Source organism: Miniopterus schreibersii, assembly GCF_964146895.1.
Source record: "Miniopterus schreibersii genome assembly, chromosome: 17".
NCBI lineage: Eukaryota > Metazoa > Chordata > Mammalia > Chiroptera > Miniopteridae > Miniopterus > Miniopterus schreibersii.
Window position 1 is genome coordinate 36,984,776 of NC_138117.1, and position 552,956 is coordinate 37,537,731.

At 45.7% G+C, this 552,956-nt stretch overlaps 2 protein-coding genes across 10 annotated transcripts; both read right to left on the bottom strand.

The window, feature by feature from the left end:
* Window positions 1–403: 403 nt before the first annotated feature.
* On the bottom strand, window positions 404–124,797 carry CYRIB (CYFIP related Rac1 interactor B). Of its 8 annotated transcripts, none has more exons than XM_081116391.1 (14): window positions 124,640–124,797; window positions 123,737–123,891; window positions 87,061–87,113; window positions 45,257–45,294; window positions 30,910–30,992; window positions 24,201–24,322; window positions 19,164–19,269; window positions 13,997–14,133; window positions 12,936–13,013; window positions 9,965–10,081; window positions 8,519–8,598; window positions 7,203–7,329; window positions 5,634–5,704; window positions 404–1,137 (listed from the first exon to the last, which is right to left on the bottom strand). In XM_081116391.1, the coding sequence occupies exons 5-14, from the start codon at window positions 30,980–30,982 to the stop codon at window positions 1,074–1,076; spliced, it is 975 nt and encodes a 324-aa protein (XP_080972517.1). In that variant the 5' UTR covers window positions 30,983–30,992; window positions 45,257–45,294; window positions 87,061–87,113; window positions 123,737–123,891; window positions 124,640–124,797; the 3' UTR covers window positions 404–1,073. The 8 variants fall into 8 exon arrangements, with proteins under 8 accessions (XP_080972517.1, XP_080972516.1, XP_080972515.1 ...); XM_081116390.1 differs by lacking the exon at window positions 124,640–124,797 and adding an exon at window positions 124,437–124,544; XM_081116389.1 differs by lacking the exon at window positions 124,640–124,797 and having other exon boundaries at window positions 123,737–124,031.
* Window positions 124,798–142,567: 17,770 nt separating this feature from the next.
* Window positions 142,568–423,916, bottom strand: ASAP1 (ArfGAP with SH3 domain, ankyrin repeat and PH domain 1). Of its 2 annotated transcripts, XM_081117414.1 has the most exons (30): window positions 423,760–423,916; window positions 386,783–386,865; window positions 359,793–359,919; window positions 260,700–260,772; window positions 239,852–239,997; window positions 219,921–219,995; window positions 219,278–219,327; window positions 213,808–213,937; window positions 212,487–212,572; window positions 208,634–208,709; window positions 207,420–207,506; window positions 201,420–201,520; window positions 198,911–198,980; window positions 190,503–190,590; window positions 188,316–188,364; window positions 183,360–183,523; window positions 181,488–181,621; window positions 179,599–179,690; window positions 177,360–177,546; window positions 177,055–177,140; window positions 175,911–176,026; window positions 175,691–175,758; window positions 174,656–174,763; window positions 172,293–172,521; window positions 161,995–162,165; window positions 154,741–154,810; window positions 152,873–152,931; window positions 148,504–149,003; window positions 146,456–146,578; window positions 142,568–145,218 (listed from the first exon to the last, which is right to left on the bottom strand). In XM_081117414.1, the coding sequence occupies exons 2-30, from the start codon at window positions 386,836–386,838 to the stop codon at window positions 145,144–145,146; spliced, it is 3,396 nt and encodes a 1,131-aa protein (XP_080973540.1). In that variant the 5' UTR covers window positions 386,839–386,865; window positions 423,760–423,916; the 3' UTR covers window positions 142,568–145,143. The 2 variants fall into 2 exon arrangements, with proteins under 2 accessions (XP_080973540.1, XP_080973541.1); XM_081117415.1 differs by lacking the exon at window positions 161,995–162,165.
* Window positions 423,917–552,956: the final 129,040 nt, after the last annotated feature.

A 552,956-nucleotide genomic window follows, 5' to 3' on the forward strand; every position in this document is an offset into this window, starting at 1 on the left:
TAAAATGACAAACATGTTCGTTTTGTCCCACTCATGAGACCAGGGCCTTCAGCTTTTCCTGGGAAGGCCCCTCACCTGCTCTCCTCCCTCACTCTGTGTCCTGCTGCTACCCCCTCGCTCCTGGGAAATGCAAATCAAGCAAGAGTGGAGCTTTCCTGATACTACATCCACACAAAGTAAGGCAAGGATGAAAGTCAACCATTGGTCTTACTGCACTTAGCAAGGTTTTGAAAGCAATGAAAACTGGGTACACACAGACAATAGAAAACAAAAATACTATTAAAAAGACACAGCTCTCTCCTAAAAGAGGGGAAATTATGTAATGTGTATATTCATTTCATAAAAATATACATGGGGAGAGCTTTAGAAGCCCCAAACCAAACCTCAGTAAACCAAGCCACACTTAGAAAAATGAAAGCTGATTTTTATTTCATCATCACAGCCATTCTTTAAACATGAACATGCATACGTAATACTCTACGCACACATCACAGTTTTAACGTTAGTTAATAAAGGTTAAACACACAACATACATCCTTACAAAAAAGTCAAAATGCAAACTTAAAACTTTAAACAAAAGTCTTACTAATTTAAAAAAAGTGTGTGTTGGGTACCATCTGTACAACACAGTTAATTTAAACATTTTCATTTGGCTGCACATGAAAAAAGCGGCAGTAGAAAATAAAGTCATTGAGGGTTTTTAAATAGCAGAATAGGCAGTTTTGCCATGCAGGAGAAGCAATATTAAATATTAGTTTTCAAAAAAAATCCACATTTAAAAATATTTAGTTCAAGTCACAGAATTTCTCTCAGTAGAGACCCAATGCAATGCATAATTAGCTGCCTTAGATGGCCCGCTAGAAAGGACAGCGTCCCTTCAGAGGATAACTTGACTGATTTTGGCACAGAAAAGAAGTCTTAAGAACAAGAACATGATTAAAAAAGAGGGCAGAGGGACAGAGGGAGGAAATAAAAGCGAGAGTAAATGAGAGTAATTGCAATCACTAAAACTGTGCATCCGGGGCCACTGCAGAACCGTCTCCCATTGACAGCAGGTGCTCGTCCCAGAGGGGTCATTGCAGCATGGATTTAATTTGCTTGGAGGTAGTCTCATCGTTCAAATGTTTTGTTGTGTACCTAAAAGTGAAAAAACACCAATTTTAGGGAATTAAAAACACACCACATCATCTGCATCAGGTTCTAGAATGACAACCTGAGCAACTGGCCAGGGGCAATCTCCTCTCACAAAACCAGGCTTCCCATCCCAGCGCTAGCCCTGTTCGGGTTCTGCGGGCTTACCCTCCCACCCCCTCACAGAACAGCCAGGAGCTGCTTAACTTAGTCAGAACTACCTGGTTGAAACATCTGGTTAGATTCTAGAGTAAACAACTGGCTGTAACTTCTCGCTCAGAGGGAAATTGTTACTGTTTTAGCTTAGGTGTCAGCAAACTGTAGCCTTTGAACCAAACTGGACCTACTACCTATTTTAGTATGGCCTGTGCGCTGAGCATATTCTTACATTTTTAAATGTGGGGGGGGGGGCCCGTGGATCAAAAGAAGAGTAATACTTCATGTTAACATGGAAATCATATGAAACTGAAGTTTTAGTTTTACTGGAATGCAGATATACTGATTGACTTCAGTGTGGTCTATGGTTACCTTCTTGCTATGGCAGAGCTGAGTAGCTGTGACGGACACTCTGTGGCCCACAAAACCTGAATACGTGATGTGCTTACTCTCTGGCCAGTTACAAAAAGCTCGCTGGTCCCCGTTCTATTTATTCTGTCTTAGGACAGTTCTGTCACATCCCCAATGTTTCAGTTCTCTAGGTGCCTTATGTCCAGGCAGGTGTGTTTTAAATATGTAAATACAAATTAAGAACCTAAAGAAGAATCACTAAGAATGCGTTCTGTTTTATGAAAAGATTCACCACAGGATTCCTTTAATAGCAGAAATCCAATGAGCAAGCCTACTATGTGTCAGGCAGTTCCAGGAGCTTACAAGCTAGCAGAGGAAGATGACAGTAAACTAACACCCAGGAGGGTAACCCAGGAGCAAAGGAGGGAAGCGCTGGACAGGGACTGGGAGACCCGGAATGGCCAGGTCACACGATGCTGCAGACCACAGTGAGGAGTGCGGAGATTATTCTGAGGGCAATGAAAGCCAGGGTGGGATACTAAGCAGGGGAGCAATGTGAGATCTCACTCATGTCCTGAAAGGATCACTCTGGCTGCAGGAGGGCTGCAGGGAGTAGGAGGAGCAGAGGGACCAACCGGGTGCTGTTACGGGGGCCAGGAGACCAACGCTCAGACCAGAGGAGGAGCAATGGAAACAGGTGCTCAGTGCTTGAATGTGGGGTATATTTCAGAGCTTTTTCAGACAGAACCTAATGCTGCATCAGTTCATTTGGCTTACGAAAATTTCACATAGATAGCTCCTTTAAGGACTATATCATTTTACGCAGAAACACACACACAGTCTCTCTGGGTTAAAGAAATTTAAACTCCATTCTCATTAGGTTCATTTCTAATCAATCTAAAAACTGAAAAACTATCTGAACTCAAGTAAATGCTTAGGTAAGAAGACAAACATATGCTTATTAGGTAATGCTTAACCTGATAAACGCTCCATAATTTAACTCAGAAGTCACCTCCAAATTGTTCCCTATTACAGAACAAGCACCAGAGTGCCTGGCACAGAACAGGTGCTCAGTTAGCATGTGTGCGTTAGGAAGGGAAGAAGGGAAGCGGCCAGGCTGAGCGAAGAATCCATAAAGAGATAGTTACATTAAGTGATGGGTGATGCGGCAAAGACTTAAGCTTTCTGTTTTATTTCCCAAAGGCATATAAAGTATACTTAGCCACACATCCTACTGATGCCCAAAATAAGAATTTTCCCTTCCTTTACACAACTACATAGTGGGAAGAGCCAAGTAACAGGCACAACACAATTTTTACTGCACAAAGTTGACAATGTCACTACCAGCACTGTGCTGTGATGTGCCGAGAGCTGTGCGTGTTTTCCTCTAGGCCCAGACACCAGCTCTCACTCTGTGAGGAATGCGACCTTGGGCCCCAGTGGTGCCCAGAGCCTCCCCGGGCAGAGCTAACCCAGGAGTGTCACATCACCAAACTCTTTCATCAGGAAAAGGCCAGTAACATCTGGCACGTGAAAATGAGATGTGAGTGTGTGTGGCATTACTTCATTTTGTGCGCAGCTCCTTTCCCACGCACCTACGACTGTTCTACTGAAAAAGGCAACTGTCATTCACCTACCCTTTCAATTCATGATGAAGGCAATCATCTAGCTCTGAACCCTAACGCCCAGTCCTAGCTTTCCCTTGTACGATCAAAGGAAAGTGGTTCCATCTCTCCACCTGTAAAATGCGGGCATGACCTGTTGCTCCCTCTTAATCACACACTGTAAGTTGAAGGAACTATATAGTCCCTACGGGGAAGCATTCAAAATAAGCAGCGTGTCTACATGTACAATTATACCTCCTTTTAAAAATTTTAGTGATTTACAATTGGCTCTAAGAAAAAACTGAGAAAAAGGAATGCACATGTCTAGAAAATGAGCTATTTCCTAAAAAAGAAAATATTTTCGCAAAAATGTGTTCTGTTGTGCAGAGGTGTGAGAGACAATGAACACGTGCATAGTGCTTTTGGGATGACAGAGTGCATTCTTGATACTGGAGCATATCGAGGGCCAGGCCGATGGTGTTTGAGCAATTTCTCAAAGTACCAGCATGACTTACGTCAGCTAAGCTGTTTGTTTATAAAACAAGGTGCCCGAGCCCCACCCAGGCCTGATGAAGAGGCTCTCTCTGGAGGTGGTGATCCAGGAATCTGCACTTTTCCCTACCCCTCCAGGGGGTTCCAAAGCACAGGAAAATTCCATCACATAGCAAACCTAATGCTCGGTGATACAGCATCAAGCTTATTTCAAGAGTGCTGTTCTGAATTTGAAAACAGACTCCGACATTTGTTAGCTATATAATCCTCTAGTCTCTCAAGAGCTTAAGGTGCCTCTTTGTACAATGGAGACACCCAACACCCCAGAACCACCACCTGCCTCACGGAGCTGTGGAAAAGATGAAATAAAGTCATGTATGTGAAACTGCACTGTGACACTATAAAACCGTTACTCACTGTAACCACTACGACATGGCAACCAGTATACTGACTGACCTTATAGAACTTCGCATGTGAAAAAATCAGAACCAAAAAGAAAAAATAAAACTATGCTCACTGAGTAAAAAGAGGTCAAGAGTTCTCTCTGCAACAAATCCTGTTTTCCAATCTCCATTCTGCAAGTGAGGAGAAAGTAGGTGGCTCCTGCCTCAGCGGTTCTCCTCTTGCTTTCTCTCAGACTCACGCGGCATCTTTCACCCCCAGCCACTGCCCCTCTTTGCCCTGACTCTAAAGTCAAAGAGACTGAACCAGCTTTAAACTCTGAAAAGGAAAAGTAAACTCTGGATTTTAAATTAATATTCGAAGCACAGTCCCTTCCAGGTAAAGGACTACTACTAAAACCTCTGAGACCTCACCTACCTCTTACTGTTTAAAAAAGATGTCTGTCACCTGCTGGCTCTGGAGAGTCTCACTGATCAGACAGAAAAGAGCTCAGTCTGAGAAAAACTGGCTGACAGGGACAGAGGGAGTCTTCGGAAAGGGATCGAGTAGGAAAGATTCACAATACTGCAAATATTGGTAAAACCAATGAAAAACCTCCAGAGTAAAAAAATTTCCAAAAACTTAAGGTTTTTGATAGGCTTATGGTTAAAACAGTTTGACATTTTAAGGACGTTTTCTTTTTATATTCTGTTCCTTCATTGTTCTGACATTCATTTAGAACAGACCTCCATCACTCAGGCAGTCGCTGCACTTTCCATAGTCGTAATAAAATTATTTGATGGTTACACTCAGCGGAAATGACACAACCTAGATTTTGCTTTATGATGAACCCAGTGTGACTAAATATTCTCCACAACCTGTGGGGACACAATACTGACCTGGAAGCCAGCAAACTACAACGGCCTGCAGTGAGAAGCTCGGTAACTGTGACCTCAGAAAGTCACTGTGTAAGTACTGTTATGTTCATATAATTTTTATGTTTAAACACACAAAAAATCAAGTAATGAGACATCATCTATAATGGCAGGGAACATATATTTCCAATTAAATCCCTTTAAGACAGAGATCAGACAGAGATTAGATTGGTCAAGTCATTGTACTGGGCCAAAATGTCATTCTTAGGAGCTTCAGTAAATAAATCAGGTAAGTCTAAGCTGAGAAAAAGTAACTATTTTATGGAGAATGATCATAGACAACTGTAAAGAAAAAACTCTGCATTGTAAATAAGCAACCTCTGCCTCAAGAGGGGCAGAAGGTAAAAACCAAACTCTTTAGCAAAGAAACAGAGCTACCATTCTCATTACCTACCTACACACACACACACACACACACACACACAGCGCGCAATACGGGCCTGAAGCAAAACTACCAATAGCTAAACGAGATCTCTACATTTCTAACTTGAACATTTACATTCACATCCTTGGTGCTATTCCACTCTGAAGCACGTTCTTACGTGCACTCTTCCGATCCGTATGTACACGTCCATATACACACCTGAGAGCATTGAGAAGGCCTTCTACACTATTAGGAGGTTGGTCCTTAAGAACTTTGATACAGCCTTTCATCTAAGGAGAAAAGAAAACAGAAAAGGTGAATCATGTTTTTCCATCTAACATTCCCTTTCAAAATAGTAATACTTAGTATACTAGCACAACTACAGAACTCATGAGAAATCACACACTAGAAATGTAATTATTCTTAAAACAGAAAAAGAAAAATCTACCCAAGTCTTATTATTTTCAGTTTCTCACTCAAACAAAACTTTTTAAGAACCTAATCAGTCAAACTGAAGCGCCACCCACACTAATGAGAAAGCTCAGGGTCAGCTAAGGGTGTTGAGTAGCCTTTTAAAGAATGAAACAGAGACACTGGCAGGGGAAAGGGGAGCTCTCCAGTTAGACGAACACCACGACAAGGTAATAAAGTATGTCTTGAGTAAGGACAGAATCTCGGAGAACTGAAATGACTCCCAGAGGGGAGGTTACTGAGGCCTTGAAAGCCAGGAGGGCGCATTTGGAACTGACAGGGATAGCAGCAGGGATTTGTTACAGGCTATTAAAAAAGGGAACAAGTCAATGAAGATGACACGCAAGGAAGGTGCGTCGGATTACTGTGAAACAGCACAGCACATAGCAATCCACAGGCTCTGGAAGCCATGGAGGTGTGGGCTCAAAATTCAGCTCCACCATTCACTAGCAATTATATCACTTCATTCCCCTAAATTTTAGTTTCTCTATTAGTACAGGGGAGGTAACACTTGCAGCTTAGGAGTATTTTTGGAGTTAAATGAAAGAACAAGTGTGAAATTCCTGGGAAACAGTAATCATTCAATAAATGAACTCCTTTCTCTTTCCATATATGGACACTAATGAAGGCAATCAGTAATCTAGATAGGAAATGCTGAGAGCCCGCACGAGCTGTGAAAGCGAAACAGGAAGACAGTTCTCACCAAACACTGGTTATAATTCTGATGAACCAGATGTGAGGGAGAAAAATTACAGAACAGAAAAACCCAGGCTAGACCCACAAACTATTATGACTGGGAGGAGGGAAAATATGCAGCCTTCACCTTTATTCCCTGGGCAAAAGTAGGTCTACAGTTGGCCATACAGAAAATAATATAATTAACTAATAATTAATACAAGAATAAACTCTGGGTTTCAAGTACTCACAACTGTAAACCTATTTTTGCCCCACCCTGCATATCTGGAAATAATCTTTTGTTTGAAATGGCCTTTGGTTAAAAGGAATGAAAGAACACAATAAAATTTTTTTCTTATGCTTATTTATTTATATTGCCCAGTATGCAGAAAGACTCCTTTTGAGTGTGAGCCTTCCCTACAAGGATGTACTCTGAGACAACACAGTCACCCTTCAGTCATTCTACCCTACCAGTATACAGGCTGCCAGAAACACTACAAGGGGAGAGGAGACCAAGACCCACCACATCACAGATTACAGCCCTGGGCTCAGCGACAGTGTAGCCCGCCAGCTCTTTACATGAGAGCCTATGACTTTCAATGATGGAAATTGTTGGGAATTACATAAAACAATGTAACTTACATCAATTTTTGAGGTTTTGGCAAATGCTCCCACTGGATGTACATGGTCATAGAGTATGATGACACCCACCATTACCCTCAAGCAGAACGACACTGTCTCTTCATTTGTAAACCTGCTTCTGTATTCCCTGGAGGGGAGAAAAGACAAGGATGGATGAGGCACATCACAAATTGATGAACTGATTCAACTCTCTAAGTTGATGCTGGAAGATGCTCCTGTCAACCTCTAAGAGGGATGCTAACTTTAAGTCACCCCTCTTCCATGCAATGGGACTCCCAGGCAGGAGGTGTGTGGAGCAGTTAGCACTTACATACTATGGTCTCTATATGCACCTCAGTATATTCCCCATTCTGCTAGCAGAGGAGATCACACAATTTTACAGAAATCCAAAGTAGCCCCAAAGGAGAAGTTTGGGAATAAGTGCTTTGTAAAGGCTGCTATCACCAATATGATGAAGAGTCACTAGCTCTTAACAGAGCAAGTGTGTCTGGGGCTGACTTGATCTAAACATTACTGTATTACTGGATTTTCATTCTCTAAATTTTGATGTTAGGTTCTCATCTGTCTATGTAAAAGGCATCATGGCCCAGCAGAAAGAGTCCAGGCCCAGGATGAAGACATCCAGGTTCATGTGTGGGGTCAGTCACCATGCACAGGTCCCTTCGCTCTCCAGGGCCTTGCTCTCCTAACTGAGGAGGAGGAACAGCTCCTCTTGCTTCATAAGGTTTTCCAGAAATACAGTATATAATGGTAGTGCTTTGGAAAATCAAAAACTCCCCAAAACAAGTTATCTAGTAAAACCATATATTATTTGGGAATCCAGGACCCATCCTTTCAGCCTATGACAGGAAAGTCCAGCCAGACGCCATGTGGCAAACATCCTAAATGCCTAAGAGAGGAGAACCCCAGAGGAGAACTCAGGCGAGTGGTGAAAAAGTGAAGACTGAGAACTCATACTGAAAGGAAAGGATAAGCAGAATAAGGCAAAGTTCTTTATTGAAAAGGGAGAGAGAATGTTTATGAAAAGCAAAACCGAAAGAACTTTCAAACTCTTCCCCTACCCCCACCCAAAAAAGCACAAAAACCCCCATTAGGAAGAGTCTGAATTAGTCTGCCTGGTCTGAGGGACCTGAAAACCAGCTGGACTGGACCCTTACCCAGAAGTTACCTGAAGCTGCCACATTATTTTCATTTTGTTCACGTTAACATTGGTTACCTGGGATGTACTTAAATTTCCACCTTACAAATATGACATACTCATATCTAGACAACTATGTCAACAGGACTAAAAGTGAGAAAGACCAACCGCTACTCACGGTGTTTCCAGCATGACTCGGCACACACTGGCCATGGTGCTTAGACAGTCTGTGGTATTTTCTATCGGTAAATTTTTATTCTGTAGAGGTGTACAGAGAACGAAAAAGTAAAAGTGACAAACAGTTCATACGTAGATATAATTTAAAACTTAGCATAACATGAAAAATTGGCAACTTTAATATCTGGTTCCTGCTCTTAGTTTTGTTAAAAAAGTACTAGATTCTAGGTAATGCTCTAAGCTCTGGGGATACAGCTACAAGCAGGAAACCAAGGCCTGCTCTCCTGACAGGCACTTACATTCGGGCTGGGTACAAACTCTTCAGCACGCAGGCAGGGGCTTGGGGTCAGGAGGTATGTGGATTTCATCCCAAAGGTACTGGGAAGTCAATGGAGGCATTTTAAGCAGAGGAGGAAGGGATATGGCTTATGTTTTAAGAAGATTACTTGACTTGCTCTTTGGAGAAAGAACTGTAGTGGGCAAGAGTGGAATAAGAAGAGTCAGAACATGAACGCAGTAATCCAGGTGAGAAGGTGCTGGGCTCGTGTGGAGAGGTAGCAAGTGTGTATAGTCAGCATATATTTTGAAGAGAGAGCCAATAAGACTCTCTGATAAAGTGGGCATAGGGGGCAAGATAAAGAAAGGAATTTAGGGTGAGTTCTCCCTCCAGGGAGCACACCCGTGCCACTCTCATCCCCCACAGGCACGTATCTTCTAAACTCCAAGGGATCTCATGAGACTTGCAACCAGGGGAGCAATGGGCAGCAGCAGCTCGTCCTGGGCTAACCCCCTGAACCTGTTTCCAGGCCCCCTTTTCTCTCTGACTTCCCAGTGAGCCAGAGCAGACCAGCCAGGCTCTCCTGCTGCTTCTTCTATGCCCTTCCTTGTTTCACTGCCCTAAGTATATTTTTGCTGCGGTCAATAAATTCTTGCTTTTCTAAAAAAAAAAAAAAAAAAAAAAAAGGAAAGGAATTTAGGATAATAAACCATAAATTATTTGCTTTTACAGACCTTGGAGATAATGCAGGTTTGGTTCCAGACCACCGCAATAAAGCGAGTCATAACCTTTTGGCTGGTAGAAGGTCTTGCCTTCGTGTTGTAAAAAAATGCAACATTTGTGAAGTAAAGTGAAGCATAATAACCCGAGGTCTGCCTATACATGGTACTATTAACTGAGATAGGAGAGACTGGGGAAAGGGCAGGGTTGGGGGGGAAATCGAGATTTTAGTTTGGTCACAATACCTTTGAGGTGCTGACTATACACCCAGAGGGAGGCTGAAAACTGATGAGTACATGTGCACAGGTGGGCCTCAGGGAAGGGGATGGCACTTGGTGTACACACCAGCTTAGGGATAGCATTTAATGCCACGGGACTTACTGCGATCATCATGTCCGCAGACAGGCAGGGAGTAACAACACAGAGAAAAACTTCCCAGGCAATGCTCACCTCTGATACAAATTTTGTTGTGGCATCACTTAAGGTTTTCAGCATCGGGGTTGCCTCGGCATAAAACAAAGACATTCGATTTGCCAATTCATTATTTACTTCATTTTCTCCTTCTGCCTGTGTGGAAAGAAAAAGCACCTGACCATCAGCTCATGGATTATTACATAGGATCTCACTGATTCCAGGATAAGGTACTCAAGAGTGCCTGCCTCATTAATGCCTGCTAAATTAGTCAAATAAATATTCTTAAACTATATTTTAGACCTTCAAGTATCGTTTAAAAATAGAAAAATAAAAACAGGAGATATGTGTTATACTGTCAACAATAATAAATAACCTTAAAAAAAAGACTAAAAATGGTATCATTTTTTAAAAAGATAACCTCTAAAAATACAGGGTGGGGCAAACGTAGGTTTACAGTTGTTCGTTTGGAAAAATGCTACTTAACAAATAATAATACAAGAATAAACCCTGTTTCTCATACAACTATAAACCTACGTTCGCCCCACCGTGCATTTTAAATGATATTAAGCAATGAAATGAAACACTGATGGGCTGCCTTCTGTGTACAGGGGATTATACTAACTGCTATGAAGACAGGAAGACGACCATGACACCGCACCCTGCCCCTGCTGGGAACACACTGGCCTCCACAATAGCATGCTAAGGGGTGAGAGAGACCAGGTTAGACTGGAAGAAACTAAAACGGACCCACAGAAGAGTTAGGCTTTGGCAGATGATGATGGGCAGGTCCACCCAGTGGGGTGGAGGGAAAGCAAGCATGTTTCCTAGTGACTTGGAAGAGTGTAATTCCATGTAATTCAATGTATTCAATGCAATAAGAAGCAGCAACTAGTGAAGACAAGGTTGGACAGGAAGGGGAGGCAGACTGTAAAGGGCCTTACATGCTGCCTTAAGGTCTTCTGTCTGATGGTGAACCACATAAAGTGTTAGAAAAAGGGAGTGACAATGACAGCAATGTTCTAAAGAAAGTCAGCTGATGGCAGTGGGCAGAGTGCTCCAAAGAGAAAAAGGCAGCAGGTCAGAAAATGGTTCTACTGCTACAGAATGATTGCCAAAAAGAGAGTGAGAATGAGGCTTCAACTGGATAGAAGTATTAGCAGATGAACCAGGAAGAGATCTGAGAGATTTCACGCAGCAGAGACCAGACTTACTCATCATCACTGACAGTGAAGACAGTGAAAGGTGTCTTCAAGGTCTTTGGCACTGAGTGATGGCAGGGTGGCTCTAATAGAGAACTGAATGTTCTGCTTTTGTTTTATTTTACACAGTGGGTATGAAAAAGGCAGGTGATAAGGTCAGGTTCACAGCAGGACATGGATTATGCAAAACCTAACTGACACAAAGATCAGCTGCTTCTTGGAAGAGAAATCTTTCCTCCAACCCAGGGCCTGTCTTAGGAGCAACTGCATCACAAAACAGTCATTCAGTGGGAAAAAAAAGGTGAAAAAAAGAATGGTTTTTGGTTTTTTTAAAAATATGTCTTGCCTGGCCGGGTGTGGCTCACCAGTTGAGCGTCGACCTAGGATCCAGGCGATCGGGGTTCGATTCCCGGTCAGGGCACATGCCTGGGTTGCTCGATCAATAACTTTCTCATCATTGATGTTTCTATCTCTCTCTCTCCTTCTCCTTTCCTCTCTCTGAAATCAATAAAGTATATTAAAAAATATATATGTGTGTGTGTGTGTGTGTGTGTATGTGTGTGTCTTTATTGATTTCAGGGAGAGGGAGAGGGAAAGAGAGAGAGAGAGAAACATCAATGATGAGAGTCATTGATTGGCTGCCTCCTGTACACCCCCTACTGGGATTGAGCCCCCAACCCAGGCATGTGCCCTGACCGGGAATCGAACCAGGATCTCCTGAATCTTAGGTCAATGCTCAACTGCTGCGCCATGCCAGCCGGGCTCCTTTGGTATGTTTTTAACCTCTTATGCCATTCAGCACTCTTTATATACCTATATAATATTTCTTTATTAAACTATCCACTAGAGGCTAGGGCTGATCCTAGAAATTTCTCTATTTTCCACACAATGTAGGCCCTCAAAATGCCTCAAGAAAAGGATAATTTTTCTTCCTATTTAAGGTTTTACTTATGGTTTTGATTCCTTGGCGACAGAAAGTGTATTAAACAGCTTAACATCTCGCTGACTGGCTATTTTGAGCCAGAAATCGCCCATGTGGCCAGCTACTTATCTGTCATGACCAGTCATGAGCAGGTGTTTAAAATGACTTGAATTAACGTAAGTGCAGACACGAGTTATCTTGTGACTCGTCAGCAACACTGACACGGAAACACACGTATACTCGTGACAGGTCAGCAAGGTGTAAAATGAGACGTCAAGAGACTCACAAGTCTGAAGAAACCCGAGGAGATGCTATGCTAGCCAGGAGCAGGCACAGAAGAAACCAGAAGAGATGCTATGCCAGCCAGGAACAGGCACAGAAGAAACCAGAAGAGACGCTGTGCCAGCCAGGAACAGGCACAGAAGCCATTCTCTCAGCCAGCCAGGCGCAAAAGTGCCCAGAGTCCACAACCCTGCCCTCCCCCCTGCCAGCATTCGTACTTCTACTCCAGACCAATTCCTCTCCAGGAGTCCTCCATTCTAAGAATATATGAGCACAAAATACTCAAAGCCACTAATTCACAAATTATTATGCCATTAAAATGAGAATACATAGAAAAATCTGGTAAGTATCAAGGTCACATAGACAAAGAAGAACTTTACTTGAAGTAGTCATAGAAATTTATGGGAAAAACTGGGAGAGAAAAGGTCAACACTGTATGGTTTGCTACACTTTGCTCTTTCTTCCCACCCCTGTGGTTGTCCATAGTTACTAAATTAATTATTAGCTTTGACTTTATCAGAATGAATGAGCAAATGAACAAATAAAAGAGCAAACTGAGAGATGAGTTATTATCACCACCCCCTAATTCAAAGTGTTCATTTACCGGGACGTTATTAATCCTCATACGACTCAGGGTTCTTCTGTAATAGCTGAAATCATTCTGTATGGCAGGATTTGTCATCTAAAGAAGACAGTAATGAAAGAAAATGTAGTATGTACTAAATGATGCTGTAAAAATTAAGTGAAAATCTAATAAATACAGTTTTAACTAGTAAAGTAACATTCCCAATTTGTAATGACACTTTAATAACTAAGACCGGTATCACCAAGATCGCTTTTTTTGTAAATTATATTAACACTGTACTCAGTCCCCACGGCACACATAAAACTGTAGAGACTGTTCTTTAGTCATGGTCAATAGGTTTCCCCTTTTTTTTCCCCAATAATTTCACATAATATACTAAACAATTATTTGCCAAAAAATAGTAATGTCAAACACACAAAAACAAGGAAAACTCTGCAGGCAATTGTTTTGGAATTACAACAGAAGTAAGCATACACTGTCAACAGGACCATCTTCAGACAGACTAAAATTTTATACGTAAATCATGTGTGCTAATGTAGCAATAAAAGAGAACAGTTTTCTATGATTCAATCATAAAATGTTGGCCATAGGACCCCAGCTCTTCCATTTTCTAGACATGGACCTGAAAAGTCAAAGGACCTGCCTTACAACTGGCTACTGTGACGGGCCTGAAGTGGAACTCAGGTCTTCTGATGGGAGATCTAGTGCCTGTTTCTACACTCACTCCTAGCAATAGGTAGTAGGTAAATTGGAGTGGGGTGGAAATATTGTAACATTTTTATATAAAAGAAAGTTGAGATAAACTGTAGGTGAGCAGAAAAGGGGGGAAAAAATATCAGAAAAGGTCAACATTGTTCCAGAGATATCTTTTAAATGAAGTTAAATGAAGACTGAATATTGGGTAATTTGCTATGCATATATCAAAACACCTGCCATAATTTTTAAATCTAGTTTTCCATTTTTGCTAAGGACCATCAGACATCATTAAAACACATTTTAGCAAGGTCTCCAGGCCATCCTTCCTCCTGTTCATTGAGGACTCATGACTTTCATACAGTCAAGGCCAGCAGGAATCCTACCTTGAGTTCATCAAATCGGAGTGTGAAATGAAGAATTTCTGCAAACTGTTTAGCAAGAGCCTGCTCTCGCTCTAGATGCTGGGTGGGAGAGTATGGGGTACTTGTCAAGGCTCCCAGAAGACCTCTTAATGCTGCTTCTGAAGAAAAAAGATCAAAATGTTGTTTATTATCTTCTGATATTTATTAATTAGAAAGTGAACCATTTATAAATGTTATGATTTCAATTCCCATGAAAGTAAGTTCTCTTTAAGATCCAGATTATCTAAATACAATCACTCAAATTGAACACTGTTTAATACAATAAAAACCTTAAAGGGACTAATTAAATTCTATAAACTCAAATTCAAAATAATGCAAAATGTAATCTGAGTTAAACACCAGGACCAAAGGGCACATGTTATACTATATTTACCATTCTTCAGTGTTGATGTTTATGAAATGGTCATTGTTACCTACAGCTAAGTAACTTCTGCAATGGCCCTGTGTCCACACGGTCAAATCTGTCCATGGCTATGAATGAAGGACCAACTTCTCATACCTTTAATATGTTGCTTACTTTTAAGTAGAAACTGCTTTCTTTCAGCTACTAAGAGAAACAAAGTCTTTGGTTTAATAATTACCTGAGTTTCTTAAGAATCTGGCACCTCAGGATGAAAAGATAAATATTCTAACTACATAAGTAAAATGGTCTCTTTAAAGTAAGTGCTACTTTTGGAAGGCCAAGCTAATAAATGCTATGTTTAAGAATGAAAATAGTGTTATTTCATTCAAAAAATGTCATAGAAATCAAACTCATTCAGTTACAGATCACAGAATCAGAAAATGATGCTAGATTCTATTCAGAGAAAACAGCTTACAGAGTCAGATGGTGATCTGACATTAATGAATGTGTCAGATTAATAAAGAAATATTTCTTAATGATAATAAGTTTATGTCAGATCATTAATCCTTAAAAAATACCAGCTCTACTATAATTCATGAAGACTTAATTATGAACCAATATCCATATTGTAAGTTTAACCTAGTCTCTCACTTAACTTTCAGCATCAATTATAACCTGGGTATCACAGGTGGATAAACTGAGTTTCAAAGAGGTTAGGCCCCAAAGGTGTAGCTAGTAAATGCCAGGTATTACTGACTCTAACAACCCTATTCTTTCCACCACAATAAGTTGTCTCTCAAATACAGCAGCATTCTACTTAGCCTTCTACAACCTTATAAAATATTAATCTACAGAAAAAGTCCTCCCTGAGTAAAGGCGACATCTGGGCTGAGACTGGAGTGCCCACTAAGCATGAGGAAGACTGTGTGAAGAGACAGGGCAGAGAGCCAGAGCATGACATAGTACACAAACTGCACTGACAATACAGGTGGACAAAGTGCATGGAGGAGAGTAACCAAGGCTAAAACAGTATGTGTATAATGTGTGTGCCACATGAAGCATCCTGGCCTTGCTGTCCTGACATCCCTGGATAAACTACTTAAGAAGGGGTGTAAGAGCATCAGATTAGCATTTAAATTCTCCACCTCATCCGCAGTATGGAGAATGGAGTGGAGGCCTATGAATGGATCGTAGAGCTGCAACATGGACGTGAAAATCAATTAAGAGGAATAACATTTTTTGGCTATTTTGAAAAATGGTTTATTTTTCCCAAGATTCATTCAATGTATCAACATTAATATAAGTGGAAAGCAAAGTTTAAGAGAGATGAGAATAGGAAAAAACACTTAAGAAAACACACATACCAATATGGTTAAAAAACTGGACTGTTATCAAAAAATTTTGCATTTCCTAGATTTTATCCAATCTCAGGGTTAATGTCATCATTCAAAGCACTCTACCACTTTGGGGGATAGGAGACCTCGCCCCCTAGCGGTAGACTCAGGTCACATGGCTGAGTTGGGATGGCCAATGAATTGAGAACTTCTGTCCATGAATGGCTGAAGGGATACTCAAGATAAGGCTGCTTATCTGCCTTTAAAGCAGCTAGATCAGCCTCTTGTCTTGGGTTCCTCTGCTGATACAAGAGTCTTGCTGGCCTAAACACTCAGTATCAAGAGAGGAATCAAAGACAGAGGATCCTAGAATGTGGCCCAGGTCTCTAGATGAGTTGGAAAGAGAGGTCAAAGAGAAATGATGTAGGGACTGTCTGATGAGGGTGCTGGACACCACCACATAGTTATGATTCTTAGGAAAGGCAGATGACAAGGAAGAAATTAATGAGCGACTAAGCCCTAAATTCTGGAAGAAATTAGCTAACAGACTAGTGCAGAAGCCAGTTATATAAGAAGACTGCAAGAAAGAGACTAACTAGGAGAAATAACAAAGATTAGTCTACAAGGCGCAGCATGAAGGGAAACAACTGGATGAGTAGGAAGGGGAGGCCCCTGCAGAAAGATCCCCTTGAGAGACCAGAGCCATTTATTCTCACCAACTGCCATCCATCTACTATCAAAGACCAGGTGTTGAATCCTCAGGAGAGAACCCAAAGAATGTGATCTTTGGGGGATTTAAGACAGCCAAGAGACATGACCACAATTATTGTGGACACTTTGGGACCTTTTGATGGATTTTGGTAAATTTAGCCCAGTGAAAAGGAGTCAACGCAATGGAAAAACTCATTATGACCCCTGGAGGTGGTCCCTATAATAGCCCCTGGAAAGGCAGGGAGAAAGACTGAGGAGAGACAAGGCTGTTTCTCTACTGTCTGGTCACATAACCTCCCTCAGGATGTCTAGACTAGGAAGGCCTCAGACCAACAAAGCAAAAACAGGGTGTGTCCCAGGCCAGCAAGGTTAAGCTCTATCGGCAAAGCTCAGTATCCTCCAAATTAGTTAGCGATCCCTTCCCTGTCTCTCCATAAATATGCAAGCCACAAGGGATCAGGGTCCCTTTTCTGGAATACACCTCATGGTGTATCTGCAGTACTCAGGCCAAGCCACCCTCTCCCCGAGGCTGCAGGATTCTGAAGGACCACAGTCCTTTGATGGTAGCGTGGTGCTCCATGTGCTGTCTGCAGTATTGATCCTCACCTCTGGCGCAACAGTGAGGCAGGAAGAGAAGAGACCAGGGAGGTTTAGTGGACATAAAGCAGAGGACTCAAAGATGGAGGGCCAGACAGGACACTAAAGCTCAGAGAATTTAAGCGATGTAGCCAAAACCACACAGTTTCTCCTAAATACCCAACACATATTTGATATAGCAGATGAGTGTATTCATTAATGCATCACTCACTCACTCGACAAACACTGAGTTCCTATCACATGCAAGCAAGGATATGCATCCTCTAAGCAAGAAAACTGGAAACATTACTAGCCAGGTTATTGGACAAGAGATGAGGGGAAAACCATGAGATCTTAAATGTATACTCTGCCCATAAGAGACCCCCAGAGTACAATGATGACAGTTCGAGGCTTCCCCACGAAAGCTTGGAAACTGACAGCTCTTTGCTACTGTTATTCCCTGTATTACTACGTGCCTCTACTGAAATGGAACACAGCACCCACAGTGGAACACATACCAGGAACCTGATTTAATTCCAGTAGTTAAAATACAAGAAAACACGTAAGCCTGGCTGATTTGGCCTATTTTACAATTATTCTTTTTTTCACTAGCAAATGCTGAGACCAGAATGAGCTTTAGTAGGACCAGAGGACCATCTAAAGCAAGTCAACTATAAATGCAACCAGAAACTGGCAGCACAAAAAAACCCTCTAAATATGAAGGAGTCATGATAGCCCCAAGCCCAGTGGTCTGGGGCTACCAAGCTACAGACTATATAATGCTTGCCTGAAAGGCAAACAGTGTGAAAGAGCTGACTACCATGCTTGGGAAAATAAATTACAATTCTTATTTCTAGTAAGAAAAGGATAATTTATAGAATACTTCTATCTCAACTATCATTTGGTCTTTACATTTAATAGCGTATACTGCATCTAAGGAAAAAAGAGCAATTCTCTCACATTTTTAAAAAACATAGGCTTAAAAAAAAAAGAACTTCAACTTTAAAGCAAAAGTTGCAAACACAAATGGCCAACTAGCTAACATAAAAGAATATGAAAAGCAAGATATAAAAACTAGGAAGCGGTAAGAACTGACTGCAAACTAGGAGGCACATGTCCTAAGTACTGAACAGAGATGGTTTGTCACTCAGCTCCTGCCAACTGACATGCAGATCAGCTGATCAACTGGTGCCTAAGCTACTGATCTTACCAAACAACTAGAGACTTAAAAACAACAAAACACAAATAATTAACAATTTTTAAACCTGGCAACTAATGAGGAATTTTTAAGAACTATAGGACAAACAAATCACACTTCAGGTCTAAAGCTTGTGAGCCCCCAGTTTGACGCCTACCTAATAGTATGGTTTCTTACCAAACTGCATGTATTCACTTAAAGTACATTAACATGTTCATGAGATTCAAAACTCAAAACTATATAAAACGTGTGTCAAGAGCTTCAACTTAAATGTTTCAAATTTTGACACTTCTATACAGCTCCTCCCCTATGTCCACAATTTCACACAGAAAAGTCCTTCCCATGTACATCTTTCAAGTTACATAAGCAGCTCAATGCCTACATCTTATCTCTGCTTCCTTCTCCAAGAAAGGGAATTCCAACTTTGTTTACTCATTGTAGTGAAGGCACAATTCTGATCTCACAATATTTTTTCCCATGCAAGGGAAAAAGCAAATGGTTTTCAACACTTTCTGCTTTAATAACTCCATAGATATTTGGGTACACCATTAGCTTCCTAGTTCTCAATTTGTACAGTTTTAGACCCATGAACTGATCACAATCAGCAATGATGTTAAGAACACCAAAATCTAAATAATCCAGAGCTATAGATTAGTTCCTGCATGTGGGAAAGGGTTTGCTGTACAGCTGGAGAGAACTTCTACCAAGTGGTTTCTCATTCACGCCAGGACCCTTTAGACTGCAATCAAATCAGATATTTCCCTGTGGAAGTTATAATTTGTTGAGGACAATGGTCTAAATAAATACCTAGGTTTACGCTGTAATTCTACAGTCTCACAAGCTTGCTCCACGTATGTAACATATTAATTTAGCAAGGTGAACATAAAATACTCTAAATTACTTCTGGTATTGTTCATAAGTATATTTTTCACTAGCGAAGTCATAATTACAAAACTTTCAACTTACCTAACCTCTGAGAAAATTCATAAAATTTCTTTAATTTGCCTACTAGTGGGACAACAGCACCCCATGCCTTCTCTTGTAACTTCTCATCTGCTGGATGCTGGATGGCCTTCAAAATCCAAAGAAAAAAATAATTAGAGTTCTAAAAATCACAACAGTATTACTTTTACATTAAAATACAGGTTTCAGCAAATGTCAGAAACACTGGTATAATCTACAAAATACAGAATAATGAACCCAGGAATGCTCAGAGTGGGCCTTCTCAAAGCCATGGATACTTTCAACCTACTGTAATACATCTTTAGTTACTCTTGCAATGGATATGGATATAATGCATGACATGAGATATGCTTGTTATATATATTATGCCACGGTACCTTTCAGAGCCACAAAAAGCAACCATTTTACATTGTTTTGCATGTCACAGACAGGCTTTCTTACCAGTTCCCTGTCAAAGAATTATTTTAGTCGAATAGAAAGAAACCAAAAAGTTAGGCTATAGCTGAAATAAGATGCCAACTGTGGAACAGGGTATGAAACTTTCAATAATTTTACTTCCAGGGTCCAAACTAGCTTTAAGAGACCTACCAAACACTTAAGAGCCCAAATCAACCTGAAAGATGGGATTCATAAACTGTCATACTTATTTCCTATAACTAAAATATTATTCTGGAATCCAAGTTTTCTCAGGGTTTCCTCAAGGTAATCTGATAGGGGAGAAAATCACCCACAATCTGGAAAACCTAATATAATGTGGATGTGCCTCTTTCTATGCCGGTCTTTCCAACCACTAGGCAATCTTTTGTGCATATACAGGGCTCTTCCCAAAGAAATGTATTTTCTTACTTTCATCTTCCTTTTGCTTATAGATGCTTTTCTTAATCCTTTAAGGAACTTGTGTCTTTTTCAACAACCTGGTTTGCTTTCTCTGGCATATTCAAAGAAACTAAACACACCATCTGAAAGCTGAAACTTATAACAAAGGCTGGCTGCGGGGGCTGCTCATAAACATTATCAGGAGATACTGACATGTTATATTTTCCCAAGGCGCTAGCACTCTACCTCCATCTACACAAAACCAAAAAATAAGAATGCAAACGAAAAATGAAACCAGATAAATTTAGAAGGTCCTCTGAATAAATTAGCTACAAACTAAATAAATGGGCTATATATTGTTTAAGGAATTTGCTTTATAAGTTTGCCTACTATATTCAAATTTTCTTGATTTTTATATAAAATTTTTAAATGATGCATAAACACAATAGGAGGCTAAAGTAAATCCCATTTATGTGAATGGGATTTCACATAAATCTTAAAAACATTTTAAAAACACTTTAATGTTAAAAAAATCTGACATTACAACAGGTAACAATCTTTATTTCACATCATAGTAATATGAATATTTTAAGGGAACTGTGACATTATCCTGCTGTATATGAAAGTCCTCTTAGCCTCCAGCCCAGTTCAGCAATGTTTCATAGCAAGTAGTAAAAATTTACTTTATTATTCAGGAAATGAGCAGATAAAAATTGTAAATTTGTTATCTTCTGTTGAGAAGCCTATCCAACTTTTCTTTCAAGGATCTCAAATGCTCCAGCAAACGTCACCCATTGTCATAACTGAGTACAGTTAACTGTTTTCTTCCCTTGCCTGGATTTAGAACCGAAGACAATGGCTGCTCTTTTATGACATTTCATGGTTCTCCTTATAATTCTGATTCCTTCTCCTCTCACATCAGTTTTATTGCTGTCACATAGTATTTTTGGTACTGTACCAATCATAGCCCAACATGCAAAAGGGTGCTTAGTCAATGTCAATGTGAGGGCATCAAGGAGCAGGTATCTCAACTCTCATTTTCAAAAATATTGAAACTGTTAACAGATACATCAATACATTAGTGGAAAGTTCTTATTTCCATCTCTAGTGGTTTATCCTAGAGAATACGCTTTGTTTATTTAATAGATTCTATCTAAAATCAAATTTTACTCTATTTGGAGTTCTAATAAAATGCTATTTATACAAAAACATATGTAATTCCATATCAACACGGTAATAACGGTAAACTCTTAGTGTGTTCTGTTTGTCGGATACTAGGCTGTGCTGTTTCCATGAATTACCTAATTTTATCCTCAAAACAACTCCATGAACTGATCCCACAGCTTTGTTACCATGAACACAGTGGCCATAAAAGTTGTCACATTTATCTTCCTCCTGAATTAGTCTTTTGGATCATGTTTTCTAAAGTGTAAGATTCTGGTGCAAGAGTACAAATAATTTTATAGATCTATTTTACACACTGCCAAATGACCTCCAAAAAGACAACCATTTTACAGTACCACTTGCATTAAGACTACCTGTTGTTTTCATAAACTAACCAATACTGAGCTTTTATCAATTCATAATATTTAATAAAACTTGACAGTGATGTGCACTTATTAGTGACGCTGAACATTTTCTCTAGTGTCCGTGCTTCTTTCCAGGTGAAAGCTGCTACATCTATGAAGACTTCCTACTGATCTGTGACAGTTATGGTGGTTGTATCTGTTCCTTGTATATTTGGTATACAGTCAGCTTTTATTTGTACCTCCCTTTGTTAGTTTAAATTGCTTTCTTACTATTTGGAAATCTTTTCTGCTTATATAGTTAAACCCAAACATCAACGTATATTTCTCAGTGAAAATTTCTTCAACTACTTAAACAGTTACACATTTATCCCCCATCTACAGGCCACCTGAATGCATTTTTTAAAGAGTTTTCTAGCTTACATATTTTATATGTATTTTATCTACCTATTTCTCTGCCCTTAATTCCTTTATCCAACAGTTTAATCATGGTGCCCTTATAAGTCTCAAAGCCTGAACAGATGAATCTCTTATCATTGATTTTTATCCCCCCTGATATTTTAGTGTTCTTCAGTATTATTCTTCAATATAAACTCTTTTTTAAAACTGAACATTTATTTACTTTCCCTCATGCCCAACCATGGAACACTGAGAGTGAACGCCTCAGGAAAGCACAGCACTATTGAGTGACTAGGGTATCCTATGGGAACTTCAATCCTGGGTCATAGCGCAGAGAGCTCTCGGCTTAACAGCCCCACAAGCCCTCTCTGAAATGACCTACATATAAACTTTTCTATTATTTTACTCTCTTCTAGAAGGCTACAACTGAATCTTAATGTGCATTCAATTATGTCAACATAAAGACTTTGGGGAAAGCACAGAAGCAGAGAAACCCTTCTACTGGGGAAGTTTTTTAAAAATCCTAAGAATTCTCCCTTAAAAAAAAAAAAAATCACAAAGATAATGGCATTTTTTCTTTATTGTTTATGAAGACAACTGTAACTAGTTGATAAGAAGTCAATTATAAAACAAACTTTAAAGAAGTCTAATAATATAACACTGATGAACAATTTAAAATACATTACAGCACTAATAATCAACAGGGAGAGACCATTAAACAGTTTTAGAACTATTTGTGAATTGGTGTGACCTGCAGGGAAAGAGTAACTTATCAATTAGTAAATTAGCTTCCTGCTTAACCATTTCAATCTAGAGACCTTGAATTTCACAGAAATGGTTACATTCCTTCATTGACTGAAATCTTAAGGTTTTATTGAAGCTAATGATAGTGGAGAGATTAGTCTAAACTCTTGTATTTATTTCTTCAACAGCTACTAATTGCTTACGAAGCACTGTGCTGGGCACTGACAACCCAAGAATAAGAAACCAGGTTTACCCTCCTCAAGCTGGAGGTACAGTGATGGACAGAAAAACATTAAAAAAAATCAATGTTTTTTTAAAAAAGTGATGGTTACCATAAAAGGAACATGTGCAAAGTGCTAGGGCAAAGAAGGAAGAGGAGGCAGAGGACACCGGGTCTAAAGGAAGGACAGGAACTGGACAGGAGAAGGAAAGGCGCGTGCTCCAGACAAAGCAAAGGCAAGGGGGTGCATGTGTGTGAGACATCCAGGAACAAGCCGTGAGGGCACGAGGTAAAGAGTGGAGTTTGCACTATCTATGATTTCCCTCAGTCAATGATGTCACCAGCTGCTAATCTAAATTAGAAACCATGCAATCCTTTAACTCTCTCCCCTACTTTATATTAAACACCCAGCCAGTCACCAACACCTGTGGCCCCTGAGCCCAAAACATTTCTTGCAATGTCACCTTCTGGTGCCTGCACTTAATTCTGCCTTCACTGGTACTCCAAACGCCACTGGAGGAAGCCCGCTGGATGTGAAGTGTAAACCCAACAGACTGATCCCTGATAGCCTGTGCACTATTAGCTACAAAGGGTTGGGGGGAAATGAAGAAACAAAATGCAGGCCATGCCTTCAAGAAACGTGGCAATGAGAAAAAGAGGCTAAGAGATTTCTTTGGGTAGTACAGGAGAGCCGGGTATGTGTTTATGCTGAGGAGAAAGTCGGCAAAAGAGAAAACACAGATATAATAAAGAGAAGAAAGAACTAAAGTCCCAGAGGAGCATGGAGAGAAATGGTAGAGAACACAGTCTTGGTAAGAAGTAGAGAGACTAAGCTTCTTTGGAAAAACAGAAGAAGTGGAAAAAGAGATGAATGGAAAGAAACCTGGATAAGGTCAGAGGTTTGGAGAAGAAAGTTGAGGGAGACCACGCTGAACATTAGCTCTGTGGGGTAAAGTCATCAGACAGAGCTGGGAAGTCCAGACCACAAGGATGTTTCGGCATTTCCCTGAGAAACTCAAGAGAAGCAGGAAAAATAGACTGACAGAACAAAAAGCCAAAGAAAGTCACGTTCTCTCCTCCCCTCCACAGAAGTACCAATAGTCCCCATGGATATAGTAAATTTCAGGTGTGAGAGCAACCAATGAAATAAAATTGTCTTTAATATACATAAATTACGTTTTGCAGAGCACTGTTTTCCTTCTATTTTGCAGCTACCTTTGAAATAATACACATGATCTTCCTTTAAATATACTACTTAATATGCAACAAAGAATTCTAGAGTATGGAAAACAGCAGAGGTTAAAAGAGGGACACAGGAGCTCCCAGTTGCTTTACCTCTCGGATTTCATGGCCGGCTCCTCTATATGACTGCAAGTCCTCCAAGATGCCTTCTGCATCCTTCAGTACTACATTCACCTGATTATAAATCTCCTTCTCAGACTCTGTGGGCTGGGCATCTAAATGGCAGGGAAGCACAAGAAAAGTCACAGTCACATGAATTTTTAGTACACATGTAACTCTAAGCAATCCAAATGTCTAAAGATGACTGACACTTCATTAGTGTTAACTTTGCACTTCTTGAAAAAGATTGATAATTTTTCCACAGTTCTACACTTGACTAACTAGCCTCAAGTTTATAAATATCACAAAGAAGCAAGGGAACACCAAACATTACTATTTAGTTTAGTTACAAATCATGACTTGGTATACTGAGTGAACTTGAGAACTATAATTCAAAATTTAAATTGTGGTAGCATGAAGAACGCATTTCTCATTCTGTTCATCACTATCAGTAATGACTGTAAGTTCACGAGTACCGATCTGCTTTATGCAACAGGGGTGAAATGCCTGAAGTACCCTGCTAATCTATGTTTAAGACTGAAACGACTTTACTCTCCTGTAAAGTTCATTTTATTGACTGAATTGTGGTAAGAAGCTGTTTTAAAAGAATACTTTTTAGATGCTGCCCTTTTCTAGGGACCACTTTGAATTCTGCACCAATGTTCTTCTCTGCTGATGAACACACCGCCAGTCAGGATTCCTGCACAGAGGAGCTCAAATTATGAAACTGCTCCAGAACTATTGGGCCACTGAAAACTAGACACTTTAGCTACAATATTATCCCTAACATTTTTAAATGCCAAAGCAAGAACTGCATTCAAACATCCTTGAGGTTAAGTGAGAAAGAAACGAGGAAAAAGTATAGTTACAGAAAGCATGCTGAGGGACACAAACATATGGGTATTCCCACCACCTGCAGTATTAGCCACAGAACACATGTGAATGTGACTAAATCTAGACTTCTCTCTGCTAGACTCCAGGTAACAGAAATTCTGTTTTTAATATCATGGTCATCTGTTTTTCTAAGGATAAAGCTTTTTTATTTAATACATTTCTTGGGGGGGGGGAGGGCACTCTGAAGAAACAGTTTTTCTTGAATCTTTCCAACTAGGCCACGGGACTACACATAAGGCATAAAGCACTTAAAATGATAAGCACTCTAATTACCATAATGTTTTAGAGAGGAACTGTGTTGGCAGAGTTTCTCCCTGCTAACTAATGTTTTCCCTAATGAGGGTAGGGGAGTGGACCAAATTTGTAATAGGAGTTAAGAACATTTCTGATCTCTTTGTTTACCAATCACATAAAACTAGTAAAACTAGTGCTTAAGAGTTTTCTGTAGACACCCCACCTTCCACAAATAAACAATAATCTATTTATTCCTTTCCTTAGAAAATTTAAGGAAACTTAGTTCACAGATGAACCTAGGACTCCGGGTGCCTAAATATTCTAACTTTATTTTGCACTTGGAGCAAGTCATAATTCAGTTCCATCTATTAAACCTGCCAACTGGTCAAAAACTTACCACATATTTTTTTAAATCAACAATTACAGTACCAAATTTTAATTTCAACATACTTAAGACAGCACTACAGAAACAGTAACAAAGTAACATTTACATGCAAAGCCAACTTAAGAATCTGCGTTATCATATCTGTTCCCTTATTTTTCAAATTTCTTTTCATAAATCATGCATTTTTTTGGAATGAAAATAGTATGACAAAATAATTACAGAAGAGAAGCCAATTAAAACGGCTATGTCCCAAGTTATACAAGTATGAATTACTAAGAGCAAATACTGATATTGTAGCTAAATGACATTTTAAAAGTCAGAGTTCGTCATTTAGCAGTAATATCCTTTCACATTTAGTCAGACCACATTCTCCAAAAATAGTTAGACACACACTTTTAAAAAGGACACCTCATAATTTTTATACTTACACCAGGTGCAGTAGAGAAAATACTCTTTACATGCAAAAACAGCAGTTTTATACTTGTTCATGTGGATTATGAAACTATAGACATAAACATCAATAGTAGACACATAGTTTAAGTTCATGAAGAGAGAATTCATGACAAAGGACAATATAGATCAAAAGGTATTCATAAAGTTTGCAAATACTAACTATGTATTTTTGGTGTGGTGACTAGTTGTTAAAAGAAAAATGTGACACTGAGACTTACAGACAAAGAAACATTATCAAGTAGATTTAAATAGACCTTGGGAGTGTTTAATAATTATAAAGATTTAGTAAATACCAAGAAGCTTAAAAACAAAGGAGAAGCTTTGTGTCGCCCCCCCGCCCAAGGGTGGGAAAGCACCCAGCACCACACTAACTGAACATTGTTAGACTGTCACAGGAGAGTTACATTGATAATTTTGAAAGCTGCTGAAGACTGCTGTGGAAATGAAGACAAACAGAAAAGAGCAGACAGGTAAGCACTACTTTACTGAGAGCAAGTCATGCAAAAGGGTGAGATACTAGGAAGAAGAAGAGACTACATAAAAGAAAGCTTTTTTTTCAAAAATGGTATCATATAATGCACCCAAGACTTGTCACTTTGATTTTTCCAAGCAAAGGATAAAAAATTGTATTAGTTGAAGAAAAAACCTGCTGCTTAGCCATCTAACAAAAGGATATTCATTTGATTGCAAAAGAATGTATGTTACTGAGAGGAGGCACAGCGCTAACTCATCAAGCTTATTTAAAAGCCATTCCAGGGAAATTACTACAGCATGTTTCAGTTGCTCCTATTGTTTGAAGGTGAAATGAAGTATTTTAATAATTTCACACCACTTTCCTATAAAAGAGTCACTGAAAATAATTGTTAAAATTGAAGTTGTTATGGTACAAAAGGAGGCAAAGATCAGCTACAAAAGAAAAAAAGAAAAAGCAAATCACATAAAAATCATAATTGTGATAAGGGGTCTATCTGCTTTAATTTTTATTCATTCACTCATTCACTCAATAAATATTTATACTCTATCTCCATAACTTTCATCAAGGCAGGGGCCTCAGTGTTCAGGAAAACCACTGAATGGTGTGCAAACTCAGTACCTAGCAGATTTTCTATGATAAATGTCTGCTGTGTGAATGAGAAGGTGTAGAGACGGTAGATATAAACAGGCCTCCAGCACGAGTTAAAGGACACCATTCTGCATTTTCAACTTTGAACAAATAAAATCCTACGTCATTTTAGAAAAAATACACAGGAAAATACCACCAGAATAAAAATATTTCAACGTACAGGGCAAAAGCAATAGAAAATATACAAGAGGCAAAATGGAAAATAAAGTTAGACTAAAAAAGTAGGTATCAGTATTTTTAAAAGATGGGGGGAGACAGATAACACAACATACACAAGAATTAGAGGAAATGTATGACTAAATGGAAGGACACTAAAACAAAGAATCAGAGAAAGTAAGATTGTATTTCTCATTTACAAATATCCACCTATATTTATTCTCCTACTTTGGTCTAACTGAAAATAAGTAAATCAAGTTTAACAAACATGAAACTTCTATCATTTACAAAGCACTATGCTAAGGTTGGGAAGGGACATAAAAATAAATAAAAGTCCCTCTTCTAAAAACCACAATTTAGTGAATATACACAGAAACGGGCGAAAGTAGATTTACAGTTGTAATACAAATAAAGTATAATAATTAGTAAGAGTACAAGAATAAACTGTTCCGTGCACTCACAACTGTAAACCTACGCTTGCCCACTCTGTATACTAGTTATTCAGGCGAATGATTTGTCATTTGAATGAGCAATAACTTAACAGTATCATTATAAAATAAATTCCAAGAACTAGAAGAGGGTATACAGGCCCCAATTCAGTGTTTTTAATATATGTTATCATTAGCTTAAGTGCTGCCAAATTTTATGAGGCTAATCTGAGTTTATATGCTAACTGAACCATTACTTTAAAAATAAAACCTTATCATATAGGTGTAACTTGTTTTAAGAAAGAGACCCTCTTTCTAGCACCTCAACAGATAGCAGTATGTTTCAATGAACAGATTGTCATCTCATGCCTTAAGGCCTTTGCACATATTCCTTCCACAATGTCCTTCACTAAATTTGTCTGAAACATTCTAATACACCCTCCACAACCCAACTCAAATGTGACCATCAGAAGGTCTACCATGACGCCCAATCTGCGCCCTGCCAGGTAAAGTTAATCCCTTCCTGATCTGCAGCTGGAATGTAAATTACGTAAAAAATATTATTGTCTTTTTAACGACCCCACTAAACTGAGACCTCCCCAAAGGGGGAGTGGTATCTCAGTCACCTCTGCACCCCCAGTGCCTGCCGTGGGCACGCAGAAGGCAGGCTCTGACATACATCCAGCTGAAGTGGAAACCAGCACGTGGGGGCATGAGGTGAAGTGAAAGGAGGAATAACTTACCATAAAGACAGAGCCTCTATTTTGTAAACTACAGGACTCCACTAAATCCTGTCTCAAATGTACTAGAACTAAATATTTTATTTAATAAAAGAAGTGGCTTTATTCTCTGTAATCGTAAGGAGCTGGCACATCAAATATGTTGACGACTTTGAGTCTGGTATAAACAGTTTAAAAGAAGACCCACCTGATGGGCTAAGATCACTCTAATGGCCAAATCATAAGGTAAACTTTTACACAAAAAAGTTTTGTTTTTACCAAAAATGTTTTTAACAAACAAAAACAAACACAAATGAATGAGAGATAAAACTGATTAAGTTAGAATCAAAAGAAAATATATTTAAAAATCTAAATAAGAAATAACAGGCAAACTCTGGCCTAGTATACAGAATGTTTCACTAAATTTCATTTATTGTATGCCAGTAAGTGTCAAGCCAAAAATTCTACATTGACTGATATAGGCAACAAATATTCTTTAATTTATAGCTGCCTTTAAGAAGTTAACACTTTATATGTAGTTCTTCATTCCTGGGAATTGTTTTTGTTAGCAATTCTGACCTTTTCCTGTCACTACATTAGCGATTTAAATTTTAAGGATAATCACCCAAACCTATCCCAGATGAGAAAACCAAGACCAAATAATATTTTAAACACTGCAGTAAACTCATGCTCCTCACTGGACCACAACATAAAGCTGGATTTATAAAAAGATCAAGTGCCAAGTCTTGAACAAGATCTTGACTGTATCAGAGCCAAGATTCTGCAAATGTAAGGAATTTGAGACAGAGTAAAAAAGAGACAGAATAGCAGGAAAATACAAGACCAAGTCTGAAACAGATGCAAATAAACTAAAATACAGCTTTAATGTAAGTTGCCTCATCTGAAAGAATAATCTTCAAGTCAGCAATCTGCTCAACATCCCCAAGCTGATTAAAATTCATGCTAAACATGCACTTAAAACAGTCTTGTTAAATTGTTGAGAAGGGTCAAGAAAACCAATATTTCCTTAACTACATGTTCCCCTAAAAACCCAACATTTGTATGGTCCTGATATTGACATTACTACTCTTTGCTAGCCTGCATACACTACCCAAACTATTAACAGAACACTGACAGGAATATAATAAAAGTAGAAAAAATATCAGAGACCACAAATTATTCCATAAAATGGAGACAAGCCATAAATTGTGTTCATAGGAACTGTCCTGGTTTAAAGAAAAAAAATATAAAAATTATTCATAAAGTAGAATGAGTTGCATAATATCACATAAACTAAACTGAGGTAGATAAAAAATGCAATGACTCTGGGTATTTATTTTAAGGGATTTGTTTATTTTGTTTTTAAAACCAGAAAAGGTCTTAAATTTTATGTATTTAAAAATCTGTTCAAATGTTTTAACCTTAGGGGATAATGTAAGAGATCACATGATTTACAATCTAAAGGTGCTCTCTTCACCCTTTCCTAACAATTTCCTAATGATCAGTTAAAATTAAAATACCAACTTAATATCATTGTTCTCGATTTGACAACCAGACAAGCTAAACCTATACAGACAGACAGCCAAAAAAGCAAAAGCTTTCCACATGCATGGGGTCAAGGACACTTACCTGCCACCCTTAGACCATATTACAACAGGTCATGCAACATAAAACAAGCAGAGGGCAGATCACTCAAAGGTCTGTGAACCCATTATTTTCTTTTCATTTAGAGTTAGAAAAAAATTAACTCCTGAAGTAAATACATTTAATGAGTTTCTTAACTTTTCAAATTAATTATGTGCAAAGATTAAATAACTAAGGTTCACACTTACCTTTTAATATTATGCCCAAATTACTGAGCTTTGAACGGCCTTCGAGAACAGATTTGTTTTAAAATACTTCAATAGGTACATAGAGTTAATATTTAATTTTTCTCAAATGCAGTAATTTCCCCTAAATATTGCTTCTATTAAGAAATCTTGAACTAGCATTTTTCCTTTCCACCAAAATTTTTTCATAGAAATGTTTTCATTAGAGAATCTCATGTTTTCATTAGAGATCTCAAATTGTAAAATAATATCCAACTACAAGATATGAATCTTATAAAAATTCAAATACAAGCATTTTACCACAATTTTTCTATAAAATATGATTTCCAGTTCTAGAAGGCACCAGAAATTTTACTCAAACAATTCATAGCTCAGTCATGCAAAGCAGTTAAAAAGATGGCAAAGTGGAAACATTCATTTAGTGCAAGACAAACGCAGTCTACTGCAGGCAAAGAGAAATAGATATAAAATCATCTTCTCACTTTCAAAATCAAGGAAAAAATTTGGCCCCTGCTCAAGGTCTGTGCATGTCAAAACTTTAAGAAGATTCCCCATGTTAAGGTACCTGTCAAGACAAGAATGAGAAAAGAGAGAATATCCCTTTATAAAAGAACATCTGAAATGGATTTTTTTGTTTAAAAGCAACAGGGAAAATGTTCATTAGGCCATGAATTCATCCTTCAGGTTACCCAGACTGTGCTCTGGCAGACAGCAAACCAGGTTCTCAACGTGTTGATGTGTAGGACCTAGAGGTGAAATGGGGTTTTCCTGTACACAATGGCACAACTGTTGCTCTAATTCTCAAAATTCTCCCAAGACAAGTTTCATTAATGGCCTTATAATGAAAAATTCTTTAAGTATTCCAATAGTGCTAGTATTCTGAAAAAGAAATTTCTGATCAAGAATTATTCACATGTAATCTTGTTTAAAAATTGCACTTGAACAACAATTTCAAAGCCAAATATCAGAGTTTTGGCTCACCTTTGCATTTCATCTTAAAATAATAGAATAGTAAACTTACTTCCTGTATGCCATGAAATAAAGTGGATATTTCTAACCAAATTTGGATTAGTAATTTGTGGAGGTTATTTAAGTACTGATTCTGGACATGCAGCACACTCCTGATTTTTCATAAAGCCATTGCAGGATTGTAAGCGCAGTCACCACGGCATACTATTAGAATGTTCATCATAAGGCTACTTGCTTCATGGACTAATGAAAAGACAGCACTGGCTACAGACTCAACATGATTTTAGCAAATGAAAAACTAAAGAATTATACATATGATGGTGATGTTTGCCTACGAATTAAGAAAAAAATCATGCAAGCTCTGATTCCCCATATTTTATTAACATATATTCTGGCTGGCCTTCACTGCGGTGTGAGTATAATTAATCTTTCATCTTTACCATTATGCACCAGCTGTGAAGGGCTAAGGAGACTTACTTTCAAAGTCCAAGAAAAAATGTGCTGCATTGTGGTCTATGTCCCTGGTTAGCACCTTAATGAGATTACCCATGCCAGCAAACCTAAAAATAAAAATGGCAACATCATTTAGTTCCAGTAAAAAAGTTTAAGCAGAGGCCTGGGACTCGGCAAAGGCTGGCTTGCTCGTAATTACCAACAGGTGCAGGTCTATGTGCTCCTGGGCATTGAAAATGTGGAACAAAAGCACAGTTGCCTCTGAGTTTATAGCTCTTGACCCTCTTTTCCACATATCAAAAAAGTTACATAAAACAAGAATGGAAAAAGATTAGATTGTTACATACAACTTGCAATATTTACATTTGATTAGTCTATGCTAGTGTTACTCCTTTAAAACATTTGAGGCATATATTCGCAGTTTAAATTAACGTCAAAATAGATTTCTCAAGTAAGTAAAACTGAGGCCATATTTTTAAACAACAGGGATATTTTTCTTCTGTAGATCAAAACCTATTGGGAATACAAGGAAGACAGTATTCAAACCACATTTAACCATTAAAGACTGAAGGGAGTTATCAATTAATGACCCATTTACAATTTTTACCACACATAAACCAATATTTCTTACATCTTCTATACTCCAAAGATTAGTCAAGCATTTTATTATTTAACTCAGACTGATTATTCAACAGTATTAACTATATACAATCATACAAAGTATGTAACTTAAACTTTAACACAGCAAACCAACAGGAAGGGAGCCAGCAATTATAACTTTGTACGTTCACAGAGGAAAAACAGTAAAAATAAGGTATGGTATAAATCTTGCCCATGAATTTGCCATGACTCTGTGAAGATGGACATGGAGGGCAAGTGTCAACAACATCAGGAAGCCAGGTTTAAACCTGGAAGTTGCAGTAACTACAGGGAAGTCAGACTATGGTGTCACAGACACCCTCCCCTCCCCCATTCTCAATACTTTTTCTCCAAATATGGAGTTGCTGGCAAATACAAATGAAACATAAAAGTAACATTATTTATTATCAATGAAAGGATACATCTTATTACTCATCCCCACAAGAAGTTTGAAAAGAGTTAGCACTTCTAGGCACCTGTGCTGGTCCCCCCTCCCTCTACCTTCTCCCTGGACAATGGCCTAACTCTCTAACTTGAAACTCCACAAAGAGGAAATAAAAGTACATGTATGAGTTATTGGCTGGACTAACACACACATTTCTTAGTAATGTTAAAAGCAGTCCGATTTACTCACAAATATGGTAAATAATGAAGGGTCCCCTCTCTTTCGAAACAATATTCTCCCAGTGGGAGAGGTAGGATTTTTATATCAAAATCCCTATTACACAGAAGTTCAGTGTAAAGATTTTGTACAATGTTTTATACAAATGGAATTAGCTGAGCTGGGACCTAAGAGGGAACTATTTCATCTTAATTCTCTTATACACTATAAAAAGTTTAATAATATCAACCTTTTATAGTAAGAAAAATATAAACATTGTTCCAAAATAATCACATCGAAACAATTACTCAAACTGGTTACTAAACTTATTCAATAAATTTTAAGAACCATTTAGAAATAAGACTATTTCACAGCTTTAATTTTTTAAAGTTTTCAAATATGTACAGAATATCTGCTTCCAAACACATAAATTCTCTCACTAGCAAGAACTGAGACCAACTATACAAAGGGTTACCCTTGTGTATCAAAGTGTCCGCTATAAATGAAAAGAGAACAGGAGAAAGGCCTGTGCCGGTCTCCAAGGGAAAGAGGCAGCATACCATTCGGTGTCAGTTCAGTCTATGGAATCAAACCAGAATTTCAACTTAGCTTACTAGGTGCTTGACCTTGTGAAGGCTAGTTAATCTCTCTGGGACTCATCTTCTTCATCAATAAAATACACCAATAAAATCATCACAGTCACTATCTTAAAGGGTTAATGAGAGTCCAATGGGATTGAGCACTGATTTAGCACAGTATGTGGCACACAGAAAGCATTTAATAAATGTCGGCTGTCACCATCATTATAAGCCAAAAGTCACAAAATAACTTCTAAGAAACAATAATGGCTCTATTTCTTTGAATACAAACCAGTTTTCAGTTTATTGATCAACTTCAATGTTATGAATCAGAGTAAATCACAGAGTCCATTTTTAGCCCATTTTTGTCAAGAGCATTGCTGAAATGCTGTCCTAAAATTAGTCCTGTGAGACCATCAACAGGTATAGTAGGGAGGCAGAAGGGAGAGGTTACTTTCCTTACCTTTTCACTTGTAAGCACACAGGTGATATCAGGGAAATACTGAAACTAGCCAAGTTCATCTGCTCTACTTTCCTACTTCTGCAAGCATCTTTCACTATTTAGTCCTTTCAAGGTGTCCTAGCCTAAGGTGACCCCACACCCTCACCTGGCTTTATACTTGGTCCTGACCTATTCACTCTCCACAAGTACTCAGAGATTTAGCATTTCTTACCTTTTCAATCCAAAGGCACTCTTCGTTTGAAATGGCCCAGTGTATCTAGCACAGTTTCTCAACCTTAGCACTATTAAAACTGGGGGCTGTGTAAGTCTTGTTAAGGGGAGCCCGTCTCACACTGTAGGGCTGGTGGCAGCATCCTGGGCCTGCAGACACTAGAGGCCAGTAGTAAGTCATCACACAGGTTATGACAACTGAAAATGACTCCAGATATTGCCAAATGCCCCCTAGGGGCAAAGTCATCCCTGGTTGGGAACCACTGATAAAGCACAACAGCGGCCCATGCAGAAGTACCTCTGCCCACAGCACACAGGGAAGATGCTGTGCAGGCAACCCATATCGTGCGTGTCTCTGAACAAATGCTCATGGAACCCTCCAAAAGCCTGAAAGAAGTTCATTATGTTATCAGTTGTCCTATCCTTTTTTATAAGGATGAACAAAAAAATTAAAACCATATCCCTGTCTTGCATTGTTTAACTCTTCAGCCAAAAACAAAACAAAACCTTCCGTCCCCTCAGCGTGACTGATTTCAATGAATACAATATAGTGGCTAATAACCGTCAGTTCTGGTAGGTACCAGATTGCCTGGGTTCAAACCCTAGCTCTGCCACTTCCCAGCTGTGACTTTAGTCAAGATCCCTGACTTCTCCATGCCTCAGTTTTCTCATCCATAAAATGTACATAATAATACACATCCACTGTAGAGGGTTCATAAACTCATAAATGGGTTAATGGAGGACAGCATTTAGTCCCATGCCTGGTGACCTATTTGCTGCTATTGCAGGGCAGCTGTAGAGTCTGACTGACCAAAGGATCTGTTCCCAGTAGCAGAACCTTCGGAATGTGAGGCTCCAGAGGGCGTGGCAGCCTTATTTCCTGCCAAAGAGAAGCCAGCCTGTAACAAAAGGACTCCGACTCTCAGCGGAGAGTCACAGAAAGTGTCTTAAAGTCATTAGTTTCTTATTCCATTTGTTCCCAAGTTCCAGCTTCCATTTCTCTCAGTTTAGCTGCTACGTTTTCGTCTGGTTTTTAAGGCACCCTAGTTTCTTTCAACCAATTTCCCCTTTACCTATTTAGCTGGGCTGGGTTTTGGTCATCTGCATCTAAGAGAGTTCTGACTAATAAGACTTCTGAGTTTCAGATGAATAAATAAATCTGATACAAAGGATAACAATATATAAAAGATCTTTCAGATTATATACAACTTGGTCTAAGATACTACTGATTTATTCTAGAGGCACTATTTCAAAGTAAATGACAAATATAATAGAACAGTAACTGTAAGTCTTACAAACAGAATTTAGGAGGAAAAAGCTAAAGAATTTTCTTTCAGATTGCTTTTTATTGTAATCCTAGGATTCAAACAAAATATTACAAATATTTACTAAGTAAGCTAAGAAGAAATTTAATACACAGAAACCAAATATAGTTTACTTCAAGTGTTTGTGATATTCCTGGTGGACCTTTGTGGCAATGAGCTCCTGTGTTACATGTTTGTTTCAAAGTTGGCGACTTATCTGGAAAGGAACATGCTCTTCCTGGCCGGTAGTCTGTGGAATGTATTTCTGAGCTCACAAAAGGCACTTAATAACTACATTAAACCATTTTCCCACAAAACACTTGAAGTTTCCTTAATTAAAACAGAAGCCAAAAGAAACACATCTATACACTGCAGTTGATATACTATTTCTCTATTTCTTCTCTCTTTCTAGAAAATTCCTACAAGATGCTGTTACTTCACTTTTTTTTTTTTAATCTTCATCCGAGGATATATTTCTATTGATTTTTTTTTTTTTAGAGAGAGGAAAGGAGAGAAAGAGAAACATCAATGCGAGAGAGAAACATGGTTTGGGTGCCTCCAGGTACGTATGGGATGATGCTCCAACCAACTGAGCCGGCCAAGGCACTTCACTTACTTCTTTTTTTATCCTCACCTGAGAATATTTTTTCCATTGCTTTTCAGAGAGTGGAAGGGAGAGAGACACATGTGGGGGCTGCCTCCCACACATGCCCCCAACCTAGGCCTGGGATGGAGCCTACAACCGAGATACGTGCCCTTGGCCGGAATCAAACCCAGGACCCTTCAGTCCTCAGACTGATGCTCTAATCACTGAGCCAAACTGGCCAGGGCTCCATTTACTCTTTTAAGCTCAAGGGCTTTACAGTGCTATCTCCTCTGCCTGGAATGCTAGTCCCAAGGATATTCCCATGGCTGGCTTCTCTCCATCCTTCAGGCCTCATTTCAAATGCTCCTCTTCAGAGAGGCTTCTCTCTGCCAACCTTATCCATGGCAGTTGCACCCTGGCTCCATCGTCCTCTACCACATCCCCAAACTTATTGCTTCAGTATCCCTAACACAATCTGAATCACTGTATTTGTCTGGTGTCAGCTTTCTTCAGTCTAGTTTATGAACTTAATAAATATTTCCGAGTGGGGGATGAGAAGGAAGAAAAACTCATCGACGCACTGACCAGCTTCGCTATAAATTGGGGTTTCTTAAACCTGGCACTATTAACATTTGAACCACACAGCTCTTCTTTTGTGGGGCCTGTCCTGTGCACTGTAAGATGTTTAGCAGCATCCCAGACTTCTACCCACTAGACACCTGGTATCACCCCAGCACCAGCAGGACAACCAAAAACATTTCCAGATATTGCCAAATATCCTGTAGGGGGCAAAACTGCACCCCGCCTAAGAATCACTACTTTCAATGTACATCCTGTTTTGCTGAGCAATCCTGCTCCATCTCTCCAGTCAATCTCCTCACCCACTCTGCCAGGTGACCATTCCACAAGGCTTTTTAATTTCCTCAAACCTCAATCTATCTATCCTCTATCCTCATGTGCAAAAAATGATTTCACTACATATTTTAACAATAAAAGAAAAAGAAACATCTACTCCTGGCCTGGAATGCTCTGTCCACAAACCATTAAAAGACAAGCTTCTGAGCTTCATTCAGCTCACTGCTGACCAATCCATCTGTCTCTTCCCCTCTCTCCTCTCCATCACCTTGGCCTTCCCAAACTGATGGTTATCACAATCTAATGCATATTCATTCCTTTGACTGTCTTCCACTGTTCGGGGAACTATAAGAAGGCAGGGGGGTCTTTGTTTGGCATACTACTCATCCCAAGTCCTAGAACAATGCCTGGGATGTTGCAGGTAGTCACAAACGTTGAATGGCTGCATGTTAAAAATACACACAGAAACAGAACTTTATAAAGTTACAGGAATATCGTGAGTAGGGGAGAGGAAAAACCAAATATTGACAAGTGAAAACTATTGAGTTTAAAAAAAAACACACAAAAAAAACAGGACTTAGAATTTAGAAGAGTTCATTGTCTTCCCAACTGAATCAATGAAGACTGCCCTACTCCCTCCTTCCCTCCCTCCCCCTCTCTCCCTCCTCTCTGAGTAAAAGGCATAAACTTTATGCATCACTATTAAAACTTATTAAAATGTTAAATATTAGGGAAATCTGGCCTTCGGTTCTATGTTCAGATTCTATAATATGTGATATAATAAAATATATTTTACATGAGCAAAAATATAGTGAATCACTTCCATAATTCTCCTTCCAAAGAGAAACTACCAGACATACAAGAGATGCTGGAACTGCTTTGTCATATACTCAACCAAACAGCTATTACACATTAAAAATCTGCTTTAACATAAAAAAGTACTAATATTCTACTCTGAAGATAACTATGCCAACACAAAAAATATTACTAATAAACAATGGTTCTCGCAGAGAATGTAATTCACCTGCTGGAACCTGCTGAAGAAATCACCAAATTGAGCAATTACAGAAATATCATAAGGCACATGCCAGAAAGGTCCTTCTAATCAATCCACTACACTGCATCCTATGTACGTCTCCATCTGGCTGTTCATCTGCATCCTTTATAAAAATCCCTTAAAATAAATTGTTACCAGGAAGTGAAGTGAGCTCTGTGAGCCATTATAGCAGATTACTGAACCCAAGAAGGTATAACGGGAACCCCCAATTCACAGCTGGTTGATCTAAGCGCAGAAGGCCTGAAACTTGCGATTGGCATCTGGAGTGGAGGCAGTGTTGTAGGACTGAGCCCTGAGCCTGTGGGGTCAGCACTAACTCCAGGAAGTCAGTGTCAGAATCAAAGTGAATTGTAGGACAGTCCGCTGGTGTCTGGAGAGCTGGAGAACTGGCGGGGGAAGGGGTGGATATCCCACGCATTTTGTGTCAGAAGTGTGTTGGAACAATTCAGAACTGGTGTCAGAGTGTTGTGAGCACACATGCTCAGACCTCAGCATCCTCCTTCTGCTTGGGCTTCCAACACTTGTGTAAATCAATCTATATGTTAAATCCCCCATTTTAAAACACCCAGCAAGGTTTCTGCTTTCCTGGCTGAAATCTGACTGATACAGAGGAAGCTCTAGAGAATCTCTTAACTTTAACCTTACCAACACTATCTAATCTAGCATCATCAGGTACTGGTATAGCTATTAATAAAGTGGCCCTGTGATTCTCCTTCCTTGGCAAAATGTATAGGAAGAGCAATAGGAATCGGGTACTACGGATGCCCCGCTACAATACCATCACAGCAGGACTAAACCTCCCCATGAGCACATATCAAGATCAACGTATTGCATTAGTCCAGTAATTATATGGGGTAAAGTCATTTGCCTTAAAGAAATGTGACATAAATGAACTATGGAATGGAAATCGGGAGACTTGATTTCTAGTCCTGACTCTATCACAAAATATGTGACTTTACACAAGTCAGTTTGCTTGTTAGACTGAGCCTCTCACAGCTGCTGGCTGTGACTCTACATGTTATGCCGCGTCTTTCCTAATGCTGACATCTAGTGGATATACTTAGATTCAGTATTCTAAAATGAAAAGTATTATTTAAGCTATTTTAAATAAAAGACTTACTAGACTGCCTGGCAATATAATAAATTAGGAGGCCAATATTGCCACTTACAAGGAAGTGAACCATAATAAAATACTACTATATCAGATTGTCACATGTCTGACTTTGATTCAGAGACTACTACGAGTACTCTTCCATGCCTCTATTAAAAATTAAGCCAGCCCGGCTGGGCGTGGCTCAGCGGCTGAGCATCGACCTAGGATCCAGGAGGTCGGGGTTCGATTCCCGGTCAGGGCACATGCCCGGGTTGCGGGCTAGGCAGCCGATGAATGACTCTCTCATCACTGATGTTTCTATCTCTCTCTCTACCCCTCCTTTCCTCTCTCTGAAATCAATAAAGATGTGTGTTTTTTTAAAAAAAACAAAAACCACCAATGCAGATCACTGTCTCAATTGCAAATTTAGAAAAGAAAGCAAAGAAATGCTTCCTGCTATGTCTCCCAGCCGACAAAGACATGGGGTATGAGATGGAATATGAAAAAGCCAGCAAAACTCAAAATTACCCACTTCACAAGAATTTATTATGAAGGTTCCTCTTGAAAATGATCATTAGATTTAAAAAATCATCAAGCACTCTATTTTCGAATGACTTAAATTTTAGACTTCCATCAGTTTTTAGAAACTTCAGCCAATGATCAAATGATGCACAATTAATTCAACATGAATCTTGCCCTCAAGAATTACACAAAGTTTATATTAAGCTGAAATTCACCCACTTGTTAGTTTCTCCTCATTGGTACCAGTTCTCACTGGCCTCCGGAACCAAACCAAACAATCCCTGTGCCACCTGCCAACCCATTAAATATTTGAAATACCTTACTATATATTAAACTGAGGTCGAAAGAAAGTTATCTATCACACTATATACATATATTCACATATGCAAAAAATTACAAACAAGATATCTCCTGTCTAGTAATTATGAGGATTTAGCTTCTGAAAGAGAATAAAGTTTAGAAGGAGTTATTTAGGAAATACTCACCATAAGGACCTTCTTAAACAGAGAATAAAGGAACTAAGAGCAATAGAACCAGCTTTCCTTGAGTATGACTATAACTTCACCTTTGTATCCAAAGCACCTGGCAGAGGGCCATGGATGCTGTGAGCACTAAACGAAAATAAAAGTCAATGAATGATACCTTGCTGTGTGCCACACACTATGCTAAGTAGTGTATATACACTATTACCTCGTAAAATCCTCAACCACTTTATAAGGCTGGTCAGCATTACAATCATCATTTTACTTCTGAGCAGCATGAAGGTCAGAAGGATTAAGTAATCTGCTTGACAGTGAAGCTGGAATTCACTCAGGCAAATCTGGGTCCCAACAGTTCTCTTAACCATTTTGCCATATCGCATCCTAGTCATAAATGGAAGTACACAAAATTCATCGAAAAAGTTTAAAATTTTTCAATTGTTCCTAAAAGAAATTAATTCAATTTCTAAAGTACTAATAAAATTCTAAGAGAAAAAATTAAGAAAAATAAATATGATGACTAGGAAAAGATGACAGGTAGTACACTAAGAAATGTCCTTAAAGATTTCCCTACCGTTTGTCAGGTCTTCTTGTTTGAGCCTGGCACACTAAAGGAATTTATACAGTGAAATTACAGGAGGTCACTGCCAAATGTTTCCCTTGCTCCTGAAGTTGAGTTAGAATCATTCTCTTAAATATAACTCTTCCAGGATCATCAGACTCTAACAGATTACAAAAGCAAAATATAAATTTACTCTTCTTGGTAACCATAAATTTTAAGCTACGTACTTAAATAATTCTACATTTATAAATCAGTATCTCATATATTACTAAAAAGAGTCTAACAGAGGTCACTACATTTTTAAAAGATGTATCTTTACTGATTTCAGAGAGAGGAAGGGAGAGGGAGAGAGAGAAATCGAAGCATCAATGATGAGGGAGTCACCGATAGGCTGCCTCCTGCATGCCCCCTACCGGGGATTGAGCCCAAAACCCGGGCATGTGCCCCACCGAGAATCAAACCACAATCTCCTGGATCACAGGTCGATGCTCAACCACTGAGCCACATTGGCTGGGCCATTACATTTTGATCTTGCAAAAGAGGTGGTAATTAAAATGGAAGATATTTTCATTATATCATTTTTAAAAACACTATTTTACTTCAGTTGGACAGTAGAGACAGATTCTCTGAGTTAATTTAAGACGCATACTCCATGACTGTTTTCAAATGACAAGGCCTGATACCTTTCACTAAGTAGTATTGGAAAAGCTGACTTACCACCCCCTCCCCCAAAAAAAGCGGATTAACAAAAAATAGAGGGTATTCCATTGATTTTCTTATAGTGGAGCCTATTAATTTTATTTATTTATTTATTTATTTATTTATTTATTTATTTATTTATTATTATTATTATTTTTTAATCCTCTCCCGAGAATATTTTTTCCATTGCTTTTCAGAAAGAGTGAGGGGGGATAGTGTGAGAGAGACACATCGATTGGTTACCTTCCGCACATGCCCTGACTGGGGCAGGGACTGCGCCTACAACCAAGGTACGTGCCTTTGTTCAGAATCAAACCCAGGACCCTTCAGTCCGCAGGCCAATGCTCTAACCACCGGGCCAAATTGGCCAGGGCTATTTATTTTTTTTAATTTACCTTTATTGTTGAAAGAGCCTAATAATTTTAAATGGATTTTTCAAACCATTAAAGTAAGAAAAATACAGAACATATATATAACAAAGTTTTCTGAACTAAGTACGTTATCTAATAATTTTAGCTTTTAAAGTTCTGTGTAGCATATACAAGGACAGTATTTATTTAAAACAAAGTTCAATTCACTTAACTACTATGAATAGTTTTACCATATGTCTCAAGTTTCGAAGGAGGAAGTGAAGGGAATGAGAAAGGGTAAAAAATCTGAGCCCAGAATATAGGTCATAACATGACTTGAAATTATGTAGCTCAATTCTCTAACATTATAAAAGAAAGGGACTGAGGATTAGAGAAACTTGGTGACTTGGGCAAAAGCAGCAAATTAGTTTTGTTTGTTTTTTTAAGTAGGGCTTAATGTAATGAGCTTGGCAGTGCAGCTTTTGAAAACATCTTGAAAATATGGCAACAGGGTCCCCTGGACACAGACAATAGTGTGGTAAAGGGGGGGGAGGGAGCTGGGTAGAGGGAAGTTGGGGGGAAATAGAGGACATCAGTAATACTGTCAACAATAAAAAATAAATTTAAAAATATATATATAGCATGAGGGTCAGGTCACATTGATAGAACCAAAAACCCCAAAAGTCATATACCTACCATGTTCCCTTCAAAACAAATATTAGTGCTGTTTTGCTATCAATCAAATTTCAAAAGACCTGCCATTCCCTTTATTTGTAGTCAGCCACAAGATGGTGAACACACATTCAAATTTAGTGACCCCACTCTAGGCTCTTCCCAACTTAGGCTGGCACATGGTCATTGTAGAGTTCATAATGCTGAAGTAACTGAAAAACACTTGATGGTGTTTTACAAGTCTTGACCTTTCTTGTGTGTTTCTGTAGTCGGCAGTTAGACCTGAGCAGAGCAAGAACCATGGACCAGGTACAGAAGGTCATCAGAGTGGAAAGCCCCAGTTGCCTAGCAATAGGCAAAACTGGGAAAACAAGGACCTTGCCCCCAGGGTAACCTTTCTCCCCTAGCATATGGCTGGTCATGAGGTTCAGACCCCCTGACCTTTCATATCATAGCTGGTCATGAGGTCTGGCCCCTCCCCTGACCTTTCCTCCCTGGAATGTTGCTAGTCATTTGGGTTAGACCCCCTTACAAGGGGAACGAACAAGGGGGCCAGGGAATAGCCCTTAAGTATTAAGCCCCCAGGACAATGAGGTCCTGACCCACATAAAATACATCTAGGCCTCAGTTGTGTTTCAGCTCCAGGCCTAGAAAAGCAGTAAAACCAGAAAACTGGAAGCCATGGCTGACATCAGGACCAGCTGCATTGACTAATGACACTGTGCTATGGCACCAGCCAATCAGTGGAGGCCATGGTCCTGCAAAAACACACCAGGAAAACTGGTGAATATTCTAGGGACCTCCCCTAGAATCTCTACCCTTAAAAGCCCTTAGGACAGAGGACCCAACTGCTCTCCCTCTTTTCCTCCCCCTCCCTCTCTCCTTTTTCCTTTAGGTGCATAACCTTTACCTTTTTCTCTCCTAAGCTCCAACGGCCCTTCTTTGGCCTCTGTTATTGGTTTCCTGAGTCCATTTCTTCTACGGCTCACTTCCTCTACCTCTGTGAATTTCTAAATAAACCTTCTCTTATAGTTTGAGTCTTGGCTCTGAATTCTTTCTTGAGCATAACTCAAGCACCAAGGTTGCTGAACCAAGATCCAGTCTGACTCCACGGTCTAACGTTCTGGTACCAGTCTCACCAACATTTCCACAACATAAGCATCGGAGCACTTACCATCTGCATCCTCCTATGGCAAAGAATGACGACATTTCTCTGGTTAACTGTTGGCATCTTGAAAACTATTTTATTTTTTACATGTGTAGTTCATGTTCCTTAAACTAGAATGAGAGTTCTTCGGAGGCAGGCAAACTCCAAGGCTTAACACATCTTCTACACCATTTTCAACAGAATGTTGTTTCTGTGATTATTAACTAGCAAACAGAAGTTTCTTCAAAGCTATTTCAAGAACTTCTAGCCTACACCATTAGGATATTTCTTAAGGTATAGATGATGGGTAGTGCTACTTCTTTAAGATTAGTTATACAGAACATAAAATATTGCACTGGTCAAATACAACAGAGAAAGAAAGGTCTAGCTGATTTTCACTAACAGTTCTTAATCTGGGGTCCAGAGAGAATTCAGTGCCAGTGAATTTGGATGGGAAACTTCTTACTAACCTCTACAAGAAATTTAACAATTCCGTCAATCAAAATTATAGGCAACAAACCATAGAGGTGTTAGAAATACCTATCAAACTTGTCATCCATAGAAATCAGAGGTATTTTCAAATTACATTACAATTACTGTAAACATCACTATTTAAAATTACAGTAAATATTTTGCAAAATTGTCACCAAAGCTTATTCTCTAATGTCAGAAGCATATATATTAATCTATCAAAAGTTTGTATTTTTAAAATATTTGTTAACTATTTCAATATATCTGGTTCCCTTTTTAATCCTATATATTTTATTTCATACAATAATTGTTGAAATCATTATTCTGAGAAGGGACTCACAGGGTTCACTGGATGACCACAGAGGTCATGGCACCGAAAATGGTTCAGAACTCCCACACTGTGGCACACAGAGCAGGCGAGGTGGCTACAGTTCCAAAGGACATGATGACTGTCATAGTAGGTCTAATAAAATGCCAGGTGCGTTCTGAAAGGTAAATATCTCTACCCATGACTAAGGAAGAGCACCAAAAGAGATCTAAGCGGATCATTTTCTCTTGAATAACACAAAGAGCCTGTAGAAAAATTACATTTTCAAATACCCATTAACTTGTTATAATTAAAACAATTACAGGACTATAAATGTTTGAGTAATCAGGACCCATTAACAGTAACTATTTTGTTGTTGTTGTGCTGTTTACTTCTTAAACTTTTTAAAAAGGAACCAAAACAATAATTGGTAGAATTCCTATTAAGAAAATATGCAAAAGTGTCCTCCCCTTCGAGCTTCCAAATAAACAAATAAATATTTTTAAACTATCAGAATTATGGCTTAGACCTTTCTGGGTTAACTATACCGGTGATAGTTGAAATGACTTAAAAGGGAATTTACAAAACAAAGCACATACCTCTACTGTTAAAAGAAAGCTGTAAAAAAAAGTTCTAATTAAATTTACATTTCCCTAGTCTAAGCCAGAAACTAAATAATACAGGTTGTTATTTCCTAAAGACGTTTTTAGCAGCTCAAACACTTTCCTTACACTATGTTTAGCCAATGCACTTCTAACTTAAATCATGACATTCGTCTGCATTTGAGTATCATTCCCCCGAAGACTATTTACCTTCAGCCAGTGCTGTGATGCTGTCCTCGCCCCTCTACCTGTTTAAAGAAAGGAAAGGAAGAAAGTCTAAACATTATTATACTTTAAAACAGCTTTATTTTATTAAAACTACCATACCAATAAAGGTCATAAATGCGATCACATATTGCGTGTGTGTGTGTGTGTGTGTGTGTGTGTGTGTGTGTCTCTCTCTCTCTCTCTCTCTCCTTGGATTAACTCAGCAACCATTTCAGAGGACCTACTAAGAGTAAGGCATTACGTTACATCCTGGAAACAGTAACAGGCGACAAAACACCCAGGTTGTCACCCTCAAGACACTCAAAGACTAATAATAAGTGTATTAAGAAAAGTACACAGTTCTCATTATAGCTTATGAATCAGAAGATAACAAGGGGAGAAAATTAGTAATTCTAAATTTTTATTCTTGTAACAGAGGCCTAAAATTATCAAGAGAGGCATATTTCTATATTCTATCACCATTAAAATTCATTCAGTTTCAATACACTATTAAAAAACCACGTTTAGTCCTGGCTGGTGTGGCTCAGTTGGTTGGACGTCATCCCCTGCACCAAAAGGTTGCTGGTTTGACTCCAGTCAGGGTGCATGCCCAGGTTTTGGGCTGGATCCCAGTAGGGGAGCATGCAGGAGGCAGCTGATTGATGTTCTCTCACATAGGTGTTTCTCTCTCCCTTTCCTTCTCCCTTCCTCTCTCTCTAAAAATCAGTTAAAAAATCTTTATCTATTTACATATTTATATATATGTGTGTATTTATATATATATATCAGGTTTATTACAGGTGCTAAGATCTTTATATTCCATGACAATAACCTATTATTTTCCAGAGGCGCATGTGTCAAAACTCAAGTGAACCACACAGTCCTCTCTAGGACTGGTTTTACTATTTCGAAGCCTAAAACAATTTTAGGTAAAATTAAATCTTCAGAATTAGTTTTTTCTAATTTTGCAACTCAGAGCAACTATAGTCACTGTAATAAACCAGCTTAAGTTCACAGAGAGCGAGAAGAAACATTTGACCAATGTAACTAGTCACCCTTCTGTGAAAACTTCTTTCCCTAATTGTTTATTCTACAATCCTAGAGTCCTGGATTTAATACATATACAATTTCTGTGTATAAAAGTGCTTGGTAACATCTGGAGGGGATGGGCACTGCTTTTCCAAGATGGCAGTGATCTGACACTGGAACGCGCAGCTGTGTCTCTGACAGATTGAAAAACAAGAACCAAACACAACATGGCTCCAGGAACCACTGGATGGAAGTGAGACTGGCAGCCTTGGGCTCCACTGGATTAGAAATTCTGATTCTGGGGGAGGAGAGAAGGGCTTCTTGCCAGGAAACAGAGAAAGAATTCTGAAGCAACTATCACCTGGTCATTCTGGACTCCTTACTTTGGACCCACATGCTAAGAAAGGAGTTACTATAAGGTAGGTGCGGGGAGGAGGGGGCTGTTAACTGACCCTAACAACAGCGAGGACTTATGGCTGATGCTAACAATGGTGACAGGAGGGTATGTTAAGAACCCAGGGTGTTCAACTGGGGCTGTCACACCCAGTGGTAACTAAGTGGGAAGCTGCAGCAACTACAGGCCAACAGGGATAAAACAAGGACAGGCCGTGATTGATCCCTTGGGGGATGTCTGGGTCATTCTACCAGGAAAATGCCTCAAGCTGTTGAAGTGCTGGCTGAAGGTGAGGAAAATCTAGAATGAGTGGTGTAAGACTGAAATAAAAAAATTTATTCCACCACAGTAGACTGTCGCCAGCCACCACCCTGAAAAGCTTGGTAGTAGACAGGGCTAATGACAAGGGGGTTCCCATGAAGCCCATTTCCACTCCAGCTGAGGCACCTCCCCTTATCAGCACTACTGGGCTGCTTTCTGCTCACAGGCTCTGCTGTAAGAGATGCCCACAGGAACTCTCGGCCACTGTGAGACACAAATGAACCTGGAAGTGTGAAGGTGTCAGCACCAACACCCTGTGGTAACCCCTCTCCAATGGGCCAGTGGAGGATGGGATGTAGTAGGTAAGCAGCCTCTCTTCTCACCCAGAGGCATTTCTTTACGTCCTCCTAGGGCTTCTTTAGGATCAAGACCCACCAGCTCACAGAAGTGACTGGGTCAGTCAATAATGCACCCTTGGACTGGCTTTCCTTCCTTCCTGCATCAGTTCTCCAACTTCTGTTCCCATTAACAGGTCCCCAAATAAATTAACTGCCTAAAAAGTCCCTGTCTCAGGCTCTGTTTGGGGTGAAATCCGCTCAAGACACTTGTTTAGGACACGGCACTCATTCTCTTCTCATCCTGTCTCTGGGTGCTCCTTCCACATCTCTGCTGAACTCTTCTCTCAAACCCTCGCACGCTGTGTCCCAGGGTCAGTCCGGGTCCTCCACTCTGTGACCTCATTTCCTCTCATGGCTTTACCTATCTATATATCTCAAATGTATTTATTCCATCTAGACACTTCTCTCCAACACCACACTTGTACCACTACGTGCTCAATACCTCCACTAAGATCTTTAATAGAAACCTCACATTTAACATATTCAAAACTGAATTTCTAATCTTCCCCCTCAAACCTTATCTGTCTGCAGTCTTCCCATCTCAGCTGGTGGGCTGCTATCCTTCTAGTTGCTCAGGTAAAAACCCTGGATTCCTCTATTGCAACTACTTTTTCTCACACATCCCATATTCTACTCAAATTCTTGGTACCTCAAATATTCATGCCTACTATTCTACTCCTATTAACTCAAAGTTGAAGGTCAGCTGCATTAGCAGTACTAGACCTATTACTTCTCCATTCAAGAGCCTCTAGAATGGCTTAAAAAGTTAAATGCATATGCAGTTGGCACGAATCAGGTTAGAAGTGCCAACTAGGGCAAACAAACGTGCATGCTTAATCTAAAGGTGCCACTGCTACTAACATGCCATGCTGCTGGGTATACATGTCAAACAATTTTTAGATGTTATCAACTAACTAATTAAGTTTTATAAACACTCAAGAGACAAAATAAACCGCCAGAGGGCTGTATTTGCTAAACGAACCATCAGTTTGCAACGTCTGCTCTAGAACTTTGTATTGTCTACAATTTATGTATTATTCATCCGAATCTTTTACTTTTCTCTACCAGTTAGGAGATGAATTGGAGCTATTTATGTTCAAGACCTAACCACTCTGGTTTTCCTCAAAAGCTCCTCTTGGATCAATGTTACTACAAATGGAATGAATAAACAGTTTTTGCTTTTTCTGCCAAAGAAAAACTTCCTTCCCTAAGGCTGACTGCAGCCACCCAGAAATAAACAAAACAAGTGGCTTGGCTGGCCACCTTCATACTTTCATAAACCAGGGGAAAGACCAGTGCCGCCTGCATAAGACCAGAGAGGAAAAATTCTGTTTATCCTAATTCTTAATAAATCAAGAAATAATAAAACATTTATCACTGTTTTCACCCTTCTTAATCAAATGTAAGGTCATAAATAGTGATTATTAGATAATACATAAATTAGATAATCCAGGCATCTAAACCCCACAAGCCCAGAGGTTCTTCAAATAAGTGTTAAAATTTCTTTGTCTCCAGCAAAACATAAACCATAAGAGTTATGACTTCAGCCTGGCTGGGCGTGGCTCAGCGGTTGAGCGTCAACCTAGGATCCAGGCGATCGGGCTTCGATTCCCAGTCCCGGGTGTGCAGGAGGCAGCTGATCAATGACTCTCTCATCAATGATGTTTCTATCTCTCTATCCCTCTCCTTTCCTATCTCTGAAATCAATAAAGATATATTTAAAAAAAAAAAAAAAAAAGGATATTAAAAAAAAAAAAAAGAGTTATGACTTCAGAGGATCCTGTCGCCATGTGCACAGCTCAGCAGGGTTTCAAATGATGGCACGCAGATCCTACCGCTTAGCAACCCACTGCGCTCCTTCTTCATTCGCGTACATGATAAAATCTAATTCAAGTTCCTTGATATACACAAAACAATCTGAAAAGCCATCTTAGAAACAAAAAAAAAAGCACTTGAGCCCACTGACCACATTTCCAGATCAATGTTACAAAAGTGCATTATGTAATTCCAAAAAGTACAATATGAGTTTTAAGACCATATAAAGGTTACTCTATATCCATCTGAGAAAAAGAAACACTCAAGTCTATAAAAATTTTTTGAAAAACAGAACAACAAATGAGAAGGATCAGTCCTACTCATTAATAATTAAAATTGTGTGGAACTGGTGATATAGTCAGAGGAAGAGAACAGAGAAATCAGAATAGGTCCAACTGTATATAAATGTAAAAAACACCAAATATTTACTGGAAAGTCTATGATGTATATAATACCAAAACAGGAAATGCAAGGATGAAAAATATTGTGCTCTCTCCAAGCATCTAGCCTTATGGTCGCAATTAAAGTGTTCAAAGCAAAAACAAAGTATCATGAGAAACAGTTACCTATAGTGCTGTGCAATTAAGAGAAGAGGTTTCAGCTAGGGTAGAGCGTGGAAATCGGGTACTAAGGAAGAGTTCATGAAGCCCTAGCAGCTGAGGTGGGTTTTGAAAAATAAACAGGATTTGGAAAAGCAGGAAATCGAGGTAAGAGGCTCAAAGAGAATATTCCACATGAGGAATGAAAAAAGTAAACATCACAGGGCCGTAAAGAAAGAGAATGTTATTTAATGTAAATAAATGGTACTGAAATAATCCCATGGAAAACTGAGATGAAACCTTCTCAGCCTATACATACTAGATGGGTTAGAATTTAATTTCTCAAAACTAAATGGAAAAATATAGAACGCACTACCTTACTTTAGACGAATAATTTGAAGTACTATATGAAATTTAAAATGGAAAGACAGGGCCAATCATTAAAATTTTTAATAAAGAAAATCCACAATGTTTTAATAGTTCATGTAAAATAAATAAAATCACATCATGAGAGGAAAAGACTATCATTACAATTTGTAAGAGAAAGCAAAACAGAAAATATACATGAAAAAAGTTTACATTGATTTTGAATGAGAGAGACCAGGGTTGAATTTCCACTTACTAAGTTCTTTGAGTATCTGTTTTGTTATTTGTAAAATGGAGATTTCCACTTTTTTAAGTTATCTAAGCACCAGTTTCCTTTACTTGTAAAATAAAAATAATCTCAAAGATTATGTGAAGATTAATGGAAATGCCAGTTTGCTGAACATGGTCACTACTTTTCTCATATTTCTCTGTGTTGACACTCTGTCTGGGCCTGGACCAGACACTGCTGCGCACACACACCAATAGGCCAGGGAGGCACTCCTATGAGCTCTTCTGAGTCCGGGCACACCAAAGGTGAGGTGGATGTGGGTTTATATATCAGGCAACTGCTGCTCCAAGACATGGCAAGAAAGCCCTGAGATCTATACCCACCCGTGACCCCAGAAATGACATGTCCACATTGTGCCTGACCTATCCACAGAAGTGGCACCTTGTACAGAGAACAATATGAGCACCCTGCATAATCATTCTAGTTTTGACCAACACAGATCTTTGTTGAAATAACAGAATATTTTAGGATATGTAGCGGTCTTGATACCTAATACCAATTGCTTTCCAAAGACATGTTCCCATGTACACTGCCAGCAGAACCACACATGGCCACCCTCACAGCATCCTGGACATGAATGCATGGTTTACAAAGTGTGCATGTACATATGTGTGTACACACACACACTTCAGTGCCTTCTTTCACATTTTTCATTGAACTACTAATGACATTAAGCATTTTCTTTGAAACTGTAAAACTAGTCCTTTCTCATTTTTCTATTAAGGCCTTACTCATTTGTAAGAGGACGACAGTCATGTTTGAATTTCCTGGATCAGACACTCAATATATAAATATATATGATAAACCTAGACACAGTCTTTTAAAATATCTATCTCTCTGTCTACTTGGCTGCCATTTCGTAAGTACTTACTGTGTCATATTAAAAAACTCTTGGATATATTTCATGACATAGAATGCAATGGATAAAATGTTGAAGTGGATCCAAACTTGAATAGAAGTATGACAATTTGACCAAGGCATGACAACAATGCTCGCTATGAACTGTAAGCTACACAAGGAAGACGCAAGCAGACAATTGCTCACTTTTACTTACAGTAAACGGTAACAGATCTAACCTATGTAAAAAACGCATGTCAATAGATCTAACCAACATAAACAAAAGGAAAATGGTCTCTTTTTGAAGCAAAGAATGCAATGTCCACCTACACATGTCTTTCTACAATTGTGGCACTCCGCAGGGTACCTCTGAAAACACACTTGATAGTAACAGAATCACAGCCAAGCCCATGGTTAGAAAGGCCGAAGTCCCAAAGCTAAATTCACATCTTAATTTGCCATAGCCATTGTTTCTGTTGCTGGAAATATATAACACAAGCATGTGTTCAGTAGCAAAATGCTAAGGGCCAAAAATTAAGATACTGTTCTACAAAAGCATGTATTTAAGTGCAACATGTTCTCAAACTTCTGGGTCTGAACCACATACCGCAAATTTCAAAATGCAGATGGCTATATTTTGAGTCACCTATACTATTTTTTTAAAGCCTTATTCCATATATATCAACATATGCAAAAGAAAACTACGAACCACTGCCCTAGCAGGTTTGGCTCAGTGGTTAGAGTGTCAGCCTCTAGACTGAAGTGTTGCTGGTTTAATTCTGGTCAAGGGTATGTACCTCAGTTGCACCCTTGAGGCAACCAATCAACGTGTCTCTCTCACATCGATGTCTCCTCCCCCTCCCTCCCCTTAAAGCAATGGAAAAAATATCCTCAGGTGAGGATAAAAAAAAAGAAAACTAGAAACCACTAATAAAATCAAATGTACATATCCAACTCTTAAAATTCCTTAATCTTTAGTATATCATTAAAAATTGGAGAAATAATTTGCAAAATCTGGCTGATTTAAAGGTAATTTGTGTTGCTCACAAATAAAGCCAGTGCACTTAGTTCAGGCCACCCAGGCCAGCATTACAAACTGGACCCTCACCTGGCCTGTGAGTTTCAAAGAGAAGCTCTGTGCCTAGGCTGTTAAACACTGTTCTATTCCAGAGAGTTCTATAACCAAAACAAATATTTAACCATCTTCCTGAAAAAAATATGGATCCATATGTAACATAACTTGACAGAAAGAGCACTTTTTAACTTTGAGCAAGACTCTTAAGTCTCTCAAAGCTTCAATTTCTTCATCTGAGAAAGGAAGATAATACCTACTCATAAGATTGAGAGACTCAAGTAACGAATGAGGGGCACCTATTACATGCATTGTCTAGCTCTTCTCCCAGGTCTTAACTGTCACATTAGGCCAACAGCACCCCTCTGCATAGGTGCTGTTACTACCATATTCGTAGTTCTAAGGGCCCAAACAGTTTAAGCAGCACCAGGGTTGTTATGGAGTTTCTCTTCGTTAATTCAACAAATATTATTAAAATCTTCATTGTGTCTCCAGCAGTTCTTGTGATACAAAGGAATAAGACAATTTGTATCCTGAAAGAGGTTAATGACTTCCTGTGTAAATAATACTTGCATATATAAAAAGTAACAAGTCCATAACAATTCTGTCCACCCTAGATTACTGTTACAGGCTACATTACAATAGAAATTTAGAGAACACAATAGTGTGAGAAGAGAATAATCCAAGTGTGGGTTAAGTATCTTCTCCTGGGCCCCATAATACATCATTTTACTCATTAAAATGTTTGGCTCTTCCTAGGGCTGAATGTGGTTATCACAGCTATTCACTGTTACTGTATCCCCTACACTAAGCACAAAGTCTGACACACTGTGGTCTCCAGTGTGTATATGCTGAATAAGTAGATGATTAAATAAGCAAACATGGTAAAGATTTAAGGAGGCCGGAATAAATGTGATTTGTTTAGAGTTAAGACTGGTCATTTTGTTAAAAGGATGTGCTTTCGGAAATGAGCCATAAGGAGAGATCCACACACAGATAAGCAAATAACACTTTTCTAATTTTTATCAGTTATCTGCCATCACCCCAATAAAATCCTTTTCCATCTGAGTTACCCTGTCAGTTTCTGCAACTTGCAACTAAAGATCCTTGAATGAATTATAAAGAATATTCTGGACTCAAGTAAAAAGCCACCTATAACTTTCTTCCTAATTTAAACCCATTTCTACAAATAAACTAAACTTAACTATGTTACAAATGTAACTCTAAGGTGCAGAGTATAAGCAATCAAAGATACTATCATATTTAAGGCGATACAAGTCGGTTTTTGATATTCAAGAGGTGCCTATTCATTAAGAATAAATTTTGTGCCCGACCGGGCGTGGCTCAGCGGTTGAGAGTCGACCTGGGATCTGGGCGATTGGGGTTCGATTCCCAGTCAGGACACATGCCCGGGTTGCAGGCCGCAGCAGATCAATGACTCTCTCATCATTGATGTTTCTCTCTCTCTCTCTCCCTCTCCTTTCCCCTGAGATCAATAAAGATGTATTTTTTTTAAAAATTAAAAAATAAATTTTGCTTCAAAGTACAAAATTTGAACACTAAAAAAGTATAAGAGAACATCCATAAGGAAGAGATGACAAAACACCAACACTGTTTTAAAATGTATCAGTCAAATAACGAACTAAGAAAACTGTTCTTACAATGTGTTCTCTCTGCAAGGAGATGCCTTCCTCTGTTTTACATATTCCACATTGCTCCAAAACAGTAATGAAAAAATTATCCTGCCTTTTCTTTAGACCCCTAATTCACATGCTTCCTCACTAAAAACCAACACATAAGTAAAACTACTTTCATTCTTTCTTAAAATCTTTCACATTTCAAATCAAAAGTGGAATCTTGCCCTAGCCAGTTTGGTTCAGTGGTTAGAGAGTCAGCCGCAGACTGAAGGGTCCTGGGTTCTATTCCTGCCAAGGGCATGTACCTCAGTTGCAGGCTCCATCCCTGGCCCACTCGGCCACATAAAGGGAGCCAATCAACATCTCTCACATCGATGTTCCCTCCCTCCCTCTCTTTCTCTCTCCTTCCCTCCCTTGCACTGTCTGAAAAAGCAATGGAAAAAATATCCTCAGTGAGGATTAAAAAAAAAAACACACACAAAGTGGAAGCTTTAGCTATACTAAAACTAACATTTTCTACACCTTTGATAGTATCCTGTAGTCATACTGAATCTATTAATCCATTTGTAATTTTTAAGGAATACATTTAGAGGAAGCAAAACACATGTTAATGAGAGTAAGAACATACTGTATTTAAAACTATAGGAAACACTTGTTATAAGGAGGGAAGACAGTTATTAATATGTGTGACTACTGTGCATCACTATAGATCATAATTTTTTCACAAACACTACAAAATAGATGGTGTTACACTATTTACAAAAGTAAAAGAGGAAAGTCAACCTCAAGAATGACTTCACTTACCGTATCAGTGCTAATAAGGGGTTGATCTGACTCAAGCACAGCTCTGCCTGGTCCCGAGGTTGATGTTACTTTATTCTATGACAAAATGCTTCAATGGACACATTCTTCTTATAAATATTCATTTCCATTAATATTTTACTTATTAGAAAAACAACTGTAACCATTACCCTGAACAAGCAGAATCTGTGGCATATAACCATAAAGCAACTTTTTGTCCATCACTGTCCTTTAAAGTTATTCTATGGTGACAGCTAGTGTCCCTAAGTTAGGCAAGCCTATGACTTTGGTCATTTTCAAGTTATAAAAATAACCTGAGTTTAGAAATTGAGAGATACAGTTTAGTATAATCACCAAAATTTTTCATTCAAGGCTCCAGCCCCGCACCCTCACCCTGTCCAGGTCCAGGTCCAGGTCCAGCTCTGCCTGTGGCAGGCTAGCCCTAGCCCTAGCCCTAGGTAGTACAAGAAGACTGCTTCACCCGTCTCCCTTCCACCTTAGGTTTCACTAGAGGGCACAGGCGCTCTCTTGGCTGAGTGTTTAAAGCTGATCTGTCAGGGAATGCTTTCAGGGATTCCTTGGACTCTCACCACTCAGGCCCCAGGGATCTCTCACTGAAGCAATTCCCTTGATGCAGAAAGAAGCGTCTTTTCTGGGAACCAGTCATTTAGTCCTCTAGCGCCCTCCTCCCCACCCCCATACAACCCCGATCTTGTGGGCTTCCCCTTGCTAGTGGCTGTCATCTGATCTTTGGGAAACATGTATCCCTTGCCCCCAAGAACATCCCCATTGATGGGCAGTCCCCCCCACACAGTAATGTCGCTGTGCCATGCTGTGCTGTGCTGCCAGGACAGACAGCGTTTCTTGCACCCAGGCCTGAGCGAGAGGACATCCACTCAGTGCCCCCCAAGTTCTCCAAGTCATTACCATAAAGCCCCTGCACTTGTGGGAGAGGACTCAAGGATGGGGGGGGGGGGGGGGTAGGGAAAACTCCTAGCACACCAACAACTGGTTCAAAAACTTCCAATTTCCAACTTCCTGAATCTTTTTATACTAACAGATGGGGTAGGTGTTAGAAGTCACAAGATCCATTTTCTGCCTCTTTCTCTTATTTTCTTTTTTAATGTGCCTTTACTGACTTCAGAGAGAGGAAAGGAGAGAGAGAGATGGAAACATCAATGATGAGAGAGTCATTGACTGGCTGGCTCCCGCACGTCCCCCACTAGGGATCAAGCCCGCAACCCGGGCATGTGCCCTGACCAGGAATTGAACTGCGATCTCCTGGATCATAGGTCGATGCTCAACCGCTGAGCCATGCCGGCCGGGCTCTGCATTTTTATTTTATTTTTGCAAGACCTGCATGGTGGTCTTACAGCTCACTATAGAAATGTGCATCTACTGACTTAGGGCCAAACTCAGAATAAAAGAGTTCCATTTAACATCTTATTACACAATATACAATTTAACATTTTTCTAAATTTTCCATAAAAAGCAGGAAGAAAAATCCACATCCCACCACACTTAGCTACCATTAACATTTGGGTACTGCTGTCCTTTCTGTAAAGAGTTCATCTGTCATCTGAAAATATCTTATTTCAAGTTTTAATTTTTTCAAATCTTGTACAAAAACACCTCATTTATAAATTTCATTGGGCAATCCAGCTTCCCACACAATTTAAGCATGCCTTTTTGGGACACCAAAACCCACGAAACCAATGTGAGGATGGCTTTCTGAAACTTGACTCGTATAACCCCCAAATTCACAACCTTTATGGCTCCCCACTGCCACAAATTAAGCTCCAATCTTTTTAAATTAAGCATAATCTATACAACCTCCTACACCTACCTGTTGCATATCTAAATGTGATTTTAAACCATGTACTCATCATATAAAAATCATACTACAAGAAAAGTATGAATGTCAGGGGAGTTCCTGGGATGTGACCTGCTCGTAGATGAGAAGTATTTCAGAATCTGGTCCCAGTTCCACGATCGCCACTGAAAGTATCTCAGGAACAGGCTCCACCAGGGTTACAAAGTTGAACTCACAAAGTGTTCCTCCTCTATAAACATGGTAAAATCCAGCTCCTGTTGGAGATCAGTCCCATGTGACTGCAAGTGAAACTCTATCACCACACACATATACTTACTGGCCCCACACCATCACAACTGCCAAAAGTTAATCTAATACTCGAGAGCAGATTTATGGAAACTTTCAATGTTTAAAAGTGGATTTAGGGATTAATTTTGTTAAAGTTTCACACATAATCTGCCATCCATTCACAAAACACACATTTAAAAATTTGTTTTAAAGTCATCTTTCAGCAAAATGAGAACTAAATTCCATTTTACATGCTACCAATAAAAAAGTACTCATAGTTCTTACCCAAAGAATTTTGCTCTTCTCAGAAGTTTATGTCAGTAAAAACTCATAGGATTACAAAAGTGCCTGAAGAAAGAAAATAATCAGTTCTGTCTTAAAGCCGACAAAAAACGTATTCACTCAAAAAATACACAAGAACAAAAAGTGTGGGCAGACACTGACACGTCTTTATGGGTAACTGTGGAGGGTATGTGTGCACTCACACAACATGCACATGTATGCAGAGATGTTGGAGAAATGGCCACCAAAACAGTGACTACTTAGATGGTGATTTTTTGTTCTCTTCTTTTTTCTCTATTGCTTCAATTTTTTATAAATATGAGCATATATTTTTATGAGAAGAATGCTATTTGTGTAATTTAAAAATGGTATGAAAACTGTAGTGATCAAGACACGTGGGACTAGCAGAAGGATAGACATGTAGACAATGAAACAGAAGTGACAGTCTCGAAATAAACACAGAGATCTATGCTCAACTGATTATCAACAAAGCTACCAAGGCAATTCAGTGGGGGAAAGCTGTCTTTTCAACAAATAGTGCTGACACAACTGGACATCCACATACAAAAAGATGAACTTAGAAATTTACCTCATGCTGTATACAAAAGTTATTTAAAAACAGATCATAGCCCAGCCAGGCGTGGCTCAGTGGTTAAGCATCGACAGAGGATCGAGGAGATCGCAGTTCGATCCCCGGTCAGGGCACACATGCCCAGGTTGCAGGCTCGATCCCCAGTCAGGGGTGTGCAGGAGGAAGTCAATCAATGATCCTCTCTCATTGCTGATGTTTCTATTTCTCTCTCTCCCTTTCCCTTCCTCTCTCTGAAATCAATAAAGATATATTTTAAAAAATATATATATCATAGATGTAAATGTAAGAACTAAAACTACAAAACTTTTAGAACACATGGGAGTAAATCTCATGAGCTTGAGTTAGGCAAAGACTTCTTAAACACAGCACTAAAAGCATGATCCTTAAAAAAAAAAAAAAAAGATAAACTGGACTCCACACCAAAATTCAAAATTCTTGTACCTCAAAAGATACCATTAAGAAAATAAAAAGATCCCTGGCCAGTGTGGCCCAGTGGTGAAAGCATCAGCCCACACACTGAAGGGTCTTGGGTTTGACTGCCAGTCAAGGGCAAGTACCTGGGTTGCAGGTTTGATCCTGGACTGGTTGGGGCACGTGTGGGAGGCAACCAACCCATGTGTCTCCCTCACATCAATGTTTCTTTTTTTCTCTCTCCCCCTCTTCCTCCCTCCCTTCCACTCTCTCTAAAAATCAATGGAAAAAATAGCTTCACCCGAGAATTAACAAAAAAAATGCTTATAAAGAGAGAGCAAGTAGCCCAGTCGGACATGGCTCAGTGGTTGAGCATCGACCTAGGATCCAGGCAATCGGGCTTCGATTCCCGGTCAGGGCACATGCCTGAGTTGCCGGCTTGATCCCCAGTCAGGGGTGTGCAGGAGGCAGCCAATCAATGACTCAAACATCAAACATCATTGATGTTTCTATCTCTCTCTCCTTTCCTTCTCTGAAATCAATAAAGGTATATAAAAAAAAAAGGAAGAAAGAACAAGTAATGTCATCTAAAATGACACATATTTAATTAGCTAACAGGCTACTAAGAAGGGGTCAGTGACACGTACCAAAGACAGTGCCCTGACCAGCTGTCACCATGACACACACTATAATGGAACTTTGTCACACCCATTTCAAAAGGTTGCCATCCCCAGGCTACAGAGTTTGACTACTGCTTCAACACACTGTTCTATAAATAAAAAGGAAGATCTTTACTTTAATATACTCACATTTTTAATACAGTAAGTCCAAATTATCAAAGACTATTTCCAAACTGCTTCCGTCCTTGATTCTGAGGCATCCACCTACTTTACCCACTAGCAACTCAGAACCAGCACCACCAGAGCAAGATTATTTTACATTCCCAAGTCTGTACATTCATGTTCATGTTAACGCAAATAAATGGAAAAAAAGAAGCTGACTCCTCTGTACTTTTAAAAACAACTTGGTAACTATATTTATGTAACACCAGAACACATTAAATACTTAAGTCAAAACAAGTTCAAATGTAACAAATAATCTTCAGCAAGTAAAGTTAGCTTTCAAAATAATATTTTCAAATGCTTATTTACAGAAAATATCTGGAAGGGAGGAATTAGGTGGCACCAATTGATAAAATAAAGCCTTACTCCTTAAAACACACACACACACACACACACACACGAAAAACTGTAAGTTTAAACCTCCCCCCAACTAACTATGCCAGCCTCTTATTCCCCAGGTCTATACTGTCCCCAAGATCTAAAGGAAAAGAAGCTGCACTTAAAAATGCTGTATTTAATTAACATTGTTTTGTTTGTTAGAATGAGCCAGAATTTTAAGTAGACAACTTCAGATAGATTGATATAAGCAAAAGCAAAGTAATCTCATACCTTGCAAGCCAAGGTGGTTTTCTCATATTTCACTAATTTAATGCCCCTGAAATTCTTAAAAGACCACATACAATTTTTTTTCAAGACAAAAGATGTCTAAACATGTTAGTCATTACTTTTTGAGTAAATATTAGTTACCACTTGCCTTGAAGAAAATTAATCTCAAAATTCCACCAAGGTCACTGCATATAGGTTTGCCCCCCCAAAATAGATCAAGGAAATGAACACTGATAATGCATATCGCATTTTTACTATGTGCCAGGTACTTTTTTTGAGTCAGATTTACTGAGGTCTTACCTATGTTGGGATGCAGTTCTCCAGAGGTGTGTCTTTTCTGAATGTATTGCAAGCTGAGAGTACTGACTACCCTTTGCTCTGGGCGATATTTTCAAGGCTATCCATCCAAATGGCCTTGAAAGACACAGTGTCTCCCTCTGGAGCAAAGGACAGGCATGCTTCCTGTCTAGTATAATAGTCTAGTATCATATAAGGTATCCTTGAGCAAAGGACAGGCCCACTACTGCCCATTACAAAAGATTTGGGTTCCCTAAACTCAGGGATTCTCTCCAATAACATAGCCCTCCAGGTGTGCAAGCACAACCTAAATATCAGGAAGCTGGCACAAATGCTGATACTCTGGTGCTGCTGGTACTGAGACAGTAAATTGTCCTTTTGTCTCTTCCATGGGAGCTTTGTGTCTCCTACCAATATCCATTAAAATGTGGCAGGTAACTTATTAGCTTGCCAGCAGGGAAAGATCTCGACAGTCATGGTTCTGGACAGTTTTGGCAACAAGGACAGAACACTGACAGAGCCATGACTTTCCAGCAAAGAAGAGAAAGGCCCCCAAGGGCAGTGCCCTGGAACATGAGAAGACATAGGGGTCAGAGAGCTATCCTAACGTTGGGAGGGGAGAAGCTGGGAATAAGGATCCCCTGTGCCACCTGTTTGTAAACAAGGAGTTAAATCAATGTTTAGAAACTGAGGAGTGACAAGTGGGAATGAAACCAGCCACTCAAGTGAACCGGTTGTTCATTCTCCCCTTGGCTGGCAGGGGAAGGGATGTGTCATGACTTTGGGGAAACAAGCCTTATGTCTCCCTGAAAGGCAGCGTGGCCGTGACTGCTGAGCCAAGGAATCCCCAAAGCTAAAGTAGACTGTGTAAGTAATGATGACCTTGCCAATATAGAGCTTTATATAAACCAAAAGTATCAGAAGTTCTTTTGGCTGAACTACGGGAGTGACCAAAAGTGACTGACTACTGATACAGAGTTCCTCTCTCTGTGTGTGCCCTCTCTCCAGTCCTCCCAACTTGCACCTCCAAACTCTTCTGCTTTACAGAGAAAAATGGTAAGGGATGGGGTTGAGGTTTCCTTGACCCCCAAGAGGGACTGAAGGCCATACAGACCCCTCTGAGGCTGTCCAGGAAACCTTAGAGAGGGACTCAAAAGTCTCAGGGCTCTCTTGGATATGGGATCCCAGGTCATTACCACCCTACCTGGCCTCATGGAGGGCAGGGATATCCAGATTCGGCTAATAGGGTTTGGGCAGGATTTACAGTAGGAAAGGGAAATGAATATGACCCATGGGTGGGGCTCTTTGGGGCAATTCAACGTCCTCTTGTTGCCTCTACATCTTAGTGTGTAATAGGAACTGAAGTGTTTCATGGTTGTACTTCCACATCCTGTTAAGTTCACGGGATTCTCCCAATCAGCAAGGGCTGCTCAAAGGAAAGTGTTAGTACCCCTGGGGCCTCACAACCCTAATGACCATTTTGGGTTACAAGTCTCTGTGACTTGTGATTTTACTGATTGGAGCCCCTGACAAAGGGAGGAAGTCTCCTCCTGGCGGTGGCCCTGGAGTTCTGGAGCTTTGCCTCCCTGGCACAACTATTAGGCTACCCCTTTTGAAATGCAGCTACTAGCTTGCCAGCAGGCTCTTGGGGAGATGGAATGCCTGACTCATGGAAGCCTCATGGTCTTCAGAGTGATATTTTCACCTTGGGGTGGATGGGTCAACTCATACTCAATGACTAATAGTGGAGAGTCAACTAAAAATGCATATTTGAGAATACAACTGGCTTTCCCTTAGCCCAAAAGCATCTCAACTGCACGTGAAAAACTAGTAGCAAGACCTCTAGGGGAGACATATCCCCTACTCTACCACCAGAAGCAAAGTTACTAGCTCAACGGAGCCCACGTCCAGTAAGTCATCCAATCTTATACATTTAACATCATCCCTACATTGTCAACACTCGAGTACTGAACACTATCAATTCTATCCTGCATTTCAACAAAACCTCTTAACTTGCCTACCTGTATTCTATCTTCACCCTCAAACCATTCTCCAAAAGCTGCCAAAACAATCTTTTGAAAAGACAAACTTGAGTATTTCATTCTGTCCCCCCCTAAAAATCCTATAATGGTTTTCCCAGAGCCTTCTGTCGAAACTGACCTGAACGTGTTACCTGGCTCAAGCAGCCAGCCTTATGGGTGACTTACTGTCTGCCTCTTTCCCAGCACACATTACTAACACCCAGAGTCAGTATCCAGTTCTAAAATGTACATGACCTCTCTTATTTCTAGGCTTTTGCCTCTCCCTCTTCCTACACTCATGCCTACTCCCCCACCTTTGCCTGACTGACTACTGGTCCACTCTTCAGGTCTTAGTTTAGATGGCATTACACACACCATGGGCCTTTATCCTGACTCCTAAATTAGGTGTCTGTGGAACACACACACAGCACTGAATTCACATGGTTTATTTTTCTGGACCACTAACATTTTACTCACTGTTACATAACCCTGCTTATGTGCTCAATAACTATTTGGGTGATTAATGGCAATCACATACCAAGTATTGTGCCAGGTGTCAAAAAAAATAGGTGATCAAAAACAAAAAAATTAATGATCATTTGATTTACAAATGCATTACGTTAATAAATTATTTTCTGCATTTCCTATTACACTGCACTGAAATATAAAGATTTCACAAAAAATGTTGTGAAGCACATAACACAGACATTACTATTCCCATTTTATAGATAATCTGAGAATCTTCCCACTATCAAACAAGAGCAAATCAGTGTTTAAGTGCAATGTTTTTATCCATACGTACTACAATTTTGCAATGAGTAGAATCTCTCAATAAGAGTACGAGTCAACAAGCTACAAAAGTTCACTTCAAGACCTAGTAAATCTCAGGTTTCATTTAAATTTGTGCTTTTAATTCAGAGAAATGACATACATAATCCCCAAACAATAATATCTGGGAATAGGTCATAATTCTTCTCACAGCAAATGTTTTCTAAAATGATTTGACCTAAATTAGTATTCCGTGTAATTTGGATTATCTGAGAACATGCCAATTTAAGATTGGAAGAAATATTCTAGGCAGAGTGAGAGTGTCTGCATCAGTCTACATTTGATATACACCAGCCACAGTGTACCAATTAGAATACATTAAGGGGGGATGACCTGCATGGCAGAAAATGACTGTACAGGGTTCAAAGCTTCCCAGTGTCGCATACAGTAGGACCACTGGACATGACCTTTCCAAAATAAGTTAAAAAACTACAAAATGTATCTTTGCATTAGGCCTTTTATTTAAACAAAATCACAGAGTATCTTTGAACACAGCCATTCTCACCCATGATACCACCATCAGGATGCAGGATGTAGGATGCTGCATAAGAAATGTACATATTTAAAGAATCAAAATTCTAAGAATGCTTTCCTTGTTTAAAAGCTTTACAAATGTCACTCATTTGCATTCCAATATACTTGCATGAGTGGGAAAGGGGTGAAGCTATAGTTGTCGAGCAGGACATTTTAATCTTGTACATGCTCACGAGAGTCAGTCGAGAACAAGCGAACATTATCCACCCTGTGTACCAGCTGAAAAAGCTTTGAGATTTGCTGTTGTAAGTATGCCTTCTAAATATATAATATCAAACATAGGACCTCAAATTAGTACTTTGAAAGAGAATTTTAGTAAACACTACAAGTCATGAAGGTCTGGGTTTGCATGCCAGCGTTCCTCATCCTACTTGGGAGTGCACTTGGACAAGTTACCTGTCTCAGTCTCTTTCCTAACACTAATTAGGAATTAATAGGAATTAACCTACATCTTGCAGGGTTGTCATAAAACTAACTTAATGTATATAAATAACCTGGCATATAGGTGTTCACTATTACAGCATAATAATTAAGAGCCAAGACCCAGTTCTATCACACAGTAGCTGTGTCATTTTAGTTTAACCTATTTCCAAGTCTGAGATAGGAACACTATTACCTACCTAAAGAGGTAGGTGTAAAGATTAAACGTCTTAGAAAACTGCCTGGCAAGTAGTAAATGCTATGTGTTAGTTACTACTAACATCATCACCACCACTGAAATATTAAGTAACCATTGGCACATGATTGGATTATGCCTTCCATTTCTGCTATATGAAATATTCCTTGAAAAATAAACCTAATTTAGTGAATTGATCATAATATAGGATGAATACACACATCCAAGAATTTTCATGCTGACTTTTAGAAACTTTTAATGCACAAGAAATTATCTGAATTAACTACTGTCAATGAATGCTGACAAGATCCATGTACCAAATACCCATTCTAAGTAAACAAATCTATTTAATGAACTAAAGCATAACACAAAATGACGTCTATTGTACTTTCTCCTGAAAGGTCTCAAAGCAGTTTAATCAGATATAGCAGTCCACAAAATATACAAGCTACTTGAGAAAACTGCAGCCGAGAGCAATCAACATCTTTCTCCAAATCTTTTGCCACATAATTACAAAATGATGGTATAGTGGAAAACACTCTGACCTTGCCATTCATTCAATTATTCAAAGTATTTATTTTAAGTATCTACTGTGCAATAGGCAGGCACTGTACTAAACTCTGGTGTAGTAACAGAAATGGAGACCAAAAATAATAGTGGGCATAATATAACTAATATTATTAATGTTTACAAATATTATAATTTAGTTTTCCTTAAACAGTGAAAGAGCAAATTATAGGCTCCAGCAGTTGAGTGTATCAATACTTAATGAGTTAAGTAACATCATATAAGTGGCAGTCCAGTATTCTCCCCAAGGAGACTAAGAGTAAAATGGAATAAATATCCCTCTAGAGTCCTCAGTCAATTACTTACTAAGTAAAGGTAAATGACTATTTCAAATGAGCACAATAATCTTATGAGTAACACTACTTAACATATAATTTTTTAATCAATTTTGGGGGGAATTCAGAGAAATGAATTTTAAGTTTGATTATGTTCAATGTCACCAGTAATCTATCAGAAATAAACTGCCTTCACTCAAGTGTTAACTCAGTATCTGAAATTACATTTTTGCTGAGAATCTATTTACTCAACGTGCCTCCCTTTGACCAACCACTTTTTTAGAAGGAAAAAAATCTAGCCCCTATCCAATTATCAAATAATCTAGAGTTCATGCTCTATATCCTACATTTTACAAAAACAAGAGTTTCCTTTGAGGCAGCTACATAAGGAAGTTTTAAGGAATTTAAAAAATACACATTAGCTAGCAAATCTGGTCTAACAAAGCAATGCAATCTTGACTATGAGTTAAGAAACCTTACTGCTACAGTGGTCATCCAAAACCTAAACGGGACAAACAGCCAAGTGTCTTCTTAACCCCTAGCTCCCTAAAAGAAATATTGCTAGCACTTGTATCATACTGATAAAGTAGATGTACTTCAGGACCAAGAACCTTCCTTGGAGTTCGTTATTATGTACTAAGAATGTCAGATAAAAAACAACAACAGAGTGCTATCATCTCATTTTATGAATGTCCACCAGGCAGTTTTAGTTAACTGCAACACTTTACAAACAGGTTTTCAAATACACCCAAATTATCAAGTTGTGCTAGATGCAAAGTTTCTGTTTCTATTATTAAATGCAATTAAAGAATTAAAAGGATCAGTGTATTTTTCTTGCGGTACATTAGTCTAAAGTGATTTGCAGTAATTCCCCAAACACCCAAGTGATTGAAATTCCAAGTGAACTATAGACAACCCTCCTCTGCGATGTCAGTCTGCCAAGCTACAAGACTCTAAGAACACAAATTGGACTGCCATACATTTTCCACATAAAGATTAAGGAGTAAAAAGATAGCCAACTCGATACATTTACAGGAGTGGAAAAACACTGTAAACAAATTTCAAAAATCTGTCTCATCCAGAATGGCACTTTTTGGCACTGCAAGAATCCAGGCATTTCATCAGTATTCCGCACGCCAAGGGACACTCGGGAACTGTTGTTGACAGAGGAGAAAGTCTCTCCAACCAACAGTATTAACAGGTAATGTTGCGGGTCGGGCAGGGAACGGAGCGAGGGGGGCTGTGGAGGAGCAGCAGAGAGAGTAACAATCGACCGCCAAATTTTACATTCAGAGAAAATTAATCCATCGTAGATGCTCCTCCAGGAAAAAAAGGGGGGCGGGATATTCGGTATGGCCCAGAACCGCCGTAAGGGACACACACACACACACACACAAGCGCGCGCGCCGCAGTGGCCACTTCCACTACAGCTTGACAGCCATAGATTTGGGTAATTATAGTAGAAACTGTGTGCTTTGGAAACACACTAAGACCACACCCTGGGACTGAGGATCTGGACTTTCAACGCTGGGAACTCCGAGGTGGACGCTGCACGTAAGTGGGGAGGTCTCGCCGCACAGGTGGGAGGACGGGGTGGCCCACAGAGACGCCAACTTCCACGCGGGGACCGGCGGCCGGGTGCCGGGCGCGGCGCGGAGCCTGAGGAAGGGGGTGTGGACCCGGGGACGAGCTCGGAGAGGGAGGGCGCGAGGACGGAGCGGCGGCGCGCGGAGGAAGGGGCGGTGGGGGCTGCGGGCGGAGGCGAAGTGGACGCGGGTGGGGAGCGGGGCGGGCCGGGGACCCAGACCTCAGGGGCGGCGGGATCCGGGGGCGGGAGGGGCGGCGAGCACGCGCACGGAGCTGCGAGGGGAAGGAAGGGGCGGAATGGCAGACCCGAATGAATGAGCGCGGGGGGCGCCGGGGCGCGCGGGGGCGCCCAGGGAGGTGCAGCCGCAGCGCTGGGGGTGGGCGCCAGGGCGGGCCCACCACGCGGGGTGACGAGGGAGCCCGGCGGCGCCGCCACCGCCGCCGCGGGCGCCTCCGCACCCGCCTCTCCGCCAAAATGGGGTCGAGGCGCCGGCGAGCGAGGGGTGTGAGGGGAGCGGGGAAATGGTCAAGATGAACCACTCACCCTGCGCTCGAGCCTCCGGGCTCTCAGCCCCGCTCGTCCGCCCTCCTCCAGCCGCGGCGGCGACTCCTCAGCGGCGCTAGGGGGAGCCCCGGGCCCGGAGCGGGGCAGCGGCGGCGGCCGGACCGGGAGCCCCTCCGCACCTGCCCCAGTGGCGGAGCCGCGACGAGCCAGGCGGCGGCGGCGACGGCGGCTCTGAGCGGGGAGGGCAAGTGACCCGGATGTACAGGGTAACGGCGAGGAGGGGGAGGGGGGAATGCCAGGAAGTGAGGGCGCCGCGGACCTGTCCGGCCGTGCGCATGCGCCGCGAGCCCGCCCCGTAAGGTAAATCCGTCCCCGCCCCCTTCTCCCCCGCCCCCCCGAGGGGGCGGGGCGAGGCCGGAGACAGGTGGTCGGCGCGCGCGGGGAGGAGAGGAAGGGGGCGCGGCCGCCTCCTCTAAGCACCCGCCCTCCTTAAAGGAGCAGCACCTTCGCGCGGAGACGGCGTCCGGGTGGGTCTGGGTCTCGCAGCCTTTTCGTTTGACTGATGGAAAAGTGAGGTTCAGCGGCGACGGTGACCAGCCTCAGGCCACCGAGCTCGGAAACGGCAAGAACTGAAACTGGGGACTCGCAGCCCAGGACTCTCTGAGTTGAACCCAATGAAGCGTGCGCGCCCAACCCCCCCCCCGCACCCCCAAGTGTGGAATGGCTGGGTGGTGGGCACGCCGTCCCCCGCCGCCCGGTGCTGAGCCTCGCTCCCTCCCCCGGGCCGGGCAGAGGCGCTCGGCGGGCTCCCGGCGGAGAGCTGCACCGTTATCGCCGCGATGCTATCGCGGAGACGCCCTTGGGAGGTGTTACATGATCAGTCTGCGAACAGAAACAGGCGCCACTTGAGACTTGCGCCGTGCCACGCACAGCTCTTTCAGATAAATGAGACTTTGTTCTGGAGTCCTGCAAAAATGTCTGATAGAGAACTTGGATGTGGCAGCGGGCGCAGCCTCTTCATTCTCCCCTAATTCCCCTTTCACGCTCAGGACCGTAAATGCTCCCTCCTTACATGCAAAACCGGAACATCCCACTTAGCTAGCTCGTCCTAATGCTGTTACGAAACACTCAGATTTTTTCATTAACACTAAAGTGTAAATGATTACAATGTTACCTTTCCTGGGGGTATTTTCAGTTTGACTGCTGAGCTGATCATTACTATGGAGATAAATGGCTCTAAATGTTTTGGGGTCAAGAGCCCTATGAAAATCCCATAAAAGTATGGTCTTTTCTCCCCAGGAAAATGCACATATGCACACGAATTTGCATACGATTTCAGGGAATTTATGGATCCAGCAAGCCTGTCTATAAAACCCTGATTATGGACCCTTGTTTCAATCAAATAGGCTCCCAGGAACTATCTGGACCTTACCATATGTAGCCAAGAAATCACTCCTTGCACCATATACAAAAGGGCTGCTTTTACCTTATTTAGGCTTTAGTCTTTTGTCTTCCTCTTGAGATACATGGAGACCAAATGGTATTGGCCATATTTACACAGAAATGTGTTGAGAGTCATGGAGACATTAGGTGGCTTTTTCAAGGCACACACTCAAGAGTCCTAGGCCTCAGACATTTACCCTAATATTTTAGGATATCATATTTTAGGATGATTTGGGAGTTCTATACTATATTATAATCTTCATCAATTTCAATTAAACTGAGGGAGCTGATATTTATATTGCAAACACTGGTGCTGCAATATAACAGTCTTCACAATCTGAGGACTTTGGTCCATTTGTCTGACACACTGAAACTGTAAAATAACCCTGGTTTATACAGACCCACTGTCCTCAATTTGAACCAGAGGAAGAGTTCACACACCTGCCCAGTCCCATGATCTCTGAGTAACACCTCTAATCCAATCTCCCACCAAAAGAAATCTCTCTCGTAGTATCCTCAGCACATCAACATCCAGCTTAGCTCAGATGTCTATAATTATGGGGAGTTCATTACTGCAATTTTCAGCCTCCTCTAACTGTTAGGAACCTCTTCCATTACACTGAGAAGACACTGGATGCGCAACAACTTTCATTCATTGGTCCTAATCTTATCTCTGGGAGCAATATAAACATGACGCGGGTCTTTAGGGGAACTTACAGTCTAGCGAAGAAAACAGTCCATTGATGAGTAACAATGGTAAAGTAGGATGAGTCCTATGAGGAGTCCCTGTCAAAGGCACCTTTCCCCTTAGCCCTACATGCATTCCTGGCCTGTGCAAGAACCCATGAGGAAGTTCTAACACTACCTCATGTTAAATGTCCTGAAAGAGCAACAGAAAACAAGACCCCTACGAGAAATGCTGAATTTCTTCTCCCTCGGTCCTTTCTTCACCATTCTGCATGAATGTAATCACATTTCAGCTGAGGTCAAAGCTTTCAAAGTTATATGTTGAGAAAACAAGCAGAAGATGCAAAAAAGGATGTTTGTATAAGACCACTAGGCGCTCAGTGATTATTTAATCACTGTGGTTTGCGGGCATCCTTTGGAGTCCTCACAATGAGCCAGGCACTGTACTAAGCCCTTGGCTTGCATTTTCTTTTGCTCTTTACAACCACCCTATATGGTACTATTATCATGTCCATTTTATAATGAGGAAGCCAAGACTTGGTAGGAGACAGATCCAAAATTCAAACCCAACCTGTCAACTCCACAGTTAGTTTCTCCATTTACACTAACTGGACTCTGTTTTCTTTTGTAAATTTCAGAAGATCCTGATGCTTTCTTTAAATGCTGTTTTCTTTGAAATTTTTCTTACAAAAATCAACTTCAAAACATTATAAAGAATCAGTTGTTTCACTCAACCATTAAGTCATTCAGTCAACACACATTTGTGCTCCTCTGCTGTGTCCTAAGTACCATGCTGAGGGTCTAGGATGGAAGACAGTAAGACATGGTCCCTGCCCTGAAGGGGCTCAGAATTTGGTTCGAGGAAGAGCTGTAACCTCACAATTACAACACAGCATGACTCACTGTAATTTGGAGGGTAGAGGAACCAACTCTCCCTGGGACAGCTATGAAGACTTCAGAGAGGATGAGCTTCATCTTGAATAGATGAGAGAAGGGCTGAGAAGCAAAGGCACAAGGACAGAGGAAGGGGAGTTCATGGCATGCTGGGGGTAAGACCAGGGTAGTGAGATTGTAAAGGACCTCCTCTACACCAGCTAAGGATCTTGAACTTGTCTCCTGATGGCAACAAGTAGAAGCTTCTAAGCAAGGTGACATTATCAGATGGGTTTTATATCAAGATCACTCTGAGCACAGTGTCCAATTTGGACTATGGTGGGAGAGAGAATAGAGGCCCGGTGTTGTGGGGTCCAGGAGGGAGATACCAAGAGTCTGGTCTAGGGAACTGGCAGTGGAGAGGAAGAATGGGCACCAGAATTAAGATACTTACTGATGCAGAATCTACAGGAGTTTGTGATTTGTTGAATCTGGGGGAAGAAGCAGCAGGAGCTATGGGGCACAACCCCAAAGTTCCTGGCTTAGCAGACTAACTGGATGGTGACACCATCCAGTCCCAAGACCTTTACACAGCTTTCATCCCTTCTCTTCCAACCTTTATCCACGTGTATGCACATTGCTTCACTTGGAATCTTCAGATATGTGCAACTATTATTTCCCAATATTTTTTTCATGTTTCTACAGTCACATTTGTCATTTTAATGCCTACAGAATATTTCATCATGTTGAAATAACTCAGTTTCCATCAGTTGCTGAAGGTCCACACCCTACATGCCTGACTTACCCTGGACTTATTCAGCTCTAGGCATTTTGCAATGAATGAGTTGAGGGAGGAAAGAGAGCTTTTAGGTGAAGGGTGATGGAAAAGTGTAGCCTCAAGGGCCAGCAAATCAGCAACTCTTGGGCAACTCTATTGCATGTAGAAACTGCAGAGTCTTGGAAAAAAACCACCATGGGAATCCTGATGTCTTATTCTCTGTGGAAGCTAGTTGTCAAGTCCTAACCCCTCTAATCCATTTGTTCACTTATTCACTCTTCAGCAATGCATTCTTCTGAAGCAAAGGGCAACAGAAAATAGCTAAAACTACCTCAAAGCTCTGGATTTAGCCTGGCCAGGGTTTGAAACCTGTTCAACACACACAAGTTATCCAACCTCGCAGAGCCTCAAATTTCCCACAAATTCATTGTAAGGATTAACTTAGATAAGACTTGTAAAATACTTGGGACAGAACTAAGCATACATTAAGTCCAATCATCATTTTCAGTTTTGGTTCCTTCCCTATGCTCCCTTGACTCCCACTATTTCCTTGCGTTTCTGAGCAAACCCACTGGGCAACAATCCATGTGCTTGAGTTCAGATCCTGAATCTGCCAGAGTGAATCAGGGCCACTCCCTTGATCTCTCTCACCTTCGACTTCCCATCTGTGAAATGGGCATAAGAACCTACTTCACAGGAATGTTGCAAAGCTCTCATAAAACTGTGTAGGAAAATACTTTCAAAACCTCAAAGCACTATGCCATTATTGATCATATCACTGCTGTTATTTATAGACGTTGTTTTCTTGGTTTCTCCCCCTTGATGACCTCAACATAAATTCCCTGGATTGTAACTTCTAGGTCAAAGGATCTGAACATTGTTATGGTTCTTAACTTGTACTGCCCAATTGCCCTTAGAGAAAACTCTGAGTAGTTGCTGCCATTGTTAACTCAAATACACTATTTAATATGTTTAAGCACCTAGAATATAGTTTTGGTTGCCTCTGTACCCAGTATCAGTCCTCAATCTAACATTTAGGGACTTCTGTCAATTAATTCCCTCCTCCTCTTCACAGAATGAATGAATATTGAATCCATGACGAGAAAGTTAACTTCCCCAAAATTTTTGCCCGAGCTAAGAGTTCAACGTTAAGGGCTAAGACTCCATTGTCACATCTTACAGATGAGCATTCAGTGGGTGAGTTGAATGCGTGCAGAAGGGGACAGGAGAAGGAGGCCTTGGTGCCCGGAACTGAAAGATGGCATCAGAGCTGCTACTGAAAAAGAGCCAAAGTACACACAGAGTAAACAGTTCACACCTAACACACTTCCGTTGTTTAGCAAAACATTAACCAACCTCTCAGGAGCCATCAAGGGCCCTGATGGCCATATTTCCCCAGAGTTACAAGATCTACCTAGGAGCTTCCGTCACATTTCCACATTTCTCAGGGTGGGCAGCTCACACTTCCCCAGCCCTCTGAGTGGCCCGCAGGAAGGAAACATGCTCACGCAGCCTGGCACCTGCTGGCCCTTCCCGGTGCCTCCACTACGCTGTGGGGCCTCTGCACGAGGCTGTTTCTCCGCCTCCAGGCTCAAGGGTTGCCTCTTGAAAGGGAACCTTCCTCCCCAAGACCCTTCCTGACATCAGATCCCCCCACCTCCCTTGAGTCACACCCTAGTATGTCACTGCTTTTTGTTTTTTCCCTTCATAGCACTTATCACAACCTGTAATTATTTTTATTTTTTAGCTTAAAAATGTCTTCCCTAAAAAAGCCTCTCACTAAAACAGCAGCTTGAGAAGGCAGAGGCCAGGACTATCTTGTCCATTCCAACACCTATCATGGTGCCTGCTCAACTCCTAGGAGACCCTCAATAATTACATGGAATGATTTCGTAAAAAAGAGAGGTTCCTGGCCCCCCCATATCATTTTTCACCCAATTATATGAACAATACATATTGACTGTGGGGAAAAATTGAAGATACAGATAAACAAAAGAAAGTATAGACCCTCACAATCCAACTTCCCACGCCACATGGATCTCCTACCAAATGATTTTTGTATGTTTCTAACTATACAAAAGTAATGCATATATTTCTATAAAACTGGTTCATATGCTGAACTGTACTCTGCTGTGTTTCATCTCACCATCTACCTTAATCACCTTCCTTAATAAAGGTACTTCCGCGACCTCACTGTTCCAGGCTGTGTAACACTGCGCTGGGCTCCCAGCGTCAAGCCAGAGGGAGGTTTCTTCCACGTCAATAACAGTAAAGCGTTTTGATAAAGCACTTCCCCCTTGACAAGCTTCCCATTTTTTCCTCGGTGTTTGTATTGCTTTCAAGCTGTATTTTCTACAGAACTGTACTCCCCACCGCCCATTCACCACCTGGAGTTATTAGAGTCCCAAAAGAGAAGCAAAAAAAGAAAAGAGAGAGAGAGGAGCAAAATTGTTTGCAGCCGGAAAAGCTGAAGTATGTCGAAGGCAGGACGATGCCAAGGAGTTCATTTGGGAATCTGCGCTGATACAGGCGACCAAAATAAAGAGTGTGTTTTCTTGCCAAGATTTTAATGGTAAAAAAGAGAAAAAGAAAGACATTCTGCATGCTTTCACTTTTCCCTCCCAACCCTGCCCTGACGCAAAGTTTTTCCCAAGAGGTCCAGGGGTTTACCTATGTCTGAAGCAGTCTGCGGCCCAAAGCCCACTGCCTGAGAGAGGAGCTGGCTGCAGAAAAACCCAAGAGGGCACACTCAGGATGCGCTGCCCTTTCCACAAACGCTTTCAGCCCACCGTGTGGTTCAGTCCCATAAAGGGCTACCCACCCCCTTCACATTTTCAGCAGTGACAGTCACACCCCTCCTAGGAAGGGCCTCCCCACACGCCCCTGGTGAAGCAGGTGGAACAGCAGACCCCACTCCAACAGGACTGCTCAGTGGCCCAGGGCGCTGGCCGTCTGTGCCCACCTGCCCACCCCACTTCAGATCAAGGAGGGTGGGCATCAATCCGTCAGAACAAAAGACGCCTGTATGCCCTGGCCAGTGTGGATCAGTGGGTAGAGCGCTGGCCCAGGCACCAAAGGGTCCCAGGTTCAATTCCTGGTCAAGGGCACATATCTGGGTTGCAGGTTCATCCCCAGCCCAGTCAGGGCATGTGTGGGAGGCAACCAATCCATGTGTCTCTCTTACATCAATGTTTCTCTCTCTCTCTCTCTGTCTCTCTCTCTGTCTCCTCTCGCTCCCTTCCTCCTTTCCACTCTCGCTAAAAATCAATGGAAAAAATATCCTCAGGTGAGCATTAACAAAAAAAACAAAAAACAAAATGGACACCTGCATGCCAGACACAGGCCTCACCTGAAGGAGGGAGCTTTGACCCCTGCTGTGAGAGGTCTCAGGACCCCAGCTGCGTGGTTAGAGCACAGACCTAATTGTAATGATATGGTAATTTCTGTATTTCCTTAAGCACTATGAGTTCCATGGGGGCAGAGGCCATGCTGTTTTGTCACCATGTATCCCCAGGGCTAGCACAGAGCCTGGCACAGTTCCTGGCAAAAGGTCTGCACTCAACAGTTGCAGCTGGTCAAAGAGATGGCATTGGTCCAGCTTGAGTTAACCCCAGCCTAGGGCCTTATCCCTACTCTGAAGCCCCAACGTGGCCCCAGACCTGGAACCAGAGAATCAGATAAGCAGGCAAGAAGGTGAGATTTCAGTCCTCCCGGAAGTAGCCAAAATGCTTAGGTCACTGGCTATGTGACCCAATAGTTGAAATACAGAGCTTTACGCAGAACAGTGGGAATGTCAAACATGAGCTAAGCATATGGAAAGAGTTCTGAGTGTGGGGGCTATAGAAGAAAAGATACTGCGTAAGGTTTAAAAAAAAAAATCTTTCCAAGAGAACCAATATAGTCCAAGTTAAGAAGCTTAACTGGTTTAGCCAGCGTCCTCTCTAAAATCCTGGTGCTGAGGTCTCATGTTATAACACAGGTTTAATGAGAAAGATTTACTCAGCTTTATGCACAGAGGAAGGTAGAGGGGAGAATGCTACCTTGCTCAAGCTCTGGTCTTGTCTGAACCCACAGACCTGGAGAAAATGTCCATGGTGTCCATTTCAGCATTTATGTAGCATTTTTATTAAATAGGCCACTTGCATTAATGAGTTTCTGAATGGATCATCTCATTTTAAATGTGAAAGGAACCTCGGAATTCACCTTTAATCCAACATTTTACACTTAAGAAAGTGAAGGGCACAAGAGGGGCCAGAGGGGCTCGCAGGAGCACAATCCCCAGGCCTGGACTCTGGGTCCCAAGAGCAGGTCGCAGTGGTTCCTGTCTACACTGTCAGAAAACTACTGAGTTCATTTCCAAAGGTTAGTCTAGATCATCGAGGCATCAACAGAGTCTTGTAAAAAATCTCTTCTGGTATTCAGTATGCAATATTTAGTATCAAGTCTGGTGTGATCTTTCAGGGGAAAGGTCGATTACGGCATCCTGCTTATCTGGCCCTTCATTACACACAAATCTCTTCCAAAGCTGGAAAAAAAAGTTAGAAGACATGTGTGCCAAAGGAAGCAAGTGGGAATGCAAGTTTCATGGGCCTTCCCAATCATGGTTTCTTTCTTGGTAGCAATACTAAACTGGTTACAGAGTTCCTGTAAATACTATTTCCTGCTGTTGTGCCTTTGCCCATGCTGGTCTGTCTGCTCCTTGCCAACACTCTCATACCTTGGGCCAAACTCTAACCTACCCACCAACACTCCAGTCAGGAATCTCTATGGACACTGGATAAGCACTTCAACATAACTTAGTTCCAGTTTTTAACTTATGGTAACACACAGCCCTACTCGCACCTGTCGGTCCTTCCAGGATGTGTGCAAAAGACTGGCAATGATATGAGGTTTGTATAGCACCGCGTACCCAGTTGAGAAAAGCCCTACAGAAACACAAGGTACTGTTTTATTAATTGATTTACCCTGACTCCTTGAAACACATAGAGTGATTCTGATGGATGAATCAACCAACCCAAGATTAATAGCCTGGTTTTCTACACTCATTTCTCTTTCCAAGCCACAGGCCAAAATAAACTCACCCTCCATTTATAACTTTGCAAAATGTGCTTTTGCATATTGACTCCTGAATCTACTGTGGTTATTGAAAGGATGGCTGCATCCGTCAGAATGGGCCAGGTTACACTGTGGTAACAAACAACCCCGAAGTCTCAGCCCCAATGATGACCACAGTGGTCACTCTGGGGTCAGCAACATGAGTCCAGCAGCTCCATCTTTCTGGACTTTACCTGACAATCTGGATTAAGCAACTCTGTAGGTTAAAAGACATGGCCTCTCTTCTCCTTCTCCAACCACCTAGAGAGCTGTCTGTCAGGGCTGCAGTGCAGATGAGATATTAGGATGTTTGTGAAACACCCAGGATACTGCCTGGCATATAGGTAGCCATCAGTAACTGATAGTGATGGCTAGGACCAATGTCATTACCATTATCCCTACTCCTCTTCAAATAATGATGATGACGCCATTCTAATTCTCATAGATCAGTGGCTCCTGAACTTGTCTGCACACTGGAGTCACCTGGAGAGCTTAAAAACCACTAGCATTTGTGTCCTACCCCCTGAGTTGGTGCATTTATTCACCTAGTGTCTAGTCCTAGCTTTGGAATTTTAAAAGATCCCCTGGTGGTCCGGCCGGAGTGGCTCAGAGGTGGAGCATTGACCTATGATCGAGGAGATCGAGGTTCGATCCTCGTCAGGGCACATGCCAGGGTTTTGGGCTCAATCCCCAGTGGGGGGCGTGCAGGAGGCAGCCGATCAATGACTCTCTCATCATTGATGTTTCTATCTCTCTCCCTCTTCCTTCCTCTCTCTGAAATCAATAAAGATATATTTAAAAAAAAAAAAAAAAAAGATCCCCTGGTGATTCTAATGTGCAGCCAAGTTTGACGACCACTGCCATTGAGGCAGCATGATTCATATCTACACATATATATATTTGATGCCAACACACATACACACATGTATACACACAAGCTGGCTGCTCCCAGGTTCCATGAATCCTCCTCTTCTATGACAGTGGTGGTCACATCGGTCAGGGTGAGTTAGGTTATGCTGTGGTAACAAAGAACCCCTAAATTTCAGGCTTAATAACGCAGTGGTTGCCCTTTAGGGTCAACAAGATAAGCCCAGCAACCCAGCTTTTCTGGTGTTTACCTGACACTGAAGCCCATGCATTTTACCCTCAGGCCTTTCTCTTTTCCTCTTTACTTTAACTTTACACCTTTTCCAGGTGCATTTTAACAAGTTTGCCTGGCCAAGAATAAATAAGGACCCAAAAGTAATACTGGTGAGAGGGTCACTGAAGGCTATTAGTTATTAAGACCATCCTTTGTTCAACTCCCATCCCCAGGACCCAAAACTCAGTAGGCAACATAACAGAAATTGGGATAGGGAAACCCATTATCATCAGTAATAACCTCAACAAGAAAAAAGAAAAAAGAAAAAACCGACACAAGAACTCAAAAAAGCACAGAATCTAAGTTGAAAACCTTATGCGTCAACTTGTCATCAACCACTGTTTTGATTTCCCCATTTCTGTTCACCCTTCATTTCTCCCAGGATTAAATTGCATCTGCTGGGGTGGAAGTAAGTGAGGTCAGGAGAACTATGAACAAACGAGCGTTCTTTCCCCTGGGAGTGAAAGGTAAGGCTCGCGCCGTGGCTGCAGGGAGCAGCACGACCACAGATATTTTGCCACCAGCACAGAAAGGATTTTTGGCAAATCACCTCCTGCTCTGGTGAAGATTATGTCTCTGTAGAGCCTGGAGAAAACCAGAAAATCCTGCTTGTTTGCCCTTCTTTGGGCAGGTTAATCTAGGAACCATACTGGCTTTCCATAAACTCTTTACCTCCAAAAATGTACTCTGTATTTCAAACATGTGAGCTAACTTGAGCCCAAGGGAAAGCAGCTTTGTATAGTGTTACATAATAGTCACACTATTACATTAAGACTGAATGGCAGCCTCAGGCAGCAAAGTAGAAAGGAGGAATTTTTGTAAAATTATCTGAATGCCCATCTCTTCTGATGCATTGAGTTGACAATGGTTCTGCTTTTCTCAGAAGCTCATTCAATTATCTGTTGCTTATCTAGACCTGAGAGAGTTTTCCTCTCATCTAGAATTAAAGAAAAAAAAAAAAAAGCAGGCAGGATTTCTCTAATAAAAGCTTGAAATGAAAAGCTGTAACTACTCCCAAGGCCCCGCTTATTGTAGAGAAGTCATCGGGCGAACCTTCGTAGGGTCTCTGGTAACCATCTTTTTTCTCCATAAGCGTCATAAAAAGGAGAAGACAGAATGTGAGATCCACCGCCTCAAAACACCTCGCTCTCGGTCGAGGTGTGTGACTGCCGGCAAGCAGCTTCACCTCTCTGAACCTGTCTCCTAGTCTGTAAAATGGAAATCCTGGTCTGCTAGCGAGGGACCTTGTAAGAATGAGAAAGCCTATGTGAAGTGCCTAGCGTTCAACAAATGTAAACGCCCTCCTCTGATCACTGCCAAAATCTCAGGAAGCTCACGAGAACGTGAGCTTTTTAAGAGGAGGGACAATCCCTACTCATCTTTCTACATTCACAACCCCCCCCCCCCAGAGGCTCCATTCCCCTTCCACCGAGCAGCATCCTTCAGTCTCCAGTTCCAGGAGTGGCTCCTGAAGGGTCTAAACCAGTGTTACACCATTTCCTCTGCCACCATGATTGGTTGAGAGATAGGGGCATGTCCCAATATGGCCCAACCAGACAGAAGCTCAGAGAAAGTAGCTCTTTCCCCAGAGATGAACAAATAAGCACGTAATTTAAAGCTACCCCAGCCAGACCCCTACACTGGACAGCTCTCCTCCACACATCTATGAGCACGCGTACTCTATGTGGCGTCTCCTGGCATTGAACAGCAGCCATCTCCCTTCTATGAAGGCAGTCTACCTGAGAACAAAGCCAACAGACAGAGAAATACAGAGCCCAGAGAATCACAAAGAAAGGAAGCCGGGGCCCTGATCAAAGTGTGCCTGAAACCCACCCTACCTCTTCACTTCCTGCTTATGTGAACCACTCACCTGCTTCTATCAATTGCCCAAACTGAACTGGGTTTTCTGTCCCTTGCAACTCAAGTATCCTAACTGATAACACCCTCCTGTGTGGATGAACCACTGAGCAAAGGATTGTACAGAAACAACTGCTCTTGCAACAATTTAACTCAGACTTCAAGTTCCCTGGGAGCAGGAGCCCTCATCGGTCTTGGTCACCCCATCTCCCAGGGACTAAAAGAGTTTCTGGACACAGTCCCTCAATAATACTTTTTAAATAAGTGAATGGAATGAAACTAACCAACTCAACTGGAGTTTCAGAACCTTTTAAAGCCCCACTCCCCAGAAGTACCTGGATCAGAGGAGTATGAATTGGAAGCTCATAGGATCTGGAGCCATCAGATAGGTCTAAACTCAAATCCCAGCTTCAACTGAGATGCAGCTTCCTCCTGCAATGGAAGGATAACACCTACCTCGCTGGGCAAGGGAGCCACACAAGCGCTCCCAGGGTGGGCCGCGTTCGGGAAACGTGTTTCCCTCCTCTGTCTGGCCAACCCTGCTTTGCACCATGGATTTTGACCTGGGGTTCAGAAAACCAGGTCATCATACATACAGAGAGGTGGGCCATACCCTGGATCACCCTGCAGAGCTAGCCCTGGGACAGTGAAGACAGGGAACACATACCCTGAGCCTCCCATCCCTTGACACACCCCCATTCCTTTAGGAGAGGGGCTTTGGGCAGAGGGCACATTTAAGACTCAGCCGTCTAGCTCTCCGGCTATGGTGCTTTCTCTTTGCTTCACTGGCGGCTTCCTTGAAAGAGGTGTGGGACCTCTCTATGTGCAGCTGGCAGTGTCACAGATCTGCACAGCCCTAGAGGCTTTGGGCTTAACCGTTTATAAGTGATGCAGAGCTCAGCTAGACTGTCAACTCCGGGAGGGCAGGGACCATGCCTCATTCACTGGCCTACCCCCAGCACCTGGAAAGCACCCACTGAAATTTTTCCTGAGTACATGGGTGAAGATGAGTGAGTGAGTAAACAGGGTGATGAAATCAAGATTCTCCAAAAGGAACAGTAGTAAAACCCTGTTAGTACACAGACTGGTACCACGGCAGGTAAATCAAAGACCCAGAAATGAGAGAGAGTTTCTGAGGCTAATTAGATATGGACTGAATTCTGACCCTAGAAGTCTAGTGCCCCAGCCTGGGACCTCAGGCAATTTCTTAAAATCTCTGAACCACAGTTTCTTTCTCTGACAAACATAATCATCAAGATTAAAAAAGAATTTTTTAATGCAGTTATAATAGGGAGGAACTACTGAAAGAATATATACCGCCCGGCTGGTGTGGCTCAGCAGCTGAGCATCGACCTAGGATGCAGGAGGTCGTGGTTCAATGCCCAGGTTGCAGGCTCGATCCCCAGTTGGGGGCGTGCAGGAGGCAGCGGATCAGTGACAACTCTCTCATCACTGATGTTTCTATCTCTCTCTCCCTCTCCCTTCCTCTCTCCAAAATCAATAAAAATATATATATTTTTAAAACATATATATGCACACGTGTGTGTGTATGTATACCAAAATATTAAAATCAATTGGCCCTAGGCGGTAAGATTATGGAGGATTTTTTCTTTTTCTTTTTGTGCATTTTTGATTTTCTAGAATCAACATACACTGGTTGCCTAATAAAATGAAAATAAAAGTGGGGTGATATCAGTCCAAGTGTCTAGTCCAGCTCCTATGATATGATGTAGGGACGCAGCAAATGTTCCATCTCTGTGAATGCCCTTCCGACGCTTGGAAACAGCTCTTATGTGTCTCCTGTGTCTCTCATTTCTTGTTAAATATTTCAGCGAAGTTAAAGCCACCCTTATATGACTTGCTTTCAAGGCTCTCTTTTATCCCTCCTCTCTGCACAGGCTCCATCTGTTAAAATCCCACTCAGGGTATTGTATAACCAGCTCACAGAATCAGCAGCGAGCTCCTGTTTGCTCATTCATCTGTTAATTCATTCATCGAGTAATGCTGATTAAAAACCCACTATATTGGACATCTTGGCTTTTATCTATCCCCGCTCCCCAACACACACACACAATACACATGGTTTTCAGGTTTTGGGAACCACTCTTCCCTCATCCTCAATCTTTGTGCTCTTGGGGTGCAGACCCTTCCCCAGCTTCTTCAGGGGTGGGCATTTGATCCAGGATGGCCAATCAGAGCACTGCAATTGCCTGGCCATAGGGATGGGCCAGGGATGGGCATGTTCCCCAGAGCAGACCAATCAGAGACATTGGGACTCAATTCTGAGACTGGTTGAACTGTTGGAAAAGTGGCCTTTTTTTGTTCCTTCTGCTGGAACTGCTGACAGCAATCTGGCCACCACAATCCAAAAAGAAATGGTAGGCAGCGCTGAGAGATGAAGAGAAACTATGTGAACCTTAGCAACACCATTTGAGCCTTAAATTCCATCCCTGGGCTTTTCGATTACATAAACGAGCAAATCCCCTGCCTGCAGAAGCCAGCTTGAGTTGGGGTTCTGTCTCAAGGTCAAAAGAATCATGAGTAATGAAATCTGAAGTTCTGTGACATATGCCACATGCAGGCCATGCACAGATGACGCAAGATGATCCATGCCATCTTTCCTGGCACCCAGTCTGATGTGGAAATAGCTACGAACAACTAAAATTATTGAAAGCCACTAAGATAATTGCTTTAATTAAATTCTACACAGTGCACTAGGAGCACAGGGAGAGGGAGTCAGGAAAGGGCTCCCATAAGAAATAGCATTTAAACCAACTCTGTATGGGCATTCAGGCAAGGAAGGTAGAATTACTGTTTGGGGGAGTCGAGATAACACGGTTGATACACATTCATCTCACAGTAAACTAAAACCACTACATGCCACATTGCACTCGGGGCAATGATACTTGAAGTGCTTAAGGACACTCTCTAAATGAACGCACAAAACAGAGTCAAAGAGACAGCAAAGTGCCGTAGTCAAAGAGCCATCACGTTCAAGAATTTCATCCGAATGTGACAGATGATGTGACAGTCTCGAATCATGCTCAGGTCAGTTTTGGTGATTTTGATTCTATAAACTTCACTTTTCACTCCCGTTTTCCTGCCCATTTGGATTACGGTTGGTCAAATCATAACATCTTTTCAAGATGAATAACCTACTTACTGAATTTATTACCAAACGATAAAAAGGGAGAGAGAGCAGAGAAAGCCTCCAGTTCCATGAAACATTTCATGATGGGTTAGAAATGCGGCTCATTGCAGAAAACAACAATGACAACACCAGAAGCACCCCTGGGAACATCTATTTTGCTAAGAAAGGCCCTGAGGTTGGTCTTTTCAAGTGAACAGAGCCAGTGTGTCCCAGGCCTTTGATGGTGCCCACTCAACAGGGCGGTTGTGCAGGCATAATCAGGAGGACACCGCAGGACAAAGGCTCCTTGCCTTTGTTGCTTCTAAACACATCAGCGATTGATTTGGTCCAAAAACACAGCTCCAACTTTCCACAGCAAACAACAGCACAGTTGGAAAAATTAATCTGGACAGAACACCCCCATGTGGCCTCAAGAGAGGTGCCAGGATGGGTGGCAGAAGGAAGAAAGGCCTGACGTGCCTTCCCAATAACTTGAATTTCTAAAAGCAGCGGGGTTGTCCTGTTTCTAAAACACTTGTAAGACTGCTGTTGAATTCCACTTTCTCTACTTGCATGCCATGTGACTTTGCACAGACTCGACCTTCCTCTTCCTGAAAATGGGATGATCAGTTCTCATATATTGACTGGGCAGCTACAGGGGTTCAGGCAAAGCCGAGAGATGGAGAGAGCTACCGTGGATGGGCGTGTGTGGACGAGACCAGGCCATACCAGCAGTGCCTGGCACTTGGCACATGTTCAGTCAATGCTGGGGATTAGCAACATCATGGAGACCTGCCAGTCTCCTCTAAAAATAAATAGGGCTTTCATACTGAAAGCTCCCAAAGTAAAGTTTTTTGTTAACTAGTTTGTTTTTAACAGAAAAAAATACTATATGCTTATGTTTAAAAATTCAAAAGAATATAAAAGGATATACAGTAAGAGATCTTCTATCTTAGACCCACAATCATTTTTCCCTCAAGAGGTAAACAGTACCCCCACAACCACCTTCCTTCTTGGTATCCTTCCAGCCAGAGTCCATGCACAACCAAGCGCGTGTACTCTGTGTGTGTGTGTGCGTGTGTGTGTGTGTGCGCATTTATACCTCCATTTTTCCACACATAGGAGTATACCATATACACTTATATATATATATATATATTGCCTTTTTTTAACTTAAAAATGTAACCTGGAGATCATTCTTTTTTAGCATATATGATGTACTATTTTAAACAGTAGCTCAGTATGCTACTAAAAGAATATACCACGTTTCAGTCAATCAGTTCCCAACTGACATACATTTCAGCTGCTTCCAGGGTCTGGCTATTGCAAACAGCACTGCAATGAACATGCATCTGCACAGACATGTGTAACTATAGGGCAGATGGGATTTATAAGATAGAGTCCTTAACGTGGAATTGCAGAGTCAGAGGGTAAACGCATTCAAAATGTTGTAGATAGTCCCGAACTGCCCTTTGAAGATGTTGTAGTCATTTTCACTGTCACCCATAATGTAGCAAGCAGGCCAGTTTCTCCACCCACATTCACACACAAAATGTTTTTAAATACAAAGGAAGAAAGGAGGGCAGAGCTGTACTCTTGTCCCATTGTCTCTTCCTGCCCCAGTGATATCATACATGACATTACTACTTCCTGAAAATTCCACACTTGGGTGCACAATCCAGAGATTAGAGTTTAAAAGAGAATGACCATCAAAGCCACTGGAGTGCTAGAGCCGGCTTATTCTGGCTCACAAGAACTGACTGTGCTCCTTTCTTTCCAATTCTATGCTCAGCGACATCATGTTGGTAGCCTGATGTCATGGTGCAAATACTTCTACCATAGAAGTCAGCAAATGCTAAAATCAGCTCTTTTCTGTCCTTCAGAGAGAGCTTTGTCAAACATATCAGCACATCAATGCATACTACAGTGGAAACTGAGGCTCTGCCACTCGCCTTTGAAAATTTCCACCCTCACTATGGTCACAAATTCTTGTGACTTGGAACCTAGGACTAGAGAAGATCAGAAGGGACATCTAATCATTGTTTTCAAATACCGCTTCTCCCTCAGTCCCTCTGTTTAGATCTAAATAGTACCCTCTCATTCTCTCCTCTATGCCTCTTTTCCATTCTTTCATATTTGCATCTCTTTATCGTTTATTCTTGGTAATTTCTCAGAGGGTATTAATTTTAAACACAGACTCTAGGCTACACTAGACAGCTTGGAGTCAAATCCCAACTCTGTCACATACCAGTTGTGAGACCTTGGGCAAGTGGCTTAAACTACTACATTTTAGTTTCCTCATCTATACAATATAGATAATGATAATACCCTTCCTTTTAATTTTGTTCTGAGGGTTAAATGCAAGTACACGGAACAGTGTCTGGCACATACTAAGGACTTAACAAATGGAAACTGTTACTATTATCTTCCAGTTCACTAATTATCTCTTTAGCTATGTCCAATCTGTCAGTGAACCCTTTTGTTGGGTTTTAATTTCAATGACTGTTTTTCATAACAATGTGGCTGCTTTTCAAATCAACCTATTCTTTTTTATCTTTCTTTACATTTTTGTTATCATCTTCAGTCTTTAATCGTTTTAAATATACTATTTTATAGTCTTAGATGGTTCTATTATTTTAAACTCAAAGCAATTCATTTCCTGAATAGTTCACATTAATAACTGTGAACTCATCTGAGGAAGTAGTTCTGTGGGAGTCTTGTTAGGTGTGAGTTGTTGAAATATCCCTATGGAGTGATTTTGTGTTTGTGCTAGGGATTTCCATGGTACTAGGTCAGTTTTATGTTAATTTCTCAGCTGAGGGGTCTTATAGCTTATCAACAATAATATAGATTCCACAACCACATATGGTACAGCCCCAGGTTTTTAACTTCTTGCTGGTGATGTTTTTCCACTCAAGGCAAGCTTATTCTCTGTTTCTCCAGACAGTAGAGTTTTTCTAGTCCCTTTTCATGAAGAAGTATAATGTTTAAGGCTCTTGGGCACTCAATTCCACCTTGGGCCCAGTTTTCATTTCTAGACTCACTGTAGAATTAAAATCTCAACACCCCAGGTTCTATGGCTTATACATAACCATTTGGCTTAGATTTCTCTCTTCATTTTTGATACTCATAGACTTCCCTTTCTGGTGAGCTCCCCAGGATATAATTCATATATTTTGGTCAACTCTGTGTTCATATCAGGAGGACTTCCACAAATCAGCACAGTCCACCACATTGTGCCACACAGTCTAAATCACCAAATCTGTAACAATCACTTACCCACTTGAGTTCTTTCCACATTACAACTGAATCTTACTCAAGGGTTAGCCTCTAAAGTCAGCATGCAATATGAAAATTGAAAGGAGTCAAAATTCTCCTTGAAAATCCCATAATAAGGTCTTCCCATGGAGACTAATAAACCCATTTCCCATTTAAGCCCAACACAGCCCATTTTTCTTCAGCATTCGATTTGGTTTCTTAGGATGAGGACCAGAAGAAATTGCTGGCTTGGATTCCAGCACCGTGTTGTATGATAATTAAAATCTATAAATATGAGAAAGGCACTCGATGGCACAAGATGCTCACATTCTAAAAAGCCACAGGAACAAAGACCGACAGAAGGAACAGCAGGTCTCTGTCTCTCCTTCACGCTCACTCCAACAGAGACGCCAGTTGGGTGGAATGACAGGATCACCCACGCTACTGAAAGTGTTATTTTTATCTCCACTGTGGTTTGTTTTTGTTGAGCAAGTATATTTGGATCTGGATGAGTTAAAAGCAGGAATCTTTGATATGACAGAGATATGACTTTGACAAGTCTCAACAGTGATTGGCTCTGGGGGCAGGATGAACTCAAAGGGGCAGGAGGGAACTTGCTGGAGTGCTGGGATATTGTATCCCCTGCTCTGGGTGGTGGCCAGATGGGTCTGACATGTTAAAAATTCATCAAGCTGTATGATTAATATGATTTGTGCATGTTACAGTATGTAAGTTATACCTCAATTAAAATAAAAGTTGGCAGCATGCCTGAGAGACTGCTGCATAACAATCATTACCAATTGATTTCCATTCTACAGCTAAACCTCTCCAGAGGCTAGTCAGTCCAATGGAGGGTCTTGAGGAGACCAGGGAGCCTAGGAAAAGAAGAGGCAGAAAAGGGAAGTGCCCTGCTGTGGGTAGAGAGCACCCAGGCTCCTACAAATGTGATATGTTGCCTGGACGGCGTGGTTCAGCAATTGAGCTAGGATCCAGGAGATCGCAGTTCAATTCCCAGTCAGTGCACATGCCCAGGTTGTGGGCTCAATCCCCAGTAGGGGGTGTGCAGGAGGCAGCCGATCAATGACTCTCATCATTGATGTTTCTCTCTCTCTCTCTCTCTTCCTTCCTCTCTGAAATCAATAAAGACATATTAAAAAAAAAAGAGTATATATTTACAATAATAGTTAAGATCAATGGTTCTCCATCCAGACTGCTTGGATGTGAATCCTGACTCTATCCCTGCATTGGACTGTTTGTATTCCTGCAAAATTCATATGTTGAAACTTAACCCCCAGTGTGATGGGATTTGGAGGTGGGAACTTTGGGAGGTGATTAGGTCACAAAGATGGAGCCATTATGAATGGAATTTCTGCCCTTATAAAAGAGATCCCAGAGAGCTCCCTCAGCCCCTCTACCATGTGAGGTTATAACAAAAAGATGGCCATCTATGAAGAAGGAAGTGAGCCTTCACCAGACACCAAATCTGCCAGCAACTTGATACTTGGACTTGTCAGCCTCTAGAACTGTGAGAATTAAATTCCTGTTGTTTACAGGGCCCCTAGTCTGCAGTATTCTGTGACAGCAGCCTGAATGAACTAAGACAACCATTTGCCAGTGGAGTGAACTTGGGCAAGTTACTTCTCTTTAAACCACAACTTTCTAGGGCTGTTGTGAAGTTTAAACAAGATCATTCAGACAAAGCTTTTAGCACAGAGTCTGCTATTCAAAGACATTCAATAAATGTTAGCTATTATTATGACTGATGGTAGGAGGCTGGGAGTGTCCTCCAAGGGTACAGTTTTTACTTAAATTAATCATTTGACCTGATAACCTTGCAGAATCTTGATAAATATTCTTGGAGTGAATGAAAGAATGCCAGTGGATTCAGACTTTAACAGAGGCAGAAGGCTCTTGTTTCTGTTGTACTGAAATCTATGTCCTACCTAATATCACCACCCACTTTAATTTGTCTTCATAGCGGAGTGGTGCAGAGTGCCGGGGCCGAAGCCAGACGGCCATGCTCAAATAAGGCTCTGTTACTTACCAACGTGGTAACCTTGAACGAATTACTCAAACTCCAGGCTTCAGTTTCTTCTCCTGCAAAACAGAGATGCGGCAAAGATTAAGCAACAACAGACCTCAGCACACAATAAGCCCCCCAATAAATCCTAGCCACCATTATTTTTCCCCACACCAAAGACACGGCCTGGAAATGCCAACTCTGAATTTCAACACTTCAGACCACTAGAGTTCACAGAGCATGTTTCACATTTTTCTCATTTAATGTTCAGAACAGCCTTATGCATCATGAATAAAAAATGAAGATTCAGAGAAGTTCAGTAACTTGCTAAAGGTTGCATAGTAAGTGAAGAGCAAAGGCCCAAACCAAACTCCTCTGACTGAGGGACAGTTTGGCTGGACTGCACTGTCCCAGGAATGGGGGGGAGGGGGCCCAGAATTCTAAGCTAAAGGATGCTGGAACTCGGGGCTACAGCAGCACGTCTCGGTCCCATGCAACATGCTCCGCTCAACTTGACTTTGAACTGGTGTTAGTCATTCTACCCCTGAATCACTTCCTGTTTTAGGTTTCTACCCTGCGGAGGGAGGAAAACAAACATGTGCATTACACCACCCCTGTCACACTCAAGTCTTACAGGGAGATTTTGACAGACACTTATGAATCAAAGGGAGCTTTCATAAAAACCATAGTTCACATCCCATTCGAACACGTGCACCAGCTTGCAGCGCGAAGACAGCAAGGTCGGCCGCGTCTAGGGACCCCACTGCCGCACGGGAGAGAAACAAGGCCTTTGCTGGCCTTCGCTCTGATTCAATCTCCAGCCGCCTTTGTGTTTTCTCTCTGGTTTTCATCCGGTGCCGAAACTACAGGGAGCCACTTGACCTGCCTCATTTTATTCACGAAAGATCTGGGGCCACGTCTGTCTGACTGTCCTGGGAGAACACCGCGGGCCGATCGCTCCGACCACTTCTGCTGCTTTTGACAGCAACGCTTTGTTTTTGGGTTTTTTTGTTGTCCTTGCTGCCTGAGTGTGATTTTAAATTCCCTTTTAAATAATAATCACGGAACTGCTCAGTGGCCAGAGAAAGAGGGGATTTCATGTAACAACCATCCAAGCATACTCACTAGCTGTGCCCTCAAATGTATGCAACACACCCCACCCCCTGCAAGGGTGTGCGAGCACACATGTACACACACACACACAGAGGCCCAGAAACATGGTTATGGTTTTCCTGACTCCTCCTGCTGTATCTTCCAGTTACATAAAGGATTTTTTCTTTCTTTCTGATTCTTTGAGCACATTTATAAAATTGAAAATAGGGAGAAGCTCCTCTCTCAGGAAAAGTTTTAGGGCCTGGGGCAGACGTGCTAGAAATGAGAATGAGAGCACCAGCTCACGCTCACAAAACGCTTTTTGTTGTTTTAAGAACATGAAGAGCCCGGCCAGAGTGGCTCAGCTGGTGATCATCAGCCCGTGCCCTGAAATGTTGCCAGTTCGACTCCTGGTAGGGCACATACCTGGGTTGCGGGTTTGATCCCCAGTCAGGGAGCATATAGTAGGCAACTGATTGATGTCTCTCGTTCACATTGATGTTTCTTTCTCTCTCTCTTTCCCTCTCTCTCTCTCTCTCTCTCTTCCTCTCTCTAAGTATGTCCTCGGGTAAGGGTTAAAAAAAAACAAAGAACATGAAGAGCAAGCTGGGCACTGCATCACTTAGAGGTAACCCCAGGAGACAGAGTGTAGCTCCCCTAGAAGGAAAGTGGTCATCTCCAACCAAGGGTGACTTTTTTTTCACTTCCACAATATGGGCAGAAAAGCCCTGGACTATGGACCTAGAAACTCTTGCTGATTTTTGTCTCCTCTTTAGACTCCCACCATGGGTTCCATCCTCTCTGAGCTCCTGCAGCCTCTGCTGGCAAGTGAAGATACTCATTCATTCGTTCAAGAATCATCTACAGAGCACCTGTGATGCACCACGCATGTGGCCTTGGAGAGAAATCCAGGAGTTAAACCGTCCCAGCCACCCAGGAGCTCTCATGGATTAGCGGCAATTACAGGCAGACAAGCAATTACAGCAGAGAATGAAAAAGTGATACAATAGGGGTGAATACCAGTGTTAGATAGTCACAGAAAAGGGTATTTAGTTACTCAGCAGGGAATGGAAAGTGATGGGTGCAAGAGAGGCTTCCCCAGGGAGGTGATATCTAAGCTGAGAACTAAAATACAAGTTAGAAATTGCCCAGCAAAGGCAGGAGGGGATCCAAGTGAAATTTTAAAGGCCCACAGGCTAAACTGCTAGTTCACTTGGTCAAGCCCAAGATCTGGGAGGAGAGATGTAGGATACGGAGACCTGGTTATGTAGGGAGGTAGGCCAGCCAGGGTCATTTGCCTGGACTAGATGACCTCCCAAGGTCCCTCCCAGCCCCCAGGCGCTGATTCTGTAGCCTCCTGAGAGCCCAGGTCCTCCTCTTTCCCTGACAACCCTTTCACCAGCATGCCGAAGTCCCTGAGTGGACTCCAGGGCACAAGGGAAGTCCCAGCCATCCACGTGGGCCCTACTCCTCCCTCTTTCTTTTTCCCTCAGGAGTGACTGGGCAGTGACTCAACAAGGGAGCTGTCCCTACTTGTCATCTGTTTCTAAAAAAGATATCCAGGGCTCACATATACAATCAGTCTTTCATCGGGACTGTCCCCGTCCTCCCACCCAGTCCCTGACTGTCCCCCTTCTCTCACCCAGTCCCTGACAAAGGTGAAGAAATGCTGGAATTGTCTGTGCCCCTATCTCCTCCAGGACATTAAGCTACCTGAGGGCTGACACTGTGTTTTGGTCACCTTGGTGTCCCCAGCAACAAGATCTATGCCTGACACATAGTAGGTCCTCAAAAATGCATGCAGAACTGAAATGGTTTCTTCTCTCTGCAAATGAACGTCCACCCAGTGCTCCCCTCCTCGCCCCCACTCCAGAGAGCCGCTCTGTCTGAGGCCAGGACAGGAGACCCAGAGACATGCCAGTTCAACACTCCTCCCCAGTGCTCTCACGGTGACACCAGGGCTTCGTGTCACTAAAAACTGACAATCCCTTCATTATGCCAATGAGGAACCCCAAGTCCAAAAGAATGATATGACTTGCGCAAGATCTCTCAGCAAATGCAATATAATGTTCTTAAAAGGGCATATTCTTTAGTGGAAGGCTATCTAGTCACCCTTACCAGAAACACTGCATATTTTAGGGGAAAATGCTTAATGTTGGCAGGTCTAATGGCAGCTTTCCTTTATCTGACCACCAATCACACCATAACCTTCACGACTCCTGGGATTTCCTAGGCAGGACCAAAATTCCCACTGACACAAATCTATTTATGAAGATGACCAGGAATTTTTTTAGGAACTGGATATGTTCTTCACTATGGATCATTTTTTGGGTTAATTCTCTATTATGTGATCAAAGACTCTAACAATTTTTCAAAGAAAAGATGAGCACCCCAAATCATTTAAGTCCTTCATATTTTTTAATGTTTTGATATGAACCAACTTTACTATGACATCAAAGATGATTTTTAAAGAAGCCATTTCGACCTATTACCCCTCCACCCAAAGAATTCTGCATCGTTCCCTGTGCCCTATTAAAAATCCTTTATGCACAGATCTGTACCCTGTACGTATGTATTTCATTAAAAGGAACTACCTCTAGTGCAGATACTCCTTTTATCTGAAAAACAAACAAATAAACAAAACCACTTATAATGCAAGTCACTGACATGTTTCTGATAAATATCACAGCAAAACCCAGGCAACAAATTGAGTGCACCTGGAAATTCTGAGCCTGTGACATTCAGGGCAACATTTTCTAGCCTGCTTCGTTCTATAATTCTCCCAACACTTCCCACATCCCAGTTAACAGGAAACAGGCAAAGGAAAGCAGGTGTTTTACTTATTCCACCTGGCCCAGCAAACTCCCTCCTGAAGCCTGCAATAGTTGCTTATTGCCGAAGAGTTCAGGTGGACATTCTCCTGCAAGTGAAATAACATCTCACATAGTCAGAGTGCTTCCTGCTCTGGCTTAACCAGAGTTCACGGAGGAGGGAGGGAGAGTTTTAAAGATACTGCTGCTGGGTCCCGACCCTGCACAATTAAACAGCCTCTCTGAGGACGGAACCCCAGCACCAGAGTTTTCTGACGCTCCCCAGGTAATTGTAATAGCAAACGGGACTCAGGAGCACTGGGCTAGGATAACTCATTAGTCAAAGGAAGCCCATGGGAAATCTGATCTGGAAGAGAACTCATTGTAATTAAATAAAATAGCAGATGTAAAACTACCTAACAGTGCCTGCTACCCAGAAGACACTTAATAAGTGTTAATTAAACAAAAATATAACTCAAATAATTACTCCTCCTCAGTGAATTCACCTTGTAATTTTATTAGCTTCTTTATTATTTGCTGGTTTTTCTTAGCCATGATTCATTCTATCCCTGTTTATAAAATTATAAACTTACACCCATAATCCCATTCAATTACAAGAACTCTGCAGTACTTCCAACAATCCTTAATCATTTTTTAATAAAATTTTCTCCCAGAACAGTGGCTAATATATACTAAATACTCAATAACTGTTACCTATTTATAATAACTATTCCATAGTATCATGAGCTACTGCTTATAAACCTTAAAAGATGTTTTTTTATGAAGCTATAGTACCTGTAACTCTATGCCCAGGTGAAAAATTTGCCTTTACCCTTACGAATTCTCAGATATTTTAGGGGAAAGGAAGAGACTACATGGTAGGGTGCTTAACATAAATATTCAAAATAAATAATTCGAAGCTTTAACCAATCATCTCTTTAAACTAATAACAATGTTATTGTGTACTATTGTGTGTTTCTTTTTTCAATAGTGGAGAGAAATGGAGAGAAACTCATTAACAGATGAGCAAGGTAAAAATGGTATTTCTGAAATAACAGAGAAGTGATTATGAAACAAACACTTTCTCAGTGTAAAGATTTATGGCCTTTAAAGACATGCCAGTATTTACTTGAAAAAGTGCCATTGGTAGAGGTATAGACTATTATTTCTGGGTATCTGGTCTACCTGCCTGACTTTACAGGTGAGTGAATCTGAAGCGTGGAAGGAAGGGGTCAGAAGGTCAGATCACAGCAGAACCAGGACCAGCTACCAAGCTGCCCGACGCCGAACTACCCAGGGATGGTCATTTGGCTCCAATCTCCTCCACCTGGTGAACTACTTCCGAGGTGTGGGTTCTCAGTTCAGGTGGATGCCCTTCAGGGAGACTTTGGTCTAGATGGGGGTCCCTGCTGGGAACATCTTACCAGGTGCTCCTTTCTACCTGAATGACAGTCACTTATTCAACTAGCTTCTCCCCTGACCTCTGAGTAACTCTATGAAACTCTTTGTGACATGGACCTGAGCGCAATGTGACAACTACGTGGAAACTGTGCAGGGAACACAGTGACCAACTCATCCCACGTTACAAGACATTTCCCAGCTTTAGCAAAGCCAGTCCCCGGCAACCCAGGAAGGCTGGTCACTCTCACTGTGGACACTCAAGGGTCACAGTGTCCCCCCCTCTAATCATCCTCAGCCATAAGGCCTGGCCCAGGGACCCCATCAGGGCCATGTGGCCCCTCAGCACTGTCTGACAGAACATTCTGCAGCGATGAAGATGCTGCTCTGCAGCTGCACTGCCCAATATGTGGCTGCTGAGCACCTCAACTCTGGCTAGTGTGAATGAGTTTATTTTACTCAATTTTAATTAATTTAAACCTAAATAGCCCCAGGTGGCTAGTGGCCACTGTCTGGATAGCCCAGGTCTGCTTTTACATACATGGAACTAGGCTCCATCCCTGTGCACAGCAATGAACCCTGGAGTTGCACAGAGCCTGACCAAGTCATTTGCTAATGTGTCTCGCTGTTTCATCTGTAATCCTTACGAATTTATGATGAGACTGCTCAGAAATACTGGTCCCTAGTATAACTTCAAGAAATAGGATTTCTTTAGAAGCAGCAACTAAACCAAATCTGTGTATAAATGTTAGAAAAATCTGATTCTGAACCATAAAGAGTGTCCTAGTGGGCATCACTTCTGCCAGATCGCCAACCTCTGTCAGGTTTAAATTCTGATTCTAAACTACCCTGTCCTCCTGCTGGGCTGGCCACGCCTGGATTTCTGTGCCAGGTAGGCCTGGGACTGGCTGTCACTGAGTTCCATCAGAAAATGCCATGGGGCAGTAGGCACTGGGAAACTTGGAGGTAGTGTACCAGCTCACGTGAGCCCAGCCCTACAAAGTCCAGGAGCCTGGATCCAGGCCAGTCACAGGGCAGGGAGGAGGCAGCACCCATCGGAAGCCTGGGGCCCTGCTGCGCGAACCTGCTTTCCTCGCCAGCTAGCAGCACACAGGAGCGTGCACGGAGCTCTGGGGACCTCCTGGGAGCACTCGCTGCACAGTGTGGGGCCCTGCACATCTGCAAAGGGCACACCCCTTTTCCCTCTTGGGGGCTGGGATGCTTCTAGAGGGGGCAGCAGCTGCACAGCCCCTGCACAGATTCTCTCTAGAGCCTCTCCCAGCCCTAATGAATCCATCTCTGCGGCAGGAACTGGTGGTGGGTCCCAGGAGAAGCAAGCTGTGGCTCAGAATCGTCCTGGGAGCTTTTTAAAAACAGCTTTCCCTAGAACGAGGAATGGTGCTCGCAGAAAGCTCCCAGGTGACTGTGCTGCACAGCTGGGAACCCGGCATTTTTCCTAGGAAGGTCCGTGATTTCTGTGAGCAGCAGGGTTGGGGGGAGGGTGGACAGGGAGAAGCACTATGAGGGCTGGAGGAAGAAGTCCCCTTGTTAAAGGGTCCCTCCCTCTGGAGGCAGGGACTACAATCAGATGGCTGCAGGGCCCTGAAGCCACAGCCAGGACACCAGCTTCTCCTCTCCCTCCTGCCCCCAATGGCAGAGCACCCTGCAGTTCCCCAGAACCTCCCATCCAAGGCCTCCTGTACAGCACTGAGCACCCAAGGGCAGAAGCCCTAATCCACACGCATCTGGGTCCTGGCATCCCAGAGCTGGAGCCAGCACCAAGGAAGCCCACAATAAACGCTATTATTGTGGTGGTTGCCCTCATTTCACTGAAAAGGAAACCAGCTCCTAGAAGTGGTATGACTCAGCTATGGCCCCATGATGCTGCGGGCAGGCCTGGGGCAGGAACTCTGGACTCCTGGGCTCCTTTTCTTCCCCAAGCTGCTCATCGCTGCCCCCTCTTCCCCCCACACACCTTTTCCTCTCCCTCTTCCAACCAACATGCAGGCTCTGCTAGTCAGGATAAAATCTCATTTAATAGTCTAAGGGCCCTCGTTTATAGGACTCACCTATCCTCAAAACCGGTTTGTGGGGTCTTCTAAGAACACCTTGAACACTATACAGATGGGTGGTTTTGCACACTTGGGAGCCTGATGCACACAAGTTGCCACATAACAGCTGGGTGACCTTAGACACATTTCATAGCATGTCCAGGCTCAGTTTTCTTGGATGTAAAGTGGGGACGATCATATTTACCACAAAGATGGTGAGAATTACTGAGAAGGGCACTGTGGCCGGCCAGCAGGAAGTCCTAAGGGGTGGTAGTTATCACTCAGGTGGTAGACGCCATCCTCATCGCCTGCTCCATACCCCGATCACCCCGATTCTGGCCTGCAGAAACCTCCAAAGTGTGTACCCTCTTGCCTTACTCACTGCCTTCTGTACCCACAGGCCACCCTGGGCCAGCTGACCTACCCTGGAGGACCAGGTGCCTTGATGGGGCTGGAGGCCCCATGTCACCCCCACCCTTCCCAGGGTCCCCCAGGAATAACAAACAAGCAGCAGCTTTGCCTGTTCCCCACCCCAGACTTCCTTAATTAAAGCCAAACATCTGCACATTCTCCGAGGCCTATCAACCTGAACTGCTCAGGTGCAAAGACCGTGAGTGTGGGCAGAGGTGGCCTGGTCAAACCTCAGAGGAACCACCTTGGGCTTGTGCAGCGCCAGCTGCGAGCGTGGGGTGAGCAGGGGGGAGCCGGGGTTTCCAGAGCAGTCTCCCCTGCTTTTCTCAATCGAGGTCCACAAAAATCAATGGCGCGTTCAGGCAGTGACAGGCCCCTGAAGATCACCTGCGGGTGTGGGAGGCGGGGTGGGGGAGGGGTGGGAGTGCGAGCAGCCGACTCCAGCCCCACCCTGCCAGCAGGAAGTGACAGGGCTGCTCACCCCAGCGCCGCTGCACCACTTGGTAAAACACTGAAATACTCAAACAGGTTGGGAAATAGCTTCTGTGCAGAGCCCTCTCCTCAAGGGGCCCTCCTCCAGCGCTCCCAGACCTCCCCCAGCGTCCAGCAAGGAAAGGGTTAACATCAGGCACTGCGGAGGCTTCCAGAAAGTGCTCTGATGGGAGCCCAAAGTTAAACACTCTGACCACCACCCCTGGGCAGGAGGAAGGGGCATGAAAAATGCAAACAAAATTCTGAGGGATGCAGAAGAGAGACTAGGACTCAAATGTTTGCTGGAGGAGAGGGAGGGAGTGGAGGAGGCAGACTGATTCCCGTGGCAGTGGCTCCAAGGGCTCTCACTCCATCCAAGTTCAGGTCACCACTGTGACAGGAGCCTCTCTGACTAGGTCAAAGGAAAGTTGGTGCTTAGCTCTCACCCTAACCCTAACCCTAAAGGGGAAACAAAAATCTTAGCACTGAGCTCCCTGCAATGCACAGCCAACAGCTTCCATGCCCCTTCTAGGATGCCACCCAGTTTTCCTATGGGGCATCCTCAACCCTCCCTCCACATGCTCCAAGGGCCAGCACGTAACTCAGGGGAGGGCAATCAGCACAAAATCTTCCAGAACCAATAGTTGCTTCCAGAACAGGCATGTGACCCAAAGGGCCAATAAGAGTCCTCTCCAGGTTCCAGAACAGGTATGTGGCCCTAACTGACCAATAAGGGCCTTTTCTAGCATTTAGGCTAAAGCCCCAGGAAAAGAAGTACTTTTTGTGTGTCGTCCGTCCCCCCCCCCCCCCCCCCCCCGCAGGATGGTAACGAGAGGGTGTAGCCTGAACCCAAGCCGCTGGCAGCCTCCCGCCATCTCAAAGGGCGAGACCCCTGAGAAATGAGGGAGGAAAGCAGGGACCTGGATGAACCATATCTGACTGTTGAGTGACTTAACGCAATTAATTTTTTTAACCTAAACTAGCCTGAGTTTGGTTTCTGTCACTTGCGACCCGGAGCACTGACTGACACCACCCTCAGTGGGCCAACGAGAAGCTTCTGGTTGCTACACGCGTCCTGCCCCGACTGCCACTGCATCTGACTTGGTGGTTCTGATGGCACCTGAGAGGTTGCAGGCCCCAAGTTCACGCACAGACTCCAGTCCCTCCCCCTCCATCTCTGTGCTGCCACCTTTTCTAAAACACAAATCCTTCAATGACCCTGAGCTGCCTACAGATTACTGAGACGGGCCAGTAAGCCAGGACAAGTGGAATGGGGAAACTGAGGCAGATAGCAGAACAAACTGACAGAGCAATTATAGCAGATACAGGTTGCCTCCCTAGAAATAACACCTAGGCCTTAGTTGTATTTCAGCTCCAGACTCAGAAAAGCAGCAAAACCAGGTGGGCAACACCAGGACCAGCTGTGATGACTGACGACCCCCTCCCCTGACACTGACCGATCAGTGAAGACCATGACCCTGAAGGAGCACACCTAGAAAACAGGAATATTCTGTTGAAACCCTCCCCTGAGACCTCCCCTAAGATTCCCGCCTGCAAGAGAGAAATAAAAACCTCAAGACAAAGGACCCAGTGCGTGATCTCCCTCTGGGGAGCACACACCTCACACCCCGCCATTCCCTTTCCCCTCTTCTTCCCCACAGGCACATATCTCCTAAACTCTGAGGGACCCCATGAGACTTACAACCAGGGCAGCAATGGGTAGAGACAGCTCATTGCAGGCTAGTCCCCTGAACGTGACCCCAAGGCCTCCTTTTCTCTTGTAACTTCCCGGAGAGCTAGGGCAGCGCCCCCCCCCCCCCCCCCCCCCCCCCCCCCCCCCGCAATCCAGCAAGGAGAGTTAAGGTCAGGCACTGTGGCGGCTTCCCGTGGCTGCCACTGTGCTGGGGCCTTTCTGGTTTTACTATTCCCACCTTTAACAAATATTCCCTCATAGTCATCGGGACTCTGTCGTGAAATTTTCCCTGCAGGAAGTCAAGAACCACACTCTGCCTGCGGGCACTAGGCAGGCCCACCAAGAGCCAGGTGGCCTTTCTGGCAGCATGCTGATGAGAGGCCCTCTAACACCTCGCAAAGCCACTGTCACCTGGCTCAGACCTGCTTCTCCACAGGAGCCCTCTAGTTCAACCCCGCGGATGAGATGCTCCCAGCCGCAGGCACCTGCACAGCCCACCTGATGTGATGGCAGGTGGTTTTACAATCCCAGCTGACACCATAAACACGAGGACAAGGGGACCCCTCATGGCCTGTGACCCACATCCTGTCCACTGAGGTCAAAACTCCCACTCCTCTTGGGTGAAGTAACTGCTGAAAGAACCTCACAAACAAGCCCCTTCCCCACGATGATTATGAGGCCCTTCCAGAAGCTTCCTAACACCCATCTAAGGCATGAATTGGCTCAGAGTTAAGCCTTTGCTGTGTAAATTACAGCTTTTTTCTGTTTTAATTGAAAAATGGCCACCTGCACACACTTCACCCTCACCATCGGAGAAAGTCTACGGATATAACCTCTCAACACTGAACAGAAACTGACAGCACTTATGATTACAACGAGCAGAGAGTTCATTGCAGGATAGATTTTAGCGATCTTCAGGCCAATCTTCCCATTTCACAGAAGTTGGAAACTGAGGTTCCAAGAAGAGAAATGACACCCCAGGGTCACAGTCAGGAGGCAGGGGGCCCAGGACAAGCACAGGGTTCTCTGCTTTCTTCCCCCTGACATTTACAAATAAACTTACCTTGGTTTTAATGTAACGCATTAATTACACACTAATAAATCCACTGAGAAGTGTCAGCCACAGAATAGTTCTGTATGTACTTTCTGCATTTGTGCTGCATCTCACAGGGTGTCTTGAAAAGGGAGCCTCAGTGTTTCCTGGCAGAGTAAAGGGAGCCTTCCAGGCCTATGGCCTGGTGCGGTTTCTCACCCTCTCTACTGCCTGTAAACAAGGCCACGGCTGGTGACACAGGCAGTGGCAGCTGCTGGCTGTGCAATGAAAGGCAGGCAGTCCCCCTTCCTGATGCGGACCTAGGTGGCAGAGTGCTTTGTAAAAATACCTGTCCTCTCCTGGACCCAGCAAGCTGTCACGAGCACATTCATTCATGCTCAGTTTTGTGTTGTTTTGTTTATATCTCATTCATTTCTAAAGCAAGAGCATCTTGCAAGGGGACTGTGATTCCAGAAACAGCCTGGAGTCTGAATTTCTGACTGCAACTTTCACTCACAGTGTGGCCTTAGACAAGTTGCTTAGCCTCTCTGAGCCTCAGTTTCTTCATCCTCAAAAATGGCAGTAACACCATCTACTGATCAGGGTTTGGGTCCCTCGAGCCCACCTTTAGGGTTCGGCCACTCTGCTGACCCAGATCGTCGTCTCTGAGTCGCCGAGTCTTTCCCTTTCCCACCCATCAACGGCTCAACTGGCAGCCACGTTCCTCAGACACTGGGCTCAGCTCAGCCAATGCCCTCCCACTCACATCCTTGTGGGTGCAGGGCTATGTCCTAGGTGGCTGCCTGTCTGGCTGGGGATGGACAGGCCCTTGGTGAGACGCCCCCAGGCCTCGTCAGCTCCAGGTTCCTGCTCTACAACCTGGTCATCAGTAGTGGTCTGCAAACCCTACCCCATGGTCAAGGTTCTCCTCAAAGGCCTGATGACCTCTGACAGTTACCATGAATTACTCACTGTTTTTTTCATGGGATCAAATAGAACTTAAGTGAGTCACTAAAGTCTCGATGGCCCTGCCCCACATGTTGTGACAAACAGAATATGTAATGCTTGGGTTCCTTTACTGTAAGATCTCTGTCCAAAATTAAGCTTGTGTCCCACTGACTTGTCACTGAGGAAGAGGGAGTATCCTGCTGCCCACTGAGCCCGGGATGAATGCCCAGGCTTTCGAGCTGGATCCCATCCTGCCAATCACACCCCCCAGCAGGGTCAGAAGACCTCCCCCTGACCCGTCCAGGTAGACAGCTATCTACAGACTGACCCTTCTATGTCTGCTCCAGCCCCCACCCCACCCAATGGGGAGTCTAGACTTGCTCAGACAAGCAGGGAAGCAGAACTCACAAGCAGAAGCTGGAACCCAGGAGGCGGCGTGCCAGCCTGGTGGCAGGCCTGCTGGGGGAAAGGAGATGGGCATGGGGAGGAGCCCGAGTCTCGTCCAAGTGTCTCAGCGCTCCACACTTTCTGCCTCATTGTTTACATTCAAAGTACCAATATCGGGTCTCACCCAGTGCAAAACTCCAAATTTTGGCCAATGCCCAAAACAAACCTGGTAACAAGAGAATGTAGGATGGATTAAGGCTCACGTGTCTGGAATCCCAACAACTATTTATTTATTGAGTTGTGGGGCTTATGCGGTGGGCAGGGGGTAGTGGGCAGGAGAAGCTGGAACCGCTTAGTTCTTCAAGGCCCAGAAAAGAGAGCAGCTCTCCTCCTCACCTGCCTCAGCCAATTACAAGCAGCGGAAATGACACCTTGCAAATGCTCTCCAGGTACACACATGGGAACACACACATGTCCATGCATGTACTTGGCCCCTTTTGCTACCTGTCATCCTTGGAGAATTAAGAGCCAGGTAGAGGGAGCCGCCATAGATTGCTGGTGAGAATGAAAAATAGTGTGGCCACCGTGGAAAACAGTTTGGCAGTTTCTCAAAGTTAAACACAAAATTCCACACATCCCAGCAGCTTCCACTCCCCGGCATATACCCAGGAGAATGGAAATCTGAGTTCACACAAACACTGGCACATGGAGGCTCAGAGCAGCATTATTCATAAAAGCCCCAAACTGCAAACAACCTAAACGTGGCCCATCCATATAGTGGAATCCTCTCCCACAGTGAAGGAACAAAGTGCCGATGCCCTTGACAGTGTGGATGAACCTCCACGCGATGCTCAGTGAAGAAAGCCAGACACAAGGCACCACATGCCATATGATTCCACTTACATGAAATGCCCCAAAGGCAAGTTTACATACAAATTTATAGGGACAAAAAGGAGATTAGTGGTTACCTAGGGCTGAGGACAGAGATTATCTGTAACTGGAAACGGGGGATCTTACTGGTGATGAAAATATTCTAAAACTGTACTATGGTCATGGCTGTGCCACTTGATAAAGTGACTAAATCCACTTGAAATGGGTGGATTTTAAGGTACATAACATATACCTTGTGCCCTGACTGGGTAGCTCAGTTGGTTAGAACGTTGTCCCAATATGCCAGAGTTTTGGGTTCAATCCCAGGTCAGGGCACATACAAGAATCGACCAATGAATGCATAAATAAGTGAAACAACAAATCAATGTTTCCTTTTCTCTCTCCCCCCCTCTTTTTCTAAAATCAATCAATCAATAAAAATTAAAAAATAAAGAGATATATTGGTTTCCTCCTGCTGCTGTAACAAAGTACCACAAATGCAGCAACTTAAAACAACACAAATGTATTTCTGGAGATCAGAAATCCAGAATGGGTTTCAGGGGCTGAAAGTAAGATGTCAGCAGGACCACACTCCCTGCAGAGGCCCCTGGCAGAATCCCTTCTCCAGCTCCTGGCGGTGGGCCCTCCTCCACCTTCAAAGCCACAGTGTGGCATCTTCAGATCTCTGATTCTGGCCCTCTGTTTTCCATCAGCACACCCTCTTTCCTGACTGTCACCCTCCCATCCCCCTTCTACAAAGACCCTTGTGATTATAATGGGCCAACAAGGATAAACCAGGAACATCTTTCCATCTCAAGATCCTTAACTTAGTCACATCTGTAAGGTCCCTTCTGCCATGGAAGGTAATGTATTCACAGGTTCCAAGGGTTAGGACACGGACATCTTTGGAGGGCCCTTATTCTGTCTGCCAGATACCTCAATAAAGCTGGTACAAAACAAAACAAAAAATCACCAGGGAGGGTGTGGCCAGCATGCTTGGCTCATGTAGGTGACCTGTCTAGAACCCGCTGCTGGAGCAGCCCACAGGAGCCCTGTCCCAGGACCCCACACGCAGCACAAATGAACAGAAAGGGTCCTCATTTTGACTTCAAAACCCAGGAAGGGATACGGCAAGAGAGTGACAAATCCTGGCAAGAAGGCCTGAATAATTAGTCAAGTTCAAGATGAGGGGGGAGAGACTGGGGGAGAAATGCTCTCAGTTTTCACTATGTCCACTCCAAAGAAAAAGTTTCGGGCCTGCAGCGCTCTAAGTCTCTTGGTGTTCTAAAATTTCCATCTCATTGATTATTTTAAAAGAACCCAAATTAAGTTAGTCCCTGGAAGATCTCTGATTTTGGCAAGTAGCTAAATCAGTATGTGAAGACCACTCACTCAGCAGGCAGGTAATGGAGGAAAGCACCGAGGACTCCCTGGCTCCGGAAGCAGCCCTGCTGCCCTCCCACCCATCCCTCCTGTGCTAGTGCTGCAAGGCTGCCTCTCTGCCCAGCCCCCCCCCAGGGTTAGGGCCCTTCCCCCGCACATAAGAATGGGGTTTTCTTCTCCATCTGTTCCAGGAACCTGTGTTGTCCCCAGCTTAGCACAGTGTGGGCACAAAGTAGGCATTCAGTAAACACCTGCATAGACAGGTATGTGCATACCCTGTATGTGTATGTTTTATGTATATAAACAGGTTTTCATATATAGCATACAGTTGGTATTTGAGAAATGCTTGTTTTCATACACGTGTACATGTATAAAGCATGTTTTATGTACAGAACATAGGTGTTCAGTAAATGATTGTTCTTGCTCTCTCCTGCAGCCCAAAGCCTGAGCACAGTGCCTGCCTGGCACATAGTATACGCTCAATAAGTATTTCTTGAATGGATGAATGGCCAGCCTAGTTTCATTCAATGAGTGTTTACTGAGCAAGTATTTACCAAGTACCAGGCATGGTGCCAGGCTTTGGAGAACAGAGGTCAATAAACAGATAGATGTGGTCTCTGCCTTCAGGATGGAGGGGGGAGGGGAGCTAATAAACAGGAGTGCAAACCACATACACTACATGCTAATTGACAGGAGGGCTTTGAAGGGAAGGAACAGGGTGTCAAGAGGCAAAGGGGGATGTACAAGAGAAACTGAAACTGACAAAGGAGACATCCGCTTTGCAAAGACTCAGGGACATGAGATCAAGCTGAGGGAGCAGCACGTGCAAGGGTGGAAAGAGCCCAGGTCTCCAGGAAACAGAAAGAGGGGGTGGGCTGCAGAGGAAGGGCAGAGAGGCTCGGGAGCTCACAGGAAGGCAGGGGCTGAGTCCTCAGTACCTGGGCTTTTGTTTTGGTTTTTTTGGTTTTTTGTTTATTTGTTTGTTTTTAAATGACAGCAGGAGGCCATTGAGGGATTTAAGCTGCAGGATAGTCCACTCTGATTTGCATTTTCAAAAGATCTGCCGCATTATAAAGAATGAATTGGAGGGGCGCGAAAATGTCCCCCCACCACCTTGCCCAGTTGTCAGAGAGTGAGAAGCAACACTACTGGCTGTCCCTCAACAGCACTCAGAAAGATAAGACAGGACCCAGCCACAGTCACTCCATGAGGCATTTAATGAGCACCTAGTAGGTACCAGGCACTGTGACAGATACTGGAGACACTGAGGAGACAAAGACCCTGTCCTCCAGGAGCCTAAAATCTCTAAGGCCAGCCAGCTTCACACAGACTGGAGGACTCAGACCAATACTCCTGAAGGGGACAGAGTTTCAGAGCTCTGCGCCAACAGTGTCCGTGTTTCCTCTATTGTTTGATTATACCTTGCCACCTTCCAAAAGAGATTTGAGATAGCAAACAACAACAAAAAAGGATCAATGAAGATAATACAGAGGGGAAAATGTAACAGTGGAAAGAAAGCAAACAGACTGAAGCTAAGGGCTGCGTATAGCTGCTGTGATTAAGCATAAATTTGACTTTGAGCTTCCTGGCAGCCAGGGCAGAAAGGGACACAGAGTAAGGGGGAAAAAACAGCCTTTCCTCTATGGGAGCACAGCCTTTCCTGGCTGTCCCAACATTCTAAAAATAAAATGAGGCTGTTCTGGTGGGGAAGGCTGGGAAGGGCAAGGAAGAGTGACCTTGGGTGTAGGCAGCCTCTAGTTCAACTTGCTCATTACACAACTCAACACCTTCCCTTAAAAACGCATTCCTCCTCTAGTTCTGCTAGTTACCAAGCTAGGATGGGCGTTTCTTGGCCATCTTTCTAACTTCCTCCCGCCCCATCATCAACTTCACACACATTAAATTAGTCACAAGTTCTAAAAATTCCATCCCCAAAAGAGTTCTCAAATTTAGTCTCTCCTCCCAATGTCCAGCACCTAACAACTGGCAGCCCAGCCTCAGAAACAACGTCCTAATGGTGTCCCTGCCTCGAAGCTGGCTTGGTTCCACAATGTCACCAGACTGATAGATTATTCTAGAAATCGTAAATCTGGCTGCATCGCTCTTCTGCTTGCAATCCTCTCATGAGCAGGCTCATCCCACCGTGTCCACTGGATAGCAGCCATGGACTTGGATAGGCCTGACCACGTCTCCCTTATGGGTGGTCCCTGGCTGGCCTAAGACGGGAGGTTCCTTGGTCCTAATTCCTTTGTCACAGTGAGCAGTTCCAGGTAGGAACCCAAGCCTCAGCCAATCAGCACAAAGGCCACAGGGACAGGCTCTAGGGTGTGCACAAGACCTAAGGTGGTCCATGAGAATTAGGTGTGAAGGCTGGAACTGCTGAAGCCACATTACCACCATGAGGAAGGCGGCCTGAGGATGAGGCTCACATGGGAGGGCAGAGCTGAGAGAACAGCAGAGAAAAGATCCAGGGCCCAGACCAAACCCCACCTAAAGCCCCCGCACCCCAGTACATGTCAGGTACACATGTTCATTAATTCCCTTTCCTAGCTGAGCTGGCTTGAGCTGAGTTTATTGTTATCTGCAACAGAAGTACATCTATTCACCATACTCTCAACATAAAGTATAAACTCCTTAGCACATACAACAGGGATCGGTAAACTAGAGCTCTCAGGCTGAGGCAGGTTCCCCATCTGTTTTTCTGTCAATAAAGTTTTATTGGAACACAGCCATGCCCACTCATTTATGGACTGTCTGTGGCTGCTCAGCACTGCCATGGCAGAGAAGGGCCTGCCAAGCCTAAAAATGGACCATCTGGTTCTTTACAGAAGATGTTTCTTGACCCCTGTCATTACAGGTCATCCACATTTTGGCTTCTGCCTTCCCTTCTAGACCGACCACCCACCACTCTGCCTCCCCGCTCGCTGTACACCCGGCGCTTCCCTGGTTTGGTTGTCCTGGACTCTCATTTCGCCTGGCTAACTCCTCGCATCTGACCAACCTCAGCTCAGATGTCACCTCTTCTTGCAGGTCTCCCATCAGACTTAGGAGTCCCTGTGCGAACACAGCGCCCTTCCCTGACCCCGTTCTCTCCCCTCGCTGGGCAGAATGACGCACCTCTGGGTGGTAAGGCCCTGACCTGCCAGGATCATGGTTTCTTTATCTTGTGTCCGTGTGCTTAGCACTATGCCGATGCACAGCTGGCAGCCCAGTGTTTACTGGCTGGAACCGCAGCGGATGGGGTCTTCCAGGAATGCGATCCAGAGAGTGACACAGCACCCAAAGCAAGCTCACGGCTCGCCATGTGGCCAAGGTTCACATTAGGGACACGAGCCTCACTCCGGCCTCAGCAGTGCCTGTCAGTCAGTGTTACTAAGTACAGACAACAGAAGTCAGCAGTGACTATTTTATGGGGGGTGGGAATTTGATGAGAAAATGATGGGAAGCTCCCAGAATCAACAGACAGGCTGGAGAACCAGGCAGGAATAAAGGACCAAGGGAGGCTGAGCAGAAGGGAAATGTGGCCGAGGCCAGGCCACAGGACATCTGCTTAGGACACTCGCCATCTCCACATGGCTCTCAGCTCCAAGAACCTGCGACTGCCCCGGCATCGCTGTGGCACTCGGCCCAGAAGCCAACCACATGGCCACCCTGAGGCAATACTCTGGTGCCCGAGCAGCCGGAGTGGGAAGAAAGAATGTCTGGTCCACGGTAGTCTCCATATTGGGAGGCAGAGCTCTGCCTTATATGCTGGGGGTACCCTCAAACAGGAGGTGGGTAGGATGCTGAACACCCCAAAATATAGAAAAGTGCCCAGGAGATACATCAACTCACCAATCTGTGGAAGGGAGTCAGTGCAGATCCATGAGCCCTGTTTCACCAGGGCCTCACAGAGTGGACTCCAAGGCTCCGGGGTGATGGGCGTGAGGGAGGCCTCTGTGTCTGCACAGCCCGGGAGCCAGGCATGAATAAAGGAAGTGTTTCTCCATCTCTCACCACAGAGAGCAAGCGTCAAGCAGGACCTCAAGCCTCCGCTATTGCAAAACATCTAAAGTAGTAGCAAGAGGTCATTTCCAAACATTAGGCTTCAGCTACGATAGGGTAACTGAATCACCATCATCTGAAGTTCATTCATTCATTCATTCATTCTGCAAACTGTCTGACCCAGATATGCCAGGTCCTGTTCTGGGTACTGGGGCACAAAGATGAATCTGTCACCAATCTGACTTCTAGAAATTCAGTTGCCCAGAGGAGAGGAAAAAGAAAGTGAGTTTCCCACTGGGAAGGACAATTGTAGTGGAGGGTTCGAGGTTAGTAAAGAGAATGTGTGCTTCCGAACTTTTTACCATGTGCTGAGAAACACACACACACACACACACACACACACACAGTGAGCTCTCTACCTCCTTCCTTAGTCAGCCACAGTCCTAGGATGTGGTCCAGAAGACAAAGGCTGCATGTCCAAATCTGGGTTCTGTTAGGAAAGGCTGCTGGCTCCTGAGTTGGCTAAAAATGTCAAGCTTGGGCAGTCTGCTTCCCTGAGTGGTCTGCGGCTGGCACTGTCACCCAGCTGACTGTGCTCTAGGGCAGACCCCAGCTCTTGGCAACAGCTGGTCCTCAGGAAACCGAATGATAAAATTTGTCTCAGGTGCCCCCTGCTCTACGCTCCACAAACCATAATACCAACACCTGCCATTTGCACCACACTTTCCGGTTTCTAAAGCACTTTTAAGCACATTCGCTCATTCATTCACTGAACACCTGTCATGTGTGAGGCACTTTGCTTAAAGGTAGGAATCTAAAGAGTAATAAAAATCAGCCCCTACCTTTTTGGATGCCACTTCCTCTGAGAAACCCTCCTGATTTCTCCAGCTGGGTTTGATGTCCCCACCCCACTCTTGGGCCCACAGTACCTCAGGCTTCCCTGTATCACAGCACCTGGTATCATCACTGTCCATCTGTCAACCCAAACTCCCTGGCTGAGATGAAAAAGGGACTCATCTACCTCATATACCACTGTATCCCCAGGGCCTGGCAGAACAAATGTCTTAAGTACCAATGGGAGCATGGGAGAGGGGGATAGCATCCAGAACCAAAACCAAGGGAACAGGACAGGTAAGACTCTTAAGGTAAGAACCTAGCATTATCACTCCCCTCTCAGCATCTGTATTCTCAGAGAGCTTAGGTGGCTTGCCTAAGACATTCTTGCCAATAAAGCTAACTGGGCCTCTAATCCCACTCTCTTCATACCAATTTCTATCCCGACTTGAAACCCCAGCCAGCTTCTGGCTCTCCCTCTCCCCAGGGACCAGAGCTCCATGCCTTCCTGTGATCAGCTTACTGTTGGGGACCTAATGTAATGTTTCCTCCCCCTGGGGAATTTTTGTAAGATACGATGAAGATCAAAGCCTGTGATTAAAACAAAGATTGGGCTGCTTATAACGGAATGCCAGGCAGTCATTTATTCATTAAACAAATATTTCCTGAGCACCTATGGCATGCTCCGTTCTAAGGGCAGAGAAGCAGGAGTGAGCACGGCACAAACTACAGCCCTCTAAGGTCTGATCATGAAGCAGTGTTACAAAAAGGTGGTGTCTCCTGAGTGGATGGATGGATGGATGGATGGAGAGATGGATGAACAAACTGCAGAAAAAAAGTGGTGTCCCTTTGGTGGATGAATAAATGGGTGAATGGGTAGATGAGCAAACTGCAGAAAAGGTACTGTCCCTTTGGTGAATGGATGGATGGATGGATGGATGATGAATGAATGAACTGCAGGTCAAGTCAAGTGATCTACTGCAGGTGATGTCAAGATGTGACTTCAGCAGACTCAAGACACATGGCCTGTTGGAAGGAGGAGAGACCATACGATTCTTCACCCCCACGTCACTCTGGTAGCTATTGGGGAATACGGGCCTTCACTAACTCTCCTTTCAACATCCACAGTGCATGAGAAACAGACGAATGAGCACCCTTTTACAGCCATTGCTGGCTTCCTAATTAAAGTCAAAGATTTGTGTTTACTCAGCGTCTATAAACACAGACCCCAAAAAAGTGTTTAAGAGAAAGCAGATGAAATGTGGGTAAGGACCAGCTAATAAAATCAGGGGGAAATGCTGGGAGTTTTCAACCATGACCATGATTAAACAAACGTGCAGAGAACTAAGGCACGGGAATGTGTGCAGCCTGGGTTTCCAGGGCACAGTGTAAACCTTAAGTTCCTGCAGAATTAATTGGTCCCTGGTGAGAGAACCGTGCTAAGTTCCTCTGGACTATGCAACTCGTGTGGTTTCCCTCCCACTCCTGCCACTAAGTTGTCACATAGCTCCTCAAGCCTGAACTTAAAAGTCCCATGGACTCTCGGGTTGCTTGGGGACGGCCTTCAGAGGAAGAATGTGTTGCGCTCGGATGAAAAGGGGCCCCTAATCAAGGATCAGAAGCCGACACTTCTAGAATATTCTCTGTCACCTCATCTTGCAGGGCTTCAGTCTTCGCACCTGGCCACTGCACTAGATACTGGCCAAGGTCCCCTCTAATGACAGCTTCCCCCAAACCACCTTCTTCCTCAGTCCAGGCGGAAGCCTGGGTATAGAGAAGTACCTTTCTTTTGAAATATGGGTAGGAGTCTGGCCTGAATTTGAACATGAGTAGCAAAGACAGCGAGGAGCCCCAGTGAACCCCCAGGAGCCCCCTGGAAAAGAATGACTTCCCAGAGATCAAAGCAGGAAGTGAGGGGTGACGCCCCGGGCCAGCCTTAATGAAACCCTAATGAACAAGTTTCCACAATTAAAGACAACAATGGGAGGGTAAGCAGTGAGGCCCAGAAAACAGTCAATGTCTTTGATTAGGCGCTGATGAAATTCCCCTTCACTGCTTTAATCTGGCTCCCCTGGGGAGTTTCATTGGCTTTTCAACATTTTCAAAGAAAATGTTCCTGAATATACATTACTCCCCAGGCCAAGCAGAGAGACTGGCCTCCTGCCTCCTCCCCTCTCCCCTCCTTGGAGCAGGCAGCAGGTTCCCCGTTGTCAGACAATGGCATCAGCCTAGGCTCTTTTCTGTACAAGATGCTTTCTCACCAGCTTCTGCACTCTGCAGGTCCCACTCCTTTACCAGAGTCCCGGCTCACCAATAACTTTCTGAACCTCAGGCGGAAGCCAATCTCCTCAGGCTGGGGCCAATGTCACAACGCTGAGGGCCCCAGTAAACATCAAAGAGCTCTCTGGAAACTGGCTGCATTTTAATAACAGAGTGGAGTCCATCCTGCGTCAACTCCAAGCTGACCTGGATTCTGAGCCATTCTGAGTATGAATGATTTAGACCAAAACATACCCCCAAGGACTGCTCCAAAGCCGAACTGATATGCCCACTCACACCCTGTACTTCCTTGAATGCCAGGCAACCTATTTTTTGCATATGCTGTTCCCTTTTCTAAAATGCTGTTCCTAGCAATGGCCTTCAAATTCAGTTGAACGTGTCAGTCGCCTTCTTTATAAAGCCTTCCCTGGCCGCTCCAGGCAGAGTCCAGTTCAACATGTCCTGAGTGCATGAGCCTGGCCAAGCCCAGTGCTCGGCTAGATGTGCCGAGGAGAAATGTCTAGAGACCCTCCAGGTCAGTGTCTCCAAACAACCTCTTGTTCCCAACTCTATTTTATTTTGTTTTTTAAATATATCTTTATTGATTTCAGAGAGAGAAAAGGAGAGGGAGAGAGAGAGATAGAAACATCAATGATGAGAGAGTCATTGATCAAGCCCGCAACCGGGCATGTGCCCTGACCGGGAATCGAACCCCGATCGCCTGGATCCTAGGTCGATGCTCAACTGCTGAGCCACGCGAGGCTAGGCCGCAACTCTATTTTAAAAATCTTACTGTGCAAGACTTAAGATGTACAAAAGTATATAAAGAATAATAAAACCACTCTTACACTCACCACCCAGCTAAGGAATAAAATACAGCAAATACAAAGTCCCTGGGCACCCCATCCAACCCTGCCCTTCTCCCCAGTTCCCTGGAGGGCAAGCACTACCATGCATTTCTTCATATTTTTACTACATTGACTGTACCCCCATAACCAATGCACATCATTGTTTTGCAAATCTTAAAGTTTTCATAACCCAAACACTTGGCGTGTTAACAAATGACTTGTTTTTTGTCCATCTCTATAGTGCAGGACCCTCTGTAAGCAAATCTCTCTGTCGGGGCACCTAACCCACACCCTGGCACACAGCGCATGCTTAACGCACACTTGTAGAAAATTGAGGGGAGGGGAGAAGAAAACACGAAGGGCAGGGTTTTCACCCACTGGCCCCAGAAAGGGAGTGGGGAGAGGGGTGCAGAGGCTTCCCCCGTGGAGTCTGTGCTGCAGCCTGCTGAAGGCCTCCTGGTCCTTAGAGGATGAAGGTGCATGGAACCCGCGGAAGGCCCCGCCCGCCCAGAGCCGGCTGAAGGAAAGGGCACAGCTGACTCCGAGGATCAGAAGTGCAGTATGTCCCCAGCACACAGGAGGGGCTCCAGACGTGCCTCGTGAATGACTAACTATCTCTACACGTCAGAAAATGGAGCGGCCAGAACAAGAAAGTGCGGTTGGTCCAGAGGAGACCCAACCGGGGCCATCTAATAGAAAGTGACAAGAGTCCTCACTCATCGAGGGCCAATGTCCCCTTTCCTGCAGCTCCAGCCCCCACAGCAGAAGCTGAAGTCTGACTTTCAATTTGCTAAATAGGACTAAGATGCCCCAGGTGGCTTCCAGGATCTTTGGAGGGAACCCAGTGAGTGTCATACAAATAAGCAGGGTGGGTGAGTTAGAGAAAGGGGAGAGAGGACAGTTCCGTGGCCACCAGGAGAACAGGCTCATTCGGAGAGCACAGGATAAAGGAGAAATGAGGCCTCAGGAAATGCTCTTTTCATGAATTCGCCTATGTCTTTGGACTTTTGAATTCCAGAGAGCATCTGCCTGGAGAGCATCTGCCTACCAGGTGGAGGTTTAAAAGAGCCAGTGCTGAGAAAGTCAGTCCCAACTCTAGACCTGAGCAGCTGTGCAGCCTTGGGCAAATCACTCAGCCTCTCTGGGCTTCAATTTTCTGAAAGAATTACCCACTCCTTCCACACACTCTTAGAGCAAGCCCACTGTGAGCCTGACCTGTGGACCTAAAACAAAAAAAGGCCCCTGGGCTGGGGGACTTTTCCTGGGCTGAGGCCCCAGCATAAACACGAAGCACTCTATGGACATAAGGTGCTGTTAATAGACCTTTTTTTTCTATCATATAAGCCCCTTTGCAACCTTTTCTCTTCCTTTTTTTAAAGATTCAAGACATAGTGCTTGATCAACGCTAAGTAAAATGGAGAGCCAGGAAAGTAATTCAGTGCCGACAATACTCAGCTGGGCTCAAACATGCCAAAACGCTTTCTTCCAGCACCTCTATTCATAGAGGCTGTTCCTAGAGCTAGCTAGCGCTCAGTTGTCACTCCAGCAGGGGCATTGTCCAGGCTCTGGGAAAGGCTTGGGGAGGGGGGAAGGAGAGACGGAGGGAGGAGCAGGAAAGGAAGGGAGCACAGAAGACAGGGGCACACCTAGAAAAGATCCCCTCGCCACCCAGAGGGCAGCCAGGCTCTCTGGGAGAACACAAGTGACAGGCCCTCAGGGTATGGTCATTAAGAGACAGGCCTATTACCCAGGGCCTCACACACACCCAAGTTCATACTCCACACGCCAAAGGGAAGGAAGCTCAGAGGAGCAAGTGACTTGCTCAGAGCTAATGGCAGAGCTCATTACACAAAGCAGTGGGGAGAGGCCCGTGGGTTCCTGCAGCGGCTGGCAGCAGGTGACACCCACACCCGCAGGTAATTAAAACCCTGGAGTTGCCTTTTACCAGCCCTGCTTAACACCCCATGGGCCACCAGCAAGGATCTGCTGAGCTGAGCTAAATCTCCCTGCGAGGTGCTGATGCCTGGGATTAAATGCGATGACGTACGCCATAGGAGACCTCTCCCACCAGCAGCTTTTCATTTCGGTCTGGTCCTTCATTTTCTTCCTCTGGGCCTGGAAACTGCGAGGGCGATAACTTCGCATGTGCATGACTGTCCATGACTCAGCGGGGCCAGCCCAGGGCTCCGCTCAGCAAGTCGCTGGGGCTGGGTCCTTCCCCTCATCATCCAGAACCGCACGACTGTCTGATTTACATGTCGCTTCCTCTGGAGGGCGCTCAGGAGCACTCAGCACACACACTGGACAGGAGCACAGAGGCGGGGGCAATGGGGACAAAGGGGGATTTTCTGGACACTCAGTAAGCGCCAATTTGGGATGCTAAAATTGTGTTCCTCTTTCGTATCTAATCATAGAAACACATACATACACATAGACAAATTATGAATCTTGGCATCTGAAATAGCTTAAAATATGGCAATTTCAATTTTCCACCCAAAGAAGAAAATGAATTCACACCCTTATTCATCAAAGGTACATTTGGCACCTACTTACCCGGCACCTTTTGGGGTTTTGTGCCCTCCTTAAAATGTGGCTGAGGAGTTTTGAGTCAGAACCTCTCCAAAATGCAGGCAAAAGGGACAACGGAGAAACACAGGCCTGACAGAGAGCGACATTTTAAATACCACAGAGGCTCTCCAGAATCTGGTGCTCCCTTAATAGTTAGAGCTCAGCCACCCGCCAAGGTGCCCTGTCTGCTCCTTATGGGTTTCTCAGCATCACCTGCATCCATTTCTCTCTGTCCTGTGTCCCAGCACAGAGCGCAGGCAGAGGGCTTTAAAAACCGTGCCTCTCCTCCCTGGAGGTGAAGTGCACCCCTCTCTCTGGACATGCAAGAGCAGGGGGACCCAAGTGTTATGGACATAAGGTCACCTGTCTCCCACTGGGAACACACAGGACAGCAGCTCCCCACTGACCCAGAAGCTCACCTCTGCTCGGACACTCACCTAGACAACGTCACTCGAACAGAAAACGCTTTGCTGTGGTTACCAATCAGGAGCTGTCACTCATCCTGTCTTCCCTGAAAATAACGCCCATGTGACTTGAAGACAGTTGCTGGCATTGTGGTCTCTCAAGATGCCCTTCATCCCATCAGCTGCTAACCGGGAGGGAGTAGTTGATTCAAGTCCTGTGACCTCTCGACCCAGGTTACCTCATTTATCGAACAGTGACAATAATTTCTTTGTGGCCCAGCAGGGTCTGATCCCTGAGCCTATTATATTTAGGAATTGCTGCTATCTCTCCAGTGGCTTGTATCAGGCCTGATAGCATGTTAACCTCAGGAAAGCCCTGGCTGAAGTTTTAGTAAGTTTGGTCTATTTGGTTGCATACCATTTACAAAGTGATCTAAATATCGGTTGCTTTCTTTCCCTGGGAACAGTAGAGTTCTAGGTTTCTTAGAAGAGAAGGGAGATGAAAAGAGGGGATGGGAGTCAGAGTGACAGAACCACATTATAGAAAATGTGTCAAAGACAGAAAGGAACAGAGAGCCGTCCACGCTCGCATCTCCATATTACCACTCGACACCATTTTCGTATATTTCCTTCCAAGCTTTTTCTTATAAATGACCGCTGTTCTCAGTTCCCTCCCAGCCTCTGTGCCCTCACACTGAGTGCCTACAGTATAACCGATTCAAGAATTCAGTTAGTGTCAGACACTTCGGTTATCTCCTATTTCTTTTGTTATTGTGAAGATCTTGGTGCAACATTTTGTGCGAATGCTCTATTGTTTCCTTAGGGAAGCTTCCCAGAAATGGGTTCAAGTGGCCAACAGTTACACAGCGTCAGGGCTCTGGAACAAATCAGCACGGCTGCCCAGGAGCATCTTTGGAGGACTCCACTGGCCACCAGCGAGAAGATGCAGATGTCTTTGTGGGGTGACACCTCTCACAGGCATCACAGGGTGAGGACCACTGGGCTTTCTCTGGCGCGAGCTCTCGTGGAACATTCCAGACTCTGCACATCAGCATTTCCGAGTCTCCCTTACTGAGTGGCAGCATGGGAGAGTCAGCTCCATGCTGGACTCAAACATGCTCAACCTCCTGCCCCAAGAGCTATTTAATAGTTTCAGGAACAAAAGATCAGGTTTCCTTTCTTTCGGTTTTAAGTGTCCAAGGTCTTGAAACAAAGATGTTTATCTGGAGAGAAGCATTTTGCAACCACACTCAGGGTCAAGCTCAAGAGGGAGGGGGCTCCTGAGGAAAGGGGGGCAGGGACACTCCAAAGGTCAGACCTTGTTAATTCCTCATTTACTTCTGCGAGGGTCAAGTCAGAAGTATGCAAATGTCTTTCTACACTTCCCCTGCATTTCACCACCGAAACTTTGAGAAACTGCTCAGGAAAGAGACCCATCCACTGGAGGTGGGGCCCCAGGAAGGTGGGGGTCATCTCCAAAGGCTAGGTGCCCCCCCCCCCCCCCCGTGGACCCAGGAGTCCCATTCAGATCAACCCCAGGAAAGGGCATTCCACCAGGGGCTCAAGGACAGTCATAAAGGTCCTAAATAAATCTAGAAGCTGTTGTGACCAGAGAGACAGCTTTTATTTAAAAACAGTGAATCAGACCTCACTAGGCCGAGAGAGGCTGCGTCCTTCCTGTCCACTGGGTCTCCCAGCCTGGGCAGCTGGACCCCCCAAAATCCACTCCAAAGTAATCACACTGAAGCAGGGGAGACCCCAGGAATCACTACAACGCACAGGTCATATACGTCACCCTCCATTGGAACAGGACGACTGCACGCTCTGAAGATGTTGATGCATCACAACATACAACGCAATCGCACGGCCCGCTCACTGACTGTGGCTAGTTCAACTACACTCAGACACTTCTTTTTTAATTTTAAAAAAAAAAATTCTTGCCCAGCCAGGTGTGGCTCAGCAGTTGAGCATCGACCTAGGATCCAGCAGATGGAGGTTTGATTCCCGGTCAGGGCACATGCCTGGGTTGCGAGCTCCATCCCCAGTCAGGGGCGTGCAGGAGGCAGCCGATCAATGACTCTCCCTCATCACTGATGTTTCTCTCTCTCTCCCTCTCTCCCTTCCTCTCTGAAATCAATAAAGATATATATATTTTTTAAATCCTTAATGTAAAAGTGTGTTTGCCTATGTTATCTATGTGTATTTGTTTTACCTGGGGGATATCGTGATTTACTGGATAGCGTGCACTGCTTTTACGCGACGCTGTACCACATACACTAAGCCTGGGCATGCAAACACTCCGTCAGGGGCAGATGGGGACACTGTGCAAAGTTGTTTTCATGATACGCTTTTGTCTGCTGTGCTGACTTCTGGACTTCACAACTACAATGCATACGGTTTACCCTCCTTTGGTGCTTTTAGAGGGATGTGACCACCTATTACATACTAATAGAAAATCAGTCTGGGATCAGAATAGGAAACCAGGCCTCCCAGACTGGTGAGCGCCAGACAGGAACCCAGGGCTTTAGAACCCCCCTCCCAGGCCAGGCTGTCTGGTCAAAGAACTGGCCCTCCTCGTTGGTCCACGAGCTGGCCATGTGGCCCTAAGCAGTGCCTTCACCTCCCTGGCCTGGTCCCTCATTCTTTCAAGCAGCAGCCTAGATGGCCTTTCAAACTCCTGAGTGACTCCGGGCAACTCACATCACCTCTCTGGGCCTCCACTGGCTGTCTGAACAGGCTCCCTCTTTGGACGAGAATCAGCTTCCCAAGTGGGATTCCTAGAAGAGGTGACACTGTGTTGAGATACTGACCTCCTCAGCACTTGGGGCAGGTGGTCCCCGGGTCAGTAACCTCCAGGTGGGAGATGATTCCCCTTTTCCCACTCATCCTCCAACCCACGCCTTACAAATTCCCTTTCCTGTGTGGGCCATGGATGAAAAAGGCTGGGAAGGACGGGACTAGGTGATCCTCAGTGTCCTTTCTGTCTTAGACCCACCACCCAGAGTTAGAAAGAGATCGTACAGGGACAAAGCATGTCTGTCCTTGGCAGTCTCTCTAATTGGGTTCCTGCATCAGAATCACATGAGAGCACTCACTAGAGATGCGGGTTCTTGCCCCTTCCATCCAGAAAGCTTGAGCACACCCAAGCTGCGGCCAGGTGAGAGGAAAAGGGGGGAGAGGGAACACAGGCATAGAACATTCTGGCAAGCTCAGATACTGAAAATGGCAGGAACACTGCTAGCCGAGGTATCAATCCTGTATCTACTTTATTTTCTCAAGTCTACAATGACTCTTATCCAAACACTGGGATTTTCCTTTCAAATTCAATCCCCCCAAAGCATGAACTCACAGCACCCCTCTTTCCCCCATATCTTTCTCTTGTGAGGCTGCAGAGTAATACACAGGATGCCACATGTCCCAAAACCAAATGCATCGAGATATATTAATAGCATGAGTAAGTTTCACACTGAATTTACCAAAAGCCTCACCACTCAAATTAGCCCAAGTAATCTACTTACAAGAGTAATTTATAAAATCTGAACTTCCCTGGCTGACAAATTCACAAGACATGGCTGGCAATGCTGATCACTGAGAAGCCCACCCAGAAAACCACGACCCTCGCCCAGCAGCGGCCAGCTGTACCAGCAGCTGCTCTTTGGCAGACAATGTTCTTTGGCGATTTTTCTAGTTCGGTTTGAGGTTCATGAAGGAGGGGTAAGCACGGTCGGTGTGCTGAAGCTGGCGTGGTATGTTCGAACGCCAGCTCTGCTTTATATTGGCCTCCACATTCTCTCAGCTTCCTCACCTGTAAGGTGGTGATAATGTTACCTGCCTCACAGAGGTATCGTGAAGGTAAGAAATAAATATGCAGCCCTGGCTGGTGTGGCTCAGTTGGTTGGGTGTCATCCCAGGCACCAAAGGGTGCTGGTTTGATTCCAGGTCAGAGCACATGCCTGGGTTGCAGGCTCAATCCCTGGTAGGGGGCGTGCAAGAGGCAGCCAACTGAGGTTTGGCTCTCACATCAATGTTTCTCTCTCCTCCCTTCCTCTCTGTCTAAAAATCAATCAAAAATCTTAAAAAAAAAAAAAAGATATACAAAGTAAACATTGCCCATGCTCAATAAGGAAAAGTTGTTATATTTATAGGGTAGACCAACAAAATACCCCAAATCACAAAACCCCACAACATGATGTTTATGGGACTGTGTTACTAGGAAGGCTTTGGTCTGGGCTGAAAATGCTGTGCAAAGAATCGGAAATGCAGCCTCACTCCCAGTTCCTGCTTCCCCTTCATCAACCAGCTGCTCTGTCCTCTCTGGTGTCCAGGGACTGCCCCTGCCATCTCCAAACCTAGTCAGAGGGCGTTTCTAATTCCTGAGAGACAAAGGAAGGGCCTGGCTGGGCTGGGCTTAGGCTAACCCAAGGAAACAAATCCAAAGTCCTTCCTCCCCTACGCTGCTCAGGCCCTTAAGGACTTGTGTTGGGCAGCAGTGGGACTCAGTATGGCCTAGCACACAGTAGGTACTCAATTACTGCAACCGATGAGCAGGGTGGACCTGATTTCTCCACAATGAGCTAAACACTCAACAGCCACGAAGACATGTTCAGAAATGACTGTAAAATACCACTTTGCTCTCACTCACAGGCCTCTTTGATCTGTATGTGCCCTGCCAGTCTCTGCCTCCGGAGTTCAGAGCAGCACACAAAACTAGAGTTCAGGGGAACAGAGCAGACGTTTTAGGATGTTATTGCCCAAGTTTCACTTCCACATTGTCTCCTGAATTCTACTTCAACTCTGGTTTTGAGCAAAGCTGGGGACAGTGAACAGACTTGCCTTAGTCTACAGGCTCCTCTCCTGAGTCCCAGCCCCTGAGGCTGCGTGGATAAGGGACTGAAATTACTGAGGACCTATTAGATCCCAGGCCCTAAGGGAGGCACATTCACACATCTTCCGAGTTAAGAGCCACAACAAGCTACAAAACAGGCACCGGGATGCAATTTGCAAAAGGCTCCACAGTTAGGGAGTCAGGTGTGAACAGAGACAAGGTCCCCAAGGTCCATGGTTCTCCATCCCACCATTCCCTTTCAGAGGAGAACCCCAGAGTGGCCAGCCCCAGGGCTCAGTTTGGCAGAAAGCCACCAGTAGTATGAAAGTATCTTAAAGAAGTATCTGCCCTCCCCTCAAATACATACCCCATTTCTCTGCCAGAAGGATAGCCCTGGCCTGAAATTAGCACTGGACAATCGGTTCTCACCCACCTGTGACTATGTCTTGGGGGAGAGGGCATATTTTTGGAGAGTTTCTGCCAGGGGCTATGTTAGGTGATTCATGCACATTATCTCACTCAGTCCTCCAAACAATCCCGACAGGTGAGATTAGCTCAGCTTTACCCATGACAGTTCTGGCTCATCCAGGTGCCGTGATCTGCCCAAGGTCACACAGCTATGGAGTGGCAGGGCCAGGGTCCTGCAGCTCCTCAGTGCATCGGTATTTGCTGAATGAGCACTGGATTTAAATTCCAAAGAGCACCAAATGGCCAGACAGAGACTCTATGAAGACTCTCTGACGTAGATGAGTAAACAATGGAGCTTTCTTCCTCTCGCTGTCCAAACCTCCTCCCATCCTGAACTCGTCTGCATGACTGTACCTCACTGTCCTCCCCTCTTCTTATCTGAGGATGACGGTGGCGAGAGGAGGCCATTAGTCTAACATGGTGTGTCTCTTATTCTGTGTTGGGCCTTCTTTATCCCTGTGGATTTAAGGGCTGAGCCCCCTGCTAAAGGAAGGTCAGAGGCAGAGGTACCTTTTGAGCTGGGCAAGGGTGTCCAACCCCAGCACCCCCATGGCCTCGGAGCCCACACTAAGGATGGCCCCATGGCACTCACAGGCAGATACCATGGAGTCCTGTGAAAGGCCTGTCCTGGGAGCCTGAAGACCTGGGTTCCAGTCCTGACTCTGCCTCTTGGGCAAGATGCTTCCCCCTCTGGGTCGCAGTTCCCTCATCTGTTAAATTAAAAATACTTGATGGCTAAAACCTGAAACTGTGAGCATGAGGTTCCCACTCAGTCCTTCCAGACCACAATCACGTGTGAGGCCGGGTGGCTCATGTTGCTTCCCTTTCTCCCCTGCCGGTTCCATCCCCATCTCGGTCTTTCAGAGTATCCTGCAAGGCTTATTAAGTAGCTCTGGCACATAAAGGAGGCTCTCCTCTCTGCGCCCCTCCATGTTCTCACCTTAGCCTGTCTAGGCCTCCAACTTTTTATCATATGTGTTTGTGACACGTCTGTCTCCTCCACTGAGTGATCAGCCACCTCGGAACCTCGATGTCCTATTCAAATTTGCATCCTCAGGGTCAGTGGGGTCCCAAATGAATGAGGAGAGTGGGGAACTCCAAGTTCTCTCTGCTCAAAGTGTAGTCCACACACCGGAGCATGGAAAGAACGTAAACTCCACCACATGGAAAAGTGTTACAAATGCAGAATCTTGGCCCACCCCAGACCTCTCATTCAGAGTCGGCAAGGGAATCCCCAAGAGATCGGGAGGCACACTCCAGTTTGGGAACACTGCTCCAAAATCCCTCCCAGCTCTGAGGTGTCCCTACCCCACACCCCTTACTTTGAGCACCAAAAAGCCTCCCATATGCCCTGGCTGGGTGGCTTGGTTGGTTAGAGCGTCGTCCCATACACCAAAAAGTTGTGGGCTCAATTCCCAGTAGGGGCCCATACAGGAGGCAACCAATCAACCTTTCTCTTACACATGGGATGTTTCTCTCCCCCCCTTCCTGTCTCTCTAAAAAACAATAGAAACATGTCCCCAGGTGAGGATTTTTTAAAAATCCCACTTGTGGGCCATCCCACATCATTAACCAAAGGACATTCATCTTAGGAACCTTCTAGAAGCCTGCCAGTGATCTCACAAGCAGGATCTGAAATGTGTGGCCCCAGGGTGAGTCCTGGCATGTGTTACCCACTGGCCCTCTGAGTCTCAAGGAAGCCCAGGCAGCCTTCAAAAATGTCGGAAATGTCAGTTTGCAACCAACATCAGTTTCCAGCCTTGGTTCTGCGGATTTGGCTGCCCTCACCCGCCCACCCAGCAGCCCCCATACACAAGTGAGTATCCAGCTGCCGATCTCCGCCAGCAGAGACAAACGGGCTGGCGGCCCACCTGCCCCTCGTGGGCCTGCGTCCGGGCTCAGCACTGCTCCTCCCGCATCCTCTACATCCAGTCAACGGGGAAGGCAAAGGAACCCTTCCAAAACACGCTTTCGGCTTTTTAATAAACCCTGCAATTCCTCTAATGGTTTCAGATGATCTTAAATATTTATAAAAATCACTCTCAGCAACGCTTCATTAAACAAATGTCCTCACCGACTTCGATTATTTATATATTTATGAACACGTCGTCTCCTTCCCTTGGAGCAGATGGCAGCTAGTAAGTCTTTGAAAAGGGGGGAGATCAATGGGAAAGGAAACTCAGTGACTCCCCAGTTTACTCTCTTTGACGAGCTCTGGTTCAATGATCTTCCCATTCCTGGGAAGTGCCTGCCCCACAACAACCAGCCAATAGTGGGTTTGGGAAAGCATGGAGGCTGCACTTGAATCTGGAAAGGAGCTGCCAGACACAGGCTTGGCTCCCAGAGCAAACTGGAGCCCTGTAAGAGGAGGGACAGGACAATGGGACTGGGGTAGGGACAGGAAGAGCCCAGAGTTAGGTAAAAGAGTAACAGACATTTGCTGAGCACCTACTATGTGCCATGCACTGTGCTGGGCGGATCCCCACACAATCTCTGGGCTGATCTTGACAACACTCTTGCGAGTGGAGATCGTTGTCCCTCATCTGAAAGATGAAGAGGCCCCAAGAGAGTATCAGCCCAAGGTCACAGAGCAAGCCAGCAGCAGAACCAGGATGGGAACCCAGGCGGCCGGCCCCCACACTCATATGCCTGCTGCCTCTAGGAGAAAAGGGTAGAGGAAATATAATTGCCCTTAGCCTCATGGAGCCTTGGCTACAAAATTATCTTTCTTCCAACCTGCTGAGGCCAATCACCCCTTCCTCTTAAGACCATCAGACTAACTGCCAAAGTTCTTTCTTTTATAAAAAAAAAAAAAAATTATATTGATTGATTTAGAGAGAGAAAGGAAGGGGGGAGAGAGAGAAACATGGGTTTGTTGTCCCACCTATCTACGCATTCATTGGTTGATTCCTGTATGTGCCCCAACGGGGATGGAACCCGCAACCTTGGCATATTGGGACCGTACTCCAACCAATCGAGTTACCCGGCCAGGGCCAACTGCCAAAGTTCTACAGAAGCGACAGTCATTTTGTCCACATGAGAACCTGGGGGAGTCAGGCTCAGCTGAAAGGAGTCGCTATGAATGGTTATGAGAAGATAGGAAGTGAGTGTCATAGACACACAAAGAGTAGACGCTAAGAAAGAGCAGAAAGCTCCCGTTCACATTTAAAGAGGTGGTTTGGCCTCTGTGATGCTTGTGCTCTAGTTGAGGAAGCGTGGTGATTACTGCTGATGATAACAGTCACTGGTGATGATAACCATACATTGGGGCCTGTGCTAAGGGCTTCACGTGCTCTATCCCAATGAGCAAAACGACCCTATGATCCTTCGTCCCATTTTACAAGTGAAAACACTGAGGCTCCCAGGGTGGATCTTGTCCTCTTACCAGGAACCCGGTGAGACGGACGGGGTGGGGTGGGGGGTATTTTGCCTGTTTACAGGTGAGAGAAAAGGGGTTGTGAGAGGGTGGCGACCTATCTAAGGCTTCCTGGCTAATCTTAAAATCTGAAGTGTAACAATTTTAAATCTGACTTTTCACCAACACAATGCTGCCTCCACAACGCTCAGATGGTTTCGCTGAAGATGGCTGAGTCCCAGGCTGAGAAACCACAGGATGGTGGTCTCTTCAATCAAGGAGACAGTGGGAAACGCTGAAAGTGAAGCCACCACCTTCTGGCCCCAGCATCCCTCAGGGGTCCCTCCTGTCATGGGCCCTGGATCCTGAGGTAAGAGCTGGCAGAGACTGGGACTGCACAAGGGGGAATCTAGAGGCACTTGGGAGGAACTGCCAGAGAACAATGTCAAGGTCACCCACAGGCCAGTGCACTGACCTTGGGGTAGAGACAGAATGTACCTCCACAGGGGAAACCATCACTCTTTTGTTCATTCTGTCAAAAAACATGTACCGCGTGTCCCATATGTGCCAGACAGCCTGCCAGGTGCCAGGGAAACACAAAGGCCATTCAGATGGGAGCAAAGTCTATAGGAATCTGCCGCTTACTGGCTGAGGGTCCTGGGCCAAATCCTGCACTCTCTCTAAGTCTCACCAAATGAGAATCCGATCACTACTCTTGGGTAACTGTGGCCACTCCACATCTTAAAAATGCATCTGCACATGCTCAAACTGCAGCAGGCCCAGCAGAGCCAGGGGTGCCTGCTGCTGCCTCTTGCAATGAGTGGCACTCAGGCTCATCTCCTGCCCTTCATAGGTGTCAAAGACACAGCTGAGAACCCTAAAGGGGCACACAGAAACTTCTGGGAGTTGAGAAAGAACAAGAAAGGATGGCTGTCAGAGAAAGCAAAGTTACTTGAAAATCTTCCAAATTGAAGTGCAGAAAGGCATGCTGGCCCTTTCTCTGAAGGCCATTTCCAAGTGCCCCTGTGCATTAAGGCACCCTGGCCTCCTGCAGCTCACACACTCTGCCCCTCCCCATGCTGAAAAGTCTAGCAAGGATCTAGAAAATGCAAATTACAACTTGCCTCCCCAGGAAGAAAACCCAGGCCAGCTGACCACTTCTGCATGCCCCACGGAGGGAGAAAACCCACCTCACCCCAGCTTCCTCCCACATTTACAGGAACCCCAGGCCTGGGAAATCAGCCCAGCTGTCAGCCCTGGCTGCCTGCCTCGCCAGGCATCTGGCCGTGGCAATCAAACCGATGCTTCCCGGTCATTTCCACCGAATGCGATCTTCCAAGAATGAGAGAAGCTCGAAGTCAGAGTTTAAACTCCTTTTCACAAGGAGTCAATATTTTCACAAGATAATCCTCCTAGGGCAGGACAGGGAGGGGTGATTACACAGGTTCCAGGTGGCAAAACGTGGCTCTCTGGGGATTGTGGGATGGAGATGACAGAGCAAGGAAGCCAAAAACGTGGAACCACACCCACTCACCTCTCGAAATTCATATCCACTTATTCATTTCACAGATATCTGTGGAGAACCTCCCATGTGCCCCAGGCACCCCTTCTAGGCCGTGAAGAGAGAGAAATGAAAGGTGACTGACAATGACACTTTCCATCATGTGCCCCTCCAGGCCAGGACGTCCATGCTCACTTTCTCTAGGGCCAACTCACAGCAGCCCCTTTTACAGGCCGGTGCCTACGACTCAGAGAGGGCGAGTGACTTGCCCAAGGTCACACAGCTAGCCAGTGGCAGAGCCACGAATTAAACCACAGGTTCCAAGTCCACCAGACACTCCCGTGCCTCCTTCCCGCTTAATTCCTCCCCCACCAGCTCCGTTTCTTGCAACAGGGTGGGGATCAAAGGCTGCCCCCAGGGCTCTAGCAAGGGAAGTCCTAGGTTCCTCTTTCCTCCCACCCCCAACACGGGCTCACGGCTCGAGACCCAGAGGGGTGCGCACAGCCCCAGAAGGGCCGGCTCCAGGGGCAGCCGCGTTAACACCGAACTTCCATTAAAAAATACAGATCATGAAAAGATAAAGGGCAGGAGGAAGTGCCCCTTCAACCCGGCGGGTGCTCCCCGGGAGGAAGTCTGGAGGCCAGTGGAGATTTTGTTCACCCCTATGGTTCCTCAATTCTCTGACTGGCCTTCCAGTGAAGTTTGCTGGGGGGCTGACCTGCCCCGGGGTCACACCCTGCGCCCCCGCCGGGCGTGCGGGAGGAGTGGGGGGGGGGCAGGGGGCAGGGGGCGGCCACCGGAGCCTCCCCGCTCCCGGCGCTGGACCCGCGGCGCGCTCCCCGCAGCTGGCGGCCCCGGCGGCGGCCCCCGCGTGCGCCCCTCGCGTCCTCGCGCCGCAGCCCAGCCCGGGAGCATCTCCGGGGGCGCCCCGCGGGCCCGCACCCCAGCGGCGCCCCCTGTCCGACCGCAGCGGCGCCCGGCGCGGCCCGGCCCCCACCCCCCGCCCGGCCCCCACCGCACGCGCGCCCCGCACCCGGCACCCTCGCGGGTGCCAACGGGCTCCGAGGGCGCGGGCGGCGGCGGAGCCCGCGGGCCCCGGGCACGTACCTGCAGCCGGCGGGCGGGCGCGGGACGCGGGACGCGGGAGCCGGGCGCCGGAGCCGCCGTTTCCGGGTTGGCGGGTCTCACGTCACCGCCGCAGGTCTGCGAGCGGCCCCGCCGCGGCGGTGCAGGCGGCCGGGCGGGTGCCAGGCGAGAAATCTCTATAAAAGGAAGAGGCGCCCGAGGAGGAAGAGGAAGCGCCCTTCACCTTGGCGAGCCGGCCGGCGCTCGCACAAAGGAGGGCGCCGCCGACGCCTCCCCGCGCCCCCCTGCCGCCTCGGGCCCCGCGTCAGCGCGCGGCGCCCCGGGACCGCCCCGCGCCGGCCCCCACCCCGAAAGCCCGCGGGGGGCCCGGGGGGGCCGGCTCCGGTCGGCCCGTGCGCCCCCGAGCACGGGCGCGGGGCCCGGGGCCGGGTGACCTTGGGCGAGTCGCGGCGGCCGCGTGGGCCCCGGGGCCTCGGGCGTGGGCGGGAGACCCCCTGCGCCAGGCGCGGAGCGGCCCGAGGTCGGCGCGCGAGGGCCCGGCCGCACCGCGCCCCCGGCCGCACCGCGTCCCTCCCCGGCCGCACCGCGCCCCCGGCCGCACCGCGCCCCTCCCCGGCCGCGGGCCCGCGCCCCTCCCCGGCCGCGGGGAGGGCGGCGGTCAGCGCCCGGCCACCGCGGGGTCAGCGAGAAAACACGCATCCGGCGCCCTGCCGACACTCACTGAGGGCCTACTAAGTGCCGCCCGAGGCCCGGGCCCCCGCGGGCGCCTAACCCAGCCCCGCCCGGGCGGGAGGCGCGGGCACCTGCGGGGCTGAGCGCCCGCGCGGGAGGCGCCCGGAGCCGGCGGGGCTGTGCGCTCCCGGGGGCTCGCCAAGGACTTTCGGCACCGAAATGCCCAGACAATAAGCTCCTCGCCGTAATTACAGCTTCCGGTTTCGGGGACCCCGGCTTTCCCTCGTCCGTGCGGCAGGGAACGCACGCTTCTCCGCGGAGCGGGACCGGCCTGGAAACGGGCTCTGCCCTCTGCCTTCTCCCAGCTCTCCAGCGGCCTGTCGCTGCCTTGAAATCCAGCCACCTCCCTCAGGAATACAGACAACTTCTCCCAAATACCTTCCCGCGGACCTCCCGCGGGCACCCGAGGCCTCACGGGGGAAGCTCCCGTCCATCCACCCTCCCCATGCGCTGGTGGGCATGGGCCCGATGCCATCAAGCCTGGCTTACCTGGGTAACTCGCTCGGTTCTTTAACCAGGATGCCCGAAACCCTCTCTTGCCCAGGCCTGGGGCTAGGAGCTGGGGGCACCGAGGACTTCCCAGGGGCTCCTGGTCCCGAGGGGCACACGGATGCCAAGGGACTCTACCTGTAGGAAAGCAGCCCAGGGGAGGGTACCGTGAAGGGTGCCCACTGAAGTTGGGCAAAGGGGACTGAAGAGAGAGCAGGAGATGGAGGTGGGAAAATCCTTCCTCAGAGTTTTGAGAGGCATTTTGGCAAAGTGGGGAAAAAGAAGCACATGGAAGCATGCTCGAGCGTCAGGGCTCTCATCCGTGAGGGGGAAGCGGGTGCCCACCTTAGCCTGATGGAGCCAGGAGGCGTGAAACAGCCAGGTCTCGAACCATGAACATTAGGAGAAGCAGGAAAAGAGTTTGGAATCAGAGCTGAGCTGAGCTGAGTTTCTTTCTTGGCTGCTTAAAGTGGGCATCATTAATTCCAAACATTTTTGCAATACCTACCAGGTGCCAAACGCTGTGCCCATCTAACTGAATTCTCACAGCAGCCCTATGAAGCAGGTTCATCATCATGCTTGGGCTCGCACAGATACTGGAGCTGGGAGAGAGATGGGATTTGCTCAAGGTCATTCTAATTAGATAGTGGTGGGAGCTGGGCATGACCCCCAGATTGCCTGGCTCCAAAGCCCAGCACTTAGCCACTCTGAGCCTCAGTTTGGTCATCTGTGAAATGGGATTGACAATAACAATGTCATTAGGTTGTGGGAAGTTAAGTGAAATAGCACTTAGTGGGACCCAGGAGAGAGCTATCACCATTGTCGTCATCACAATAATTTTTAAAGGCATAGCGGTAAGGAACTTTCTGGCATGCTTGGGAACTGCAAGAGATTGGTGTGAATGTAACGGAGTGTCAGTGTGGGGTTCAGGAAGCAGGGAAGAGCAGGTGAAAGCATGGGCAGGGGCTGGAATATGCTCACCCTGCACCCCACTGAATTCAGAGATGTCCGAGATGAGGGGCCAACTCCTGTGTCTGTCTCACTGGATACAGTCGGGCTGAGAGGATCATCCGGGCCTCTGATCTTAGCCCATTCAATCAGGTCCTGATAGGTTGCACAAATTTAAGCGTAAGGGAGAGCTGGGGATAATGCCTGGGAAAATCTCTGGCAAGTCACCACTGCGGAGACCTGCTCTGTTTCCCTGACAATGGCAGGCAGAAGCCCAGTGTCTCTGTCCGTCGGGGCAGCTATAACAAAATACCACAGACTATGGGATTTAAACGTCAAACATTTATTAGTTACGGTTCTGGAGGCCTGGAAGTCCAAGATCGAGGCGTTGACAGACATGGTGTCTGGTGAGGACCTGCTCCCTGGTTCATCAATGGCCTTTTTCTCTGTGTCTTTGCGTGACAGAAGTGGGGAGGTAGCTCTCTGGGGTCTTTAGCATAAGGGCACCAATCTCCTTCACTAAGGCTCTGCCCTCACGCCTTCCCGAAGGCCCCACCCCCCAAGTCATCCCATGGGGGACTAGGTTTCAACATATGAATGTTGAGGGGACACCAACATTCAGTCCATAACACCCACATCCTGCAAAGAGCACTGATTTTGGCGTCAGGAAGGCCAGCCTACAATTTCCAGCTGTGCAACCCTGGGCAAGTCCTCGAACTTCTGACTCCTTTCATTTCCTCATCTGTAGAATGGGAACGATAATGCCATCTGCTTTGAGAGACTACATGAGGCAGTGAATTCGTGATGCTCTGTGAGTGCTGAAGCAGCGTGCACATTTTAGCTTCACTCTTGGAACCCCGTTCTCCCTAGCAGCGCAGTCCACACAGGCTTCGAGCCCAGGAGCTGGCGCCTCGCATCATCTACGCAGAAGCCCCTCAGAAACACGCATTTCCCTGTGGAGTGTCTGCTGTAGAAGGAAACAGAAGGTAGAAAGTCAGGAGACACAGGGACTCCATTTTTAGCCTGCTGGTGAATATTTTGCAATTGAGCGGATTCCATACCCCATGGGGATAAAAGCAAACTCAGTGACATTCCACTTACTGGCATGTCAGGGTCCCCAAACCTCCAGCCATTCCGAATCAACAGATCGAAGCGAGGAGACTCAAAGCCTGAGCCCCTGGGGGCTGCCCTCCTGGACCTGCAGGAGGCCACGTGGGGGAGGCTTGCAGGAGGCTCAGGAAGCCCCTTCCGGCTGGGGAGCGCCACCTGGAAGGTGAGAGAGGGACCAGCAGTCCCAAGGGGCACAGAGAGCCTGCGCTTCAAACCCCAGTGAGCGATGGCTTCTGGGGACTGGCTGATTGGGGCAGGGAGAGAGTGGGGAGTAACTGCTTAATGGATATGGGGTTTCCTTTTGGGGTGACAAAAATATTCTGTACTAGACCGAGGTGGTGGTGGTGGCTTAACACTGTGAATGTAGTAAACCCAGTGAATTGTTCACTTTAAAAGGTTAACCGTAGGTTATGAGACTTTCACCTGAATTTAAAAACAAGGAAGCTAGTGAGCTTTGGTATATTTTCAGTATTTCAGTAAATCCACACTAGGGCTGCACAAATGGACCAAATGGCAGGATCTTAGCAACCGGGTGCATAACTCCTGTGAGCAGCAGTTTTGATAAGTGGTCCTCTAACCATTGAAAGTTAAAGGAATTTTGATTGGATGCTGCAGTTTGGGAATTATTGTTAAAACTTAATTCATGTTTCTGATAAAAGAGCATGGCATAGTGGCAAAGCTCAGGGTGGAGTCGGAGAGGCCGGAGTTTGAATCCTGCCTGTAGTTCCCATCAGCAGCAGGACCCTGGCAGAGTATTTAGCCTCCCTGTACCTCGTGCTTCCTCATTACACAGAATGGGTGACAATGACATCTCCGCTGTCGGATTGCTGTGCCACCAAGTGAGACAGCACGGTGGAGTTTCGCTTGAAGAGGCTTAATCAATGGCTGTGGTAACTTGTTTTTGTTACCATATGGTGTACACAGCCTCTCAGAACATGGGTCCAGGGGGAAACGAACCCAAGGAGTTCTTGGGGGAATTGTAGAGACCACAGTGTAGACGCTAGTGCCTGGGACCAGCCCAAACCACAGAATGTTTATCTGCAGGACAGATTTCAGAGGTGCCTGGCGCCCGGTGCGTGGCAGGTGTCGTGATGAGAGGACTCATGGCGTGTCCATAGTACATCAGAAAGCGACAGTTCCCACTGAGACCAAGAGGGCAACATGGAGACACAGCGAACTTCCTGGGGTCACCTAGTGGAGGGCGACCAGCCCTTCACACTCGACTAGGGGCCTCATTCCCCCAGAAAGGCTGGGAAAGGTGATCTGTTTTAGAGACATTGCTGTGAAATGGTTACTTACAGGGGAATTGCTGTGGAAATGGGTCAACTTTCATTGTCCAGAAAAACTCAATTAGGTGGAGGGGGAATCTTGGACCCGAGACCTGTTCAGGGAGAGGTCAAGTGGCCCTCCATTACAAGGGGCAGAGATGCCCCCCTCTGATGACACTGGAATAAAACCACTCTCCAAATGTAATATGAGTCATCTCTCTAAGCATAAGGTGTCCTGCCTGGTCCACAAGCACAGGTGTGTGCACACTCACCCTCTAACAACTGCACACACCCACGTGCACACACTCCCAGGGAGAGGGTGTACTGAGTTATTTTTTCTAATTATGAAAGTAATACATGTTCCTTAGAGAAAACCAAAGAAGGCTGATGGGAGTGTGGATTCATCTGAAACGTGGTGCTGAAGGAGGGCTCTTCGGAGACCCTGGACCACCAGGGTCCTAGAGCACGTGAAGCCTGAAACATCGCTGGGGGCAACAATGACAAAACTGAAGCCGCCCCCCATCAGGCACATCATGAGAAGGCAGGGTTCTTTGGAAAAGACAATAATGCTGGGGGAAATCGAAGGCAGCAGGGAAAGAGGAAGACCAAGTAGGAGCTGGAGTGACTCTGTAAAAGAAACTGTAGGCAGGAGTCTGCAGGAGCTGAGCAGGCTGTGAGGACAGGACATCACTCATTCACAGGGTCGCCAGGAGTCGGAGCTGACTCGAGAGCACGTAACACACAGGTAGTCATTTATCTCTTTTTTCTTGAAGTTAGCTGGACCTGAAAAACATGGATGTACATGGTCATGCATGTGCACACACACACACACACACACACACACACAAAGTTTACTTGAGGGTTCCAGTTGGAAGCATTCTGGCTCTTTTAGACTCTGACTTGATTTGCTTTGGCAGTGAAAGGTTTGGGAAACAGGATCTGGCACTCACTCCCCAACATCTCTAAGCCTCAGTTTACTGACCTGTAAAAGGGGGACGACCACAGTTCAGCTCATGGGGCCTGGTGAGGACTCGGCGCACAAGGCATTTACCAGTGAAGTCACTATCACTATTTGGAGGTGACAGTGCACGTGTAAGAGTCATTCTCTGCCACCCTCATGCAAAAGGAAAAGCCCCCAGAGGGCTCTAAGAAAAGTGATCGGTAGTGAAAAGTTTGGGTTTTACATGCAAATGAAAACCAAGATGTGGCGAAAGGTACAGATAATCCTCAAAAGGTTAACCCCACATATGTTTGCACACTTTACCTTTGTCTTCGACACAAGATTTTTTCAGTATATATCATCGCTTTTCATTTCCATTCATGACTATAAGCTGCTCAAGCTACAAACTATTCCCTGAGCACCAGCTTTGTTTGGTTGATAGAAGTGGGGGCCTCTAAGAGCAAGTCATAAAAAGACCTTACAATTACCTGGGGCTTTCGCGTTTGCGGAGGGATTTTACACACATTCTCTTCAACCCTCAAGCCCTGGTCCCCCGAGGTGGGGCAGGTACAGTGACTGCCACCTGACAGACAAGGAAACGGCAGCCAGGGGTGGAAGGGTCTTACCCAGGGTCACCTATTAGCAGCAGAAGCTGAACTTGAACCCGGTCTTCAGATTCTAAGCCCGTGGTTAGCTCCCTCTGAGAACTGGCTCTAGAATTCAAGTTCACCCTTTCAAACCTGGTCACTGCGTCGCTGGGAAGTCACCTGAACGTGAGAGCGGGGGTCACCAACAGGAAGAGGTTTTGCCAGTAAAAACGGATCTGGGGCTTCTGTCCAAGACGGGGTAGCGGGCCGGCTTTATCCGCCAGCCGTAAACCACTGAAAGGAAATGGAGTGAACACCGTTTTGAGACGTTGGGAAGGAGAGGCAAGGACAGGGGTTCCTGAGGGGGTGGAAAGGGTCAGGGCCCCAGCCTCCGGGCCCCATTCGGGAATCCTTTCTCACCTTCAAAGCCCAGCCCCACGGCCACCAGACCCTTGTGTCCCTGCTGCCATAACCTCGGTTCTGCCTCGACTTCCTACAGCCACGTCTCGCGTGGCATTTATCACTGGCTGTCACGCTGGCGGCTGTCTGGGGACCCGATGGTCAGAGACCTCAGTGCAGAAAGGTGTCATCCGTCACCTCCCATCCCAGCTCAAGCCCCGTGGTCCTCATGGAATGGTGGCCTCAAATCATTTCTGGGGAGAAGCAAGCCCCATTCCTTTGCCTTTTATCCTTAAAAAGAAAAACATGCCTCACAAAGGAAGAGAGAAGTGGGTGCCTCTGACCGTCCTAGTCCCGCTGACATTTTTGTTTTACAGTTTAAGGAAAGTGAAACGTTGGAGCCGGTGGGTGGCTGGCTGGCGAGAGGAGCTGCCCTCCTGCGGCCCTGAGGGCGGGAAGGAGCGGACATGGTCACGGCCAGGACAGTCGGCTCCTGGACCCCGTTCCTGGCTCAGCAGAGGGGTGCGGGGGCCCATCAGGACGCCTTCCAACGGCGCACCGTGGGGACAGTCACACTGTTAACCTCGGGTCCCTCTCCTTTTGGTGAAAGAGAATCCTAAGCCTAAGACACAATTTTTTAATAGACAAAAGTTTGCTTTAAGCGCTGTTGAGGAAAAGAAGCCTCTACATTACCCTGGGATGACCAAGCGACCCTGGTCCCTGGCAGACCATCTCCTTTCTTATTCTCTCTGCCATCTGGTCTCCGATAGTGTTTATTTTACTCATGTTCTGTTTCCTCCCGCTGAATGTCAGCATAAGAAAACGGGGGTCCTGCCCCCAGCGCAGGCCTGGCGCCAGCAGGTGCTCGGCAGCGCCCCCGGGGACCGGACAGCAGGAGGCCTCCCTGAGCCGGGCCCCGCGTGTGGGCAGCGCCCACGGTGCCCCACGAGAATCCGTCCTTGCCCACCGACCCCGGGCTCAGACTGCCCGAGGAAGGGGTACGCGACAAAGGCGAGCAAAGTGACGGAGGAGGGTGGGCCTGGTGCGGAGGAGGCCGGCGAGCAGGCCGTCCTGACCGCAGCTTCCGTCCAGGAGAAGACCAGCTCGGTATCCACTTCTCCCGAGCTGTGAAAGCGTTTTGGCCTAATGACAGAAAACCGCCTCTCTGTCCAGGCAGCTCTTCGCTCCTGGCATGTCCTCTGCTCTTCTTGCCACGGGACTTGGGCACTTCATGGCTTCCTTCCAGGGCCAGCTCCAGTTCTAGCCTCCACGTACTCCGTCACAGCCGACATTTAGCCACGTTTGCATCAGATCCCTCCCTCCCTGCCTCCCTGCCTCCCTCCCTCCCTGCCTCCCTGCCTCCCTGCCTTCCTCCCTCCCTGCCTCTCTCCCTCCCTGCCTCCCTCCCTCCCTCCCTCCCTCCCTCCCTGCCTCCCTCCCTCCCTCCCTCCCTCCCTCCCTCCCTCCCTCCCTGCCTGCCTCCCTGCCTCCCTCCCTCCCTCCCTCCCTCCCTCCCTCCCTGCCTCCCTCCCTCCCTCCCTCCCTGCCTCCCTCCCTGCCTGCCTCCCTGCCTCCCTCCCTCCCTCCCTCCCTCCCTCCCTCCCTCCCTCCCTGCCTCCCTCCCTCCCTGCCTCCCTGCCTCCCTCCCTCCCTGCCTGCCTCCCTGCCTCCCTCCCTCCCTCCCTCCCTCCCTCCCTCCCTCCCTCCCTGCCTCCCTCCCTCCCTGCCTCCCTCCCTGCCTCCCTGCCTCCCTCCCTCCCTCCCTCCCTCCCTCCCTGCCTCCCTGCCTCCCTCCCTCCCTCCCTCCCTCCCTGCCTCCCTCCCTCCCTCCCTCCCTCCCTCCCTCCCTCCCTCCCTCCCTGCCTCCCTCCCTGCCTCCCTCCCTGCCTCCCTCCCTGCCTCCCTCCCTCCCTTCCCTCCTTCCTTCTTCCCTCCCTCCCTCCCTCTCTCTCCCCTCCTCTCCTCCCCCTTTCCTCCTGGAGGAAGAGGCAGGACAGGGAAGCCCTGTGTCACCTTCCATGCCCATCACCATCTCTCTCCTCCCAGCTAACCACTACCCTGAGTTTGCAGTTAATCCTCCCTGTGTACCCATAAACAAGATACAGAATTTGTAGCTTTAAAAAACTTCACGTACATGCTTTCGTTTGGTATGACTCCTTCTGCAACTTTCTTTTTTGCTCAGCGCCGCTTTCATGTTGCTGCATGTAGCCCAGGCCTGTCCATTTAGTGATTCACCGGAGTCACCACCAGCGCGTGAAACCCGCCGAGTCCTCCCGTCTCTCCAACTCTGCTCCCTGCGCCCCTCACTGGAGGGCCAGCTCCTGGGAGCGGGGTCACTTTAGGCATCAGAACAGGGCCCAGTGCAGAGCACACGTGCCAAGAAAAATGGGCTAATTCATTCCAAGAACTAATCAGCACTGTAGAGTATTCCACGGAATAAACTCAACACAGTTGTTTCGTTCATGCCTCTGGGGTAACATCTGCCTTAGTCCAATATTTCGATCTTTAAAAAGTGTTTCTGCAGGGATATGCTTCTCCATTTCTCCTGTGCACAGGTAGGAAGAATCTCTGTACCCATGGGTACAGGCCTGCGAAATGGGTAGATATGCGTAGCTTCCATGTATTAACTATCCCTACCCACTCTCCAAAGGGGTTATGCCAAGACTCGCCACCACCAGTTTACTATGTATTTTATATGTAATATGTCATATAATTTATGTTACATATATATTTTATGTATAATATATAAAATATATTACATATATATTATTTCATATATAATATGTAATATATTATATATATGTCACACTTAAAAAGCACAGATGTATAGTTCTGGCCTCAGAACCAAGGCACTCAGATCCTTCTGGAATTTTCCATGCATAAACCATGCACAAAATAGAAATCTTCCTCTTTTGTCACATAGAGAATTTCTCATTTCTTCTTTTTGACAACTGTTAGCCTTTCAGTGTGGCGATGCGCCTTAATTTGGAAAATCAGTCCCCCGTGGCAGTTGTTAGGTTATGCCCTGAAGCATCACATATTAAGCACGTTTGTAAGTTCTGTAGCTGTGTGTGTGTATGTGGCTACATATGGGTGGATGTACCATAATTAACCAGTCACATGTGTTTTTAAAATAATAGCATAGTATAAATCTTTTATTTTTCTTAGAAAAATTCCCAAGAGTTGGAATTTTGGTCAGCGTGTTAATATTTTTTGTGTCTCTTATGTGTTGCCAGAGGATCGCTGTCATTTAGTCTGCCCTCCTCCCAGAAGTGGCTTTATTTAACTACTGTGGGCATTGGTTTTGCTGACTTGACTCTGAGGGGCGCATAGGCACAGATGGTGCTTTTATCCTTGGTGTCCCCAGGGCCTGACACACAGTAAGTGCACAGTAAATGCTCCTTGAAAGAAAGTAAAGCTGTTGGGAACAGGACTAAGTGTGAGCCCAGGAAGGTGGGTCTCCGGGCACTAGGAGAGGTTGCCTCAGGCTGGGAGCCGGTCCGAGACCTGGAGACCTGGAAAGCAAGGCTATGATCCTGAGGGCCACCCGAGGGCCCTGGGGCCTGCCTCCCTCTCTGCTCCCGGCTGCAGGCGGTCAGCTGGCTGGCTGGGGGTACTGCCAGAGGAACCGGGCAAGGGCAGGGCCTGCAGTGAGCCCAGCCTGCCTGCTGCTGGTCTGAGAGCTGCTGGTCAAGAGAAGGGGGTGGAACTCACAGATCTCAAACATATGATCACAGAGATTTGAGGGATCACTGTGCCACCTGGGCATCGTCTGACTCAGACTGTCCACTCTCTCGTTGTGTGATGTTGGGAGAGTTGTTTAAGCTGTAATAGACAGAATACCCACCCCCACCCCCAACAGAGGTCCGTGTTCTTATCTCAGGACCTGTGAATATGTTATTTCACATAGCAAGAGAGATTTTGCAGATGTGGTTAAGGATCTTGAGATGGGACATTACTTGGGTGGGCACAACGTCATCACAGTTAATTACAAAGGTAGAGAGAGGGTCAAAGTCAGAAAAACATGTGACAATGTACCCAGAGGTTGGAGTGACAGACGTGGATGATGGAGGAAGGGACCACAAGCCAGGGAATGTAGGCAGCCTCTCAAAGCTGGACAAGCCATGGAAATGGATTCTCCTCTGACACCTCCAGAAGGAACACAGCCTGGCCAACACCTTGATTTTAGACTCCTGACCTCCAGAACAGCAAGAGCATAAACTGCTGTTGTCAACCACAAAGCTTGTGGTCATTTGTTATAGCGGCCGTAGGAAACTACACTCTCTCATAAAGTGGAAATAATAACAGAACCTACTTTATACAGTTGCTTTGAGATTAACACACATGAAGACATGTTAAGTGTTTGGAAAGGTGCTGGTAAGTGTTAATAAGCACTTGGGTGGGTCACTGTACCTCCCAGGGCCCCGGGACGCCCAGGACCAGGGAGGCTTCCTCCTGAGTGTGAATGTTCTCGGGGAGCTCAGCCGGCTCTGCTCCCCTGGGGCCGTGAGAGCTGCTGCCCTCTTGCAGCAGGTGCCTAAAGCCTCTGCGGGACGCGGCCCTGCAAGGGGCCAGGACAGGCGACTTCCTGCAGTGTGGGGAGTTCAGCATCCTGAAACTCTGAGCCCATTTCGTAGGGCACCAGAGGGGAAGCTAATGGGGCTCATCCGAGTTGAGAGGGAGCCTCTCCCCCCACTTTGCTGCAGTGACTCACTATAGCCGAGCGGCCTGGAGAGCAGCAAGGGACCGCTCACCGTCACAGGGTCAGGGTACAGAGCCGTGATTTACCATGGTCAAAACTAACCCACGCACATACGTGCACACACATGTGAGAACTGTATCAGTCTGTTCAGGTTGCTACTGGAAACTACCACAGACTGAGTGGCTTATACACAACAGGAATGTATTCCTCACAGTCCCAGGGCGGGGGGTCCAAGGTCGAGGTGCTGGCAAACTCGTGTCTGGTGAGGGCTACTCCTGCAGAGGGCCTGCCTTCGGCTCACCGTGTCCTCACATGGCAGGGAGGAAAAGAAAGCTCTCGGGGGTCCTTTTATAAGGGCACAAATCCCATTCACAAGGGCTCCACCCGAAGGCCCCATTTACAAACATCCTCACATTGGGGGTTAGGATCTTAAATATGAATTTTGTGGGAACACAAACATACACACATACAAACACACACGCATACAAACACGTGAGTGCTTTCAACAGTGCCAGGATATAGGCAAAGCCATGTAATCCCTGTTTCCCAAAAGGAAAAACTAAAACAGAGGGGATAAGGCCTGCCCTGCCCTGCCCAAGGTCATTTGTTGGTGGAGCCAAGTGAGGCCAGAACCCAGGCTCCACCTGGTCCTGCAGTCCTGGGGGTGGTCATATCAGGGGTCCCATTTCTTCTGCCCAGCAGAGAGCCCTTCATTCCTTCTTCTCTTCTACTTGGATGCAGGCACATACAGGGTTTTATTTATAATAGTTCAATTGGTTTTATTTATAGAGCCGGACCACTTCTTATAATGCTCATGGCAGTCCTCGCTCAGCATAATTTCCGTGGGATGAGTCAGGTTTTACTTAAAAAATTTATCTGAGGACCTACTATGTGCTTACTGCACAGGGTGTGGGAAGGGCAGACACGGACTATGCTTCACGTGTGGTCAGCAGCCTGAGCCCCAGAACCTGCTGGAAGAGATCAGGAGGTGCTGGGATCTGGTGAGAACAGGGCACCAGCTGGCGCTGGAAGGGGCTTCGGGGTGGGCAAGGGGCTAGAGGGAGAGAGAGAGGGAGGGGCAGAGAGAGATGGACCTGACAGGATTCAGTGGCAAAGGCCAGGGCAGAACTCAGGCCACTTCCACGTAAGCCTTTCTTTTTGCTTTAGCACCCACGTTGTTTTGATTTAAAAGCAATTGAAATCCGTGAAAGTTCTTTTCCAAAGGCCAGTCCATGACCACGCACCTCCGAGTCACCTGGGTGGATCTGCTGCAAGAGCAGATTCCTGGCCCCACCTGCTCCACCATTGACCCGCTGACTCAGGATCTCGAGGGCTGGGCTGCCAGGGGTGCATTTTCCACACTCAGGTTTCTTTGTTTATCCTGAAGGTGAAGTAGAGGAAAAACCAAGCTGCAGAGATTGGACAGAGGCGAATGGGTCAGTTGGCAGGGGCAGGGGCCTCCCCAAGGAGCTCCTGCCCCCAGGGCATCATGGGCGCTGTGGAGCGGGCACCTCGCCCAGTTAGGTGTGTCTGGGCCCCAAGAATCCTGCCCCAGGGAGGGTTCTCTGAGCAGGGTGCTGCCTTATCATGATACCAGCGTTTCCAGCTGACTCACAGAAGGGAGTGACTTACTGGCAAGGGCCCCAGGGGGCAAAGTGAGGAACCTGTACTAGAGTTTCGTTTTTATTTTTACACCCACAGCTCAGCCTCTGGCGGCGTGTCCCTGACCCGGGGAAGCCTGCTTGTTAAAAGGAGCTTGGCTTCAGAACCACCAGGCCCGCAGCCCCCCAGGAGCTGAGACCACCTGCGCTGCGCCCCCCAGACCGCTTTGCAACCCGTCTTCAGGACCAAACTGGCGGTGGGAGTCACCTTGCTGGTGGCCCGCAGGGCAGTCCCGGCCTAAAGGCTCAGGGGGCACAGAAGGCCCAGCTGGGCTCCCCTCTGTGGGGTGGGGTGCTGGGTGCTGCGGGGGAGACAGAGAAACTCTTGCTGGGCCAAAGAGCTGTTTCCTCTCGAAAGGAGAGAAAGATGACACTTTCTTTTGGTTTCAGTTGTTGGTAAAGTTCTTATTGGCCTAAGAAGCTGCGAGCACGTCTGTCTCTTTTTTCATAAAAATAAAAAGCAAAAGCAGTGACGCGTAGCCCTTCGCCCCCCGCGCTGCCCTGAGAGGAGGGCTCGGGTCCCTCCACCGCAGCAGCTCTGAGCCACTGAGAAGACCCTGGAGGCTGAGGGCAGAGGGGCTGGGCCAGGCTCTGCAGAAATCTCAGGGTGAGGCGGGACTGTCATGTCTGGAGCCCTTAACTTACACCAGGTATGGGTCTTCGAGTTTATTTTTAAAAATATTTATCAAAGTAAAATGTGCACATAGTCAAAAATTATACAGGAGGGCCTGTTCTAAAACGGGACAAGTTGCCGTTCGCCGTACACATTTTGAGGGCAGCAGCAGTGCCCGCATTTCACGGACAGGCACACGGCTCGGAGCAGCTGGCGGACTTGCCCGCGTTCGCTCAGCCACGAGGGGCCTGGCAGCATCGAACCCAGGGCCAGAAAACCCAGCGTCCACATCGGCGACCCAGAGGCCACGGGCATGCTTAGCGTGGCCCGGGCAACAGCGTCGCCCGAGAAGTGCCCAGGGTTGCCTCACACGTTTAGGTTCTTTGCCTGGCCTTTGAAGCCTTTGGGGTTTATCGTTTCTGCAAGTTCCATCGTCTGAAGACGCGCCCATGTTCAAAAGAGTGGAAGGAAGAGAAGCCACAGGACGGGAGAAAGGTTTCGCAGGTCACGTCTGATACGGGGTCTGTATCTAGAAGACAGACGAACTGCTACGACTCAGTACCGACAAGACACACAGTCCAGTTTTTAAATGTTCAGTTTCTATTGGCCGTTTCTCCAAAGAAGACACGCAAATGGCCAGTAAGCACATAAAAGATGCCCAGCACCATTGGTCACCAGGGAAATTAAGTCAAAGCGACGGGAGAGCTGGTTAAACGCTGACGGGCACCCCCCGGGGCATCACACGCAGAGAAGAGCAGGATCGGAAGTGAGCAGCTCTCCGAATTTTCACAAACTGGAAAAACCTGCATGACCAGCGCCCAGAGAAAGAAACACAACAGTGTCTGCACCCCTAAAACGGCTCTTCTAGAAATCCCCACCAGGTTTCATGTGGTCACTGACTGCATGTCAAGCCTTGAGGAGACTGGCGTCTCTGATTTCTCACATGTCAGCAGGGAAGGTGGTGTTTAAAATTCCAGCATCTCCTTCAAGTTCCCCTTGGGGTAAACACGATTCTGTCTTGTAACCATAGAGATTACCTATTTTTGTACATTACGGAGAATCAAAGGTGAGTTATTTTGAGTCTGGCTCTTGTGTTGAACATGGTTTGTGACATTCATCTGAATTGCTGTGGGTGGTGGCACAGGGTCCATTCTCATTACTGTGGACACTGTGAATAAGAACCAGTTTATTCAGCATTCTGTTGGTGGCCATTTGGGCTGCTTACAGGTTTATACTATTTTAAGTAGTCGCGCTATGGACGCTCCAGCACATTCTTTTGGCCCAGAGCATACATTACGGCCTGGGGGTGTGGGTCATAGGGCGCGCACGTGCTCGGGGGCTGAACAGGCTCTCAGGGAACTTCACCCGGACTCGGCTCCTGTCCTCTGCCTCCTCTCTGCGCCCTTAACTTGCTCCCTCTCTCCTTCCTCACGGGCCGGCTCACCAACCCGGCACCTTCCTCTTTGGTACAGACCCAAAAAGTGGGCAAGTGGACCCCAGGCCACCGGCACGAGTCTGGAAGGGAAAGCAGGACAGCCTGGGGGGCTCGCTGCCCCAGGGGCTCTAGAGCTTTCCTCCTGCAGCAGAGACGAAACGAGCCCGGACAGGGAAGGAGCTGACTGGCACCGGAGCCGGAGCCGGAGCCGGCCCGGGAGCCCGGGGTCGGATTTCCAAGTGGTTCCAGCTGAGCAGGAACTGAGCCTGCACTTGGGACAATGCGTTCTTGTGAACGTGGGGCTGCAGCTCTGTGACAGGGGCCCATTGTGCGGACGCCTGCTTATGGGGTGGGGTCAGCATTGTTCCTGCAAGTGGGCAGAGCCCTGACCCTTGGTTGGGTGGGTGCTCCCCATGCTAACGTCACCTCCTTCCCACAGTGGGTGCTCTTCTAGAAACTGCCACCAGGTTTCGTGTGGTCACTGACCGCATGTCAAGCCTTGAGGAGATTGGTGTCTGATTTCTCACTTTGTCACCAGGAAAGGTAACGTTAAAGTTCCTATCATTTTTGAGAGGACGTGTGCTCATAATTACTCTGTCTACTGCGAGCCAAGCATTAGGGGTCAAGCACTTTCCTGGCACCGCTGCATTACTCTTTAATTCTCACACTAATTCTAGGACGTTGGTATTATCATCTCATTTGGCAGAGAAAGAAATTGAGGCTTGGAGAGATTAAGGCTCTGTGCCCATGTTTTTCTGATTCTCAAACCTGACTCTTAGCCTCCCCCAATCCTGTCCCTCTGGGTAACAAATGGCCATGACCCACCAGGCCAGGCTCCAAAGTTGCCACCCTTAGGGATGGGCAGGAGCTGTGCTGATGATGGGGGGCGCGGGGGGGGACCAGGCCCTGCATGCTGGCTCACACCCGACTGGGGAAGCCAGTGCTGAGCCTGGAAAATGCATGTCTGGCTTTTCAGGGGTGGGCACAGGGTACCTGGCAGGTGACCGAGCATTGTTGTATGTGCAAGGTCATAGGGTCCGAGCTCCGTGGAGCATCTAAGGAAACTGGAGGCTCTCCTAGCTTAGGTGGCTCCAGGTCACACGGGGAGGGGCTGGTCATAGGAGGGCCTCTCAACAACTGTCTGTTGGACACATTTGCTGTTAAGCACCCCAGGCAGGGCGGGACTAGTTCTGCCAAACTCCATATCCCCCATGCTATCACTGCACCTTAACCTAGCAGGAGTGACAGCTGGAGGCGTGGGCTGGGCTGTGAGGAGGGGTCTCACCGTTACTAGAAGGGGCTGCCGTGCAGAGGTTCTGGACTCTGGTTGACCCTCCCTTTTTGGGTCAATTCTAGATTCTTAGGAGTTGAGCGGTGGTCTGGGCCTCACCTGGGGATGCTGGTGAAATGCAGATCCCTAGGCCCCTCTGATACTCCAGGGAAAGGGCCCAGGGATCTGATTTTAATGCTGAGGCTCCAGGGGATGCTGCCCAAATTGGAAAGCCTGGCCCTGATGTAGTTTCAGGCTGGCATGCAGGGGACATATTTGCCATCTCTCATCCTCAAATCTGCTTGGACCTGTGAGGCAAAAATTTAAGCTCTGTCCCCAAAAGCATGAAGCTGAACAAGTCTTGTCCCCTGGCGGTTTTGCAGGTCACAGTTTTGGCCTCTGAGCCTCTGACTCGGGTTTGCTCTGTGGTAAGGTTTTTGCAAAACAGCTGTGTTTATCTGAGCTCTAATTCCTGTTTTCAGGAGCTTAAGAGTTTCGACGTTTGCCTACGGGGCTGCGGTGCTCAGAGTGTCACTCTGCTCTCCTGGGTCACATCCTGCAGGCAGCAGGCACCCTGTGAGCCAGCTCCACCTCTGGCCCCCGAAGGCGGAGCAGCTGTCCAGGAAACGCTCCTGGTGGCCCTTCTGGCAGGCTCCAGCCCTCTCTGAGTGGAAACGTCATCGCGTTCCATGGCTCGCTCTCCCCTGGCCGGCTGACCTGTCTGCAGGAGGCGGGTGGCTTTGACCCAGTTTCTCTTCAGGAAGGGCAGCCCGGGAACAAACACAGTGGCAGCAGAGGCAGCCCGGGGCCAGGGCTGGGAGCTGCTCGGGTCCTGACCTCAGGGTTCAAGTCCAGCCTCCACACTTCACGAGCAACTTGACTTTCGGCAAGTCTCGTCTTCACTTCCCTGAGCCTCAGCCTCCTATACTGTAAACTGGGGGGAACCGGAGCTCCGCTGCGTGGTGCCCTGGGACGCGGATGACCGCGCCCCTGCTTTCCCAGCCCGGCCTGGTGCCTCACCCCAGGTGCGTGGCCGGCAGTGCTGGTGGAGTGCAGGCGGGGGCCCCGCTGGGTCTTCAGTCTCAGGGACGCCACCCTGTCCCTCCCACCGGTGTCAGCTGCTCGCCTTCACCTGCTCAATCCAGCAGGCCCAGGATGCTGCAGACCCCCTTCCCCCAGGAAGCTCCCACCAGGTGAGCCCCACGGTAATATTACTCCCCAGCCTGCGACCTCCCCAGGGACAGGGCTTTGTAACCACGGTCCTGGCAGCACGGGAACAGCACGTTAACGTTCAGGGTTATGTAACATGGTTGAGCCGACCGCCCCTTCACCCCAGGCCTCGGGCTGCGGAGGTCAGGCTGGAAGGCTGCTCGTCCATCACTGCGTGTGCGTGTGCGTGTGCGTGTGGAGATTCACGCCCTCGGTCAGGCGCCCCTGCTGGAGAGGTGAGCCCATCAGCTCCCAAGTACCACAGACTGCGGACTCTGGAAATAAGACTGTCATCCGGGACAGACGAGGGCAAAGCACAGCAGGTGGCACTACCACACCCACCCCTCGCCAGCGACACCCTCATCCTGGGGAGGGGGCTTGGGCTCCAGCCGCTGCCACGACTGTGGCCTGGAGCAGGGTGCTTCAGCCGTGAGCGATCTCACCCGAGCGTGCGCCTCAGGAGGGCGTCACCTCGCAGAGGACTGACACGCGTCGGGCACACAGGCCGCCCGCCGAGGGCTGGGGGCCGCGGAGTGATCGGGGCGCCTCCGGTTCCCAGCACAGCTGGCAGAGGGCTGTGGGGGCCCCATGTAACGAAGGGGCCGCTTTCACTGGGGCGGGTCCATTAACTTCAAACAGATACTGTCCCAGGTTTACATCAACGCCAACACCGTACCCTTCTGCGATTACGTGGAAAGCAGGCTGCCCTTTGCCTGAATTATCCAGATAATTATGTCGGTCTCTCCCAGAAACATCCCGACCGACTCCCTGGCTTCCATGCCCTCGCCCGCCCCTCGGCAGCACTCGTAGGGGGGTCCTCACTAGTGTGTGACGGGCCTCGTATCTGCCCAGTTTGTTGAAAAGAAACAAGGAGACCGACGCTTCAGAATGTCCAATGCCGTGGCCCCGTGAGCTCTCCACCGCTGTCTCTGGCTAGCTCTGTGACGGGGACTGTCTTCCATGTGGGCAGGAATCCCCATGGTGGCCTTAGAGCCAGAACCACTCGTCTGGTCTCCTAACTCGGTCGCTTACCAACCATGACATCTCCTGCACGGCAGTGGATCTGGGACTCATCTTCAAGCCCCGGGAGGCCGAGGGGTTCGCACCGCTCACTGACCCGGTGGGGACGAGCTGACGCAAGCAGGCGCCTGGGCCCGGGCTGGCTCGCCGCGGGGGGGCACCAGGAGCCACAGCCACATGGCAGACACACGCACAGCACGCGGTCCGAGCCAGGCATCCCCTCCCTTTTTCCTGCCCGTGGGTGCCGTGGAGGCGGGAGTGGGAATGGGGGGGCACCAAGATGTTGAGGGCCATGTTCTGTAAGTCCAGGAAACTGATGCACATTTTTATGTATCCAAAGCGAGTTTTTACACAGGAGTTGCAATGACTTGTGTTATCTATACCCCCCCAAAGCACAGCAAAGGGGAGTCTTGATTTTCTCCAAATGAAAGGGGAGAGGACAACTCACAGAATGGCCGGATTACAGATGTTTGGGATCAACTGAGAATATGTTTATTTAAAAGCAATTTTAAATATTAAAAAAAGTAGAAATGAACACATACAGTACTGAAAAGAACTGTCACATTAAATACATGTGAAATGACAAGTGTACTGATGTCTGAGCGCAACATCCAGATGAGATTCGGAATTTAACGAGTGGCATACGGGAGTCCTATACAACAGGGTGGAGTTCTAGGCAATAAAAAAATAAATAGCAATTGCTGTTCAACAGTAAAATAAGACACACTATTTGCAGAACATACTTTTCCCCTCTGGGGGAAAAAAGAATTAGCTATTTTTTTCATAAGGTTCCATACCTTCAAAATACTGTATCATGTACAAAACTGCAGATAGTGGCTCACTGAGTTAATTACAATGTCAGATTCAACTCAACCGAGATCAGCACAGGTATTTATACCTAGTTTTCCTATGTCCCACGGTAAGCTGGGTTAGAGAACTCAGATTCCTGATGGAAAAAAAGACAAACCCTGAAAAAATAAAAGGTGTTAAGAATCTGTGTAAGTTGCTGCGAAAGGGGCGAAAGAGCAGACGTAGATTCCAGGTCACTTTAGACATCTAGTTTTTGTGGTGGTTTAGAAACCAGTTTATTTTGAGATCAGTTAAAATACTGTAGGCCACAAAAATGAAGTTTCTTAAAGCAACTGAAAATGTGTAACTGAATGAACCAGGACATAAGGGACTGGGGACGGTGACTTCCTGTCCTGACACGAGTGTGGCTCAAGTCCTGAGGCTGCAAACACTGCTGGCCACGCACCAGCACGTCGCCCGCTCCTGACGCTCCTGTGTGGGAGTCACATGTGCTGTGAGGACGCTGGGGAAGCAACTGCTTAAAGTCACTTTCCACTAACAGCTGAGGCATATGCTGCAGGTCTGCCATGCGAGGTTTATTAATCAGGTGGCTATTCGAAGTTTTCATAGAAACACTAAGCAGAACTAAATTAATACTCACTGGGCGCTGTGACTGGTAATGACGGCTTTTCCTAAGGGTTCGGCTGGGAGTTGTGCTTCTGTGAAATGAACGAGTCTCACTCAATGCCAAGGTTATCTGCTTGGAAATGTTCGTTTTCTGTGCGGTTGCCAACAGAGCAGTTTAAGCGAATGCAATGGCAGGACGACACACGAGCCTCCGGGCAGAGTGCAGCCCCACCGGCTGGGGAGGGAACCAGGTGTATTCTTTCCGAAATTCCGACTCATGCAGGAGGCCGGAGTAGGCACGATGCTCCTAATGTTCTGATCAACACATTGGGATGAAAAGAAAGCCACCAGGGACTCGCTGCAGGAAGGGCCTTCTCACAGTGCAATTCCCAGCAGCGTTTAGAACCTCGGTTACGGGCTGACTTGGAGGCAACCTGTCTACTGAATAGGGCCTGGGACTGGAAAACCTCCCTATGACTGGGGTTTAACAAAGAGCCTGGAGAAAAGACGAGGTTGGTTTCAGCACCTGGGTTCTACGGTGGGCAGGCCGCGTGCAGGGTTGACTTTTAAATCCACCATCCGCTTGAATCCTCTTTTAAGGGTTTAAAATCGTCAGGAACAGAACCACGCACCTAATTTAAATTGACGCATGAGATGCTTTAACACATGGGAGGGATGCTAATTCATAATATGACATGTAAATCCACTCTTAAGAAAGCCAAAGGGTTGGCTGGAAACAAATATTGTCGCAACCTCATCATTTCTGCTTTTAATGGCAACCAGGTTTAAAATGTACAGTCCGCTGCTCTGCACTGCTCCTTTACAAAAGGCAGACTCCAGGTAAGCGTCTAATGCATGCATACGTAGAGCTAATGTTTCTGGCAGTCCTTGGTTCCTGAAAATTGAACTTCATCCGAGGGGTTTTAAACTTTTGTCAAAATAGTCATGAAGGCTAAGTTATTTCTGCATAATGAGGTAACATCTCAGGGGCAGGTACTCCTCACAAGACAGTACGAATCCACTGGTCTGAACTCGCACGAGGCGGTGGGCACTGCGAATGCCACCCAGGGCTTGGGGTCAGTGACTGCTCTGCTGATGGAATAACACGTTTAACTGAGCACGTCCCTGTAATAAATACCACAGCAGGTGCTGGCGCTGTAAACTGCATACACAGAAAACTGCAGGCTGGTCTGTCTCGGAGCCGAGTCTCCCCCGGGAGACAGGACCCGCCTCTCGCTAGCGTGCGTTTTCAGTAACACGACTGAGAACCCTGCACTGTTGGAGCAGAGTCGATGCCATGCCCTTCAGCGGCTGAGACCAGTTCTATTTGCAAAGCCAGCAGTTCCTATGTTCCTGTTTGTTTGGAGAACAGCACAGAGAGATGTAAGTGCTAGATGCCAAGGACGGCTTTGGCAGACCAGTGAGACATGCCGGTCCCAGGCTCCCATTAATACTGGCGAAGGCAGAAGACAACAGGGTATTTATTTACAACACACACCATGTTCCCCTCCGGGGGCGGCCCCCCGCGGGTTCCGCCTGTAACAGCAGCTATGTACACGTGTGCGCAGGAGCACGCGCAGGCGGCAGTCTGGCATGAAGGGCGCGGACAGTCTCAGGTTCTGCTTCTCGCTAGTCGGACAGGATGTGGACAAAGGACACTGGGAAGACCCCCTTCCTCTCGGGCTGTCCCTCGATATGGCCGATCTGTGGGAGAAACGAGAGGCGTCAGGCCTGGTGGGTCAGAGCCTGGGGGAGCCCGCAGACCGGGGCGGGAGAGGCCTGCCCTCGGCCACCCTTCGGGAACCACAGAGAGCTGATGACGACAAACTACACAGCACAGCGACAAGCACAGAGCAGTCGGCACTCTCACTGGGTCTCGCGCCCGCCCGTCGGCCCCACGAGGACCCTCGTTCTGTACACGAAGGGACCCGGAGAGCGTTACACTAAGTGCAACAAGCCAGTCCGAGAAAGCCAGGTACCACATGATCTCACTCACACGCGGAACCTAATGGACAAAGTGAACCAACAGAGAGACTCACAGACAGAGCGGGCTGCCAGCGGCCGGGGGGCTGGCTGAAAAAGGTGAAGGGATTAAGCAAAACAACAAAAACCAAACCAACTCATAGACACAGACCACAGTGCGGCGACTGCCAGAGGGAAAGGGGTCGGAGGCGGCGAAAGAAGGCAGAGGGGATAAACGGTGACGGACGGAGACGGCTCGGGGTGGGGAGCACACCAGTGGAGGGAGAAACCAAGAGGCCCCGTGCCTTTATACACAAAATAAAATTTGTACTTTGCTTTTTTAAAAAAAGGACAGTGGCCTAGGGAAGTGGCAGGACCCGTCCCCGGTCTTGCACCGGCCGCAGACCCCTGGAGTGCGCGCTCTTGGTTAGGGGGCTCGCCTGCCTTCCTGCTGGGTGACCTCGGGCAGAGCTTGCTAAGCCTCCTGTCTGCAAAACGGGGCCAAAAAGCCCCTTCTCTCAGGCTTGTGGTGAGATTACATAAAAGACTGTCATCTGCAAAGGGCTGCTATGTACCAAGCACTTGTTTCCTGGTTGCTGTCGGGGGAAAGGATGTTGCGAAAGTTCCCGATCGCTGGGGCCTACGGCAGTTTTCCTCTCCTGTACCTTGGCTTTGCAAACCTGCAGAAAGCTTCTACGCGCCTCGGGCAGCGCTCCTCCTGGGCTTTGGTTCTGCGTCTGAAACACCTAGAGCACCCCTGGCTCACAGGTGGGGTGTGACGCAGGATAAAGCACAGCGGCCTTCACCCCCCGACCCAGTTCCGGCCTCCACAGTTGTTTTTGGTGACAGAAGATCCCCAACAAAGGGGGGGCTCCTGGCCTCAGGGGTGCGGCCTCCCGCCCGGCAGTGCGCGCAGGGCCGGGCGAGGCTCACAAGCTGAAGGAGCCCGCAGGGGACGAGCGGTGCTCTCAGTACGCACCCACCACTCCTGGTCTTCCTCCCCCGTGACGACGATCACCTCCCCCTCGATGAAGGTCAGCTCGTCGTCGTTGTCCGCCTGGCAGTCATAAATGGTCTTCACGCGCCGCACCTTGTTCTTCCCCTGCGACACAGAAACGGGGCGTTAGCTGCCAGGGTTGAATGAGGGGGAAAGGGCACACTGGCCTCGGGCAGGTGACAGAACCTCCTTGAGCCACAATCTCAGCTGTGAAAGGCGGAGCGCGCTGTGTACTGTGACGTCTCGGGACGTGACAGTCCCTGTCCCTTCCCCTGGCATCAGGGTAGAGCCTGGCACGGGCGAGCGGGCGTCACCCATTATTTTCACCTCACGGGCAGGGGGACAGTCGGCTGCATCTGCCCTCTGGGACACAGCACTCTGCCCCCCCCCCACAGCAGCAGGCTCGAGATGACAGCAGAGTCTAAAAATGGGTTTGGGAAGCATGAGCAGAGCCAGCCTGCAGCGCCCGCCGCCGGCTGTGCAGCATCAGCACCTTTCCCCGGCCCGCAGAGCACCGTCAGCAGGAGCCGGCCGACGGGGCGGCGCGGCCGGGGGGGCTCCGGGCACGTCCTCCCAAAGATCTGACCAATTCGACTTGGGCTCTTATTTGTTGAACTTCCAGTTCTTTGCAAACAGGAAGATGGAAATAGGAAAATGACCTTCGAGAGGACGCTTTGGGCACCCAGCTCAGTAAATAGTAATAAAAAGAGCGACTTCCTCTCAGTTCCCCTGGTTTCTCCCTCAGGGGCCCTGCTGACCCCGCTTTCTGCAGCTCCTTCGGGGCCGGGCGGGTGGGGTGAGGAGCCCATGGAACCCCGACCCTGGCGGGGCAGGCCTGTCTCTGTGCTGACTCTGAGAAGGCCCTATGTGACCACGCACCACGGGGAGGAGCGAGCGAGGTCACAGAACAACTGTGAGGCCTGTGGCACCAAGTGGAATTTGTGCCGGTCGAGACTGTCGGTGGCACCCGGGGTCTCGGGAGTTGCCCTTGTGGAGAGAGAGGCACCCACCATACTGATGCGTGGGCTCTAACCAGGGGAGGATGGGTTTACCTGTCTTCCTTTTCCTTCGGTCCTGAAGGGACACACTTTTTAAAAAAAATCCTCACCCAAGGATATATTTATTGAGGGGGGTGAGAGATGGGGGGGGAGGGAGGGAGGGACATGGGTTGGTGGCCTCCCACACACACCCCAACCTGGGCATTGAACTGCAACCTTTTGGTGTACAGGACGACCCTCCGACCACCTGAGCCACCTGGCCAGGGCATGAAGGCCACACTTTTATTGTCATGTTGTTTTCAGAGTAAAATGTGAACGAGGGCAGGGCTGTCATGTACAGTGGGAGGCATTTTGATCCAATCCCCCCATTAGCTGCGCCCCTCAACCTGGGGTGTCAGTGTCCCTGTGGGGGTGCGGCCGTGGGCAGGACAGACGGCATACATGCATCTCCCTAGAACATCACTTTCTCCAAAAAAAGATTTTGGGGAAAAAAGCATTTTTATATCAAAATAAAGCTGATACATTACAGAACAGAAAGCATTCCATGAAAACGATGGAATTTGAGACTTTAGCCAAATTCTCTGTTTGTGCAGGTCTCTGGGCTTTGCCTAGCTCCTCCAGGAAGACGCAGTGAGATGCTCAGAGGTGAGATGCTCAGAGATGCTCAGAGGATGCACAGGGGGTTCTAGAGCCCTGGGAAGGGGCTGCTTTCTGTGATCCGAGGAAGGAAGAGTCCCAACCTCAGGTTCCTGGGTCAGAGCGCTCCCGTGTGGAGGTCTCCCAGGTGCCAGCTAAGTGCATTTAATTACCCAGGAGCCCAGTTACTGTATCAGCTCCTTTCTGTACACGAGGAAACTGAGGCTGGGAGAAGGTGGAGTCACAGCGGGCACTGCAGGTGGGCTCTGCGGCCTGTGCTCCTAACGGGCAGGCCCCGCTCTGGCATGACGCAGACACAGAGCCTGTTAGGTGAGCAGACTCCTGCTTTTTCTGTGTAAGTAGCCCCTAACCCCCCCAACCCGGTCTCAGACCCACCGTGTTGATCTTCCTGGGCAGCGGGACAGGCATTTCAGGCAAAGTGGGTGTCAGGTCATTGGAATCCTCAGAGGCTTGCTTCTGGATGGTGTCTCGGGCTGGCACGTTCGGGGAGAGATCCACCGAGTGTGACTTTGTGGTGGCGTCAGAGGGCGGTTGGGCCTTGGGTGAGGCGTCTCCCTGCTGGGATTTTGCCAAGAGGTCCGCCAGCTGCGGTTTGGGAGGCAGGTCCTTCACCTGCGGTTTGGGAGGTAAGTCTGAGAGCTGGGGTTTGGGTGGCAGGTCGCCCAGCTGTGGCTTGGGGGGCAGTTCTCCTGGCTTAGGTGGCAAATCTCCCATCTGGGGTTTGGGAGTCAGCTCGGTGGGTTTGGGGGGCAGGTCTCCAGGTGGTGGCTTTTGTGGTAAGTCTGCCAGCTGTGCCGACTTCTGTACAACTTCGGGTGGGAGGCCGGCTTTGTCCAGAGAGAGATGATGGATGGTGTCTGTCTTCCGTAGAGCCACTGTGGGGACAAGCACAGAGAGGGGGTCACGGGGACAGAACACAAGATGGTCACCTTGAGGAGAACAGACCTAATGTGGGCACCTGGACTCAGGCCAGACCCAGGCGCATGCTGCCCGTTTCTAAACAGACAAGAGCTAGAAGCCTGGGAGGCACCCACGTTACCACTCATGACTTTACGCCTCAGTTATGTAATAAAAGTATGTCCAAACGAATCCACAGTTTAAAATCCCACAACCATAAGCACAATACGGATCAGAGAAAATTGGAAAGTACAGAGTTAAAAGTTTCCCAGAAGTCTATCACCTAACTATAGCCATTTTAAATATTTTGATATATTTTCTTTTTGACTTTTTTTTACATCTGCCATACATAAAACTTTTATCTATATACTGCCTTAGCAAGAGCACTGACCATGTTAACAAAAATTCTTTAATATCAGTAGGAAGAGGTTTCTCCTCTCACCACCCCTACGATCCCTCTGATTACATTTTGGTGACAAAGGTACATGTGCTCATGAATAAACATGATTACAATAAACCACAAACGTGATCACCCTATCTACACAGTCTGCACCTCTGATTTATTTCCCACTGAACAGGTTTGGGAGTGTTTCTAAGTCAGGCCCTCCTACTCCCTTTGGCGCTGGGCTACGTGGCACTCCATGGCCTGGGGTGGGTGACTGGACCACTCCCGCAGCTCTTTGCACAGCTCTGTCCGGCAGAACTCAGGACACTGAGGACACGTCTCTGAGTCCAGCTCCACCACTTACTTTCCAGCTGTGTGACCTTGGGTAAATTACACACCCTCGCTGTGCCTCACCTTCCTCACCCCTAAAATATCTGTAAAGACCTGGCCGCAGGAGCTGGCAGGCTCTAAGCATTACATTCCTCTTACTGTTCCATCAGACAGGGTTCCCTGCAGCCAGGATTTACATTTTCTCTCGCTCCTGTAGCTCTGGCTCCTGACGCAGGGGCCAGTCACAGGGCTCAGCGAGAAAATGGTTGACTAAGGCACACAGAATGAGTCAAAGAAAAAAACAACTTATCCTAAAAACCCAACAGTCAGATAGTCTTAAAATGAAAATATAAAAATAAAGGAAGACGAACCCCAGTGTTGCAAACTGTTGCAAGCTGCACTGAGGCTGTTTCCGCCCACGGCCTGCTAACCCCCTCCCTTCCTGGGGAACTCAGATTCCAGGACACCCTGCTCACTGCTGGCCCCTGAGCTTCAGCTGATGCGGCTCAGCTTAAAAAGTTACAGTAGGACCACCAGATTCCTCACTTGAAGGTTTAAAACTGAGTAAACAGAAGTCTGAGGCAGGTAGTGATGGGGGAAACCTGGGGGATCCCTGAGGCAGGCGGCTGGGAAGCCTTGCTGTAGGCCACACTTTTGGGGGAATAGAAACTGTAAGTGCTGAGTAGCTATAACCCTCAAAACATGTACCTCTGCCTCTAGAAATTTATCTTAGAACAGAGATCCAAGCAAGGCACTGAGATGTCTGAGCTAGAATGTTCAGCACGGCAGTGTTTATAGTGAAGGAAAAAAGCAAACTACGTGACTATTAAATAACAGACCCTGCTTAAAATAGCATGGACTGGACGATGGAACACTATGCAGCCAGGAAAAGTCGCCCTGTTATCTAATTTATGTCATAGCCAATGTTTTTAATTGTTACATGAAAAAATGAGCTTAAATGGAAACTTTAAAAAAAGCACAGAAAAGCGAATAAAAGGATGGCCCCAGCTGTTTATCTTGGTGGGAAGACTTTAGGTGGTTTGCAGTTTCTTCTTTTTGCTTATCCGTAGTTTTCAAATCTTCTAGAATGAATATATATTACTTTTTTTAAAAAAATCCTCACCCGAGGAAATTTTTGTCATTGATTTTTTAGGGAGAGTGGAAGTGGGGGGAGAGGGGAAGAGAGAGAAAAACATCGCTGATGTGAGAGAGACACATCGATTGGTTGCTTCCCCCATACACCCCCCAACCGGGGCTGGGGAACCAACCTGCAACCCAAGTACACGCCCTGACCAGAAATTGAACCTGTGACCCTTTGGTCCACGGGGCTGATGCTCTAACCACTGAGCCAAATTGGCTACGGCAATATATATCATTTTTATAATAAGAAACAAAATAAGTCAAGAGACAGTCTCTCCTCCAGGGAGCCTGTCCAACCTCTGCTCTTTAATTTCCCAGCCGGGCTGTGTTTTTCCCTCCCCGGCGAAAACTCCTTTCTGAACTACATTCACTCTGAAGGGCAGACAGCCAACTTCACCACAACTGGACGACACAGTGACCTGCTGGGGAGGACACCAGCACAGAGGCCCTCCGGGTCCGTGGTCATGAGGCAGTGGAACCCCCACCCTGACTACTTCCCAGCCACACCCAGGGGCGTGGTCAGGCCTAGTGTCAGTCAAGTGAGCAGAAGCCAGCACAGGACAGCATCAGGAGGCAGGTGGCTCGGGGAGGAGGCCAGGATGGGATGTGGAGAGTGGCAGCAGCAACGCAGGTCCCAGTGGGGCTTGGGTGCGAGGGGGGATGCCTCGGGAGTGTGATCAGCGGGCGGACATGGGGCTGGGTGGGGCCGACTGCAGAGAAGTGGGAATGGTGCTGGGGATCTCGGCTTCCGTCTCTGTGAGGTCAGGACAGCACTTTGGGCGGTGGTTAAAAGAGAAAACCCAGTGGCTTTAGTCAGATCCAGCAGACCAGGGGAAGCCTTCCTTTGTGCCTCAGGAGATGCGGGAAGTGTCTGGACTCCCCTCTCATCCTACACAGGAGCCAGGCCCGACCAGTCCACACTCCTCCAAACTCGCCACGGGGCTGAGACCTTGGGAGAGGTGAATTCTAGCTTCCCACCACGGACCCCTCGTCTGACTTCTGGGGTCAAAGGTCTCACCGTCGGCAGGGAAACCCACAGAGCGGCCACCAAGCTCCTCAGGGCCTTTGTCCATCCCTAGAGTGGGTCCTGCTGCCTTGTGGGCCTGGGTGGGGGTGAGCGGAGGGAACCAAGTGCCCCTGTGGGGGGCTCTGCAACTCTAAAACTGGAACACTGCAACACAAGCTCCGCACACTCATTTCCATGTGATGAGGAAGACGGATGCTTCGGTCTCTCCAGTGACAGGCTTGGCCAGGATTAAATTGCTGGGGAGAGGGTGAGTGTCTGCCTGGCGGAGTGGCAGCACGGACACTGCTTTCTTGTATAGTGGTGCCTCGGTTTTTGAATATCTCCACTGATGAACGTTCCGGTCTGCCAATGCCATAAACCCGGATGGGAATGCTTTTGAACACGCCTCGGAAGTCGAGCATGCCACACGGCTTCCGCTGAGGGCAAGATCTTGAGGCCCAGCTGTGGGCTGTGGACCCCTCGGTTTCCAAACGTTTCAGAACTTGAACGGTCTTCCGGAACGGATTACATTAGAAAACCGAGGTACCACTGTACTTGGCGGGCGACAGACGCCATCTCAGGGACCCGAGAGCTAGGGGCTCTCTGAAGCACGACCTCATTTCGTCTTCACAAAGCCTCAGGAAATAGTATTCTTGCCTCATTTACGGGCGAGGAACCAAGCCCGAGAGCATCTGTCTCCTGCCCAGCTGCACAGCTTGTGAGTGGTAGAGCTGGACCTGGTTCCCGGTCTGATGAGGTTTGCGAAAGAGAAATGGGACCCGGGGAATCTAATGAGGTGCTCTGCTAATCACAACATTTGAGTTTATCAGTGTCTCCTTCATGGAGCACGTATGTACTAGGCATCCACTCCATGCCAGGTGCCACTCCAGCATCTGGGACACAGAGTGGCCAAGAGAGAGAAACCCTGTCCCCTTAGAGGGACAGTGACACTAATTACACATGAAAACAAAAGCAATAAATCTTACCTTTCTGAGGTAGTTTAGGCAGAACTCTTGGGCCAAGAGCGGACTTCGCAGAACTGGTGCTAATAAAAAAAAAAATCATTTAGGACCTAAAAGTGCTATGTCAGCGGTGACAGGTTATTCAAGGAAATCATAGGCGTTTGCTGAACTATCGAAAAACCCTTTCAAAATTTCTTTAACAAAAGGTTACAGTCCAGTTTCCAGAATTCAAAGTTTGCCTGGCTGGGAAGAGGGAGGAAAGGGTGTTTCTGAGTGATTCAGACGAACTCCTCCTCCTCTTGACACCTTTTCCCAGAGGTAATAACGTTTGTGAAAGCACTTGGCATACTAGATTGTATCAGGTGTGGGACACAGAAGTAACTCATGTCACGTGACCCCACAACGTGACCCCTGCGGTCTCTGTTTTCAGATGAGGAGACTTCAGGGACCAGAGAAGGTCCTGAGGCTGGTGGGTGGTGGACATGGAAATAAGACCCAGCTATGCCAGACTCCAGAGCCCTCATGTCCTCCAAAGCGACCTCCCCTCCCCTCCTTTGGGAGGCCATGTAAAGGAGCAGGGAAAGGCCCAGGTCCCCACGACAGAAGTCTGCCAGTGTCGTCTGAATAGTCAAATGTTAACCTCTACACTCTTTAAATGCCAGCGCTGCAGGTGGCATCTATTCCTTGGAACCCACTATTTCCCTTTAACAGAGGCCACAACTACTCTCAGGACACAAGAGCTCTGTGGACTCCAAAGCAACAGCAGCCAAGTGCCTGAGTCTATCTGCCAAGGGCTCCTTTTAATATCTCACTTCTCCTGTTCTGTCCTTTGATGTCCTAAGAATTGGCTTTTCCCCCTTCTATCCTAATTGCATTTAAAAGAACAGGAAAAGCCAAAATAACTAAACAAAAACTGAGCCACAGAAAGATGATGACATGCCTGCGTCTTCTATCTTGGCCCTCAATCACCCTTGGTCTCAGTGGTCTTTCATCTCACCTGAAGTCCTACCTGCCCCTGGGCTACTAGAAGATCCTGTTGAAAGAAAGCCACTACTGAACTGAGAACAGTAAATGCCAAAGGGTTTTGCTTCAAACGTATTTGGAGTGATTTTGTCAGGTCCTGTCAGGCAGGGTGCCAGGGAAAGGAACTCAGGGACTGGGAGTCTGCAGAGCCAGGGATCTGAGTCCAGCGCTGAGACCACCTGCCACCACTTAGCCTCTAGGGTTGTTTCCTCATTTGTAAAAGTGCACATTGTACCAATGGGGCCTGCCTCACAGGGTGGTAAAGACTAAATAGGACAATGACATTAAAAGAAATGAGGATTTTTGCTTTTAAAAAAACCTTGGAGAAACTCTGGAAAGCAACACCCACACAACAGCTGACTCTCCCTCAGGTTTGGGTCTGGAAGTGGCTCTCTGTGTCCTCAGCTCAGGCCTCTAGAAAAAAATCCTCTGCCTTGAGACTGGATAAACAGTGCTCACAAGAAATGTTCCAAAGTACCTAAGAGCCCTATTTTTAAAAGTTTGAAAATCTCTAGGCTGTCAGATTTCACTGAGGGCTATCTTTTCACTCCCAAGACTGCAAAATGGAACTAAGGGAAAGTAACGAGACAAAACAAGTTAATTTAAAAAGCTGAAAAACTCATTCTGACAGACTGTGACTCAGGGATGTGAGTTCCAATCCCACCTGGATCTCGGATGGAGGACAGCTGTCCACTCACAGTGCAGTCTGCAGAGTGTGCCAGGCCCAGCGACAAGGGGTACATGCAACTGGAGAGGTTGTCACCAGAACCAGCGCCAGCTGGCAGGCCACACTCGGAGCAGACTGTCACTAAAACCCACTTCTATAATTCCGCCCATCGCATCAACCCAGCAGGACAGAGCTGGCTTACCTTGACTGCTGAGACAGCCCCTCAAACTTGTTTGGAGTCTTACTCGATGACGATGGACCCATGTCATTACCTACAGGGAAAATCAGATGTAAAAAGTTGCAGCCTCAGACAGTGAAATGGAATACAGGGATGTAGGGTTTGGCAGACAGGTACCCTTAGGTTCCATAAAGGAACTGATAAGACTGTGTGCATAAGTTCACCTAGAGGCTTCCAGGTCAGTAGATGCCAGGTGCAGAAGAAACACACAACCCATAGGTGTATATGTGCGGACACAGTTCAGCAGGGAGTGGTAAGTGGCCATCTCCTGGGCAAGGCCCTCGGTCACTTACACATCATTCATTCAAACATTAACATTTATTTAGTACCTACTATGTGCAAGGCATGAACACGTACTAGGAGGCACAAAAGCAAGTAAAATGTAACTGCTCTTGCAGAGTTTAGGATCTGGCCAAACTACACTAGTCATGTGGAACGAGCTGGGTGGTAAAAAGAAGACAGTGTCCAAACTCCCTGGTGAGAGAGGAAGGAAAGTGGTCTTTGGGGGACACAGCCCCTGAACAGTGGAGCTCATTCTAGTGGAGGGGCACCAGACCAGACCCTGTGCTCTGTCCAGAGGGCAGGAAGGCTGGCTGCGGAAATAAGGCTCCTCTGTGACCCATTCCACGTGGGAGGAGCATGAAGCAGCGTGGGGCATCCTGGGGCAAGCTGCCAGGCACCCCGGAGTTGTCCCTGGGCACCTGCAGCTTGTCTCTGGCTCTGGGCCACTTCCTTGCTTGCCCTTCCCGTGACTGCGCTGGGAACCTGTCCACTCCTTTGGCTGACCCCTTCCCTCCCCTGCCTAGATGCCCACACACTGCCCAGTGGCACTGGGAAGGGGCTGGATGGGCAGGCTCAGAAACAGGCAGGTGGACGGAGAGGAAAGGGCTGAGCGTGCTCCCTGGCTGGTGCATCTGCTCCAAGGCCCTAATGCTTTCCTCCCTCCTAACGATGCGAGGAGCTGGCATCATTCTCATTTTGAAGAGGAGGAAACAAGGATAAGTGAAGGGATGGCACCAGGTCACACGGCTGAATGATGCACCTGTCAGTCCTGACCTCAAGTCTACATGCTTTCTGTTACCATCATGATGCCCAATGGTAACATTAACAATGGCAACTACAGTTTACTGAGCACTTACTGCGAGGAAGGCTCTGTGCCAAGTACCTCACAGTGATTATGCTTATGACATTCGCAATACAATTACCCTGTGTTTATTTACAGAGGAAGACACACACACAGAAGAAAAGCCCAAGGTCATGTAGCTGGTAAGGGTCAGAGCTGGGACACAAAGCTGAGCAGTCCACCTGCAGGGTCTGCACCAACTACCACAGTCCATCACCTCCCATCCCCTGAACCACAGGGCAGGGAGAGGCTGGCGGAGTGTGGGATGGGCCTCCTCGACAGAATGTCCTCTGGCACTTAAGGCGACTCCCATCCCCCAAGGACATTGTGCATTTGTCTCTGTCACTTTGCTCCCTCTGTTCCCCCTCCCACTAGGGGTAAATTCTTATGCAAACTTCAAAGTACATCTCTGAAGCCAATTTCCGAGCATTTTCCCCCAGCCATGAGCTATCATTCCCTGCTTCTTGGGTGCCTGTGCCCACTGGTCATAGAAGTGGTGCAGGGTGCAACTGCTGGAGCCAGACAAGCCAGTTTTGAATTCCAGCCGTGCTGCTGACCAGAGCGTATGAGTGTGAACATGGCTTTTCCTACTAAGCCTCAGGGCCCTCACCTATAGAATGAGAGTTATGACAGTCCCCACCCCACTAGATGGGCATGAGCATTAGAGAGAGAGGCTCTGGAGGGCGGAGCAGTGCTGGACCATAGGGAGCCTGACTCAGTAGCACTTACTATCACACAGTTCCTTGATGGAAGTAATAGAAATGATTTACTCAATGAGCGAGAATCTCAAAGACAGGGCTCTGCCTTGCTCCTCTCGTAACCCCACTTTCTGGCCCAGTGTCTGGCACGGAGCAGTCACCAGGCGCCTGCTCAATGAGGACAGAGCCAGCAGCGCTGACACAGCCCCTCTGCCTCAGCTGATCTCTCACACACCTGGGTGGGCAGGCACCTGTCCCCGGCAGGCAGGAACCCAGTCATGCTCATAGCGAGGCAAAGGCCACCTGCCAGGCCTGGGAAGAATAGTGTGGTTTAGGAAAATTTCTGCGAACAGGGGAGTATTGGAGGGAAGAGCAAAAAACCAGAAGCAGCTCAATCCTTTCTCTGTGCATTTTGGAAAAGGATCCCAGTGTAACACACAGATGTGTGAGAGAGCTGAAGACAGATGCTGGGCAGGCCACTGAGAAAGCTGTGGCCACTCGTGTCAGCTCTTAGCTGCGGGCCAGAGCTTGTGCAGAGTCAGATACTGGCCTGGCACGATGGCAGAGACTCCAGGGGTCGCCTGGAACAGTCGATAGTGACGTGAGCTTCAGAGCCAGAAAGGGGCTCAGACACCAGCACTGAAGGCCCTGGACTCTGTATGATACAAATTGTCTGACTTCTCTGTTCTTTGAAATCCTCATTAGTAAACTAGGGACAATGACAGTCCCTATCTTATAGGACGGCTGTGATGGCTAAACAACGTGTGAACAAGTGACCCTGGTACCCGGCAAACAATCTAAGTGGCAGAAGCCATGATCATTTCTATGACTGCGTGCAAAATGGGGTGGGGGAGCGGACATGAGAACAGACTGGGACTCCAAGGAGGAAGGAAAAGGACGTTTCTAGTCAAAGGGTCTGCACAAGCCAACACCACTCCCAATCAGACACTGAGCCTGTTTGCCTGCAAGTTCTGGCCCTGAAGTAGGAGAAGTGAATCCAATTCTGGGGCAGTGCTTCTTCCATTATTTGCTCTACATTAAAAAAGCTCATATAACTTTAAGTCCCAGTGGCCAGACTGAGAATGTAAGTCACTGAGCCAAGGCTGGTAGAAGCGCACCGGAACTCGGGCTTCCAGAATGTTCCTCCAGCGCATGTCACGGATTCCCACGAGCAGACGATTCCCTGAATACCTGCCCGAGGACAGAGGTCCTGGGGAAACTGCTCTCAGGTACAAATTACACACATCTCAAGTGTGAGAAGAGTCCACCATGCAGCCACCAGGAACTGACAGTTGTATTTTTTGCATGCTCTTGCCGGTAAGAACCTCGGTGTCACACTGGTGGTCCACTTCCAGCCACTGCATGTAACTGTATGTCACGAGTTTTGTGAGGAGGCTGGACTCTGGACGTTGTTACTTTGCTACCTATATTCTCCTTTGATCTCATACCCTTATTAATTTTTTCTAAATTGTGTTAAAATATGTGCTGGTTAAAAGCAGGTTATAAGCAAATTCCTTTATCCCCAAAGGTGACTTAATGACACACCACTTCAAAAACCAAAGTCCCCACAAAACCCAGATCTGCCCACAGGTGTGCTTGTTTCCCAATCAAAAGCCTGCCCGAGGTCCCCTGGGACAGACCTCTGCATTCATCACGGCTGCGGGACTTCTGGACTTCGAGCCAGGGCTATTTTGGGGGCTGCGGGCTCTGTGGCTCTGGCAGGCAGAGAGCCAGGAGTGGCCCTCGCTGCACACCAGGGCTCCATGCTGCAGATGGATGAGGGGCCACAGCCAGGAGTGTGCCCACCTGTCTCCACCTCGCAGGCAAAGGCACAAGTGTGAAGACTGGGACGGCCAGGGCGGCAGGGAGCTGCCCCGTGCAGAACACAGCAGGCAAGGGAGAGGGCGAGGAGTGCACGCTCCCCACGCACCAGCCGGGAGAACCCGGGCAGGTGATTTAACCTTTCTGTCTGTGTTTCCTTCCCTGTGGAACTGTGGTCAAGAATGAGAACGCAGCTCTGCCCGGTATGGCTCAGTGACTGAACATCGACCCATGAACCAAGAGGTCACTGGATCGATGTTCCTATCTCTCTATCCCTCTCCCCTCCTCTCTCTCTAAACTCAATAAAAACAGTTTGAAAAAGAGAATTAGGTAAGAACTATTAACTAGCCCCATTTTATAGTTGGAGAAACTGAGGTATGAAACAATTCAAAGATACTTGCTGAACGTCACAGGGCTACCAAGGAATGACACGGCCCACAAGGGAGTGCTCTGCTCCATGGAGACAGAAACCCCACACGTCCCGGTGAGGACTTCAGGATGCATCGGGCAAGTGAGGGAGGCAAACAGAGCCACCGGACAATCCTGGGCTGGAGGGAACAGAGTGGGAGCGGGTGGTGGCCGGACGGGGGAAGGCCTTTTCAACAGACCCCCTGGACAGGAGACCTGGAAAGTTGACTAAACATAAACACAAATGGGTAGAACATTCTAGGGTGAGGTCATACAGTGAGCAGAGGCTCAGATGTTAGGGGAAAGGATGTAGTTTGGGAACCTGGTGCACCTCATTATGACAGGCATGCTGTTTCAGGGTCAGAGGGTGAGGCCTGGGCAGAGCTAAGGTGTACCACTTCTCACACCTGGTATCTACCCCAGGCCCTGGTCCTGGCCTCAGGGAGGTTCAGGGGATCTCAGAGCACAGGAGACAGGTTCACAGAGGGGAGCTGCAGGCATCAGACATTTGCCATGAGTCCGAGACCCCCGCCCCGGTTTGTTAACAGCCAGTCGCCTGCCCATCCTCCCACCCCCCGTCTGGCCTCAGGAACATGCTAGTGGCAGACAGGTATGGATGGAACCGAGCGGCAATTGTCTGACACGAAAGCAGAAAAACCAGGGTCAGAGGAATGTGGCCGACCTGATGAGAAGTCCGCTGCAGTGCATGCGCTTGCCACTGAGTGTGTCTGCAGCTGCTGTTAAGTGTATCTCGTATATGTGCACACACCCCAACACAGAGGTGCACCCTGATAATCCAAGAATTACCATTTGGGGGTGTTTGTGAGGGACCACCGAAGTTAGGGACGTGGATGACTGTCATTTTGGGTGCAGACAGATTTGACTTTTGTCCCTAAGGCTGGTGAGAGAGCCCAGCAGACGGATCAGTGCCCACAGCTTTGAGAGGCTTGGATGCTCCCAGCTGGTGACACAACTCACTCTCATAAACTGGTAACTTTGTTTAGTAAAAAATATCCTTTATCCACAAAATACCCAAAACTCAAACCAAACAAACAACTACACCAGCTGCTGGCCTTGCTGCTGAGGGATGTGAGAGAAATCTAATGATGTGATGATTCTGAAGCCAGGAAGATTGAATCTGGTAAATCTCACTGCAGAAGGATTGTGTCTGGAAGGTGAACAGAGGCACCATAAACATGACGAGAAATAAAGGCAGATTAAATAAAAGAACCAAAGGTTAGTGAAATGTAAGGTTATAACTTGTGATATGAAAATCTGCACAGGGAACCTGTGACCGTCCGTGGAACGTGATTTGGGGGAAACCTGAGGGCTCCTGGAGGCCCTGGAATGCAGTCCCTGAAAACGTCAGGATGACTGGTGTCGATGTGCCCGTGTCGCACCTCTGTTGCTCTTCCCTTCTTTGCCTCACCTGGGAAATAATTCCTTAACACCCTTGGCAAATGTCTCTTCCTCTATGAAGCCTCTTGTGCAGTTTGACACTCTTTTCAGATACCTCCTCCATGTTTGGTGCATGTCAATTCTCACAGTAAAGAACATTCACTGGACTGTTTCCCATCTGCCCCCCTCAGGACCCTGGAGGTTTAGAAGCCCCAACAACAGACACATGAGGATGCTGGTGGCCAGACACACAGACACAGTTGCACACACACTGGCATTTGGGTCAGCTGACAGGTGTGCCAATTTGCAAATGGTAGTATGGCTTTTCCCCAAAACTCCCAAAATTCAGAACTCCTAATATGGGCTTTGGATGGGGCCTTTAAAAGCATTTGGCCAACTGACCCATCAGTTACGATTCAAAAAGAAACAAAAAAGCCACAAGGAGCCCGGCCAGGCATGGCTCAGCGGCTGAGCATCGACCCAGGATCCAGGAGGTCGAGGTTCGATTTCTGGTCAGGGCACATGCCCGGGTTGCGGGCTCGATCCCCAGTTGGGGGTGTGTGGGAGGCAGCCGATCAATGACCCTCTTTCATCATTGATGTTTCTCTCTCTCTCTCCCTCCTTCTCTCTGAAATCAGTGATGATATATTTTTAAAAAAAAGCCACAAGGAAACCCAATGGGAGGAGGGATGACTCATGCAAAGCTGTGTGTCCCCGTTGAGGGCCAGACCCTGCTGGGACACACTTGTTTTGTTCTTGGCTTAAATTACTGACAGGCTAGTGTAGAGTTCTGGTGAACTGAAAAGGTAGACAAAAATGAAAATTATGTTCCCTGTGGAGAGAGATTTGTGATGTGTAGTCAATGTCACTGAAATGGTTAAACAAACAGACTGAGCAGGTTTATTTATTCTCAAGTGATCACTGAGTACCTGCTGTGTACTGGGCTCAATTCTAGGCCCTGTAAATACAGAAGAGAACAAGACAGGCAAGGTCCCTGCTCTCCGGGAGCTTGGACCAAAAACCAAACACAAAATTCTTAGCAACTGTGACAGGTGCCCTGGAGGAAAGGGGTGGGGAGGAAGTGCCTTTAGAGAGGAGGGCCAGGGACACAGACAAGCCAGGAGGACCAAGGGAGCCAGCCTGTCAAAGGGCATGGCAGGTCCACTGAGTGAACAGACCCAGGAGGGAAAGAGCCAGATGTACCCAAGGTAACAGGAGGCTGGTATGGCAGAAAAAGGGTTGGGAGACAAGAGTCTGACAAGGACCCCTCTAGGTCCCGGGGTAAGCAATTTGCATTCACCTGAAGCGCAGGGTGGGCAGTGACTGTGAATGATTTATCTTCTAAGGAAACCGTTCTGGCTGTTGTGAGCTGAATGAATGACTTGGCTTCTCCGAGCCTTGGTTTCTTCCTCTGTGAATGAGGCTGACAGTATCTATCTCACAGAGCTGCTACTGTGCTTGAGTGGATTTTGTGGAGGGCTCATTAGCACAGTGTCTGGCGCACAGGAAATGCTCAGCATCTTAGTATTATTATTGTTAGTATTAGCATTATTAGTATTATTAGTAGTACTATTATGATAGCTTTTGAATGGTCCTAAATAGTTCCCAAAATGTTCCTTGGCCTGTAGAGGCAGCACAAGCATTCCCATGTACCCCCAGCGTGTGTGCTGTCTGGTCCGCTGGTTGCGTGAGCTCAGTATGAACGGCCCACGGAGCCCCACACACTGGCTGGCCCTAGGAAGTGTGGGCCCTGACTTTAGGATGACTTACCCCAAGTAACTGCGCCTTTGTTTGGGGGCCCGTGAGGTAGTGGGCTGGGAGGGTCAGACAGGGTTCTCTTGTGTCCGGGTGGTGGGGGAGGAGGCCGCTTCTTGGACAAGGTGGAGGTGCCACTAGAGGTCTGGGTGCTTAGAGGGAGTGTTGAAGGTGGGCCAGTTGGACCTGGAAAGGAACCGAATGGGGCACGGAGGTTAATCCCAGTCTCAGAACAGCCAGTATGCAGTCACTTCCACACAGTGAAGGTGGGACAACACAGGGAGGCACAAAAGCACAAGGCTGGAGGTGGCCAAGTCCATCAACCCAGTGACTCACAAATAGGGTTTTTAAACACTGCTGGTAAAAAAAAAAAAAAAAAAAAGACAACAAAGGAAAGGCAAGTGTGTATTTATGTGTTTAGATCACTTAGGTACAGCAAGAAAAATGAAACACATTTTAAACCAATATGTCACTATAATCGTAGAATCTGCTGAGGCGGAGGCACGCAGCACCCCCGGCGAAATCCAGGAGCAAGAGCAGAGCAAGGGCTGCAGCCTCCGCGGGCCACAGGCTGAGGCACAAGGTGTGCACAGAACAAGACTTTTCTCTCCACTACAGCTTTTTCTTTTAGCCAGCAAACTTTGCCCCAGTTTTTTTTTTTTTTAATGACTTTTATAAATAATGAAAGATCTAATGCAAAGAGTTATTCAGAAAAAGAGCAATTCTGACTATGGTTCTGGAAATCATAAACCACCTATTATATGGGAAGCCTAAACAGGTTATATAAATTAGACATTGATTTCTATAGATTTAAAAAAGACTCAGCTTTCTCAGAGACAAAGACAGGAAATCAGTAATCCCATGAATATTACACACACACACCATTACTGCAAAAGTTTTGGCTTTTTGGAACTAATATTTTAGGGGAAAAAGTTGGTTTGTAAAAGCTGTCACGAGAATACAGTAGTTATTAGTTTTGTTCATGAGAATGACACTGAAGTGGCTGGTGTGTGCCAGGTGGTGTGTGCTGGGCACTTGGACACACACTGCTCTATGATTATCAGGTAGACATTTTAACTGTGTTCATGGATAACTGCTCTCACCGCCACACCAAATGTTTAACACAGGATGGTAGATACCTGGTGATCCAGAAAGGATCCAAAAGAGCTCTTTTTACACTCTGCGTATTTAAAGAAAAGCTTAATTACTGCTGGCCTCCTTCCTTGTAAAATAAACTTTGACATTTCCCATGATCAATTACTAGTCAGTATTGACATCCACCTTTGTTTCTCAAAGACAGTCTTGTCTTGGAAGTAATTGCCATTAATTTTGGTCAGGATTAAATGGCCCTAGCAATATAATTTATTCTCAGTCCTATGATGTGATACATGATGAAGCCTTACCATTACCCCAAATAATGCCCAATTATGGCACTAGTCACGGCAATTTCAGAAACTATTTTACTTTTGTAACAGAAAGGCACTGCTGTTATAGCCCTGCACTTGTATGCTTTTAGTTTTCAAAAGGTGTCCATATATGCTATTACCCTTGATTTTCATAATGACCCCGTGAGGTAAGTGTGGGGGGAGTTATGGTCCCCGTTCTGCAGCCAGGAAAGTGGGGGCCTGGCATCACTAGGGTGACACCACATGGGGAGCAGCTGGGACCACACTGCAGGTCTCTGGGATAGGGAGGTGCCCACTAGGTCACAGGATGCTGCTCCTGAAAGCCAGGGCAGCATTTCCTGCACTCGGTCACGAGAAAGACAACAGATGCTCAGTACGAGGAAGTTTAACTTTCCTCTTGGAAATAAATGGAGACCGGACAAGACAATATGAGGTTCTCCAGCAAGTTCATCTTTATCGCCACCTAGGGACGTGCTTGGGCACTGCATCTAAAAGGTCATTCAATCAGTTCCAAATCCTGCTTCGGAACAAAAATCGCCAGACAAAACGCTAAAGGAGCGATGTCTCTGAGCCAAGTTGCACGCTATTTCAGCAGCAATCAGACCAGAGTCGTCCTGTAACCACAACCAAGCAAAACCAAGCGTCCAGAATCATCATTTCAAAGGGAAAGGATTAGTGTTCCACATGTCATTACAGACTTTCTTCCTATCAGCTGTGACAGTCTGTAATGATGTCTCTGTTAACGTGTTAACGTGTTTACTGTCTTGCTCGCCAGGCTGCAGGTTCTATTAGGACCAGGCTCGGGCATATAGTAGGTTGAATTTACTATTGAATTAATGGATGAATAAACTGCTACTTCTATCATTTTAAGGCTGGTGATTGATTCTTAAATTTTTTTTAAGTCAAAATTTTATTGATTAATTTTAGACAGAAAGAAGAAGCGGGGAGAGAGAGAAGGGGAGAGAGAAACACTGATTTGTTGCTCCACTTATTTATGCATTTATTCATTGGTTGCTTCTTGTATGTGCCCTGACCAGAGATCAAACCTACAACCTTGTCATACTGAGATGACACTCTAACCAACCAAGCTACCTGTCCAGGGCCTCATGATTCTTAAGGAAGACTTATGTCTCACTTAGGATGACTGATCAAAAACCAGGGAGACAGCCTAACTGGTGTGTGTCGGTGGTTAAGTGTGCACCAAGAGGTCTTGGGTTGGATTCCTGGTAAGGACACATGCCTAGGCTGCAGGCTCGATCCCCAGTAGGGGGCGAGTGGGAGGCAGCCAACTGATGTTTCTCTCTCATCGCTGCTGTTTCTATCTATCCCTCTCTCTTCCTCTCTCTCTAAAATCAATAAAATATATTTTTTTAAAACCCCACAAACAAACAGGGAGAGAAAATAGGGAGGGACACTGTTAAGCCCAAATAGGAATATTTAATACTGTAATCTAATTCCACAGAAAACACACATAGACTCTCCTATTGTTTCGTACTAGCAGCTACAAAGGAAGATGCCACACATCTTGGCTGGTAGGGCATGAGTTAAAAAGGGGTGAAGAACACTAAATTACACTCCAGAAAAGCATACTTAAATTTTTTAAAAGATTTAACAAGAGAACTTCCAAAATGAGTAAGTAGTTTCTAAGCACTAAAGCGGATGTTTTATGCGAAATAAACCTGAGTATTGGCTCAGTTAGGAAAGAAGCAATTCTGGCAGAATAAAGAAAGCTAAAACAAAATAAAAAGGAATAAACAGAATTAAACAAACTAAAAAAAGGAGGCAAGATTAATAGGTGGGGTAGGCGTGGGTCTAGGACTCAGACAGCCCATTTTCTCCCCTTAACTCTGACAGAGCCTGTGAAAGTAAGGAGAAAATGCCCCAAACTGCTTTTGCCACTGATATTGGCTATTATGTCAAGTTATCTTCTAATTCTTTTTCTTAAAATTATGGGTCTAGTCTTCCAAAGCTGCTATAAATAACTTTGAGGTCAGTAAATTAGTTGAAGGTCTTCCCAGCGGAGACAGTGTATCCCAGCTCTTCCTGAGGGCTCCCACGCCTGAGTCACTGCCCGCATCTCCCACGGCCTCCTGGTCACTCCACTTGGACATTCTGCTGTGCCTTCAACTCTAGCAGTCCCCACTCAACCCCTCTTCAGCTGTGCTGCCATGAGCAGCTCCATGTCATCAGCTCGGGGAGGACTCTGAGGGCGACCCCTCCCTCACACATGGGCCCCGCACATGGCCCGAGCTCAGGAAGCTCAGGCACCTGAAGACATGCATCCCAGAAGCCCTGTGCTCACATGGGCAGCCACAGGCAGTCTGCAGGCTGGAACCCTTGTTCTGGTCTCCTGGGCCCAGCCACTTAGATTCTGAAAAGCCTGCAGCCAGGAACTGGTATTTCCTCTGTTCACTAAAGGCCCCCTTATGAGAAAACAGTATGTCCTTAGACCACAGAGGTAGTGTGAATAAACCTCACTAGGTAGGGCTCCATCTTTAACAACAAAGAAATCTATCCACTTAAGCCGAGAAAAACTGTCCTGAAAAATCATTCACCTGCACGCAGATATTTTTTAAAAACCCATTCCTAAAATCGCCATCAACATGCTTTTCAAATCTCCTCCTCCATGTCCTATATTCCCTAGAGCTATCATTTCCTGAGAGCATGGTGTGCCTGGCCAGGAGTTTCACACCCATCACCAAGAACTCACCTTACTATCTATCGTATTGCTATCAGGACCATCAATTTTGGGGTAAACAGACCCAAGGCTCCGAGAGGTCAGGACACTGGACAGTTAGAGCAAGTGAATCCGGCTGAGACTCTGGCTGGGCTCTCACCTCGACAGTGAGTCTCCAGCTCCTCTTCCTAGGATGCCAGCCCGTCCCCTCTGCTGGAGCGTCAGCGACACCCATGCTTCCCCACCATCCCATCCTCTCAAATGTCAGCTCAAATGTCACCTCAGGGAAACCTCCTCCATCTACCCCTTTGCCTCGGTGGAGCCCCGGCTTTTATCTCTGAACTTCCACAAGGACTAACATCACCAAATTCTCCACTTGGGTGAGAGCGAACTTTTTCTGCCTTTCCTGGCTGTCGGCTTCCTTAGGGCAGGATACATATGGTCTTTCTCTCGGTGCCTGGCAGGTTCTGGGCACTCAAGACAGGTCTATGGTGTAAGTCAGGAGGATTCCTTTCTAATGTGCTCATACCTCTAGGTGCTAAACAGAAAACCCAGAGGTCTTTCAAGCAGGGAGACCAAATAAAAGCACATCTTGTTCAAAGGAAAACAAGACCCAGGATATGGCTTAAAACTTATCCTGACCATCTGGAAAAACCATCTGTGTAAGTTCAGTATTCTGACACACTCCTGTGTGTTACCGACACAGGTTGTATCTGTACAACCGTGGATAGAGCAGATGATAACTTTCCCATTTTCCCATGGTTTCAGTGTAGGGCTTGAAAGTGTGGGAAGTGTACGTTACTTTAAAAAGTAGACAGACACAATATGTTCACTTAGAGAGGAACTGTGTGTGGGGAAGGAAGGAGCTGAGATGGGGAAACAGAGGCACAGCGAGCAAGGTGGAGTGTGCCAGACACCCCAGAAGTCAGCACAGACCAGCCGGGACTCCCACATGGCAGTGGACGCCGAGTGACAGTGCTACACACAGAACACAGCTCTTGCTCTTCCTTCGCCCTTCAACCTCCCGCCCGGACACCGATAATTAAGGACCAGATCCATGGTCTCAGGGTCAGTTCTCTGACAATCACACACTCAATCTTGTATTTCAGAGGCCGCCAGGGTTTCCTCCACTTCCCTCCCACACCCCAGGCCGGTGGCCTCTGCTGAGGGCAAAACCAAAGCCGCGGCCTCGGCAGCAAGGTGGCCGGTGCAGGCGGCAGGTGTGTCATGATATAAAAAGGACTGGGGAAGACTACGAAAAAAAGCTCCCCACCTAATCTAACATGAATAAAAGACAAGAGCCCATGGACACTTTAAAATCAAGCCACTCCAATGGCTGTCTCCCTATGGGGTAAAAATCCCTGGGAACTGCCAGTCTGGCAGTTTATGAATAATTCCACCAAGAGGACCTCTCCTGGGCAGGTCTGAATCTTCCAGAAGAGCATGTTCAAGATGGCCGGCCGCCTTCATGTCCCCAGGAAGCCTTCCCCGTTCCACTCCCCTCTCTGCCCTGACTGCCACAGACCTCAGTGGCAGGCAGGGAGATGGGGTACAAAGTGCAGACGCTGCTGAGCCCGGGCCTAAGGCTGCCAACACTGTGCAGGAAGACTTTCAGCCAGGCACCTACTCCCCTAACCCCCCCCGGACGTCTGGTTCACGTCTCCTCCTGACTCCGGCTACGTACTTCTGGGATGTGCTCTCGCTGACTCTGCTGTTCCTTCATCCCACAAGCCTGAACATAGCAGGGCCCCCCTGTGCAAGGTGGGGTTCAGGGAAGCTCTCACAGCGCCTGGCTGCCTGCAGGGGCTCTGTCTCCTTGGCGGGGTGGGGAGGGAAACAGGCTTTCTGACCGTGTCTCTGATCTACCAGCCGAGTGCTCCTTCCTCCACTCCAACCCCGCACCCTGCTGCCCGCCGCCCCTAAGGCACGTGTCCCCGCCTTCTCTCTCACTGGGGTGCAGGCTCCCAGGCACCACCGCCTGTCCACTCCTCACTGTGTCCCCAGTGTCCAGGAGATTGGGCGAGCTGCGCGCGTGCGGCAGGATGGAGCTAACCCAGTACTGAAAGCACGCTGTCCGCAGCGCTTGCTAGGCATTATCTCGCACTCTCCGAGCAGTGACCCAGCAGGCACAGCCAATGCTGGTTTTTCATGGAGACCCTGAAACTCTGTGAGATCAGCTAAATGTTAAAAGGCGACCAGGATAGGGAAAGAGTTGGCACTTACGGGGAAAGAAACCCGTCTCGTGGGTGGGGCAAGGGAGCCAAGACTTCTTGGAAGAGGAAACAGGGAAGTTGGCTTCCGCTGGCTTCACAGACTTATTTCCCTCAGACAGTGTGCTCCCCTCAAACTATTCTTTAGTTATTGAGGGTACTTATTTAGCCTCTTCACCTGGAGGGCGAGGGTAGCACCTGGTTGCATATTCTCTGTGACACCGAGCAGCGTGCACAAGTGTTTACAGAGCTCTTAGCGCGCCAGGCTCAGGTCTGCCTGAGCAGGGAGCCCACGATGTGGAAAACGTGTACGAGTGCAGGGTCAACGCGTAGGCATTCATGCGGTATCAGAGGGGACCCGTCATGCCTGACTCTAGGGGACTGATTCCATGAGCAGGTGGTAATTGGCATATCAGGTGTTCATGTTTCTAAAAGCTTGAAGTCAGTTCCTTTTCAGTAAGTTAAATGAGCATCTTGGGATTGAATTTATCATTCATTTACTTAACAGAACCGTTCTCTCAGTTCAGGAGCCGACATCATGCTGGTTTCACGATTCAGAGCACCTGCCCACTTAGCAGACCTGGGTGACTCTCTCAGACCCCTATTCCCAAAAGGACCCCGCTTAAAGCTAAGGAGGCCCAAGGCCAGCAGCACTGCCCTGCACAGGGCACTACTACGCACCAGGCCGAGCTCAATGCTTCCCGTCCCTCTCACTAACCTCCACACCTACCTCAGCTCAGGTGCGTTTTGCGTCATCGCTATATAAAAGGTATGGGATTGTACAATGGGAGAAAACAGAGGTTCTATAGTTTAAAATTATTTGAAAACATGGTTAAACTATAAGCAACTAATATCTGTTTCAAGGACCTGTCCTGTGGGACAGTCTCGTACTGCTCCCCACATTCTTTCATGTTCTAGGAGCATCTAGGGCCGCGGCCCGACAACCCTAACAGGCGTCTCTCACAGCAGTGCAGGGCTCTGCATTCTGCAAAATGCTTTCTCCATGGACCGTCTCTCCGGATCCCAATGACAATTCCACCAGGAGGGCAACACAGACATGGACTATCTTCCCCAACATGCAAAAGAAGAAACAAGGAGATCTGGTCTGACAGGCCCCAAGGCTGATTTTAATTTTCTATTTCAGCCATGGTGTGACCTGGAGTTCCTTAACCTTCTCAGGGCTCAGTTTCCTTCGCTGTACAATGGGTTGTGGATCAAGTTAATCTTTCAGTATCCTTTTCGCTCTCATACATCCTGGTTCTATGATCTAACTTCAGCTTAAAGATGAAAAACAAATTGATCTTGGCAAGCCTGGGGAACTTCTAGTCTTAATAAATGTAAATCAGGGGCAGGGGAGCTGCTGCGCTGGTGAGAAACACCTCCACACTTAAACGTACGGCTGTGATTTCATCCCGCTGGACCTTACATCTGCAGGGGGTTAGGCAGCCCATGCTCCTGTCTAAGGCTCCAGGATGGTGAGTTTGGGGCTCTGAATCGCCAAGTCTTCCGCTGCTGACTGAGCTCTGCTCAAGCACAAGGAGGTTTTGCTTGAAGGCAATTTAAGTCAAACTTCCTTGCATTTTGATGAGGCAGCTGGAGTTTCCAGAAAATATTACTGAGCTGAATTCAGAATGATTCTACTTTCCCTCTCAGTCTCCTCCTCTGATTAGTGGGGACTTTAACATGAGTGTGTTTCTGCCTCCCCAGAAGCCATCGTCCTTCAGACCCCTACACTCACAGTTGTGGCCGTGGCCTGCAGGCAGAGACCTCGCTGTACTTGCCATGGAAAATGGACCACCCACGCGACCCAGTCAAGACATCCTCATTTTCACACAAATGGGTCTATTAGTTTGACAGGATGAAATGGGGAAAAAGTAAGGGCTACGAAACAGGGGGGAGTTATCTCTGCACAGAGCATCAGCTGATCTTCAACGACACCTTCTAAGAACTCCATTCTAAACATGACCACTTTCCCAGCACACAGGCACGTGAGCCCAGCGAGAGGCAGGGCACAGCTCATGTTTCAGGTTCCTTATAAAGGTCACGAGAAGGCTGTGCTCCTGCATCTCACCAGCATGGGCCAAACTCCAATAGGATGGCCTGCTATGCGCAGCCTGGAAGAACATTCTTCTCTTTCCAATTATGAGATTTTTAGGGGGTGGGGTGTCTATCCTTAGCTGACCACAGTTGTGATGGCCAAGTCCTAAGGACTTGTCTCAGCAGCTGGTTCATTAAATAAATTTGGCCTTTGTCCTCTGGGCCTTTGGTAAAGAGCTAGTTAGCATTTATTCAAGGCAGGAAAGATATGCCTGGCATTGAGTCAGATAGTATATTTTGTGGATCTCTGTGTCCCCTTGAGACAAACTTACAGAAAGGGGTGGAGGGGGTGAGGGAGCTTCTTAGGCCCCAGGACTGGCATCACTCTCTCCTATAGACCTTTTTGAAGATTCTGTTACCTGGAGGCTCTCTGCACAGGTATAGGCCCTGCCAGTCTAGCTAGGTTGTCACTTCGATGTTGGTAGCCACAATTAGGGATATGAACCCTTTCAGAGAAACACCTTCCATCGTTTCATTTGGCCTGGAGGTTTCTCACGGTCCTCTTTTGGGGTCAGAAAGGGAAGCTCTGCTCTTACGAGGCTGCTACCCTGATGGGGAGTATCACTGCCCAGGTGGCAGCAACACACGCTCTCACAGTACAGACTAAAACCTGAGAGCGTTAGTGATCTGAAAGGACTCGGATGCCTCATTTGGGTGTGTTTTAGCAGAAGTTTGGGAGAGTAAGAAAAACCTGGCGGGTTAAACTTTGGCTTACACGTGCTGTCACTGTCACGGTCACTGGTTATCTTTGATGAGAGCTATTCATGCTAAAGCCTTAATTTAACTTTTCTCTGTTATTTTATGGCTTAGGAGGCCATTTGGGGTCCCTCTAGGAACACAGCTCCTATTTATAACACTATCTCAATGGAGAATAAGCTCTGAAGAAACACTGTTTTGAATAAAGCTCACATTTCCCAGAAAATAGCCCCAGTGTGATTCCAATAGGCATGGCATTGTGTGCGGAGAGGCCCTGGAAGCTGTGTGAGCTGAGCTGCACACGGGGAGCCCGCGCCTGGATGCAGTGGCAGAGAACAAACCGCAGCGACAGCTCTGGGGACCTCTCAACTTCCCCGGCTGCGTGACTCTTTGATGTGGGCATCTGAGTCTCGATCTGTCCCTGTCAGGGGAACACGCTGATTTCCTGAACAGGGCACTCTCTGTGGATCCAGGGTATGGGACAAGCACTTTGTTGCGAGAGAACAGGGTGGGGGACCACAAGCCCCCGGCATCAGCCCCGCGGAGACATGTGACACCACTGCCTAATCACCTCCTCTGGGAGATCCTGCCACAGCTCGTGCCTCATCCAAGGGCACAGGAAGGTGGACTCAGGTCACACACGACTTGGGTTAGCAGCCCCAGCAGCCAAGAGCCTTAGGTCACCTACTCAGCACCTCTGAACCACTATCCCCTCGTCCGCACGGTGCCAGCAACTGTCACACCCACCTCACTGTGAACAGGAGGTGAGGAGGGCCAGGCTTAGGGCCTCGGGGCTCCATGACTGCAGCTACCACTGCTGCTATCACCACCTCAGAGGAGAGGTGTGAGTGTAGAGGGAAGTCACTTTCAAGAACTGAAACTCCATCCCACACTCAAGAGGAAAAAGCCCAGGATTTGGGCTCTGTGTGACCTTGGGTTGAATCTCAACTTACCACTTACTGGCTGCATGACCTTGGACAGCCACTCTACCTCCGTAAGCCTCAGTTTCCCTATCTGTAAAAGGGGCACAAACTGCACATCTTAGGACTGCTGTGAGGTTCACACAGAGAATGCGTGAGGGGTGCTCACAACACTGTCTACCTTATTGCTGGTGCTGGCATCCGCTCCATACCTGCCACTCAAATGCACTTTGCAGTTTCTACCTCAAGGCTGGGTAGACTCCTAGGTTTGAGGATGGAGTCACGAGGCCCTTCTCAAAGCTCGTACCTTTCCCGGCGTTTCTAGGAGGCAGCGGAGGCGCCTCCAAGGTGGGTGATGTGGGCGAGTCTGTGCTTGTGGAGACGAAGATCTGGTTGGTGAAGGCGCTGTAGGAGAGTCGCTGCTTGTCCCTTGGGGTGCCAAACCCCGGCTGTGACAGCTTGTCCTGGGGGGAGATGCTGGAGGAGTGGCAGAAGCTCTGAGGTCGTGGGGAGCGCTCCTTCTTGATGGGGCTCGGCTGGCGGGTGAGATAACAGTACAGTGGGTGAGACAACAAGCCAGACTCCACCCCAGGAGGGCTCCTGTGGGAACCTGGGTTCCCTGGGCTTCATTAGGTCACCCACAACGATGGCTGAGAGCCACCCCACAGTACAGGGAAGGATGCCGACGTTACACTTCCGATCCTTGTGTCACCATTACCAGGGTCGTGTTAGAGAGATGCTGGTTAGGGATCAGCAGCGTTCAGAAACAAGGTCACAGTTAGATTTAACATTTTATCAACAAATCCCTCCCGAGTGCAGGACACTTTCACCAACAATCAGACAGACTCCCACCCACTTATAACTGACAAAGTTAAACGTTCCTTTCTGTCCAACCCTCTAATGCTGAAGTTCTCAATCATCACCTCTCCTCATGTGCATTCTCTTAGGAAACAATCTCATCCACACCCTTGGCTTCCACAGACACCTAATGCTGATGACTCAGACCTGCAGGTCCAACTCCAACCCCTTGGATTCAAAACCATTTCCAGTGGCTTAGGAGGTGCCCCTGTATTTGCACTCTGGTGATAGCTTTAGCATCCATGCAACTTTTCAAGTTAGGAACCTCAGTGTCTTCCAAAGCCACCAGGCCATGCAAGGAGAGCTCAGAAATATCCCTTGGGCCCCTTGGCTATGCAGGACCCACCAGCTCCCACTGGAGCACTGGCTTCCTGAAGAGCCCCGATTCTAGTTTCTTTCAACTCCAGCCCATTCTCCACAATGATGGCAGAGCTGGTAGGAAACCTTGCTCGTCCCACGATAAACCTCTGTTGGCTTCTGACTGCTACTGGTGGTTAATCTGAAAATTGGCTCTATCCAAAGCCAAAAGGTCAAACTTGGCCCACAGTGCCCCTCCTGATCTGGGCTGCCTGACCCTGCAGGGCAGGCTCCTGCCTCTCTCCATGCAGCCAACGTGAAGGTCGCCTCACACACTGTGCTTCTAACCTTTTCTCAGTCGTCCAAGCTCCAGCATGACCCCTGGGCCTTTGCACATGCTGTTTTCTCTTCCTGGAAGGATGCATTCCTCCTTACTCCTTTGCCTGGCAAGCTCCTCCCTACCCTTAGAAGCCCCTCTCCACTTCACTTCCTTGAAAAGGTCTTCACTGTCTGCCCAGGTGGAGGCAGCTGCTCTGTCCTCTGAGCACTTCTCAGCAACCTCCCCCACTTCTATTACATTGGTTACCCATGGTATGACACTTTGTCTCCTCTCGAAGTGGCAAATGCCTTCAGGGCACCTTTGTGTGACCATCTCTGGCCATTCTTTACATCCTGCCTGGGAGAGAGGAAATGTCCGCACACATCCAATGAGAGGTGCGCGAGTGGACCTTCAGGGGTTGTTGAGAACTATCTACGGGAGTCAGACAGAAGTAGGTTTGATCGGAGGCTGCCTCCGCCGGCTCTGAGAATTCAGACGAATTGCAAAATGTCCACGTGTGCAGGTTTTCTCCTCTGCGGTGACAACAGCGCAGTGGGCGCTTGGTAAGAACGACCTGAGGGGACACGGGTGACGTGCCTGCGCTGCCCAGCCCTTAGGCACGTGCTCGGTAAATGACAACTTATTCTTTACTCATTAGTTGTTTGGATGGCTAATCAAACTTGGCTAAGCCAAGTGCCCAGGTGTTTGGTCAAAGAGCAGCCCAGGAGTTGCTATAATGGTATTTTTTAGTGTGATTAACATTTAGCTTTGGAGTAAAGGGCATTACCCTCTGTAAGGTGGGTGGGCCTCATCCAATTAGTTGAAGAGTTTAAGAAAAAAGACTGAGGTCCCCCACTGAGAAGGAATTCTAGCTCCAGACTGCCTTTGGACTCAAGACTGCTGGGATTTCCAGACTGCCCTATAAACTTTCGATTTGTCAGCCCTCATGAGTGTGTGAGCCAATCCCTTAAAATAAATTTCATGCTTTCTCTCTATGTATACACGTTTCTCTGGAGAACCCTGACTGATACAGCTGTTATGTGGTACCCAACAAGGAGCAAAGTCTGAACCAAGAAAACGGCGCTGGCACATCAGGTCAAAAGATTAAAACAACCTCATGAAGAGGAGTCTTGGCTACACAGTGCAGAAAAATTAGGAGCAGCCCTCAGAAATTCAGAGGCGTAATTCACACTCACCTTGTCGTCCAGGTCATCGTCACTCTCGTCCATCTCTTCCTGCCGAAGATTCCATTCGTATTCTACGTGGACGTGTGGATTGAGCTTTCCACATTTAGCCTGAGAAAGCTGAAAGAAACAGCAGGTGTAACCATTTTCACTCAAATGCCAACCCCCCCAACATTACAGGAACACTGAACAAACCCCACCTTATTCCCTGTTCCAAATTAACCACCGGTAGCTGCATTATAAGCAAATCTCTGACTGTACAAGCTGGAACACCAGCAGCAGGCTGAAGAGAAACTGCTAGGAATTACAGGCACAGCCTATTTTAGTTTGATAACTTGACTTCTCTCCAAGATATAAAGTTTTCTTAAATATTATTAAAAATGAGTCTCAAAACTGCAAAATCTTGGCTGGAGGGCAAAATCAGAGACAGTGAAGTGTGAAAGGTGGGCCCTCAAAGTCAGACAGTCCCAGTTCAATCTATGTCCTGCTTTTCTTACTCATACATGGGAGCCCTGCAGGAATGAAAAAGTACCACTGCGGGCACGGGACTCGGGAATGTAACTTATCTTTCCTGTCTCAACCTTTCCCATGGTTAAGTGCATCGTGTTCTGCTAAGGCCTGGAGCTGAAAGCAGGAACTAGTAGGATCAAAAATAGGTGAGTGCGTACAGAGGCATGGAGGGGAGAGCAGTGTGTTTAACATTTTAAAAATCATTGCACTCTGAACTTTACTTGCCCAATTTTTGGAATTGGCTTCCTAAATAAGTCGTCTTTACTATTAAGCTACAGAGAAAGCCTAATGACCTCCATCCATCAGCTGCCTGGTAATACCACCTCTCAAATGCCTTCCAGTTCCTACATCACAGCTGCACTCAAAAGACAGGGGAGTGACAACTTTGTTTTTTCAAACATGGCTGTAGTGCTTGTTGGAATTTCTTTAGCCAGCATTCAAAAAAATGGATCTGCTGCTGTTACTTCCAATTCCAGTTTCTGAGGACGACATTTCAGGGCTGATGTCTGTTAGACACCCTGCTTCTTGTGTGCTTACCAAGTCTTCACACTGGGCGGCTTTTACTCTCTTTGCTATGTCGAGGGCCGTCTCTCCAGCCTGGTTAACTAAAATCGGGGAAAACACATGTGCATAATTATCTAGGACAGATCTCGAAAAGACAAGAAACAATGATCAGATTACGGTGCAACAGGCGAATCTCGGTTTTAGCCAACAAGGCTCCTACTATGGTTATTAAGACCCTTGGTGGTGCTCTTACCAACATCCACAGTGGGCTTGCTCCTGAGCAGTAGCTTCAAACACTCGGGTTTTCCATACATGCTGCAGTAGTGCAAGGCCGTATTTCCCAGGGAGGTCTGCTTGTCCAGGTTACCACTGAAAAATTAAATTGGTGGGAAAAACGGCTTACAGTCCAGCTTAACACTACAGATTAACTACTTATTTCTGACTTTAAGTTCAACTGAGTCAAATTTCAGACTTATTATAAAATTATGATGTTTCTAACATTGCACCCAAATTTATAAGCAACATATGACAACAGCAGCCAGAATTTATTGAGTGCATACTATGAGAGACATTGTCTCTTAGCTTTTCACACGTCTTAGTTCATTTAATCTTCACAACCACCCAATGGGTAGGTGCTATTACAGCTTTTATTTTATAGATGAAAACAGGCGCAGAGAGGACAGAGTGCTTGTGCTCAAGATCATCAAGACACGGACGATGGAGCAGGGATCTGAACACAGGCAACGTGTGCCTGAAGCCAATGCTCTTAACCACTGCACCTCTAAGGGGCTTGGGCGTTGATACAACTTGGCTTATGTCATATGTGGGTTCAAACGCCCTCATTGTTTTGCTCACTCTCCTTTGGAGAAGCTCCATTTCCATGGCTTACAGATCTACCCAATAAAGAATCCAGCAAGTTCAAACCTCCTGTGTGGAATACTGTACTCCTATTAGTATGTCCCAAGTTTGAATAAGCTATCATGTCAGCCACACACACTGCTGTCTTACAATGAACATCATGTGGACCTGCACTATTAAATCTTCTGTTTTTCAACCTCCCTAGTGCTGCAGGTTTTGAACCCAGAGACAGGATTTTACACTTACCTAGGCCAGGGGTTGGTGAACCATAGCCTGTAGGCCTTCTCTGGCCCTCCATTTGTTTTTATAAATAAAGTTTTATCGGGACATGGCCACACTCACTTATTTGCATACCATCTCTGGCTGCTTTCATACTACCACGGCAGAGTTGAACAGCTGCGACCAGACCTTATGGCCTGCAAAGCCTAAAATAGTATCTGGCTCTTTACAGGAAAAGCTTGCTGATTCCTGACCTAGGCCACTAACAGGACTGGTCTGTGTTAACGTACAAGGCGTATTCGGACAAACAGAAACCGTACCAGTTTTGGACAAGGAAGTCAACCAGGTGGAGAGACGTCTGGTCCGCGGTTCGGACTGCAAGGTGAAGGGCCGTCTCCCCAAGCTCCTAAAAAGGGCAGATAAGCATGAACAGGGTGGCCACATGTCTAGCGCAGTTTCCTTCATACCCGTTACCCCAAAGTAATTATTAATAGCATCCCTTTCACTCTCAAATTGTCCTGATTTAGATGGGGTCACGCAATGGACTAGAGTCTCATTATAATGAGTCGTCTTTCAATGGACTGTCCACATTCCTTTTGATCCTATGATTTCAGCGAAGCCTCACCTGCCCGGGCTCCAGCAGCGGTTCCATGAGCTCTACGCCCTCTGCATAGACTTGAATTAGTGCAAGTAAGTCCCTAGATCTGATGGCCTCAAGCAATTCATTCAGTTTAGCTGATGAAGATGAACAGGTCTTCCTTGAAAACCGGTGATCCACATATTTTGCCGTGATATATTCTTTCCGTACAGTCCTAACATAGCAAAATGAGACAAAGAATCTTTATTTTCCCAGAGCTCAGAGAGGACAGAGCTGCAGACCAACAGTTCTCTCGGAGAAGAGTGATTTTAGTTAAGATACTTCTTTTCAACCTTCAGACACACCAGGTTTTAGACCGAGTTATTCCAACAGAGACAGAATGAAGAACCTGGTACATATATTCACTTACATGTGCAGGCAGCCTGCAGTTACAGAGGACTGGGCCGGCAGACCCCACTTCTTTGAGCAATAGCAGGAGAGATGCGCTATTTGCTCCTACTTCAAACTCAGGCACACGTTAAGTATATAACGCAAATGAAAAATTTGAGAAGTCAACACAATTCTAAAAGACCAATTAAAAGTTTTCAGAGTGCCATGGGAAAGATTTTAGTCATCTGACAGAACTCTGTAGTTTAACAGGTAAGGAAGGAAACTGAGGCTCAGACAGGTTGTCCTTAAAGCCTTAGTTCTCTGTAACTTGTGCTCACTAGTGTGAAAAAGGCATTGAAGTTGTTTCTGTGCTAGATTCATGTGAATGCTGTTGTTAAGCCACACGCCCCAGGTTAGGTCAGGGTATTACATATGCCCCCAACACCCCTGACTTTTCTTCTGTGTCACTCACTACAACCGTGTCCACACAGTTACTTAACTGTTGAATTTTTCAGCTGCAATCTATCTTCCTCTCTACATTCCAGGTATTGTGAGGACAGGGTTTATATCTAGTTTGTGTTTTGCTATTTACCCAGCAGCTAACATGATCTGAGGCATCAAGTGAACATGTGCTATGCGTTGGTTGAATTCAAGAAAAGGCTACTGCCAAGGCCCCTACTGGGAGACTGTCTGATTTCAGAGTGAAAAAAACATGTTCCTTGGGTGTTCTCCATAATAGTTGTGCAAATTTGGTGCCCAAATAACTACCAAGGAGGGGCTGGTCAAACATTCAGGCCTGATCGTGAGTGGGAATTAAATCTCTCTTCCTAGTCATCCACAGTATTAAAAACTTTAGGTGCAAAGTCAATGTAGAAATTCTGAATAGATTTAAAGGTACACATGACTCAAAACTAAAAATGACATCGAAAGGTGTTTACTGAGGAGTCTCATGCTTACACCCACCAGAGGAAGCAATGACGTTCACTGTGTATTTTCCTGTGTTTCTTCAAGAAAACACAATTTCAAATAAGTGTATGTTTATGTATTTGTCACTGTCCAAATCTATTTGGTGTCTGAGCCCAGATAGTAAATAGTGAGAATTCAAAAGTGAGGATTTATCAGCAAATTTATCCAAAACGCAGTTCCTGAATTTGGACAGCATGTCTGCGTCAAGAGGACACATGTATTCATTCCCACACTCCCTCCTCCCCTCCCTGACCCAAAGGCAGTGTGCTCTGCACAGTGCTCCGCTCCTTGCTTTTTTTGCTTAGCAGTAATCCTGGGGGACACCCCAAATCAGGACATAAGCAGCATCCTCATTTTTATACCAGAAAACATTTAATCAGATGCCTATTGACGGTCGCTCGCTCTGCTCCTAATCTTGCTCTATGACGGAGCAGGGATAAACGCCTGGAAGTGGGACTGCTGAGTCCAAGGTAAATACACCTCTAGTTGTGGTAAGTAGGGCGAATTTGCTCCTCACGGGCAGCAGGCAATCTGCGTTCCCACCAGCAGCACGGGAGTTTCTGGAATGTCTGTTTCCCCATAGCCTTGCCGCATGGGCTGTTAAGCATTTGGACTTTTGCCAATCTGACAGGCATCTCCCACTGTGTCTGTGTGTCTCCTATTTATCACAACATGTGGTGATTTAGAGAGAATCGTCCTTATGAAGATTTACCCTCCAGAGCAGCTGCAATTCCCTAGGGGAAGGTGATGCTGAAAATAATCTGTGTATTCCAGAAACATATTTCAAAATACTCTGCTCTGCTCTGCTCTTTCCTCATAATGGGGTTTCCTCTGGGTGCGGTGGGGGATACTATAACAACTAAGAAGTTTTTTGGGAGAGTTGAAAAACAATGATAGATGGTAAAGAATTCAATATGCTAGAAGTACTTACATGTCACTTGTCGGGGTGGGTTTTGGTGAGGGGGTCGGTAAATTTGCTTCCATAATATCATTAAAACTACTGTTCCCTACATTCTTGGCCAGCTGTAACAGAAACAGACACAACACAGCAAACTCATTACTACTGGTTTAAGGGTTTCCCATTATCTGCTTTTGAGATTTCTGAATATGTGCTTTCCCTCACTTGACTCAGGATACAAAAACCATCCATCCATCTGGTTAAGTATTTGCTGAGCACTTACTATGTGCCAGGCTTTAGTGATGAAAATAGGGAGATGGGAAACCATGTTCCTCCCAGAGGAGCTAATAGACTAAACGGACCATCGATAAGAAAACCAGTAATTTTTATAAATAAAGTGTGATACATGCTGTAACAGAATATGACGTGTCCTACACATCTCACACACACACACACACACACACACACACACACACACACCTGATCATACCTCATTTTAGATTGAGCAGATTTACTCTTATTGGACAGAAAACAATTTAGGATTCCTTCATATTTGGGGTACAAATTAAGAGGTAGCAGGCAACTAATGAGAAAGCCCCAGTAAGCATTTTGCTTCTGGGTTCAAGACCCTTCCAAAAAATTTTATCCTGAAGGTGTCCTTTCGTCATTCAGATAATTTCTGGATCAATGTAAAGTTTAAGAAATATTCATGCAATCAGGTCTCTGGGGGAAAATCTTGAGTTCATCATATGGTGAGTGTTTAGGATTTGGACTCTCTCCATTTTTGGGTTTCATTAATCAAGTCAAGGAGACTGGTGACACAATTTCCATACTAAAGAGAAAGTTTCAGGTATTAGCTCTGAGCCTTTTCCCTACAGTACTGAAGTGATTCGTGTACTTCCTAAATTTCCTATTTCCTAAATTGAGGGGCTCCTACAACGAAAGATAGGCCATCATTGCTTAACGGATACTCAGACGACCAAGGCTGTGGCTGGGTGACTAGTTGCCCTAACTTTGGGGTACTGTGCTCCAGACAAGGCTAGTGATAATCGAGGCTTTCAGATTTTTGGAGCTCCAGGTTCTCTCATGTTTTGTTCAGGGGCGTTGGGTCTGAGGGAGCCTTATTTCACTTCAAGCACTTTCATTGTTAGTATAAACAACAATGAACTACACCACGTTCAAATTATGCAAGACAGGGCTTATGACCACAAGGCATTATGGGAGATGCCCAGGGGGCCTCCCTGACCTCTATTTGTGTACTGTGGGGACCAGTTTAACTTGGACCTGATGAGGGCTCTCAATTTGAGTGAATCATGATGGGAAGGGTAGAACTGGTTATAAGCACATGTGAGTGTTTATAACCCTTTTCCATATTATAAAGCTAAGCCCACACCTTCACACAGCTTTTCCCTCACCACCTAAAGAAGCCAGGGGGTAAGGAGTGATTGGGTTTAGGACAGTAGCTAACAGGCCACTCTCAATTCTTGTGTACTTTTAGGAACTTACAAACAGTAAAAATAGAGAAAAACTTTTTAGTCATTATATTTAAGAACATAAGCCTCTAGGTAAAGAGAACATGTAAGTATAACGCCTAACCTCCCTTTACTGTTTGTTAGTGAGTCGTATAAGACAAATTCCAAAAGAAAAAATCGGCTTTGAAAAAGCTCATCCCAGAAGAAAAGAGCCAGTTTAGCTGAACTAATTATGGAAATGTATGATTCACCAGTTCTTCAAACAGGAACCAGAAATAGTCAACATTACATACCACAAAATTTACATTTTAAATGTCTATTCAAGTTAAACAAAATTCAGGGATTAGAATTCTTTGTACTCAGCAGGAAAAACAACAACTCAAAGCAATATATGAAATATATTCATGACAATAAACTTAGTTTTCTTCCAAAGTACAGGTCACTACTTACCAAGAGTTCAGAAGTTCCTAGTTTGTCTAGCTCCAAAGACTGAATGCGGGAAATATGAACTCCCATTTCCCTGTGGATACCGGAACATTCTATACAGGTCAAAATACCCAAGTTGGTTGAAAGCCAGGTGGGTTCTGTGGAAAGGATTTTGAAGACAATGAACAAAAACAAGGCATCTAATTTTAGTGTGCCAGCTACAGAGGAAGCTAAAACAATAGTAGCAACATTTTAAAGGCTCATAAGGGGAAGATTTAAATGTAAGACACAGATACTTGCATTTGGCTTGGGGCTACTATGATAGCTTGTTAGAGAGCAAAAAGTGTGATAAGACAAGTTTTTAAAAATTTTCTTTCAGTACTGAATTGAAAACAAAATTAAGTTCTTTATTCTTGTGAAATGTGAGAAAGATTTTTCCTGCGTGGTTTTATGATACATCCTGAGGCCTGTGAGAGAGGTGCTCCCTCTGCACCAGCATCACCCCTGACAGGGACTGCAGGCCTGCGAGGTCCAGCTCACAGGGGACAGGGCTCTACAGCTGTCTTTTTTTTAAAAAAATATACCTTTATTGATTTCAGAGAGAGGAAAGGAGAGGGAGAGAGAGAGAGAAACATCAATGATGAGAGAGTCATTGATCGAGCCCACAACCCAGGCATGTGCCCTGACCGGAAATCGAACCCAGATCGCCTGGATCCTAGGTCGACGCTCAACAGCTGAACCACGCCCGGCCGGGCTCTACAGCTGTCTTTAAACTCAAGTTACAACTTACATTAGTGCATCGCCTCAGTTACAGCTTCTCCACAGCACCCCTGGGGAAGAGCTGTAAATACTGAACAGCACAAGTTTCTCTCAGAGACTGAAGACGTTGCTACAACCCACAGACTCCAGAACAGCAGGAGCACATATTTCTATTTCCCAAACCTGCAGGGTTCTCTCTGTGGCGAGCTCCTTTTTCATTGGTTAATACCCAAGTATTTACTACTCTCTGCCACTTCCTCACACCCAGTGAGTCACTACCACACACATCACAGAAGTAGTAGGAAATGTGAGACGTGTCTCTGAGGTGCCTATGGCATGTTGCATACAGAAGTCCATTTTCACAACCTGAACATCATATAATGTTAAGAACTACAGGCTTGCATTCATGTTCTGACCCCAACTAGATGTGTGACCTTAGGCAAGTCACTTAACTTCTGAGTCCCCAGTTTTCTCCTCTGTATAATGGGGATAATATTAGTGTCTTGCTCACAGAACTTCTGGAAGATTCAATAAGATAATATAAGCAAAACAACTAGCATAATCCTTACAAAGCACCGAGTAACTTAGCTACTGTCAATTTCTAGGTAACACATGCTAGTTGGAAACAGAAGTTTGGGGGGAGGTGACACCCATGTCTTATGGAGGTTGTGGAGTTTTCACTAGGCAGGAAGAAAAGTAATGTGCCACGTGTCAGCCACCATGTACATGAATTCATTAAGTCTTCATAAAGAACTGGGGTCTATTATCCCATTTTTAGGATGAGGAACCTGAAGATCAGAATAGTAAAGGGACTCAGCGTGAGGTCATCCAGGCAATGAACGGCAGGCTGGTGATTCAGAATCAGGATGATGGACTCCATGTCCAGTGCTCTCTCCATGCTGCCCAGGGTGCCATTTAACTGGACCTCACTAGGAAGGGTAGCATTTTGGCAGGTGAGCATGCAGGGAGAGCAAGTGGGAACTTTCCAGGTATAGCAAACAGCAAGGGTCATTCACACGGGGAACGTGTGTTGGGTATGCCAATAAGGACCTAAGGATTTTAAGTTACTAGCTCATTTGTCCTCCACAGTGAGAGGACAGATGTTTAACAAGACAGCTCCACTTCGGGGACACATACCTGATGAGCCACAGTCACAGCAGACGTCATTGCCGGGGAGCCGCTGGACGTCCTCGATAATGGCTTTGGTCAGGTCTTCCAGGCTGTTCTCCCCTGTGCTCTGCTCTCCACGGAAGGCCATGGTCAGGGCCTCTTCTTTGCTATTTGTCAATACTGATATCCATCTGTTGTCAAAACAGGAGGAAAGAGACACTGTTTTCTCCTTACACTGCACCAAATCTGTCCTCACCAAGAGACACCACTCTCACATAACAATAAAGAAAGGAGAAAATGAAAGAAATTAAACCTAAAGGAAAGAGAGTTAGAGAACAGAAAGCAGCACAGCAGAGAGACCGGGAGGTGAGAGGAACAGGTGAGAGAGCCAATGGTCACTATCGCCGGGGACTTGCATTAGCGTCTGGACAGAACAAAGCGGACGTCAGGAGGGGGAGAACTCGGCGAGGGACCAGCCCCAGGCAAGGATACGAAAGCTGGTGAGACATGGACAGGAGGCAGGAACGAGCTCAGCAACAGGCACCTGAACTCTAGGGGCAAGTCAGTGAGGGCGCTTGGAGCGAAGACAGACAGAGTATTTCGTTAGCAGTCATGAAAATTTATGCTTATGAGCCCTGGCGCAGTAGCTCAGGTGGTTAGAGCACTGTTCTGATACGCCAGGGTTGTTGCTCGATCCCCGGTCAGGGCACATGCAAGAATCAACCAATGAATGTATCCATGGGCAGAACAACAGATCAATGTTTCTCTCTCTCAAATAAACAAACAAACAAACTTACGCTTATGAAAAAGGTATATTACCATGGAAACATGATGGCATTTTAATATAAAATAAAAAACGAAGGCTATTAAATTATATATATAGTATGAGCACAGTATGTACTAAACAAAAAAATCCTTTGCCACCAATCTATGCATAAAAAAACCTAAATGCCCAACAACAGGGGGCTGCTTGTTAAAGCATGAAACAACAACAAAATGGAATAGTTACTCAGGTATTGAAATGTAATTTTAACTAATTTTTGAATGACTTTGGGGAAATGCTCACAGTATGCTTGTGAAATAAACAGAAAAAACTATTGTATGATATAACCCCAAATTTAAACGTATGTATGGATTATGTATTTTTGCTTGGGGAACAGAGGCTAGAAGGAAATCCATGAAGTGTTAATACTGGTTGTCCCCGAGTGGTCTTATGTAGAAACGTGGCTAGATGGACTGCCTGACTCTGCCTTTCTGTAATTTCCTATATCTATAGGGAGCCTGTATCACTGAAGAAAAAGAGCCACATTTATTTTTTAAGAAGAAAAGGAAAAACATTTCCAAACCAGTTTGTTCTTACCCACTGCACAGACAGGTAATATCTATTCTCAGTAGAGAATACAGAGGTTCAGAACTGAGTCTGTAGTTTTTTTTGCTGTCTTGTAGGATCAAATGGCTATGAAACAAAGGACTATCTGCAGAAGGTTTTGAATTAGTAACAGAGACAGCAATGGACCTGCAAGTCACGCCTGTGACTCTAGGTGGCGCTCACCTTCAGTTTGCTGTGAGAAAGGCATTAGTAGAAAACACCTCAAAACCAACGGTCTAGGGATGGGGGGTGGGGGGGTGTCACTTAATACCTTTTAAATTAAACTGCATTTTTTTCTATTGTTTAGTCTCAAGTTACAAACAATTTTTAACAAAATTGTTTTGTTAAAAATAGTTTAAGAGACTGGATTCAACAGAGCCAGTCACTGCATGTTACAGGGGCACTGAGATTGCAGGGTCTCTATTTTGCTTTCCTTAAGCATTATGATGTCCTGCCTATTTAATATTACAAATACCTACTATGTGCTAAGTACTTTTAATTTTTTAAATGTAATCCTCCCACTAGCCTCTCAGGGCCTATAATACTTTATACATGAGGAAACTAAAGCCCAGAGAGGTTAAACAACTTGCCCAAGGTTCACAGCTGGACTGGTGTCAGACTGGGATGAAAAAGCACTTCTACGACCCCTTTTTCAGAGTTCCTTCCATTATGCCATTTTTTGCCTCTTTATTCAAGAGCTCGTGACAAATAAATAAAGAAGTCTGTCATGATAGTCAGAAAATACATATATAAAGGACACTGAATTTTCTGGAGGAACAATTCAGATCTGGTGAAATGGAATGGCTACATTTCAAAAGTGCGGAGCATCAAAACAGCTATTTCTGACAATTAAAAAACACACACATTATTTTAAAGTAACAGACATACAAAAATATAAGAAATTAAAATATGCATAATTGTATTTCAACACTTTTAAAAGGGCAGAGCCAGGACCAGGAGTCAGGTAGGCCTGCCTTAAACATGCCACTGGTTTCCATTGTTCCTGCCTCCTTCCCTGGTGAGAAGTGGTTTCTTCCTTCAATTTCAATGGACACTTTTTCAGGAGAAAGAAACTCAGGTGCAGTGAAACTGCCTCCAATGTCCCTGTCACATCCCCACCAGCACTCAGAGCACTCCAAGTGCAAAATGTTCCGTAACTGCAGGATGGCCAGGCAGCCCTTTCACTAAGGGTGTGAGGTCCTGCAAGCAGGAACCACCAGCTGAGCTACCTGTAAGTCAGAAGAGTAAATAGCATACTAAAGGCCTGGGTTTGAAATACAGAACAAAGAAGAGGGCGTGCTCCCCCTGATCTGGCCACTTAGGGCTCTGAGGAAGGGAAAAGAGAAGCAAACCATGAAAGAAGAGGAGAAGCAATGTTCCAACGTGGTTTTGGAATTCTGTCCAGGAAACTCTTCATGGAACTCAAGTCAGGGGTGCCCCATACATGTGACTGCCTGCTGCACCTTTTCCAGCAGGAACCAGTAACACCCATCACAGGCAGGAACATGGTCTGCTCGAATCACACACTAACTGTTACTTTCCAAGAGGGGCTTAAATAATCACCTAGTGTTCTTCCCTCGTCTTATAAAGGAGACTGAAGTTCCTAAAAGTAAACCGAGCGATGCCAACCAAAGCAGGGTAAGCACGTGGCTCGGACTTTTCAATCCTCTCACTTCTGAATTCCTTCCTATAACCTGTGGACTCTCGACTGCAGAGCTGACCACCTGATGGAACTAGCGATGAGCTGGAAATAGCGCGGGCATTAGAGCCAGAATTCCAATCACATCTACTGTTTTGAGTTTCATCTTCAAAATGGGGATGACTGTGCCAACCTTGTGGTATGTTTGAAACGATCAGGTGAGCCCCTGCTGCTTGGCTCACGACAGGTACCAACACTGAGAGCAGCTGGATGTCCACTGGGCACTGGTGGACTTCTTTGTCTAATTTCACCATAAGACCCCCACTTGATGGCTAGGACTGTGACCACAGGCACACTGTGCCCTAGTTTCCTCATTTGTAAACTAGGGTCACAGTCCCTTCTTTCTGGGGTTGTGAGGATTAATAAGGCATGACACGATCACAACAAACATTACCTACTTGGGGGGTAAATATTACCTCCCTGAATCTGAGGGTGGAAGGCCGGCCCTCCTGACTTTTCCCATTCTTACCTGGTTTCTAGTCACCCTCCAGTTGGCCAACTCTACACTCATGTCTAGCTATCAACAGCTTCCTTTCTCTTCTTCCTTGTTGCTTCTAGGCCAGCAGAACCCCCCACCTAGGTGCAGTGTTCAGAACCTTCCCACACCTTCCCGTGCCAGCTCTGGCTGCTTACCTTTCCTCTTGGAAGTCATCTCTGAGCAACACCCCCAACAACCCAAGAAGGCGTGCGCTCAGTCTGTGTTCCCAGAGCACCTGCCTGCTCTGTCCCTGCACAGACACCTGCCCTTCTCTTCTGGCGAGACCGAGCTGCCTCCAGGCATCTCAGTACTATATTCCTGAAGCACTGCACAGGTCTCGGCATGCAGCTGGCATTTGGTAAATATTCAGATGAATGAATGATCCATAGACCTTTCCCCTTTTCCCCGTCTCTCCTACCTTTTCTCTCAGCCTTTTCGCTGTTTTTCCCAACTTTATATCCTTTGTACCCTTTTCTTGCTTTCTCTCTGATCCCTATCATTTCTCCCCAGAGAGGGGAAAAGAGTAAAATTCTCCAGAGCAGGGGGAGAGAGGGAAAGAGGAGAGAAAAGGGATGAGTGTAAGGAAACAGGTGTGAGCAGAATTCTGTGGCTCTATGGAAATAAGGAAGGAAAATAATATTTACTGTGTGCTATGAATGAGAGGAACTTAAAAATCCACAAACTACAAAAGGTTTAACTGCCAGCTCAAACTCAGGCACCCCCTCTCCCAAGCAGCTGAGACTGTAGCCGTCACACATGCTGTTTTCAGTCCAGCAGGAAAGAAATGGGAACGAAAATGGCTCCAGAACAGGGATGACATGAAAAAAGGCCACCGCCTAAGGATGCACATCTGGTCACGTGAGGGTAGGTTCCAACCCAGGAGTGAGTGACACCAAGCCCAGTTCTTCCCCTCACACCAAGCTCCCTTTCATGGAGCCACGCTCCTCCCTTTCACAGAGCCCTGCCCCCCCCCAGAAGGTTCCTACCAATACTGTTCCTTCGGGGCCAGGCTTCCCTGCTCCCCATAATAGCAAGAACCCAAGGAGCCTGGCTCATGCACTTGGCCACCAAACATTGAGCATGACCCTCTAAGTGCAGACGATGTGGTTAAGAGACAGGAAGACACAGTCCTTATGCTTGGGAAGTTCTTGTCTCCAGGGGCTCGCACTGAACCAGGGGATCAAAGAGGGGTGAGAGAGGCTCCGGGGCTGAGAGGAGGGAGCAAACCCCCAGGATGGTGGGACTTGAGCAGAGTCTTGAAGGAGGCACCCGAGTTTACCGGGCACATTAGACAGAGAGAGAGAGAGTGCATGAGGACCCAGAGGAGAGAAACTAGAGTGGGGAACCACCAGGAATGGTGCTCAGTCATAAAAAGAAATTGTTACGCATGTTGTGCAGGATGGAGGTGTGTCATGCCATTAGCTCAGAACTACTTACGCTATGTAATCCTGCTCATCTTCTGCCTGAAAGTGATACGTCCTATTATCTAAAATAGAAAAAAAATGTGAAACCTTAGAAAGCAGAATACCTTCAGGTCTAATGCAAATTTTACAAGTTCCTTAAAAAACGGAACAAAGACACACACACACACACACAGACACAAATACCGCACAGTAAAAGTAGGATTCTAAAATTATTTTTGTTTTTAAGCCATTTTGCTTTAGCAGGTACACAATTCACGTTGCCAATACTCTTTTTCTGAATTGCCATAGGAATGCAATAAAATAACTGCAAATACCACTCAAACTTCTGGCACTTCTGAAAGACATGGAAGGCCCTACCTGACTGAGCGGATTCCAGCAACAACCTGCAGAGTGCTAGCTGCCAATGCAGTATTTTAATTTTCATTCTCAACTTGCCTTTCATTGTTTCCTTTAAAAAATAATTGCCTTTTCAGAAATGATTTCTAACTCACAGGGCAGCTCTGACAGCTGGGCTTGGTCTGCCCCAGAGAATTCTGCGTGGTTCTTCATCTGAATCAGGCTTCAGGGAAGAAGCTAGACCTCTGCTTGAAGGTCACCTTCAGACTGCTGCCCAGGGAAAGAGGGAGTGGCCTAATGTGGATAATTTGGGCACGTGTTTATGAGAGAAGCTCTTGCTTAAAATTCAGAATCTGCTAGAAGGCTTGAACATATTCAGGTCAAACCAACCTTTACTTACTAGCCAGTCACGCACTATGAGGCTGCTCCAGGCTAGGCATTAACACCCGTCTCCTGGAGATGGGGTCTGTGTCCAAGAACAGGCGATGGGTAGGAGAGCCCAAGAGTCTCAGTTGAATCTCTACTTTAGTGCTGTATTGTATTTCAACTTCATTGTATTTGCACGAGTAACTGTATTGACCTTGTTTAAGTCATTGAACCTCTGAGTCTCAGTTTTCTGTCAAATAGGACACTGACAGAGCTTTGTGAGGACTGGTGATAACGTACGTAAAGTACCTGGCACATATCAGATGTTCAATAACTGATGACTGTAGTTTCATGGCTCATACCCTCTGGGCTCTGAAATCCAGGCTTTTTGAAGCTGTATTCTAACCCTAACTTCTCATTAATAACCCCAGAAGTCACTTGGTCATAAAGATCACAGGGGCTCTGAGCTTCAATAGATGCTACAGAATCCAGCTGAGGCTCCCTGCAAAGAGCCTCCGGACTGATCCTGTCCTGGGGGCCAGGACTGTGTTTGGGCTTCCACTCACATGATGTCAGGAGGATGTCAGGGTAGGAACGAGCTTTTGCGTCCTACACACAGACCATGTGCTCAGGCTGTGGGCATGCCCGAGGCTCTGTGGGGAAGGAAGGATGCTGAAGGGCACTGCCGCAGGATTTCACTGTATTTGCACACATCACTGTATTGGCACAGCTTTTACAAAGAGGTGTCCCCTCAGCTACACGAGGGTTATAAGTGCAGCCATGGGACCGGTGCGGGCACAGGGAGCCAGACTGGAGGAAAACAATGTCCCCACTAACTCTGCGCAGACTGTGAGAATACAGGGTACAGGTCAGCAGGTGTCATTACACACCTCCATCAGAAGAGAAAAGCATGCACTGACTCCTGGAGTGACAGAACAGTGTCATCATTCATGGAGTTTGAAGGCAGTGACGCTTGGAACCAAAGGAATAATTTTTCCTTTAAAAGCTCAAATTTGCAAAGATAAAAGTCTAAGCAAATCAAGGGTTCAAACAGAGCAGCACATCTGCCTTTCTGAGTCTTCATCGTTGCTTCTTAACCATAGGTACACCCAAGAATCACCTGGGGTCTTCCTACAAAATACCCATGTCTGGCCTCACACCCAACACTGTGATTTAGCGGATACAGGGGAGAAATGGGCATGTACAAGAAAAATCTCTCTAAGGTGATAGAGCTATGTATCATGGTAATGAACTGGTCTAGTTTACTGTACAAGTCTAGGTTCTAGTCCGCTGCGTGTCAGATATGACACGGCTCTGCTCTCACTCTGAGGAGGTAGGCTCAGTGTAAATTCAGAGACCCAAGGGATCTTCCTAGAGCTGCGACTGTGGGGCCAGCGAGGAGCCCTGCTTGGAAGTGCTGCTGCCTCAAGGCCCAGAGGATGGGAGCAGGCAGCTGTCAGCATCCACAGTAACCATCGCGGAGAGAAAAAGGACTCACGTGAGATCAGGTCAAAAGACTTCTTGTCCTCGGCATTTGGTTTCACCTGGCAGGTGAGAAGGTTCAACTTCGCTGGCTGCCTGTTAGACTGGAACAGAGAAAACGGAGACGTTACTTGCAGCACCTTCCCCTCACCTGCAGGGTCAGTGCTCTGTGGCGCAGGCATGTGGTTTCAGGTGGTCAATTTGATGGTCTTTTTAGTTATTTCAATTCTTTGTTCCACTTACTTATGCATTCATTGGTTTATTCTTGCATGTGCCCCAAACCGGGGATTTAACCTGCAATCTTTGGCACATCGGACAATGCGCTAACCAACTGAGCTACCGGGCCAGAGCCAAATTTAATAAAGTCTTATTTGGCTAATTGGATTCTGAAATTCATTAAAGAAGGAAAAAAATGTTGGTAGTCTACTAAATGTCCTTTAACTGCACATAAATAATATCTTGGTGACTGATCAGAATGGAACCAGGAAAATCCAGCTTTCAATGGGCATGGTCCATGGACCTGCACCTTTCTGGAACCCACGCACATCCAGGCACAAACAGTTGGCACTTCCAATCCTGTATCCTGATGTGAAATGTAGTGGAGTACATTTCATTCATTCATTCATTCATTCATTCATTCATTCATTCATTCAAAATGGCCCCAGTCACCAATCATCCCAAACCTGATGTCCCAGGTATCCACAAGTTTTGGTTGCAATGTGCAATTTACATGACTTCTCTCAAAAGTACAAGGACAACCACCACTCAGGAGACGTAGCTTAATGAGCACCCACATCTGGAGAGACGGAAAACTGAGCCAGGGCTTTCATATCACAGATTATCAGCAAATCTCTTGGTCACATATATAATTCACACAGACCCTGTAGTATATAGATAGTCATGTTAATTTAGGCTTTGCCTAAATGAAGTCTTGCCCCGTAATCATTCTGGTCAGCACTTGTTCTTGACCTCCTGCTTGCATTTGCCCAAGGTCACACAATGGCCAATGCCGACGCTAGCGTGTCTGTTTTCTGCAACAGCTGACCCAGGAGTGAAATGTCCGAGTGCCTGGGCTGGGCTGGGCATGAACAGAAGCCCACTGACAATCATGATTCTCAAAATCCCCATGCCAGCAACATTTCCACCCAAGCAAATCAAGTTTTTGGGGAAAATGGGGAGGAGGAGATAGGGAGATGCCACAACGTGACCAACTGAAGGCCTGAACAACGGAGATGACATATGATCAAGACAATTCCAGTGACATGCTGCAGTTCTCAGTATCAATAATGAGCAATGGACACTTCATTTCTGTCTACCTTCTGTGCTCTCTGAACAAGTTTCAGGATCTTCCTTCCCCTGGGGTTTCAATGAGATTAGACACAGAAAATAAGCCCCTTGTACCTATCTGCTCCAAAGCAAGCTGTCTGGGGGGCAGTGAGACACTCAAGGGATTTCATGTTCATTATACATGCATTTGACTTAGACATGGAAACCAGGAGAGTCCTGTATAGAAGAGCTTTGCCTAAGAGGAAAAAGTACTGGTTACAAAATCCAGAATGGGGAGGAAGGAGGTCAAGAGACTGGGTGTTTTTCTTAGAACAGACCTGGAGTTTGGGTTGCCAGAGGCCTCAGACTCCACACCAGGAGCTGCACCACAAACCCAAGCTTGGTCTGCTATAAAAGGAACAGTCAGTCCTGCAGCTCATCTTTTTGGATATTGATAAAATTGCTGATTTCCCATATGAATGAAAATGACACCTGATGGCCTGAAAAGGTAACGACAGTGAACGGGTCTACGTAGAACGCTATGCTCCAATTTGGCGTCCACGTTTCAAGATGGATGTAGAAAAGATTAGGGAAGATCGAGAGATGATTAAAGGACTGGAAAATGGGAACTTTGAAGATGGTTGAAGGCACTATTTAGTCCACGGGAAAGATGGCTAGGGAGTGACTTAATAACCATCTTCAAGTACATGAGGTTGTTCTGGGGGAGGTGGGCAGCTGTTTTCCATCTGCACAGACCACGAAAAAAGGCACTCAAATTGCAGAAGAAGATCTGAGCCAGACATAAGGAAGAACTTCCCAAGCATTAGTTGATTATGCATAATAAGAGGTTTCAGGTTTCTTAACCTAAGTAGAGAAACCTCTTTGAAAAACTTAAGAATTTTTTAGACACCATTTACATTTGAATGTGGCAGAGGGATAACTAGATGATGTCTTTTTTGTCCCAAATCTGCATTACTCCAGTGTTTCTGAACAACCTTACCAACAGATACAACCAATACAAAGCAGACAGAAAATTTTAAAAAAAGGAAAAAATACTCAAGTTCAGTATTCACTCATTCCAGAAAGTTAAACAGCACCATTCACCTCGAAGCATGGACTACTTCAAAGCACAGTGCCGGAAAGCTTCTACGGACAAGGGTTTGATACAGTTTAAGTCATTTCATGACTGGATTCCCTGGGCAGTTTGTCAAGCCCACTGGACGGACTTTGCCACATCAACATGAACTTCACTGAACACGGACACATCCTGCCTAAGCAGAGTGTTTGTTCTTCCCCCAAATGTCAGTGTTCATTCTGACAAATGACCAATTACCCCGAGTGTGACTGTGAGGAGCCAAAACACACAATTTTGACTATCTAAGCAGCTGATACAGCCAGTACTGAGCCAGGAATACGAGAAAGTGGAGTGGGATGCTTGACCCCAGTCCCTGGACCAAGGCACCAGAAGGCCCAGGAATCACTACAGTAATAATAGTAATTCCAGATTTGTATAACTTCCCAAAATTTCAAAGTACTTTCTCAACATTTAGCGCTAATTTATAGGTGTATTGATTAAAGAAGGCATAATCTTTCCTGGCAGTTCAGCAGACAAAAAACATAGTGAGGCTAAATGACTTGCCCTGGGCTACATCACCATGGTATAGTTTAGAAAACAACTTCCATAGTGTTTAAGTACAGGAAAGAAAAAAAGCAAAGATGGGAGAAACATGTATTTACTGAGTCCTTCCTGTTGATGATCCTACCAAGCAGAGAATAAAAACCTGTCTGCACCCTGACTTCCAGGATCCTGGGACTTCAGCTTGGGCCACGTTATCTGCTGCTCCCCCTGCTGGGCGGAAGGAGCACTGGCCTCCTCCTTCCTGGGGTTACTCTCTGCCTGTCCCCCTCTACCTCCAGGCTCACTCCCTCCAGGTGGCTCACAGTCCCCACGTCCTCAGAGGGTTTCCTGGCCTGACCACCCTCCCCTCCCACCCTGCTGCATGGCCTTCCTGGCTCTTATTACTTCTTATTTGCTTCTTGTCTTTCTTCCCATTAAAAGCACACATTTCTGTTTTGTTCACTAAAATGTTCCCAGCATATAGCAGGCACTCAATAAATGTTTCTCGAATGAATGCGTGCAGGTGACTTACATATACTACCCTGGAGGGAAGTCTTTTTAGTTTCTTTTATCAAGCGAAGAGACAGAGGCACAGAGACGTTAACTAATGTTCCTATAATCTCCCAGGAAGGAGACAGCAGAGCCTCGGCTGAACCAGGTTTGAGTGGACCAAAGCCCCATCCCTCCTCCTGTGTCTGCCGTGCAGGGCAGGTCTGAGAAGACAGCCATTCCCTGTCCCTGGAATAGCGGGAGGCTGGGTACATGGGAACATCTCCCTCTGAGAAGAGTAAGGGTTAGAAATAGAGAAAGCAAAGGTGCCAAAGATTAACTTCTATTTTAATATCTTCTTGGGTCATTGCATAATTGATGAAGAGAAAAATTTTAGAAGAATATTTTAAATCCCTATGCATTCGTTTTGTAAGATAGCCTATTAAGCCTCTAAGCACGTATGAAAAACATGTGGTCCACGCCAGCAAGCAGCTCTGGGAAACAGAGCTGACCACGGACCTAGGATGTGCCCGGCCTGAGCTCGAGAGCACCAAGGACTTGGACAGGCTCCGAGGCAGCGTCAGCCCACAGCGAGAACTGGCAGAGAGGACGAGTGCGCAGAGTGAGGGGGAGCAGGTGCAGGCACCCGGGGGTGGAGGGGACAAGGGCGGGAGGTGATGCTGATGGGGATGCAGGAGGGCACTGCACGTGGCCCTAAGGAGTTCACATTCCCGCCCCAGGAGCCCTGGCAATCCACTGAGGGGAGTTAATCAGAGCGAGCGGCCCATCAGACCTGCACTTGGGGGGCGGCTGATGGAGGGGCGCAGAGAGGAAACTGAGGAGCAATGCTGGGGGCCTGAGCTAAAGCCATGGTCATGGTGCTGGGGGCCAGGGACTCAAGACAGCTAAAAAGAGAGACTTGGAATAAACCACTCCTAAAGAAACCTCCACAGAGTGTGTGGACCCCCAGTCCAGGCCCTGCACAGTGCGCGGAGGGCAGGCGCCACTGTCCCCACAGGTACCTTTCAAAAACAGGGATGACATCTTCCAAAAAAGACGACTTTTGGGGGCTCTGTTCCCTGAAACTCTGAGGGCTACCCTTTTACAGGCTTTACTTTTCATTAAAATACAGCATATTCACTGAAAAAATACTAGGAGACAGAGTGCGAAGGAGAAACCAAACGTGACTCGTCAGTCCCTCTCACACACAGTCACTGTTCGTACCTTGATTTTAACAAGATGTGTGTATGAAAAAACCCATGCATCTCTGAAGACATAAATGTTAAAAAATGGGTTGGTTCCACTTGTATGTACTGTTTGGCAAATTGATTTTTTCCCAATTAACAATATATGCAGGTCTTTATTTTACATGCACGCACACGGCAAATCTATTCTCAAGTTTCTGGGTTTTGGAAATGTTTCCGGCAGGGAAGCACTGTACTATCCCTGGGACACGAAGCCCTGCTGCCCCACACAGAAAATGCCACTCAGCCAGCAAAGTCGTCCGACACGTAAGTGGATAAGAGTGTGGGAACCGAATGAGTCGATTGTGATGACTGCTTCTGAGTCCCCCGAGAGAAAACAAGCACCACACGCTTGTCCTTCCACAGCTCGGCAGGCACCAGCGTGGAGCGTTTCTGCTGGAAGTGCAAAGCCGTTAGCACAGGCCTACTGCTCTGTGAGCAGGAAACAGCTGCTACTGGAATGGGGACCGAGGTGATGCGAGTGCCCCATCCTCCCAGCTTCACAAACAAGAAGGGAACATCCTTAATTATCTGGGAAATAAGCTGGACCCAGTCAGGCTGCACTTGCTTTGTGGAAAGAGGTAAAAATAAAATAATACAGCTCTTCACTTCCTCTGTGAGGGCTTAGTAATGGAGCTGCACGGATTACGGCCATTTCGTTATCCTCGGTAATTTACTTAGACACCTGCCATGCCCTAGAGGGACATACATTTGGCAAGCAATCCACAACCACAATAAACTGCTGCAAGAAGTCAGGTACGTGCTGAACACCCACACTGCTCAGGGAACTTAGTCCCAAAATTTTAGTGCGAGAACTGGCTTTTAGCAAGCATTCTGGTTTATCTGGGGCAAGGGAACAGTTTTCATTTATTGCACACCAAACTGGCTATGTATGTTATATAACATTTCATTATTTAATTCTTGCAAACCCGAGGCTAGGTACTATTACCACACCCACTATTCAGCTGAGGAAAGCAAGGGTCTGGAAGGCGCAAGTAAACTGACCATTGTTTTACAGAAAGTAAAAAGCAAAGCTGAGATTTGAACAAATTTCTTCCCAGAGCTTTTCCCATTTTTCATGCTGTGTTTCCCTGAAAAGGCAAGCCGTTGGGACATTTGTAGAAAGAGTGAAAAATCTTTCTTTTCTTCCCTTTCTGATTCTTCCTGCCCTTGAATGGCCAGCTCCCTCATTTTCCTTTAGATTCAATGAGGTGACACTAACAGCAATAATCACCATTAGTGGAGTGCCCATACTCAGCATGTTATCTCATTTAATCCTCCCTATGACCCTTACATGACAAGTGCTTTTCTCAGGGTCACGCAGCAAATGGGAAAATGGGGGTGCAGACTCAGCTGTGACAGATGCCACAGTCCACTCTCACAGCCACTGAACAGCACAGCTGACAGCTCTGTCATTGATTAGAGAGCCTTAGGAACGCAGGGAAACAGTTTGGCCACAGTAATGTGTTTGGCAGAAAAGAAAAAGGGAGTGTGGAAGAGAACTTTTTAAAAATTTTAAACAAATTGCCTGAGTCAAATAACCACTAGCAAGCAGTACCACTAACACTCATCAACTCCGTGACCTCTCAGCAGGTTCCTAAGAAAGGCAAGTCCATGGGCCATGGGATCAGGTCACAATGTAACTTGGCAAAATGCTTACTGAGGACTGTCAGAGCCTAAGGAATCCAACAGAATACAAGGTACAGAGAATTAGGGTACATACAGCAAACCTCTGACTACAACTCCCGATCTACACAAAGTCAGATGATCAGAAATTTTCACGTTAGTATAACCTGAAGAAGACTCCAAGGAGTGGAGAAGTAATAACATTTCTGCTCACACACTATTCAGATCCAATGAGGGCCACACTACTTAGACCCACTCAGCTAATGACATCGGACAGTGTCAGGCCTGTGTCTGCTCAGGGAAGCTGACTGAGGACCAGGCACCATCACATCCAGGCAACCGCTGACCCTATCCATGTTCTGTCTACACCCGACGCCTTTCTCACGACCCCAGTTACCTGAGGAGCGCTGGTGGTCTAAGTGCGCCAGGCTCTAAGGTCTGCAGACCACCCAGGGTGCCTCTGGAACCTGCCCAGCAATAGCTCAACCTTGTAGCTCTCCAACTTTGTGACCCAGGAGAGGCCACATTGAGGTTTTTACCCCCAAAGTGCAGGGCTATAAGGGCAGAACACCTCTCGGAGTCACACCCTGCTTTGGGCCATTGGAGAATTTACCTGTACGTACAGGCACGTGTCTCCTCTTCCTCCCCTCACCCCTGACTCCTGGGCCCTCCTGGTTCATAGCTAACTGTGTCTGTGATGGTACAACCTGGGGCCCCAGGCTGGGGAGGAACTGGGGCTGGAGGTGAGTGGAGTTAATGTACTGGGGTGTGTGAGAGAGTCTAAGAACAGAGTCCTGACCTATACCAGGCTCTCAGCTGTGCTATCAGCTAGTTGTGCAGCCTTGGTAAGCAAACCTCTCTCAGCCCAGGGACCTCATCTGAAACATGGGGAGCGTATAGTCCCCTAAGATGATGGGTTTGGTGGGATGGGAGGCTGAACGGAAGGGGCACACAGCCTCATGTTAGACAGCCCAAGTTTGAGTTCCCGACTCTGCCGGCTATCAGCCAAGTCACGGCGCTTCTTTGTGCCTTAGTTTCTTTGTCTGTAAAATGAAGGTTATGTAGGATTAAGTGAAATAAATTTTATAAAGTGTTTGGCATGAAGAAGTGCTCAATAAGCAGTACTGTCTTTCCTCAACAGGGGGACTGTGAGCTAAATGCAACTGTGAATAATGAAAATCTGCCAGTGTAATAAATGCTCACTGCTCATTTCTACTCTCCTGTGAGCAATGAGCTGCCCCTCATCACTGAGGGCATCGCTGGCACAGGATGCCAAAACTCACCCACCCGCCTCTACTCCACACTGGCCTCCTGGGTTAACCTGTATGAATCTTTGTAAAGACTCTCAGTACTTTGCCATTTCCATTCCTACTTGATATGGTTTCCACTATAATGCTGAAGAGTTAAAAAATAATTTCTTGCTAGTTTTAAAGGGCAAAATTGTGATTACTGGCTTTACTGTGCATGTCTTTGACTACCACCAAAAGTGAAACTTTCTGACAAGTATATAGATTTTGTCAAGATAAGACTTTTAGCTGGAAATGGGGGATGCAAAACAAAAATAGAAATACTAGACAGATGACAGACATCAACTACAAGTATATAAGATGTACGTACATTCGCTGACAATCCGAAGATAAACAGAATATAAGTGTTAATAGCTTAGCTATTTTCCACTTTCTATTCAATTGCCTTTGTTACTAAAAAAGGGGGGTCATGACTGAGGCAATTTTATTATTCACTGTTTTATTTATATACCCTTTAACATAATGATGGGCTTTCTGAGTAATTTAAATAAATAGTAACATTAAAAAAGACTGGACATATTTTACATGTTGTTTCACTTCCTACATTACCTTTTCATGCAAAGAACATCTCCTGTCATCTTTATAATTCAGAAAACTAGGTTTTCATGACAACCAAAAATATTATCAAATAGGAAGATAGCTGATTTGGTTTGAGAACAGGAAAGAAATTCTGGTGGAGCGATGGATGAAGCAGGGCAGACACCGCAGGACAAGGCAAGACCTATTTCTCTTGCAGAGGAATATCCGAAACTATCTGACCCGACTCCACACATCAACATGCCGGGGAACATTCTGGTGCCGTGACAACACGTTAGCCAATTTCTAGTGGATGCAGTCGCAAGGCAGAGCAGGCGAGGTGCGATCAGGTACCTACCGTGGCGTGGGAGATGGTCAGCATCCCGTTCTTGACGGCGCACTTCCTCCTCTGCCACACCTTGCGGATCCTGCAGAGCAAGTCAAACACAAGCTGGCTCAGTGTCTGGCCGCCTCGGGGACGTGCAGTGACACGGTGTTACACATAATCATTAGAAAACAAAACAACCCAACCCCCAAACCACACAAACCAGAACGCTTTGGTTGCCTTTTATTATCCCAGATGGAGGTGATGTCACAAGGATGTGAGTAACAGCACTGTTTCTGATAGTGAGAACGGGAAACGACAGAAAGGTGGGCATCTAATAGCAGGAGCATGAATTAAAACACTATGGTCACATTCACAGCACAGAGTATTCTGGAGGAGTCTAAAAGAAGTTTAAAATCTAGAGATATCTAAAACATACTGATTGAAAAAAGTAACTTGTTTTAAGGTAATTCACGTATGATCTTGTATTGTGTTTTTTTTTTAAAAAAACCTCAAAAAATTTCAGACATCTAAAACAGCACTCTAAACTTCCTATGGGTAAAAAATCTGTGTGTAAACATAAGGAAGAGGGCCTGGAGAGAAGCAGCCGCACTGACAGAAGACCCTCTGGGAAGGAGGCCCAGGCCTGTATTAGGGGTGGTGCTAAGGAGTTTTTAACCATTTCTGTAACTCTTACACTTTGAAAATTTTGATAAAAGAATGGAAAGGATGTTGCATGAAGGATGAAAAAAGCCGAACAGAACTAATTAAACTTGGAAGAGTTCTTTTGGTGAAGCTCCAGGTACAGGTGAGGGACTATGTGTGGCAGTTGGCACACCGGCAGCAGGTACAAATGCACTAGTTCAGACCATTTCCATCAGGAAAACAGAAACGTCCAGGGGAACAGCATCCTTCAGGTTAGAAGGCTGCACAGGCCTTCTGTTGCCTTGGACTCAAACAACATCAGAGGAGACCACTGTAGCTTCTCCCAGCATTTAAAACAGCATCGCCTTGTGGTTCTTTTTCCTTCCTCAGTCCTCCAGCCAGCACTCTAACCACTGAGCCAACCGGCTAGGGCTCCTTTTCCTTCTTAAATCAGTCCGTGCCAAACCTGCCACAATGTGAACTTAAATCTCTAAACACAGATATAATACTGGCCTTGTTTGTTCCAGAGCGTGCTTCACAAAGGGCAATAAGAATCTGACACCATCTGACCTGAAGTAAAGTGAACACGCTGCTCAAAATGCTAGTCCCTTCTCCCCCAGACCTCTGTTCAGATAATCCTTTCACTTCTCCAGGTCTCCACTCATTTCACCCCACCAGAGCCTTCCCTGGCCACTCTCGGTGACAGTGGGAACCCCCACATGCCCCATATCCCTTGGCTTGCTTTATCTTTCTGGATGGCGCTTGTTACCATCTCCCTCCCACACATTTCCTTCTTTATGGTCTGCTCCCCCCGCCCCCCCCAGTGTAACTCTAACAGATGAAGGCCTCTTGTTCAATGCTGCTCCCGGGGCCCACAACAGTGCCTGACACAGAGCGGGATCCAGAAGGAATCTGCTAAATGCAAAGCAGAACAATGAGCAAAACCGAAACTGATCCCAGAGTTTTATGGGAGAAATATTTGAATTTTAACGATCAAGTTAAAACAAAACCAAACTTGGGTGCAGTTTAGATAAAGCCAAGGATCACAGCCCACAAGCAATCAGAAAACAAGCAGCTTTTTAAAAAGAATGACAACTGTTCAAGTGAGTAATCACAATTCTACTCATGCACTTATTGTGAAGCAGGGTCATTAGTTCTAGTAAGAGGGGGAGGGCCAGTGTGGCAGGACCAGGGGGGCAAATGATGCAGATGGGACTGGGGAGAAAGGCGGGGCAAGAGCCTCCCAGCGACAGGAAACGTCGAGCGTTCCACGGTGGGTGGGTGACCTGATGCACTATACGTTTTTTAGAAGGCTACTCAGAGTGCTGTGTAGAGATGAACTGGAGAAGGGGATGAGCGAGTGAAAGACACAGAGAGACCAGTTGGGAGGCTACTAGAATAGTCCAGGACAGATGGAGGTGGCTTATCCTACAGCGGGACAGCAGAGATGGAGAAAAATGTGTTATTTCTCGTTAGATATTGAAGGGGCTGTTGCTAAACTGGCTGTGATGTAAGAGGGAAGATAGGAGTCAAGGGTCTGGGTGGACAGGTGGGCTCCCAGGCAGAGAATACTGCAATGAACAAAAGCAGCGGTGGGCGAGCAAGAAGTCCGCAGCCCACCTGCTTGCTTCATGGTCTACTCGGTTCCTGCCTTCTCAACACTGCACATCGCAAGTCACAGGCACCATTTAGGGAACATAAACAATGACCACTTCCTCTAAAGACAGCAGGTTCAATCTCAGCCTCAGCCTAGGAAAACCAGTGTGCTGAAGGCCTGGAGCAAGCGCTTGAAAACCTTAAGTGTGCTTCCCTCCATGGGAGGCAGGAAGAGGTCCACAGGTTGCTAACGCTCAGGAAGCGCGTTAAGGCGGGGACATGAGGACAGGCCTGTACCTACCCATCACTTTTCTTCAGCAGGTACCCCTTCTTCTCGCTGCCGTACTCCTTATTGCCCTGGAGCTGGTGCATGCTGTATCCCCCCTGCCGGCTCTGAGAGTCCTAGGAGAGACGACCCACAGGTTATACACATGCTGGAGGCACTTCCCAGATCCCTGCCTCTGTCCTGTGACTGAGCCTGGCCCACGGATATGGGGCTAAGAATCAAGGAACTTGAAGAGTGGTCAGGTCCTTGCCTTTGTTTTAGAGGAGGAAGCGGGGCAGGTACACAACTGCCAGAGTCACAGGCAAGTTCAAGGCAGAGCTGGGGCCTGGTGTCCAGGTCTCGTACTGCCAGTTCAGAGCCAGCTCTGCTTCAGACACGCAGGGGAGACTATCCTGTGACTAACCAGTGTACAGGGCAGCGAAGGCAAGCACAGGAAGGGCTGCAACTCAGGTGGCCCGCAAAACCAAGCTCATGCCACCTGAAAACCGTGCTTTTCCCTCAGGTACAACCTTTTCCCTTCTCATATTCTGCTGGAATACACACGATAAAAAGAGCATCTTCGGAGCAAGGTATTAAGAATTGCTATAAAGGTCTTGTTTTGTAACGAGTCCTCTGCAAAACAGACCAATAACCATACTTTTAATGAAAAAAGATGATTCTATTGCAGTGACAAGCATATTATGCAATGAAAAGGGTGACAAGGTCAACAGAACACACAGATGCCAACAAGTCTGACGTAACATTAGCACTCCCCTGAGCTTCCCAGTGTTTGTAAAGACTGCCCGGCCAGACAGCCGCTACTGTGGAAGTGCAGGGAATGATCTATAATGTGGAGCTGAACAAGGAGAACACGGGGCTGCACACACAGAAATAGGACAATGCAATCTCACAAAAAGCAGTGACTTACTCTCCTAGACTTCGATCAGGAAGGGCAAAAGCAACAGAGAAAAAAGGCAGAACATTTGAAAATATAGTTAATTTCATTGACAGTCTTATCGCTCATAATTTAAGCACTTTTTATAACACACTGAGAAAATATTATAAAGATAATACTAGAAAGAAGTCAATATATACATGCATCTTTAGAACCATGATAAACTTTGCCACAGTAAAATATCTATATTAAGTTTTATTTCAGGTCATTTGAGAACAGAAAAAAGGCTAAATGGAGAAACATGAGGTACACACTCCCAAGATAACATGGCTGACAAACCTCTCAGTGTGTGCACAGGGAATCACCACCCCAGTGAAACCCAAAGAGAATTACTTTAAAAAATCTAAAAAAAAGCCACAGCCCTGGCCAGTGTGGCTTGGTTGGTTGGAGTGTCATCCCGAGCACCGAAGGGTCATGGGTTCGACTCCTGGTCAGGGTATGGAAGGCTACCCATTGATGTTTCTCTCTTTCTAACTCCCTTTCTCTATCTCTAGAATAAATGAAAAACATATGCTTGGGTAAGAATTTAAAAAAAAAAAAAAAAAAGAGCCACAAATTTCAGGAGGATTCTTTTGGTTTTGTTTTTCTGAGCGAAGAGAAGTTAATAAAGATATTCACAGTAGCCCCTGAAATGTGATGGAGAGACGGGCTCAGTGAACCTGGTTATCTATAACGTGGAGATATTATAGATATCTGTACTGATGGCTGGTGCAAAGAGTGCCTTTGAGGGCAAGGCAGCTCCCCTTTAAGGCTGTTCTGCACATGATGAGTTCCATGTTCAAAAACATGTCTCGAACACCTACCAGCCAGGCACTGAGGACACTGACAAGGACACAGCCGTCTCTGAGGTGGACACTCCTTCCCCACTCACCGTGCTCTCCCGCGTAGGCTGAGAGAGCTGACTACACCCTTCCAGGCAGCTGAGTCTATTAAACAGGTTACAAACTCTAGTCATTCTCTTAACCTGAGTTGTTTCTGTCTTTAACCGGCTGATTCCCTGCAGTGAAACACACCAGGGCCCAGAGCCTTGAACCCCACTGTGGTTGGCTGGTGCTGGCCTCCCTGACAGGTGCTTTGGTGCTTTCTGGATGGAGATCTGACTGAGGGACGGGCAGAGAGCAGCCTTCCTCTACCAGTGCCTCTGAGTCCCGGAAACAACAGTACAGACACACGTGGCTTCTCTGAAGGAGGCAGCAATGTGTCCATAATACTAGTAAAGAACAAATAGGATGGAGAATAAATGGGGCTGGAGAGCCAAGTTGTGGGACAAAGCACATGGCTGGATACTGAAATCCAGAGCTGCCTGCCCGAGCCCAACAAAATCGTGTTAAAATCGCTCAGCTACAGATTTAGACTCTTTGCCATATCACTACCTTCAAAACATTAAGGATAAAATCTAAACTTTCCTTGGATTTCAATCCTTACTAAAAGAAGACCTCTCTTCCGGCCGGCGTGGCTCAGCAGTTGAGCATCGACCTAGGATCCAGGAGATCGCGGGTTGATTCCCAGTCAGGGCACATGCTGGGGTTGAGGACTCGATCCCCAGTGGGGGGGTGGGGTGCAGGAGGCAGGTGATCAATGGCTCTCATCATTGATGTTTCTCTCTCTCTCCCTCCCTCCCTCTCTCTGAAATCAATAAAAGACCAAAAAAAAAAAAAAAGACCTCTCTTCGTTGGAACCCTTTTCATTGAACTCAACTTCTCTTCATCTGCCCATATACTTCCTGGTCTGTGGAAATGCTTTAAAATTATGCCTCTCCAACCTCAATCCACTTGCTAACCTTTAAAATAAGTTCTATGTTTCAAAAATGAAAGTACTTATGTTTAACAAGGATTTAGATGCTGGTAACTCAGGAAAACGATTATATTCTGTAAGTGTATCAAGACATTCCTTACGTGTATTTATTACAAGCCTAAGTAAACTCTAAATTCTGAATAACGAACAGATTGAATGGGCCTTGCTTCCCATCAGACAAAGATGCTTTTAAAGGTAAAGGAAACGGCTGAACTCCAGGCTTTGACCTCAGATGACTATTCCATTAAACCGAGTAGGGAGGACTCAATATACTCCAGAAGTCTAGCATCAAACATCCTAAATTAACTACTAATGAATTTTATTGCTTAAGAAAGTCATACAAGTTATTATTTCTGCACTTTGAGGAATAATGGTCATTCAGCTTGCTTAGCAGGGCACTCAAGGTAAACGAAAAGAGGATTTTCTTTTCTGAGAAAGTAAATCTTGGAGAACTGTTAACACTAAAATAAATAAAAACAAAACAAAAAAAACAAGACTGAAGGAATAAAATAGGTTCCAAATCTTTTGCCAGCATAATAAAAATTAAAATGTACTGATTTTTGTATTCAAGAAAAAGAAATGCAAGTAAAAAAATCATTCAGGCAAAATAACACAAAACTAAACTTAAACAATGAATTTAAAATAAAATCTTGGGGAGATTCCATGATGTGAGTCAAGAGATATAAGCTGTAGAATGAAACGTGGTATTATTTTTTAGTTCAATTTCCCATTCTCTACTGGCAGCACAAATTACCTTTCTCATTAGAAAACCTTATAATGCATTATTATGAAGAAAAATCTCCAATCTTTTCAAACTGCAAGCATTACACACTCATTGGTTTAATGGGGTCATAAATGTTTCTGGCACCCAATCTGAAGCCAAACCTCTATTAGAGAAGCTTCCAATCTCTAATGCAAAGAATGAATGGAGCAGGCACAGGAGTCCTTCTGCTTCATCTTACTAAATATTTACTGAGCAGCCTTGGGTGCCTGGAAGTGTGCCAGGTGCTGTGAAGACAGAGATGAGCAGAGCCCAGAATCTGTCAGACAACCTGCAAACCATACTACGATGGGCTACCAAGAAGGACTCACACAAAAAGCTGGGAGTCTGGGAATGATTTATGGACATCATCTTCACAAATATTTTTTATATTTTATTTTTTGGGGGAGGTTGAACTGCTATAAAAGCTTAAGACAATTAATTTCATAGAACATCTGCCACAAATCATTAAATGTTTTATTTTGACATGAAAAAAAGGGAGTCTATCAAAAATCTGGTGGTCCTATTTACAACTCTAGTTCTTGAAGCTGCCTTTAATGGCATCGAGTTAGGACCTGGTGGTGGGGGCGAGGGTGGTGAGGGGTGAGGCTGTTCAATGATTTCTTGGGTGCCTTAATTTCTTGGGTCATTCTTTAGATGACTTTACACTGTCCTGGAATCGAAACACTACGGTGAGAAATCTCAGGCCAATAATCTCCTTTCATATTTAATGGAAGTAATTAAAAACTACTACCTTCTCAACATATTTCGCCACGAGAGATGATAAACAGTATGAGAATAGACCAGGCATGCTGTGAAAGATCAGTTTTACTTGTAAAATACTCTGGACAGGGTGCTAATGAAAACTCATCATTTATTAATTTGGCATGAAGTTAAGATCAATAAAGCCATGTGCATTTCTGCATGGACATACTCCTTTGGCTTATATGCAACTTTTCCTTTACTTAGCATGAGCAGAATATATCGGTCTCTATGCAAAACAGGAGACTGTAATAGTTTTTTCTTCCTAGAAAGATTCCATATATAGGAAGGAAATAATCCTGTGTGACAAAACAAAAGTAGGAAGTGGTTAAGGGCATACCAGTCAGTATAAAACCTTGCAAATTTCTCTCTGGACAGAGATCTACCTCTTCCCCCCACAATTTGGATCTTTCTATTGCTCTCATGCTGAGCAATCACACCCTCAAGGAGGCCTCTCAGGCTGGTGCAGGTGCTGGCTGTCGCTCTGCACGATGTAGGTGCAAAGCACACATTACTCTGGTACGGACTCCTTCGTCCACAGGTGAGCAGGAGCCCAGTGTTAAAGGGCTATGAACTTCTCTCACTTCACAAATCCCAACATGTGTGTAAAAACTGGAAGGAAAAGAAGAGAGGGCTCCAGCCGCTCAGTACAGACAACCTTAAGTATCACTGGGCAGGCTTCCCACGTTTGAGGGGGTTCGCTTGGACTCATGAATCCCTTTCAGAAAGTTTAGGAAATTACAAATAGTTTTCCATTGTGAGATATGAGGAATTAAAAATATAAAAAATGCTATATTTTATGATTATTATTAAATACTGCATTTAGAGATTACACTTAAATTCCATGCATAATAATTTCATAATATAAACAGGCACGTTCCCACCTTCTCCATGTAACAAATGATGCTCACTATTTAATTCACCTGTAGCATGACGTCCATGCCCTGCAGTGTGCATCCAAGGTGCTCTGTTATCAGGCTTGAATTTTCACCCCAGAAATGGCATCTCATGCCTCCACCCACCTTACCCCAAACTGTCGCCTGCTGAAGATGCCAGGTAGTTCTTCATCTCTGTGTCTTTTCAGGTATGACTGCTTATTCATATAGCTGATGCTCTCTCTCTCTACCAGATAATGAACTCCATAGTGGAAGGGACTAATGCTTACTGCCTAGCACAGCCACTGGCACATAGTAGGTACTGCTAATTAAACGTCTGAACAACAAATGAACAAATGAGATTTATAATTAAGAATCTGAGCAGTAAAATTACATCTACCATGCTTTGTACACTCCACTTTAATATCCAAGGACTCTCACCTTCATTTTCCTAACTAGGGGACCAAATTTCTATAGGATTGTGCCTCAGACTATTTCTCTATTTCCCTGGCAAAATGAGACAGCCCTCCACCTTTGGCTGCCCAGAAAGAGAGATGAGCTAAAGAGGACAGGGGTGTGCATGTCACTGCCTCTCCTTCCACATTCTGAGAAGATACACTCCTGAAATACAAATCTGCCAGGGCAGAAAGTCCAGTCATGGAGCTGTAGATCGGGGCTCAGGACATCTCTTCCATGAGGAGGGAGGGAAACTAACACACGGTTTCTACCCTGGGCAATGCGGTAGGTGCACCCTTGTGTCTGGTTTCTGCTCTGCCCCACAACCACCCTGGCAGGAAGCTGTCAACAACCCCGTTCTGCAGGTCAGGAAGTGCCAAGGCCATGACCAGAGGCTTGCCTACATGGCTAGCCCTGCTGGGAACAGCACCTACTTCTTTCTGATCAAGCTGAAGAGAGGATTTTATTAAGTCCCGGAGTGCAGTTAGCTGCTTCTTTTCTTCATCCTGGGTCTGCTTTATCTATGGGAGAAAAAAATTACTCTGTCATTTATCTTTTATACATTTACAAACCGAGCTTCATTCACCCAGATATACTACTCATCAAACAATTCACTAATATAGTTGATTTCCTCACTCAAATCCTTCACACGGTATCATTTTTAATATAAGAGGCACAATTTTCTCATCTTAGGAAGGTACCAGTGAGTTTTGAAATGAGTGACTAATGCAACATGCTTTCTTATTAAATAATACATCTAGGCTAGATAATTAACTCTAAAGTTCCATTTTAAACAAAGTTAAGATATAACATGGAGTCTCTTGCTTTTGTTTTTTCAAAAGGTGGTAGTGAGAATACCACGATGAGACTGAAGGGCCAGAGGAAAACCCTGAGGACCAAATGCAATGGGCTCACGCATATGGGAAGGTTTACAAAGTACACACGAGGGCAAAGGGCTGCTGCTCTTTAAACACTTAGAGCTTTATCACAACCAGAACCATGCTAACAAGTAAAAGAAAATCAGAAAAAACCAACAGCTATATACTTTTTAAAGTTATATAAAGACACAGGGCATTATCTGTAACCTTAAAACCTTATTTGAACATAAGAATTTGCACTCATAAAACATATACTTTTAATATTATTCACTGCCAAGCAGTTTATGGGAATCAAGGTGGACATTTAAACATGTGCATTTAGTTTTCTTCCTCAGGAAAGCTTCCTTCAGATTTTGCTATTATAAAAGCAAAACTTAGATATGAGAAAAAAATAGGCAATATAAAACAAGCAAGCCAAAAAAATTCATACCCTTACCTACTCAGAGACAATTTTTAACCTTTCACGATCCAACGTTCTTTTTGCAATTGCTGAGTGAAGGGCACCCATGATGCTACTGAACCTGAACAGAGAGTCACCTAGAAGCATCCCCTAGACTCTCCTCCCTGCTCCTCCTTTGCCCCCAAAACATACTCTGGAACATTCCATCGCTGACGACTTCCCTGCATGAAACTGAAGGTTCATCTGTCTTCATTCGGACACACCACTTAACTAGTCTTTTTTTCTTTAATACTTTCCTATACAGATTTCAAATTTACTGATACTTATCTACAGAGCAAGTTAAAATGCATGTATTTTATAAAGAACTTACATTATATAAATCAGCAGCCAGTTTTTCAATGTACTGTTTCAATTTATCAGCCGTTTTCAAGCCGTCTTGAAAGAAACTACAATGGAAAACATCAGTTACCAGCAGTATAAAAATGAAATGACCCATAATTGTCTGAAAAATCCAAAAATCCTTACATATTTACTCTCTACCACATATCTACACAAAAGATGTGTAAAACAAATTTCAGTGTTTTTTAAAGAAGCGCCAACAGACACTTATGGAAGCACTACCGTCAGGTGCTAGCAGACATCACATAGACAATGCAAATTAGTCGCTGTCTCACACAATGACCTCATGATGTGTTTGCTCTTCTACACACAGAACAGCTCCCCCTGGTTGTGCCTCATTTGAATTCAAGAGAGAGATGGGGACACATTAACCAGTGGGGCATCATGAAATTAACTCTAAAAAGAGATGGGATGGAATGAGAAATAGAGGATGGACAAAAGTCAGCCTTTGTTCAGTTCCCCAAAGGTCCCCGTGTTCCAAACACACATGAGACGCAGGATGTCGGGTCAATAGTACTGGCGGACCTGAAGGGCTTTATCCCACCACGAACATGAGAAGGTGCCTTATTTCACCCTGAGAGATAACAAGCCCAATGTGGCCGAGCATTATCCAATGCCCAGCACGCTTGGCACTTCCCATGGATTATTGAATGAACTCCTCGCAACCAGCCTAATGAGTCAGTAAGTGCTTCAATCGCATCTCCAGTTCAAAGGCAGAGTGAGCCGTGACTTGCCCAAGTTCCTCATACAACTAGGAAGTGGCAGAAACGGGATTCAGGTCTAGGTTCTGATTCTGACACCCTGTGCTTAACTACCCAGTGAAGATATTTCTTGTCTGAGCACGTCTACTTGGGAGCCCATGTGTTTCAGTGTCTAGAACTTTCTCTACTGTGTTGAAAGCTGCCCCCACAGCAGATTATTTCTCAATACACTTTATCTGTGTTGCTGTCGCCCCACAAAAGGATGAGATCAGTGAAGATGGGGACTGTCTCATTTCCACGTCCAAGTGTCCCCGGCACAAAGCAGAGGCTAACTCAGTGGTTAGGAATGAAGCATATCTTTTAGGGCTCATATCTTGGGTTCCATATATATATTCAGCTTAATGTGTACAGTCAATGGTAACTGGACAACCCCATCAGAACAGGCCATCAGGGTGATTACTGAACTCCTACAGGTTCCAAAATTCTTTGAGTCTCATCTTCAGCGAGAACCCTACTGAAGTGAGGATGAGAAACACTATCTTCAGAAAGTTATTCAGCAACAGGGAGCCGTGGAAAGAGGGCTTTTCGGTTAACTATGAACTGGAAAGCTACATTTAAACCCTTATCTTCCAACATCCAGCTGTTCACCATTGCCTATGGAGATGAAAGTTAAACAACTTGGCACAGCATTTATGTTCTGGACCCCGAATATCTTTCTGGTTTTATCTTCTACTAGTTTCCCTCAAGAACTCTGGGCTCCACCACGCTACATTATTTCTAGTTGCCCCTCCCGCCTTTGCACACACTGTTCCCTCTGCCTGAAATGCCCTTCCCTGCCAAACTCATTCTCTTGTCGCTCAGCTCACTTGCTGCCTCCCCAAGCAGCTATCCCTAGTTTTGCCAAGGGGAGGGCATCTTATCAGCATTTGCTTGTGCCCAGGCCTAAGTGCCAGCCCTATAGCAGCTAGCAAGGTTCTGCCCAGAGCAGGCCATCCCTAAGCTCACGGCGTCTAGCACGGTCCCATCCACAAGGCAAGACATGTCTTCCTTAGAGCCAGCATCTTCTACATCAGGGAAGCGTGGCTACCACATCAATCACAGCAAAACCAATTCTGTTCTCTGATACTGCACTTAAATAATTTCTGGAGAAAGGTTCTGAGGGTAGAACACTTCCGTGTTAGATGGATGCTGTCAGGACGTCTTGCAACAGAAAAGGAAGGGCTCTGTGACCAGAGATAGCTTAGCTATGGGACCCTGGCACGTCCCTTCACTTCTGCTCATGATATCTGTACTTGATGGGGCGAATGCTACAGATGACACACACAAAACCACTCAGCCAAGTGCTGGGCAGTCAGGATGCACTCGATCAATGTTGCCTTTCTTCACCAGGATGGCATGGGCTTATTATACAAGGACTTATTCCCTTCCCAGAGGGACACATAGTCTCTGAAGATATTTTTGTAAAGGTGTTTATTTTCACTTTCAACATGAAGGGAATTTAATCACTTTTTTCTTTTTTTTTTTAAAGGTGAGTTTAAATTTGCTACTGATCACATGCGACTAATTTAAATAAATGAAAAGTTCAGTTTGTGAAGTCTCACCGGCCACACTGCAAGTGGCGTGTGGCTAGTGGGCACCGTGTTAGCAAAAAGTATCCCCATCCCCATCCTGAGAAAGTCCCACCAGACATGGAGAACAAGCAAGCTGATGTTGGAGCCGCACACGAGAAACGCTCCAGGCCCACCCTGGACGGAGGAAGGGCACTGCTTTTCCTTGAGGTGGCGCCGACAAAATGCATGTTTCAGCGCTTTGAGACGCGCTCGCTGCACATCGATGAAATGAAAGGAAGTGACACGGGGCAGCTCCGCTCCTCCTTTCTCAGCTGCAATTCCCTGATTGCTCCCGATAAATGTTTACTATTATTACCCGTAAAACGGAGGGTAATAAAGGGCCGCCTGTAAGTGCTCTTTACCCTGCAGATCGTAATGACACTTGCGAGGCGGTAAAGGAGTGGGTGAGCAGCAGGACACATTCATGTAGTGGACCCTGGGCTGAGCATCCACATGCATCATTATCTCATTTAACTCCCATATCCTCACAAAACCCCAAGTGGGCCTACAAACCTTAACCCCATTTGACAGACAAGGAGACTGAGGTTGAGAAGCACCTGAGAAGGATCACATGGTCACCCAGTTGCAGAGCCAGGATCTGAACCTACCTATCCATCTGACTCAGGCCTTGTACGTTTCCCACAACATTAATGCGAACCTTCTAGAATGTTTCACGTGAATGTAAAGATCTCTCTGGACATAACATCATTAGAAGAATTAAGAAAGCTTATCAAAGGAAGTTATACATGTTAACTTTCTGGAGAGTTAGCGTCCTGTCGAGTCCTGATGGCCTTTATATCACTCCACTTTTAAGTATGGGAGCTGCCTGGATGGCTGGGGAAAGTCCTTGCACCATTTTGTCTGTGACTTCCACCAATTCAATACAGACTTTAAAAACTACCAGAAAACCCACAAAAGCTAACTTGGTAAGTAAACAAGAAGTAAAAAAGCAAATGTGGTGTTGTAGAACCTCAAACAGCATAAAAAGGAAGCCTGACCATGTGAACAAACAAAATAGGGGCCGGTATGTCTCTCAAAATATACCAGCAATCCAGGTACAAATGCAGAGTATTTTTACTGTCCATATCATTAATTTCACTTAATTTAGATAATGAAAAACAAAAAAACAAAATCCCAAGTAAGAATGTGTGGTACAAATGACCCAGTAACAGGTAAGATGCCAAGTAAAAGGGGAAGGGCAGAGGACTGCCAGGGAGGGCTCTTTAGAGGCAAGGACACAGTGACTGTAATAAGAGTCCCACAGGCTGTCACAGCCAATGCCAGCCTTTCTAAGTACCATAGCACTTTCAACTAGCCGAACAGTTGCACTAATTTGAGTTACTGGTTTACAGAAAATAGTGAATCTGGGCGACAATACTACTTCTTATCACTGGCTGGAAGGCCATTATACCACCATAGAGTGACCAAAGGAAGACCAGAAAGAAGTAGCAAGAAAACTGAAGTGAAGGGCCTTTACTTGGGCTCTGAATCATGAAGACAATATTCTACTTACTTGCACTGTGCATGATAATACTTGATGAGATTCTGCAGCAGGTCCACACCCTTTTTGGTCTTGATTTCGTTAACTTTAATGAGATACTGTGGAAATAAAACAGAATTGGGAGCTGATCATTACAGACAGGGCTCTTCAGTCATGGTTTTGGGGGCAGTCCCTCATTTGTGAATCTGCACCAGCTACTGGGCCTCGGCTGTCTTCAGACGGTGTGAGCTTAATTTAGGGAATGCTGATCCGACACAGGCACGAGTGTACTAAACAAATCGATTAGCGTGTTAGCATTTTATAAACATTCGAGATTAGCTTACTAGACACACAGAAATCAAACACAGCAAAACATTCTGGAATAACTGATTCATTTCCTCTGGTGCAGTGGTTCTCAAACTCTGTGTTCACGTGGTCAAGACCTGAAAGATGAACCATTCTGTGCGGAAAACAAGTGAAACAGCACTTTCTCCAAGGAATGTGCCATAAGGTATTAAGACTTTTAGACCAAGAGGTAAGAAAGAACTTTTGCTACTAAAAATGAAATGATAAAAGTAACGCATTATTAATTTGTGCACTGAACATTACTAGTTCTGAGTTTTACAGCTGGCCACGGTTTGTTGTTGACACGGTTCGCCTCCTGTTCACTTATTTCACTGTGTGAAGTGTTCGTGACAGACAAGTTCAAGGAGGAGCCAAAGGTTTGGGGGAGGGAGAAAAAAATTAAGGAAGGAAAACTTAAAATTAAGAAAACTCTATCCAGTTTTAGTTTCCAAAAACAGCAAAAGGAATTCTATTACTCAGTATTAATGTCAGAAGGGTTGGTCTCTAGGTCAAGGCCGGCCGGTGTTCTATGGGAACGCAGTTTGAGAACCACTGCTCTAAGTTTGAGGCAGCATGCTTTTGTTGTGTTTTTTTTTTCCCCCATGAACTCATAGACTTTCTTAATGACCACTTCAGCTTTCATTCAAATTGGACACATGGTTAAAAAACAACATGCTTTAAAACTGTACCAGTAAAACCTAATATTCACCAGTGTTACCTCTCACCCCCAATTTTTCTTTCCACACTCATTCACAAGCAACATTAAAGTTCTCACCAAAGAATCCTGCTTTGGCTTAAAGAGCCCCACAGGCCCCGGGCTCAAAATATGAGACAACAGTGACATGGACGATCCCAAAGGCTTGGAGAAAAATGAGATTAGAACCTTAAGTAACTGTCCCCTCCTCTAATAATCAAGCATAGCCTGCTTTTAAGCATGAAAACCGCTGACCCGCAGGAAGGATCCCAGTTAATGAAATTCTAGGCAAATGGCTGAAAAGCCTGTTCTTACTTCGCACATCTGGAGCTGAAAGAGGCGCCGCTCCTTCTCCATTTCCTCTGCAATCTCGGCCCCGGTGATCTCTGTGCGGATCATCCCGTGCTGTTTCGCATGCTCTCTCTTCTCCTTCTCAATTTTTGTACTGGAATTAAAGCAGATGTCACCATTAACACACACACACATCTTTCCTTCAGTGAGAATCACTGGATTATTTCTTGATTACTAGAGTTAAGATGCAGCGATCCTTAAGCTGGTAACAGCAATCAGAAGTAAAAGTCTAAGTTCAAAGAGAACAAACACACGGAATGGATTTTCTACTAGAAACTTCTCATATTTAACTTTGATCTCCCACAGGGTGGATTTATACAAATTCTTACATTTTGGCTGGCATGAAGAAATTTTGATAGTTTACTTTTTTTTGGGTACTTTATGATGAAAAAGAATCAGAAAGTCGAAGAACTGAGGCATATTTTGATTTTCAATAGATGATTAGACTTAGAATTATTTTAAGACAAAGTATATAACGGGTCTTTGTGCACAAAAATTAGTCATATATATAATTTCCAATAGTCTTCTAAGCGTGGGCTGTTTCCATATCCCAATAACACATTTTAATCATTCAACCACCTGGTGTTGGGTTGTACAAAGTAAGGACTGGGAGAAGTCCCAATCTATAATTTGGAATCCATAAAACATTCTTCAGTGGAGAGGGGACCTGAACAGTAAGAAGGAAGAGGCCCCACATTAAACCTACAGTGCCCGAGGCTAATGCTTGGCTATGATAGATGATGCTCTGGTAATAACACCAATGGTCACAGTCCTCTCTCCAAAAATCCACTGACCTTGAAAACAGACTTCTAATTTCAGAACTAGCCTGTAATTTCTAGTTGTGAACGCAAAGAGTAAGTGACTTTGCCTTCAAGTCTTCTTTTAAATTGTGGTGGTGGAAAATCAAACCCCAAAGAAAGCCAGTATCCTTGTCTATATACAAACAGTGGAAAATCAACCCATGAACCCAATCAATGGAAAACCTATTACGAACCTGGCTGGGATTCATGCTAATACTCTAATGTTACATTTAAGCAAGCCTTTCATGTCACTTTGGCAGTAACACAGGCGTGATGGCAGGTTTTTACCAGAAGAAAAATAAATCTCAGTTCTCTCCTCCTTGGCGTGGGTAGGAGAAGCAGCAGGACGCTATAGACACTTGAGAAGAAACATGAGGGGCAGGCGTAACTTAGCAGTAATAACAGATTTCTGAGTTAACATGGTGACTCGATCACGTTTATTTCTTCTTCGTTCAGCAATCCCACTAACATGACAGTAAAGTCATTCAAAAAGGGTAATGTCCCAGAGACAAGACAAGTGGAGATAAAAAAGGGTGACAGAATTCTACAAATAACTGAAAGGGCAGGTCAAAGGGGAAGTCTGCACCCCAATGACAGGCTCCTTGCCTCCCTGGCCTATGTAGCTTTTGGAAAGAAAGTTCCCATATACAATCCAGGAAGGGGGCTGAGGGAACTGACTGGTCCAGAAGACACACTGTAGATACTGACATTCAGACTACTCCTGATAGGAAAGCTGTCTTGACATCCCAGAACTTAAAACCTAAAAAGGCAGCTCACTGCTTTCCTGACAAGCCCTGCTGATGTAATAGGCTCTCATCAACGTCTGGGTGTCTTGCGGAGATACGAAGAGGCAGTCAAGGATTCTAAGATGACTGAGAAAAGGCTCCAAAAGGAAAGTGTGAGATCAAAATAAAAAGTGGCAGGGTGGTGGTGAACGGAACTAGAGGCAACAGGGAGCAGAAAATTTCATGGAGTGCAACCATATCACCAGAGAGCTAGAACAGTGCCCCTATGAAACAAGAAACCATTAAAAGGAAAAAAAACCCAACCCAAACCGAACCCCCCCCAAAACAACCAACCAAACAAAAAAAAACCCAACCCACACAAGAAAACCCAATTAATTGAGAAAAAGACCTTTCAGAAATTTAAAATATGATAGCCAACATAAAAAAGTCAGCTGAAACAGTGGGAAAGAAAGGTTGAAGAAATGACCTAAAATATAACAAACAGAACAGAGAGAATTATAAGAACAATCTAGAAAGTCCAACATAATATGAGGAGGAGTTTTAGAAAAATGAGAACAAAACCCCACACAAAACAGATGAGAGGAATTACAAGTAAATATCCCAGAATTGAAGAACTAAAAATTGCAAACAGAAGGTCAATGGATACACCATAGTCCACGAAGAAACTTTGTAAAACCCTTTATAAAAAAAAGACCTCAACATTTCCTAATTGAAAATACCCCCCCCCCAAAAAAAACTCCACATATCATAGAAAAATAAATGGGGATCAGAGAGGCAACAGATTTTTTTTTGTTTTTTTGTTTAAAATATTGCAGATGTCCCTTTTTCTCCCCAATGACCCGTTCCACCCCATCCCATCCCCCTCCCCAATCCCTCTCCCCACCATTGTCCATGTCCTTGGGTTGTGCATATATGCATATAAGTTCTTTGGTTACTCTCTCCCCCTCCACCCACCCACCCACCCTCCTCCATCCCTCTGACATTCGTCAGTCTGATCTATGCTTCCATGTCATTGAATCTATTCTGTTCATCAGTTTATTAAGTTCTTTAGATTCCACATATAAGCGAGATCATGTGATGTTTGTCTTTCTCTGCCTGGCTTATTTGAGGCATCAGATTTTTTCATTACCAACAAAAGAAATACTTTTGACATTTTGAAAGAAAATGATTATAAAGTTAAGATTATACATTCAGCCAAACTCTCATTCTATGTGATGGCAGAATGAAGATAGTTTTGGACACCCCAAAACCTGAAAATTTTACCTCCTTTAGAGCTGTTCTTTGGAAAGGACTGGAGGTGGTGTGCTAGCAAAATTGGGATTACCCTGGGCAAGAGTAAGTAGAAGACCGATCACTAGGGGGCAGCACAGAATGACATCCCCACTGACATGAAGAGCTCTGGATAGATGTCTCCAGGAGAGAAAGGAAGGAACTGACAGGGAATTTAAGAATAGATACATAATCATTACAGTAATACACATCATGTATTTTCTAAACAGAATCAGTATTAATTGGTGTAGGACATCTGTTGGAAGAGATAACAAAAATTCACAAAAGATTCATACAGAACTAAGCAAAAGAAGAAATGAGGTAATTATTTCACTAAGCAGCAGCAAAAGATTGAACTATAAGAATGGAAATTCAATCCTAACCCCTCACTGAGACTGCAATGACTATGGATACTCAGCACAACTGTATCAATCATACTGGACATTAGACGAATGGGGGGGGGCAGGCAAGTGATGTCTGTGCTAGAGAGCCAAATCCTTGCTGACCACAGCAACCAGGAAAGACCAGCAAGAGAACACTGAGGAACAGGGAGATGAACCAGGGTTCGGGTGAGAGTTGGAAAAAGGAGAGCCCAGGAGGTAGGGAGGGTTGGGCAGAGGGCTGCTGAGTTTTTCCACTTGAAGCTCACTGGCTGCCTACTTAATATTCACTCGCCCCTCATCATTGGAAAAGAGCCCTGTATCATCGGGTGCAGCATAAACTCTCTGAGTTTAGATGCTGAGGACAACAGACACTCGACCAGCCACACAGTCCGTGTGTCGTGTGGGAAGTGCTGCGAAGGGTGCTTGGCCACCCTAGAATGTTTTATATTCAACTCCATGTTGTAGCCATTGTTGTCCGGGGTTTCTATTGTATGCAGTCGGGGTAAGTCTTCACTGATACGAGTACTACTTGACGTTTTATGAATATGTATTGTTTTGGTCAAATAATATTTGATCATTAAACCTAATAAAAATTATTTAAGTCCCTACTGTACACTAGGCAACTATGACAATTGCTTTAGCACATGACCTTCCCTTGCCCTTACAAAAACTTTGAGAAGTAGGTAATGTTTATATTATTTTACAGGTGAGGGGCATCGAAGTTGATTCTCATGCAGATCTCATTCCCAAGCCTGTGATCCTAACCACGACCTCTCACTGCCTCTGGAGTTCTAAATGGAAGACCAGAGAAAACGTGCAGCCTCCTTCGTTATCAAAGCTAATAAATCTTTTTGGCACTAAGTCATTTAGTTTTCTGTAACTCATAATCAAATGAGCCTCACTCCATCAAACAGACACGTTCAGCTTTTTTTCTTCCTATACCACACCATGTCAGAAGGAAAGAAGCCTATCGTGGGAAAATAATTTGTTGACAGGGATTTATTAAAAAACAAAGACAAAACCAAAATCTTCCTGGTGAGATCAGGACCCACTCAATGCACTATTCCTGTTACACATTCCTAGGTCTGGATAATCCTTTATTCCTCCAATAAATGTTCCCTGTGCAGCAACTCTATGCCAATGAATGGTAGACCCTGGGAGATTAACACCACACACAGGGACTAGGTGGTCACTGTCCTCTCCGAGTTCAGATTTCAGAGAACAATATAGACCAGTGAACAGGCAAGTCTATATACCGTTTGGTAGAGGTGCTGTGAATGACACCTAGGTCTTCTTAGAACATTTTACGTTCTATGATAACCATAATACTGACAACCAGACACGTCAAGGTCTTCAACTGACGCGTAGATTATTATACAAATACAACTGTGCCACCAAGTCTTGCAGTACTTCGGCTGACAAAGCACATGCCTTGTTTGGGTGTCCTGTGTCCTACAGAGGAGATATAGCCCACAAGTTACAGCAAAATGCTTCCCGAGCTGGGAGCTCCCGCCCCCTTCCTAAGCGCTCCGTTCTATTCGCTCCGAGGGCAGGCAGGCAGTTGCCTCCGGGCGGGGCAGTGCTCAGTCACGCGCCAGCGCGCCCGACCCACTTTCACAGAGCAGGGCAGTGCCCGCAGCGTTCAGCCACACCAGCTGACCACCCGACGAGCCCCTTTGTTCTCAGCTGCACTTAACGTCAACGCACAACAGTGTTCCTAAGACGGCAAGGCTCCGACAATGTACTTATTACGTAAGCAATTATGAAAGTGGTTTGGGAGAAAAATATTTAATCCTGAATGTTTCTTTTCCTTGTCATTTTGCTGCTATTGTCGCCTTCAGAAATGCTTTTATTCTCTTATGTTTACAGTTATTGAGGTTTCTGCCAAGAGTTCTATTAAATGCTTTAAAATAATTTCTCCTCCCACCCCACCCCACCCCACAGCCTGGTGTCACAGCGTCTCAGAATCATAACACAGGCACGTGCTGTGCTCTGTAAGGTACAGAGGTGCGGGGCCCACGCCCAGGGCTCCTGTGCGTCACCTCCCTGAGCCCTCCAGTGACCCACCAGGCAGGCCAACCTCTTCACCCTTATAAGCAGGTACTAAACACTTTTTTTGTCCAGAAGATGTAAGTTAAGGGCTCTGTCTTTTTCCCATTCTTTTTCTTAGGAAACTCAAGACAATATAAGAAAACCCAAACCAAATGAAAACAAAACAAAGAAAAAACCCACTTACAACTTTGTCTCATAATCTTTCCACGCTTTGTCGAATGGCTTCTTGAGGTCCTTAGAAAAGAGAAAAGGAAACTGAAATTGAATGTACTGTTGCTTGAAGGTGAGTAAATAATTTTGAAATAACATCTTAGCAAAAATGCTTTCCTTCACAACACGCTTAAACTTTTTACAAGCCACGCGCACGCACATCGCACTATTATTACAGACGAGAGGCCTGGCCTGAGAGCGTAGGAAGGGCGAGTATCCTGGTCACTGTGAAGCACCTCCCCGACTCCCTGGTTACTGTGAGGGGTTGGGGAGGTGACCGCATACAAGCCCTGGGAGTGGGCCCAGCACCTTCCGTACCTTATGGAGCACAACATGTGCCCATGGGGTCCACTAGGGATAGAGCTGAGACCCAGGTGTGAATGCTGCCCCACCCACCTTGGCCCTCAATCTTCCCCAAAGTGTCTGAATTTTGTTCCTCAGTCAATAATGTTATGGAAAGTGGCACATCTTTTCCACTGATCATTTTCCAACAACACTTTTTTATGATAAAAATGTTCACAGTGCCTTTCAAATACAAGTAGCACTAAGATCTTAAAAGAGAAAAAAAAAATCAATCCTTCCAAGTTACAGTGAAAATCAAATTTCTGAACACTTACTCCTTTGACTCCCTTCAGGTCTCCTTTTAACAGGGAGTCCAAGGTGAAGATCACATTGTGGCTCAGACCCTGGAGCTGAAAGACAAAGCAAAGGTGGGAGCTGTTAGAAAAGAGAGAAACATGGAACAGTGAGGCCACTAATGCTGACCTCACTTCCCGCACACCGGACTTCAGGCCAGGACCCCATGCACCCGCCAGGGGGACACCTCCAGGTCAGGCGGCATCACTGACCCCTCTGGATCGGGCAGCGTGGCCCCAGGGCCGGCGCTCTGAACGCGGTACAGCAGCGTATGTGCACCTGTGCATGATGCCTCGGCTCGCAATCTGACTTCTTCAAATGCCTCAGTCAGAGTGAGGTTATACAACTTGCACTTACAGCCTCCTTAATTCTATTTTTTACATTTTAAAATTTCCTTTTTATATTCTTTTATGGTATTTACCATGATCTAAAATGATCTGGTTTGTTTATATATATATTTTGTCTCCCTGACCAGAACATAAGCTTAATGAGGGCAGATCCCTGACTGCCCTGCTCACAACTGTATCCTCAGGGTCTAGATTTCGTGAAAAAGACAAGGTATTTAGGCAGCGCCATCTGCTGCTGGGGTGCAGGTTTCTTCACTGTTCTGAGCCAGTGGCCTGGGCCTCTTTGATTTTAAGATGGTATGAAGAGGAGTCTACAGAGGAGAGAGATGAAGCTGCTACCCAGTGGAGAGAGGGGTGGCAGGAAACAAGGGAGGGACGGACAAGTGCAGACAGAATCAGCAATGCCAGGACAGTGGAATCTGCCTTCCAGGAGATCCCAGTACAGTAAGCCCTCACTTAACATGGTTGAGAGGTTCTGTGACTTTAAGGGAAAAGAGGCAACGAAACCAGTTACACCACAGGCTAACTGACAGAAACAAGGGTAAGTTCCCATAGCATCTCATCAGCATTTATAATGAAATGCTGTTGAGCAAAACAACGTTGTTATTGGAGGACCTGCTGTATCTTGGTGAAATCAGTTTTAGCAGCATAGAACTAAGACTGCAGCCACCCACAGAACCGGGTTACAGATGGAGAGGTTGGGTTCCCTCACTGAACTCACTGAAGAATTTTACTTCAGTGTAAGCATATTTGTCTGTCTGTCCGTCCATCCATCATCAATCTTCCTAAGTACCTATTCTTTGACACCTGCTGTACTAGGGGCTGGGGAGGCAAAGACAAATAAAACAGCACTGCTGCCTTCAGAGCGCTCACATCCCAGGGACGAGTGCAGTCAGTATGCGGCCAGCAAGCCCTCTACCACGTTACTGCACCGGAGGCGGAGGGAGATGGTGGTGTGAGGAGGACAGGCACTGTCACGCCTGGCTTTGTGCTGACCTTCCTAACCACACCTCTAAAGTGAGGACATTCTTTTTTTTTTTTTATAATATGTTTTCATTGATTTGAGAGAGGGAGGGAGAGGGACAGAGATGAGAACTATGATCGGCTGCCTCCTGCATGCCCCCTACTGGGGATTGAGCCCAAGACCCAGGCATGTGCCCTGACTGGGAATCGAACCAGGGACCTGAGCCACACTGACTGGGCTAAAGTGAGAACATTCTAACCTCTCCTGATGGCTGTTGTGAAGACAGGATGAGTTAATGCCCGTGGCAAGTGCTGGCTCATTCCCTGACACCTAGGAAGTGCTGAGCACATGCTTATTTATAAAATCCTTTGGGACATTAAATATGAATACGGCAATGCGGGAGACCTTCCTTTGGCCCACTTCTCCCTAAGCCTTTCCTGTGCTTCTCATCCCAGGCTTCCCGCTATTGGCAAGTCATCCTACACCCCTACCCTCCCTGCCCCCCAATTTTACACGAGTAAGTTTTCAGTGCAAACCACCAGGGGCTGAACAGAAACAACCAACTCTTTCTTTCTCATTTCAAAGACAAAGTGATTCCTACCAAGACAATTCTACCCATGCAATTTCACCACCGCCCATACAGAGAAAGCCTGGCTGGCAGGCCAGCCAGCAGCAAGAGGCTGAAGATTCAGCACAGGTCTGTGAGGGTCTAGGGCCCTGATTCCTGGGGAGTGAGGTGAAAAAGAATCTGATATTATGATGATTTGTGGCCTTCCAAAGGGAAACAGTACGTACATTGATGCAGAGAAAACCTACGGTATTAAATTTTATGGGGGAAGTGATGAGAAGACAATGTCTTTAAGCAGAATCCTTGGGGTGAGGGTTTGCAAGTAATAATAATAAAAAAAAGCAAGGTTGAAAAACACTCGTTTTGGATACAAGATGGGAAAGATAAAGACTAGCAGGATTCACCCTCTGCCCTAGATGGGTAGATGAAATAACATTTTGCTGAGTCCCCAACAATCTCATGCCTGGGATATGAGCGCCTGCATCCTGCTATCCTGTGCTTTAGGACTTTATGTGGATGGCGGGTAAGTGAGGTGGCGCTCATCCCACCCTCCACTGATCAAGCCAGTACCTACCTTTCCTCTGTTCATGGAGATCCTTGCATTATTTTCTCTAAAACTCTTACCATTCCTATTTTATATGTTTGTTTCCTTAGTGGTTTGCTGTGTCCTCTTTGAGAGTAAGGCCTACTACATTTCCAGAATTTAGAACACAGCCTAGCAGAGTAGGTGCTCAATAAACATTTGTAGAATGAAGGAAATACAGAAACGTGCTTATAAGGTTCTTCTCTACAGGGCACTTTAACTGATGGAAAGGTCATTGTTTATCAACAGGAGACTGATGAGTAAAGTATGGAAGTTCTAAACAGCCAAAGACACGAGAAAGCTCTTTCTGTCTAACTTACCTCCAAGATAAGTTGTTATGAGATAAAGCAAAGTGTAAGACAGAATTCATGGTGTACAAGAATTTGTATAAAAAGAGAATAGAATATGTTATGCTTAAGTTATTTCTGAAAGGACACAGAAGAAACTGCTGATACTGGGTCCCTGTGGGAACTGGGTGGGCAAGGGGAGAGGAACTCTTTTTACTCTGTACTTTTTTGCATTTTTGAAAAGTTTTGGTAACATACATATTGTTTATTTGCAAAAGGTATACATTCTAAAACAACAAATGAAAACATAGTGATTATAAACCATTTTTAATGTTTAGTCACAATGGCTCAAATCCTTTGTGAAATGAAGCAGAAAAACAACCCGTAATGTTATTGCCACCTTGATCTGAAAGCTGCATGAAAAAAAGAGCAAAGGAATTATGAAATTCTGTGGTTAATACTCAATGTGGGGGTTGCGTATAAGGAAAGTCCCTCAAAAGCCATAGACTGACCACACAGCGAACACATGACACATGTCTCCACCCCCCAGTGTCGTCACCGTGGTCAGGCATGGGCAGGAGGTGGCGGACTGCAGAGGCACTGATAGAAGCCTCAAGAACTAAGAATTTCTCGTGGTTATCCACACATATACTCTTGGGGCCGATAAGAAGCCAAGAAGGCAAAATAGTGTGTATTACGGATGCCGAGTCTTCCCAGCCTATATGAAAAGGCCACAGGAAAACAACTTAAAACTTACAAGCTCTTCCCAACTTTTCCCAGGAAAAGTAGGTTCATTTATAAAAACTGGCAAAGGTCATTTTAAGTGGAAAGTGAATCATAACTACCTTTCATTATAAAGATACAGAGAGACGGTGAAGAGAAAGCAGACCACCCAAGAGAAGGTGTTTAGGAATTACTCGTTGAGAGGGAAAACAAAATCTCCTTCCGTGGAGCTCTCCATGAAGAGACACCTGTTTTCTCCCGTATCTTAAGGTCCTGGTTTGTGACAGAGACGAATCACACGATTTCACCCTTGGGGGATTCTGGGACTTTCCTGGTTTTTGTTGTTTCGTTTTTTAAAATGTATTTTCTAGTTCCTTCAGAACACTTTTTAATGGCCTGAGCAAGACTTGCAAACTGTTGTGTAATAATAGCATATCCAAAGGCAAGTGCGACGCAGCCAACATCATGCCATGACAACACAGGGCACAGACTTCCTGCAGCACCTTCGCTGTCATTAACGGGTTTTTATTAAAAAGCCTTTCCAATCTATCACATAGTTATTTCCCATTTATTTTACTAAAATTCTATTGACTCCATTCCTGCTGACTCGACTATACTCCATTTCCTTTCCTTTCATGGTAACATGGAATTAACAAGTTCTTTATGTGATTCCACATAGCAAGAGGCTGAAGAGCATGTTTTAAAAAGTATATCTTTTGCATTTTATTGAGCCACCAGCACATTAAAAACCACTTTGGGAATGACGCTGAGGTGTGGTAAATACAGCTGCTTTCCAAACAAACCGCTGTTCCTTTCCTCACAGACAGGCTATTTCTCCTGAGAGTACAGCCATCAAGCCCAAACAGAAACTTGGAATAAACCAGTCGGGAGGAAGCTATCTATCCTTTCATTATGCAGAAGTGACTTGTGTGAGCAAATAAACTGTAATTAATACTGGTTTTGATAAAAATAACCATTTATTCCTTACGATTGTTTAGACATTACCAGACTTGCTGACGACTTCACAGACAGTTTTCCTCTATGGACATAACACACACACACACACACACACACACACACACACACACACACCCACCCACCCACCCTTCGGTCCTGATTTTTTTTACCTAACTTTGCTTCACCACAAAACGGAAGGGCCTCGTTTATGTGATGACTGACCCATCACCCATCTCTCCTCTCTAGAAGGTGATGGATGCTGCTTAAGGGAGGCGTCCCATCTGCTCTGTTCACGAACTGACCAGATCCCACAGCAGGAGCCACGAAGCAGCTGTGGTCACTGCCCTGCGCTTCCTGGCTGCCCGGGGGGCCTGTGGGCGGGTGTCCCTGCTGCCCCAGGAGCCAGGTAGCGGGCTGCTGAGCGGCGGCGTGGGGGCAGCAGAGAGCAGCACAGCTCCGCGATGGCCCCTCCGCGACACCTCTGCTGCCCCTCAGTTATGGAGGACACAACCGGCTGGCTCTGTCATCCTGCACTAATTCTGATACTCTCCCTCCACTGCCATAAGTTTTGTTCCTTTCCCTTCACATGCAGAGAAGGTTTCCTGAAAGTCAGGCTAATTCGGATCTGCTGACTTGCTCACCAGGGAAAATCCAATTAAAACAATGAGCCAGGCCCCCCCCCCCCCCAGTTAAGCCCACGTTTCCCAAGCATGAATTAGGTATTCTGGCTGGTGGGTTAACTCCTTCGTGCCCGAGGGAGCTATTTACCACCTTGAAGCTATTGAAACTGGAGCCCCGTGTGTCAGCAGGCTGGTGGCCACGAGACTAAGACACAGAGGAAAGATTTTCCGGCAGGACCGGGAAGCCCAGAGGTGTGTGGCCACGCATCACTCCAGGCCCAGGTGACTCTGCTAGCTGTTAACCTTGCTGACTCCGTTTCCTAATTTTAAAGTGGCTGTTCCAGCACCTTCCTCAACCAGCCAGTGCTGGTGTGAGATCAGGGAGCGACACCACAGGGCGGCCTGCTTTTACACGCAGCCTTGCTGGCTGCTCCTGACAGCCCGCAGGTGCCACTGTGTCATCTGTTCACACGCGCTCAGCCAGGTCAGTGGAGGGGCTAAGCACAAAGCCGGTTCAACTCCGAAGTCAACGAACCATTTACAGCACTATCTTTTTGCAGATAACAGCGTGTTTTAAAGACTGTAACATACTATATACAGGAATGAACTATTATTAGCGATTACTGACCTTTCAATTAAGCTTTATTTTATTTGGTTGCTTTTGCATTAAGAGGAAATGAAGAATGCTGCTCACAGGTTGAGGGCACTTACAAACTCAACATAGACGAGACCTGGGGTTATCACCCACCCGCTGCCCAGGGACCTGTAGCTGAGTGCCCAACGCTCACACGAAGCAGGTGGCATGGTACGGACTTGGGCTCCTTGCCTAGAGAGTGGGAACTATAAGGCCACCTCCATAGGTCACTACGGGGGACTATGTGAGATCTAGATACTGGTACTATGCATGCAAGATGCCTGACACAATGCAGACTCTTAAGACAATGTAACTAGGTTGATTCTTAGGATTTTTTTTTTACCCCTGAAAAGCTCAGCAGTAGTGGTGGAAAAAAGCATGACAGCACTTCAGAAAATGGAAAAGATCTTTTGAGGCTGGGGTGGGGGGAAAGAGGGGACCCCAAGTGTCCTTCACATTGTACCACATTCTCTCCATTGGTAAGTTTTATCGTTCGTTTGCCTGCCTCATTCTGCAAGATGGTCTCTACGAGCTGTGCAATAACGCATCCCCTCATACCCAGGTCTAACCGAGGCAGAGCAGCCTGGATCCAGTTCATTAAAATGACAAATGGTACTGTGTTTAATGCATGTTATCTGAAGTTACTGCTCACAACCACTCTGTAAGATGGGTCTTCCTCACGCCCAATTAATGAGGAAACAGGCTCAGAGAGGTTAAGTATCATGCCCAAGGTCAAACGGTAAGTAAGCAGATGGTCAGATTTTTAATTAAAGTTTCTACTGACTCCAAAGGCCATTCTCATTTCCTGTGTTCTGCTGTTAGAGTGACCTTTTAAAGTGATTATCAGATCATATCACTCTCCTGTTTAAAACCATTCAAAAGCTTCCCACTGAACTGGATACAAATCCAGCCCAGGTTAGGTCTGGCCTTGGCGACCTGTGTTAAGTCCCTCTGGCCGTTCCCACTACCCAGTAACCACACCAGCCCCTTTCAGCTTCTTTACCCATGGAGCTCTCCCCACATGCTTTAACATATGACTGGAGCACTTCTCCTTTGCTATTGGCCATGTACCTTCTAGTCTCCATGTCACTTGCTCTGTGAAGTCTTGACCATTCCAAATAGGTCTCCCCTCTGCAATCCCCCATTAGTCTCAACTAGGTAGGACTGGCCCACTTGTCTGTTTTTTTACTGTCAAAGCAAAGCTTCTTGAAGGCAGAGGCTATGACTGTCTCACCACAGTGTTATAACAAACCTCCAGCACAGTGTAGACACATTGTGCTCAATAAAACACCTGTTGACTGAGTAAGTGAACAAATTAATTCCCCTCCAAACCAGGAAAGCTGTTCTGAGATGCAGAAATGTTACAGAACTGGAACCTGATTTGGTCTTCCTGTAGTGCTTAGCACCTGAATGGAAGACAGGAGATGAGGGCAGACTTAGGAGACGGATGGGCCAGTGAGAGCTGCTCCCAGGGCACCCTTCAGCCAGCAGCTTTGAGAACTGGGAAGAATTGGTGCTCTCTAGACTCCACCTGCCTGTGTCATTGTTCATTTCTGCCCTTGAGAAAATGACAGGTCTATAAGGTCTGTAATGTACCTTCCAGTTATAATAATCTTATAGCTTAAAATGAGCTACTGGGATACAATTAAACACAGTAGGAAAAAATCCAGACCAACGGGGAAATAGTTACAGGGACACACTCAAACTGCCTCAGGAGCAGATGGTGGCCCTGTCCCCCAAACAAAGTAACAAATGAAAAGGTAACTAAACAGTTCCGTGTACCGCTGAAGAGTTAGAAGGGTCACTTCATCATTCCTATCAGAACCCTAAGTTCACAATGTCCCCTATAAAACTTCTGCCTTGATATAAATATGACCTTTGAAAAAGTCTCAAATATCTCAAGAAAGTGATCTTCTCAACTTGACCTGAGCAAGGACTGATACGACTATGGGACCTTGGGCCACGGGCATTTTCTGCCCATTTCCTAACTGGTTCAAGCAATAATCAAGGACAACACAATTATTTACAGAGTGACTTCACACAGAAATGAAGGCCAGCATCCAAATAACCCATAACACAGCACATGCAGGAACTTCAGAAGATGCTCTCGAGTATTATTGTGGACAGTGAGAAATGGAAATGTTCAAAATAGGAGATGGGTATATAAACGATGATGGAATGATGGGCATTCTACACAGCTATAGAAACAAAGTCATGGACCGGGCCGCTGGGTTCTGCAGACCCAGGGGTAGGGGGGCGCTGGTAATGGGTCTCCCACCTCGCTTCAACCGGGGCCGCTCTGCTTTAGGAGGCTGTATGCTTCCAATTAAGTGAAGGGTCTTAGGCTATAATACTTTACAAAATAGAAAAACATTTCAAAGTATATAAATAAGTGACAACTGGGTTATAAAACAGTGCTACAGTATGAACTCAATGTTGTTAAAAATTTATGATTAAAATAATACACATAAAAAAAGATATATGTGTAAAGAGAAAAATGGTTAGAGGACACAGAGACACAGATATATATCAACTCCTTAGTAGTGGATTGTAAGATTATTGATTTTTATTTTAGGCTTTTTCTCCCTGTATTTTCTAAGTTTTCAACAATGAACTGGTATTATTTTTGTATTCAGAAAGTTATTAAAAAGAAATATGACACAGAAACACAAGAGGGCGATATAACCAACCAGCAGCCTATTTCTCACTCAACTTGTGATTTAATACACGATGTGAACCAGATGGCATCAATAAAAGTAAAAATAATTAATTAGATAGTGGGTTTAGAGGAACAAAGGCACAGTTTCTCTATAACACTAGGGAATTCTGGATCTCTGTCCAGAATGACAATCCTTAAAGTGTGGTCCTTAGGCTGCCGACAGTGTCAGCACCATGAAACTGGTTAGAAATGAAATCTCAAAACTAGTAAATCAGATGCTCTGAGGGTGGGGCCCAACAACCTATGTTTAAACAAGCTTTCTAGGGGAGATGGAAGCAAGGTAAAGTCTGGGCACCACTGCCTAAGGGAGTCCAAAGTTCCTTTAGATAAGCCCTCCAGCCAGAAAGCGGACATCCCTTGCCTGTGGTCTAAGACGTAACCACTATGAGAAAAGAACAGAGGTGAGTGACTGCTCTGAGACCTGGTAAAGACCTAAGGAAAGGTGGGAGCCTCATTATACCATTATGCCAAAGGCTTTGAGAACTGACAAGCCCGAATTTAAGCGAAAAGTATGGTTCTACTGGAAGTTTTACAGAGAAATATGGGTAGGTGTAGGAGCATCAGGGAACATAAGACTTCTTAATGCAGAAAAATGCAATTCTATTTTGTCTAATTCAATTTAAGTAAATGATGGGTTACATTTAGCATCATCTCCCTACATCAAGAGTGAAAATGAAAGCATTACTTTCTTTTGCATTATGTGCAGCATCTGATTCCATTTCAGGATAATTATGAGAAAAGGCAGAGTAGCTAAGATTTGTAAGACCAAGAGAAATGGGAAAGTGAAAGGAAAAAAGCCTATCTAGCTACACTACGGTTTAAAAAAGACATCCCAACCCTAAAGATTTCTTTTTTGTGCTTGAAATAATTAGTCAGTTGGTTCATGATCAATTTTCAGACTTTTAATTTCATTTCCATGCACGTCGTGTATAATTTGTTATGTTTAAACTAGAACAAAACCATGCTGTAAGTGGTATCAAATCACATTTTCCTTGCCTTCACTGAACATCTTTATCACACAGTATGTTTTACCAACAGCAAACTTAAACTTAGGAAGCACCTTTTACACAACTTAAATGCCACCGAGTCAAGGCCAGAGTTTCTCTTCTTTTTAAAATACTGAAGTAATAGACTTTTATCTCAGTCTCTAAAAATCAATGCTGAAATGCTGTTTAATGCTTCTATTTAAGGAAAAGAGCCTCTAAAAACCTAAGAGAATAGTTTCCTAAGTATCTACTAATTATTTGTGGCTCAGCCCAAGGGTGTCTCTTCCCTGAGGCCTTTCTTGATATCCTTGTTTTCTGGATGAATGAATGAGAGAGTAAATCAGTGAGTCTGCTTCTGGTGACTTAGCTTGGGAAATGGTGGAGCAGAGATCTGAACTCAGTTTTATCTGACTTCAAAGTCTTGGGCCTTCTGCCACTCTTTGAACTTCCAATTGCTTTAACACGTCGGGCAATTAGTCAAGAAAAGGCCCCATTATTTTTAGTGGAAAATGTAGTAAGCTGCTCACTCAAGACTAAATGAGTCGACTGTTTCTTCATGTTTAAACTTTAAACGTACCAAAGGCATTAAAGGGTATAATCAAAAATAAAAAGGCAAAGTGTAAAGAAACAACCAGCCTAAGTATCAGACATTCCACATTGAAATGTAAATAAGAAATAAATTCTAGAAGTGTAGGCATGAAATGGGATAAAATGAAAACAAACAAAGAAGTGAAATGGATCACCTGACCCAGCAAACCACCTAAACCAGCATCTCTCAGAACGGTTCCATAGAAGTTCATGAATGCTTCTATGCACAAGGGTCAGCTAAGTTAGGAAAGGTCTTTGGATTGGACAGGTCTCTATGGTAGGATGTCAAGCCTTTAACATGCACATGTGCAGTCAATCCCCAAGGGTAACACAACATGCCGTCCTTTCCAATCCAGAACTCTTGTCCAAAACAAGGCGTGGGATTAGTGTCTCCAAGGAAACCCTTAGGAAAAGGTGTGTCTCACTCTGAAACTCCTGTTCCCATTCCAGAGGGAGCCAGAAGCACTGAGCCCAGAATGGCCACTGGGCACGCTTGGCAGGATAGACGCAGCTAAAGCACCCAGCTGGCTTGTACAAGTGGAGCCCAAACCAGCCACGTTCCCTCACTAACTCATGTTCCCTGGTGCTGGCTGACAGCAGCCCAGAAAGGAGCACCCTGCTTGGGCTGTGACCCTGCCCAGGAGTCTGAATCTGGAGCAGGTGGCCTTGCCTGAGTGCAGGTGAGGAGAGATCAAAGGGAACAACCTGTAGAGGAATCCAAAATCAGTTCAGGCAGAACACATAATCTGCAGCAGGCAAGTGGAGCGGCAGGACCCAGGGAAGAGCCATGGCTGGGATGGAAAATAGGAAGTCCAGGAAGAGTGGAGGGGGGTCAAAGGAGAGAGTGTGAGGCTGAGTTTGGCAGAATTCTCTGAGTCAAGGCAAACACCTGCATCTGCTTTGCACACTGTGCCTCCAGATCTGGGCCTGGAGAAGGACCTCTGGAGGCTTCCAGGACCAAGATCATGCAGACAGAAGGCTGTTAACTACCTCAGAACAGTGCTTGCCTGATTCTTCCAACAGCTGTGCCACTGTGTTACTTGCTGTTACATAAATCAATACTTTTTACTTAAACTAAATATTTTCCGTATTATATCCATAAAAGGAGGTCCATGCCCACTGAGCAGCAGTCTAGGGTGCTTGCACAGAGGCATGGAATTGGGAGAAGAGCATTGGTCTGCACGTCAGCTCTGAGAGCTACTAAGTGTTCGGGCTCAGTTTTTTTGGCTGTTAAGAATGAAGAATTGTGGCTACTACCTGGTAGGGCTGATGTGAGGAGTAAATGAAGCTATAGGTGTATGTATAATAGAAGTGGTTTTTTTTTAAACAACAAAACTTAAAGCAGCAAAACCTGACCTGATGTGAATTCATTTTGTGGGAAGCTCTGATGTGAACTGAGGTGGGGCTCTTCAGTCTTTATCCCACTTCGTGCAAATATTCACACATTTCACTGCCGAAGTAACATTGTGCTTAATTATGAGAACCTGCCTAAGAAGTCACTGGGGGTGTTATATAACATGCTTTCCGTCACCCTTCTGAGATCTGGAGAATTCTGAATTTTGAAGCATATCTTACCCCAAGGGTTTTGGATAAGAGACTGCGGACTTGGATGATATATACACACAGTGTCTCTGTATAAATGTATGAAATTACTTCAAAGGACATACTGTAATATTAGCAGTAAGTTAGAATTACACAATGATCTTTATTTACTTGATTTATTCCATATTTCTGAAATTTTTATGTTGAAGATGTACAAAGTTTGTAACAGAAGGAAAAAGGAAACCTCCCTCTTACCCGCCTCCACCCACACGGTTGGATCTCATTTCACGGACTGTCCCACCACATGAACTGGCAGTGATGCATGTCAGGACATGAGGGGATATCCGAGGATCAAATGTGAAACCTCCCAGTGATGGATTACCATTGTGCAAAAAGATGAGGTTTTTTAAATGTATGATAAAATCCAGGACACCCAGGGGCTACCAATTTACCGTTGAGTGCACCCAAGCTCTCTACATTTCTCAGTGTTTCAAAGAGTTTGAGAAATAATCTACTAATCTATATCTAGCCTCTGCATTTCCAGCTATTCTCTTGAGGGGGAAGAAAAGAAGGAAAATAAAAAAAAATTTAAAAACCCTCCACACAAACTATAATGCCCTGCAGTCAGAGAGTGCAAACAGGAAATGCTAGGCAGCTGGGGAAATCTTCGCTCTGCTTCAACAGCACTGAAGCAACAGCTGCCCTCTAACTGCTGGAGGCAGCTTGGGCTCTTATGCAAGCTCCAGCTCTGTGCAGAGTCTCAGGGACTAGAAGGAGCTGGAGGCAGAGAGTCCTGGCTGGACCACAGCCCTTCTGGGCACCTCCTACTAATTTCAGAGAGGTTTTACATATATTTTCTAAAACTACTGCTACACTGGGGATCTTGGGTTCAATGGTTTTCCTCTACCCACTGAAAATCTATTTCCATCCACCAGCTACTCCTTTCCGGTCCCATTCTGTGGTTTGGTAATTAAGTGGGGACAATTCTCAGCTGACCTCTTGTCTTGGCCAGCATCACAGGCCACGAAGGCCCAACACTGGGAACAGGGCAGCACAGGCAGTGACTTCACTGCTTTCCTGGAAATGGTTAAAAAAAAAAAAAAAGAACATAATTTTTGTATTATATATTTAATCAAATGAACAACAAAAAATGCTTGGAAAGAGCTAAAACTTTACAGCATCCTTTCCTTTTCTTCTCTAATTTTCCTTTTTTTTAGACAAGGAAGCTGCATTGTAAAGAAAGCCTTTGTCATTAGCACATTAACTACGAAAAGGCATTCAGGGGAGAAAAACAAGATATAAAGGCATGGAAACAAGAAATAACCTCTGCTTCAGTAAAACAAATACTGTGTTATGTCTTCGGATGGCTTTGATTAGGAAGGCGTCTTTAATTGGAGGAAGGATGAGTTCAGAGAGATTGGTAAATCAACTGAAGGAATATTTATAATTATTTATAATAATTTTTTAGAATGCCAAGGTCTACTAGCACATACTATGAACAAAACCTATGACAGGTACTTCACACGAAAGCCCATGCACTTAAAACCTTGACACAAAAACAATGCAAACAACACTGATGAAATAGATCATGTCCGTGTTTCTGTGGCTTCTTACCACTAAGAGGCAGCATTCCCCAGCCATACTCAACATGCCTGATAGATTCACTTCTGGGAGGAAACAGCTAATCACTTCACCTTTGCAGAATAGTGATCACATAAAGGACTCTGACTAGAGGGAGAAATTCACGAGAAAGACTGATTACTTTAGAAAACCAACACAAGTGAAAGAAGTGAGACTACAGACCGTGGTGAAGGAAGAGCAGAGAAGTGTGACTGGAATTTTGCTTTGTACATTGGGTTTACTTGGAATTTTTAAAATAACAATAGTTATATTATTAGTGATTTTCTGGACTTTTCCTCCCTAACTAGAATTTGGTGATTTACATGTTTATTTAACCTTTTTATTTTGAAAAAAATATACAGACTCCCCAAAATTGCAGAAGTAGTACAGAGAGGCCAGGTCCCTTGCACCCATCAATGAGCTTCCCCCAACAGTAATGTCTCACATGTCCTGTCTGTCTGACTACCTGTCTATCTTTCTATCTACCTACCTATCACATATTACCAAGATGTAGACATCGACACTGGCATCTGACAATCTGGTGCAGACCTCACCTGAGTGTCACCAGCTTCTGCATGCACACATTTCTGGTATGTCTTTGTATAGTGCTACGACATTTTACCTCGTGTATAGATTAGTATAACCACCACTACAATCAGCACAGAGGACTGGTCTATCAACACAGAGAAATGCCCTGGGCTAGTCCTTCATGGTCACATGCTGGCCCCCTTCTCCACCTCCTGTCAACCACTGATATGTTCTCCAGCTCTGTAACTCTAGATTACCTCTACCTTAATCTGAAAACTACATGAATGGCAAGGTGATCTTGTTAAAAGTTTCACTCTTTTATGAAACTTCTTGTTTTCACTTTAAGGTGTCAAAAGCCCACATGGATAGAAAGAACATGAAGTAAAAGACTAAAGACCTTCTTAAACATACTTGGGTATTCCCACTGCACAGGCAAGTCCCTGGTCCTATTCCTGTCCCAGTGCCTGGGTTCCCACCAAACAGATGTCCCAACCCTGGCTCTCCCAATAGGGAAGGGCAGAGGCTGCAGTGGGGATGAGGTTTGAAGGACCAGGATGGGGAACTTCTAAATCCATAACTTGTCCCAGCTACAGAAAGTGCATATGCCAGCACTAAGTGAGCTCTAATGAAAGACAAAGTTGCTTAGGACATATGATTTCATGTATTTGAAAAAAAACCAAAAACCACAAAAAACCATGCAGAAAAGCAACTAAAAAGATAAACCCTCAATATCAATGGATAAGGGGAATATAAAAGAGAAACTGCAATTTTCTCTTTGTAGTCTAAATTCTCCCCATCAGGCATGTGTTCTTTCTATAGTAAGTAAAAATACATAAATATGTACGTAGTGGCCTAACAGTCCACTGTGTGTGACTCAAGGACAGTTTACAAAATTTCTCATGTGGGTGGCAGGACCCGGTCCTCACATAAGCAGTAAGGTGGGCAGAGAGGGTGCTTTTATCATTCTCCCGATGAGGACATTCATGCTTCTGAGTTGGGAAACATTAACCCACTCAGTGGCAGGGCTGAAATCATAATAGAGCCTTCGATTTGGAGTACCAGTGGTTCTCACGATCAGAGTATTTTCCTAATAATAAGAGGTTTTATCTGACTTTTTCTACTGTTCTGACATTTGCACTGACAATGCAAACAGTAGTGGAGGTGAAACAGTGTGTATTAAGGCACTGTCCCAAACTGTGGTCACTGCATTCTGCACAGTGATGCTCATACAGTAAAAAAGGAAAGGTGAGTTTCATTTAACCTTTAAAAGACGGCATTTTAAAGACAGCATCATACAAACTCCATATATTTTCCAGGATCAACTGTACAAATAATGGTTTCTTTCCTTTTGCCTGTGAAAAAGAACATATATGCTTAGGTTTCTGAGTATTTAACCTTTAAAAGACGGCATTTAAATTCCGTCAGCATTTAAATTCGGCCAGCGGGACCACTCCTTGCCGGGAACTAAAGTTCCCTTTCATCGGATAAAGGTTACGAAGGCACGTGATGACACAGTAAAAATTATTGATTTTATTAACATCAACCCTTGAATAGACCTTTTTTTTTTTTTTTTAAATATATCTTTATTGATTTCAGAGAGAGGAAAGGAGAGGGAGAGAGAGAGACAGAAACATCAGTGATGAGAGAGTCACTGATCACCTGCAGCCCACAACCCAGGCATGTGCCCTGACCGGGAATTGAACCCTGATCGCCTGGATCCTAGGTCGACGCTTAACCGCTGAGCTCGCCCGGCCGGGCTGAATAGACCTTTTTAATGTTGTTTGATGAAACAGAAAATATGCATAAGGTACTTCCAAGGCAAACCAAAAGGTGATGGCTTATCTGAAAAAGCACGCAACATTCTGAGTTGCAAGCTGAACTAACTGGTTTTTTAGTTTTTGAGTGGAAGACCTTTTTTTTATTTTTTATTGAAAGAATTACTGACAAACTGTGGTACTGAGACTTGGGTACTTGGCAAATGTTTTCTCCAAAATGAATGAACTGAACCTGTCACTGCAAGGTAAACAGGGACAGTATTTGTTGCTGTTAAAATTGGAGCTTTCAGTGAAAAGGTAACATTTTGGGAAACTTGTATCTGTCATGATGAGCTTGACAGCTTACAAAGTCTTCAACTTCATCTAGATATGATTCCAGATTCATATTACTACTAACTTTTAAGAAACTACCACTTGTCAAGTTCTGATATAGTATCGAGGAAGAATATCGGTAATTGCCTGAAAAGGCTATTACAGTACTTCTCTCTTCCCAATATATAGACCTGTGTGAGGCTCTATTTTTTTTTTTTACCTCAATGTACCTCAACAAAATGAATTAATAGCCTTTAAAATGTCTCAGTTTTAAGTTTTAATACAGTAAGTATGGATAAAAATGGTCCACATAAACAAAAACTCTGGTGTACTCAATCATTTTTAAGACTGGAGTCCAAAAAGTTTCAAAATTACTGGCTAACACTCTCACTCTTTCTAATATACTATAATTCACTGATGAGGAAAATGAAAGGGAAAAAGTAGGTAAGAAAGTACTATGCAAGCTAAACACAAACAGGAGTTTGATGGAGGTTCCAGTCGCCATGGCCAGTGGGCCCTTAGCACCCCCAGTCTGCAAAGGCAATGCTATTGCTTTGGACTGGGGGGCAGGGAGGGGCAGTGCTGCTGAGAGAGGGCTTGACCTGATCTGCAGGCCGGGAAGACGAGCTGAAGCCCTAACCCCACCAGCTCCCAGTCATATTATTTTTTTTTGAGATTTGGTGCATTTATCTATAAAATGGGCTGTCTTTTCATACTTGCCTTTGCTCTCTGAATTGCCATGAAGATCAAATGAGAAGATGTGAGTAACAATAAAAGCTTGTATTTGTGAAGCAAATTCCACATGTTAGGTATGGCACTTAATGATTTACCTCTAGGATCTCAATGAAGTCCCACAACTGCCAAGATACAGACTATTCTTTCTTTTTCTAGATAAGGAAACCAGGCATCAAAAAAGTTAAATTGTTTGCCTAAGGCTATAAAGCTAGTAATTTGGGAGCTGGGATCCCAGGTCTGAGTGAGACCCAAACCCATATTCCTCCCTCTACCTACATCTCATAGCCCGTTTCATTGTATATGACAAGGTAATAATTTACAAGGTAAAACAACTTTTTGCAAAACCCACTTTCTAGGACATGAAGGGGAGAAACAGTAAGAACAGCAAGGAGCTTTAACCATGACGTGGTATATCGACTCTGAGAGTCATCAGCTACAGCTAATCCTCTCTGGGGTCCTCAGACACTGTCAGTTTAAAGGTAGAATCTGGTTAATAAAAACCAGCCTCAGCCCTATCTGATGCTCACATCAACATCTGTGCAGCTCTCGGGGGTTTTCACAGAACCTCTCATTGGTCACCACCCCTTCCACAGTCATTAAAAGCACAGAAAAATAAAAACATCTAAATGGTGACTCAGTCACCATCACTTTGTGGATCTGAACCTCTCAGGACCAACCTTCAGAAGCTCTGAAACACAATGGGCTTGCAAAAACGACTGCTTATAAGTAACACAAATAATGAAAGTGTTTCCCTATCTAGAGTTAGTAAAAAATAGAAAGCCAGGCCTGACCCCAAAATCTACCTTTCATTTTACTCCATAAAAAAAAGTAATGTCTTAATATAACATAACTATTAAAAATACCCATTATAAGCAGTATCTTAATTAGAAAATGGAACACAATAGACCTTTGGTATTTGCTGGTTGAACTGAGAATATAATTAGAAAGTCTAAGATATATGCAAGTACCTTTTTTAAAAAAAAAATCCTACTTTCTAAATTTTAACTATATACACTATTGCTTAACGTTTCAGGTCTTCACTAGCCTGAGTGAATAAAATTTTAGGGAATCTTCTGAGAAATACTGGTTCCCATGGGGGTGTGTTCCAGGGCTTCGGCAAGGTGGGGGTGCTCCCCTCAAAACCTCAGCCTGCAACTGTAGGTGCTGAAAGCTGACCCAGAAACCCCTCTTTCCCTGGGGGCGGGGCTGGCTTCCTCTTCTCCAAGGCGTGGCCCCATCAATCTGACTGGGTTGCTCTTCCCTTTCCTGACAAAACATAAAAAGGGAAGCAGCAAGCTGCTGACTGTAGTCAGGTTGTCTAAACTCCTGGGACTGACTTTTTTTATTGAATCAGAATAGCGTTCCCTTAGCAACCAATGATGGAGCAAACTGATTCTTCCACCTGCCCCTCGAGGAGATGCTGCTACGATCTTCAATGGGAAAATGTTGGTTTTTATATTTTTAATTATATGAACTGGGTCTTCTAGCAATTTCTTTTAGGTCTTTCTTAGACTTCTACTCCTTAAAAAACAACTGATGTGGAAGAAGGTGGCCTGCAGCTGGGGGATGTCTGGGGGACTAGCTAGGTCAGTACTCCTAGTTAGGGAGACACAACCCCAGAGCAGGAAGTGACAGAGGCAGGTCAGTGGCAGGTGGTAGAGACAATGACACAGAGACAATGTCTGGTTCACGTCCACTAACTGTGCCTGAACATCATCTCACTGGGCCTCAGTGTCGTTTCATAGGACTGTTGTAAGTTGTTAACTAAGAAAGTCACACATTTTGCACACTGCCAGGTTCAGAAACGTGTTCAATAAATATCAGTTGTTCTGTGGCGCAGTAAGCAAATGTATTATTAGATAAGCAAATGAGACGATGACAATGCTTGAGTGCACTGGCTCGTGTGGACGGCACACACACAGTGTGAAAGAACCAGCAGCACAGGGCAGAGCGAAAGGGATTGGTCTGAGAAACAAAGAAGTGATGACTCTTGACTTAAGCCAAACACATGTGGTCTCCTGGAAACTAAAGGTTAGCGAGACATCCCTGTGAAAACACCTCTGCGAAAACAGAGCTTCCTCCCCAGCAGGCCTTCTACCAGCTACCACCTAAGTGAATTGTCAGAGTCTGGTTTCACTTCCTTTCTTCACCTCACACCACCCTCTGAGCAATGCCCCCACAAAGAGGCAGGTGAAGTCCAGAGGAAGGAGAAATGAGAGGGCCTACTTCTGAATAAGAGATTTAAATAATCTAAGTTACAGAAATATCATGGATTTATCAAAAAAACCCAAAGCGTAGGGATATGTACATGCTAAGGTCAAAACGATCCTTTGAAAATAAGACGTACTGCTATCTTCAGACTTTATTTTCTTTAAGAATGTCCCTAAGACTAAGTCGAAGGCACAAACCACCAATTAGAATTAAACTGTCAGCAAGACAGACACATACGCACCTATATTTATCCAACACAATAGGGGAAATACTCTGATTGGTCAAATATTCAGGTTAATATAGTAGAGAAGGTTTTCAATTTCCCAAGAGGGTGTATTCGTCTGGAAGCCAGCCATTTCTATCAAACAGATTTGTGGCAAGATTCTCTCTCGAGGCCACAGCCCTATCTGATACTTGAGTAACTGGCCCAGGGTGAAGGCTTCCTGAGTGAGTTCTGGATCCTTATAGGAGGGCAAGGTGTAATAGTGAGAGACTCGGGGAGAGAAAGAGAGGGAAACAGCTCCTCCTCCCCAGGAAAAGGCCGAGGAAAGTATGGGACAGCTTTCCTCGGGGCACCTTTTAACCTCCCTGGGTTTCTGTCTCTTGGGGCTTAGGAGAAATGAGACTTGATTAAATCAGCTCACAGAATGGACCTTTCTCACGTGGACACAGTGTGAGGCTGGGCACAATCTGGGGGTGCCCAGAAAATACTGCCTGGGAAACAGGTGCCCCACCCCCAACTCTGTCTGCATTCTGGGGTCAGCGCCTCCAGTGCCCCAGGACTTAGGGATGCTTCCTGTCATCTACTTCTGCAACCCCAGACTCCCTGAATCTCAAAATCTTTTTCTTGGTAGCAGGTTAAAAAGAGGTGGGGAGCTGGGTGAAGTTAATTATTTATAAATCAGTGATCAAAATGCATGGCCATCGTCACACGAGTGACATGGAACATGGATGTCTGACACAGAAACCATCATCACTCTTTAAACTGATTAAAAGGCAAAAGTTGCTAAAAGTCATCTAAAACAGAAACAGAGCAACGAATTCAGGTTAACCTGTTTCTCACAGGCTCAACAAATCTACCCAGCTGTCAGCTGGGCCAGAAGTACAAATTCTAGGAATTCCATAATGGAATTTTTTACATGTGACTCCATACCTGGACTAAAAAGCTGCTTGGCAGTCATTTTTTTTTAAAATCACTTATGAAATGGCTTACCAGATTTTTCAGCAGTGTGGACAGTTCCTTTGTAAGAGTAGAAAATTTGACGAAAGCAGTGCCAAGATCTGGGTTGTCTCGACTTAAAAAATTACTCCCGAACTTATCCAGAACTTGTGCATAGTTTTCTTCGTTTTGTACATGATCTGTAAAAGAAGAAAGAGGAGTCTGAGCAATTGTTTGCCACAATACCCAGTTATTTTGAACACTGACTGGTCACTAGAAACTCTCAGAAGCGAAGAGAAACATCATCAATGTACTGAACATGTCCAGAAGGTGGTTAGCAGGGTGCTGAGTGTTCTCACTCTATGAAAGGAGGTCTCCCTTCCCTCCATCATAGCATTTAGCTCACTTCTATCCCAATTAATCCACAGACTCCCCACAGGTTGAGGGATCAAATAATAATATTTTCAAGCAATTAAGAAACTATGATGATCAGGAAAGGAGGAGAAAATTCTCCTTAGAAAATCAATCGTGGAATGCAAATAAAACTCCATGTGTTCTAACATGTCTCTTTCTCTACAGGTAATGTTAATTTCCTTTCATTTTCTCTAAGCTCTGGATCTGAGTAGCACTAGTAAAATGATGTATTTTAGAATTATACACCTGGAACCTATGTAAAGAAGTACCTTGAAGTACTAAGGCGTGGGACGTGACTTGCACAGAACAAGGAAATATGAGAGGAGGAGATGGGCAGCACTTGCACGTGGAAGCGTTTCAGATGCCTGTGCTCAACTCTCCACTCTCTCCTCCTTTTGTGGAGTACAGGGAAGCATGAATGTGTGCAGAGGCCCACAGGAAATGTAGAATGTTTACTGAATGAATACATGAACAAATATGCATCTATCAAAATCCTATCTATCAAAATCCTATCTTTAAAGGCTTAATTCAACACCCTTTTCTTTATAAAGCCTTCCCTTAGTTGGCAATGATCCTTCCTTGCCTGTAAGTCTCTGTACTTCTGCAATATTTTCCAGCACATCATATCACATTTGTATAAATATAGATCTTTCCCAGCCACTGGACCACGAGAGGCAGGGATGGCCTCCAGCTCACCTCTGTGTCCCCACCCAACAAACACCACTGCATATTTTCAGGTGAGCCAGGCTCAGGAAGTGTCTGTTGACTTGGATTTGTTGATTTCCTTTTCAGGAATTTAAGACACATTCCCTTCCTAAGCCTCCTAGGTTGTTCAATAATTGAGATGGATTTTAAAATCTCTCACTCTCAAAGACACTCTCAATCACTGCACGGGAGCCACAGGCACTTGAGGTGCAGCACATGGTATGTACTGGGGAGAGTGGTCTCAACACAACAGAGGAGCAAGTGTCATGGCGGTCTGGTGAAATGAAACGAGGCCCAGCAGCCTCCCGATCATCACCACATTAAACATTCATGATGCCTACAATGGCTGTCAGCATTTGGGGCTGAGATATTAAGAAAGAGAAGATGCAGCTCTGGTTACTGGCCGTGTTCACTCAGAGAAGTGGCTCAGAAAACAAAAGAAAGGCCACATCAGCTGGGCAGACAGGACGCATGTGTCTGATCTCCCTCAGAGCTGCTGCTCCTGACACCTTCTGCCGGAGGCCAAAGTGTCTCCCTCACTCAATACCGGGACTCCCACCCCGACACCATCTTCTGCTTCCAGAGGCCAGCAAAAAAGAATTCAGCTGCCTGCATTCCAACCGCTTTCAAGACAAGGGTCCCAGTCGTAAATGAAATATAAGAATAAGGCTTTTGGTTTGTTTGCTTGAAATGATAAAGTATTTCAAATGATAACAGAATACTCATGTACCCACCAACCAGGTAAGAATGAAGGTGTTACAGAATGCTTCCACCCCTCCCCAATTCTAACAACTCTCTTCCCTCCCACCCTAGACACAGCCATTATCCTGAGTTTGGAGTTCCATGCAGGGGTTAGAAAAAACTATGAGAAGCTCTCAGTCTATCACGGATGAAGGACACATAAAAAAATAGGAATGGACATGGCTAAGGCAGAGAAAGGTCCCAGAAGGGAGCACTGGCGTTTGCTGAGAACCCTTCTGACCCAAATGCTTTTCCCAGTGTCCCAGTTAACCTTCATTAGAAGTTGCAAGGAAAGAATCATATTTCTTGGGCAGATGAAACAACGTGATCAGAGCGAGGCAGAAGGTGACACTGGGTACGTAAGTATAGGCTAGGCCATGGGTACTGTATGTTTTGCTAATCCCACAACTGAATAACCATATGGTCAATATATATATTTCTGTGCATGTGTGTAAATTAATCACATATGCATATAAAATTTCCTAGTGCAAACACACATTTTAAAATATAAAAGCTGGAGGAAACAAGCTGGCGGTGTAGGTAACAGCTGTACCCGCTGCCTCCCACAACCACATCAAAATTACAGCTAAAATATAGAACCACCATCACTTAGAGCCTCCTGAAATCTAACTGAACAGAAGCCCTACACAGGGAACTGAAGAAGCACCAAGACCGGTAGGAGGGATGGATACGCGGGCGGATGGGCGTTGAATCGTGGAGACCCGGCCGTGGGCCCACACCTGGTGCTGAGGGTTAAACCCGGGAGGGAATCTCAGTGGCGGAGGTTTCCTGGAGGAAAGAGGGGTCCCAGCCCCACATCAGGACCCCAGCCCAGGGCTCCAGGACCGGGAAGAGATGTCCCCACAACTTCGGGCTATGAAAGCCAGCGGGACTGTGGCTGAGGGTTGCGGAGGCTGCGGGAGCCCCAGCCTTTCCTCTTAGAGGGCCCGCGCACAGACTCACTCAGACGCGCTCCCTCTGAGCCCCAGTGCCGGGCAGCTGCTTGAAAGGGCCTGGGAAATTCGGGGAGGAACTAACTTGCCTGAAATTGAGGCGAGAGGTGGAGGGGCGGCTTCCTCCCAGGCAAAAGAGCTGGCAGAGGCCATGGCTGCTTTGGCGAGTCCTCCCCGCACACAGCCTGTAGGCAGTATCCATATTTGAATCGCCAGCACCTGACTCACACCTTTGGCCACGCCCTGGTGATTCCCAGAGCCCCCCCCCCCCCCCCCCCCCGCAGGCTCATCCAAGCTATTTCCAGTGGCTTTTCTGTGCAAGTGGCCTCTCGAGCCTTATGCTTAGGACTTTCCTAAAATCTCTCAAACAAGCAGCAGCTGGTCTCAGTATGCCCCATAGGGCTTGATAAGTGGCCCCAGGCCTGGCACTAGTGCCAGCCTGCATTGGTTCATAGCTTGGCCTCTCCTGGACACCTCCAAGCCTGGCACAAGTCACAGCCAACTATGGTTTGCTGTGTAGCTCATGCTGGGTGGCCCTGGGCAAAGCACTGCCAGAGGCTGACTTTGCACCTCCCGGGAGGCCCCAGAGACAGTGCACCTGGTGGTCAGACTCGACAACGCTGGATTACAACCCTACCACATCCACTAGTGACACACTCAAGGGGCGCACTTGGTGAACACCAAAGCTTCACTGAAGTAAATCCTGCTCCATAGGGGTGTCTCCAGCACAACAGCTCTTTGGCTGTAGTTGCAGCTGGTTCTAATAGCTGATTGGCCTGGGGTCCATTCCTCCCAGTGACGCCAACAGCAACCAAGGCTCAACTACAACAGGACAGTGCACACAGCCCACACAAGGGAATGCCTAGAAGGCCCAGCTCAGGTGACTGGGGAGGCTGAGCCACTGGACCCTACAGGACACCTACTACACAAAGCCACTCTACAAATTCCAGGAGATACAGCAGCTCTACCTAATATATAGAAACAAACACCTGGAAGCAGCCAAAATGTGGAGGCAAAGAAACATGTCACAAAGGAAAGAACAGAAGAAGTCTCTAGAAAAGGAACTAAATGAAATAGATCCAAGCAAGCTAACAGATACAGAGTTCAGGATTTTGGTTATAAGGATGCTCAAGCATATTAGTAAGAGTATTACAAAAACAACTGAGAAAATCGATGACATAATAAAGTACTAATTTGAAATGAAGGCTACACGAACTGAAATCAAGAATAATTTACATGGAATCAACAGTAGAGTAGAGGATGCTGAGAATCAAATCAGCAATTTGGAACATGAGGAAAAAAAAAAAACACCCAACCAGAAGAGCAAAAAGAAAAAAGAATCTAGAAATATGAAGATAGTATAAGTAGCCTCTGGGACAACTTCAAGAGGCGCAACATTCGTATTATTGGGGTACCAGAAGGAGAAGAAAGAGAGCAAGAAATTGAAAACGTATTTGAAAAAATAATTACAGAAAACTTCCCCTATCTGGGGAAAGAAATAGACTTACAAGTCCAGGAAGCATAGAGGGTCCCAAACAAGAGGAACACACAGAGGCCCACAGCAAGACACATCATAATTAAAATGACAAAGGTTAAAGACAAAGAGAGATCTTAAAAGCAGCAAGAGAAAAGCAGTTAGTTACCTACAAGGGAGCAGCCATATGACTGTCAGCTGATTTCTCAACAGAAACTTTGCAGGCCAGAAGGGAGTGGCAAGAAATATTCAAAGTGATGAAAAACAGGGAACTACAACCAAGATTGCTCTACCCAGCAAAGCTATCATTTAGAACTGAAGGTCAGATAAGGAGCTTCACGGATAAGAAAAAGCTAAAGGAGTTCATCACCACCAGACCAGCACTACGTGAAATGTTGAAGGGTCTTCTTTAAGAAGGAGCTAATGAACAAAAGAATCTGATGAACTAAGTAGATCCAGAGACACTGACACATGCAATAGACAATCATATTTCAGAGGAAAGAGGGAAGGGGGGATGGAGGGTGGGAAGAGATTAACCAAACAAGTTATATGCATATATGCATAACCCATGGACACAGTCAATGATGGAGTGAAGGCCTGGGGGGGGGGCGAGGTGGAGGGGTCAATTGGGAGGAAAAAAATGAGACACCTGTAATACTTTCAACAATAAACTAAAAAAATAAATAAATAAAATATAAGAGCTAATTCAGTGAACTATATCTTAAAATAATACTAATAATCCTATTGAAGGTAGAAATGATGGGAATTAAATGTAAGTTGCTACAATAGTGCCTGGCATGTGGCATGAACCGCCCCCCTCCAATATCAGACATTATTACCTCTATACCCATGATTACAGAGAGATGTATTTAATATCAAACAGCAGAGCAACTTACATTTCACATTTTAAATATTTTTTTACAGACTGAATCATAAATCTAAGAATGACAATTCACTGGAAAGATGATATAAGCACACACATCCCTTTGTACAAAGTTAAGGGTTTTCCAAGCAGGTTTTCAAGAGGCGCAGAGTGAGGGGGCAATGATCCAAGATTCTGGTGGAGGAAAGGGAGAGCCCAGGGGCAGAAGTGGGGATGATTACAGAGTACAGTAAGCAATTTGAATGGAATGTAAATTCAGGGGTTTAGCAAAGAAGAGAAAAATAAAGGGCTCTGGTGGGGGGTGGAGGGTGGGAAGTACTGTCACACACATGGGTGTGACTGAATGAGAGGCAGGGATGAGGCAGGAAATAGCCCGGTCTGTTCAGGACATTTCAGAGAGCACATTACAATGGATAAAGCTCTGTTGTAAGATCTTTACTACATCCAACTGCTAGGAGACTTTGGGAGGTTGGTAAAGTGGGGGCTGGGGAGAAAGGAGGTGAGGATAGAGGCTGGGTAAAAGAGAAATCTGATCCACATGGCGATCCACGCTTTTCAAATATTTGTACGGAATTTCTGGCATTCAGGGTATTGTTGCAGAAGGTAAGACAATTCTAAGAGCCAGGGGACTCCTTTCAGTCCGAAAAAAGAACGAGATAATATCATCTTACCAACCATACCAGAAAGGGCCACTCACTCAGTCAGGGTTTCAACTGCTGGCATTGCTTTAGAGAGATGACTACCATGTACTAAACTTGCGGCGCCTTCCATGCAGGTGGAAGGGCCCTGAACACGTTCCCACGTTTAACCCACAGCTGTACCTGAGCGGTGATTTACTATTCCAGTAACAACAGTGCTAACAGCTAGTTTGTATTTAGCATATGCCAGTCACTGCAAGTAGCATTTACCTACCTCACTCCATTCACTCTTACTAATAAGTTGGGTGGGAAGTACTATTACCATCCTCATTGTGCAGACACAGAAAATGGGCCCAAGGTCACGCCGCTCATAAACAGGGGAACTTAAACTTGAGCCTGTGTGATGTCGGAGCTGAGACTTTTCCCGTATCGTGAAGTGGGGCAGACCTAGGCTTACATTCTGGTCTGTCACTTACCTGGTGAGGTACTTTGGTCAAGTAACTTCCCCTGTGAACCTCATTGGCCCCTGCCATGAAGTGAATATGAGAATGGTAACTGCCTCACAGAGGCGTTGTGGAGATTAAGTAATAATCCTGTTATGGTATTACTGCATGGTACAGCTGAGCTCAATAAATGTTTATGGTGACAAGGACAACAACGATGATGAGTTCACCAGGCGGCCCAGCCTGGGCCAGTGCAGCGGAGTCACCAGGAACAGCCAGGTGGCAGGGCCCCAAACAATACTCTGAGTCCATGACAGAACTCAATTAACATTCCTCAGGGGGCAGTAACACGTGCCTCAGGGGGCAGTACACTAAAATTCAATATTCTTTAAGAACCTATCTATTCCTTAAGCAAGGCAGGGCCTCAGAATTTTCAGAACCAGAGCCATTATTAGAGTCCTGCCTCTGAGGGTGTCTGCGTAATTGTCACCCTGTGTTAGACCTTGCCACACAGGGAAACAGTCACAAAACTTCCCAGCCAGCCTGCAACCCAGCCTTTGATTCTCTGTCACTGTAACTATGACTGCCGTTGATTAGCAATGCCTGTGCAGTGGGTCCATCACGGCGCACATCCTGAAACCCCTTCAAAGCAGTTGTTTTATAACAAAGTGAAACTCAATGTTGAGTCCAGATTAGAATTTAGCTTCATTTGATTCCAAACCCCATCTATTCCTACTGCCTTTCAAGGCCAAATATAAGTGCAACCTCCTGGGCAAGCTAGTCATTCACTCTCTCCTGGGCCTCATCTGTTCTTGTATACCCGGTTCCCAGCGTTGGGTGGGGTACACAGCCAGTGCTCAGTAAAATAAAATGCTCACTGTATGTAGTGAAGTCTCTTACAACAAGTCTTTTTCCTTCCTTCAAAAAATACTTAGCGTTGGCCCTGTGCCAGGCATATAAAGTACAATGAGCTATAACTGCAGCAGTAAAGCCACGTAACACAGGTCATAAATTACAGTGCCGGCCTACAGGGCCAAGTGGCAAATTCCTCTATCCTATCCTATGTATACTCCGTGGTGCTAATCACACTTTAAAAATCCTAACTGTATTTAATTATAAACTTACAAAAATAATTCACACATTATAAGATGTAGAAAGATAAAAATGATTACCACCCTCTTCTCTAATCCCATCTCCTTGAAAAAAAAAAAAACCACAAAGCTGATAATCCTGAGTGTATCTCAGCAAAACCTTCTGTATGCTTCACACACACACACGCACGCACGCGCGCGCGCACACAAATATAAGGGTTTTCTTCTCTTTTCTCACTTAAAAAACAAACAGATGGGATATTATTACTAGACTCTATGGCTTGTTTTTTTCCTAGTAAACAAAGATCAAGAAATTCAGTACAATTAAATCTAATTAATTATTTTAACCATGATTATATTCCATAATAGACTCTACCTCAATTTATATAACTATGCACCTCCTGAGAGACTTTCAGGTTTTGCCACCAAGAAACAGGGCTGCAATAAATATTCTTATACACAAGCTCTTACATGCAGTTACTTTGTCTCTGAAAAGATACATTCACAAAAGCAGAATGTTGAGGGACAGGGTGTGCGTTTCAAACTTTTATTAATATTGCCATGTTCCTTTCCAAAGAGGCTGGCTGTAGCAATCAAATCCTCAACAGCGAGGCAAATATGAAAGGGTCTCTTTTCTCTATAATCTCACCAGCACACAGAGGTCATTTTTAATTCTTGCCACAGGGACGTGAAAAATTTGACTGTAGTGGGCCTGAGCATCTTTCCGGTTTACTGTCCATTCGCATTTCCTTTTCTGCCTGTTTGAGTGCTCAGCCTAGCTTTCCGTTGCTGGTCTTTTCCTATCAATCTCTAAGAGGACTGACAGTCTGGCATGGGAATGGCGCTATTTTGTAATATGTGTGGCAAGTATTTTTGTCCCATTTGTCCTTTAACTTCATTCTGTCTTTGCCAGACAGAACTTTTGAAACTTCATGTAGTTAAATATACCAATCTTTCCTCAAAGGCTTGGGTTTCCTGCCTTGTTTATGTTCCTAAACCTTCTAATGTTCAGCTTTAAAACAAAACAGACAAACAAAAAAACATGTAAGGCTTCAATCCAATCAATATATTTGTTTCTATAACAAACATGTCAGGAAAGGTTCTGACATTAAAGGATGTTCCTAAACCATCTAATATTTAGTTTTAATCTCTCTTAAATATTTAAATAGTTATCCATCAGCAATGGATTTGTCTATATGGCACACGGAAGAGTTCTAGCTTGATTTTCTTTCAAATCCTGGATAGAGCAGGTTAGGTTTCAAGAGACGGTAACTGAGCAGCTCTTGAAGAATATATCATTGGTCGACAAGTAAATCAGGGGTAGGTACAGTTCAGGTAAGAGATAGCAGCTTACCGCAAAGGCTCTGGAAAGTACCCAGTGGGAAAGAAGCTAGTGTCTGCCTGAGTGGGCAGGGATGCAGAGACTAGCACGAAGTCTCTCCAGAGCTCACTGTAGATTAGGTAGATTAAGGTGTTAAAAGCACTGCCTTTTTTACTCTTGATCAGAGTGGAGCTTAGATCCTTTGACCACATGAATCCATAAAATGAGCAGCACACACCCTGTGACCCTGAAAACCACCTGTTCTAGCTTTACAGACACCAGGTTAGTAGGGGCTGAGGGCTGGATTTAGAATCCAGACTGTGTGTTTTATTTAGGTGTTGTGTTCACTAGGTTAGATACAACATTTACGTGATGATGAGCAGTTATTTCACTTTCCTGGGATGGAGTTTGCTCATCTGTTCCCATCCCCCTCATTGTATAGGTAGGTCTCTTGCTAAGATGAAAGGCAACACCCTGGAAGGCAGAAAGTCCTGTGCATTTTTTTTAAATTGCCTTTCTCCATGCCACTTTGGATGACTTATTCCTCTAATTTTTCAAGGTCATTTTGAATTTGGATTTGTTCTTTCAAAATTCTAGCCCAGCCTCTGCAAGAATCTGCCCCAACCCCTAGGGTGTTTGTTATCTGAAGCTCAGCATGCAGACTCCAATTTCTGTAGAAGCTGACAAACCCATTAACAGAACCCCAAGAAAAGATGCCTGCAGAGCTCTGCAGGGCTGCTCCTCAGCATTTAAAGGCACTTGAACATGCTCCATTGCAGCAGAAGCAGAAACATCCCCTCTTCTGGCTCTATCACTCAGGCTTCCTAACTGCCAGATAAAATACACGTCACACTTTGGTTTGTGGATAGCTCTCTGGGTAATTTTAATGCTTTGCGATCTGGCCCCCAAGAAAACTAGAAAGGAAACAACTAATTCCTAGCTATGCCAGCCTCCCACAGTATGACTACCCACCACTCAATGGAGCCACACTTGCTTTTAAAAAGGTGTAATTTAAAAGCATCACTCCACACTTTATTTCTAATTCATAAGCTTTCACCAAGCACCTCTACTGGGATACAAAGTTATTTAAGTCATTAAGCTTGTGGCCTTGGGTACCTGCATTAGTCCTTTCAGCTTTAGCTTCTTGGTTTATAAATCATGTGTAAAATAATTAAAGATAAAATAAAAGCCCACTGGATTGCTGTTTTAGAGATGATGTGGACTAGAACAGGGCCTGGCCTGGGCAGATACCTCTAGATGTGCTCTCCAGGCTGTTTTGGCTCATCCACACCTATCAGCAAAACATTTTAAAGCACGCATTTCCAATCAAAGCTTATTTATTTAATGACTTATTTATGCATTAATACTATATAGATTACATGCATAGATTATGTACTAATGCACCATTTTTAACAATTTCTGAAAACCCGTAAACTGACTGAAAAATTCTGCCCTATAATTCAGAATACACAAAATGAAAAATAACTTAAAAAAGAAACATGGCTGATTAGTGTTTTCTTCTTTTAGCTGATCTGAATTTTCTACAGCAAATGTGTTAACGCACATTTTACCTTCACAATGAGAACAATAAAAAAGCAAACAGGCAGAAAATGCCATTTAGAAAAATCATCCCCAGGTGTCCCAAAGTGGAAGGCCCTGCAATTCTCCATAAAGAAGAAGAATGAAGCGTGAGCTCTGAGACTACCCTTCTGCTGCCTGTGGATGCAGCGACAAACTGGCCGTGCCAAGTCGTCCTCCGTCAGCCCTAATCCTTCTGTCTCTCAGCATTGAATATCCATGAAAAAGACTTCAAAATCAATACCCACTTGCTTGATTTCCACACCCAAGCAGGGCATCAGGAAATCAATAAGTAGCTACCTTCCTGGCTGAAGACTCAGCTGGAAAGTCCCTCCAGTGCTGCAAATGGAGACTTTAACATTCATGTCCAGATGCAAAGCACAAATCAAACTCAACATAGAAGTTATCACAGAGCATGGCTGCCTTTAGATGGTGTTTTTATGTTCAAGATCTGTGATGGGTTTGCTTCCCACAGGCCATGTGGCCAGGAGAGCATGTGTGAAAGAGGCTAGATAACCCAGGGAGATTACCACAGGCAGAAATAAAACCAAAGGCCCTGCATTCCTCCAGACTCTCTGCTACAGTTTAAGTGCAACATTTTTATACAGGAAGAAACCACCCACCCAAGAGCGAGGTCAAAATGCAATGTGGAGCCATAGGCAGCACGGTGCAGGCAGGCCGTGGACCCTTCACTGGAACTGCAAGGAGGGTCTGGTTCAAGGCAGAAAGACGGTCCTTCAAGAAAACTGTAACTAGTAACGAACCTGAATCTTTATGTAAATAGCAAAAAGGATTAGTTGAGAACGACTGGAAACCACCATGGTGTCACACCTGTGTCTTTAACTGATGAGATTTAACTGATTAGGTCTGAAAGAAGGAGAGAGAGCACAAGCAACGTAGAGCTGGGTCTCAGTCAGTCAAGGAGCACGTGCAGGGGGTGGGCAGAAGAGCTGGTGCCAATCTGCCCTTTCGTCACCTGCCACCTGCTCAGGGGAGCTTCCTCCTGGACTAAGGGTTACTTACTCAAAGGTGTGTGAGAGAAATACCAGGACTGCTAAAAGAATGCCAGTATTTTGTAAGTACATCAAATGAGTTCCATTTTAAGTGTACTTTATAGGCCATCCACGGATTTTCAAGGGTTGCTGACTACATGAGGTACTTCCTACACATGAAAACTCTAAAACCTAACTTCAAAGTATGGCTGAAAGGTAAATACATTTACTTTACATTGAACTGTAAGCTGAAGAGTGCAGAAATCATTGCCTATTCTATTAATTCTATTACCCACTCACCTCTCCAGCACTTTATAGTTTTAACCAAGTAAATAAAATGCCAATTATCTCTACATTGAGGTATTTGAAATCCACCAACTTGAGCTGAAGACATACCTTTCTTAAGTCACTTTCAGATACTATCATGTAAGTCCAATTAACCTAAAATAGTAGCCTCCCTGTGAGCCAAGAGAGCTGTTAATCCCTTATAGCTACATGCTCAATAAGGGCTTAATCAAGGAATCACTCATACATACCTTTTAAAATTAAAGGCCTACAGTTGATCATGTGACAGAGAAACTTGAATTAGATTAACATTCCTGTCAATAACAATTACAAATGATGGACAAAATATTAAAAACAACCACTTGAAGCCACTGGAGAGCAAACAAAAGCAGGCAAAAACAGGAGGGGATAATTACCCTTCAAGGAAGGAAACCATACTAGTGATGACCATATTTAACTGGCTTTTCACCTAAGTGCAGAACCTCATTCCATGATGGGGGAAAAAAAAAAAGAAAAACAAACAAACAAAAAAAAAACACTCAAGCAAAAAGTGGCATTTTATTGAGCTGAAGTGCCAGAGGTCAGAGAAAGTTTTGGGTTTCTTTAGCAGTTGGAAATTGAGGAGGAAAATTCTAGAAAGAAATAAGATAGAAAGAGGTGCCCTCGGATCTGTATACCCTCCTTCAAATCCTTGGGTGATCCTGAACGACATATGCATGAATGATACTATAAGGAGCCCAGAAGAAAACAACATCTAAAGAGTTAAGCAGATTTCAGAAACTTCCTAATGCTGAAGAAAATGTTTGGAATTTAAGTCCTATAAAGTTAGTAGGGCTTGATAAAAACTTTGTGCTAAAAGCCCAGAAGGATCATACCTTAGAGTATAAAGCATGCTGCAGGACTGAGACTATATTACATTCTAGGACTGTGAGCAAAACTAAAATAAACTTTCTCTAAGAAAGCCTTTTACAGGATCAAGGTGCTGGTGATCACCAGCAATTTAACTGTGTACTAGAATAAAACACAAAACACTTTATAGGAATAGAACAGAATCCAGAGTCTTTACAACATAAAATAATGTCTACCATGCAAACAGAAATTACTAGACACACAAAGAAACATAAAAAATGTGACCAAAAATCAAGAGAGAAAAAAATATATAGAGAAAAAGAGCCACAGATAATTCAGACGTTGGGTTTAGTATAGAATGACTTCAAAATAAATATTACAAATATGTTCAAGAATCTATAGAAAACGATGGATAAAATGGGTGAGGAGATGAAGAATTTCAGGGGTGATAGAATTTCTAAAAAACAGAACCTAATGGATGCCCGAACAGGCGTGGCTCAGCGGTTGAGTGTCAACCTAGGATCCAGGCGATCAGGATTCGATTCCCGGTCAGGGCACATGCCGGGTTGTGGGCTAGGCAGCCAATCAATGACTCTCTCATCACTGATGTTTCTCTCTCTCTCCCTCTCGTTTCCTCTCTCTGAAATCAAGAGTTATATTAAAAAATAAAAAAATAAAAAAAAATAAAAAAGAACCTAATGGAAATCCAAGAACTAAAAAATACAGTATATGAAATAAAAATATTAATTAGATGACTCTAACAGCAGACTGGACACTGCAGAAAAAAAAAGAGCAGTTAAATTGGAAGACAGGTAAGTAGAAATGATCCAAACCTAAGCACAAAAAGTATATGAACTAAAAATAAAGTCTCAATGACCTGCAGGACAATATCGAACAGTGTAACACAAATGTGACTGAAGTCTCAGAAAGAAAAGAGACCATAAGAAAAAAATAAATAATTTTTAGAAATACTGGCTAAAATTTTTCCAGTACTGATTAAATTTTTGCATTTAATTATAATTATAATAATTACTACTGATGCTTGCTATGTCCAGTATCATACTGCACATTTTAAATATGTTCTTTCAAACTTTCACAACATGGTCAGTATTACTGCCCCATTTTATAAATGAGGAAACTGAGGCCAGAGGTGGGGTGGGGGCAAGGCAAAGCAACTTCTATACATCTGCTTGGTAGTGGATCCAAAAAGACAAGAGTTTGTTTTGGAATTTCCCCCACTATTTCAGAAAGCGTTAAGCTGGTGAGGATGAAGGTAATCACCACTGTGCTGGGAACCTGCACTGCATGTGTTATGCCTGACAACAGCCCAATGTGGTAGAAACTACTGTTTTCAGAAACGAAGAAATAATGACTCTAAGTATTCTATGACAACATGCTTCCTGGCCACCAATCAGGGGCTAAATCAGCATTTGAGCCCAAGATGGAAGCATACATTATAAAAATTCATTCATTTTATTTACTTTAATCCTCACCTGAGGATACTTTTTGCATTGCTTTTCAAAGAGTGGAAGGAGGGGAGAGAGTGAGAAAGAGAGAGAGGGGAAGGGGGGAGAGGGAGAGGGAGAGACAGAGAGAGAGAGAGAAACATCACTCTAACCACTGAGCAAAACCAGCTAGGGCAAAATGAACTCATTTTAAAATTGAGAGCACTCATTCCAGACCAGTGAAATGAAGAAAATTGGTGTGCGTGCGCGCGCGCGCGCGCACACACACACACACACACACACACACACACACACACACACACACACACAGCTTCTTATTTCAAGTAGCAGAATATTTGAGCCAACAGCTAGAATATAAAAATTGGAGTTTCATATGGAGCCTAGAGCTCTAAGATTCTGGAAAGAGACTTCAATTTCCTAAAGGCAGCTTTTTCAATTCCTTCAGATTTATCCCCACATAATTTGAGAGTAATACTCTCCTGGATAAGTATACTCCCTTTTGGAGAAAGCCTCCTTCCTTGACCATTCTAAAGGAACTCATTATTTCAATTTGTTTTCACCTCTTACAAAGCAATAATGGATCCACAGAATGCAAAAAATGCCTTGAAGGCCCAAAGTAATTTGCAGATTTTGCTCAAATCACTACCACCAGCAAAAGGTACTTACAGTATTTTAATCTAAAGCCGTCTACTTCTGAGGGCTTAGAATTAGTTTTTACTAACAAATTTACTTGAATTCAAAAAAATCATCTACAAAAGCAGAAAAAGATTTCCTAAACAGAGACCAGTTGCTCTTTGTATACCTTTTGACATTTATGCTTCTATGTCATTCTAATTCTAATCTGCTTTATCTGTTACCTACTGGTATTAAGGAACTTTTCTCCCTACGGAATACCACATACTTAAAAATGACACCATGGTAAGACACCAAACTTAATTTCCAACTCTAGCTACAACTCATTTCATACTATACCTTTCAATTTGAGATGTTAAAAAAAATAAAGTTACTTGGATATAAAAACATTCACTTCCTATTGATTGATGAATTTAGCACTTTACCTTTAAAATCTTAGATTTCATCATATGCTATAAGCTATTTCTTAAAAGAGATAAATTACCAAAACGAAAACCTGAGGCAAACATCACATTTTTGCATTAAAAAACACAAATGTGCCCTCGCTGGTCTGACTCGGTGGTTAGAGTGCTGACCCAAGGACGGAAGGGTTCTGGGTCTGATTCCGGCCAAGGGCATGTACCTTGGTTGCAGACTCAATCCCTGCCCCGGCTGGGGCGTGTGGGGAGGCAACCAATCTGATGCGTCTCTCTCACACTGATAGTCTCTCCCTCCGTCCCCACTTCCAACTCTCTCTGAAAAGCTATGGAAAAAATATCCTCCGGTGAGGATTAAAAAACAAACAAATCAACAAACACACAAATGTTCTTATAAAACTACTCACTATGTAATTCTAACTGAGAAGGGGAAATAGAAGGGAAGGCAACGAGAAAGCCAAGTGCTTTCTTTCTGGAACTGAAGAAGCTACACAACTGTTTACAACAATCCAGCTGTGTTTTGGAAATAAGACTCTGTACCATATGCTTGCAGTCAAATTACATCCCACTGCCACTTTTTATTCACTAAAATGAAAGGATTTAAGAGTCCCAACCTTCAGACTAACAATGTTACAGATTTCTAGAGGGCACGACAAGTTACTAAAAAGCCAAACTGTTACTCCAAATATATCCTGGAAACCACCATATAATTATAAAATACACATTTAGATTTCTGCAAAAGAATCATCAGAGAAAAGACCTAGTAGCAGAAATATACCAGTCTTTACTCCCCAGGAAAAGTGTACACATGTGTGTTCAGGTAATAATGTCTGTTCAAAAAGATTAGAGAATTCAACTCAAGTAAGTCATTTGATAGAACAAATTTGGTATGTCCATGTTTACTATGAATCTCACGTCTCTCCTGTTTTATAAAAGGATAGTGTGCATCACCATTTAATGGCACTGACACGCAGTAGGCTCTTTTTTCTCAAGAGACACACACTGACTTACCCGGGGCCTCCGCTATGTAAGCATATGCCCAGGTTCGCATAAATCCTATGACAGCCAGCCCCACCCACTCCTACTGTTCTGACCTGGGCCTCGCACAGAGATTGAGACCAAGCTGTCAGCCACGGCTGCAGCCATCTGAAGGTTTGATGAAGCTGGCAGGTTTGTTTCAGTGGTGGTTTTGGTGGAGACCTCTTGCGACAGGGCTGCTTGAGTATTCTTACAACATGGTGGCACCCAAATGGAAGCTATCTCTTTTATGAAGTGGCCTTGGACGTCACACGGCATCACTACTCACATTCTGTCATTAGAAGGGAGTAATAAGTCTGGCACATGTTCAAGGGGAAGAGAATTAGGCTCCATCTTTTGAAAGGAAAAGTGTCAAGGACTGTAACTTATTTTAAAACCTCTATCGTGTTTAAGAAACTACTAGCTTTTTAAAGGATGTACTAGGGAAGAAAAAGAAGTGAGGGTGGGTGCGAGTGATACATACACCACGGTAAAGTTTCTAAATGACAATCTACTTCCCAGAATGACATTAAGACTTCAAAACTTAGAAATGACACAAAAACTGAATGGCTTGGAAAATTTCCCCTTGATGTACGCAGTCCACAGAATTCGGTGTTTTGTTTTTAAAATGTCCTCGTACACAGAAGGGACAAATTTCCAAAGCCATTTTCAAACTCAAGCACTTCCAGGGAGATAATTTGTTTGTTTTTTCTGATAAAAGTTCTGCTATTATGATACCGATAAAGCTTATGTGTAACAATAATAAACAGGCTTTAAGAGTGAGAGCCTCCACCATTCTCTACCATCTTTTGAGTCATCCGGGGGTGGGGGCGGGGGACAGGGGTTTGGTAATCTCAGACCAGAAATACAGAAATGCTTCTTAAGTCTTTAAGGAACATCAGATGGGCTTCATGTCACTTAAGCACCGTGAGAAAACAAGAAAATCATGAAAACACACTGGGAATCAGATACCAGGGTTTAGCCTCTTGTGGCGTCTTTAGCCGAGGCCAAAACCCCCTGGACGGGAACAGCGCGGATTCCACTGAGCATGCCTCATGGAAAGGTCTGCAGCACTGCTGTTTTACTCATCTAGCTATATTTTAAGAATTAAATGTCATCGTGCTGCTCACACGAGCTGACCGAAACCTGGGTGTGTCAGTCGTCAGTGTCCGCAGAAACCCCGCCAGGCTCTGGTGAGATCTGAGTTTATCCCCACATTCCCAAGCCGTCCAGGAACTACCAAAGTCATCCCATGGATTATACTGCTGGGAGGTTACATTTCATCAATTCGTTCGCAAATAATCATGATTCGTGAATATTTAATAGCCATTCATGGAGAGCTTCTCAGGAACCTATCCAGCCAACAAGTAGCAATTCATCCCACACTTGCTGAGCCCCCACCATGTGTCAGGTGGAAGACAGGTAGAGAGTACCTGTCAACAGCAAAGACGGAGCCAGCTAGGCTCTCGCATCACTTGCCAGGTGTGGCACCTGCATACGTTAGTCTGGCTCCGTCAGCTTCAGTCTCTGCACCTATAAAATGGGGTAATGGAGGCCTATCTCTTCGGTCTGTCTGGCTTAGCTTAGTAAAGCGTCAGCATCCAGCGGATGCCATGTCCTCCGAGAGGTACTCCTTTTAGTACTACATCAAATCCCTCTCATCATTTCCCTCTGGACCCTGGAAGCTTTCCTTTACAGCACTTCCCAGTTCCTAATTATAAAGTTTTTGGTTTGATGACCTGATTAACATCTCTCTCTCCCACTGGACTGTACAATTCATGGAGACAGATATTCTGATTGTCCAATATATCCACATCCAGAATAGGAGCATGTAATAGATGCTCAAAAACATCTGCTGAACAAACTAATAAACTACGCTGACAAACACACAGAGTACAAAGATGAAAGACACCAGACCAGTCTTCATCAAGGAGTTGACAGGCCAGAGCAACAGTTCTCGATTTTAGCTGCACATTTGAATCAGCGGGGAGGAATTTCATTTTAATACCAATACCTGGGCCCTACTATGGAACGGCTCTAGGCGTGTGGGCCTCCAGGATCCCTGCTTTTGTGGTTTCAGAGTTTTCCAGGCAATATTAAAGAACAGTCAGGGTTGAGACTCGCTGGTCCAATGCTAGAGACACTGGTCAACAGTTGTAATACAATGGGATATATGTTCTCCTACAGCAGCAAAGGACTTTCCTGTGATGGTGGAAATGTCCTGTGTATGTGCAGTCCAGTACTGTACAGCTGGGCACACGTGACTACTGAACACACAAAAGGTGGCTATTTGGACTGAGGATCTGAATTTAAAATTTTTATTTTAATGGATTTAAATTTAAGAAGGCTTATGTGACTAGAAACTACTTTATTAGCTAGCACAGACCTAGGGTGAAGGACACAGGAGAACTAATCCAGGCGAGGGTGGGGTAGGGGGTGGGCAAAGCTCACTTAGCTGTGGCCCTGACCAGGAGGAAATGGCAACCAAACTCTGCACACAGACCTTGTCCTCTCCACCCCGCACACATCCAGGGACAACCTGGCCTTCCTGCTAGAGCCAGGAAATCTTGGAAGAATAAAGCACATCCCCCCAAGCAAAAGAGTTTGTGTGAGCTGCTGAATGATGTGGTCCTCTGCAAAGGGAGGAAATGTGTCTTGAGAAAGGACACTTGGAAAAAAGGAGTCACATGGAGCCCCAAGCAGGGTCAACATGGTAGCGCCTTGCAGCTGCAAATCAAGGTCTCCCTTCGGTGACACACAGCTGAGAGCCTGAAGCACAAACTGTAGTGCTATAGAGAAGTGACACTTATTCCTGAGGCAGATAGTGGTACATTAAGCTCTTTATAATACCAGCCCAGCCCCATGCTATTTGTTGAATGACTGAATTAATAGAGAAGGAACCAAGCTACTGCTTCAGCAACCATTTCCCCCATCTACCAGGTGTTAAGCACCTACCATGCTGCAGGCAGTTCATTAGAGGCCTTAAACACCACCTCATTTTGGCCAGACAATATTCTGCAAATTAGTTGGTATTTTCTCATTTTATGGTGAGGCAATTTAAGATTCACAGAAGTTAAAAACTTTACTTGACTTTAACAAGCGGCAACAAAGAGAAGATTCAAACTCAGGTCTACACCACCTGAGTTTTTTGGTTTTTTTTTTAATAAAGGCTGTATAGCATTCTATTATATAATGTACTATTGTTTATTTAACAAATTCCCATTTACTGTCTGTTTTTCCAAATCATAACCAATGTTTCAATGAACCTGCTTGTACATAAATTTTAAATACACTTTTAGTAGTGCATAAGATACATACATACACATAAAAAGGTATGCAAATCCTAAATGTAGCATTTGATAAATTATCAAAAAATAGACATAACCATGCAATCATCTCCCAAATCAAGAAACAGAAGACCACCAGCACCTCAGAAGCCCCTGTACCAACTCCTAGTTATCCATGCCCTGTCCTCCCTAGACAGCTAGTTATCTAAACAGGGCCTACCACACTGAGAGTGCGCATTACAATGATGCAAAAACAGAGATTATAGATCGGGTGTATAATTTAGGCCAAGACTTAAAACCACACTTGGTCACTACGTAATAAGACATCTATCATTTACCTACCTTAATTAGAAGTTAGTGTTTTATTGGCTATAAAGAAATTAGAGAGAGGTATCAAGGAACTACGGTATAAAAAGTGTTAACAACTGAGACTATAGAACGTTGTAGGCCTAGAGGCTTTAAAGGCAAGAGGTTTCCAGTTCAGTGAGACTAGATTCCCAGCTCTGCGAAGGAGTATCTGAAAGCCGAGTTCTGCCTCTTTCAATGTTCCTTCCAATGCTATAATTTTATGACAATTATGAATATAAATGTAAATAAAATATAAAATTTATATAAAATATAAATTGTATGGTGCTTACTGAACTCCCATGACATGGCAGGCTCTCTGCAGATATGAGCTCATTAAGTCCTTTCAACAACCTTGTAATAATACCACGATCCCCATTTTACAGGGGAGAAAACTGATATGCAAAAAAGTAACATATGGGGCAGGGCGAGTCTGCAAACCTCCCTCTACACACCTTCAATCCCCTGCCCTTCCCCATTAGACCCTGCTGCCTTTCCCCTCCGGTTTTGTTCCAGTACAAACTGATTTCCTAAGAGTACTGCCCCTGGGCATGGAACTAGTACTGCAATAATGATAACACAAGACCTGAGGTAGAGACCTTGAAACTCATTTTCCGTTTCCAAGCCTCTCCTTCCCTGAGGCCTGGAACCTACCCTATCCCCGTGGTTCCCCATTGTTTATCTTAATTTGGTTTACTTTTTCTTATCCACTGACAACACACTTTTGTCTCCAAGGTGACAAAGTCACTGGCCCAAAGACAAAACGTTTAGTTACACAGGTTACCTGGCGTGCCCTCGGCCACAAGACATGATAAGCTGGCAGACCTGTCCAGGTCTCCATCTAAGGGTGTCTGCCCCCTTCCCCTCACTAACTTTCATTAATTTTCAAATATGGACAGGTACACTCTAGAAAGAAAAGATCCTCATATGTGTAACTGAGGCCACTGAATTACAGATTGACCAACTATATAGACTTTAAATATCTCATGTCACTTGTGGCAAAATTACCTACCCTTCTAATAAGCAACAAAAATTTTTACTTGTCAATTACAGTTGACAATCAGTATGATATTAGTTGCAGGTGTATAGTGGTTAGACATTTATGTAACTTAGGAAGTGATTCCCCCATCTACTGAGTTTTTAAATGTATGACAAAACCCACTGCAACTAATGTTTTTTCTTTTTACTTTGGAAACAGTAACAGGGTTGGACTGACAGAAGAGACAGAGAAAAAAAAAGACAAAAAAAGAATTTCTTTGACCTACTGATTTTTCTATTTGGATCAAGTCTTCTATAACCCCAGCACCTTACAAATAGCAGTGAAAACTGTGGACACGGTGTGTAATGCTGTCTGTTTTGTCCAGTACTCACCTTGACCAGAACTATATATCGCTTTCACAGATTTCTTCACTTTCTGCAAAGCTGTTCTATCTTGGTCTAGTGCCTGAAAGAGAAAAACAAAGAAGGCAAAAGATATTGAAAAACTTGTTAAGTTCAAAAATAAAAACTTACTCATAACTATAACTACATTTGTTTTGCCAACTACCACAGCAGCAGCAAACTGATATATGTATGAACAGCGCAGCAGTTCAGCGGCTGGAGGCGCCAGGACCTGAGTAGTTGTTTTTGGGATGAATGCACAATCGTTCCACAAAGCTCAGGGTGGAGTGAGGCGGATAAAGTGGTCGCTGGTCAGTTATCATCCTAAGCCACGCACAGGGCAGAAAACACAAGACACCTAAGAAATCATAAGACCCGCCTCCTTCTCCAGGAGAATTTTCAACCAGGGAGGAGATGAAAGGTGAGCTTAACAAATGAACGACAGAGACCCAGGGAACAAAACACATTTTATCACTAATGGTAATTTCAGCCAGAAAGAAAATACTCAAGGGTTTGTTAACAAGTAAGAGTGAGGGAGAGAAGAGCTTTTCACAACACTTTTAAACTTGAGGATCTCTTTTAGTGTTAAAAAAAAATGTTATGGCATAATGCCCACTGTACTTTAAAATTCTGCTTACTCAAAAAGCACAGCATGAAAAATGCGACCGCGATGCTGGTAATGGCCTTTAAGTGGTTTCTTACACATGAATCAAGACATCCTTATACCTGTGTTGTAAATGGAGGGCAGGCTTCTAGGGGGCTGTCACTGCTGTTTTTAATCCAGCTGATAAACACACAACTGTATTCATTCAGTTTGTGAAATTCCTCAAACTGTGCACTTAGGATATCAGGATATGTCTTGTTTCCATAACATGCATTACACTTCAAAAGCAAGTTTTAAAAAGCTGTATTCAATACAGATATGCATATGGCGCCCCTCTCTGCATCCCTAAGAAGATCCAGGATCTTCTTGGGGCCCTCTGGATGGTGCGTCAAGACTGCGGGAGGGGCACGAGCAATAAAATCAATAATGATAAATTTGTATATATAAAATTTAAAAACAGTAAATGTGCACTCACAACCATTACATCATCTAAACCGCCAAACTTCAGATGAGAAAACTGAAGCCCCCAGGGGTTAAGTACTTCTCTCCTGAAGGTCATGGGCGGAGCTGCAAGGGGTAAGTACATTGGCATTAGGCCTCTATCATCCCCCTTTCTCCAGGAAAATGGTCTTTCCCACCACGGTAAACACCTCGTTCAACTGGGTGTTGCCCTTTTTCCTTTGGCTCCTACTTTCTGGAGCCCAATGGCAGGTCAGGTGGGCACCTGACTGGTGCTGGGCTCAGGTCCTTCCTCAGACTTCTGGGCTTGGGAACAGAGATCACAATGCGCGGTTCCTTTCTGGTGAGATGGGCCTGGGGACCAGCAGTGGCTATGCTTCCAGATGTGTAAAGAAACCTGACCAGACAGAATGATGCTTCCAGAGACAAGAGTGGAGAGGGTCCTGGTGGTATCTGACTCCCAGCTATCCCCAAGGCATGTGTCACTGCTAACCTTCCTGTAGACTGAGGACGGGAGACAATAAAAACCTCTGGTTCCAAGCTAGTTGAAGTTGAGATTCTATCACTTGTAACCCCAAGAACTAAAGCTTACTGAGCATGTACTACACCAGATAGCTTGGTAGAGAAGACAAACCAAGTAGGTAAGATACACATGCTTTCAATGTCTTCTCTCTTTACACTGCATTTTCACAAAAACCCGGTGGAGCAGCACCTACATTTTTCAGATAAGGACTTCAATAAATATTTGTTGGGAGGGAGGAGAAAGGTAAAGATTAACTACCTTGCCCAAAGGTACAGAGCCAGCAAGTGTTCAAATCACATTCACACTAATTACCAAATCCCAAATCGAATGGGACACTAGGATAAGAGCCAGTTTTCAGCCTGTAAGTCTAACGCTATTTCTACCATGCCCATCACTTAGAAGCCACCTCTGCAATCTCTCACAGCTTGTCCTACCTGTACTTCTACTAAATTATTATTTTCCTTTAAATTCATTCACATCCTTTTTATGTAAATACATTAAAAAGAGCTACCACAAATGGATAAACAGGATCACTTACCATTAATAGAAGAAACCATAAAAATTACCGTGTCTCTCTAACTCTACAAAATCCTCATAGGACACTAGGGATTCTGCATACTACACTTAAGGAAAGTGTTTATGGGACAGTTTCAGGGAAGAGACAAAGTTTGAATTATTTCAAAGACTGAGATTTGTACTTGAGAGAGAAGAGGGAAGATAATGAATATTTTCACAAATGCTAAGATTTATAGGTTATCTCAATTCTCACAAAAGCCCTCTGAACTAAGAACTATTATTAAATTTATTTTTTATATGAGGGAAGTGTAACTTGCCCAGTGTGGCAGAGCTGGAATTGACCACTGAACCTGACCTAACCATGGCAGGGTCCTGCATGCCAATGACATCTGCCATGCACTGGAACTAAAAGGAGTTCACTAAAGGGGGGACCTGTCACCAGTTTTCAGAGTTAAGTCCGGGTTAAAAAATTATGAGACATTTACGTTGCAGGAGTATGTGAGGGAAAGAGAGAAATGCAAATTTGCAAATAATTACAGATTTAAGGGATGAAATCCAACCCTTTGGTGACCTGCTATTGTGGCAAGGACATTTAAAAAATAATCCTAACAGTCACCATTTATTATTATTTTAAATATATCTTTATTGATTTCAGAGAGAAGGGAGAGGGGGGGAGAGAGAGAGAGAGAAACATCAATGATGAGTCATTGATCGGCTGCCTCCTGCACGCCTCCTGATTGGGGACCGAGCCTGCAATCCAGGCATGCGCCCTGACGGGAATCGAACCGCGATCTCCTGGATTCTAGGTCAATGCTCAACCACTGAGCCATGTCTGGCGGGCACCATTTACTTTTTATAGACACATTCTTGCCATCTTTTTTTCCTGATGAAAGCCCAACCTTAAGGAAGTAAAGCAGCTTTCAAGTGTCACACACCAGGTAAGAGATGATGATCTCGCCCCTGCTATTCCAACCAGGTGCTCATCCCATATCCTTCCAGAAGGCACAGCCTTGCTATTCCAACCAGGCACTCATCCCACATCCTTCCAGAAGGCACACCCCTGCTATTCCAATCAGGCACTCATTCCTTATCCTTCCAGAAGGCGCGTCCCATTTCCCCTAGGGCCTACCACTCCTCAATTACTCTGGAGAGAGGAAAAAAGACCTGCTTCTGGAAGAGTAACCTATCAGTCTAGCTCTGGGGAGTGATGGCCACACGAGGACCGATCGAAGGGGAATTAATGAGTGGGCACTGATGTCCATGCACATTTAGAGTTACTCACTCCAAATAAGCCAACTGTTGTGGACGACTTCAGCCATGACATCTGTGAGACCAACTATCTGCTACCCCCTTTTTTTCCCCTGGGAAAAGTCTCAGAATTTATGCTGAATTCTTACCAACTCATCTATAAACTAATAGGATGTCAAGTTCACGTTCTTACTTTTAAAGGTTATTAAAAACATCCGCGTTTGACAGCTCTAGTCACAGTTAAGTCTGGGTGACACGTCTCTTTTTACACTCTGGTATTTGGCCACCGGCAGAAGCAGCCCAGGGAAATGTACTTGTAAGGGCTCGGTATTTAAGAGCGCTCAGGGACACTGTCGCTCAACACACAGGACTCCCTCCGGAACAACACATGTCTAAATGTGCAACACAGCCCCATTCCTTCAACCGCCAGACAGGCAACGCCTGCAGTGACATTCCCTGAATGTCATATACGTAAACTTAAATAAAAGCTAAGAGAAAAGTGGCAGATAATAGGGGCTGTAAAATTATTAGAGCTCTCAACCCATTCAAGGCATGTTGTGAATGCCTGCATTTCTAAGTGAGAATCTGACAAGGAACTCAAAGAGGGGTGTGTGTGTGTATATGTGTGTGTGCGCGCGCGAGCGCGTTGTGGAGGAGTTAAATAAATCCAGGAGAATATGCTCATCTCTAATAATAGAATAACATTATCTCTATTTAAATCTTGCAATACAGCAACGTCACATTCTCTCCACGACTAAAGAGCAGGGGCGTTACCCTAGAAAAGCACTTCTAGCCTTGAAATGGAGCCTTCTGACTTTTATTTTTTATTTTTTTTATTTTAATTTTTAAAAAATATATCTTTATTGGTTTCAGAGAGAGGAGAGGAGAGGGAGAGAGAGAGATAGAAACATCAATGATGAGAGAGTCATTGATCAGCTGCAGCCCGCAACCCAGGCATGTGCCCTGACCAGGAATTGAACCCTGATCGCCTGGATCCCAGGTCTACGCTTAACCACTGAGCCACGCCCGGCCGGGCTGACTTTTATTTTTTAATTGATTTGAGAGAGAGAGGAAGGGGGGGAGAGAGAGAGAAAGAGAGAAACATCAATGTGAGAGAAAAACCTGATCAGCAGCCTCCCGTATACAACCCAGCTGAGGACTGAACCCACAACTTGGGTATGTGCCCTGACCCGGAAATGAACCCGCCACCTTTAAACCACTGAGCAATACCAGCCAGAGCAGACTTCTGACCTCTATTTTGTGCACAGACCTAACACATTTGTTAATCTGAACACACAGAGAAGACAAAGGCTGTTGGGAGAGAGACTGCCAGAAGAGAAACCATACCAACAGAAGCATTATGTGAGAGCTGATAACCAGAAGGATTCAGGAAAATTACATAAACAGACATCAGGATTAAAAATTCCTTCAGAGTATGAGGCCATGATGTTCCTGGAGATGCACAGGAACCCAGCCATGCTTGCTCCCAGCCCAGAGCATTTGCACTAGCTGATTCCTCTGCCTGGAATTCTCTTCCCTACGTTCTTGGGAAGACCAGCTCTTTCTTCTTACACAGGCCTCAGATGCAGAGCCCCTTCCTCTGAGAGGCCTTCTGGTCAACCTAGAGCAGCACGCACGCTCAGCCCACCTGGCTACTCTCTAACACACCTCACGCTTTTCTCCAAAGCACAACCACACCCCCACGATCCTGTTCCTGACTTGTTTACTTTTATGGCATTTATCTCCTTCCACCTGTGTAAACTTTTCATGGCCGAATTCCCATTTCCAGTGCCTAGGAGACGGTTGATGCTCAAAAATGCTTAGGAAATGAAGGGACAAATGACCGAAGAAATAATTCCTCAGTAACCTCAGCTCCACAAAACAGAAAAGTATGCAAAGTGAGACTTGCCTTGAGAATGGCTGAACAAAATAAAAGTTCTGAACTCAAAAAGCGTGGCTCTCTGTAATTCTTCCTGGAATATTTTTGCATAGCCAAAGTGTAAATGTATAAACTATTTAACAGCATAGACAGAACTTACACATTTTAAGTTAGTTTTGTACCTTAAGATTGTTATTCCAACAGCTGTCTTAAGAACTATTTTATTGAAACATAATACTTATGTTAAATAAGCAGTGGCAATAACTATTGTTATTATTCGTTAAGATATTCAATTTTAGAATTACTTTCTAAGTCTATGGCGCCTCCTTTTCAATATAGTCAAGTGGAAAAAGCTGCTCTTATTCTGGGTAGATGTAATTTTTTTTTTTTATATAATTTTTATTTTTGTTTAAAGTATTACAGATGTCCCTTTTGGTAGATGTAATTTTTAAAAGTAAATATAAATCTTAGGAGCTAAATCTTACGCGTATGCTTATAGAGAAAGGAAACAGTGGATGACAATAAAGTAACAGCACAGAATTCCTTAGAGATATGCTGAGGTGGACAGACATCTTGCCTACCTTCAGGGATACTGAGCATTCGCTCTATTAATGGACCTGGAGGAGGCTGGCGGAAAGCCTCGCACAGAGCAGGTGCTCAAACCCTGCTGGCTATCGTTACCCTCACCTCTGAAGGCGCTTCTAACGGAGAAGTCCTGAGACGCCTACAGCAGCCCAGCAAAACAACTCTGAAACAAGTACTCCTACTAGCGAAGAGAATTCTTCAATGAAAAGAACTTTCACTCACTTGGAAAAAAGGGAGTGCTTATATTTTATTACTTTATAGTTGCACTCAGGTAATTTTGAAATTGCAGTTCAACAAAGAGCACTGTGAATAAAGGTGCCGAGAGAGAATGACAGTGAAAGATGACCATTACCTCAACAAAGCGGAGGGGTGGGGCTCACTATGCAAGGTTTCGCTCTGAGGATCATTGCACTTGGGTTTTTGTATCACTTGCTCGCTTGTTCATATTAGTGGCTGTGCCTGATGTACACAGAACACAACTCAGCCAGGCACTGGCCTAAGTGTGCAAACCAAACACTGCATCTTCCTCTGCTTCCCCGGCTGCATGCCCCCCACTTCTACCTGCTGCAGCGAAACAAAACCTTCACTAGAATACTAAACGGGAAGCCTGGTACTGCTTTTGATAAGATCGATGGAGGAAGAAGTTACTCATGAAATATTAATCCTTGTTAGCCTGGGGCTTTATCCACATTTCCCAGACCTTCCACTCTCTACCTTGTCTTTTAGGTGTCTAGGTACCTGTGTCTTCTCCCCCATTCAATCAACTAGAAGTTCTCAAAGGATAATACTATGTTTGTTTGTTTCTTTGCGTAGAAAACGCTTAGTAAGAATTTGCTGAATTGAATGAAAGGAACACACACACACTCACATGGAGGAAAGGATGAATGAACTCATTGTTATTAGAATAAAATCCAGGTCCTCACTAAGGCCCTCTGTGGTCAGCCCCCTGCCCTCTGCCCTCTGTTCCCACACTCTCCCCTACTCAAGCCTAATGCACACCCACAGTTTTCCTGAACCCATCCAGTGTGTTCCCACCTCGGAGCTTTTACAATTGCTGACCTCCCTGCTGAAATCCTTTCCTCAAAGCTCTCCCCCAGGTCGAAAGGGGCCTGGCCTGCTCCTCCTCTCTCCTTTTTTTTCAGTGTTCAGCTCAGATGCTAGAAGCAGAGCCCTTATTAACTTGTGAAGCTGAAGTGTGTGCGGTGCTGAGCACCGTCCCGTGTGACAGCTACACAGCACCGGCATCACAGGAAGGCTCCGTCTCAGGCAGCAGGACAGACAACCTGCAAACAGGCAACCGCAGTTCACAGGAAAGGAAGTAAAGCTGTTATCACTTGTTAGTTTCAAGATTAATATGAACTGAATGAGGCTGCAACACAAGGGGAAATGAGCAACCTAAAAATTTTTTTGATTTGCATAATGCAGCCAAAAAATGGAAAGTTGACGTGTCATCCATAATACAGGTTTTAGGCCATTTATCGGTGCTATTTTAGACTATACAAAGGGTCCTTAAGATTCGGGTTCTCCTATGTCTACACAGATTTCAACCAGAAATATTTCAGGTCCTCTACTATGGCTGCATGGTGGCATGGGGTGGACTTTAACCCACGGAGATGCTATACTACTAAGGGTTTGGGCCCTACTTGAGAAGTTACTTCACAATTCAGATCTGCAGCAAAGGTTCCAAGTAGCACCCTCAAAACACATCCTGAACATTCTAAGGACCGATTCCATCCAGGCAAGAAAATACCACCCACCTATCAACTTCCCAAGCCCAGGAAAAGGTACCGCAGAAGGCTGAAACTCACAAAAGTCCACTTTCCTGTGTTCATAGGAACTACCCGCTGGGTGTGTACACATCTTAAGGGCAGGAATCATGCTAGGCCCAGAGCAGGGGCTCAGTAATATCAGTCAATGAATCTGGCCCACAGAAAGGTGACTCAAGCGTTCAGTCCCCGCTGAGGGCTGTGAGGGGGATGGAGAGGAGCACCCACAGACTGGGCTCGTCCATCCATAGATATTCCTGCACCCACACACCAAGACCCCGCTAGATGCAGAGAGATGCCTGGCAAAGACAAGACACTTACCTTCTTCAAGGTGGGAGACAGAAACCAAGCAAGTACACACCAGCATTTCTGAGAAGAGAGAGTCTGTGTTTAGAAGCATCAAGGAGACCAGGTGCCCGAAGCAAGTGGCCACGTGGAAGATAAAGGATGGACATGGGCCAGGTCATGCTGGGAGGAAAGGCCATGGACAGGAGTGGGGTTTCATTTTGAAGGCAATGGTTGCTGATGACGGAGCCAGGGGGTTGAGAGAACAAAGTGATCAGTTCTGACCTTCAAAATAATGACTGGCTGACGCCGTGGGATTGGGAGGTAAAGGAACATGGCTGGAAAGGGAAGGGCCAGTAGGCTGGGCACATCACAAACAGAACTTCTCAAGTATTTCAGTCCACTTTTTCTTCTGGGACCATACCCCAAACTTCAGGCTTCCCTCCAAAACACTCCTGTCCCCTCCACACCCAGTCAGTATCTGAGTAGACGGCATCAGAAAGCTCAGCTGGACCCAAGGCCACATTCCTCTTGCTTTACCCTCTGTACCCAACAGGCCACAAAATTCTGCCAATTCTCCCTCCCCACCACTTTTTAAAGCCATTCCAAAAGCTCCCACCTTTAGGACTGGATCCTGCTATAATCCTCCTAGTTGTTCCCACGTTCGCCCTCCACACCAATGCCTGAGTAGCCTTTCCCTCGTTTAAAAATAGCCTGTCTGATACAGCCGGTCTTCACCTCACCCAATGGCTTTCACAGGCTCGCTTCTGCAGAATGCCCACTCGTGTCCTCCGACCTTTCACTTTACACCCAAATTCACGGTGCCCCACATACCGCACCGCTTTCTGGCCTCTGTGTCTCTGGAAATGCTAATTTCAGTAGCTAGAATTATCTTTTCTCAATAACACTTCGACTTTTGCCTTTTCTTCACCATTTCCTTAACAATCTTACAAACTCAGGCTCAACCTTTAAGACTGGGTTTTATCAAGTCTTCTGCAAAACCTCCCCTTCCCGCTGCCAATGTCTCTCTTCACCCCCCCTGCTGCTATGGCAGCACTTACCAGATGACTTTTTCCTTACATTTCTACTTCTAACAAATGGTAGCTAATAATCTTGTAAGATACTACGCATGCATTCATTTCCTTTCCCCCTTGTAAAGCCAGCTTCCTGACTCCTCCCCAGGGCTTCACAGTGACCAGGAGACCTAGATGGTCATAGTGCACAGGAAGTAACCCAGGCAGAAATGGGGTAACCAGGCACCCCAATCCCACTCTGCCCCTCAGACCTCTCAGGTTCCCGGCTCCCTGATCTGTACGTTGGAAAACTGGACCAATCTGCAGTCTCTGCTCCCTCTGATTTTCTAAAAAAATCAAACATTTTTCATGTCTTAGAGATGTTGTGCATTACTGCTTCAACTAAGTCTTTTAGCATCCTTTGTTTCAAATGGAAGACATTTCAGTTTTTTGAAAGTAACAGTTGGTATCAACAGTGAAAGGCCCTGGGGAAGGATCTTACATTTAAGATCTCTATGCAAAGAGGGCCAACCGCAGCTCAGCTCTCAGATCCTAATCCCAGCCATTTCTGCATCCCTTTGTCACATCCTCTGTCCTCCAAGAAATATTTTGAAAAGGTCATCATGAATTTCGTATCCAAAGCCTCTATCAAGCACATCATACAACAAGCACTATTCGTGCCTTTCTGTAGATGAAGGAACTGAGCCAGAGCAGGTGCCCAGGGCCAAAGAACAAGTACTTAAATGGCTAAAGCAGGCTTCTCAGTCCAAAAAATCTAACTCCAAAGTCTGTGTTCTTTCTGCCACATCTGATGGCCTTTCCATTTATGAAACGTATTTTATCCCACGTCCTATCGTGCCCCAGTATGCCACACACTAAGCTCCCTATAGGTGGCTCATCTCTCATTTTCTGAGGACAGAAGCTGGAAGGGAATGAAAGTCACAAACTGCTAGTGACGCCTTTGTTTCAGCGGAGTTCAGATCTCTTGTGAATTCTCTGAATTAAACCTCAGAGCTGCTGACTGCAGATCTGCTCATCATTAAGTAACGCCTTTTATTAAGAAAGACAGGCCTAACTTGACAGAGGGCACCAAGAAACCCCAGCTACTCATCTGCACGGAGACTACAAAAATGAAAAACATGATCGTTGACTCATTTATTGTTTAAAAAAACACAAGGAGATGAACTAAAGTGGCATTTCCTATTCTGTTAGCTGTAGAAAACTGTTTTTGAGAGAGGCCAGGGAGTATTCTGGGGAAAAGAAAGGCCCTGAGAAATTTGTAAAACACATTATATGCTAACTATACCTCTCCTCTGGATACCCAACGCACATCAGGATACGAAAATGACTGGGATATTTTCAAGAAACATGTATGACTTTATAATCCAGCAATTCTCAACTTAAATAATTAAAATCAGAATACTTTTTCCCTCCACACCTGCAGAACAATGTTGGGGCATCAATATTAGGAGACTATGTATTTAAAAATGAAATCTAACAAAGTTATGCCTCAAAAAATATACAATGTATATCAGTTAAAGAGATCTAATGATTTCCCCATGCCAACAACAGATACTATCAGGAAAAAGATAAATGACTTTAATCCATTTTTAACAAAACCAAGATAAAAGAACTAAGAGGAAAACACAATTACAACCAAAAAGGGAAAAGAGGTGGCATATGTAATACATCATTAGTCTGCCGAATTCTTATTTTGCTCCTATAGGATCCAGAAGAAAAAGGTCAAAAGGCATCAACATGAGAAACTGAAAATGGTAAACATGCAGAAAACTTCAATCATGCTGAGAAGTTTTAAATTCCAAGGAAAACCATACTGGGGTGTCTCTTTATCCTTCTGAAGTCATACAAATAGAAAAAGTAATAAAAGGCAAAGCTTCAGAGAAACAGTCACAATCCATAGAATGGACAAACTGTATCCAAGTCACAAAACTGCTCTTTCATTTAACCCAGTAATCCCACTTCTCAAACCCCTACAGGAGATATTATAAATCACAACACCAGGTTTCACAGTGTAAAACGTGAGAAACAGCCTGGGTCCAGTACCATGGAAATGGCAAAGTAAAACAGGAAACTAACAGCAGGAGAGCTCAGAATACGGTCACTGAAAGTTATGCACGCAATTCAAAATGGGAGAGAACTGCCGCTCACGGAGCTAGGTGATATGTGCAAAACCTATGAAATACCTGTAGAATGCAAAAGTACATGTATTATAAAGATGTGAATCATCCAGAAATGGGAAGTTTAGAGAGATACACAGAGATGCTTAAAAGCGGTTGCTAGCTAGGACTGCCACGATTAGGAAACCTTTTTATTTTAAAATAATTCCCTTATACAGTATCTTGAGGTTGATTTAGGTTTTTTTTTTTTTAGTTAAATTAGTTTAGTTTTTAAAATTTTTTAAAGCCTTTTAAGAGTGCCTTGTAATAGTCAATGCCTGTTTTTTTCTTAGCAATTGTGAGACCCAACAAGATGTTAACTTTCAGAGAAGATGAGGAAGAAATAGTACATACTTTCCGTAATTTCCTTGTTGCCTTGCAAACTGTACATTTAAAAAATTAGTAGAATATTGTGATTCAAGAGCTCCTGTCTGGGGCCAAATAGAAAACTGTAATCACAGCAATTACCTTGGGAACCTCTAATTTCTGTTGTAGCTCTAAAGTTCGGCGTGGCACACCCACCCACAAGTACCATGGCTTTTTCATCGTGAAGCAATTTCAGCTCCATTCTAAGGAAAATAATAATTATAGGTACACCGAGGTATTTAAAGACCAAAATAAAAAAAATAAAAAAAGTCATGAAAACACCATTTCCATGTTATATCATAATGAGAGCTCCTTAAAAGAATTAAAACCTGAACCAGAAAGGAGTTTCCTGAGTCACATCTTTTCAAGATCTTTAGAATATACCAGGAATTTATCCCACTTCGTAACAGAAGACTTTGTGCTGGTGAACAGATTAGAGCCACTGAGCTAGTTATAGTTAGTGTTTTAGAAAAAGATTAGGAACCATGAGCTAGTTAGAGCTAGGCTTTCAGCTTCCTACCCGCTCTGGGGGGTTCTATAATGTCCTACTAAACCTGTAAGTCTGGGACTTAACCCAGTGATTCAAAATATGGTACTGATGGCTTATAGTCATTTAGGCTTAATCATACAATTTTATCTGAAATTGAGAATCACGTAACTGCTGACCAGATGCTGGGATTTAAATATGGTGGCTAAGAGCACAGAGTTTGGGACTCTCCTACTAACTAACTACACAACCAGCCCAGTTACTTAAGCCAGCGGTGCCTCAGTTTCCTCCTCAGTAACCCATCTCACAGAGTCACGTGGATTGTGTGAGGTAACCACGTAAATGAATAGTTTAGAATGGTGCTTGGAACAGAGGAGCCCTCAACAAATGTTAGCTATAATTCCCAGGGGCAGGTACTTTGGTTTATTTTTTTTTCAGGTTCCCAAGAGGTATAGAGTTAGCAGGAATCATTTTTACATGGCTGGTGTTGTTACTATAGACGGAAAAAGGGACATGCAGCTATAAAACCATCCACTCTTTAGATTGGTGGTCTCCCTAGAATGTACACAATAGTCCATGGTGGTGTGGGAAGAAAAATATTAGAAGTTCTCTTTGTATTGTTTATGTTTTATCATTACACAATATCAGTATAGAAGAATATATATGTGTGTATATATGTATATGCACATGAAATGCATGCTCAGAAAGGTTTTATAAATGACAGGTAAAAAACTACTGCTGCGAATGAGCACTAGGTTTTATTTCCCTTGACTATGAAGCCCACTGTGGGAAATGCAGATTGCGGTGACAGGAATGCAGCCCAGGAGCTGTCGTCTGTGTACAGAGAGAAAACGACACCACTGTCCAGTGCTGAGAAGGACACTGACAAAAATGCCAGTGGACTTTTCTTCAGTAGCAGCAGCCACTCTATAGCCACCAATACAACCATCGGTGCTGTGGGACGGGATCAAGTGGCATTAACATTACTCCAAAATAAAACACTCCTAGTTCTTCCTCACTTTTACTGTTTTGTGTCGGACTTGCCCAACTGCCTCAATACCATCACCATTTTTCCTTTCCGAGGAAATGACTCAGAGACGAGGTGACTTTTTCTAAGCCCACTTGGGTAATAAATATTGTCTCAGAACTCATGTTTCCTAAATCAAAATTTAACATTTAAAAAAATTATTCTGTTCACAGGTGTTCCATAACCTTAAAGTTAGTTCCTTGCTAAAAGCAAATAAAAATAGCTATTCCTTCCCCCAGGCTGGTGTCTCCTACCACAAGGCACTTAGAATATGTGCTTTACTGGTAAAAAGAAAAACTTCAGAAAATTTTGGTTTTGGTTAACATACTACTAAGCAAATTAAAAATAAAAATTGTAAACTTCACCCATAACTCCATGACTCTAAACAGTTTTTATTTTGACTTCCCGTCTTTTTTCATGTACATGGTTTCTATGTAACTACGGATGTTTTACATGTATTCTGTATTTTTTTTACTTAACACTGCATTACGCTGTAATGGGCACAGCAGCTGCCCAGAGTTCCAGTACTGTGGGGTGTCATCTGTCTCCCATACATTCCTGTTACTGAAAATTAACTTAATGGCCAGTTTTTTCACTTTTATAAATAAAGGTATTTATTATTTGTAAGGCCACCTATTCAGCATGGTGGTCAAATAATCAAGTTTCTTTGAAATAAGGGTTCTTTTAAGTTGCGGATGTTTCTAATAAACATGATTATAAAGGAACAGCAGACACTAATGATACTTCCTAGCGCATTAATAATTCACATGCCCCCAAGTCACAACACTGACAAACGGCCTTAGGTTTTTGATTTCTAAAAAGCTGTCACATGCCAGAAATGTCACAAAGACCTAATGAATCCTCTTGCAAATTACAGTTGAGTACTATTTAGGATAGTGGTTAACGCAAAGTCTGGAATCTTAAAGGTTAATGTGGACCATCTTCCACTCTAACTGCTCCCCGCCACCCCCACACACGAACTCACACACGCAATAGCTGGTCCTTAACATGCACCCTTTCAAAGAAAGCTCCCTAGGGACAGCAAATTCAGACAGACTGTCTTATTAGCAGGGATGCTCACAGGCCTGGGACCTGCTGATTCAGTATCCCTGGAGGGAGACAGGGATGAGTACAAGAGCTGGCTCTGAAGCACAAATGAGTATTAGGATCCATGGAGTGTTGTTTGTCATAAAGGTAAACATTCTTGTTTATGAGAGTTGAAGTTTTCTATCAATCAAAAACCTCTGAATTACATTTTCGATAAACTTCTGAAATGAAATCTAAATGCCTCAAAGATGCACATGAGCATTTCAGGGGTGCTTTCCTCCAACAGGTGTCGAGCTTTTTTGTTGTTTTTAAAAAAATCTTTTTATTGATTTTTAGCGAGAGAGGAAGGGAGAGGAAGAGAGAAGAGAAACACGGATGTGAGAGTGGAAACTGACCCGCTGCCTCCCGCACTTCCCCTACAGGGGATGGAGGCCACAACCGGGGCATGTGCCCTGACCGGGAATCCAACCAGCAACCTTTTGGTGCCCGGGACTACGCCCAACCAACTGAGCCACACCCGCGAGGGCTGGTGTTAAGTTCTGTCATTATTCTAGTAGAGTGAGTCCCTTTGTAAACGATCACCCTCCGACATTCAGATCTTCGTGCACCAGGCTGACCTGCAGCAAAGATGCAGCAAAACTTTAGTTTCCACTCTATGAATTCATTCACCTGACAAATATCCAGTGGGAATAACAGATCAGGGTCAAGAAGCACAGAGATGATTCCTGACCTTAGGGACTGGGACAGATTACTCCAATTGCACTTATTAGGTAGCTCAATATAACACAATTTAAACATGAATGCTTCCCTATAATACGACATTTGGGGTCAGTTTGCTAAGACAAAATGTATTCACTTAGAAGCGAAGCCTGTAGTACATTTTAGAAAATATTTATTTAAGGAAAAAATAATGCTTGAGGGCAGGGATGATAGGAAAATTCAACACCTTCTTGATAAATACATATAAAAGCTTTTGTTAAGTTACATTTTGTGCACTGAGCTATATTGTGAAGGGCGGGACAGATTTCCTTTGGATGGTTCTTTAATATACTGCTGGGAAGATAATTAAAGGAATATTAATGGTTTAAGAAGTAATTTCCACTTCAAATACCAACATTAAAAAATGAAGTTGAAGCACTCTAAAAAAAGTGTCTCAGTTCATAATTGATAATTTTAGAAAAACTACTGTAAGTGAATTGTTTCCAAATGTCCATGCTGATTCTTCAGTAAAGTAATGTGTTCAGTGGGCACTGGGAGCTTGGGGTGAGCCCAGTGCAGGAACTCTGGCATCTGCTGTCAAGGAGAGTTCCCCCCTTCACATACATTCCAGCTGACCCAGTGCCACTTAGAGCAGTGCCGAGGGACTTACACAACCAGAGGCCCCAGACACCCTCCAAATGACTCCTCAAAGTGAACCAGCTGCTTCCTCATTACCCATGAAAAGGCCCAATGTGGACAGACAAGTGGTTCTACCCAGTCCCAGTCAAACCACAATGAACTCCATCGAGTTTGGCTAACATCTCACACAGCAGGACTGGACTCTGGAGGACCTGGAGGACTGAGGAGCAGTACTTCCCAACAAACAGTTCACTCCACAAGCATCTCACTTGACAGGTGGAAATGAGGTCAAGTCCAGGGTTTCTGGGCCTTCACATATTTAGAATATCCTTAAATCTGAGAAGTATTCACTTAGATCAGCATTTCTCCAAATCTGTGCCAAGTGGCCCAATTCATGTTGAGAGAGAAAAGCATCTATGGTCAGTAAGTTTGGGAAATGTTCTGCACTAGACTATAACCTCCTCCTTTTTTAAAAAATGTATTGATCTTTAGAGAGAGGGGAAGGGAGGGAGGGAGGAAAAGAGGGAGGAAGGTAGAGAAAGAGAGAAACACCGATTTGTTGTTCCATTCATTTATGCATTCCTTGGTTGACTCTTGTATGTGCCCTGACTGGGGATCGAACCTGCAACCTTGGCTTATCGGGATAATGCTCTAATCAACTGAGCTACCCAGCTGGGGAACTATAACCCCTTTGAAGATGCACAGAGCATTAATATATTAAAAGCCTATGAGATTCCTGTTTTTTTAAAAAAAGTTTAACTTTGTTTCACACAATAGTCTCCAAACTTATTTGGCCTCCAAAGCACCCTTCCCACCTCCATCCTTTCTTGGATGTGCCTAACATCTCAGAAATAGTTCTCCACATAATACACTTTGGGGAACGCAGACTTGGATCATAAACTTGAGAGAATCTGTTATAATTTATATGACAGGAAGCAGTGGGTGACTCACAGCTTGCCTGAGTCTTTTTTTGAATATGGTTTGCTTAATATCTTTAGTAAATATCTGAATTAGCTCCCAAACACTTCACACTTGGGAGATTTAAAATAAAAATGTTGTAGTTCAACCGTCCCTGTGAAGTGCCTTGGTCGAGCTGAAATCCCCTTTCCCAGCACAATGCTGAGCAGGGCCTGAGGGGGCCGTGCCGTGTCAGGGTCTCCATTCCACTGAAGCAGGAGGCCATGGCAATCACTCATGCCTGCGCCCTGACACAAGTTCTCCTAAGGATCCTACCCATGTTTTGGGCAATGGCTCCAGGGTGGAAGATGTTTGGGATATTTAGGATGTTTGAGGAGACAGGCACTGTCGATCTACCCATCCCTCCATTCTACCTCCTTTATAAGCTCATAACCAGGTGGTTTGCCAAGGACAATCCCTGTTTAGACCACTGCCTTGGCGTAATGAACAGCGGAGCCACCCTCCCTCTTGCCCCACTGTGGATAAATTATATGGTCACCCTAGCTGTGAAGTCATCTTCTATCCTCACTCAAGTCTCATGGACATGTTTTAGCACTTGCTGTGTCCTTCACTGTTTTCCCATTGCTTCGTGGGACCGTGTGGAAACAAGACTGACATTGGAGCCCACATGACCTGGTCTGATTTCAGGTTCTGCCTCAGAATGGCTTTGTAAGGACAAGTCCCTTAGGCCCTCTCGGATTCAGGACTTCATCACACTATAGGTAGCCATGGGCTGACCAGGGCTGCAGCTAGTGCTTGGTAAACAGGAGGTGTTCAATAAATGGTACATTTAGTGCTGAGAACGTAACTCCATACGATTATGGTTGTCTCTCTGTTACCGTCCAAAGGCAATGGTCCTGGGTCCGCACCTCAGTATATAATGAATGACTATTGACTCGTTTGTTGATTTCTTCCTTAAAACCCCCAAGAAATGTCCAAATGTCCTTGTCTCAATTCTTCTGTTTCTTTAATTTTTTCCATTTTGGGGTAAGTGGTATGAAAGCATTTTCTCTATTTGTTCCATTAATTTCAAAAATAAATTCCAGAAGGGCGTCTGCCCATTTACTTATGGAATTTTTTTGAATGTTTTGCAGGCTGGGGTAAAAAGAAAAAAAATTCTCCCCCCAGAGTACGGTTCACAAAATTCATGACCTGAGTTAATTTAAGAAATAACAATCTGCCTGTAATTCAGAGAAATACAGTTTTGATGACTCATGCACTGAGATAGGCTGGTGTTTTCTTCCTCCATGCCTTGGGATTACTAAGTATCAGAGAATGCTCCGCTGGGATTTACCCCAAATCTTTATTTGTTCCCAACAAGCTTCAGGCAGTTTTGTACTTTCCACTGCTTTTAAATTTGTCATCTTTCATTTCAGCTAATAACTGAAGAAATTTCTCACAAGTTACTGCCATGGAAAGAAAACCTCAGAGTGGATGCTTGAGTGCTTACAATTCACTCTAAACCCTGCCAGGCCTCTGTGGGCTGCACTGGCATCGCCCTGGACCCAAGGCCTCGCCTGCCGCCTGACTGTCCTCTCACTTCTGCAGCTAAGACCCAAGGAAGAAACAGTGAACAAGGCAAAAGGAAGCAGGGCTCTGACCCTGCAAGGGCCTTGCGTGGGCTGGGCATGACTACACAGAATCTTCAAGCAAAATTATCATAAACTAGAAACACCCTTCTTAAAGCTCATGAACCGTCATTATCTTGTCATGCTCGGTCTCTAACTAGCTATGCCATGTCGCCTCACATGACTTCACACATTTCAGTCTCTTGCAATGGACAGAAGGGGGAGGGGGGTGGGAAATGTTTGCATCTCCACAGTGTCTTCCTAAACGCAAGCCAACCACTTCATCCGGGGCTTGAATGAGCAAAGAGTGAACCAGGAGAGACTGAGAGGACAATGGGTGTGGTGGCCACAAACACAGAATTTTCCCAAATAATTTTCAAGGGTATTCCTTTATGCCATTTTCACCTAACACGATGAACTCACTGCCTCATAAAATTCAACCCTTTTTTCAGGTGACAGTTTTGAGAATGGCTACGAAGAGAGGTGTAGAGGGATGGGACGCTCAAGAAATACTGGGATGGGGTGCTCTATAAGCATGGTGGTGGGGCAGGGATGGGTGAGGAAGGCTGGAGGGAGCCTACGGCATCTCTGATTATGAGAAAAGACTGCCAGGAAGACCTCACACATGGGATGTCTAATATCCACTCTGGATAACCCCTCAAGTGGAAGTACCTCAAGGCAACCATATAGTTGACATGGAGTAAGAATCTTGGACACACAATAAAATCTCAATGGTATATGTAGAGGAGGCCAGGGGAGCTGGGGTGAGGGGATTCTGGAGGGGAAGAATTACAGTCAAGGGACCTCTCTCTCTCCCTCTCTTAGTTTTTGTTCTTAGTTCCATGACTACTGATAGTTAATCCCCAGCAACTACCACAATTCTTACATGTTGTATATAAACAATAAACACTTATAGAACGAGTAAATAAGTATGAAGGCAGGGGTGGGTGGGTGGGAAGAGATTAACTAAAGAACTTACATGTATGTATGCATGATGCATGGACACAGACAATAGTGTGGTGAAGGCCTGGGGAAGGGGGGCAGGTGTGCAGTAGAAGGGGTCAATGGGGAAAAAAGAGGACTTCTGTAATACTTTCAGTAATAAAGATAAATTTAAAAAAAGTACGGCTAACAGGTATAAAAGGGAAAAAACAAAACAAGTGAACTTTATAGTTACTGCAAAAAAGGACCGTATGCTCCAGAAATAAAAGTAACTGCTACACACAGACAATATAAACTACGCATACTTTTCTCCTTAGCTAACAATCAGCATGTGAGAAAAAAATGTATTTCATAGGTTGTATTCATGTTCCCAGTGCTGCTTTAAAGAAATAAAAAGTACATGCGGGATTTCGAATAGGTTACAGAAGGTTTATTCACTATCCCTTTCAGTTGGATGAAAATTAATTCTTTATAAAGTATGAAGAAAATAGTCTTTGAATGTCAGCTGGAACTTCTAGTTTCTCAAATGTCTTTAACTAATATTTAGACTGTAAGAACCCCTCACTTTCCATGATCCACGTTGGGAAAAAGGCTATCACAAAAAATTGAAAATACTTAGAAAATAGGCTCCACTGAAATCCTCCTCCCCCGAAAGCTCTAGAACAGGCCTCAAATACAAGTTTATCTTCAGATGAATTATGAAATGCTTCAAATTTTTTACTTCTGCAGAAGGATAAACAGAGAGGCCTGTTCCGTGACCCCGCAGCCAGGATTTCCTTGAATGACACGCTAATGAAAAATGCGAACCCGTGGAAGTCTTGACTCACTACACCAGAGTTTGTTACATTCCACCAAGGCTCTGCCTTGCATCAAGGGAGAAGAAATCACTTCTGGAACCCAAAGTTATCCTTAACCCTTGGCCTCAAGAATGCTTCCGCATTTGTGTAACATGAAAACAGAAAAAGATCCCCCCAAATACTTAACATGTTTATTAATATACTTTACCTGGCATATAGTGTCTGATTGTGTGTGTGGATCCCACACCTACCCTCAGAAAGCCCCAACTCAAAGTTATCGCGTGAGAGAGGGCCAAGTTTTATAGCAAGGGACCACACTTTTCCTCTAGCTACGACCAATGGACCAAGTAAGGGAACTTGACCCAGAGTTTCCCAGCAACTCATGAAGTGGCTAGAGAAAAGAGATATAAGCTGGGCCAATCAGATCTGGCCCTCTCAGCAATTTGAACTAGAAAAGAGAAAATAAAAGGTGACAAAGGCAAGGTCACAAAGGGCCAGGTATATACATTCCTTAGTGAAGACACACAGAGTATGATTAAGCAGTAAAGAAAAGATACACAAAGCAGAGGTAAGGCCAGGCCAGACTGTGAGCAGAGGGGAACACATAACCCACAGAAGGAGACATCACTGAGAGCTCGCCAGGCGATCTGGACCTACGCGCCCCCGCCATCACCACTTTGCAATAAGTTTAAGTGAGCCTCTGCTCACTAGGGAGCTTGACTGAAACGGCATTCTGTTACCTAAGTCTCAGAACAACCCCACAAGTATGATTAACCTCTGCAGACCACAGAGCTATTAAATAGCAAGATCAGAGAATCAAGTTCAGCAATGTCTTGCTCCAAAGCCTGAGGCTTATTCCCCCGGCTTTATGTTTTCCATAATAACTATCCGTTCTGAGTACCTTCTGTGAGTCAGGCACATACAGACACTTGATCAAGTTTGTCATTTTTCTTTTTAACAGCCTTGCAAGGTAGGTATTATTCATTATTTCATATATAAAAGAGAAAATGAGGTTCAGAGAGGCCTATGGTAACACAGGTAAGAAATGGCAGTCCTAGGATTCTACGCACACTCTTCTTGCTGCAGACAATGACAACGGTGAAATTCTAGCCCCTGTTAAAACCAATGAGAAGCCCTGGCCAGGTAGTTCAGTTGGTTAGAATATCACCCTGATAGGCCAAGATTGTAGGTTTGATCCCTGGTCAGGGGAACATATAAGAATCAACGAATGAATGCATAAATAAGTGAAACAACAAATCAATCAATCAACAAAAAAATAAATAAAACCAATGAGAAGAAAAATAGCACCACCACAAGCAGAACGGCGGAGGATTCCATGACTGGGACGTGGCATGGGGTGGGGGTAAACAGACAAACATGTCATTCCTTGAGGACTACCTCCAGCTACAGGGAGAAAAGACCCGAAGATTTGAGAGCATCTGGCTGAGCTTTACCTAAAGGCCAATCAAATCAGGGATGCCAGCCAGAGAACTGCAATAAACAACTGAGTCTCTTAAATTGTGAGAGAAAACTGTTGATGCCTCATCTCACAGCCCTGTGGTCACACGCATCTGGTCCAGGTAGACAAGCTTCTCAGGCTGGCCCAGTCCTCTCGCTTCCTCAGGCAGCAAAGGCAGTGCTGCCCCAGGTCACTGACCTGAGGCTGGGGGACTTACCTCCCCATGCACTGCCACATGAGATACCAGTGTGCTTGGGGAACTGGGCCCAGGACCTTGGACACACCAACCTGTGTGGTGGTTCCTTCTCAAAACTGGAAAACACTAGTTATCTAGACCACTTGTTGTTTCTGACTATCTGACTATATTCTTGAATTGTTACTTGGCTATTCATGCACAGAAACATTACATTTCACTCAGGAATTTATTAAGTGCTTGGCATGTGCTAAGCAATGGCCTGGGCCATTGAGAAAAGGTGATTCCTTTCCTTCCAGAAAATGCCAGGGGGTGGGAGTGGACAGTGCTGGTGTAGCACAAGGGAACCACGACAGCCTAGGATGGGGACCATGTACACAGCAGGCTCTAGAAGCCACACTTGGGGAGGTCAGGGAAGGTTCCAGAGAGGTGGTTTCATCTGGCTTTGAAGAAGACATGCTGTCCAATGTCAAAGGAAAGGAAAGACATGTGAAGGAAGAGGGGTGAGCATGAGTGAGGAGAAGCTACGTGGACTACAATTCCTGCTGTGCGAGGGAAGTGGTTAAAAAAAACACCAAGTGGATCTCTGGGTAGATACACTTCCTTCACAAGAGCAGTGAGCTCAGCTGACTGATAAAGCTTTCTCGGGAAAACCTCTCCATATGACATCTGGAGAGGTTGGGAAAAGCCCTCTCTCTAGACAGAAACCTTAGTAAGCCACCAGCCCTGAGCTAGCCAGAGCACTGAAACACAGTCTTTCCAAAAACCTTGAGTCTGTGTAGCTAGTGGAGCTGTCCACACTCCAACAGAGCAATACAGGGGCACAATTTCCAGGAGACGGCACTCCATTCCTTTGTCCAAGAATCTCACTCCATGCCACCTACCAGAGTCCCCTCTCCAAGTTTCACGTAGGTATGAAGAACATCTCAGCTTCCCGTAGGAAGTGTAGGTTTTGATCCCAAGGAGAGCACTCAACAGGGAAAAAAAATGGCTAGTGACTCAAATGGATTACTGCATTGAGGGTCTCAGCCAAAATGCAGGCAATCTTTGGAGACCCAGTAACATAGAAACGTTTAGTAAATTAAGGAACGGCTATATGGTGATATTATGTGGCTCTTAAAATAACAAAGATGACAAAACTAGAAAGCAGTGTTGGGGCTATTTTCTAAAGTGAAAAAGCAAAATTCTAAGTGGCAACTGTTAAAAACAATGTGTGCAAGTAAAAAAAAAAATAGGTTAGGAGGGGGGATGGTGGGTGATCTTTACTCTCCAAATATTAAAAATTTGTTACTGTTACATGGTATTCTAAATTAAAAATAAAAGAGGCATTTGGCTTCTTGGTGAGTCTATAGTTCAGGAGAATCATTTGCAGTCTCCACAAAATTACACTACTGTTTGTTAAACTAAAATCTTTCCCCCGACAATTTTGCCAATGTTAGCTTGCATTATGCAGGACAAGAGCAATATCAAGTTCCTCAGCGTGACTCAAGAAAGCCGAGGGAGGATTAGGAGAGGGGGAGAAGGAACAGTCAAAGGCACAGAAACCACTAACAAAAAAAGTACTGTGGCTTGTGCATAAAACCATTACTGGCCTCCACGAGGCGTGATCGGTCCAATAATACATTTCTGTTTGAGACTTTTTAAAACAGTGTACTTGAAGCCAGGACAGGCCTTGAATTTCAAACACACAGAACTAAAGGAATGCCACTGAGGGAGAATTAAGGTCAACTGAAATTGGCCTTTTGTCTGGGGTGCATTCTTCAGACTGAGGGAAAAGGCAGAGAGTTTGGTTTAGCTGTGGATGAATTTGAAAGTAAGATCTGAGGTTTCAGAATTGCCCACACAGCCAGAGACAGAATGCCAATGCAGATTTCCCTGATATGGTTTCCAAATAAAACAGCCATTGTACGACCTTGAGTGGACCTCTAGCTGCAAGGAAGCGGACAAAAAAATTGTTAACAGGATGTCCTGGAATACAGGTAGTGACAGTTCAAATGAATGTTTACACACACGGGGAAGGTCAACAGCAGGAAAGGAACAAGAATGTTCGACATGTGCCAACACTGTACACTGCAATTCAGGTAGCACAGCTGACCCTGAACAACACTGGTCTGAACTGTGCAGGTCTATACTTATACATGAATTTTTTCAATTGACATGCACAGTTCAAACCCACATTGTCCAAGGGTCAACTCAGAGGTTGGGGATCCTGTATGCAGAGTGCCGACTAGAAATTTCAACTCTGTGGAAGTTAGATGCCCTAACCCCCATGCTTTTAAATGGTCAACTGTATATGCCACCTATCAGAGCCCCTCTCCAAGTTTCACCTAGGTATATGGTGATCATCTCAACTTCATGCAGAAAAATGTAGGTTTGGATAGCTGTGTATGACTAGCTCTCTCCCTCTCGGGTACCAGGGATACCTGTTTCCTAAAGATAAGTCCCCACCCAGAAGGGGTCACGGCCAGCTGAGTCCCTCTCTTGGGAAAGTTGAACTGTACATTAAGATAGGGGCCGCTGGTTGCAAGGCTAGGCCTCTGCATTCATATCAGAGTAGAGTTATTGTTAACTGTTGCATTATTTGGTCTCTGGATTAGACCAACAGGCCAAGTGTGTGTTGCAAGCACTGCAGAATCACAAGATTTTGAAGCATTACTTCAAAATGTAGGAAGTTATCAAATATCTAAGTGCCTCCCCTATTTGGACCTAGGCTTCCCTCTCCAATAAGATGAAACTTTTCGATCACATTAACTCATTTCATGATCTCTTAATGCACCGTGATCTGTAGTTTGACTAGATTATTTCTAGGTCCCTTGAACTTCACCTGATTTTAACATTTTTCAGTCCTATCTGTGATCTCTAACAGACCAGGCTTTGTATGTAAAAGTATAAAGAAATAACTTCCCACATTAAAAAGGTTCACTGGGTAAGGAGCTGTTCAGACAAGTTTCTTATATAGTCCAAGCTGTTCATTAAAAATTATCTGTCAACTCCAACATGTGTGAGGACATAAAAACTCCAGAGAGCAGATCTTCATCCTGTATGTTTATCTGGAAGAAGGCATGTTGGTCCTGACATTTGAATTTAAAGAAATAAAAGAACAAAACAAACTCTCTCCATCACACAGAACTCTCTCAGGAAAGCCATTTTTGTCCAGCAGGTAGGAGCCGCTGGAAACACAAAACAAAACAATACTTAAACCAGAGGCAAGGATTTTATGCCGTGTCTCTCTACCTTTAAGTGCCATATCCCTGGTCTGCTCAAATTATGTTTTTCCTAGTGATTCACATTAGTCTCCCTTGTTTGAAACAGAATCTTTCCTGCAACCATTACCTAAGGAGTGATTCACCGGCGTCACGAGTCACCAACCCCGAAAAGTGCTGGACAGTCTGCCCGGCCAACCAACTCAGACTCCTCCCCGGCACCTGCGCCGGCTGCGAGCCGCTGGAGGGTCACATTGCCCTTAAGCAAGAACTGCCTCTCCTGGTCCCTAGGCCGCCCTCGGTGACCAGCAGAGCCTGCTGCTGGGCGGCCCGTGCCCTGCGAGTAGCGCGGGCAGTGATCTGTTCCCCTCATTCCCCAGCTCCCCATTCTTCCCATCAGGAACGGGGCTGCTCTTATGACGATGAGAACTACGGAGCTCCCACTGACAAGCGCCCGACACCCAGATGAAAGGGAGCCTTCAGCACGTGTTGTATCAAAGGGGCAGCTTACTCCATACGTATCTTCAGCCTCACTCGGCTCTTTTTAAAAAAAAATAAAATACAAGTTATAGTGATATGCTATGAAGACACAGCATCACTGGTATGCCAAGTAAATCCAAGGACTCTGTTTTTCTTTCCCAAGAAATTATACCTTACGTAGTTTTGGCAAAAAGGATACTTACTACCACAAGGAGAAAGAGAGAAGGGAGCCAAAGTCAATGGTAGCACTTCTCCTGCTTCTACATTTTAAGCTCAGATGCTGGCGCTGCTCATCTAACCCTGAAAGTCAGCCTCCAACCCCTCCCGACCCATGTCTCTGTATCTCCTGGTCTTCCCTTTTAACCTCCTTCAGATATGTGACGAAAGTCACACGGTTTTTAAAGTGGAACTAAACAAACTATAAACTATTAGGCTGATCGCCCACTGAGCTCAGCTTGCTCTCATTGTAGGGGTTTCACGTCATTAGGTAGCAGTCCCCAACGACACTATTGCATTTCCACCTGGTTACCTCCACTCCACAGTCACTAAATTCACTTTACCTCTCTCCGGTCTCCTGTTTACAGCAACTGGGTGCCCCTTTGTTGGGATTTCCGTTTCTACTCTGTTGTTTTTATACTGCACAAAAGCCTCACGGGGATAAAAGCTGCATGTCTTTACACTGGGAGAGAATAAAAGCAAGAATTACTAATAGCTTGATCCTTAATTACCCAATTATTGGAGGTCTGGCTTCCTCTTATTCTTGGTTTTGTTGTCCCGGCTCATTTTGGTTGGCTGGAAGAAAGTACGTGCCTCAATGTTTTGGGATGGCCTCTCTCCAACTTAAATGTACTTTATGCAGCTACTTGATTTATTTCAGAAAAACAACGAAAACAAAAACATTTCCTCCCAAAGCACAGATTCGGACCTTTGCCCACTGAATGGTCCGTGTTATAAAGCCTTAGAGCTGATTCCAGACAGTGATTCATGTTCAGCAAGACTTGTTCAACTCACCCCTCTCTTCTTACCCTACCTCAGTCTTACTAGTCAAGTACTTTATGTAAATATTCTCAATCCCCAGATAGCCCTCCCTATGAAGTAGTAACGCTAGATCTGTTCCACAGTGAAGGAAGGGCGTTAGAGACACTAAATGACTTGCTAAAAGTCAGCTGTAAATTCAAGTATCACTTTTCTATTTGTTTTCCAGGACTGCTAATTTTTCCTTCAGTCTCCAACATTCAGAAAATCCACCTGAACGGTGGTGTCCAGTGTCCCCTGCTATAATACACCTGCCTGTCTCCACCACTGTACAGGCTTCAGAATGGGTATCACAAACCCTTTATACAGAGCAGTGTAAAGACAGAACTAAAATAACAGCAATCACACTTACTAAAACCATACAACAGGGTCCTATATGGTGGCAGGGTTGGGGAGGGCAGGACACCACCGAGGTCCAAAGCTCTAAAAATTGTCTATCCAAGCTACACCGCTTCACTGTGTCTCTGATCTTACTGCCTCACACAGGCTAATGATGGGAGGGCAAAATACAGTAAGCGGGCAAGAGATTTGCACAAATGGAGAAGGGGGACATGAGCAGTTTTTTCCTTGAAAATGTGAAGTTTTCAAGTTTCTAGTTTTAAAAGGCGTCAGATGAAAATGTTTTTTACAACTGTTCATTTTTGAGGGGTGCTTCTGCCCATTCACTTACATTGTTTTCATATCTGTGGAATATATTACACACCGCAAGAGTGTATGTATATCCACCTGTGCCTGTCTTGAACAAGTACAATATGAAATCGTAGGGTCAGAAAAAAAAAGTCAGTACGGTGAGGTGGTAAATGTGCCAGAAGTGAAAAGACTCAGAAGGGAGAAATGCTGTCATTTCTCTTTCAGAGTATATTGCAGGTAACGGGTAGTATGTTTGTCCAGCACCCCTGCTTTGTGGGACACTTGCCTATGAGGGGAAACCGGGAAGACTTTCTCTGATGTGGTGTTCAGTGCTGGTTCCTAGCTGTATTTCTTGAGAGGCTTCAAAGGGTGATTTCACAAACTAAACTCAAAAAAAGGATGGCCTAACAGCGAAAGATACAACCCTACCACTCATTTGCCAACAAATCAATGTGTAGCTTATATTTTTAAAAAAGATTCATTTCGGTGTTGCAATCATCACTCAAACTGTAAAATGAACGTGAAGAAAGCCTATATTCTGAAGCTCTTTCCTTTTTAAGGAAAAAAACATCAAAAGCCATCTAAAAGCTTGAAGTTGAGAGGCCCCTGCCAAGGCTTCCCTGGCAGTGGGGGAGGGAGCAGCCAGGGCTGCCCCATACTGCCCTGTGTGGGTGCCGGGGGCACAGACGAAACCTACTCATCTTGTCCCCTCTGATCACAAAGCTCAGTATTCTCACCCCCAAGGCTTGTTCAAAATCCCATGACCCCCAGCACCGTCCATGGGATAAAGGGGCTGGGGGAGGCATGCAGAGCTTAAACCTTACAGTGAGGAGAGCTGGGTTCTAGTCTTGGCTCAGCCACTAACTGGTTTTGAGCTCTTGGCAGGCCTTTCTCTATTTTGGCCTTCAGTTTCCTCATCTATAAAAAGGAAATGGTTGCAGTAAAATTCCTTTAGGTATAAAATGCTGTAATTCACAGTACCTTAGCCATGATTCATTCGTCTCATGGTGATGTGCACTGCTTACTCGCACTGCTTCCCCCAGGGGGAATTCAAGTCAAAATGGCAGGACAGATGATGAGAGGATAGGAGTTTGTTACTCTGAGAATGGAGGGAGTGATATGCCCATCACCCAGGCATGGAAGATGGGGGCCTTGCTGGCATTTTCTGAGTACTTTTCAGTGGCTTAGTTGTCACTTACACTGTACACGGGGATGCTTGGGGTTGTTTTTGGGGGGTGGTGATGGGGAGGTTACATTATTTTTCTTGGTAGAGAGAAGAGAATATCTAGTTGAAAGAGAACCAGGCTGAAGAATCAGGAGGCTGTGGCTTCTGGTCTGAACCCTTGTACTGGCCATTACCTACCTTGAGCTGCCATTTACCTTAAGTATGCCCAAGTGTCGCAACTGGCAAACAGGGAAAGGGGTGCTTAGCCCTACTTGTGTCAGTGAGTATCCATCTGATATGGCAACTTCTCTCACTAGCTCCTACAGCATTCACTGTCAGGGATGTGCCTTGGACATTCGCACCTGATGATATGATATACTATTTCATTACTGTCTGATCAGCAGAGGGCATTTCCTTGGGAGCAAGAGGAGTGAATGGCAACGTACTTGTTTTCCTGAGCAGATGTGTGCTAAAGTGAACTGAAGGGGTCATATGCGCTTCGCAAAGCGACCTCAACACTGAGACTGTCAGGACAGAGCATGACTGGTTCTTAGCTACGCCTACTGCCTACTGCAATTCTCCCTGACCCCACTCGCAGGCAGGACCAGAGGGTGAACCTCTTCCTCTTTTCCCCTGCTTCCCTACCCTTACTTTGGAATGGGGACTGGTGAGGCGCAGAGGTAGACTCGACACCACAACTCCGTATTAAAATAAAGACCGTGTACTTTGTAGCGGGGTGAACTTAGGCTAGTTTTTTGTTTTTTCACTTAGACTGTCACTTCCTCTGTAAAACAGGAAGGGATAGTCATAGCCATCTCTAGAGTTTTAGAGAATGAAATGAGACAGGCTACAAAGCTCCTAGCACTCAGAGAGCCGATAAATGGCAGCTCCTCCTCTTCCAAGTGCTTTGAAACCCACAGCTGGGCAATTTCCACACATGGAGTTTTATTTCTGGCCCCAGCAAAAGGAAATAAATGAGTGAACAAGTGAAGCCTGTATGGGGCTTTCTACAGGTTCATCAAGAGCTACAGAAAGCCCACTAATTCATTTATCAAAGATTCCTGGAAGGCAGCAGTAATGGCTTCGGGCTGCTACCCACTTAGGCACATTCAACTGATGACCGCAGGGTCAATACCCCTCTCTCAATTACCAGTCCCCCTGAGACATCCTGGCTGCTAGTGTGCAAATGCTCTCCTCATGGCCCCCGCAGAAGCCACGGAGCACTTTCGAAATGGGAATGAGCAGAGCTAAGTGCTCACTCTGAGAAGTAAAATGTTACTAAAGGAGCCATAACAGAGACTAGACAGATCTATTTTGCTTGCTTTTTTGTTCTAACTCTCTAATGGAAAAGGCATGCGGAAAACTTTACATTCCTCATGAAGACCAGAACCACAGAACTGGAAAGGGGCATAGATACTAACAACCAGGCTCATCAGAGGCACCAAGAGCAAGAGATTCTATGAGACGGTAATCAGGGAAAGAGACAAGTTCCAAAGAGCAAGGTTCTCTGAAGGAAACAGAGGGCAAGATTCAGATGAGGGCCTTTTCTAGATGAATGGATGCTTCACACTGAAAGACATCATCATCATAAGAACTCCAAGGGCCTGGCTGCTAGGTCTGCATTGCTATTAATAAAGTATAGTGTCCTTAGACACAGCAAACTCCCAGAGCCCAGCTCCTCATTTGTTAAAAAACGGGGGGGGGGGGGGGGGGTGTTGAAGGGGAGGGGGTTAAGGGTATAAACTTCCAGTTACAAGACAAGTAAGCTCTAGAGATATAATGTACAGCATGGTGTCTATGGTCAATCACATTGTGCTATTTGAAAGTTGCTGAGAGTAGATTTTAAAACTCTCACCACACACACAAAAATACATAACTATGTGAGGTGATGGGTGTGTTAACTAAACTTACTGTGGTAACCATTCTGCAATACATACATATATACATTACCATCTGAGCCAACCCTCAGAAAGGAGCTTCTGGAATCATATTTCAACAAATAGGACTTTCTGGCAAACAGGAGGGATGCAGCTATATCCCCATTAGCATCTTAATAGGACAAATAGAGCAGTTACATTCTAACCAATCAGAACAGTGCTTTTTGGACCAATCAAACTGTGAGGATTTGGAGTTAGTCCCCATTTATATTATGAGGACATACCAGTCAGGGGCCATGGGGGGCAACTCTCTCTCTGTAAGTCAGCTAGCTCCCTCTGGCTCAGGGAGTGCACTTTCCCTTTCTACCCAAGACTGAAGACTGTGTTTCCCTGGCTGGAGCTGAAACACTGAAGTCATCTCACTAGAGCAGGGCACAGCACACCAGAGAAGGGCACAGCTGTCTGGCTGGAGAGGGGCCTCTCCCCAGGGCCACCTCACAGCCGTGCTGCTCCCCAGTGTGCTGTATCACAATTGAGCTGTTTGAGCTGAATAAAGTTTCCTTCTTCATTTTACCCCAAATTGGGGATTCCTACTGGTGTTGAATAGGTGCCAACAACCACCAATTGACAAGCCCAAATGGAAACACACACATACACACACACAATTCTGTAGCAGCCCAAGTGACTCTCAACCATGATGCAGAAACTGAGTCAAGAGAAGGCAAGGAGCAGAGAAGAGAAAAGGGTAAGGCAGTTTATGGGCAGTGCCAGGAACAGTGGTGGCAGAGAGAGGGAAATGAATGACCCAATGGCAGAGGGTAGAAGGACTCTGCTTGCTGCTGAGGGAAGCGAGTCCCTCGGATGGAAACAAATCTTCTCAATTCCTCAACTGCGTTTCCCTCTATGTGAGGCCTAACTGGCTAAAGATAGTTCTAGTCCTGTCTGCTTTAGCACCACCTACACCCCTCCACACCAGATTCACCCCTATAAGTGCTTTTAAATAAATACAGGCAATTGGGTCCCACACCAGGCCTTCCAAATCAGAATCTCTACATGGGATGTTGAATAGGATGCATGCTCTGGCTGAGGACCACAGTCCTGAATATGACTGAGGAGAAGGCAGCTGCCAAAGAGGATCAGAGAGCAGAAAAACTGTGCCGTCTCTGTCTCATCTAGTCTGCTTGGTCACCTCCAAGGTGGTTCCCTGTAACAGCCACTTTGCAGCAAGGGTGGAAGGAGGCAGAGACGATGTATGAGGGCAACAAAGGAAAACTACTAGTGACCGTAAGACACACTGGTTCCCTATGGCCAACGCGTTTCAGACAACAATTCACAGCTGAAGCTGAGCTGAGGCGAAAGAAGCGGAAAATTCAACACAACAAAAATAAATTCGAGATACCAGTTCCACTTTTGCAACATGGAAAAAATGTTTAGACAATACTATCTTTAAAAATGTAAGCAAAAACAGACATTTAAAAAACCAAAAGGACTTGCACACAAAGTAATCAATGTGATACTAAGTGTTCTCATGACAGAAATCCAAAACTGGTGTCACAGTGCTCAAAATCTGACAACGTGGCACCAAAATGGAGCATGTGATGGGTGGGAATAAAGGAAGTACAGATACACAAGTGTACTTTCAAGTGCTTTAGGAAACATCACAAAAGGGCAGCCATTAGCTCAAATCTGGAAATGATTTCTGTGACATTTCTCACAGGAGTTTCCAAATTTGTCCCCAGATTACATAAATGTCTGCTCATATCGTGCCTGCTGACTGAGAGCTGTAGGCATTTGTGGGCCCATCCACTGAGCAGTTCAGTTTTCAGACTCCAAATGGCCTTCAGAGAGATGGAAGCAAGCCTGCCCCATCTGGGTGGAGCTCAACTAGGCCAATAAATAAACAGCAATGAAAGGAAGAAATCCTGGTTCTCAATGAAGCTGAACATTTATTTCTTGTTGCCATGATAAGGGGTTTAATGAGTGTGTTGAAAACCTGAAGAAAAAAGAAAATCAAGGGCCGTGTTAACATATGTAAATTACCACTAACATCCTGAAACTATGGGCTCCTTAACTCCATATGATATATTAAGTAGACGGGAAGGAGGGGACAAGTAGAGTGAATAATTATTAGGTGGTGTTATGCATGTTTGTCATTGTAGTAACAGGAGCATTTCCAAAAGAAATTTCTGGGCCCAGGTCTACAGAAAGCTGCAGTTGCATTCCACATTCTAGATCTGTTTTATTATTTTAAAGGGGCATGGCAGGTAGAATCCATTCCTGTGCTCAATGAAAAAGAAAATATGACCCTCTCCTAAAAACAAACTGCATTTTCTGCTGACATCAACAATGTCAGAGTGGAAACAAAGAAATAAACCAGAGACCCACTGGCTTCTGTTTCATTAGAAACACATGAAGAAAATATCTGCCAATGAGAAAATATTCCTCTTTCTTTGCAAAAGTCTTCCATACGAATGAACATTTCTTTTTTCTTCTTTCTCTGTATACATATTAGACTGAGACATATGATAAAAGAGATGAGAGATAAAGCACAAAAGACCCAAAATAATTCCTAGGGTATTTAATCCACATGCATGAAATATCCTTGCTAAATATAAATATGGAGGAGTGAAACACAGGAGAGACAGCTGTTGTTTCGAGGCCATTAGCATCCTTTCCCCCTACCCAGGAACCATGCGGGGGGCAGAACCAGAACTCAAATCTAGGTCTTTTATCCCATCCTTTAAGGTCTCTTCATAAAAGTCCTCACAACTCCAGGGCCTTTGGCATGTTTACAAAGTCCTTCCTCATCCATCAGTTGACCCAAACCTTCCTTTGAGACAAGGCAGGAACCCTCCAACCCATTTCACAGATGAGAAAGCTGAAGTGAGGGGAGTGCTCTAGAAGGTCACGGAGCTAATAAGGAGTGGAAAAGATCCAGGTTTCCAACTCTCGGTCTATCTGCTTGTCAGGCAAAAGCAAAACGCCCAAACCTTCAGCACCTGACTCGCAGAGACTGAGAGAGGGGAAAAAATTGACAGCTACACAAATCATACACCCTTCCCTGAACTTTGTGGTCGCTTTCTCCCAGAAATACGTGGGGGAGGCAAAGAAAATTACTCTTTTCTCATGTAAGCTCTGAATCATGCACCAGCGTTAGGGGTTCTGAAGTCACCCACTCCTTTTGCCACACTCTGCTCCTCTGCAAGGGGCATCCGCTGTGTCACATGATGGAGCCTTGAACATGACAACCAGCGAACTCAAGACCTGGCTCACACCACAGTCAGTGCCAACGGCAGGTGTTAGAAACCACTTCTGCAGAGATATGTAACTGTATTTTAAAGTGGGGGTGGAGGAGCCCCATTCCATGGGAACAAATTTAAAAAGCAGCGTGGTGTGGGAAAACAGGTCTGCTTTCAAAACTGAGCATATGGGGCTCAGCAGCCTGGCTGCTCACTCACTGTGTGCTCTGAGCAAAACTTGCTCCCAGCTTTCATTCCCTCATCTATAAAATAAACAGATGTGACCAGATCCTTTCTAGATCTCTCTCGACTCTAAAAATGTTCTATAATTTCTATAAGGATGATCAGAAAGAGTAAAAGAGGAAGCAGTGGAGAGAGAAAGACAAACCAGAGGAGAAGACAGGAAGAAGCATAGGGTGGTAGGTGGGAAGCTGGGCCACTTGAGGAGTTTGGGGCATTCATAATAAACAGTGACCCTGCTCTGTGTGGTTCCCACTACCCCTCTTGAACCAATAACCAATATAAAACCTAAGGCTAAAAAGAGAACTTGGGAACTAACTTTCATGAACGTCAACTATGGACCAGGTTAGAAACATGAGTCTGTATCTGAGTTCAGTAACTTCCACTGTTAACAAAATATCTCAAACTGGCACTGGTATGTTTCTCATTTCATTTGATCACTAAAGAGACAGGCAGAGCTGATGCTGTTGCCTTCATTTTGCGGACGTGGAAACCATGGTTCCCAGGGATCAAAGGGCCTTAAAAGAAGGCTACAAGGCCAGCGGTAATGCGGTTGGACTTGAACAAAGATTATTTTACCAGTGCTCTTTCTAACATTCCTTCCCGTCCCTTTTCTACCTTCTGTCTTCCTCATCTATAGATATCAGAAGATCCATCAGCATAACTGGTAATTGACCCCTGGCCTACCTAGAACACAGCTTCTGAGAAGTGGTGAGCTAGCTATTCAATTGTAATTACAGCTTCTGGATAGTCTAATTGTGATAACGGCTATGGCACCTTGGGACAACCAATCAGCATTATTATTGGAAGCAGTTCTTGACATACACTCTACCATGACTGATAAGGGTCGATCATGTCAGCATTTTCAGCACCTGGACTAGAATGTTCTTAGAGCAACATAATTTACTCACTCTAACGACCTCTTCTCTTCCAGCTCTCAGACAGAGTTGAGACAATAAAAATACAATAGAAAGTGCAGAGATACATAAATACGTGTCAGAGATTCTGTTTAAGAATGAAAATTTTAAACAAAAGAAAAATTACCCAGTTACTTAAAATTCAGAACAATTATTTAATCAAAGCTAGGAAAAATACCAAAAGTGAATTTAATTTTCTACATTAGAATTCAACCACATTTCAAGTTTTATGGAAATGAAAAGCAAACAAGGAAATGTGAATTTGTCAGTTATCTACAATGTTTGGGTGTTTATAGCATTGTTCTGCTTAAACTTACCCAGAATACATGTGGTATAACAGTCTCTGGTTTGCCTAAGAATGGGTGAATAAATAAGTACATTTTTAGAATCATTTTTTCCAAAGTGTTATTTTTCCAAATAACAAACAGGTTTAGACTTTGTGTGTATGTATACACACAGGAAATACACCGTATCTGCTGACAGTGCTGAACAGAAGACAGGCCCAGACAACTTGGGGTCCTATGACACTGGGTTAGTCATTTCACCTCAACGGTACCTCGTTTGTAAAACTGAGATTGAAATGTACTCCAAAGGGTTGCTGGAAGGAACAAATAAACCTACCACTTCATAAAAGGTGACTACTAATATTAGAGACCTACAGATCAATGAAAAGAATGCTTCCCTACCACTTATGGCTTTTACAAACCTCTTCATGGTCAATGCCATTATTGTTTCTGGATTTCTTTTCCCATAGAAAGACTGATGTATGCTTATTAACTGGATCGGAAACCTCACTACTTGGGGAGGGGGAGACCTTCTTTAGTTCTTGATTTCTTAATTATGTCAGAGATTTCTGAGAACAGGGTTTGTGAATCTATACCTATTCCAGAGTATAGCTGGGATTTATGAAGAGAAGCATCACCTCTCAATGAGACCAATGGCTTCCTCCGGTTATGCTTGGGAATTATGACACTGAACCACGGTGACCACACATAGACTGAGATGTAGGATGCAACCACTGGGAGGGAGGGGTAACTTAGCAGCATAATTTTAAGTCTCTTAGCAACCACTGACAGGGCATGACAGCTTTTTGAAGAAAACAGAACATCTTTCTCCTGATATCCCCTTCCCTCATAAAGACAATGTGATCTCCTTAGGAGGTACTGAAAGTGACTGTTCCTTTCCACTCCCTTTCCCCACTCCTCACAAGTGGGTGTCTGCCCACAAAGATTGGTCCCCATGCCTATGAAAGGGAACTGGAAAAGCCTCCCCACCCCTATACTCTAGTCAAGACGCAAGAAGGTGAACACCCTCTCTTAAAAGGATGGCCCTACTGGCTCTGAACACCTGACTTTTCCTTGATTACAAGACTGGGAGTGAATTACTTCAGGGGACGCTGGACCATAAAGAAAAGGCAGGCCTGGCAACCTGCTCACTTTCCTACTGGAAGCATCAAGGGTAAGGATTAGCAAAATAAATGCTATGACATACCAGCCTATCTTCCTTGTAGAACTTCCAGAAACACACACAAATAAAAATGGAATCCTCAAGGAGTTCTGAACCATTAAGTTAAAAGCAAAAAACTGACTCGGTGCCAGCCTGTGAGCACTAGCGGACATGGAATTTCATGAATGAAGAGAATTTTAGGTACGTCGGCCAAAACCAAATGATCTTGTCACTAGAATCACTTTTGGTGGTCTAAATAAAACCAAGGGAAAGTGTAATTATCATCATATTTACCTATTCAAGCAACATCTTTTTTAAAAAAACTTCCTTTCAGTACTGAAATGAAGAATCATTGTATGGGTAGCTGCTAAAATACCTGGCCAATTGTAACCCTAAGCTCTCTGGAAAATGAAAGCTCTGGGAAGGCATCCATGCTCCGTGTCACTAGCATTCAAATTCGCTGGAATAAAGCTGACATCAGTTTTTGTGTTCCATAAGCAATAACCAGACTTTCTTTAAAAATATGAACTATGTGCTCATGCGTATCACAAAGGCAGGTTTCCTCCCTTTGGTTTCTGCTCTAACTTCATGATGTTTTATCTCTGCTGAGGAAAGTACCAACGATGTTCCAAATATCGATTAAAAATAAACAAAAACAAAACAAGTTGCCAAGGCACAGGTACAATAAATAATTTAATGCTTGGCCTAAAATATGAAATCACTGCCTGCTAATGACAGGTTTCTGAAATATCTATATTTTGAGTCATTACTTACTAAAAACCTCCAATGTGCCAGGTATGGACCTGGGAGAGAACTTAGGTGATCTCCCTGACACCTCACAAGCAATCTGTCAGGCAGAATTATCATCTGCTTTCCAGACGAGGGGAACAAAGCTCAGAGAGGCACAGTAACTGGATCCAGGTCTCAGAGCATCACAGAGCAGGGCAAGATTCTGAAACTAGGACCGCTGAGGGCTTCAATGAGCTTTGGTGAAAACGGGGCCGTAATAAAAAGCTGCTACTGAACGAACTGACAAAGTTTTCTCAATTAACTACAGAGCTGGCATTCATTTAGCTGATGTATATCTCACTGTGCATATGAGATTCCACTTGCACTCACAGTTTAAGCCCATCCCTTAGTTTATGTTTTTTTTTTTTTTTTTTAAAAAAAAAAACAACTTTCACAAAACTGAGAGTCAAGGCAGGTAGAACTCTTTCCTGTGCTGATGGTGATGTGGTTTCTGAGGTATATGGAAGACAGGACTCCTGAGGTTATAATCCTGCAAGACACTTAACCTTGTGTGCTTCGTTCCCTGCTCTGTAAATGAGGGTAGCCGTAATGATTTAAGTGAATTAAAGCAGCAAAGAACTAAGAACAGTGCCTGATACGATATAGTCAGTGGTAAGTTCGGGTTAGCCGCCATCACCTGCATGGACTGAGGTGGGTGATCAAGATTCAGAGCATCCAGCACATTTACAGAGCTTTAAGAAGTGTCTATCTACCTGAAGGCACCAATGAGCCAACACCCTTAATGTCTATATGCTCATTATGATGAAATGAAAGTCCAGGCCCTCAGGGAACCCTAACCCAGGCACCACCTACTACCGAGATAAGATAGACTAACAGTGTGATGACACACCTCAAGAACACAGACCTTCATGCTACAAATGCAAGAAGGGCTGCAGGAGGTACGGGGAGGGAGCGGCAGAGAGTGCATTCCTAGCAATGGAGCCCAAAGGCACAGATGACCAGGGATGAGTGGCATAACAGGGAAAGCAGAGGCTGGAGAGGATGGTGAGCAGAATTACTTGATTCTAAAGCTGGATCGCATAGGCACCAAGAAGTCGGAGACTAAGCCTCATACATCCTTTTTTTTTTTTTTTTTCTTAAATATATCTTTATTGATTTCAGAGAGAGGAAGGGAGAGGGAGAGAGAGAAACATCAATGATGAGAGTCATTGATCGGCTGCCTCCTGCACGGCCCTGACTGGGGATGGAGCCCGCAACCATGATCTCCTGGATTCTAGGTTGTTGCTCAAATGCTGAGCCAGGCCAGGCTGGGCTCATACATCCTCTTTGTATATTTCTGGCCCAGCCGGGAGTGGCTCAGCGGTTGAGCGTCGACCTATGATCCAGGAGATCAGGGTTCAATTCCCGGCCAGGGCACATGCCTGGGTTGTGGGCTGCAGCTGATCAATGACTCTCTCATCACTGATGTTTCTATCTCTCTCTCTCTCTTTTCCTTCCTCTCTCTGAAATCAATAAAGATATGTTAAAAAAAAAAAAAAAGAATAAACCTCATGTATATTTCTGCCCAAGATAGTGCTTGAACAGGCAAATATGGGCGGGATGGATAAAATAATAGTGAATAGAAGGACCACTTGGAGGATATTGGGGAATAATAATAGATAAGATAGGTAGGCAAGTTCATTTCAGATTAGTAAGACCTCAAACAGATGGAACAAGTGCCAACACAGAGGGTGGCTCGCACTCATTTGGTAACACCCTCCTCTGGTGAATACTGCTGAACGCCCTGTTCGAGCAGTCTTATCCATCCATCCACCCACCATCCATTCATCCATCCATCCATTCATCCATCAGCCACCCATCCACCCACCATCCATTCATCCATCCATCCATCCATCCACCCACCAGCCACCCATCCACCCACCATCCATTTATCTATCCATCCACCATCCACCCAACCACCCACCATCCATCCATCCATCCATCCATCCATCCATCCATCCATCCATCCACCAGCCACCCACCCACCCACCATCCATTCATCCATCCATACATCATCTATCTGTCCACCATCCATCCACCCACCACCATCCACCCACCCACCATCCATCTATCCATCCATACATCCATTCAGCTGATTTTTGTGGGAAGGCCTGGTTATACCAATTTTTCCAGCCAGAGGGAAACAGTTTGATAAAGTGATGGGGATATAAACTAAGAGTCAGAGACTGACGCCCAGCTGGGTGGGAAAATCCCACCCATCTTCTGCATTTGTGTTTCACACATGCAAACTAGAAATCAGGCCTGTCTCACAAATACCAGAGCCTTCTTGGAAACAGGGCACACCTGTGTCAAGAGCCACTCTCATGTCATGGTTTACAGAGCACCATTAACTAGCTATTTTGCATCCTTTAATTGAGTAAACTCTGATAGGGCCATGTCTGAATTTTGTCAGCTTTGAACCCCTTGCCCTTTGCACTCAGCCTAACATATACGAGAGACCCAGGAAAGGGCTGATAAATTGATTTGACATTACCCTAAAATTTCAAACGTGCACTCCGTGGCCCCACTGGGTCCCTGCGATGACTTTCCTCTTGCCCATGTCCCTCTCCGTGGAGTGTCCCCACCCCCCAAAAAACACAGTCAATCAAGCACCAAGCAACAGAGAGGCTTCCCAAGGCCCAGCCTGGCACTCAAGCTCTGCTCCAGATCCCCTGTGATGAGCCCCAGCCTTTCAGACCACTCAATCAGAGCTAATTAATGCAAATATGGGAAGCTTATCTCCCCAACCAAGCTGGAGCTGCCTGAGACTTCTCATCCATGGCTTTTTTCTGATAAAGCTGAGGCTTTGAATCTATTTCTAACCTTTTTGGTTCTAGTATCTGACTCCAAGGGCACCAGTCCTCGACTTTGTTCCCGGGAACACACTCCTTGGAATAATTCCTTTCTTTTGCAACAGCTACTATAGGAAAACATCCCTTGCTGAAACAATTGTTAATAAAAAGGTTATTTTTGAGAGAATACAGAGCCCCTCTGACAGGTATGACTTCCCTGGTAATGTTTATCAGGAAATGTCTTATTTGAAGCTGCAATGTTGTACCTGTGTTCCTGCATTTACAGAGCTCAGCCAGCTCTTACACATGATCTCCAAGGTCAAGGGGGAAAGGGGACATTCAGAATTGTGGGTTGCATATCAACTCAACAAATACACATTAACTACCTTCACCTTGAGATCCCTCCGGGACTCCCATTTCTCCCCAGGTTTAACCATAGGATTTCATGGCACAGGTGAGGAAGCCTTCTTGGAAACAGAGGCATACCTAAGCCAGGGCTATATGACGCCCTAGTCCAGCCTCATCCACATGGGATGTGTACCTAACTTCATAAACCACCCCTCAAGTCCTTCTGGCTATTCCTCATTCCAATGGCATAATTCCTCCCAGGCTGCGGTCAGGTTTACAAGGCCTTTGAAAATGTCAAGCCCTTGCCACCAATCCCAAACCCGGTCCTGATCTTTGCCTAGGGCCAGTTCCTTGCAGGTGCTCTGAACCACCACAACACCTGCATTTTAACACACAAAACGTTACTTCTCCTTCCTTTCCTTTGGCCAAGAAGGAAGGCAGGACCAACTTTAGTGCCCTATCAAACACAAAACATACCTTTTCTCGCTTGCTTTGATATGCTTTCAAGATGATGACATGTGGCTGGGGAAAGGGAGTAAGGATTATAAGGGCTCTTGATGCGCTCAATGCATCATCACTCCAATAAGACCTTCACCAGTATGAACAACTTATCTTCTAAAACCAAAGAACGTTTCGCAGGCTGAGAAACAGGAAGATGAGTTGCCAAGTTACCATTTCAGGAATCCAGTTATCTTGACATTTCCCCCGGGGCTTGCCTCTGCAGAAGCTAAAAATGAACCAGAGATTCTTGTATATACTCACATACCCCTCCAGCCAAAAATGAGGGAAAGTGGTATGTAAAGGGAAACATTCACACTCCCAGAATGTGAATGTCAAGTTCTTCTGACAAAAAACTCAGAGCTGAGACAGGGACTGACACCCAGAGAAAGTGCTGAAGCCAGATGGCCAATTCTAGAGTATATATTCCAAGTGGGTTAATTCCAGGGGAAACAATTATGTAAGACCTAGGCCAATTTCTTGTTCATCTGCCCCTTGTCTCTGCCTCCACTTACTGTCCTCATTAATGAAAAGGTCTGCAGAAAGTCATCTCCTACTACTTCCTCCTAGAAACAAAGATGGAAGGTTTGAGTTGGCAACGCCAACAAAGTGAAAATACTTATCGGCTTCCTATGGCCACAGGGCCCTGCAAGAACAGAGATGAGGGAGCAGAGGAGGGGAAGAAGAGGTAGGTGAATGTGAGGCATGAATGAGAGAGAGCAGAGTAAATAAGTAAATGGTGTGAATAAATGAATACATTTCATTTACACCTTGAAAAACATCCAAAGCCTCCACTGACTTAGCAGGAGGTAAGAGTCACTCCTGCTTACACTTCCAGGTGAATGAATTTAGTAGATACAAGACACCACAGGTTCAAGTTCTCCAAACTGTGGGAAAGCCTGATGATTCTTGGGCTTCCTTGAATGTCGGCTGTTCTATTCCATGGCTTAAGAGGGGACAGGGAGGAAGGGAATGTGGAAGTGTTCCACATGCACGCAGCCGCAGTCGTTGCTAGTTCATTTGCTACAATGGGCCAGATCATCTTCAAGCCCGGAGTGAGGCTCCCCTTCTTTCCAGTGCTTTCCCAAAGCTGCTTATGAGGAGCCAAAATAAAATCCTAGTTTTATCTCCCATCTGTACACTGCCTGCCCAGCCCCATTTTTAGATGCTATTAAAAATCCACAAAAAGCAGACAATGGGAGTGGAGGGGGGCAAGACAGAGTCTGGATCATGTATGCATAAACACATTCATACATGTAACATGTATAGAGGACCAAAATGAGCCAGGTTCTGGGGCTGTAATGGTGAACAGGATTCTTTGTAGGTCCGCAGGGAGCTTACAGACTGTCCGAGCAGGTGGCGGTAAGATGGGTAGTTAAGACAGCGATCTGCTTTGTAACAGAAGCAGGAATAAAACACGAATGGAGCAACCAACTCTCTGACCCCCAACCCAGGGAAGGTTTTACAGAGCCGGAGTCCTCTGAGCTGGGCTTTACAGAAGATCTGGACGTGAACGGGAAGCCAGGAGTAGGAGGGAAGTGGCTTACTGTTCCAGGCTCTAAATCAGAAACAGCCACAAAACTTTCCAAAAGTCAATTACTGCAGAATTTCATTCCTGATCCAGAATCTCCTCCACCTCCAATCGTCTCATGTGCCCTGTGTGCACAAGTACACCTACACAAAAGCAATGGCACTGATGGAGGATTTTTGATATCTCAATATGGAAACATTACATGATTGGGGGGGGGGGGCAAGCTGTGAACTTGGAGTTTTAAGACCTCAGTTCAAATACTGCTATTGGTTTTACTGTGTGACTCTGGGCATGTCACATAACCTCTCTGTGCTTTCAGTTTTATTCTCTACAAAGCAAAGATAAGACTATCTCACAAGAGGATGTATGTAAAAATGGTTTTTAACTCTAATGGACTATTGCTTCCACCAGCAATCATGCACCTTTATGCAGTTAGCTGCTCACCTGTTGCTTAAAATACCTGGCAAGAATTAAAAAGTGAGAAAATTGGACCTAACTGGTAGCCCTGTATGACGACTGACAATGACTCCAGAACAGTATTCTCATTCATGGGCTCAACTGTCCACGCTTTTTCAACGTGTGCTTCCCACATGGCACACGAATGCCTGGGATCTTATCAAAATCCAGATTCCGATTAAATTCATCTAGAGGGGAGACTCAGACAGCATTTCTAACAAGCTCCCAGTGATGTTGGTGCTGTTGGTCTCCAGGCCCCGCAGTGAGCAGCTAGAAGCTGATGGGTTTACCAAGCCCCCTTCACATCAATGAGTGGCCGCCCCACCAGGTACGATTGGATTCAGTCACCCAGTGAAGTGGCACGTCAATTTCTGGCTCTTCCCTAACTTCCTGCACCCGTCCCCTATGCCCCAGCAAACCATCATTTCTTCGGGCCAAAAGGCCTCATGAGACATTAAATCATCCTTCAGTCACAGAGTGGCGGCAAGACATTTCCAGGTCCAACCTGACTTAGAATGACTGCGCAAGGTCCAATTCTGACAGCAAAGGCAGAAGTACTAGGGACTGCCACCTTCAGCACAGTCAGCCGCAGAACCGGGGAGGAATTCAGAAACCGGCAATCACCAACACTGACTGAATGTGTGCCTGCCTGTGTGTGCCCTGCAATGACCTAGGTGCTAAGGAAGCAATGAAGGTGAGCGAAAGCGACGCCCAGCCCACTGAGGCAACTGGGTACCACTCTGCTAACACTTCACATCGCTGTCTCAGGTCTCAATTCTCACAATAACCAGTGAATAGGAATTAATACCTCACTGTAGGTGAGAAAACGGGACAACACAAGCAATGCAGAAGCATATCAGAGGCTATTACAAGTAGGTTTGCTCTCTGAACCAACCACAGAGGGTTTTTCCATCTATTAACCAAAACGAGCTGCCATTTGCCCCTCTATGTGTTCTGTGACTTGGAACCAGTTCTCACTCACTCCTCGGATTTTCATGATGCTAACAGGAAGCCTCAGGTGGCAGGTCCTGACAGATAGTAGAAATGGGGCCCAGAGGGACAGCACCTTCCCCTGGTGTCTCACTCTATCCTGGGCATCCCATGGAGCCCTGTCCTCTCACACCACCCTGGCCACTTGTCACACAGAGGAATGTGATGCAGAAGTAATAGGAGCTGGTCAGAGCTGGCTTTGGATCCCAAACCCACCACTTATCAGCTGTTTGGTGACTTTAACTCTTTCTGTGCCTGTACACTGAGAATAGCAATAGCACCTTCATGAGGATATTGGAAAGAGAATGAGACAACAGACTTAAAATGTGTTTAATGTGTTTAAAGTGTTCAGCGCACAGTGGACTCCCCCCTCGCAAGGCCACTGCTTTGCTAGCGGCTTGGGAAAAGCACCAAGAGTCACAAGGCATCCTCTTGGCTAATGCAAACAGAGCATGACTGTATACAAGTCAAGTCAGCAGAAGGCCCACCCCAGTAGCCACTGAAAGTCACAGTCCAATCACTGAGTCAAATTCAAGTGACTCCTTGGTTTAACTTGGAAAGAAATGAAAGCCGTTAAAAAGATGAGATGCCTTCTTTTTAAAATGAACATATCTGGAAGTCAAAAAGATAAAAAGCCCATTTATAGGGATATGGATAGGGCCTGGCATATAACAGAGAGGGGAATGTTAAAAATGTCCTAAATTTTCCCCCAGATGGAGAAAAGTCAAGAAGGTAACTCTTTTTGCTGGAAAGACTGTCCCACAATGATTCCCCAGGACCCAATGTGGTTCCCGCACAGACGAGCTGGGTCTCTTAAGTGCTGGCACTCATTAGCAGTGTGACCCTGACCCTGGGAAAGCTACATAAACACCACTAGCCTCACTTTCCTCAATCATAAAACAGAAATAACAATACCTGTCCTGTAGTCACTGTGAGGTTTAAACGATATAATGTACGTGAAACATCTGGCAAAAGTAACCAACAGTGAGCGCAGCTGTTAATTACACAGGCCTGGTCCCCGGAAAGCCCCAACCGGGGAGCAGAAAGGCTTTGTAATAAGCTGCAAACTGACTGATGGGCATGGAGTGGGCCTGATGCTGGGCTATAATTTGTGTTGCCATTGGTTTCAGAAAGGTCCTAAAAAAAGCATGAAGCTGTGGCACAAGGACTTTTTTAAAATCAATCCTTCAGTAGGCTTCACAGAGCCTTCAGGAACATTTTTGGACCAGGTCCTAGCTGTGCCACATTTCAGTTAAATATATTAAGTTTAGGAGCTGGGCTGCATGAATTAGAAAAACTTTTTTTTTTTTTTACTGTCCCATCTTTGCCTCCTCAAAGTCCATTCCTTTAGTTCCCCAATTCTCCTGTAATGAACCAAAGGGTTCCTGGTGCTGGCCAGCCTTTAACCCCTCCAGCTAAGCTCAGAGTGCAGTCATGGGTTAAATATTTCTGGAGTCCCTTTCCCACCTTCTCAATCTCAGTTGCCCTCCCCTAGGCCAGGCTACCAATAGCTCTCAATGGGTCATCTTTAACAGTCTGCAAATATCCAATGCCCTTCACTTAAGCTTGCCCTCCCCAATCCACTCTCCACACTGCAGGCACAATGGTCCTTCTAAAAGGCAAACCAGAGTGTTCCAGCCCCCTGCTGCAAGCCCAAAGGCTTTCTGTTGTTCTCAGGATAATGCCCTGCTAAGTCTTTCCAGTTCCATTACCATCCTCTCTCCCCATCATGCTCCAGCTCTAACAAACATGGTTTCTCAGGAGTGGTAGGTTCTCTCTCACTTCTATCCTTCAGGTCCCAGGGGAGGTATCACCCTCTCAGGAATCCCTCCTTGACCCAGTGGAATAGATGGGCCCCCTGCCCTGGACCCTGAGGACTGAGTTCTCCCCATTACAGCACTTAGCACACTGCGCTGCAAATTCCTGTTTACTTGTCTGTCTCCCTCCACCAGACTACAGGTGTCAGGGAGGCAGAAACCACAGCTGCTTGTACTCAGTTACATCCCAGCACCCAACAGAGTGCCTGGCATACACTACAAGCTGTAGAAACAAACAAACAAAAAAACAAACAAAAATCTCTGTTGATGAAACAAATGGCCTCATAACTGGGGGGACTGTGGAAAGTGGGGACAGAGGGCAAGCTCAAAGAAGATTAAAAGAAGAGGCTAAAAGGGGAAGAGGTGGGCTGAGAGCCCAGTAGGGCGTGTCTGTGCCTCTGCACATCTGCCCAGCGGTTGGGTGAGAACATGAGCAGACACAGGGGCAACAACAGGGGCTGTGAACCATCCAAAGGCAAGCTGTGTACTGTGCTGTGTGCAGATGTGCCCACTCTACACTCCTGGGGCCCAGGGGCCCTGAAGAGACAGTTATCTTTCCAACATTTGGAGGTGTCAGCACTGAGAACGTGTTTTAGTGGTGCTCGTATGCATTGGGGGGCTGATGATGTAATGGCAGGCCACAAAGAAACTCAACAATGCTGGTAACTGGACTCACCAACAAGTAACCCCCCACCCTCTGGGTCCTGTGAGGGCATAACACCCCCAACCCCTTTTAAAGGATGCATAGCCAGACAGGACATTTGCCAGAAAACAATGGTGTACTGTTGGCTCTGGGTCTGGTGGCTCTATTATTTAAATAGACACTGCTGTCGCTCCCCATAAATTGTGACAAGATAGAAAAGCAGACTATGTGTGGCACTTCAACAGTGGGAAAAACACAAAATGATTTAGGATTTAAAGAGGCAGTAGTCAAGAAGATGGAAACGTTGCAGAAACTTTCCAGAGTAAAGAAAGTTCAACATCGAAATGAACAGCAGCAACAACACAGGCAGTTCAGAGGGGAGCAAATTCCTATTAAAAAACATTTAAAATCATTACATTTCAAGTTCAGAAATAATGTGCTTCAGAACAAATAGTAGAAATAGACCAGGGAGATATTTTTTCATGTAAATCTTTGCCAGTGGAATAGAAAACCGCTAACGGAGAGGGTGGACTGTGAAATGAGCCACATATGCAGGAAATGGAAGTTAATTAAATGAGGAGTCAGGCAGTTCCTTGAAAAACAATTTAGCCAAAACAAAGAAGAAAAAACAAACAGGCTCTAACACATACAGTTTCTTGGCCAAAGAAGAAAAAGAAAGAAAAATTCTCTCTCTCTCTCTCTCTCTCTCTCTCTCTCTCTCTCTCTCTCTCTCTCTCTCTCTCTCACACACACACACACACACACACACACACACACACACACGAGACCATAGTCAGTACAAAAGAGTTACGAGTTCCCACAATGTCCCAGTGACCAGGGCATGAAACAGGAGAACAACAGATGTGGCTTTCAGCCTTAATGAAATGCTAGAGTTTAAAATCAAACCAAGTAGGACATCTAAATGGACTCAGCCTGTCATATGTTTCTCCTTTTAAGGAAAGGATAACGTTTTTGTATTACCCTGTTTTCTCAGTTTGAGAAGGTGCAACTCTGCCTTGTGTAGCTGGGACAACCATTCTGCAGTAGTTCTGTCTGGGCAGTTTAAACTCTGCCACCTAGCTCTGCCCGGAGAGTTTCTGATTTAATTGGTCTGGGGTGTGGCCTGGGGTTTTCACTGCTCCCAGCACGAGTCTAATGTGCAGATGAGGAACCCAGGTCATAACATTTCTCAGGCTAGTATGGCAAGTTCTCTGATGAAAGAACTCAAACTCGCCTGTTCTAGCAGAAAGTCTCACTATAGTTTCTAAAAAGAAAACATCCGTCCCTGCTTTATTTATCCCCAGCCTAAACAACCTGATGGTTAAATAAAAGCCCACCCCTCGGCTGGCCCCTTGGCCAAGAGAAGAGGAGACACCATCCGATCCTTTACCTTCTGCCCGGTCCAGGTTTCAGCAGAAGAGCATCTGTCAGCGAGATGATGAAGGGGGCTCCTGCACTCAGGGGCTCACAGGGGCCCTCCCTCCTTGCAATCCTGCGTCTGCAACACATGTAGTGCTATCGCTAAATCAAAACCCTGCCTGATGGGGCTTCTCAGCAGAGAAATTAATTCCCTATGATGCAGTTAAGGGGATGATGCCAAAAAGCCCATTAGTTCAGAGGAGCGTATGGCGAACCAGCATAAACACAGGCCGTGACATGAAATGGTACCTTACATTTTATCCAGACTGTCCTAATGTAAGTTCCTGCGTAACGAATTAGGCTACCTTCCTCCACCTCCGAACTATGGAATGACCTGCACCAATGCCTACTCCTGGATAAAACCTCACTTTCAATATGGACACAGAACATGGAGGCTTCCTTCACTCCACCCACAAACAAAACTGTTCCGCGAATGGAAATTCCAGGGTGACTCTAATTCACAAACATTGCTGCTCCTTCCATGTTACCTAGTAGCATTTTATACACATTTCCATTATTCGACAGAAACGAATATATACTGTGTTGTAGGGTTCTGCTCTAAGAAGGCAAGGACTTTAACAACTGTGTTCACCACTGTGGCTGGAGCTTCTGAAGGGTGCCGAGCCTAGAGCTGGTGCTAAGGATACAGCAAGCATCTGCTGTACTGAATGGTCGCTGCTACTCACGTGAGCCTCCCCAGGGCAGGAGCATGGGCACGGTGGTGTTTGTCTGCTCTGTTTCTTGATTTCATTAAATCTATAGTATGTGTTCAGTACGAAAGAAATGAATCATCGTGAAACTCCGGCATTCAGATATCTGATGCTGTACTTTTAGCATATCACTTAGATTTTTCTTTACAGAACATAAAACGGGATGATCCTTCTTATGCTGTTTTATAACCCACTGTTTTTCACTTACTATATCCTGACTACTTTCCATAGTAATAGATATGCATGCGCATTGCTGATCACTGTATTCCATTCAGAGACTTCACTAATGTTGGCCTGTAAGGGCATCTGGGCATCTCTGTTTTTCCAATTCTAAATGAAACCCACAGATAGGATAAATTCATAGCAGTAGAATGGCTGGGTCAGAGATGTAATCAGAAGACGGTGACTCCGTGAAGGCAGAGGTTTCCTCAACACCTGGAGCACAGAGCCTGTTACTTGGTAAGTGCTCAACTATGTACTAATCATCTCTGTGCTCCAGGGGTTGACATTCCAATGGGAGAGAAAGGCATATAAATAGATAATCGGCCATAGCTGTAGTCCAACACTGTGTATAACATGCACGCATGCACAGGCGGATGCTCACTCATTTGAACAAATTTTTAAAAAAATTTTACTGATATTTAGAGAGAGGAAGGGAGAGAGAGAGAAACATTGATGTGAGAGAGGAACATGGATTGGCTGCTTCCCACACGTGCCCCAACCAGGGATAGTACCCAAGACCTGGGTATGTGTCCTGACCAGGAATCAAACCCGCAGCACCTCTTGGTATATGTGATAGCACTCCAACCAACTGAGCCACACCAGCCAGGGCGCATTTGCATAAAATTTGAAAAACCTTGTATACTTGTTCCACTTAACCAGTAAAAAGTAATTGTACCAACCTTACATAAGAAAATTCTCTGAAGGTTAAATAAAATAATGGAAATCAGCTGGGGATGCTAAAAAAAATATATTTTAGAGGGGGTAGGGTCAGGGAGGGTGTTGGGGATGGAGGTGGGGCTCATTTTTCCCAAATATAGAATATTTGCCACTGTGAACAGCTATCTCCACAGCTCAAAGAGATGAGAGAGAAATGCTAAAAATGAACAGGCAAACATCCCAAACAAATAAAAATGCTGGCTTTGAACCCAATACTGCCAGCTGTTCTTCAAGGAAACAGGAAGAGCAGACCAAGAGGGCAGGCGGCTGATGGGCACTGAAAAGAACAACTGACTTCTTTATCCCGATCAGCTGCCATCTGCCGGGGAACTAGATTCATGGCCACAGGAAGACCAGAGGTGGCAGCCAAGCCCTGGAGACAGACGCCCACATGCCCACGGGGGTGCAGGGAGTATGTGGGCAGCTAATTTCATTAGCTTCATTAAGCAAATGGCTCTCTGGAGTACACTGGCTTTTGGGTCTGAGACTAGGACAAGCTGAGTCACCAGAGGACATGTGTCACTGTACCTTTATCTTCAAAGGGGAGAAAACTATGAAGAAATAAGAAACCAGAAGACAACTAGATGGAATGTTCCCTGAGGCCAGAGACCCCTGAGTGACCTAGTGTGCACTCAAAGAACTTTCACTGAATTGAAGCGAAAGGATGACAAGACATTAAGCCACCAAGGAAAAACAGGAAGAGCATCTGGGTTAAAAACAAAAGAATCCATAAATAATGCAGAAGCGAAGACCCCAATAATACCAAATACACGGGGTGCAAGTGTCATACTTGGGCTTAGAGACAGAAGCTGTGGATCTGAATCCCAGCTCTGGCCTTTTATTGGCAGAATGGCCGGAGGCAGTTAACTAACATCTCTGAGCCTATTTCTTCATTCACAAAATGGAATTTAACAATACACCTGGCTCCTGGGATTGCTGTAAGGCTACAGTTCTCCAGCTATGCTCTAGCTCGACAAACTAAAAGTGTCTGATTAAATAAATACGTTGTCTCTACTATTTATGATATATTTACAATTGAGCTTCTCCATCTCAGCACTATTGACATTTTGAGTCAGATAATTCTTTGTTGTGGGGGCGTCCTGTGTATTGTAGGATGTTTAGCAGCATCTCTGGCTTCTTCCAAGTTGATGACAACCAACATTTCCAGAGAAGCAACAAAGATATCCTTCAGCAGGTGAATGAACAAACTGTGATGCATCTGACAATTCAGTGATAAAAAGAAATGAGCTATCAAGTCAGAAAAGTCACGGAGGAACCTTAAATTCATATTGCTAAGTGAAGGAAGCCAATCTGAAAAGGCTACATACTGTATGAATCCAATTATATGACATTCTGGCAAAGGCAAAACGAGGGAGACAGTTAAAAGATCAGTGGTTTCCAGGGATTTGAGAGGAGGGAGGGAGGGATGAGTAAGAGGAGCACAGGGGATTTTTAGGGCAGAGAAACCATTCTGTACAATACAGTAATAGTGGATACATGTCATAAATCTGGCAAAACCCACAGAATGTGCAACACAGAGTGAACTCAAATGTAAACCGCAGACTTTAGTTAATAATGATGTATTAATTGTAATAACGGACTTCACTAGGAGCTGTTTCACTGGCCCCAACCACACCCTATGAGTGATACCTAAGGATCATCACCAAGAACTTCACAAGCAGTAGCCCCTCCATAGCTATTTCAAGGCCCTTCGTTAGCTATGTGGGTTTCTCTTACTCACAGAGGTCTCCTTCCTCATATGCATCACCTCTCCCCAGGCAATGTTCCCACAATGTCCTTTGCTTGCAGTCCTAACATCATCAGAGGAAGCCATGCTTGTCATGATTAAGCAGGGCTCTCAGGTCAGAAAGACCTGGATCCAAGTTCCATTCAGCCGCCAGGACTGACCAGGAGACCTTCAACAAGGAGGTTAATAATTAGGTAAGCCTTAGGTTTCTCACCTGAAGAACAGAGATGATAATACCAACCTGATGGGGCCCCTGGCAGGGATTCAGGAGAAGGAGGTATAGAAAGGCCTCGGTACTGCAGGGAATTGAGCAAAGAGCAAGCATTTGCTATGCGTCAGCCTTTATTAGAAGCATCATTATTTAACAAGTCACGGTAAATGTACATCATACACGACTCCCTTCCACCAGTCATTTGGATAATGGCTTCTTTTTGAATGTCTCTCTCCCCACATTGACAATCCCCTTAGTCTTTGATAAATGTCCTTTTTTTAAAACCACAAAATCAATTCAGAAGCAAAGGCAAAACCTTATCCATTGTCATTAGCGCAAAGCCCTCGAGGATTCACATGATCAATTGGTCAAAGGTCTGAGCAGAGCTGGTCCTTCATCTCCATGTAAACTTTTAACAAGAGAGACCAAGAGATAAAGACCAATAAGCTTGGTGCACAAGGAGGAACAAAGCCAGCTCTTTACACAGGATTAAATTAGCAGGTGCAAGGATAAAGGAATGGAGCTGGAAAGCTACTGCGTACATATATTTTGGGTACACTCTTGAAGTAAATTCCAATGCACCACGTAAATCTCTTAGCACTCATGCACCAACCATGTAACTTAGCATTTACTTATAGTCTCCATCTCTATGGTGCCTTTTTCTCCTCCAATTAAAATTTAAGTCTGTCAGGGCATAAAGCAGAGAGTCAGACAAAGCTAGAAACACGTAGTTCACTAGTCAGCTACCCTGGATGCTCAGAGGCATCGCTGGGCCATCCTCACCGAGACCACCCACCTCACTCTATAAGTCCCCTAGCTGCCTTCTTCACAGCAGTATCACTATCTAAACTTACCTTTAACATTTGTCTGCTTTGTCTGTCTCCCCCTAAAACATACTCCCTGAGAATTCAGGGATTTTTGTCTGTGTTTTCCCACTGCTCTAGTCCCCAGCACCTAGGACAATTACTATGACATAGTAAGTGCTCAATTTAATGCTTCTTGAATGAATGAATGAAGATAGTGAGTGTTCAGTCATATTTAACTAACTGAAGGTCATAAATTTTTACCTGATCCTGTGGCAAAAAATAAAGGAGGTCTCAAAATGGGGGCTGCTGACTCATGGCAGGTACATGCGACAGCAATGAGCCAGAAGATTTAGGTCTGAGCCACGCCAAATAGACCAGGAATGTCTGTCTGCCCCTGTCTCCAGTGGTTCAAAGAAGCCCCGAACAAACTGGTAAAATCTTATCTGTTGCCTGCCTCTGGTTTTTCTCTCTATGGAAAATACACACACAGAGACACACACACACACACACACGTATAGTGTTCAACAATTCACGTTTCCCTTCTGCCTCTCATTTGATCTTCTAATAGCCTTGTGGGGCAGGAGGAACGGGACAAGCATCCCCATCTCCCAATTCCCACTCTAATTTGCCAATGAGGCTCGGGCAAGTAGAAACACTAGATCGAGGTCACAAAGGAGTAAGTGGTGATGCTGAACTTGAGATCAGCTATTTCTGCCTCCAAAATGCTTCTCCTCCTACTATAGTGTCTTTCAAATACATACAATGGATTTTTTAAAAACGTTAGTATTAAAAATATACACTTGAGAGAAATAACATTAGCACAGCTTCACTGAGCAGCTTCTTTCCTCAAAAGTTGTCCCCACTTCCTGACACAGAATTAATTTAGGAAATGTTGGCATTTTAAATCCATAACTCAACTTGCTCCTAGCAACACATCTTGAATTTGTAATGCTATCACAAGCTTCTTTAATTAGTACAGAAATATTTAAACACAGGTACTTATCCATCTTAATAAGTTTTACAAGTCATAGCTTTAAAATTCTACTCCAAACCTAAAGGATATTCCATAACCTAAGATTTCCACAATTGCCCAATTCAAAATATAAGATACTAGAGGGTTTTCTCCAGCTGGATTATAAAAATAGATTCTCGACTCCAAACTCGAACTCAAAAGTAACCAAAGCCCATGTTATGATCAAAATGCGAAGTCTGAATGAGGCAGACCCAAGGGGTGAAGTGAACTACCCAGTAAATAAAATGTGAATCAGGCAGACTGAAATCAAGTTGTACATTTATGATTCTGTGCATGTTCACATACAAAAATAACTGAACTCTTTGGAAGAAGATACAAATGTTCTTTCAAAAAATATTGTGGGGCCATAAGCAAAGATTCAGTAAGTCCAAGATCTTTTGATAAAACAGCACAATGTAGTCAAGTTTATTTAACATTCCCGTCAGGGAAGAAAGGGAGGAAGGAAATCCCAGATACAGATAGTTCAGAAGTCATTTTTAGGTCTTTTCAGCAACAGATTTAGTTTCTCAAACTCGTATGTTTTTGATAAATGTAAAAGTAATTTCAATTCCTTTCATATGTATCAACTAACAAGGAGTGAACATGCAGAATGTGGGAAAGGAGTCTACACCCATCATTCAGTCAAGGGAAAGGGAGCCATTGGGTTCCCTAAATTTGCCACAGATAACCACAGCACTGGTAACTTACACACAGAGAACTAAGAGGTCAGGGCAGCCTTAGTTTTTTATTACTTCACCCATCAGCAAACATCATCTACTGCAGCACCTACTCTGCATCAGAGTAAGTGTGTTGGGATCATCCATTCTTGGAGTGCCTGCTATTTAAAAAACACAGAGCTTGCTTTAGGATACAGTCCCTACTTTTAAGACATAAAGTCTCGGGGGGTGGAATGATGGGCAGAGAGAGACAGGTAAGCAATATATTTCAATACAGTAAGTACTACAACACAGGTGTTTACTAAAACACAGGTTTCCAAGTTTCCATCAAGTGCCAGAGGAGAAGTGCGAACCCAGTGCAGTGTGAGAGGCAGGCATTAGCTCGTAAAGCATAAGGGGAGATTTCAGGGGCTCTGACCCTCAAATTGACTCCTCACAGTGAGGAGGATTGGTGAAGGGAATAGCAGAGAGCTGGGCTGATGTGACTGAACACATCACCGATGAAGCACAATCTATGGCAACTGCTGCTGGGGATGAGAGCAGCAGTCAGGTGTGGGAGGGACTGGGGCACAGCCAGGAGGGACCTATGGCCTGTGCCAAGAGGTGTGGCTGTCACCTTGCAAGTACTGAGGAGCCACCAAAGGCCCTACATGGAGAGTGCACAGTCAGGAACATGTACACGGGGATCCACCTGGAAGTTCCTGATACCTCATTCATAAATGGGGGAAAGTGTAAAAGCTCAAAGCAAATAGAGTTTGGCTCTAAAGGAAACAAGGAAAACAGATTTGGTTCCTCCCAAACTAGACTTTTATCGTTAGTGAATCACAGCTGTACTGAGCCATGAACTCACAGTTACGTTCCCCAAAATGAAAGATGTGCCCAAGCCAACTTCCTAGGCTAGATGAAAATCTTAAAACCCAGAACTCCACGTGGGCCTTCAGACACGTGTTTAAGATGTAAACATTAGGGCAATCCAAATAATAACAGAAAACAGAGAAATAGAGCTCTTTTCTGAACTGCAGTACCCCACCTGTCTAGTTCCCATCGTGGAATGGTCCCAGTTCTGCCGTCTACTAATAACGACCAGGCACGCATTCCCTATAATTTCTTTGCCTCAGTTTCTTCATCTGCAAAGTGAGGCTAATAATATCTGCCATAGGGGGGTTTGGAGGAGGGAAATGGGGGAGTGATTAAATGATACAATAAATATAAAAGGCTTTTACAAATTTTAATTCTCTACAAATGAAACAAATAACTTATAGGCTCAGCTGACCATATCATGGCACAGAGTATTATCAGAAGAAGGAAGTAGATTCAGTGCACTAAATAAAATTAAAAAGACTGTTTTAATTAAACAAGACAGATTTGCCCATACCAAATAACCACTTATTTTTAATAGCATAAAACCACCTCTCAGCCTCTCCTTGACCTCAGGAGCCATCAAACAAATACTAGGACAGACAGGGGTGAACAGTGTAAACTTCATGGTGATGGATGTGTCATGAAGTGAATTAAACCACAAAGGCAATTAAGTCATAAAAGCGGCAGTGGCAATAGAACTACACAGAGGTTCAGAGGATCACCTCTGGAAGGCTTCATTAGCTAAACCACAAAGTCCTGCTGAAAAGCACACCCAATCTAGTTAAAAATGGGTCACTTTATTTATAGATTCCATCACCAAATCACACAGTCCTTAGTAAAAAAAAACAAAAAAAAACTCCCTGACAATTTTCTTGAACAGGCAAGTGAAACAGGGCTGCTTCAAGCCTGTGAAAGGAAATAAGCAAATAATCTGTTTAAATTCTGCCCACACTCAACAGAAAATTTTCTTAATGGGCTCAGTGCAGACAGTGCCCCAGTTCCCTATGCATCTGAGCTATATTGTAAATAAACAAGCTGCACACGCTGCCAACACAGTATAGGTTACACTTTCCGAGAGAATGCACTGTGCTAGCTGTGTGGGGTGAAAGACCAGCTATCGGGGGGATCGAGTTTCCTTGGTGAGGTTCCTGTTTGGGTCCATTGTGAAGAGGCTTGTTAGACTGGGCAGGGGCTCCTACTGTGGGGAGGGCAGGGGTTCTGTGAAAACACTGACGAAGCCAGACTGTCTGATACGTGCTGCAGGCTGGGAAATGAGGCCCGTTCACTGTTCAGCTTCAAGTGGCAGGAATGACACACCCAATGCAGCTGCAGTTATCTGAGAGCTGCAATCGGGGTTACCTTTCCAAATTAAAAAGAATAATCCACATAGATGGAAATTTTGGAAAGTACAGAAGACCAAAATAGCAATGGCCAATTCTATCACCTAGAGACAGTCTCTACTGACCCGTTCTATCTCTTCCCGACCCTTCTTAAATGCATATGCATTTTTTAAACTTGTTAAACCATTATTTGAAAAGGGTAAATTAAGAATATATATCATAGGTTATCTACAGTTACAAAAAGTGCTCATAAGCCAAGTTAGATAACTAAAATTCTATTTTCAAATTAAAAAACAAAAAACCCCAGCTAACAATGGCAACCTTTTAAAACAATGATAGTTTCATATGACCCATAAGGATTTGCTACGAATTGTACTCCCTCTAAAAGAGGAGATCCGGACTCAGTCTGGAACATGTATGTGCAGGTACATTCCTGATTGCTTACCTTATCAAATTCTAAATGACCGCCACCCACTGTAGAGATGGTAGTGATGTGCCCGGGGAGCAGGCCACCACCCTGCAGGGTCCCTGGGCTGAGCCCTGGCCTTGGACATTGGTGGTGCCTTTGAAAGGGCTTGAACACTACCCAGACCAGAACAAAACTTCAACCAACAAACTTAAATAGAATATACCACCATGAAAAGGAGAAAAAGAAAACAGTGGGAGTTCTGGTTGAAAAGAAGCACTACTTCTGCACTCGCTCCCAGGGGCCTCTCCTGTGAGGGGAACATCCTGTTAGGAGCGTTTCCCAGGTGAAGACACAGCTGTCTCGCCATCACATGAAATGATGTTTTGGTCCAAGGGGCCCTGTGCGTATGTGGTTCAAAGATTTAAGGCAGAGCAATGGGGCCTTGTCATCAGTCCCTTTAAAATATATTAACGTTTCAAAGAGACCAGCATATGTAAATCACCCGGCACGGGTCCTGGCACTCGGCAGGCCATCAGTGAGTGGAAGCAGGTAGCAGTGACTACATCGTACCTGGATCTCCATCTCACAGCCTCCCCCAGACCCGGGTTGCTCGTGAACAAGGATGCTGCTGACCGCCTCAGACCATCTCTTCTGATGGCCTGTTCTCAGCCATGAAGTGGGAGTTTCCCTTCACCACTGTACCACTTCAGCCACCTTCCTGGAGCCACGTGATGCCAGACGTAAGGCCCAGGACAACACAAGCACGTGATACTGAGTCAGAACGGGATAAAATGGTGACGTTCTTAATTTACATGAGTTGTGTGGACATCAGCTTAATGTCACTGAGCCTCAGTTTCCTCATCCACAGGATGGCGATAACAATGGCACCTATGGACTTGTTTTGCAGTGAGGGTTCATGAGAATGTGCTAGTACAAAATGCTTATTAGCACAGTGGCTGGGGCAAAGAAAGTGCCCAAGAAAAAGTAGCTGTAGCTCTAGTGCAGGCAGCCTCATTAACGCCTTACTCCCTAGGAACTTAAAAATCACTGTGCTAGGAAAACAGATCTTTCAATAGAGTGGGGACCACATATGTGCCCAGGCTACTGAGGAAGACCACAGGAAGAGGCTGCTTGCCACATCTTTCTACATGAAGGCTGTGGCCCCCCTCTGGCTTGGTGTCTCCCTCCATTTGAGGGTGTCGCACTGGTGGGACACCTTGCCTTCCTTCAGCTCCTGCACTCACCCCATCCTAGGGGAGGGGAAGAAACAGGCAGGAGGGGAAGGAAAGCTGAGCAGACAGAGCCCAGTCATTTGCTCGCACCTGCCTCTTGGGAGTGAGCTGCTCACCTTCTGTTCTGCTCCCCCAACGCCGCACTGAGGCTGCCAATCCTGGAGCTCAGTATTAGGACGTCTATCTGCCCACAGATAGGAGCTGGGCCACCCAATACAACCTTTACCAGTAACAACGATGGTCTATTTGGCTTCCACTTGCCTTGTGCCTTTGTCTTATTTCGCAGTTTAGCCCAACACTTAGGAATGTGAGAACTTACTTATTGGGCCTCCTCCAGTCCCAATGGATGTGTCATCCCTTCCTTGTGGTTTGCAAGATTATTTCTCACACACTTACTAAAAAATCACAATAAACACAAATATTCTAGCTCACAGCCATTTTCACAGTTTTAATTTTTTACCTCTAAACTGAGTATCAGTCACAAGGGAGACTGCAGCCAAAGGAGAGTTAACAAAGGGGCACCATGAGCTACAAACACTTGGATTACTGAACACTTTTACCTTATTTCTTGGTGTGTGTGCGGGTGATCATGTGAAATAAATTTAATGTTAAGAGTGGAATTAGTCCAAGAAAACTATTTCAGAGAGGTCAAACAAAAGGAGAAAGTAGCAAAGCTGAGATAAAACTTCCAGACTGTGACTCCAAGTCCAGTGCTCTTGCCACTACATCACCCTCTCTCTAGCTGGTTTCAACCTTGGTTGACAAGGGGACACAGTAACAAGGCATCTGATCCTGCCAGTGACCTTGAGCTGAAGGGCAGAGATATGGTGACTTCTCTTCCCATGCTTTCAGGAACTGTAAAAGTTTGTTATTCTGTCTTTAAATGTCTGGGATGCCAACACCACTGGAGCTCACTTGGCCAAAATGGTTTAGCCTTCAAACAGCATGGGTCAAGTTCAGATGGCTTCAGGAGGCCAGCCTCTGTTGCTAGACCTCTGGGGCCCTGAGTAAGTTTCAGTCCCCGTGGAAAAGGAGGTGGCCTTTTCCTTGGCAGGAGTAAACAGGCATTAATTACTAGAGACACCTTGAGGCCAATCCAGTGTTGCCACTGTATAGCATGGGACATTAATTCAACATGTGACCTTGAGGAAGCCCCTTCCTCTCTCAGGGCCCCAGGGACTGGATTAGAAGGTCTTTAAAACGCCTTCCTGAAAAAATTCTTTTTTTTTAGATTAAAAAATATATATGTCTTTATTGATTTCAGAGAGAGGAAGGGAGAGGGAGAGATAGAAACATCAATGATGAGAGAGTCATTGATCGGGGGCCTCCTGCACGCCCCCATTGGGGATCGAGCCCACAACCTGGGCATGTGCCCTGACTGGGAATCCAACCAGGATCTCCTGGATCATAGATTGATGCTCAATTGCTGAGCCATGCCAGCCAGGAAAGAATCATGTTTTCTTATACTGTGTAAACAATGGCATTCACTCCACTACAACATTACATTTGTACATCAATATCCAACTCAAATTCTGCACAGAAACATGCCATGGTCTTCTGCCTTTGGTCTAGATTGAACGGATCTGTTTTTAACCTTTATTTCAGAAAATATAAAGATATTAAATTGGTTGTTCTTAGCCACACAACTGAACAGTGCCTAATCTGTGTGCAAGTGTGTGCACACACGTGTGTGTGTCATTAGCCAGTATTCAATTGGTAAGTTCCTGATTTCTGCTACATCCCACTGCCTACCCAAAAGCACTATTTGGGCACACGTGTCATGGCGATAAATAGTTTGCAGCACTGTACCACGTACCTGAAACAAAGTGACAGTCACTGAAAGAAAGTAGCTATCATAGGGATAGAATACTAATATGAACAAAGCCTTTGTTAATTCAACAAAACAGCTCAGACAGTAAAACTAAAACCGTGGGGTGAGAACAGCATTAGAGCAGCAAGCGATCATCTAAAGTAAAATTACCAGATGATACACCTCACGCTTCCCTGTATTTTATTCCTGCCGAAAGTTGCTAAACCGAAAGATACCTTAGATAAAAAATTGGCTGATGACGCCTGGTCAATCTCAGCATCAAAGGGGGTAAGAATGGATGCACCAGGCATTACAGCCTCTTGATGCAAGTAAACATCACCGATGCAGCATTTTTGCACACACCTCTGCCCCCACCTAAAAAAAACAAGCTTGAATCTGATTAAGTCTCTAGATCTGCTTCAGGAAATCCAAGGGCAGTGGAAGACGTTAAAAACATCACAGGGATGCCATACGCAAAATCCCAGCAAAGAATGTGGGAAACTCTATAGATAAACAGTCACTAAGCCCAGAAGACCTATCAATCAAGTGACTGTATGGCTCTTACTTACATGCTGATTTGAACAAACCAACATTTGAGACCATTGAGAAAATGTAAATGCTGAATATTTAATGATGTAAAGAAATTAAGTTTTTAAGTGTGATAACAGTACTGTGGTTATTTCTTTAAAGAGCCCTTATCTTTTAGAGATGCACACTGCACTCCTCAAGGGAAATGATGCTCCTGGGACTTGCGGAAGAGTCTAATGGGGACACAGGAACCTGGTGGGACAGCAATGAAACAGGAGTGGCTGTACTGGAACACTGTGAAAGCTGGATGCTGAATACAAGGAGGCTCATGCTCCCTTTCTGCCTTTGTGTATTTGGACCTTTTCCAGAATAAAAACTTAAAAAAAAAATTAGACGTAACTGCAGATGTGTGAGTTCTGCTAAAATCACAAAGGGAATGAAAATAAACTCACAGGCCATCAGTAATAGCCACAGGTGGAAAAATCCTCAAAATGAGGCAAACGTTGGAAGATGTGGCCTCTCCCACCAAATCCATGTTATAGCTCCTCCCTCCCTCCCTCCCTCCCTCCCTCCCTCCCTCCCTCCCTCCCTCCCTCCCTCCCTCCCTCCCTCCCTTCCTTCCTTCCCTCCTTCCCTCCCTCCCTCTTTTCTTCTTTTCTTTTCTTTTTTCTTTTTAAAAAGTCAGATGTTTGCTGTTTCTTGGCTGTAAGAGTGGATCCTCCTAAATGGTCATGAGCTTCATACAGTGATGGTTTCACAGCTGGAAGAAGCTCTCTTGACTTTTCTTTGCTTATTTCAGTGGCTCTCAGAGCGTGGGCCAGCAGCATCAGCAGCACCTGGGTACTCATTAGAAATGCAAGTTCTCAGGCCCTATCCCAGATCTCCTTACTCAGAAACTCTCAGGGTGAGGCCAGCAAGGTGTTTGTTCTACAAGCCTATCACACCAAAGTTTGGGGAACACTGGCTTATTCTGTTTGAAAAGGCCTTTCTTTAAAGTGAAAATTGGATGAACCTGGCATGAGAGTAACTATTTAACTTCCAAACCAGAGAATGAGGAAGGGAGAAAGGGCGGAGTATGACTTAGGTGCCAAGTGGATAACTGATGAGTAAAATACCCTGTATGCCCTGCAGATCACTTTTAAGTAATTTTGGCGGGCCCTCAAAACAAAATATAGCTTCCATTTCTATCCATCACCACCTTCAACCTAAATAAGATAACTTTAAAATGAAAATTTGGAAGGTCCACTCCCTTCCCGGGCTGACGCTCAGTGAGATCACATCTAACTTAGCTCTCCTCCAAAACCTCTTGCCTTAGAAAGGAAATTACTATTTTGCTTTGCAATCATGGATCAGAGAAAACTGTTCTAAAGTAATGCCTTTGTGCAAATTTACCGGAGGGTTATCTGCAGAGTAACAGACTAGCCTTGTGGTATTCTCAAATTACAGTTATGTTGCCTAACCTGGAGATACAATTTGCAAATGGGAAGCTCTGTTAGGTGGCAGAACCCATAATCAACATCCTCAAGAAAATGAGGATTCAGCTGAAGAAAACATTAACTTCACTGCCTAAAACTATCAACCCCAGAATCTTCAAAGCTTATGAATTTTTACCTTAAACACTGTCTACATTCCAAGTAAACTTAAAAACTCTTCACTTAATGCTATTAGCTCTGACCATTTAATGAGGGAAGAAGATAGGGAGCATTGGATGTGAAGAAATCTGTGTCTGCAGTTAATTCCACCTCACTAGCTGCGATGTCCCCATGCTCTCCTCTCTCCCCACACCAGTACAGCCCTTCAGACTGCCTGCTTCGTTTCACACCATTTTGCAGTCCACCCCTAGGATGGCTGGCAGCCCACCAACCACCAACTCAATGTGAGGGGAAGTCAACTTGAAAATAAAAGTAATGCATGTGAAAGAGCATTATAAATGAAAGGCTATAATGAGTCACCCTCAATGGCACCCTTAAGATGGTGAAGAAAGACCATTTTTCAGAAAGGAGTCATTTGCAAAGCGCTCTCTCTGCTCCCACACTCACACTCCATACACTATGATACTGAGCAGGCAAGGTTTTTAGATCAGGACATCCTCAACTTTTTAAACCTACACATCACTTTTACAAGGCTCTCTAAACACTTTGGAAAGATGAAGAGGAAAAGGAAGAAGGTGGAACATGTATTAAGAGCCATGTGTTAGAATGGTGCTGAGCTATAGTTTGTTTAATCTTTATAATACTGTGAAGTGGGTGTCATTACACCCATTTTATAGATGAGACAATTGAGGTTTGCAGACATAACAAATGGTCCAAGAACTACATGGGTCTACCCCAACTGCACAATGTGGAAGTAGAGGCCTAGTGACATGAGTGGTGTGCCCAGGGTAACCAAGCTAACACCCATGCTGGGAACCACCCACGCCCAGGCCTGTGCAGCACTAGACCCTGGCCAGCGTTCTGCATGACAGCATGGTATGCTCCCCAGTGGCCCTGTGATGCTGAGACCTGCACAAAAACCTGCTTAATCTGGCCAGGTTGGAAGTGTTAGATGGACGAAATGCTCTAAGTAGCACAAACGGAAGGGAGCCAAGCCCCAGACAATGCCAAACATTTATAATCAAAGACTGGTTTAGATGTGGTTGGGATATGCAGACAACTGTTGCAGCCACAGCAGACTGACTAGATTTTGTTCAGGCCAAGAGTTCATACTTACCTGCTTATTACTCCGAACCTCTACCCTTGAGAAAGGGAGACCAACAGCCTGGGCTCTAAACCCAGTTCTCCCGCAGCTAACTGGGGAACCTTTGATAATAAACAAGTGATAAGTACCATCGGGCTCCAACCTAGTTTTATTACGAGGATCAGAGGAGGAAATGTGTGAAGATCGTCTATAAACCACAAAGCACTACACAATTATAAAGAAGATTACATAGCACCTGGGCAGGTAGGGGGACAGTTATACCAGGACGTGTTGGGCAGCCCTTAATCATGCTAGTGGCACAGCGAGGTCATTCCAGGATTAAAAAAAACAAACAAAAAATGTCTGTGAATCCTCCACAAAAGGCTAGTCCCTTGGCATATAGGCAGGAGATCATGTACAATAATTATCATGCCCATCTGGGATCAGAGTTGAGATCTGGGAACAGAAAGGTAGAACTGGGTCCCATGAGTTAAGAGCCAGGAACTGGGGTCTAAGGCAGGGGGCAAGTCTCAAAACCAGGGCTACCTACAGGTCATGTACACAATGAAGACAGAGTTGCAAACAAATGGGGAAAAAAATCCTACAATGTGAGCAGAGACCCTACTGAATATCCCAGGACCTACTGTCATGAGGTACATATTACACCTTTAGACTTATTCCTAGTTTGCTTTTAGTTTCATCTCTCACTTTTCCTTTTAAAGCTCTATAGTTGTCTCTAATATAACACATTTTAGGAAAGTATCACAAATACGTTAAAACAGAAAATAAACCTAAAAAATGTGTATAAACTCTGAGTTTCTTCTCATTTAAAACTCAAATGAACATTACCCAGGCAAGTGAGAGTTCATTTTAGTTTTCACTCACCCACTCCAACATCATTACATCTAACACCATGCAGCCCAATGATCACAATACCCAGCCCCCCCCTTCTTGGCCTGGCAAGAGGGAATGGCCCTTCTAGGGAAAAAGCATGGCTACAATACACTGCCAGGGTCTCAAATATGGTATGCAGGGAGAGGGCTGAGCTCAGCCACCCAGGCGCCTAGGCTTCCACCACGGAGTAATTCCAAGAAAGAAGCGAAGGGGCTAGACCTAGTCTGTGAACCAGGATGAGCCATGTCCTACACGCAGCCCTTTTATAGCCTCCTCCCCCAAACAAAAAAGTCCATCAGTTATGCCTCTGCCAGAACCGTGCGGGTATGCCCAAACAAAAAAGTCCATCAGTTATGCCTCCGCCAGAACCGTGCGGGTATGATCCTAACACCTCCCACAGTTTACTGCACTTAACCTTGAAACCAATGAACTTCACCGTGCGCCACAGAGGTCTGGGGCTCCACTGCCTCCCTGTCTGTGACACGTGCTAAGAGTGTCTGGAGCAGAGTTCAACAAATGGTCACTGAATACACAGGCAAAGGTGTGATGACTAAGTCATCGAGCCAGCCAGGGAACCTGTGCACCCAAGATCTCACCCCAGCACCATCCTTTATACATAAGCTCTGCCTGGCCGTGACAGCTGCTAACATGGAGAGCACTGGCTGGCGAGATGAGGACGGGACAGGAGGCTCTTTCCTCACAGAACTAATGAGTCGCTCACTGATTCAGCTGCAGGAAAGACCCTCTAATACCAAGGAAGGGGAGAGCTGGGGGGAAAGCTGAGGAAGAGCTGGTGAAGAAACGGTTGCTGCACCATTAGTTACTTTTACAGAAACAGCTAAAATAAGGAACAGGAAATTGTTTGCAAAACGGGCATGCAGAAAGCACCCACTGGTAGTTTCTACAGCAAGATGAAAAGGCAAAGCACTTAGTCGTTTGACAGAATCCATGGAGCAGACGGTGTTTTTCCAAAGCGGTGCACCTGCTGTGCTGTAGGGAGAAGGTGGATGCAGGAGGAGTTAGGGGGAGATACCTACTCCATGCAGGCCTCGAGGTGGGCACTTCCTGAGCACCTCCATCCATCCTCACAGCAATACAATGGGCCCGCAGGTGAAACAACCCACCTAAGGGCAACTAACTGACCGGAATTAAGACGGTCATTGCTTACTCTGTGCACTTTCTATATCGAGGCGACTGAACCTCCCAGTAGCCCAGTGAGCAGTACCATCATTTCCTTTTACAGGCATGGCAAGTGAAAGTTAGCTTCCTTTCCTGAGGTCTTGAAACTGACGTCTGATCACATGCAAAAATCCTCCGTTGTAACTATATAAGGTGATGGTCGTCAACGGGACTCACTGTGGTGATCGGTCTGCAATGTATACCAGCATTGACTCATTATGCTGTACACCTGAAACTAATGTGTCAAATATACCACAACTGAAAAACAAAACAAAAATATGTGACAGGGTTGAGGATCAGCTCACGTTTGTCTAACTTCAAATAAGGACCAAACACTTGAATAAACCTTTTCTCTCTACCTTGGAAATAAGATACGGAGTCAAACCAAACCAACCAGAAAGAGCAGGTCAATGGAAAAAAGATGGGCAGGTCAGAGCAGTGGGGCCAACAGGGCTCACCGGTCTCTCCAGGGCAACACAGACCAGTTTCAGGAGAACTGGGAAGGGAGGAAACCAAGTAACTTGACAACCTAAAAGCAACTTAAAAGGCCAGGCTCCTGCTCCATCTGAAGGAAATTTTTTAAGAAAATGAGCACAATTTGTTAGAACTTAAGAGCAGTCCCACTCCTTCATTCAGCACGTTTGTCAGGCTCCTGAGTGTTTTTACAATCTCACTTCCTCTGTGGCAACTGCTGTGGTTACTTGCAGGAGAAACTGCATGGGCACCGAGCACCTCGGTGAAGGGCTAAGATGGCAAGAAAGCCTGCGCAGCCAGAAACAGAGTGGCACCCTCGCTGAAGTCACTGCCACACTGATCGTGTAGCCAGAAGCAGCCCCCAGCTGCGCCTAATTATGAGAGCCATTTTTGTCCTTAAAAGAAAGACAAGTATGTGGAGAAAAATCCCTGGCACTTCCCATACAGATGAAGCTATTAGTGAATGGAGACTAAAAAGCAATGGGGAGGAAGAAGCCGATTCTAAGGGTGATGAGGGCTTGGCTGCCGTGTGCCGCGTCCGATGCAGGCGTGTGGGGACCCTGAGGCAGCCAGCACACAGCCAATATTCACACACCCTAAGAACGCGGAGTCAGAGCCTGCCTTGCCCGTGGAGAGGGGACACACTTGTACACCGCTGGTGGGAGTGATGTAACATTTCTGGGAAGGGTTTGACAATGTGTCAAAAAAGCCTTAAACCCAGCCACTGAGATAGCTTCCTGAGAGGTCATCAGAAAGATGAACAGAGGAATGCATGCACTGTAATAGTAAAAGAACAGGAAAACCAACACCAGTAATGGGAATATGAATAATAATGAAGATATATCCATACAATGGGATATTATGCAGTCACTAAAATAGAGGGTAAACATTTTTAATGAGAGGAGGGAAAAACTGTGTAAGTGAAAAAAGCAGAACCTAAGTCTATAGATACAACACGGCACTATAAGTGCTTCATACAGTAATTGTTACACAGGCTACATATAATCTCCACTATTACTACACAATGCACAGAAAAATAAACTTTAACATATTCCTGTCTACTTAATACTATTAGCAGTCTCGATTGTGGTATGCAAGTTTCTTCATATTTTACTGCATTTTTATAATGAGACATAAGTTTTATAATCAGAAAAGTGAATATATTTAATGCAGAAAGAAAATTTATTGTCTATCAAGCAGTGTGGTTTCATAGCCCAAACGGAATGTCAATGAGTATGTCACATGCTCCTAGGCTATGTGCTCATGAGAAACAGAGCGAAATAGACCTGACACCCAGACTTAGACATTTAGAAGACTAGGACTATCTGAGGCAGGAAGGGTTAAAAAGAAAATTATAGCCAACCCAGTTCTAGCTTTCCACACTACAGGACCAGTATCTTCCCTATTGGTGTCAGGTAATAAAACAGTAGAGGAAATTCATAGCTTCTCATAGTTTCTAGTGGGCCACTCTGAAAGTGGAATTTATCTATGGAAAAGAGTAAAATTACCTACCCAGAGACATGATCAGGTCAGCAGACATCAACACCATTGCCCTAGTTCACTTTGCTGGAGACAGCAATATGCCCAGTCTTCAGTTAAAGGCATCAGGACAATGAAATAAGTAAACAACAGGCTAGCCACCTAACCTCAAACACAGAAAACTTTACTGTCCCATCCTATATACATATAAAACAAGGATGTTGGCCTAGAAGACCTAAGAACCCCTTCAATTTATTTTGTTGCTAATCCTTACCCAAGGATATTTTTTCCATGATTATTATTATTTTTAGAGAGGGAGGGAGGGAAAGAAACATTGATGTGAGAGAGACACATTGTCTGGTTGCCTCCTGCATGTGCCCGATGAGGGCCGGGGATCGAACCTGTAATTCAGGTACATGCCCTTGACGGAAATCGAACCCTCGACCCTTCAGTGCATGGGCTGATGCTCTATCCACTGAACCACACCAGCCAGGGCAGAACCCCTTCAATTTTTAAATCCTGTGATTACAAGATATAAATTTAATTTCTGGTGTATTAAGCAATCTGATCCTAGAAGAGCAGCGAATTAAGTCTTCCAAAGGTTGGTCAATTTCCTGCATGGATTATAGTGGAATACACTGTAAGATCCAGGGGCTGCAGAGACAGAAGAGTGGCATTTACAACCCACTCTGTGCCTCCTTTTGCTATGATGCTGTGAGTACGACTAACTTTCAAGTTCAGCTCCATGTCATCACCTGAGCTTACAGATTTCTGGTCCTGCACTCAAGCTTCTGATGGGCAGGGAGAAGCAGGTCATAGGGCTGGGTCAAAAGGACAGCCAATGCATAGGGAGTGCAAGTCCCACCTCAATCAAAAGGGACATGAACTTTGAGACGTCAGTGTCAGACCCACTAGAGATCAGGGTCTCTCTGACTCTTTTCCATGATATACTCCTTCCAAGGGTACATCCTAAAGCACTTATTCTACCTACATAACCCTAATAAAGTCTCTGTTTTATCACCGATGCTCATGCATGTTCTGCATTCTCCTCTGTTTCTATATACTTCTAATTTAAATATGATGGTTTAAATATAATTTACTGGTATGGAGGAGAGAGGGTTCCATGACGTGCTAGCTGCAGGACCCTCCTGCTAGATCCAGCTAGAACAGAAACTGCCAACCCCTCCGCTATGCCCCAGACATGCTGGTTCCTGAAACAGGCCCTTCTCCTCAATCCTGAGCAACTAAGGCATTTTCCCCTTATCTGGGGCAGGTCATGCCCTGGTACCCCTATCCATCCTGCCCGGTCCTCTAACCCTTCAGCGCCTACCATGTGGCATGGAGCATATCCATGTCGTCTTGCTGCTGCCCAAAATGTGCCTTGTATGTGTGTTCCCTTAATAAGCCCTTGATGTAGCAACACTGGGGCTGTCAGTCTCTTTCTTTGGTCTCTCCTCCTGGGGAAATTTTACAAAACAATTGATAATATAAATAGCACACATTTGCACCCCCATCCCCAATTTTGAGTAAGGTCCAGGAAGATACACCATGCTGGTCCTGTAACATCAGTCATCTTGTCCAGTCGAGTGCATAAACCCCTGGAGAACTCACTCCCTAGGTATGAGATGCACTGTTCCTAATAATCACAGAATTTTCTCCCCATTATAACTTTTTATGATAAAGTGAAATAACATATGTGCAAGTGCCTGGCTCCCAACAGATGGTCAAAGGATCAAAGTGAAATCTGAATCTAACCAATGTGTTTTCTTTATCAAATTAAACTTGCTTTTAAAACACGCAGCCAGACTGCCCTGTGCTGGGAGAGCATACCATAAATATTGCATTGAGGATGATCTTGCTGACACAGTTCTTCATCGATAGGATTTCTTGTTGATAAAAATGAGGTGTGGAGGAGACAAGAGATGCAGCAATTGAAACAAACAAAAACAACAAAAAAATTCAATGAAACAAGTTCTGAAGGAGGACTGACTAGGTAGGGAGGTGCGGTGACAAACCGCTTAAGGACCTAAGAGATAAAAATTCAGGTTTAGTACCAAGAAGTCTCACTGCTGATGAACTTGATGCCATCTGTGATAAAAAATGAAAATGCTGTAACTAAGCATCTTAGATGCAAATAAATTATGGAGTTAATACGATCTGCTGAATTCAGGCATCTTAGCTCCTGCTTCCTCTTACAGACATACTATATGGAGCTCATCCCCAACTGCCTCATTCTACCTTGCACCCTAACCTTTCAGCTGCCATGTTCTTCAGGATGGAGATGGAACACGTAACTAACTAAATATAGACCTGAGGGCCAGGAATTGGATAAAGGAAAGTAAATTCTGGCCTTTCTAAAAACAATGCCTTTTGTACTTGATGAGGACTTAGCTCAGAATAAATAACACTGTCTGGATTCAGTTCAACAAACGTTTTTGCAAGCTGATTATGGAAAGCCCTCGTGCTGGGGATTGTGAAGAATTATAGGACACACTGTCCTGCCAAGGTGAGTTTACAATCTGGTAGGAGACCGAATGCACATATAAATAACCAACGAAGGGTAGACTGTGATAAGGACAAAAAGAGAGATACAAAGATCTGTGTTGCAGACCATAGAACCAGTACCACCCAGGCTTTACGACACAGTAGGAATTTGTGGAATCAAACTGGATGAGAAAGACTAAGACCAGAATGGGCAACACAAAGAAAATGCCAATGCATCCGCTTCAAAGTAGTGAATGATAACTACTGCACAAAGATGGAGGAAAACTAATGTCTCCTTAAACACCAAGAGCCAACCACTCTTCGTCAGAACAAGGTAATACCAAGAACGTTGTCCTGGCTCATCACCATGGCTGTGGAGGGCACGTCTCCCGGCGCTGAAGCAAACGCAAGCATGATTTTACAGTTCGGACACTTATTCAAGGATGTTGGTTGAGAAACAGGGGTGGAAACTCTTGGTATTCGTAAACACCCATACTGAGAAGCAAGATGGAACATATTTCCCTTGGACCACTTATCTGAAAACAACAAATAAGCCTTTAAAAACTATAGCCAACACTGAGACATGGGGAACAGCAGAATTAATGTGTCCAGGCTCTCTCAGACAAATACATGTCTTCTCAAGGCATGAATTCCTGTTTGCGAGTCCCTGTACTGCTGGATAAGAAAGTGAACCATTTTCCCCATCCCAGCCAGAATGCTTCCCCCGCCCCATGTTCCCATAGCCCTCTGCTGTGAACTGCTCATGGCTGTGTTAGAATTAGGTGGTTACATATGTAGAGAACGCACCAGCACCATGCTGGGCACCCAGCCAAGGTACATCCCTCCCTCTGGCCGGCAAGGTCCTGGAAGGCCTGCTCTCATCTTTATATCCCAGGGCCTAGCAGAGCACCTGGCATAAAAACTACTGATCTGAGACCCACAAACACTGAGCTTCTCCCTTCTTGCCCAGGGCTCTCAGAGTTGCTATGGTTCCCTCACAATGCCCCTCCATTCCTCCAGGGCTCAAAAATATGTTGGGCCCTCTCTCTCCTACCCTGCCAGGTCTATTAGATGCCAGCTAACCAACCCTCAAGGTCAATCACCCAATCAGCAGAATCCGACTGTCTGTAAAGGGCAGGGAGCTTCTAATCAGGAAGATCTGGCTGCTTTGGCAGCGCCCTCCTGATCCTGCAGGAACATTAGTCCCTTCTCAGGCTGTCTGCTAACTTTTTCTTCCAGAAATACTAGGCTGGCTTCTGTTTTCCAGGAGAATGAGAAGGTGAGCCTCAGGGATCACCCAGGGGGTCTGGGAGAGCAGCTGAGGGCGCTCTGGCTGTCTCCAAAGCAGGCAGGGATCAAGAGGTTGAATCCCACACCCAACTGCAGAGCTGGTGCCACTTGCAGAAAACGAATGTTTTAATAAAGCTACAGTTAAAAGTCTTTAAAGATGTGCTAAGTCTGACCCCTTCGTTTTCTAGAAGAGGGGATGGAGGCACAGTGACATGAACTGGCCTGGGGAATCACTTGGCTTGAAGTGAGGAACCAGACAATCAGGAGCTGACCGCACATGCACTGCATGACTCACCTGTTCGAGGACAATCACATCCTTTTGCAAGCTACATCAATTTAGGACGCAAAATTCATAAAATCAGTGAAAATATAGGCCTCTGATTTTATGCATGCTTGAATAGGGCTATGAAATTTCAGTGGCGCTTACAACTTCATGTTTTCCCCCAGATGATTAAGATTCTTGTAATGAACATGCACGGGGCCTACATCTGAACCTCTCGGTTGGTAAAGCACCCCTTTTAAAGAACAAGAAACCCTGAGCTAGTGGCAACTTGCTTCCTTAGCTAGTGGCAGCAAAACACTGGCATCAGTGCTAGAAGCAAAAGGCATGTCCAGAGTCTGCTCTGTGACCCTGAGCTCTACAAAAGACGAACAAAGGCAAATGAAACCTGGAAAACACAGGCTGACAGCCACACCCTCCAAATGCCTGAGCCCCCGCTGCTGTTGCTGGCAGCCCTGGTCTCAGGCCCTTCTAGAGGAGAGTGTATCTCTTCCTAACTGGGACATTCACCTTGACTTAGGGACCAGAATTCCAGACATGTTGGGTGTGGGGAGGAAGAGCCGGGAGAATCCCAGCAGCAGCAGTTCATGTGTGGGCTTACAAATCTCCCTTTTCTAAAAACCCAGACAAGTTTACTTCTAGCTCTTTCTTGGGACCAAGTCTGGTGGTTTCTTTTTAACTGGGAGGACAATCTGACACATTGGAGAATTCTTTCAAAGTATCCCAAAGTCAAACAGAATGTCTAAACATTGGCTCAGGATTTCTGGCCCTGCAGCCAACTTCAAATAGTGCATGGTGAGAAAGGCCAACACTGACCCAGGCTGACCATGTGTGATTTTGAGTAACTTCACCACAAGCATCCTTGTTGAGACAAAGACATCTATACTGTTTATCACTCTTGTTCTTAAACTACATGCTCCATAAATTCAAACACACCTGTGTGAATGACCATCTGCTGATTAGCTACTGTGCTGAGCTAGGCATTTTGGGAGAGGCAATGATGAAAGCACAGCCCCTGCTTCCAGTTTAGTGATAGGGACCCCCACATCAAAAACTAGGTACAGACATAAAGCAGAAGGAAGTGTAGCTACTACATACTCATGTGACAAGTGCCCAACACAAGTCAGGAGCTGGCTCATGCTTTTCCAGCAGTCTCACCCACTTCTTATAAACTGCTGTTGAGATCAATGTTTCTGTCCTCATATTACAGATGACAAAACTGAGGCTCAGAGAGGTTTAAATGACTTTAAATCATAGAGTTTAACAGTAACTACGGCCATTATGGGGCACTAAGTATGCTGGAAACTGTGCTGTTATACACCTTACAAGGAATTTTCTCATTTCGTCTTCACAGCCCTCTAAGTCAAGTATTATCATTATCGCCAACTCACAAATGAGGAAATGGACAGAATTTAAGGAACCTGACATGGTAGAGCTGTCTCAATGACCCCACAGCATGTACCCTTAACCATCTTCTCTATTTCTCTGTGGTGGAGGCTATGGGCTATCAGAGGAAGCCCAAGAAGGGGGTGGCATGTGCCATCAGGTGGGGCATCTCACTGCCCACCTCCCAGAGCACACACATTCTTTAGTGCTGGGCTGAGAAGTGAGAAAAGCCTGACACACTGATTGATGACAGAGTGTAAGAAGGAGCCTGCTTTTACAGGCCTGCTGTCATTACCGTGATTACGGTGCTCTTGTGCCTACTTGCAAGGCCTAAGAATTCAGGTGCCTGCAAAGTCCATACTTTTCTACTTGAATTCCTTTATTTTATAAAACAGTCAATGCTGCACTGGGATCCTCAATTTATGTACAAAAAAGCTAAAATGCTTGGAGCAATTTTCCATCCCAAATAAAATACAGGTTTCCATGCACACCATGAACAGACAGATGTACTTGAACAGCCGTCCTGCAACACTGCTGAGCTCCTGTTGCAACAACTTTCATTTCCACCTTCCCTGACAGAGGCCTGAACAGCCTACTCACCACTAATCAAACAGCATTAACAGTATGTACATCTGAAGACCAGGAAAGGGTAGAGAAAACACCAGGAACAACAAATGAATATAAATTATTCTAAACTTGAATGTATTAAGTTAGTCAGATAGCAAATGTGCAGAAACAGATTCTCCTATGATAATCCCGACATTTAAAAGCAAAGCATGAATTTAACGTATCTCTCCACAGCACATTCCCCAGCCCTGGGACTTGAAACTGATCCCATCAGAGGTGAAGATGGCCTGTTTTTTCGGAATCTTTGACAAATCACCTAGACTTAAGCCCTTTAGACGCTGGCACATCAAACTGACTCCCCCTGCTCCCCAGATCAGTCTCTGCATCACAGGAGATGGTTCAGATGGAAGTGGATGGATGCCCCAGAAGCAGGCATTAAGAAACTCTGTCTTTCTGTGCAGACATAACAAGTAATTCTCCCTGCCTTCTGGTTCCATTAGGATTTGTCCTTGAGCTTGGGACTGTGGCACCATTTGTAGAGTTCGTAACACCTACAGCCCTGTGCTTGGTCTGTCTTCTAACAACTTCGCTCAATGAGTCAGTCATTCCCCATCCCTTGCCAACTGCTGCTGCTGTCCCCTGAACAGCACGTGGGACCTCAGGATGGTGGGGCTCAGGCCTGGTCTTCTTTGGCAGTTACAGGAACATCTATCTCACAGCATAGGACTGAGTACCACACGGTTGAAAAGTTCATGTTACTTCTTCGTGAGAAGTACACGACTCTCGGGTGACTCTACTGAAATAGTGAGAGCCCCAGTGTGAACACTACCTGCATTAATGAAAATAACTTAAATATCCAACAGCATGGAGTGTAATCTGCATACAGAACACTGTGTGCCATTAAAAAATGTTAGAAATGTCCAGAAAAAGCATATTCAGAGAGATGAAAAGTAGGCTGGGGGAGAGACTGGGAGTTTGAAGGAAAATGGGGAATGACTGCTAATGGGAACAAGGCTTTTGGGGAGGTGATAAAAATGTCCTAAAATTAACTATACAACTCTGTGAATATACTAAGAACCACTGAATTGTATATTTTAAATGCATGAAGTATGCCATGTGAATTCTATCACCATAAAGCTGATACAAAAAAAAAAGGTTTGGGAGACTAGTGACAGTAATGCTCAATATGTAATGTTAAGAAAATAATGGCAGGTTTTAAAATAGATTAATGAATCCCACCTTTGGAAAAAAAATTCATACACTCAGAGGCTCACTGTCTTCCACTGATTCTACTACCACCTTGACTCCAGCTAGTTAACCTGAATGAACACCTGAACTGCGCACTGGCTACTGTGGTGCATCTTCTACCTGCATTTCTCACCCACAGTCACAAGAACTCTCTGAAACTGATACTATGATGAGGAAAAGACCATGACAAATGGAAACAAAGGGCCCTGATCAAGTTCACGGTCACCACCTATGGCATGAGACCCACGACCAGCACAACCAGCGAAGACTATCTGCTCTTCACCACTGTGCCTTAAAACACAGTGGCCAGCGGTCCCCAGAGCCATGAAAGGACACTTCGCCTTATATGCTCATTACAGTAAGCCTGTATTAACTTCCCGAATTAGGGAGAAAACAAATATTTGTAACTTTGCCAAATAAAAGCAAGAAGTTCTAGTATCCACCCTCTGTGGTGGGCCCTGGGCATGAACACCTGGACCACACAGCATCAAATTATTTGGGCAGTGTTAAGGCAAAAATCTGTAAAGGCTCAATTAATGAGTTATGACTCCGTATAGATTCTTAACGCTTATAAGAGGCAAGGCCTCCTAGACTAGCTGAAAAAGCAGGGCGAAACTTCCCTTGACCGGATTTCTGACAATCGGATTATGGCATCTTCTGAAATTGACTGTTGAGTCCCCTTCTGTCTCTGAGGAATGTCATCTCCGTGCAGACCAGACAGTGGGTGGCTCTTCCTCACACTGAAGTCACTACTTACGGCATGTGAGGTCTCTGACTGTGCAAAGGCTAGCATGTCCCCAGTGCCACGATCACTGCTACTTCTCTGGGCTACTTCTTCTGGGAACAATAGTTCCCTAAGTCACTTCTGAAAGACAACTTCCAGTCCTGTTATCATGCTGAGTTCTGCACTCCTCTCAAAATATGGCACCCAGCTGTGATGCTGACCTGGCTGGCAACCTCCCTTGCTAAGACACCACAGGGCCTCACAGCTCTGACTTCATTCCTTTCACTTAAGACTGGGCAAACTTACACAGCTGTGACACTGCTAAGTGCAGGGTGAGGATCCAGGACCTTGGATTTACTCCTTCCACCACTGAGGGGCTCTTGGGTAAGGGGCCTTGGAGGTCAGCTGGTCCACATGCATCACCTTACAGATGAGGAGAGTGGCCTGGGAGGGTGGCAATGCAACCTGCTCAGGTTTCACCAATGCCCCTGGTCTCCTGACTCCAGCTCTCCCAGCCAAGTATGTTACTGGCGAGTCTTAAATGTGTAGCTAACCAAGAACTCCAGGTGCTTTCAAACTTTAAAAAGTTGAGAGTCCTTTACATTTTAAGAAAAAAAAAGAAGTGCTCTGAAATAGGGACTAAATAGCATGTCACATAAATGCGTTAATTCTTTCCATAAAAAAGTTCTGACCAAATGATATGCTGCCCACTTATACACTGGGGCAGCCCCAGATTGAGCCATCCTGGTTCTCCTTGGAGCAAACCCATGCGGTTCAGTGAGGACCATATTTATGAATCAACTGAGCGACACAGCCCTGTTCTTTCAAATAATTTTCGAGTCAGCACACCCAGCAGCCCTAAATCACCACTTCCCTCCCGTCCTGCCTGCAAAGGGAGGGATATCTGATGTTACAGCTAGTGCCCCAGCTTTCAGGGAGAGATGCATATAAATTAATTCCTCAATTTGTCAAATAGGACATTTTCATTGCAGCTGAACCCAGCTGGAAATGAATCTCTCCCACATGTATCCCCAACAAAACGTAAAACATAGAAGGCATTTAACAGAGAAAGACACAGAGAGATCAATTGCTTCATCAAATCACACTGAACAGGCATGAAATAAAGCCAACAGCATTGCCATGGGGGTGCTGACCCTACTACCCAAGGGAAGTCTCCACCCCCCCCCGTACCTTTCCACTCAAGGTTTCCTGCTCACTTATCCTTCATGGTCAGGTCAGAAAGGACCTTCTAAGCTTTCCCCAGTTGGAATCAGTTGTGGCTTCACTTGTACTTCACTTATACTTTTATAAGTATTTCTTATTAAAAAAACTCTTTTTGTTCTCTTTTAAATGACTGAGAATAGAATTAAAAGCCTGCTTCCCTAGTTAATCCCACCCTAATTTACTTTTTCCTTCCTTTATCACTCTTCCAAGTAAAGGGGTAATCTATTAATCCCCACTTCCTTGCCTGGGAGGAGCCCGTGAACGTGCCAATGGCCATCCAAAACATGAAGGCACATGCAGCAGCAGCAGATGGCACAATTTTTGCTTCATTTTTATAAAAAATACTTTAGAAAATATTTTTATATAAGAATCTAAAAAATTTATGATGACTAGAGAGGAATGCTTTTTAAAAAGAGAAAATAATAAAGTGATGAATTGTCTAAGGAAAATGTATCCACATTACAGAAAGAACTAGCAATAACAACATTCTTAAAGATTTTGGCCCAAAACAGTTCAATCTTTCACAGTCAACTTTTGTTCAGAGGCCAAACCATGCTCTGTTTCACAAAAGTGGCTCTCAAACCACAAGTGGAAATTACAATTACACATCTTCTTTAGACTACCTTTCTATCTACCCCTTACCTCCTACGCCCTCTACCATCTAAACCAGTTGGATTACTTCAAAGATTAGTTTCCAAAGAATTATACATCAAAATGTTAACTCTGATCATCTTTAGGTGATGGAATTATAGACGGTTTTTTCTTCTTCTTTATTCCTACGGCAAACAGGCATATAATATAAAACTAAGTTAGGGCAGGGCATTTTCCATCCTGAAGCAGAAAGGTTTACACCCAATGGTCACAATTCCAAAAGATCAATACTTTCGCTGATCATACTGATAAATTAAAACAATCACAGTATTCGATGGATTTACTTATTCAGCAGAATTTCTGGAAGGCCCATTATGCGACGGGCATGGTGCTGCTGGGCTGTCGCACAGAAGCTGGAGTCTACAGAAGTCACCCACAGCCACAAGCAAGTCCCATGGAACACCACGGGTGTGCACAAGGAAGGGGACCAGGGAACAATAGGCAGGAGAGGCCACTTCGAGCCTGTGACATCTGAGCCTAGCCCAAGAAAACCAGTGCTCCTCTGCTAAGGGGAAGGCAAGGAACCTCAAAGCAGCAAGACGCTTTCCAGTGGCTTCTGTACCTTCAGGCAGCAGGAAAGGACGGCAGAGGAACAGTCTTGTAGGGGACACTACCCCATAAGCCACAGAAAGCTCCCCACACATAAAGGGTCACACCTTCATCTCAGGTAACAGGAATCAGGTGTATCAAGTCCGCTCCCTGAGTAATGGAAACAGAAAATGCTATCACCAAGTGCAGATCTTCATTCACTTACTACTGACGTCTACAGACCTCAGCCTCCCAGCGCTTTGCCTACACTCCAATCAGCCAGAGCTCAGGACAGAGACTATCTGATCTGTTTTTTACTTGTAAACCAGAAGACAAGGAACCAAACTGTAACAGGACTTCATGCTGTAAAGCAAAGGCAGTTATCTCGATATTAGTCCACAGGTCCTCACAACCACTGATGGCTTAGAAATGATTTCTAGCTGTATAGCATGTGACCAAAAATAAACTTTTATTTAATAATTTGGAGGAAACAGAACGCAAAATGAATGAAAGATCTGTTATATTTCCTGGGTATAGTGATTTCCTGTTCCTTTCACAATTCTGGCAGCCTGGGACCATATTACAGAGTACTTTTTATACTACAACATCTACAAAAATCCCTTTTCAGGCTCTGAAAAACTGGGCAACTCTCTCAAAGACCAACAGCTCTCCATTTACTAATATAAAAACAGCAATATGATTAGGAACAATCACCCCACTAACAAAGCACTTCATTAATAAACCTTCCCTTTAGCTTATCCAAATACACACCAGATTTTCACTCCTCCTTCTCAGAATACCAAGCCTCTCTCCTTTCCTGTGCTCACTCTCATTCCCAAATTCTTCTTGGTCACACTGCTTTGTCACTGTCCCAAGAAGCACAGAGATGGCTGTTTCACTGTCTCCTCCCTTAAGAGTGGACTGGGGTGTAGAGAGCAGAAGCACCTTCCTGCCCATCACTTCCCCATTCATGGCCTTGTCCCCAAACTATTACCTCCAGCTGTTGTCTTCCTATTCATTAGATGACACTGGCCCTCTTCATCGCCGCCAGAATGACCACTAACTGGACACTTATCATGCAGCAGACCCTCCACGAGGCCGTTAAATAGGCTCCTTCATTTCAGCCCCACCATCATTCAACAAGGTCAATGTAGGAGCCCTATTTTACAGATGGGAGAAAGTGAGGCTCAAAGAAACTGAGGGACACAGAGGTGTAGTAATCTGATGAACAGTGAGCAATGCAACCAGGATCCAAACCCAGGTCCATCAGATTCAAATCATGCCTCTCATGGAGAAAAAGGGTGCAGCAGACCCTGCTGCTGTGGATGTGTCCCCACCCCACCCCACTGGTGACTCCTGGGGCTCCTCTGTCAGAGTCAGACAGTTGGAGTTCAGCTGGAAAACACAGCTCGTGAAAAAGTCCTAAAAACACATCAGGGGTGACTACTCCCCAAGCATGAGCCTACTCAAGAGGTTGTTGGTAAAATTGTTATGGAAACTATTATTGCTTCTATGGTGCTGCTGAGTCAGTCCAATGACTTGCAGTAAATTTTCAGGACGTTAAAAAAAAAAGCAAACTCCAGGCACCTTAATGATTATGAAACATGATTACTGGGAAATGAGATTTCCAAGTGACACATGGGGAATGGAGGCCCCGGATAGGGGCAAGCTGCATGCAATGGAAACTACTCGACTCCAATCACTGCTCGCCAGAGACGGACATCTGGGATTAAACTACTACAAAAAGAAGCCCCAGAAACAGCCTCTGAAAACAACCAAGCCTCTGCCTTGTACAACTCAAGATAAATGTCTGCTGAAAGAATGACCAAACAACCCAAGGCGGTGACTCTTGCCTCACACTTATCACAGTAGGGGAGAAGGCCAAGTGAAACAAAGGTGTGTGTGCACCTATGTGTGTGCCTGCGTGTGCACGTGAATAAGGCTGCAGATCAATGGCTCTCATCCCTGCTCGTCACAGTGTGGTCTGCCCACCAGCAGCAGCGGCATCACCTGAGGGCTTGTTAGAAATGCAGAATACTGGGCTCACCCCAAACTTACCAGGTCAGAATCAGCACTTTATCAAACTCACCAGGCAATCCGTACGCACAATGTAGTTTGAGAAACACAGGCCTAGGTCTATGAAACACAGTTGAAGCAGGCTGTTTAACGACAAAACAATAAACTGAAGGATACGATATTTGAGGAAACTAATAAAAGAGTGAGGCAGGATGAATGGTGTCAGCACCTATCCTGCGATGCCAAGAGGAGCCAGAAAACTGGCTATATTCATGATCTGGGAGAGGGAGGGTAAGGCCAACTGAGGGGAAACACAGTACTTTTTGACAGTTCTTACTTTGATATTAGTTACAAAACAACAACCAAAGAAGCTATTTGCATTCTCAGTAAAAGATTTGAGGGAGGCAGAGTGGGGAATTTTACTCTCCACCCAAACCAGACATGAGACCCAGAAGAACAGCTGGAACCAAGATTCGAGGGAGGCAGTGGGGAATTTTACTCTGCACCCAAACCAGACATGAGACCCAGAAGAACAGCTGGAACCAATGGAACCACCAGAGAACACTTAAGAGGAACTATTTCTTTATTGAACATTTCCAGTTAGAGGCAAAAATCCCCTCTAATCTCACCAGAAGAAAACAGCACACACTGAGTGACAAGTGACCCGCAGAGGCGGCCGCTGGGCACTCATGGTTCTGACCCAGCAATGGGACAAAAGGACCTCTTCCCAGTCAAGCTGCTTACTTCTGTCAGCCAAACTAGCCTTCAATAAAACATCAATAATTAAATAGCACTCCAGTGAAATTAATAATGCAATAAATGGACTATAATAGGGAGCTTCCCTCTTACTTTAAGGAGTTTGAAACCCACTCTGTGGGTAGCTTGGAAAATGTTTTCAAAGAGCATTTTTCTTTTTAAAATATGTCTTTATTAATTTCGGAGAGAGGAGGGGAGAGGGAGAGAGATAGAAACATCAATGATGGGAGAGTCACTGATAGGATGCCTCCTGCAAGCCCCCTGCTGGGATCAAGCCCACAACCCAGGCATGCGCCCTGACCGGGAATCGAACAGAGATCTACTGGATCATAGATTGATGCTCAACTGCTAAGCCACATAGGCAAGGCAAAGGGGATTTTTATTTTTTTTTAACAGCCAATGCAAACCCAAAATACACAGCCTATCTGTTTACTGAAGTCCACAACCGGGCACCAGAACAGAAAAATTCATACTGTTTCTACTATAAAATCATTGGATCTTCCAAACAAACAAACAAACAAACAAACACAGTTATATTTTTCTGGAAAAAGCACCCACACAGAAGCCACTAGCAACTAAACATATGGCAGCAAACTTAACTCACAGGCCAGCTCCCAGGAAATGATTCAGTGGCCAAAGCATCTGCCCCCCAGCAGGCATTCTTTACACTGGGGGGACGCCATGGTGGTCTGCTCTCCCTCCAGGCTTTCAGTCCTGGGCTAATGGAAAGAGAACCAAGTGAGGGTCAGGACAGGAGAATTTAAGTTCCAGCTCTACCACTTCCACTAAGCTCCTTGGCTCTATGCAGTTCCTAGAATTTATTCATCAGTTAACAATGACACACAAGGCCACACAGATCAGAAATAAAAGAGATAAAATGGAGGAGGGAGGGAGAAAGAGAGAGGGAGGGAGAGAGAGATCCCAATCTACCCCCCAGAAATGGGAAAGAACTACAGAAATGCAGAAATATCCTTCTTCCCCTCAAGATACTATGGCCCAAGTCCCTCATGGCAGAGGCTCTAGGATCTGCTCCCTCCCTACTCTAATCATCCAGAAATGAGACTCCTCATGTCCTCTCTCTTCTCTTCAGGGTCAAGGTCTCCCCAAGGTGCCACCCAGCTAATCAGATCAACTCTCTGCACTGATGTGCTAATGAGAAAAGCCTGGATGCAGTCCAATGCTCTCAAGCGATATATATGTACATTCACTCATTCTAAGTCTGTGTTGTGATCCAACTGTTTACACGACAGGTACTGGGCTCGGAGTAGACACGCTGAGAGAACCTGCAGGAAGGAAATAAGGTAAACAGAAACGAAGACAAACATTGCAGTCAGTGTCTATGGGCACTCTGCTATAGCTGCTTGGGACTGACCCAAAATAAGGATATACCAGCCGGACCAACAGTCAGGGCACAAATGTAAACAGAGAATTAAAATATACTTGTAATGTAACTATATGGGAAAAAGATATATCCTAGTATTCGCCTGAGAGAAGTTCTAAGTGTAGCTGGGAAGGTTAGAGTGGTAATTTCTCAGTGTAGGAGGATGAGAGTTCCATGGGGCATGTCATATTAATGCAAGTCACTAACCTGCCTTCTCCAAGAAAGGTGAGCTCACCACCTGCAGGGCCCCTGTTTGGCTGAGTGAGGTATGCAAGTTTGGGGCCAGAAGAGAATTGCTTGGGATAAGAGAGGGGAGGGGGCATCCTGGCACCAGCAGTCTCCTTCTCTGAAGTCCCAGTTGCTAAGACACCCTTGTCTCAGGCTGACCCCCACTTGGAGAAGTCACTGGTTAATATTCATGCAATGAGTATTTAATGAGCCCCACCTGCTCTTTAAATAGGCACGGAGTAAACATAAACACAAAAGCAGCAAGACATAGTGATTCTGCAGATTTTAGTCTAGATGAAAAGAGGCCTTGTAAATCAGCAACAAAAACAGAGGGTACTGAGTGCAGGTGTGAGCATCCAAGAAGGCTTCACCAGGAAGGATAGCAAGCTATCTGAGAGAGAGGGGCTTTGTAGAGATCCTGAACCTGTCCTTCGTCTCTGTGTTTCTCTCTCTCTTTTTTTTTGGTGTGTTTTCCACTTCTTTTTTTTTTTTTTTTTTTTACGTTCAATATTATTTTGTATTGATTTCAGGTGTACAACATAGTGGTTAGACAATCATATACTTTACAAAGTGATCCCCCTGATATTTCAAGAACCCACCTGGGACTGTACATAGTTATTACAATATTATTGACTCTGTTCCCTATGCTGTACTTTACACCCCTATGACTATTCTTTAACTACCAATTTGTACTTCTTAGCCCTTCAACTCTGGGTGATGGCATCCCTTCTTATCACATGGAAGCTGACACTTAACACTGCCCTCCTCTGTGGTTCCACATCTCAAATATCTGTCAGAGAAAGGAAGAATTTCAGACCAGGAAAAAAAGGGTGTGGGGGGCTGAAGGGGTGGTCTCACAGCAAACCACTGGGAGGAAAGAGGGTAAGGAAGGTCTGCCTGGGCAGCTGGTGCCATTAAAATTCTACCACACAGGCCAGGATTACACAATGGAAGAATTCTAAAGTTCTATAATAAAAATCACCAGAAAAATTGCAATGGCCAACATTTCATCTCTGGATGGATCATTGGCTTTCTGAAGAAAATCGCTAACTCCTCAATTCCTGGTTTATTTTCATTCTGAAAACAACTCTTGCAGAACAGCTGCCAGAAAGAATCCAACTCCACTTCACTGCAGTCTTTTGTTTCCAAATTCTTTACATGTTAAGTGAAATTAGGCATTTCACAAAAAATATGCCATGCCCCAAGGAAAACAAGTGGAAACCATTGCCTCTACCGAAAGAAAAGGTGCCCTGGTGTCAAGGAAAGGAAGCAGGCGTGGCAGTTCGTGCAGGACACAGAGGTCAAGGGTGACTGCCAGCCAGTGTGCCCTGCTAGGAGAAATAGCCCCAATGTTCTTTGCCCAGGTGGGAACCTCGGCAAATGCCTGATTCGTGGGAGGCTCTTCCACTGGCTGGCCAGTGACCCAGGAGGTGGCCTGCTGTGGAGGGCTCTGCCCAACACAGCAATGGTTCTCAAACATTTTAGTCTCAGGACCCCTTTCTTAAAAAACCAGAAGATCCCCAAGAGGTCTGTTACTGTTTGAAAGTGGGTTGTATCTATTGATATTGGCTACAAGAGAAATTAAAACGGAGAAAATTTTCCAAAGTCAAGAACTCAAATTTAACTGGCAGTCCAAGCGTGACGCCATCACAGCACACAGCCCCTGAAAAACTTACTACACAGCTCTGAGAATAAGAGTGAATGGGGTAAATGCTGCTTTGGTATTATTATGAAAATAGTTTAGACCTTACAGAGCCCCAGAAAGGGTCCTGGGACCACCACAGACCCCAGAGGCTGTACTTTGAGAACCATTATAATAGGAGCAATGAAAACTAGCTAAGGAGTCAGATGAGCTCTTTCCAGAACTTGTATGAGCAAATAAGAAAAGGCTTGGCTAGTCAACAGTGAGAAAATAAAGGCACAGGCTCGTAAGAGGATGGGATTGAGCCCAGAGTTGTATTCATGTGTTTTCCAAGTTAAATTCATTTTTAATGTTTGATTTAGCGTCTACTTAATACAACTATCATCTTAACTCCAAATGCATGGTGCATGCTTCAAACAGATTACAGAAATATCAACTGATATAACTTCTATAATAAGTGGCAACTGGTTTGTTTCCTGTACCACCAATCACTTGTCTGACTCCTCATTGAGAATCGATGCAACACGTCACTTTTTCAGAAATGTCCCCAGAGTGTAACAAAAATGAACATACTCCAAAAAGAGTGTATCATAACCCCTATTATAAATTATAAATTCTGAATGCTAATTTAGCATGCTATTCCTCCCCAAATAATCAAATCCTAACTTGTCCACAATAATTAACAGAACAAAAAAATGTTACTGTAATGGACTGAATGTTTGCATTTCCTCAAATTCTTATGTTGAAATCCTAACCTCCCAAGTTGATGGTAGGAGGAGGTGAGGCCTTTGGGAGGTAATTATGCCATGAGTGTGGAGCCCTCATGAATGGGATTAGCGCCCTTATTAAAGGAGTCTCGGGAAGTTCCCTTGCCCCTTTTACCATGCAGGGATACAAGAAGTTGGCAGTTCACAACCCAGAAGAGGGCGCTTGCTAGAGCCTGACCATGCTGGCACTGACCTTGCACTTCTAGCCTCCAGAACTGAAACGAATTTCTGTTGTTTACGAGCCACCATGCCTACAGTACTGTTTTAGCAGCAGCCTGTACTAAGACAGAAATACAATCCTATCAGGAAATAAAAGCTGAGTGTGGATGAAGGTGATAGGGGGTGGTTTCCTTCCACCCCATGGAAATTAAAGAACTAAAAGCTGGACCAACCTACCTACAGCTTCTCAGAGCTTCTCTACTACCTGTTTTCTTCTGTTTCCTTTGGATTTCATAATAATCTTTGAAATTTCCTCTACTTCCAAGCTGAAATGTCTCCTCTTCACCAAATCATTCTCTCTTCTAAGTCTGAGCAGAGTGACCACTGGCCAGCCTTGCTAACAGGACCCCTTAGTCCTATAACCTACACATAAAAGGGTGAGAACCAGCGCCCCACGAAGACAGTAAGAGTTCACAGCTACCATTTATATCAAGTAATTACTGTGCACCGTTGCAGAGACAAGGTGCCTAATAGTTATCTTACAATGATCCTTTCAATATGCATTATACCCATTTCACAGATAAAGAAACAAGCTCAGAGGGCTGAAGTGGCTGGTCCTAGATCACACCCTGAGGCCCTGGGAAGTGCTTCATTTCCTCTTCTCATTTCACCCTCACAGCTGCCCTGTGCACAAGGACAGTATAAACACTACAGGTGAGAATAAAGCACATACTTACAGGCGATGCTGGGTGCACACCTAAGGCACACAAACATTAATAAACTTGCCCCGAAGAGCACAGTTAGTAAGTGGCAGTGGCAGGCACTGAACAGCACCTACCTAAAATAGTGGGCTGAGGTTTAAATGAGCGGATGCAGGTACCTTAGGATGGCATTTAACACAAAGCAAGCACTCAATAGAAATGAGCCGCTCACAGTACCATGTACACAGGAAGTGTGCAACAAAGAGGAGCCAGCAACAGCAACAGATGTGTCGGGTAAATAAAGAACATTATCCCAACTATTCCTGAATAGCTTCAGTGCCCACAGCCACCCAGCAAACATTCTGTAATACCTCCAATGACTCCAGCTAGTCCTGCAGATCTGTGAGATTTTTTGCCCTGCTATAAAACATGCAGTGGAGTGTGGTGGGAAATGTGCATGCTGGGTTCCAGTGGCCCCAGTTCTGTCACCTTATGGCTGCACAACATCTCTGAGCCTGGGTTTCCTCAGCTGCAAACTGAGGACAATCTCCACATCCCTGCTCCACCAGCACTGATGTCCTGCTGCTGCTGTGGCCAGCTAGTGGCTCCAACAGAGCACAGACCCCTTGGCAATAACTCCCCCCCCCCCCCGGAGCTGTTGCTAGGCTCTTCCTGCTGAGTGCTTACTCCAGAACTGGGGCTGCTGGCCTCACAATCAAACTCACAGGGTGGGGGCAGAGAACAGAAACACCCCAATACCAATGAACACCTATTCCCTGACCCTGGCAGGGCAGCAATCAGGGAGCACCCGAAGAGAAGGTGGAAAACGAACCCAGAAGTTCAAGGAATTCCAGGTAAGTATAACAAGTACAGATAGAGATGCTTCGTCAGGGAGACTATATATATATATATATATATATATATATATATATATATATATGGTCTTTGTCATGGAAAAAGCCATGGGCAACTCACTAGGAATCAACACTTAACCAGCACTCATCCTCTGCGAGATTTTAAGCAAGTTACCTTCTCTGGGCTATGGGCTCTTCATCAATATCTCACAGAGTATTCTTTGCTCATTGTAGGGTGCTAACAAAATATGCCAGGAACCTTTTTAGCTGTTAAAGGACTGTGCTGTGGAAGAAATGCAGACAGATAATTTAGGTCTCTGTAAAGAACAAGTTTTAAGAGTCAGCAAATGTACAAATAGTCTTGAATAGAGCAAGGGGCCACAGGGGACAGTACCAAGAATGGGAAGCGGGAAGAGGAAGGGGCGAGCGTGGCTGTCACAGGGTCAGCCTGCAGCACTTCTCTCCCATTTGAAGGCAGTGTTCCTTTTTATTAGTTTCTAGAATTTTTAAAAATTGTTTTTCTTTCCTGACAAAATGATCTCAGGGCTTAAATACAAAGCCAGTTACTTAAAACATAAAACACAATGTGATGATCCATAAGTGTTCCTATCTAGTCCTGTGCCCTGACTGGGCAGTGGCTGCAAACTCAAGGTTGATGAGAAACCTCAAAGATCTGAAATGAGGTTTTGGCCTCCATGATCTCTAAGGCTCCTTCTGGTTCTGAAATGGCAAGCTTATATTATTTCCCTTGAATTCTTACTGGTCCTGAAATCCCTCCCTGTTCCCTTCCTGGTCAGTCCCACAGATGTTCTCCTAGACTCTCCATATTCTCAATTCTTCCATGGTTCACCTTTGACTAAATTCTGCAAGGCCTCCCCACTGCGTGTGTGCATGTGTGCGTGCTCAATTGCTCAATCAAATGTGGTTCATTCTACAGGCTCCCAGGCTTTGGAGATCAACAAATAAGACACAGTCCTGTTCTCAAAGCAGCGATGTGACAGACTCAGAACCCACATCTCGACCCAGTGGGTTCTGCACGAAGAAAAGGCTAAGCTGGCTGGAGAAGGCAGTGACCCCAAATAATTCCCTGTTTTCCAAGCATCACACAGTTGAGAGGAAGAATGGGTGGCTCCAAGGCAAAGGGGAACTTCCCAGGGAATGAAAAGCCACTTGGTCTCCTCGGAGAGTTAGGACACAGACCAACATAGCAATTTATCCCACAAGGTTAGGCCCTCAGGAAGCAACCACTGCCGTTCCAGAAACAAACACAAATTAACTCACCCTGGGTAACAATCTATGCTGGGTGCAGAGCAAATCTCCTTTCACACTGTAACGTTTCTAGGGGAGGAGCACAGCAGAAATTAACTATCTGATGAATAACATATGTGGTATTCATACTCTTGTACTCAATGCATAAAATGTACATATATATTTCAACTGTAAACTTTAATAAAACTATGAATTTAAAGACGTGAATTTTCATCCCATGTCTATTTTTTAGCAGGTTACAATGCCTAAGGCAGTGTGGCATGACAATCAAGGAGCCAAACAGACCTGGTGTGAAGCTTAGCTCTACTGTACACCAGTACTATGTATCTGAACACTTACTAATCTGCTCTAAGCATCTATTCTCCCCTTGTAAAGTGGAGGAACTCCTGCAAAGCTGTTGTAAGGATCAGAAATATGTAAAGAAATGAATACAGCCCTATGCTCCACAGAAAAACTTAATAAACTGTAGCTATTACAGTATTATAGTAGCTCCTGAATGCTTCTTAAGACTGTTACAGTGTGGTAATGAATGAATGCTGAAACATGTCCAGAAGGCTTCATTGTAAAAGACTAGGTTTGCTTTTATTGGGAGGGGGTGTTATGGAGTGGGTTTTTTAAAACCAGTATTTAGTGTGATTTAGCAATGCCACATGACTGTGGGGGTGTTGATAGATCAAATCTAAATTACTAAGTCCAGTGACAATGCATTACAGCAGGAAGTGAACTTGACAGGAAACTCTCAACTGACAGCTTCAGAGTAAAGCACCCCCACCCACCCACCCTCAGCTGGCCTGGGTTGGCACAAGGCCCCAGGAAGGCCACCCTGCTCCCCAAAATAGATGTGTGAGTCAAGAGTCACAATGTCAAGCTCCTGTCCATTATTCATGCTTGTAAGTCTTAGGTGAAGTGCCCACAGCATCTAGCCATGAGTAGACTTGACCAAGCAGCAGTGTGGGACCTTGGGTAAGAACTACAAACAGAGAGACCTGGAGACATGGGAAACAGACAGATCCCAGTCTGGACCTTGGTTTTTTCCATTCAACAGTATAACCTGAGCCAGGAAAATTGCCCACCACCAAGCCTCAGGCTCCTCATCTGAAAATTCAAGTGTTACATCATAGAACGTCATGAGGACTGAATGATAAAATACATGTTGAGAGCCTGGCAGCATTCCCAGTCTGTTTCCACCACTGGTAACACTGGGACCTGAAAAGTCACTTCCCGAGGTCGATGCGAAGATTAAATTATGCAACTTCTTTAACTTGGCATTGTTTCTAAGGGTTCACTGACTGAGCTATGGGAGAGACAAGAAGGTGTGAGGGGATCCACACACTCAGCCCCTACAACCACCTCCCAATGGCCTCCCCACGAAGCCTGAAAGCCCACGGTTCTGTTGGGTGAGGGCATCACCTGCAGTCAGAAGTGCATACAGCTCTGCGACAGGTGAGGGCTGTAACACCGTATCAGGCATTAATACCTTCCAGTGAATCATCGGCGAGGTTTTCTTCCAGGACAGTCAGCTGACACACCCTGGTAAGGAAGATATAGGTCCTAAGCCAGGGCAGCCACAGTGGGGTGGGGAGAATGTCCTGGAACCTGAGAGAAAACAGGAGTCGGAAAGGGGCAAGGAAGATGACGGAGGAACCAGATGGGCAGGGGGACACTCAGCGTGGAAAGACACGGGCCTGAGGGAACAAACTCCAGCTTCCCCACTGACTGCGCACCTGCGTCAAGCCCCTGCATCTCTCTGCACTCACCTTTCTCATCTTCAAAATGAAGTTAATACTGTTTACTTTCCAGGCCTCTGAGAATTCTTTAATAGACTATATGTAGGAGTGTTCAGCTTGGAACCCAAGACATTCTATGAAGAGTAGACCCTGACTTAAAGAAATCTACTCTAAGATGAAATCCCACTGGAAAAATTCTCAGAACGCCAAGCCTGCTGATCGGACTCCCTAACGAAGCAGAGGCTCAGCATACTCAGAGGAAATCCCAGACTTAACAATGGGCCTCTCCAAAACCTTTGGAAGTGACAAAGCACCGCCCCAGAAGGCATCAGTGGCTGGGTTTCCAGGTTAGCCCAGCAAAGCATCCTTATGACCCCATAATGTAAATTTGCACAACAGTGATGGGGCTCCCTACCCATGGGCCAACTCAAGGATAACTGAAATACAACTGGGCTTCTGAAAAAATTATGTGCTAGTTCTCAGAAAAGACAATCATTAAAAAAAGGCCAACTGGGGAAATTAGAACATTGCCTGAATATTTAATAATATGGAGAAAATGTTCAAAACAAATGTTTATGTGATCATGGTATTGTGGTTCAGTTGTTGTTTTTCTAGTTCTATCTTTTAGAGATACGCCCTATAATATTTATGGGTAAAATGAAACACTATCTCGGGCTGATTGATTTTTAAATATATCTTTATTGATTTTAGAGAGAGGAAGGGAGAGGGAGAGAGTTAGAAATATCCATGATGAGAGAGTCATTGATTGCCTCCTGCAGGCCCCCGGACTGGGGACTGAGCCCGCAGCCCGGGCATGTGCCCTGACCGGGATCTCCTGGATCCTAGGTCAATGCTCAACCGCTGAGCCAGGCCCGGCCAGGCTATCTCGGGTTGATTTAAAAAAATCAGGGGTGGGGGCAGAGATGAACATAAGACTGGCCAAAGCAGATCAGTGTTGAAGCTGAGTGACAAGTACATGAGATTCACACTGATCTCTCTACTTCTGTATATGTGTAAAAGTTAAAAACAAACCAACAAACTAAAACAGAAGCATGCCCAAAGTGAAAAACCAATTGAAGGGCTGAGCGGCTAAGGAAGGAGGACCATCAAAGGTACGTGTGTGTGCATGGGGGCTCTAATAATGCAAAGTAGTATGAAGTTATCCAATAACAAAAGCCATTTCTTTTATTCAAAAGGTATTCTCTATGTTACAGACTACTTGACAAAACATCTCATAGGTCTACCTCTTTCAGATGGTGAGTTATCATGAGGGGCAGGGGTAACACAGGAGACTAGGCAGAACTGACCTCAGCTGCAGCAGGCTACTTTGTCAGTCTTGTGACCTTTGACAAGTCACTTTAACTTTTTGAGCCTCAGTTTTCTCCTCTGTGAAATGAGGAAATGGTGGCTTTGTTGCCTTACAAAGTATTGTGTGGATAAAATGAGTCAATTTATAGTTGAGCGCCTTATAAGTTGTTAAGTGTACAGAAATGCTGGAGAGTAAACCCAGAGCACAACTGCTCCTAAGATTATGATTCCCTGCTCACCGTTTATAAAGGAAAATCAGAGAGGCCAACTCTTTTTGAAATACCAAATCTCTCATTACTCCCTCCAATACCACATCATGAACTGGCTGCCCCAGACGAAAGATACAAATTACCTAAATTTAAATGCCTCCCACTCAGGAAACAAATCAGGCGGGGAACATGTTTTCCTTTTCCACTGGCAGAAGTGACTTGTTTGTGTGTGTGTGTGTGTGTGTGTTTGTTTCCACTAAGAGCAAACTCGAACGTGACCCTCCGATTTGGGGGGAGGGGCAATGAAGGGAGGGTGTGGGCCATGGAGCCCCCACGGACTCAGTTTGTTTCCTGGCTCCAACACACACGTACTAGCTGGGTGACATGTGGGTTAGAAGCAATCCATATAAACTGCTCAGTCCTAGGCTGGGACTCAAAGAATGGGGAGCTATCGCAGTTCTAGACATGGCTAAGCCAGTGACAGACTACAGACACCAAAAGAGCAGACCAAGAACTTGGCTGGGCATCCAGGTTTGCCATGAATCTGTGACACGTTTTAGCAAATTTAGTAACTGAGGGCTTTTCCAGTTGTTTCGTGCAATCAGTAGGCATGTAACGAGTCCAGAGAGGCAGACAGCAGAACCTGGAAAACCTGTACCAGCTCTGCCCTCAATAATTATAAATCAAATGCAGTTTCACCATAATCTTCATTATTTTAGTTAAATTTATGAGTGCCAACTAGGGAAGGAAAAAGGGAGTATTTATTCATGGCCCTGAGGTACTTCCCATCTAAATCTACTAAACTGAACACATGTATGAACACGAATAAGTACGTAATTTAGTTCATTAGCCAATCAGTGACAATTATCCTAAAATCAGAGGGAAGACATGCTACTTCTGAGCATTTTTTCTTGAGGGTGAGTTGGAGGTAGAATGAGCATGGACTGGGCTGACTCCTTTCTAAGTCTGGGTCATCATCTGTGAACAGGGGAAAAGCAGCCACCCCGCAGGGCTGCTGGGAGGATTAAAGTAAATGAGATGATGTACGTAGGGCATCCAGCACAGCACCCAGCATACAGTAGGTGCTTAATTGTAGTGTTCGCATATCCCAAATTTGTTCAAACTCTTATCACAGATGCAGAGGCCTGAGATGGTGACAGCAGGATCGGCCTTGGCACCACTGTATTTACTGGGAGGCAGTGTGTTCACTTGCACAGCTATGAAAATCTTACTGTTATTAAAGCAGCAGCTGCTGCTGGGCCAGCAGTGAACGCTTATTTTGATTCGCACTGTGTGGAAATAGGAGTATCTAATTTTATGTAAGTGCTATTAATGCGAATAAACATTATGAGGCAAAGGAAGTGGGCTTCATAAAAACATGATTAATGAAACAAAGGAAGACTCCCCACATCTTGAGAAAATGAAGATGCTCAATTTTATTTTGTGTCACTGGTCAGTGAAGAAGCCACTTAATGGGAGGAAAGCCGTTAGCTCTTGTCAGACCTTTAAGCAGTGTCTGTCATTTAACACTGACAGAAGGCCAGTCAAACCAGAAACTTCCCCAAACACAGCCCATTCCCCTGCCCAGCCTCCTTCCATTCTTGGTATCTATGAAAGGTTATTTTTGAGCCCCGTGTGATCTCTGTGGACTTAAGCGGCAATGGGGAGTTTCTTCTCTGCCCACACCCTGTGTAGAATGTTGGTCTTTCTGACCACATCAGGAAAGCTACAACTAGAAGGCACAGAGCTCTGACCACAGCCCTTCAAAGTGCCCCAAATGAACACCAAGCAGAGAGGTCAAGGGGAGGGGAAACTTACAGAGAGAAGGGCAGAAAAACCAACATGCTCCCAGTGCCGCTGGGTGCAGGGTCTGTAGCTGCCTGACAGACCTCCCCACTGGTTCTCCTGAGAAGCCTGTGAAGTCCTGGCCTCTCCACTTGGTCTCACTCCAAAGACGGAGAAAAATGATGGGGCCAGAGACCCTGACCCTAGTCTCAGCCTGGCTCTGTGCTCTGGCTGGACAGATAGGTGCTTTCCTACCCTCTGAGGCCCACCACCAAACCACCAGTCCCTGCTGAAGGGGAGGGCTCAGCTCAGCCCTGCCCATCAGGTAACCCCACCAACTTGGCCTAAGTGCTCTCCTGACCCAAGCTGGGCCAATCTGATCCTCCCTCCGAGATGCAGCTGGTGGAGGGCATGTAGGGCTGGGGCTGCCATCCTCTGCCATTTCCCCAAAAGAAAACATCCTTTCCTGCTATTCTTGCCACTCACGTTCTTTGTGTCCTTCCAATAAACTCTCATTTTGCCTGAATTAGCTGTGTTTTGTTTTCTTGGGGTGAGGTGGAGCCTGTTAAAACAAAGGAGCCTAACAGCCCTGGGTTTTCTGGGCCTCAGGTTCCTCATCCACAGAAAGGAGGGGTTCGCCTGGACGGCCTCGAAGGCCCTTCCCGGCTCTGTGGAGCTCATTTCATAATAACAGAGTCATCATGCCAGGCCACACACTGGGGACATGGCTGTCCTTGCCCCAGCCCCTAAGCTCAATGCTACAGAAGTACAAGCTATCCAGGCTGTATTCATAATAGAAAGAGCTTGGAAGAGCTGCTAGTTTCCTCCATCCAAAGCACATCTGGCAGGGACAAAGATGGCATAGCTCAGCACAGCCAACCGGGTACCAAAAATGCAATCGTTTTTTGGGGGCTTTACCTCCCTGGCTCAGGAGATTCTACTTTTGTTTTCTTAGCCCCTGGGTGGCTAAATTGGGTGCTGTGTTCTCAAAGGGACTATACTGCAGTTCTTTTAGGAAGATTATACCACAGCCTCAGCATTAAAATTCGGTTCTTACGTAAGTGTCCACAAATGGCCCATGACCCAGGGCTACTCAGGACGTGCTCCAGGCAGGAAGAGCCCACTGTGAACTCCCGATTCTGTGAAGACCAAATGGGATCAAGTGTCCCCAGGTCTGATCTACCCCTGCCCCACAAATAATTAAAACTCATCTCACTGACACTGAAAAGAGTTACGAGGCACAAAGAGACACAAGTTCAAGGATAGATCTTTTTCACTTCAAGGTGCCCGCCTCCAAACCAAAACAGAATTCCTTGTGGTCTCAGTGCTTCAAGCTGTAATCAGGAAAGCACACAACCTGGCTGCCACACTCTGTCCCAGCAGGCCAAGGCACAAATGCTTCCCCCAGCGCCTCCCCACAAATCACCACAAATACCTGCATTTATTATGCAACACAGAAAGTGGCTCCTTACCCAGAAGCCCCAGCAGAAATCAAAAAGGCCAGCATTGTCCAGGCTTTGATGCACCAATGGAGGGGACATGGCGGAGGGGGGTAGGGGGAGGAAACAAAGAATCAGCAGTGACACAAGAAAGCAGGGACAGTGAGACTGCACCGGTAGAGCCCATCAGGCCTGCTTGGGTCAGAGGGACAGCACTGGTTACTGGTTCCCTTACTTCAGAGTAGCACCCACCAAGGACCGAGTATATAGTAAAATTGAGTTGATAGTCTGTTTCAGATCACATTGGCTTTGACCATGAACCCCAATGGTCAAGAGTGTTTAGTGTTGTCTCTAGTCCCATCTGTGCCTCCAATACTAGGTGCTTGAAAGCACACAGCTGGCTCTGCCATTTGACCTCACCACCCACCCTTCCGAAATGAGTCTACCAAGTCTCCTCCTCACAGTTACACATTCAAGGGTCTAGTCCAATAATAATAAACAGTGACAGCAATAGGGACAAGAATAATCTTTTACTGAGCACTCACCATGCCAGGCACTGTTCTAAGCACTGTACATATACTGACTCACTAGAGAGAGGTGTAATCTCCATGAGGAAACTGCCTGACATACACTAAGAGATAATAGAGCTGCAATTAACCTATGCAAGGAAACTTCTTCCTCCTCAACCCAAATGTCGCCACTGGTCCAGAGTGGAGAGCTCTGCCTGCCTCCCCATCAAGGAATGCTTCTCACCTCCTTCCTCCCCGCCCCACAGGAGGGCTGACTAATGTGACTGCTCAGACCCTGCCCTTCATAGGGCCACATTTTACCAGTAACGAAGTCACTTAAGTGCCTCACCTGCATGATCTCCTTTAATACTCAAAACAACCCCATTTAGCAAATGAGGAAACCGAGGCTTAGATGCAAAGTGATCTCTAGCTCATCACTTACTCATGTTTAAATAATACATGTGGGAATGGATGTGGCTGAGGTCCGGCTCTAGTCCCCAGTGACTCTGTTATGTAAATGGAAACCACCTCTCTGAGACTCGCTTGACTCACAAACATAAAGGCAAAGATCTGGGTAGTGTCTGAATGTCAAACACCACACCAATGCTTCTAATGAAAGCCTCAGCCCAACATCAGGAAGTCCTGTGATCTATGCTGTGACCTAACGTAGATCACAGTAGGTCTTGTGGCAGAGCAGACTAGCTAGGGCTAGCAATCTCAGGTTCCTAAATTCAAGTTTACTCTCTACCCATTCTGCTTGGAATCACGTTCTAGGGAGCAGCAAGGGAAGAGTCCCCTACCTTCCCACCCAAAACACCAGCCTCCATTAGCCTTTGAGAGTAGAATGTATGTTGCCTGGGCTGCAAGTCAGGATATTGGAACATTCATATCCCTGCCTAATTTCCTTCCCATTTTTAGGCCTCAGTCTCCTCTCTAAGCCTTGGTTTATTAATATGGAAGAAAATGATAGAATGCTACCGACAAGGGGTTTTCCTGGATGGTAGATGTGGAAGGTGTTTTTTAAACCCTAAAGATGGTATATAAAGGGCAAACAGCATTAGCTTGGAATACCTGGCCAACAGGTTTTGGCCTTGTTTTAGAAAGAACATGAGTTATGGTACATAAGAGAACTTTCCTTCTCTTTGCTTCTGCAGGCAAATGTATTCTTCACTCACTGACCCTTGCTGCTGATGTCTGGACTGAGTCAGAGGGTTGGGCTACAGAGCCCAGAACTGTGTATGGACAGTGCTATTAGGGCCAGGCTTGTTCACCTTTGCTGTTTTATCTTCAAGAGATCAGGGAAAAAGGACATGTTCCTTACCTTAAGCAATGCACACGGCCAGCCTGCATTTTATGTAAGCCCTTCCCGAGGCTAGTTTTTCAGTAAGACCGCAACTAAGTTGAGCACCTGCTATATAAATAAGCACTTCCTATTAGGTTTATCAGCTTTCAATATTTCGGAGAACCAATGCACTTGCACTCTGGAGCGCTGGCAGCCGATGAACAAGGTCTTTCCTCAAGCGCTGGCCATGGAGGTTCTGTGCGTGAGACTCCATGGAGTAACACTGGAGGACCTAAAAGCACTTATTAAAGATTGATGACCTCTAGACATCAACATGGAAGAAGATGCCCAAAAGAACATGGGTAAAAAATAAAACTTTCATGGAGAGCAAGGAAGCACAGATGAAATCTGACTGGCATGCAAGAAAACACCATGGAAATGGGATGAATTCCCAAATCCGCTAATTACTATGGGTGTGACCTTGGGCAGAGACTCAAGTGCTATAAGAGGGGATCGATGATAATAGTAGGGTGAATGTAAGCATTAAATAACATGAATAGGGCTTGCAGGTAGCAGGAATGCTAATAACTGGTAAGTACTGTTACGACAGAATGAATCTTGAGAATGAATCTACATTCCATACCTTCATTCTTCATTCAACCAAACATTTCTATGCCTTCAGAAGGGGCTGAACACATCACCTGAACATGTTAAGCCGAGCTAGCCTCCAATGCAAGACCCACACTTGATTGTCAACCCCCTTAAAAAAATTCAGACCACTCCTTGAGCACAAGGTTGTTCATCTGTGAATCCCAGGGCCTAGCACACTGCTGGGCATGTAACAGCACTGGATAGCTTGTATAGTGACTGGATGGTCATCTGAGTGATTTAGCTTGTATTGCTGGAGTGAATGTCCTATATTCTTTCCCATGAACTGCCCCTTTCCACCTTGTTCAGAATGACAGCCCTATTTATCTCTTTCTCAAAGATAGTTTCTCCCTAACACAATCCAGATAACAACCCCAATACCTCAGCTAGGCTTAGCAAAGTGATGTGTACATAGCAAGTGCTCTCAAAAAACATGGTCAGTGAATGCGATTCCTGAATTACACCAAAAAAAGTTCCCACATCTGACTCTGAAAAACCATAACCAAATATTTGAAAACACCAGGGGGAAAACAGTGTATTTAAGTATTGCAATTAAGAACTCCCTGGAATGTGAACATGAGGGAAAACTGAGCCACGTAGGAACTTAGGCACCTCTCTCTCATGAGACCAAAATTAGAAGGTGCAGCCTCCTATGTCCTCTACAAAGCCATTGAAATAGGTCTTTGCAGACATTCAGAATGTCTGTGTTCTGTTAAGTTCTGCCACCAGAACTGTTAAGTTCTGTCTTAACTAGCTCCATTTATTTACTAACCATTTGACCCTGGAGGAAAATCACTTCATCTCCAGGCCTCAGTTTTCTCCTCTGTAAAATGGAGATAACAGTTAGCCCTTCTTCCTAAAGCTCATAGGAGGGTGAAATGGGAGCGTGCATGCCATCTGCCCGCAATGGGCCTGGCACAGAGCAGCTGCTCAGTAAGTGAACAGAACACACCTCCTCCATCGTCACCAAGGATAAAGTGCTGGCCAATATTAAATACCCAAGGAAACCTTCGCTGGATTCTCCCTTTCCCTAAGCACTAAGTATTGGCAAATCTAAGCCTTTAAACAGAGGGTCTCTCCTACTGTCTTCCCCAACAGTGGCCCTGGAATGCCTGCTTGCTCCCTCCTCAGGAAAATTCTGTGTTCTCCTAGCCTCCTAGCCATTTACTCATAACTTCCAAACGGTCACGAGTGAAACGGCACACGTCAGTGTGCTCTGCTTGCTGAATAAGCAGAACACTGGCTTTCTGCTTGGAAAACACTCTCGCACCAGGATGAAACCTTGGCAGCCAATCCATTCCTGCTTCAAAAGGCAGCCACTCACTGCGTGCCAGCCACTTCATGACTCCCAGAGACCTGGGGGACCCTTCGCCCCCAAAGGCAAAGCCCAGAAGTAAACTCCGCCTTTTTTTAACCCTATTTCTGACCCATTTCCTAGAGTGCTCGTAACAGAGAGACTTCAATAAAAGCACCAACATCTGCAAAGCACAGCACTCTCCGCCAGCAACAGCAAAAGGAAGAGAGTGGGTTAATCTCGGGTTCCAAGCTTGGAGCTCTAATACAGTTTTTCAGTTGAGACTTATGCATGTTAATTAGGAACCCAAAGGGCAAAAAAGTTAGTAAGTGAACAGAAAGACATTTAATTACTAGAATTAGAAGAGAGTTTTTTAAAAGAAATAATTCTGAGCTGCCCAAATTAATTCCTATTCCTGAGTTGCCACATCACCAAAAAAGTACCTAAAAGTTCTATTCCTAAGCATAACCACAAGATAACACAAACAGTGTTCTAAAGGTCCCAAGTATCTCACTTGTGAAGCACATACCAACAAGATTTTGTGGTTTGCCCCGAAACTTTTCCTTATATTTTCAGGGTTTAACCTTAAGCCCCATGTTTTTTAAGAGCTAAATTCAGATCCACTTAATACATGTATAATAATGTACCCCTGCCACATATGTAAGCTTAAAGGGAAAATAAAAATTCAACTGTGGTGGTTATCCATCAATAAGAAATAAAAGGGTATATTTCACATTTATGCAAATGGCAATCACTTATGAGTTCAACCTCATGGAATATGTAATTAAAAGGGTCAGATCGGGGACAATGACTTCGTGACCAGTATTGTACTCAAGTTCAGAAAAAGAGTTACAAAATTACTGTGCCATTCTGTGTGAAACAGTTACTGTTATATTTTTGAGAACATGAGTATCATCAATGTACTCTAATATGACACTTTTAAACTTCTAGCCTAGCTCCAATTCCTTCTCAAATTCAGAGGTTACCACATTTATATTATGATTGGAACTATTTTTCTATCGAAACTTGCAAAACAGTATCTCCGTATCTATCTATGTATCTCTCTCTCTGCTCTCTCTCTCTCACACACACACACACACACACACACACATATGCACGCATCTCTTGCATTTGCTTTTAAACTTAGTTACCTCAAACTAAGACCAAGAGAACAGCACATAATTCAACATTTGCCCTATCTTCTGGTGTTGCTGCAAAGTATGGGCACATACCCCTCCAAATAGCATCACCAACTACTTACCCTTATCACACCCCACCCAAACAGAATGCAGTAACACTATCTGAATGTGCAGAAAGGGAAAGTTAAAATAACTGACAGCTCTATTAGCAGGCACTGAAGAAGTTATCGAGAAGGAAAATAACCTCTCAGTCTAATCAATGTTGCATCCTTTAGAAGCATATATAATTAGTGCAGAAAAAGGATACAAAATGCTCCGATATCGGCACGTCCCAATTTATCACAATTAAGTGAAGGACAGACCCATCACGGGGTGGAATGCCTGGCAACTCCATTTAACCCTGGACACTAAGCAGCAGGCTAGCACAAGACTGACAGACAAAAAAAGATCCATCCGTTTTCCTCTGGCTTTCAAACAAACATAGTTAGGTGGTATTTCTCCGCCTGAATTTAAAAATTCAGTTCCATAGCCCAACAGTAACTTCAGAAAGAACTCTACAAAGCATCTTCAACTGGCATAAAACCTTCAGGCTAATTGGCAGCACCTGGCAGGGAAGATGGGGCCAGTACTAACAGAAACCTCTCCCCTCCTAAAATTTAGGACCCCTGTGCTTCAGAAGACCAGAGCTACGTGCACCCTGCTCTGAAGAGTAAGTATCAAAACCCCATTTCAAGAGCACTTTGCCCGCAGAAGCCCAAGTTTCTCAATATTAAAGAGGGCTGGCCACAGCGAGCTTAGATCAGAAAGAGCTCCCCAAACCTCAACTAAACCAGCCCAGGATAATCCACCCAGAAAAAAAGGTCTGCTTTCCCAACCTCCCCCAATGCTGTCCTTTCCAGCTGAAATAGGTACGGCTTGTGTGGAGGGGAGTGGTGCCTCACGGCATTTACAGATGGTGCCAAGTTCCAGGGCAAATGTCCTATTTTCATTGAGATTCAGAGGCTTCTGCAGCTCTGGGGCTTGTGGGCTCCTCCTTACCTACCCACCTCACCCTTTCACTAATTCGGTTAAAATTTTAAAGGAAATCGCTGTCCTTGGCCCTGTCCCCAGCCGCCCACAGGGTTCTCTAGAGGGTCTAGATGGGCGCTGCTCTTCCTGCAGCCTCTGGCCTCCCTTCTCCCAGCCCGGCCGCTGCTTCCAGGCAGCAAGGGCCTCAGATCTCGGTTCAAAGCCGGGAGTGCCCGGCGGGCAGGTCCTGCTGGTGCAGCGGCCTCGGGCATAATCAGACCCGCAGGAGAGCGCAGCCGGTGGGGACCTGTCTGTCTGCACAGACCTCCTTCCACCAGGGGCTGCGGGCGCCGGGACTAGGGGGTAGGGGTCCTGGGGTGGAGGCAGCCCCAGCCTGATGTCCCTCTCGGTCCTGCAGGATTGAGCCTCGGCCCCTGCCTCTGCGGCTAAGCCGCCTGGCCAAGCCCGTGCGCTCACTGACCATCTCCCTGTCCCCTGCTGGTGACTTTGGCCACGTTGCTTCCCCTCCCTCTGCCCTCGGTGGCCCGACACCACCTACTTCTCGGGTTAGGACAGGGTCACACCGATGTGGAAAGCGTCGAGCAGACTGCCCGGCACCCAGGAAGGGCGAAAGGCGGGGCGGGGGCTTCGCTCTTCTCCCTGCGGGTGTCCAGGGCCCGCGCTCTCCCGCCCGCCTCCGGCTCCGGGGTCGGGCCCGGCGACGGCGGCAGGGGCTGCACCGCCGAGGCCCCCTCGCGGGCGCCGGGCGCCGGGGGTGTGGCGCCCCAGCCCCAAGCCGCCGGGCTCGGGAACCAGGACCGCCCGACGGCCGGCGGCGCGACCTACCTCCTCCAGCAGCGTCACGGTGTTCCTGCAGTTGTGCAGCCGCGTGGTGAAGCTGGACGTGGTGGGCGAGTTGTAGTCCTCGGTGGTCTCGGCGATGAACTCGGAGACGGAGATCTGGTCCGGCATCCTGCCGGGGGGGCGAGACACAGGCGCGGGGTGAGTCACGGCGCAGGCTCCCGGGGCCGCGGGCCGCCCGGCGGCTCATGAACGCCCCGGGCGCGCAGCCCGCACCCGCCGCCCGGCCTGGCGCGGCTCCGGCCCCCGGGCGGGGAGGGCGGGCGAAGCCGGCGGCGGCGGCGCTGGGCGCGGGGCCCTTCAAACTCCGAGCCGCGCGCGAGGCAGGGGGCTCCTGGGGACCCGCCTCCCCGTGCTCATGCCGGCTGCGCTCCTCGGGGGCGGGGCGGCGCGGGGGATCGGCGGGCGGCTCCGGGCGGCCGGCGCTGCCTCCTCAGGGCTCTGACAGGCGGCGGCGAGGACACCGACTGACTGAGCGGAGCACACGCTGCGCGGGAGGGCGGGCGGCGGGCGGGCGGCGGGCGCGGCGCTCCCGCTGGTCACGGGGACAAACAAGGAAGTGCTCTGCGCACGCGCCGCCGCCCCCCGCCGCGGCCCCCGCCCCGCCCCCGCCCCGAGGCCCCTCCCCCGCCCCGCGGCCCCGCCCCCGCCGCCCGCGCGCCGCCTCCCCGGCCACGTTCGGCCGCGGGCCCCGGAGCCCCGACTCCCGCGAGCCGCTGACGCCAGCGTTCCGCTAGAAGGGGGACCGAAAAAGTTGTGCGCGTCCTTTTTTAGTCCCGTGTGGGTGCAGGAAGGGAGCGGGAGAGGCGCCCCCGCCGCGCGGGCCGCGGGGCGGCCTCGGGCCGGAGCGAGGAGCCCGCCCGGCGCCCGGCTCCGCCCGCATTCCCCTGGCGGGGCGCTCTCCGACTCTGGAAGGCTAGTTTGCGCAGTTTGCCTGAGTTGTTCAAACGCTAACTGAAAACAAATGAAAGGGTTTGGAGTTCTTACAGTTTCCTAATCTCTCGTCGCCGGTTATTTTTTTTAGCCCGGAGGAAAGACCAGGGTCACGGGTGTGAAGCGCATTTCCCGGGGCGCAAATGGCGCGCGCCGCCAGGCGGGCGCCAGGCTTCCGCGGAGGCGCCGACAGACTGCTCATTCCTCGGCCCGGCAGATGGCTCCTTTCTCACCAGCTCTATCGGCTTAGTCCGAAGAATCCACTGAATTTCTCACCATTGATCGCCGATGAAATTGGCTCAAAAATTAAAAACGACACCACCTAGGCATTTGGGACGCAGCACAGGACTGGCTCCTGCAGCGAGCCAGTGGAGCCTTCCACGGCCGCCTCGGAATCCTCCCGGGCGCGGCCCGGTGGGCGGGCTGGTCGGGGCCATGCCCACGGGCCAGGGCTGCAGCAGGCAGGAGTGGGTGGAGCAGCAGGCACCTGTTTCTCCTCCCTTTCAAAAACAAACCGGCAAAAAAATACCCCATCACCCGAATGCACCCCCAGGGCAGAAGGCTGGCCCAGGGACTCCCCCAGGATTGAGCTCCTGCTGTCCTCCTGCTATCTCATTGGTTAAGTGTCCTCTGGCCTTTCACCGCAGCGACAAGGGAGTGCCCTAAGTCAGGGGCCTGGAGCAGGTCAGTAGCCACGAGGTTGCCCAATGAAAATGCACCAGCTCACTTACCATCAACAGATAAGTCCTAAGGGCCCAGGAGAGTCACAAGGGACAAGGTCCCTACTCTGGTGAGTTTACCTTCTAGTAGGGCTACAGCCCCAAAACGTCAGATAAAGTGGATTACATATAAAGTAAAGTGATGGAGGTGTAGGGGCTGTTCAGAGAAGGCCTCTATGACAAGGTGACCTCTTGAGCAGAAAGGTGAGTCCCACTGACATCGTGTTGGCTAAGGGATCTCGGCCTTCCGTCGCCTCACAGGAGGAGGGAAGATAAAGGCACCAACCCCAGGAGGCTGCTGAATGATAATGGATGAGAAAGCGCTTTGTGCACAGAAAAGCCATTATGAGGGTTTGAGGTGTTTTGTCCAACCAGGTCATCCTGCCTCTGGAAGGTCCTGTGACGTGGAGCACATATGGCCCCTACTAGCTTGGGCTAATCAAGTCCTCAGTCTCGGCAACCCTATGCTACACCATGGAACAGTGGGGAGCACAACATCCAACCCTTAGACTTCTATCCACTCCAAGAGGGCCTTCCTCTAGGCTGGAAATCAATTTAGACTTTGACTTTGCATTTGTTCTAGTCTTCCCTCTATTCCAGTTTGTCATCTCAAGCCTGTCACCTCTGCTGGGCTGGTAGCTCCTTCCATCCTATATGTATGGCATATAGCAAAAGCCATACTATGGCTCAATAAATATAAGCCGTTGTTAACAGCCTAGAGTCAGTGAATAACTGCCTCAATTCCAGGAGCCCTGGATTCCAGAGCTTTCTCTCCTAATAACTGATGCTGTCTGTCACCTGGGGCCTTGGTGCCATCACTTGTAAAATAAAGGGGGGATGTGTCAAAATGACCACACAGATCTCTTCCAGCTGGAGCTGAGTCTGTGAATACCCCCAGCTCTACAGATATAGGAAATAAAGATGATTACAAGCTAAGATACTGCGATGGTAAACAGCCAGGGATTTATTTCTCGACTGAATTCACCAGAGAGCCCAAACTTGCTGCCATCAATTGGTGTTTCACTTTCATTTGAAGATTGTTATATATCTGCTCCTCCTTCCCATCTCCTCCAGCCAAGAACGGGACGTGTGAGCAATGTGATACTGTGCCACGGTAAGGATATACCTCCTCTGGCTGATCTGCAATTAGAATTTCAAAGCTTCACACCATTTCTGGGGTTCATGGGCCATAATCCTCTTTAAATTTGAAACCATACCCCAGTGCAAACCATCTGCACCTCTCATTTTCTCAAGTGCCCTGACAACCATTCCTGGATATCTGAAAGCAAATAGTCTGATGTGGGCAAAACTTAAAAGGCTGGATTTTTGTGTGTGGAACTGCTCAGAAATATCTATCATCCTTTCCAGACCAGGCTTTGTGTGCCCAGCTTTGTATAAAGCAGACATCATCTTATCATCATCATAATTCCCATTAAAGACTATTCACCCCCTTGGACTCTTCATGCCAGTTTCTACTCTGAGCACTGCTGGTGGGGAAAAGACAGTGGTCCTTGCAGAAGGTTTTTCATCTTGCAAAGAGGCAGTGAGAATAGTGGCAGCTTCTTCTCAGGGACAGAGGTTGCACTATTGACACCACTGTCATCAGGGAATTGGCTAAGTTATATTTCCAGTTGCAGCCATCCCTCTCACCCATCTGCCTAACAACGAAGGGGGTGCATTTGCAAGATGATTGACAATGTACTAGGGGTGGAGAGTGGGGGTAGGCAGTTTGGGTTGCTCTCTGGGTGCAAGAAACTAAGAGGAGTTATTGGTGCTCTGATCAACAGTGCTCACCAGCTTCCCAATCTGATGGGATGGAATTACAGCACTCATCAAAGGGTCCCCACGCCTTCATGGGACAGGGCAATGGGTAGTGCAGCAGAGAATATGCCTTGTGAGGACCTGGGTTTGAATCTCTACTCTGTCCCTTATTACCTTGTTTCCTCATCTGCAAAATTAGTAATAAAACTATGGTACAGGTTGTTACATGAAATAAAATGAGAAAATGTGGATAAAACAGTTGACACATAGTGAACAACCAACCAGTGTTAGTTCCCTGCAAACTCCCTTTCTACGTGAGGTATGACTATGAATAATCTCTTTGCATTCCAGGACTCAGATATGTCTCTAAATTAGTCACCTGGAGGAAAGGAGAGAGGGAGGGGGAGGCTGCACAGCAATTCCCAATGTTTGAGATCTCTGATTAGGGAGTCGATTTCAGAGACCTCCTTTATTCTTGTAAATATCCTTCGTGAGATGGATCCATTAGTAATGGTTTGTGATTTGAGAAGTAAATAAACAATATCTAGAGAAATAGGATAAACACTAATTGAGACCAGAAGTGAGTTAAGGCCATAATATAAAAGCATCATTTTTACAGAACGCAGTTTCTGTAAAGAAGACTATTCTGAGCAAAGCAACTTCTGGAAGATAGAACTGGGCGTTTATTTCACAGGAACATGAGTTATGGGTTGACTCTCATATGAGAAAACTTGGGCTCCCATCTCTGCCACGTTGTAGCTACTAGACCTTGTTAAAGCAATTAACTTCTCTCAGCTATTAGGCCTTGTTAAAGTAATTAACGTCTTTGAGCCCCAGTTTTCACATCTGCAAAATGGGGGCAATGAATAGTAACCTCGGGAATTCAATGAGGCTAGGCACATAAAGTGCTTAGCAGGATCTGAGACATAAGTAGACAATACCTTTCGAATATTAAGGGATATTGAAAATCTTATCCGGAGATATAAATTCTGGTATTCTTTACAAAAAAATTTACTGAGATTTGCTATGAACAGACACTTTTGCTAAGTATAGATTTTGGACACCCATACCCCCCTTTAAACTTCAGGGCAATTTCATAAGGTAAGTATAACTATGCGAAACTTACCAAACAGAAACCTGAGGCTCCTGAGGTATAGGATCCTACTTTCTGAGCTCCATTCCCAGGCCAGGTACTGCGTGGGTTGTTTTGTACACAGTGTCTGAATTCATTCATGTAACAGTCCCGATATGGGAGTCTTACAATAATGGAAACTGAGACACAATGAAATCTCCCGGCAAGTTAATGTCCCTGAGCCTGTCAGACTAAATCCAGGCCTTTCCCCACCACCTGCAAAATTGGTCTCCTGATTATACCTCGTATTGTGCTTCTGTTAGATATTTTCCCAACCCAGACAACCAAAGAAAGGATTCTCACTTCCTTCTTTCACCTGATAACGTATGAATTCATTTCCTATCATCTTAATGAAGTCATAGAGGAAAGGAAAGCGCTGTGGGGGGGGGCCGGAGAAGGGCTTCTATTGCCACCTTCTACCTGAGCTAAAGACCACTGTTTTCATGTGCCTTGTCTGAGTGCTTCTCAGGTGCACTCATGCAATTTCACGTGATAATAATAATAAAAAGTCTAGTCCCAAATGTACTCAATACAGAGTGAGAGGGGCTGTACTGCAAATAGAGTGTTCTCAGAAAGAAAGAGAACATGGTTTGTTTGAAGAGACAAAAACCACTCAGCTTTACCTCCCTGCTCCCTGATTGTTCCTTTTGATAGAGACAGGAGGAAAAGAGTCAGGCAGAGAGCTGGGAAACCCAGGAGACTCAACTCGTAGTGTAAACATCAACTGAATGAACTCGGGAAATATTTCTGTTCTGTCCTGTAAAAGAATAATATCAACTAACCATTGCTGTGCATATTATATGCCCTGCCCTATTCTGAGTCATGGCAGGCATGACCTCACAGCAACCATATAAAACAGGTGCTTGTATACCCATTTCGTATGTGAGGGAAACCCGGAGCTTAGAGGTCACCTTGGCAGATGGTGGAGGAGACAGATCAGTCAGATTTCACAGCCCATGTGATCAGCCACTGCCCTGCGAGCTCCAACAAGAAAGTGGGTCCACAGCCCCAGGATAATTTTCTGTTAGAGGCTATGTGTTACTTTTTTTTCCTCCTGGGGAACTCATTACAAGCCCAACTCCCAGTGCAAGCCTGTCTGGTCTGGAGAGCACTCCCCTGGCCCCATTCCTTAAGCTGGGATTAATCTTCGCATGGATGTTTGCAATACAGCCTCTCTCACGCTGTATAAGCAAGTGAAGGATGTTGGCACCGCTCAGAGGGACTTCAGACTTGTGTGTGTCCACACAGGCAGACTGAGAACCACCCCAATGACAAATAGCTCTGTTAGTGGCAGCTCTCTGCTCAGAATTCAGATCTTCCTACTGAGTTTCCTGCACTACAAAATTCCCAGAGTGTCAATCCCCAAGAGCACTGGGGAATAAATCATATCCTACTCTGTATCACCTGCATCCTCAGGAACTGAGGGAGGGACAAAAGGTTCCTGGAGCCCAGGCTTGGCACTGACAGGCACCATCTCCTGAAATCTCCCCAGTAGCCCAGGGGATACCATGCCTGCCCTTGAAGGAACTCAAAGACATGCACAATCTACTCAAAGTCAACATCTTCTAAGTGGAGAACTGCTACTCACAGCCAGTCTGAATCAAACCCTGCAGGCTTTTTCTTTCCCACAGAAGGTACTGCCTAGTGCAGGTCCCCCGGGAACCCCCAATAAATGTAATTTGGATTGAACCAACTCCCTTTTATGAGCTACAACATTTTTAACATAAGTAAAACAACCCCCAGTGAAGAAAAAACACGGTGTGACATGGGATTCCTAAAAGCTTGCAATCTATAGGAGCGAGGGGTTTTCCATCTTAATTTCTGAAAAAGAAACATTAATGTGAAAAGTAGGAAAAAAATTATACAATATCCAGATTTCTTTCTTTCTTTTTTGATGAATTTCCTTTCTTTTTTTTTCTTCCAGTTTAGTTATCACACTTACCCATGCCCACTTCTGCGCTCTCAAAACTAAGAACATGCCTCCTTTACAGCCCTCTTCCATGGTACCATTTTCCAAATATTTCTATTTCTCCAATTAGACTGTGAGCTCCTTGAGACCAGGGCGTTATCTATCCACTGTTACAGCCCCAGAGTCCCAGGTGCTTAAGAGATAATTATTGAGGGAAGAATGAATGAATGAATGAATGAATGAATGAATGAATGAATGAATGAACGAACTAACATTTATAGGGAAAGGAGTGTGAGAGGAGTTGGGAGGGTCTAGAGAGAGGAATCCTGGTTCTCAGTGTCTCTTCCATCACCCAACATCATCCTACACTGTCAGGGCCAGGAAGATTTTCAAGGACAATGAGGCTTCCAGTCCTTTCACTTTCCGATGAGGAAACTGATTCTCAGGTGGCTGGATGACTGGCGCAGTGTTCCGTGGGCTACCAGACCCCAGGAATCCTGGCTCCCAAGGGGTTTCCCACTCTTTCACCGTTCCCAGGTATACATCCCAAGGAAGGGATTCAAGACCTTGTCCTCAGAGAAACACCTGAAACTCCCATTTAAGAGCAGCCCATGTTGGTCTTTCCACCACGGTATCAAGGAAAGCCTATGGACGTTTGCGTGCTACTTAAAACCTGTAACCATATAAAACTTGGCACAGGCTCACCTAACTGATGGGCCTGACTTTCAGCAAGAAGACTGAGTACACTGAGACCAGGGTAGTGCTCCTGTCTCCTGTCTCCTGTCTCCTTCTCTTGTCTTGTTCCCTTCTTTCCTGCTCTCCAAAGCCAGTAAAGCGGGGAGCCTGAGAGCAATCGATATCAGTGCTCAGACCTTCTAAGCCCTCCATCCCACCCTGTGCCCTCCTGAAGAGCCCCTTTATAAGCGAGTCAGGAGAAATAGGAGAGAGATGTTTTGTGACCTTAACAGTGGCCGTCGTTCATGCTATTTTTGTAAACAATCTACCCTACCTCCACCCCCAGCAGCCCTGCAGCACATTCAGAGTACAGGTGAGATTTCTCTTTGGCCAAGTCCACTTTCCTGTCCTGACTAGCAAGTTCTTCCCCTGCTTGGCATTTTCAGATGTGAGATCTTGGTCTCCTGGCCCCTGAGGACATTCCCCAAAGGGTGCAGAGGCATTAGGTTGGAACCCATCAGTTCAGTTCCATCCCAGTTACTAAAAACACTATAGCCTTTCCAGTGGTTAAGACTATGCAATCTGGATTCCAATTACCCGGGTTCAAATCCCAGCTCTGCCACTTAATAGGGATTGTGAACTTCAGGCAAGTTACGTAATGTCAGTTTCTTTACTTTTAAAAAGAGGCTAATGAGAGGATCTCTCTCAGAAGGTTGTTGTAAGGTATAAATGAGATAATCCATTCGAGATGCTTAGCACAGTGCCTGGTGAATAGTAAACGATCGATAGATGCTAGTTCCTAATATCATTATTTGTATTCTATATAGGTCCTATGCTACACTTTTCAGGAGCCAAAAAGATACCTAGGACACAGGCCCTGCCCTCACATGTAGGCAGACATATAAGTTTTCAGCAGAAATGATGAAGTGCTCAAAGAATTCAAACAGAAAATAAATGTGTATTTCAAATATGAACGTCAAGCCCAAAGAAAGGTCATTTCATATATAGATATCTCTTTTATTTGCCCAATGCCCAGTCAGACCTATTTGTGGGAGCACTTTTCAAAACTGCTGATCTTCTGAAACACTAGTCAATAAGAAAAATCGGACTCATGACAGCTCTTTGTGACTTTAGCACTGAGCTGGAACACTGAACGCCAGGAGCTCAGCTCCTTTTCTTCAGTCAAAAATCATCTCCTCTCCTCTGGCTTCACTTTCCCTGTAGCTAAAAGCAGAGCCTGGGACAGAAGTCCTCCGAGATTCTAGGGCACTAACATCCATCCTATAACTCGATGAATTATTTTCGGACATCAGTGTTACAACCAACCCCAAACACCACGTGGCCCCCAGCTCGGCCTCAAGAGCTACTTGTAGATCAACAGTCTGGGGATCATCAGTCCTGGAGCCCTGAGAGGGGGCCCCCTAGCTTATAGGAATCACAGTGTCCACTTGTTGCCTTTCAAAAAGATGCTTTCGACTGCAAATGTATTTGAACCTACATAACAATAAATTGTATTATAACAGAAGTTTTGTGTAATTATGTCAAATGTGGGGCATCCCTCCATTTGCAAAAGGAATATTGCCCACCCTCTGTAGTTTTCCTAGCATATGCTATTTGGTTAACATCTTTCTCACATGTGAACATTCTGAATCACATTAGGGGCTCAAATTAAAAACAAACAAATAAAAAACACCACCTCTACAATTGCTAGCAAACTTTTTGACAGACACATCTACCTTCTGTTCCTGGTTTCTAATTTTGTTGTATGAAAAATGAGTCTTTTTGCTCTGGTCTTAGAGATTTTGAAGTATTATGTAAACTAATTTATAAAAGTACTATGTTTATATGGACAGCAGAGAGTTCGGTGTTGACTGGATCTAGAGATCATTATTTTCAATAGCTTTCATTTCTCTTTTGTGAACAAACTGACTTTTCTCCTAATAGTTGGTTTGGGAATTAACTTTCATTTATCCCCAACTCACTTCAGCATCTTGAACTTAGCAGTTCAGACTGACCTCGTAGGACTTTGACTCTATCTTTTGTCTTCCCTACACATCCCCTTCTTCTAGAAACTGTACCCTCCTTGACTCCATGCCATTCTCTAGAGAGTGTCAATTATATGTCTCCCCATTATCAGCCAGAGGGCTGGGCCCCGGCTGTCGGATGAGAGCATCCCAGACTCCTGAAAGCAGCATGGATGGGTCTTCTGACAGTCATTATACTCAAGCGAGGCCAATCAGGGAGCTCTGTGGAGGTCTGAGATGGATGCTAAGGTAAAGAGCCACATCCGTCGTCCATGTCAGTGTGGCTCAGTTGTTTGAACACCGTCTCATGCACTGAAAGGTCACCGGTTCAATTACCGGTCAGGGTACATACCCTAGTTTCGGGTTCGATCCCCAGGTGCGTATGGGAGGCAACCGATTGATGTTTCTCTTCCACATCAATGTTTCGTTCTCTCTTCCTCTCTCTTTAAAATCAATTAAAAAAAAGAGCCATGTCCCTTTTTTCTAGAAGGTCCAGCTCAAAGGACTTAGCCTTCAGCTACTGGTGACCATAGTTGCCACACGTGAGAGAGCTTGCCTAAGAGTGATGCCAACCAAAAGATGGCAAGTGATGGAGAGAGGAAGGGAGAGTCCTGGTGACATCACTAGAATCACTGGATCCACAGAACCTATCCCATGCCTGATGCCAGTCCAGCCCTTGGACTCCCCAAGTATATGAGCAACTATACTTCTATATTAGCATAAGCTGTTCTACGATGGGTTTCTACCAAGAAAACTAAAAGGGCCCTGGCTAATCTTTTTCTAGATTCCAGCACCATCTTCACAGTTACTAGATTGTTACCTTGGATAAACAAGTCACTGCCTCATCTGTAAAATGGGAATCATAATATCCACATCAGAGGATTGTTACAAACAGTAAGTTAGATAACACACATAACAGAATGGGAGACAATATCTGCAAATCATATATCTGATAAGGGCCTAGTATCTAAAATATATAAACTCACAATTCAACAATAAAAAGACAACTAATTTTTAAAATGGGCAAAGGACATAAATAAAAGATATACAAATGGATAAGCACATGAAAAGAGGCTCAATATCATTAGTCATTAGAGAAATGCAAATCAAAACCACAATGAAACACCACTTCACACCCAGCAGGACGGCCATAATTAAAAACGTGGAAAGTGACAAGTGTTGGAGAGGATGTGGGGAAGCTGGAACCCTCAAGCCTTGCTGGCGGGACTATAAAGTGGCGCAGCAGCTCTGAAAATCTGGCAGTTCCTCAAAAGGTTAAACACAGAGTTACCATGTGACCCAGCAGTTCCACTCCTGCGCATAGACCAAAGAGAAATGAAAACACACATCCCCATAAAAACTTGTACACGAGTGTTCATAAGCAGCATTATTCGTAATAGCCAACTAGTGGAAACAGCCCAAATGTCCATCAACACACAAAATACGGTCCATCCATATAATGGAGTATTATTCAGCCACAAAAAAGGGAATAAAGTATGGATACATACTACAGCATGGGTGAAACCTGAAAACACATTATGCTGAGTGAAAGACACCAAGGACACAAATTATATGAAGTGATTTATAGGAAACGTCCAGAAGAGGCAAATCCACAGAGACAGGGTCTGGGGGAAGGGAGGAAGGAGGAGTGACTGCCGATGGATACGGGGTTTCTCTGGGGAGTGACGACAGTGTTTTGGAATTAGACGTGGTGATGGTTATACAGTTTTGTGAATACACTAAAAACCACTGAACTGTACACCTTAAAAGGGTAAATTTTATGTTATGTAAATTATACCTCAATTTAAAAAATAATCACTATGGTAATACCGGTTTAAGGTACTATAATGGCTACCATTTAGTACCTACTGTGTACAAGGAAATTTACATACATAATTTTGTTTATACCTCATGACAACTCTACAAAGTAGCGATTACTCTCCTCCTGTTTAATGGGTAGGAAATTGAGGCTCAGAGAAGTGGTCCTGCAACTTGTAATTGGAGGAGTGAAGCGACACACACACAAGTCTATCTGATTTCAGAGTTAAAGCCCTTTCTACTACACTACAGTGTCTGTGTAAATAGTACCTTGCTAGGTGTGGCAGGGGCTACGGGATGTGGCAGGGGCTACGGGATGTGGCAGGGACTGCTAGTTATGTCTCTCCACCCACTCTCGTCATTTGACTTAGGGCAGTAACGTGTTTAGCTAGAAGACTCTGGCACTGCTGTGCGCCTAAGGCTAGCCTGTGAGACGTAAGCTGAGGTGCTATGTAGGACTTTTGGGAAAGTGCTTTTAAGAGTTAATTCAGCAAGAGGAAGACCCCTGTCATCCTTCCCTTCTTCTTCCATCCTGCTGCTGGTAATGTGGATGTGACGGCCGACGCTCCAGCAGCCATTATGGATCATCAGGTAATATGATAAAAATGGCAAAACCAGAGAGAGAAACAGCTTGGGGCCTTGATAACCACGGAGGCACCATCTAATTCTGAACTATCTCCAGCATTTTTTGGTCTGAGAAAAAAAAGAAAAAAGCCCCAATTGCTAATGTTATTTGGACTTTTGTTGATATGCAGTGGAAATCCAATCCTTACTTATACTGGGCCTATGAACATGCTCAACCAACTAAGATAGAGCCCCAGACAGCTAAACTCAGAAGTGGCCAAATTAGAAGAATTCTATCAGAGTCATCTTCCCCAACTTGTCCTCTATGTTTTAGATTCAATGTTCACAGGCTTAGATAGTCTATTGAATTAATCTGAGGATAGTCGCCAAGGCTTATTTTCTGAAGTTATAGAATCACTGAAAAGGCTGGTCTCAATTTACCAAGTACGGACAATACATATTAGAAGCACTTAAATGTCACCTCAGGAATTGATTCAGAAATACAGCCACTGAGGAGCAAACAGTTTCCCAAAGTGGGTTTCTGAAGAAGCAATTTTATTTATACAACCTTTGCACAATTTGGTTAAGAGAGAAGAGACGGGGCAGATTCCAAACAGGAAGATGATAAAGCTCGAAGAATGCTGTGCTTTAACATCAGTGTCCTGCCAGTCCATCAAGGGCAATCATTTAAAATCCCAGAATTATTTTCTCTGCCACAAAGACCAATGGTAGTGGCCTTCCCACAACTGAAACAGAATAACAGTTTTGTTGTTTATTAATTTACATGAGAGAGATGTGATATTTATTAGTCAACCTAACAGCAGGTTGGTACAATACTGCGAGGTCAAGAATAGGTTTTCTGCCCAGCCAGTGTGGCTCAGTGGTTGAGCATCAACCTAGGATCCGGGAGATCGAGGTTCAATTGACAGTCAGGGCACATGCTCAGGTTTCGGGCTCGATCCCCAGCATGCGGCGTGCAGGAGGCAGTTGATCAATGACTCTCATCATTGATGCTTCTATCTCTCTCTCCCTCTCTCCCTTACTCTCTCTGAAATCACTTAAATTTTTTTTTAAAAAGGGAGGTTTCTTTTATTATGGTTCTTTCTATTTAGGGTTAAGAATTCAAGCCACAATGGCAAAAGTGAGGACAAACATTTGGGGGAAGAAAATATTTTTTCACACTGTTTTATTTTGTAGCTCAATGTAGCTGATTTTGTATACACTGTGGATGGCCAGAGCTGGAACCCCAAATAGTCTCTATGAGGGTGAAAAATTCCACTGTTATTTTGTATAATAGGCAGCATTCTGTGTATGTTTACAAGTGAGTGAGAAGAGAAAAAATTCAGATTAAAACATCTTGCACTCCTTTCTTGAGACCTTGGGTGGAATTTTTACTCTTTTACACACACACACCCTGTCTCATCTCTTCTAGGACACAAGAACCAGGAATTAAAGAACCACGCAAATCCTCAAGGAGCCAGATTCATTTCTACAAAGCCCAGGCACCAAAATGCATGCATTTTAATCACAGGAGCACCCCCTCAGTTCTCACTTTACACTCAACTCTAACAAGTTTGGCGAGCTGGTGAGCTGGTGTTTAGGCCTTCAGCAAACTGAACAGAGCAGTCATACTGGGAATTACCAAGAAGGGAAAAATACCAACAAAAACCTGTAGAAATTTGCCAACACCCCCTAACACACACAAAAATGAAATTCTGAACACATGTGGCTGCTAATGAGGGTAGACCATTCTGCTCAGCTGATGCCAGCCTCAGGAAGAAGTGAGGCTCAAAGTGACGAAGACCCACGATGCTATATTCTAAGCACCTTGCCAGGTGCAGGTCTCTTAGAGGAGTTTTCAATCAGACCTAAAATAAAAACTATTTGGTGCTCAAAGGCTTTCCAGAAAATGCCAATATCTCAAGGAAAGAAGCAACGGACAAGCTGAGCACAGATCAGGAGTCAAAAGGTCTGGAATCAAATCCAGACACTACCATTTACAAGCCTTGTGACACAGCACGAATCTCAACTTTCTTCCTGTCTGCAATGGGGCTAGTGGCAGCAACTTCTGAGGTTGTTGTGAATACTAAATAAGCCAACATATGTGAGAATACAGCGTCTGTCTCCCATAAATGTTCACTCAATCCAAAGAAATGAAATTTTTGCTGTGTGAGTCTTCATCACTTTCCATGAAACTACTGTTATAATTATTATTTGCTTTGATGATGTCAATTCAAATGAAAGAATAATACGAGCCAGCAAGTTCACTCCAAGGTATACACCCAACAGAAATGCACACATATGTTCACCAAAAGACATATAATAATGCTCATAGAAGTCCTGAATACCTAATAATCTGTGTATAAAAAGTGCAGGACGAAATCTGTAGTTTCAAAGTAACAATTCTGTAAGATCCTGAGGTGTGCACAGCTACACTCCCACCCCTAGTATTTATATTCCAGCCCACCTGTGGGCCTGAATTTTATGCATATGTCTTTCCATTGATTTGTGTATTTTATAATACAATTTCCCCTATTTCTTGAGGAATATAGTGGAGTATAAATACATATATACATGCATACACACACACACACACACACAATTTGGCCTAGGCTGTCCTTTACATTCAATGATTCTAAGAAGGGGCCACCTCTTCTAGCCAGAAAATGGTCCCACATTCTGGAATCTGATGGTAACTCTATCCCCTGAACTTTCAGAACTTTGCCAAGGTTGATTCCAACACACATATATTCATAACAAAGGTAGACTAATATCAACCAATCCTAAGTAGGGAGAAGCTGAACAGATTAAAGTGGGAAGAAAATTGATACGTTTAGCTCTTAGAACGTAACAGGCAAGGGGCTTGGTGTTTTAAAATATTTCTCATTTCATCCTCAACACACCCTGTAAAGAGAGCATAACCATGGAGGTTAAGAAACCTGCCCACCACCAGGTAGCTACAAAGCGTTCACATCTACACCTGAATCCAGTTTTTTTGACTCCAAGTTCAGGTCTCCTTCAGATTTACACTGGCCCAGGGATGAATTCCACCTGGACAGTCGTTTATGGTCCAGTGGTTAAGCCCCAGAGTTTCTCTCTATCTGGGCATCCTTTAGTGATTTCGGTCTGGAGGCACAGAGAGGGCCTGCTGACCACACAGCGAAGACACGTGGCCACAAGGCTGGGTTGGGTGCTCCGCCCTGGGGACCGGCACCTCCCTTGGGTCATCCTTCCCTTATCTCAGGAATTCAGGCAGAAACTGAGACGAGGCCCAGTTATCTCAGTAATTGTGGCTGCGTGCAGCCAGTGTGAGATCAGACTGGCATTTGTTTGCTTCTTAAATTTTTTAAAAAAATCTATTTTCCACTTTCACATCCAAGTTCAAATGGGGCAAGAGGTGGGAAAAGGTTCTTGAGAGCCACTGAAAAGAATCAGAAATCTCAGGGCTGGAAGGATCATGCCACCTCTTAGAGATAACATAAACAGACACACACATGCACTCAGAAATAACATGGGCGCACACACACACACACACACACACACACACTCAGAATCCTAAGCCCACACATGATCGGCGAGCAGACGCTGTGGAAGGAGCCTTCCTACTAAAGCTCAGCCACTCATCGTTTCTTCATCGGCACACACGCCGAGCACCCAGCAGCAGAGCAAGGCCGAGCTGGGCCCTCAAGGAGCCCACACACACTCAGAGATTGTGCAGGTGGCCCGCCAAACCCACTGGCTACCCTCTGTCCTGCTTGGGACCCCAGGGTCCTGATCTGCTCCAACACGTTAGAGGGCTCCTTGTTGGGTTTGGCTAAAGGGGCGTCGGGAAGGCGGCTGGAGGTATAAGAACATGCAGGGAGGGGGCGCCCCCCTCGCTCCCCTGCCCACTCAGCTGTGGTCGGAGGGCCCTGGCTCACAGCCTCCCTGGCTCCCAGGCCTCCCTCACCCCTTCAGACCTTCGAGAAGCCTGAAGTGCCCCCCACCCCGTGCGGTTTTCCTACCCCTCGCCCACACAGCTCGAATGAGTCCTTCACTAAACTCTGCGCAAATTATCCTATTTTCAGTGTGCCGTCTGCTTCCTGCTGGGACCCAGACTGATCTGGGAGGCAGAGGAAACAGAGAATTGCAGGATAATGCAATAAAAGACAATGTTGTTTCCCAACCAAGTACGAGAGCTCACGGGTCTGACTGCTGGGGTTGTGCATCCTGGTCCACCACTTACTCTCTCTGAGCCTCTTCAATCCTCAGTTTCCCCCTCTGAAAAGTGGGTTAATACTGGCACCTATTTCATAGGGCAGCATGAGGATTAAGTGAGATAATACACGTATTGGTTAGCTCAGCATCTGGCATTTCATCAATTCTGATAGAGAGTAGAGCGATTCCCAGAGTTAATGTGCAGTCCCTTCGACATAGTAAGTTCCCAACATGTCTGTTGAATGACTGAAGTGTAGGAGAAATAAGTACAGGGGACATGGAGAAGCGACAGGGCAATGGTAAAAAGAGAATCTGGAAGGACTGCCTGGAGGAGGTGATGCTGAGCTGCCTCCTAGAGGAGTGAGCAAGTTAGATGGCTGGCAAAGGGAGTTCCAGGCAATGGGAACAGCAAGAACAAGTGGGTGGAGGTCTGACAGGTGCATCAGATGTGGGGCCCTGGAAATAGCTCAGCGCAACGAGAGTGGAGGACACATGCTGGGAGGGACAGGAGCCAAGGGCAGAGAAAAAGGCAGGGGCTGCCAGGGAAGGCGTTGGATGTCATGCCAACGAGTCGGTCTTTGCCGTAAAAGCAAATAGAGCTTCTAGGCTGGCAGTGGTCATGAGCAGATTCGATGCTAAGAAGGTTCAGTCTGGCTGCAATGTTGGCCTGACCAACACGAGCACACAGTAGGTGCTTTGCATGCTTGTTGAAGAATAGACGCACACCAGCAGTTCTATACAGAGAGATTTACCAACTCTCACCCTCACTCCTTCCAATACACACGCCAACATATAACATGCCGCGGTCCAGGCAGCTCGCCAGTCACAGGTCTTCCCACATGTTCCTCATCTGATCACATTAATATTATGCCCCACTGTGGAATAATAAAAAATATATTTGGTCTTTCTCCCTGATTCCTGGCACAGAGCTCCTAACACCCTTGGAATCAGCAGAACACAGGAGGGTCTTTTGAATGCTAATGAGATGACTCCCAGGTTGGGGGCTAAAAAGCTTCATGATGGTGACCAGAGAAAGCCCCAGGGAGGGAAGAGAGGCTGGAGTTCAATCACCAATGGCCAATGATTTAATCAGTTGTGCCTGTGTAGTGAAACCTCCATAAAACCTCTAAACTAAGGGATGGAGAGCTTCCGGGTTGGTGACCATAGCAACATGCTGGGGGGCAGGGACCACAGAGGGCGTGGAAACTGAGCACCCCCTCACCCAATACCTTGCCCTATACTTGTTCTCTATTTGGTCGCTCCTGAGTTGTATCCTTTATAATAAATTGGTAATGGTAAGTAAAGTGCTTACCTGAGTTCAGTGAGTCACTTTGACAAATTATTGAGGGCGTTGTGCAAACCTCCAAATGTATAGCCTGCTGAGCAGAAGTACCCCTGAGACTTGTGACTGGCATGTGAGGCTGGGCGGTCCAGTGGAACTGAGCCCCTAACCTGTGGGGTCTGTGCTAACTCCGGGCAGTTAGTGTCAGAACTGAATTGATTATAGGATACCCAGCTGGTCTCTGGGGAGTTGGAAAGTTGCCTGGGGTCAGAGGTGGTGTCAGAAAAAAAAAAAAACTGCCCTCACACACACTCAATGTCATGGCATGTGCTGGACATTCCCTCCCTCCTTCCAGCTGTGAGACACTCCCAGGACCCACTGGCAGAATCGCCCAGAAGAACTGAACTCATCTGGGCAGCTCCGTCCTCACTGACTCAGCTGCTGACTCAACTCTGGGTGTTGCCCTGGGTGTGGCAGCTGGAAGCAGGTGGACCAGCCAGACACTATGCCCCATGCCTGGCACAGTGGCCTAGCTCTTTGTCCTCTGGCTCACAGTCCGAAGGCTGGAGACTGGTCAGGGTAGCCCATTCCCCTGCCACTCACCCCCACACCTGTTCCAGTGATATGCTGGACAGGCGATCCCCTCTTTCTCCTAATAAGCACCTATGCATCTCAGGCTGGGTCCCCAGAAGCAGAGCCTGAGATAAAGATTTAAGGGAATGATCCCCAGTAGATGGATGGGGAACAGCTGTAAATTTTCAGTCACCACATAAAAAAAAAAAATTAAAAAGAAACAGGTGAAATTTGTTTTAATACTAAGTGTCAATTAACCTAATATATCTAAAATATTACCATTTCAACAGAAAAATTATGAGTATCATAGCTGAAATCCTTTTTCCTCAAAGTCTTTGCAACTGGTCTGTTTTATACTTACAGGGCATCTCAATTCAGACCAGCCACATTTCAGTCTTTAGTAGTCCCAGCTGGCTGGTGGCGACCATATCGGAAGCACGGTGTTTGGCACCAATGCGGAGATCAAGGCAGACAAGGATTACAACGATGGCTTCCCCAGGACTTGGAATAAAATCTAAGGCAACTTTCCAACTCTCTGGGCAGCAGCTGGGTGTACAACAATCGACTCACTCCTGATTCTAGGTCCTACAGGGTCTCAAGGCCTTACCTGGCCAGGCCCCTGTCCTCACTTTCCAAACCTTCCTCCTCTCTTCCCACACCACAGCCTTGCTTCCTGTCATTCCTGGGACACATCACATTGCACCTGTTCTCACCTGGAATGTCCTGCACCCAGGTGACTTCATGTTTCCTTCCTGTCCTCCTTCATATCACACTCCCCAGGGCCCCTCCTCCCACCCGCTCCTGATCCCTTGCTCTCTCTTTGCCTCTATTTATTTCTGTTTTGGGTGTGTGTGTTTTTAATTGAATTTTTAATTTTCAATTACAGTTGACATTCAATATTACTTTATATTAGTTTCATGTGTACAGCATAGTGATTAGACATTTATATAATTTAAAAAGTGATCCCCCGATAAGTCTAGTACCCACCTGCCACCATACATGATTACCATGTTATTGAATATATTCCCTATGCTGTACTTTACATTCCTGTGACTGTTTTGTAACTACCAGTCTGTACTTCGTCCTCCCTTCACCTTTTCCACCAAGCCACCCGGACCCCCAATCTGGCAATCTTTACCTTTGTTTATTTTAAGTTACGCACCATCATAAATGATCTTTTTTGTTACCATTATAGTAGTCCCCCCTTATCTGCTGTTTTGCTTTCCACAGTTTGTTACCTGTGGTCAACCATGGTCCGAAACTGTTAAACAGAAAATTCCAGAAACAAACAATGTATAAGTTTTAAGCTGTGCACCATTCTGAGAACCTCACTTCACCGTATCACGCAGGTTTTGCATCTCCCATAGTGAAAAGGGGGAATATAGTACAACGAGATATTGTTAGAGAGGGATCACATTCACATGACTTTCTTTACAGCATATTGTATAATTGTTCTATTTTATTATTAGTTATTGTTGTCCCTCTCTTACTGTGCCTGATTTATAAATTAAACTTCATCATAGGTATATACGTATTAGAAAAAACATAGTACATTTAGAGTTCAGTACTATCCACACTTTTAGGTACCCACTGGGCATTCTGGAACGTATCCCCCTTAGATAACGGGAGACTACTGTATTGATTTTACTGTCTTTTCCAATACCCACTGAATCCCCAGCTCTTAGAGAAATGCCTGGCAAAAGAGAGGGTGCTTAATAAATATTCGTTAAATAGATGAATGAACAAATAACTGCTTGGATAGAGAAGAAACAGAGCAAAGAGGAAGAATCGAACTAATTCTGACATAGGCACTGTGATTTCTTCTCTTTTGTAATCCCAGCCCAGGGGGTCATCAATTCTTTCAATAGTAATATATACAGATGCTGGTTTCAAAATAAAAAAGCAATTAACAATAGGGGAAGGGGCTAGGGGTGGGCAGTGGTGGCTACTTTAGCCAGGAAGAGCTGGGTCTTGGAGGATAAATGGGAGTGTGCAGGGTGGGTATGGCATCCCTGGCAGAGGGAACAGCATATGCAAAGGCACAGAGGCACAGAAGAGCATACCATACGTGGCAGACACATTAATTGTCACCCTGTCTTAAGTATCGCCCCTCACAAAACGAGGGTTTGCAAAGCTTTTTATTCAATGTTCCCCTGGAAATAGCATGCCACCCTTGTCCAATCTGCCATGCTGGCTGCTTGGTTCTCAGACCTCTCCCCCAAGGGGCGCCCCAAGTTCCAGCCACCTGGAGCAGCACTTCCTGGTGGGTAGCACCTGCCTGCAGCCAGTGAACCTGAGACCCAGTCCATATTCCTGACTGCTTTTGGGAAAGAGAAACTTTTCTGGCAGTGGATGAGAGGCCAGGAGGCTGTGAGCCCCGGACCACTAGGGGCCAGCGAGGAGAGAGCCTGAGAACAAAGCCAGCTGAGAGAAGGGCAGAGCCAAAAGGACCTACTGTGCACCAGGCACTGTGCTGGGTGCTTTTATGATCTGGCTCGTTCAATCCTCACTGCAGGAGGAAACTGAGGCTCACAGGGGTTAGCTGTTTGCCCAAGGTCACATAGTAAGGAGGTGTTAGACGGTGAATTTCAACATTTACATATGTAGTACCGTAACAGATGACCCCAGTGGCATCCCTGGATCCAGGAGTGCCTGAAGCCAGCCCTAACCTTGGACTTTTCTTTCTGTTCCACTCCTTGCCACTGAAAGATGTCCAACCGACATAGAACAGTATCCTAAAGATGTGAAAAGACTTGCCCAAACTCCCCATCAGTCTGGGTACCACAGGGACACCGAGGTCTCCTGACTACCCTCCAGGACAGGCCACCTGCCCTTCTTACAGCTCCCAGTGTAGACGGCTCTTTGGGCAAAGGCCACACTCATCTATACTCTCATTTGAGCCCCTGGGAAGGGAACCAGAATCTTCTAAGATTACATGTGCTAACAATAGGGTAGGTCAACTTCCCATATGCCCCTCCAGGACCCATCAGGGGTTTTAACGCCAAATAAGATAAAAGGTAATCCGAAAGCAATCAAAGACTCAAACCAGACGAGACACTCTGAGATGAAATGGATTGACCTCAAGTTACCAGCAGGGAAGGTCTTCCCTGATTAAAATGAAGACATGGACCACACTCTCCTCCACTCATAAGACAGACCTGCATGAAGGACGGGACAATTACAACCTTCAGATGCACTATCAAAGCTGTCGGCATCGCTGTGTAATTTATGACCTGGTCTGCAGACAAGCGTTCATTCTGGGCTATAATGGTCACCTTCCCTTTCCTGCTACCCAGAGAACCCCACCTCCTATCTGGTGAGGAGGATCGGAGTGGGGGACACAAGGGAATTCAGACAGCAGCCTTGGCCATGCCGGCCTCAGGCCTGAGCACAAAGCCTTGCCCATGGTTGACGCACAACCACTTGCAGATCGTCTGGTGAAAACTCCATTTCCAAACTCCTCGGTCACCAGATTCCCACTGTTTGGGAACGTCTGGCAACCATAACTCACCCTGGAGAAGCAGCCAGAAGCAGACACCCGAGCCACGGTGTGTGGCTGGGGAATCTAACAGTCAATTAGGCTGCTGCCGACGGAGAGGCGGCGCAGTGAGAGCCTGCCGGAGCGCAGGCCGCCAGTTACGCTAATGCCCCGTCTGCAGCGGCTCCGGAGCCTGTGATCAGCCACGGCGCCATCCCCCTTCGCCATGGCCAGCAGGTCCTGGTTTGGGAAGCAGCGGCATTGTGGTGACGGGTATCGGTTCTCGGGGAACCTGTGCAGTGGTTTTTGAGCAGCACACCCCACGTATCTGCAGAGAACCCCTTTCGGGAGCTTTGGGCACAACGGTAGCCCACACAGAGCGTTCCACATCTCATTCTTTTTCCACAGAGAAAACTGTTCTCTACTCAATTCCATAACATGCATTAGCTCATAGTTTTCATTTTAAACCAAAATCAAATCAACTTTAACACGGATTGGGTATCCCAGGCTGCCGTTTTCCTAAGATTATCCTTGTAAGCACTAACACTGTGGATGGCCCAGAAAGGAGAAATATGAAAACAGAGACAAGGGAGTATGAAAAGGCCAAGGTCCCATCCCATTTTTTTCTTTCTTCCTTCCTTTTTTAAACTGAGGTAACACTGGTTGACAACATTATGTAAGTTTCAGATGTACAGCATTATAATTCGCTATCTGTATGCACTATAGTGTGCTCACCACCAGAAGCCTAGTTCCCATCCATCACCCCACATCTGACCCCCTTTACCCATTCTGTCCTCTCCCCATTCCCCGTCCCCTCTGGTAACCACCATTCTCTTATCTATATCCATGAGTTTGTTTGTTGTTTAAATTTGTTTCCACCCATTTTTCGGTCACTTGCATACACATATCAGGACCGCCTCGCAAGTGAAGCGATTCTTCTGCAAGTGAAAGGCCTAGATTTGGCAATTTATGTTCATGATCAACTTAGCAGGGACCACTGATTTGATTTCAACAATAATATGTATTTACTGAACATCCACTATATGCCAGGCTCTGGGGTCACACAATGGACAAGCAGTCATTACCATTGTCCATTGGGAGCTTGTGATCTGGTGGAGGGGGGATAGAAAGGCAAAAGTGAACACACTAATGATTCTAGATTGTCATGGGTGCCAGGAAGAAAGCACACAGGGAAATGGGGCGGCAGGGGGAGGTCTGAGGAAATAGCATTTAGGCTGAGACTCCAGGATAAGGGTTGTCACTCCTGTGAAAAGCAGGGGTTGGGGAATAGGAGGTGCAGGGAGAGGGACCCACAGGCAGAAAACAACACAAGGGAGAGTCTTGAGACCAGGAAGAGGCCAGCGGCTGAAGTCTTTGAGGGAATGGGGTGGCGCAGACAAGGGTGCAGGGCTAGATCATGCTAGCTTTGCAGGCCACAGTCAGGAATCTGGACTTCATTCAAAGTAGCGTGGGCAGGCACCACTGGTGGGTTTCAAGCAGAGGCACAGCATCTCATGAGGATGTTAGGAGAAAAATCTATGTTGGGTATATTAAGTTTGAGGTGCCTGCTAGACTTCCAAATGGAGATATTTGAGTCTGGAACTGGTTTAGCTGAGGACAAGTTTAGTTGGAGATATAATTTGAAAAGTGTCAGCATACAGATGGCCTTCAACAACATCTGGAATTGGCTGGAGCGAGGGGGTTCCCTACTTTGAGACCAAGAAAGAGGGCAGAGTCTCAAGAAGAAATCCATTCGGGCTTGGAGCCATGGAATCCAAAAGAAAACAGGGTTTTTAGGAGAAAATAGTCAGCTGGGTCAAATGCCTCCTGGAAGCTGGGCTGATTATAGAATAATTCCAAAGCTTTGAGATTTGGGGGTTTAGTGGGGGAAGGCTTATCTTAAAAGGTTTTCCTTAGGGCCTGGGAAAGATATAATAATACATACGTGAAAGTGGGAATTCTAGGCTCTAGGACTGAATTCCACTTCTGCTATTTACCAGCAATGTGGCCTCATATACTCTCTAAATCTCCATGAGCTTGTCTTTACCATGGAAATAACAACAGTACCTGACTTCTAGCCTCCAGAATCACGAGATGATACATTTCTATTAAGGCACTGAGTCTGTGGTACTCTGTTCCCGCGGCCTTAGGAGACAAGTACAATATTGTCTAATCTTTCACCTCCATCAAGACAGAAGCTATGGCCCTACCCAGTTCGGCTCAGTGGTTAGAGTGTCGGCCTGCGGACTGAAGGGTCCCAGGTTCGATTCCAGCCCAGGGCATGTACCTAGGTTGCAGGTTCAATTCCCAGCCCTGGCCAGGGCACGTGCAGGAGGCAACCAATTGATGTGTCTCTTTCATATCGATGTTTCTAGCTTTCTCTCTCTCTCTCTCCTTTCCACTCTATCTGAAAAGCAATAAAAAAAATATCCTGGCATGAGGATTAAAAAAAACACGACAGAAACTATGTTTTGTTCAACTTGGCATCCCAGCAGCTGGCACCATCCCTGACATTGCAGGTGCCCCAGAAGTGTTTGTTGAGTGAGCAAGTGAAAACAATAAAGGATCAGCTCAGCAGGAGGAGGAACTGTCTTTGATCTCTACTAAGAGACTGGAGCAAATTAGGTGCTCAATACACATTTGTAGAATAAACATTTTTTAAATGAGTGAAGCTCAGGAAGGCTTTGTAATGAGTCTTATGCATCTATTTTCCTGGAATTCAGGGTAGGGTGTGGCACACAGGAGCTGCTTCATAAATTTTGAAGACTGGAAGGAAAAAATAAAGGGAGGGAGGGAGGCAGGAAACAAGACCAGGATCACACTTTCCTAATTCTCAGTCAAGGCAGAAATATCCCTCCCCTACGTATCTAACTGAGCAATGGTTGATGTCCTGGAATTTCCAATTGAATTTTAAACAGCCTTAATTATATCAAGGGGCTTTCACAGTAGAACTTGAATATTAGTGTTTTTTCTTAAAACACATGTCTTTTCCTTTTACATCCTGAAATCACAGGCTTTCCAACCACCACCCCCAACTCCGCAAACAATGTCAGAAATGCAGTTCAGAGCTAAGAGGTCAGCGCTTCTGCATTCAGCTCAAGGGACACATTTCCCATCCATGTGCTGCGTTCATTCCTGACCCCTGTCTTGCGGCCAAAAAGGGACATCAGCTGTGTTCAGGGAAATTGAATTTGGGCTGACAGCTGGCGGCATGACAATGACAGGGCGCCTGCCTTGACCTTTGGAAAAGCAAAGGCAGGGGGAGCAGTCACAGAGGTTGCTCCCGGGCTTGGTGTAACCTCTAAAGTTTAGGTCAGTCCGTTTCTACCTACAGAGAAAAACCCTGAAAATAAGGCCAACTGAATTCTACTGCTGGCTCAGGATTCAATTCAGCTTCCATTTGCTGTCCCTCCTTTCCCCTGTCCTGGTGGCATTTGGGATGAATAAAGTTAAGATCTTAAGTTTCCCCAGGGATGACAACTGCATTGTTGTGGGGTGTGATTTTATTCATTCATTCATTCATTCATTCATTCACCCACTTATTTTAATAACCAAACAAAGCAAAAGGTCCCTGGACTTATGCCTTGACGATGGAGCAAGTCTCTGCTCCTGTGGATTCCCCTTCTCACTGCTGAGCTCCAAACTCCAACACCTGTCTGCTCCACCGTCAACATCTGTCAGTGGCAAACAACTGTCTGTCTGTGCTGGTTAATAAGAACACAGGGAACTGCTTTATATTTTTAATGTAGCCTTCCTTCGATCCATAATCTTATCAACTGGTGTTGCAACTCCTCCCCATCAAAGGAGCCGGTGGAGATGCAAATCCAAGTTATTTGCATGGTTGGATTTAGGTGCCCCAGGGCATCCCACCTGAGCCTGGCCCAGTGGTGGTCAACCTGTATGATATATTAACATCTTTCCTTTCCCTCCAGACAGAAAGCCCCATGAGGAAAGGGCCTTGTCTGCTGCTTGCATCTTTGTATCCCAAGCACCACAGCCCAGTTCCTGGCACATAAGCAATAAGCGATTGACCTATGTCACTGACCTATGTTTGTAGGAATGAGCCAACAAAGAAATAAGTAAAAAGAAATAAAAGTGTTGGGTCATATGTCATAGTTAAGAGAGTGTGGGTTTTGCTGTATTTATATTATAGTTCAATATAATATAAATACACATATAAATACAGCAGGTCCTTGGTTAACGTCATTTGGTATAACATCAATGAGATGCTGTTGGAACTTAACTCTTCTTTCTATCAATGAGCCTATGGTAAAATTGTTTTGTTAGATGTTGTTTTGTTTAAAGTCACAGAACCTAAAGATGATGTTAAATGAGGACTTACTGTACATAAAATTGTCTATGTCATAAGTATCCCATTCAAGGAATTTTTATACCGTGAAACCAGCACCGAGACCAGGAAACAGAACATCAGCAGGAACTCTGGAACCCATCCCATGCCCCCTGCTGGGCACTATCGCCTACCTGCCCCAGAGTAAAGCCTGGGTCTCTCACACATTGCTGTAGCGCCCTGTACCACCTGTGTTTGAACTTTTAGGTAAGAGAAATATCCTTCTATCTTCTTTAAGCCTAAGTTCTTTTAGATTTTACATCATTCATAGCAAAACCTCATCGTGAATTATGCACCAAGTTGTTGCAATTATAATTCACATCACCAAACAAAGACACCTGCAAAACCAATGTCACCTCTGTGTTAGACTCTTGATTTAAAAAACAAAACCAAATAAAACGACTTCAGGTAGCTCTGTAATCGTCAAACTCTGAAAATAAGCAGGCAAAGTCCCGTTCATCCTGGAAGTGGTCACAGTCCCCCATCACCTGGTGTCTGGGTCACATCCCAGCCTCTCAGGATGGCCTCCCTCCCTCCAGCCACTCACCTCTCCCACCCATTCTGGGCATTTCTGCTTGTCTAATAATTATCCTTAAAAATTGCTTTCATCCTAAAATTGGGAATAATTACAATACTCTGTGTGCCTACTTTATAGAAGACAACTATACTGTATACCTTTTTACTTTCAATCTGCACAAAAAAACCTGAAAAATAAATGTCACCTCCTCTCATAGATAAGAAAACAGAAAATACAGAGGTTAGTGATTTGCCTAAGGCCGGGGAAAGTTGGTAGTAGAGCCAGGGTTCAACCACCCCATCCACACCCATACTCTCCACCACCCCACTGACTTCTGGGGAAGGCCAGCCACAGCAGGTCAACCCTGTGTCGGGCACTCTGGTGACTTTAAGATCTCGGCCTCAGTGCGTTTCCTCTGCTAGTGTTCATGGCTCTTCCTGTCCAGTGTAATTTTTTATCATCCTCTAACACAAACCTCTACCCACGGAGGTCAGACCCTTTAGACTCCACCATGTGTCCCTATACAGGGACTCAGTATTCCCAGCTGAAAAACAGAGCAATTCATACTTTTATAAAGAGGCAACATGGCATAGAGGAAAAAAGCAGGAAACCTGGAATCAGGAAAAATTGACTTCAGATCCATCTGGGCAAAGTTCTTTCTCTGTGAAATGGAGTAATTCATACCAGGTGGGATTATTGGGTAGGTTGAAGGAATGAGTATTTCTGAAAAGCCACTCGGCTAGAATAGGGCCTGTTATTGTTAGCGGGGTCCTTGTTGCTATTTCTGACTTCATTCTGGTACCACCGCCTCCCACCTTTCCTTCTGCGCAAAGGAGACAGGTCAGATGATGGGGACACTTGGAAAAGCCCACAGGTCTACAAGTACCCCCTAGCAATCTGTTAGCCACGAGTACTCACACCCATGGTGTCTCTGTCACACTCAAGGGCTTGAGTTTGGTCAAGTTGTGTACTTCAACACCCCCAAAGAATCCTTCCACATTCCCTGGGGGGGGCTCTCTGGACAGGATGGGCTAAGACCACTCACCGATTCCATAGTGTATCTCTCGAAAAACTGGAGAGCCTGCAGGCTGAAGATCTCATGTCTCAGGTGTCACACCAGAAAATGACCTGCATGGGGGGCAGGAAGAAAGTGACAAAAATCATACAGGGGACTGGGCAGAAGATAATGTCTCAGGAATGTTCTTGCAGCACAGGGTGGCCGTCCAGGCATGTAAAGGGACACAGCCAGGAAGCCACCATTGCAGCAATCCATGGGGCCGACAGAGCCATCGCTGAACACATGCAAGGGCTCAGGAATCACCTTGCATTCTATTTCTAGCTCTACAGTGCAGAGCAATTTACAAGTCATTAACTTCCCTAGACCTAGGCTCCCAAACAAGAAATTAAAGTGTGCTGACAGGTGCGACAGACAGACAGACACCGGCAGCTGTGTACCCACAGGAAAGCAGAGGTGTTCCCCCAGCAAAGGGAACCAGCCCCAGAAAAGAGGTAGGTAGCGAAGAAGATGCATATTTCAGCCCCTCTGAACTCGAGAGAGGACTTTAATTAATTCGTGCATATCGAAGCTTAATTAATCGCTGAGTGTGCAGAGCGCAGGAAGTCTGGGATAAAAGGTGTTACATAAGGGAACAGCTTCAATATTTGCGTAATGGATGGGAAGTCGAGGTAGGGCTGTGAAAACAAGATGAGCTAAGGGACCTGTGTGGTCCTTCTCCAGTGATCCCCAGCTCAGAGCCGCATTTCCATCTGGGGCCAGAAACTGAGGAACACTCTTGACCCACCATCTCCATCAGCCCTGTAATCAATCTGTCCCCAAGCCCTGTCTCCCTTATTCCCTAAGGGTCTCTCAACCCACCTCCCTCCCTCTGCTGACAGCCTGGACCAAGCCTCCATCATTTGCACCTGGGCCACTCCAACTGCCTCCTACCTGGTCCCCCCCTTGTCACCATTTCTTCTGAAATCTGGCCCCCCCCCCACACTGAAGCTAGAATAATCTTTTTTCTTTTGTATGCTCTATTATGGAGGATTTTGAAAAATACAAAAATAAAGAAGAGTACCAAGACCCCCATGTACCCACCACCCAGCCCCAATCACCATCAATTCATAATCCATCAACCTCATCCACACCCTAATCCTTCCCCTCCCGACATTATTATATCAGACATCTTATTATTTTAGTCATAAATAGTATCGGATGTATTGCTAAGATAAGGTCTTTTATAAAAATATAACTGTAATATCATTGTCATACCTAAAAAGATAATTCCTCAATTTATCAAATACTCAATGTTCAAATTTCTAAGTCTTATAAATGTTTTAAAAATTTAACAATTGTTTTTAAAAATACAGATCCAAATAAGATTCACACCTTATAACTGGATGATATGCATAATGAAAAATTTAAAACACAAATTTGATTATGTCATTCCTCACCTCTCCACCCTCATCTTAACATTTTCCAGTGGCTTCTTAGAGCTTTAGGATAAAAACCCAAACCATTTAATATGCTCTGATTCTTGTCCACTTCTCCAGCTTCTTGTCCACCTGGGCTCAGTGCTACTGACATATGACTTTCTTTCAGATTCTGGAAGCTGCCCTGGTCCTTCTGCCCCAGGTCCTTTGCACATGCTGTTCCCTTTGCCTGGGAGGCTCCCTCACTCACCCTCTTTGCCTAGTTAACTCCTGTGCTTCCTTAAGTTTTACTTCAATCACATAGTACCCTCCACAATATTAATAAATATTTGTCCAATAAATGATTGAACCACTTCCTTCAAACTTAAATACCAATGGCAATTGACTAAATCTTCGTGAAGTTTGAATCACACATCTAAATTAGATGGGAAATCAACAGTCTTATCCCCAAAGTTCACACAGAAATATGATGGACTCTGGATAGCCAGACGATCCTGAAAAGAAATGATGATGTCGGAGGACTCACATTTCCCAATTCCCAAACCCACTGCAAAACTACAGTGATCAAGACAGTGTGGTACTGGCATAAGAATAAACATGTGCTCCCCCTCAGAATCATGGGCCATGATCTTCCTGTAACATTCACCTCCTGGCCGCAACTTTACTCAGCGCACGTCTATGAGAAGCAAGGCCCTGTCGCTTGCATAATCGATGTCTCTCCCAGCTCACTACTCAACTTGCTTTCCTCGCTTCACCCACGTGTACAAGCTGAGACAGTACATAGACAGGCTGGATCACTGCTCCCACTTCTTCAACCCCAGCCCAAAGTTAAACACACATCCCTGCCCTTTCTCATGGGCTTTGCAGCACTTCCCTCTACGTGGGTGGCGGTTATTTCCCTGTCCCCTGGATTCTGGACTGGACCCTGACTTGTTTAGCCAATGTGATGTGTATGGGTCCCACGTCCCTCCCACTGCACTCCTACGATGGGCCACGACAGGAGTATGTACCCCTAGCCCCTGTCAGCTGCTGCCTTTCACTCTGGACCCCACACTGATGAATGACATGGGGACAGATCTAAATCCAGCCTGAGGTCCAGCCTGAGCCAGCCCAGACCAATTTAGATGAGCCAAACCACAACTGACCCACAGACGCACGAGCATGAAAATAAATATGCACTCGAGCAAGCCATTGCAATCCTGAGGTGCTTGTTACTTGGCAGAAATGGACTAATACACATGGGAACACTAATCGATGGACACCAATGAGCATCAACATGGGCTGGAAAAAATGAAAGCCCTGCACACAGCACAGTGTGCTGCCCTCACGACAATACTGCAAGGCAGGCTCTGGGACAGCTTTACAGATGAGAAAATCCAGGCTCGGAGGCAACGCTGTAATGGGTCCAAGAAAGCTGTGGCAGAAGTGGGACTCCAACCCTGGTCACCTAACTCAGGGAGTCCCAACCAGGCCTTCCCTCTATGAAAGGGTTTTGCAGATACTCAGGGACAGCTGTCCCATGAGTCCCTGGTCCACCAACCCACACCGACCCTTGTTCCACTTCCTTTAATGGGTCTTCATGAGAGGCTCCTAGGACAGAGTGCAAAGGCCACTGGGTTCAATTAAAGTCAGATGCCCTGAGTTCCAATCGAGCTCTGCCCCCAAGCAGAGTCTTGGACTGGTCAGTGAGCCTTTTTGGCTCTCAGGTCCCTTGGTTTGTGAAATGAGGCCACTAATCTTAGCTTGGCCTACGTCACCAGACTGGTGTGAACCTCCAGGGAGATGGTGTGTGAAAGAGCTGTGTGAGCTGTGACACAAAGTCAGTTCACATCCTGCTTCTTCAACTGTGAACCCACTCAAATTAGGTTAGCTTTTCCGTATATGTCAGTATTGCACCCACACTGCTTTGGGACCCATTTATGCTTTGAGACTGATTTTTTTTTTTTTTTTTCCAAACAGAGACCATTTCTTTCCAGTTACGAAAGTAATCCAGGTCCATCACAGAAAATAGTAAGGCACAAAGCTAAAATCTGTTATTATCCCAACACCTAGAGATAAATGCTGTTAGAATTTTAAGGTTATTTCCTTTCTGGGACTTTGTAAGGGTGAAACAAATAACATATTTCAATTAACATAATTTTCTTAGAACCAGGGAACTACCAGTAACTAAGAAAAATTGCATTTTGCATTCATTCACTCAATCATTCATTCAACAAGTGTTTGTTTTGTACCTATCATATAGCAGAGACTCTTCTAGATGCCTGAAAAAGGGCCAGAAACAAAAGAAGGTCCATGCTCTCAAGGACCTAACAGTCATCCATTCACTGCTTTTTTAATGCAACAAGTACGGAGCACCTACTATATGCCAGCACTTGCTAATAACAACAATACCAATAATAATAACAGCAACAGCTTTTATTAGTGCTCTAGCACTTTGTCTTATTATTAAGAGTTGGCCCTAGAACAAATGCATCTGGGTTAGAACTCAGATTGTGGCTCTTTGGTGAGTTATGTATCGTTCCCTGCTTCCCTTTCCTCATCTTTAAAGTTGGGGTAATTAAAGCCCGCACCACATCCGGTCACTGTGAGAATCAGTAAGGTAACTCAGTTAAAGCACTGAGCAAAATGACAGCTTCCCAGTATTCAATGAATAAGTGGCCCTAGTGGTAGTGGTGGTGGTGGTGGTGGTATTATCTCAACCCGCAAAACCACCCATAAGAAGCCAAAACATAAAGGTTAAGGGATTTGTCCAAGGTCATGCAGGTTACTGCTTAGAACCCTGGGGTGCAATCCCACCTGGGACCTTTCGAGAGTGGAGAACACACCTAAGAATTGTGCCACCCTGGGGGAAGGAAGCTGGGCGTTTGGACACCAATGCCTGAGCATGGCCGGGGGTGGGCTCAGAGATCAGAAAGCCCTCCTGAGAAACAGGCACTGTCTGCGCCTTCCAGGCTGCGCTCAAGTCACGAGCAGGAACACAACAGTGTCTGTAGATAAGTGCTCAATAAATATACCAGTGGACGTGTGATGCCAACCCCTGTGGTCCTCTCTACAACCCCTCACTTCCCACTGCCACCAGTGATGAAAGATTTAAAGTGTCTACACTAGAGTGAACCAGAATTCATTACCATCAAGCATCGCATTTTTTATCCACCCACACTTTTGAAATTCTACTCTGTGACTTACGGTATGTCAGTCAGGACAGCGATTCCTGCGTGCCAGGCTGAAATAGGAGACATAAATCATTTGGTGCACAAACCGTTCTTTACTGCCAAGTCCCCAAATAGGTGTTGAGTTTTATTCAACAGAAGTGACTTCACGGATGTTGGGATTCGCATCCTTTCACAGAGGATGTTAGGAACACCTGAGTCATCTGCAGCTGGCTACAGCTTGGACAGTTTCTTTTTTCCCATAACATCACAGCCAACAGTCTTCCTATGTATTGATGTGATTCTTTCCTGTTCTATGGAAGCTGTACTTCGAAGATAGCCCGACATATATTTATGCTCGTCTTCCTCTTATCTGAAGCCCAACTTATCTAGCTCCCCCTTGAAATTCCCCTTCTTCCAGAAAGCTTCCTCCAACTTCCCCAGCCCATCAATCTATTCATTTCTGAACTCTTACTCATAGTAATAATAAAAACAATAACAACAGTGACCACTTATTGAGCATCTCCTATGTACCAGGCCCATTCTGGGCATGTTCAATATCTCATTCAATCCTTACCATAACCCTGCAAGGAACTGTGATTGTCTGAATTTTACAGATAAGGAAACTGAGGCTCCCAAAGGTGATGTAACATTTCCCAAGTCACGTGGCTAGGTGGGGATGGCACATTCAGGATTCACACTTGGAACAGTCTAATGTCGAAGTTTGAGGCTTTGCTCACTACACTAAGCAAGGCAGTTGGATTATGACTGAATACATCCTGTTGTTTTGTGTTACTTTCTGATTGTTTCAAATAGGTAAGTCAAACCTCCTCTCCTGTGGTGATTCTTTTTTTTTCTAGTTCTGTGTTTCACCTGTTTGTTTGAGTGAGGTCATGTAAAACTGAATCAGGAAGAACCAGGGCTGTTTTTATCTTTATCACTGAAAGTATTACAGATGTTCCCTGTTTTTTTCCCCATTGACCCCTCCACCCCACATCCGCCCCCCCCACCCCGGCCTTCACCACATTATTGTCGTGTCTATGGGTTATACAAATATGCACCTAAGTTCTTTGATTAATCTCTCCCCACCCACTCCCCCACCCTCACCTTCCCACTGAGAGTCATCAGTCTGTTCCATGCTTCTATGTCTCTGGATCTATTTTGTTACTGTCTATTTTGTTTGTTAGATTCCACATATGAGTGAGATCATGTAAAACTGAATCAGGAAGAACCAGAAAACCTGAATAGGCCAATAACAACTGATAAAACTGAAGCAGTAATAAAAAAAACTCCCAGCAGACAAAAGCCCTGGTCCCGACGGCTTCACAGGGGAGCTTTCTAATTCTTTAAGTTGTAGAGTTAGATAGTTTACTAAAAAATTTTCTTGCTTTTTGAGGTAGACCTCAGGGCTATGAACTTCCCTCTTAGGACTGCTTTCACTGTGTCCTATAGATTTGGGGTGGTTGTATGTTCATTTTCATTTGTTTCCCGGAATTTTTAAAATTTTTTTCTTGATCTTATTGGTAACCCATTCATTGTTTAATAACATGCTATTTAGCCTCCATGTGTTTCAATGTTTGAGTATTTTTACTGTAGTTGATTTCTAATTTCATGCCATTGTGATCTGAGATGATGGATATAATTTCAATCTTCTTGAACTTGTAGATACTTGTTTTACATTTAAGGTTATTACTGATAGATATCTATTGCCATTTTAATTCTTTATGCCTATGTTTCTCTGTCTATTCTTATTATTACAGCAGTCCCTTTAACATTTCTTACAGTGCTGGTTTGGTAGTGATAAACTCCTTTAGCCTTTTTTTGTCTGGGAAGCTTTTTATTTTACCATCTTTCTTGAATGGTAGTCTTGCCGGATAGAGTAGTCTTGGTTTCAGATCCTTGTTTTGCATTACCTTAAATGCTTCATGCCATTCCCTTCTGGCCTGTAGAGTTTCTGATGAGAAGTCTGCTGACAGCCTTACCTCCTTTGTAGGTAACGGATTTATTTTTCTCTAGCTGCTTTTAAGATTCTTTTTGTCTTGAATTTTTGGCATTTTAATTATGATGTGTCTGGGCGTGGGCCTCTTTGGATTCTTCTTGCTTGGGACTCTCTGTTCCTCCTGAACTTGTATGACTTTTTCCTTCACCAGGTTATGAAAGTTTTCTTCCATTATTTCTTCAAACAGGTTCTCTAACCCTTGCTTACTTTCAACCTCTTTTGGCATTCCTATGATGCAAATATTGTTGTTTCATGTTGTCCCACAGTTCCCTTAGGCTTCCTCCTGTTTTTTCTTTTTGGATCTCTGATTGAGTGATTTTTTTCTACCCTGTCTTCTAATTCACTGATCCTATCCTCAGCTTCCTCTAATCTGCTGTTTATTCCTTCCAATGTATTATTTATTTCTGCTACGTCATTCTTAATTTCCTTCATAGTTTCCATATCTTTTTTCATGCTATTGAGCATCCTTACAATCAGTATTCTGAACTCTACCTGACAGGTTGCTTATCTCCATTTCATTTAGCTCTTTTTCTGGAGACTTCTCTTGTTCTTTTATTTGGGGCTTGTTTTTTTGTCTTACCATTTTGGCTGCCTGTTTGGGTTTGTTTCTATGTATTAGGTAGATGTGCTAGGACTCAGTCTTTTTGGAAGGTCTCTAGTGCAGGCCGATGTCAGACGCAGTTTGTGACTGTTGATAGCTCCAAAGAGGGCCCTGAGTACCCTCTCTGGAGCTATCAACAACTCTTGGCTTGAGGTCTCCTCTAATGGGGCTAGGTGTGTGGTTGGACAGGACCAAGATGCACACTAAAGTCTATTTTTCCAAGGCCTGGGTCCAGAGGCAGATCAGGCAAAGACTCAAAGCACTCTGAGGTCTGCCTCTGTTGCAGGCTGATTAATCTGATTCTCTTAATGAGCCTCAGGCTGTAGAAGCTCCACCGGGTAGGGCAGCTGGTTGTTATCAGTCTCTTAACAGGCCTCAGGCTATAGAAACTCCAGAGAGTAGGGTGAGAGGTTTCCCAGCAGGGTGGGGCAATTGCTCCCCCCTCAGGAAAAAGCAGCGAAATATCTGCCTGAGAAAGATGTCCTCTGCAGCATAGGGGAAAGACCCGGCACAGGAATACAGAAGGGTGCCCTCTGAGCTCTATGTCCAGAGCCCATAACCCTAGATTCTCCTCACACAGCTCCAGTCCACTATGCCCTCCCTCTACTGGAGCCCAAGGTGAGTGGCTGCACACAAAACTTTGTGCTTTGGCTCTTTAAGAGGGTGCCTGCATTTCCAGCCGTCTCTCCCTGGCCAACAGAAGCCCGGCTGCTTTTCACAGCCAGATGTTATGTGGGCACCTTTCTCAGTTCTGGTGCTCTTGGCTGGGAAGCCCAGCCTGGGGTTTAGGCCCCAGAGTCCTCAGTGGGAGCCCCCCACATCTGAGATCTCCCTCTGGACCTTCAGCTGCTGCCTTTGGGAGCCCAGCCAGCCCTCTTGCGCCTCCACACTTCCTACCAGTCTCTATGCGGTCTCCACTTTTCCTCCTTGGTTATGAGAGCGCTCTCCAGCTAGTCTTCATTTGCAGTTGATTATTCAGGATGGGTTTTCTACATTTTAGTTGTAATTCCAGTTTGGTCCTGGGAGAGTGTCAGTGTAGCTTCCACTCAGTCTGCCACCTCTTGTGGTGATTCTTGAATGGTGAGTTGGTCATGGGGATTTTGTATCAATTACTAGATCTCTCAGTTTCCACATCCACTAATAAGCAATAAGGCCTACCCACTACCTGCCCGGAAGAACCTCAAGTTATGCACCTGTGGCCTTTTGCCCAGTAATTCTGGACTCTTGCCATTTCTCCCAATCCTCCTTCTCCCTGCCTATCAGCAAGTGTTCAGGATGGGCAGCTCCTCTGGACTCTATCTGCCCAGGACGATCCAATCAAGGGTATGGTATAGAAGGAAGCAGACAAGACCCTGCAGAAACCTACCCAAGAAAGCCAGGAAAGGTTGAAGTGCTCTGCCTGACAATGCCGACACCTTTGGACCTGGGGCCCCGCCCTCCTGCCTCACTCACTGCTAAGATAACAATCAGAGATGGTCTGGGTCTCTCCTCTCCAAAACAAGGTCACTGTGAAGGACCCATGATTAGAAACACCACAACCACTGTCCTGTTGGATGATAACCCACGATGACCATGACCACATGACACACTGTCTTCCTGGATGTACTGAACACTGGGCCAGGCAGTGAGGAGGTGAGTCTAGCAGGTTGAGCTCACAGTCCAGTGGGGCGGGGGAGCAGGTTTAGGAACAACAGACAGGATGAACTCTCACAGTGATTTAATCTGGGTGTGGACACAGTGTCCTAGGACCTGCCCCATAAACATTTAGTAAGTGCCTTATGCAGACTATTTCCCATCAGCTAGAACATCCGAATACTGTGCTAGGGAAATGCACCCCTTCATCCATTCATTTATTGAAAAAAATATTTATTAAGCTAAATATCAAGGATCTAACAATGGTTAGCAAAACATACGGGCTCTAAGCAGAGCGCATGTCTAAGAGAATCAAACCTTAATCAAAGAACCTCACAGGTGATGAGAAAAGGGCATGGTACTGGGTGCCATAAGAACTGCCACACCAGAGATAATTAATAAATCCTGGGCATTTTAAAAAGTTGGATCCCGAGAATTTTGTGAATCTTAAAATAAGCGAGTGCCAGGGAAGCAGCCTCAGTGACACAAGGAGAGAAACACCAAGTAACCTTGAGAGCCGGGCGCTGGGAGACCAGCGAGGCTCACTCACTAGCCACACGCCCCACTCCTCAAGCCAGCAGCAGCAGACTCAACTCAGTCTGTGCCACTACAAACTTACAGGTTTCCTTCAGGTCCCCTAGGAAGAACTGCAAGTGGGGAATGTGAAATCTCTGCAGATTTGCTTAGGGTTTGTTGCACTGCTGTTTTAATAGTGTGATCGAGGTCCTTTCAAACAATGACGTGTTTACTCGCAGTGATCAAGCCTAGCACAGTGCCATCTGTGCGGCCGCTCCCTGCTCTCCCTGTGTAGGAGCAGGCAGCCTGGTGCTGGAGGAGTTTCCAGTCAGTGGAAAGAGGACAGCCTTTGGGGCAGGAAGATGTACATTCCCACACTGGCTCTGCCAAGTAACTGCTGTGTAAACTTGGGCAATGAACTTCACCTCTCTGAGCCTATATCTTCTGGAAAAAGGAAATGGTAGCAGACCATGATGGTGCCCACACACATTGTCTTGATGTTCACAAGCCGATGAAAGGCCAAATATATCCTACTGAAGTCACACCTGAGACTTCCTGCCCGAGAGCTCGCTCTCAGCCACCACGGGGCAGGCTGGAAGTGCCAGGGAACTAATGTTCCCAAATACGGCGCCCAAACAAGGATGTGAGAAACATTAGCACGGAGCAGGGGTATGGTCGCCAACTGCCACTACAGTGACAACCCACAACTAGAAAGTACGTCAGCAGCCCACAGTCCTGGCTCAGCAAGGCTACCACCATGGATGTGGTTCCTGTAGCTGGTCATCATGTTATCCACTGGCCACTGCCCCAGGGACAGCAGTGAGGATACAACTGAGGCCTGGAAGTTGCCTTCCAAAAGCAGCACCTCCATGTCCCGCCTCCACCTGCTCAAGGAAAAGGGAACCAGGATGGAAAGGGCTTTGCACAGAAAGGCATTCACCCCCTGCAGGAAGCACCCATTGCCAAGCGCCCACTAGGCACATGCAGGCCGTGTGGGCACAGCTACCTTGGCACCTTCAATTACACTGACCCTTCACCCAGCCCAAGGAGTGAAAAGCACAACTGTCATTATGAGCCCAGTCCTGGAGTGGACAACACCTCTGTGCAAACAATCAAGAAGGATAGCAGAGCCAGCATGTATTGCTTGCTTTCTGTGTGTATCAGACACTACACAAGCAAAACTCCTTGAATCCTCCTAACAGCCCTCGGAGACAGGCATTATTATTGTCCCATTTTACAGAAAAAGAAACTGAGGATCTACAGGATGAGCACACTGCTAGTTTTCACAGCTAGTATGTGGAGCCTAGGTCTGTCTGGTTCCAGAAGACTCCTCTTTCCTACAAACCCCATAAGCCTTTCAGAGCAGCGGCAGCCTCAGGAGAGAGGTATCTGCTCGATGGATTTCTCCCCTGGAGCCAGGACTAAAAAAAGACCTGTGACAAGCTAGCAAGGCCAGCCTCGCCACTCAGCTCACTCCCAGCAGCCCACAGTCTTTGTAATCACATCTTTCTTTCTGTTCAGTTTGGTGACAGCCATACTTCCACATTTTACCATTTCTGAAACAAAATACGTCTTCCTATCAATGAATTTAACGTGGCAGAGCTTCTGTTTTCACCTCCAATGCTGTGATGATGCAAAAAAATGTCCACTGCAATCACAGGCATCTCAGAATCGAAGGAAAGAATGTATATCTCCGAAATGTCAAATCTCATCTGGGTAAAGCCCAGTGCACTCCTTAGAAGGCTGTGAATTTGAGAAATGAGGAGCCTAACTAATTTCCTCAGACCACCCAAAGAATCCATCAAGGCTCACCTGCCCCCACTTGAGGTTTCACCCCCGTCTCCTATCTGTGTGGCTCAGAAATCCCAGGCTTGGGAATCCATGAATATTTGTACTTCAGATAAGAAAAGGAAGGAAATTCCTCTCTTATCACGTCTACAGGTAAAGAGATCTAATGAATGCCCATTATATTATACAACTAGGAAATAAATATTTGACTCTATTCTCTAGTTTGCCATTCATTCATTCATTCATTCATTCATTCATTCATCAATTCCTACAACAGTTCAACAGATGCCATTAGGTGCCAATCCAAGTCAGGCACTTTCCTCCACTGTAAGGCAGAAAGGTGAGTCAACAGCTGCTGGTACCTGCACAAATGAACCTAGGACAAAGCACAGAAACAACACAGAGGCTCGATCACAGAGTGGCTTCACCGGGGGAGGTGGTAGCAGCAGCAGGTTTTGAGGCATGAAAGGGGGGACACCAGACAGAAAAGGCAGGAGGGAGAACTTCTGAGTGCAGAGAGCAGTGAGTTCAAAATCACAGCCTAAGAAAGTTTTCATTGGGCAAATGTTTGCTGACCCCTCTGCCATTCCCAAGTCACAGCGCTGTCACAACGTCTGGCCTGCTGAACGGAGCTCCCGGGCACCCTGCACCCGCGTGCTGAGCAGGCCCTGTTCAGGTGTCTAAGTTACTGCCTCCCCAGCCAGGCCGGCCTCCTGCTCCAGGTTCTCAGCCCTCCCACCCCCAGATATGGTTTTCATTCTGGGGATCAGGCTCAGCCATTTCACCTCTCAGTTTCCACTTCTTCATCTGCACAAGTGGGACAGTTAACAGCAGAGTCTTAGGGTTGTTGTACAATTCCTGGCATGTAGCAGGCGCTGACTATAGCGGCCAGTCCATGAGGTGAGGGCCCTTGTTTATCTTGTTCACCAGAAAATTCTCAGTACTTAGAATATGTCTGCTCTAAAGGACTGAACACACACACACACACATTTTAATTGTGGTAAAAAACCCACCACACCCAGATAACATAGAATTTACCACCTTAACCATTTTTAAGTGTATAGGCCAGTTTAGTGTTAAGTACATCCATATTGTAAAACCAATCTCCAGAACTTCCTCACCTTGCAAAACTAAAACTCTAATATCCATTAAACAACAATTCCCCACAACCCCTTCCCCAGCCCCTGGCAACCACCATTCTGCTTTGTTTGTATGAACTGACTACTCTAATATCTCATATATGTGGAATCATATAGTAGCCTAATGTCTTCAAGGTTCATCCATGTTGTAACACGTGTCAGCATTTCCTTCCTTTTAAAGGCTGGATAATATTCCACTGTCTGAATGGAAGACATTTAGTTTATCGATTCCTCCATCTATACACACTTGGGTTGCTCCCACGTCCTGGCTACTGTGAACAGTGCTGCCATGCACAAGAGGGTGCAAGTATCTCTTTGAGACCCTGCTTTCAATTCTCCGGGATATATACAGAAGTGGAATTGCTGATCACATGGCAGTTCTATTTTTAATTTTTGAAGAACCACCATACTGTTTTCCACAGAGGTCTCACCATTTTATAATCCCACCAACAGTGCACAAGGGTTCCAATTTCTAGCAGAGGCTATGTAGTTAAAGAATAAATTAATGACATATTTGTTGAATGAACACACCATGAGAACACAATAAATACTTTTTAATGGTCTGACACTTTCCCTCAGGTGGCTTACCATCTTGATAAGTATACTCAGGAATAGAAAATAAGAGCAAAACACTACACTGATGCAACTGCAGGAACATACTGGGAACCTCCACACACAAAGGCTAATGTTGCGCCCATATCCACACTCAGTACCAGAAGTTACTCCAGGATAGAGACCATGACATACTCCTCTCTAAATCTCTGATCTTGACCCCCAAGGCCCTGGCACTGGGGCAAACACACAGCAAACACACAGCAGTATTTGCTGAGTGGTTACAGAAGGGCAGGTTCAATTAAGGAAGGCTTCTTGGAAGAAGATGGCTTCGAAAGAGGGAGAGGACAGTCTGGCAGAGAAAAGGAAGAGCAGGTGTCTGACTCATTAGTGTCATCTCATTCCTGAAGGCAGAGGCAATTTGTGTCTAAGACTTGACACAATAATAAAGTCACCTGACATGTGATGCAACAGGCTTTATAGGTGCTCAATTAACACCTGTTGACTGAGTACATGATCGGAATGGATAAAGAACAAAACAGGGAAACATCTGGAAGACTTCTGAATGAGTGGTTAAATGAGAAACTGAGGTTCCTTTTAAACTATAGGGAAATATTCATGTGGCCTTAACTCACCTTCCCGCCCACACCACCACCACCACCTACAGTCAAACAGGAAGCTCTGGAAGAAACAAACTTTCAGCCCCACTCTAGAAAGCCTGTGACCAGAGGCCACCACGGTTGGGGCAAGCCCAGTCCTCCAATTTCTTTCTGGAAACCCATCCCTGCTTCTTAGGAATCTTACCTCCTGCTAACTTATAAGGATCAGCCAATGTCTCCAAGGATTCTTTTGAAAATAAAGTTTCCCCAAAGTCAGGACTCCTTCCTTCTGAGGAAAATCAAAATCTTTTCTATTTCGCAGCTGTCTGTCTCCAAGGTGTGGCAGGCGATACCTGCTCTGAAGACAAACCCATCAAATATAAAGGCGGTTGGCTTCCGCAAGCCTCAGGTTCCACAGTGCCAAGGTTCCGGGGCAGTTGTGTTTCCAGGGAAACAGGAGACAGAACATCCCAGTTCTGCCACTCTGGCCACACAGCAGGCTGAGCTGATGTGGGCTCCTTCCACTTATTACAAACATATAAAATCTTAAATGAGCATAACTCAAATGGTTTACAATACAGAGCCAAAATGGAAAGAACAAAAGGCCGAAACAAAGGCCATGGCTCCCAAAGGAAACTGGGGGGGGGGGGGGGGAGAGAAGGGGGGAGAGAGGAAAGGATGGAAGAAAAAGCAAGCATGGTGTAAGCTACATACAGATCATCTTCATTAGGGCACACAGTAGCAACCAACTTTAATTTTAAATAAAACAAAGTGAACGGAAGGAGACCAAGCTTTTATGTACCACTTTTTTCTATAACAGCCTTGTCGAGATATAATTCACATAACCATCCAATTCACCAATTTAAAGTATACAGTTCGATGGTTTTAAAATAATTTATGAAGTTGTGCAACATACACCACAATCAATTTTAGAATATTTCCATCACCCCCAAAGAAACCCCATACCCATCAGCAGTTACTCCCCATTCCACCTCTATCCGGTCCTGGCAAAAAAAAAAAGCAGTGAACTTTCTGTCTCCATAGTTGCCTGTTCCGGAGATTTCATATATATGGCATCATACAATAGGTGGGTTTTTAAAATTCTGTCTTTTGTGGAACATCTACAAACAGATCCTGTTTCCTGATTGAACTCGGGCCTCTGGTTCTAATGGAGTCAGGCCTCACTCCCTGGAACAGTTATTCTGGCTGTGAGCCAGAGGAGAGATGCCAGGGGCTGGAGACCCTTGGAGGAAGCTTGGGAAGGCAGCACCGTCTGGAGATGGCACGCTGCCCACAGGACTCAGCCCAGCAGCAGCCCTGCAGCAGGGAGGGCGTGAGCCACTCCAGGAGGCCTTGCCCCTGGCATGGTGCGTGGTGGAAAAAGCGTGGGCTTCCATCAAACACGTTTCAGGGAAGCCCCAGGGAAGGCCACTGTCATCTCCCCCCAGCATCCTTCCTCATTCTTGATTGCATGTGGGGTTCCCCTTCTCCCAGGAAGCACATGTTCCTGCAGCTCCTGGCTGTGAGCCCAAGTGGTTCAGGACCATCCCAGTAATTTCCAGTAATTAGTTCAGAGGGCATGTGACCCAAGTTGGGTTAATGAGACTTGAAGCTGGAGGTTTCTGGGAAAGCTCTTTCTCTGGAAATGGTATTTTCTCTCTTCCTCATTGGATGTTGTAATGAAGATGTGAAACTCAAGAGGATGGCAGCCAGTGTCACTATCAGCCTAGGGAGAAGCCAGCACCGGAAGGACAGACACAAGGACTACGGGAGAATGGAGCCGGGCTCCTGAAACAGAAGCTAATTCTGGATTCCACTGTGCCGAACGCCCCTCACCTTCATCTTCCCCTTCCCTCACACGGACCCTTAGGGCCCCCTACCCTCTGGTTTGCAGGGTGGCTTTAGCCACAAGGAGATGACAGGGAGGGGAGAATGAGGTGTGCACCCCCCACCATCCCCTCACCCGGAGCCCTCTCTGCAGGGCACTGTGAGATGGCTGCCACCCTCTACCCAGCTCTCAGCTCTGGCTGGGCTCCTGTGCACAGTCCTTGCTGTCTCTAGGTTCCAGTAACTGTTCCCTCCCCAACCCTCAAACTAGACATGACACCGGAGCCCCAGGGCATCTGCCCTGGCCACTGCACCACCCCCAGAGATTCTCCACACCTGCCCACACCTTCTCAAAGATCCCGCCTGTGGCCCAAAAGCACAGGAAAAGATGCTCAAAGGCATTAGTCATGAAGGAAATGCAAATCAAAACCGCAATGACATACACTCCATACCCACTAGGTCAGCCGTAATAATAATAATTTTAAAAAAACATAAAATAGCAAGTGTTGGCGAGCATGTGGAGAAATTAGAACCCTACATTGCTGGGGGGAATGTAAAATGGTTCAGCCACTTTGGAAAGTCTGGCAGGTCCTCAAAAAGTTAAACATAGCCTGGCCAGGCGTGGCTCAGCAGTTGAGCATCCACCTCGGATCCAGCAGATTTGGGTTCGATTCCCGGTCAGGGCCCATGCCCAGGTTGCAGGCTCCATCCCCAGTGGGGGGCGTGCAGGAGGCAGCTGATCCATGACTGTCTCATCATTGATGTTTCAACTCTCTCCCTCTCCTTTCCTCTCTCTGAAATCAATAAAGATAAATTTTTTTTAAAAAGTTAAACACAGAGCTACCAGATGACTCATCAATTCCATGCATAGGTATATACCCCAAAGGATTGGAAAGGGGTCCTCAAACAAATACTTGGACATTACTGTTCACAGCGGCATTATTTACAAGAGCCAGAAGGCAGAAACAACCCACATGTCTATCAATAAGTGGATGGATAAACAAAATGTGGCCCATCCAGATAATGGAATAGTATTTAGCCACAGAAAAGAATGAAGCACTGATAAGTGCTTCAACATAGATAAACCTCAGAAAATTATAAGTGAAAGAAGCCAGAAACAAAAGGTTGCATATTGTATGATTCCATTTATATGAATATCCAAAACAGCTAAATGCATAGACACAGAAAGCAGACTAGTGGTTGGTGGGGCTCAGAGACGAGGGAGAGGGATTGTTGGGAAGTGGGTAAAGGTTTCCATCAGAGGGATGAGGTAATGTACTAAATGCCACTGAACTGTATGCTTTAAAATGGTTAGTTTCATGTCAGTTTTACCTCAATTTTAGAAAATTCCTTTATGAAATTCTTCTTGAATTATTTTAATCCATGGGTGCTGTGGGTGTTCTGTGGGGACAAGGGAGTTATGAAGTCAAGGGGCGTCGTGGTCTCATTTACTCTAATCTTGTTCTGTGCAGCGGTAGTTCCTAATTGGCACACCCGCTCAACCACATGCCAGCTGGTGACCTCAGGCAAGTATCAAAGCTCCTGAGTCTTAGTTTCCTCATCTGTAAAATAGGGTTAATAGCACCAACTTTATTGGGTTGGTTTAGGATTATTGTAATATTAACTTAGGAGAGTGTATAAAGCATGTGTCTAGAACTTTAGGTGGAGCTCAAAAGGTTGATTTCATTAATTTCTCTCAACTCCAAATATGACTCTCCCTCAGAAGCAATAATATCTACCTGGCAGAACTGGTATTGGGCTCAAATGAGGAACACACAACCCTGGCCAGTGTGGCTCAGTTGGTTGGGGTCGTCCCATGCACTGAAAGGTTGCCAATTTGATTCCAGGTCAGGGCACATGCCTGAGTTGAGGACTTGATCCCTGGTAGGGGGAGTTCAGGCTCTCTCTCTCACCCCCTCTCCCTTCCTCTCTGTCTAAAAATAAATTTTTAAAAAATCTTAAAAAAAACAAAAATGAACACATAGTGTAGTGGGTGAGCAGGCAGGTTCTGTCACCAGCTCCCCAGAGCCTGAATCTCAGCTCTGCCCCTTATAGCTGTGTGACCTTGGGCAAGTGACTTCTCTGAGATGCAGTTTACTCATCTATAAAATAAAGATAAATATAAATGAGTATCAAACATAAAGCCTTCTGCACAGTTCTTGGCACATACCAAGTGCTGGGTTAATGTTAACTACTCATCATCATTATAGAGCTATTATCTATTATATAAGTATATAATTACATATGTCTATATAGTTGCAATAATTGGCACAGCCTGAAGTTCTGCTTTGTTTCTTCCTTTACTACCCTCCTCCCCTCCCACCGGCAACAGCACTCAGAGTGCATTCTGTATACACTGAGTGTATAATACGTAGAACCACAGCGTCTCGAGTGGGGAGGGACTTTAGATCTCTCTAGACCAAGAGTTGGCAAACTATGGTCTGCGGTCACAAATATCGCTTTACCAGGAATCTGGCTTCTCTAGGCCAAACAGTCCCCTTTCCTTCAAACAAGCTTTAAGAGACAAGGTTTTGAGGCCCACTCACCACCTGTGGCAGGGACTGCTAGCTGTTCATCAGAACAGTCCCTTCTTCCTGGCCATGCAGCTAAACCACATGCCCCAGGTTCCCTTGTGGTTAGACGTAGCCATGCATTAGAATTCCTGCCAAGGGAACAGATTCAATGACATGGAAGCATAGTTGAGACTGAGGAAATGTCAGAGGGATGGAGGGGGGCGGGGGGATGGAGGGGGAGAGAGTAACCAAAGAATTTATATGCATATATGCACAACCTAAGGACATCGACAATGGTGGGGAGAGTGACTGGGGAGGGGGAAGGAACGGGGCGGGGGGAAACGGGGCATTGGGGAGAAAAAGGGACATCTGTAATACTTTAAACAAAAATAAAAATTAAATTAAAAAAAAAAAAAAATTCCTGCCAAGGAATGAGGGTAGAAATGTTGCTTGCCATTTCTCAGGCCAAGCTTTTAAGAAGTGGGTATGCCTCTTCCATGCTCTTTATCACTCCGCCAGCGGGTGCAGAAGATGACAATGCCCTCGCGGGGAGCAGGGCCACAAAGGTGGGAGAAGCCTAGCATCACCACATGGAGAAGAGCCATCCACTGAACTACAAATACCCACGTTGGACCTTCACAAGAGTGAAGAAAAATCTCTTGTATTTGAGCCATTAAACATGTGGGGACTATTTGTTACTGCAGCTATTAAAACTGTATTACTGCCCAGCCAGCGTGGCTCAGCGACTGCACATCGACCTATGATCCAGAAGTTCGAGGTTCGATTCCCTGTCAGGGCACATGCCCAGGTTGCAGGCTCGATCCCCAGTAGGGGGCGTGCAGGAGGCAGCCGAGCAATGACTCTCATCATTGATGTTTCTATCTCTCTTTCCCTTTCCCTTTCTCTCTCTGAAATCAATAAAGATATATTTAAAAAAAAAAAGCCTGCATTACTAATCTACCATCCTAGTCTCCTGAGTATGAATTACCTATTAAATAGAATAATACAAGGTTTCATTAATTCATCCAAAAAAATCTTCAGCTGAACATCTACTATGTGCCAGACCCTATGCTAGATCCAATGGGTTCCAAATAAAAGTGATATAACAGCATCTGCTCTTATTTAGGAAGCCACAAAACAAGGAAGACAGGTAGAAACAAAAGAAGTTGTGATAATGTTTCAGATGCCTTGACAGAAGCCTGTGCAGGACAGAGAGGGACAAATGGAGATGGCCAATTCTGCTGGGAATCAGGATGGTCAGAAACCACCTCCTGGAAGGGAAGGTACTCAAGTTCAGGGGAAGGTGTTCACAAGGAGGTGGGCGCTCCAGGCATTCGAGGCAGAGGGACCAACCTGAGCAAAGGTGTCGGGGCCTGAGACGGGAGGAAAGTGTGAGCAAAATTAATATGATCTGAACTAGCCCTTTCCAGACCAGGCCTTGTTTTCTAAGCCAAGGTGAGAATGCCCTGCTGGTTCATCTTACACACCAACCAGCTCAGCCTCACTTAAGCTTGGTTTTTAGAAATAAAATGCATAAATCCAATCACCAAAAAAAGTCATTTTCCCTCTCTGGACCCCAGTTTTCTCATCTGTGTAATGAAAGGGTTGGCTGATGATATCAGTATCAGAATGTCATAATTAAATAGAAAGCAGCTTAAATATGGATTATAATCATTGTTTTTAACAAACTGTAATTTCCGAAGGTGATCTGGAGCATCTGAGTACCCAGGGCTTCCTGGCTCCTCGGCCCTGCCCTGTTTCTCGCTCCAGTGTTTTCCTGACTTCTCACTTATCTTGGGCTTCTTTGTGGCTCCTCCTAAATTCTTTCTGCCCACTCACCCCATTGTGCTTAGAAAGCCAGACATTTCCCCTGTAATCTTCGTCCTTCCTCCTCTTTGTCTCCAAAACTCTCCCACAGCTCAGCCTCTTGGAGGGACTCACAGCACCGAGGGAGCAGCCTGGTGACAGACAGTGGTCAGGGCAGACCTTGGTTCGTTGTCCACAGAGGGGCTCGGAGCTGGGGAGAGAGCTTGGAGGCATTGAGCGGGTTCGAATCTACAGGTTGCTTATTAATTCCAGTACCTCAAGCAGGTCGGTAGGCAGGCGGGAGCCTCAATTTCTTCACAGTTGCTTCTTTCTATTACTCTTAACAAGGAATACTAAAGACGAAGCTGGAAATGGCCTCAGTGTCCACTGCTTCAGCTCCCTCACTCTACAGATGAGGAAGGCGAGCCCTCAGAGGTCATAGTTGTCGGCAAAATGGAATCTAGAACCCAATTATCACAGTCTATTTTCATGCCACTTCCTACCTAGTTTATGGTATTCTGATCTTTCTTTCTTTCTTTATTTATTTTTAATCCTCACCTAAGGATATTTTTTCCATTGCTTTTCAGAGAGAGTGGAAGAGAGAGAGAGAGAAGGAAAAAGACACATCGATGTGAGAGAGACACGTCGATGGGTTGCCTCCTGCACATGCCCTGACCAGGGCTGGGGATTGAGCTTTCAACTGAGGTACGTGCCTTTGGCCAGAATCAAACCCGGGACCCTTCAGTCCGCAGGCCAATGCTCTAACCACTGAGCCAAACCAGCCAGGGCTGATATTCTGATATTTAAAGAAACACTGCATAATGTCTAAACTCAATGATACTTAATAAATACAGGTGAACTGAAAGTGCTACAATTATAAAATCATAGAATTCTTTTTACTATGATATCATTAGCCAGCCCTCTCATTATACAAATGACAAAAATGAGGTCCTTCGAAGGGAAAATGGTATTCCCAAAGGTACAAACTTGGTTTGGGCTAACATCAGGATGCAAAGCTAAGACTTTTGTTTTCAGTCACTGTTTTTTTCCGTAATATTCATTCTAACCATCAAATAAGCAGACTGCTAGTTCTGTCCAAATAATTCAGAATCTCTTTGATAGAAATATATACCAGAATAAGGTATTGAAGAGGTAACAGCCAACATTCATATATAAAGAACTATCACAAATCAACAAGAAAAAAATAAATACCAAATAAAATGTTAGCAAAAGATATACACAGATAATTCATAAGTGAGAAAAAACCATGGCTAATAAAGAATAAAAATATTTTCTGGAACACTGATTGGTAATATCTGGCACTAAAATGTGCCTACCCTTTGACCCAGTAATTCTACCTATAGGAATTTGTTGTAAGTAAATATTTGAACTTTTGCCTGCATTCTTGCAACAACCTCCCAACTTGTCCCTGCTCCTATTCCTGCCCCCTTCGTCCCATTCTTAGCAAAGGAGACAGAGAATCCTGGTTAAAAAATAAATTAATTAATTAAAATAAATTTTAAAAACCAAGATAATATCACTCCTTTGCTCAAAACCCTTTAAGAACTTCTTTTCTTGCTCAGAGTAAAAGCAAAAGTCCTCAAAATGCCCAACACGGTCATGCCCTCACTCTTACCCCGTTCCCTTTTCCCCTTATCAATGGATCCCCATCATTCACTCCATCCACTCCAAACACACTGACCTCCTTGAGGTTGTTTAAATATGTCATACATGCAATTACCCCAGGGCCTTTGCACTGGCTACCCTCTGTCTAGAACACATTTTACCCCAGACTGCCACATGCTCACTTCCTCAGCTCCTTTGGGTCTTTGTTTAAACGTCGCCTTTTCAGGGAGGGCCTACTTAAAACACCCCATCTGACAGTACACAGCCCCTCAGCACTCCCAACCTCTTTTTTGGTGAAATTTTCTCCAAAATACATTTAATGTTTGTTTTTTGTCTGTCTCCTCCAATTGCAATTAAGCTCCATGGGGGTGGGGATTTTTCTCTATTGTGTTCACTGCTGTTGCCCAGCCCCTAGAATAATGATGGTAGGCAGTAGAAACTCACATAAATATGAGTGCAATAAACACCCAAGTTTCTAGCCACAGTGGCTAGGAGGAAGATGCATGAGGTCCTGACAGGGCAGAGAGGCAGAGCAGGAGTGGGTGGGGAAGGGGCACTTCAGCTGAGCAGGTCATGGGGATAACAGCTTGGCTGCGCTGAGCCCAGGGGCTAAACCACCTGGGGATGAGAAGCCTTTACCTGCTGTTCTGTGATATTTTATGAAATTGAACATTGATGAGGACTTCAGGGTTATTCCTACCAATAAGAGTTATCAAGCCTTCCAGTAGCCCCAATGTCTCACCCCCTCCTCCCAGGGACCCAGCCCCTCTTCTTAGTACCAGTGTATGTGTTCCATGAAGTCCAAGCCTTTCCAACCCTCTCTCTCCTCTTCTGATTATTGGGTTTGAAGAGCATCACAGAGTCTTACTCCAGGGGCCTGGGTGTAAGCAGGGTTAAGAGGGGAAGACCTGACTTTTATTTGGGGCCTCCCAGGTGTCACAAACTTGTCCTATATGATTTCATTTTAATCTCCACCCTGCAGTGGATGTCAGTGGCACAAGCAGAAAGGTGGGGAAACTGAGGCTCAGAGGAAGTAAGTTGCCCAAGGTCCCAAAGCAAGGGATGGAGCTGGGATTACTACCCAGGACTCTGACCCAGGACCATCTCATGTCCAGATTACCTCTTTCTGCCACAACACATCACCTCTGCAACACCAAAAGGCTCACGCTGTTACTTTTTCCATCCTTAAAACACGGGGTTTCTCCCCTAAGGTTCAAATGTCCTCTGGATGCACCACACAGGGAGGCGACACGCGTGTCAGAGATGAAGGAGGTATGGTTGAGCTCCATGAGCGGGGGTTTCTAGAGCACAAACCACAGATCTCACCTTCCTGGTGGCAGGATTCAGGCCAACCTCCTTCCCAATCTTGTCCCTGCTCAACCCTCCAGGTTCAAGGTGCTTCTATTTCCCAAGCTTCCCGGCCACCGCCCCTCCCCATCCCTCACACTGAGCACTCCTCTGACCCAGCACACACTATTGTCCTGTGTCCTCGGCCCCAAAGTGCCCCCTCACCCCTTGTCTGCTCTACGACTCCCTTCTCAACATGTGCACGCAGCAGGCTGAAAGTCTCTTTGCCTCCTGAGGACTGCTCCCTCAGGGTCTCTCTCCGCTGTTACACTGGGAGTGTGACTTCTAATTGAACATCAAGGATGTTCTCAACAAGTGTCATTCGGAGGCACATAAGACTATAGAAATGGAAGTGTTAGCTGAATTAATGCCACAAGCCTATCAGTCAGGCATGTGTGACCATCTTTCTGTTCAGTGTTTAGGCCAGATGATGAGGATGGTGATGCTGGTGATGATTCCCCTCCATCATCATCATCATCGTAATTCGCTTGGGCTGCCATAACAAAGTACCAACAACCGACCGGCTTAAAGCAACAGAAACATATTATCTCACAGTTCTGGAGGCTGGAAGTCTGAGATCAAGGTGTCAGCAGGGCGATGCTTTCCCTGGTGAACCTGGGGAGAATCCTTCCTTGCCTCTTTACTAGACTGTGGTGGTTGCCAGCAATCCTTGGCTTTCCTTGGCTGGGAGATGCATCACTCCAATCACATGGCCACCTTCTCTGTCTGTCCTCACTGTGCATGTCTGTCTCTGTGTCCAAACTTCTCTTTTATAAGGACATCAGTCATACAATCCATACTGGATTAGGGCCCACCCACCCTAGTGACATCATTTTAACTTCATTATCTCTGTAGAGACCTTATAAGGTCACATCCTGAAGCACAGGGGGTGAGGCTTCAACATAGCTTTTTGAGGACACAGTTCAACCGCTAACAATCCTCACCATAAGGACTGCTCACATTTCCACCTGTAGTTACCACGTGCCAAGCGCCATCCTCACTGCTGTCCAGGTATTCTAGGAGGTAGGAGTCTCACCCTCGCCATTTGACAAGTAGCAAAACTGAGGCTCAGACAGGCTCAGGACTTGCCCAAGGTCAGCAAGTAGCCAAGTCAGTAAAGGGCCGAGTTAGGACTCAACCTAAATCCAGGATCCGGAAACTTACCTAATCGTCGACACCACACAAGCTGTTTTCCGATGGTGTGACTACCCTCTGAACAATTTCTATTTCAGCTCCAACGCAATTCCCATCTGCAAATGCTCAGCAGTTACTTCCTTCAGACTAGAAGTCTAAAATATCGTCGCTGAACTCAACTTACCCCAACCAACTCCCAGCTTGTTCCAGGATGGGAACACCCCACACATACATATGTTATGTCCATTAAGATTCGTCCGGAAAAGCGCATGTATACCTCCCTGACTGATTCATGAAGCCCTGCTTATGCAAACACTGGAATCTGCTGTTGTCTATAATAGCTGTGTGGAGGGCCCCCACCCTTTTTCAGGATGATACATCCGGGAACCCTGGCACCTACCCCAGTAGGTGGCTCCTCATGGCCCAGGAAGTCACAGGGTGGCCAACGGAAAGGGCACAGGACTAGGCTTATGCAGAATTGGTTTAGTTTGCGAGAGGAACAAACAGAAAAGCAATGAAGTTTCAAGGAGATTCCCCTGGCAGTAGCTTGGAGAATGGACTGAAGGGAGGGCAGTGAGTTGGAAAAAGGCTCGATGCCTCAGGGGAGGTCACACGCAACTGTGGGGACACGAAGAATGGACTGGACTGGAGATGCTGGGCTAGGAAGCCCAGATGGAGCCAGGAAGCCACGCTGGAGTCTTGACTTCCACTCTGTCCTCTACATTAATCCCCCCTGGCGTCAGGGCCCCACTCCTTCTGGTCCTTGTAGGACAACTTGAAAGAGTTTCTCAAACTTACTAAAAAAGAGATTGTCGAACTCTCAGCTAAAAGAGAACGAAGGAATAATTCATTCATCAAACACAAGATACACATCTGGTTCTCAGTGGGGCGGGCACTAAGGACTCACCGAGATGAGTAAGGCTGCGGGGGAGAAAGGAAGCGTGTGTGTGTGTGTGAGAGAGAGAGAGAGAGGTAGGCACTTCAATGTACTTTTTCACTCACATATCACGTATCCCATTTCACAGGTGAAGAAAGGTAGGCTCAGTAAGTTAAGTGACTTGCCCAAGGACACTCAGCAAGTAAACTGAGAGCCTGACTGACCCCAGGTTTGAGCAGCTGAACAGCCAGGCTGTTTTCTTCCCTATCTGACCACCCAGGCCTTGGAGGGGAGGACTGGGCTTGTGAAGCAGGAGCGTGCCCCTCACCTGAAGTTTTAAGGAGATTCCCCTGGCAGTAGCTTGGAGAATGGACTGAAGGGAGGGCACTGAGTTAGAAAAAGCCTCGATGCCTCAGGGGAGGTCACACGGAACTGTGGGGACACGGAGAATGGATTGGACTGGAGATGCTAGGCTAGGCTTATGCAGAATTGGTTTAGTTTGGGAGAGGAGCAAGCGGAAAAGCAATGAGCAACAAGCGTTACGAAAGTCCTCCCTCTTCTCAAGGCTCAGACCCAGGACACAGGGACACCAGGAAAACTCCGTCACAGCTCCACTTCCTGTTCCACCGAAACAGGAACCGAAGAGCTGAAGTTGTGGGAGGAAAGAAAAGAAAGGAGAGGAAGGAACTTGCTTTCATCACCCCGTCTTGCACTGAAACCTGGACCCCAGCTCTCAGGGGGACACACTGACGGTGAGACGCAGGCATAACTCAGCCTCGTGAACAAGCCCAGAAAGCTCAGGGTCCTCGAGGGCTCTCCCTCCTCCCCAGGCCCCTCATCTGATCAATGCCCATCCTACTGCCTGGACACCTTCCCTTTCCATCCTGGGCCACTCACTTCCAGACTCCCAGAAATCCATCCGAAAGGGCCTCCCTGCTTCCATTCCTTGCCCTCGCCTCCCAGTCCATTCTGTCAAACGTTGCCAGAACCATCTTTCTAAGGGGCAAGAGTCATATCACCCTCCTGCTTTAAGCCTTCAATGGCCACTCAATAGCCTCAAATTAAAGCCCAAGCTTCAGGATGTGGCTCCTGCCTTCTTCTCTGAGCCCAGTGCACCCCACATCAACCCTTGGGATCCAGCCACATTGAGTGACTAAGTTCCCAGCATAAACTGTGCTACTTCTACCATCCACGTCTTTGCTTAGGCAATTCCCCACACCTAGAATTTCCTTCCCTTCCCTCCCCTTTGCCCTTCTTCTGGCTAATTCCTATTCATTATTTAGGATTCAGCTCAAGGACTACACCCTGTAGCAAGTCTCTGACCCTCCCTGCAAGGTGGGGTCAGGCACCTCTTCATAAGCACCCTGTGGTACCTTATGGTCTCAGGTGACCACACGAAACACACTGGCTCACGATCTGCTGTGCGTGTCTGCCCTATTCATAAAGAAGGGTGTTGGTGTGCAACACGAGAGCTGACACACAGTAGGCACTTAGTAAAGAATGAAAGGGGAGGGCGGGAAGGAAGGGCAACAAATGTTATGGGGACTCAAAGAATAAAATGAGTACAGCAGGAAGGATCAGGAAAGGCTTCATGGAGAGGACACATTTGAGCATATTTTAAATAATTAGATTTTTGGTAGGCGGGGAAGGTAGGGAATGGGTAATTCAGGTGGAAAAAATAACAAGACTGCCAATGTATAAAAGTGTACAATTTGGTGGTGGACTTCAAACACAGTGGTGGCTAGAGCAAGGGGAGTGGGAAAGGGTGCAGGGGACGCAGAATCATCTAGCCATCATGGGAATGGCCATCCCACTGTGTATTAGTTTTGGGGCTACAAGTAACCGAAAACTCAACTCGAAATCGTTTAAAGTTAGGGTGTCTCATTCCTTCCATCTTTCTGCTCTGACACGCTCAACATGATCTCCCTAAGCAAGGCCCCTTCATGGTCCCAAGATGGCTGCAACGTACTAGGTATCACATGCCAACCCTACTACGTCCCATAACATAGGAGAGGCTGTTTCTTTCTAAATGTCTCTTTTTAAGATTTAGAAAAGATCTTTCCCCATCCACCTCCAGCTAATGTCCCTTCATACTTCAGAGCCAGAGCTGTGTCATACGCCTATGCCTCAATCAGTCACTGTCAAGGGGGACAGGACCACAGTGATTCACCCATGGGGCTGGGACTTCTGAACATTGATGTTGTGTCAGCAAGGAAGAAGGGGAAAGGGGGTTCTACAAGCAACCAACGGTGTCCGCTACACCTTCTCACCCACTCGCCTCCCAAGTGCAGTGTTCAACAGAGTAGCGGGCACAGATCCCACATCTCCACCCTTCTGCAGGTCTATTTTAAGTCTGAGGAAGTAACTGTCCTAGGAGAGGAAACACACTAAAGGCTATTATGGGAAGACCTACAAATAATACCGCACACAGTTCACTCTTCTAGATCAGGAGTTCTGTGACAGTGAGGGGTCGGTGGGGGAAGATAGCAAGGATAACTCTCTCCCAGAGAGAAACCCCAAATGTGCTTTATTTTAACTCAGAGTTTTACCTTTCCCCTTGGACAAATGTTTTCCTTAGACCTCCGAAATAATAACCAGCACATTCCTACCACAAAGACTGATCCAACTATTCTCAGCCTTAACGATCCCTCCCCACTCTGTCCATTTACTGAGATCTTGCCCACCCAAGAAAAGTGAGCTCCCATGGTACCTCTTTCCCCAAAATTTTCTCTGACCATCCCTCGGGGATCACTCTCTCCCTTTCCTGAACACTCATGGCTATTCTTTAATAATTTTCCTATGGTGTGGACATCAGTCCAAAATTATGAGCAGCTCTACATCTTTCTCTTATAATCAACTATAAGGAATTTTAGTGCATGGACCTCGATCTCTCATCTTTGTAACTCCTAGGAGCCTGGCACAGAAGAGGGTCTGTGGGAAACATTTGTGCAATGAGGACTCTTTAAGTTGAATTAGTTCTTTCATGTTTCCTCTCCCTATTGATCATGCAAATGAGAACTCTTATCCTGTTTGGAACCTACTCACTTTTGCTCAGTACCAATTATGTGCCAGGCACTCAGCCACTTACTATAAGTATTGCTTTATTTAACACCTTTTTAGAAAACCTGCACATTTCCACTAGATTTACCAAAAAGGAAACTGAAGCTCCGGAGGCTAACGGAAAGGACAAGGGCAGACTCTTCCCAAGGCCACACGAGAATGAGGGCATGGAACTCAAGTTCAAGTCTTTACAGACAATAATGCACCAAGGTCAAAGGTGTGGGCACTGAACACAGATCAACTGCTTAAAGTCTTGCTACCTGTGAGTTACATGACCTTGGGGAAGTTAGTTAGCCTCTGTGTATCTCAATTTCCTCATGTATAAAATAAGGTAAAGGTAATGCCCATTTTATAGGGTTATTAGGATTACATGAGTTCATGTACAAAAACTGCTTAGCATAGTGTTTGGCACGTATTAATACATAATAAATATTATCTATCTTTATTGATTCCAAAGTCAGTGGTTTCCCCATTGCATCATGACAAATGCTTCTATCTTCCACCCACCAAATCACCTCAGGCAAGAAAGAGTGGGCTGGCCAAAGGACAGAAGGTCAAGCGTAAGGAAGGCAATGCCATTCACAAATTCCACACTACAATGGCCCTCAGCTGCGCTCAGCCCTCAGATCCTGGTGGTAGGGGGGTTACTTCTAAGAAAAAGACATTGCAGGAGACAGAAGCCACCTCAGCTCCCCAACGCCCAACTCTTGACCATACACCAAAGAGCAGTCCTTTAGTAAGGACAAACTTTGAGGAACGGAAATGCTACAGCCTTTCCCTGGAAAGCCCAGCGCCCACGTGGCTATGAGGCAAGGAGAAGGGAACCTCCAGAGCAAAGGGCCGCTGGGGGACATGCTGTCCCACTGGCCTTGAAGACAAGAAAGACTCCTAACCCTAACCCTACCACATTCATGATCTCACTGTGACCTAAGGGAAGGGGAGTCGGACAGGAGCTGACATCCCCTTTACGCAAGTGACGGAGGTTCCCAGAGGGTAAGTGGCTGCTAGTAAACGTCACATTGCTAGTCAAGACCAACAAAGGAAGGACCTCAAAGGGATCCCAGTCTCCTCAGAAAGAGGGCCTGAACTATTTCTCCCATCAGTGCAGAGAAAGGTCAAGAAAGCTTTGCCTGCCTCGGGGTCTGGATGGGGGAGGAAAAGCTCCTATGCAAACTTTAAAGCCCTAGGTATGGGTGCAGAGCCCAAACACACACAGCCAGTCTGGGCTTAAAAATCTGGGACCCAGAAGTGATCACGGAAACTTGTCCAAGACCCAGCAGAGGTGAAACTCGTCAGGGCATGAACCACCATGCCCCCACAACCAGAAGATGCAGGAAATGAGAGAACTGACTTCGCAATCGGAAAGGCGGTACCAGCCTGTTTAAGTCAAAGATACAAAGTAAGAATGAGAAACTCTAATGAAAGAATACAGCCTGAGGATTAAAGGCCAGGATGATTTGAAAGCGAACCAAAGAGAATTTCTAGAAATAAAACGCAGATTCAATAAGATTGAAATTCAATGATAAGAAAATTCAACAAATGTGGCAACACAGCTGAGCAACAGAAGCCAATGAACCTGGTCCGTACCTGTCATTTGCATGTGCCGGGCACAAGGGGACAAGAGGAATAACACAGAGCCCCTCCCACCCAACCTGCTTAAAAGATGTTCAGTCTGTAGGTGAGGCAACCATCTGAGCAAACACATCTCCAGACAAGAATGGAATCCTGCGAGATGCTTTCCCTACATTATCTCGGTTCAGTACAGAAAGTACAACAACCGAAGGAAAGACAAGGTCCATGGTAGACCTCAGAACCTTTTGGCTTCCTGTCCACCGGTCATTCCACTCAACCATCCTGTTCTCTACCAAAGTCACAATTACAGAGGAATAGTTGAGCACTTTTTTTTTTTGAATTTGCAAAATTCTTTTTATTTGGAAATAACTTCAAGAATAGTACAAACAGACACAGAGTTCAGAATTTTGGTAATAAGAATGCTCAAGGATATTAGTAAGACTATTACGAAAACAAGTGAGACCATCGATGACCTAATAAAATACCTATCAGAAATGAAGGCTATACGAACTGAAATGAAGAATAATTTACAGGGAATCAACAGTAGAGTAGAGGATGCTGAGAATCAAATCAGCAATTTGGAACATGAGAAAACAAAAACACCCAACCAGAAGAGCAAAAAGAAAAAAGGATACAGAAATATGAAGATATTACAAGGAGCCTCTGGCACAACTTCAAGAAGCCCAACATTCATATTATTGGGATGCCAGAAGGAGAAGAGAGCAAGAAATTGAAAACTTACTTGAAAAAATAATTACAGAAAAATTCCCCTACCTGGGGAAAGAAATAGACTTACAAGTCCAGGAAGCACAGAGAGTCTCAAACAAGAGGAACCCACAGAGGCACACAGCAAGACACATCATAATTAAAATGCCAAAGGTTAAAGACAAAGAGAGAATCTTAAAAGCAGCAAGAGAAAAGCAGTTAGTTACCTACAAGGACGCACCCATACGACTGTCAGCTGATTTCTCAATAGAAACCTTGCAGGCCAGAAGGGAGTGGCAAGAAATATTCAAAGTGATGAAAAGCATGGAACTACAACCAGGATTGCTCTACCCAGCAAAGCTATCATTTAGAACTGAAGGTCAGATAAAGAGCTTCTCAGACAAGAAAAAGCTAAAGGAGGTCATCACCACCAGACCAGTACTACATGAAATGTTGAAGGGTCTTCTTTAAGAAGAAGCTAATGAACAAAAGAATCTGACTAAGTGGATCCAGAGACATTAATACATGCAACAGACGATCATATTTCAGAGGGAAAGGGGATGGAGGGTGGGAGGAGACTGACCAAAGAAATTAAATGCATATGTCCATAACCCACGGACATGGACAATGATGGGGTGAAGGCCTGGGGGGGGGGAGCAAGGTGGAGGGGGTCAATTGGGGGGGAATAAATGGAACATCTGTAGAGCTTTCAACAATAAAGATAAATTTAAAAAAAAAAAAGAATAGTACAAAGAACCCCAATATGCTCTGTTCACCTACTATTAGTAGTATTTTACTCCATTTGTTTTTTTTCTTCTATTCTCACTCATATATAATCTTTTTTTAATCCTCACCAAGGTGCGAAGATATTTTTCCACTGATTTTTTAGAGACAGTGGAAGGGAGAGGGGAAAGGGAGAGAGAGAGAGGAGAGAGAAACATCAATGTGAGAGAAACTCATGGATTGGTTGCCTCCCACACATACGCTGACTGGGGATGGGGATCGGACCTGCAACCCAGGTATGCGCCCTTGACCATGAACTAAGCCCAAGACCTTCTGGTGTGCAGGACAGTGCTCTACCAATGAGCACGCCAGCGAGGGCCACATATAATTTTTATAATATACGTTATTTTTTCTGAACCACTGGAGGGCAGTTGCATCTATCATGGCCTTTTACTAGATCACTTTCTGCATTTCTACGCCAAAGGATAATCATTCACATACAAAACTATAATGAAACAGGCACCGAGTACTGCCACATGCAGAGTGTTATAAAGGCAGCATCCTTAATGGGAAATTCATGATTAGCCCTGATGAGGGAAATGCAAGCTAGGCCGCAGAAGCCACGACTCTCTCCTTCCTGTTCTGCCCAGGGGCACCCTGCACCCGCTTGGTCTCTGAACTCCCCAACATCTGGGGGAAGCGCTGCCGGGCACTCTTCTTTATCCCGAGTTTAACCCGACTCCAATGAGATCCCTTCATTGGAAACACACTGCTTGCTAACTTTTGTGTTTTACTAACTGTGCACTTTTTTCCATTTCCTGCCTTAGAGCAGGAAAGGAAGAGGAAACGCCAAAAATATTACAAGACGAGCTAGTTCATGACATTTCCAAGGGATGGGACAGGAGGGGCTGGCAGGGGGACCTCGGGCAGCAAGGGATCTGGGTCTCTTGCAACCCAGTCCGCTGGTGGCCAGCAAAGCTAATGTGGCACTCCAAAGGGTTTAAGATCTCAGGGAGCCGCGTGTTTCTGGGGTGTATCTGAGACAGAAGCCCACTTTCTCCAAATAACTCAGATGTTCAAAATCTGGTTTTAATTAGCCCCTCACAGCTCCATGGCTACAGGACACATCATGGTGTGCTTCCCTGACTCTCACAGGATGGGGCCACCTGCCTGCCATTCACCACCAGGCCAGGCCCTCGAGTGATTTTCCCCTAACAGGATGGATTTGTGCTGACTGAAGCACGCCCTCTCCTGACTCTCCTGCTTGGGGAACAGGGTTGGCTGAGGTTGAGCACGCTGGCTGAGGTTGAGGACACTAGCCGATGCTCTGGAACCAAGGTTTTAAGTGTATAAAAAGCATGGGTGTTGGGATTCATAATGTGCAGGAAATGAACCACAGAGGACCTTTAAAGAGAGTACCAACCCACCACCCTCCCCACTCCATCCTGAGAGTGAGCACAGGGTAGGTGGGCTAGGAGAGGGTTTTCATGGGTTGAATTTCATTTATTTATGAGTCAGGGTAAGAAGAGCTAATGTCCCTGCGTTGAAAGTAAACAACGAGGCCCGTAGCCGAAGCAATGCAGTGAAATGAATCCTCAACTCCAGCTCCCCATGTAGAGCCCAGCATGGAGAAGAGCTTGGATGTAGGAATGAATGCATCTCAATGAAGGAAAGAATTTGGGGAGGACAGTTAGGATACAAGTGGAGACTGACCCCTACCCACGCATCACTACCATTGCGAAGGCTTCCCTGGCCTCTTCTCCCCAGAGCTCCCATAACGCCTTCCCTTACCAGCTCCCAAAGATGCCCCGTCCAAATTCCCAGGACCTGTGAATGTGTTAGGCTACATGGCCATGGGGAATTAAGCTGAAGACGGAAGTAAAGTTGCTAATCACTTGACCCTGGCCAGTATGCTCAATGGTTAGAGCATTGGCCTGAGCACCAAAGGGTCGCAGGTTCAATTCCTGGTCAAAGGCACATACCTGGGTTGCAGGTTCAATCCCTAGCCCCGGTCAGAGTGCATTCAGAAGGCAAGCAATCGATGTCTCTCTCTCACATTGATGTCTCTCTCTCTCTCCTCCCTCCCCTCTCCCTCTTTCCCACTCTCTCTAAAAATCAATGGAAAAAATATCCTCAGGTGAGGATTAACAAACAAACCAACAAAACAACGAACAAAAAACAGGGAGATCGTTCAACGTTATACAGGCGGCCTGATGTAATCAAATGGGTCCTTAAAAGCGGAACAGGGAGCCAGAAGGGAAAACCAGAGAGATGGCAGCATGAGGACTGAGACCAACACTGCTGCTTTGAAGAGAGAGGAAGGGGACCGTAAGCCAAGGAATGCAGGGGGCCTCTAGCAGCTGCAAAGGCAAGGACACAGCGTCTTCTCTGGAGCCCCCAGAAGGAACACAATGCTGCCAGCACCTTAATTTTAGCCCAGTGAGACTTGTTTCAGACGTCTGACCTCCAGCACTGTAAGAGAATACATTTGTTGTTGAAGCCACTAAGTGTGTGGCAATTTGTTATAGCAGCAAGAAGAAACCTATCCTAATATAATTTCTTTTTTAGTCTTCACCCAAGGATATTTTTTCCATTACTGTTCAAGCAGATCAGAAGGGGGAGAGAGAGAGAGAGAGAGAGAGAAGCATCGATGTGAGAGAGACACACATCGATTGGTTGCCTCCCACATACATCTCGGCCAGGGATGGAGCCTGCAACTGAGGTATGTGCCCTTGGCCAGGATCAAACAAAGGACCCTTCAGTCCGCAGGCCAATGTTCTAACCACTGAGCTGAAATGGCTAGGGCTATCCTAATACAATTTTTAATTATATGCCTATCTAACACTCCCCTCAATAATGATAATAATGAGGATAATAATAATAATTGCAGCTAACATTTGTTGAGCACTTACCATGTGGCAGAGTTTTTCCAAGTTTTTCACAGATGCAAGATACTATAAAAAGGCAACTTTAGCAGAACACTAGCATGAAGGTAAACACGGGGATCTGAGAGTGGCGGAGGGAGCTGGAGGAATCTTCAAGGGGCTAAAGACAGGTATATTTTAAAAGATGAGTAGGAGTTAGCCTGAAAGAGAAGAAGAATATCCCAGGCAGGGGGAAGAACATAAGAGAAATGAGACGCAGGACGTGTGCTGGCAAGCACTTTGATGGCTCAGCTTCAGGCTGATAATTTCTGAATTAGTGTCTCCAGCCCATAAGTCTCCTCTGAGGTCCAGAGTCACATGCCCTCCTGCCTGCCTGCAGTCTCCACCTGGATGCCTCGTAGACATTTCTACTTAGCATGGCCAACAGGGAACCTCATTCTCTGCAGGAGCACGTTCCTCCTCTAGTTTTCCCTGTCTCCCCAAATGACACCCACCTGTTCAAGCCAGAAGCCAGGAATCATCCTGGAGTCCTTCCCCCTGCCTCACCTCCATTTAATCCATTACCAAATCTCATCAATTCTATCTCCAGGGTCTAACAGGTGACACTCACTTCTCACCACTGCTACCACCCTGGTCCAAGCTATCATCATGTCTCCTGCATTAGTTCAGTAGTCTCCAACTGGTCTCCCTGTTTCTGCTCTTTGTCCCCTGTGACCAACAGTTCATAAAGCAGTAATGTCTTTAAAATGTCGATCAAGTCCCAATCCTGAGCCTACACTCACCAATGTTTCCATTTGTACTGGGGGGAGGGACCTCCCCTGCATGGCCTAGAACCTGCTGTGTAATCTGGACTCTGTCTTCCTCTAAAATCTCACCTTATGCCACTCTCTCCACCACTCCCTTACACTCTACACCCCACCCTTCCCTCATTCCCAGGGATACATCAAGCTCTTTTGTGTATAGAGGACTTTACACATTCTGATCCCTCTGCCTGGAAAGCACTCCCCTGCAACCTCTCTGCCTGGCCAGTTCCTTCTAAACTCTTCAGCCTCAGAGAAGCCTTTCCCTAGAAAAACTGGGACCACCCCCACCCCACTTCACTTTGGTCATTATTTCGATCCCTTGTGTGTTTCCTTGATAGTAAGAATCACACCTTTCATCTGCCAGAAGTTACCTGATTTTTATCTTTGCCTAGCTCCTCCCCAAGAATGGGAGCTCCACAAGGGCGGGGCTAGGCCTATCTGGTTCATGGTGACTTCCCACAGTACTTAACTTGGAGCAGGTACTCAATACAGGCTTTCGGAATTGACTAATTAAAAGAGAAAGTGTGAGGCTGAAACTGAAAGGTGAGGCTGGAAATAGAAGGCCTTGAACACAGAGTCCTACTCATCTTTCCATGACTGGCACCTCCCACAGGGGAGCCACTCAGCAAATGCACACTGGGTGAGGGAAAGCATGGCCATTCCGGCTGAAGCTGAAAAGTGCCGTCCTTTCTGGGCAAGGCTCCCAAAGGAGCTCCTTCACCTCCCTGGGACTTCATAGGAAGTAACATGTCTAGTGCTTATAGCAAGGGCTCAATAAGTGCTAGCTGTCATTGTCACTATTGCTTATGTGGGAATGTTTCGTGCATCCCATAGAAAAGGCTTCTTCTTGAGCCCATGCCAGATACAGTGGGTGGGAGAGAAGTGGGAAGAGGCAATGCAAGAAAGGAAAATGAGACTGGGATGCAGGGTCTGGGCAAAGTAGCTTCTTTCCTCCAGACTTCAGCCACCTGCGTGCAGCGTGGAAATGCCAGCTGGGGGTGGGTCCTCCCAAGGCACCAGGGAGGGCCCCATTTGAATGCACACATTCTTTTGGGGGCCTGCAAGGCTCCGACTGATTTTGAAAATCTGGCTCACTGTGGCTGGTGAGGAATGGGGAGGTGGAGAGAATTTCAATTTCCTTCACCAAATGGCAAGCTTGAGAAAAAGTCCTTTCTCTCTAACATTATCACATACTAAAGATGAAAAACCAGCCATCAGAGGAAAATAGATGGGCTGCTTAACTCACAAGATACAGGAGAGCTGAAAATAAGTCTGGAGAACATCATAGGGCACATTATGTGCTAAGATACTGCCCTTGTTTGGACCTGGAAGTTTCTATTTTTCACAAAGAAATGGGAGCAAGAAAAGTAATTCCCTATATAACGAGCCACCCATTTTATATTTCAACTCCATTTGGTGGCTGAACAGCATGGGTTAGAGAATTTTTTTAAATTCTTTATCTCAAAATATGCAGTTTGAGATAATGGCCTATTTCAAAACTAGCAGTAATAGGCAAGACAGAACAAGAAAAGGCACTAGACAAGAAAGATTATAATGCAAAGAAGACGTATTTCCAAATGTTTCGTGACTGACAGATCACAAACTGACAGTGAAAGGAGCAAAGGCCTGGGAGTCTGAAGACTGGCCTGTGACCCTGGGTAAGTCATTGCACCTCTCCCAGCCTCATCTGTATACAAGAAGGGGCTGAAGCAGTGGTTCTCAAAGATCCTTTTTTCCTTCTTAACTGCTGAGATTCCATGCTTCCAGAAGACCTGCATCTTCCTACTTTGCCGTGGCCCTCCAACGGCGAAACAGAAACGCCTTGGAGTAAAAGTTGCAACAGAGATAAAACTGGCCTCAATACTCAGTTACGCTTCACAATCCCAAACAGGAGCTGCTGTCATCCCAGAATCAATGATGTCAAGACAACCTGAACCAGTTTATGGGAAAAGTGCGAGAAAGTTCTTGTCCTTTCTGATCAGCGTAGGTAAAGCTGAGGTCGCGTTAACAATCCTCTGGCCTTGGCTCTGCATCCCCCAGCCTAGCGGAAAATAAATTATTAAAGGAAACCGCTTCAGGAATGCCCGAGAACTCTCGGGATGTCTGAAACCGCAGAATGCCAGACGCCAGTGAGTTTCTTTTTTCTTTTAAACTTCAAGTCGCTCTCAGAAAATGCAGCAGGTCCCCAAATGGTACACGCGTTAAATCACAAGCCACTTCCCAGTGTCCCCGGGAGAAAGCACCAAGCCCCGACTGGCAATCTTTCTTCCCCTCTGGTTTCATCTGCTTTCAGCAAGTGGCCTGGAGACTGCCAGGCAGTGCCTCGTCCCGCGGGGCCAGGGGTCGGGGGCCCGCGGACGCGCGAGGCCGGGCCGGCCCTTCCAGGAACGGCGGGGAACTTTCCTGCGCCGCGCCAGGGAGACAATGCCAGCGCCCGCGCTCCGAGCAGGGGGGCCCACCGCGGGCCCCGCCGCCAGGCGCGCGGTCCCGGCCCCTCTCCGGAGGTAGTGTGGAGCCACCCCCGGGCCCCGCCCGCTCCACCTCGGCGCCAGCTCTGGCGATCAGACGCCCCGGGCCCTGCAAAGCTCCGGGCCGCAGCCCGCCCCGCGGACAGGGGGCATGCAGCCTGGAGCCCGCCCCGCGCACCGTCCCGGCGCCACTCCACGCAGGGCCCGGGCCGGGGCGCAGGCGACCCAGGGCGACCCCGCCGAACCCGTCCGGGCGCCCGCCACTCACCGGGACCTGGCGGGCCGCTGGGCATTATTCCATCGCGGGCTCGGCGCCGGCTCCCCGGCAGCGGCGCAGACCCCGCGCCCCGGCACCCTCGGCGGAGCGATCGCGGCTCTCGGAGCGGAACGCGGGGTGCGGCCGGGAGCGGAGGGCGGGGCGGGGCGGGGCGGGGGCGCGGGCCGGGCTGCCCGAGCGCACAGAGCCCGCCCGCGGCGGCGGCCAGGCGAGCGCGGGAGGCGAGCGCGGAGCAGGAAGGGGCGGGCGGCCACGTGCGAGGGGAGGGGGCGCAGGACGCGCGCGCCGCGGAGGATCCCGCTCGGCGGCGGAGGCGCGGGCTTCAGGAAACCCGAACACTTCGACAGGAAACCGGGATCCTGACTAAGCATTCCCGCCCGGCCACGCTCCGCGCCGGGGGCTCCCGCCTCGCTTAACCCTCGACCCGCCGGCGCGCAGGCGGGGACAGGCGGGGCCCCCCGCACCTGGCGGGGGCGCGCGGACTCGCGTGAGAGCCGGGCCGGGGTCGGGCGTCCTGCCCCACCGCCCCCTCCCCTGGCAGCCCGCCTCCTTCTTGCCCAGGGCTGGAAGCCGTGGGATTCGAACACAAGACCCTCGGCCTCCGGAGGTAGGTGTCTTTCTAAGGCCCCGACTGCGGGAAAGGGCCTTGGCCTCTCCCCTCCCATCCTGCAGAGGATGGACTTGCAGTCTCCAAGCTCTTTCCCGTATTTTTAATTAAATTTAGAAATGACTTCACCTGGCTGCCCCCTTTCACTGCTTCGCTTTGCCAATTTCCTCACGTTTTGCCCAGTGCCCGGGGCAGACGCGTCCCGAGTCAGGGGCGTGTGCTAGCAGTGCCACGGGAACAGCATGGGCGCTGGACTCCGACCGGCTCGGAATCTGGCCTGGCCTTTTCCAGCGGAGTCGCCTTAGGTGAGTCACTGAACTTCTCTGAGCCCCGTCCTCCGACGTGGAACGAGGCGGTAATGGACCCCCCAAAGGTGTGACGTGGAAAGCTCACGCATAGGGACACGTTGTAGATGCTCAGGTAAGTGACAGCCGTGGTCTTTATTCCCACGCGAGGCCGCAGGGAGAGGAGGGTTTTAACCACGGGCCGTGTGCTGTGTGCTGTGCAGGTCTGTGCCCACTCAGAGCCTTAGCGCTCCATCGCCCCCCTCGTCACCCAGCGGGCATTTTTCTTTGCAGCGTTTTCAGAAACTGCCCTCAGCGGAGGAAGAGGTTAGTGGCTAAGGCGAACCCCCTTCTGGTGAAATCTGAAACTCAGCAAACCTCACAGAATTGGGGACTTTGCTCTTAACCTGAGAGTCAGGACCCTGTGCGGGGTTGTGAAAAAGTCTGGGGAGGCTATATAGAGGTGGAGGAAACCAAAGTAAATCTCTGTCCAGTAAGGCCTGGACTAGGGGGCCAGTGGGAATGATTCATTGCGGTTCCCCACGGAAATGCCACATTTGGGGGTTTTCTACGTAGAGGATGCAGCTTGGTGGTTTTGATGTAAGTGTTTCAAATTCCTTTGAAACCCAGTCAGACTTTGAAGAGGGAACAGCGTGCCCATGAGTGAAAACCAAAGCTTGAAATGAACCTGCTGGGAACTGAAAGTCGGTTGGGTATCAGCTCCTCTACTGCAAGGAAGGATGAGACATCAGTTTTAGACCCAGGTTTGTCTCTTTTTTTGGTGGTCAGAAACAGTGGGAGCTCCAGGGTTGGCACTGGGATCCAGGGTCCTGCCCCAGGCCCTTTGCAGCTGCTGCTCCCTCTGCCTGGAAGAACCTTCACTTGGCTGTTCTTGGCGCTCAGCTCACAACGCAAAAGTCAGCTCCTCAAAGGGGGCTTTCCCCAGCCATTTGATCTACTTGTCTTTGGCACCTAGGCTCCCACCCACACCTCCCCACATCACATGCCCTGTTTCATTTAATAATTTTTCCTGTTTATCTGGCTGCCTGTTTCTTGTCCGTCTTGCCCTGCATGGGCAAGATGCATTAGAGAAGGACTGCTGCTTGTCTCCGTCACTCAGTGCCAAGAACAGTGCTCGCCCATAGGTGACATTCAAGTAAACATGTCCAATGAATGAAGGGAGCAAACGAGCTGAGAGCTGCAAGTTCACTCTGCCCCTTAGCTCCCTGTATCTTCTGCTTTTGCTGAGAGGCTTTCAAATGGGAAAGCCCAGTGTAATGGAAGAAGCACCTGTCAGCTTTATTAGTGGCTCTGGAAAGTGAAAACGATAAGTAATTAAGACTGGCTGATGACATAAGTGCAGTCTCATTGGTATAGTCCCAGTTAATGACTCCTCCTTTGTGCTCCCCCAGCACTCCTGTTCATTTAAAGAACATATTTATCACATTACCTGCTTACTCAGTGAGCACTTTTCTAAGTCAGATGGCAAACTCTTTTGAGTTAGAGAGGAAGGAAAGGAGCGTACATTTATTGACCACTTACTCTGAGTGGGGCCCTGGACAAGGTGGATTTGAACTCATGAAAAGGCTGTTGGTTAAGTGCCTATGATGGGCTCAAAAACCTTTTGGGCACTAGATCAGCAAAGATAAACTTCTTCCTCTTTAAGAAAGACAGACAAGAAGGTTCTATTTAGAAAGCAGAGAGGTGATAACTCTGAAAGAGGTCTGTCCAGGGTGTCATGGGCTGTGTGGAGCATGGGGAAGGGCTCCTATATCAGCATGAGGGATGGGGTGTCTTAGTTCAAGCTGCTGTAACAATACCATAGATGGAGTAACCTCTAAACAACACACATTTCTCATAGTTCTGGAGGCTGGGAAGTTCGACATAGGTGTGGACAGATTTGCTATCTGGTGAGGACCTGCTTCCTGGTTCACAGAAAGCCATCTTTTCACTATGTCCTCACATGGTGCCGGGAGGAAGGGCACGGTTGTTCCCTGGGGTCTGTTTTACAAAGGCACTAACCCCATTCATGAGGACTCCACCCTCATAACCTAATTGCCTTCTAAGGCCTTACCTAATACCATCACTTTGAGGCCTAGGATCTCAACGTATGAGTTTGAGGGACACAAACATTTAATCTATAGCAAGGGGTTGGAAGCCAGTTCCAAATAAGCAGAGGTCTTGAACTCAGTTTCAAGGAAGAGGTGAGCTTTATCTAGCCAGGCAAGGAGGCACAGGCCTGCCAGCCAGAGAAGAAAGCCACGTGTGCTGGGATGCTCAGCTGTGTCCCCTGCGCCCACCTCTAAGTTCACCTGAAGCTGCAATTCGTGCCATCTGTCCAAGGAACTGTGCACCTGAGGCCTTTCTCCAAAACTATGGGATCTTAGCCAGACGAAGCACCCAATAGCCTTGGGGCAACCCCTGACCAATCACTGGATAAATGTCCCAACCTCCCATCCCTAATGGCAACAGTCCTACAGGTCCTCAGTTGGGTTTCCACCAGTAACTCTCCTTAACTCATGCTTTATGCTTTCTCTTTCTTCCTTGCCTCAGTTTCTCACTCCCTCATTTGTTCTTCCTGGGATCAGTCACCTCCCAAATCACCTAGCTGCACCCAATTCCTTCTCTCAAGATTTGTTTCTGGGGAAACCCAATCCAGGACAGCATTCATTCATTCACAGATATTGACCAAGCACCCCTGTGGGCCTGAGCAAAGACTGATCATGAGTGCATAATGTATTTGGGTAACTCTACGAGGTTCAGCACAGTCTGAGGAAACGGTGCATGTTCAGACACGGAAAGCAATGAGACTAAAAAGCTTTGCACCATTTTATAGTTGAGGAAACTGAGGCACAGGAGTGTTAAGTAAATGGCCCAAAGCCAAACACTTAGTGAGTAGAGGAGCTTTGGAGTCCAGCCTCTTAACCACCACCCTGTGCTTCCTTTCCTGGTGTTCAAAGCTACGGGTGCAGGCTGCAAGGTGAGCTCACCCATGGGGAAGGTGTAGATGAGAAGCCACTGGGATCAGGATTGAACGCTGAGGAGAACACTGTGGGCAGCAGAGGAAGAGGTGCCCTCGAAGAGACAGAGAGGGAGTGTTCAGGGAGGAAAACCAGAGGTCAAGGGACAAAATTGCTTCTAAAAGGCAGGAATGCCCAACACGCTCAAATGCCCCAGAAAATGCAATCAAATTCAATTCAAAGGATTGTAAAGCAAGTTTCATTTTACCCAGCAGTTAGAAGCCTGGTAACTTTTGCCAGAGCCGTCTCGGTGGAGTGGAGGGACTGGAAGCCAGATTGCAGTGGGTTGAGGACTGAGTGGGAGACAGCAAGTGTAGACAACTCTGCAGAAACGTGGCCATCTAGCTAGTGGGAGGTAAGGGCGGAGGATGCTTAGAAGAGGGTGGGCGAGTAAGCATCTGTGGTTGATGAGAAGGTCCCAGGAGAGGGGGAGAGGTTGAGGAGGAAGGGAGGGATCACTGATGGAACAGGTTCTGAGGGTGAAGGGATGGGATCTAGAGTGGGGTGGGAGGGGACAAGCCCTGGATCAGACGAGGGCCACCTGGCCCAGGGGAGTAGAGGGCCAGAGGGAAAATGTACAGTACTCAAGTTCCATCACGATCTTACCCTGGATTTATAGACTAGGAATTAGGTGGGCTCTTAAGGGCCCCCTAGTTTAATCCCTCATGAAATTCATACTCTGGGTGAAATGAATTCATTCAAATGTAGATGAATAAAAAGTGACTTCAGCCTCATCACCGGAAAAGAAATAGCATAAGAAGCTATTTTGGCCCCAAGTAGGTTAGGGAAGTAGGAAGGAGATGCGCAGAAGAGACCTGGGAGCCAGAACAGACACAGCGTGGTGAGTGGTGGTTGGAGGGAGACTGGGGGCGGTGGTGAGAACATGCAAGGTGGGGACAATGGTGCTCACCTGTGAGGAGGAGGCGGGAAGGGTGGTGTTTTTAACTGTGATAAAGAGCAGGGGTGGGAAGGTTTTGAGGAGGAAACCTTTGTTTTTGCTTTGTCCTGGGAAGGCAGTGTGGGTGGGGCAAGAGTGTGAGGCTTTGCGGGGCTGGGGAGGAGGGGCTGCTACGGTTGAGGGTGGTGGGGAAGGGGAGACGGACCTGCACAGGTGGGGAGTGGGGAGTAAGCACCTAAAAGCCAAAGCCCTTTTTACTTAGCCCCTCAATCTTGTCCCGTAGCCATTCTTCTAACTCAGGTTTTCTCAGCCTTGGCCTTGTCACCACGTTAGACCAGACCATTCTTTATTGTGGGGCTTCCTGTGCTTCGTAGGATGCTTAACAGCATCTGGCCTCTACCCGCTGGATGCCAGTAGCAAGCCCCCTGTTGTGGCAATCCAAATGTCTCAAGACATTGCAAAATGTCCCCTCAGGGGCAAAATAGGACCCAGTTGAGAACCCCTGCCCTATCCTCTTTTCCTCACGTCACTTTAAAATTGCTGAAAATGTTCAAGTTTGGCCCCCCTTTTTTAGCCGAAGCACCTAATCGCAGTTGTGGACTCAGATGGCCTGGTTTGAATCCTGGTTACTCTGCTGGTTTTATGGTTTTGGTTTTTTCCCTCTGTGAAATGTGTTAGAGTGAAAAGAAGTCATCCATGTAAAGTGCCTGGCTCAGTGTGGAGCACAGCTAGTCGGTGGCTGATAGCACTTGCATGGTTGGTAATATCGATAATATTCGTGGTGGTGTGTAGGCCCAGCTGAGACACTGAGCAAGCATTTGAAATTTAGGCCTAGAGATATGGACGTCACAGATGTATCACAGACAAGAGGGCACACTTGAGGCTGTGGTCATCTACGACGTGGCCTGGAGGAGGGCAGATAGAAAGAAGCGAGGTTTAAGCATGAACCCAGGGAACACCTCAATTGACTGGGCAGCTTGAGGAAGAGGAGTCTGTAATTGAGATTTGGGTGCTCAGCAGTGTAGACAGGGAACTAGCTGAGTGTTTTTCATCTGCCAACATTAAGCAGCACCCCTGACCTTTGGGTGGTGGGAGGCACGCCAGCTGATGACCGTATTGTGGAGTGATGATGATGTTGATACAGTCACTGAGTGCTCACCTTGAGTCAGGTGCTGTATAGACATTAATGCTCATTGACCCCTATGTTCATTGCAGCATTATTACAATAGTCAAGACATGGAAGCAACCCAAGTGCCCATTAACAGACGAGTGGATAAAAAAGTAGTGGCACCTATATAAAATGGAATGTTACTTGGCCATAAAAAATAATGAAATCTTACCATTTGCGACAGCATGGATGGACCCAGAGGCTAGTATGCTAAGTAAAATAAGTTAGACGGAGAAAAACAAATACCGTATGATTTCACTTATGTGTGGAATCTAAAGAGCAAAATAAACAAGCAAAATAGAAACAGACTCACGGATACAGAGTTCAGACTGATGGTTGCTAGAGGAGAAGGGATTGGGAGGTGTTGAGAAAAGTGAAGGGATTAAGAAGTGCAGATTGGTAGTTACAAAATAATCCTGGGGATGTAAAGTCTAGCATAGGAAATACAGTCAATAAGATTGCAACAAGTATGTATGGTGCCAGGTGAATACCTAAAATGTCAAGGGGAACATGTTATAAAGCATACGATTGTCTAACCGCTATGCTGTATGCCTGAAACTAACACAAAGTAATATTGAATGTAAACTGTAATTGAAAAATAAAATAAAATAAATACTTACTGAATGCTCGCAATAAGGCTATGACTTAGGTACTACTTACTACCCCATTTCATAGATGAACAAACTGACGCGTAGAGAAATACACTGGTAAAGAAGGGTGAGCTCGTCAGAAAGGTGGGATAGAAGGGGAAAGGGCCTTTCATGTAGAGAGGACCCCATGAGCAAAAGCAGAGCCAAACACGTGTGCACCATCAGCAACAGCAGAACAAAGATGCGAAGGACTGGAAGGCAAGACATGGAGGCCCCCACGATGGGGAACGTTCAGTTGTGCCAGGTCCAGCCACACTAGGGCCCAAGGCAAAAGGAAAATCCAGTCATACTCACCCTATCTATATTTCAAAATGTGATATATTGTTCATCTTGCAACTTTACATTGTGCATTAAAAATAGTGCATTACAGTATTTTTATCTTGATTACTGTATTTGTTGGTGCCCGTTCAGATGGGTTGAACACAATGCCAAATTCTCCCAGCACCCTTGCCCTCGCGTTTACCATTCAGATTCCAGCCTGCGTCACTCCCGTCCCTTAGTCGGGAGAATACCGGGATCCTGATTTCAGCTCCACAGAAAAATGGCGAATGGGGAAGAGGTAATTCCACAGGGAACCAAGCGCTTTTAGGAAGTGGCTACTGTGACCAAAACCAAACCTACGTCCACTACAAGAGGTTCCTCTTTGGGCCACCTGGGGACCCTTGGTGCAGAGAAGAAAGCATGGTGGGTGTCAGCATTTTTATTATTTTTTTTTTTTCAGGCTACAGAGTAGTGAAGAAGAGAGAGATGGAATAGTGACACGGATCTGTATGGGGGTCCCAGGGAGGGTTTTGGTCTGTTCATTTTGTCCAGTTGGGAGAGCAAGAGAAGAAGCCAGTGGAGAGGGACAGATGAAGCACGAGGTGAGCTGGTGAGCTGTGATTCCCCACCCGAGCTGTGCATGCCTGCTAAGCTACCTGTTAAACATCCTCACATTGAACTTGCCCATTCACAGAAAAGATAATGACTGGTGGAGGGTCACACACGCCTGGCCAGCCTGGGAAGGGACAGAATCCAGATTTCCTGATGGCCAGGGAGGTGTTTCTCCATGAAAACTGACCATCATACTCTGTCTAGTCATTGTCAATCCTGGAGCCACCAGACGTGAGCCCAGATCACAGGAATGTGAGATGTGATGAGGTCTTTCCCATCACAGTGTTCCTGAGACTCCTTCTTTGCAAAAGCTGGACCTGCCAGGGTTCCGTAAGATGCACGCCCAATGGCATTTCCTCCAGAGATGCTGAGTGTCAGGAAGAGTGCTTTCTGTCCTTAGGTTATTAACTGTAAAAGCTCCATTTACAGCTCTAATGGAGCTTTGTGATAAAGGTCAGACAAGTGAGTCACTGCATCAATCTCTTAAGGAAGGAAGGTCCTCTTTCCTTTTGTGTGAAATGAGTAAGGGCTTCACCCTCTTCTCCACCAGAGACTCCCAGGCAGCCCCAAACAAGGCTTCCCTAACCTGTTGGGGTGCGGTCAGCCCTCATCTATATTCCCGAGGTGTCTGGGGACCAGTGCTGGTGGAGCACTCACCGAGTGCACTGCAGCTCTCCCTGCAGACCCTGGGGGCAGGGCCTCTCTTACTCACCCATACACACCCAGCACCTGCCGGTGCCAGTGTGCAGTGTACTCCACCCGTGTCTCATGGATGAGTGCTTGCACGCTTTATGGAGCATCACCACTCATCAACTATGTGAGAAAACCCTTTCACCTTCTGAGTAAGCAAAATTGGGCAAGGAGAGTTTCAGAGCAGCCTTCTCAAGCTCGCAGCTTGTCCCGGGTGGAAGCAGCTGTGTGTTAATAACAGCAACGGTGATGATCATAACCAACAAGAGCTAAAATGTATAGGGCGCTTACTCTAGGCCTGACGCTGTTCTAAGAATTCTAATGGCACTTTCCAGTGATTATCTCATTTAATCTCAAAATAAACTAGGAGGTAAGACTATTAATATGTACACTTTACAGATGAAGAAACAGGTTCAGAAAAGTTGGGTTCAGATTACATTTGGAGCAGTTCACTGTTAGCCATGCGCTCTCTTGCTGCAAACTGAGCTCAGCAAATCAAAATAGGGTATAGTTGGCAGACTCCAAATCTAAGGAGCTTATGGTATATCTGAGCCATAGATTTATACTGTAACATAACAAGTGCCTCTAGTTGGTGCCTTCTGTTTCAGAAATAGCAGAAAATCCCCCTCCCCCCAGGTGGTTTTGTAAATGGTCCTTAATTGAACTCAGTGTTGGTATCATTACAACCAAATTCTGCAGTTAAAACCAGCCTGAAGATTACTTGCAGTTAACCAGCCAGCCTGGAGATTATAGCTGCAGAGATGTTTACATATCCATGTTTTTACTCTAGGCAAGACTTTCAGCCTACAAACTGCTTATCTAGCTGATAGTAGCTGCTAGGAAACTTCCTGGGTCCATTTCAGGGGAATGAGAAAGCGAAAGGATTCCCCCAAAGCCAGCTGTTGCCACCCCAGAATAATAATACTAACAGTTGAGAACTAACATTGGTATAGTCCTTTAAAAAATTACACAATATATTCTCATACAGCGGCTTGCCTAGTGTTTAATTCCCATGGTAGTGGGAGTAGAGGACTGGTGTGAGGGTTATTATTTTAAAGAAGTCCAAAGACTTGTTTCCTCCAGGGCTGTAACTTCATCCTTCATTCAACAAATCTTTGGTGAGCACCTACTGTGTGCTAGGAACTGAACTAGGTGATAGAATGTAATGGTGAACAAAACAGACGCTGTTCTGACTCATGAAACTTATGATCTAGTCAAGGAGAAAGACTGTAATTAAATAATATAAAGAAATAAATGCAAAATTACAACTACTGCAGCACTACCAGAGAGGTAAAAAGTGTAATTCGAGCCAAAAATGGAAGGATTTACCCTAATCAAGATAAGGGAAAACATTTCTGAACCAGGATAAATAAGAGTTAATTAGACAAAAAAAGAAGAAAAAGTGTTTTAACCAGAGGGAACAGCATGCATAAAAGCCCTCGGGTCAGAGGGAGTGTATCAGGTAGCTTTTGCTGCCTAACAAAGCACCCCAAAACTTAGTAGCTTAAACACAACCATTTGGCCCTGAATTCTATGGACTGGCAATCTGGCTGGAGTCAGCTGGGCAGATGTCCTCCAGTCTTCTACCCTTGTGGTCAATCTCCCAGGTCAGCCGAAATGGCTTCTCTGCTCTGTAATTGCTTATCCTCGAGCAGGTTTGTCCAGGTTGGCTGACAAAGCAGCTGGGGTCTGAGAGGAACGAGAGGAAGCTGCAAAGACATTTTACAGGCTCTGAACTCACACACCCTCATTTCTGCCACATTCCATTAGTCAAAGTGTCTTTCAATATCATTGATAGGATACAGATTCTTAGAACTGGAAGGGCCTTTCAGTGGCGTGCTGTCCAGGAAACAAATAGCAGGTGTGTACCGGAGCTTACTTGCATGAACTGAAGGATGAACACCGCACACAGCCTGTCCTCAGCATCTCCCGTCCATGAAGTGCTGCACTAAGGGCCTGGAACCACTTTCTCTACCTGGGGTTCTTTTTGACTCCTTACCTGTGCCCCCTCCACAGTGAAGTCAGAGAGGTTGATCTAAAATGTCAACCCAACATGATAACCTTCAGTGTTTCCCCAGTGCCTGCCATGCCTACTGGTACATCAAAATCACTGGGAGGGGCTGCTTAGAATACAGACTCCTGCCCTCCCCCCAGATTCACTGAATCAGTATTTCTGGGCTTTGAAACTGGGATCAATATTTTTAAAAAGCTGTCCCAAGGAGTTAGATGCAACTGATCCAGCTTTTGGGAGCCACTGGCTTCAGAAACAAGGTTTTCAAACCAGCTTCTCTAGCATTATTGATCCCATCAGCTCAGATGACTTCTCTTTTGGAAATAGTCCCACCCTTCCCTCTGTACCGCCCGCAGAACTGGTCTCCCTTCATTGTGTACCCCTATATCCTGTATAGACTTTTTACCATTTTATTATTCAAAAGCTGTTATTAAAATCTGTTTATATATCTGCCACATTCTCACCCCTCTCCCCAGCCCTTTCCCCCCATTCCCAGTAACTGTGAGATCCTCGGAGATCACAAGTCATTGTATTAAATTCAGTGCCTATCAGAGGGCCTGGAACAAAACAGATCCAATTTTAGATCAATTGATCCAATCCAGTTGACCCAAGTGTCCGTTGATAGATGAATGGGTAAACAAAATGTGGTATATACATATGTTATTCAGCCACTAAATGGAAGAAACTTCTGACACATGCTACAACATGGATGAAGCTCTAGGACATAATGCTCAGTGAAATAAGCCACTCAAAAAACTACAAATACTGTATGATTCCACTACCATGAGTATCTTGAGAAGTCAAATTCAAAGACAGAAAGTAAAATAGTGGTTGCCAGGGGATGGGGTAGGAGGAATGGGGGATTATTGTTTAATGGAGACAGAGTTTCAGTTGTACAAGATAAAAAGAGTTCTGGAGATGGGTGGTGGTGATGGTTTCACAACAATATGAACATACTTACTGCCACTAAAAAATGATACAGCATAAGAAAATTTGAGATGGTAAATTTTGTGTCGTGTATTTTCCCACAATGAAAACTTTTAGGAAGACTAGATCCACTGAAAGTATAGATGGTCACCAGGCATTTGTGAATACCTCCAGTTGGGGAGCATTTCCTGGCACAGTGACGTTGCCAGGGACCAGCTCATGGCCTCTATTATAACTTGGATTCTTTAAGATAATGGCTCTGCACATATTTCATAGAGCCACTGATGGGTGACAGCCAGCTGAGGTTGGGCCAATGCTGCTAGCTCCCCATCGATCTATCTGGGCCTGGCTCCTGAGGCTTGGCCCCTCTCCCGTTTTCTTCTCCAGTCCTGCCTGTGGTCTTGGCACTTGAGGACTGGGCGGGGCTCTGCCCCTGGGGCTGTCTCTGTTCCAGACTCCCACAGCTAATGGGCTCCGCCCCAGACAGACCCGGAGGACTCAGCTCCCAGCCTCCTTGGGAGGAAGAATCAGATCGAAAATTCTTTCTTAAATGGAGCTGAGGCCTCTGTCCTTACAACTTCCCTTCCTATGGTTCAAATTCTACCTTCTGGAACAGTACAGAGCAAACCCAGCTCCCTTTCCCATACAGCAGCTCTGCAGACACTCAAATACAGCTCTGATAATCCTCCCCAAGTATCCCCCAGATCTTAATATTCTCAGATAACAGACCTAGATCTTTCTCTCCACCCATCGCCCTTGTCTGACCCCACGGCAGCTCATTAATGTCTTCTTAAAACATGACTCTTAGAAGTAAATACATTCTCCAGATGGCATCTGACTAGTGCAGAGAAAAGCAGGGTTATTATTTCCATGATGTGAACCCAAATTTGCTGATTCCCAAAATGAATCCCAGTATCTATCATGTTTTTAAACTGAACTTTAAACCCAAATTCAGCTTGTTTAGCCACTCACTTCCTCTGTCAGCCCAGAGTGCAATCAACGAACGTCGTTAAAACTTCAGATTGTCTGAAATATTTATGTGCACTACACATTGACTGGCCATGGAGCCATTTCAGTTGTTTTAATGTCGTTTCATTCCTTTCTTTGAAGCGTTAATTAATTGGAATCGGGAACTCTCTAGTCCTTACCTTATTTACAGTTAGATTTCACAGGCTGTTGTTCTCCCTGGCCAGATCACCCTTCCTTTCCCTCAGAATCTGACCCAGTTATTTCTGGGATCCCCAAGAGCGTCTCATGTGGGCTCTACTCAGACCTCTCTAGTTGGTTCACTACTCCAGGCCCTTTGTAGCTGTCCTCTGCCCTTGAAGCCCTCCTACTAGGTGCCGGGCTCTGTCCCAGCTCCCAGCGCCAGGCATCAAAACACACAGTCCCTGCCTAGACTGATGTCGCCCCAGAGCCCCCAAAGCCACAAACTGGACACTAGGGTCTGTTCATGCCTTCATCTCACCGAGCCTCTTCTGCTACGGTCCCCTTCTGCAGGGATGGCCACAGGGTTCCTGTCCCTTCACTCGTAATCAGTCACCCCCAATCCAAACACAGGATGTCAAGAGGCTGAATGAAGAGAAGCCCCCTTCGAATTCTAAGGCTTTTTTTTTTTGTAATCCTCACCCAAGGATATTTTTTACATTGATTTTTAGAGAGCTTGGAAGGGAGGGAGGGAGAGAGAAAAAAAAACAATGTGAGAGAAACACATCGATGGGTTGCCTCCCACACGCTCCCTTGTCGAGGCCAGGGAAGGAACCTGCAACCCAGGTACGTGCCCTTGACCAGGAATCAAACCTGCAGCCCTTCTGTGCGCAGGCCAGCACTCCGTCACTGAGCCACACCGTCCAGGGCTTCTGTGCCATTTTGATCTCTAACACAAACTAAGCAGACCTGCCATCCAAGCACAGCTCTGAACCCCTAGAGATCCCCTACCATGTTTTCTGTGCCCCCACTCCCCATCCTGTTCAGGTGAAGAAGCTGAGATCCAACAGGGAAAGTTTTTTTAAGCAGAGTGTGTGTTAAACTGAAAATCAGAAATAAATCCGGTCTCCTGAGATTCCCCCTCTCACCCCCATCCCAGGAAATCACATACCCCCCCAAATCCCTAATAAAATTAGGCACCTTTATGAAATTTATTTGGAAACTTCAAGATCTCTTTAAAAAGTCATTACAAAATTATGTTTTGTGTTAAACCCCAGTAGTTCAGCTAATCCATCTCTCTCCCTTCACTGCAATCTTTCCCTGTTCCTTTCTATAATGTACCAACTAGGTTTCAGGTAGGAAGAGGAACCCAGCAGTGATGTCTCTAAAAAAAAGGGTTTTTTTTTTAAACTCTAAGTTGAACAAGTTTTTCCTCGAGGGCAAATACTAAAATAAGATTAGCAGGTAAATCTCATGTTTTTCTGAGACTGAGAGCTAATGTTCCTTTTCTATTGGATTTGCTATTTTTTCTGAATATCTTCTCTGAGTCGACCTTCTACTTTAACTGTGGCAGAATCTTTAGTTCCATCAGTGTCTCCCTTTACTCAGGTGTAGAATGGGGCCTCTAAGGACCTCTAACTGGAGAGTGGTACCCAGTAAGCCAGGTGGCAGCATCAGTGCACCCCTCCATCCCCCCACTGATTCATGTACTCATCAAGGATTTATTGAGCATCACCTGGGTTCACTCATTCAACAAATATTTTCTGAGCATCAACAATGTGCCAGACACTGTCCTTGGTTCTTAGAATATTCAGTGAACAACAAAAAGGTAAACAAAAGAGACAAGAATCCCTGTCCTTGTGGAGCTTATATTCTAGTGGGGGAAATGAGCATAGAAAATTAGAAAATGACATTGTTTATGAGAGGTGACAAGGTCCATAGAGCAGAACAAAGCAGTGGAGCAGGGTAAGGCAAAATCAGGGGGACGGATGGGATGGAGCCGAGGCTTCCATTCTTCTTATTGTGGTAAAATATGTGTAGCAGAACTTACCATTTTTAACTGTACAGCCCAGTGGTGTTAAGTGCATTTACATTGTTGCACAACCATCACCACCATCCATCTCCAGACCATTTCATCACCCCGAACCGGAGCTCTGTCCTCATTAAACACTAACTCCCATTCCTGCCTCCCGCCTGCCTTGGCAACCACCACTCCACACTCTGTCTCTGTGAATTGAGCTCCTGTTGGTACCCATGTAAGCAGAATTATTTTATTACCCCAGGATGAGGAAACTGGAGCTCAGAGGTGAAGCCACTAGCTCAAGGCCACCTGTCTGCCTGATTCCAAACACAAGCCTCTTGCATTATGCAGGGTTCTGAAAAGGTGCCTAGAAAACGCTGTGAGGAAGGCAATGAGACGAGCCTCTCCACTTCAGCCAGACCTACAGGCCCTTTTATCTGTTTTATATGATGTATTGTCTCAATTCTAGAAAAAACATTTATTTCCCCTCATTTGAATGTTTCTGTGTCCTCAAAAGAAGCTCACCATCCAATTTTTTACTCCTGACCAAGTATATTAAATCCATGGTAGATTTTATAATTAATTTCCTCCTTTACAGATAGGGAAACTGAGGTCTAAAAGGGTTTCGTTCCCACTGTACAACCCAGGATGGTGAGCAAAGACCAGCGCATAAAGGTGAGACTGGGGTGGGGTGGGGGTGAGGGGCATTCTGCAGAGGTGGAGATCAGAGTGGAATGCTGCCTCCCACAGCCCTAGATTTACTGGGAGGGATGTAGGGTTTCCTACCACACATGGGGTGGGCATTTAGGCCTATTTTGGCTCATCTCAAAAAGACAGATGACCTCAACTGACCATTGGGTAATGGTAAATTATAGCTTGCATTCATTTCTGCTTAATTCCTTTAAATGTAATGTGATAAATACTGTCTATAATTGTTTATATTTCTAGTTTCCTTTTAAAAATTTAGGACCACCCTTTGAAACATAAACAGTCATGGAATCTTTGGAAATGATGAAGAAGCATATAGTAGGGAAAGATACGTGTGTCTCTGTGTTAAAGTCTCCCACAATTAAGGTAGATTTATTTATTGCTCTTTTTAGTTCTATCAGCTTTTACTTTACATATATTTGAGACAATATTATTTAGTGCTTCTAAATTTATATCTTCCTGGCAGATTTAACTTTTAAAAAAAAATCTCTTGTAAATGCTTCTTGACCCCACGTCTGTTTTCTGATACTTGTAGAGCTATGCCAGCTTTCTTTTGGTGAGTGTTTACATTATGTATCTTTTTCTAGCTGTTATTTTCCACTCTTCCATATCCTTAAGGTGTGTCTCTTGAAAGTAGCATGTACATAGTTACTTTTTTAAAAATCCAGTCTGACAATCCCTATCCTTTAATTGGATTATTTAGTTCAGTTACACTTAATGTAATTATTGATATATTTGGTTTGTGTATGTGTGTGCTTAATTTGTAATTTATCAAGATATGAAGACTGGCCTCTCATTGTATTTTGAAACCTTGATCTTGACTCTGTTTTCCCCTGATAGAAAACAGAGTTGATGCAGTCACATGCAATTCAAATTTAGAGAAACATAAATAAGGAACTCTACCATAGCGCAAAACTAGAAATAACTCAAATGTCCGTAAAAAAGATAGTGGACAAAACATTCTGGTAAAATCATACAACTGAGTATTTACATTCCTGTTAGCCTGAGTTGTTGATGACGTAAGCCTTTTCCTCCCACGTAACCTAGGCCTTGAAAGTAGAATCAAATGAAACAACAAATGTGATTGTGTTTTGTCAATTGTAAAGAACTAAGCTACATGAAAGGCATTATTATTAAAAAAAAAAAAAAAGACAAAGGAAATTGGTGTGTGAAATGCTCAGTTAGTTTAAAACATTAAAATAATTTAAAACCACGCTTTTACAAGGCTGCCTAATTGCAAAAAGCTATAAACTCTCTTGGGAAAACAACCATAAAAAAAAGCATGACATTTCAAATGGAATACAAGTCAGGACTGACTAGCTCATGATGGTTATTATAGCAGAATTGTTATGTTGGTTTAATGGGACACTTTAAAAATACAATTAGATCTTCAGACTCTGGCAGAAAAAAAGCACACAATGAAATGAAGATAGCAGGTATATTGGAAGATAATGTTACATAAGGACATTATTTTGGTGAACTTTGTTTGAATCAGGATGATTCATAATTGTATAATTAGGTACTTCAATTTAAACATGAAATGCAGTAGATTACGCACGTAGAAACAAAGTACCTCTCACTGATATTTCTCATTGAAATATATTAATGAGACATTCACATTGGTGTGGTTTTTTTTCCCCAGACAGCAATTTGTGATTAGTTGATAGCATGGTGTTTGCAAACATTTCCTCTGAGTTTGGAATGTGAACATTTAGGGAACCAGTTCTGTATTCGCTCACCCTTCCCTCAGGTCTGGGCCTCCTTTACAGCGCATGTCCCATCATGGCCTTGGCACCCTGGAGGTTCCTGAGCAGCCACATCAGCAGTGCATTGTGGGAGCGGCTCATAGACCTACTGGGATATATGGGAAGGGTCTTTGCCTGCAGGGCCGACTAGCTTCGGGTTAGAATGTCAGATTGATGTGCTGTCTCTGGAATCAGGCTGGCTTTCCTGTCCCTCCTTCCTACCATCTTTGCTCAGCTGTTCCAGTCAGGATCAATCTTGGGCAGAGGCACATAGGTCACCTAGGAGGTGGCTAATTCAATCATTGGAAATTAAATTTGCAGCACAGTTTTAGAAATTGTACTTATTTGACATTCCCAACCACACTAGAGCTATATAATGTTTTCAGCTCTTTTTTTTGCAAATAAGAAAACCACAGGATAGTCACCTGTCCAAAAAAAGTCCCATTATTGGTCCTTCTGATTAGACTATTCCGTTTTCCCTCTTCCTGCTTGTCATGTTCCTGAAAAAATAACTTGGCCCTTCTTAAGAACAGTCCAGATGCCCCTGTCACTGTAAGATAAAGGCCACCCTCCTTAGCATTTACAGTCAAGGTGTTTCCCAATCTAGTCCACACTGACCTGGCCACTCTGACCTGGGGAAAGAGGGAGGGAACCATGGGTGATGGAGAGACCAACTGAGAAAATTTTCTAGCTATCCAGGTACCTAACAAAGAGCAGCATTAGTAGGTGACAGAGCCCCAAGGAGGTTAGTAGGTGGGTCCTAATCCAATCTGACAGGTGTCTTTATAAGAAGAGGAGATTAGGGCTTGACACATACAGAGGGAAGACTGTGTGGAGCCACAGGGAGGAGACCACCATCTGTAAGCCAAGGAGAGAGGCCTCTAATGAAATCAACCCTGCTGACACCTAGATCTCAGACTTCCAGCCTGCACAGGAAATAAATGTCTGTTGTTTAAGCCATTCGGCTTGTGATGCTTTGTGGTGGTGGCCCCGGAGGACTAATATATTAGTGTCTACCCGTAGTTCTGAGCTTTGAAAGAGATAATAGCTGTGAGAGAACATTCAGCTCACTTATTCTGTCCACAAAAACGTATTGAGTGCCTACTATGTGCCACTGAGTATATATGACACATGGAAACACAAACACATGTTGGTGAATATTGTAATTATTAAAAAGAGACAAGTTGGTGGGTGAGTTTTGTCTTATCTTTTTATTTCAAAATGGCAACTGCAACATCTCATCTTTGGCCTGATTCATTAGGGAGCACGAGAAAGATATAGTTTCGTGCATAATTATAGGTTTCTCTTTCCTCCGTTACCTCATAGCCTTACTTCTCACTCCAGAGGTCATAAATCTCACTCCTCATGAGGTCATCTGGCTGGACTGAAGTCCCTGAAGACCTTACTGAAAGCCTGAGGCTAAGTAATCAATGACACGGCTGCCAGCAAGGGCTCTGTGATACAGGTCTTGCTCTTCCCAGTTTCCGGTGTGTCACCCACTGGGTTTCTTGACCCTGAGCTTGATGCCGGGGCCAGACAGGGAGCTCCAGAGCATTGGCGAAGGGACCCTTTTTGGCAGCCCAATGTCAGGGTTGGGAAGTTTCCTGAAAATCCATCATCTGCTTGGGCCATCTCACTCCGAGGCAGATGCATTGAACCCCCCTAGAGAGAGACATGGACACCTACCCTGACTGGTGAAAAAAACAACTCTGGATCCCAGGGCTGATGTGTCTCCCCTGCATGAGTCATCTAAATTCACTGTTTCCAGTTCAATCAAATGGAAGGAACGCAGTGCCTCCTAGGCACTGGCGCTGCACTGGCATTGGAGGGTCAAAGTGAGTTAGACAGCCTTTGCCCTTGAGGAGCTCGCCGTCTAGTGGGTGGGACACACCGACGCACGGTGAGATGCTCCCTGACGGGTTCTAGAAGACGCAGCGGGAAGCGCTGCGGGGGCGCGCCGGGCACGCTGATTCCAGCTGGGCGTGCGCTGCGCGGCGTCTGTGAGTTAAGGCTGCGAGTGCTTTCATTGATTGTACACTGTCCCCTGACTCGGGGACAGCTTCTGGCCGAACAGATGACCACCACACTGAACGTTCACACCCACTGTAGGATGCATTATGGAAATGCTAACATTGTGAAAACAGTGCTGTTCGAACTCCCTTTCCCCTAAGCCTGGGATCTCCTATATCCGGGCGGGGCCTACAGAAGTCTGTCCTCAGCCTGGGGGTGAGCAGGACCAGCTTAGGGGCCCAGTTTAAAGCTTAGAGAGATCTGAAGGCAGGAGGGATCCACTAGCGAGGCACTGGAGCATAACTGGCCAACGCTGGGGACGTAAGAAGATGAAAGAAACAATCATTCCCATGCTCCTTCCAAGAAGAATACAGCACGTGACTGTAAGGAGTATTTCGACAAGATGCTTATGGGGGAGATCTTCCCAAAGTTGCTCAGGCTGCCAACTACCCTCCAAGAGTATCCATTTGCAGGGGCATGAGAGGATTCGCACGCCTGAGGCCCCACGTGTTTTTGTCCAGCTCTGGCCGAAAAGCAGCATTCTGAAACAACAGAGGAAATGTCAATCCAGAGCTGGGCGTAGGTGGACACTGGGGGAGAGGCCGTGAACTGCAGAGCAGGCTGGTTCAGAATGGAGGGCGTGTGGCCCTGACACACTTGCCAGCTCTGGAGCCTCCTGCAGGGGTTTCACAGGGCACGTCCAGGGTGGGAAGGAGCTGTTCAGGGTGCTGAGGTTTTTCAGAACACACCCGTCTCCTAGTATGTGAGCTTCGTGGCTTCCTAATCACCAGATGGTGGGTCATCTTTTCTTTTACCACCAACTACCTCTCTAAGTCAGCCTTTACCAGGTGTGTGTGTGTGTGTGTGTGCGCGCGCGTGTCTGTGTTCAGGAATTGGGGGCAAGAAGTGAAGTAGGGAGCAAAATATGGACCAGAAAGATCACCCTGGTTCACAGCGTCCTGGAGATGCCCCTGAGTGGCGCTGGGGACCTGGGTGATGGGGAGTAGTTGACTGTTGTGGCCAAGAGCACAGTAGTTTGAATCTTCACTCTGGCGCGGACACTGCGTGACCCCGGTCAAGTTAGTTCATATCTGCTGTTTCAGTCCCCTAGTCTGTAATATCTATCTTGCAGAACTGTTGAAACAATTAAATGAGATCATGCATTGTGGAGGGTATAATATTGTACCTCGCACACAGCAAATGCTTAGTGAGTAATCGCTACCAATGCTGCTGTTGTTATAATAATTATATTAATAGTATGACTTAATTTTGGCTTTTTGACTCAAACCAAGTCCTAAAATGACTGCGCTCAGCAGTTAATGGGCCAAAGTCTTCCTCGTGCGTTTCCAAGCTAGACAATCTCTTCATTAAGACCTAAGGTAAAGGGCAGAGGCACAGGATTCCATATTTTCTTGCTGGAAGATCTTGAGTAAGTTATTTGACTTCTCTGAGCTCAGTTTCCTATCTAGAAAATGGAGATAAAAGCCATTAGCCCTGGGATTTTTGCCTAAAACAGAACAACCCACGTTCCAGAGGGCTGGGACATATAGGGTGGCCCTCTTCCCTGGGAAAGGGGAAATTTGATGAGTACACCTTGTCACATAGGATTTCCACCCACTTGTCCTGCCAAGGGCTGTTCCCTGGTGCCTGTAAGTGGTTTATAGTAGGTACTCTACAGACATGTGTTCAGGTACCCATATCCCCTTTCACTCAATAAATACGTGTTAGGATGTGGGTGCTTCCTGCCTCTGGCCCCCTGCAGGGTCCCCACAGCCACTTGCTCACGTTGGGTCCTTTCTCCTTCTTTCCAGGGAGGACTTTGCCAGCTTGTCCCCCAGGCTTGGGGAAGACTATAAAAATGGGAGAATGGGTACAGAGAGGCAGAATACCAAAGATAAGGAAGGAAAGAGGAAAGGCCTCTTGATTAAAGTGGAAACAAAAAACAGACTGAAAAGCTAAGCCGACCTATGTAATAAACAATGGGGAGCGAGAAGCGGGATGGGGAGAAGGGAGAGGGTGCAAAGAGGGAGAGCCAGCTGCATGGGCTGGCGTCGGACATCGTGCTTGTGTGTGTGTGTGTGTGTGTGTGTGTGTGTGTGTGTGTGTGTGTGTGTGGGGAAAGAGGAGATGAGGTTGGCAGTTGGAGGCTCCTGAGCAATTCCAGAAAATGAGAGAAATGGGGGGGAGAGAAAAGGAGCTTTGGAAGTTATACACTGCATCCCCTTTCATGCTCTTGAAGGTACTTGGGTTAAGAATGTGATTCCCTTTTCATTACGTTGGTTGCTGGACTGTGGTTTTTTCAGCTCAAGTGCCCCCAGAAACGAGCCACGTGGGCCTCAGGATTTATTAGCCCTACGCAAATAATAAGCATTTGCCATGTGCTGGGAACTGGGTGAGGAGTCAGGGATACAGAAACAAATCATGAAAAAGTCATGTGCTCAAGCAGATCAGTTAGAGAGAGCACCAGATTTTACAACACACACACACAGGCATCGAGGTTCAAATGCTATGGTGGAGAGTTGTGCAAAGTGTAGTTGGGGGAATCAAGGAAGGCTTCATAGAGAAGGTGCCATTAGAGCTGGAGGGGAAGTTTATCATAGGGGAAAGGGGCCCAAGTCCTTGTGGAGTTCACAGCCTAAAGAGAATTATAAATATTATATGTGTGTATAAATGTTCATATATAATATGAGATATGCTCTAATGAGCATATGAATAAGGTATATTGGGAACACAGATGAAGGAGGGGCTGAATCTGCCTCTGAAAGTCAGGGAAAATTCAAGGGAGATGATCCTTAATCTGGGTTTTGGAGGATGCATAGGAGTTTACCAGGTGAAGACTGTGAGGAAAGGCATCAGAATCTAGGCCGAGGCTTCAATCTCTGGTCCATGGATGGGCTGCATGGCTTTCCTGGTTATCCCGGCCTGGCCTGGCCATGCCTAAGCAGTTGGTTCTCTGGTGTTTCAAGGGTGGATGAGAACAGTCCGGACAGAGTTTATTTGTCACAATAAGCAGTGTTCTCAGTGATGGCTACACCCAGTTCCTTTCTGGTGATGAACTTCACGCAGTGAAGTTACCTTTCCAAGAAAGTAATACCTCCTGATTTGGGCTCTGCATATCCAGCCAGATAAAGGATTTATTGTTGTTCAAAGAATGAAGGTACTAACTTTTAGAGAAGCTACAGCTCTGAAACCCTAACACCTCTTCCAACTAGTAAGGGGGGGGGGGACGAGAGCCTGGGGAGGGGGGAGGTGTGCAAATGAGCCGCAGCCCTGGCCTAGACTTTGTGCAGCACTCACAAGCATTGCCTCATACATACACTTCTGTTTTCCTGGTTTCAGGTGCCTACCTCCTGAATGCTAAGGAAATTATCTTGGTAAGAATCTAGAGGAGCCCGAGGTTACCAGGCTGGGGAGGCCAAGGAAGGCCTCTTAGGCGAGATGTGATCTGAGCTGGGCCCTGGAGCACAGGAGCGCTGGGATTCCTGGTAGGGAAGGGACAAGACTTCATTTGACTCAGCTGTGCTTTGTTCAACTGTAAAACGGGCATGGTCATACTTTATGGTGTTTGTCTAAGAATGAAAAGAGACAATATATTCCTACTCTATGTCATGAGATAGGCAAAACTAGCCCCATGTTAGAGTTGAGCAGCTGAGGCCTGGCACACAGTAGGCACTCAGTCAATAGCGGCGGTCGCAGTTGTCTTCATCGCCATCATCAGCAGCATCCCAGGTATGTGGACTGATAAGATAAGGCACATGGGGGTAGGAGGTTTCTGACCGTGCTGGTCACTGTCTCCCCAGTCCCTGGGACAGCACATGGGAGGCACTCAATAAAGAATTGCTCGATTACTGAAATCCTGGCTCCTCCACTTACCACTTCTGTGACTTTGGGCAAGCTAGTTAAGCCACCCCTGTCTCAATTTCCGCATCTGTGTGTTGGGGATAAAATGGCACCCATGTCACTGAATTACTGAGGATAATATAATAGTTCCTAACCAAGTGCTCAATAAATGTTCCCTGTTTTTATTTTCTTTTATTTTTTCAATTACGGTTGACATCAAATATTCCCCGTTTTTATTACTTGTTGGCAATGGTGGAGAGTGTCTGATTGGAAACTTAGATCTGGTCTGTTCAATGATCTGAAAGATTTTTTTTGCATTCACATTTTTACAGTGCCGCTTCCTCTGAAGACCATGGCCTGAGAATTGTCAGACCGACCTCTTACCAGGAAGATAGGGAACAGGGCTTGGGAAGGCTGGTCAGTGAGGACCGTGGGCAGTGTGCGTAATGGTTAGGGACACTGTTTATACACACTGTGAATGCTGGTTGAGCTGATTGCTGTGTGACCTTGGGCAAATTACTTGACTTCTCTAAGCCTCAGTCCTGCAGCTACAAAATGGGTATTATTAAAGCATCCACCTTATAACCTTGGCACATAGCACTGACGAAACTGTAGTGAGAAAACAACAAAAAACACCTGGGATGGGGCAGCAAAGGACAGGCTCCTGTGCTAAACTTACTTTTGAATGAATGGCTTTCCCTCTGTAAGGTCACGGGGGCCAGCAGTCAATGACAAAGCTAATTTAGTTACACCATTGGCAGAGGAAAATGGTAGTGACCTGCACTTGTTATACTGAATTTTTGGAGACATGGGTAAGAGGTTGTTGGAAGAGACACCTTTTGGACTGTTGCTTAACCTCCCTCCAAGTTGTTTTCCATTTGGATTTGTTTTCTGCCAAGATTTTTTTCTAACTTCACCTTCATAAAAAAAGGCTGATGAGATCTCCTAACAAGAAACAAATTATCCTGCTTGCAGCCACACAGGGACATGTTCAGGCCTTGGATGGGTGACAGGATCCTGCTGGCTTTGGCAGAGAAGGAAAACCCTGACTGGAGACAGGTGAGGTGGAATCACCAAGCGTCTGAGTTCAGCCACTCAACCCAGCCAGCATTTACTTGGCTTCTGTTCACTGCACTGGGCATTGGAGATGTACAGACTGACTAAGACACGGTCCCTGCCCTCAAGGAGCTCACAGTCTAGCAAGGGGGTGGTACGGATAGAATTCAAAACCCAAGGAGACAGGGGAGCTTCCTCCAGTTGGGAGGGGACATTCTACCTTCCCCCGCAGTCTTCAGAGCTCCAGAGAACTCCCAGCTTCACCTCATTCTTAGTGCATTTCTTTTCTCTGAACTTTCAGACCGTATCTTCACTCCAACTTGTTTCCAAGAAATGCCAACCATTCCTTTGACTGGTGACTTATTATTTGTGTTTTTAAAGATGCAGGCTTATTCGCTGAGCACATAATCATCGGACCCGTGGTTTGGCAGAAATATGGCCAATGGATCAAGAGTAAGAAAGACCCCAGGGGACAGATGCTAGAGGAGGATATTGCATGGATCCAGGGCAACTGACAAGGACCTGAACCAACTCTGCTCTCCCGAGTGGCAATTGCCACTTTGACCCAGGTCCTACATCATTTTCTGCAAACATTTATTGAGCATCTACTGGGTGCCAGGCACTGGGCTAGGCGTGAGGGATACAGAGATAACTAAGACTCAGCCCCTGTCTCTGGGACCTCAGAAGCTGGTGGGGGAGGCAGATAGACAGAGACAACTCAACATGACAGTTGCCATGATAAAGGCAAAAACAAGATCTGGGGAAGCCAGGAGGAGGGGCAGGTCACTCAGGGAAGGCCTCACTGAGAGCGGGTGGCTGGAGTTGGCTGTAAGGGTAAGTATGAAGTCGCCTGCTGGAAGGATGTGGAAAGTGGTGGTGAGCAGACAGCATTCCCCTGCAGGAAGAAGCCGTGAGCACCAACGGCGGGAAGGCAAGGCAACGTGCTTGGGAAACTATAACACGGTCTGGCAGGCGCATGCCGTGGGGGGCGGAGAAGAGTGGGAATTGAGACTTCAGGGGACCATGCATGCCAGAGGGAGCTGTGTTCCTCCCACTGAAGCAAAAATATTCCCTAAATCCATCCAATGCTAGGTAACAACTGGTAAGGTCTCCATATACCAAGAAAGCAGAGGAACACTGGCAAAATGCAGACCAGCTACTGCAGCATCAAGGCTGGTGGTAGAAACCTACCAGACAGGAAACAAAATCACAGCCCTTCAAGCTCCTTAAACTCAAGTTCCAATCAGCTCTGAAAGAAGCCCCTCTCTGCACTGTGTCCTCACAGAGACCCTGTGACATTTGTCATTTTCCCATTCCCCTAATTGTTGCATTTAATTTCATCTGCTCTGCATTTAATCTCTCTCCTTTGAAGAGCTGGTGCAAAACAACCCAGATGCAGTCCTCCAATTATGCTGAATTTGGGGAGAAATTATCATCAGAAGAACTTGCCAGCCAAGCCCTGTGTTTACTCCATTCTATTGCCCAGCAATACACATCTTTGGAAATCCTATTCTCATAAATTCATAGTCATTTTGAACAGAGTGACAAGTATGGTCCTTGGTATGCACAGACTCGGAATTCCAAATTATTCGTAAGTGTCCATGACGACAGCCAACACTACCCACTCAGCATTGACAGAGCAGCGACAGTGTACAAGGCACTTTGCTATGGCTGGGAGGAGGCAGGAGATACCAAGATGAGCTAGGCATGGAGCTAGATTAAGGAACCTGAAGTCTAGGGGGGCGGGGAATCCATAAATAACTGCACAGTTTACAGGCAGACAGTGCTGAGAAGGAGAGAGTATGGCTTTGCCATTCAGAGGAGGGAGACTAGTTCCAGGCCTGAGAATAGGCAAAGGCTTTGTGGATGGTTCCACCTAAACATTCATTTGCTCAGCAAAGATATGCCTGCTATGGGGACATAAATCCTGCCAGGTGTTAGGGACACACAGGTAATGCTGAGTAAGGCAGAAAAGGCTGCCCTCATGGAGTGTATGTTCTATTAGTGGGGAGGTGGGCAGATAAAAATACAAATGAACCAGTAATGAACAGGAAGGTTTGGATAAAATAAGTGCTATGAAGAAAATGAAACAGGTTAATGCAATTGGTGCCTAAGGCAGATGGGGCTACTTTAATTGTGACATAAGGATAGGCAAGAAGTTTAAGAAAGAGCCAGTATTGCTCAGGCAGAGGGAACCACAAGCTGTGGAGTGCAGAAAACTTCAAACAGGGTACTCAAGGCCAGTCGCAAATAGCTTCTGACATTGGCCTGCACCAGAGACTGTCTAAAAGACTGAGAGTCCTAGCAGACCTAGCTAATACATAGAAACAAATCCAAACAGGCAGCCAAAATGGGGAGACAAAAAACAAGCCCCAAATGAAAGAACAAAAGGATTCACCAGAAGAAGAGCTAAGTGAAATGGAGATAAGCCATCTATCAGATATAGAGTTCAGAATACTGATTGTAAGGATACTCAATGGCATGAAAAAGGATATGGAAACTATGAAGGAAATTAAGAATGACATGGTAGAAATTAAAGCAACAACAACAACAATATTGGAAGGAATAAACAGCAGATTTGGGGAAGCTGAGGATCAGATCAGCAAATTAGAAGACAGGGTTGGAAAAATCACTCAATCAGGGATCCAAAAAGAAAAAACATTTAAAAACAGTAGGACAGTTTAAGAGAACTGTGGGAAAACATGAAAGGTAATAATATTCACATCATAGGAGTGCTAGGAGAGGTCAAAAGTAAGCAAGAGTTAGACAACCTGTTTGAAGAAATAATGGCAGAAAACTTCCCTAACCTGGTGAAGGAGAGATTGACAGCAATACAATCACAGTAGGGGACTTTAATACACCACTGACTTTACTGGATAGATCTTCCAGACAAAAAATTAATAAGGAAACAGTGATTCTAAATGACACACTAGATCAGATGAATTTAATTGACATTTACAGAACATTTCACCCCAAAGCTGCAGACTATACATTCTCCTCAAGTGCACATGGGACACTCTCAAAGACAGACCACATGTTGGGACACAAAACAAGTCTTGACAAGTTCAAGAAGACTGAAATCATATCAAGCATATTCTCAGATATTTACACCATGGAATACTATGCAGCTGTAAAAATGAAGGATCCCTTACCCCTGAGACAGCATGGAGGGACCTGAAGAGTATTATGCTAAGCGAAATAAGCCAGTCAGAGAACAACAAGTATCTCATGATTTTGCTCATATGTGGAATCTAATGAACAAAATAAACCAAAGATCCAGAGACATAGAAGCATGGAACAGATTGATGAACCTCAGAGGGAAGGCAGGGGTGGCGGAGTGGGTGGGGAGAGATTAACCTAAGAACTTATATGCATATATGCATAACCCGTGGACACAGACAATAGTGTGGTGAAGGCCTGGGGGGAGGAGCGCAGGGTGAAGGGGATCAGTGAGGAGGGAAGGGGGACATCTGTAATACTTTCAACAATAAAGATAAATGGAAAAAGAAAAAGCCAATCTTGCAAGGGTTTGGAGGGAAAGAGTTTGAGATAGAGGGAATTGCAAGTGCAAAGGCCCTGAGGCATAGTGGAAGGAGATGTGGTTGGGAGGTAGCTAGGGCCCCATGGACTATAGGAAGGAATTGAATTTCATTGTAAGTGCATTAGGAGGCCATGGGAGGGTTAGCCAGGGGATAGGTAAGTTAGTCATATGAAGATGAGATGGGGCTCGTTCAGGCAGGAGGACAAGCATGATGACATTTGGGAACATGTGAGAGGTCATTTTAGAGAAATGTACTAGAAGCAACACCAGGGCCAGATCAAGGAGACCCTTGAATGACAGCAGCTTGGCCTTTGGCCTGGAGAAACATAACCAAAAAGGAATTCATTCTTTAGATTCTGGAGAGCCTGTCTCTGTTGCAAACAGCTACCTGCGAGTTATTCATCTCTGTAAGCACATCTTCTACAGGAATCCCTGGAGTTTTGCGTTTTCTCCAAAACCAATGGGAGATGCAGTGGGATTACACCGGCAGGCCTGAAGCCCTGAGGCCATGGGACAGTGTGAGCCCCTGTCCTTCCTCTGTGAGCCCTGTGCATGTACTTTCTGCCCCCCTCCCCAAGAGTCACATACAATCACACAAACACTGTAAAAATGCACAGATTTGTGAGTATACTTACAACCATTGCCTCATACACTTGAGGCCGGTGAACTGGATGGCACCTGAACCATATCTCAAACCGTTTAGGGTCCCAGCCTAAACCAGGACAACCCCAGAGGGAGAATGGGGCTCCAGACAAAAGCTTAAGTCCCCATCTGTGATCCCCTTAATTGTTATGACATAACAGCACTTTCTTCCCTGCCCACAACCTCAATAGAAATTTAAAAAGCCAGCTATTCGCTTTCTCAACTACCTTTACAGGGAATAGTGGCCAGGAGACACAGTTCTGACCATTAATATGTAAGAAAATATCTGCTGGGAGGAGACTTTTGGGGAAGGATAAACAAAAAAGTCCTTTCCTGCTGCTTTGTCCCATAGCCTGTCCCCTACCCCCCTCTGAGCCTTTGTGCCCGATGAGAACATGGTGACTGGAGCTTAGGCAGCCATTCACCACCACCAGGCATAATTTATACAGAGGCTTCTGTCTTGCATTGGCCAAAGTGTCACCCATGGGCATTAAATCCCCGGCACTTCAGGGTTGTGCACGTGTGGATGGGACCCCCGAGTGAGTGGATCCTCAGATAGGAGGCATGCGGCATGTGGCATGGGCAGGAAGGAACAGGGCTGGAAAGTGTCCCCAGGGAGAGGTTAGACAGAGCATTGGGCCCCCTCCTTGCAGTGAGTTTTTCTCCAGGATATTGGCTCCTCAAACCCTGATCCTTGGTAGCCCTGAACTTCATTTTTTTCTCCCAAGTTCCATTACTCTGTTGAAAACTCCCATCGGCTGTGTTCTACTTGGTCTTTCAGCATCTCAGGGCTTAAACATGGGCTGATGCCTCAAGGGAGAGAATCAGGAGAGAATGTTGGGGTCCCCACAGTGTAGTTCCCTCTCTCTAGCACTTGGCATCTCCGATCCTGGGCCCCTTGGTGGGTATCTTGTGCCAGCATGATTCAGAGTGGCCCTCAGATAGCAGCACTGGCATCATCTGTGCACTTGTCAGAAGAGCAAATCCATGAGCCCGAACTTGACCCACTGAGTCAGAATCTCTGGGGCTGAGGCCCAGGAAACTGGTTGAGCAAGCTCTGCTGTGCCCATGAGAGCTGAAGAAACATTGTCTTATGGTTTCAAACAACTTTTTTTGGGTCCAGATTTCATAGCTCTTCTGTGAAGGAGTGTTGGTGTGATCCAAAATACGTTATCATGGCTAGAGGTAGAAGTCCACGAGGCTCTTTAAGGGTCCTCTCCGCTGATTCTCAAGAATCCTAGTAATTTTTTAAAAATTTATTTTTATTATTTTTTTAATCCTCGCCTTAGGATATTTTTCCCATTGTTTTTCAGAGAGAGTGGGAGAGGGAGAAACATCAATGTGAGAGAGATAGATCAATTGGTTGCCTCCCTCACGTGCCCTGACCAGGGCTGGAGACGAACCTGCAATCCACGTATTTGGCAGGAATTGAACCCAGGACGCTTCAGTCTGCAGGCCGACACTCTAACCACTGAGCAAAACTGGCCAGGTCAAGAACCCCGGTATTTTTGCTCACAGTGGCATCTCCAGCACCTGGAATAATACCGGCACTTGAGTAAGTGTTCAGGTAACAGAGATTGAACACATAAAACTCTATGATGCATTTTTATTACTCTCATTTTACTGGTATGAAAATGGAGGCTCAAATGAGTAAATGACTTGCCTAATATCACCCAGGTAGTAGGTGACAGAAGTGGTGCTTGAACCAAGGCTTCTAACAGCCATGCTTCCCTGTGGTAGTACAGTGGCCCTGGGCACCCAAGGGGCCGGGCACTAAGGGAGGGCTCAGCAGTGGAGATAAGCCAGAGGGGCACCCAAGCAGACGGCGCTGCTGACTTGGGATTCGCCCGAGGCAGGCACTGCTCACGGGCCAGGGTGGAGCGTTGGAAACAGGCGTGAGTCCTGCCTGTCTGGGTGGGTGTGTGGCTCTTGTAGTCTGAGCTCTGCCGAGAGAGAGGCCATCCATTCCCGGCTTTCTTTATGAGGTTTTGTTCTAAGGAGCTTGAGGGCTTGGCTCTGGGAGCAGGGATTGAGAAAAACCCTCCTCTGTCTAAAGAACATGCAGGCACCTGCAGGAGTGGAAGGATCTGGAGCCACCCAGAAGATAGCTGCCTGGGTGTAAGCAGAGCCACAGTTGAGTTGGACTGGCTCCCTAGGGCGTCACCTCCAAGGGCCACCTGGCCCCATTTCCCTACCCCAGAATGCCCCAGAAGCCTCTGGGATGGGAAATCCCTTTGGTTTCAGTGGATCCAGGAAACTGTGTCACTGGATTGAGGGCTCCCTGGGGAGAGGAGGAGACTTTTCCTGAAGGAAGGACTTTTCAATATCCTGCTCTGTCCTTCATCTCCATGGAAATGGCAGAAAGGCCTAAACAGAAAGCAGGCCAAGCCCTGGCAGGTGTGGCTCAGTTGGTTCAACATTGTCCCAGGCACCAAAAGGCTGCTGGTTTGATTCCCAGTCAGGGCACATACCCGGGTTGTGGGCTCGATCCCAGTGGGGAGTGTGCAGGAGGCAGCCAATAGATGTTTTGCTCTCCCATCAATGCTTCTCTCTCTCTCTCCCTCTCCCTTCCTCTCTCTCAAAATCAATTAAAAATCTTTACAAAAGCAAAAAAAAAAAAAAAACACAACAAAAAACACACACAAAAACACAGCAGGCCAACAGGGAAGGGCTAAGAACGAGATTCAGAATGTCTGGGTGGGAAGAGGCTTCTAAGGTCATCCGGGACCCAGGAGTGATGTGACTTGCCTGAGGCCACACAGTAACTTCACAGACTAAGACTAAAATCCCATGTGACAGTGCTCTCTCCTACTCCAGAATGAGCTTTCTTCAATGAGACATTGTAAACTGAAGGGTACATTTACTGAAGGCTCACCAGCCCAGCATCTCAGTGACTTCTCACAACAACCCCGAAAGGTATGTGCCGTTGTCCCCAGTTTGCAGACAAGGTAATGATTCAGGTGACCTGAGTATGCTGGTCAAGGTCACACAACTGCTAATGGTACCTACACTGGGCCATAACCACCATTCCCTTTTTTCCTAGTTCTGTGTCTCCTGTCTCCTCCTGTGCCCTGACTCACGGCCCTCCAAGTGCAGGGTGGCTCGTAGTCTATGTGCCAAGTATCTGTCGGCTTTTGATGTTTAAGTACACATTGAGTGAGCACTTAAGACAGCAAGGGAGCACCTTAGGACTTTTTGGAAACAGCTGTCTAGATTAATAAAATAATTCTTCTCTGATTGCCAAAGTAATTTCAATGCTCTTTGCAGAACACTGAGCGACTAAATAGAAAGAAGGCTGGGTCTTCTGGAAATTGCTCATGCCCTTGTCCATTTGTCCCTGGATGATCTCAATGATTTCCTTATCAATTGGCTCAAGGACAGCATCCTTTTACACTCATAATTGTGGTAGACGCCTCTCTACCTCCCAATTTGTTGTTTGTTATTGCATTTTGAGAGATGCTTTTGGAAGTTGGAAGTAGCTGCCTAGATCTGAACAGACTGGTCCTTGGCCCTGTAGACACCCATTTGTGGTGCTGGAGCTGCCGACTGGCAGTGGCAGGAGGACAGGCCTTGATGTGGCTGCAGCCAGTGTTTGCCCATGGCTGTCAAGGCTCTTCTTGACTGGCTTGACCTGGAAAAAGCAGCCCTGCCCTCAGATGCCCCAGGGGGCCAGTCAGAAATGCCATCACCATTCATTTTTCTTTCCTGGGAAGTGCAGGGCTGTGCCTTGGGGGCTGAAAGCCAAGACTTACAGACCCAGAAAGGTTCATCCTGGTCCTCCGAGCCTGTTGCATAACCCTGGATGCAGTTGAAAGGAAAAGAGTCCTGCAGCATGGCCCTCGGCTCACAAAACTCCATCAGGAATCTGAAGACAGCATTTCAAGTACATTTTGTGTGACTGGAGTGCCATCAGCTGCCTAAACTCCTCCTGGTTGCATTGCCATTTACAAAAAGTGGTTTTCACGCCCACACCAGGAGGCAGGCAGAGTAGGTTCCTATCAGTTTACTTTGCAGATGAGGCTCAGGACAGTGGCAGGGCTGGGACTAGAATCTGAGCTCTAGTGAGCTTTTGTGATGAGGGATGGGGTCCTGGGCGTGGACAGTCCTGGTGGGGACTGTCTGAGAGCTTGGAAGACAGAAGAAAGAAGAAGGCATGTCTGTGGGTACCTGGGTGGGATCCCCAGACTTCATCTATTTGCTCAGTTTCTGCTCTCCCTCTGTTCCCTAGGGCTGCCCTTCCCCCAGTCCCAGCTGTAAAAACAACAGAGCACATACAGGCAATGGGAGTGGGAGGGGGTGGAGGAGGAATGGGAACACCCCCCCCAAGTGCTTAACCATGAACCCCAATAGTCCTCTTAAAGTTGGGAACATGACAAGTCCAGGATATCTGTCTGTCACTGCTAGAAAATGGTCACAGGTATAGCTAATGTGATTAGAAAAGAGAAAGAATAAGAAACATTAAAGAGGAGGCCAACTTGTTATATATAAGTGGGACTTTAGGTTCACAACACCCAGGATATTCACTTAGAAAACATTACCAACAAGAAGATTCAGTAAGGTGTCTGGGTAGCAAAGTCAGTATCTTCCCGTATAAGAGACAGAAAATTATAATGAAAGAAAAAAGTCCATTTACAATAGCTACAAACAGATGACTTACCTGGAAATATAGTTACCAAGTTATGTGCAAGACGTATATGAATGAAATTTGAAGATGCTACTAAGGAATACATGCAAACACATGAATGAATGCAAAGACATCCTTAAGAGAAGAAGCTACATTCTACACATAAGCCAACTGTCTCTGAATTAATATTTAATTCAATTAACCCCAATGGTAAAATATGACTTTTTTCCTGTAATTAAACATGTCAAAGTTTGTACAACAAAGAAAGAGATGGGAATAATAAAATTCAGAAAAATAAAAGGTGGTCTAGGCCTGAAAGAAATTAAAATACATTATAAAGCTAAAATAAATTAAACAGTTTGGTAATAGAGCATGAATAGGCAGAGAGACCAATAAAAAACAGTGTGGAAAGTCCAGAAATGTATCCAAATTGCCATAGAAATTTAGTTTATGATTAAGAGGTCATTTCAAATCAGTGGGAGGAAGGAGATTATTTAATAAATGGTGTGATATTTAGACAAATGGTAGCTATCTAAGAAAAAGTTTAGATTTCTTCTTAGATCCTTATAACAAAATAAATCCTAGATGGAGCAAAGATATAAATTTAAAAACCCATAAGAGCATTAAAGAAAACATGGGGGATTTTATTTACATAATATCCAAATGGCGAAGGACTTTGTAGTTCTAAACATGACACAAAACCTGGAGTTCGTGTAAGAAAAGATTGGCACATATGATATAAAATTAAAATTTTCTGCATTTCATGAGCCAGACAGAGAAAGACAAGTACTATATGATTTCACTTCTATGTGGAATCTAAAGAACAAAATAAACAAACAAAATAGAAACAGACTTATAAATACGGAGAACAGACTGGTGTTGCCAGAGGGGAAGGAGGTTGGGGGGCTGGGTGAAAAGGTGAAGGGATAAGACGTTCTAATTTGTAGGCACAAAATAGTCACGGGAATGTAAAGCACAGCACAGGGAATATAGTCAATAATATTGTAATAACCATGTACGGCACCAGGGACTTATTGGGGGGGAAACACTTGGTACAGTACATGATTATCTAACTGCTATGCTGTATACCTGAAACTAATACAAAATAATACTGAATATAAACTGTAATTGAAAAATAAAATTAAACAAACAAAATTCATTATAAAGTCAAGAGATAAGCAATCAACTTTGCTGGAAAATGAATGTTTCCAACATGTGAGACATAGGCAGAGAGCAGATTTCCTCAGTGCTACTTAAACTCCCACAGATGAATGAAGAAAGGCAGCGGAGTCCCAAGTTCACAGGAAATAGCAGAGGTTTAAACGCACGAAATGTGCTCGCTTGCTCACTTATAAAAGATACCAACTAAAAGTCTTGTGAGCTACCGCATTCCCCTATTAACCCAGCGAAAACGAAGACGGGCGCTCCCACGGGGCTGGGGTGGCGCAGGGCACGGCCCAGCTCTGCCGCGGGCGTCAAGCCGCGTGAGCCCGCTGGCGGGGCCCTTAGGAGGCCCTCCCAACGAGAAGAAAGCACCAAGCCCGCGCCTCGAACCCCGGCCTCGGAACAGCAGTCTTCAGAATTTAGCTACACACATGCGCGCCTTTGCCTAGCGACACGTGTATGAGGATTTCATTAGTAGGGAAAGACTGGAAAGAACTTGTGTTTACATCAACAGGGGGCCGGCTAAAGGAAGGACCGTGAGCTTGGAGTGAAATACTCTGCCCCCTTTGGGCAACGCCGCAGCTCTACAGTGACAGGGAACAAGCTCCCAAGGATACTAAGTGTGCTCGGGGCAGGAGCTTGGGGGGGGGCCGGTCTGGGCTCGAGATATATACTGTGGAGAAGTGGGTATACGGATGGTAAGTAGAGGTGGGCATACGGATGGTAAGTAGGGGTGGGCATACGGATGGTAAGTAGAGGTGGGCATACGGATGGTAAGTAGAGGTGGGCATACGGATGGTAAGTAGAGGTGGGCATACGGATGGTAAGTAGGGGTGGGTATATAGATGGTAAGTAAGCCAGGCCCTAGGCGTGCCTGGGCCTACCAGAGTGTGTGTCCTGAGGAGGCAAGAAGTTGGGGCTGGAACCCTGGGAACATCCTTGTGTGAGAAACAGGCAGATGGAGAGAGTCCACAAAGAAGAGTTAAAAGGGTGGTCAGAGAGAGGGGAAGCGAGTGGAGCGTGTGTGACAACTCTTCCTTGATGACTGCAAACCGAAACGCAGGTAACATCCCTGTGAAAGGCGGACAGTTTATTTTCCACGTTCAATTAGAGGGACAATTACTTTAACACTGGAGCAGTTTTCAGTTCCTCTTCCCTTGGTTTATATTCTGACGTATATGACAGTTTCCCATGTGCTGTTTTGGCAGAGATCTTGCCATAAACACATTTACATGTACACACACATATATATTTGTAGGCACACAGATATTTATTTACATCAATTAAACTAATATCTATTGAGTCTTGATTATGTGCAAAGTATAGCATGTCCCAGGCAAGGGGTTTGCCAGGATTTTATTGCAAAACACTGAACACTGAGATGCATCTGTGAACAGAAAGTGACAGTCCCCAGTCAGGTGTGTCCCTTTATGCAGGACCTTCAAGCAGCTTTTACCAAGCTGTGCTTTAGACCTGGTAGGTGATCTACCTGAACGAAATTGTGGAGCAGAGAGACCCACCTCCCTGAAAACCTGTCAAGTGAGAAATAAGCTCTTGTCTTGTTTAAGCCACTGATGCTTGGTCTCGGCTAAAGAGTGTTAGTATCCTAATGGGTATTTAAGAACATACGGCCCAGGAATCACTTCAGGGGAAGGGTGACAGTCTCCGAAGGATGCCCTCATTCAGTCGCATGGGTAGGAAGCTCAGTTTTGTAACTGTTTTCTGAATTTGCTAAAACTCAGGTTTGTGTTCTGCTTGTAATCCCCTCCCTGCCTGTGCACCTGCCCTTCCTCTTGGTCTGATCGAGGGACAGAGTGTTCCAGATGCAGACGCACATGCAAGGGGCAAGAGGGAGGGTCACACTGCCTGGGAAGGGAACAGTCGTTTTTTGCAGGTAAAAAATAAAAGAGCACCTCCCATTAAGTTTTATTTTGCCCTCACAAGAGTGAAGAGAGCCGGCGGGCTGGAGAGGAGGCCTGTCTCTCGTATGCTGTGCTGTTGCTACCAGGGTGGGACGCCGATCGCTATGGTAGCACAACCATGGGGGCCTCTGTGGCCTGGCAAGATGATGCCTAAGGTATTTTTTATTTGGGGACAGGTTAGTTTCGCTTAATTTAATTTCATAATATAAGGAAATTCTAACATATGCAAAAGAAGTCAGAATGGTCTTCTGAACATGACTGAACCCACCCCTGCCCCCGGCCATGAACTCGTGGCCAATTCTGTCTTATTCCCACCCTTATTATTTTTAAAGCAAATGCCATCATATTATATCATCCATAAACATTTCATTAAGTATGCTTTTAAAATAAAAACTTTTAATAAACACAACCACAAAACCATTATTACACACAAAAAGGATTAATCATATTTCCTTAATATCAGTTATACAGGTGGTGTTCAACTTTTAATTGTTTAGTAAGTGTCATATTTTTCTTTGTAATTCTTTTGCTTGAATCAGATCTAGACAAGACCCAACATTGTAACTGGCTTATAAGTCTCTTAACTATCCTTTAATCTAAAGATCCCTTCTGCCTCTCTCTTTTTAAATCATTGCAATTTATTTGCAGAAGAAACTGTTCTTTGTTTTGTTCCTGTACAGTTTCTCCTGCCTGGATGTTGCTGGTTGCATGCTCATGGTTTAATTTATTTTCTCCATATTTCTTAAAAGTTGGTAGTTTGATCTAGAGCTGCACTGTCCAATCTAGTAGTCAGTAGCCACAAAATAATTAAATTAAATTTCCAGTGCTCAAAAGCGACATGGAGTACTGTTGCCGTATTGGGCAATACAGGCTATAGAACATGCCCATCATTGCAAAAACTTCTACTGGACATGTAAAGGTTGAGAAGCTTAACCAAATTTAAATTTAACTTTTTGGGGGAATACTACTTCATAGGTGGTGCTGCAGAGGCACCTAGTACCTGCTGCTATTTTATGGTGTCAGCAGCTTTTGATGCTAGCTGCATTGGTTCACCAGAAGAAAGGCATGTCCTTGAAGTGACCCCAAAGTCGGCCTCTCTGGCACTCCCTTCTCTCCATCTCTTTGGTTCTACAAATCAGACATCTCTGAGTCCTCCTGGACACTTCCCGGTTCCTTAGGTCTATCCTGTTGATTTTACCTCCTAAATACCCCTGGAATTGGGCTCCTTGTCTCCATTTTGGAGCTGACACCCACCTTCCTCCCTGAGAAACCAAAAATGCTGCTCCTGGGTCTCCCCATCATCACATCTGTCCGCTCCCAGTGCATTCTCCATGTGCAGTGGGCAAGCACCTCAATATTCCTGCTTCTCCAGACTCCCAGCTTCGCCCAGCCTCCTTCCTGCTTATGAATGTCTCTGAGGATTTAATCCGTTAACTGCTCTTCAGGCAGGGTTAGCATTTGAGCTGCTGGAGCATGAGGCTCAGGGGGAAGAGGAGAGCTCAGGGGGCTGAGGCAGTGGATACATTTATCAAATGCTACAAAATGTTTCTGTGTCTTAACCACCTGCTCACCTCTAAGTGCATTTGGTTAGTTTTGGCCTGTGTACTCCGCACCCTTTATTCTACCATATTGGCTTTCTTTTAGTTTGCTGCAACTATCCACACTCCTCCAGTCAAAGGATATTCTCTCCCCGAACTCCTACTCATCCTTCAGGTGCAATTCAAGGTTCGCTTCCTTGGGGAAGCCCTCCCTGACCACCTCCAGGGCCATCAGTCTCCTCTTTCACTCTCCAGTGGAACTATGCTTGACTCCTTCTTGATTCATATCTGATTCTAGATGTGTTTCTGACTTCGCTCAACATTATATTCCCAGCACCTAGAGGTGGTACATAGTAGGTATACAATAATCAATTTGTTGAAGGAATAAAATGAAAATTGAGTTAATAGACTGAATATTCGACATCATTTGCTCTGCTGGGTATTTCCTCTTTTCATTTTGTAATTATTTGGCATTACCCATTTACAAATAATGGTTTACCTTTGCAGACATGCCGTGTCTGTGTCTAATTTGTTATCTGGAGGCCCTGCTGCATACCCATCCTACAGAGGCCATTTCACTCGTTGGTAGCTACTCGTTGGTGCCAGCACAGTTAAGGGGCCTGCAAATATTCCCAGCATGGCCTCCAATGCAGGTAAGAATCACACCAACGCAGTAAACAGTGATACAGAGGGAGGCACAAATGCTAAGACCAGTAAATGAGGAGCTAGTCAAGAGCTCAGTTACTGAGCCCTAGTCTAGTTCCTGGGGTGTGGGAGTGCAAAAGACAGTGCTGCCCTCTGCCCTCAAGGACCTATTTCCTGGTAAGGTGGACAAGCTCTTGTCAGGTAGAAAAATGAACAAACAACAATATAGATCCTGTTGAGTTTGGAGAAGAAAATAGAGTAATTTGATAGAGGGAAACTAGGGGTGGTGGGGGAGCTACTGTAGAGGGTGGCCAGGGAAGGCTTCCTGGAAGAGGTGACATTTGAGTTGGGCCATGAAGGATGGGAGAGATCAGAGGAATGAGGACTCCAGCTGCAGAAGAGCTTGGGGAGAATTCCAGGCAAAAGGAAATAGCCAGGAGCAAAGGGCCAGAGCTGGGGAAGGGTCAGCTGGCAACCTCAGCCTTCGTTTTCTCATCTGTAGATGGTGACAGTGGCACCCACTGACTGCAGGGGTGTAGCTATCATTGTCAAGATTATGATTATCCTTCAGTTCAGGAGTAGCTTCAACAAAGCAGATGCTCTCAGCCAGCCTGGGAAACAGATCCACTGATTCCATGTTGTGAGTTCAGGGAAGAATGAGGTAATGACAACAGGCTTGCACGCATGCACACACACATGCACGCACATCCTTACAGAGGTACACCCCCTGCACTCACACAGCCCCCGCGTGGGATTTCGGCTGTGGCCATAGGATTTTAGCTCCCGGACTCCACCGCGGAGAGTGCAGATTTTGGCATTTCAGGCTCTCAGGCATTCAGCTCCCTTTTCCACGTCTGTGGGAGGAGCCGGCTGTCAGAGGCACAGAAGGAGGGGGGCGAGGCTGAGGGGGGCGAGCCACTTAATTAGCATACTCTGCTCGCCCTGGGAAGCCTTCTCCAAAGTTCCTCTGCACCATTTCTCCGGGAGACAGGAGAACAGTTTGCACCCAAGACTTGGTACTTAAGGTAGCACAGAGCCAGCCAGAGCTCAGGCAACGAATCCCCTGTGAGGTGAGCCCATCACCTGAGGAGTGGGGAGAAACAGGTATTTCCTGGGGGGATACAGAAACAGAAGAAGCAGGGAGAAACCAAGCCTGCTGACACCTTGATCTTGGACTTCCAGCCTTCAGGACTGTGAGAGAATACACGCCTCTGGTATTTGTTACAGCAGCCCTAGCAGAATAATATGGAGCACAAGAGGTCCGGGGAGACCCAGGGAGCACAGAATGAGATAAGGTGGGGGTGTGGAGGGGTCAGGCCCCACAGGCCAACTTAGGGATTATTGGTCCTTACTTTAGGAGCTACTGAAACGTTGTTAGCTATGGAAGAGTGAGAAGCGTATAGAAATTAGCACACATGTAGAAACCGATGATTACTTGAAGAAAGCCAGGGGATTTTGAATCTCCCATTATTGTATTGAGTTTGGTTTTTGTATCTCCCTCGTGCTAGGCTGTCAGCTCCCTAAAAGCGGGGACCAGGCCTGTCCTGCTTGCTTCCATCTCTAAGTTGCCCAGAACAGTGTCTGACACCTGAACTGGTGCTTGATTCCTGGAGCAAATCATGAAGAGATTTACCAAGAACCAGAGTGTTACGAGGGCCCAGAGCGGGGAGAGATTGCTTTGTCTGGTTGCTTGGAGAAGGCTGGACTCAGGACCAGCTATATCATTTTTGAGGCCCAGGGAAAAATGCAGACACAAGTGTGCTTGATCAAAATTGATTAAAGATTTCAAGGTGGAGGCAGCAGGGCATTAACCCAAACGGGGGTCCTTCTGAATTCAGGGGCCTGTGTGACTGCACAGGCCACGCATCCATGAGATGGCTCTGGTTGGAGTGGATCCTGGAAAGCTTCGTGGAGGAGGCAGTATTTGAGCTGGATTAGTCTGGGCCTGGGGCGGGACCTTCTCGGAGAAAGGAATGGAATGGCATAGGCAGGGAAGTGGGCAGGCATGCCAAGGGAAAGTGGACCGATACTTTCTTTTATTGGGAAGAAAAAAAAAGACTAAATCTCCTGAGCTTGATTTGGGGGCAAGTTTTGTTAATCACAGATGAACTCCTCTGGCCAGGGGTACATCAGAGATAATTTTTCAGTTTCATTAGGGCTTGATGAGGTCTGAGCACCACGCAGAAGCTCGGCCTTGTTTGAGATGGGCTCTTCCATTTCTCCCTTTCACAACTAAACAAAGACATCAGCGAGGAGGGCCTTGCTGGCACATAACCCCCGGGCAAGGGGCCCAGCGATGCCAGCAGCCGTGCCACCTGGCATCTGCCAGCTGAGGTCCTGATGCAGCATGATGCCTTGTGTTTGTCACACCATCGCTGGTGTGACAGACACAGCATTGAGGGGAAGGAATATATGACCTGGGTGTGCTGGTGGTGGAGTGTGATCTGGGGCTCGTGGGGCTCTGGTAACAGTTTCCTTACACTCTGTACTAGCTTCCCAGGGCTGGCGTGGCAAATAACCATAAACTTGGTGGTTTACGACCAACAGACATTTATTCTCATAGTTCTAGAGGCTAAAAATCCAAAATCAGCAGGGCTGTGCTCTCTCCGAAGGCTCTAAGGAAGAATCCCTCCTTGTCTTTCCGAGTTTGTGATGGTTGCTGGCAACCCGTGGCATTCCTTGGCTTATAGCTGCATCTCCCCAGTCTCTGCCTCCCCCATCATATGGCATTCTTCTCTCTGTGTCCAAATTTCCTTCTTCTGACATTAGTCAATGCATTAGGAGCCACCTTAATCCAAAATGACCTCATCTTAAACTTGATTATATTCACAAAGACCCTATTTCCAAATAAGGTCACATTCACAGGTACTAGGAGTGAAGACTTGAATGAGTCTTTTGGGGGGGACATTATTCAACTCATAATACAAGTTTCTTTGCTTCCAAGATATTAAGAGTCACGAGTAACATCTGCATAGGGCACAGCACTTTCCAAATTGATTCTCCAGACCCTCTCCCTTGTCCCATTGGCTCAGCAGCTCTGTCAAGTAGATTGGGAGGAAATGTTACGCCCATTTTACAGTCGGGAAAATTGAGTTGCAAGACGTTTTAAGTGACAGCCAAGGGCACGCGTGAAGCTGTTAACAATACTTATGGAAAAGATGGGCATTGCATGGTGGGAAGAAAGAGGAAGGTAAAGTGGCTAAAAGAACTAGAAAAATGTTAATTAGCTACACACACCAAGGAATGTTTCTGAAAAAGGTTTTGGGATCAAGTTCTTGTCTCAATCCATCAGCAACTTAACATTTATTAAACGTTTACCATGTGACGGGCCCTGTGGAAAGCTCTTTACCTGTATCCTTTTATCTAATCCTTACCTCAGCCTGGTGCTGTGGGCATCATGACTCCAGTTTGCAGGGAGGGAGCTGAGTGGGGGCCGTGGAGGAGCCAGGATTCCTCCTCAGGCCTCTGGGTTCCAAGCTCTCACTCCCTGGCTGGGCCACTCTCACCCCTGGCAGGGATCGGGCAAAGGGTGGGTCAATCAGTGTTGGTCAGGGTGCCATGCCCTATGGCAGGGCGTTGCTGTGGATGGGCTGAACTCAGAATCCCACAGGCATCTGTCAGAGGGGGTGGAGAAGTGGTTATGAAAGAAGGTGTCAAAGGGGCTACAAAATTGCTGTGAGGTGGGTCACGTGGTACAGACCAGGGGTTAACAAACTTTTCCTGGTAAGGGCTAGACGGTAAATATTTTAGGCACTGCAGGCATATGGTCTCTGTCACAATTGCTCTGCATATAATGCACAAATGAACGAGTGTGGCTGTGTTCCAATAAAACTTTATTTATCAACACAAATTTGAATTTCAGATCATACTCATGTGTTACAAATACTATTTTTCTTTTGATTCCCACCCCTCCCCTCCCCCGCCCCAGTCCCTGGAAAACGCAGAAACCACCCTTGGGCTCCCAGCTGTTTCAAACCAAGCAGGGAGCTGGGTTTGGCCCTCGGGGCTGTGGTGCACAGACCCCGAATAGACTCGGCTGCTGCTTGTCTGCTGAACCCTGCAAGGATTTGCCTGGCAGGTGGATGGAGCAGACCGCGCTCGGGCATGAAACTTCCCACTGCAAACGCTACAAGAACAAAAGGGGGCCAAGCGGGTAGCGTGGTTTCCGAGGAGTGCCTTTCATCCAGCCGCCTCCCGAAGCTTCTAGCATTCACGACTGCACCATAAACACAAACAAGACGAGCGCTCTGAGCCGAGTGGGCAGGTAAATGCCCCTTCCCAGGGCCCTTGCCGGCAGCAGCACCCCGGTTCCTGGGCCTGAGCTGTGGGCCAGCAGCGCCCGGGGGAGGCAGGATGGGCCGTCCCTGAGCCGAGAGTGGGCCGCCCTCTCCGTATCATCGGTTCTCAGAGGATGCCTGGGAGGCGGGAGGACATGTGGTGCTGGGACCCACGCCTGTGCTCCCGGGGCCCAGAGGGAAAGTGCTGGCAGCAGCCAGGGCTGCTGCGAAGCTGACGACAGGCTGCGCCAGAGCAGAGCGGGCGGAGTGGCGAGGCCTGCGGGCGGCGTGTGAGTGGCCCTGCGTGGAGGGTGCAGGAAAGGGGGGAGGGAGCCCATTCTCTGGAGTGGCTACTGCGCCCTGGGGCACCCCGCTAGGCCCCTTGGGTGGAGGAGGGTGGAAAGAGCCAGCTCCTGTCTTCACTTTCCAGATCCAGCACCAACTAGCTGTGTGACCCTGGGCAAGCTGCCGGACCCCTCTGAGACTCAGTTACCTGACGTATAAAAAGATGGACAAGGCCCCTCTGATGGTGAGATTGTCGGGAGGGTTCAGACGGGATGTCACGTGCCTCCCCCATCGGCAGTGTGTGCTCTGCGAACGGTGGCAAACGCAGTGACACACCACACACCTGCCAAGCTCGGGCTCAGCTTTTGTTGAAGGTCACTGAAAATCTGGCCTCAAGGGAAGAATCCTTTGCCACCAAATCTTGGAGGTAAATCTCTTCCTCCCTGGCTGGGGAAGGTTTGCTTTCTAACTTCTCTTTGAGGCGAAAAACCCAGCCAGCTGTCTTTGCCTCTCCCTCCCCCCGTCTCATCCCTTCCTGGGGCAAGACACAAGGAACTCATCAGACATCGAAGGCAGAGCTACACATTTGCAACAACTGAGAGGCAAGGCAAAAAAAAAAAAAAAAAAAAGAGAGAAAGAAATGAAAAGAAAAAAGAAATTAAATCCAGCAATTAAGTTCTAATTGCACAATTACTTCACTCTGTGGCTCGGTGCCAGGGGTGGGAGTCTCGATCCCACAAATGGTGTTTTGTGCAAACTTGGGGAGGAGGAGTTGAGGGGGGGGCTAAGGAGGTGATATCTGGGGACAGGAAAACAAAGGCATTTATAAATGGAGGCATCTTGCCAGCAACCTGATGCTAATGTTCTGACTGGCAGGGCATGGGGTGGGCTGGGGAGCTAGGGGGCCTTTTCTAAATAAAATTGGCGAATACACTGAGCTCTGGGCTTTGTTTAGGCGATTCACACTTTAAGCAAGTCTGTCTTCTAGCGAGAGCACCTCTCTGCAGTCATGGGGTGGGGGCCCCTCTTTTTAGGCTTGAGTGGAGATCCCCCTGTTTAGATGTAGGGTGGAGGACCCTGATTAGACCTGGGGTGGAGGCCCCTTTCTCCAAGCCAAGAGATCCAGGGCATTGTGCTTGGCACTGGGCAAGGAGCCTTGGCAGTGCCCAGGCTGGCCATCCTGCAGGGCTTCTAGAGAGCTGGGAGGGGCTTGCAGGGGTGAGCTTGCTGTGTGGGTCCATATTTGTGCCCCGAGAGGATTTGGAAGAAAGAAAATCTGCTGCTTGAATCAGTGCATTCCTTGGGCTGCTTCTCTGCCATCCACTTGCCCACTCATGCACTTGCCCACTCATTCACTCGCCCACTCATTCACTCGCCCACTCATTCATTCACTAACTTGCACTTTTCCCTTACTAATTCTTCAGCTGATATTTATGGGTCTCTAATTTGCACAAGGCACTCTACTTGACATTACGGGAGACAAAGAAGATTTAAGATGGATCTTTCCCTGGGGGAGAATGGAGATAAAATGTGTGTAAAATGATCTGGTAGTTCCTTTTTTTGTTTTGTTTAGTTTTCTGGTGCTGAGAATTTATTCTGATCCATGATCTTGGTGTCAATTAGTGGTTGTCTCCCAAATTTACAAATATAGTTTGGTTATTCACTAAAAATAAAAAATAAAAAATAAAAGCTTATTGTAAAATAGTTTCTATTTTTGTGAATGAAAGAAAATAAAACCTTTTATCTCTTACCCTGAAGCTACAGCCATGTACTGAATCACTGTATTAAATGTTTGTTGTTGCTGGTACTAGCTTTTCTTGTTTTAATCTGTGTAATTTTGAAACTGGATATTTTTCTCTACTTTTTCAGATAAAGTTGAGGCTCAAAGAGGTTAAGTAACTTGTCCACAGTCACACAGTGAGTAAATGCTAAGCCAGGACTTGCATCCAAAACTAGAGTCCTCTCCTAAATCCAGGGCGTGGGGTAGCCTCTCTCATCCCACTTGGGAGGGGCCCAGCTCCCAGGTCTGCCATACACGGCCACCTGCCAGGCACCTGAAGGACATCACTGGCTGTTGGCATCCTCATCAAGCAGCCGCAGCTGCATGGTACAGATGTGAACCTGGTGATCCAGCTGCCGCTCAGTCTCCTGCAGTTGCTGGAGGACCTGGGTTGGCCCCTCAAGTTGCTCACTGATGCCCACCACTGCATGGCCATGTAGCCACTGGATGAGGTTCTTGGACTTCTTGGTGATGAGTTGGATGTGCTTGAGGATGTTGGTGATATCATAGATATGCCATTTCTATACCTTCTGCCCTTCCGCTGCCCAATGACCTGGTAGTTTTTGAGCACCTGCCGTCTTAGCTGGGCCCGTCCTAAGGAAATAACCAGGCTGAGTGGCTTAACCAACAGCTGCTTTGTTCCTGTGTGAGCTCTCTTCCTGGTTTGGAGAGGAAGATGAAGATGAAGAGGAAGAGAGAGAGAGGGAAAGACAGAGAGAGAGAGATCTAGTGTTTTTTCTTGTAAGGACACTAATCACATTGGGCCAGGTCCTCACCCTCATGACCTCATCTCACTCTACCTCCCAAAGGCCCTATCTCCAAATACCATCAGAATGGGGGCTTAGGGCTTTGGTATATTAATTTGGAGGGGAATCAAACATACGGTTCATACCACCTACTATGTGCTAGGTGTTACCCTTGGTGCTTTACACAGGTTATTGTTAAACCTCATAACATCCCTCTGATGTACATATCACTGTTATTGCTATTTTGCAGACAGGGAAACCGATACTTTGGAGGGGTTAAAATGCCCCCTCTCCAATAAGTCAATCTGAAAGACCTGGGACTGGAACCCGACTGAGTTTTGATTCAGAAGCCTGTGACCTTTTCATGACTTCAAGGTGGAAGGTGATAAGTGTTTCAACAGAGATGAAGCCACACCAGGAGTGATGGAAACAGACACAAACAAAAACATGACTGTCCTGCTTCTCCCTCCTCTCAATGGAAGAGACCAAGAGCAAACTGGGGAAACCAGAGAGGATATGTTCTGATGCCACCATCAAGGAGGGGCGGGCTTGGCCCTCTGGCAGGACCCTTGCACTTTGGCTGAGCAGCTGGCAGGGAAGCCGCGGGGTGTCCTGGGCTTGCAGCAGCTGAGCCACCACCACGTCACACAGCGAGCCAAACTCGTGCTCCAGTGGGTTGCCGGAGATGAAGAATTGCTCGGGAGGGAAATTCCATATAATATGTTGCAGCCACCACAAAAGCTCCGGAACTCCAGCCATAAAATAAATCAAACACAGGCGTAAGATCCGCCCACACCATTCAGAGGAACCTTCCAGACCAGAGTCACAGAAGGGAAGTAGAGAAGAGAAGATGAGAATCTGTGTCCCCCTGGGGTCTTCTGGCCTCCCCAACTTCTCCAAGCTTTTCTGCTGCTGTTGCTTCTCCGGATGCAGCTGACGTTCAGCCACAGGAGACTGAGTCCCCACTTGCACTCTGCCCTCCCAGTGCCCCTTCTCTGCTTGTCCAGCTGGCAGGCTCATTCTCCAAGGACCTGCTCAAGGACCACCTCCCTTGGAAAGCCTTCCTTAACCACATCCTTCCGGGGACAGTTTATTACTTTCTTTCCTGTGACCAGCCTGAAGGCACAGCGATCAAGATCATGGGCTGAGCCAGACCTGGTGTGACTCCCAGCTCTGCTACTTGCTCTGTGACCTTGGACCAGAGAGTCCTCCCTACTCTGAGCCTCAGTCCCCTCATCTGTGTGCTGGGGACAATACTGAGACCAGTCTCACAAGGCTGTCTTTCTCAGGTGAATACTTCCTGATGCCCACAGTGTGCAGCAGAGTATCTGAGGCCTTGAGGCAGTCACTTGTATGAAGTCACGCTGGTCCTGGACCTTAGTAAGAGCTCAGCCAGTCAGTCCTTATGATCATAGTCCTGCAGGGTTTTGTATGGACCTCTTACTGCACTGTATTGGAATTCTTTGTTATGTGCGTTCTCCTGGATAGGACCTGGCCTCCGCAGTGTAGGCACATGGTTTATTTGTCCCTGTTTGCCCAGTGCCTGCCCAGTTTCTGACTTGCAATAAGCTTATCGATATGTTTTGTTGCCAGAAGGTAAGATTTAAGCGGGCAACCCAGCAGCTATCATCAGCTCTCTGGCAAAATGAGGTCCGAAGGTGGTGGGTGGAGGCAAAATCATCATGAGACAAGGATTGCTAAATTTTCCTGTGGGGTTTGTCCGGTGCCAAAAGGGATTTATTTATTTATTTGTTTTTAAGAAAAATTGGAACTGGAGTGAATGCCCGTGACCCCTATTTTCTCTCCATCCTGATCCAGCCTCCTGAGATGTTGCACATCTGGATCAAACCACAGCTGGGTTTTTCCGTTCCCTGCTCTGAGCAAAGCTCCGAGAGAGGAGAGAGGACAGAGTGGTGAGGGGGGCGGCGAGGAGGCATTGCCGGGAAGGACACAGATACACTGGAAGGTGACAGGGGAGGGGAGAAGGAGAAGCGGTGCCTAGGGAGTGCTTGTGGCCTCACAAGCAACACAGCCTGCCCGGGAGGACGTGGGACATGGCCCCTCCCCGTGCTCCTTCGCTGCTGCTGCCCTGGGGCAGCCCTTCCTCGTCTCTCGGAGCTCTGGTGACACCTCCTCACTGGGCTCTTGGCTCCAGGCCATCCTCCACCCTGTCTTTTGTAGAACTTGTCTATGGATACAATAGATCATTGTCCTCTTCAGGATAAGCTAATATCATCATTGCTCTCTGCTCTAAAGAGTCCTCAATGGCTCTCCAGGCCCCTTAAATGAAATTCTGAGCTCCTTGGAATTTCATTGAAGACTTTCAATGCTCTGGCTCCTGCCAACATCTGGCTCTGGCCCACCTCTTACCCCATTGCCACCGTATTTTGACCCTGCTGACCACCCTGTATGTTACGTTCCTGTCATTCTGGTCTTCCTGTGGCTTTCTCAATGTGTTCCTTGGTTCTCCCCTCCCTTCCTGGCAGACATCTACTTATTTTTCAGTACTCTGTCCGGACATGGTGGTCTCCTTGAGGCCTTTCCTGACTCCTACAACCCTGGTCTCTGTGTATAGTTTTCCACTGAAACCTGTACAAAATCCCTACATGGCACCAGCAACATTTGAGTGCACTTTGTCATAGCAGCCACCCTTTGCTGGGTGTCTGTACTGAACTAAGGGCTTCACATCATGGTTTACTTGAAGCCTCAAAACCACCCAGGATGTGAGTGTTGTTGCTACATCTCCATTTTGAGAAGGGCAACTAAGGACCAGCAAAGGTAACTAACTTGCCCAAGATCGCACAGCTAGTGAATTCAGAGTACATATCTGAACCCAGGTTTGTCTGATTCCAAAGCTCGTGCTCTTAATCACTGTTCTCTGGAATAGAGAATTCCAGACAGTGATCTCTTTCAAGCTAGGGATGAATTTTCTCTGCTCTTGTACCCTCAGCACCTAGCACAGTATCTAGCACCTAAGAAAATTTAATACATAGTTCAATGAATTGGGGATTATTTTGCCTGTTTTACAGATAAGAAAACTGAGGCTCGGAATTATTAATCAGTTTGCCCAAGGCCACCCCACTAGCGAGCGGCTGATCTGGAACTGAGGCCCAGGTCTGTCTGTGTTCAGATGGTGCTCATTCCACCTCCCCACACTGCCCACCATGCGCTTGTCCCTCAACAGGAAAGCTATTGTTTACAGTTTAAAGAAAACTTCAGCAACCGTAACAATAACCAGCATCGCAAACACCGAAAAACTCCTTTTTCCATGACTAACCCCAATGCTGTGAAAGCACTATGGCAACAGAGGCAAGGCTACGAGAGGAGTGAAAGGAAGGAACCAGCCCGATGTCATCCAAGTCATCACCATCACAGCACCATCATCTCTGACCCTGATTGCTTGGTACATGAAAGGCACTGTGCTAAGTGCTCTGTTAGTGTGAGCTTGCTGAACCTTCATAACCAAAGGTGCTGCGTGAATTGTCATTGGAAGAAGAGGTAACTGAGGCTTAGACAGGTGGAGTAACTTGTTTGGAGGTGGTGAAGGCCCAGGTGGAAACCCAGGTGTAGCTCTCTGGCTCTAGAGCCTGTGTTCTTAATGCCACGAAAATGGTCTCCCTTCTCTGCTTTTCCCTCTGCTGAAATGCGCCATCAGCTGGACAGAACCAAAGTGTCAGAGCTTTGCCACTGGCATAAAATGAGGGCACCTGTTGAAAGTAGAAACAGGGTGCCGGCTGTTGTCTCAGTGACCAGCCTTAATTCTCTCAAGGCACCAAGGAGAGCGATATTCATGGGGACGCTGCTGTTGTTTTGAATATGCCCAAAACACCTTATGGAGACAAAACTTGGTCATCCCTGGGGAAAAGGTGACAGCGTGTTGGTCTCCAGTGGGCAGAGAGATACTTGGACAGTAAGGATTGAAAAAAATAGGAAAGAAATAATCAGCGATCTCTAATTACATATCACTGCCTTACTCTGTAACAACAAATAGCAAAGAAGAGAGAGAAAACGTGGCCATTGATTTCCAGTTAGACAGACTGCCTGGGGGACAACCTCCCGGGCAGGTGAAGTAGCTCAGGGCTGAGGAATCCCTGCTCTCTCCTCCCCCTCCACGAAATAAAATCAAAGTAAGTAAATGCACCCTTAAAACAACTAGCACCCGGCCAGTGTGGCTCAGTGGTTGAACATCAACCTATGATCCAGGAGATCGAGGTTCTATTCCCAGTCAGGGCACATGCCTGGGTTGTGGGCTTGATCTCCAGCAGGGGGCGTGCAGGAGGCAGCTGGTCAAAGACTCTCATCATTGATGTTTCTCTCCCTCTCCTTCTCCCTCCCCCTCCCCCTCCCCCTCCCCCTCCCCCTCTCCCTCTCCCTCTCCCTCTCCCTCTCCCTCTCCCTCTCCCTCTCCCTCTCCCTCTCCCTCTCCCTCTCGTTCTCTCTCCTCCTACCTCAGATCCCTGGAGACTTTGGAGGGAGCATGGAGCTAGTGACACCTCGACTTCACACTTCTAGCCTCCAGACTTGTAAGAGGATAAATTTCTATTGTTTTATGACCCTCAGTTTGTGGCAGTTTGTTACAGCAGCCACAAGAAACTAATACAAGGAGTGAATATGTTAACGTTGGTAACCTTGGTAAATACCCTATGTGTTTGTTAAATAAATTATATTTTAAGAACCTCATGGCAGCACCTGAGGTAGGTGTTTTTTTTTTCCAAATTTATCTTATTGATTTCAGAGAGAGGAAGGGAGAGGGAGAGAGAGAGAAACATCAATGATGAGAGAGTCATTGATCGGATTCCTCCTGCACGCCCTCTTCTGGAGATCGAGCCCACAACCCAGGCATGTGCCCTGACCGGGAATCGAACCTCGATCTCCGGGATCATAGGTCAGTGCTCAGCCGCTGAGCCAGGTCAGCTGCGCTAGGTGTTATTTTTATTCCCCTTTTACAGAGGAGGAAACTGAGGCTTAGGTCAAGCACATAAGTTAATAAAGTCACCTCTCTGCTCTCCTTTTCCCATCTACTTGAATTGTATAATTTTAAAATTCAACAAAGGCTTCTTGAAAGTGTATGCCACCCTGTAAATATGACAGAAAGCCTCTGTTTCGTTCAGGATGGGCCGAGCTCACTTAAGCTGCAGGAGGGAGTCCACCTGCACCTGGGTCTCTGACTCATACAAAGTCTGGCGACACTCCAGGGCAGCTGTCCTGTCTGCAGTGGTTCCCTGACCCAGGCTGCCCCACCTCACAACGCCGCCACCTCAATCCATGGCTTTCAACATCACGGAAACAAGAGCATGGTGCTTACATAGCATCTTTGCTCATAGCCCATTGGCCTGAACTGGTCACATGGCATCATCTTAACCACAAAGGTTGCTGGGAAATGTAGTCTTTCCAAGTGCCCGGGACGTGGAAGGTGATTTAGGCTTGAGGAATGTTAGGCTTTGGCTCAGCCTCAGCCTCAGGACGTTGAAGCTGTATTTTCGGGGGTAGTTTTGCTTGACAAGTCTCCATTGTGGAATTGTTTTTTCCTTCAGTTGATTGCTTCCTCTTGAACAATGGGGGGCTAGGGGCCCAATTCCAGAGTGTGGAAAATCCCATATAACCTTTTTTTTTTTTTTTTTTAAATATGTCTTTATTGATTTCAGAAAGAGGGAGAGGGAGAGAGAGACAGAAACATCAATGAATCAATGATGAGAGAGTCATTGATCGGCTGCCTCCTGCACGCCCCCTGCTGGGGATCAAGTCCACAACCCAGGGATGTGCCCTGACCAGGAATCAAACCTCCATCCCCTGGATCCTAGGTCGATGCTCAGCTGCTGAGCCACATTGGGCCAGGCCCATATAACTTTTGACTCTGCAAAACACTTAACTACAGTGGGCCCTCCTCTCTGGGGATTGGCTCCAGCACCCCCATGAAGTCCCTTCTATAAAACGGCACAGAGCAATGAACACAGTTGGCCCTCCGCAGCCACAGGCTCCCTATGCGGGTGGAAAAGACTGCCTTCAGCCAATGTGGTTGAATCTGCAGATGCGAGACCTCAAGATTTGGAGCATTGACTGTATCTTTATTGAAAAAAATCCATTCATAATTGGACCCCAGCAATTCAGACCTGTGTTGTTCAAGGTCAACTGTCCTCCTGTTCCCCTTACTGCTGAGCTGACTCAGAATCATTTACCCTTGGGCTCCACCTGCTCCAGGAAATGAAGGGTGCTACCTCATAATGAAGCCTGAGAAATTGCTTTTCTTAATTACACCTGGAAGGTCAGTCTTGCAGGAGATGAACGTTGTAAACAGGAGTAAAAGGGTGAATAATTAAGGGCCCTGATTAGAGGTGGAAACTGGAGTGCCTCAGTTAAAGAGATCAATTTTAAAGCCCAAGGAGGGCTTGTCATGCAAGTAGCAAATTACTTTTTTTAGGCCTGTGAGCACATGCAGTATTACCAGTGTTTCAGGGAAGATGGGCGTGTAGGCATTTTCCCAGGGGCTGGTCCTTTGTGGGTGCTGGGGTGATGGTAGGCTGGGGGTGTTTGCAGTCCTGGGTCCTTTCCCTGGGTGTTTGGAAGGTGTTAGTAAGCTTTTATTGGCACTTGCTGTGTGCACAAAGAAATATAATAGGTGCTGCAGAGGAGAGAGAACTGTATTTACTGAGTACTTTTTATGGTCTGTGAATAAACACAAGCTTTCCTGCCCCATTAAGGACCATCAATGGAAGGAGCAGACTAATTTTCTTGCTGGGAGACTCATTCCAATTTTCAACCCAGTGAGCTAGCGTAGGTATTGTGGAAGGAGGTGCAGGAAAGACTTGTTGCCACGACATCCAGGGGAAGTTTGAGGTGTTTGATATAATTGTTTATAAAAAGCAAGAAGAACAATTTCTGGTTGGAAAAATAAGTGAAATTTGAGGCCAGGAATTCTAAGTTGGAATTCAAAGAGAAAAGAGTGAGAATTACTATTTACTGAACCTTTGTGTACTGAGCCCATAACAGCTATTCAATAAGTGCTTTTTGGAAGGCAGATCTTTTTATTCATCTTTTCCAAAATTATTTATTGAGCATCTGCTATGTTCCAGGCTCTGTTCTAGTGTTTGGGGATTAAAAGCTGAACAAGACAATTGCCCCTGGTTTGTCCATCACGTCCCTTGGTCCACCTCTGGTTTCAGCTCTAGATGTGGTAGACAATCAGACTGCTATTGTCCTACTTAAGACTCAAACTGTGGTCTTCTTTCTCACTATCCCCAGTTCCTCACTTCTGCTTCTGGTATCACATTCTAGAATAAACTCCCATAGGCTCCCCAGCCTGGTCTCAGCTCTACTGTCAGGGAAATCAATCCCTGAAGGAGCCTGCATTTTAGCACAGTGCTGTCCAAAAGAAATACAATGTGAGCCACATAGGCAATTAAAAATTTTCTAGTAGCCGCAGTAATAAAAGTAAAGAGACAAGTGCAGGTAATTCTAATAGTATGTTATATTTAAGCCAGTATACACTCAGTATTGTCATTTCAACATCAATATAAAAATTTATTAACAAGATCCTTTGCATTCTTTTTTTCTATTCTAAGTCTTCAAAATTCGATGTGTAATTTGCACTTATGACAAATCCCAATTGGAATGCTAATGTTTTATTGGAAAAACACGATCTGTATTTCAATTTTATTAAATGTATAGTTGAAAATGTATATTCCCTTATGCAAGTTTTTCTAAACACACTGCAAAATAAATAAAAAAATAAAAAGTGGAGCAGCCTAATGAAGGAGCTGGACTGGGGGGTCACTTTTGCTTTAATTCTGCAATGTGTTGGGTCTGCCTGTTTGCTTCAAGCTCCCTCTTTGCAATTTGTATGACGAATTAGGCGAGCCTGGCCCTGCGTGGTTCAGGGTGGGGACCTGCTGTGAGCTCCCCCAATCCCGCCGCCTAGGCCCCCTCTTCCTTTAGGGAGTGAGAATGCTCTGCAGGGCTGGCTGGCCCGGCTGCTGCAGGGGCCACTTCTGAGTCTTCCCTCTATGACCTCATCTTGGGACAACGGTGACTAGGTGGCGCTTTTCATTTCTCAGGGCATGTCCTGAGAGGAACGCAGAGGGGAGAGGACCTGGGTGCATTCCTGCTTCCTCTGGGCTTACAGATCCTTCGTCCAGATATGACTTTAAAAAGAACTTGTATAGTTGCTTTTATGAGTAAGAAATTGGTACAGTCTCATTATGGAGAGTGAGAAAACAAAATAAATGGAAAACGCACAAGAACAACACGAAGGAGTAAGAAATGAAGTGTTACCCTCAATCCCCTCATGGCCCCACCCCACGTGTCATCGTTTTGGGGCCTACCTTTGTCATCTTATTTCAAGGCACACAGATGCCTGGCCAGTTTTCTAATTCATAGATATTAATAAATATTTCTTATTACTGATTTCTGGTACCTATAGAGTCCGCTGCAGCCTGAGTTTGGCTGAGCAGAGGAAGGGACCCGTCAGGATGGGAAATTAGAACGAGGCCCCAGTATCATGTGGTTAAGAGCCCTGGCCATCCCCGTGTGATGGAAGATGCCTGTCCTCGCCCTAGCCTTGGTTTTCTTCGTGTGTTTCTTGGTATGGCTCTAGACAGGGCTAGTCCTGGGCACACAGTCTGGCCTCACTTTACAAGTGTGACTTAAGAAGTTGGAAAGACATAGGATCTGGGAGGAGAGACTCAAACGTCATGCCTGTGCCCACACATGTGTCACTGTAATCGGCTTCTATTTAATGGTGAGGGAACTAGAAACTTAAGAAATTAGAAAAAATAAGTCTCAAAGAAGGCCTTATTTGTCTAGAGAAGTGGGTGGAATAACAGGAAGAACAGACTCTAGCGCCAGAAGGTCTGACTTTGGGCCCTGGCTCCGCCACTTACACATTTGCTATGACTAACCAAAGCCCACAGTTTACAGTAGGTTCACTCTTTACGTGGCCCATTCTATAGGTTTTGAGCAATGTGTAATATCTTGTGCCTACCATCACAGTATCATGCGGAATACTTTCTCTGCCCTAAACATTCTCTGTTCTTCACCTATTCATCGCTACGTCTCCCCAAGTCCCCGACAACCACTGATCTTGGTGCATATACTTTAAATGCACAGTGTCCCTGCCAACTAGCAAACACACCATTCCCAGAGCCCGAGACTGACCATTCCTTCTGATCCCCAGCTGGGCGGGGGTAAACAATAAGGGCAGGAGAGCTTGTCCCTCTCCTGGAGGCGTCATTGCTTTGCCTTCCCCCCGAGAACATAGTAAAAATAGTAATGTCTACCCCTCAGGGTGTTACATATATGAAAACGGAAAACCTCTGCACATGGTAACTATCACTGAGTCTCTAATTTTCATTTTGAGTAACTCGGTCTGAGATAAGTTACTATTTACTTTAATATGCAAAAGCACTTGCTAAGTAAATCCAGGGACTGCAGGGCAATGTTTAACTTAAGAGAATGAGATTTTAAAAACAATTAGCTGCTGCCCTTTGTGAACGAATGTGCCACCCAACCGTGCCGTCCCCCAAGGCTTAGTCTTCACCTTCTGCTCTCCTCCCTCTACTGTCACCAGCAAACTCATTTATCTGTTGTGGCTTCTCTCCTTTCTTGTTGGATAAGTTCCAAATCTGTCAACAGGACCATCCTGCCAGCTGAGTTGTGGTCAGTGTCCCCAGCTGTCTCCTGGACGTTCCCACTCAGATGTCCTGCCTTCATATCCAATTCAGAAGGGTCTACACCTAGCTCCACTGAGGATGTGGAGAAATTGGGACACTTGCGCATTGCTGGTGGGAATGTAAAATGTGCAGCTGCCATGGAAAGTAGTACAGTGGGCCCCCCCAAAATTAAAAATAGAATTAAACCATATGATGCAGCAGTTTCACTTCTGGGTGTACACTCAAAAGAACTGAAGGCAGGTCTTGAAGAGACTTACAAGTCCATGTTCATGGCAGCATTATTCACGTAGCCCAAAGGTACAGGCGACCCAAGTGTCCACGGCTGATGAATGGATGAACAGACAGGTATGTACGTACATACAACGTAATATTACTCAGCCTTAAAAAGCTTGGCTACAGAGTCCAGGGAGTAAGATGAGGTAGAGAGATATATATACAGTTTTGACTGAATTATCTTGGGAGGAATACTAGGGGTATTAGTTTTTTATTGTTATATAACAAATTACCATGAACTTAGCAACTTAGAACATTACACATTTATTATCTCACCGTTTCTGTGGGTCAGGAGTCTGGGCATGTCTCATACACGAATGGGGACCCAAGGACCCCCTGCTCAGGCACCTACAAGGAAGGCTGCTGTGTAGGTGTCAGCTGGGCTGTGTTCTCACCTGGAGGCTTGGATGGGGAAGAATCTGCTTTCAGGCTCATTGAGGATGTTGGCAGAATTCAACTGAGGGCCCCAGCATTTTGTTGGCTCTCAGCTGGAGACCACCCTCAAGTCCTAGAGATTGCCCACAGTTTCCTGCCAGGTGGACATCTAGATAAGCTGTTCAATCTGGCAGTTTGTTTCTTCAAGACCTGTAGGAGTGCCTCTCTTTAGCTAGAGTCTTACATAACGAAATGTAACCACAAGAGTGATGTTCGACCATCTTTGCCATAATCCAGGTGGTGACATCTCATCACCTTGGCCATATTCTAAGCAAGTCGGAGGTGAGGGAATTGTTCAAGGGCATGACTCATGGCAGGGTGTCACCTTAGGGTGTGTTTGTTATACTGGGTTACGAGACAGGGGACCTGAATTTTGCCCTGATTCCATCACTTACTGGATGTGTCTTTCAATGAGCCACTTCACTTCTCTTGATATGTAGTTTCATCTCTAAATTGGAGCTAATAATTTGCTCCCTGCGCACATTACAGTTTCTGGGATTAAATGAGATAATGCATGTGCAGAAGCTACACAACTATGAGATTATAATGCACAAATGAACATAAACTGATTACCCAGATGAGGCCTGTATTAGTTGTCTTCCTTGGAATTGAATAAAGGTTGTATTGCATAAATTTTTGACCAATCTGTCGTCAGGAGCTTACATGTACTTGGAAAACAAAAGACTATGTCTAGTTTTATAGAGACATTTATGGCTTAATCAATTATGCTAATGGAAAATGTATATGCAAAAATCTTGACAACTAAGAGACTCTTGAGGGTACTTTTTCAGACTTATTTAAAACATCATAAATATAGGTTATACGACTTCTGCATAATATTCTGCTTGCCATAGACATCTGCCAAATAAATGCAGGGCTGAAGTCATGCAATGGATTATGAGTCAAAAATGCAAACTCCTGAATCTGGTACTGCCAGAGTCACAGAATGGCTCTATGGCCTTGGGAAAGTGAATTCACTACATTATGAGTCTCAGTGACCTCATTTGTAAAAACGAGGAGGGTGAGCTCCAACATCTCTGAGGTGCCTTCCCGCTCAGATTCTAAGAACCACACTGACATGGTCATTTCCTGATTCAATACATTTAGAGTTTTTGGTTCTAGTAAGCAGGCCTAAAGATCAGGTACCTCTCTTGTGAGAGTCTGTCTGTTTATATAGCAACTTGATAGAAGTTTGAATGTATACGGGGTGTGCTCTGGGGTGTTGCCCCATCTCCCTTCAGGACCAGTGCATTCATTCCTCCAGTTGCTACCCATGTTGTCTGCAGATGGATCACAGCTGAGTTCCTCCCCAAGCATCACTCTCAGCTGAAGAAAGCTGTGTGATTCAAGGCCATGCCCCGCTCTCCCCCAGCAACTTGTACCCAATGACTGGTCAATGTAAGAGTCATATGGTAGCAGGAGAGAGGCCTGGCCTCCTGTCTCCAGTTGGGGTGATGGTCCATGTCTGTATTTAGTGAGATGGTAAGTTAAAACCCAAATATATCCGTAATCACATTAAATATTAGTAGGATAAGTGTTCCTTTAAAAAACAAACCCAGTCCTATGAGCTTTAAAAGAGTCACATCTAGAACATAGGACTATGGGTAGAGCAATTACAGCAGAAAACTGGGAAATGAAAAGAAAGGCTCTGTCATATTTATAACAGGCCAAACAGACTTCAAGGCAAAGAACCGCATGATATAAAGAAGGAGATTGTGTAATAGAAATAGGTTCAATTTGCCAGGAAGATATAGCAGTTCTGAATTTGCGTGCACTTAATAACATAGTCTCACATATACATAAAGTTAAATTTGGCGGAACTACAAGGAAAAATACACAAATTTGCTACCAGAGTGAGAGACTTCAACGCTTTCCTCAGTATCTAATAGAAGATGCAAAAAAAAAAATTACAATTTTTTAAATAAAGAGAATATAAAGACAATTCAGTTCTTTTCTCTAGTATGGCTGATTGAAATTTGCCTTTTTTATTGATGATATTTCAGGAATGTTTCTTTTGGCATCACAACCTGCTATTGTCATATCCAAGCTGGAAAGATCTATAAAATTTCTTTCATATATGAGCCATAACATTAGGAAGGATTTTCCACAGACTTGGCTTTTGTACCTCAATTTTTCTCCATTACCCCATATTTTTGATGCCAGGTACGAAGAAAACCATTTATATCTCCATAATTTCTGGCCCTGGACATTATTTGTATCATGACTCTGGTGGGTTGGCAAAGGGGGCAGTTAGAGTATTTCTGATAGTCATTCCTTTCTGGAACAGCTAACAACAACGTAATGTTACTTGGGAGTGGCTGCAACCACATAAATATATCCCACTAAAGTCATACTGAACGAGCCACATCTCAACTTAAACTGAATTCTCCCAATGACGCAATTACTCCCACATCAATCAACATGAGGGGGAGTAGGAAGGAAGGCAGGCTCCAGTGGAGACAGTGGTTTTAACCAGTTATGGATAAATATCCTCCTTGGTATACTTTATAAACACCTGCGACTATGGGAATCCTTGGAAGGAAGCCTATGCTAGTGAGAGGCCCTTACAGCTGATTAGCTTCATAGCAAATCTGTCCTTGCCTGGTACATACAACCTTAGTAAATATTTGTTTAATGAATGAATGTAACCCATGTGACTCAGATTCTCACTAATTGGAACAGATGTTAGCCATAAACAACCAGCACAGCCCTCGTGGTAATACCAGGTGACCAATGACATGGTGTCAGTAGGATCTCACTGTGGAGTTACTTTGGACCAAGAAACTATCTCTTGAACTATGTTAATATAAGCCCACCAACTTTGTTCTTCTTAAGGTTATCTAGGTTATTCTAGGGTCTTTCCATTTCCATCTATATTTCAGAACCAGCTTATTAATGTTTATAAAAAAAAGCCTGTTGAGATTTTGATTGGGACATCTTAACAAAATTAAATATTTGAGTACATTAATACAGTATGTCTTTCCTTTTTCTCTCTCTTTAAATCTTCTTTAATTTATCTCAGCACTGAGGTAGTTTGTAGTTTTCAGTGTAGAGGTCTTCATACCTGCTGTTAATTTATTCCTAGGTACGTGTGACATTTTTAGTTTATCAGTGCTTCTTTATTGTGAAAATGAGTGCAATGGTCTTTATTACGTTTTATATCCTAAACATAAGCAGAATACAGTTATAGTACAGGTTTTGTTTTGTTTGTTTGTTTTTTAAATATGTCTTTTTTGATTTCAGAGAGACGAAAGGAGAGAGAGAGAGACAGAAACATCAATGATGAAAGAGTCATTGATCGGCTGCCTCCTGTACGCCCCTGACTGGGGATCGAGCCTGTAACTGAGGTATGTGCCCTTGGCTGGAATTGAATCCAGAACCCTTCAGTATTAGGGCCAATGCTCTAACCACTGAGCAAAATTGGCTAGGGCTATAGTATAGTTTTAATACCCATATTACAATTCATTTTAGCACATTTCATAATTTACTTAAATAGTCCTTTATTGTTGGAGATTTGGGTTACATAAATAAATAAAACTGAGCTGAGCACTTAAATGAAATATGTTGAGCCAGCTACTGTTTTTAGCACTTTGTATTAGCTTATTTAACCCTCAGAAAAGCCATTTTACTCATTTCTGATTCCTTCCCTAGGATAAGTCCCTAGACTTGGAATTGCTCGAGGAAGGGTGTGCCTGTTTGCAAAGCCCTGGCCGGCTGACTTCAGTGCAGCCAGGCTCACAGTGTTGTACAGCCTGCACCACAGTATCCAGCACTTAAGCTTAAAACACCCAGCCCATAGGAAGCCCTACAGTAACTCTTCATCTCATGGGTAAGAGGGTGAAGGAACATTTTAGATGAGCCACGTGTTTGTTCACCTGTATCCATAAACTTAAAACTATAAACACAGATATCAAGAGAGTCCACACTGGCTAACAGCTTATACCTTGCAGTTAATTAACATTCATTGTTAGAGACACACCGACTTCCATCATTAGAGAAATGGGTTAGGACATCATTATACAAGTCGTGTCAGTGTCTCCTCTGATCTAGCTTAGATTTTATAATAGTTTCCATGCTGGTTTCAAAACCCTGGAGCACATTTCACCTTTCCTTGAGGAGCCAGGCACATTGGCCGTGTCCATTATACCAGCATGCAGCACAAGGCATATTAACCTTCTAAAAATCTCCTTGCTTCTGACTTCATAATGTTGCTATGATGAGCCCAGGAAGGTCATGGCTATTAAGTATCTCTGAGTCTATGACCTGGATAACTGGACAGACCACAGAGGTGGGGGACAAGGTATTGGGAGTCAGTTTTCCACGGGTCTTTCAAGTTTCTGCACATCTTGTGAGAAAAGGCACTGAAAGCTTTTGTTGCCACCAGTCTTTCCAAGGATGTTTGTATAACAGATCGCCCTGGAGCATAGAGATAGTGTCTCCCTCTGGGCCAGAGGGCCGATTTGTTTGTTGACCAATCATGTCTCTCTCCAGGGCAAAGGTTGGGCAGGTCTGCTTACAGCAACTTTAAAAGATTGGAGTTTCTTAAGCTTTGCATTCCTATCCTGTAACAAAACCTGCTGTGTGTACAGGAGTTACCTGGCCCTCACTGCATTGCCCTGGGGGAGCTGAGGTTCACAGTGATGGCGTTCTGGCTACTAATGTTACTGTGAGTAATAAGCTGTCTTTTGTCTCTGACCCAGGAGTTTCGCATCTTCTGCCAGCATCCAAGAATTGTAGTAGGTTAACTTGTTCGATCTCAGGTAGGGTAAAATCCAAGATCCTTCGCAGTTCTTAATGCAGAGTGGGATTCCAGAGGTGAGAGCTGAGCTGAGTCCAGAGTTGGTAGTGAAGGTCAAAACTATGAAGAATCTTGCAGGGCTGAGTCACTTCCTGCTGTTTTCACAATCAGCTCAGGCACTGGGATAAGCCTCAGTCTCAAACTAAAGGCCATTGCTGGGTCTCTGATGGGGGGCAAAGGAAGAATGAAATGGAGTTAGAAGCTGTCAGATGGAAGTTAAGACTCAACTCAATCTATCTTTATTGCTGGTCATCAATCTGCATTAAAATCAAAACAGGATGGTGGCGGGGGGGAGGGGGATGTTGTGATGGACTCATGAACAAATTCCAGTCCTCCTCTTTCATTCATCCAAGTCTTCCTTGTAACCTCATTACACAAAGTCAGTGAGGGCCTGCTGTGCACCCTTCTCCGGGGTGGTGTGGGGCTCAGATGAGATGTGCATGAGAAGGCTCTAAAGCGAGAGGTCAAAAAGTAATGCTATTACCCTTGCACACTGCCTGGTGCTTTGTTAACTGATATAATTAAATGTAGGGCGAGGCTGAAAATGATAATAGCCACCATTTATGGGGCACTTACTGTTCTAAGCACTTCACAGTCATTATATCATTTAATTCTCAGCACAAACCCACAGGAAGGTAATATTACTATTCTCATGTTAGGAATGAGGGAAATGAGTGTGTGGGGCTCAGAACACAAAAAGAAGACAGTTCAGTAACTAGGACATGAGACAGAACCACAGAAGGGTCCTGAAGTGTCCTTCCCTATCCCACCTCCGGATGTCACCTTTCCAGGTCTCCCTTCCCAGCTCCTTCCAAGATGCAGCCAAAGCAGAGAGGCCAGCCCCTTGACCAGTCCCTTGACCAGCCATTCTTGAAAGAGCCCTCCTAGCTCTATGCTACATGGTTTCTCAACTTAGAAGCCCCACTTGAGAATGGAGTAAAAGAAAGTAGGGGGTAGGCCAGGAGGTAAGGAGTCACTTTCCTCATTGTACCTGTCTCTCTCTCACCCTCTGAGCATCAGGAAGCCAGGGGCGGCATCTCCATAAGACAGTGTTCAATGAAGGCAGGAAGGGAGTCCAGGGTACGGCTGAGAGGTGAGAAAAGCAGGCCAGCAAAGAAGGGAGATTGGTTAGGAAAAGTCACATAGTGGAAAAGGGGTTTCAGTGCCAGGCTAGTGTGAATATAAGAAGCAAACATCTGCTCCCAAACTCTTCCACTTGAGAATGGAGTAAAAGAAAGTAGGGGGTAGGCCATGAGGTAAGAAGTCTCTTCTTGTTTCCATGAGTTGTTGGAAGAGATGGAGAGAACCTGGTGGGTCACTGGGGGTGAAGTCCTGCTGTCTTCAGAGCTCATCTGGAGCATGGTATTTAGTTGTGGACCTCATGGGCGACACCAGTAACTGGAGCAGGATCAGCTGAAGGGTCTCCCAACTCTGTCATATGAGGAACTGTTGACAGATATGAGAAGAGGAGACAAGAAAAAGATGATCCTGAGAAGACCTATCTTGAAGAGGGATGAAAGATGTTTGTGTGTCAGGGGGCAGAAGATACAGAAAAGGAAATTTAGGCCCATATCCAGAATTATTCCCCTCATGGCACTCTTGGGATCTTCAGGAACAACCCATCCCTGATGGTGTTTAAAGAGTGCAGGACAATCAGCATCAGCTGGGGACATAACTTGGTATGGGATTTGGATTCAGAGAGATACAAGTTCAAATCCAGGCTCCAACACTTTCAAACTGTGTGATACTGGACTAACAGCCTGAGTTCTCTGAGCCTCTATTTCCTTGTATTAGAAGGGAGAGAACACCTGTCTTGCAAAGTGGTTTTTGTTTTGTTTAGTTTTTTAAGGATTAGGGATCATGTAAGAAAACTGTCTGGTTCCCAGATGGTTTCTATAAATGGTAGCTATAATTAACTCTTATGCTGCAAAATGGATGTTAGCATCAGGTGGATAAGGGTGGGGAGGTGAGGATCAGAAATCTTTAATGTCTTGCCCAATTTTCCAAGGAAATGAATTGAACTTCCAATGTGACCCTAAAGTATTTACACTGCCATTCATGCCTCATCGTTGTCATCTAACACGATTATTTTCTGTATATTTATGTCCCTTGTCATTCCACAAAGCATTCAGTTGGCTAAAAAGGGGGAAAATAGATATGCCAAAGGGAGGAGAAACCATAAATAAATGATTATGGTCATGAAGTGATGGTTCTAAGGGTGACAGGTGCTTGAAAACACTGATCCAAAGAGGCATCTTGGACCTGGCCAGGAGTCCAGTTGGCAGAGACTGTCTCCTCTCCCACATCGGTGCCCGGTGCCAGTTGGCTGCTGTCTTGGTGATATAGAAGGGCTCCATTTGGCTCCATTTCAGACAAGTTGAATGAACATCATTAGAGAAATGTAAAAGGGGCGATAGACGAATTGGATGAAGTCACAGAAAGAGCGCTGATCAAATTTGCATTTGACTCAAAGCTGGGAGGCAGAACTGAAACGCTGGGTGACGTAAGATTCTAAAAGATGTAGGCAGCCTGCAACAGTGAATTGAAATTAACTGGGTCAACTTTAATAGGGGAAAATCAAGGTCCTGCACTGAGATGATAAAATGAATCAAGCATTGCGACTGTAATGACAAGGACAGACGCTAACAGGGAAAGATTGATGAATTGGCTCTAACAAACTGTGAACATGTGCATGTCAAAAGCACTGTAAACAAGATGAAAGGCAAACAGTAAACTGGGAAAAATAACATAGATGATAAGGAGGTGGAGTTGGTACGTTTAAGGGGTCTTTCCAATCAATAAGAAAAAGAAAAATGCTCCATTAGGAAAAGAAAGCAATATAAACAAGCAGCTCAGGAAATAGGAAATCAAAACGGTCAAACACCAAGTGAAAAATGTTTACCCACAATATTTAAAAAACTCAAGTAAAAACAAAAGCAGACTACTTTTCTTCCATTATGAGACTGACAGTGACTTCAGGGAGTAGCGGTCATCAGTGTCAGCAGGACAGGCCCTGCAGGCAATATGGATTGGCACAGCCTTGCACGGAGGCCAGTTTGTGGTATGTGTCAAAAGCCTTAAAGATGCCCAAACACCTTGCCCTAGAATTCCACTTTCCGGAATTCATCCCAAGGAGGAAAGTCAGGGAAGAGTACAAAATGTAATCTACTGGGGTATCCACGGCAGCATCATTCAGAACTGCAGAGTTCAGAGCAGCCTAATGCTCAGCGCTGGGGCGCTCGTCGATCAGGGTGAGCAGAGCAGAGAAATGCCACGCAGCCCCTAGGAGTCACCCATGTGAGAACATGTTCACGTGTGTTGCTGTGGCAGACAAAGGCATAGACCGTCAGATCCAAGTCCAAGGGAGGGCTCGCACGTCTGTTAGCTCCTTCAGGGCTTGTGCCCACTGTGGAGAGCAGGCTCAGTCGAGGCACATCCTTCCCAGTTGCCCACATCCAGTGACTGTATGAGCAAGGTATAAAAGCCTGACCATGCCCACCCAGTACAGAACATTCTGGCACACCGTTGGTGCTCCAAAGCTCCCCAGGAGGTTGGCTCAGGCTGTGTCCAGGCTGCTGTTGGGAGATAATTCTATGTGAATATTTCCATGCTTTCTGTGTGGTCTGGGAGTTTCAAGCAAAGAGCACTGGCAAACTTGGTTAAAAGATGACTCTTACCCAAGAATTGCTAGCATGCCTTGGAAGTTAGAGATAGCATATCTTTCCAAGGGATTTAGAGACTTAGCTCCCTCCCCTAAAGCCATGTGCTCACATTCTAGGGTAGAAAGCCTGCTGACGGCCTCCCTCCTCCTTCAGAAACATATATTTATAATCCAGAGTAAAGATGTCTCTTTTTCAAGAGGAGAGGATGGGCAGATGTACCAGCCACTCTATATAAACTCTTGAGTTTCATAATTTGGGGGTTGCAGCCTATGGTGCAACCCGATGAATGCACAGGGTAACGCCTGCCTCTCACTGTGCTGTCCTGCAGGTTTGGGGTGTGGGGAACCTGTGGTAATAGGCTCTTGAGTGGAAACAGTTGGTTCTTTCAACCAGAGATTTCAGGTTCCTTGTCAGAAACTCCCTCTTTCTTTATATATCTCTCTGTCTATCTATTATCTATCTATCTATCTATCTATCTATCTATCTATCTATCTATCTATCTATCTAGCTATCTATCTATCATCTATCTATCTATCATCTATTTATCTATCTATCTATCTATCTATCTATCTATCTATCTATCATCTATCTATCTATCTATCTATCTATCTATCTATCTATCTATCTATCTATCTATCATCTACCTATCTATCTATCATCTATCTATCTATCATCTATCTATCTATCTATCTATCTATCTATCTATCTATCTATCTATCTATCTATCTATCTATCTATCTATCATCTATCTATCTATCTATCTATCTATCTATCTATATCTATCTATCATCTATCTATCTATCTATCTATCTATCTATCTATCTATCTATCTATCTATCATCATCTATCTATCATCTATCTATCATCAATCTATCATCTACCTATCATCTATCTGCAATCTACCTATCTATCATCTCTCTATCTGCATGTGTGTGTGTTATGTAATATTCACATATATAAACTTAACACCTGCATTAAAGTTGAACTTCTGTGCCAATCCTGCTCCCTCCTGCCCCTGACAGGTGTTGGTCCCCAAGCGACCCCCTGCCCACCCCCCGAACTGCCTGGCGTTTGCAGCGGGGGCGGCCGGCCGGCAGCAGTTGCAGCTGGAAAGCAGCTACAACAGAGCGGCATCCAGCCCTGATCAGGCCTCTGTACCGTGTGCGAGGCTGCACTGAGAAGGAGAAACGGCAAAGCCCCCGAGTCTGAGGGTGGTTTTCCTTCGGTGGTGTAAATATGAGGAATTGTTTGCCCTTTTCTTTGCGCCTTTCCGGGATTCCAAGTTCCCTGCGCTGAGCATTATTACCTTTAATGACAGAGTCGGCCGGATGCTGCCGCCGTCAGTCGTATTTAGCAGGAAGGGAGGGTGGGGACGGGCACGAAGAGCTGACGTTTGCAGACTGCGTGAAGCCCTTCGCATGTAATTTCCCCCCACTCCTCCACGCAGTCCACGGGAGGTGTAATCATCTCCCCCTCACGCACCGGGGTAACGGCTGGCCCACAGCAGGGGCTCAGGGCTTGAACCCAGGCCGCCTGTCCTCGGAGCCTGGGCTCGAACCCTCTGGTGTTGGTATCTTCACCTTACTCCCAGGCACAGCCCGGGCCTGGGCATACCTCGAACGACTCTTCTTTGTCCAAACTCCTCACGTCGCTCACAAGGCTCTGTATGACCAGCCCCTGCACCCGTGTACAATGCCCTCCATGCCACTTCTGCCATCCTCTGTGCTCCTGCCACTTGGCCCCGATACCATTTCCCATCCTTGGAGCCCCGCCCCTGCTTTTCCGTCTCAGACGATGCTCTTCCTCAGCTCAGCTGACTGCTTCCCCCGTGGGGTTCTAGTGTCACTGTCCCTCTTATTGATGCCCTCTGGTCACTGTCCTGTTTCTCTTCTCTCAGGCTCCCCACCCACAGCCGTCCTCTGACTTCCAGTTTGTTGGATGGTGGCTGTTGGCATCTGGCAGAGGCTCTTCTGCGTTCTCTTGTCTGGAGATGGGCTATCATGGGCCAGCGCTCTCCACCCACCTCTTCCTCCCCTGACCATGCGCCATTGGGCAAGTAACAAGGCAAAGCTCAGTCTTCCACCTCTGTACCCTTCCTCCTGGCCTGTCACCTTTACAGCTCACACAGAACACTTAACTTATGCCCTTCAGGTAATCACATATGTGGAGGTTTCCCCCACACCAAGCAAGTCTCTGTGACAGCAGCTGGGTGTCCTACAATTCAACTCAACTTTTACACTGTCTACCCAGGGACAAGGTCAGATCTCACAGGTTAAGTGCTTGGTCCCACAAGACTTTCTGCCTACACCACGTCAGATGCCAGTTACAAGCTCAGGTTATGACCTGTGCTTCTGACCAACTGCTATAGATCAGATGTTCCAAGGACCCCCTCCTTGGGTTGGATTGATTTGCTAGAGCGGCTCACAGAGCTCAGGGAAACATGTACGTTAATCAGCTTATCAAAGGACATGATAAAGGATATGGACAAGCCAGATGGAGAGATACACAGGGTGAGGTCTGGGAGGACCCCAAGCTCAGGAGCTTCTGTCCCTGTGGGATTGGGGTGTGTCATATTTCCTGCATGGATGTGTTTGACAACCTGGAAGCTCTCTGAACCCCACAACATTGGGGTTTTTATGGAAGCTTCGTCACACAGGCATGCTCAATTATTAACTCCATTTCCAGCCCCTCTCCTCTCTACAGGATGGGGGGGGGGGGAGTATGGTTGAAAATTCCAAGCTTCTATCTCAACTTGGTTTTTCTGGTGACCTGCCCTCATTTGGGAGCCACCCAAGTTGCCTCAATAGAACAGGAGATGCTCCTAGTGCTCTTATCACTTGGGAAATTCCAAGGGTTTCAGGAGCTCTGTGCCAGGAACCAGGGACAGAGACCAATGTACACTTCCTCTTATCTCACAGCAAGTTAGTTAATTCTCTGTGCCTCAGTTTCCACATCCATGAGTGGTTTATTAGAACACTGAGAGCCCTGTCGAGGAAGTCCAAGAGAGCAGCACCACGTCTCAGCCACGCATCAGGCTCCTAATACAGTACCTGGTACCCACAGGTGAGCAATAACTATTTTTTGAATGAAGAAGGGATGCAGAGGCTTGAGTCTCATAAATGCTTACTGAGTTGAACACCTCGTACTTTCATCTGTCCAGCCATGACTGTGTTGAGGGAACACCATGTCTTGTTCTAGGATTTGTATCCTGCCAGAGGGGAGGGCCAATGCCATGAACCTTGCGAGGCTTTGCCTTCCTGGGCCGCCAAGGGTCCAAGCATGTTCTTTATGGAGCACGAGTCCCACATACAAACTCAAGCTCTGGCTCACAGTCAGCCGTCCAAGTCCAAGTGTATTTCCCCCTCATTAGACCTAAACCTCTGAAGTGAGATTATTTGGAAAACCCTTGCGTAGGGCTTAAGGCCTCATCATTCAAGGAAGACCACCCACTCTCCACCTGCTGGCCAAAGTCAATACCTAACACAAAAGAGCTTTACAAACTTTGGTTTTAATTCCTGTCTTCATTTTTCATGGGTGACACAATCTTTCAGTTAAAGATGCCTCTCTCACTGTGCCCGGTCCTCTGTCCTTGATTCAGAAACTGCTCCTCATTCATGGAGCCGCGGAGCGTGGGCGCTTAGCCCTGAATGACTGAGGGAATGACTCGAGGATGAACCGATGGACAGATTCAAGTTCTCCAAGGGCAGGGCCACATTTTCTCATCGTGAATCTTCAGCAGCCGCAGCACAGTAGATGTGCGTGGAGTCCACGCAGTCAGACATTCGCCAGTCACTCCCGAGGGCACTGTAGGCTCTGGGCCGAGGCAGAGCTATGGAGACAGCCACGAACCCACAAGCGTTCACTGTGCCCCCGGCAGGAAAACTTGAATGAGTGACTGAATTGCCTTGCTGACCTGACTATCTTAGTTTGCAAAGCAGCGAACACCACACTCAATCCTGAGGTCTCCCTGGAGAAAAGGTGGGGTACCAGCAAGGAATGAGGGGTGTGCACTGAGCTGCATGGTCAAGCAGAAGAAACTGCAAGACACAGACAGAGCAAAACGGAGCTGGGAAGGTCTGGTGTTTGCAAGAGGGTGCAAAACAGAACCAGAAGAATGAAGAATCCGAAAAATTAAGAGCCTGTGGAGGTCAGGCCAACAGGAAGGGTGCTGGGAACATGAAGAGTGGGAGTTGTCGGGATGAGTCCAAGACAAAGTCTGTTTGGCCACAGCAAGTGGTTTCGGACACTCCCGCAGCTGTGGCTGTGGTCAGCTCACAGGGAGACCACGTTCCTCTTAAAGTGGCAGTGTCCCCATTCTTCTGTGAGAAGCACCCTTCTCCAAGGTCATAATCGTCTCACCGGGAGTTCCGGGTTCAAAGTGTTCGGACCGTGAGCACGAGCATTTCTGTCCTCGGTTGCTGGCTTGTGGGGAAAATGCATGGACACTGTCGAGTCTTCCTCCAGGCTCCATCTTTACATCTTTCCAAGATGTAACTCCCTCTCCTTTGCTTCAACTACTTTGAAGGGTTTGCACTGACCTCATTAAAACATCCAGACTCCCTAACCTGTCTCGCAAGCCTCCCCATGACCCTCTCTACTTCTCTGGTCTCGCCCGAGCCCACCGCCCTCTCCCACCCGCTACCCCAGCTCTCTGAACTTCCTCCAGTTCTCCAAAGCTCCCGGGTCTCTCCCTTCAGACCACGCTGCTCAGAACCTCCTGCACCCTCCCTGTCCAGCTCTGCTCCATTCGGAAACCTCAGCATCACTAGAGTGCCGCTCCGTCGGTGAGGCCCATGCTGTAGGAGTCTCCCTACTAGAGCACTTGCCACATTTATTTTCACATATGTGTAATGTCTGTTCTCAAGCCTGTACCCTCCATGAGGACAAAGCCATGGCTGTCACATCCACCGCTGTGTTTCCTCTATTTACCCTAGTTCCAAAAATACCATATGGGTGAAATGTCATTTATTTGGCAAATATTTAAGATGTGAATCCCTTGGGATCCTGGGTCTTTCAGAAGTGCCCTGCTTTCTCCCACTGCATGGGTATAATTAAGTGCTCAGTGAATATTCATTGTACCTTTGAACAGAAATAGACTTGGATGCAAGAGAACCAGGTTAATTCCAAGCCAGCCCAAGCAGCGCCCACGGGAGCCCATTCTGTGCCAAGTGCTGGGCTAAAAACTGTCCTCACAACCCCTCTGATGTGCTGCAGCTCTAGCTACAGAACTAGAGGGAGAGAGACAGCGAGGAAACTAAGCACAGGGAACTTAAATGACCTGCTCTAAGTCCCTCGGCTTGTAAGGGGTGAAGCTTAGATTTGGACCCAGTTCTGTCTCCTTCAAAGCCCTTTCTACTTTATCATGAGTACAGCATCAGACCAGAGCACAATCTCATCACCCAGGAGATGCTGGGAGTGGGGATGTCACGAAGCAGTGCTTTCCTTTAAGGTCTTCCAGGCTAAGTTTAGAGCATAATATATCTAGGGGCTGACAAAAAGGAGGAGCATCAATTTGAAGACCTCTCTTTTAATTCTTAGATACCCCTGTCATTTCCCTATACAGCTCTGAAGTGGAAATTCTCAGCCCTGACTTTTCTGGCTGTGTGACTCTGGTCAGGACACCCCACCTCTCGAGCCTCGGTCTCCTCCTGACGAGAGGGATTAAATGAGACAACAGTGAGAAGCGCTTGGACCTCAGAGAATGTTCACTAATGAATATAAATCAGGTCAACAAATCTAGGCTTGGGATTTTGGCATTCGCTGTGCAATGGACAAAGCCGTTACTTGGGCTTTTTCCTACATCCAGTTTCTTTCTGTCCTTCCCTAAAAGAAAACCACAAGCAAATACAAGGAGCTGAAAAGCAAAGCAGACTTCAGCTCTCCCTACAGGAATGCCTTCCAAGGATTATTAGCTCAACCATTTTCCATTAACAAAAATAAATCGCCCAGAAACATCTGGGCCACATTCGTCAGGAATCTGCTCTGCGCTGGCATTTCATTTCCAAGCCCAAAGTCATCCGGATGCTGTGACGCCCTTGAGAAAGCACAAGGGTTCCAGAACCCGCCAGGTCTCCCTGTGCCCTGTCTCTATTTTCACTTTGGGAAAGCTCAGAGGCGATGGCGGCTGAACAAGGTTTGGGTGGGCTTGTAAAAAAGAAACTTCACTCTGGGCTACAGATATCACATTTTCCTCGAGCTCTCAGGCCTGTGCCCCAGGCCCAAGCCCATGCAGGCGGTGGTGGAAACTGGAGCCCCAGGGGGCGTGGGGACAGGCAGCAAGGCTATGTTTCCAGCTCAGAAGGCAGGATGAGGGTGGCAGGAGCCCTCTCTCACGCAAAGTTTCCCGCAGTTGACTAGCCCTCCTCTCCCCACTGCTCCCAGATCCCAGGAGTTGTCAGGGTCCCTTACACTATCCATCAGCTGAAACAGAGACTCGGCTGATCTGAGCGGGTCTCCTGGGGGCTTGATGGAGTCTGGAAACACTCTGGTGGGTACTGTGGGAGGCTGGTGGAAATGAGAAGAATGCTGTCATTGTCCATTGGCCTTCAACCCTCCGCAGGGACACGGGGAGGCTTCACGGCTTAGAGCTTGGATTGTCAGAAAAGGAGGTGCCTCTGAGATCATCTTAAATGAGGTTCCAGTTTACAGAGCAGGGAACTGAGGCTCAAAGAGCAGAAGTGCTTTTACCCAAGGCCACCTGTCTGAGGCTCCAAACCAGGTCCTGCATCTGTTTCCTTTCAAAACTCTCACCTGAGGCTATGTTTATTGCTTTTTTTTAGAGAGAGAGAAAGGGTGGGAGAGTGGAAGAGAGAGGGAGTGAAAGAAACATTGATGGGAGAGAGTAACATCGATTGGTTGCCTCCCAACCAGGGATCAAACCCACAACCTTTTGGTGTATAGGATGATGCTCCGACCAACTGAGCCACCTGGCCAGGGCAGTTCTTGTGACTCTTAGATTGACTATCTCAGAGCTCCCAGGAGAGAATGGGGATGAGATACCTGAGGAATGGTTATTGTGCTTGTGAATGGTAACAAGCTCACCTCGTGAGCTCGAAGACGTTTAGGCCTTCAGCTTATGTTTGATCAGATACGGTTTCTGATCAATGTGATTGATGCAAGAAGAGCAAGAGAATCTAAGTAGGTGAATGTGCCTGCGTGCATGCCTGGGGATCACACAGTCAACTGATTGTAACTTTACACTGTTTTCCCTAAGAGGGAGAAGCCTGGGCAGATGGGGAGGGCTGGGGCTGGGTGTAGTTCAAAAGGATCAGCGCTGGGGGCAGAGGCAAATGTTGGAGCATAGGGATCAATTAGATGAAAAAATTCAGTTTTGGTTTTCCTGTGAAATGACTGATTTTACCTTTATCCTGTGAAGCTGCTTCGGGCCTGTCAAGCCCCATCATTCCAAGCATAGGATAAGAGCTCCAGCTAACAGCTGAACGGAATTAATTACCTCTCCCCAAGACAGTTGCAACAGTTTGCTAACTGTTTTCTGCCTCTAGCCCTTCCATCTTCTAAGTCATCTTCCTGTCTCTGTCTGCCAATTCCACACCTGCCGCCAGGTAAATCTCCATAAATGACACTTTTGTGCAATAGATTCCGTTCCCATAGCCTAGGGAATCCAATCTGGGGGGTAATGTCTTTCCTGCTTCTGCAGCTCATGGTTCCCAGGTCCCTGCCCACACTTCTTGGTGGGAGATGGACTTACTGTTAGAACTCTGCCTTGATGGCTGAGTAAATGGAAGCACAGTGAGGCTGAGTGCTTAGCACCTAAGGGCCACCCAGCTACCTATCTCACATGATTCCCAGACCTCTGCTCACCTAGTCTGCTCCCCACATTCTCCATAAAGAGCCAGGCTTCATCAAGTTTGAAGGTTGACCGTGCCACCTTTATCAGTTACTCTCCCACTTCCTGACCCCTTCTCTCCCATCTTGAGGAACTCACCCCAGCCTTACCTGATCTGAAGGCCTCTACCACAGCCCCACTCTCACCCCTCCCAGTCCTCACTGGCTTCCCAAGGTCCACGGTTATGACCTGTTAATCTAGTTAACTTATCCAAATTGAAGAAACCCAGCACCAGCACTGAGCCAGTTATTCAATCCTGAAATTTAGCTGAAAACGTCATTCCAGGCAGAATGGAGGATGCAGTCATTGGAGGGATGGTGCTGGGTAGTGTACAAGGGGGATAGGACCTTGCATTGCCCTTCGGGTAAGAAGGTGATGGATCCCCCACCTTTGCTATCCAGTTTTGCTCAAAGGATGTGATGGGCTGTAGTGGGAAAAGTACTGAACTGAGAGTTGATTGACTTGGGTTGTAGGTTTGGCTCTGTCATTTACACAGTTGTGACCTTGGGCAAATCATTTCTCTCCTCTCTGCCTCTAATTTTCCCCATCTTAAAGGAGAGAGGGCCAAGATGTTTCCTAAAGTTCCCTCTGGGTGTGACTTTCTGTGACTCTGGCAGACCCAGGCTCGTTGAATCAACACCATCTGTGAGCTGAGGTTCCATGCCAAGAGAGCTTCCTGGTTGGTTCTTTGGCCTCCCTGCTGTATAACCTTCCCAGTGTCATCAGCTGTCCTCTGTTTCCCAGGAAAGGTATCAGCCAACATTTTTCCACCCTGGCAGCATCATTAGGTTAATTTTCCTCCAGAGACAAGAGCCAAAAATAAATCATGCCCCATTCCCTGATCAGTCTGTACCTGTTTGACATGATAAAAGACAGCAAGATCAAATGGATATAAGGCTGCAGAGGCTACTGGGTCCTGATGCGGGGCAGGGGCCCATGCAGGCAGGTGGCCAACGGGTTGGCCACACTCAGAGTGGTGTTTTCAAAACTGAAATGGGACCTGCTTCAGACCGAAGCATGGTAGGTGGTCTTAGTTCTCAGATCATAAATCACTGGAGGTAACTATTTTTTCTGGCCCTTCTTATGATCCAGTATAATGTTATTGTGATTGGGATGGTGACAGAGAAGGAATGTTTTCTCCCTTTCTAATGCCCAGGGTCCTTGAGATGCTTGGGTATGTAAGTCTTAGTATTTTCATACTTAGTACTTTCAGAGCCCTGGGGGTCATGTGTGATGTTGTAGGGAACAGAGAGGAATGAACCCTCTGGGTCCTGGTGTAAGTTCTGGAAATCACTTGTATTTTCTGAGCCACATTTCTCTCATTTGTAACAGGAAGAGTTTGAACTGGTGGTTCTCTATGCCCCCCCCCCCCCAGATTGAACACTATGGCCCCCCCAGATTGGACACTGTGGTCCCTCCAGATTGAACACTGTGGCTCCTCCAGATTGAACACTGTGGTCCCTCCAGATTGAACACTATGGGCCTCAACAATTTTATGATAAAAATTGTTCATGGAATCAACTCAGGGGATCAAGCCTACTGATGCAGTTGATTGTACTTTGATCTCCGTTTGTCTTTCCACCGTCATCTCCAACCGCCCCGCCACCCACCCCTCTGGTCCCACCTGCCTCTTTGCCATGGCTTGTTCTTTCTTACAGTTAGGCTCTGGCACAAGCAGTTGTGTCTCCTTAGAATCCACTTAATTCTTCTCCAACTTGTGGACCCTTTTCACCCTTTAAGCCCAGTTTCCACGTCACTTGCACTATGATGTCTTCTTACTCTCTCTCTAGCTTACGGATGAATGACTGTCCTCTGGGTGCTCCCAGAACTTTAGGAAAACCCATCTCTTGTAGCATTCATGTAAAGTTCCTGGCACAAGGTAGACCTCACTATGGGCTGAATTGTCCCTCCTCACCCAAATTTGTATATTGTAGTCCTAACCCTCAGCACCTTAGACTGTAACCATATTTGGAAATAGGGTGTTTAAAGAGGTAATTAAATTAATTGAGATCAGTAGGGTGGACCCTAATTTTATATGCAAACTGTTGAAACTGTCTTGGATACACACATTTACAGAGGGAGGAGCATGTGAAGAGCTGCGAAGGAGAAGATAGACATCCATTTACAAGCCAAGGAAAGGCCAGGAACAGATCCTTCCCTCACAGCCCTGAGAAGGAACCAACCCTGCCATTGATATGTTTATATGGAAATCTCAGATGTCTCCTAGTCCCAACTCAGTCTCCCCCTTCCAAGTCCCAGCAGCACTGCCCCTTCCTTTATTTCAAACCAGAGGCCCTAGAAGCTGATCCCCTTCTGCTCTGCCCCTGCCTGACTCTGTCTTCATTCTCAAACATGGAGCTTTCCTTTCCACCCTGGACAGAAACTTGGATATTTCCCAGTCAAGGCCCAAACATCTCCTGGGGCCCTTGGCCTGTTGGCATTATTCCTCCCCAGCAACAGCCCTCCCTGGTTGAATCTAAAATCGAGAGCACCTTTGGAAATTGCCTATGGAAACCACGCAGCCTCCTCTCCACCCCGGGAGGCATGCAGGCAGTGAGATGGCCAAGCGTTCTTTTTGGTTCCCACACCATAAATTGTACCTCGCTTGGGCCCACGGGTGGGAGGTGAGTTCAGAGTGATGTTCAGACATGGGCTGCTAGCTCATTGACAAGGCCGAGAAAGGACCGGAGCCCCGGTGCCTTCTTCATCTTTCTCCCAACAGTAGCTCCTGCCCCAGCATCACAGCGTGGCTTCCGTGGGGCCAGCAAAACTTACCCCAGCCTTTTCTGGCGTGAGTCATCGGTCCTTTTATTACTGTCCTCAGGATCTCTTTGGGAACATGATAATTACTGAGTTTGAGATCATGGCTGTCCTTGGGGTGTTTACTTGAGCCATCTGGTCCCCAAGATGTTCCCAAGTTACCTTTGTACCTAGCAGGCCTTTGCAATTGCCCTGTGAGTTCACTGGAGCATCTCATAGACTGTCTGCTCACTGCCCTTCCTGTGTCTTTGTCTTTCTCTCTCTCTTTACCTCCTGGGCTCGGCTATTCTGCCTCATGGTGTTGATGTCACTGCATTAGGCAACATCCCAGAAGCACTGGTCATCAACATTTTTATAGGAGGCCCCGTGATATTGTGGCATTAGCATGCAGTGTTCAGCATTCCAGGCCCAGGATTCAGACTCTTGCTCTGCCATTTATTAGCTGGGCAAGTGCTCAAACCCTAAGTGCCTCAGTTTCCCCATGAGCCCAGTGAGCGTGAGTATACCACCCACAGAGTTATAGTGATTAAATGAAGAAACTTATGTAATGTGCTTAAAGTAATTCATGGCACTTAGTAGATCCCTCAAAAATAGTTTGTTTACCTTCCACTTCCCTTGAGCTTTTGTTATAGCATCTTATTTGGAGATAATTAAAGTGTAGCTGAGATCGCCTTCATGTGGAGCCAAGGGCAATATCTCTCTAGTAGTTATCTCTGAAGGAGGGTCAACTTGGAAAGGAGGACATTTAACACATTCCAGGTGACATGGCTCCTGGGGTCACTTACTCTTCCTGTGTCCATGATGTGGATTGGGGTTGGAGGTTTGGTTGCTTTCAGCCACTGCATGGTTTTCTGTCTCTGTGTGGTTCCTGCCATAGGTGGGACCATCTGACTTTCTGTTGGTGCCTGTTGGTCTGTTCCCAGTAGTGTCAGAACCAGATGGTGAGGGGTTGAAAAGCTTCAGCCACACAGTACTTGGTGGTGGGAAACCAGCACTGGCTATGGAATCAGTCAGGCCTGGGTTGAATCCTCTACGATGCCTGGTACTAGTTATGTAACTTTGGCAAGTTGCCTATCTCTCTGAGCCTGTTTCCTCACCTACAAACAGGATGACAATATCTACTTGTTTCAAAGATGACTTAGTTGACAGGAAGGGAAAACCAACTCCAAATGGCTTGGTAGTAAAGGAGACATTGTATTACATAATTGAAAAGTCCAGAGCTAGGACTTCAGGCATAGTTTGATCAGGGATCTGGCTCTACTTCTCTGCTATAGCTTTAGTTCTAGCTCCATCTTATCTGGTGTGTTGACTTCATCCTCAGGCTGGCCTCCTTCATGTAGTAAGATACCTATAAGTAGTTTCTTTCCCATCATCAAAAAGTCTTAGCTTGGAAGGGACCATCTTAGCTCTCATGACCACTACTGAATCAACCACTGTGACACTTCAACCATCTTTAGCCCACTCTGCAGATGGTGTAAGTGCTACACAAGCCACCTCCGAGCCAGGGAGAGATGAAATAACATTGGGAAGGCAACTACTACACTATTCAGAGTAGAATTTTGAGGGCTAAGGAGTTACCAGGATAATGCTAAGAGCCGACAGCCTTTGAGAACTGACTCTGTGCTGGGCAGTAGTATCTCATTTCACCCTCACAACCACCCAGCATCACGAATGTAACTAGTATTCTCAATACATACCAGTTTTTTCTCCAAACTCCTCTGACTATTCTGCACCTCAGATTTCCCATTACTGTCATCTACCCACCCGATGTGACACCATTATCAATTTATATGGTCGGCTGAATAAGTACCCCTCAATATATTCATGTTCAAACCCCAGGACCTGGGAATGTTACTTATGCAGCAAAGGGGCTTTGTAGATACAATTAGGTCAAAGATCTTAAAATGGAGGGATTATCCTGGGTTATCCAAGTGGGACCTAGAGGTAATCACAAGGATCCTCATAAGAAGAATGTGGAGGACAGTTAATAGGGCAGGGGGTGACAGCCGAAGGCAACGTGAAATCCAAGCAGAGGTTGGGGTGATGTACTTTGTATGTGAAGGAAGGGGCCGCAAGCCAAGGACACAGGTGTCCACTAGACTCTGAGAAGGAAGAAAACCAATTCTTCCACAAGAGCCTCTGGAAGAAACCAGCCCTGCCATACCTAAACTTCAGCCCAGGGGAATAGACTTCAGACTTCTCACCTGAGAACTGTGAAAGAATATATTCTTGTTGTTTTAAGCCACTAAGTTTGTAGTAATTTGTCATAGCTGCCACAGGAGACTAAAATAATATAATAATGATAATAATTATAATAGTAGTAGTAGCTATCATGTATTGGGGCAGGCACTCATCTAAGTTCTATAGTACTATTTCACTTAATTCTCACAATTCTGACAGGTGGTCAGTGTTATCATCATTCTCATTTTAAAGATGGGCGTCCTGAACCCAAAAGACATAATACAATTTGCAAACTATGAACCACTGAGATGTGATGGAGCCAGACTTACATCCAGACCCTCAGGAATCAGAGTTGTTGCTGCCGTCAGCCTCTATCTGTCATCTCCCGTGGACTTAGCACAGGTGCCTTCTCCCCACCCCATTCCTCTCCTCTGGTCAAGGCTTTGCCTGCCGTGTGCTTATTCAGTAGACCAGGTTCTTGATTGATCCCTAGCCTCTGTGCCAGATTCCTGTCCTGCCCCATGAGCAGAACAAATGCCCTGGCCCCTCGCTGTCTTCTTCCATCTCAGTAACTAACCAACATTCCCCCACCTAGTCCCAGGGATCTGCCATCTGAAGCAGGAGTGGAAATCTGGTGCCCCTTGTGGTTGGAGGTGTTGTTGGCCTGGACTGTGTTATTGGACTATGTTGGAAGAGCAGTATAATCAGGCAGATGTAACGAAGCATCAGCAGCCTGGCATCTGAGGTTTCACAACCATGCAAGAGGCGGGTGCTCTTAGTATCCCTGTTTTACAGATGAGGCCAAGAGAATCCTGGGAAGTTGTTCTGCTAGCAAGTGGTGGAAGTTGGACGCAAACCTAGGCAGTGTGTGTCAACCTGGGACCTCAGCCACCACCTGCCTCTCTAATTGCTCAGAGCTTAGGTGAGTCTGGTTCAAAGGCAAAGCGGAGGCCAGCATCCTTGGTAAGAATGCTAAGAAGGCCATCTGGACAGTGTGCCTCCCAAGCACATGTGTGTGACATCAAGTAGTAGCTCTCTGAATCCTCACCCTGATAACTCATCTATAAAATGAACAAGTAATGATAACTACCTCACTAGGTTCCTGAGCAGATTTACTCAGGTGAAGATAAAGCATGTAGTGTTCATCTTGCAGTGCCTGGCAGAGAACGTGCTAAAAATTAATTATTGTACACATTTCTGCTTAAACATAATCTATAGCTATGTATTATGTATGTATAGTTAGCTCTGCATATGTTTATGTATAGGTAGTTATATAGTAGTCTCTCTCTATATATGTATATGTATATGTGTATGTGTATGTGTATGTGTATGTGTATGTGTATGTGTATGTGTATGTGTATGTGTATGTGTATGTGTATGTGTATGTGTATGTATATGTATATACACACACCAGTATCCTGCCTATTATCACATCACTCACAAATGACTGGAAAATTTTTCATTAAATTTGTAAAGTTTGAGGACTGACTTAAATACTGACTGTGTAACATCCTTGGAATTCACTTTTGGGGCCTCTGAGAATGAACACCCCAGAGAGCTAGTGGAAACTGCGGCACAGGAAGAGGCCCGCGTGGCTCCTGGTGAGAAATGGGCCTCCATGCGTGCTACAAGGGCATGGACAGGAAAGGGAAATCTCCAGCATGAGGAGACTGAACCGTGAGCCCCAGTCAGGGCTCGGAGGCAGCTCTCCGACTGCAAGCACCGATGCGTATCCAGACGCTCCTCACTCCACACAGGTGGCCCGTGTCCAGGTGAGGAGCAGCGGGGACGAGCATATGTAACCTCGTGCTCCAAGTAGCGCCTGGCGCCCAGCTCGTGGGTGACTCAGACAGACGAGGATCGGGTGGGAAAGGTGTTGTGGAGAAAGTGACGACCATTTTGCCCTGAAGATATCATGGTGGCATTGAATGATGGTCCTGAGTGGAGTTGACAAGTTAGTCCCTGAGTGTTGGGTTTGCGGGGGAAGTTGGAGCAGATACTGGGCTGAGAAGTGGGGAATCCGCAGACTGGAGGTTGGGATTCAGATCAAGCCCAAGGCGAGGAAACCGTGAGCCCCACCCCACCTGGCTGCTGCTGCACGGAGCAGCCCTGCTCACGTTTTGTTGAGAAAACCATGGACTCCTTCTTCTAGACAAGACCAGACAGATGCTGGGTGTGGAATTGCTTACTGAGTTCAAATTTTAAATCTCCTCCAAGGCTTTGACATGGGACTACCAAAGCAGAGAGCTCTTTGAATTCATTATATGTTGGTTTAATGCCAATATTTTCCTCACCAAAGACACCTATAAATATTTTCCCACATTATGCTAAATATTTCGAAAAGGTCTTCCAGTACAAGGAATTTATTAAATTACCCTTTTTTTGTTTTTTATATCAAATAACTAGCTTGCTAAGTAGAGCAGATATAATTCCAGGCAAAGCCAAAAGGTCTATTTTAATCAGAAAACATAGGGTTTCCTTGCCAGTCTTTCTGAAACGCTAAAAGTAGCTCAAGTAGCTTATTTCTTCCATCATGGTCTCCAGATTGGGAAACACTAATAGAGTAAAGAAAAAGCTGATGCAAAGTTGCAGTGATCTATGTCTTTATCTATTGATACAGATGGACATAGACATCTTGTGGCTGGAAAGAAATGGAAAAGAGTGTCTGTGATGGTTCGATGTGTCAACTTGGCTAGGGGATAGGATCCAGTCATTTATCAAACCTCATCTAGTTGTTGCTGTGAAGGTATTTGGTAGATGTGGTTAACATCTCCAATCAGTTGACTAAGTAAAGGAGCTTACCCTTGATAATGTGGATTCTCTTTGGGTTACCAGCCTTCCTATATTTCCACCAAAGCACCTAGCAAATCCAGCTTTGGTCCCTGATTGGGCTGTTGGTGTTTGATACTAACTCAGCCAAGGGCTATGTGCCCACTAAATGCAGAAGTCTTGCCTTTGCTTGAGTCGGCTCCATCTTGCAGATGGAATGAAGGGCTCTCTGGGAGTTTATAACCTACAAGTCACTGTGCTATGGCCAAGACCTGATGCTATGCAGCTCACGTTCCATTTCTCAGTGAGATGCAGGGCCTTCATTCCCTCCTCCTGCTTTGCAAACAAACACTCTGTCCTACTCAGACACTGCTGAGACCGTCTGCACCCACCTAGAGACAAGGCAGACTGCCGAGGAGACTTCCAGAAATGCTGACTGGGGAAACTGAATGTGTGCTGTTTTAAAAATAAGTATAAATCAGTGGTTGATTGAAAATGTAATACTCAGAATAATGGAATAGCTAGAACTTTGACCAAGCACGAACAAGCCAAAGGCTGCTAATGCACTGTGAATTAATCATCAATCCATACATTGGTAGAAGACAGCGTCAACACATACATCAAAAGAAGGGCAGAGCAGTCTCAAAAAGCCTGAGCTAATCAGGATAAGTAAATCCATCCCAAGGTGACATTCACTTTATGGGGAAAAATTAAATTCTCCTAGGTGATTGGGAGCCCAGGGTATTTCTAGCTCAGCATCCACAGAAAGGAGGCACGCAAGCACATTATTTGCTAAATGGAATTGAAGCTCTGGCTAAAGTCTATGTACTGCTGTGAAACCTTACTTTCGGTGCTTGACTATTTTCCAGATAGAGAAAATTGTCCTTCAGATAGGCAAATTTACCACAGAAATATTCATGCTGTGGTGAGGGCATGAGTGAGAGTTCGTAGGCCCCCGAGGCAATCCAGGCCTTCTTTTTTATTCATTGAGTGTTTATTACGAACCTACCCGTGTAAGCACCACTGTGGTCAAAGCCGGGATTACAAAGATAAATTGGGTAAGGTCTCTGGTCTTGAAGGAAAGACAGAAGAGGAAATATTCACACACTCATGGAGGGACCACCTCTGCTCCGTGGGCAGGAGGTTCAAGAGAGGAAATAGAAACTGTTCACTTTAATCCTGCCTGATAGAAGGCACTGGAAAAGTGATTATCAGACCCTTCCCACCTCTCCAGTCAAACGTGGGGGCGGAGAGGGAGGCCGGACATCTTTCTGCGATGGAATTTACCTCATGGAAACACGAGGAATGCAGAAAGGAAATCCCTCTACCCACGAGGACCTGGGCAGACCTAACATCTCTAGGAGAGTTGTTCCTTCATCTATAAAGGGAAATGAGAATGTTTCTCCATCACAGGCTTGTGAGGCTCAAATGAGACCATCAGTGTCCTAGTGCTGAGCAGACTGCCTCCGCAAGGTAGTCATTTACATGTACCTGTGTCCCCTCGGAGTGGCCTTTGTTCAGCCTAATGTCTCTAAATAGCAATATAAATGCCTGGATGGCAGGTCTCTGGTTCATGAAAATGAAAGGACACACAAGCTTCTTTGGTGGGAGTGGGTGTGGCCCACTATCTATATGGCGCCAGAGCCCATGAGACTATGAGGCAGGTGAAGCTCAAGGTGAAAGGCATTTTTGAGCATCTTGCAAGGGACCATCTTAGGCAGAAGAAATACTACAATGGAGATATGTTGAGAGTTTCAGGGGAATAGCACAGAAAAAAGACTTTGGCTTGGACTAATGCAGTAGGAAAGACTTAAGGAGACATTCACAGATTGTCCTCTCTCTTCCGAGGAGTATGACCTGAATGCTTTTCAAAAGAATAGTTACTTAGTTTTCATTTTAAAATACTGAAATACATTCAAACTTATAGAACAGAGGCAAAAACAGTATAAAGAACTCTCAACATTCCCTCCTCCTAACCCACACACATTTTGGCAAATGTCCCAGTAGCACCCTGGGTATCCAAAAGAATCCAGTTCGCCCTAGCCGGTGTGGCTCAGTGGTTAGGGCATTGGCTGGTGGACTGAAGGGTCCCGGTTCGATTCCAGCCAAGGGCATGTACCTGGGTAGCAGGCTTGATAGTGGCTCTGGTCGGGGCACGTGTGGGAAGCAACCAATCCATGTGTCTCTCACATCGATGTTCCTCTCTCTCTCCCTCCCCCCTCTCTCTCCCTTCCACTCTCTCTCTGAAAAGCAATGGAAAAAATATCCATGGGTGAGGGTGGAAAAAAAAGAATCTAGTTCAGAATAGCAGTCACCTTGAGTTGTCACATCTCTCCAGGCTCCTTCAAGGCGGGGCAGTTCCTCAGGTCTGCCATGACATTCATGACTTCAGCACTTGTTTATTTTCCATGAAGTGTGACATTCTCTTACTTCAACCCACAGCAGTGCTGATTCTAATAGTAATAAGGCTTGTTAGTAATGGGGGCGGACGCTGGTCAAGTCCAAGGTTTATGGGAAAGTTTTGACAGTGGAAAATGTACTTACAATATCTGGCCTTTTCTCATGATTCATTGACTCCTCTCGGATGATAAAACTGAGGAAAAAAAGCACTTTTTAAGCACCACGGGAGACTTATTTTATAGAATGTCCTTCAATTTCAGTTTTTGGCAGTAATTCCACAGAAGTGACTCTGTGATCTTGTTACTGCATCTCCTCAAGTCTCACACGGTGTTGCTTTGACTTTTACTGATATTATTAACTTGGATCAAGGTGCCAACTTCTCCACTGTAATGTTCCCCCATCTCCCCTTGGATTTAATAAGTATTTCTGAGACGATGCAAATATCCTCTTTATGATTACTTTTATGTTTATTGGTTGGCATCCTATTGAGAGGAAGAGCTTTCTGTTATTTATTTATTTATTTATTTATTTATTTATTTATTTATTTATATTTTTACTAATGTAAGGGTACAAATCCTTAATTTATTTAATGCCACCCTATCCATTATTAGTCTTATTTATTTTGATAGTTCAGTTGTCCTAGATTTGGCCAAGGTTGCTCCTTCTAGCTGGATCCTGTGTCCTTTATGTTTTGTTTTTTTTAATCACCCAAGGATATATTTTTTTATTGCTTTTCAGAGAGAGCAGAAGGGGGGGGAGAGAGAGAAAGAGAGAGAGAGAAGGAGCGAGAGAGAGACGTGGGGAAACATCAATGTGAGAGAGACACATGGATTGGTTGCCTCCCCCACACACCCGGACTAGGGCCAGGGATGGAGCCTGCAACTGAGGCACGTGCCCCTGGCCAGAATCAAACCCAGGACCCTTCAGTTTGCAGATCGATGCTCTAACCACTGAGCCAAACCGGCCAGGGCTCCTGTGTCCTTCTGATGTGTCCTCATCATTCTTTGAGCACTTTGAGTATCTTTTTGTGCAATAAGATATTCCAGGCTCATCTTAAATTTACCCTGACCCAGTTCTGGAATGAGCCGTGTCTCTAAGAAGCCTTAGTTCCGTTTAATGGAGCGTTATTTTAAAGGCAAGATCTGGGCACGAGGTATGCACAGTGCTACTTGGGTGTTATTGCTTTTAGGCCCTCCCAGTCTCTAATTGCATAGCACACAGGGTTCATTCTGGCTTTCCCTTTGTCTGTATTTGTAATTCCCTCTATCATAGCGAGAAGCCTGGCTCCCATTAGCCTCCAAGATTTACTTGCCTTTTGCCTCCTCTCAGACCTAACCAAGCCCTAGTCTTGCTGGGCTGACACCTGCTTGGCTGCTCTCCTCACTTGAGTCCCGATCCCCACGGGGCCACCTTCCTCATTCAGGCCTGCCAAATGGAGTTTGGACTGAATTATTCAGGAAGGAAGGAAGAAGGGAAGACAAAGAAACATAAATATATTTTAAAATAATATCCAGTTTAGTCCTGGATATGGGATGTGGGCACGTTCCTATGTAGACAGAAGAACACATTTGTGCAATGTTTCTGTCTTAAATACGATGCTCAATTTTTATATATACTATACAGCTGCTAAGACACAGGCACACACACAGAATCATGCTCTTTGACCTAGGAATTTCACTTCCAAGAAATTATCCTAAATAAACAGATAACTGGACAAGTGTCATAAGCATCAATATTTGTTATAACACTGTACATAATAGCAAAAACTGAAAATAAAATGCCCAATAAACTATGATTTGTTAACAGAATGCATCAGGTAAAAGTTGTATAGATTTATGCTTTTGTCACAGAAAATGTCAATAATTTATTGTTAAGTGAAAACTAGTTAAAAAGAGTAAATGCCATGCATTCACTTTAAATGCACATGCACATATTTATAACTACAGGGTGTCCCAAAAATGTATACACACTTTGAATAATTATTAATCTGAATGGGTTAAACCTGAGAAGAAAAAAACATCAATTGAGCTATCAGCTGTTGAAGTGTGTATACATTTTTGGGGGGACACCCTGTATTTATGGGAAGACTTTCAAAGACTATTCATCAAATACTGTGTTTTCTCTAGGTTGTGGACTTTTAGACTGTTGTGCTATATTATTATTTTTTTCTTACTATCAATTCAACAATGAACATCCTCTGTATAATTTTTTAAAAGGACCAAAAGCAATGACAAGATTTAAAACTCTTGTTTTAAAAAATGTCATTGACCCCTTAAACCTGTACCAAACCCACGCCATCCCACTACCCACCACTGGGTAATGATTACTAACGATCCCCACAGAGCTCACTGTAGAGGAGGGAGTGGCAATCAGAGAAATGACAGGCATGGCAGCCACTGTTACCTCTAAGATGCAGTAAAGAAGCTAAATGCTCTTAAGATCATTGCTGCTGCGGCTGCTATTATTATTATCGGTATTGATTTGAAAGCTTTCTACTGATCCCTGTTTTCTAAATTCAGAGGAGGAAATGCTAGCCTCTGTTTGGCTGTTTGGACGCCAGACGAGAAGCATTTGGAAAGGCATCCTCTCTGAAGGAACTTAAAATATGGTTGAGAAGGTAAGATCCCCAAATTAGCACATCACTCAACAAAGAAGGCCTGCTCCAGCCCAGGGAGAGGCGAGACGGGGTCTGCTCCTGTCGTGTGGGCCGGGGGTCAGGGAGGGCTCGGGGGCTGCAGGGCATACCCTGGGTAGAGCTGACGGTGCACCGTTAATTGCTTTTCCAATGCTGTGTCTGGATTTGTTCACACTTCATGATGACTATGAAGTGCAATTTTAGAAACCCATTAGAAGGATAAAAACGATGCTGAGAATAAAACCCACTGTGTTCTTATTTTTAGAGATTCTGCATAGTTTAACAGGCTCTAAAACCCATTTTACCCAAAGACAATAATATCCCAAAGACGAATATATGAAAGGGTGGGTGGATGTGTGTTATCCCCTCTGGTTCCTGCCCTGGCATCAGGGAAGACAAAATCAACCTCATGAACATGGGGTCAACATAAAGGCCGGAGGTTAGTCGGTTTTGCTCACTGATGTGGTCCAAGTGCCCAGCACAGTGCCAGGCACGCAGTAGGAGCTTAATAAGTACCAAATAAATAAATAAGTAAATAAAGCCATAGCCAATGCATTTAAAAACTGACAGACAGATTTCAGCAGTACAGTCATTACCAGAATCTAATTTGCAAGACAAGCTACACTCTATGGGGTTTCATCTTATACATGATAGATTGATACTCAGCCAAAGATTGAAGGAAGCTCTTAGGCAGATTTCTGGAACTCTGTCTTTGCATAGGCTCCTCCTCACCACAAATCTGCCCCACACATGCTAGTTGACTTGGCATCTTCGAAGGACAACCTCAGTCTTCCCAGCTCAGCAAGATTGGCAGCCTCTCTTTGGAGCCCATTCCCCTGTACTGTGTCCTGGAAACTGGCTCTAGCCAGTTATCAACCAATCATAGGGCTCACTTCTATTGTTTTCCCTTTCTCAGAGATCACATTCTTTTTTAAAAAAAATTATGTTTTTATTGATTTCAGAGAGAGAAAGGGAGAGGGAGAGAGATAAACATCAATGATGAGAGAGAATCATTGATTGGCTGCCTCCTGCACACCCCCTACTGAGGATCTAGCCCAAAAACCAGGCATGTGCCCTGACCGGTTATAGAACCATGACCTCTTGGGTCATGGATCAGCGCTCAGCCACTGAGCAACACCGGCTGGGCAGAAATCACATTTTTATATTGTCTAAATACAATGTCTGAAAACAGTTGTTTTATATATTTCAACTTATTTTCTAGTTGTATACAGTGGGAGGAAAATTCCTGTAGAAGTTAATCCTTCATGGTTTGAAAGAAAACATCAACATATATATTGTTGAATGAATGACTGAATGAGTGGGTGGCTATGACTGGATCATTACTCATCACAGTCACATAAATATATAAATTTAAAAATAGTTGAAAAGGTACCATTTCTTGTAAGGCATATGGTGAGTGGGGACAGAGGAGCAAATAATCTTTGTGTTTCCCCATCTTCTGGCCAGGTTTCTACATTACCTATGGTGTCCTCACAGGACAGCCCCCACTGTCCAGCTCCCACAGACCCTGACTCTGGGAGTCAATGTGACTTGCTTTGGTAGAGACTTGTGACTTCTCAATCTTATGTTTTCTAAAAGAATCTGTCTTAGCCTTCCTTGTGTGACAGACTGCAGAATGTCCCCAGACATCTCTTCTCCCTTCTCCCACAGTGGTAATGTTTTAACTGGACACAAGGCTGCCAAAATGGTCAACATTTCCAGCCTCTTTTGCAGCAAAATGAAGCCATGCGATTTATTTCTGGCCCATGCGATGTGATCACAAGTGGCATATCCTTAAAAAAAAAAGTGTGTGGATTCGTCTGGTCCTTTGGGCCCAGTCTGCTGGTTGGAGATGGTGGCAGCTAGAGGGGAGACTTTGGAAGTGGAGATGGAAGTTACTTTGGAGATGGCAAAGCTGCCCTGTCCCTGGACTCCTACCTCTGCAGTGGTATATGGGAGAGAAATAAGCATGTATCTCATCCAAGTCACTGTATTTTGCACCCTCTACTATTGTATCAGCTTAGCCTGTGTGCTTACTGCCCAGCCCATCGTGTCTTTGTATTTAAGCTCTTACAATAGAAAACTTGCTTACTTATCCAGATCCTTTTCTTCCATTTGGACTTGTGGTTCTGAGAGCAAAAGTCTGGGTTTGCACCTTTATTTCTCATTTCAGATTTAGTGGACAATGTTTAGTTAGGGGTGGCAGGAGGTGGGGGAGCAGCCTGCCATAAAGGAAGGTTAGGATGAATTCAGACAGAGAGCACGAGTTTGAGGTGTCACAAGTCTCTACCCAAGCAAGCCGCATTGACCCAGAGTCAGGGTTCTGTGAGAGCTGGGCAGTGGGCGCTGTCCCATGAGGACCAATAGGCAATGACCATCCCATTGCCAATGGGCAGCAACGTTCTCGTGAGCCCCAAGACTCAGCTCAGCCTTCTTCCAGCAGCTCGGCCCCCCCATCCAGAATTCCCTCAACCTCTCCCCCCCCAGCATCCCTGGACACACATAAACCCCCTCCCACCCCAACAGGGAGTACATGGTCGACTTGAGCAGAGATGCTGACCTGAGGGTAATGTGGTCAAGGTGACCGTCAACATGCCTAAGCTGTCTGGGTGTTAGAGACGATGGTCTGGATGCAGAGTGAAGATGTTTGGAAGTGGAGAAACTGAGGAGTCCAGCAAGGAGGTCTTAACACGAGCTGGGCAGAAGTCATAGATGTGAACTGGATGGTAGCAACAGGGACCCCATGGAGAAGGCTGCATTTCTGAGTCATTTAGCAGGTAGAATGGTCTGAACCTGTGGCTAAAGGAACCCGAGGTGTGGAGGATGGTTGCCTGGAAGTCAGAGAAGGAAACTGGGTAAATGGTGCCTTTAATGAAGCTGAGATCCTGGGGAAGGAGTTGGGGAAGGTCATGAGTTAGTGGTGGGCCTTCCCCTGGGCAAGGCCTGTGTCAGGTAGTCTAGTAAGGATGCAGGCTAAGTGAGGATACTCCCGGCTGCCCAAGTACCTAGCAAAGACGCCTGGCCTTAGCTGGTCTGTGCACATGGTTGTGGAATTGAATTTAATTAAAACTCAATGTGGAAACAAGGCCCTGATTTCAACCAGTGAAAAAAACAATTCCATTGTCTGGCAACAACGTGGTCTCTCGGTTCCAGACCCACAGGATCGCGAATCTGACTCTGAAAGGGGGAAGTACAGAAAAGGAAAGTGGGCACCAAGTCCCCTTTTGGTGGGGCGGCGTGGCCCCTGTTTTGGGGAAAGTGTGCGGATGGAGGTGGCTCTGAGACTGAGCCATGCTCCAGCTGTGACAGCTGCTGGCAGTGGGCGGGAGTGGCCTGGTCCCAGGAATCCCCTTCCTACTTTGTCTGACCCTGTGCTGATATCAGCTCCTCCAAAACAAACACAGTCCCCGCGAAGATAAACATCTCCCTGGAAGGAGAGCGCGAGGGAAGCCACGCGGGGCCGGCGCTGTCTGTGTGTTTGGCCAGCGGCCACGTGAAAGCATCGGTCCGCTAGGAAGGTTCTTGGAGCGGTTTGTGCTCAGGTTAGAGTTCTTCCTGGTGTCCTTTTGGCTGCTGGAGCGCGGCTGCTCTGGCTGGACAGCGGGCCCCGAATCGCGGGGTCACCATCGGGTGGAGGAGATGGGGGCGTGGGGCTGGGAGAGCATTCGCGCCAGCTGTCGGGGCTCCGCTCTGTCCCAAGTACGGGCCTGGCAGGTAATCGTGCTGTCGCCGAGGGGTAGCGGGCTGGAGGGCATCTGACAATCGATCCTCTCCTGGAACCCACAGATGGCTGAGATGTTCATGCCAGGTGGTGTGCGCGTGTGCGTGTGCATGTGTGGTGTGCGTGTGTCGGGGGAGAGGCATGCACATGATCCTGACAGGATATTACAGCACAGGATAATAAATGACAGGTCACAGATCTAGGGGAAGCCTAGTAGCTCGAAGTCCTCACTCTGCCATCTCATGTAGCAGCCGGTATGCTTGGAGTGCTTGCTTTGTGCTAAGTGCTGGAAATACAGAGCTCTGGTGTGGCTGGGCTGGGGGGTACTGACAAAACCTGACACTTCAATGGCAAGAAAGCTAACATTTGTCTAATAGCCACAGTGTTTTGGACACTTAATAGATATTATCTTGACTACCTGGAATTATTGTAAATATCCAGAATATGTAGAATTATTGTGAATATCTCCATATTGTCCCTTTATACTAACCACAATTGACATATGTGCCAGGTGCTGTGCTAAGAGTTCAGCGAGTATTGCCTTTGACCTTCCTAAATGAACCTGGGAGGGAACTGGTCAGTTTCCATTTTGCAGATGAAGAAACTGAGGCTCAGGTTGGCAACTTGCTGAAGTTACACGGCTGCTTTGCTCCGAAGCTCACACCCTCAGCCTGTCCTCAGCACCACCTCCTTGTCTCTAAAGTAGGGTTGATAAGGCGTCCTTTGTAGGGCTACAAGTAATCTTCATTCATTCTAAGATAACCCTGAGACAATCTGCTGATGTCTGTGATGCTTTCAGCACATGGTGGCACCTAACAGGCCCAATACGGGACATTCTTCTGAAAAGTTGTTCCCAGTTGAATCGGACTGGACCTCGGGCCTCAGGCCTCAGAGGGAGGCCCCATGGGGCCCAGCTCCTGCCGCCTCTGCCCACGCACCAGGGTGCTCGTTCCCCTCTCCCAGCCCTACTGCTTTCCCCTCTGTCATTCCAAGTTGAAAGAAAATGAAAACCAGGCCTCATGTCAGGGCCTTGACAGCCAGGGCTGTATCTTTTCCATCTCGGCTTCTCCAGAAGGTTCTGGAATTATGCATCTATTCAGTGTAAAAGCTGAGGAACTGAACTGTGCACCTTCTGCCTCGTGGGTCACAGGCTTTCCCCTCGGCCTCCCACTCCCCTTGTCACTGTGAGCACTTAAACAGGACACCATGTTGTACTCACGCCAGACCTTGGTGATGGGCACCCTCACCCCTATTTTTATCTGAGTAAACATTGAGGCTTGGGATGGGGGTGACGGGTGACTGATTGTCCAGCACAAGAACAAGGCTCTGGAAAATGCACCGTGTCTGGGCCAGAAGCATTTTTTCATCCTGTGGGTGGCAAGGGGCGTTTGGCAGTGGTGGTGGGGGTGTGCCCACCTCCGAGCCCACTCCAGGCCTGCCGCTGTACTGCTTCTGTGGTCTCCTAGTAAATTGCTGCAGTCTGTGCTCCCTGGCACCAACCCTGAAGACCACCCAGGGGTTGAGGCAAATGCAAAATGCAGCCCCTAACCTCAGTTCATAGTGGGTACCTCTTGGAGCCAAGCACGTCTGTGGTCTCCAGTGCCGGGTTTCCACCCAGGTGAGCCTCAAGCAAGTAGAACCAAGAATGGTCACACTTGCCAGGGGAGGAACTTCAGGGAATGGAGGGGATCCAGAGGCGACTCCCACAAGGCTGAGGACCCTCCCCACCATCCTGGCACAGCCTGGGGTGTCTGGGTTTCTATGTGCCCAGTGCCTTTCTGCAGAACTGGGTGAGAAAATAGATTCTTGCAAGTCAGAAAAAGTTTTAATTATCAGGAGAGCTTATGTTTTTTTAAGGTATCACCCTGAAATTCTTTTGTAGAGAGAGTTCTAGCCCTGACACGCCCTCTATGTAAACCCTGATGTGTGCATCTTGGATTTGCTTTGCGTACCTCCTTGCTGTGTCCTCCAGGAGCCCCACAGATTAGGAGACAGAAGGCCTCTGGGTGCAGCTCACTCGCTGTTTGCCCTTGACTTTGGGAAAGTCACTTAAACCCTTAGAATGACTATGAAATGATACTGTGCATTTGAAAAACAGCCCTGAACACCCATGAGGCACTCAATCCATGGTAGTTTGGGAGGTAGGGGGACTTGTAAATTTCTTCTCAGCAAAATGAGAATATTACCTGAACTTGACTCTCCTTGGGGTTGCTGAGAATCGTTGCAGATAACTGGCAAAATTCAGACATTATTTATCTATTCATTCAACACATATTTTTGAGTGTCTGCTAGAAACATAGGTTATATTTGGAAATACATGACCACAGTCCAGTTTGGTGATTGTTTTAATGAAGGTGACATTTAGCAGGGTGGACATGGAAAGCGTGCCTGTTCTCCCCAGGGAAGTGAGCAGTCTTTGCAGAGCAGATACACGTATGTTAAATGGCTGAAGTATATTGAGTTCTGACCACATGCGGACACTAAAGAGTTTCCAGGCATGTAAGCACAGGAAGGGAGTGTGTCTGAGGGAGGAACAGCATGGCTTAAGGCACAGAGGCCCCAAAGAGAGCATGTTTGGGAGAGAGCCTGTGGTTAGTACTGGGGTGTCAAGGACCGAGCGTTGCTTCAGAACTGCGGGAGTGGTTCATGCAGCTGGATCTTTTGGGGCCTCTTATTCTTACTTTTGTCAGTAGCCTAGAGGCTCTCCAGCAGGTTGGCAGCCCTTCCCCAGGGTATGTTTAATAATGTGGGGGACACTTTTTGACAGTCACTGTGATGGGAAGCAGCACTGCAAGCAGTTAACATCAAGAGCGCAAGGACTTTCAAGGCCCTGCAGCGCACAGGCTAGTCTCCCGTGGTGAAGACTTGGCCCATCTGGATGCCAGGGCGCCTTCTTTGGGCCTCACAGTGTAACCCTTCTCAGGTCCCAAGCCTCTCACTGTGCCTCATGCCTATTAGGTCCACTGTGTGTGTGGAATTGGTAATTGTTGGAAACCCAAAGACTCTCCTGACCACCCAAATCAACTAAAATGTTCTAAAATATTGACATCTTCCCCCTTCCCCCTACCACCTTCCCCCATGGATTACACTTGGCTTCAGAATATAACTTTTTGTTTTCTTGGTGTTGGGTAGCAGAGTTGGTGAAAAAATAACCTTATTAGGTTTCAGGGCTCAAACCTGGGTCAAGCATTGCGTTAGTGGGGTGCCTAGGAGGGTTGACTCCGCAGTCTAAGTGCCGTAGGAGTTGAGCACCGCCATCGCCATCGCCATCGCCATCGCCATTGCCATCTGCCCACCGCCACTGCCCTGGTTGGGGCCTTTTCCCTGCCCTTTGGGTTTCTAACTGCCTCCCTCAATCTCAGCTCCTCTAATCTGCTCACTGCTCCTCTCTGTTGCCAGAGAAGTGGTCTTTCCCCAGCGCAATGTGACTGTCCTTTTCTGCTGAAAATCCCCTTGTGGCTTCCCATCACCTCCAGGACCAAAAGGAAGCCTCGGGGTTCTTGCCCCACAGCCCTCGCGGGCTCGTCCGGGCGGCAGGCCAGCCAGGCGGTTAGGACATGGCCTCAGGAGCCAGGCTGGTGGGATGCCAAGCCCTGCCCTGCCACTGCTCGCCGTGTGGCATTCGGTGTTCACTTAATCTCTCTATGCCGGGGTTCTCTACCTGTAAAAGCCACATCGTTAATTACGTCAGTGATCACAAAAATGAAATGTGTGCATTTGTTTATAAGCACATGGAACAGTGCCTAAGTGGGGATTAAGATTTCTGTGTGTGTGTCATGGGTCCCTTCTCAGAGAAATGGATTAAGTGCATAAGATGAGATATGTGGGATGACAAAGGAAATGTTTCTATTGGAAAATGATGCTGTGTGAAAGGTGTCCCCTTTCTGACGCCTTAGGTAATAATATCCAGGGCGGGTCTGATAGTACAGCGGCTTCAAAGCAGGGACAAATGCGGCCACATGGGGACAGTCTGCAACAGCCCGCTGTGGAACGAGAGTATCAGCTGTTTCTGTGGGCGCCGAAGCCACAGGGGCAGGGACTCTAATCCGGCTGCGGTTTGCGGGCGACATTGATGACTGAGGGACCATGCAAATTTCAGTGGGAGGACAGTCAAAAAAAGAAGTAAATTTTGTTCCCTTTCGAGTTCCTGGGTCCCCTTGAATTCTTGAACCCTTTGAGGAGGCTGCGGATCCAGATTTAAGAATTTCTGGACTCGGTGTAGCGAATGGTATCACCCGCTAAGAAGCAAGGTGGCCGAGCGGTGCCCACAGAGCCAGGACGGCAGCCTGACGGGGGCAGTGGTGGCCGGGAGGACACCTGCAGCGCGGAGGCTGAGCGGGCCCAGCCCCACAGACCGCTCCCCGGGGAAATGCACGTCATTCCCCGGGCTCTCGACCAGGGGAAGCCAGAAGTTAAAACATTTGCTAAGAGTCCCCCGCTTCCCTCCTTGGGTTTGAAATATTGCCAAGAGGGTTAACATTTGGTACGAGGTCTACGCTGCGGGTCAAACCCACTTGTCTTGGGCCAGCTCATCGCTGGGCCACCTCGGGGTTGGCCAGGTCCCAGAGGTGCTGCTGCCCTCAGGTCGTGTGGTTTCCTCTCCTGGGGCCCGAGCACCTGCGTGCCCTCTGCCCGGGCTCCCCTCTCACCGTGGGTCACACCTGTCCGTTGGCCCGGGTGCTTCCCCGTGCGGTGTGAGCGCTGAGTGCAGCCACCCCCCCCCCCCCCCCCCCCCCCGCATCTCCATCTGCGCCGGGAAGCGCGCAGCGAGTGCTTTGGGAAGGAAGGCGCGGGCTGCGGGAACGGATGGAAGGGCTCGGGTAACACAGCCTCTCAGGGAAGCCGTAGACTGGTGGCTTCAACAGCAAATATTCCAGCCCAAAGAGGGGTCTAGGGATGGGCTTCCTGATAATCGGACCGGCTAAGCCCTGGCTCACCACCCGGCTGGCCCAACGGGGCATCGCTGTTCAGAGAGCATGAAGCGAGACTGTGGAATAGCGACACCGCCTTCCGATCCCCCCGCATGGTCCCTTGATGTCTCCAGGAGGCAAAGCTTCCCACCTGCAGGTGGATTTGATTTTTTTTAGTAGACCTAAATCATTCAGAACTTCTTCTGAATAAGATGGGGAAAGTGCTCAGAAACACTCTTTTTTTGGCTCCCCAACTGAATGGAGGTAATAAAACTGATTTTCTCCTTTGACTTGTAAATCAGCTGTATAGGTAATTTCCAAAGAAACATTCCAAACACGTCTTGAGCAAAAATGGCATCGTTAGACTAAGCCCACAGCTTGGTAGGAGAGGAGGAGAGTGCTCTGGAAGGTCCAGCTCTCATTTGCAGGGAAAGGCCTGGCACGTTGCTTTAAAAAATCAGCTTCATTACCTTATAGAACAAAGATAGCATTTCTAGCAAATTTGCAGAGGACTTAACATTTCAAGGGACTCTTGTACTTGTTATCTTTTTAAACCTCACAATACTTCTGTAAAATTATCAGGGGCAAATATTTTCAGCCCCATCCTACAGGTGAGGGAGTTTGATGATTTGCAAAAGGTCAGTAAGCTAGAAGGAGGCAGAATGACCCCACACTCGCCCTGTCCTGTGTGTCACCAAGGAGACATGCAGAACCTGTAAGGCACACACATGAGATTCTAAGCAATTGGTTCAGTGCCTCTAGTAGTCCTCATTGAAGTGAAAGAAGGGAAATGTTTACTTTCCAAGAATCTATTGTGTGTTAAGGTTTATATACTCACCTGTTCCAGAAGCGTGATGGTGCAGGGGTGGCTTAGTCAGTTCAGGTGCTCTAACAAAATACTGGGTGGCTCACACAATGTACATTTATTTCTCATAGTTCTGGAGGCTGGAGATCTAAGATCAAGGGGCCAGCAGGTTCAGAGTCTGGTGAGGACCCTCTCCTGGTTCACAGTGTCCATTTCCTCACTGCGTCCTCACATGAAGGAAGGGGCGGGGAGCTCTCTGGGACTTCCTCTTGCCCCATGAGAAGAACACACCAGGTAGCTTTTGTTCCATCAGTCTGGGGCCTGGAATGAAGACAAATGTAGAAGACCTGAATGTAAGCGAAGCCTGGGGTCCTGGCCCGGCAGACCCCAAGGTGTACTATAAACATTTGTTGTGGTCAGTTACTGAAATCTGGGAATTATTTGTAATGTGTTATTATAACAATAATAACAACAAAAACCTGACTAATGTATAATTTAAGCTAGCCTAAGAGGAAAAAATGTGTTGGTTCGTGTAACAAGTCTGCTTTAGGTCAGAAGCTCAAGCTATGTTGCCTTTCTCCACCCACCCGTCCGTCCATCCACGCACCTATCAATCCATGCATGCGTGCATCCACCCATCTACCATCGGTCTATCCATCTACCCACTTTCACCCCTGCCTGCCTCAGCTTCTCTTTGTGTTTGACCTCATTCCCTTCTTATGGAGGCAGGTACATGTGCATTTGCTGAAATGGAATTTGCAAAACACAATTCATATAAGATGCTCTGTGAGAAAGAAAAGTTCCATGGTTCCATTTGAGAAAGAGCGTTTATTACATTTCAGCTTTAGAGATTCAGAAAGGATTACTGGCAAACAAACAAATAAACATAAAAAACATAACAAAAAGGATGCAAAGGTCCTCTAGTATGGAAATATCTTTAACATGACATTTAATGCAGCACTTCCTAAGTTTATTTGACCATCGAAAACTGTTCTGGCTGTTAAAATCTATAGACAATTTCTTGGTGTATACTTGTGGGGAATGGTGGTGCATTGGGGAGACCATTGGTTTAGGAGGTAGGAGACTTGTATTTCAGTCTTGGCTCTGCCACAAACTTACTCTGCACTGCTTCAGGGAATTGCCCCTTCTTCCCAGATCTTGAGCCCCATTCACAAAATAGATGGGTGGGATTAGTGGACGTTTTAAGACTCTACTGAGGCCAACAATCTGTAATTCCAGCAGTATCCTGTATTTCATGGAAGAAATGGTGATATGACCTGCAAAATAGTGGTTAACTGTTGGCCAGGGAAACACCATATGGAACTATGGAGAATATTCAATCAGTTCTTTCAGGTTCAAACATCATGGTCCAACACATTCAGAGTAAGGAGAATGGTGGGGATTCAGGGGGGATGCTCTAGTTTGTTCAACTTGCCCATGGACATGGAGCCTTATCTTAGACTCCTCTTGTATTATCCCCTCCCCTCCCCCAGGTCCCTCCTCTCCTGTGCTCAGCTTCTGAAATGGGTTCCTGGTAATTCTTACTGGCATTCAGCTCAGCTGCTGGATGGGGGAGGAGGGCGAGGGGAGTCAGCTTTGAGTCCCATATTAGTCAGGATGCTTTTGGTGGCAGAAACAAAACCCTGACTCAGGCTGGCTTAAACAATAGGGAATTTATTATCTCACATATCAGGAATTCCAGGGGACAGGGCGGATCCAGAACTGGTTGAATCACTCATTCAACAATGGCATTTAGGAGCCGATGCTATCTCTCTGCTCTGCCATCACCAGTTGGCTTCTTTCTCAGGCTGGTGACAAGGTGGTGGCAGCAGTTCCGAGCATCGGTCCATACACAACACAGTCTAAAGGAAGAAGAAGTCCATTTCTTTCTGTGGCTCTTTCTTAGAAGCAAAGACGTTTCTCCAGGAGCCATCAAGCTGTCACTCACCCTGGGGAGACTTCCTCACGTTTCCTTGGCTAGCACTGAGGGATGACCATTCCTAAACCAGCCGCTGGCAGAGAGAACAGCCTGACCCTTAAGCCATTCAAGCCTATGCCTGGAACTGGGAGTGAGTCCACTGCCATTCCGTCTCGTGTGGGAGAGATGGAACAAAACTGAGTTTGGTTAGGAAGGAAGAACAGAGGAATGAATGTGGGGTGGACAATCTATAGTAAGATCTTAAGAATGAAAAGGAGAGGGGAAGAGGCCCTTGGAATTATTTGGCTTCAATTAACCCTTTAAAATTATTTTAAAAATCTAATTTTCAATGACAGGTGACATACAATATTAATTAGTTTCAGGTGCACAACATAGTGATTAGACATTTATATACCTTATGAAGTGATCACCCCGATAAGTCTAGTACCCATCTGACACCATCCATAGTTATTATGATATTATTGACCATATTGCTTATGCTGTACTTTATAGTCGCAGGACTATTTTTATAACTGGCTATTTATGCTATTTAACCCCTTCACCTTTTCCATCCATCTCACCAACCCTCTTCCCATCTGGCAACCATCAATTTGTTCTCTGTATCTATGAGTTTGTTTCTGTTGAGCTTGTTCATTTATTTTGTTTTTTAGATTTCACATGTAAGTGAAATCAAATGGTATTTGTCTTTCCCTGTCTGACTTAATTCACTTAGCACAATACCCTCTAGGTCCATCCGTGTTGTCACAAGTGGTAAGATTTCACTCTTTTTATAGCTGGGTAATATTTCATCATATATATGTGCCACTTTTTTATTCATTTGCCTATGGATGGACACTTAGGTTGCTTCCATAGCTTGGTTGTTTAAATAATGCTGCAATGAACTGTTCGTAGAATTATAAATTGGTGCAGCCACAATTTTTTAACAACAAATGTTAACCTATTGCTAACATTTCTTTTGTGTCGATCTCCTTCCATAATTTCAATGTAACTCTCTGAGTTGCATGACAAAGGCTTTCTCTCACTTTAGCATCTGTACTCGCCAGGATCCAGGAAAAGAGGTGGGAGAGGGAGAAAATTCAGTCTGCCTTGCTTTAATAATCCTGTTTAAACTCTGTAAGTTTTCACATTTTAACAGTCTTACCCACACCTCCTACCTGAGATAGCCAGTCCGAGGGAGTGTGCCCCACACACAAGTGCTTGCTCTCGGGGGAGTGAGGGACTAGGGTCCTATCCCAGCAGAGTGTAGGATACGATGCGATGTGGCTGTAGAGTGCCCGCATCTGCAGCTTGACAGGCTGGCTGGTGAGAATCGGAACAGCACCCCACCTCTTCCTAGACGTGGAATCTCGGCAAATTGTTTGACTCCCTCCTTCCTGTTTGCTTCTGTAACAGAGAGGTGATAACAACTCCTGCCTCATACAATCATGGTGCAGATGAAAGAATGGGCCGCTCATAAATGTCTCACACGGGGGATGTGCCTCCTAACAAGTGATTGCTGTAACTTTTAGGATGGTAGGACTAGAGCTATTGTTATGATATCATCTGGAAAAATCCAGAAGCAGCCAGTGGAGTCAAGCTGATGCTCCCAACCCCACTGAAAGCAGGCTTCGCTTCTCCTGGTGGCACATACTTGGCACCTCCCTCCCCCAGTGACACAGCATCACATGGCAGGAGGAGCGGAGCCAGGAGCCAGACTGGCACTTGATTCAGCAGAGGGGCTCTGGCTGCCAAGTAGGCTTTTGGAAAATGTCTTGCTCCCCCTCCTGGAGCATATTTTGGACGCCTACTTGTCATATTGCAAAGTGTATGTAACAAAACAATCTGGGATCTCACTGACAATTATTCCCTTCATGCCATGGCTTGGAATCTCTGGGCTCAGAGTGTGCTGCCAGCCTCCGAGGCCCTGGCACCACGACAGCCAGAGATGGAGCCTCACCCGGCAGGAGGGAGGGTCAGCGGCAGGGCAGGGGCAGGGACCTCTGTTACCTCAGATGGAACTTTCCTTTGTGTTCCAGCCTGGGCTCCTCACAGAAGTTTGCTCCCCTTAGACCCTGGAAGGTTTTCCAGTTCTACTGGGGCAAAGAAAAGCAACGGGTAATAGGAATAGTGTACATTTGTTAAGCCCTTTATTATTTTCCTAAAGATGTTGTAACAGATGACCCCAAACATGGTGGCTTAAAACAACAGAAATTTATTCTCACGTATATGAAATCAAGGTGTGAGCAGGGTCATGCTCCCTCCGAAGGTTCCAGGGCAGAAGCCCTCCTGGCCTCTTCCAGCTTCATTCTTTGGCTTGGGGCTACGTAATTTCAAGCTTTGCTTCTGTCTTCACAGGCCTTCTCCTCTGTATCTCTCCCTTTCTCTTCTCTGCCAAGGACACCTGTCCTTGGATTTAGGGCCCACCCTAATCCAGGATGATCTCATCGTGAAATTTACTGTCTTAACAGTGTTTAAGTATATAGTTCAGCAGTGTATTAAGTACATTTACATTGCACTTTGTTTTAAGTAAAACAAAGCTATCCATTAACTAGTGACTAATGGTTACTTTAGAGTGTGTGGGTCTTTGAAGAGGTGATATTTAACCTGAGTTCTGAGTAATAAGAAGTGGTCAGCTATGAAAAGATTAGGGGAAGGGGAAACACTCAGGGAAGATCCTTAGATGGGAATGAACCTGACCGTGTAGAAACCAGGCCAGAGGCCCAGGACCAGCATGAGTGAGGGGAGACTGGGGGGGCGGTGGCCAGGGTCTTCAGAAATGACCTGGAGCCTGCACTTGGTTCTCGATGTAAGGGGCGGCTGTTGGGGGATCTTGAGCAGAGGAGTGACGAGTTTGGGACAGAGGTGATGGGGAAAGAGCACTGTATCCAGGGAGGGGTGGCTGTGGGTTAGGAACTCCAGCTCATCTGGGTGACCTGTTAAATCACTTACTCATTTAGCCTCTGTCTCCTCCCTGGATGGGGTGGGATGGTCTTTGCAACTACTGAGTTCCTCCTATGTCATCGGTCACCCTCATAATAGCTCTAGGGGTACCTACTAGTATCCAATTCCACCCATCCTACAGGGTGTTAGGAATATTCAAATACAGTGGTACCTCAGTTTTTGAATGTAATTCGTTCTGGAAGATAGTTCGAGTTGTGAAATGTTTGAAAACTGAGGGGTCCACAGCCGACAGCTAGGCCTCAGGATCTTGCCCTCAGCGGAAGCCGTGTGGCATGTTTGACTTCCGAGGCGTGTTCGAAAACCAAAGCATTTACTTCTGGGTTCATGGCGTTTGTAAACCGAAATGTTCATCCAAGGAGACGTTCGAAAACGGAGGCACCACTGTGATGTGATACTGAGAGGGAATGATCATATCTAGCACTTACTATGTGCCACAGACAATTCCAAGTGCTCCATGAACTCTGTCAGGTAGACAGTGGTGTTATTCCTCCCGTTTCAGAGGGGGAAGTGAGGCACAGGGAGGTTAAGCCACTTGGCCAGGATCATACAAATAGTAAGGGACAGGGCAGGGTTCAAACCTGGCCAGTGAGGACAGGAGTCTGTGTTCTTTTTTTAAAAAATATATCTTTATTGATTTCAGAAAGAGGAAGGGAGAGGGAGAGATAGAAACATCAATGATGGGAGAGAGTCATTGATCGGCTGCCTCCGGCACAGCCCCGACTGAGGATCGATCCCGCAACCCTGCATGTGCCCTGACCAGGAATCGAATTGTGATCTCCTGGATCCTAGGTTGTTGCTCAACCGCTGAGCCGCGCCCGGCCGGGCCAGAGTCTGTGTTCTTGACCATGACACTATATCAACTACACATCTCTCAGGTGCTGGCTGTTGCTCTTGGGTCCTGATAGGCGTTCAGTCATTTAATTGGTTTGTTTGTTTTCTTTGCTTAGTTTTACATTATATAGGGGCACAAGAACACTACTTTGTAATCAGAATTCGTTGCCAGTGCCAACAGGTTGACTGTATCTTCTCTGCTCAGGGCAGCCAGCTTGAAGCCCTGCCACCACTCTGGGCTCTCTGTCCCGTTCATAAACAAAGTCCGCGTTCATTCCTCAGAGCCTATCATTAGGTACGTCCTAGCATTTTCAGCAGCAATAATGGTAATTAGTTTACCTCCAAACTCTGTGGCATGATTAGTGTTTTCTATGTGAGGTTGGGTGGATTTGCTCCAAAGCCGCAGAGCAGACCTGCAGGTGGAAGGTAAATTTACACTTCCTGTTTGGGAGAAGTCTAACCTGGTAATTACTACTTTCAATTCCCTGCTGAAAATGAGTCAACAAATCACCTCGGTCTTTAGCCATAACCGAAGCACGATTATCTGAAACTGCTTGGAACAGAGAAACAGCACCGGCTCTGGAGTCGGAGGGGATGCTCTGCTCCTTTGCAGCCCCCGGGGGTTGGTGTCTTTCCTGGGGAACAGTGTCTGTCCACCCGTAGTGTCTGGACATAGGGCAGCCAGCTCGGACCACGAGGTACAAGGTGGACCAGCGGAGAGTGACATAAGAGAAAGATGGGAAGAGTCTCGTTCTCGATGCTGCTGCTGAACTGATTTAACAAAGTGTGAAGGGGCTTTTATCCAGACATCGTGGTAGTTGAGAAAATAAGTCCCTCGACAGTTTAAGCCATTTTGAATTGGGGATTCTGTTACCTGAGTTGAAGGTGTGTTAGCTGATATGCTGGACACTTTACGAGGAAAGAGGGGTACAGTATATATAAAATGTTTTGTGCATTGTCCAAGATAAAGTAGTGTTATGATACAGTGAGGTGTGCAGAAAGTCGGAATCTGGAGGAGGCAGGAGAACAGAGCGCTGGAGGGCAAAGACACTAACAGTCCTGCAGGGGCGGCACTTTGCGGTTGAGGGCTGGTGCTGGGCCCCCCGAGCCAGGCTAGACATTGCTAACCAAGCGCAGGACCCTTCCCCTGGCCAAGTCAATATCCTGGGGCAACTGTGGGACTCGCCTTCTTTATTCCCCATTTCTAAGGGGTCACAGTCCTATGCCTGACATCCAATGTTTCATATATTTTGTCCATTAAAAAAATTTATTATGATTAAATTATTATATCAGAATTATTATGTCTTATAATTAGATAACAGATTATATAATGTTATATAACTATTATATAATATGTACATGTGATATATATACAAATATAATATACAGAAAAAATAATTCTATGATTTATTATATAATTAGCATAATAGTTAAAATAAATTAACAATAATTAAAGTCCTGGTGGTTTATATTTCAAAAGAGATTTCTCAATGTGAAATAAATGACTTGGTCCCCATTAAAGGAATATCCCATTAAAAGAATGTGTCATCAATAGAATATCCCACTAAAGCAGGGGTGGGGAAGGTCCAGTGCTTGGGCCATACATAACCTGTCAAATCATTCAGTCTGGCCTTGCCAAGGCCTCACCAAAGAGAAGCAGTTCCAGCCATCACATTAGGGGTGAGTTAATTAAATGTTTGACCAAACATAGCAGGCTAATTTTTAAGTTGATCATTTTGAATGGCCCACAAATGATATTATAAATATCCAAATGGCCCTTGGCAGAAAAAAAGCTCCCCACCCATGCGCTAAAGGAATGAAGGAATATATATATAATATACAAAATACATAATTCTATAATGTATTATATAATCAGTACTATTATATCAATTATTATATTTAATTATAAGTATAATTAAGTACAATTATTGTACTAATTTAAATAAATTAACAATAGTTCAAGTCCTGGTGGCTAATATTTTCAAACAGATTCCTTACTGTGAAAGAAATGGCTTGGTCCCCCATGAAAGGAATATAGATATTACATAGAGATGCGGAAATCTATAATGTGTTATATGATTGCTGATACTGCTTAATGTCCTTGTGGTTTGCACTTTAGCACATACTGCTCACCGTGGAAGGAATGGTGTGGCATTACACTGGGGGAATTTCGAGCAAGCAGGGTTTGCGGGGTGGGGGCTGCCTCCTGAAACCACACCTCATAGACCTCGCCTTACAGTGAGCGAGGCTGAGCTGGCGGGGGATTCTGCGAGCTCTCGGCACAAATCCAGGCTGTTGATGTTGCCGCAGAGCCTGGCTCGGGCACCAGTGTCTGAACCAGGGCAGGTGCAATGGACAGGTAACGACTTCTGTGCTAGTTGTGCCCCTACCCCAACCCTTAAGACCCTTATTTCTGAGCAATTCAGCGCAGTTTAGAAATGAATGAACTGGGGCTCCTATCCACTGAAAGCAAGGAGGTGAGCAATGTCCTCTGTGCTGAGGACACAGGCAGGAGAGGCTTATGGGGTGGCTGGTCCACCAGTTTTTCCGTCAGGGAACTTTCTTTGAGACTCGTCTTCCAACTAAAAATTGAGAGCGAAAGCCCTTGCCCAGTGCGCCTGAAATGCTGGTTACACCAAAAATTAGCCAAAGTAAGACTTGTAAATATTTTAAATCTCTGAGGCACTATGTGAATTATTGGGGATAAATAATCTTTAAGTTCCAGTTGGACATAGTGAAGTCCACTCAGCAGACTGATTCAGTTTACGACTCAAGGACACAGTAGTCAATTGCAAATGGCTAAATTCTTGGTTCCTTCTGTCCCTGCACCCGCATCCTGCGCCTGGGGCCTTGCCGCTCCCTTGCCGCAGGGCTGGGGTCTCTTCCCTCACCCTTGACTCTGGGCCTGAGCTGTGGTCTGGCTAACGGGCTGCAGTGGAAGCACCGGTGCCCGGTCTGAGCAGAGGCCTCAGGAGGCAGCCGGCGCTCCCCCCCTGTGTCCTGGGACCTGTCCAGATGGAAGCGGGCGGGGCGGGAGCGAGACAGGCCATCCACCCGCAGCCAGCGTCCGGCGGGCCGGGAGCGGACCGCACACATGGGAGTCAGCTCGGGTCAAGACCAGATGAGCTGCCCAGTTGAGCCCAGACTAAACATCAGGGACTTGAGGAATCGTGAACTAAATAAACGGTTGCTTTTTTAAGTGACTAAGTTTTGAGGTGGTTTGTTACACAGAAATAGAGACCGACTGGTATAAATATTTTGCAGAAAGCTCATTGCTTTTTTGTTAATAGTAAAAGGCTGGCTTTTAACTGTACTTTCATACAGTTAGGAGGGGTAGGTATTGAATGGGAAGTAGGAAACCTGGGTTCTGTCAGCCTTTTTCGGTTCTGAAATAGCTCAGAAATTTCTAGAAAGGTCATGAAAGACATGGATTTAGGAATTTGTCCTCTGGATCTGCCGCTCGTTCTCTCGGGGTCTCGGTATATTCAGTTATAATGAAGATGTAATGAAATAGGCCTCCACATGCTCACGGGAACATGAACAAACAGTCATTTTCGTTCATTAAATACATTTGTATTGAACTATACCCCGAAGCCAGGCACTGTGATAGGGGATGAGATTACAGGATAAAAACATATAGCTCCTGTCCTCCAGCAGCCTACAGTTTATAAGGGGTAACGGCAGAAACTTAATTGTGAAACCAGCTCATATATAAAAATAAAATATTGGAAAGGAATTTGGCAATAGGTATCAAAGGATTTAAGTTTTTTTTACTCATTGGTACGATGATTTCTCTTCTGAAAATATATCCTACAGCAATGATCCAAAATGAAAAAGAGGCCTAATCCACAAAATGCTCTCTCCGTATAGATAGGGGCGAGATGTATTACTTACCAACAGCAAATTAGTCCTGATACATCCACTTGATGGGACATTCACAGCCATGAAAATTGTGTTTATGAAGAGTCTGTTATAACAACGTTATTATGACATATTAGGACATATGTAAAGGCTCTGCTCTGACCAAGATCCCACATTTTCAACCTAGAGAAAATTCCAGTGCCTAAGCTTTTCCCGCATTACCCTTCGGTCCTCTCGATGGTGCACTCTGCTGGGTACAGAGGTGAGCCCCCGTGGATCTTATTGTCATGTTGGGACAAGAGCCGGGGCCCCTGCTTCCTGGCACAGCCTGTTCTGCCCTGTCCCTTCACAGCGACTCAGGAGTGGTTGGGGAGCTTCTCACCTCTGATCCCCACACCTTCCACCCTCCAGCCTCCTTTCCCCAAATCCTGGCCCTGTCGCTTATTCAGCACGTGGCCCTGTTATAAAGCCCTTCACTTTTGAGGGGCTCCTTCTCTTCATCCGTAGGGGGCATTGGCATCTGCCCGACAGGCATGGGGGGCACAGGTTGTATTCTTCAAAGGTGGCAGCACCAGTGCACACCCCACCCCTCACACGCTCCCTGCGAGGCGGATTTGACATTCCTCCACTGAGAGATGAGCTCTGTTTCCTTCCCTCGAACTTCGCTGGACCTTCGAGACTGTCTTGGCCGACAGAACTGACTCCTTCTGGTTTCCGAGGCCAGGTCATAAAAGGCAATACAGCTTCTGCCTAGTATTCTGTCTTGGTACATGCACCTTGTGAGCCCTGGGGTAACCTGCAGGAAGTCCTGGAGTGCAGATTAGAGAGATAAGACAGAGAGAGACAGAGAGACAGAGAGACAGAGAGACAGAGAGCGATGCCTCGAGCCCAGTATTCCATTCCCCCCAAATCAAGTCTTCCCAGCTCAGGAGTGAAGGAGCTTTTAGTTGACTTCAGCCTTAGCCTTCAGGTTGTGCCAGCGAGGCTGGATGGGGCAGTGAGGGGTGTTTCTGCTGAACTCTGCTCTCTATTACAAATTCTGCAGCAAATTAATGTTTTTGTTTGAGGCTACTACTTTTTTGGGTGTGACTGGTTATGCAGCTACAGAACCTGGTGCAGGGGCTCCATTAACAAAGCATGTGAAGAGCTTAGGAAGCCAGGGTTGCTTGGGGTCACCACGGTAAGTCAGGATGGAACCACCCAGGACCCTGGGACTCGGGCTTCCGGTTTTAAGAAATCAGCATCTGAGATTTTTTTAGTTACTCAACTCCTCTGGAGGTAGCTCTTAACTTATTTCAAGAGGTACAAGCCCACAGGAATATAAAACTCAGTTCAAAACACACCATAAACTGACTCATTTTCACAAGACTATTAAGAAAAAGTTGAGCATATGCTTAATTTTCTCAGGGCTTCCAAAAACAATAGGGAGCTCTTTCAAATGGAGCCATGTGTGTGTAGATCTGTCTGGAGTCAAATCCTTCCATAACAGTCAGTCTAAGGAAAATTCTTGTGTTTCATTGAACCTTGAGGCAAAGAAAATTGCTGGGCTGGAGAATCGAGCTCTGGTACCACAATTCGAAAAGCAACACCAGGCCAAGATTATTGAGTATTGTGCCCATCTTGACTTCTGGGTCTTGACTGTCTAAAATGCCCACATGACTTCCGATTCGACGACTCCTGGGGGCACGGAGGGACAAGGAAATGTTGTAAGCAAAGAAACCGACCATCTGTTGTGTTCAGATTGTAAAAGAATTGTCAGAGCTGGAAGAATTTTTAGGGGTCCTATAGTTAAAGCCCCTTGTTTCTATAGGTGAGACACGGGAAACCGGTGAATGAGTGTGATTTGCAGAGCTGGCTATCGAGCTGGGAAAGGAACTGAAGATACCTGACTCTTGTCTGAGACACAGGCAGCCTACTTGCTATTGCTCTTTGTAAACTTGCCTTTAGAAGAATGTAAATCCCCAAAGAAGGCCCTGAGCGGGAAACAGGAGGGCTAAGGTGAAGAGAGATGGTGAGATCAGCCGGCTCTTTTCTAAAATTCAAGTCACTCAGCAGCCTTTAGGGCTTGAATTGTAAAGGCTGGAGGTGGGTGGGGTGGAGTGAGTGTGTGTGTGTGTGTGTGTGTGTGGTGAGTGGAAGGGGGACCGGATGGTCAGATGCAGCCTGATTGATGTTCAAGCTGAAAATCAAAAGATGAGTTGTTTGCCAGTTGAGGCAGTGGAAGGCAGGAATCTTTTGGCACTGATGTTGCTCAGAAGAAAGCGAGTGTGCGAGTGTGAAAGGACCCGAAGGAAGAGCATTCCGGGCAGGGGAACAGCAAAGATGAAGGCCTTGAGGCAGGAACAGACTTTGAGCCCTTGAGGGCAGTGAGAACGCCAGAGGCAGGGAGCGGAATGCGCAAAGTGCCACCCCAGGTGACGAGGTGGGGGGAGGCCCGGGTTCGGGTCCCCGGCATGGCCGTGGCAAAGCTCTGGAAGGAGCAGGAGCTTGCTGGGGTCCAGCGGGAAGCTGCGTGGAGGGTGCTGCGCGGGGAGCTGGCGGGGGAGGCTTCTTCGAGGACAGGAACCGGGTCTTACTGCACTCACCCGCCCCGATGCTAGCACAGATTCCGAAAAGCAAGACGCAGCCCTGCCAAGGAGGCGGCAGAGGCTGAGAAGACGGGCGGGGACAGTGGGACGGTGTCACCCTGCGCCCTGGTCCTCACTTCAGCTTTTCAGGTGCCGACCTCATTCCCTCCTCGCTTCGCTCCTGTGACTGAGCCGAGAGGAAATCATCGCCTCTATTTTTGGACAGGAAACCAAAGCTAAGAGGAGTTGACTTGCTTGCCCAAGGTCACTGCTGACCACGGCAGACCTCAGACGGGAGCCGCGTGCCTCTCGACTCTTCCGAAAGCCCACAGGGTCCTCCCCGAGGACGTGTCTCCACCCTTCCCCACTCTGAATGCCACCCCCATGGGGGGGGCTGGGTGGCCTCTCCCCAGGCGTCCCACCAGACACATCACTGCAGCCCACTTCCGAAGCAGCAGACACGGACACCCCCGGGGACCTGGAGCACCGAACAGAGTGTACCAGGGGCATCGCCACAGTGAAGCCCTGCTGTCACCGAGCCGCGGGGAAGCGTTGCACGTGGCCCTGGTGCGTGTTTCGCTTCTGTGCTGAAAGCCACCGCTCAAGCGTGTGGGCCCCAGGCAGCAGGCGCCGACCTAGGCTCAAGGCCTCGGGTGTGCCAGAAACGCAGCTTCCTTGCAGCTTCCTTTGCTTCTCTACAAAGAAATCTGATTTTTAAATTTTTTTTGTTAATCTACATCTGACTTTTCCATTGATTTTTTTTCTTTTTTTCCAGAGAGAGTGGAAGGGGATACAGAGAGAGAGAAAGATCGATGAGAGACGCATCAGTTGGTTGCCTCCCACAGGTGCCCTGACGGGGGCCAGGGATGGAGCCTGCAACTGAGGCACGTGCCCCTGACCAGAATGGAACCCGGGACCCTTCAGGCCGCAGGTCGACGCTCTACCCGCTGAGCCAAACTGACCAGGGCTGAAATCTGGTTTTGATTTCAAGTGTCTGTTAGGTTTAGGAGGTGGAAACATCGATTCCGTCCATTTGGGCATCTTTGCCTGGTGCTGTCTGAGTTTGGGGAGGTTTGCTGACCTCCAGGGAGCTGAGTGAGAGGAGCGCAATATTGTCACCACTGCATGTGGCATTCCTGTCTGGGCTCCTGAGGTTCGCTACCCCCCTTTCATCCCTGACTACGAGTCTCCTTTTGGGGCCCTTGCGCTCTCTGTGGAGGGAGAACATTCTACAGCTTTCTACAACAGTGTCCCCCTAGTCTGCCTTAAAGGAAATGCCATTTTTGGGCTATTCTGCAATTTGCAGGACACACCGAGGCTTAGGGGCCTCTGCGTGGCTGACTCCCATGCTGTTCCTGCTGGTGCCCCGGGATCCACCTGCTCTTGGGTTGTCTAAACCTCTCAAGGGGGAACCACCTCCCATCCCCCTTCAATACCTGGTGATATCCTTCAATACCTGGCTATAAATCAAACACTCCTGGAAGGGTCTGCTCTAGGAGAAAATATTCAGTATATTTGAGCTCTGGGAGCCTGTTATGTACTAGCTGTTTTAACATTGGGCTGTTTGCCCATTACTGTGCCACCTCGTGGTGAATAGGAACAATAACCAGTTCCTTAGGGAAAGTAGGTTATTAGGTATGAGGATGAGAGATCTCCCCCCTTTATGTGCACACAGAGGAAGGACCATTTGCGGACACAGCAAGGAAGTGGCCTCCTACAAGCCAAGAAGGAGACCTCACTAGAAACTGACCATGCTGGCACCTTGATCTTGGACTTGCCAGCCTCCAGAATAGTGAGAAATAAACTTCTGTTGTTTAAGTCACCAGTCTTTGTATGACAGCCCGGGAAGACTAATACAGTGGAGTGTTCTGATCTGATCTTATCCTGTGACTCAAGTATTCAGTGGATTTAAATAATATCTGTTATAGTTATTTAAAAATTATGAATATTTAATATAATTTAAGCCAATTTACAGATGTCTGCTAGGAATCGGTATCTTATGGAAGCCAAATAAGGGGTTGAGTCTGAGTGACATGGGTCAATATGGTGACAACAAATGTAGAGATGGACACCGACTAGAAATACTCATGAGAGAAAGCTCCAGAGAAACACAGAAATCATAAAGAGGGCTCTGGGCTTCCACAGACCAAGGAGAGGGGACTTGAGTTCATTTGACACACATCTGTGAGCACATAGCTATTATCTGGGTTACTAGTAGCATCTTAAGTTCCAGATCCCCTCGGACTTTTGGTCTAGATAGACGCTTTCCGAAAATGTCAGTGAAGATTCTTGCACTCAGATAAGGAAAATCATAAAAGCATCTTCCAGAATGTTGTTTGTATGCAGCTTGTTTCCTTCTGGGCACGAGGCAGCTTCTGTAGTACTTTAGAAAAATAATAGTGTCAGCCTTTGCGTTACTTTTACCATGTGGAATAGTAATGAACAAGGATGAAGGGAGTGCAACTGGAGCCCGAGCCCTGTCCTCCTTGGGAATTCAGCGCGTCTGGGCAGCCTGGGCCGAGGGTGGGTGGGGGCCTGCGTGAGGGCTGGGGGGCTTCCTGGAAGAGTACACCTTCTAATGGAAGCAGAGCAGATGGAGGAGGGAGCTGGTGTGTCCTGGACTCATAGGAGAGCTCTAAGCAGCGGAGGGGAGGCTGGCTTGGAAACCAGTGCGGCACCCTCTAGGCTTCTGTCTCTGGCTCGCCATCCTTGCCTGGAATCTGAAGACTCTTGGGGAGGGTGCAAGGGAGAAATGCAGGCTGTGAGTTAAAAATTGGGAGAATTATCTTTATTAAAACGCAGAGGCATCTGAGCCCCACGGAATGCTGCTTTGTCTTTCAACTACAGGAGAAATGCAAAAGGAGAGAGAGTTCTGTGGCCCGCACCCATGTACCGTGGCCCTGGGAGGGTGGATGGAAGTTAGGAGTGAGAATGCAGAGCTCAGTAGGCTTGCCTTCGAATCCACATGCTAACACTCTTTAGCACACGATCCTAGGTAATTAACGAAACCTCTCACCTTGAGGGATGCGGGGCTTTAGCATGGTAGCCCAGGATGCCCGTAGTGTAAGTTGGTGCCCAGGGTGACAAGGGAGGGTGATAGAGGAAGGTGCCTGGTGGTAGCAAAAGCCCTCGGGAAGAGCCAGGAGTCGCTGTGGTCAGACAGAGTGCACTGGTGTAGCGTCCTAGTTCTCGAGGAGTCTGTGGCAGCAGCTGTGGTGGCGGGTCTGGGGGACACTGATGCTTCCTTCCCCACAGCCACTGTCCTTCCTTGTTTAACAGAAGCCTGGTTTGGCTTGGATATTGGCAGCAGGCTGGGAAAGGGGGGCCCGGTGCCTGCCCAGAGTCATGATTAGTCTAAGCCAATCATGTTCATTCCATTGCCCTTTGTGAATAATTGGTTAAGGGACAGCTGTGAGCCCTCTCTGTCTCTCTCCCCCTCCCTCCCTCCTTCCCCCTCTCCCTCTCCCTCCCCCATGCATATCTTGCCTCCAGCCTGGCTGCCCACCCCATGCTCCATGGGGCTCTGCCCCTTTACCCCTTCACTTTGGGAGGCCAGCTGGGGCTCTCAGCTTCCTTGACAGAAATGCAGAAACTTTGGGTCCATTCTATGATGGGGGGGCGGGGCTAAGGGAGGCTCAGGAGTGCCCATTTAGGCTGTTTCTCTGCCTAACTATCTAATTAATCTGTGTGGCTGTCCCATGCTGGGGGTGGCCGGGACACCAGGGATAGCTGGCAAAGCCATTAACTATCTAATTCTCTTTTGACATTCTAGAGTAGCAGCCGTGGCACCTGGTCTGGCGGCTTGCTCCCCCCGCCATTCTCCTCTGTCTGCTGGGTTGGAAAGGCTACTGGTTTCCCTGTCTTTCCAAGGGGAACTTCCACCATGTCATATGCTAAGCACTCTGTGTGCCCTGCTTAAAAAAACCTCAGTGTTCACGTCAGGCAGGTCTGGCTTGTGATATGGTAATTGGCGCTTATGGAATATCTACTATATATCTTAATAAAGTATGACTTTCAGAATATTGTCTTGAAAATTCTATTTTAGTAGTCAAAAGCTGAATCCCAAATGTGCTTCCTTCCTCTTTGCATTTCTGCTGTAAGAATCCTAATCACACACATTCCTCTTGCCCAGGTAGAAAAAAATAATCACACTTCCTTGCCAAAGCAGATGGATGCCTGTGGATGAGGAGAGAAGGTCATACACACAGAAATGCAAAGCTAAAGGCGCATTAGCATCAAAAGTACCACTGCCATTCCGGTAAGGTCTTTAAGGAAAAGGGTCACATTTCACTTTCTCTCTGTACCTCCTCAAGGTCCCTAGCACATAGTAGGAGCACATATGGGGTGACCAACTTGTCCCAGCTTGCTGGGACTTTTAGTTGTAGCACTGGAAGTCCATGTCCAGGGAACCTCTCAGTCTTGGGAAACCAGGACTGGGGGGTCACCTCTGTGTAGACAATCCATATTTATTGTTGAAGGTAAGCTGGTGATTTCCTTGGAATGAAGTGATTATCCCATAGTAATCATTAGTCTCTGGAGTAAATGATAGCATGCTTGAATTCCTACACATGTTTCCACTGTAACTTCTGAATTGCATAACAGTGGTTTTGCTCAGCCAACACATAACTGACTCATAAGGCCTCACTTCACCTAACACACGATTATCCCTCACCTAAAGAAAGGCAGACAGAGCCCAGACTCATGCATTTGCTGATTGTTTGTGCTGGCTCTTTGGTCTTTGACCAAAGCAACTACTGGATTTCAAAGGACTGGAGAAATGGTTGACTGTGGCAGAAAAGTGAAAGAAAGATCTACTTCTTAATAAAATCTATTAGGGTCTTGTATTGAGAGTTTCAAACTGTAAGTCACTGCATCGTGTGAGAAACACTGGGACAGAAGACTGAGGGAGGGATTCTCTTTAATAATCTGCATTAGAAGGACACCTCTGCCATGGTGCTGAGCTCAGTCACAGCGGTGGAGGGTAAGGACAGGGATTCAGGAGACAAGGGATCCCATCCAGGTTATGTCCTCTTTAGGTCCAGGATTCTTCCCTCCCCCTGCCCCTCATAATTGTTTAGAAATCTGGAAAGCCTGTCTGCCCTGGGTGAGCTCCTGCTGCCTGCCAGTTTTGATTGGACTTGGCACGGCCTCCAGTCCCAATGTTCTACTTTTTTGGCCCAGATTCATCACCTGTCGTTTATGCCAAGGATGAGTGATTTCTGCCAGAATTTTTATGATTATCAGCTGGTGAAGTTGTCCTGAGACAGTCCATCAGTCCTTTCCTTATGCACGTCTCTCAGCGTCATTTTTAACTGTCTGATAAATTTGTCTTGTCCCTAAATGTAGCAAGTAAGCTCCTGGCCAAAGGAAAAGTCTTCCAAGAGGAAAGCGGTCTATTTTTAATTCCTAGTCTACTTACAGGAACTCACCTGCTGTGATTCTTGCGTTTGAATTTGAAAGAGCTCAGCAACCAGCCCTCTGGGCTTGGGCGGTGGAGTAGGTGGGGCAAATGGTGGGGCAAGTGGTGGGGCCTGCAGCTGTCTGAGAGCCCCAGGCCAGGAACTACCCCTCCTGGGCCTCACTTTCCTCCTTCCTGACACTGATAGAACAGGCCTCCAGGCTCTGACATTCAGTGAACGAGCAGGGGCTCCCTGCTGCTCCCAGGCTCCCCTCTGTGGCTGACATCCAGAAGCTCCTTTGTTTCTCAGACATTGCTCTTCCTAGCTCCCTGCCTGTCTTCACGCTGACCCTGCTAAGGCAATGGGATGGATTCTCCAAAGATTGTTCCCTGAACACTTATGGCTGGATGGGCAGACATATTTGACTTGCTGGCTGACCATGGGCAATCTCAATGGACTCACTTCTATAAACGTGTATTAAGTGCCCAATATGTGCCAAATGCCGGGCTCCATGGTGAGGATGCGGAGAGTGTTTAGTAGGAGAGACAGGCATGCAATGTGCCATCCACACCATCCAATGACTGGTGGCTCCAAGGTTCTGACTCACCAGGACAAAGACCCCTCTGGTCAGGTAGGTTACTGGCCAGGACTCTGAACTAGCTCATGCTGACCTACCACCAGCTTGGTGAAGGCGGCCAAGATGTAATGTGATCACTGCTCATAGAGAGGGAAGCTCACCTATGAGGGAAGCACGGAGCAGGCTCCTAACTCAGGTTCTGGGAGGAGTCATCATGGCAAGCTTGGGAGGGAAGCAACATCTGGGTTGAGTCTTCAAAGATGAGGGATAGTTGACCAGAGGAAGTAATAAAAAAGGAGGAATCCATGTGACCTTGGGAAAGTTTGTGTCTGGGCTTTAGTTCCTCATCCATAAAATGGGTACATACTTTTCTTCCAGTGTTGTGCTAAAATTAAATTTATTAGACTTGAAAAGGACTTCGAAACATGCCTGGCCTATGGTAGGTGCTTGATAAGTGCTAGCGCTTGTTGTTTCATTTCATTTTTCTTCTTGGGTAGGATAACATCTCTCAACTTTGCATGTGACTTACGGTGGATGGTACTTTACAATCACTGCCAATCACAGAGCAGTTGCGACACGGTTATCTTTGTGCTCATGTGAACTTGGGCTTAGCTGTCCATGCTGTCCTGATTTCAATTGCGTGAAACACATTGTCGACATAATGGGTGTTGAATTTAGTTGCCATTTAAAATCTATCTAGAAGAATACACTATGATTTGGTATTGGATTAAAAAGCTATTATATCTGCTGAAAAGCATGGAAACAAAGCAGCAGGAGGGAGATTTGAAATTAGTGAAGCAAATATTTATTGACAGGATAACAGTAATTTTATATTTACTTGCAAAGCAAGATCCAAGTGCCTTACAGGCTCTAAGAAGGAAGACACCTACATGAGATGATGCTGTTCTGTTTTCTTGCCACGAAACATACAAAAAGGACTGCCGGTCACACACAAAGCGTTGCATCTAACGACAAGAGAAATTGCCAAATTCCTTAAAATAGATGAAAAAAATTCCGAAGCGACAAGATGTTGGCTTGGCCAATTCATATGTCCAGCAGGACTCTGTCACAGTTTAATTGGCAGATATATTTTTTTCTTAGAGGTAGACAAGTAAAGGTTCAATTTCTAATTGATGCCAGGTTGTGTTGGATGAACTGTAATGTTGCCAGGGTTGTTATTATTAAGATTATTATTCTGTAGCTGATGGGGAGCCATTAAGTATGGGGATGACATTGTCAGAGTTGTGTGTTAAGAAAAGGACTTTGTCATCAGTTCCGAATCTGTGACATGAAGGCATTGGGTTAGATTCTCTGAGGCATCTCTCTCCTCTGAGAGTCCCCGTGTCTGAAACCTCAGTGCTGGTTCCATCTGTTGGATCTTTTCCTCTCCCACATGGCACTCAGAGGCCCATATGTTGGACAAGACCTGCTGACTCTCTCCATGGATGTGATTGTCCGACACCTATTACTCTAATGGCAAGGTGAGGGGCTGGCCTTTGTCCTGGAAGCCACCGCCACAGGGTAGGGAATTTGCAGATGGAGTAACAAGCATTGATCTGCAGCTCCTTGAAAGCCAGTGCAGACAGAGATGTGGTCCCTTGGTGAAAGATGCTGGACATGTGCCTCTGTTGAAAGGACCATTAGCAGATGAGCATCCTCCAGTTAAAGCTGGGTCTAGGGAATAAATAACTTGCTTTAGGGAGAGACTCGGAGAGATTATGCTAACCCCATTGACCCCAAGATCTTGAGTGAGTTAAAGTCCATCTAGACTGGCAGCATCTTAACACCTGAGGGGACACAATATGGGTTCTGGTCAGCTCAGATTCTGCCATATTCTGCTGGGTGACTTGGCCTGTCTCTCAAGCCCTCAGAGATTCAGTTTCCCCATTTATTTAATGGAATTAATACAGCTAATTTACAAGGGCTGCTGTGAGGACAAAGCTAAATAACAAATGAAGTCCACCCAGCAAATTGGCTGACATGTACTAATAGTCTATACAAATCCATTCTCTTCTACTTTTTTAAAAAAAAAATCCTCACCCGAGGATATTTTTTCCCATTGCTCTTAAGAGAGCATGGAAGGGAGGGAGGGAGAAGGAGAGAGAGAGAAACATCGATATGAGAGAGGCACATCGACTGGTTGCCGACCGCGAGTACTCAGACCAGGGGAGGGAGGTGAACCCACCACCCAGGTACATGCCCTTGACCAGGAATTGAACCCACAATCCCTTCATGTGCAGTCTGATGCTCTAACCACTGAGAAACACTGGCCAGGGCTCTTCTACTTTTTATTTTCTGTCAACTTTTATTTTTTCTTTCTATTCTCCCACCTAGAATTAGACTGGATGTGAAACAAAAGGATCTAGAATATATTAAGAACTCCTACTTATTAACAATAAAAAGACAAACATTCCAATTAAAAATGGGCAAAAGTCTTGAACAGGCATTTTATAAAAAAAAAAATATCTGAATGGGCAATACATAGATAAAAAGATGCTGATTGTCAATCAAAATGAGACACCCCTGTGCACCATTAGAATGGCTAAAATTATAAAGCATGACAATATCAAGTGCTGGCGAGGAACTGGAGCCAGTGGAACTCTTATACTTTGTCACTGGGAGCTAAAGGCGGCCCAAATGCATTGGTGAGAAAAGGTTTGGCAGTTTCTCCTGGAGTTAAACATACACTTTCCAGATGACAGCAAATCCAATTCAAAAATTATGATCCCATGTTTCTCTTTTAGGGTGCAGTCTAAGGTTCCCGGGGTGATGGGTTGAAATGTAGTTAATAGTTATTAAAATTGCGCATTACCCATTTCTGCTTTAAAATCATGTGCACTGTAGGATATGTTTCAAAAAGTACAATTATATACAAAGGCCCTCAAAATATGTGCCCTGCTTACCAACCAACTCCCGTTTCCCTTTTCTCTGGATGGTTCCCTGTTCCCGAGCTGCGGGGAAATGCAGTCATTTTCCGCCCAGTTCTTATGCATCCCCACCTTCGCACACTGTTCCATGTGCCTGAAGTCTGACTCCAGTCCCAGCTGTCATGGCCCCAGCCTGGTGAACTCTTCATCATTCTTTAAAACCCGTCTCAAACGCTGTCTCTTTGGCGGAGCCCCCTGGCTCCTCCCAGGCAGGGGTGGCTATTTCCTCCCCTGCGCTCCCCTAGACTCTGTCAGCACCACACTACACTGACTCGTTTAAACGTCTCCACCCCTTGACTGGGACCCTCAGGGCTGGGGGCTGTACCACTGGCATCTGTACAGTGTCTGCCTCGTAAGGTAAATTCCGTCCTGGTGGTTCTCTGGGAAGCACACTCTTCTCTGTGACTTCACAACCAAAGCCCAACTCCGTCCCATGGCGTAGATAGCTCTGGTATCCAGCCCTTCTCTCTGACCTCATCTCATCCCCCCGCTCAGGGGGCTCCAGACACTTCGACCTTCTTTTGGTTCCCTGTGCACATTAAACAGACGCTCCATCCAGCCTCCCCTTGTGGAGTTGCCAGATGCTCCTCCCAGCTCTTGGCCAACTCTTGGTTTACGTCTCGACTTCTGGGTCTCAGTTTATGCGTGTTTCCTCTAGTTAATTTCCTCAGGATATTAACTAGACTTATTGTGGTGATCATTTTGCAGAATATGCAATATCAAATCATCAAGATGTACACCTAAAACTAATGTAATGTTATATGTCAATTATATTTTAATTAAAAAAAAACACTAAAGTATGATGGTGTTGATAGTGTTACTTAAGCTATTGATAGGATAGGATCAGAATGTTTTTTGTTCAATTAAAGTATTTTTATTATATTTTTTACATTATAAAAATAATGTATAATCACTGCAAAAAGTCAAATGAAACAAGAAGATATAAAAACAGTAAATTTTCCCTGTCCTCTCTACAGTCCCTCTCCTTCACACTCACTGATGTTAATAGTTTTTGTGTGTGGGTATTACTCCAGATTTTTGCATACGCCCATGTGTTTCTTCTCTCCTATGTGTATGCATGTAGATTTATATATTCGGATATGCAGCTTATCTTCTTTAAGTGAAAGGTAGGATGGTGTTTTATACATTCCTCTGTAACGTACTTTTTTCCACTTGCTACTTTTTTCTACTTAATTACATGCCATGGACATTCCTCCAGTTCAACACACATATCTCTCTCTTTTTTTAAGAGCTACATAATATTTCATAGCATAGTTCTCAACTAATTTCCTACTGATGGAAATGGAAGTTGTTTCCAGTGTTTTGCCATTGCAAATAACCGTACAGTAAATGTCCTTATATAATTTGTACATATGCACTAGAGTCTCTCAAAATAATGCAGATAGTGGGGGGAAGCTTGCGTATTTAGAACCGACACCACCAGGCTGTTCTAAAGGGACTTTACACCCCTTCAGGGACACGCGCCTGTGTCCCTCTTCCTCTCCCAGCTCGGAATGGATGTCCCGGCTTCTAGCAGCGTTTCCCAGTCTCCCACGATCTGTGGATGTGGCTTCGAGGGAAGTCACCCTCCTTCTGGAGCCCTGAGGCCTGAGAGCTGAAGGGCAGATCCCCTCTCCTCCTGACCTTACCGGGGGAAACCAGCCCCAAAGAGAGCGGCGCTTCCAGCTCCCTCTGCAGCGCAGGGTCCCCTGAACGCTGGCCCAGGACCTTTCTGGGCATTAGTTATTTCCCTGAGGACAAGTGCAGCTGGGACCGGAGCATGTGGACATTTGACAGGAAATGTGCGACTCGAGCCTGGGTGTCGAGTGAGCGCAACGCCGCCGCCCGGGACACGGTATTAAGCCTGCACCTACTGCTTCCCTTGGTGGCAGTAAGAGGGGGGCTTGTGAGTGGCATCCGAGCCCCCCCCCTCCTGGGAAGAACAGATGGCAGGAGAGGAAGGGAGCTCCAGAAACCCAAAGCGAGGGAGCAGTTGTCAAACTGTCCCTGTAAACGGGGATTCTCCTCTTGGGGGTTTTGATGGCATCTCAGATGTCTCTTCATGCCTCAATAGCCAACTTTTTCTAGTTTCTTCTTCCAAAACTGATCCTGCATTTACTGCTTCCCTAAACGGAAAGTGATAAAAGTAGCACTTTTGCAAAGTGTCAGGGAATTCTGGAAAAGTCTGCGGAAAAAGAAGTTCTGAACTTCTGCTTTTTACAGACTTGTCATGTAGGGTTCAGCTGGCTGACCCACGGGCCTTGTGGGGCAGCTGGCTGCTGCGGCATGGGTTGGGCAGGGAACGTAGGATGCCTGGAGGTGTTTCTAATTCTTTAGTTCTCCCAGTAACATACATATGATATCGACCTTATTGGTTATTTTCTTTTAATCAGCTCTTTTAAATTAATTCACTATTAAACCCACCTTTTCCATAAAAATACTGTATTTGAGCCCTTCCGGGAGTGGCTTAGCGGTTGAGCGTCGACCTGGGATCCAGGCGATCGGGGTTCGATTCCTGGTCAGGGCACGTGCCCGGGTTGGGGGCTCGATTAATGACTCTCTCATCATTGATGTTTCTATCTCTCTCTCTCCCTCTCCTTTGCTTTCTCTGAAATCAATAAAGATATATTAAAAAAAAAATACTGTATTTGAAATCTGGTTTTGAAGTCCTCAGGATATATATAAAATTTTCCCCCACCAAAGTGCAGAAATAAAATAACTCTCACCCCAGAATTATGCAGAAAACCAAATAATTTTTCAAGAGTAAATGCAAAGTAATGGCATTTTTAAGCATACAAAGAGTTAAAGGGAGTTACAACTCACACATACTTGCTGAGAGAACTACAAAATGATAAAAATTCACCAAGAAGAGAGATGAACATGGAAGAAAGAAGATGTAAGAAGAAACTGAACAATGTATGCAGAAGATGAAGTATGTATGGAAGTGTTTAGAGTTAATTAGGTCTACACCGACACACACACAGCTTTTGTATTTAAATCAAATGATGGAAGTAAAATTTTGGGCAGTAAATACATAAAGATGGGAACAGGGCAATTTTAAGGATTTAAAACACGCCAAGATTCTTGTCTGATTTGTAAGTACAATGGGGATATTCAATAAATTTGGACTTTGTAGGGAAAACATAAAGTAATATTAAATAAGTAAGTCAATATTGATAGGCATGTTAAATTTTTAAGCATTATTAGAGGTAAGGAGAGACACTACATGTGACAGATTAATTTAAAAATTATGCTCAATTTTTTGCCCATCCTTCGTGAGCAACTTTGCAGGCCCTCCTCTTAAAAGGGGTTTCCTTCCTCATCCCTTGAATCTGAGCTAGTTGGTGACTTTCTTGACTGAGAGAATGTAAATTGAGCATATGATTTGAAAAATGTAATGAATACATTATTTTTAAATAAATTTATTTCATGTTTCTCAATTTTCAGACATGTTGTAAATAAAATAGAATGAGTAGTCTAGAAACAGATTTACACAGAAAACTGGGAGCTTGATATATGATAGAGATGACAGTGGGGAGAGGTCTGTTTAATAAATGTCTGAAACATGGAGTTGACGTAATTAGCTTGTCAGAAGGAAAAACTGATTCCTATTTCACACTATATATAGGAAACAAATTCCAGAAGGCTTGAAACTCTAAAAGTAAAAAACACCGACATTTCACAACTTTAAAAGCAAATTCAGAGCATAAGTTTTGGATTCAGAGAATGTGCTAGTTAATAAAGGCTAGGTAGGCCCTCTTGGGATTAGAAATAAAATAAGAGATAATGGTGGTCTAATGTAATAAAACAAGCATTTCTTACTCATGCCACAGTTCAACTGTTGGCTTAGACCTATGTCATCCTTCCTATATCTGCTCCAGCAAAACGATGCCTTGCCCATTGATTTCTCTCTTCCCAGTTAACCCAGTTCTGAGCTCATGTCTTGTGTGAGCAAGACTAATAGAGAACCCTGAATCACACACAGAACCTAGCCGCAAGGGAGTCAAGGAAATGTGTTTTTCAGATTTCTAGTCTTTGCAGCACCAGAAGAGACCTTAGAAAAAGGTTTGGACAGATGTTGAGCCAGCTGGACTTCCTTTATTGGTCACACAAATCGGATGTGTTGATGCCTCCGTCCCAGCTCCCTGGCTTTGTGATTTTGGTTGGGCAGTGTTTTCACTTAAAACCATCCCTGCCCACCACCAGGCTCTTCTCCATGTTCAGTTTAGTGAAATAGGAAGGGACCACCCTCTTTCAGGTGCTACATCAGAGACCTGTTCAACACTCTTAGAGCTCCCTGACTTGTTTACTCAGCTCTTATTACAATTGCAATTATACAATTATTATTTTTAAAAAATATATCTTTATTGATTTCAGAGAGAGGAAGGGAGAGGGAGAGAGAGATAGAAACATCAACGATGAGAGAGTCATTGATCGGCTGCCTCCTGCACACCCTCGATTGGGGATCGAGCCAGCAACCCGGGCATGTGCCCTGACCAGGAATCGAACCATGATCTCCTGGATCCTAGGTCGATGCCAGGCAACAATATTTTTTTTTAATATTGATTTATCTCTCTGCTAGACCAGAGGTCTGTTGGGGCAGGGACCATGCCCCTGCCTTGTTTACTATTGTCCCTAACACCTAGTACATGACTGGCACTGATATGTAGACACTCAGTACATATTATTTGAATATGTGAATGGAAAAACATAAGTACTAGGGGTTATGCTTTCTTCATCTGTATGTGGATGTTCCACTGGGGTACAAGGAATGAAACAACCTACATCGACATTACTTTTGAAAATAAGGACAGTAAAAGAAGGGTCTGGTTTAAAGTGACTAAATTATTCCACTGAGGGAATGTGATATTTTTGGCTCCTGCTGTTAACTAAGGGCTGCTATTTCCAGTCCTGGGCTGGAACAGACATTGGCGAGCCAGGCAGGCGGTCACAGACAGTATTTGAGAACAAATGGCCGCATGTTAATTTCCCATTTTGATCAGTCTGGAGAATCTAAAATCCATGTTTTGTAGTACAGGAAAGTATCAGGAAAGAAGGCATGCTCTTGTCTATGAGATCTTATTGAGGGATAATTTCAAAATAATTTAAAGGAAAAAAATACAACCTTTGTAATTGGGAGGTTTATAGTGCCAGACGCCCTATAAGGTCTACTCAAGTGTCAGATTAGCTGACTCTCTGAATAGCTACCAATCTTAAATATCAGAGCAGGGGCCACTGTTATGTAATACTGGCTAACGGTATCTGAGCTATTTCATGTTCCAAGAAATGATTTATATATATTCACTCTTCTAATCCTTGGAATAAGCCTCTGTGGTGGGTATCATTATTGCCCTCACTTTTAGAGAGAACACTGAGGCATGGATAGGTTAATAACCTGCCCAAGGCCATAGGGCTATCAAGTGAGGATTTATGACTCAGGCCAGCCTGACCTTAGAGTGTGTGCTCTAACTCACTGCGTCGTGGGTGGGGGGAAGCACCCCAGGCTGCAGGGCCAGCAGACTTGGGTTCAAATACACTGGGATCCCTTGGATTCTAATTTCAGTTTTGCCACTCAGTTGTTAGATGTATGTGGACAAATCATGTAACCTCTGTTGGTGTCATTTTAAAAAGAAGGCAATGAAATATTCCCTAGATTGGGCCCAGCATTAGCATTCTCTGAGCGCATCCCAGCTGGAGCCAACAGCTGGGAGAGGGTGGGACGGAGGTGGTGGAGGAAGACAGCCTGCGTCCTTCCTAAAAATGGCTCTCACGGCAGAAAGTTACTAATCACTGCCACTCTCCTGCATCTGGTGTTAATCATTCCAGGTAAAGGATGCTATAAATGAAATGTTAAATTCTTAATTTAGCGTGTTTGGATAGAGAAGGGGGTTCATTTTATTAGTCACTACTCAAGGAATTGAGAAGAGCAAACATTTTGATGTTAAAGGAAATAGCTGACTTAGAAGGGTTATGAGAGCTTTCCTTTGAGTACCCTTCCCTGTATTTAGAAATAGTTGGGCCGCTCCAGGTTTTATGGGCTCTTGTTGTGCTCTAATGTGAGAGAGGAGTGAGGATCAGTGATGAGAACGAACTTCATAGTTACACGGACTATTCCAGTAGCCTTCTGATGGCCTGCAGGTCCCACTTTACTCGCCTCCAATCCATTCTCCGTATGGTATATAAAATCAGATGTGGACACTTTCTATCACAGCAAATTTCTGTTACATCAGGTAAAATCCTGTTCTTTCCTTAGGACTTCAGAGCATGGTCTGCCTTATCTTCAGATGCCTCTCTGGTGTCCTCTTGGTTTACTAAGCTCCAGCCTTGTTGGTCTCCTTTTAGCTTATTTCCGCACCTGCAGTGCCCCCTCTCAGTGCTTGGTCAGCTAAGTTTGTTGTTGTTGCCAGAATCAGCCCTCATGTTGGACTGTGTTCCTTAATCCACCCCACAGGATCAGAGGATATCAGGGTGGGACGAGAGCATGGTGGCCAGCACTCCTAATTTTACAGATAAGGAAGCTGAGGCCCAAGGAGGTTAGCTGGTGGCCCAAATCTTAGGGGTGAGTTAGTCAAGGACCCGGGACTCATAACAAGGCTCTGGTTTCATCTCGTCATGTACTTTCTATGGCACCAATGAAAGGAACCCACTAGCTACACCTAGTCTCCCAGAATAGAAGCAGGACTAGCAGCCACTGGCTGAGGAAGGGGGACAGGGCACTTCCACCCCGGGTATCATGTCCCTGCCCTTTTCATACCTGTGCCCTACTTCATGGTTGATGCAGCGAAGCTTCATTTTTGGGTGCAAGACTTGGGGCCATCTCAGAGTGGTGGTGTGTTGGCATCTCCTAATTAGGATCCCTTGACGAGAGACCAGGGACATTATTAATGGCCACAGCTAGTATTTTTGGAATGCTCCTTATGACTCAGCGGCCTATCAGTTGTACCCTTTACGACTTCGTGACAGTCATATGAGGCGAGCACTGTGATGATCCCATTGACAGGTGAGAATGAGGCTCAAGGTCACCCAGAGGGTAAATGTTGGAGCTGGGATGTGTCACTGGAGTCTTACCAAGGCTTCAACTTCACTACTTGTGCCCAATCAGGAGCTGAAGGGGACGCGTAGGGAGAGTGTGCACCCCTGGCTCCTAATTCCTCCTATAAAATGGTCACCCCAAACACACATGCGAAATAAACACATGCCCCAGAAACAGAGTGGTATTAAGGGACATGTAATCTGCTCTGCCTGCTCTTGCTTTTTTCCTGTTTTTGATGATGAAAAAATATACACTTTTAAAAACTACTAAATGCAAGGTGCAGTAATTGATTCACTGTTAGATTTAAAAAGGCAAAAGAAAACCACAGTTTAAGACATTACTAAGACAATTGGGGAAATTTAACCATTACATGTTATATGTTTAAATATTATATGTTAAATATTAAATGAGCATGTTAATTGTATGTGCTTATGCCTAAGATCTGAAGGATTAGAAGGACTTCTGGTTAAAGGGCCACGATGTCAAATGTGACCGAGGGGCATTAATTGGTGAACCCAGCTGAAGAGCATGTAAGCATTCACTAAGTCATTCTTTCACTTTTTCTGTACAAGTGAAATGTTTTTCATGTTGAAAACGACCTCCACTCTGTACAGTTATCACAAAAGTAACAAAATTTCATTTTTGAGTATTCAGAAACGCTGTAAAGAAAAATGAAGACTATAAACATAATTCTGCCGCCTAAAGAACTTGCTTTCAAAATTGTAAACTGCTCTTCGCAGGTAGAAATAGATGTTACACTGTGACCCAGGGACACTCGCATCGTGTACAGGCGAGTCCAATGAGTTTCATGAGGTTGCACCTGCCCCCCCGTGTGCACTGCCTTTTACATTTCATTCAGTTTCTTTGAATCTGCCGACTTGATGTCCAAGCCCACCAGGCCGCAGTGGTTTAAAACAGGATCTAGCGCAGATTGCTGTTAGCCGGTAGGAGTCCTGGACCCCAGAGCCCCTCTCCACAGCCTCCCCACCCCCTCCTCTTACCCGAGGATTCCCGGGCTTCCTAGGATAACTTAGGGCAGAAACCAGTCTGCCTTTCAGAATCTGGGGAGTTTCCTGACTTCCTGATACCCAGAGGCAAAGTGTCTCCAGGTGGGCTTGGCTGCACTCCGATGAACAGACTTTCACAAAATCCCACAGAGACTAAGTCCCCCCTCAGGGGACAGTATCTTCTCTCCCCTCCCCTTTCCGCTGACATCACCTAAACAGGCCACATCTCATTGTAGGTTGATGAGACCTTCCCAGGAGAGACCAGAGAAAGAAACCAGCACAGTCTATGCTTCGATCTGAGGAATTTGCCCCCAAGCATCCAGTTGGTGATTTCCAGTGAACTCGGCTGTCCGCACGGGGCACTGGACCGGCCGTTTCTCCTCTCTTAGTGCCCGGCACTGCTCAGAGCCACTCCGCTCCTGGGACAGGCCTGCGTCGGAAGGTGCGGCCGAACAAGACGCTACCTGGCACCTGTGCGGAGATGACTCGAAATATCTAACAGCAGCCCCAGCCTGGAGGAGGCCAGCTTGCTTGCTTTGAAAAGAGAAAAGAAAGGAAATAGCACAGCATCTTGCACTTTCCTCCCGTGGCTGTCATTCCGTTTTATTATAATTATAATGACTTGCTTTTTCTGATAACGTGCAGGCGTTTGCGGAGGGTAAGGTCTGTGTGAATGTTTCCTTCCTGCCCTCTGTATTCTTAAAACTTAGCAGAGTCTATAGATATCTGTTCAGTGAATGAGTGAGTCTTCGGTGTAGAGACACAGTTCCAACCACCTATGAAGAAACGAGTTCGAAGCACCAGCCAGTAGATCAAAGGGGAGAGAAGAGCAAACTAAACATTCGTGGACTAAAGACCCTCAAGCAGAGTGCTCAGGACTGTTCCCCACATTGGTGGGCCCCTCTGATGTTTGCTCAACAGTAACCTTTGGATGGACACCAGACTATTTTAAAATATATATATATTTTTATTGATTTCAGAGAGAGGAAGGAGGAGGGGGAGAGAGAGAGACAGAAACATCAATGATGAGAGAGAGTCATTGATCAGCTGCCCCCTACACCCCCCACACTGGGGATCGCGTTCACAACCCGGGCACGTACCCTGCCAGGAATCAAACCATGATCTCCTGGATCATAGGTCGATGCTCAGCCACTGAGCCGCAGGATAATTTAGGACAGAAACCAGTCTGCTTTTCAGAATCTTGGGAGATTCTGGTGTTCGCGCCGGCCGGGTGTGGACACCAGACTTTTGAAAGTAAACCTTGGCCATGGCCCTCGCTTTCCCTGACACAGGATGCGCTGGGCTGTGCCACGGGCAGCAAGAGCGTCAGCAGGGCCTGCGGCTGGGAGGAGCGGGCGAGGGCAGAGGTCAGGCTGCGGAGCCAGCAGCGAGGCGATGAGGTGGACAGCTCTTGCTAGAGGTGCATCTGGGCAGGGAAGGACACAGAGGTCAGGGGCCTGAGGGGACAGTGGCAACGGGGATGGAGGAAGGAGAACAGACTTGAGATAGAGTTAGTGGGCTACAGAAGGGTCTGAGGAGTTGGATATGAGGAGGTACCGATCAGCCTGGTTTTGCTGCTGGTAAATACCTGGGATGGGGTGGGGGAAGTAGGAGTCCTTACATTGACCATGGCGATCCTTGAGGTACAAGGCTGTGAGGACAGGAGGGGGCAGCCAGAGTGGGCCAGCAGCCTTTAAGGGCAGGAGAGAAGGTGAACTGGAGAGTTGGGAGGCCTGAGGCTGTCTCAGTGCAGAAAGGGGACTGGAAGGGACAGACTCAGCCAGCTTCCTAGCACAGTGTCCACCCATGCTAGGTGTTTGAGGAGTGTTGGCCGTGGAATGAACAAACCTTAAATGGGCTAGTTAGGTCTTGTTACTCTTGTTTTGCAGATGACCAGAGACACTTTGTATTTTGCTAAAGGTCACACAGCCAGAAAGTGGTAAAGCCAAGACTCACACTTGGGGCACCAGGGTCCTGGCCCGAGTCTCTTTTCTTTAAGCACATCACTGCTCTCTCAGGATTTGTTATCTGGCACCAGACTCAGAGCCAGCCTCCTGTCTGCCTGACGCATGGGAAGGCAAGAGAGTGCCATGCAGAGTTCTCAGTTCAACTTTCCCACTTGCAAGCTGCGTGGTCTGGGCAATGACGTCTCCCCTTGAAACCTTGTCACCTCCTCTGTCAAGTGGGAATGATTCAGCCTTGATGCAGCTGTACCTGACACAGCCAGCTCCAGTGAGAGCTCCGCGAGGGCAGGGAACTTTATCGGCTCTGTTCACTGCTCAGAGTCCAGCACCCGCGCCCAGCCCAGACAACTTCTGCTGACTGCAGGCTGTTCCCAAATTTGACCACCAGAGGGCAGCAAAGGAAAGCAGGTCCCTCTGACAAGACCCTGGTGGTTCCAAGGGCTTCTGCTGGCGTCCAGGTTGCTGGGCTCCCTGCACCAGGAGGAGGCTCCTTCTGCTCCCGGAGCTTCCAGCCTGTGGGCCCAGACAGGCTAATCCTCTCTGAGGCGGCTGGTGCGGCTCCGATGTGAAGGGACAGCACGTCCCATGGGTGTTTGTGACCTTGGCCTGGTGGAGCTGTGTAAGCCCGCACGAGGAAGGCCTGGGATCTGTGTCTTAATTGGTACCCACTGGGGCACTGGGGATGGGGGTGAGCGTCAGGGTGAGGTGTGGGCTAGATGCTGGGATTAGAAATGGCTAATGGTATCTTCATGTGTTTATACAGCAGTCAACTAACAATCTGGACACTTCTCACCTCATTGTGAGACAGGTGTTATCTTGACTGTTGGCTCCTTCAGGTCTCAGCTGGAATATTTCCTCCTTAGCAATGACTCCCCGCATTTAACCAGCCTCACTTTCTACCACACTTCTGCACAGCACTTACAGTCCCAGAGGAAAGTCATGTCTGTATCTCGTTGCTTTTGGGTGCCTGGGTTTCTCCGCTCACCAGGATGTTCGGGGCGGGGTCGGTTGTGATCCCTGTGGTATGTCCAGAGGTGGACCTGTGCCCGGCATCCAGGTCAGCACTCAGAGGAGAATGGATGAAGGTGGAACCACTGTCCCCACCGTGCAGCGGTCACTCCCATTGCTCACGGCATCCTGAGCCTTCCCCATCATGTGTGGATCACACAGATATCAGGGGCTTTGTCTGCTGTTCTGCTCCCCGCAGGTCTGCAAGCTCAGAGGGAAGGAACAGGCCCATCTCCTCTGGTGCCCTGCAGAGAGTTCCTGGCACCCCAGGTGACCGAGAAAGGTCTGGGCACTGAATTGGACACGGAGACGTTAAGGCACACACTGTAAAAGTCGGAGTGCAATGAGCCTGCCTTTTTCTTTCTGTCCAGGGCTGTTTCCCCACCCGTGGCAGAGTGCTGGGGACTGGAAGAGCACCCACCCGCCCACCTCCGGGACCCTGGTCTCTGAGCAGCCTCCTCTTATCCCCGGGGACTCAGGAGAGGAGGCTCCGCGGAGCCTTCCACACAGGACCCCGCTGAGGTGACGTTCCAGCCTCCTGAGGGGAGACGGCCAGCCCCTTTCTAGGGACTGAAACCGAGCTCGGGGAGATTAGTAAACACCCGGGCTTTGCCGCTGAGAGGAGGTGGAGGCAGCCTTGACCCTGGGCTCCGCCGTCCCTGGAGGCAGACGGGGCCCGAGTGAAGGCGACACAGGAGAATCCTGACTGCGGCTCAGGCTCCCTTCTTGGTTCGTTTTCCTGTGTCTTAGCCTCCAGCCCATTATCTGCAGTTCCAGCCTCCGGCGATGATTCCAGTGATCTTGTCTCTCAGGCGTTTTCATCCAGACCCCGGCACGCCCTGTAACTGGTGGCTGTAAGCGGGTGCTTGAAGTAGCCTTCCCACTGCCCGCTCTGCCTCGGCGCTCTGCCCCACACAAGGGCCTAGCCAGGGCCAGCGCCAGCCGTCCTCAGGACTCGGCTCCGCGCGAAGAGCCGGGCTCCCAGGCTTTCCTGTTCCCTGCTGCCCCCCCCCCCCCCCCCGCAGAAGCCTGGCCAGGGCGAAACGCCCGGCCCCTTCCCCACGTGCACCCTGCATGCACCGTGGATTTGAAGCTAATGGCATTTCCTCTGCAGCTCCTGGAGAGGTGCCAGGCCCCCTGCCGCTCTCAGCAGTCTCCCGGCCCAGCCCTCACCGCAGCAGACGAAATAAATGAAAATGAGACGAGCAGAGAGTGAATCTAATGAGCAGGAGAAAGACTGGAACCCGAGACTAGGCGTGCGAAAAATGGGGCTGTGGGATCTGCGAGCAACACATAAATGAGCACCCTGAGCAAAGCAAAGAGGAGGGGACTCCAGAGGCCCTGGGTGGCCGGGGCATGTGGGGAATCCAGATGGTCTCTGGGGGAGAGGTGGCTCTGGGTTTTGAAGAGGGACACTGGGTGAGGACTCTGAGGCAGGGGGTCGGGGCGGGGGACTGGTTTCCTATACTCTTCCCAGCCCTCCCTCCCCTTGTCTGGGGGCACCCCCTTGGAAGACTTTTTGGACCCACTTGTCACCTGTTCCATTGGAAGACTGTGGTGGGTGCTTGGATCACTCTGCCCCTCCTCCCTGTCCTTCTCAGCTCTCCAGTCCCCATAGGCAGAGTCCAGCACAGTCACTGGGCAATGACCGGCTCATTGGCGATTGAATAAGCCAAACACAGGCGGTTGGGGCAAAAGGAGATTTACCACTTTCAGCCAAGAAGGTGCTTATTTCAGCAAGAAATTGATAAGTGTCAGGGAGACAAGTCCCAGCTTGTGGTGTCTTCTATGGGCAGTCGGGGGCCCCTGCTGTGTCCACACTCATCAGAGGCTGTCCTGCTGCCACCAGTGCCACCAACAGCGGGTGGTGCCCAGAGGTCCATAACATGGCAGCTTCAACAGTTTCTTTGGGTTAGTTTTTGCTTTACTGGGTTCTTTTAAAAAAACCCTCTGTGCAAGAAAGAGAGACACATCCCTGACTTGGATGGCTTGTGAGATTTCAGCTCTCTGGATCGTAAGGGGAGTCTAGGATAGAGTGTAATGAATTGACTATTTAATCATATTTTTAGCTGGGATCAGTGTTCTCCCCGTGAAGGGAACCTGTATTTGTTTTGGGGAAAATACCTTGTTAAGAACCGTGGAGTTGAAGGTAAGATATTGGCTGGAACTCAAGCAAACAAACAAAAAATGCTTCATCAGGGCTGGCTCTTGGCCACCTTTTTGAGCTTATCTCATACCACTCTTATGATCTCTAATTCCACTCCAGGTGCAGGCCACATAGGGCTGACCACAGGGCCTTAGCTCCTGCTGTTTGCCTTGTCTGGAAGGTTCTTCAATATGATGTCGGCTTCCTCCCTCCCTCCCTCCCTCCCTCCCTCCCTCCCTCCCTCCCTCCCTCCCTCCCTCCCTCCCTCCCTTCCTCCCTCCCTGCAGGTTTTGGCTTAATTGTCACAGTATCTGGAGAGCTTCCCTAACTAGCCTCAGGAATATAGCACAGCCCTGGCCTATGGGAGGTTTCGGTGGAGCAGTTGAGGTGCACAATGACTGTTGAACTGATGAGGAAGAGTTTATGCTCCTTGACCTGAGAAAATGCAAGGAATTTGAATTTTGCTCTTGAAAGGAACAGGGGAGAGAAGAGCCAGGAGGGGCAGAGGAGGGACCAGGTGGACCAAGTGGGTGCTGACCTGAGGTTGATTGGGGACAATGGGCGTGCATCTGGAGGGATGGTGGAAAGGCCCTTTAAGAGGGGAGATACCTAACATTCAATCTGAAGGTATTTTGTTATTTCCACATTAACCACTCCTCCATCTCTTTCTAGAATTCCAGTTACACCCGCTGCATGCATGGATGCTCTGTACAGATTGTGTGTGTGTGTGTGTGTGGGGGGGTGTCTCTGTAGTGAGACCCTGGTTATAGGGTGGCTTATGTACAGTGAGCAAAGGGAGGAGGTCAGAGCCCCCATGTGGAGTCTGGAGGGCACAGGAGAGGCAACCAAGTCCTCTGTGTCCAGCTCTGGTTGTACTTCTAGTTAGTGAATCTTGGCCAAATGCTCCCCCCCGCCCATTTGGGCCTTAGTTTTCTTATATATGAAACCAAGACTTTGGATCACATATGATCTTTAAGCTCTTTCCAGCTTTAACGCTCTATTTTTAGATGGAGTTTTTCTAACTTTTATTTTTATTATTTTTATGAGCCTGAATCTGCTGGAAAATTGGGATAATGACCTCTGTCCTTGAGAGTCGTCATGAAGTTCAGCTGAGATCTTGCTCAGAAGTGGACTTTGCAACCATAAACTTGAAAACGTTGGTTCTCATTACCGTTATTGCTAGGATACTGTCGAGATGGGGGTCCGTGCGTTAGGAAAAGACTATGTTGGAAATTATTTTGGAACAGAGCCGATGGCATTTGAGTCACGCTGTCTGTTTTCTGAAAGGTAAAGACAAGCTCATGGAGTCAGCTCAACATGATTTGAAAGCTCACTCAGAAGGTGGGAGGGGCAGGATGGTGGCTTGAAGCGTGCGGCTGATAGGAAATTAATAATTCAAATAGGCTCGGGGTGCTCTGCGGGCACCCTGCCCCCTGGTAACTCATCAATAAAACATCGGTTCAGTTGTTTGGAGCTCACAGCTAGTCTAGAGCTGCACTCTCACTTGGAGATGCTGGAGGGCCCGGGAGCC

Bases quoted from the DNA above. Each gene is read 5' to 3' on its own strand.
- CYRIB (XM_081116391.1), bottom strand. From the start codon at position 30,982: ATGGGGAATCTTCTTAAAGTTTTGACATGCACAGACCTTGAGCAGGGG. The intron at 14,134-19,163 runs GTAAGTTGAAAG...TTTTTTCTTCAG, and splicing joins TGAATTTTCTCAGAGGTTAG to AAGCAGCATTAAGAGGTCTT. The intron at 1,138-5,633 runs GTGTGTATATGG...TTTCACTTTTAG, and splicing joins GGCCTTCTCAATGCTCTCAG to GTACACAACAAAACATTTGA.
- ASAP1 (XM_081117414.1), bottom strand. From the start codon at position 386,838: ATGAGATCTTCAGCCTGCAGGCTCTCCAGTTTTTCGAGAGATACACTA. The intron at 181,622-183,359 runs GTATGTGTCCCC...TCCTTTCCACAG, and splicing joins CTGTGACTGTGGCTCATCAG to AACCCACCTGGCTTTCAACC. The intron at 174,764-175,690 runs GTAAGCACACAA...TGTTTCTTTCAG, and splicing joins CCGCCCAGTGTGAAGACTTG to CTTTCTCAGGCTAAATGTGG.